The 530,664-nt window shown below is 38.1% G+C and overlaps 71 protein-coding genes, 2 non-coding genes and 1 pseudogene across 110 annotated transcripts; 35 read left to right on the top strand and 39 right to left on the bottom strand.

Moving 5' to 3' along the window:
* Nucleotides 1–3,765: 3,765 nt before the first annotated feature.
* Nucleotides 3,766–8,742, bottom strand: LOC113748953 (prolyl endopeptidase-like). The gene is made up of 12 exons (XM_027292561.1): nucleotides 8,566–8,742; nucleotides 8,231–8,450; nucleotides 7,786–7,986; nucleotides 7,626–7,696; nucleotides 7,162–7,324; nucleotides 6,404–6,997; nucleotides 5,444–5,824; nucleotides 5,249–5,324; nucleotides 5,096–5,159; nucleotides 4,507–4,642; nucleotides 4,270–4,383; nucleotides 3,766–4,183 (listed from the first exon to the last, which is right to left on the bottom strand). Exons 1-12 carry the CDS (start codon nucleotides 8,673–8,675, stop codon nucleotides 4,118–4,120), a joined length of 2,196 nt encoding a protein of 731 aa, XP_027148362.1. The 5' UTR covers nucleotides 8,676–8,742; the 3' UTR covers nucleotides 3,766–4,117.
* Nucleotides 8,743–14,686: 5,944 nt separating this feature from the next.
* On the top strand, nucleotides 14,687–19,301 carry LOC113750177 (rop guanine nucleotide exchange factor 1-like). Of its 2 annotated transcripts, XM_027294135.1 has the most exons (7): nucleotides 14,687–15,128; nucleotides 16,046–16,162; nucleotides 16,298–16,836; nucleotides 17,480–17,525; nucleotides 17,616–17,830; nucleotides 18,450–18,778; nucleotides 18,985–19,301. In XM_027294135.1, the coding sequence occupies exons 1-7, from the start codon at nucleotides 14,810–14,812 to the stop codon at nucleotides 19,025–19,027; spliced, it is 1,608 nt and encodes a 535-aa protein (XP_027149936.1). In that variant the 5' UTR covers nucleotides 14,687–14,809; the 3' UTR covers nucleotides 19,028–19,301. The 2 variants fall into 2 exon arrangements, with proteins under 2 accessions (XP_027149936.1, XP_027149935.1); XM_027294134.1 differs by having other exon boundaries at nucleotides 17,480–17,830.
* Nucleotides 19,302–36,592: 17,291 nt separating this feature from the next.
* LOC113750182 (tRNA pseudouridine synthase A-like) lies at nucleotides 36,593–39,841 on the top strand. Its single transcript, XM_027294141.1, has 3 exons — nucleotides 36,593–37,969; nucleotides 38,060–38,365; nucleotides 39,431–39,841. The coding sequence occupies exons 1-3, from the start codon at nucleotides 36,720–36,722 to the stop codon at nucleotides 39,438–39,440; spliced, it is 1,566 nt and encodes a 521-aa protein (XP_027149942.1). The 5' UTR covers nucleotides 36,593–36,719; the 3' UTR covers nucleotides 39,441–39,841.
* A 1,660-nt stretch (nucleotides 39,842–41,501) lies between these two features.
* Nucleotides 41,502–42,951, top strand: LOC113748622 (F-box protein SKIP23-like). Its single transcript, XM_027292110.1, has one exon. It carries the CDS (start codon nucleotides 41,667–41,669, stop codon nucleotides 42,879–42,881), a length of 1,215 nt encoding a protein of 404 aa, XP_027147911.1. The 5' UTR covers nucleotides 41,502–41,666; the 3' UTR covers nucleotides 42,882–42,951.
* A 246-nt stretch (nucleotides 42,952–43,197) lies between these two features.
* Nucleotides 43,198–49,216, bottom strand: LOC113748621 (L-ascorbate oxidase homolog). Its single transcript, XM_027292109.1, has 8 exons — nucleotides 48,916–49,216; nucleotides 48,564–48,673; nucleotides 46,301–46,571; nucleotides 45,162–45,264; nucleotides 44,572–44,917; nucleotides 44,116–44,481; nucleotides 43,884–43,962; nucleotides 43,198–43,786 (listed from the first exon to the last, which is right to left on the bottom strand). Exons 1-8 carry the CDS (start codon nucleotides 49,063–49,065, stop codon nucleotides 43,574–43,576), a joined length of 1,638 nt encoding a protein of 545 aa, XP_027147910.1. The 5' UTR covers nucleotides 49,066–49,216; the 3' UTR covers nucleotides 43,198–43,573.
* Nucleotides 49,217–53,103: 3,887 nt separating this feature from the next.
* Nucleotides 53,104–55,172, bottom strand: LOC113749571. Of its 2 annotated transcripts, none has more exons than XM_027293355.1 (2): nucleotides 54,629–55,172; nucleotides 53,104–53,126 (listed from the first exon to the last, which is right to left on the bottom strand). In XM_027293355.1, exon 1 carries the CDS (start codon nucleotides 54,961–54,963, stop codon nucleotides 54,643–54,645), a length of 321 nt encoding a protein of 106 aa, XP_027149156.1. In that variant the 5' UTR covers nucleotides 54,964–55,172; the 3' UTR covers nucleotides 53,104–53,126; nucleotides 54,629–54,642. The 2 variants fall into 2 exon arrangements, with proteins under 2 accessions (XP_027149156.1, XP_027149155.1); XM_027293354.1 differs by lacking the exon at nucleotides 53,104–53,126 and adding an exon at nucleotides 53,843–54,152.
* Nucleotides 55,173–55,442: 270 nt separating this feature from the next.
* On the bottom strand, nucleotides 55,443–65,531 carry LOC113750047 (cytoplasmic tRNA 2-thiolation protein 1). Its single transcript, XM_027293963.1, has 10 exons — nucleotides 65,395–65,531; nucleotides 65,164–65,278; nucleotides 64,392–64,534; nucleotides 58,444–58,563; nucleotides 57,481–57,593; nucleotides 57,262–57,354; nucleotides 57,112–57,152; nucleotides 56,635–56,701; nucleotides 56,445–56,556; nucleotides 55,443–56,068 (listed from the first exon to the last, which is right to left on the bottom strand). Exons 1-10 carry the CDS (start codon nucleotides 65,494–65,496, stop codon nucleotides 55,904–55,906), a joined length of 1,071 nt encoding a protein of 356 aa, XP_027149764.1. The 5' UTR covers nucleotides 65,497–65,531; the 3' UTR covers nucleotides 55,443–55,903.
* A 1,015-nt stretch (nucleotides 65,532–66,546) lies between these two features.
* On the bottom strand, nucleotides 66,547–77,283 carry LOC113749753 (ubiquitin-like domain-containing protein CIP73). 3 transcript variants are annotated; one of them, XM_027293584.1, is made up of 18 exons: nucleotides 77,063–77,283; nucleotides 75,895–76,043; nucleotides 75,467–75,584; nucleotides 74,509–74,616; nucleotides 74,299–74,420; nucleotides 74,128–74,193; nucleotides 72,136–72,297; nucleotides 71,978–72,047; nucleotides 71,742–71,896; nucleotides 70,728–70,892; nucleotides 70,581–70,652; nucleotides 70,044–70,167; nucleotides 69,637–69,948; nucleotides 69,341–69,492; nucleotides 69,032–69,256; nucleotides 67,737–68,351; nucleotides 66,984–67,148; nucleotides 66,547–66,901 (listed from the first exon to the last, which is right to left on the bottom strand). In XM_027293584.1, the coding sequence occupies exons 2-18, from the start codon at nucleotides 76,021–76,023 to the stop codon at nucleotides 66,839–66,841; spliced, it is 2,823 nt and encodes a 940-aa protein (XP_027149385.1). In that variant the 5' UTR covers nucleotides 76,024–76,043; nucleotides 77,063–77,283; the 3' UTR covers nucleotides 66,547–66,838. The 3 variants fall into 3 exon arrangements, with proteins under 3 accessions (XP_027149385.1, XP_027149388.1, XP_027149387.1); XM_027293587.1 differs by having other exon boundaries at nucleotides 66,984–67,139; XM_027293586.1 differs by having other exon boundaries at nucleotides 69,341–69,489; nucleotides 77,063–77,282.
* Nucleotides 77,284–87,280: 9,997 nt separating this feature from the next.
* LOC113749107 (phosphoprotein ECPP44-like) lies at nucleotides 87,281–88,533 on the bottom strand. Its single transcript, XM_027292768.1, has 2 exons — nucleotides 88,124–88,533; nucleotides 87,281–87,994 (listed from the first exon to the last, which is right to left on the bottom strand). The coding sequence occupies exons 1-2, from the start codon at nucleotides 88,355–88,357 to the stop codon at nucleotides 87,539–87,541; spliced, it is 690 nt and encodes a 229-aa protein (XP_027148569.1). The 5' UTR covers nucleotides 88,358–88,533; the 3' UTR covers nucleotides 87,281–87,538.
* Nucleotides 88,534–91,938: 3,405 nt separating this feature from the next.
* On the top strand, nucleotides 91,939–94,626 carry LOC113748580. Its single transcript, XM_027292050.1, has 2 exons — nucleotides 91,939–92,353; nucleotides 94,265–94,626. The coding sequence occupies exons 1-2, from the start codon at nucleotides 92,241–92,243 to the stop codon at nucleotides 94,470–94,472; spliced, it is 321 nt and encodes a 106-aa protein (XP_027147851.1). The 5' UTR covers nucleotides 91,939–92,240; the 3' UTR covers nucleotides 94,473–94,626.
* A 95-nt stretch (nucleotides 94,627–94,721) lies between these two features.
* LOC113748579 (lysine histidine transporter-like 8) lies at nucleotides 94,722–97,439 on the bottom strand. The gene is made up of 5 exons (XM_027292049.1): nucleotides 96,965–97,439; nucleotides 96,655–96,788; nucleotides 95,978–96,417; nucleotides 95,652–95,783; nucleotides 94,722–95,510 (listed from the first exon to the last, which is right to left on the bottom strand). Exons 1-5 carry the CDS (start codon nucleotides 97,378–97,380, stop codon nucleotides 95,022–95,024), a joined length of 1,611 nt encoding a protein of 536 aa, XP_027147850.1. The 5' UTR covers nucleotides 97,381–97,439; the 3' UTR covers nucleotides 94,722–95,021.
* Nucleotides 97,440–108,080: 10,641 nt separating this feature from the next.
* On the bottom strand, nucleotides 108,081–112,413 carry LOC113749165 (annotated as a pseudogene).
* Nucleotides 112,414–113,353: 940 nt separating this feature from the next.
* On the bottom strand, nucleotides 113,354–117,574 carry LOC113748638 (4-coumarate--CoA ligase-like 5). The gene is made up of 5 exons (XM_027292139.1): nucleotides 116,135–117,574; nucleotides 114,340–114,485; nucleotides 114,080–114,147; nucleotides 113,905–114,007; nucleotides 113,354–113,808 (listed from the first exon to the last, which is right to left on the bottom strand). The coding sequence occupies exons 1-5, from the start codon at nucleotides 117,393–117,395 to the stop codon at nucleotides 113,695–113,697; spliced, it is 1,692 nt and encodes a 563-aa protein (XP_027147940.1). The 5' UTR covers nucleotides 117,396–117,574; the 3' UTR covers nucleotides 113,354–113,694.
* A 2,059-nt stretch (nucleotides 117,575–119,633) lies between these two features.
* Nucleotides 119,634–123,184, top strand: LOC113749033 (NADH dehydrogenase [ubiquinone] 1 beta subcomplex subunit 2). Its single transcript, XM_027292664.1, has 4 exons — nucleotides 119,634–119,840; nucleotides 122,383–122,428; nucleotides 122,523–122,590; nucleotides 122,821–123,184. Exons 1-3 carry the CDS (start codon nucleotides 119,734–119,736, stop codon nucleotides 122,583–122,585), a joined length of 216 nt encoding a protein of 71 aa, XP_027148465.1. The 5' UTR covers nucleotides 119,634–119,733; the 3' UTR covers nucleotides 122,586–122,590; nucleotides 122,821–123,184.
* Nucleotides 123,185–124,088: 904 nt separating this feature from the next.
* On the bottom strand, nucleotides 124,089–124,778 carry LOC113749164. Its single transcript, XM_027292836.1, has one exon. The coding sequence runs from the start codon at nucleotides 124,776–124,778 to the stop codon at nucleotides 124,089–124,091; it is 690 nt and encodes a 229-aa protein (XP_027148637.1).
* Nucleotides 124,779–129,323: 4,545 nt separating this feature from the next.
* On the top strand, nucleotides 129,324–131,322 carry LOC113749291 (probable cytokinin riboside 5'-monophosphate phosphoribohydrolase LOGL10). Its single transcript, XM_027292979.1, has 7 exons — nucleotides 129,324–129,527; nucleotides 129,696–129,793; nucleotides 129,947–129,977; nucleotides 130,109–130,208; nucleotides 130,371–130,441; nucleotides 130,636–130,779; nucleotides 130,918–131,322. Exons 1-7 carry the CDS (start codon nucleotides 129,402–129,404, stop codon nucleotides 131,014–131,016), a joined length of 669 nt encoding a protein of 222 aa, XP_027148780.1. The 5' UTR covers nucleotides 129,324–129,401; the 3' UTR covers nucleotides 131,017–131,322.
* Nucleotides 131,323–134,205: 2,883 nt separating this feature from the next.
* LOC113748826 (ATP-dependent zinc metalloprotease FTSH, chloroplastic) lies at nucleotides 134,206–137,699 on the top strand. Its single transcript, XM_027292398.1, has 5 exons — nucleotides 134,206–135,706; nucleotides 136,234–136,480; nucleotides 136,574–136,757; nucleotides 137,129–137,300; nucleotides 137,389–137,699. Exons 1-5 carry the CDS (start codon nucleotides 134,411–134,413, stop codon nucleotides 137,608–137,610), a joined length of 2,121 nt encoding a protein of 706 aa, XP_027148199.1. The 5' UTR covers nucleotides 134,206–134,410; the 3' UTR covers nucleotides 137,611–137,699.
* LOC113748828 (serine/threonine-protein kinase BSK1-like) lies at nucleotides 137,549–143,795 on the bottom strand. Of its 2 annotated transcripts, none has more exons than XM_027292399.1 (9): nucleotides 142,701–143,795; nucleotides 142,378–142,513; nucleotides 141,321–141,454; nucleotides 141,037–141,142; nucleotides 140,363–140,448; nucleotides 139,421–139,609; nucleotides 138,796–138,960; nucleotides 138,601–138,714; nucleotides 137,549–138,099 (listed from the first exon to the last, which is right to left on the bottom strand). In XM_027292399.1, the coding sequence occupies exons 1-9, from the start codon at nucleotides 143,019–143,021 to the stop codon at nucleotides 137,848–137,850; spliced, it is 1,503 nt and encodes a 500-aa protein (XP_027148200.1). In that variant the 5' UTR covers nucleotides 143,022–143,795; the 3' UTR covers nucleotides 137,549–137,847. The 2 variants fall into 2 exon arrangements, with proteins under 2 accessions (XP_027148200.1, XP_027148201.1); XM_027292400.1 differs by having other exon boundaries at nucleotides 142,378–142,510.
* Nucleotides 143,796–148,275: 4,480 nt separating this feature from the next.
* LOC113749163 lies at nucleotides 148,276–149,625 on the bottom strand. The gene is made up of 2 exons (XM_027292835.1): nucleotides 148,861–149,625; nucleotides 148,276–148,347 (listed from the first exon to the last, which is right to left on the bottom strand). Exons 1-2 carry the CDS (start codon nucleotides 149,623–149,625, stop codon nucleotides 148,276–148,278), a joined length of 837 nt encoding a protein of 278 aa, XP_027148636.1.
* A 3,468-nt stretch (nucleotides 149,626–153,093) lies between these two features.
* LOC113748869 lies at nucleotides 153,094–153,638 on the top strand. The gene is given in 2 exon segments (XM_027292450.1): nucleotides 153,094–153,325; nucleotides 153,328–153,638. Coding segments are annotated over 2 exon segments (285 nt in total). The 5' UTR covers nucleotides 153,094–153,105; the 3' UTR covers nucleotides 153,393–153,638.
* A 191-nt stretch (nucleotides 153,639–153,829) lies between these two features.
* Nucleotides 153,830–158,611, top strand: LOC113748868 (alcohol dehydrogenase-like 7). 3 transcript variants are annotated; one of them, XM_027292449.1, is made up of 11 exons: nucleotides 153,830–154,132; nucleotides 154,223–154,321; nucleotides 154,571–154,707; nucleotides 154,870–154,916; nucleotides 155,951–156,276; nucleotides 156,659–156,741; nucleotides 156,848–156,923; nucleotides 157,096–157,160; nucleotides 157,507–157,602; nucleotides 157,987–158,151; nucleotides 158,307–158,611. In XM_027292449.1, the coding sequence occupies exons 2-11, from the start codon at nucleotides 154,264–154,266 to the stop codon at nucleotides 158,421–158,423; spliced, it is 1,170 nt and encodes a 389-aa protein (XP_027148250.1). In that variant the 5' UTR covers nucleotides 153,830–154,132; nucleotides 154,223–154,263; the 3' UTR covers nucleotides 158,424–158,611. The 3 variants fall into 3 exon arrangements, with proteins under 3 accessions (XP_027148250.1, XP_027148249.1, XP_027148248.1); XM_027292448.1 differs by having other exon boundaries at nucleotides 153,830–154,135; XM_027292447.1 differs by having other exon boundaries at nucleotides 153,830–154,139.
* An 84-nt stretch (nucleotides 158,612–158,695) lies between these two features.
* Nucleotides 158,696–162,102, bottom strand: LOC113748866. Its single transcript, XM_027292446.1, has 2 exons — nucleotides 161,279–162,102; nucleotides 158,696–159,654 (listed from the first exon to the last, which is right to left on the bottom strand). Exons 1-2 carry the CDS (start codon nucleotides 161,816–161,818, stop codon nucleotides 158,881–158,883), a joined length of 1,314 nt encoding a protein of 437 aa, XP_027148247.1. The 5' UTR covers nucleotides 161,819–162,102; the 3' UTR covers nucleotides 158,696–158,880.
* Nucleotides 162,103–165,107: 3,005 nt separating this feature from the next.
* LOC113750855 lies at nucleotides 165,108–171,248 on the bottom strand. Its single transcript, XM_027294792.1, has 11 exons — nucleotides 170,667–171,248; nucleotides 169,795–169,886; nucleotides 169,432–169,625; nucleotides 168,061–168,100; nucleotides 167,864–167,945; nucleotides 167,647–167,724; nucleotides 167,419–167,544; nucleotides 166,550–166,671; nucleotides 165,922–165,961; nucleotides 165,641–165,715; nucleotides 165,108–165,414 (listed from the first exon to the last, which is right to left on the bottom strand). The coding sequence occupies exons 1-11, from the start codon at nucleotides 171,005–171,007 to the stop codon at nucleotides 165,249–165,251; spliced, it is 1,356 nt and encodes a 451-aa protein (XP_027150593.1). The 5' UTR covers nucleotides 171,008–171,248; the 3' UTR covers nucleotides 165,108–165,248.
* A 3,361-nt stretch (nucleotides 171,249–174,609) lies between these two features.
* LOC113750202 (WD repeat-containing protein DWA2) lies at nucleotides 174,610–180,814 on the bottom strand. Of its 2 annotated transcripts, none has more exons than XM_027294176.1 (14): nucleotides 180,599–180,814; nucleotides 180,358–180,441; nucleotides 180,140–180,272; nucleotides 179,869–179,980; nucleotides 179,128–179,227; nucleotides 177,902–178,029; nucleotides 177,686–177,755; nucleotides 176,658–176,746; nucleotides 176,363–176,408; nucleotides 176,180–176,253; nucleotides 176,018–176,088; nucleotides 175,890–175,948; nucleotides 175,259–175,325; nucleotides 174,610–175,138 (listed from the first exon to the last, which is right to left on the bottom strand). In XM_027294176.1, exons 1-13 carry the CDS (start codon nucleotides 180,641–180,643, stop codon nucleotides 175,284–175,286), a joined length of 1,053 nt encoding a protein of 350 aa, XP_027149977.1. In that variant the 5' UTR covers nucleotides 180,644–180,814; the 3' UTR covers nucleotides 174,610–175,138; nucleotides 175,259–175,283. The 2 variants fall into 2 exon arrangements, with proteins under 2 accessions (XP_027149977.1, XP_027149978.1); XM_027294177.1 differs by having other exon boundaries at nucleotides 174,610–175,117.
* Nucleotides 180,815–181,898: 1,084 nt separating this feature from the next.
* On the bottom strand, nucleotides 181,899–187,268 carry LOC113750093 (O-fucosyltransferase 16). The gene is made up of 10 exons (XM_027294029.1): nucleotides 186,943–187,268; nucleotides 186,747–186,812; nucleotides 186,539–186,629; nucleotides 186,274–186,350; nucleotides 185,604–185,692; nucleotides 185,250–185,433; nucleotides 184,454–184,635; nucleotides 183,936–184,038; nucleotides 183,282–183,613; nucleotides 181,899–183,184 (listed from the first exon to the last, which is right to left on the bottom strand). The coding sequence occupies exons 1-10, from the start codon at nucleotides 187,117–187,119 to the stop codon at nucleotides 182,737–182,739; spliced, it is 1,749 nt and encodes a 582-aa protein (XP_027149830.1). The 5' UTR covers nucleotides 187,120–187,268; the 3' UTR covers nucleotides 181,899–182,736.
* Nucleotides 187,269–192,086: 4,818 nt separating this feature from the next.
* LOC113749809 lies at nucleotides 192,087–196,901 on the top strand. Of its 4 annotated transcripts, none has more exons than XM_027293668.1 (8): nucleotides 192,087–192,170; nucleotides 192,378–192,602; nucleotides 192,733–192,822; nucleotides 193,300–193,380; nucleotides 193,511–193,642; nucleotides 195,311–195,529; nucleotides 195,882–195,974; nucleotides 196,412–196,901. In XM_027293668.1, the coding sequence occupies exons 1-8, from the start codon at nucleotides 192,132–192,134 to the stop codon at nucleotides 196,571–196,573; spliced, it is 1,041 nt and encodes a 346-aa protein (XP_027149469.1). In that variant the 5' UTR covers nucleotides 192,087–192,131; the 3' UTR covers nucleotides 196,574–196,901. The 4 variants fall into 4 exon arrangements, with proteins under 4 accessions (XP_027149469.1, XP_027149470.1, XP_027149473.1 ...); XM_027293669.1 differs by lacking the exon at nucleotides 192,087–192,170 and having other exon boundaries at nucleotides 192,179–192,602; nucleotides 196,412–196,445; nucleotides 196,527–196,901; XM_027293672.1 differs by lacking the exons at nucleotides 192,087–192,170; nucleotides 195,882–195,974 and having other exon boundaries at nucleotides 192,179–192,602; nucleotides 196,412–196,445; nucleotides 196,527–196,901.
* Nucleotides 196,902–197,124: 223 nt separating this feature from the next.
* On the bottom strand, nucleotides 197,125–204,331 carry LOC113749937 (pre-rRNA-processing protein TSR1 homolog). The gene is made up of 21 exons (XM_027293820.1): nucleotides 204,171–204,331; nucleotides 204,009–204,085; nucleotides 203,808–203,885; nucleotides 203,586–203,717; nucleotides 203,070–203,120; nucleotides 202,844–202,987; nucleotides 202,630–202,752; nucleotides 202,380–202,457; nucleotides 202,042–202,134; nucleotides 201,851–201,970; nucleotides 201,369–201,452; nucleotides 200,939–201,037; nucleotides 200,640–200,834; nucleotides 200,180–200,255; nucleotides 199,291–199,394; nucleotides 198,946–199,205; nucleotides 198,756–198,842; nucleotides 198,421–198,651; nucleotides 198,203–198,281; nucleotides 198,071–198,134; nucleotides 197,125–197,618 (listed from the first exon to the last, which is right to left on the bottom strand). Exons 1-21 carry the CDS (start codon nucleotides 204,259–204,261, stop codon nucleotides 197,500–197,502), a joined length of 2,385 nt encoding a protein of 794 aa, XP_027149621.1. The 5' UTR covers nucleotides 204,262–204,331; the 3' UTR covers nucleotides 197,125–197,499.
* Nucleotides 204,332–205,583: 1,252 nt separating this feature from the next.
* On the top strand, nucleotides 205,584–210,480 carry LOC113750251 (pentatricopeptide repeat-containing protein At5g42310, chloroplastic). 2 transcript variants are annotated; one of them, XM_027294248.1, is made up of 5 exons: nucleotides 205,584–207,409; nucleotides 208,085–208,237; nucleotides 208,433–208,504; nucleotides 209,551–209,761; nucleotides 210,014–210,480. In XM_027294248.1, the coding sequence occupies exons 1-4, from the start codon at nucleotides 205,649–205,651 to the stop codon at nucleotides 209,659–209,661; spliced, it is 2,097 nt and encodes a 698-aa protein (XP_027150049.1). In that variant the 5' UTR covers nucleotides 205,584–205,648; the 3' UTR covers nucleotides 209,662–209,761; nucleotides 210,014–210,480. The 2 variants fall into 2 exon arrangements, with proteins under 2 accessions (XP_027150049.1, XP_027150050.1); XM_027294249.1 differs by having other exon boundaries at nucleotides 209,986–210,480.
* Nucleotides 210,481–210,709: 229 nt separating this feature from the next.
* Nucleotides 210,710–215,526, bottom strand: LOC113749798 (carboxypeptidase A6). Of its 2 annotated transcripts, none has more exons than XM_027293650.1 (11): nucleotides 215,103–215,526; nucleotides 214,664–214,721; nucleotides 214,454–214,564; nucleotides 213,921–214,058; nucleotides 213,479–213,548; nucleotides 213,341–213,396; nucleotides 212,937–213,062; nucleotides 212,088–212,227; nucleotides 211,562–211,634; nucleotides 211,398–211,472; nucleotides 210,710–211,235 (listed from the first exon to the last, which is right to left on the bottom strand). In XM_027293650.1, the coding sequence occupies exons 1-11, from the start codon at nucleotides 215,285–215,287 to the stop codon at nucleotides 210,924–210,926; spliced, it is 1,344 nt and encodes a 447-aa protein (XP_027149451.1). In that variant the 5' UTR covers nucleotides 215,288–215,526; the 3' UTR covers nucleotides 210,710–210,923. The 2 variants fall into 2 exon arrangements, with proteins under 2 accessions (XP_027149451.1, XP_027149452.1); XM_027293651.1 differs by having other exon boundaries at nucleotides 213,494–213,548.
* Nucleotides 215,527–225,614: 10,088 nt separating this feature from the next.
* Nucleotides 225,615–228,227, bottom strand: LOC113749162 (probable flavin-containing monooxygenase 1). The gene is made up of 5 exons (XM_027292834.1): nucleotides 227,736–228,227; nucleotides 227,092–227,323; nucleotides 226,743–226,909; nucleotides 226,160–226,509; nucleotides 225,615–226,056 (listed from the first exon to the last, which is right to left on the bottom strand). Exons 1-5 carry the CDS (start codon nucleotides 228,225–228,227, stop codon nucleotides 225,690–225,692), a joined length of 1,608 nt encoding a protein of 535 aa, XP_027148635.1. The 3' UTR covers nucleotides 225,615–225,689.
* Nucleotides 228,228–229,632: 1,405 nt separating this feature from the next.
* LOC113749676 lies at nucleotides 229,633–230,975 on the top strand. The gene is made up of 2 exons (XM_027293499.1): nucleotides 229,633–229,907; nucleotides 230,032–230,975. The coding sequence occupies exons 1-2, from the start codon at nucleotides 229,799–229,801 to the stop codon at nucleotides 230,577–230,579; spliced, it is 657 nt and encodes a 218-aa protein (XP_027149300.1). The 5' UTR covers nucleotides 229,633–229,798; the 3' UTR covers nucleotides 230,580–230,975.
* Nucleotides 230,976–231,279: 304 nt separating this feature from the next.
* LOC113749043 (1,4-alpha-glucan-branching enzyme 1, chloroplastic/amyloplastic-like) lies at nucleotides 231,280–238,720 on the bottom strand. 2 transcript variants are annotated; one of them, XR_003464488.1, is made up of 15 exons: nucleotides 238,540–238,720; nucleotides 237,932–238,042; nucleotides 237,230–237,440; nucleotides 236,892–236,961; nucleotides 236,484–236,753; nucleotides 235,238–236,144; nucleotides 234,952–235,068; nucleotides 234,554–234,616; nucleotides 234,027–234,134; nucleotides 233,567–233,668; nucleotides 232,956–233,023; nucleotides 232,735–232,816; nucleotides 232,418–232,534; nucleotides 231,510–231,919; nucleotides 231,280–231,387 (listed from the first exon to the last, which is right to left on the bottom strand). XR_003464488.1 is itself a non-coding variant. In XM_027292683.1 (14 exons), the coding sequence occupies exons 1-14, from the start codon at nucleotides 238,621–238,623 to the stop codon at nucleotides 231,677–231,679; spliced, it is 2,553 nt and encodes an 850-aa protein (XP_027148484.1). In that variant the 5' UTR covers nucleotides 238,624–238,720; the 3' UTR covers nucleotides 231,450–231,676. The 2 variants fall into 2 exon arrangements, 1 of the variants encoding a protein (XP_027148484.1); XM_027292683.1 differs by lacking the exon at nucleotides 231,280–231,387 and having other exon boundaries at nucleotides 231,450–231,919.
* An 859-nt stretch (nucleotides 238,721–239,579) lies between these two features.
* On the bottom strand, nucleotides 239,580–245,857 carry LOC113749044 (BTB/POZ domain-containing protein At2g30600). Its single transcript, XM_027292684.1, has 13 exons — nucleotides 245,770–245,857; nucleotides 244,340–245,201; nucleotides 243,547–243,873; nucleotides 242,884–243,114; nucleotides 242,391–242,552; nucleotides 241,689–241,901; nucleotides 241,555–241,602; nucleotides 241,415–241,464; nucleotides 240,799–240,931; nucleotides 240,637–240,711; nucleotides 240,463–240,543; nucleotides 240,030–240,098; nucleotides 239,580–239,876 (listed from the first exon to the last, which is right to left on the bottom strand). Exons 2-13 carry the CDS (start codon nucleotides 245,138–245,140, stop codon nucleotides 239,658–239,660), a joined length of 2,409 nt encoding a protein of 802 aa, XP_027148485.1. The 5' UTR covers nucleotides 245,141–245,201; nucleotides 245,770–245,857; the 3' UTR covers nucleotides 239,580–239,657.
* Nucleotides 245,858–246,590: 733 nt separating this feature from the next.
* On the top strand, nucleotides 246,591–246,663 carry TRNAE-CUC. The gene has a single exon. It is a non-coding gene; the product is annotated as a tRNA-Glu (tRNA).
* A 303-nt stretch (nucleotides 246,664–246,966) lies between these two features.
* Nucleotides 246,967–247,039, top strand: TRNAE-CUC. Its single transcript has one exon. It is a non-coding gene; the product is annotated as a tRNA-Glu (tRNA).
* A 454-nt stretch (nucleotides 247,040–247,493) lies between these two features.
* LOC113749376 (G2/mitotic-specific cyclin-2-like) lies at nucleotides 247,494–251,244 on the bottom strand. Its single transcript, XM_027293082.1, has 12 exons — nucleotides 251,018–251,244; nucleotides 250,708–250,789; nucleotides 250,416–250,551; nucleotides 250,240–250,296; nucleotides 250,018–250,066; nucleotides 249,746–249,898; nucleotides 249,545–249,673; nucleotides 248,684–248,773; nucleotides 248,362–248,583; nucleotides 248,166–248,264; nucleotides 247,904–248,082; nucleotides 247,494–247,809 (listed from the first exon to the last, which is right to left on the bottom strand). Exons 2-12 carry the CDS (start codon nucleotides 250,769–250,771, stop codon nucleotides 247,641–247,643), a joined length of 1,347 nt encoding a protein of 448 aa, XP_027148883.1. The 5' UTR covers nucleotides 250,772–250,789; nucleotides 251,018–251,244; the 3' UTR covers nucleotides 247,494–247,640.
* Nucleotides 251,245–253,394: 2,150 nt separating this feature from the next.
* On the top strand, nucleotides 253,395–256,148 carry LOC113749825 (U-box domain-containing protein 15). The gene is made up of 4 exons (XM_027293691.1): nucleotides 253,395–253,801; nucleotides 253,912–254,028; nucleotides 254,318–254,746; nucleotides 254,939–256,148. The coding sequence occupies exons 1-4, from the start codon at nucleotides 253,451–253,453 to the stop codon at nucleotides 255,992–255,994; spliced, it is 1,953 nt and encodes a 650-aa protein (XP_027149492.1). The 5' UTR covers nucleotides 253,395–253,450; the 3' UTR covers nucleotides 255,995–256,148.
* A 4,094-nt stretch (nucleotides 256,149–260,242) lies between these two features.
* LOC113749771 lies at nucleotides 260,243–263,986 on the top strand. 3 transcript variants are annotated; one of them, XM_027293613.1, is made up of 4 exons: nucleotides 260,243–260,394; nucleotides 261,213–261,988; nucleotides 262,107–262,169; nucleotides 263,452–263,986. In XM_027293613.1, exons 2-4 carry the CDS (start codon nucleotides 261,244–261,246, stop codon nucleotides 263,580–263,582), a joined length of 939 nt encoding a protein of 312 aa, XP_027149414.1. In that variant the 5' UTR covers nucleotides 260,243–260,394; nucleotides 261,213–261,243; the 3' UTR covers nucleotides 263,583–263,986. The 3 variants fall into 3 exon arrangements, with proteins under 3 accessions (XP_027149414.1, XP_027149413.1, XP_027149415.1); XM_027293612.1 differs by having other exon boundaries at nucleotides 262,086–262,169; XM_027293614.1 differs by lacking the exon at nucleotides 262,107–262,169.
* Nucleotides 263,987–267,736: 3,750 nt separating this feature from the next.
* LOC113749381 (catalase isozyme 3-like) lies at nucleotides 267,737–272,608 on the top strand. Its single transcript, XM_027293091.1, has 8 exons — nucleotides 267,737–267,874; nucleotides 268,214–268,310; nucleotides 268,741–269,018; nucleotides 269,670–270,446; nucleotides 271,080–271,169; nucleotides 271,992–272,059; nucleotides 272,149–272,242; nucleotides 272,357–272,608. The coding sequence occupies exons 1-8, from the start codon at nucleotides 267,860–267,862 to the stop codon at nucleotides 272,414–272,416; spliced, it is 1,479 nt and encodes a 492-aa protein (XP_027148892.1). The 5' UTR covers nucleotides 267,737–267,859; the 3' UTR covers nucleotides 272,417–272,608.
* A 1,119-nt stretch (nucleotides 272,609–273,727) lies between these two features.
* Nucleotides 273,728–279,203, top strand: LOC113749382 (catalase). Its single transcript, XM_027293092.1, has 8 exons — nucleotides 273,728–273,762; nucleotides 274,125–274,221; nucleotides 275,479–275,756; nucleotides 276,407–277,183; nucleotides 277,818–277,907; nucleotides 278,731–278,798; nucleotides 278,888–278,981; nucleotides 279,096–279,203. Exons 1-8 carry the CDS (start codon nucleotides 273,748–273,750, stop codon nucleotides 279,153–279,155), a joined length of 1,479 nt encoding a protein of 492 aa, XP_027148893.1. The 5' UTR covers nucleotides 273,728–273,747; the 3' UTR covers nucleotides 279,156–279,203.
* A 3,047-nt stretch (nucleotides 279,204–282,250) lies between these two features.
* On the top strand, nucleotides 282,251–287,567 carry LOC113750193 (protein NLP5-like). Of its 8 annotated transcripts, XM_027294165.1 has the most exons (6): nucleotides 282,251–282,400; nucleotides 282,957–284,143; nucleotides 284,866–284,913; nucleotides 285,008–285,254; nucleotides 285,333–285,950; nucleotides 286,457–287,567. In XM_027294165.1, exons 2-6 carry the CDS (start codon nucleotides 283,250–283,252, stop codon nucleotides 287,347–287,349), a joined length of 2,700 nt encoding a protein of 899 aa, XP_027149966.1. In that variant the 5' UTR covers nucleotides 282,251–282,400; nucleotides 282,957–283,249; the 3' UTR covers nucleotides 287,350–287,567. The 8 variants fall into 8 exon arrangements, with proteins under 8 accessions (XP_027149966.1, XP_027149964.1, XP_027149962.1 ...); XM_027294163.1 differs by having other exon boundaries at nucleotides 283,119–284,143; nucleotides 285,008–285,950; XM_027294161.1 differs by having other exon boundaries at nucleotides 283,033–284,143; nucleotides 285,008–285,950.
* A 799-nt stretch (nucleotides 287,568–288,366) lies between these two features.
* On the bottom strand, nucleotides 288,367–307,757 carry LOC113748995 (NPC intracellular cholesterol transporter 1-like). The gene is made up of 39 exons (XM_027292613.1): nucleotides 307,358–307,757; nucleotides 306,709–306,797; nucleotides 306,155–306,254; nucleotides 305,761–305,868; nucleotides 304,691–304,807; nucleotides 304,120–304,270; nucleotides 303,629–303,876; nucleotides 303,330–303,518; nucleotides 302,737–302,813; nucleotides 302,519–302,636; nucleotides 301,957–302,040; nucleotides 301,667–301,762; nucleotides 301,404–301,505; nucleotides 300,414–300,482; nucleotides 299,838–299,933; nucleotides 299,655–299,762; nucleotides 298,836–298,949; nucleotides 298,598–298,681; nucleotides 297,815–297,943; nucleotides 297,197–297,395; nucleotides 296,906–297,049; nucleotides 296,754–296,797; nucleotides 296,407–296,490; nucleotides 296,224–296,292; nucleotides 296,075–296,151; nucleotides 295,477–295,546; nucleotides 294,594–294,743; nucleotides 293,473–293,514; nucleotides 293,125–293,269; nucleotides 292,908–292,972; nucleotides 292,757–292,822; nucleotides 292,028–292,121; nucleotides 291,435–291,471; nucleotides 291,257–291,314; nucleotides 291,061–291,171; nucleotides 290,247–290,314; nucleotides 289,239–289,305; nucleotides 289,086–289,154; nucleotides 288,367–288,796 (listed from the first exon to the last, which is right to left on the bottom strand). Exons 1-39 carry the CDS (start codon nucleotides 307,418–307,420, stop codon nucleotides 288,710–288,712), a joined length of 3,888 nt encoding a protein of 1,295 aa, XP_027148414.1. The 5' UTR covers nucleotides 307,421–307,757; the 3' UTR covers nucleotides 288,367–288,709.
* A 14,238-nt stretch (nucleotides 307,758–321,995) lies between these two features.
* LOC113748635 (probable serine/threonine-protein kinase PIX13) lies at nucleotides 321,996–327,030 on the bottom strand. Of its 3 annotated transcripts, XM_027292136.1 has the most exons (7): nucleotides 326,663–327,030; nucleotides 326,339–326,509; nucleotides 326,061–326,242; nucleotides 324,711–324,846; nucleotides 324,382–324,518; nucleotides 323,982–324,105; nucleotides 321,996–322,932 (listed from the first exon to the last, which is right to left on the bottom strand). In XM_027292136.1, the coding sequence occupies exons 1-7, from the start codon at nucleotides 326,727–326,729 to the stop codon at nucleotides 322,457–322,459; spliced, it is 1,293 nt and encodes a 430-aa protein (XP_027147937.1). In that variant the 5' UTR covers nucleotides 326,730–327,030; the 3' UTR covers nucleotides 321,996–322,456. The 3 variants fall into 3 exon arrangements, with proteins under 3 accessions (XP_027147937.1, XP_027147935.1, XP_027147936.1); XM_027292134.1 differs by having other exon boundaries at nucleotides 326,061–326,509; XM_027292135.1 differs by having other exon boundaries at nucleotides 326,061–326,506.
* A 2,987-nt stretch (nucleotides 327,031–330,017) lies between these two features.
* On the bottom strand, nucleotides 330,018–335,359 carry LOC113749062 (probable serine/threonine-protein kinase PBL21). 2 transcript variants are annotated; one of them, XM_027292707.1, is made up of 5 exons: nucleotides 334,472–335,359; nucleotides 334,008–334,192; nucleotides 333,509–333,698; nucleotides 331,281–331,672; nucleotides 330,018–330,820 (listed from the first exon to the last, which is right to left on the bottom strand). In XM_027292707.1, exons 1-5 carry the CDS (start codon nucleotides 334,557–334,559, stop codon nucleotides 330,521–330,523), a joined length of 1,155 nt encoding a protein of 384 aa, XP_027148508.1. In that variant the 5' UTR covers nucleotides 334,560–335,359; the 3' UTR covers nucleotides 330,018–330,520. The 2 variants fall into 2 exon arrangements, with proteins under 2 accessions (XP_027148508.1, XP_027148509.1); XM_027292708.1 differs by having other exon boundaries at nucleotides 334,475–335,359.
* Nucleotides 335,360–344,539: 9,180 nt separating this feature from the next.
* LOC113750225 (glycosyltransferase family 92 protein At1g27200) lies at nucleotides 344,540–346,525 on the bottom strand. The gene is made up of 4 exons (XM_027294209.1): nucleotides 346,038–346,525; nucleotides 345,519–345,962; nucleotides 344,871–345,440; nucleotides 344,540–344,747 (listed from the first exon to the last, which is right to left on the bottom strand). Exons 1-3 carry the CDS (start codon nucleotides 346,484–346,486, stop codon nucleotides 344,885–344,887), a joined length of 1,449 nt encoding a protein of 482 aa, XP_027150010.1. The 5' UTR covers nucleotides 346,487–346,525; the 3' UTR covers nucleotides 344,540–344,747; nucleotides 344,871–344,884.
* Nucleotides 346,526–348,571: 2,046 nt separating this feature from the next.
* LOC113749461 lies at nucleotides 348,572–354,098 on the bottom strand. Its single transcript, XM_027293210.1, has 9 exons — nucleotides 353,533–354,098; nucleotides 352,585–352,621; nucleotides 352,375–352,453; nucleotides 352,223–352,268; nucleotides 352,042–352,140; nucleotides 350,618–350,686; nucleotides 350,197–350,542; nucleotides 349,932–350,089; nucleotides 348,572–349,716 (listed from the first exon to the last, which is right to left on the bottom strand). The coding sequence occupies exons 1-9, from the start codon at nucleotides 354,055–354,057 to the stop codon at nucleotides 348,859–348,861; spliced, it is 2,217 nt and encodes a 738-aa protein (XP_027149011.1). The 5' UTR covers nucleotides 354,058–354,098; the 3' UTR covers nucleotides 348,572–348,858.
* Nucleotides 354,099–356,564: 2,466 nt separating this feature from the next.
* Nucleotides 356,565–358,357, top strand: LOC113749082 (HMG1/2-like protein). Of its 2 annotated transcripts, XM_027292733.1 has the most exons (7): nucleotides 356,565–356,891; nucleotides 357,129–357,221; nucleotides 357,357–357,414; nucleotides 357,520–357,564; nucleotides 357,704–357,784; nucleotides 357,886–357,963; nucleotides 358,055–358,357. In XM_027292733.1, the coding sequence occupies exons 1-7, from the start codon at nucleotides 356,845–356,847 to the stop codon at nucleotides 358,073–358,075; spliced, it is 423 nt and encodes a 140-aa protein (XP_027148534.1). In that variant the 5' UTR covers nucleotides 356,565–356,844; the 3' UTR covers nucleotides 358,076–358,357. The 2 variants fall into 2 exon arrangements, with proteins under 2 accessions (XP_027148534.1, XP_027148535.1); XM_027292734.1 differs by lacking the exons at nucleotides 356,565–356,891; nucleotides 357,129–357,221 and having other exon boundaries at nucleotides 357,346–357,414.
* Nucleotides 358,358–360,572: 2,215 nt separating this feature from the next.
* Nucleotides 360,573–372,782, bottom strand: LOC113748747 (Fanconi anemia group J protein homolog). The gene is made up of 28 exons (XM_027292293.1): nucleotides 372,260–372,782; nucleotides 372,034–372,106; nucleotides 371,751–371,826; nucleotides 371,266–371,330; nucleotides 371,146–371,190; nucleotides 370,957–371,057; nucleotides 370,738–370,879; nucleotides 370,356–370,417; nucleotides 370,212–370,285; nucleotides 370,063–370,133; nucleotides 369,691–369,778; nucleotides 369,480–369,552; nucleotides 369,312–369,407; nucleotides 368,727–368,835; nucleotides 368,218–368,311; nucleotides 368,048–368,131; nucleotides 367,798–367,954; nucleotides 367,398–367,591; nucleotides 366,350–366,394; nucleotides 366,162–366,190; nucleotides 365,956–366,077; nucleotides 365,158–365,205; nucleotides 363,952–364,076; nucleotides 363,562–363,881; nucleotides 362,186–363,128; nucleotides 362,055–362,111; nucleotides 361,144–361,263; nucleotides 360,573–361,068 (listed from the first exon to the last, which is right to left on the bottom strand). Exons 1-28 carry the CDS (start codon nucleotides 372,663–372,665, stop codon nucleotides 361,024–361,026), a joined length of 3,864 nt encoding a protein of 1,287 aa, XP_027148094.1. The 5' UTR covers nucleotides 372,666–372,782; the 3' UTR covers nucleotides 360,573–361,023.
* A 5,072-nt stretch (nucleotides 372,783–377,854) lies between these two features.
* LOC113749028 (epidermal growth factor receptor substrate 15-like 1) lies at nucleotides 377,855–385,826 on the top strand. The gene is made up of 13 exons (XM_027292659.1): nucleotides 377,855–378,297; nucleotides 379,164–380,253; nucleotides 380,464–380,682; nucleotides 380,768–380,991; nucleotides 381,744–381,818; nucleotides 381,951–382,022; nucleotides 382,118–382,216; nucleotides 382,620–382,691; nucleotides 382,777–382,891; nucleotides 383,755–383,823; nucleotides 383,925–384,222; nucleotides 384,334–384,409; nucleotides 384,952–385,826. The coding sequence occupies exons 1-13, from the start codon at nucleotides 378,151–378,153 to the stop codon at nucleotides 385,381–385,383; spliced, it is 2,988 nt and encodes a 995-aa protein (XP_027148460.1). The 5' UTR covers nucleotides 377,855–378,150; the 3' UTR covers nucleotides 385,384–385,826.
* A 1,396-nt stretch (nucleotides 385,827–387,222) lies between these two features.
* On the top strand, nucleotides 387,223–392,255 carry LOC113749087 (U-box domain-containing protein 44-like). The gene is made up of 4 exons (XM_027292741.1): nucleotides 387,223–387,605; nucleotides 388,661–389,232; nucleotides 389,327–389,636; nucleotides 390,358–392,255. The coding sequence occupies exons 2-4, from the start codon at nucleotides 388,678–388,680 to the stop codon at nucleotides 391,932–391,934; spliced, it is 2,442 nt and encodes an 813-aa protein (XP_027148542.1). The 5' UTR covers nucleotides 387,223–387,605; nucleotides 388,661–388,677; the 3' UTR covers nucleotides 391,935–392,255.
* A 1,077-nt stretch (nucleotides 392,256–393,332) lies between these two features.
* On the bottom strand, nucleotides 393,333–396,294 carry LOC113749872 (F-box/kelch-repeat protein At5g42350-like). 2 transcript variants are annotated; one of them, XM_027293745.1, is made up of 3 exons: nucleotides 395,917–396,294; nucleotides 395,710–395,827; nucleotides 393,333–395,289 (listed from the first exon to the last, which is right to left on the bottom strand). In XM_027293745.1, exon 3 carries the CDS (start codon nucleotides 395,188–395,190, stop codon nucleotides 393,466–393,468), a length of 1,725 nt encoding a protein of 574 aa, XP_027149546.1. In that variant the 5' UTR covers nucleotides 395,191–395,289; nucleotides 395,710–395,827; nucleotides 395,917–396,294; the 3' UTR covers nucleotides 393,333–393,465. The 2 variants fall into 2 exon arrangements, with proteins under 2 accessions (XP_027149546.1, XP_027149547.1); XM_027293746.1 differs by lacking the exon at nucleotides 395,710–395,827.
* Nucleotides 396,295–398,192: 1,898 nt separating this feature from the next.
* LOC113748809 (probable protein phosphatase 2C 27) lies at nucleotides 398,193–404,358 on the bottom strand. The gene is made up of 5 exons (XM_027292371.1): nucleotides 404,066–404,358; nucleotides 402,916–403,683; nucleotides 401,791–401,985; nucleotides 401,040–401,245; nucleotides 398,193–399,141 (listed from the first exon to the last, which is right to left on the bottom strand). Exons 2-5 carry the CDS (start codon nucleotides 403,150–403,152, stop codon nucleotides 398,589–398,591), a joined length of 1,191 nt encoding a protein of 396 aa, XP_027148172.1. The 5' UTR covers nucleotides 403,153–403,683; nucleotides 404,066–404,358; the 3' UTR covers nucleotides 398,193–398,588.
* Nucleotides 404,359–407,530: 3,172 nt separating this feature from the next.
* On the top strand, nucleotides 407,531–412,628 carry LOC113748981 (glutamate receptor 3.3). 3 transcript variants are annotated; one of them, XM_027292595.1, is made up of 8 exons: nucleotides 407,633–407,767; nucleotides 407,916–407,961; nucleotides 408,079–408,426; nucleotides 408,792–410,134; nucleotides 410,244–410,521; nucleotides 410,821–410,852; nucleotides 410,947–411,353; nucleotides 411,904–412,628. In XM_027292595.1, the coding sequence occupies exons 3-8, from the start codon at nucleotides 408,150–408,152 to the stop codon at nucleotides 412,330–412,332; spliced, it is 2,766 nt and encodes a 921-aa protein (XP_027148396.1). In that variant the 5' UTR covers nucleotides 407,633–407,767; nucleotides 407,916–407,961; nucleotides 408,079–408,149; the 3' UTR covers nucleotides 412,333–412,628. The 3 variants fall into 3 exon arrangements, with proteins under 3 accessions (XP_027148394.1, XP_027148396.1, XP_027148395.1); XM_027292593.1 differs by adding an exon at nucleotides 407,531–407,612 and having other exon boundaries at nucleotides 407,720–408,426; XM_027292594.1 differs by having other exon boundaries at nucleotides 407,633–407,814; nucleotides 407,916–408,426.
* A 391-nt stretch (nucleotides 412,629–413,019) lies between these two features.
* On the bottom strand, nucleotides 413,020–414,953 carry LOC113749188 (glucan endo-1,3-beta-D-glucosidase-like). The gene is made up of 2 exons (XM_027292862.1): nucleotides 413,492–414,953; nucleotides 413,020–413,233 (listed from the first exon to the last, which is right to left on the bottom strand). Exons 1-2 carry the CDS (start codon nucleotides 414,861–414,863, stop codon nucleotides 413,202–413,204), a joined length of 1,404 nt encoding a protein of 467 aa, XP_027148663.1. The 5' UTR covers nucleotides 414,864–414,953; the 3' UTR covers nucleotides 413,020–413,201.
* A 668-nt stretch (nucleotides 414,954–415,621) lies between these two features.
* LOC113748761 (serine/threonine-protein kinase/endoribonuclease IRE1b-like) lies at nucleotides 415,622–420,540 on the bottom strand. The gene is made up of 6 exons (XM_027292307.1): nucleotides 419,997–420,540; nucleotides 419,203–419,437; nucleotides 417,394–418,886; nucleotides 416,629–416,801; nucleotides 416,251–416,497; nucleotides 415,622–416,068 (listed from the first exon to the last, which is right to left on the bottom strand). Exons 1-6 carry the CDS (start codon nucleotides 420,164–420,166, stop codon nucleotides 415,660–415,662), a joined length of 2,727 nt encoding a protein of 908 aa, XP_027148108.1. The 5' UTR covers nucleotides 420,167–420,540; the 3' UTR covers nucleotides 415,622–415,659.
* Nucleotides 420,541–420,845: 305 nt separating this feature from the next.
* LOC113749868 (glyceraldehyde-3-phosphate dehydrogenase B, chloroplastic) lies at nucleotides 420,846–424,696 on the bottom strand. Its single transcript, XM_027293740.1, has 9 exons — nucleotides 424,547–424,696; nucleotides 424,300–424,419; nucleotides 423,357–423,518; nucleotides 423,075–423,242; nucleotides 422,324–422,484; nucleotides 422,103–422,164; nucleotides 421,905–421,954; nucleotides 421,386–421,792; nucleotides 420,846–421,178 (listed from the first exon to the last, which is right to left on the bottom strand). The coding sequence occupies exons 1-9, from the start codon at nucleotides 424,655–424,657 to the stop codon at nucleotides 421,043–421,045; spliced, it is 1,377 nt and encodes a 458-aa protein (XP_027149541.1). The 5' UTR covers nucleotides 424,658–424,696; the 3' UTR covers nucleotides 420,846–421,042.
* Nucleotides 424,697–425,672: 976 nt separating this feature from the next.
* On the bottom strand, nucleotides 425,673–429,338 carry LOC113749149. Its single transcript, XM_027292818.1, has 5 exons — nucleotides 429,085–429,338; nucleotides 427,535–427,661; nucleotides 427,003–427,096; nucleotides 426,720–426,806; nucleotides 425,673–426,181 (listed from the first exon to the last, which is right to left on the bottom strand). The coding sequence occupies exons 1-5, from the start codon at nucleotides 429,152–429,154 to the stop codon at nucleotides 426,047–426,049; spliced, it is 513 nt and encodes a 170-aa protein (XP_027148619.1). The 5' UTR covers nucleotides 429,155–429,338; the 3' UTR covers nucleotides 425,673–426,046.
* A 1,566-nt stretch (nucleotides 429,339–430,904) lies between these two features.
* On the top strand, nucleotides 430,905–435,419 carry LOC113749161 (MLO protein homolog 1-like). The gene is made up of 14 exons (XM_027292833.1): nucleotides 430,905–431,036; nucleotides 431,202–431,259; nucleotides 431,411–431,670; nucleotides 431,804–431,920; nucleotides 432,083–432,143; nucleotides 432,321–432,406; nucleotides 433,019–433,093; nucleotides 433,193–433,281; nucleotides 433,391–433,440; nucleotides 433,560–433,600; nucleotides 433,715–433,888; nucleotides 434,098–434,133; nucleotides 434,757–434,885; nucleotides 435,042–435,419. The coding sequence occupies exons 1-14, from the start codon at nucleotides 430,905–430,907 to the stop codon at nucleotides 435,417–435,419; spliced, it is 1,686 nt and encodes a 561-aa protein (XP_027148634.1).
* Nucleotides 435,420–439,408: 3,989 nt separating this feature from the next.
* On the top strand, nucleotides 439,409–445,294 carry LOC113749871 (protein S-acyltransferase 21). Of its 3 annotated transcripts, none has more exons than XM_027293744.1 (11): nucleotides 439,409–439,693; nucleotides 439,803–439,890; nucleotides 441,141–441,254; nucleotides 441,363–441,483; nucleotides 441,817–442,004; nucleotides 442,258–442,326; nucleotides 442,682–442,753; nucleotides 442,875–443,003; nucleotides 443,358–443,438; nucleotides 443,517–443,723; nucleotides 444,293–445,294. In XM_027293744.1, exons 2-11 carry the CDS (start codon nucleotides 439,846–439,848, stop codon nucleotides 445,220–445,222), a joined length of 1,956 nt encoding a protein of 651 aa, XP_027149545.1. In that variant the 5' UTR covers nucleotides 439,409–439,693; nucleotides 439,803–439,845; the 3' UTR covers nucleotides 445,223–445,294. The 3 variants fall into 3 exon arrangements, with proteins under 3 accessions (XP_027149545.1, XP_027149544.1, XP_027149543.1); XM_027293743.1 differs by having other exon boundaries at nucleotides 439,409–439,716; XM_027293742.1 differs by having other exon boundaries at nucleotides 439,409–439,890.
* Nucleotides 445,295–446,610: 1,316 nt separating this feature from the next.
* Nucleotides 446,611–452,800, top strand: LOC113749160 (MLO-like protein 9). The gene is made up of 15 exons (XM_027292832.1): nucleotides 446,611–446,733; nucleotides 447,481–447,538; nucleotides 447,653–447,858; nucleotides 449,102–449,218; nucleotides 449,452–449,509; nucleotides 449,666–449,754; nucleotides 450,919–450,993; nucleotides 451,075–451,163; nucleotides 451,283–451,332; nucleotides 451,467–451,507; nucleotides 451,650–451,823; nucleotides 451,944–451,979; nucleotides 452,081–452,148; nucleotides 452,296–452,356; nucleotides 452,468–452,800. The coding sequence occupies exons 1-15, from the start codon at nucleotides 446,611–446,613 to the stop codon at nucleotides 452,798–452,800; spliced, it is 1,578 nt and encodes a 525-aa protein (XP_027148633.1).
* Nucleotides 452,801–453,690: 890 nt separating this feature from the next.
* Nucleotides 453,691–457,599, top strand: LOC113749329 (peptidyl-prolyl cis-trans isomerase FKBP18, chloroplastic). The gene is made up of 7 exons (XM_027293023.1): nucleotides 453,691–454,123; nucleotides 455,625–455,695; nucleotides 455,771–455,857; nucleotides 455,990–456,139; nucleotides 456,289–456,348; nucleotides 457,092–457,156; nucleotides 457,232–457,599. The coding sequence occupies exons 1-6, from the start codon at nucleotides 453,871–453,873 to the stop codon at nucleotides 457,152–457,154; spliced, it is 684 nt and encodes a 227-aa protein (XP_027148824.1). The 5' UTR covers nucleotides 453,691–453,870; the 3' UTR covers nucleotides 457,155–457,156; nucleotides 457,232–457,599.
* A 1,922-nt stretch (nucleotides 457,600–459,521) lies between these two features.
* On the top strand, nucleotides 459,522–464,399 carry LOC113748936 (dolichyl-diphosphooligosaccharide--protein glycosyltransferase subunit 1A). The gene is given in 11 exon segments (XM_027292539.1): nucleotides 459,522–459,925; nucleotides 460,416–460,460; nucleotides 460,605–461,239; nucleotides 461,334–461,481; nucleotides 461,568–461,744; nucleotides 462,307–462,375; nucleotides 462,475–462,564; nucleotides 463,312–463,470; nucleotides 463,545–463,713; nucleotides 463,716–463,768; nucleotides 463,957–464,399. Coding segments are annotated over 11 exon segments (1,848 nt in total). The 5' UTR covers nucleotides 459,522–459,814; the 3' UTR covers nucleotides 464,149–464,399.
* Nucleotides 464,400–465,452: 1,053 nt separating this feature from the next.
* Nucleotides 465,453–468,090, top strand: LOC113748654 (outer envelope pore protein 21, chloroplastic-like). The gene is made up of 5 exons (XM_027292164.1): nucleotides 465,453–465,722; nucleotides 465,835–465,909; nucleotides 466,095–466,247; nucleotides 466,545–466,643; nucleotides 467,810–468,090. Exons 1-5 carry the CDS (start codon nucleotides 465,630–465,632, stop codon nucleotides 467,891–467,893), a joined length of 504 nt encoding a protein of 167 aa, XP_027147965.1. The 5' UTR covers nucleotides 465,453–465,629; the 3' UTR covers nucleotides 467,894–468,090.
* Nucleotides 468,091–469,622: 1,532 nt separating this feature from the next.
* LOC113749616 (protein PLASTID MOVEMENT IMPAIRED 1) lies at nucleotides 469,623–472,527 on the bottom strand. The gene has a single exon (XM_027293417.1). The coding sequence runs from the start codon at nucleotides 472,367–472,369 to the stop codon at nucleotides 469,730–469,732; it is 2,640 nt and encodes an 879-aa protein (XP_027149218.1). The 5' UTR covers nucleotides 472,370–472,527; the 3' UTR covers nucleotides 469,623–469,729.
* A 1,574-nt stretch (nucleotides 472,528–474,101) lies between these two features.
* On the top strand, nucleotides 474,102–478,216 carry LOC113749030 (protein MULTIPLE CHLOROPLAST DIVISION SITE 1). Of its 2 annotated transcripts, none has more exons than XM_027292661.1 (6): nucleotides 474,102–474,707; nucleotides 474,815–474,902; nucleotides 475,049–475,366; nucleotides 476,081–476,247; nucleotides 476,624–477,011; nucleotides 477,626–478,216. In XM_027292661.1, the coding sequence occupies exons 2-6, from the start codon at nucleotides 474,849–474,851 to the stop codon at nucleotides 477,806–477,808; spliced, it is 1,110 nt and encodes a 369-aa protein (XP_027148462.1). In that variant the 5' UTR covers nucleotides 474,102–474,707; nucleotides 474,815–474,848; the 3' UTR covers nucleotides 477,809–478,216. The 2 variants fall into 2 exon arrangements, with proteins under 2 accessions (XP_027148462.1, XP_027148463.1); XM_027292662.1 differs by having other exon boundaries at nucleotides 474,102–474,718.
* Nucleotides 478,217–478,383: 167 nt separating this feature from the next.
* LOC113749029 (monosaccharide-sensing protein 2-like) lies at nucleotides 478,384–484,431 on the bottom strand. Its single transcript, XM_027292660.1, has 6 exons — nucleotides 483,499–484,431; nucleotides 483,185–483,362; nucleotides 482,349–482,909; nucleotides 481,037–481,986; nucleotides 480,060–480,247; nucleotides 478,384–479,273 (listed from the first exon to the last, which is right to left on the bottom strand). The coding sequence occupies exons 2-6, from the start codon at nucleotides 483,261–483,263 to the stop codon at nucleotides 478,838–478,840; spliced, it is 2,214 nt and encodes a 737-aa protein (XP_027148461.1). The 5' UTR covers nucleotides 483,264–483,362; nucleotides 483,499–484,431; the 3' UTR covers nucleotides 478,384–478,837.
* A 4,743-nt stretch (nucleotides 484,432–489,174) lies between these two features.
* LOC113750056 (heavy metal-associated isoprenylated plant protein 28-like) lies at nucleotides 489,175–490,133 on the top strand. The gene is made up of 3 exons (XM_027293973.1): nucleotides 489,175–489,324; nucleotides 489,479–489,551; nucleotides 489,651–490,133. Exons 1-3 carry the CDS (start codon nucleotides 489,319–489,321, stop codon nucleotides 489,857–489,859), a joined length of 288 nt encoding a protein of 95 aa, XP_027149774.1. The 5' UTR covers nucleotides 489,175–489,318; the 3' UTR covers nucleotides 489,860–490,133.
* Nucleotides 490,134–490,504: 371 nt separating this feature from the next.
* Nucleotides 490,505–494,016, top strand: LOC113749983 (short-chain dehydrogenase/reductase family 42E member 1). Its single transcript, XM_027293878.1, has 5 exons — nucleotides 490,505–490,934; nucleotides 491,305–491,647; nucleotides 492,057–492,334; nucleotides 492,534–492,730; nucleotides 493,341–494,016. The coding sequence occupies exons 1-5, from the start codon at nucleotides 490,745–490,747 to the stop codon at nucleotides 493,773–493,775; spliced, it is 1,443 nt and encodes a 480-aa protein (XP_027149679.1). The 5' UTR covers nucleotides 490,505–490,744; the 3' UTR covers nucleotides 493,776–494,016.
* A 337-nt stretch (nucleotides 494,017–494,353) lies between these two features.
* LOC113749384 (AT-hook motif nuclear-localized protein 10) lies at nucleotides 494,354–500,240 on the bottom strand. The gene is made up of 6 exons (XM_027293094.1): nucleotides 500,038–500,240; nucleotides 498,618–499,225; nucleotides 497,350–497,402; nucleotides 496,368–496,499; nucleotides 495,655–495,816; nucleotides 494,354–494,922 (listed from the first exon to the last, which is right to left on the bottom strand). Exons 2-6 carry the CDS (start codon nucleotides 499,177–499,179, stop codon nucleotides 494,695–494,697), a joined length of 1,137 nt encoding a protein of 378 aa, XP_027148895.1. The 5' UTR covers nucleotides 499,180–499,225; nucleotides 500,038–500,240; the 3' UTR covers nucleotides 494,354–494,694.
* Nucleotides 500,241–502,414: 2,174 nt separating this feature from the next.
* LOC113748910 (psbP domain-containing protein 3, chloroplastic) lies at nucleotides 502,415–506,281 on the top strand. 4 transcript variants are annotated; one of them, XM_027292503.1, is made up of 11 exons: nucleotides 502,415–502,812; nucleotides 502,945–503,023; nucleotides 503,237–503,400; nucleotides 503,550–503,621; nucleotides 504,171–504,251; nucleotides 504,350–504,432; nucleotides 504,625–504,700; nucleotides 504,971–505,089; nucleotides 505,219–505,263; nucleotides 505,591–505,795; nucleotides 505,928–506,281. In XM_027292503.1, the coding sequence occupies exons 1-10, from the start codon at nucleotides 502,659–502,661 to the stop codon at nucleotides 505,627–505,629; spliced, it is 912 nt and encodes a 303-aa protein (XP_027148304.1). In that variant the 5' UTR covers nucleotides 502,415–502,658; the 3' UTR covers nucleotides 505,630–505,795; nucleotides 505,928–506,281. The 4 variants fall into 4 exon arrangements, with proteins under 4 accessions (XP_027148304.1, XP_027148303.1, XP_027148305.1 ...); XM_027292502.1 differs by having other exon boundaries at nucleotides 505,883–506,281; XM_027292505.1 differs by having other exon boundaries at nucleotides 502,416–502,812; nucleotides 505,574–505,795; nucleotides 505,883–506,281.
* Nucleotides 506,282–506,989: 708 nt separating this feature from the next.
* On the bottom strand, nucleotides 506,990–511,072 carry LOC113749729 (SWI/SNF complex subunit SWI3B). Its single transcript, XM_027293556.1, has 6 exons — nucleotides 510,688–511,072; nucleotides 509,936–510,447; nucleotides 509,274–509,651; nucleotides 508,749–508,887; nucleotides 507,703–507,827; nucleotides 506,990–507,564 (listed from the first exon to the last, which is right to left on the bottom strand). Exons 1-6 carry the CDS (start codon nucleotides 510,932–510,934, stop codon nucleotides 507,382–507,384), a joined length of 1,584 nt encoding a protein of 527 aa, XP_027149357.1. The 5' UTR covers nucleotides 510,935–511,072; the 3' UTR covers nucleotides 506,990–507,381.
* Nucleotides 511,073–511,740: 668 nt separating this feature from the next.
* LOC113749717 (RNA-binding protein 24) lies at nucleotides 511,741–518,032 on the bottom strand. Of its 2 annotated transcripts, none has more exons than XM_027293544.1 (8): nucleotides 516,605–518,032; nucleotides 516,082–516,205; nucleotides 515,100–515,259; nucleotides 513,991–514,027; nucleotides 513,611–513,848; nucleotides 513,076–513,186; nucleotides 512,891–512,989; nucleotides 511,741–512,333 (listed from the first exon to the last, which is right to left on the bottom strand). In XM_027293544.1, exons 1-6 carry the CDS (start codon nucleotides 516,851–516,853, stop codon nucleotides 513,089–513,091), a joined length of 906 nt encoding a protein of 301 aa, XP_027149345.1. In that variant the 5' UTR covers nucleotides 516,854–518,032; the 3' UTR covers nucleotides 511,741–512,333; nucleotides 512,891–512,989; nucleotides 513,076–513,088. The 2 variants fall into 2 exon arrangements, with proteins under 2 accessions (XP_027149345.1, XP_027149346.1); XM_027293545.1 differs by having other exon boundaries at nucleotides 515,100–515,229; nucleotides 516,605–518,027.
* A 4,509-nt stretch (nucleotides 518,033–522,541) lies between these two features.
* On the top strand, nucleotides 522,542–526,647 carry LOC113749445 (3-hydroxy-3-methylglutaryl-coenzyme A reductase 1). Its single transcript, XM_027293193.1, has 4 exons — nucleotides 522,542–523,831; nucleotides 524,597–524,778; nucleotides 525,293–525,639; nucleotides 526,004–526,647. The coding sequence occupies exons 1-4, from the start codon at nucleotides 522,786–522,788 to the stop codon at nucleotides 526,244–526,246; spliced, it is 1,818 nt and encodes a 605-aa protein (XP_027148994.1). The 5' UTR covers nucleotides 522,542–522,785; the 3' UTR covers nucleotides 526,247–526,647.
* A 1,920-nt stretch (nucleotides 526,648–528,567) lies between these two features.
* LOC113750201 lies at nucleotides 528,568–529,572 on the top strand. The gene is made up of 3 exons (XM_027294175.1): nucleotides 528,568–528,955; nucleotides 529,101–529,175; nucleotides 529,296–529,572. The coding sequence occupies exons 1-3, from the start codon at nucleotides 528,785–528,787 to the stop codon at nucleotides 529,347–529,349; spliced, it is 300 nt and encodes a 99-aa protein (XP_027149976.1). The 5' UTR covers nucleotides 528,568–528,784; the 3' UTR covers nucleotides 529,350–529,572.
* Nucleotides 529,573–530,664: the final 1,092 nt, after the last annotated feature.

The following is a 530,664-nucleotide window of genomic DNA, read 5'->3' as shown; positions in this document are numbered from 1 at the left end:
TCGCCAGTTGATTCTTTTAGGTTGGCAAGGCGTCCCTCGTATTTGGTCCCCATCCGGCCAGGCCGCTTACTCCTGTTGTTGCTGGTTAATCTCGGCTAATTCCCACTCAAGGAGTTGGATCGGAGTCTTGAGTTTGAGCACTAGGAGAGAGCCTAACCTCAGATGCCAATAACTTAACTGAATTAGCCTCGATGCAGGATAGATAGATTTAGTTCTATTTAATAATAACTCTCCAACTTCCATTTGTGGTTATTCTTAAATAATGCTACATTTGATTTGGGTTCGCTCTAAGATTGGTTTAATTGACTTAAAAATCACTATAATATCTTCTTGAATTCTCATCCTGAAATTCTTAAATAATGCTACATTTGATTTAGGTTCACTTACAAATTCTCCCCACTGTAATTAAGAATGGGTAGCAATTCACCCCTTATGTTCACGAAATTTAACAAGTTGTCCCTTGATGACTGATAGTTCAAGATAGTATCAGTTAACATTTCTTTTAAATATTTTGAATATCCCCAATATTTTCCTTTTTTAGTCCTTCACTTTTGCGATGGTGTTTTTTGGCCCTTTACATATCCAAAATGCATCATCTCTATTCTCGTTTCCAACTGCATTTTTACTTTCAATTCTAATTTTCAACTAAATTGAACTAAAACGTAAAAAAAAAAAACTATTTTTAAAGTACCTAAATTCTTTCTCCAAATTCTAGAGTATTATTGTAAAAAAGTTTCCAAGGTCAATTGACATTTTTTTTAAGATCAATGTTAGGTTACTATTTAAAATTTTATTTAAGGTGCTTTCAGGGTCTAACCAAAATGTTTCCTTCATAATAACATATTATTAGTTAGATTCTAGAGTTTTGTAATGCCTCTAAAGAAAGTGCATATTTTTCACTATTTTTGCCATATCATTTTATATCCTATATAAATAAACGGAATAGGGGAAGGAGTCAAATTTATCCTGACGGGAGCAATAGTAACAACATAGTTTATAATGATACAAGAGTAGATATAGTAAGTAAAATTATACGAAAAGAAAAAGAGATATGAAATAGCCATAATAGATACGAATGGATGATAAGTGGTTGATATATATATATATATATATATATATATATATATATATGGAATAATTTTAGAAACCTTCCTTGAGGCTTTTCATAATATCACTTGGCTCCCCTGATATTTTTAAATTCTCACTTATCTCTCTTGGATTGTAACATTTTAACCCCTTTGGAGAAAATACAAAAAAGATAAAAATTTTATTTCAATACTATCCTTATGTTATTTTACTTGTGAAGTTTACAATAATAATAAAATAAGGTTAAATTTTTACAAGGTGTAAATTTTGTTAACTTGAACTATTTATTTTTGTTTGTATTGGAACAAAAGTAAAAGTTACACCTTGAAAAATTCACACATATGAAGAGATTATTTTAGTTTTTTGTAAAACTTAAACTACATCATTTATTAAAATATATTTCCTAAAAAATTTCCGACTACCTTATAATTATCCACCAAAATTTTCAAGATGTCAATTATTTACTAAAATCTTTCTAAGTGGTTGACTTTGATTAGATTTAATTTAACCACGTTCTTTGTTGTACTACCATGATCTCAATATAGAAAAATATGGATCATTATTAGATATCAATTTATTTTTTTTAATCTACATGTTTTGGTTTAAAATTTTATTTTATTTTTTGGTTAAACAGTTATTAAGAGAAAGGGTAATATTGTTAATTTGTGACTTTTGATAGGAATATTTAGTATTGTTAAACTGATAAAGGAGAAAAATGAAAGTTTAAAAATTTTAAGGAAGCTAAGTGATATTATGAGAAACGCAGGAAGGTTTCTAAAATTATCCCTATAGATATATAACGTACCAATCGATGGTAGAGACTAGATTATTCACCTGGAACATTGAAAGATTTGTCAGAAGATTTTGTCTTTGTCAGGAAGAAAAAGGGCGCAAGAGAATTTATCTGTACCCGTATCAAAAAGACCTTAGGAAGGCATCTTTATCTTTTTGACCTTGGAATAAGACTTGTTCTATTCGAATCATGATGGTTGATGGTAGTGATTCTCCTTCATTCCATGCTAGAATTGGAAGAGGATCACGAATAATGCTATAAGCAAGTACTTGTTTTAATGCCAAATCTATGGTTGTCGGCATGTGTGTGTACGGGTCCTCGATATATTGCCACTAGAAATCATGTTATCATTCTTATGGAAAAACATGTAGCACTTTGTTTGATAAATTTTTCATCTAAAATATCAAAAACCAATGTGCCAAAATATTGTGATCATATGTGTAAAATGACCCAAAAAATTATAAAAAGGTTATTTGAAACTAAATTGCAGTATGAAATTGCCTTTGCTTAAGTGTTACGTGATTTAGATAAAAATTACAACATATCAAAAATAGAAAATAATTTACAAAACTCTAAAAACTCACTCATAATATGTTATTATGAAGAAAACATTTCAGTTGGACTTTGAAAACTCCTCAAATAAAATTTTAAACACTAAATCTAATAAAAAACTACAGAATTCAAATGTAAGGTACCATTTGTGCAATTTTTCCAAACATATAATAGTTGGGACACGTTTGTCCAACGCATTTGTAAATCAATCAACGTGGACTCAGAAACCGCAAATACTTGTGCACAATTTGCCACGTCAGACACTACCAGTCTCATACAATACAAAACACAAGGCCCTCGAAATGCTTTCAATCGGGGCAGGTTCAGAATTCAACGGACTGTTGTACGCCTCCGAGCTTTTGATTTCAGGACTGTATTCCATTCCCCTGCAAATCTTGCTGCTTTCAACAGTCACATTACTACCACGGTTATCAACCCCTAGGCTCCTTCTTTCCCTTCCAATCATCACTGTTCCCTATCCCTCCTCGACACCTACCTACCTGGTAATGCTGCCTCTTCCATCAAATTGTTCTGCTCCATAAAAAGCCATCCCCTTCTGCTCCTCCTATGTCGTCCCAGTTACAAATCTCAAACAAATCTAGGTTCCTCTTCACTCTATTCCTAAATAGTTGGCCTCTCTCCTTTCTACCAAAACACCTTGTCCAAAGCTTGCGCTTTTTTTTTTTTTTTTTTGCCCCTTTGTGTCTGGTTGTTCTTTCTCTAAATGAAGTCCAAGAGAGTAGGATTTAATTCTTATAGTTATGCTCCGCTAAAATTGACTTGTCTTTGTCCGCTAAAAATACATAAGAGGAGTCGGGGAAGTCAAGGGTGTTGTTATGGTCTGTCGTTTATGTGGGAAAAAAGAAGGGATAATTTCAAAATCCTCCCTAGGTTTCTAACAATTTCACTAGCCTCCCCTGAAGTGTGAGGAACGAAACAACTCATTTTGTAAAATATGAAGAACTATGGATTGAATTATATAAATTTGATTTGACAATTTTAAAAATGACGGACGAAAAAAATCATTTTATAAAATATGAGAAACGTTTTGAACGACTTTTACATATCTAAATTATATTTGTCTTATGCAGTATTCCCTCTCCTTAACAAATGTTTTGATATGATTTATCACCCATTACTTGGAAAATAAAATCGCTGGGAGAGGGACGAAGAGAAGGTCTGCATTTTACGTCTCTCGAGTTATGTCTCGGAAAGGAAGGAACGGATGCTGATGATACGGTATCGATTGGAGTCGACAGAAGACAGGAGAAGGATTTTGCAAGTAGTTGAGTTGGGCTTACCCCATTTTTGCCGATCTCAGTGTTGGTCAGGAAGATAATTTGTAAATTTCAGGATTATAGGGGGCGATCATAATTAAGCTAAACATTTGGCAATATTGTCGATGCCTTACAGAGTTTGTACATCGAAGTTGAGTGTGATCAAAGTAGACGCGCATCAGCCTACCCGTATCTGTTCCTACCATATTGGACCGTATAGTGGGCTACTTCCAGCTAAGAATGATGAGAGGGCAAACATGCCAGGTGTAGAGGGACGGAGAACACAGGCCCCAGAAAGTATCTACTGATCCAAAAAGTTGGCGCACAAAAATCCGTTCAGTGTGGGGATAGCGTCCATCTCCAGCCTCGTCAGAAAATCACATTCCAATCTTTTTCGCAGAGCCACCCACTAATCTACCCAGGTTGCACCCAAAACCTTTGCCATGAAGGCATATCTATCTGCAGCTTCATCAATCTGTCACAAAGATTGAAAAGCTCAATGCCTGAATGAAAAATAATCCCCCACGCCATGCCCGGGAAGTTTAATGATAAATGGTTTACCATTTTCTGTGTCGGACGACCAGCTCCGTGTCCAGCTTTCCGTTCGATACGACTGATGATTGGGTTGGTCTGAGGACTGCTCTCCAAACCAGTGCAGAGTTCATATTGCAGGGTCTACAAAGTCGTGGAGAAACAACTTTTAGCATAATGACAGCCGCAATTTTGTAAAGTAACCCCTGATGCTAATAATCAACGAGTAGAGGGACTGAACCGTAATCGAAGCAATTTAGAACTCACCGCCAAAAACTTCAGTGAGTGCAACGGCACAACTCGATCATCATGATCAGCTGTTAATAGCATTGTGGCGGGGTACTGAGAAACCTGATCAGGAGATTGTTCCCATGGTCTTCTAACATTGTGCAGTGGTGAGTACCTTGAGAAGAGAAGCAGACACACAGAAAGACATGACACATTAATACATAATCCTCCAAGAGTAATGTTTCAATGAACACAGTGAAGCCTGTAAAAGCCCATAACAAAACCAATTAAACAGAAACTGTAACTAGGATGAAAAATGCCCTTTACCAAATTCTGCATAAAGATGTTAGAAGCACCCTAATTTATTTTAAGTAACCAATTATTGACGTCCGACTAGATGGTAATTCATTTATCTTCCCTTTCTATGAAGAGTGCATGGATTAATTGGAACCAGTTTGCCAATCATGGCAGCATTACCTCCAAAGTTTTCTTAATTGGACTTGTGCTTGTAACAAATTCAAAAATGGGGTGTTTCCGAGTATAGTGGTTTCATATCTTTCTGAAAATTTACTGACCACTAAGTCAAAACCACAGCAAGAAAATAGAAAGCCAAGCACAACAAACTCACTTGAAAAGCCAATGAAACTCTTTCTCCTTCTCAGAACAACCATAATCAGAGGTCCATGCATGGCCTGGCCAAAGGGGGTAAAATACAGACCATTAATATGTCAGAACACTTCAAAGGACAAGAAGTCCTTTGACAAAAAAGATGAGTTCTCACCAATAGTGAACTTGTGAAATCTAAGCATGTCCATAACGCCAACATGGGCAAGAGCGCAGCCAAAAAGATCAGGTCTCTGTCACCAGGTAAATTTCCATAGCATATCAAGTAACTAATCAACAGTGTAAACATCAAAAAATCTCTCTTCCTAATAGAAACTGGAAAAAAGTATTCATTCTGACGAGGGTGGAGTACCTGATTGATGGAAGCCCCAACAAGCAGCCCACCATTGCTCCCACCTTCAATGCACAACTTTCTAGGTTGCGTATAACCAGTAGATATAAGATATTTAGCACAAGAAGCAAAGTCATCGAAACAATTCTGCTTTTTTGCGAGGGATCCAGCTTTATGCCATTCTTCTCCATACTCTCCGCCACCACGAATATTTGCAATACAGAATATGGCATCCAAATGTCTTGCAATCACTATACGAGAAACACTAAATGATGGTGTAATACTAATATCAAAACCACCATAAGCGTACAGTAAACAAGGGTTTGATCCATCCAAGGAAATGTCCTCCTTTGACACCACAAACATTGGGATCAGAGTACCATCATTGCTAGGCACAAAAACCTGCAGAGGTAGAAGATATCAATGAATAAATCATAAAGGTAATTTAACCACATGCATTATGTTATGTGGCTCCATTCTCTATCTCTCTCTCTCATGAAAAGGATGCCCAAGCAAGGCTAAATAGGAAAATATCTTGCCCTACTTTTCATATGCTAATTTACAATTTCGTTTCAAATTCAAGTAGGGGAATGGATTTTTCTTGCAACATCAGAGAAAATGACAAATGACCTATAGATTACCAAAGACCAAACCTAGATACCAAATGCCTCCAACAGCACAATACTAGTGTTTGCTTGATCCATATCTCCCCACAGGTCTTAACAACTTTTTAGTTTTACTACTCCGTGAATCTTACAATTTACTATTTCTCTCAATGTTAGCTAATCCTTGGCTCTATTCTATAAAGGCTTCTACATGAACATAGCTACTACCACCGCAGTATTGGTTTTTGCTTCTCTTTTCTATTTTTCTTCCTAAGCATACATCTCTTCAAATATGCCCACCAATAAGTAAGTTTTCTAGATGATTGATCGATGGGACTTCATGCAGCCAAGCACATAATACGTAAAAGAGATTTACCTGATTAACTACAAATTGGGACCGATCAAAACCAGGAACTATGATTTCTCGGAATATGCTGATTTCTGGGGCCCCACCTCCTAGATTACATTTGTAAATAATGCCAGGGACAAGGAAGCTTGTAAAATGAATAAAGACGATGTTATCCTTGCGCCGAGCAGAAATCTGACACACTGTCCCTATGTCAACTGGTAAATGATGCAGGAGAGAACCTGTTTTCAAGTCCCTTATCTGTAAAACATTCTTTACGTCGCTCAAATAACTAACGACAATTTGATCTCCATTGACAGCAACAACTGATTCGAGCACATCTTTTTCAGATTCTTGAAGGACTTCAGTCCAAGAAGTTGGTACTTTCAGATCTACTCGGACAAGTTTGTACCTTGGAGCATCCTTATTAGTCCGGAACGTGAAAACAGAACCATCATTTGCAACATCTAGGTAAGAAGCATCAAAACTGTCAACAAGCTTCACAAAGGGAAGCAGATTGTTTGTTTCTTTATAATTTTCAAGCCCGTCTGGAAGTGCAGATAAGTCACAATAATAAACTTTGTTCACAGGATCACAGGTCTCGAAAGTATATAGGAGCACATACTGTAACCAAAGGAAAAAAAACAAAAATAAGAAACCGTCAGTTTCTATCCTGCCACAACTATTTTAGACATGAGATATACAGCATAGTAACTCTACAACTACAGTTAGAACGCAAATTGTAAATGTAATTATCAGGCTCCCTAACTCTGCAGTAAATTCATCACCTGGCCGTCTTCCGTAACAGACGCTGAACGCGTATGCTTTGGATTGTCAGGATCTTTCCAACATAAGATATCTTCAGACTGGTCAGTAGCCAAGAAATGATAATACAACTCGTGATTTAGGTTGGCATTGGTCTCTGTCCCAGCATCCAGATTATCTCCCTCCCTAGGAAGCACAATATAACCAAATGAGAATCATGGAGATCACGACAAAAGAAGAATCTGATTGATTCATAAAAGCTATTGAAAACATTCTGGCCTGTGTAATTAGAAGTAAAGACAGAAGCTGAAAGTTCACTTTATTTTACGACTCTTTATCCATATATATTCTTTCCAACATGTTTGATATTGCTCAAAAGGAATGGTACTGATAAAGACAAAACCAATTGCAGTTCCCATGAAGCGCACAGCGAGTGATGATCACTACGTGATAGTAATTAGGAATTCTTATTGTGCCTAACACTTACTTTGGAGCAGGGTATCGGCTATAGAAAAATCCTTTGCTATCATGGGTCCAACTGATATTCGAAAACTTAACCTGCAGAACACATAACGTAAATAAGTTTAGTCGAACTAATTCAGGAAGCTTAAGCTGATCTAGCTCCAGCAACAAATTAGGAGTCTTACCCAGGAAACAGTATCGGGTAGCACATGCTTGTCTTGAATCCGCAAGACTTGAATGGTGACCCAATCACTCCCACTGGAACTGATCCCATAAGCCAAGTACTCAGCATCCTCGCTGACAGCGTAAGCCCTCAATGCCACAGTTCCATCCTCGCTCAATGTGTTAGGATCAAGCAGCACCTCCGGCTTTCCATCCAAACCATCCTGAATAACACAACATTTGCCGCTAAACGTCAAGACTGAACCAATTTTGACTTAATCCTTGCCCCTCATTTATTGTTGTCAAACTAGTCTTATCCGGAGATAGTAATTGACGGTAGCAGTACTCAAGAAATTGATGTTGGAGTAAAGGGAATAGCGGAAGTGTAAATAAAAGACAAAACTTGGGTGAATTGGGAAGGGGTAAAAAGCGTAAAAGGAAAAAGTAAACACGGCAGGGATGAGAAACCTGAACGTAGAGAACACTTTGGGGTTGAAGACCCGTGTTGTGAAAGTAAAAGTACTTGTTAGCAGCCCTAAAAGGAGCATCATAGCGGGGGAAATCGAAGAGTGCTGTAATCTTTTCACGAAGCTTTTCTCTGGTCTCGCAAGTCTTGAGCACAGAATCCGTTAGTTTGACCTGCTTCTCCACAAATTCCTTCGTCTCCTCAGAGTCTGGGTCCTCAAGCCTATACTCAAAAAAAAAAAAAAAAAAAAAGCCCGTCACAGGAAAAACTGGAGTTCAAAAATTCAAACAACTTTTTTTTTTTTTTGTTGGGTTGTGGTGGTTTTGATTTGTTTTACCATCGGTAAGGGTCGGAGACAGCAACGCCGTGGTAGTTGTCGACGACAGAATCGTCCCGACGGGCAGCGGGGTATTGCAATTGCTCGTCAAGAACAGACAAAGAACCCATTTTTTTAGTGCAACAAGAAACGGTAGCATGGCGTGGAGTTTTATAGTAGGAGCAGTAGGAGTAGAAATGAAAAGAAAAAAGGAGCGGGCGGCGGGGGGCAATGCGTGATGTTTGGTGAGGTCGGAAGAGAATGGGATGCGCGTGGCGTGCGCATGATAACATCGTGTGCTTAGACTCTAACGCGGGAAGGTATGGAGCCCAGATTCTGGAGAATTACCTTAACTTGGTACCCTTGCTAGGTTACGCGCGGCAAGGATGTTGCCATTTCTGTAGATTATGTCGTCATTCTCATTCCCTTGCCTTTCCCAACGGGGGACCCTATTCCCACTCCTAAATTGTATCGCTCCCGGTGTTACCTGCAGATTCTTCTAAAGGTACCGCAGCACAATCACATCGATCTAGTGATTTCCACACATTTAGCTTTAAGAAAAATTAATTAATCACATAATTTATTCAAATATATAATATATTCAAATGACTCAAATTACAATATGGATATCATGTGTTTATTTGATTCATATAAAATTTTCCTTTTACACCATTCTGTCGCCTCTTGATTCCTCAGCCGAACATAAGCACTGGTACTTCTACTACGACTAATTGGCACATTCTTGAGAATCTTCCATTTTTTCCTTGTTCTTTGGGCACGAGTTCAATTAAACAAGATGGTATTGAACCGGATGAGGGGCATGTCACAGGCCAAGATTTGGCTAAAAAAAAATGTACCTACGAACGGTTGCACCGCAATTGTTCCTACCCGTGGTCCAATACCATGCGAGGGACCTACAATCTGAAGCTATCACAGGGGGAAAAAAAAAAGAGCCTGGTACGGTTCTTAATTTTGGAAAGTTGTTATAAGTAATTTTTTTGTGGTAGTATTTTTTTGTTTATTTTTATTTCCACATTCGAGTCTAATTTAGAGCCCGAGCCAAACAGCAGCATGAAGTTTTTAGCAAAGTTTCTTGCCATTTTCTCTTTTTGTTTTTGAAGTTTTACTTTTTAAAAATTTCATCGTTAAGTAGTTTTTTTTTTAAAAAAAAAACTTCTAGATGTCTACTTATAAGTGAGTTTAGTTTAGGACTATTGTAACATTTCTTATCAATCTTTTGACATGTGTATCAAGGGTTCCAAGATTTTTCTGAATCTTGACTCGAAAGTTTGTTCGAGTCAAGCTTTCTTTTGGATATGCTTCCGTGTTAATGAAGCTTTACCCAACACCTTTATGCCTTCATATTTTTTTTAAAAAAAAAATTAGAAGAAACCTCTATTCTTTTTTTTTTTTTTTAACAACCTATTCTCATACTTTACATCCTTTTCTATTGTAGGGAAAAAGGAAAAACAAGTTTTGGAAAAATGAGAAGTTAACCCAATTACAAGGTCATCACAATAGGCAAATGATCCCACCAAGGGAGGGTTCACAAATATTTTCATAAAACCATCCGTAAATTTTTTTTCTTCTCCAAAATGATAGAACTTCATGAGCTAATATATAGTATGAAATAAAAAAGTGATTGAAAAATGTAATAATTTTTCTGCACAGAACTACAATCAAACAACAAGACATATTCTGGTACGGTACGTAGCATTGGCGCTATTTTGCATTAGCAGTTGTTTTTAGAAAGCATATTTTATAAATTTAAGGGCTCCAAATCCAAAAGCCTGAATGCCGAAATAATAATAAATCAACAATTCATTACATAGGTCATTTTCTAGCTCCAATATAGAATATGAAGGTTGAAAATTCAAGAGCCATGCGGCAAGTGATAACTAATTGCCGTAGTGCTTCTCCTTCACAACACAATAAAATATTTCATGGTTTTCAATCTAAAAATTTAGAGGTCAAAACAAGTTTGGCAATCCATTTTTATCTTTTGAGAGAGTTGGTATAAATTCTTAATTATTTTTCCCGCTTTTCTAATAAAAATAATGACCCAACCAACAAAAAGACTCCCCACCTGCAAATCGATCCTCGTCCACATTTTCTGACACCAATAATCCCACATCACGTACTGACATTGACCCTCTTGCTCTAGTCTTTATGGGATCGCAATCAGGTTAACCACCTTGACACGCAAATCTTTAGTATTATTAATTAGATTTGTTTGGATTGTTTCATATTTCCTCAATTTTATTTGGTTACATCATCTTTACAATTTTCAATACACCTTTTTATCTTCCCAATATCTTTTTATCTCACATACATCACATCACAAAAAGTGTTACAGTAAAAATATCCCAAATAATATTACGTTTTTTTTTTTTTAATCTTATCTTTTGCCAGTCGAGGGTGAGAAATAAAAAAATTCCCATGTTATAACAATTAGCCGTAGTTATCACGTATCAGGCACAAGGCTTGTCTAATGTGTATTATCCTTTCATATAATTAACGTGTAATGACGAAATTTATCGAATGCGCACTTTTGGATAGTGATCGCGAATTTTCTTAACAACAAAAAAACACGCAATAATTAATATGTGTCTGAGACATGATCAGAGGCGGAAGAAGGATCTCATTGGACCAACTAAGGAAAGCCTCCATCAGTCGTCTCTATGGATATCAAATGAGAGACGGTCCGTTGGAAACCTCAAAAAAAGGAGAATATCTAGACAATGAATAAGTTGAGTACATTTCTGCACTCTCTTAAATCCTCAACCCTTGAAAAAAAAAAAAAAAACCTCAACCCTTATGGCTAGTTTGGATGGAAGGATTTGAACAGAAAAGATAAGAAAGGAAGGAAAAGTTGACTTATCATGTGTTTGGGAGATATTCATGAGACAGAAAAAAAGAAAGGGAACAGATTTAGAAGGATAAAACTTGTGTTACAATTTAAAAAACTTTTCCGACTAGATAAACGAGAGAAACCTCTTGAAAGTCTACTAATACTTTTTAAATACGCATCTTGTCCTTAAAAAACTATGACGTGAAATTGTATTGACTTATATGTCCAAAATCATTTTATTTCTTTTCAAAACTCTCAAATAACAACGTTAGAATTACTTCTCTTCTATTCTCTCATAATTTAAGTTTTCTTATCCTTTCCTTTCTGTAGCTATTAAGAAGAAGGAGAACAAGAAGAGGAAATCATCCCTCGCATTTAGACGTAGTCGTTCTTTATGGGCCATGACCAATGGATCCACAGCGCTGCAAAATATAAAAGCCCCACCCACCAATCGTCATCTTGGATTCCTGAGGAACTTTAATGGCCCTGAGGCCGAGCTGCTGAGCCCGGCCCCATACTTTGATGATAGTAATAAAATATAAACTACTTGTGCAGTGTCTTGTTAAAAGAATGATAGATCCCGGAAACGAAGTGTAAAATGACAAGAATTGTAGCATAATTATAGCAGTTTTTATTTTCTACATTTTGCAGCAGGCTTTATGAGAAGAGATGGTAGCGTCGAAGAAGATCAAGTGCTCATAATAATAATGATAATAATAAAACGAAAAGCAAAAGATCTTTCCCCAAAACATGTTGGATTTGCTAAATTAGATGAACTAGGAAAAGGATTTGAATTCATGCGCAATGGATTTGATTACGCACCACTTGAGCAGTGGAATAGTAGTGTGGCAACATAATTCAGAATCAGATCCCATTAGCAGACACATTCGGACAATTGTCTGCGGCAGTAGGAGTCTGCAAAATTCGCAAAGAAAAAGAAAATGCATCAAGCTGGCCTTTCTAATAACCATTCGCACTCTTCTTTTTATTAATCACCTTTTATTACCATTTTAATCATATAATTTTTATTTATTATATTATATAATATAATAAATGATGGGAGTGCAAATAACATTTCTCGGGAAGGAATTATCATATGTTACCACATAATCATACACGTAATCTAGGGCCTGTTTGGAACCTGAGTTTTTTGGGAGTTTGTCTAAAACTTTACTGTAGTGCACTGTAGAAGTTTTTGAAAAAATTTTGTAGAAATTTTTTTGTCAGGTGAAATTTTTTTTCCATTTCTTTTTTCTTTCTTTCCTTTTTCTTTCTTCTTCTTCTTCTTCCCTTCCCCTTCCCTGTTACCTCCGCTACCCCTCTCCTCCCTTTCCCCTTCTCCTCCTCTCCCCCGCCACCCCCTCCTCCCGCCTTCTCCCTCAGCCCCACCACCTCCCTCCCCCCGCCTTCTCGCTCAGCCCCGCCACCTCTGCAAAAGCTCCCCCTCCCTCTCCCTCTGCCCTTCACCTCTCTGCTCGCAAACCCCCTCCCCCACCCCTGCGCTATGGTGGAGGGAGCTGAGAGGAACGACGGCTAGGTAGGAGTTGCGAAGAGGAGAGAGAACGCGCGAGGGCTTTGGGTCGCGGCCAAGGAGGAACGGCGGCGCACGGTGTAGCCATGGGGCGTGGCGCGAGCGAGAGGCAGCGGTTGGGCTGGAGTCGCGCGAGGTGATGGTGGCTTCGTCGGCGTTGCGAGGGAGAGAGAAGGCTTGTGGTGTCGCTGGAGTCGCGCGGCCGTGGGCAGCAGTGTCCGGGCGCGGAGACCGAGAAACACGCGAGAGAAGAGAGACGTGCGGCGAGGTGGCGGCGTGCGTTGCTGATGAGGGGAGGAAATGGCGGTGGACAAAGGGGGAAGATAGCGGGGAAAGGCAGAGGGAAATAGGGGAGGGGGGAGAGAGAAAAAAGAAAAAAGAAAAAAGAGATTTTGGAAACCAACATATCGGTCAAAAGGGCAGGGGAGTGAGAGAAAAAAAAAAGAGGAAGGCCGGCAAAAGTTGGCCGGAATAGTTACCGGCTCTGGAAGCGGTGGTAGAGGGGGTGGCCGGTTGGGTGGGGGAGGAAAAAGAAGAAGAAAAGTCGAAGGGAAAGTTTTTTGTGTATTATTTTGAAGTGTGTAGGTAAAAAACTTTGATAAGTTTTTTGGGGTTCTTGTAGCAAAAGTTGTTAAAAAACTAGTAGCTAAAAAATTAGGCCAAAAACTTCACTTCCAAACAAGCCCCTAATTCAATTTTAGTCTCAACTACTGGTGGTGCCAAAATCTACTACTGTCACGGAGAAAAGAGCCAAAATTTAATTGAAGATCCTTAACAAAAGTCAGATCATTCTATGTTTTTGAGATTTTTTTTTTGGTTTTGGTTGGGGAGCTGGGGGCCTTTACCCACGTAGCATCCCATATTCTTTACGAGTGTTTATGGGCTTTTCCATTATTTTCTACAGTTTGCTGTGTTTCTTGACTAAATAAAGTTCGAAAACATAAAGCATGCATTGGCCTTTGAGACTTCTAAGTTGTTTTTTAATCGCAGTAGTTACACGCACTCTTGATTCTCAACCAAATTACACGATGAGTTTATATATTTTACAGTTAGCATTAAATCTTTTTGTACTAACATTGCAACGAAATTCTTAACTCTTTGTTTTGGTCATTAATATTTCAACTACAATATTCATGCCCCGTTTTTATTTTCTTCAAACAAAATGTTAGGCTATGGGTAGAAGTTTTTGAAGAAAAATAAATAATTGTAATGCTTCTTTAAAATGTGATTTGTATAAATAAAAAAGTGTCAAACACCAATGGGAATTGCAATTTTACTATGTACCCGCAAGAACAGCAATATTATTGCTATAATTTACTAATTTTTGTCTGAATTATACCAGACCAGACCAGACAATGTTTCAATAGAGGTATTATTTAAAATAATTATTATAACACTTTTTATTATAATACGATGTATCTAAGAATAAAAAAACACATGAAAAAAAGTGTTCATCATATATATATAAGCAATATTGGAAAAGAAGATTATGTTTGGATTGTATTTTTTGAACTTTTTATTTAAAAAATTTACTGTAACAATTTTTTGAAAAATTGCAATACAGACATACTCCTGTCTCTTTTTCAGATGGGGCTAAGAAAAAGATAGAGAGAGTGTGTGTGTGGGACCGGGGAGTAAGGTAGCGCCAGCAGCTTTTGAAAAACAAAAAGGAAAAAAAAAAGAAAAAGAAAAAACTTCGTTATAAAAGGCTTCTTCAGTGTCTAGTTGCTTTGGTACTTCACCATCCTGATCCTCCCCAGTATTCATCATAGGAGCAATTTTCAAATGAAACTGAGCCGCCGGTGACGTAGCAGTACTAGTAAAAGTGGTCATTCATTTCTCAGCAGCTCCAAAAAGGAGTACTAGTACTACTACTGTTGCCAATGGCAGCTAACTACTCGTGTATCCTATCTTCGTCGTCTGAGGAGGAGGAGGAGGACGGTGACATTTATCGTCACAGCAGCTTCCATCCTTTCGACAGTTACAGTATCAGTGCTGATGTCAGCGAATCCGAGAGCTGTTCTAGCGCCAGCACATTCTCCTCTCGGCCCCCTCCTCCTCCTCAGGCAGCTGCTTCTCATGCACTAAATTCTCTCTCTTCCTCTTCTGATTCTCCGGCCAGGCCTAAGGTTATGTTTCCGGTCGTCGGTCACAGACATGTTGTGATTCCGGAGGAGAAGCAGGACGAGCCTGAATTATCCGGTGAATCGTTCTTTTCTAATCTTAAACAAATTAGGTTGTTTACAATACTACTAAATAAATTACCGTCATGATCTCTAAATTCTCTTTGCTTTCATTTTGATATCTTTATGTATCCTTTTTTTTTTGGCCAAAAAATCTCTATCATGTTTAGTTCTGTTTTGATGAGAAATTCAGGACAAACACTCTCCTGTGAAATTTGATTGGTCTGTTGCCTAGCTTAGCTAGTAGAATTATTTTTAATCACTGTTTGGTAGGTCACGCTTCAACATATTGCATTTAGCTTCCTACCTAACTGTTCAACTACTGCTACTGCTACTTCTTTTAGCGGTGAATTTTATCTTTCCTTCTCCATCATTAAGAAAATAAAAGGACATAACGACGGGACAATTAGTACGTGTTATTTAACTAATTTGTTGTGCTAATTAAGGGAACACATAAAATTGAAGCTTGGAAAGCAGTTTCGCGGATAGCGAGCTGCCCACGATAATTGACAAAGCTTAGCTCATAGCAGAATTTAAGTGGCAATGAAACATATCACACCCCCTCGAGCCTTGATGGATAATCATGTTTGAAATAAACCAACATGTGCAAATCGGATGTATAGGATGCTTACTTTCCCTTTTTCTTCTTCCGTAATTCATCCTATGGATTTTTATTTTTATTTTTATTTTTTTGGGATGAGTGGGGAAGGTTAGGGTGGACAGGATCGGGGCTTGAGATAATTGGTTTCATTTTTAACGTGGTTCCACCTTAATTAATTAAACCAGGAATGAGCATATGAGCAAAAGCTTGTGACTAGCAACTTCCTTTGTGTAGTGTGAAGCTAAATTAAGCGCAGTGGACTAGAAGGCATAATTTTGGTTAATTTCTCCTGTTCTTTTCTGGAACTTATATTCTTACTTCTTGTGGTACTCCAGAAGTTGAATTGATCAAAGAGCGTTTTGCCAAGCTGTTGTTAGGAGAAGATATGTCAGGTGGAGGTAATGGAGTATGTACTGCTCTTGCCATATCCAAGGCCATCACAAATCTTGCTGGTTCGTTCACCTTTCAAGTTGTCATATTCCTCTCCGCTTTTTTACCTTCCCCACCCCTTTGGTAAATAACATCGAGGGTGATTTACATTATTTCTCAATAAAAGCCATTTGTTGGTTATCAACATGAATTGGCAGCCACTGTGTTTGGAGAGCTATGGAAATTAGAGCCGATGGTGCCTAAAAAGAAGTCAATGTGGCTGTGTGAAATGGAATGGCTTCTATGTGTCAGTGATTCCATTGTCGAGCTTGTTCCATCAGTGCAAGAACTTCCATGTGGTAGGACAGTTGAAGTCATGGTGCCTCAACCGCGGTCTGACTTGTCTCTGAATCTTCCAGCACTTAAGAATTTAGACGCAATGCTAATTAGCATCTTGGACGGATTTCATGACAGTGAATTTTATTATGTCGATAGAGGGATAATTTTTGCTGATGGAGAATTTATTGAAGCAAGACCGTGCCCTCCATCTCAGGAAAGGCCTTCAATTACACTTGAAGAGAAATGGTGGTTACCATTCCCAAAAGTCCCACAAAATGGTTTGTGTGAGGAGACAAGGAAACAATTGCAACAGTGCAGGGAATGCACAAATCAGATATACAGAGCGGCTGTGGCTATTAACAACAGGGTATTGTCAGAAATGGAAGTCCCGCAAGTTTATTTGGATAGCTTGCCCAAGGTAAGAGTTCACTTTTAAATTGTAGTGTTGGGTCCATCCATTCTTGTGACCACCTTTTACTGACCATATGGAGCAGAGAGAGACAGCCATAGTTGTTTATCTTAAATAATCCTCTATAACTTTTACAATATGTACTTCGATGCAACGAATTGCTATTTGGATTTATGCAGTTCCATTATCAGATAGCTTTTTGTTTCAGCGCTAATGAACCATCTGATGTCATTTTAAGAATGACTCGACTACTTACTCTGATCTTACTCCTTTTGCATTTGGCTGTGCTACTTATGTAATGATAACGTTGTTGGTTTAGTGTATCTCAAGTGTCAAGTTTGACCTCTGCCAATGTATAGGATCGACTCATGTATATCTCTATCTTTTAGTTTTGTAGTTGCTAAATGTGGAGTGAGTAATTGGTTGCAGGACATCATAGATGAAATACCAGTTGTCAAGCTGTAGTTTTCAGTTTGTTCATATTGTTTGCATCTACGATGGTGGAAATCTTCAACAAGTTATACCCACTAACTGACACGGATTATGTATTTATTTTCCTTTTGATATTCTTTTGAAGACTTTGCTAGGATTCTTGTTGGTTGCACTGATGATAGCTTGATTACTAATGCAGTTTGTGTTGTTCTTGTTGCAGAGTGGGAAGGCTTGCTTAGGTGAAATTCTTTACCGGTATATAACTGGTAATCAGTTTTCCCCCGAATGTCTTATTGACTACCTAGACCTATCATCAGAACATAACACCCTAGAAATTGCTAATAACATTGAAGCAGCTTTACATATATGGAGGCAGAAGTACTCCAAAAAAAAATTCTCTCACACAAAAACTGGGAAGTCACAATGGAGTGGACCACTTAAGGTCTTTGTTGACATCGAGAAGGCCAAAATGTCAGCACAGCGAGCTGATTCCCTCTTAAAGATCTTGAAGCTGCACTTCCCTACCCTCCCACAAACAGCACTAGAAAGGCATAAGATACAGTATAACAAGGTAACCAGAATAGCTCGTTTTGTTGGAAAATGTATGTCAATTGGTTCTTCATTTTGCTCTAAATTTTCTGAATATACCTCTATTTCTCAGATCCATTAACACTGCCAAAATTAGGATATAAACTTTATGTAGCGCTTCACTTTTTTATCCAGACATTATTAGATTTGGACATAGATAATTGCAGTTTTGCGCCTAGTCTGCACAGCTAACAGATAAAAGCTTGAGTATCAAATGATTAGAAAATGTCCAAAACCGTTATTTTCCTGATTGTTCAAGGGCACATCAATTTAATGTGGTGTTTTGATTTGCTTGGTTGAAGTGCTACCATTCGATTACTCATGCTGAAGCTGTCTTCGATATGTTAACTTACCTTTTATGACCCTACCATGATAGCATTCTTGTGGCTTTTGCAAAAAGTAATAGCATTACAAGTTGCTTCTTGTATGGTATGGAGCCTGTCTGTATGCGTTGAACTAGTCTGGAATGAGTTGAAAATTTCTGTTGTCTGCACATGCCATTAGATGGACTGTTTCCTTGGTTTAAACCTCTGATTCATTCACCTTTCAAGTGACTCCCTAGACTCTCCACGGAAATAAGAAGCTAATTTGTTTTTCTATAGGATGTTGGACAATCAATTCTTGAGAGCTACTCCAGGGTGATAGAGGGCTTAGCCTTTAACTTAATGGCTAGGATTGAGGATCTTCTATACGTTGATGAAGCTACAAGACTACGTGCGGCAGCGGAATCATTATCCTTTGTCGACCATAGGGGATTGACTGGAGATTTTACCATGCAGAAGCAGTTTCCTTCTGGTCCGGTTTCAACTCAACTTAATTCTTGCGCCTCTCTGCTAAGGAAACCAGCATTTTGTTCTGGAGTCCCCTTGGTTCGAAAGCTAAAGAGGATACAAAAGTCTCAAAAGAATACGCCGGATGAAAAGATAGAAAGGTTAACTTTTCAGTGACTCAGAATTTTTTTTTTTAATAATTTTACCAGACCAGACTGTTGTATTATCCAATGGCACACGACAAGACATCTCTTAGCATATGCTTCCCTTGTTAAGGCTGATCATTGAGACAGATACTCGAGTCAGGAAAGAAGCTTTGCTTTGTCAACTTTCTCAATGATCCATTTATAAATTTCTGTTCCGTTAGGGCATTATTGGAAGTATATGGATTCAAACCTCCATTGGCGTAACAGAGAGTCTCCAAGTCCTGTGGCTTATGCTGCCGGAAAGCAATTATCATTGTCACCACGGCTGTCGGAGGGACCTGCCCTGCTGATTATTGGACTGCTACTTTTATGTTACCAGATGCTATATTAATTTATGTTCTGCACGCTGGATGTTGAAATGTTTCACCCATTAAGCGTTTAAGCACTTTGGCTTGATTCTTGCCATGGATACTCCATGCATTTGAACTAGACTAATTGTTTCACTTTCATAAAGCTCTTTGACTCTCTTAATAATGTACTTTTTTTTTTCCCTATGTAAAACAAAAACTACCGCCTAGACTGTACCTTGAACAAGGGAGAAAAAAAAAAATATATATATATAATTTTACCATATATACATGGTTTACTATCCAAGCAATTCTTTTACTGATTCAGACCAACGAAAACCAACAAAAGAAAGAACTGCTGCAAACTTTTCATCGGCCAAAACTTTAAGAAATGAACAATAGATAGGAAAAGAAATTATAAGGCCTTGTTTGGATTGCGGTTTTCCGTCGAAAAATTACATCGTTTTTCGTGATTACATTTTCCAATTACCTTTTTTCCTCACATACATCAAATCGCTACAGTAGTTTTTCCATGAAAAATCATGAAAAATGCAATCCAAACAGTCCGTAAACTTTCTGACTTCTCAACTTCAAGAAAGTCAGTGGTTCACATTCGCAAAATGATATTTTTTTTATTTTATGCTTTTTAACCTTAATTACCATTATAGAAACAGGGAAAATTTTATCCTGTCAATCTTTTGCATCTCGAACATCATCAATTTAGGTAAAATCCCAAAAAACACAGAAGCGCTTGAACGGCACTTCATCCATCCCCCACAAACTCCCTTCAAAAAACAAAAAGCAAAAAGAAAAAAGAAAAAGAAAAATGTGAAGTAAATAGAAAAGAATAGTAGTATTAGCGCTGAACAAATTAGTAATCAACTGAGGTAAATAATCCCTCACTTCGAAGAGCAAAGAGAGAAAATTAAATAGTAGAAAATTCCGGCAATGCAATAAAATAAATTCTCTGCATAATGAACACTAGGAAGCCCACCAAGCCAAAATCAACAATGAGGCAACAGTATTAACCCTGGCCATTTCTTCAGCTTTAGCCGATACATTATCTTCTTCGAACATTCCAAGGCAGCGATGTATTCTTCAAGTTCATTCACTTCAAAGATCATCAAACGGCCCTTCCCACCAAAACTGTTGACTACCCTTACTTTACTTTATAGTATTACACATTAATTTGTATCTCTTTGATGATCTTCGATTGCTTTTTTGTCATCATGTTCCTCATCTTTGATCTTCACTACCACCACCAACTTCCTGCAGCCGATTACCGCCGTTAGAACTTGACAACGAGGTTGAAGCATGATATGGATCAATGATGGAATTGACAGGGGAGCAGCAGACGGAGGCAAAGATATTTCATGCAGGAGATTCAACAATGACTGGCAACATCAACTCCGCACAGAGCACTCACTTTCGCAGCCTTCCTGAATAAACCTGCGCGACGTGGTATAACCTTTTCTCTTCACTGTGGTTTCCAAGGCGGAACAACTTTTAAGAGGATAGACAAATTGAGAAGAATTCGGTTTAAGACTTGAAGGGAAACAACGCACGCTTCAAGCCAGACATGGATTTGCAAGCTCACCCACTACTGTTCTCGGTCTTTTCTGTGGGCAGACAAAAGAATGGTGTTTTAGGTTTTCCATCGTTAAAAATTTGTAGCATGCTTTTAATGAGTTTCCGTTGTTGATGAAGTTATCATTTGGATAACACAAATATGTCAAATAATATTTCGCTTGCATCATAAACATATTTTTTTAACTCACAATTTTATATGCTCAATTACCTTTTTATCTCACATACATCACATCATAAAAAAAATGCTACAGTAATTATTTCAAATAATACTCTATCCAAACAAACCCAATTTCTGGATTTGTCAAGGCAAAAATGACAACTTTCTGCACCAAATAATAATCCACCAAGACTTCTTTCTTTAAGCGACGTCTAATATTTTCAAAGCATCCTAAATAAAAGAGCCCGTTGAATAGTAGCCTTTAGTATTCATTCAATACCACAAAAATCAGAATTTGTCAGAAAATATAAAACATTATTAATTCTGTGCTACAATTGCCTGTTTAATGTGAAGAAATTTTGAGTGCATGACAAATGTTATAAATGTCTTGAGTTTGCTCTTTTTTCTAACATAATATACGTAAAAATTTTCAAAGCCACCAACTGTTAACTTAATCCTATTTTTTGCTCTATGAATAATTGGTGAATTACAAACCTTGAAAAAAAAAAAAAAAGGCATTGAACCAAGGACTAACCCCGATGGTTTGCAAATAGCCATGCACTTTTAACTGCAACAAAGAACCTTGAACACTGCTAATGGAAGTGGTGAAATTTGAAAGACGCTACATGCAAAAGACTCTACTAATTATGAAGCATCACGTCCAAGGAAAAGGTTTAGTTTCACGTCTTTGCATGAGAGCATCCAAATTCCGGGAACCATCAGCACTCATCAGGTTTGATAAAGGGGGCAAAACATCATTTATGGCTGTTGGCTAGGGAAATTAAGTACTAGTACCACACTAACACCTAACAGCTCATGTTTTGATAAGAAAACAAAACATCGGATAGGATATCATTTCCCCCACTGGCCTCACTAAATGCAACCAGCAATTTCTGGGAAGAATAGAATTACGAATTATGATACCCTAACGTGCATTGTCTCCCCCATATTTCCTCTCAACCTTCTTCTAACAGCCAAAGAATGCATTCTACTGCTACAGACTTGTTATTCTAGGTAGGTCGCCAAGCAAATTCTACCTCGTGCTTCTTCTTCAAAGCTGCAAATACCGAGACAATTGTTAAAGAAAATGAGCACCTTGATTGTTTGGATACCCTTTTTTTTTTTCTTGGCTTTCTTGTAAAAAATTACAAACACATTTTTTAACAAATTTTTTTTTTTTATATTCCCAACAACATTTTCATCTCACATACATTTTCATTCCCAAAATTAGACTATAGAGTTATTCCAAATAATGTATCTTCGAGTCATTCATTGTTTTTCTTCTGTTCATTCCATCGGAAGTTAAAAATAAATGGGTAAAAATAAGTAAATAAAAATATGAATGTGAACATACAAGAATTCAACTTACAGTTTCAATAACTCGTTCTCATGAATCGACAGTTTGGTCCAATTTATTCATTTCACAAGGATCATAACTTACCATTGAGAGCCCAAGTTAGAGCTGTAACTGCTATTTTTCTTATTACATAAACAAAGGCAGACCCGAGGGCATGTTACTTCCACTTCGAATTATTTCAAAGCAATTTCATTCGTGCTATTCATCAAAGATTAAAAAAAAAAAAAAAAAATCATGCCACACAAATAAGAAATGATGGTCAACCATTAATAGATAGATAGCTAAACAGCAGAAAGTAGAAATAAAACGAATATGTGGGAATCTATTGTGCTCCTAGCTAATTCATAATCAAGAACCCTTAAACCGCCCATCCTTGTGTCCAACAAAATTTAGTGGCATATTCAGGAGCAGGCTTACTTTACAGGATTTAGTGGGTAAAATATGTCAGACTTCAATCATGAGCAAGCAAGAACTACGTTGGAGAGCGTAAAGCAAAGGTTTCAAAAAAGATGGGGTTCCGCTGCCGCTACTGTTAGACCCCCTAATCACCCACAATACTTCCCTCTCCTTAAGCGTGGCTTTTTAGTACTTTACACGAATATACAACAAAACGAAGAGTAGCTTCTTCGCATCAATCTCAATTCCGGTTTCCACCGATGCCTCCTGCCTACCCCAAAAACCATTAATTATATGCTATAAATTCCCGTCTACACGGTTAAGTGCAGATGAATGAGAAAACAAACGGTGCCAAAAATGCGTCAATCTATAAAGAAACAAAGTGAAGCCATGAAGCATGATACTACGAGTTTTCTTAAGTTCAATATACAATAGTCTGTACTCAGCCACAAAACAAAAGGGGATAGAGTGGTAATATTCCTCCTGCCTGCCCCAAAACCATTATATGGTTGTAACAATAGCTAGTTTTAGAAGGTAGTAGAAGATTTGGGGTTTCACATTTGCAAAAGAAATGATATCATGAAACAAAACCATGAAAATTTCCTTGCCCGTATGAATCTTGGGTTGGTTGCTAAAAGATGGACACCGTTGACTAGCTAGCAAATCTCTACACGAAGATGCTTTTCATCTCCTCCAGATAAGAATTTGCCTTAGCACCTAAATAAAATGCATCACAGAACTAAACAACGACGGATGGATGGTATCATCATTTAAAGGGATCCTACGTTACAACTAGTCCAAGATGAGACCAAGGATTGAGTTGAACCACAGAAAATTCATATCTTTGCACACAACATATGAGCTGAGTCTACCTGGTGATTCAGCGTTTCAGAGAAAAGCAAGGGAGAAAACAAACATGAACCGCCGCTCTGGAGAAACCCACGTCTGAAATCTGTAAACGAGTATCACGAGGGTTCCGCAAAGAGAAACCAACAGAGCTCAGTTGGCAGTATGCCCACCTCCCCCAAAAACAGAATACAAGTGTATTGAGTTTATTTTGTAGAATGCATATTTCATTGGTCTGAATTAATATGGAGGTGGACAGAATGCCAATAAACTCTGTGGGAAACCCTTTGTTAAACCACCATGAATATTTCCGTAAGCATCCATCGACCACTGTACTGTAATAATCTCTCCCACTGCCAAGGCTTTGAAACAAAGTCAGAATACTTGCAGGGGAGGCAAAGAAGCATCTCAAGAAGGAATATGAATGTAGGAGAGATTGAAAAAAGAGCAGAGGCAGTTGGGAACCATTTAAGATGGGTGATGAGGCCTGTTAGATGCTACTAGTAAATAAATATGAGAGAGACAAGAAAGAGAGGGTTGAGAGAGGCTGTAAAATAATTAATGGGGGTGGTGAGTCTGGTGACTGGTGACGAGATCGACTTGAGAGTTTCAGATTTCATACAACAGATTGGATGGTTCATACGACAATACATGATAAATCATGCTTGAACGCTTCTTCATTCTTTCTTTGAGGCATATTATCTAGAAGAAGCAAAGGATCAAAAGAATGATCATAGATGTTCTTTTTCCCCTATCCCTTTCCTCGTTTCTGATGAAAAAAACCCTCGAACCCCCACAACCATCAGTCTTTTCTTGCCTTCCTCAAACAACCTCCCTCCTGCTCCTCGTTTCTGATGCACTAAACGACTGAAATCTCTCCCTCTCTCTCTCTCTCTCTCTCTAGTTGTTCGAACGTGAACAATGAAAAAGCTTAAACGAGGAGATGCAAAGGGCTTGGGATTTGGCTAGTTATAATTGGGGAAACTTCTTGTTCCTGGTTAGCGAAATGACGAAACCAGGAGGATAATTACTTTCCCAGAAGCTGATTCGAGTACCACCCCTGGTTGGTTTTATGGACGTAGAGTTGTGGCTCCCTCCAACATTTTATGCTCTTTTTTTTTTTTTCTTTTCCTCTTCTTCTTGTAAATAATCCTGGCCAATGGATAGGAGAACAATTGAGTTTAAAATAGTGAACTAATTCATGTGACAGCTCCAAGATAAACGACAAAAAAAAAAAAAGGAGAAAGAAAGGCTCCAATATTTTCATGTGAGTATTTCAAATTAATGGATAAAATAAAAAAAAAATTAATCACATTAATTACAATAACATGGGTGTTAATTTGAACTATTGGAAATGAAACATCAAAAAGAAATTACTCAAAAAAAATTTTAAAAAGAGGCTCCACCATTCTCCAAACACAAATGGGCACAAAGGTGATGCACACAAAATTTGTTTGGATTGCAATATATTTCTTTAAAAAAAATTTTATACTTTTTATGAATATTTTTTAATTATCATTTAATTTTATATACATCAATATATTTTATGGATCAATATATATATTTTTCATATTTATTTTTATAAAAGCTCTAAAAAGCTCTTAAATTTTTATTTTTATTTTTTGTCAATACAGTGGGGTATCCGGGATGCACCCGACTAATCCCCACTGCACCCCGAGACCCCGCCCCCCAAGAGCCTCGAAGCGGTAGTGAGCAAGATTCGACCACACGACTAAAAAGCTCTTAATTTGGTGGAATATTATTGTGACTTCATCTGCCGGAACTGGAAATCTGTAATTAAAAATCATCATAAGCTATGAGACTGCTTTGCCGTCCAAGCAGTTGCCTCTGCAAATCACAATTGACCGTGGATTAGTGTAATTATAACTTCTGAATTATGCTCCCAGCTGCTGATGAGGGCTATCTAAATCAGCAGTAACATCAATTGGACTTTCTCAGATTCTTTTTCTCTCACTAAACACAAGAATCAATCGAACAGTACAGAAAGAATAATAATTAATCATATTTTGTTCATCAATATTACAAATTGCATATGTTGTTTTCACTTTGCCCACCTCATCGTCCCATTAGATTAATCTACCCCCCAAAAAAAATTTTTTTTTTTGTTTTCTGTTCTCTCTCTCTTTTTTATTTGACCGTGCAATGATCAACCTAGTAAATCTCATATTCTTGCACAAGGGCCTGTTTGGAACCTGAGTTTTTTGAGAGTTTGTCTAAAACTTTACTGTAGTGCACTGTAGAAGTTTTTGAAAAAATTTTGTAGAAGTTTTTGTAAGTAGAAAAATTTTGTAGAGGTTTTTGTAAGGTGAAATTTTTTTTCCATTTCTTTTTTTTCTTTCCTTTTCTCTTTCTCTTTCTTTTTCTTTCTTTCCTTTTTCTTTTCTTTCTTCTTCTTCTTCTTCCTTCCCCCTTCCCCTTCCCTGTTACCTCCGCCACCCTTTCCTCCCTTTCCCCTTCCCCTCCTCTCCCCCGCCACCCCCTCTGCTCCGCCACCCCCTCCCCCCTTCCCTCTCTGCCCCGCCTTTCCCCTCTGCCCCGCCACCTACCTCCCCCCGCCTTCTCCCTCAACCCCGCCACCCCTGCAAAAGCTCCCTCTCCCTCTCCCTCTGCCCGCCACCCTTCTGCCCGCAACCCCCCTCCCCCACCCCTGCGCTGTGGTGGAGGGAGCTAAGAGGAACGGCAGCGAGGTGGGAGTTGCGAAGAGGAGAGAGAACGCGCGAGGGCTTTGGGTCGCCGCCAAGGAGGAACGGCGGCGCACGATGGAGCCAGGGGGCGTGGCGCGAGCGAGAGGCAGCGGTTGGGCTGGAGTCGTGCGAGGTGGTGGTGGCTTCGTCGGCGTTGCGAGGGAGAGAGAAAGGCTGTGGTGTCGCTGGAGTCGCGCGGCCGTGGGCAGCGGTGTCCGGCCACGGAGACCGAGAAACGCGCGAGAGGAGAGAGACGTGCGGCGAGGTAGCGGCGTGCGCTGGTGATGAGGGGAGGAGATGACGGCGGACAAAGGGGGAAGGTGGCGGGGAAAGGCAGAGGGAAAGAGGGGAGGCAAAGAGGGGAGGCAAAGAGGGGAGGGAAAGAGGGGAGGGGGGAGGGAGAAAGAAAAAAAAGGAAAAAGAGATTTTGGAACAAAAGGAAGGGGAGGGAGAGAAAAAAAAAGAGGAAGGCCGGCAAAGTTGGCCGGAATAGTTATCGGCTCCGGAAGTGGTGGTGGAGGTGGTGGGCGGTTGGGTGAGAGAGCAAAAAGAAGAAGAAAAGTTGAAGGGAAAGTTTTTTGTGTATTATTTTGAAGTGTGTAGGTAAAAAACTTTAATAAGTTTTTTGGGGTTCCTGTAGCAAAAGTTGTTAAAAAACTAGTAGCTAAAAAACTAGGCCAAAAACTTCACTTCCAAACAAGCCCATAATAGCATGCCTCAGTGACAGCAATAATTTTCGAAGGATCGTATCACCCCACTTTTAGAAAAGCATGAAAAGACATATATAACCTCCATAAGAGAAATGAAGATTATATATGATTTGGATAAAAATGCCCACAAGCATGTTATTTATTTATTTTAGATAAATTAGTAGTGATTTAATTGAGAGCAATATGTAAGGGTTGTTAAAATTGATTGTATTATTACACTTGAATAATTTTAAAACTTTGCTTTTGTTGAAAATTCTAAAAGATGGATTTTTCTAATTGAAAAATAAGGAGGTAAAGTAAAAAAAAAAAATTAATCTAATTGGGGTATTTTATGATTAACCACATAAAAAATGACCAAAACATGAAAGGAGAACTACTCTTTCTTGTTAGATAGAAAATTCTATACTATCTAAGGAAGTAGTAGTAGTAGCTATTTACTGCTTTTTTTTATTATTAAATGTTGGAAATTGGTCTTCAAAATGGTAGGACCTAGTCATCGGCCACCAAAGTTGGCATCCTAGGTACCTTAGAATAGAACTTGAGTTATTATTTTTTTTTTTTCTAGTCAACAGAATGACTTTTGCAATTTAGTAAAGTTACTCCACAGGAAACCACAAAAGCCGGTAACTATTGTGGTTCCTGAGGACCTTAATAAACTACCCAAATCCCCCTCCCAATTTCGATGTGGGACAAACATAAGCACTCAGAGCTCACACGCACTAAAGAGAAACGCACACCCCAAGCGGAAGTTTGTCTTTTTTTTCTAGTCAACAGAATGACTTTTGCAATTTAGTAAAGTTACTCCACAGGAAACCACAAAAGCCGGTAACTATTGTGGTTCCTGAGGACCTTAATAAACTACCCAAATCCCCCTCCCAATTTCGATGTGGGACAAACATAAGCACTCGGAGCTCACACGCACTAAAGAGAAAGAATAGAACTTGAGTTATGCTATCTTCTTTTATTACCTTTTTATTACCAAAAAAAAAAAAAAAGAATAGAACTTGAGAGATGGGAAGAAAAGCAAGTGCCCATAAAGTTTTGACCTACGATACAGTTGCATAGAGTGGATATAAATGGACTAAACCAAAAGGCAAATGGTAAATGTAGGTCAAAGTCCTCTTCAATTAATAAGAGAAAATTATGTGGTGCCGTGCAGCTATCTATCTATCACTACTATTCACTAGCCTAACCTAACAGCGTTCTCTCATTTCATATCATACCCTTTTCCAAGGACGAGAGTGAGAGTAGAAACTGTGTGATGAGTGAAGGGTAGAGATGAAATCTTCCCTTTTGTCGAGTGATGCACTCATCACGCCCACACCTCCCCCGCACCCATCCTCCTCTCAAGTCTCTTCGACTGCTTTTGCATATTTTCCTTCCTTCCACTTCCCATCCCATCCCATCGTCCTCCAGTTGCTATCAGCCTATCCTTGTTCAGTAATAAAAAAGTTCAGTAGCTTCTCCCGAAGACTCGAACTTGCAGTGCCAAACTTCCACAAGTGTTCGAAAAAGTTTTCATTCCTTTCCATGTGTGGGCTAAGGTCTTAGTCTGCGCCCCGGTATTATTATTTTGTTGTTCCATCGTCCCATTTATTGCAATAGAACTGTCCGCCAGCCATGCCCAATAAATTCTGCTGCTACTTGAATTTCAAACATTAAATTTATTTCCTCAAAAAAAATTTTCAAACATATATTAAACAGAAAAGAAATCAGTGCTATGAGCAAGTAACTTTTAGGGATAATTTCACAAACCTCCCCTGAGATTTCTGATAATTTCACTAGCCTCCTCTGAAGTTTGTAAAATTGCACAAATCTCCCCTTGAGGTTGATGTTTTGATAACAAAATTAGTCCAATAAAAAAAAAGTGACATTAAAAGGTATTTTAAGGAGAGGGGTGAAATTTTGATTTCATAAATATCCCTTGTGCATGTATATAAGTTGTATTGATAAAAGTTATAAACAATTAATATACACATTTTACTACTTAAAAAGTTCATATTAAAATATGCAATTTTACCACTCAAAATTTGCCTTTTTTTTCTCGCCTTTCCTCCATTAGGTATATCAGCTGATGTTATTTTGTAAATACAAGTTATCGTTCATTATTAAATAAATTTTCAATAGTTATTTTCGTTAATTTAGTTGCTAATAATTAATTAGTACTCTAATTACTTGATTATTAGATATTGGTAAAGAAGAATGAAGGGAAAAAAAGTCCAATTTTGAAAATTATTTCTGTTCAAAATCACAAGAGTTATAGTAAAAATCATGTCAAAAGAGATGACTAATATGTTTTGTTGAATCTTGTGTCAAAATTAGTATGGTTTTGTTACTTATTTTTGTTATTTAATTTATTAAATGTGAACTTTTTGAATGATGAAATGTATGTATTAATTGTTTCTAGTTTCATTTCTATGTACTTTTTTTATGTTATTTTTTCTAATTGGACTAATTTTGTTATCAAAACCTTAACCTCATGGGAAATTTGTGTAATTTTATAAATTTTAGGGTAGGCTAGTGAATTATTAGAAACCTCAGGGGAGGTTTCTAAAATTATCCCTAACTTTTTATGGACCTTCGGTTGACAGACTTGTCTTTTTTAAACCCTTCAACTTCGTCTCACCGGTCTCCTTGAGGATTGGGACGTGGTGCAGACCCCAGTTGGCACTACTGACTCATTGTCAGAGCTTGCTATGATTGGATCATTGGGACACTCGTAATAAAAACTTCTCCTAATCATCATGCTAAAGTTATGTGAATTCGTTTTCATGCTACAAAATTCCCTGTTGGTCCACCATATAAACTAACTTCGAACCTTTGAAAGAATGACGCATAGGTTCATGGCGGGCATGCATGTTTGCTTCTTTGAAAATAAAAAAGGGCAAAAAAAAAAAAGAAAAAGAAGAGTTAAATGGAGGATGCATCTTGCTATTGCTAGCCCATGGCCATTGGTGCAAGCGGTTTCACTGTGTAAAATGTCCCGTGTTTGATTACTCCGAATGAAAAAATAAAGGAAAAAGAAAACTTATTTATGGAATTTTTTTGATTATGTAAGAAAAAAAGTAGTGCAACTTTTAGTGATGGTGATAGTTGTATTTTATCCCAATCGGATCCGCTCATATGCAATGACGATCCGCTCGCGTGTCATTTACAAAACCGAATGGACAAACGGGTTCATTTTTGCGGAGACTTGGATCTGCTCGCGAATCTTGGCAACGTTCATATATATCTGAATTTTATTTTGACGCAGTTTCATGTGTAAATTTAATTACTTTGAATCATAAAAGTCTAAGAAAAAAAATATGGAGGTGTGTATGCGTCTTGTGGAAATGTTGAGTTTTTCTTTATATTAACATGTTTCTTAACAAATTAACTAGAACATTTATCATTAATGATCCTTAATTATGAGAAAATCGGAACATTTGTTATCTTTTTTTTCTAAACCTTGTTATATTTTAGAGGTAATTTGTCATAACTATATAACAAATATTTGGTGTAATGGACGCAAATAACACCTTAAGAATATATAGAGTATCAAACATGCTTCAAAATCATTTTATTTTCATCCATACTTTTTGTGTGCCTTTGTATCAATTGTTGCACCAACAATTGGTACGTACGTGCAATAGTGGAATTAGCGGCAAGCGTAGCAAAAGGGATTCGTCGAACTGCATTTAGGTCCCGGAAGGGAAATGTCTGCTTTACTATGAACATGCATGCAGTTTCAAAAATCACACATGACAGCTTTCTCATATTAATTGTTCTTTATTCTCTTACTAAAACTTTTCATGTGCTTTTGTCACTTTTAAAGTGAAAGTGCAAAGAAAGCATATTACTGTGTACCACTGAACAATTCAGTGGTGTCGTCATCCTATTCTTGTGGAAGGCCATGCTGTGATTATCATTTCTCACAGTTATCAAAAATTAAAAAAGAGTAGAAAGGCACCCAAATTGTTCGGCTATTAATTAATTAACCAAGAGTGGGAATTTTCGTCATGCACTCTTCAAAGTTCAAATTCAATGGTTAGTGCCACCACGTTATTAATCCATAAGCTTTGATCCATTCGACTTACAAAAGGTAGATAAATTTAACTTCAAGGAGGAGTAAAATATATTCATTTGAAATAATTTTTAAGGTATCCAAACACAAAAGGGTTTTTTGTGTTTTGACAAAAAAAAAAAAAAAAAAAAACAGAGAGGGTTTTGTGTTGCAGAGTGAAAGAAAGTTGGTCTGAGAAAGCGGTATAATGGCAGGACCTAGAAGACTTTGTAGCTAGGCATCGTGCACTTCTCGATGCATATGCATGGGGTTAAAACTTAAAAGCCAACATCGTCATGATTAATGATCGTGAGCTGCTACTGTGTTTCATATGTATGGTCTCTCAAAGGCTTCGAGGCTATGGCTTTTTAAGTGCCCTTTTTGACGTTGTACAGATCAACCATTCCTTGCCCCTGTCATGATAAAGATGGTAGTGATATCTTCTTTGGTAGCTGCCGGAAAGATGTATGCAGAGTGCAGTCGCTCCTAATAATGCAGTTGGTATCTTGTTGTTTCAGATGTATGCAGTCCAGCGGCCCGGTACGCGTACATTTTTCCAGCGTCCGGGTAAAGAATTTGGATACGCATTTTCTACTACCATCCTAGCTACTGCCCCCAGTAGCACTCGAGGTCACTTCTGCCAGTATAAAATCGCCGCCCAAATGCTAGCGGCTAGATGAAGATCATCTACCTTAATTTATTTATCCTACTGGGTAGTTCACGACAGGATTATGAAAAGAGTCCGTGGCATTTCCTGAAAAAAAAAAAAGAAAGATGCATGATGTCGCTCACAGCTGGGAGTTAAAAAGTACTCCCCATTAAATTGTATTATTATTTCTAAGTGGCATGCATAATTAAGATGCGTCTTACCGCTACTGATTGATTGCTGTTACTTAACCTTTTAATCTAGTATTTGTCTACTGAAGATTTGGTACCTTTTTGTCGCTGTTTACTGTCTGTTACGCTACTGCAATATATAATTTGTTGCCTAATGACACTACTAATCCAATTCGATTTACTATGGGGAGGAGAGGGCAGCAAGGGCACGAGTCAGACACAAAAGTGCACCTTTTAAATTACTAGGGACTAAATTAGTCCCTAATTAAAAAGAGTGGAGCAGAGAGGAGACCCATGAAAAAGAAAACAGCCCTCTTTACTTTTCTTTTAAATTTTTGGTCCAGTGATTGACGATGGATCTTTCGCTTGGAACAATGCGTCTTGTCACGGGAGAGAGAGAGAGATTAGAGCGAGAGCAAGAGGATGATGATGATAACAACAGTAGTGTGGTTTTGTTGTTTTTGGGGAAGGGGTTTGAAGGGAATAGAGGCCGAGAAAACAGAAGGGTGAAAAAAATAGAGAGAGATGGTGGGTGGGTGGGTGGGTTGGTGGGGAAGCAGATGACAATTGAATTTCAAGACATAAATCATGAGGTCGATGACGATAGTTGTGATGGGATGTTGTCCCGCGTCTTCTTTTCCCCATTAGTTGGCATATAAATAAATGTAAAGGAAAATTGTTTAAAATGTTCTTTATATTTTATAAAATAATTTTTTATTTATTACTTTTAAAAGTGTAAATTTATGTTTATTAATCAAATATAATTTCTATTTAAGTTTTTGACTAGTTTTTTATAGAAATTTATCAAGTGTCTTGTATGCGATCAATTTTTAGTCGTAAAATTGTCAAATCAAATTTTACATAATCCGATTTATAGTCCCTCATATTTCACAAAATGAATTGTTTCATCCCTCACATTTTATAAAATGAATTTTTTTATCATTCATTGACCTTGTATTGCGAATAGTTTTTTCTTTAAACCCATGTACATATCTATTTGATTTCATTTAAATAGCACGAATAGCATATATATATTCAAGTAAAATCAAATAGATATATATTACATACTATTCATATTGTTTAAGTGAAATAAATACATATATATATATATACATGAGTTAAAAAAATATTGGTCCACATGATCAATAAGGAATGAAAAAATTCATTTTTGTAAAATATGAGGGAAGAAAAAAATTATTTTGTGAAACGCAGGGAATGAAAATATTCATTTTCTGAAATGTGATAAATTATATATCGGATTATGTAAAATTTGATTTGATAATTTTGCCCTTAAAAAATAATCATGTACAAGGTACGTGGTGGATTCCAACAAAAAACTAGTCGAAAAACTAGGTAGACACTGAATTTGACCAATGTGAATTTGTAAGGGACGTAAAATAACACTTTTAAAAGTGAGGGATGAAAAAAGTTATTTTACAAAATATGAGAAACGTTTTAAACAATTTCTCCTAAATGAAAATCTTAGAGGAGGCTGTTCCGATGAGTGTGTTTGGACCACAGGTTAATTGGGATAATTTTTTTAAAAAAAATACTACTATAACATTTTTTGAAGGTAATGTATGTGAAATAAAAGATTATTTGAAAATGTATTAATGATACTGATAAATAAATTTTGGCAAATAATCTTTAAAAAGTTTTTGAAGAAAAATCACTGTAGTAATTTTTTTTTAAAAATGTAATGAATGTGAGGTTAAAAAGATGATTGAATAATAGATAAAAACATATTCATAGAAAATTAAAAAAAGAAGAAAATTTCCCAAAAGATAGAACTTCGTAATTCTCAGTGGTACACCTTAGTTCACAGTTCACATTGGAGAGGTTTGGATAGAGTATTATTTGAAATATTATTTGGAATAAATATTGTAGCATTTTTTGTGATGTGATGTATGTGAGATAAAAAGATAATTGATAATATAAAAAGGTGGGTTGGAAAATGTGTTTATGATGCAAGCGAAATATTATTTGACATGTTTGTGCTATCCAAACACTCCAATTAATATTGTTCTGTTTTGCTTGTGCAGTTCAAGAGAGCCTAAAAAAATTGCAGTTCAAGGAAGAAAAGCTAGAGATGTTTGTGACCACTTGGTTAAACAATCACCTGTCCAAAGGCCACCACCAAAGCATTAAACCTTAGTAAGGTGGGAGGTCAAGAATTTAAACCTTACCTCCCACCAATTGTCACATTAAGTGGCTCTGTTTAAATGGGTGCGAAGTACACTCGTCTGTTCCGATGATAATTCAGTCTTTTCCAATTTACTTTTGGACCTCTTTAGGTTCTCCCCCTCCCCTTAATATAGGATATAATAAGTTATACAACAGCTATTATCTCCAGAAAAATAAAAAACTAAGTTGGGGCACAGGAAACCACAATCCGCATTATCCATCTGCTTTGTAGGCTCACACATCCGCATTTCCACCTGAGACTGACCACAAGGGTAGGAAAACAAGGATGATAATAGATGTGTCGAATATGTGACGGGCATCATGGATTTCCACTTTTGGGCTTCGTAAATGAAGATGCCTCGGCCCAGCGTAGCAAGCTCCAAACGTATCTGACAATTGGATCATTCGGACATTCTTTAAAGCCCAAAGTAAGCTGCCCAGACCATGAAACATCCACAGACCTCCTCCTGTACATTTTTCATGGGCAGGCCCAAGATAATTGCATCATGAGCACACAACTAATATTTCGGCCGTGTGCTGCAAAGGATTTCTGCCGATGGTCTCAGCTGTGTAGTTTCATTTTCATTTCTATATGTTATTTTGAAAACCAGTAAGGAGGAAGGACAAGGTTAAAATTGCAACTTTCCGTGGCATGTCTCATGGGCTGACCATCTAATATGTTTTTCATTTTTGAGAGCTCTCCAAAGAACAAACAAGATAATTTTCTTCTCAGTGGAAGCTGGGCAATCATTGGGTGCAGTTCAGTTTAGGGACTCAAATTTGGTTTTGACTTGAAATCTGCATGCGTACGTGATTTCATTAACATGCATGACTTTCCATGCGAGGTGCGAAAGCACAAATCACTTTCTGCTTCCAAATCTACATGCAATGCATACGATTGCATAATCTTCTGTGTTGCCTTGGAACTAATCCTCGCGTATATGTCCGGGGGATCAAGAGCCTCAACACCTGCAAATGCAATGCGAGAATCCAAATTGAAACTAGCACTCTACTTTAGGACCTTTCCCATTTTTGCCTGATGAATTTGTTTCTCTAAAACTGCAACTCTTCTTGCTAGACGACCTCTCTCCTTGTAGCTTGGACTCGTTTCTGAGAAATAATACGTTTTTTGAAGATTTCCAATACTACGTTTTACAATTGCTTTTTATTTTTTATCCCTTTATCTTTACAGTCACATTTATTTCATTAGACTGCTACAAATTACTAGTTACTACTACAACAAAAATCTTTTACAGTAGTAGAAAATATCGGCCATGTTTGGAATGGCATTTTTTCCCAGAAAAGTTCTACGTTTTCTATAAATATATTTCTAATTATCTTTTTATTTCACGTACATGAAATAGTTACAGTACAATTTTTTTTAATAAAAACTTCAGAAAAAATAGCAATTCAAATGAGACCTACTAAATATATAATCATCCAAACGCAGATGCATACACTAACAAACGCCGAATAACAGTCATAGTGCTGTTAAATAAAACGAGCAATTCGAAAACTCGATTAAGTTCGACTTGATAAAGCTCGAACTTGACTCGTCAATTTTAGCAAACGAGTTGAGTTCGAGTTAGAAATTTAGACAATTAATTAACGAGTCAAAAAAGTTCGAATAATTTGTTATTTGAGTAGCTCGCTTGGACTCGACAAGAAAGAGTATACATGTCATTTTACAAGTCAAAAGAATAGAAATTAAAAATTATAGATTTTTATTGTAATCAAATCTGAAACTCGTCCGAACTCAGACTCGCTTGTGATAAACGAGTCGAGTTCAAGCTCAAGTCACATGTCCCATTGATGAGTTCGAGTACAATTTAAGGCGAGTTCGATTAATCGAGCAAGCTCGAGCTCAGCACGAGTTGAACTTGGCAGTCAAACACTCGGCTCGGTTAATATTACAGCCCTCTTTTAGGGATGGCAACGGGGCGGGGGCACTCCCCCCACCCCGCCTCTCTCCCATCCCCCGCCCCCGCCTCCCACTCCCCCCACCCCGCTCCACTTCCCTTGCGGGGGCACCCGCGGGGTTAATAAAATTTTTCCCGCTGGATTAATAAAATTTTATTATAGTTAAATTTTAATAAATAATCAAGTATTAAAATATCAACATATCATCAAATTATTATTCATTTTAATTTTACAATTGAAACTCATAAAAACAATCAAACAAAAGTTATTTGAATACAATCCAACATGATGAAATAAATACAACTAAAATAGTTAAGTTTTCACTTTTGGTACAAATACAATCACTAATTCATTATTGTGTTTGTGCTTTTTTTTTGAGAAAAAAGTGTTATTCTATTAAGTGTAATTAGAAATTTAGTATAAATGTATTAGTAAATTTAGTATAACTAATTAATAAATTCTATTAGTAGACATGTCTAATTATTCGTATAATTGATAATATCAATTATATTACATACACTAATATACATTATATAATACATCTAACTAATAATATCATTATCATAAGTTTATAACTAATTAAATTACATATTATATATAATTATATATATATAAATTTTTTTTTTGCGGAAAGGGAAAAAATTCCCCCCGCCCCGCCCCCAACCCCGGCCCCAAGAGCCCCGGCGGGCACCCGCCCCCGTTGCCATCCCTACCCTCTTTAGTTGGAGGTACTTGAGTCGCTCAATTCAACTCCCCTGCCTGCCTCCCTGGCAGTAGTCGTAGTAGGGTTTTAGAGTAAGCAACCCCAAGCCTCATCCTTTTCACCTTCCATGGCCATCTACGATACTACTATTGGCTTCTAACCATGGACGACGAAACCCATCCTCCAGCCCTATCCTCCCCCTCACTCCCCACTGCAGAACAGCAAGAAGAACCAAACCCCAAAAAACTGAAAATGTCCACCACTACCTCCGCAACATCCGACGATGAAGATATTGACACCGCTCCTTCCTCAGTTCAAGAGGGTCCTACGCCCCAGAAAAAACCCAGATATAAGCGCCGCAAAATCGCCGTCTTTTTCGCCTATTGCGGCGTTGGTTATCAGGGGATGCAAAAAAATCCCGGGGCTAAAACCATCGAAGGTGACCTCGAAGAGGCACTGTTTCACGCCGGCGCTGTACCCGAGCAAGACCGGGGCTGTCCGAAGCGGTTCGACTGGGCCAGGTCCGCCCGAACTGATAAGGGAGTCAGCGCAGTGGGGCAAGTTGTTTCGGGCCGGTTTTACGTTGACCCTCCTGGCTTGGTCCAGCGTTTGAATTCGATTCTGCCCCCCCAGATACGGATCTTTGGTTATAAACGTGTGACGGCATCGTTTAATGCCAAAAAGTTTTGTGATAGGCGGCGCTATGTGTATTTGATTCCTGTTTTTGCTCTTGATCCTAGCTGTCATCGTGATAGGGAGAGTGTTTTAGCTAGTTTGGGTTCTGAAAATGAGCTTGTTAAGTGCTTGGAGTGTTCTGAAAGAGGTCGCAAGGTAGAGGGAATAATGGGAAAGCGCAATTTTGATTCTAAGATTGGGTTGGATGTAGATAAACTTGAGTCAGGCATTTCCTCGAATAATCAGGACGCTGGAACGACAGAGGAAAAAATCAAAGATTTTTCATTAGGTGCTAATGTTAGTAACCATGGTGGCCATTTAAGTGATGACACTCCAAAGGAATTAGAGAATGGAGGTTTTGACATTGAGAAAACTGAGGAAGACGAAGTTTTAGTTCAGTATGTGAATCAGGAGGAGGTGAAAGCTATTAAAAAGAGCGACTTTTGCTATGGTGAGGAGGAGAGGGAGAGGTTTAATAGGGTTCTTCAATATTACCAGGGAACGCATAATTTTCATAATTTTACAACTAGGACGAAAGCTGAGGACCCAGCTGCCCGGAGATACATTATCTCTTTTGATGCAAAAGCCACCGTCAATGTTGAAGGCATTGAATTTGTGAAGTGCGAGGTCATAGGACAGAGCTTCATGCTTCATCAGATTCGGAAAATGATCGGTCTTGCAGTTGCCATTATGAGGAATATAGCTCCTGAATCACTGATTGAAACAGCTTTTCGACAGTAAGTAGTTTAATAGTGCCTTTGCAGTCTGTATTTATGTTTAATGTCACGTGCAATGCTTCATGCGGGGAGTATATTTCCTAAATTCAGGGATGTTGACATCAATGTGCCTATGGCTCCTGAGGTTGGACTCTACCTGGATGAGTGCTTCTTCTCATCTTACAATCAGAAGTGGAAGGACAGTCATGAAGAGTTATCCATGCAAACCTATGCAGAGGAGGCAGAGGACTTTAAAATGCAGTACATCTACTCCCATATTGCCTCCACAGAACACAAGGAAGGAGTTGTAGCCCTCTGGTTGCATTCCCTGAATTATCGTAATTACCCTGATCTACGCTTCATTAACAACAACGTTAACAATGATGTGGAAAGTCTTGGGATTGAGGCCAAGGATGGGTGAGTTACCTCATAGCCCTGTGTATCATGTATGTATGCGTACTATGTTTTCGTGTCTCCTTCTCTTGAGCAGTACTTAATATGTGAACTTTCCAATTTATATTGTTGTTTAAGTGCTCGATCTTCCTGTATAAATTCCCCATGTTACTAACATTATGCATGGGTGGATCCGGTGCATTAGATGCATAGTGAATAGCCTAAATTTCAAGCTGTGTACATGAAAGCAGAGTTGCAAGAATTAGCTTATGCATTGTCTGATATTCGAATTTTAGTCAAGGTTTGAACCTTTTCCTAACTAGCTTGGAATTTTCAGCCACTTTAGTTGTTGTGAGCTAAGTATGGACTCAAAGTAGGGCTTCGTTGCCTAATGTGAAGGATTATTTTGTCATTTTTGGGTATTGTTCTGTAAACGGTCTTCAGCATTTAGATAGCTTATTCTGCCAACACTTTTGCTCTGTGAAGTGGAAGGCCATTGCAATATTTAGTTATCTTTTCTCATCTTTCCATTAGTCGAATTGCATTAGCCAATAGGGATATTGTGATTACAAAATTTGTGCAGTGTGATTTTATTTTTAATTGATGGGACGGGGGAGAAATCACAGAGTAGTAGTGCAAAAAAATTTTTTTTTTTTTAATCTTAACTGTTGGTTCAGATATTAGCAGGGTAATTACTCGTGGAATTCACAAAAAACTGAAGTAATTTTGATAGTGAAAGATTTCCATGTCTGCACTATATCAGTTTATAGAAAGATTGGGGTGAATCTTGCTGTGGAGGTGTTAGCCCTATAGACAATCCATGGAGGAGCATGCAGGAAATGTTCTACCTGCGTTTTAGTATTGAACAGAGGACTTGACGTTGTGGCTTGTAGGAATTAACCTCCTTTATTAAGCGCATGAGGCTATAATTCAAGAGGTTCATTTCACCGTGTCATTTTTTTTTTTTCATATTTGTTTTGTAGAGAGTGGGGAAAGAGGGGGGGGGGGGGGAATTCTAATCATCTGAAGAACATATTAGAATGGTGCATGAATGATCTAAAAACGTTCTGATAATTTGATGTGTTTCAGTGACAAGTGAACGCGTTGAGCGGATGAGCATGGTTGAGGAAAACATGGATTGGTTGCTCTCATCAGGAGGATCGTGCAGGCTTGGCTCAAGTTCATCCTACTTTATTGGAAGGTTTCATATGGAAGCAAGGGGTCTTTGATTTTCAGCTCTAACTACGGTGGAAGCGAATCAAGCCCAATGTTCGCGTGGGTTGGAATCATTATTGGGTGGTGCCTTGGCGGTCAGAAGTTGGTGAAACATTCAAACCTAATGTTCCATTTTAAAGTATTTGTTAATTATATATATGTGCAATAGATTATTTCAAACTTTTGTGGTGCTATTGTATTTTGACTGTGGAAAGAAATAGAAAACAAGTCTGCAATATATTGATTTCGCATGCAATGTATCGATTGCTGATGCAGCATTGAGTTTCTTGCCCATGGTTGCCTTGTGGGACATTGTTTCGAAATTGATGGTATTTTCTGACCATATTGGAAATTTGGATGTTTGCAATGTTAAACTAAACAACTTCCAAGTGTTTATTTATCTCTCCTCCTGGGAGTAACACCGGTTAGTCGAGATTAAATAGTTAGTTGGGATTAGGACTCGAGCTTTGGCTCAAGTCAAAGCTTGATCAATATAGACCTCGAGTCGGTCAAATCAAACTCAATTTCGAGTTCGAGTTTAAAAATATTAAACTCGTTAGTTCGCAAATTCGAGTATATATATATATATTTTTTTAATAGTAAAATTATATATATTTTTAATATTTTATTATTTATTAAAAATATTATATTATTTATTTTTTAAAAGCAAAATAATAATTTTTTATTTATTCAATCTCGAGCTCGACTTGAATTTGAGTCGAACTCAATCAAGCTTTAAATTGGTAACTTGTCTATCTCGAATTTGAGTTCGAACTTGATAAAATTAAATCAAGACTTGATTTGATTGGGTCAAAATTTGATTCGACTCGACTCGATTGTACAGTCGAGATGCCAAATTCGTCTTAAAAAAAACATTGGGATAATTTTAGAAACTTTCCTTGAGATTTCTAATAATTTCAATAGTATCTTCTAAAGTTTATAAAATTATACAAATCTCCCCTGAGATTAAGGTTTGATAACAAAATTAGTCCAATTAGAATATTAAAAAAATACTTTAAAAAGAGAGATGAAACTTTTAGTTTATAAATACCTCTCATGCATGTATTGAAGTTATATTAGCAAAAGAATAAAAATAATTAAAAGTTAGAAATAATTAATACACACATTTCACCACTCAAAAAGTTCACATTTAATAAATTAGACAATACAAATAAGTAACAAAAACTATATTAATGATCACAATATTCAACAAAACAGAATAGTCATCTTTTTTAACATGCCATTTGCTTTGATTCTTGTAACAAAAAAACTATTCGAATTTTGCCTTTCTTTTCTCTTCTTTTTTCATTAGGTATATCAATTGATGTTATTTTGTTAATATAAGTCATTGTTCTTCATTAAAGAAATTTTCAACAGTTATTTTTATTAATGAGTCATTAATAGTTAATTAGTACTCTAATTACTTAATCGTTAGATATTAGTAAAAGAGAATAAAAGGAAAATAAAGGCAAAATTTGAAAACTTTTTTTGTTCAAAATCACAAGAATTATAGCAAACATCATATCTAAAGAGATGACTAATTTGTTTATTAAATCTTATGATTATTAGTGTTGTTTTGTTGTTTAATTTATTAAATATAAACTTTTTAAGTAGTGAAATGTGTATATTTATTATTTTTAATTATTTTATTTTTTTACTAATACAACTTATATACATGAATAAGGGGTATTTATGAAATAAAAGTTTCATCCCTCTTCTTAAAGTAGTTTTTTAATGTTACCTTTTCTAATTGGACTAATTTGGTTATCAAAAACTTAACCTTAGGGGAGCTTTGTGCAATTTTACAAACTTTAGGAGGCTAGAGAAATTATTAAAATTCTCAGGGGCGGTTTCTGAAATTATCCCAAAAACATAAGATGGGGATTAAAGTTCCATTTTTGGTAGAGTGATAGTGTGCCAGTATGCTGTATGCCCCCCTGGGGACTCTTTCATTCGTTTCTGAACTTCTCGGGAGGAAGTTGAACGGTGATAGTGCTCCCCAGCATTTCTGAACTTCTATTAACCACAGTCGACTCTCTGAAATCATCCTCAAATATCCTTTCGTCTTGAGAAAAGAAGAAAAGAGAGAATAAAAAAAAAGAAGCCAAACATGTCTTCCGTCGACTGGTCTTCTCTCCCGCCGGAATTAATCCAGAAAATCTCAATCGATCTCAAAATTTACGCTGATTACATCCGATTTCGGGCAGTCTGCACTACCTGGCGAACCTCCACTCCCACAACCCCAACCCACCTCCCCTGTCAACTCCCCTGGCTAATGCTTCCCCAGAGCCGCTCCTCCAGCCACCGCAGGGCCTTCTTCAATCTCGCCGACAACAAATGCCACGTCCTCGACCTCCCCGAAGCCTCCCATCGTCGCCGCCACTCCGGTTCCTCTCACGGCTGGCTTGTGATGCTTGACGAATACCCTCCTATTTTCCTCGTCAATCCGCTTACCCGAGCCAAAATCGACCTCCCGCCTCTCTCTACATTCCCCTATGTGGTAGGATTTGACGTCTTCAACGTCGGCCGCGAATACGTCCTCCAGTCATCGGACGACGACATCCATGTAAATTATGTGAGCCGGTTTTACACCTGTGGTTTAAAGGAGATGCGGGATTCTTTTGTTAAAAAAATTGTTCTTTCCAACAGCCCGTCTGGCGGGTCTAAATTTTTAGCTCTGGCAATTATCAATAAAACAGGCGACCTTGCTTACTGGAAAGATGGCCTAAGTTCATGGGGTTTGATTGAGGGGGCTCGTTCTTTTTGCGAGGATGTTATTTATTTCAATGGGTTGTTTTATGCTGCGGATAAAAATGGCAGCATTGCGGTTTGCGATGTCGGTGGGGATTCTCCCAGGGTGGAGTTCATCCGAACCCCAGGACTAAGCGATGGCGATATGCAGTATTTGGTGATTGCAAATGGTGAGTTGTTATTGGTTACGCGCTACTTAGAGCTTGCATCTGAATTAGGGCAGCTTCAGATTGGTATTGGGACCTATGAAACTCGTGAATTTCGCGTGTTTAAATTGGACTTGAGCGGGAGCAAGTGGGAGAGGGTGATGAGTTTGGGGGACACAATGTTGTTTCTAGGGGAGAATTCTTCACTGGCTCTGGTGGCTTCTGATTTTCCGGAATGCAGAGGGAATCGGATTTACTTTACTGATGACTTCAGTGAGTTGGATTATAGTGGTTTCCCTGGGAATCATGATCTGGGAATTTTTAACTTGGAGGATGGAACTATAGAACAATTGCCCTGTTATCCTCGCACTTCGCACTCTCACCTCCAGTGGCCTCCCCCAATCTGGATCACTCCCAATCCCTGCTAGTACCTCTTGACCGGTACATTATTTTATACATGTTTTTGATCTAATGCATCTAGTACCTATTTTCGTGTCATAAATTCGTTTTCCATGACTGAAGCAGCCTGACCTTTAACGTGTGTGGTCCTATGATGAAGAGTGGTGAAAACTTTGTAAAGAAGATGTTGGATTATCCTCAACCTGGCTTGGGATTAATGTGTATGAGATTCAAATAATTAGTAACAGCAACCAAAAATTTGGTTACAAGTATGAATACAAAAGCTATCCCAAGAGTTGATGGTTTCAAACTTAGAGAACAATTACCAGAGCAGCAACAATGGAGTTTGAAAGAAAAAACAGGAGTAAATTTATTATCAATAATCAAAACATAACGGTATATATGGAAGATAAATATATGGAAGGTAAAGGGTTAAAGGAAATACACAATTCTGGGCAGAAATTTAAAGAATGAGACCTCGAGGCAAGGTCTTTTCGAAGTAGCTAAGATGCGTGATCCTAATAAGTGATGCTAATTTGGCACCCAAGAACACGAAAGAACGAGATTAGCAAAATGCTAAATCTTACTTTGTCCTCCTACAAGCTAAGCCAGCAAAATTATGCTCTTAATTTACTAGAGCTAATCGTAACCAAACTTCTCCGCGGCTGCTGGCTACTTCGTGGAACTTTCTTGGAGTAATTCGCTAGTTTAGTATTATAGATTATAATGGCCGGGTATGGTGGCCAGATGCTCTTCCACAAAGAAGTGCATTCTTTGGAATGGGAAATTCATCCCTGAGAGAAGTTGATGATGTATAGACCCTCAAGTAGAATTGTTGTCCAAGGTACTGTCGCGCCCAAAACTCTGTCCTCAGGTGCCACATTCCAACGTTGTCAAGTGCAACATAAATTGCGGTCCATGACTTGGGATATACCTGCAACCCAACACACCAACGAACACATCAATTGACTTTTACATGGAGAGTGCATTATCCCAAGACATACAATCAACAAGTATTTCAATCTTTCTACCTGAGTTGTGCTGCGGAAAACTGCATCTCTAAGATTGTATCCATTTCTACTAGCTGGTGTCCACTGTCCTCCATCCATTCTGCAGTTCAAGGCCACGTTAAGGGGGGAGGAAAGAAAGCTGTAGTAATCTTAATTTCTAAATGTCTAGACCACAAACTGCACAAGCTCAACTCAAGTTACAGGTCCATTGATACTCAAATTCCACTAAGAGCATTTCTCTTTTTAAGCTTACCCGACTACAAAGAAAGCATAACCATCGAGGTGCCAACTTTGTATGATGTCCTCGTTGTTCTCAAATACAATCTCAATGAAGGCTCTGTAGTCAGCCTGCAGAACAGATGTGTCTAGGTAAATTCCTCCGCCTGTAGGAGCACTAGGTATGCTGTTAACACGGTAAACTCCAGGAATGTTGAAGAAATCAGCCAATTTTAGCGGAGTGTCAGCCGGCACAAAAGAGACGCTATTGACAGCATATCTCTGCTTGCCATTGACCCGTCCAGCAGAGCTGGCCAGCCTGATGGTTCTGGTTGTGTTTATCATGCCATAGTGGTATGAACCCTGTGGATTAGGCCTTGGTCCACTTGCTGTGAGATTAGTCCTACAATAGATGAGAGAGATTTAACTGATTAAAAACACATGTTAATGAAACTTTCCAAAAGTTTGAAGGGGTATCAAGTAGTAGCATTACCTAATAGAACGGGCCTGATTTAGTGACCAGTCGACTTGGATGGTGGGTCCACCAGGAATTGGACCTGAGGCGCGGCGGTTTGAGTTGGCGTAGCGAAGAAAACCAGTGGTAGTGATGATGGGACTAGTGAACCGGGTATTTACCACGATGAAGTAGTCCTGGGGAGGCTGGTCTGCTGTAACTAGAACAGACATGGACTGGCCAACATGAACATCAATTGATGAATAGGTATTTTGCAAGGTATGAGTACCCTCCACTTCTACCAGCTTCAAGTTGTGTCCCTGAATGCGGAAGTTGAGGGAATGTTGCAATCCAACGTTTGATATTCTGAGTCTGTAAGTTTTTCCTGTTCCAGTCCATCAGATCACAAGAGTGAGGATTGACAAGAAGTCTTAAACACCAGCACCGACCAAAAATAATTAAATTACAAATCATCATCCATCTCGTTTGCTGCCTTTGGGGAACATTTTTACTTTGTTATTGCCTACACCTTCTAATCTAAATAGGAAATGTTAAGATTGGGACAAAGGAGGCAGGAAGGCGCAAAATAATAAAATGTTCAAACGCGGCGTGGTGCAAGTATTTAGTACCTTGTTCAAAAGTGAGGGAGGTGCCATTAGGACCGCGTCCGTTAATAAGTATCCCATCGGGGAAAGGCAGCTTATGGCCCCCGTCAAGAATTCTCTTCAGGACCTACATCGACAAAAAGGAAAAGTGTTTCTAACTCAGAAAATTGAAGGAAATTCTCCAAACCATTTTTCATTTTTATTTTTTTTAAACATGTGCGGATAGTGAATACAAATTAGAAGTCATATTCAATATAATTAATGTATTGCAACTCTCTCTAGTAGACAACCTTTGTCGACTAGTAATGTGGTGGTGGGCCTAGAACGTGGCAAAAACTGGAAAGGCTGCGGCCCCAGTAATAAAGCAATAAGCTGGTTAGTTCAGTCCAGAGCAAAAGCATTTCGTCTTCACAAATCAGCCACTAGAAATTTATACTTGTGTTTTCAGGAAAAATTTAAAAAAAAAAAAAAAATGCCACGATTCATGTCCAGCGAATTTGAGCACGACATATTGAATATGTGGTATCATGGCTCAACTACTATCTGGAAAAAGCATCAACCAACTACTCTTTTAACTTTTTCTTTCCACACACCCCCCACCACCCCAAAAAAAAAAAAAAAAGAGAAAAAAAAAAGGAGTCATCTGAAAGGAATCCATCAAGTACTCAATCACGAGCCCTTCGCCACTTGGGCCGCGGAAGTCCAAAAGTCATGAAAGTTGCCCATTCAAATCTTCCAGTGAGGGGTCCCAACCAATTTTAGGTGGGTAAAGGAGTGGGAATGGCCCCGGACCAAAAGTGCAAATAAAAGCAGAAAATTTAACCAACCATGTGAACCAGGCTTCGATCAATTTCAAACAATTAAATGCTGCCCCGCAATGGTTAAGGTGTACACTGTACTAATACTACACACACCGGACAAAGTGGACGGGACCATCTCTTCAAGTGCAAACACAGAACACTTTCCACATGCAACCCAAAGACATAGGTATGTTTTTCTATTTTGCTGTTTTCCAACAACCAAATTATGGGTCTGTACTAGTCTTCCCGAAATTGTAAAAAGCGAGATTCCATCTGGCATTATCCAGCATGCATAGATGAAACATCATGATTGTTAATTTCCATTTTTTATTTTTATTCTTTTGCAATAAAAAGAATTCTTACCGTGTGGTTCTTGCTGTACCAATCTCCAATAAGAACAGTGAAATCACCAGCTGGTTCGGCGAAAGGAACAGGGATTACAGATCTGCTGAGAATTCTGAAGCCTCCAAATCCGCCAGCAGCCTTGTGGAATGCGAGGGAAGGGAAGTAATAGAAGCTTCCGATTTGATCTTTCACTTGAAGGATGTATGTGTAGTTTTTGCCCGGAGGAATTGGGCACGTTGTCCCGTAAACTCCATCCACATAGGAGTTTCTCCTATTTTGGATTCCGCTCCTGATGCCAAGTAGATACTAATGTTAACCAAGTACACTACACAGCGTTGTAAGAAAATTTTGAATAAGGCTCACGAAAGATCAGGAAGAACTACTTCGATTAACTAATCTGGCTGGTAATAATACTAGATCAGTGAGAATGTGGTTCATTTTTGTTTTTCGGAAGCCAGTTCCCATTTTCTAGGGGCCATCATATTTCAGTAGCAAGAACTAACTGTATTAAAATCGCTAAACCAGCTTATCCAAAATGATTTAGTAGTAGTCCAATATAAACTCGAAAAATAATAATGCTCCGACGCGAATTTCTGCTGTAAAAGGCCAAATTGGCTGTTTAATTGCTGTCTCACTTCTTTTGTGGCTGCTGCATCTTTCTGGCTTTTGTCCATGTTTCAGTGGCTCTGATCATGAGCAAAAAATACAATAAGCGAATCTAAGCTGGCTTGGCTTTCGATTTGACAAAAGGACCTGAAATGAATAGTCCAGTACATTATGCATATTCAGCTTTATGGACCGAGTGTGTTGTTGTAACTTGTAACTGCACCGGCACATCCTCCAAGATGGCCCCGATTTTACTTGCCGTACACTAGGGGCTCAAGAGTTACGACTATAGTTAAAAACTACTCCTTTATTCCCGCATCAATTTTTCCTCAGCCAAAAAAAAAAAAAAAGATATAGGTCCAGGATTTTCATCAATCTCTCTGCATTTTCTTTTTCTACGTTTCTCTTTATCCTAGAAAAAAAATGTTGAGAGCCAAAGATCTCATCTTTCGTTCTTCTTGTTTTTTCTCCCCATTTTTGGGTTGATGTTTTACGAGTTGATCAATAGAAGTGGGGGCTGCTTAGAATGTAAACGTACACCAGGTCGAAGACTAAGGTTATGTTTGAATTGTATTTTTTTTAAAATTTTTGATAGAAAAATTATTGTAGAAATTTGAAAAATTGCATTCCAAACAAGGCCTAAAATCATCCTATGTGCTATTGAAGCACCCAACAGATTTACTCCAGAGAGCACATCCGACATTAGAAACCATGTGCGTTGTTTCAATCTTCTAGTTTTCCTCCCATTACATGAATGAATCTACTGATTACAATAACTGTCTTTGATCGAAGAAAAATATTTTTACCAATAGATCAATCATACTAGCTTATATGATCAGAAAAAAAGGGCAGCCTCTGACCCCACTGCTGCCCAATTACCAAAAAAAAAAAAAAGAAGAAGCAATTTTGCACAAAACACTACTGGTACTAAACATGTGCAGCTCACTTTTTGAAGTTTAGCCTAAAGAAAGTGCCATGGAATGAATGGATCTATCACCATCTCGTGACTACAAGATAATGTATGTATGATACCATTTCCTGACTTAGAAACAAAAGCCTTCGGTGAAGTTTTACCGCTTCGCATTTACCACATGGAATATGGTAGTGATGGAGTAATAAGCAATGAATTTGTCATTAAATTTTGACATCACTTGATGCTGTAATTAATCCTACAAGCAACTGGTATAATCTATATACTGGTATATTAGTATATTCTGGAAGGTCGTGAATCCCAAAAAAAGGGGAGAAAAAAAAAAGAACTACGACCAGCTTAAGCAAGGATTACGTCTACGTGGGAGCTATCCTACATTCTATCACGGAGAATGGATGGGTTGGTTGCGTACTAACTATTTAGTAACAAATTACCTGTCAGCGAGGCGAACATGCAAAACTCAAAACGCATGCTGATAAAATCTGCTCAAAAACCTCTGGTTACAGCCTAGCTAGATGAAAACGATAAGGAACTGGGGATGAACGTTCCAAATTTCCATCCCAGCATTTATTAGGAGCAGCAAAGTTACAGTGTAATCAATAAGGAGGAATGCATAAAATTTTGTGCATTTGAGGGTTGAGGCCGGTAGCGATTGGGACGGTGGAAAATCTGATGGAGGGAGGAGGAGGAACGGAGTAGTAAAAATCAACAATAACAATAATGATAGTAGATGATTGTTCTTACCAGGAAAGGAGAAAAGGTTCGGTTAAGCTGTTGAACACGTTGATAACGAGATTATTATTGGTGACAGAGTGAATGTCAGGACCAGGGAATTGTCCGTTGATCAAGATGCCCTGCAAATTAAAGTTTGCAAACCAAATTAAACAGATCAATAACTTCTTTTTTTTAATCAAAAAAAACCATCAATATATTCTTCCTCCAAGTTAGTTGCTAAATGTAGTAAGAACAGATCAACCAGAAGGGCAATGACTGACCATGGACTGATAATACGATATGTACTCATTTTAGATGGTAAAGCAGTTGACCACCACATCAGATCATATTGATGGTGCCGTAAGTAATAAATTAAGCAAACCTGCTGGGGAACGCCGAGTGGATAGATGGTGCCGTAAGTAACATTCCAGTTAAAGAATAGGTAGGGATCCTCGGCTTTAGCAATGGCGGCAAAAAGCACTGCACAAGTAGCAGTAAACAACACGGCCGCTGATTTTAGCGGCATTTTCATCACTGTCCTGACTACTCTGCAACTTCCACGGTTTTCCTTTCCGATGAGCTTTGAGATTTTATTTTTTTTTTTTGAAAAAAAACCGAGAATGGAGTGGAAGGAACTTTAAACTGGAAGAGAGAGAGAGAGCAGTGGAGGGAGGGAACTGAAAAGAAAGGATAGGAGGGAAGTGAATGATAGAGGGATGGCGCGTTATTTAAAGCGCGCTACAGATTTGTTCTAACAGAGGAAAGTTTTTTTTTTCAAAAAAAAAAAAGAAAATAGAAAAAACAGAGGAAAGTGACGTACACAAACGCAAACACACATTCACACGGTAATTTTTCGGTGCGCGGGTGAAAAATGTTTACAAACACCAGTCTACCACAGGATTGGATTAAAGGTTTGAAAAATACACTACTGATATCATGTAATAATAAGGAAGAGAAAAAGGAGAGAAGAATGTAGGAAGAGAAAACAATTGGGGTGTCGGTGGCGGGGTCCACGCGTACAAAATTGACGGGCCACTGGCCTTTCCACATGCTCTTAATTTGTTTCCTTCTACTTGGTCCGATGGACTATGGAGGCTGGGGGTGGGGGTGGTGGTGGTGGTGGTGGACTCAAGAGGAAGGAGCCAGGAGTGAGCGAGTAAAACTTAAAATGGACACGGAGGGCGGTTTTGGGCACCAGCCACGGAGAATGCATGTGCTGAGTTGCAGGTGGGAGGTCCCACACCTTCCTCTTTAAAACCCAGCACGTACTTCTCACTTCCCAACTTCTCCCCTGGTATATGTAATGATATGGCGAGCGCATCGGTGCTGTTGTGAAATCGTTATTAAAAAGCGGAGGGTTGAATTAGAGACCTCATGCCTCCGGGTGCAGAGCGGCTGGCCGAGGGATATCCTCTTTAGGACCTTTGGTCTCGTGGTCGATTCTCACTATGTTAACAATCTCTGATTTTTTGGTGAGGTGGGGCCAGGGGCCAGGGTCCAGTGGAGGACTAGTCGGTTGCCAATGCAGTCGGATACTTCACTGAAGGAAAAAAAAAAAAAATTTAGAGACCTCATCACTGTTACCTAACCTAACCAAGAACGGAAAGATAAAATTACTCTTAAAATTTTTTATACTTAGTGGCGGGGTCAGGGTGGTTTAAAAAGTAGTACTTAGTACTTTATGATTTTAATAATAGGCACCTCTGTCTCAACAAATATGGCGGACATGAAGATGTTGGAATTTTAATAGTACTAATAAGGAGATCCAGAAGGGGCAGTAGAATCGATTTGTTAAAATTCCGTTCACGTGCAGGTAAAAAAAAGGATTTTTTGGTGAGCCTGGCGGCATGGTACTGGACTGGAGGGAGAATAATTTTGTGTCTTGTTAGTTTAATCATTTCGGTCCACAACCCTAATGAGTTAAGAAGGTTAAAACATGTTCACTATTATCGGTCCGGGGATGTAAAATCGTAATGGATCTTCTGTCCCACATCCTGTGCCACTCTCTGTCTCACTTTTTATTATATTGATATTTTTTCTATATAAACATCATGTTTTAATTCTTTTTTGTTTCTTTAAAATCCAATAACTATTAATAGCAAAAAAGAACTAAAATGTGATGTTTATCTAGGAGAAATAGCAATATAATAAAAAGTGAGACAAAAAATGGCACGGAATATGGGACAGAAAATCCGTTGCGCTATAAATATGTAAAAGTTATATTCGGTACCAGCAAATCAAATCATGTGACATGTCGGTCTGCTCTGATATGTGCCACCACTTCCCTTAAATTTTACTACTACTACTGTGGCCATAGTCTGCATCTGCATTGACTGCATGCATGCAACAAGTTCTGATATTTGATCTTCCTAATCTGCCAATTACGTATATTAGTATAAGCATTCAGAAGTTAAGGATATATGTTGCATTATTCTGGTATAATCCCATAATAATACCATGTGCCTTCATTGACCGGGCTCGGAGTTAAAAAAAAAAAAAAAAAAACCTCTGAAAAAGAAAAGAAAAAGAGAGAGAGAGAGAGTGTTGAGTGTCAAAAATTAAGTAGTAGTAGTAGTGCTGCGGCCCGCTTCCACTACTTAGAAAAAGAGGAATATAGTATACACACACAATTTCTATATATTTTCTAGTAGTGTATCACAAATCAAATGATTCTAGTCTACATTTTGACGTGGGAATACGGGTAGAAAAACAAAACAAAGACAGCTGTGGCCTGTGAACAAAATTCAAACGTGAAGGCTAAGGCAACAGCCACAGGGAGACCGGAGCGGCCCCTCCGCTCGCTGGGGCTGGGGCTGGCTGATTGGTTTTTTCATTTTTGAGGCAGCACGTGCCATGATTGCATCTCAATTCATGATTATTGATTAGCCGAAACCCCCATTAGACTTATGATATGAAGCCATTAACGCGGCAAATTGGGTCAAATTTGAACTGCAATATTCTAATTCCAACCGGATGTCGGTAGACTCCAACCACCAGCACGGGTCTAACACTGCTGGAAACATCTGGATCAAAGCCATTCTAGGACCCAGTTGGCGCGATTAGTGGCTTGACGGACACCTCACCTGACCCATTGGTATGATCAATGATGATAATTAAAAGCATCATCAATATGAGGGAATTCAATGGGTAGGAAGTAGGATCATTTCCAGAAAGGGATGGACAACATTTCATGCTAGTACCATATTGTATTAGTACAAGAGTTAAAAGGAAAAAGACCTAGGTTCTGCTTGGATAACATAAAAAAGTGCTGAATCTGAACTTTTTCAGACATTCATATGTTTTGAGTGTTTGATAAATGAAAATCTATTTACTGAATTTGTGTGTATTTTTTTCAGCACAAGAATCCTAACTGAATGCTTAATTCTGATAAGAATCAATAGAATTATTTCAACTATCTTATAGTATCTATCAAATCTACTCTTGTTTGTTAATCATGTTTAAAATTCTTATCTAATTAAACAACCTCATATTTTCTATCTAATGATTTTCTATTTCTCTTTTCTCCCTTTTAAATGATTTTCACATCTTCTCCATACTTCTCATATAATATATTTCATCTTTTAAATTAATTTGATTTAAAAATAAATATTATCATTTTCATACCTAACAATTTTAAGCTAATTAAATCATAGGTTTTATTTCTTTTTTTTTTGGATGAAAAGATATAAGGACAAAATTATCAAATTTAACTTATTAAGCATTCAGTTATAAATGTTTATCAAACAGTATAAATAGGTTTAACATTAAAATTCATATATTTCTTTTCAGTACTTAAAATTCAGCAAATTAATTGTTTCAATATTCAGAATTCAAAATTCAGATTCAGTTTTATCAAACGAAACCCTAACCAGCAAACCTAACGTATTAACGAAGATACCCAGTGGTATTGCATTCCATTTCCACCCAATAGGTAGGGAAGTGAGAACCAAAAAAAAAAAGCATGGAATTTGCTGGCACGACAAGACGAAAAGTCTTTTAGCTGAATTTAGCTAGACGTTATGTTCAAGCATCAATGACCTCGGGCTCTACTCAATTAAACTTCCAAATTTGTTCGATTAACAGCGCTACATTTTTGCTGTGATCTGCCCGATGACGATTTAGGACGATCGGAATTTGCTGCATCAACAATGATGCCAAAAGTACACGAACAGAAGATCGCCGATCCCGAAATCTAATAATCTGATCCACAATCAAGTTATCCCCGTGTCAATCTTTTTTCCTTTTTTTGGCAGAAGCATCGAGCTTTAAATAGCCCATTACTCTTAACAGGAGTAGCAATTTATGACCAGTATGCAACCGAATCACACACACTACTTTGCATCTGGACCTTTTCCTATCCACTTCTTCACAATCTGACACTGCCGTAAATAATACAGGCTGTCATACGAGAAAATTGGTCCCATAAGGATTCAACTTTCAAGAGAGGGCCACCCAAAAAAAAAAAAAAAAAAGGACCAAGGAGAAGAAGAAAGGACAGCTCCAAGTTGGACACCCCAAAAGAAAATGAAAAGCAAAACGTCTACCGACAATTTTGAACCTCCTTTCTTTCTCACTATTCAACCTTGACTGCACCTGCATATGATCCAAGTTCAAATGGAGTTAAGACTTCTTCGGGTAGGATAATGGGTGAATTTCAAATCTAGGTATCTCACAGTAGGTCCACGTGTTTCCTCCCTCTATTGAAAATTTACAAATCTGAAATAATTTCTGAGTTAACAAAGTAATGTTTATCGTGTCACGAAAGAAAAAGTTGAAACCACAGAACTTCCAACTTCAGTCAAATTGAACTATTCTGCAAGGAGCCCTTAGAATCTGGTTTTGAACAGCTATAATTCGTCTTCAAATACGAAGATTTTGAACAAACTCACATACATCGGGGAAGGATCAAGAGTCGCGAACTATCTGACAATTTGCAGGCACTTGGCCAGCCAAATTGCAGAATGCAGTAGTCATTCTCAACCCTCCTTGACCAAGCTGTAGGGGCAACTTTAAACCCAATTAAATGGAAGAGCAAAACTGTATATGATCGGCGAGCAATGTAACGCAAAAGGAAAGAGAAACACCAGAGATGCATCATAATTGAATTTGAGCAAAGAACCAAGCACCACAACGAAAGATTTTTATCTGATGCCACTCTCCAACTTTAGATGATCTAACACAGTGTCACTTAAACAGAGCAAAATAAGTTGTTCGTTTTCACCATAATTCATATTTCAGAGTAATTATAATTAGCCATTATCTGTGAACAACTGCTAGGCAAGACATAACTTGCTAGTTTGAACACCCGGTTTGAATGTAGAAATGCTGGCATAGTATTAATAGTCGCATACAGACCCCTATTCAGTTACCAAGTAAGAGGACGCTTGCCCAACATTCCTGGGGAGCTGAAAACTAGTCCACAAATAGAATCTAGGATAGACATGACTTGCAAGTTAGAACACTCAGCTTTAAGTATGAAAAAGCTGTCATAGCATCAATAGTTACATGAACTCTCAGTAACTCAAATGCAACATTTAGATTTACCCGTCCCTCAATTTGCTCAATGCTCTGGCATGTGGCAGAAGGGGATATGATTTGAATACAGAATTGCATCTATAGCTGTAAAGAATACACAATTGTATCAAAGGCCTATGTAGGACGGTAAACAATCGCTTATTTTGTTCAGTTCTTGCTTCTTCAGTGATATTGCATATACCACAATTAGAAGAAGAGAATAATAGCTTTTTCAGCAAGCTTCTTCCTAAATCCTATCATCCCATTACACGTTTATCCCATAATTCCATCTGCATAATGTCAAGCAAAACCTAATGCAGAATATATCTGATAATTAACCAATGACTGCCAGTTTTCACACGAACAGTTATGCAATAACTAGAAATGCATTTCAGGAACGTCCAGAAACCCACTCCACATCAGATTAAGTATCAATAGTCAACAGCACAAAACGTCACTTAAACCCTAAACCCAGATATGTGTTATGAAGAAGCAAATTCCGATAAGAAAAAAAAAAAAATCCCAAGAAGCAAAAAAAAAGTCAAGAGCGACTCTATTTTAGTATGAAAAAGCATATTTACTGGTGTATGTGGCTTCAGTCTTCACCGAAGAGGAGGCGGAGCCTCGTAGTAAAAAGGCCAGAGGGGTCACGAGCAGCTTCAGCAAGGAGGCTTTGCTTGATGTGGTTCTTTCGATTAATAAGGCCCTCTTGCTCTTGTTTGAGAGCGGCAGCGTCTTCCTGGAGCTCGTGGAGGCGGTACTTTTGACCCAGCGATCTAACGCTCAATAGTAAGATTCCGGTCATCATGAACAACTGTATAAAGCTATGTTTTCTTTTCATGGCATTTGCTACGAGCCCGAGTGACTTCTTCGGGTATTGAGCGCCGGAGCTTGAAGGTGGCGCAGAGGGAGCCATGGCTGGCCGAAACTGATTGAGAGGCCCGCTGTTCTACCGTATCACTTTTCAGCTACAACAGCAGCGTACTACTAGTATTTTTCCGGATTTCCTCTGGAGGAAACACCCCTTTAAATTAATTGAATTGAGAGGCCCCGATGTTGTCTTCTCGTATTGCAAACGCATAAAACCCTAATTAAGCCAACAGCAGCCCCGTTAAACGAGCCTAATTGAATCTGACTCGGATTGAGTTTGACGATCGCTTTTCGTACTTCACTCTGGTTGCTTTATTTTTTCCATACATCACTGTTAAATTTCTTAAATGCCAGCAAAAATTGAATCTTTTCTGAACATAATCTAACATTGAATCTTTTTAATCAGCTTAGGAACTAACTAAGAAATGATTTTTAATCCAGCCTAATAAGGCTCAAGGATTAGATTCCTCTTCCAATAAAAAGTGTTACCGTTAGCTAAACGCGATCGTTTGAAATCCAGCCAAGTAAAGTTCAAGGATTAAGATTTCTCTTCCAATAGGAAGTGTCAGCTGAACAAAAGAATATCGTTTGCTCTTCAACTACAAAAGAGTATCAAATCCAAATACTATTAGGTCTAAATACATGCTATATATGCAAAATTTGGTATTCAAATTCAAATTGCGATGATGTGACGTGCATATAAACCTGTTAAGTAACGTCGTTCATATATAATAAGAAATGCTACAAAATTCCCGTGTCCCAATACAGATTATGGTCGTTTATGGAACCAGGCTCCTGTTAAAATGACAGCGTTGCTAATGGCTTTTCGAAGAGATCAAGCCTCCTTAGACATCACCCTGCAAGTTACCAGCATAAAACTCGAGCAAGCCAGTGAAAATCAACTTGCTGATCAGATGAAGGGTGAAAACTCAAGGGCCGTGATGTTGGTTGAGCCTCAAAAAAGACGTATGCCAAATGCCACCACATCAGAAGTCCAAAGTTCCACATTGTTTGCTCTGAATACTATCTATTCCCTTCGCTTCTTTTGCATTCTTGCTCTGCTCATTATTAGCACCACGACTTCTCCCAATACCAAGCTTTGGTAAACCACGATTCAGTCCCTCTAGCAAGACACAAGCTTTACACCATTTCTGCAGATATTCGGAGCTATAGGGTCACATTCCAAGTGTTGTTCCCATCAAGCAAATAATACCATACTTAACAGCAGAAAATCAGATGATGGAACAGAGAACTGCTCCAAAAGGTAAATGTAATTAAGTCAGAAGTAAAAGAGACACAGCAGCTGCAATACATAAACAGTTTTTCATTTAAGAGGAGAGCATTTTCAAAAACATAGAATTCAGTTTGCTTCTTTTTTTTGGGGGGGGGGGGGGGGGGGTTGTGTTGGGGTGGGGTTTGGGGAGGAAAGCAAAAAAAAGGACAAGGCCAAATAGATACGACCTCCTACACTTAAAAATACCAAGTAAATACAAATTTTAGCACACATACCACTGGTTTACACATTACCTGGCTGGAAATGTAACCACAGCGTTCACAATTACCCTGCTCTGGCATTTTTGTTGAAGTGGAGATCCTAAAATCTTCACCTGATTTAATGATATCCAATATTGCTCTTGGTCTGCAAATCAACAGTTTTTTTTTTCATTTATTGTTATTATTCTTTCGTTTTGCTTAAAGAAAATCAACAGAGCAGTACCTGATCCTCTCTAGATCCTTGATAAATTCTCGAGCAAATCCACGGTAAGCATTTGGAGAGTAAATGCCTATAGTTCAAAAGGAGATAACAAAAAACTAAGATTTGCAAAGTATCTAAAACATGAGACAGGAATCAACCAATTTAACTGAAAATCATTATTGGGGCAGGAAACAGTGCATGAATCTCAAAAACTTGGAACATATCCGTCTTCCAGACTAAGAGGTCATTAGACGTGCAGATAAAATCAGTATGTTCCACAGCCCACTCAAAGATAGGAAAAGCTCTCATTTTCCAAAAGACTAGCCCGGCAAAGAGTCTGATCACAGTAACTTGCTCTGGGCAGTCCCTTAATCAAATAAAGAAAGACAGAGCTAATCTCTCACACACACAGAGAGATGGGCTGGGGGTAGAGCAAAATATTCTGAAAATAGAGATACTATCAATATAGAAAGGTTACATAACATAAAACACACTCACATTCAGTAGAGAAGTAGTCCAACCTTTTGAAATATGCATACGTGAGCTTTAGGTTAAGGTTTTGCAGCAGTAAAGAATAAAAATCATAAAGTAATGCATTTTCAAAGAATTAAAAGGAATCTGCACACAACAATAGAACACCAAGGATATATAACAATCTCTTTCTCATATGTGTATTTGAAAGGCTTGCATCTCGGTATGGGTCCATCTTCACCAGTTGTGATAGATGTGCATCTACTCAGTCTGCAGCATGAAGCACAGAACTGTGTTAATCAATCAAGAAAGAGAGGAAGAAGAAAATTTTTGTGGAGGGAGAGAAGGATACGTTAATGAATGGTTTGGCAGGTTTTAGGGATAAGGAAACAGTACCTGGCAATATCACCTCGCAGTATATTTAAGAGGACTGTTTCAGCAATATCATCTGCATTATGTCCTGTCACTAGTTTATCTACTTTCAACAATGTGGCACCTCGATCTAGGGCCTTGAAGACAAAGGCGAAAGCAAATTACAATCATCAGTTTATACAAGCTTAGTTCTTCGCAACAATGAAAATCAGCCAAACTTGCACAGAAGGAAATGAATTATGCATAATACTTGAGAGAAAAGTTAACTCCTCACCATGCGATTAAAGAGATTGAACATTTGTAACAGTTCACCAAGTCTAAGTGAAACATACAATTAGCATAGCTACGTAATTGATGTTTCCTAAAAACACATTCTTCAAAATATCCTGGCTAATCATGTTGAATTGCGAATTGCCACATATAGAACATTTATGTAACTTAACACATGTAGCATACATGCTGGTATCAATGAAACCTGAAGTTTATAGCAACTAATAGATAAGGAGTGTGATGAGTGTGACAAACAAATAATAGATAAGGAGTGTCCAGTTAACCAACTATTTGCTTAGTTGCTGCAAGAAACAATTGATGCAGAGCAACTGATTTATCTACCAAACTGAGAATAACACTTCCATGATTACAATATATATATATATATAAATAATTTAAAGATGCTGCAGCAGCAAGACAAAATAAATAGCAGGCTACAGTTTCTTCCACCAAATTGGGCATGCATCTTGCTCCAAGATAGGCCTATAGTTTATTATGTTGTAGCAGAACAGCCGACACTACCACATATACTAGAAAACTCCACAGTCCTCCTTTACAAATTAACACTCAACTTTATGCATGAAAATAAGTTACAACGGTTTTGGGTCCCCATGTTACATCAGACAGCACCAAAAAGAAATTATATTAGCTTTTATCAGAAGGTTCAAGTGACCGCATCTTTCCAGCTTATTTATTAAATAAGCTTATCTCTATTACCTGGCGCCGGAAAACACCACAAAATGTGCAGTTATTCTTCAAACCTATCAGCTTTACTATCTCATCCATTGTCCAGCCATACAAATCCTTGTAGGAAACAACTTTAAGAGGAAGTCCGTACTGTACAAAGAAGGGAACAGCATATCAGATAAGAGAAACAGACAAGAAATCTAAATCTCCACAGCATCACAAAAGATATTAGTCCAATGCTTTCATAGACATAGACAACATCTATGTTGCTCGGAATCTCCACAGCATCACAAAAGATAGTAGTCCAATGCTTTCATAGTCATAGACAACGTCTATGTTGCTCAGACTCTGGTGCGGATGTAGGATAATTAGATCATTTAACACTAAAAACTTGGATACAGGGACATGTCTAGAACTCAGACACAGGGTCGTGGACATGGCACTATGATTGGATGGATAATTAGATCAAGGAAATTGGCCTTGCGTATGAAATGCTATTTTATACAATTAATTCTTTTAAAGGATGAAATGGGGTATGGTGAAGTATTAAAGTCACCTAAAAGTGACAGGCGTCTGGTGACCAACTAGCAAAACAAAAAATATGCACATTAGTTATCCAATCAATGCAGTGGTAACCTCTAACAAGTCACCAGTATGTCACTTTAAGAAATTTCTATTTTTCCTGTCATTCTCTCCGTCAACTGTGTTGAGTCCAACTGTGACTCTGAGTTCGAAGACTTCTTCGTTTTCCACAATCTAAAACCATCCTTATCCTCTCCATCTTCACCTCAATCCTCTTCCATTCTCAGCAATCCTCTTGAAGATCAAAGTATCGGCCTCCACAAAGATATAAGCATGGATGAATAGCAATTTTTTATGAAGCCATGCCTGAAACAGTCAACGCACCCAAAGCTTTCTGACTGCATCCGATACGGATCCTGCACCCACACCCATGCCGTGCCAACACAGGTGTGCCGGCCTGAACAGCAAGTCCAACCATGCCAATATAACTTTACCTCATTTCTCTAATGGAATATTTATTTGGCAAGTTTATATACTGGAAAGAACTAGGGGTGAGCAATTACGGTAATTACCGAATTACCGACCGAAATCGATTTCAATTTGGTAATTCGAATTCGGTAATTCGGTAATTAGGTCGGTAAATCGGTGGTATCGAATTAGTAAGAATCGAATTAGGGTCGAATTTGGTTTTGGGGTTTTTGAATTCGGATTTACCGAATTCGAATTTAATTCGGTAAAACGGTAAAATATTACCGTTTTCAAATTCGAAATTCCGAATAATATTATACCTCAAGCTTTTGTCGGATGTTCCAATTTCAGACTTTCAGTACCCTAAATTAGCATTCGTTCTAATTTCACTATTTCTGCTCTCCTCTTCCTCTCGTTCCTTTGCGCCGTCGCCCACTGAAGTCTAAGCCAAGCTGTTTGCCTGTTTCTGAGTTTCTTCTCTCCTCAACTGAAGATACTTTCTCAGTTTGACAGATTCTCCTTTCCTCTCCCCAACTACAGAAGCCTCCTCCAGCCGGTTCTCTCCAGTCTCCATACTCACTCCTCCAGCCTCCTCCAGTCTCCAGTCTCCAGTCTCCTTAGCATTCGTTCCAAGATTTAGGGTTTGTCTCCTCTTCCTCTCTCTCTTTCTCACACATTTCTTTTGGGGCTCGGCCTGTTTTGTCCATTTTGCTATTTTTTCCTCTATTAAAATGGAAACTAACAAATGAATTCTGCGTGTAAATTTACCTTTGTATCAAATTATTCTTCCTGGCTGTTCCTTTTGTTCTATTGAACTGATTTTTTATGGCTTTTTCCTGGCTGTTTTATCTTTTGTTCTATCAAATTATTCTGATTGTATGCAGTCTATCTATGGATTCGACAGTAAGGCCCCAAATAGGTCTCTGCCAATTTTGATGCTCTTTATAGTCCCACTGTAAAATTAGATTTTTCCCCTCTTTCAATGGTGATTCTTCTCTCATAATCAGATGTAATGTAATATGCTTCGGAAAAAAAAACTTGTCTGGAAGTTGCAATTTCACAAAGTAGTTCTGAGCTATGGTCGTTGTGCAGTTCTGGTTGAGTATGTTGATTAATGTCTAAAACTTTGTTCTGGTTTTAGCTTACTGAACTCATCTGATGCATGAAACCAATGATGGTTCAGAATCATGTAGTATTACATATTTATCTAATAGATTTGAGATGAACACATAAATTTTGATGGATTAGTATACTTTTAGAGATTATTCCTACTTTTCCACTTTGAATATGTGAATAATAGATTTCAGGATCGTATTATTCTTTAGAAGCTATGAGCAAATTTTCTCAAAATATCTTGGATTGGATATGAAATTAGACCTACTGAGGTCAGTGAGAAAAAAGTATTATATACATTTTCTGACTTGTGAAATCTTTGTGCTGTGTCCTTGTTCTGGTCAAAGGTTTCAAGTGCTGGCACACTGAAGCTATGTCTACTACTGATGGTGAGAGTAATCCAAGTTGCAATGAGCTGGAACAAGAAGGATCATCTGGAACTCTTCCTCCTAGTCCTACTACACAAAGCTGCGAAGAATCTGGTTTTGCCAAGAAAAGAGGAGAGTACAAGAAGAGGTCCAAAGCTTGGGATCATTTTCATGTAAAGCATGTGAATGGAGTTCGTCATGCAATTTGCAAGTACTGTGACAAGGACATAGCTGCGGATCCCAAAAGTCATGGTACGACTCCCCTTAATACTCATGTAGCTAAATGTCCTCTAAATCCTAAAAATAAGCACACTGGCCAGGCTACTTTGTGTTTGGGTGAAACTGAAACCTTAGCGGGAGAGGTTAAAGGGGCACTCATAAGTTGGAAATTTGATGCGGAAGCCATTAGAAAAAGCTTAGCTTATATGGTAATTGTTGATGAGTTGCCATTTAAACATGTAGAGGGTAGAGGCTTTCAATATATGATGCGGACTGCTTGTCCATCATTTAAAATTCCTTCGAGATGGACTATTTCTAGAGATTGCTATCAGCTGTATTTAGATGAAAAAACTAAGTTGAAACAACTCTTGAAGAATAACAGTGGCAGAATTTGTTTAACCACAGATTCTTGGACATCCATTCAAAGGATAAACTATATGTGCCTCACTGCCCATTTCATAGATAATGATTGGAAACTGAACAAAAAGATCCTAAATTTCTGTCCTATTGCTAGTCACAAGGGAACTGAAGTTGGTAAGGCCATAGAAAAGTGTCTACTAGAATGGGGAGTTGATGATATCCTAACTGTCACAGTTGACAATGCAAGTTCCAATGATGTAGCTGTCCAGTATTTACGAGGAAAGCTTCAAAATTGGGGAAAAGCTGTGTTAGGGGGGAAATGGACTCATGTGAGGTGTGTAGCTCACATAGTGAATCTAATTGTTAATGATGGCATCAAAAAACTTGGGGAATCAGTTGATTGTATCAGGGCAGCAGTTAGATATGTTAGACAGTCACCTTCTAGATTGAAAAAATTCAAGGAGTGTGTTGAAATTGAAAAAAATTGAATGCAAAAGATTGCTCTGTTTAGATGTACCTACTAGGTGGAATTCTACATATCTAATGCTAGACACAGCTCAAAGGTTTGAGCGAGCTTTTGAGAGGTTTGAGGAGCAGGATCCTTATATGCTTCAAGAGTTAGAAAATCTGCCAACAAAATCTGATTGGACAAACGCTAGATTCTTGGTGATTTTTTTGGAAAACTTTTATCAGCTAACTGTGAAGGTTTCTGGTTCCAAATATGTGACTTCAAATAATTTTTTCACTGATATTAGTCACATTCATGGCATTTTAATTGAAATGACAGCAAGTGATAATGATGAATTGAGTTCAATGGCAAGATCAATGAAGGAGAAATATGATAAGTATTGGGGAAAGATTGAAAAGATGAATATGCTGATTTTTATTTCCTCCATTCTTGATCCTCGAACTAAACTTGAATACCTTGAATTTGTGGTTTGTCAAATGTATGGTGAGTCCGATGGTACAACAATAGCTGGCCTTGCAAAAGATGCAATGTTTGAGCTGTTTAATGAATACAAGATGCTCAACACACCTGCCTCTCATGCTTCTTCACTTTCAAGTGATTCTCCAACGAGTAAAATTACATTTCATGGACATGGGAATGCCTCTAAAACAATCACTGATAGGTACAAGTTGGAGTTTAAGAAGAGAAAAATGGAACTTGGGGGTAGGGATGCAAAATCTGAATTAGAGAAGTATTTGAATGAGGATTGTGAGGAAGATGATGAGAGATTTGATATCTTGTTATGGTGGAAGGCCAATAGCCTTAGATTCCCAATCCTTTCCAAAGTTGCTCGTGATGTGTTAGCAGTCCCAATTTCTACCGTGGCCTCCGAATCTGCTTTTAGTACCGGAGGTCGTGTTCTTGATACATTTAGGAGTTCTTTGACTCCTAGAATTGTGCAAGGTTTAATATGTACTCAAGATTGGCTTCGGTCCTCCAAGACAGAATTAAATGTAGAAGAAAATCTGGAAGAGCTTGAAGCCTTCGAATCTGGTAAGCTATCAAAATTTTTATTGCAGAATTTGAAGTATTTCTTTCTTTCTAATAATTGCCTTTATGATACTTCATGAATTTTATTTGTTCTTGCAGAGTTGCTGAAGACTGGAGCTGAACCAACTATAATTGACCTTTGAGAGGTCACAAATGCTGAAGTTTGCATTTTGAGGGTTGAACCAACTCTTGTTGCAAGTTGCAGTTTCAGCGTAATTGGCTTTCTGTATTGCAACTCTTCTTGTGGCTTTCTGGACTCTGGATTGTGGATTGCAGTTTCTGGATTTTGGATTGTGGATTGGAGTTTCTGTATTGCAACTCTTCTTGTGGCTGAAGTTGCAGTTTCTGGATTGCAGTTTCTGGATTGTGGATTGCAGTTTGTGGCTTTGTGGCTTTCTAGATTGTGGAATGTGGATTGTGATTTTTGGACAAGTTAATTTAGACTTTTATTTTTGTTTCATTATGATTTCTAGATTGATTTATGATTGTGGATCAGTGGAATTTCTGATTTGTAGCACCAGGGCAACAGTGTGATTTCTGGACTTGTGATTTCTGATTTGTGATGTCTGGATTTGTTTGTCATTTGTGATTTGTTTGTGGATCAGTGTAATTTGTTTGTGGATTTGTTTATGATTTCTGAATTTTAATGATCAATGTGAATTGTGTGTTGTTTTGATTTCGAATTTCTGGAGTGATTTGTGATCAGTTACATTCGAACAATTTGTAAGTTGTGGCTCAGTTCAATAGCATTGCTATTTGCTGATGAAAAATGGGCCGAAGAAGCAGTTTTCTGGAATTCGGTAATTCGGTATTTTTTTGGTTTACCGAATTGAATTCGGGTTGAATTCGAATTCGGTAGTCTCTAATTCGAATGCGAATTAGGTCGAATATTTCCATAGCCATTTACCGAAAATTACCGATTTCAAGCTACCGAATTACCGAATTCGAATTCGATGCTCACCCCTAGAAAGAACTCTAAAAAGGCACTTAGATTTACTTCGGTTGATGAAAAGCTGATGTGCTTATACTCACCAAGTAAATTTTGTTAATTGCATTATTAATCTGTTGAGTGAATCATGACATGATTCCATTAATTTCTATAAGACTTAATTAAGCTAGCAAGTTTCAAGAAGGCCCTTATAGCATGTAGGTATCAAAACCTGAATACTACTTTGCATGGATCTAGAAGACTGGTAAAATAACCAGTTAACTATTAGCTGTAATCAAAATTTGCTAGCATGAACAAGGAAGAACAATGGTCATTTTCACAAGATAAGTTTGCCTCCTAGTGCATAACCATGAAACCAAGTCTAAATAATTTAAACTAATAATTAAAAAAAAAAGCATTAACAAATCAACTGGGTGAAACTCATATATCACAAACAGCGTAAAAAATTCACAGCCAAGAAGAGCATAGAAAAGCACCAAACCTGAATTTCATTTCTTTTAACAGTTTCAAGAGAGTCATCACGGTACCCAGTGATGCCTTCATCAACCGACAAAAGGAATAAATCCAGGCCATAGTTGTGCCTGCGATTCAATTCTGATAATACATAAGCAAGCACCGTGGAATCTGCATAAACAAATGGGGAATGAAAAGAAAGAAACCAAATTCTAGCCAATGTAGCAGAGCAAAGGCTAGACACAATTACTTTTATATTAAAAAAAGGTTCAATAACATCTTGCAGACAAATATACATAAACTGGATTATGCAAGGAAAAAATTAAATACACCCTTTAATTTTGATAACTGCGTGTTCTCAATGTAGGATGATGCAAAACAAACAAATGTGCGAAACATTCTTCAATTAAACATTTTTTCAGGTAAGCGATTTCATCCCTTTTTCACAATTAAAATTCTGTAGCAATAGTATATTGTACAAAAATTACGAGAAAGCTTTAGAATCAACGTGCTATGCGCATGTCATACTGTATTGAACACCTCGACTTTGAAAACATCACAGATAAGAAGGGCATCAAAAAATTGTGAGACTAACGACAATTCACCTAATTGCCATGAGTGATAACAGTTCCAGCACCTAATGAACACTTAAAATAATTTATTCAAGCATCCATTGCAAAAGCAATATCCTCATGTTAATTACAAAGAAATAAAAACAAAAGTAGACAGCTTAACAACATTGGCAAGGATGTCCAACCAGTTCACGAAAAAGTAGAAAAATAGAAGCAGCTAAAATTGACCTTTTCCACCAGAAGCTCCAATGGCTACGCGTTCACCAGGCTTGAAAAGCTGGTTATCCACTATTACGCCGTGAATTTCTTCTTCGAACACCGCATAGAAACATTCCCTGCATATCTTCACTCGAGCCAGAAAAAGGGAAAAAAGAAGGAAGGAGGAGGAGAAGAAGAAGAAAAATCAGAATCCAAAGACTAAAGATTGATCAAAGAGTGTGCGTGTGTGAAGTCTCGTACTTGTTCAAGGGTTTTGGGGCGTTTGAGGGCGGCGCGTCTCTGGTTACAGATGGTACAGAAGCGGCCTTTTGGGGGTTTAGCCGCCACCTCTTCGGCTTCCATTTTCTGATTATCCAGAAGATTCAATCAATCGGAGCTTCGTGGCAACCTGAGATGACGTCGTTTTTTCTAAGGTGTTCAAACTTTGATCAAAGCAATCCCCGTCCATCGGATTGAAGATCGGCTGCAACGACGTCGTTTCCTTAAGTTCTTTGATACTCTTGATCCAAATTTTTTTTTTTTTTTTTATTTATTAAAAGTAATAAGGAGAACCCGAAGAAACTAAACCCCACATCAATTGGCAAAATTTTCAGAAAATTCTAAATTAAATTTAAAAACTGAATACTATTGATACTCGACAGTGTTAAATTTAAATTATATTTCACAAAAATTTTCAAGGTGTTAATTACTTATCAAAATCCTCCTTCAAAGTAGTTGACCTACACTTGCATCATTTGCTTTCTCATCAATACCTCAATACAAACAACTATGGATTAATATATTAAATAGCGACTTGATTATTTTTTATCTACACTTTTCGTTTCAAAATTCTCTTTTTTGTTCTGGCTTTTTGATTAAATAATTATTTAGAGTGCAAGGGTAACATTATCAATTTATGACCTTTCATGAAGACATTTGATCTTGTCCAGCTATTTGTCAAGGATGAAAAACCTCGGGAGGCTTCCAAAATTATCCCATCATGTAAAGAAAGAAGCAACAATTACTTAAATTGTGTTATCAATTAGGGAACGGGTTTATACAACGGATGGCAAAGAAGGGATCCAAGCAACTGCCAATCTCATCTTAGAGGTTCAGTCGCAAATTGAATCTAAATTCAGCACCAAAATGCCATTCCGGACGGGTAAATGCAAATTCCAGTAACTACTCTTTTTTTTTTTCTTTTCAACAATACTTGAAAATCAACTCTCTGAAAGGGGGGACCCACTAAACTCCACTATCCAGGCAATGGCTAAATTCCAGTAACTACTCGAATGATATCTTTAGTTGCATCTGGTGTTATAATCCAAAACGCCATTCTAGCAACACACCACCAAAAATAACTGTGTCCTGGAAAAGACTTGACTACTAAAAAGCTCAGCACCACACAAAACGTAACATGAAAACTAGATGTATCAAACTCTCGCAGCAACTTATACAGAAATTAGTAAAAACCACTTAGTCCCAAAACAATGGGAACTCAAAACTTAACAGATAAAAGACCCCACTTCTAAATTTGTACAAACGGTCTGTGCTCCGGTTACAGGAAACTAAGCAACTGTCAAAGGGAGAATAATTTTGAGCAATACTGCCAAATATCGCGATAATACCTCAGAGCCTGGACAAAAAATGGATTACAGAGAGTATTGACAAAGACAAAACGAACCATGCTTGTGTGACCCTAGCCCTAGGGGCTACTTCTATCATCAAGTCGTCGCGAAATATCCTGCCGCAGCATCTCCATGAATTCCTGCAAGACCAAAATTAATGGTGAGCATGAATATCAGTTTTTTTTTAAACCACAAATTTGTAACATGGCTGCAGAAGCATACATTAGCAAGCCCCTCATCGCTGCATAATTCATTTACAACATTCCCCTGGACATTGTCACCTTCGCACAACTGTAAAGCATTTTCAACCATTGAGCGAAAAATTTCTCCTGGAGGACTTTGTTGTTCAATCCCTCGAGCCACTTGTTGGACGCCAACCTGATCCGGCTAAAAATGTATTTCAACACGATACAAATAAATATTAAAAAAATAAACGAATTGACCATAAAAAAATCCATGAAGATCAGTCAACAATTACAATGTCAATAGTGGAAAATTTCTTCTGCAGGTTAAAACAATTTTCAGAATCACAATATTGAGGATAAAGAACCAAAAGAACAGTGAAATATAATAACAAAAAAATGAAAACCACCACAGATGGTTTAGAAGATTCATGAAGCGAGATACAGACAGAAAGTGCATTGAAAAGGCAATGCACCATACAGTAGACAAATGCACAAGATACTGAAGAATAAAATAATAATAATAATAATTTGGGGTCCGTTTCTAATTCTCCAGTATATTTAGAAGCTTAAAAACTTGTCCATGTCCTCTACTTAAAAACTTGTCAAATGAGCCTACACTAACACCAAAGTCACCGGCTCTTGCGAGGTCTGGAAAAAGGATGCAAGGGTACAAAAATCAAATTGAACTTGAATGACTCATGAATTCTTACAAACAACTTCACTACCTCTACTTGGAAAGTTCCATGAACACGAGTATCTTCAAACCCACAGATATGAAATGAACACATACCTGAGAGTTTTCAACAGTTGACACAACATCCATCGTTGATCTACTGCCCATGAGATCAGGCCCCATAGCAAGTGTTGGTTGGGGCCCAGTAGAAACACCACCAAGAGCTTGAGAAACAATTGGCATCATTTGTTGCATCATTCTTGATAAATCAAAGCCACCACCTTGACATCCACCCAAGCTGGAGAACATGTTTCCAAGGTCATGGTTGTCAATCTGTTGAGCAATTTGATTGACTGTATTCCGCATGGCTGGGTTCTGAGTTAGTTGCTCCATAATGTTCCTCAAAGCATTTGGCGAACCTATACCAGTTTGCTGGGAAACACCTGCCAACAAACCATTCAAGGCAGGGCTTTGGAGAACCTGAGACATAGAACTGCCGATGTCAAACTGGCCATCAGCATTTTCTTCTGTAGGAGGTAGAGTATCCACAACTACCCCAGCAGGTTGTGACAACTGCCCTGAAGCCTGAGTATTTCCATTGCTTCTAGCTGCAAGTGATGCAAGAGATTGCAAAACCTGTTGCCCCGCAATTCTAGGTTGTTCAGTCTGATTAGAAGTGACCAAAGAGCTACTACCACTGTTGCCTTGAGACCTTGATTGCCTACTTCGCCTCTGATTAAAATCAGGGTTGTAAGACATTATGCAGCACACATTCAAAATCAAATAGAAGTCGACAATATAAGATATCATATGCTGACAAAAATTTCATAGTTCAGTAAATACCCCTTGGTCAATCTATGCAAGTCTTATCCTATAGCATCTAGGAAACCTGGCAAGCTTTAGTGTAACCTTATCTTCTATCCTTTCTGATTATGTCCATGCTTTCTTTTGCGTGGAAAACTCCAGTTATCCTTTCCCTTATATTAACAGGCACATCAGTTACTTGAATGCAATTTATATCATTTTTGAAGTGTGCTACCTTCTGCTATACTGATCATTTCACACTGATTTCTATATTTCTCTAGTCAGTAGTCCACACATTTATCTTAACAAAATCCACCCTGTATAATAAAAATGGTTGAAAATATAATATGTGCAGAGCATAGTCAACTAAATTCTGCAGTTCCCATATCAAGAAGCTGACTGGATGATCTTAAAGGTGAACTAGAGAGGTATCAATATCCAGCTAAAAAAAAACTAAAATAACCACTTTATAACTTGGGTACCATCTGAAAAATAAGGGTCCACATTTGGAACCAAAGTGGAAGAGCTTCAGACAAGTGCTTTCATTCCAATGGCAAAAAGAGCAGTACAAATTTTATTCCACATCTAACATATCAACAGTAACCTACCTTAGGTTGCAAACTTCCAAGGCCCAACCCAAGAGGAGTAGTGGATGAACCACCAGGTGTATCCATGGCTTGACTGGAACTTGAAGCCCCTTCTGCAGTTACTACCACCGGGGTGCTTGATGGTTCATTAGAGCCCCCAAGTGAACTGCTGGAAGGTTCATATTTTGGGTTCACAGCAACACCACTATCCTTACTATTGCTAGGCTGGTGGCCAGAAGGCTGTGTCTGCAAGTCAAAAGTTGGTTAAGTCAATTATACCACGTAAAAAAAAATGATCAACTAAATCTTAACCAATTTTGCAAAACAGACCTCCTGATTTGTCGTGTTAGAAACACCAGGGAATGGTTGGCTAGTCTCCCCAAATCCATGGCCAGACGAGATATTATTCTGTTCATTGCTCCTACCTTCATCTCCAGCAGCAGCAGCACCAACAGCTCTCTCTTGAACAGTTGAACTCTCTACTTTTAAAGACGACAAATAAAGAAAAAAAGAAGCAGTGGAGCACACAATATGAGGAGAAATCCAATACACGTGATTTAACAAGAATATAAGTGAAGCAAACACATGCTATATCAGAACCCTGTCATCATATGAAACAAACACACCTGCTAAGGCCTGGTGTCCACCCCGAATATTGCCAACAAAATTTCTGATTTGTGAATTCACTTCCGATACAACTGTTGACAGTGGAAAAAGATCTGGAGGCAGTGAAACACCAACACTGGGTTCTAGGGTACCAGAGACAGCAACAACTGCAGGTCGTAATGGAACAGCTGTTGTGTTGACATTTGTGACACCTTGAACTCGCGATTGAGCAGATTCACCAGAAGCAGTGCCATTGGCACGTTCGCCCGGAGTTCCTTCCCCATTGTTCGTCCTGGCTCCAACCCCAGAAACAAAAGGAGCTAGCGGTGTCCCTGGTCACAAGTAGAAATTGAGCAAGTCTATTTAATGCATAATGTAATCGACAAGTAAAAAAATAATGAAGAAACTTTACCAACATTTTCCATACCAGTGTGTATATGAATATTTACATGTCTTGAAATGTTCCCAATTCCAACAGGTCCGAAAGCCCCAGGATTTGATGGAGCTGAAGCAGAACTACCAAACAGGGAGCTGGTCTGAAGAGGAAATGGCTGCGAGGGAAAAAAAAAAAAGAATCACAGCTTAAAATCAATAATGCAACCAATAAAGATCTCTGAATTTGCTTAACTTTAACTGGGCACCCCTTGGAAGTTAAGAAGCCTATCTGGGAGCTAGACCAATTCATTTTTATGGTCTTTATTTGGGTATATTTCAGCAAGAACTCAGTTTTACGCCTTTCGGTCTTCTAGGAGTGATTGAAAAGTTTCGTTGCATTTTTTTTCTTTTTCACCCAATTCCTTTCTGCATTAGAAATCCTCAAAATGCTAAATGTGCTATTATATACTTCTGCATTGGAAAACACAGAAAAGAAGTCGAGAAATGGTGTATAAACACCCCAGATAGGGTTCAACAAGAAATTATGAAATAACCAACATTAAATATGTCCATAAAGTTTCTAACATACCTGAACCATGATAGGGTTAGGACCTGAAGGAGATACGTAAACTGCAGGTCCAGCATTGACAGAAGATTCAGCCTGCGACGAACTAAAAAATGTAAATATCACAAATCTAAGAGCGTGGAATTACCAAAAGAAAACAAAAAGCCACACCGGAGATTGTCCCATTCGCAGAGTCAACATTGTTCTCCCAATCTCTAGAAGAAGAGCACCTATGTGCTGCATTGCAAGGCCTACTTGTGCTGACTCAGTCTGAATTTGTCCCCTTATTGTTGGATCATTAGAACCTGCTTCCTGCTCCAAGCGCCCTGCAACATGCTACATAGTTGCAGCAGGTTATAAACAACGGAAATATCAGAAATTAGAGTGACATGCAGCAAGAATGTGAACTTTATTGGCGAACAAAACAAGTGAAAAATATTATGGTGCTCTGTGAAATGATACAGATGTTTCGTGGGCAAGAATGCACCAAGGTCCTGTATGCAGACAGATACCTAGACAACTCAAATGATACAGGTTTACAAAACACATGATTTTCCCCCACGGGAATCATGTTTAAGTGCTCTACACTCTTTTGTCTCTAGCGCAACTGACAGAGTTACATGAATTCTGATTGCCATTCATACCTAATTTTCACATATTGACAAATTGGAACAATTATGACATTTCATCATAGTTTCCAAAATGTTGAGACAAAAGAAACAGATGCAAGAGAAGTTCCTAATATCAATGACACTAGGCATCGGACATCATCAAACAGGAGTCTTGGAGGTGTTTTGTTCAAAAAGCAATAATACAAATAGATGAACAAACATTCGCATCAATAATAGCATGGACCACTCCATCATCCCATCCCCCTTAAACATAATGTAGTAGCTGAAACAATAATAACAATAATGTAGTAGCTGAAACAATAATAACAATAATGTAGTAGCTGAAACAATAATAACAATAATGTAGTAGCTGAAACAATAATAACAACTGCAGCTGATTAATTACTGAGTTGACAAAGTTGCTGAGTCAAGTAAGCACATGCAATTCAAAGATACAAAAAAGAGTGCGATAAATAAGCATCGTATTAAGAATTTCAAGAATTTCAATGACAACAATAATCCTAAAGCCGCCTTATTATCCAGAACAATAAAATGAAATTGCACTAGATCATACAGATAATGCCGCTACAGCATGACCACCAAGAAGATGCTGGGCATGCCGCAAGACACTGCTCAACGCCTCTGGTGTTGGAACACCACGAGTGGTTGAAGGCAGTTGAGTTGTGCGTGGATCACCGGTGATATTAGGTGATTGGCTAGGCTGATATCCTGTTAAAAAAAATTCCGAATAAGTTAAGAAGACATATGAGCAGAATCAGATCCAGATGGCAAGAATGCTAAATTTATTACCCTGCTGTGACATCCCCTGCTCCAGGCGATTTACAAACTCATAAATTGTGTTCAGAGAATCAGGAATCGGCTAGCATAAAGAAGAAAAAAATAAGTTAAAATCTGAGCGAAAGCAACTCCGGAAAAAAAGTTAGGGTAACATATTTAATGCAAAATACCATATTGAGTGAAGGAAGAGCAACAGCAGCACCAAGGGGAATTTGCACAGCATGAGGCATAGGTTGACTATTAAATGATTGCCCAGGCTGTGACTGGTTTCCCCCCTGATTTTGGTGGCCAGCATCATTTCTTACTCCTCCTGTTGCACTCCTCTGGGGGACCTGATGGCAAAGAATTGAGTGTACACAAACAAATCCACAACTATATGAATCAGTTTTGTATCATGATCACCAATCCAAATGTAACATCAGGAGGGCAAACGTTTCACAACCCATTAACGCCTGATTAGAGTGACATATGGCATCCAACTCTTTATGGTAAATAATAATAAAATTCTTGTAATCAGATGAAGGTAACAACTAGATTGGTGGATGCCAACCAAAAAATAAAATACCTTCCCAGTTCCCCTTCAACAAAAGGGAAAGCATATAATGCATGAAGGACATGCGTCATCAGAAAAGGAAAAAGACTTTGAAGATTCTCAATCAAGATTCAGCTCAGCAACTGTCAGAGCTATGGTCTGAGATCCTACATAACTTGATAGGGGGTGAATTTGCTATTAACTGAGATTTGTCCTAATTATGATGATAATTGTCGCTAAATTGAGGCAATATCACCAATCAACTTTTCCTAAAATAACAAGTCTTACCTTTAAATTTCTTGCCCCAGTATGTTACAGTAGCCTCCCGAAGTTGAAGTACTCAAGGGGAATTTGTAAGAAATCAAAAAGATATAATGTTGACACCAAACTAGATAAAGCTCACTAACTTTATGCAATACCTCTAAGGCAATTAGTGTTATTCTATAGAAAAAAGAGCACAGGCCATTAGAAGTTACATTAAAACATTAAAAAGGTGAACATAATTTATCTTTTAGATTATCATTCTCCATTTAAATGTCTTACTATAGCAATATTTTTTTCTGGTTTTTCATCCATTCAATAAGCTCCTCTGTATCTAGGATATAGCGAAATATAGGCCATTTTGTAGTACTATCACTAATATAGTTTTTGCTCAAGTCCCTTACAAAGTGATATCAGGTAACCATAGTTAAGTAATATCAGTTTCAGTTATGAGTCTTAATTCTTCAAAAACTGAAAACAGAAAATAGTAGAAAAGGTAGATGTTGAAACTAATAACTATTACTATCTTATCAGAGCAGTACAGTTCAACTTAGGAGGAATCTGTCCACGATTTTGAGATCATTCTAGAGATTGTATAACATATACAGATAGGATTTCATAACAAGAATTCCCATAAGGATTTCCACGATTATTCTTCTTTCTTAAGATTGTTAGCGAAACTGAAGTCAACATAAGAAGCCCCAATACTCAGTAACCAAGAACAGGCTTAAACTCATATAAACATAATAACCATGTTTAACAAACAAGAAATGCACCAGTATCAGTCATGGTTAATCAGCATATAACAAAAATCAGTGCAAAGAAGAATAAAAAGGAGAACAGCAAGATAGTACAAATAAAGACCATGTCCATAATAGTCCAAAGTGCAATAAGAACTGTGCAAATTGAGCTTCCAAGCAATATTAAACTAACATTTATCACAAACGTACAATTTAGGCAGGGAGAATCAGAATAAAGGAGTTTCACATGGACAATATGCAAGAAATAGCACTAACATATGTAAGATGCTTATTGCTAAAATGACGAGAATCAAGACATGATCTTTTGTTAGTCTTCAGTTCTACAACACAACAGCATGATCACTGAAAACAGAGGCAGAACTAAGGTCATGATACTTCCACCTCCATAAACTTGGAAGAGCTACTACAGGCAATTTATTCTCTGCATATCTAAGGGCTTCTTCCCTCGTAAATATCTTAGGTAAGGTAATACTAGGGAATACAAAGCAATTCTGTAAATCTAATAACTAAACCATTGTAAATGCTGAAAATCGGAATGCCCATCCACAGAGACAATTTTGGATAGCAAAGAGGAGAGAATCAAGAAATCCATCAAAGACTGAACTCACCTGCACGCTAGGTTGTGTACCAGGCTGACCTCCAATTCCAATGGAGTTTAAGACAGCCCCAATGACCTAAGAAAACAAAGCAACAAGAATTAGAAGCATATATCCCTATAAATGCAAATAACCAACCTAAAACATAATAAAATCCATTCATAGAAGTTGACAGCCTCGCACCCGACTCAGATCTGACCCGACATTTTCACCTTGTTCACCAACATTGAATGTCCCCAAAACAACACTATGTGAAATTTGTCCCATACGATTGCGTGAGCCACCAGGACCACCAGGTTCTTGTCCTGAAACATTTTAAGCTTGCAGACATAAGAAACAGTAATGTTATAGGATAACCATTGAAACTCAGAGATGAAAAGCATGAAAATTTACCAACTCTTCCAGTGTTTGTTCTTGTATTTCCATTATCCGAACTAGACGAAGGTTGCTGCTGAGTAGCCTGTCTCTCAACTAAATGTAGCGTATGTCCATTTTCAACATCTATAGCAGAATCAAGGTTTAACACAACCACATTTGCCAAGATGCAGCTCCAATGTGCAGACACATCTTAGCTTCTAGATTCAGTCAAGTGGTGTTACTATGCTTATGACCACTTGCAAATCACTAATATCTAGATACTTCAGAAAATTAAATCATAGCTGCAAGGAACAATACAAATTGAAAATTTAACCCTGTTGTAGCAGCAGCAACTTTCAGGCAAGGTTAATAAACCCCAGTGACAACTAGTTGACAGGATAAAAAGCTTAATGAGAAGAAGACTAGCTAAAATCACATCCCTGAGACAAATAAGACTCCCAAAGCAGTCCCTGCCAAAATATGTCATACTAACCAAGCATTAACAATTATCCAAGATTGAAAAAAATACTAGTCAATGGATCAAACTTAATTTTACACTAATTTCTTCAAGGTGAGTTGAATAAGATTCGAAGAAATATAAACAAAAGCAGCATCCTTTATAGAGGTTGAATGATAATGCAATGAATTGCACGGTCATCAAGAAGTACAATTAATAAAACTTCCATTTTATAGCTTCAAGAATATATCTCTGCATATGAGTATATGGGAAATGTCAATTCAAAATGTGAATGCTTTAAATGTTTGTAGTATCAAATTGAAGCACAAAAACAACTTAGCATAGCACTATAAAGAATTTGAGAATTCCTTCTAACCAAAAGCACATGAAGATATGCAGAAAGGTGACCCCAAATGGCTAGATTCTTGTTGCCCATCAACTTGATGTCATGTTTTATAACAAGAAAGAGCATAATTTCTTCTTTTTTTCCCCTCTATTTTCGGGCATATGCATCACAGCTTTCCATAGAAAGGATACAATATTCAGAAAGAAGATGATCATCCTTCAAGACCTTGCCCCTAAAAATAAGTCGTTGCTGCTCAACAGGAACACCAATTTGACTAGCTATTTTCTCCTTCAATGCTGAAACTGGCATCTGGAACAATACAAGCCTCAAACATCTTACCCAGTAACAAAGTACTTTTTAAGCTAAAATTAATCAAAAATATATCAGAAACATGACAGATAAAACTTTGAAGTGACTACCTCAAAGAATCCATTTACTAGGTTATGCACCAATCATGATTTTGCAAACTGAATTAAGTCATTCAAAAAAATAAAAAATAAAAAAAACTGTACTACAATGCAAATCGAACTGAACTACAATGCTTAAGGCCAATTTTCTAACCAAATATATAAAGAACTAATCTTGATAATGACATGTATAGAGCACAAACACAACATACATCCTTGTCTGCGTGAAAGCTGTAAATCTGGGAGTCAAGAGTCTTGATGTTCAGCTCCACAGTTGATTCAGGACTTCCACCGGAAACATTACTCGTGCTTGACCCTTCAATGGGTTGATGATCCGCCATGTGATTTTCAGAAGAAACAACTTTACACAACAATATCAGATGCACACAATCAGAAACAAGAAACAGTACACAAAACGAACTTGAACTAAACAGGAGGGGTTTTTAATTAGAACAAAAAGAAAAGAAAAGAAAATAAATGCATCTATCTAAATGGATTAAGACATTTGCATGAGAACATACCATAAATGTAAGATAAAAAAAAGAATATGTTAATCTCTTAGAAATGAGTGCCACCTTTATCGAAACATAGATGATGCCATGCCACACAAACGTTTTCTGCTAAATAAAACTTGGAGTAACATCATGCTGCAGTCATTTATGATGAATTACCGAATTGTTTCAAGATTTTTCTCAAGCACCCACAGTGACGACATGATCATTTTCTTGGCATATGTCATAAACTTCTGGTGGGACTTAGCAGTCCAACAAGCCACAATAATCGGAAAGAGGAGTCCCTCCTAATAAGTATGGAATTGCAAGCTAAAAAACCCTTACTTCTTTCATCTTCTATCATCTTATAAATGTGCAATGCACTCGACAAACACAAACAACAATCTACATTTCCTACAGCCAACATAGATAAGAAACCTCCTTTAAGAATAAGCACCAAACTCCAAGCTACAATACCCACAGATTACAGCATCTTTTACCATCTTCTAAATGTGCAAAATCCATACTTCCATTGATTAGACCATCAAATCGTCAAGCCCAAACAAGAAAACGTCCACATTTATCTAAACGTTAGAAATCACAAAGGAAAAAGAGTTCCTTTTTTGTTAGCCACACTAGTGTCAAGGGATAAAACTGTTCCAACCGTAATTTGCGTCTTTAAGAAACACCATAATCTGCATCTTTGAGCTCATCTTTCACGTTTTAATCTTTCCAATTATTCAAGAAGCAACGGAATTTACTTAGGGTTCCCAAAAAGAAAAAACAAATCCAAATGTACAATACTTGGAAAAGGGTTACGTTAATATTCCAAATAGGGAAAAGAGAAAGAAAGAATTTAAAACGACAAAAGCAGTAAGGTTGATCAAACCTTAAAGATGCGAGAAAGCAATGATCGGAGAGTGAAGCAGAGCAAGGCCGTGATAATTTGGCACGATCGTCGGATAGCCGAGAAAGGTTGTACGCTGACGACTTGGGCGAGAAGAAAATAAAAGACTATCTGAATCCAGAAAGAAACCTGAATTAAATTTTATTTCTAGTTATATATTTTTGGACCGCCTTGCTGGGTTCTCTCCTGAGATGGATGCAGTAAACGTTTTCCACTTTCCAGAAGGATCTAGATTCCACCAGATTGGGGATTAGTGGAGTACTACAGTAGTTTTTACCTTTTGTTCTGAAAATGGGTCAAGTCTGGCTGAACCCACATTTATTTTTGCTTTGGCTGAAAATGGTGGTAATTTTCTTTCCTGTTGTCTTCTGTAATCTGTTGATTAATATAATTAATAAAAAAATAAAATTTTAATTTTAATTTTAATTCTTGAACATATGATATACATTTATATTGACAGCGATTAGTGTGTATATTATTAGCTTTTAATTTTTTTTCCCAAAACTATTCAAAATCCTTATCCCGAGAGACGAAAAATTGCACATCTACTTAAATTTTAATACCATTATAGTTATTATTTTTTTTAACAAAATTGGATAGTATTAGTTATTGATTTATTTATTTGTCGGGCATAAGAGAAGTGACATCGTACTATATATATGTACTAGCATGATTCTGGCCGTGCATTGCACGGCCTACCCACTGATATGATCAAACAACTTAATCACACCTGGGCAATCAGGACCATATATGTATATATATGATATGACCAACTGAAAAATGAAGAGGTAAATAATGAATATGCAAATCACAACCATAGATTACATAAACTCAAACATTCATGTCTTAGCAAAACACACACTTCAGTTCAACCCACAGTTACATATTAGGGGGTTTAAATAGGCTTCATTGCCTATTGAGTTACAACATTGATGGTTAAACCATTCATAGATATATTAGGATCCATTACTTTCTAAGTCAAAAGAATAATGGATCATAATATAATTCAAAAGGCATTGTCTAAGCAATCAAGATAGTCATCAAGGCAATGAACAAAAGATATAACAAAAGTGCAGAAATCAGGCATATCAGTCTTCCTTTGCTTTAGGTTTCTTGGCTGGACTGTCTTTGATATTTGCAGGTGGACCATAGGGTTTTGCAGGTTCTTTGGCAAACTCTTCAGGAGCCTTTGTTGGTTGTTTAGGATCTGTGTCTGCTGGTAAATCTTCTGGAAATTCAAGGCTTCTTTTTGCTCCACTGGTTGCAGATGTCTGGCTGTCTTTGTAAGAACTGGCTCCAGCAATTTCTTCAAGTAGCAACTTTGTGCTTGGTGTGAACAATTGGTCCTTTGATGATGTTTCTGCATGCCTTGCTGATGAACTGCCAAGTGCAGAAGAAACTTGAGTGTTTTCTGGAAGTTCCAGAGGAAGGGGACGGTCTGATAGTTCAGCTGCAGTATAAGCCTTGATGACAGTATTCTTTTTCTGCAGTTGACCTTGGAAAGGAGTCTCATAGGATTTCAGAAAACAGACCACTGTGTACTTTTTCAAGGCATCATTAAGTTCAGTATCTATTTGAAAGCCCTGCACCAGAAAATTTTTTTAGTTAGGTTCAGCGAATTCCTTTCTATGTATATCTGTATTTATGCCTGAATATAAGACAGAAAATTCATACTTACATCTTCTTGTGCTTGTTTAAGCTGCAATGGAGTGAACTCAATCAATTTTTCAGCATCTTCTCCAGATATAATGCAATGTATTGAGCTCGAAGCATCAGTTATAATAATTGGAATGCGAGCCCTTTAATTGAGTGGAGGAATTAAGATTAATATATGGTAACAAATGCGAATAATATTTAATTTAGAAGCATAAGTTAATGATCTAGCCTGAGTTCAACTTCACTTTGCTGTTTGCATGAAGGACAGTGGATGATCCAGTCAATGTCAGCATTCACAATTTTGTGACAATTCGCACAAGCTGTAGTCCAATATTTGCTGAATCCATATGCAAGTTTGACAGTTCCTTGCACCCAAGCTGCCTTTTGCTGAGGCAGGCAACCATGAATGGTATTTGAATGTGAATTAGACAGAAAATAGTTATATTTAACCAAAATTGTAGAATAACAATATGGTACTTACAACTGGAAATGATGCCTGAAAATTGCTGATTGCTTTGATATCTTCTTCATTTGGAGGAGGAAGTAAACAGTTTGCATCATTGTATGTTTTAGCATCAAGCAAATTCCTGATTTCTTCCTTATTCAAGCTGAACCTGAATGATTATGTTTAGAGCACAAATACAAAATTTATCAGTAAAATAAGTTGATAATTTATGGAAAAAACTAAAAAGAAAATTATACTTACCATTGCCTCAAAGATAGGTCATCTGGAAGTGGAGGACTAATCAGAATTCCAGATGAATACCTTGTAGTGAATGACAAAGCTGTAAAAATGATGAAATGGTTTAGTAATTATAACATCAAGTACTTAAAAGACACACAATAAAGAAATCATAATGCATAATGAAAAATTTACTATTGAATGTGGTAACTTTAACACGGAGAGCTATGATTAGAGGGGCAGTGCTAATCATGTCTGCTATTTTGCTCCCTTCATCATGTTCAAATTCATTCCAGAGAGTCATAAGCATCAGTTTCTTCCTGTCAGGTATAACAAATAAATTATAACTACTGCCATTAATCTAAAATGAGTTAATAAAATGGTAGTATTCAGGTTTGATTACTCTTCATTCACTATTATAATGTCTCTAGAAATAGAAGCCGGATCTGGCTGTTTTATTGGGAATGCGTGAATGACAAAGCCTCTAATATCTGAAACAAAAGTGTTGATATGAATGTAAGAAATCAATAAAATGTCAAATGACTGTCAAGTAAATTAAAAAATAATGTAACAAAAATTACTGCAAAGGTTATCTGAATCAGCATATTTGTGCAGATCAGAGAAGTTTGTCAGCTCAAATATGCAAGGCAGCATAGGTGGCACAGGTTCAGCATAATTTTCAATCAAAGTCTTGTAGAATTACATTCCTATCGATGTGATTTTGTGAAGCACATGTTTCAACAGAGTGCTTTTCACGGATGTCATTCTCACAGTTGATTACAATAGGAGAATATGGTTGAGAAACAGAAGAATCAAGAGTAAACTTCATATGCTCAGTCAGCATATTTAAGTTTCTCCTTTTGTTTCTTTCCAACATTGCTAAATCAAGGGAATCATCAAACATCTCATCTATCAATCTAAAACCTGAACTAAATTTTCTTTTTTTCTTCATTTTGAAACACAGAAGATCAAAATCTAATTTTACTATAAATAAAGCAAGATACTAAACCAAAGGTACACAAAATGATAGAATCAAAGCATCCTAGAATAGCTAAAACTAACTAATATATATAAAATGACATCCTTAATAACCCGAAGTACAATGATACTAAATGATGTAATTATTGAATAGATAAACAGCTAACAGCATCATGCAACATTTGAAATTAAAAACAGAGGCAAAAGTAAACCATCATAGCATAACATCAAACACATCGCATTTCTTATAATAATTAAAAGAAAGCAATAAACAGAGGCAACAACAATGGGAAAAAATTGCAGTTCAAATCAGAAGGTGAGAAAACAGAAACATACCTATATTTTCTTTGCTCGCCTGAATGTTTGCAAAAGTCCGGCAGCATTTGAAATTAATATAAAAACAGAGGAAAAAGTAAACGTAAGCTAATCGAAAAATTAGCATCATAATTATTCTTTTATGCATAAAATAAAAGACATGGCAGTCTTTAATTAACGGAAGGCAATAAATGAACAGAAGGTAAGAACATTCATCAAACTAAAAAATTGCAGGTTGAAATAAAAAGACACAGAATAGAAAATACCTAGATTTTCTTCGGTCGTCTGCTGAAGACCGGCAAAACTGAGGAACAAAAGTATATATAGGACTGGGAATAGTAAATTTTGAAAGCTGCATCATAGCATACGTCGGTAGAACAGGCATCCCTAAAATGAGCTGATTTTGGGGAAAAAGAGATATCAGTGAACTGTTTTTTGGGGCAAAAGAAGAATTGACGTCAATTGGGCGACTTTTTTAGAGACAATCGAAAGGAAGTACAGTTAATTGCTCGAGGAATTGACAGAAAATCGAAGATTTTGCAGGGCCGTAGATTTTGGGGAAAAGGAATTTTACTGACCTAATTTTTGGGGCAGGCCAAAAATTCACGTGCGTGTGGAGGATTTTCTGGGTCGAAATCAAATTGAAGGACAATTAGTTGTTGAAGGATTCGGTAAGAAACTGAAAATTTTGCAGGCCGATATAGTATAGCGGCCTATTCGATCGAGAGAAAGAAAAAGGCTATTCGACAGAAAAGAAGGGGAAGGGAATTCTGGGTAAATGAAGAAAGAAGGAAGTTCAATAAGTAATAGGGTAAACAACAAAAAAGCCCCCTGTGGTTAGGCAATCATTCATAAAAACCCCTTGTGGTTTCATATCATACCAGTCGATACCCCGTGGTTTGAATTAACCTGAAAAGTGGACGGAAATCGTCAAATATTCGGCGTGTGTCTTAAACGAACTGCAAAGGCGCGTGCATATGCGAAAAACAGATTTCCACCACAAACTTTCACCTGATATGCCTATTTTAGCCTTCACTCTTTAATAATAAGAGACCAGCTTCCGTTTCTTCTGAGTCTTCATTCAATCTGTTTCCAGATTATTCAGTAACTACTGTAGACACCAAATTTTTAGTGTATTTTTATTTACTGTTATTTTTATTTTTCATGCTAGTTTTTATTTACTTTTAGTCTTTTATTTTTGTTTTAAGTCATTTTAGCATAGAATTTATTTTTAAAAAAAAAAGGGGGAAACCCGCAAGCGGGTTTCAGGCTATTTAACAAATTACTTAAAAAAAAAAAAATTTTTTTACATGCAAGCTGCGTTGAGTTGCATATGCCCATCGGAGGGCCCTAGGATGCCCAGCAAACCTCCCCTCTCATCCTCACCCTTCAGGTGAGGGTTTGAGAGTATGTGTTTGATATAAATAGAACAGAAAAGCAGCTTTTAGTCATTTTACATAAGGGGGAAACCCGCAAGCGGGTTTCAGGCAGGCTATTTAACAAATTACTTTAAAAAAAAAAATTTTACATGCAAGTTGCATTCTTCAAAAGGGTATTTTCGTCTATTCACTCAGCTCCGTCTGTTTTGCCGATTTCCGTCCACTTTTCAGGTTAATTCAAACCACGGGGTATCGACTGGTATGATATGAAACCACAGGGGGCTTTTATGTATGATTGCTTAACCACAGGGGGCTTTTTTGTTGTTTACCCTAAGTAATAAGACAATTAAGGTGCTGTTGACTAACTTCAACATCAGTCATCAGTCATATACTAACGGCTAAGCACATTACTTCTAACGGGCATAACTCCATTAATTTATATTAATTATATAATGAATCATATAATCTAATTCAAAACAGCCCATGTGATAAAAGGGCCCACAAATAGTTTACAATTATTTGCACTTGATCAGAAAATTATAAAAGAAATATTTTCAAAAATACAAAAATAACCCTAAATAGTTAGCAACTATTTAATGAGTTAGTTTTCATAAAAGCATTCAATTGACCTTTCACATCAATTAAAAACCAAACAAAAGGAACAAATGCAAATAACTAAACCATTGTTACCAATTAGCCCCTAAATAGTAAGGAACTATTAAGACATTGAATTTGAAGACCATGCCTGAAATAGACATTTCTCACTTTTTGGTAGAAAAAACCAGGAAAAAAACTCCTTTCTCTAACAATATAGTGACACTTGGCATTCAATTGAGAACTCCAATTGTTCTCTTATCTAGTTGGTAGATAAAGTTTTTATCTTCTTTTTCTGTAATTCAGCTTCGATATATCGATGTCAGCATTATGGAGAAGAACCGTCAAGAAAAGACATTAATATTATTAGTTTGTAACAATTTTGTGATTCTTGTTTCTTAGTATGAAGAAGGCTTCGACATTGCATGCTTCTCAAGTCTCATATTAGTAGAAATATGTGTGAGTAAAGAATGGTTGGACACTGCAATCATGCTTCTCATATTAGACTTTCAACAACATGTCTACGAACAGCTCTTACTTTGTTGCTGATTTTGTCCCATGGTACAGAATTAGCCACTAATCAAGGACACATAATTAGCTACTGATCAGGACGGATGATGAACAGAAAGCATCCGATGGGGCGATGATAACTGATAATTGACAATATAAGGCATTGTTTGTAATCTTTCACAAGCAAAATCCCAACCACCCCGGACGTTTACCCGCCTGCCTACTCACTTCCTGTGTTGCTTATAAATTGCAGGGATTAGCTAATACTCACTGTCATGTTCATGTGCGCCGCTCAGTATACTGCAGCTGTACAGTTGAGTCAGCACGCCCAGAACACACAATGGAGGATGTTACAATGGATGGCTGACAAGATGAATTCAGCAAAACGGCGGGCAAACCCATAAGATATGCGGAGGTATATCTCAAACAGGTCTGTTTGGATTGTGAATTATTAGAGATATTTTTACTGTAGCACTTTTTGTGATGTGATGTATGTGAGATAAAAAGGTAATTGGGAAGGTAAAAAGGTGTATTGGAAATTGTAATGATGATGTAAGCAAATAAATTTGGAGAAATAAAGCCCAATCCAAACAAACAATATGTTTGCACTGTGCATTACTAAGTTCTAAATAGCAAAGTATAATGGTACTGCTTATTACTACTAAAACATATGTGATCAATTGACGGTCATGTCAGGGAAGATTCAGGACATTCATGTCAGGGAAGCCGCTGGTGATAGAGGAAGTGATGATAGTGGCACCGTCTATATCTCGGGAAGTTTGCATTAAAGTCATATGCGACTCCCTTAATTTGTTTCAGCGACATTACCTTCTGGAGACTAGAAGGTATAGTGCTCTACTCTTGTCTTGTCCACGTCTTTCTGGCTAGCTCCCCCTATTCTTACTGTTTGGTTTCTTGCTGAGGAAGTTAACATAATTAAAGAAGGGAGTTTGATTTCCCATTTACGTTTCTTGTTTTGCAGGTTTCTCCGGCATGTTTTCCAAGAATGTTGGGTCATGACGCTGTTTGGGCAAGTTACAGAGTTTGACAGTAATATTCACAATGGCTGTTTTTTGTTGTTTAACTAACTAGGGTCCGTTTGGAATTGAATTTATTGGGTGTTTATCTAAAATTTTACTGTAACTTACTGTATAAGTTTAAAAATATTTTTGAAGTGTGTAAATTTTTGAATATTTTGAAGTGTATAGTTTAAATTTTTTGAGGTTACTGTAGTTAAAATTTTTAAAAAATTTGTAACAGATAAACTTGCCAAAAAACTTGGGTTCCAAACCGGGTAGGAAATTGAGTACCGGAATCTGACGAAAAATTTCAGAATTAATATTAACTAGTGTTCTTAGTAAAGAATGGTTGGACACTACAATCATGCTTCTCATATTAGATGCCCTCACGGGTAGTGCGGCAGGGGTTAGTAGGCCCGTCTTTACGGTGAGGTCCCGTGTTCGATTCCGATGTGATAAAATTGCTGACATCCTTAGGCGGGATCGACCTGTTACGCATGAACACTAGTTATTATTATTATTATTATTTTCACTTAGGGGGTGTCCAGCCCTTTTTTTGGCCAGTGAGTTTGGCTTCCTCACTCAGAGAGGTGATTTTTCTTTACAATTACGGGCGGGCGCATGAATCACTGTCTATTTCCACCTTTTTCTGTTGCTTTGATGCTTTGCACTTGAAGGTAGTGGGAAGTGTTGCGGAGGTCGACGTTCATGAGGTATACCCAGGAGGCAACAGTTTTTCCAATACTCTTGCCTGACCGTAAAGAGTGCGCGTCCTGTCAAATCCAAGATGTTCAAAAATCCCATTATTGATGCCGGAGACGGGACAAGCAGATTCACTGATCTCAGACTCTGTACCATTTCATGTAGCACAGTTGAAGGACCAAACTGACTGACAAAGCACAATTTGGAGGGTCGAATTGAAGAAAGTAATAAATTTCAGATGTATGAGCTTAAAAAAAAGAGTAAGGATAGGCTAGAGTGGCAATTTGTCCCAAGTCCCAATGGGCTACCCATGCCCAAAGGAACTTTGGGCGGGATGGGTATTATAATTTGGTATTGGGTTTAAGTTGGGACACATCCCAACTATACCCATTAATGAATGGGAAAGGATGGGAAATACTTGGGTACCCATTGGGCTCAAATGGCAAGGGCTCCGTTTGGATTAGCTGTTTTTGGTAGGTGTTTTTGAAATATTTTATTGTAGCAGTGTATATGAAAAATTTTTACTATAAAATTTTTTTGAAATATTTGATATATTAATATGGATGGGATGTTTCTTGAGTTATTGTATATTACTGTAATATTGTATTTGAAAAACTTATTTTTTGAAAAAAAAGTCAATCCAAACGGAATCTTAGATTCAAAAATTATCTTTAACAATTTTTATAGTCATACCAGCGAATATAATCTAGTAGTCTTCCTAGTCATTATCCACAAGAATTTCCAGCATTTCAGTTAGTTTAGACCTGTCATCCTTGGACAATGATAAGGATAAATATTCAACATCCTAAGGACCTTGGCCATCTTGATATATGTTGGAATATGGCTGTATATCTATCTTTTCCTTTATTTGTTAATCCAATTTTTGGTGGGAATCTTGAGTATAAAGCACTTGCATGTTTATTTAATAAAACTAAAAGAAATTTAATAAATCAAAAATATTAAAATTATATAAAAATAAAAAATGAATTAAAGGAAAAAAAATATGTAGAAAATGGATTTGGGTATTGGGCGGGATCAATCTAAACCCATCCCAAAATGATCCCGCCCAAGTTAGTCCCAAAACACATATGGGTAAGGTTGGGCCCAAACCCATATGACTCGGTTCCATCTCAAACCCAAGCAAATCTCGCCCATCCCGCCCATTTTGCCACCTCTAGGACAGGCGATAAATTATTACAACAATTTAGTGATTTACATGTAGTCCTCCAGGAGTGAGCTTTTTCAGAGTCGACAAACTTCAACGATAACCTCCAACGGGGTCCAATAGCAAACCAACACTTGTTGAATATTTGTTGCGCCTTCTCCTCCGGGTGATTAAACATGTGCGCACCCAGAACTCCATGTTTACATGCTTCCTCCAAAGCGAATCTAATCAAATTGAACAAGCTCATGAATGTAAAGGTATCAAATCGAGCATTTTAATGTTTAAATTTATTTAATTATTTTAGTATATTTAAATTTTTAGTTAAATTCAATTTGTTTAATTGTCGAATCCATTTCAAATAAATTTTTAGTTGAATTTCAAAATTATCGAATGTAAAACGTTGTTTAAATTTAATTTGACTAATGGTCGAACGACATTCAAACCAACTCTTATCAAAAAGCCAACCTTGATTCAACTATCAAAAAGCCAATCTTGATTCAAATATCAAGTACCTGATTCATATTTCAGCCATAATAAAGTGTGCATCAAACTTTAATGCTTTTTTTTAATTTAAATCAATTGGAAAAGTTAAAAAGCCTAATCATATCACGGATTAATTTTTTGCACTCTTCCTTGACCAAATGGAGAAATGAAAAGTGTAAGATCCATCAATTCGCAATAAGATGCAGCGTCGTGGAGACAGGAGAGAGGTCTGGCGTTGAGATGGAATGCGTACCTTATCTGTCTGCTGCCCTCTCAGGTCAGTGTCATCGGGCGTTTCCTAATACGATGCCGCGTGCCATTGCCTAATGCAAAACATATCTTCACGTCTTATATCTCAATTACGAGTTCGAACGGATGCTGTTATCAATTGAACTTTAGGCCCCCCTCCATTCATGTAAAGTCTTTCATTCATTCATTCAATGAATAATGCACCAAACCCGTTAATGTAGCCCACATTCGGCCCCCACCACAAGATCAAAGCCACCCGCTCGCTACAAGCTTCAAGAAGACTCCTCCTTTTTCTTTTCTTTTTTCTTCAAGTTGTGGGCAGACAGGAGAAAGTAACAAAAAGTACTTTGGTGGCGATCAAATCCAACTTCTATTTATTGTACGTTTTCTGTTAATAAAATTTCGAGTTTTGGTGGTTAATTGCTGCAATTGAAACTCGTCCAAGATGGACCATAGACAACCGGTGGGTATGGAAATTGATCAAATCCAAGGGATACATTAATCCGCCGGGCAGAAACAATCGACGATACTGACGTGAATCTTAACATCAAACACAAACTTCACTTTTGTACATAAGCACACAAAGTACTTGAATACATGTACGCGGCTGAACCCCCAAAAAGCAGAAAATAAAATAAAAAGATCATTGCCACTCCAAAATGTATTAATCCAAATGCAAAATTATGACACACTGGAAAGCTGCTATTAATTTGCTTTGCTCTTTTATTAATGGCATCCAGCCTCCTTTCCTTTTTCCTTTTCCTTTTCCTTTTCTCCTTCAGTCTTGGGATGATAGCCAGGAAGCTTCTCCTTGATCTTATCCAAGAATCCCTTCTTATCCTTGGCCTCACCTTCAGTGGCGGTGCACTCTGCCGAAGGAGGCGGTGGTGCTGCTGCTGCTGGTGCGGCGACTTCCTCAGTCTTCTTCTGACCACCACCTGGTAGTTTCTCCTTGATCTTATCTAAGAAGCCCTTTTTCTCCTCTGGTTCATGAGCAGCATCTGCATGGGCCGGTTCGTCATATTTCGCAACTGGGATAGACGTGTCTTCCTCACATTTTTCAACCTTTTCTTCGTCCTTTTTATCACCCGATATCTTCTCCTTGATCTTGTCCTTCAAACCCTTCTTTTCCTTCTTTTTCTTCTTCTTCTCACCACCCTCTTCTACTTCTTCCTCACTTGACTGCAAAACAATCAGAAAGCCTCTGTATTAGCTAGCCTTTGAAAAATGAAACCTCCACACACCAAACACCTTTAAAAAAAACAAGAAGCGTATGGGATGATAAAAATGGAAAGGAGAACGAAAACTTACGCTGCTGGAGCTGCTACCAGATCGGTGGAGCTTCTCGAGAAGACCACCATGCTTCTTTTCCTCCTTGTCTGGTTCAGAAACACGCACTTTCTCATCAAACTCCGCAGAGATGGCCTGTCCTTGATCACACTTCTTCTCTTCCTCTTTCTTGCCCAAGTTGAAGAGTCCGCGATCCGTGACCTCAACAGCTGATCCCTCCTCAACCTTGATGTTACTCTGATCATACTCGGCCATTTTGCTGATCGATGTACTTAAAGCAGAATGTAACAGGAAACAGCAAAAAATCAAGGGGTAACTATTGAAAAGGTTGGTTACTCAATGAATGAAAACTGATCAAATAGAACTATGGCCGATGGAATTAAGAAAACGGTGGTATATATAACTTGAGCTGCAATTGGCCACAGGAAAGTGGCCATTTTTATAGCGATGGCCAAGGCTAACACGTACATGACGCGACTAAGGTAGCTTTAATTAATTTATTGAAACATTAAATAATTATTAAATAAATAATAATTAAAAAAAAGGAAGCCCAAAGGCCGCTCCAAAGCCCAATCAACTACACCAAGTCAAGTGTAACCGACAATCGACGTGGGCTTACATATGATGATCTTTTCTAAAGCAATGCGAATAAAGATGTTGCCAGGTTTCACCCATAGACGCGGGAGTTCACAATATCCATTCACTCGCTCCGTGAGGTTGACACGTGGTATAAGTTTTACCCTGTATTTCAATTCAACGCTCAAATTTAATGAATCTGTCTCAACATGAGCTCAAAAATAGACATCTATATTAAGGTGTGTCTGGATTTCAATTTTTTAAAGAAAATTTGTTATGTTTTTCATGTTTATATTTTTTAATCACCATTTTATTTTATATATATCAAATTATTATAGTAATTTTTCAAAAATAGACATTTATATTAAGGTGTGTTTGGATTCCAATTTTTTAAAGAAAATTTGTTACGTTTTTCATGTTCATATTTTTTAATCACCATTTTATCTCATATATATCAAATCATTATAGTAATTTTTTTTTACGAAAAAATCCAAAAAATGCAATCCAAATAAGACCTAAGTAAGTGATATTAAATTTTTTAGATAAAATTTGTTTCAAAAAATAAATGATAAATTATTTATCAAGCATTTAACATAATATATAATTATACATATATATATATATGAAATTTAACATTTATCAACTTAGTGATTTAATATATTCAGATTTTAAAATTTCAAATTTCATATTTCATATTTTGTCCTTCACACTTCAATTTTATCATACGAAACCTTAGACCCTAAGATGGTTCCGTGTTCGTTACGCGACAATTGATTGATTGACGAAAATGCCAAGAAGAAAGTAGGAACTAGAAAGGTCCAGGAAAGACACGCTGTAATAAGGTGGCGGAGACGGCGAATGGAGAGGTAACACGTAGGATGGGAACGTGAGAGGCTGTACTATGTGGGACCGCGAATTGTCGGCCTAGATTGGATAACTTTGGGGAACGTCAGGGTTGGGAGCTGTGAGAACCGAAAGTGAAGACGTGGCACGAATTTATTGGACCGTGATTGTTTCGAGATGCACAATTCGGGTGACAGGGATGAGCCTCTCTCTCTCTTTATTCTGATCTCTATCCGGTGGGCTCCAATTCCCGGCCCACGGATTGCCGTTTCTTTCACAGGCTGGGTGGCCCACTTCTTAGACAGGTGGTCGGTTTGACGTTGGTGATGCTTCATAGTTCTTCTTTGGAGATTGGATAATAACAAGTAACGAGTTGTAGGGGCTACGCACTCTGATCGAACCGGGAAAGAGACCATTCAAACCGAATTAATAATGTTGGCTAATCTGATTTGATTGTGTCACAAGTTTGCAATGGGTATGGACAATTGTAGCACAGCCCACTTGCCCTGCTTACGCTTAGCTCGTTCCTCACTTCCCACTCATATTTTTTATGCACAATATGAATTTGAGAATTCTAAACGTTAAGCACAGTATTAATTGTGGATTTAGTTAGAGTTTCAGGCAATTTGAGTCGACTCGGGCCCTAACCTAATCAAGTCAAGTCTTACTTATGTCTTGTTTGGATTGTATTTTTTTGAATTTTTTGTTAAAAAAAATTACTGTAACAATTTAATATATTTGAGGTAAAAATGTGATTGGAAAATATATTCATAAAAAACATAGTAATTTTTTTTTGAAAGAATTGCTATCCAAACAAGACCTTAATTTACCAAATTCAAATTCACTCAAGCTCGAACTCAAGTAAAAATAAGCAATAGCAATTTCTAAAGTAAGAAACAAAATGGTATTTGAGTATTCAAGTTATGAAGCGGGCAGGATAGTGCAGAAAAAGCTTAGTAGGAAGGGATGGAATGTAAAATGGTTGGTGAAACAGGCAAGGATAACAGCAGACCAACAGAATTACAACATCAACACAAGGGAGTTGGAAACCGCCAAATGAGGGTGTGATCAAGATAAATATGGATGCAGCCATAGTCGCTCAAATGGTAAGAACATGAAAAGGGATCATAGCCAGGAATTGGACTGGTAAAATAATAAGAGCAAAAGGGACAATAGAACGCATGAGGGGAGAAGCAAGAAGCTCTAGCGGCGAGAAGTGCATTATTGATGGCCCAGTACTCAGGGTGGACTAAAATATAAGTCCAATTAGACTGCAAAGAACAGACTATAGCAAGCGATGTACAGGACAGGAACATTGCAACAATCTCGGAAGATATTGAGGACTTTAAGGCAAGATGTTGAACAACGTAACTTCTCCGTTGTACCTAGGTCAGGAAATGTAACTAGTCATGTGCTAGCATAATATGCTTTCAGACCAGTTAGTGATATAGAATGGGAAAATGATTTCACAGTGTAGCTCATAGACACAGCAAAAAAAGAAATGAGGGTAGTTGTCTCTCTTTGTTATTAGCTCTTTTTGTAAAATGTCATCGTTTGTAGAAAAAAAGTAAAAATAAACAATAGATATGATAAATTTGAAAGGGATAAAATAATTTCATTCTAACAAATATCGAAGTAATGCATAAATATGGAATATTATAGGCTTGACAAGTTTTCATATCTTTGGACTCGAATTAACTCAAAAGCTCACGATTGAGCGACTCGATAATTGACCAAGCCGGCTTATTTTCATCTTAGATTTAGTAGAAAGATGAGTGATACTTTTAAAGTTTTTTCATAAGTCTCCGTGTTGGTTTTGGGTTGGTCTAATTATCTCGTCTCAGGCACGTAATAGAACAAAAGTCCTTCCTCAGACTTTAGACTCCAGACTTTCTCCTTTTAATTCGCGCGGGGTAGGATACATATATATTTTATTTTCCACAGGTCAGAAATCTGTTCTTCCTTAGCATGGCTCGTCGTCAGCTTCAATGGATAAAGCCCAAAGGCCAAGTTTTGAGTTTCTTTATTGGGCCAAAGGTTATATTAATTTTGAGTCTACGACTTTAAGTTGGAAGCCAAAAATGTTACTGGGCTGTTCATAAGTCCGGCCTAAAAAATGGAATTAATCGCAGAAAACGGGCTCAAACTTTCGCTTCATTACATTCAGTATCGAAATAAAAGAAAATAACTTCCAAATTCCAAGTTCCAACCAATTCTTTCCAATTTTGCTTTCTTGTTTAATCGTACAGTAGTATTATTGCTCGTCGTCAGCTTCCAGACTTTTTTTTTTTTTTTTTTTTTGCGTGGTAATTGGATATGTTACAAAATTACGGGTACTATTACAAGACAGGAATATCCAATGGTTTAATAAATTAATCCCAAAAAAAAAATAAAAGCATAGGAATGTCTCCCAAAATGAAAAATTGAATACTAGTATATTTGGCCTTTTTTTCTCATTCGTCCAGCCGTCCGTCCATCGGCTTCTGGTTCTGGGACGGATTGAAAAACAAACAAATTTTGAAAAATCTTTTTTTTTTTTTGCCGGACATTTACACACTAACACACAATACAACAGTCTATATACACGGTTCCTATATTTGTAATTTTATTTGAAGTGGAAGAAGAAACTGGAAAGGGCGAATTACAAGTGGGAGAGGATTAAATTATAATTGCCGGCGGCGGGCGGGACGGGGCGGAGCGGAGCCGAGGCGGCTTAGCGATGATAACGCGATCGAATCTAGCGGAGCAGCTGAGAGAATACCAGATTCGGTCCAAGCACGATTGGGCTTCCGTCTCTTTCTTCTCCTCCACCTCTAATCTCTCTTCTTCCCGGTAGGCATCTCCACAATTCCTTTTTTTTTTTTCTTCTTTGAAATAGCTCATTCAAATTCAATTTTAGTGTTTGTGTCTCGTGATCAGATCACTAAGATCATCGTGGAAGATTCCTTTTGTTAAAATTGTTTAAGATTTCTGGATATATAAAATGTTTAGCATCTGGCAAAAATTGTTGAAAGTTAATTGGAGAGAAGTGTTTAATTGGGGCATTTGGTTCTTCCGAGGGATTAATCTTGTCAGTCAATTGCCATCTCGGTGATCCAATTGAATTTAGGTTTAAAGTTCTCCAATTTATCGATTTTTAATATTTTTGAGATGCGTTGGTAATTGACAAAATTTGGTTGGTTTCTGCACTGAGTTGAAGGTTTAAATTAGATTATCTTAATAGCTTTTAGTGAACCTGAGCTTTTTTGTTCTGCTGATATGGAATTTTGGGTTCTTTTCTCAACCCTGAAAGAAAGTCTCAGGTTGATATGAATGTACAACTCTGATCCATGGAATACTTTCCAGCTGAATGCACATAAATGGAACCACTTTCTGCAGATGTAACTAAATGGTCTTCCCTAGGATCATGATTTACTTGGAAGTGTGTATCCGTCGAACACCTCTGGATAGTTGAGGCATGTATGGATATTTAGTTTAGGGTGTCTTTGTGTAGCGATTGCAGGTAGACCGTCTCATTTTGGCTATGATGATGTTGTCAGCTAGAATTTTTCTTGAAATGTTTCCTTTGAATATTGGCCACATCTCTTTTGTCTGGAAAAGGTTGTTATTCTTTCATTAACTCTTATTGGATGCGATCTCTGGTTATAATTCTACAAATAAAGCCAGCAAAATCTGGGTACTAAATATGATCCTGTGCTATTTTTGGTAATTTGGATGCGAGATTGAATGCAATGGTGTCACATTAATTAATAGACCTGGTATATAATTCTTTCTGTCGTATATGTTCAGCTTTATTGTTAATCTAGAATGCAGTTATCCTCTCCTTGTTATTAACTTTTTCTCTGCTTATTAAACATAAGGAATTCCACAACCTGTCCAAAAAAAGGTCTTTTTTAAATGTATTTTTATATTTAGTAATGTGTATTTATCTCTTCATAATAGCAATTCAGGCTGTGAATTAGTTCCAATATCTTTGTAGCATGTTTTTTGGAGCAATTATCCTATGTTACAGTCTCCAAGTGTTTGCTTGTAAGTGGATGTTGACGGTAGTGTCAATGACATGTATAACCATTGGGAAGTGAGTTCTAGGAAGAGGCAGTGAGCAAAGCCATGCTTTTCATAACTGGATTATGTTGTTTATGTGTTTGCATTCATCAAATTGTGTGGTTCATTTGTTTGTATTTGCATGTCCATGTGTTTTTAAAGCACAGTGTGTGCTGTTTCTCGTATAGATTCTGATTGCACCCTAATTGGAGATAAAAAGAAAAGGCTTTAAGCTCATATTAGGATACTATTACGGGGATGATGCCACCCTAAATGAGTGAATGTATGCTTTGTATGTGAGGTAGGTGTATGGGAATTTTGGATGTACCTTTCCTTTAAACCCCCCCCCCCCCCGGGGCACCCGGGGGGCATTTAATTATGCCTTTTACGGTGAAAAAGTTAGAAGCAGCCATTTTTGAGTGAAATTGAAGATTTAGAAGCAGCCGAAATTTGATCTTCTTGGGTTCTATAAAGGATTTTTCTCTTATGTATACAGCGATATGCACACCATTTTTGTCAACTTGATCAATTATAATTCTGGCTTATGCTTTTAATGTTCTTCATTTCCCTCTCGTGTGCAACACCTCCTGCCTCTGTCCTTATGAGTTTGCAAAAAACTTTCTATTTCTAAATGTGCAGCAACTGTTGCTTAAGGATAACCCTGTACTCAGCTGATCTCATTTCTCTGATATTTTGCAGGGTGGATGTTGTAGTCTTTGTAATTTGGGAGCTTGTGATCTTAGCATTTCTGGTTTTCTCAGCTGTTTCGTTATACTTCAGACAACTGAGGCTTGCTTTTATTTTATTATGTGTTACGTTACTATTGCTTCTGTGCATGAAGATTACCAAACAAGTAAGACAGGCTAGGAGAAAGAAGCGAAGGATGCTTCTTCCGCTGTCAATGTAACAGTTCTTACAAGTGGTCAACATTGACTCTGTAAATTGTGAGAATCTTTAACCTTTGTATTTCTCATTCTTTTACCATCAGTTATTTTGGTCCATGTAACTGAATTTGAGGTAGCTGATTAAGAGTATAAATTCCTGTTGTTATTTAACCATGAGACGGCTGGGTTTGGAGGTTGATTTGTTTTGGTTGAAGTTCTGTCCCTAAATTAATTTTGTGCCATCAAGCACGGATTTTGGTTCTATTAGCACCCTTGTCCCATGAACACTGACGTTGCACATTTTGGCGGTTGTACTGCTTTGTCATGTAGGAAGCTGTTTGATACCATTTACTTGTTAAACATTGGCATTTGATGTCCATGGAATACACCAACCAGTATCCTTGGAATAGAATCCTGATTTGCAATATTGGATGCATGACCTCTATCTGAGAATGAGGATTGGATTCTATACATTGCGGAGAAATTGGTGTTTAAATGATTTCTACATGAGGTTTGAGGTCTTCAAATTGTTAGTTGAGTGATACATAGACCGTCTGTGCGATGCTTGAAGATCATTGGGGCTTAAAGAAATGGACCTCAATTCCCTGCGTCACTATTGTCCATATTGCACCGAAGACCAGTAGAATGCTCAAAACAATTCCCAAGCTTCCAAGTGACCAATTAAGGTACCACATTGCGCTATGCTTTACAGGTTTGTTGGTCATAATCCACATTATACAGGGATATGCAAAAGTTACTGGGAGTGTAATGCCTCCAATCAGCCCTGCCAAACTCGGCAAGAAGGGAAGAGCCACTGCTATAAAGAATGCCAGGCACCCAAAAAACATTCGTAATGCTGCCCTCAACCACCACGGACATGGCCTGTTATTGTTGCTGGTGTACCTGAATTCAAGGTTGTCGAAGACTGGCATTGCATATATTTGGAATGATGTTAAGCTGTTGAGGACGATAAACAGGCTTGTCGCCCCTAGAATCACCTTTGACGTGTCATTCCTGTGGTATTTGTCCAAAGCGCTCATTATCCCACCGTTGGAAGGTATCTGGCGGCAGAGCACACCAGAATCAGTACTTATCTCGTTCAAAAATTGCAGTTTTAGATGACAAATATATGCAGGAGGACATAATTAAGGATGATTAGTACTGCTAGAGTAGCAAGTCCAAAGAGGGGCATTGGAGTGTACCAGGTCTCCGTAAGCCCAGTAGCCGCCAATTGCCAAAGGAAACAAACACAAGGCAATGATGAGGTACGAGAACTTCACTCCTTTCCACATTGGCAGGCGTGAGGGTTGCTTGAGACTGGATGGCATCGTACCCTGTATTGAAAACGCAACATAGTAGTAGGAACAGATCAGTGCCCAACACAACACACACCTTTCTACTTGCTACCATATCGGAATTCAAAAGGATACAGTCCAACTCTTAGTACCATTTATGTTTTCTTATATATATATATAGAGGCATGTTCCATTCTCAATGACAGTTATTCGAGTTGCAAATAGAGCAAAACCTGTATCTCAAGGACTAGATTGTGGCCCCTGAAGGCAAATGCAACGATCCCAAGGGCGTTCAGGATGCTGCAAATTCTACCAATTTCAGATTTAAACACTATTGGTTCATAAGAGACTTTCCCAGGCCGATCCTTGACAACCGACACCACCCATATAATCGTACAGTAAGAAACTGCTGTGACTGCACCGATTAAAGAAACTCCGGCTATGGAGTTTAGATTAGGAAGTTGAGCCAGAATTACGGCAGAGAACGTGAACACCAGATACCATTCGGTCATGCTCAGCGGGGTGATGTGGTCGGTGGCTCCGCTACTACTTTCGCAAACAGTTTGATAAAACATCTTCATGGTTCCGCCTCCAATCATTATTAGTGCAACACAAGTCCCTCCTGATAGATACATAGTCGGAAATAGAGCCAAAAGCTTCCCTACCTTGTTACCTGCAGCACCCCGGCCCAAAAATCAATCATCTTTTAGTTACCGATTCATCGATCTTTCACTGCGTACTTTGAAAAGTAAGGTAATTAAAAAAAAAAAAAAAAAAAAGGTAAGGTGGTTCTAGTGATACTGGTCTTTTCAACTTTAATTTTTGTGGCAGGATTAACAGAATTAAGCTTTTGGTCTTTTCTAATAGTGCTAGTTGTGACTCATGAAGGAGGATGTAGTCTGATGCTGACCGAAAACAGCCATGGAGAGCCATAGGTAACGGCTGTATCGCATCCCCGCTACAGACTCGTGTAATTGGATTAATAACCATAATGTGTATAACTGCCACATAAAAGCCAGCGATAGACAAATGATTCCCCAGGTCCTGCAATTAGTAGTGCATGCATAATTAGGAACTTAATCAGATCGAGATTGAAAAAGTAGTGGTAAGAATACACATACTAGTACCATATATACTGGGGAATTAACTTAAAAGAAGTGGAATTTTTTCAAGTGTTAGTCACCATCCAACCAAATTATGTTAACGTTTAATTAACTCACCAACCAAGGGCTGTAAAAGCAAGAGGGAGTACAAGAGCTTGTACTCCAATCCCTGAGCTAAGCGTGTGAAAAGCTGCATAATAGGCGTTTCCATTCCTGGACTCCGTGATGGGAAGCCATGCTTCTTGAGGATCAAGCTTAGTGAAATGACCTATTTCTTCCAGGCAACCTTGCATGCTTTCAATGGCTTTCTTCATGGGGCTTGCTAAAGGGGTCATAATGCGTGCGGCAAAAGGGCTTTTAGGGGTCCTAGGCGGGGTTCCGTTAATTCCATGGTTTGGAGTTTCAGTCGTGGAAAGTGAATGGATTGCTCCAAATGTTGGGGATACTGAGGTTGCCGGAAGTACTCCAGGAATAGGTTCTTGAATATCGGGGCTGGGGCTTGAGATCACTTCTACCAGCTCTGCTCGACTCATGATTGGCCCAGGAGTCTCTCTCTCTTTTCACTTTCTCCTCACGTAATTAGTATCGTTGGTCTTTGATGTAGAGCCTGTGTCGTAGGATTTGTTGGAGCAATGGTAGGATATATATAGAACCATTTAAAGGGAGTTTTGATCGATGTATTGGTCGATGTGGATGCTACCATGCTGCGGGAATAAAGTTGGTATCTTTTGCTTCTTTGACCAACCGCACAATGGCTTGGCTGCCGGTTAAAAGACTTGAAAAAGGCCAGCAATACGAGCAATCACTGCTCAACGAGTCATAAAGCATGTCTGCTTGTATCAGAGGAGCGTATGTGGTCTATCATGCAGATAAGCAGATAAATATCATCAGAAGCTTAATTAATCAGCAGGGCTTGGTGGAAATTTCCCACAAGTTGCACTCTCTTGGCTACACTGTTCTTGGGAACCAGAATATCCTTTTATCCAATCAATATGGTGCCTCTTTGCTAGGAAGTTTCATTGATCGCTATTCAAATTGAAGTGAAACTCAGTTGTTTATTAAGGGCACTTTCTTTCCACATTGTACGTACCAATAAACACTAAGTAGACTGAAGAATACAAGATAGTTGAACCAACTTTTTTCTTATATTTCGTTATTTAACTCACTATACCTTATGCAGCACGAATGGCCAAGAGCACTTCGGCAGCATTATGGTGGTGGAATACAGGGGTTGATGGCTGTTGTTTAAGTTCCTCGGCCCCAGATGATCCGTAAAGAATATTGATTAGTGGGTTAAGGATGATATACATACATATATATATATATATATATATATATGGTTCCTGTAAGTTTTGGATTACCTAATGCATAAGGAACCCCTTTGCGGTTAAGTGAAAAGTGAATTAATCAATTAAGAGATCAGTTTCAACACTTTGAACCTGAAAATGGATGACCTCAGGGTCCTAACGTCTGCGGTACTGATGCCATAGCCTGACGCAAGAATTATGCAGGTCCAGTCCAGAAAAGTGATGAAGGATACGTGGGCTGAGGTGTTAGCGACCATACATGGGTGAACTTACCTAAGAAATGAGAATTGAGACGATCTCCATCCCTGCTGCCCAGGACAGAGTAGTTGCTAGGACCGCACCGGGTCAGAGGACCAAGGGGCATGATACCCTTTAAATAAAGTTTAAAGGATTCGAATCTGGTGAATGGAGAAAATAACACCCCCAAAAAGGATTCGACAATACTCAGACTCGAATTATTCAAAACCAATGCAGTCTCCGAACACTAGCAGTTAACACCCAAAAAAAAAGGTTGCAAGGGCCACCAACTTTCTCATAGTGCGCTATTCGTTCCACCTTTTTCTTCCTTGACAACTAACTTGGTTCTTGCTTTCGGGACTCAAACTTTCTAGTTTGCCTGCTATCGACTCAAATTGGTTCATCTTTATATGGACTGACATTAGAGGCCAGGGAAGAGAACCATTTTTATTTTGCTTTCTAATGTTTCTTGACTGTCTACAACAATCCTTGTTTCATTTCTTAGAAGCTTTCTACTTTTCTCTATACCTGCTTTTAATGTTAAACAAGTTTCAATTTTTCGACTCAACATTTTTTTTTTTTGGGCATTAGACTCTACTCTTAACTGGATCAGGATTGGCCTGGTTGGTGTAATTCTGATGTAATCGTAATTTTTTATACAAGTATAATAGTATGAGTTGATAACCTTACGTTACAGCAGTTTATGAGAATTACATAACCAGACAGGGCAACAATTCCACTTGAGAGTTGAGAGACCCCAGATCCCTCTTTAACTCCGGTAAATGATTCTATGGAATCTATGTTGAGGATGGTCATTTCGGCTCGGATAACCCGAGCCTCGTACTCTGATTCCTCCCGAGATCCCACCTCGGCACCTTGCTCATCGAGGACGTCAAAGCCTGTGTACCACTTCGGCCTAAGTCTTCAGGTCATTAGCCGAGGTGACACCTGATTGATGGACGCCTACGAAAGATGGGAACTGACACTTGATACGCCTGACATCTGATGGACAGCTACTCTGACACACGCCGCCTGAAACTGGCGACTGTCCCATCGAACCTTTTCGTAAAGAGCAGTCCAATCAACCAGATGCACTGACCGTCTCAGATCTTTAGGGACCCGTGATGCCAGTCCCTCTTCCCAAAGAACCCCCTATAAATACCCCCGAGTATCTACTAAGAGGGGGATGATGACCAATTATCTGGTAAAGACATACTGATACTCTCTTCAACCCACATATTCTCTCATTCCCGAACTGACTTAAGTTTCGGAGTTCTACCGGGGGATTCAGCCCCTCTTGTAACTTAAGCAGGTGACCTCGTCCCAGTGGACCACCCAGAGTACTCAGAAGATTTACTCCAGCGGTACAGAATTCACCTCTTCAATTGGCGCCGTCTGTGGGAAGCGTGAAAATACCAAAATATGAAGCCTACGCGTTCGAAGAGCAGAAAAGCTCTCACCATTGGTGCTGAACAAAGCAATGCAGCCCAACCAGAGGATATTTCAGAAGGGCAAGAGCCCCCAAGGACTCAGCCCGCAAACGAAGAGGCCGTAGCACGTATGGCCGAGTTTGTAACCGAAAACCCCAACATCTTTGAGGAGTTGGGGAGGTACCTAAAAAGGCAGGGCAAACAGAAAGCTGAGTCCTCCAAAAGGAAGTCAGATGGATCCCCTGAAGATTCATCTGACGAGGAATCTGATGGGAGACGCCTCAGCCGAAGTGCTTCGAAGCGGGCATTTTCTAAGGCCACTTCTAAGGTAGCTTCCATGACCAAGGCATTTTCCCGAGAACTCCTAGGGCGACGACTTGAGGAGGAACCTCGACCCCTGGGAACACCCGGGGTGAATTATATGAGGGCCCCGCCCTTCACTGACGACATTAACGAGGAAAGGCTTCCTCCAAACTTCAAGCTTCCCGCGATACCATCTTATGACGGCCGAGGTGATCCCGAGGATCACATCCACGCCTTCATCTCGGCTTTCCGTTTATACTGCATCCCTGTCCCAGTCATATGCCGAGCTTTTCCAGTGTTCCTCCAGGGCACTGCTCGAAAATGGTTCTGGGGATTAGAACCTAGGAGCATCTCCACCCTGGGGGAACTGGTGGAAAGATTTCTCCACCGATTCATCTCTTCCCGGCCTACGACCAGGACCTCGGCTTACCTGCTGAACATGCAGCAGAACCCGGGAGAATCACTTCGGTCGTACGTCCAGAGGTTCAATGAAGAAAGCGTTCAAATACCTGATCCTAATGAGCAGGTCACCATTGATGCTTTCACCCATGGACTCGTGTCCGGGGTATTCAACACTGGGATCCACAAGAAGTATCCCCGCACACTCCATGAACTATGGTCGAAGGTCGAAAAGGGCATACAAGCCGAGGACCTCAACCGCATGAAGAAAGAAGTCCAAGCTGCTCGCCCGAGAGCCGACCCCCGAAAAGGGAATGAGCTTGGCCGAAGTGAAACGGGGACTGGAAGCGGCTTCCAGAGTCCCGGCCGAGATCGTCGTAGTGTGTTCGATAGGATTTCCAAGGGGAAGTCGCCTATCCCTGATTCCGAACTGACCCCCCTGAACACCTCCCGATCTCGCGTGCTGTCTGTAATGGAACAAAACAACCTCGGGAAGGCTCCTCCCAAAATGTTCAGCAGCAGAGACAAGAGGAACTCGAACCTCTACTGTCTGTATCACCGGGATATCGGGCACGAAACTGAGGACTGCAACGATCTCAAGAAGGAGATCGAGAACCTCATTAGACAGGAGCACCTGAAGCAGTTCATCCGCCGAGGTGGAGGTCAGCAACGAAACGAACCCCGACGGGATAACCGGGGTGATCAACGCCGAGACGAAAGGCGGCCCTCCGGAGCAGTTGCAGGCCTCCAGAGGATCCTAGGGAGACAAAAAGGCCTCCCCGAGACGGATCCTCAGGACAAGGATTAGGGTACGGACCCAACATAGCCGGGGTCATCAATACCATTGCCGGAGGTCCGACGGGAGGAGACAGCCAAAACTCCCGAAAGAGGACCTACAGGCAAGCTAACCCGGATCAGGCCGAGTCCAGCTCCCGCCTGTCCGAAGTGATTACTTACGGGCCTAGCGACCCCGTCCCAGCTGCTTCGAGCAGTCACGAAGCTTTGGTGATTGAGGTGCTCACCAATAACTATATCGTGAAGAAGGTCTACATTGACCCAGGGAGTTCAGTGGACGTCATGTACCTTCGCACGTTTGATAATCTCAAACTGGATAGGGAAAGCATGACCCCGGTAAGGACTCCTCTTATAGGCTTCGGGGGACATGTTGTGCATCCCGAAGGAATGGTGACCCTGACGGTAACCGTGGGGTGCCACCCCCGATGCCGGACCATTCCGGTCAACTTCGCCGTGGTAAGGGCCGACTCCCCGTACAACCTTCTCTTAGGTCGGCCCACGCTTAATGCTCTGCGGGCGGTATATTCCACTTATCACCTGAGTTTTAAGTTCCCTACTCCCGCGGGGGTTGCCGAGGTCAGCAGTGACGTTTGTGCAGCCCGGGAGTACTACCTCGCCACTCTACAAGCAACCTCCCCATCCACCTCCAATGCGAGGTCTGAAAAGAGGTCAGACATTCTCTCGATTGATTGCATTGATCCTCAACAAACGGTGAAACTCCAGAGACTGGAAGCCGGAGATGAGGTGGAGGAGATTGCCCTGAACCCCATAAATCCGGACCAAACGATCCGTGTGGGCACCTGTTTGCCCAACTTAGTTAAGAAAGGAATGGTGAACCTCCTCCGAGAATACCGGGACGTCTTTGCTTGGGCCGCAGAAGAGGTCCAAGGAGTCCCGCATCACCTCATGATACACGAGCTCAATGTTGACCCACAGGCACGCCCTGTCAAACAAAAAAGGAGGCACCTCGGCCCAGAGCGAAGCCGGGCTGTTGGAGAAGAGGTGGACAAGCTCTTGCCTGCAAAAATAATCCGAGAAGTCCAATACCCGACCTGGTTATCCAACCCGATCATGGTCAAGAAAGACACCGGGGCTTAGAGGATGTGCGTCGACTTCACCGACCTCAATAAAGCTTGTCCCAAGGACTGCTACCCACTGCCCAAAGTCGACACCTTGGTGGATTCAGCAATGGGTTATGAGGTCCTCTGCTTTCTTGACGCCTTTAAGAGGTACCACTAGATAGGCATGAGTCTAGAGGATCAGGAGAAGACTGCCTTCTACACTGACCGAGGCACTTATTGCTACACCACCATGCCTTTTGGACTAAAGAATGCCGGGGCCACGTACCAACGCTTGGTCAACCAAGCCTTCAAATCTCAGATCGGGCGAAATGTCGAAGCCTACGTGGACGACATTCTCCTCAAAAGCCAGACGACCTCTTCCTTCCTCTCTGACCTGAGAGAAGTCTTTGAGGTCCTAAGGAAGACGCGGATGATGCTGAACCTCAAGAAGTGCGTCTTCGGTGTCACGTCGGAAAAATTCCTGGGTTACCTCGTCTCGAGACGGGGTATCGAAGCAAACCCAGACAAGGTAAAAACCATTCAAGAGATGTCTCCACCTCGGTGCATCCGTGATGTACAGAGACTGACAGGGCGGTTGGCCGCCCTGAATCAATTCTTATCGCAATCTGCTTCCAAGGCACTGCCCTTTTTCAAGGTTCTAAAAAAGGCGGACAGTTTCTCCTGGACCAAGGAATGTCAACAGGCCTTCGAACAATTGAAAGAATACCTTCACCACCTCCCAACACTCACCTCACCTCGTCTAGGGGACAAATTATTCTTGTACTTATCTGCTGCAGCCGAAGCTGTGTGTGCCGTGTTGATAAGGGAGGAAGGTGTACAGATGCCCATCTATTATGTCAGCCGAGTCCTCCGAGGTCCGGAGACCAGATACACCCGGGCGGAGAAGCTCGTGCTGGCCTTAATCCATGCAGCTCGTAGGCTTAATCCCTACTTTTTAGCCCACCACGTTTGCCTAAGAACTGACCAACCACTTCGGCAAATCTTATCACAGCCAGAGGCCTCTGGACGCCTCACCAAGTGGGCTATTGAGCTGGGGGAGTATGACTTGTCTTACGAGCCTCGTACAGCAATCAAGGCTCAGGCCCTCGCAGACTTTCTAGCCGAGCTCACTTTTGATGAGGTGAAGGACAGTACCTCGGCTAACAATTCTCCTACTGCCGAGCCTCAGCGGTGGATTCTACATGTGGATGGCTCGTCTAATAGTGAGGGTAGTGGAGCATATTTGCTCCTCGAAGACCCCCAAGGAGAAACATGTTCATACGCTTTGAGATTTGACTTCGCCGCTTCCAACAACGAGGCTGAGTACGAAGCTGTCATTGTCGGCCTGCAACTAGCTCGTAAGCTAGGGGCCGCGCACATCTTGGCCTATAGTGACTCCCAACTCGTTGTGTGCCAAATACTAGGCGAATACGAGGCTAGGGAAGAGGTGATGCATCGCTACCTCTCCAAAGTCCTCCAACTGGTGGCACACTTCGAGTCTTTTGAAATCCAAAGAATACCGCGGTCACATAATAGGAGGGCAGATGCCCTCTCTCGGCTCGCTTCTACCTCCTTCTCTGACCTGAACAAGACAGTTCTTGTGGAAGTCTTGGCCGAGCCAGGATATGTGGGGGAAGTTATATGTCCAATTTATCCAGGGGACACCTGGATGGGACCGCTATTCCGATTTCTCAGCCGGGGTGAACTTCCTGAAGACCGAGTCGGGTCCCGGAAACTGCAACGAAAAGCAGCTCGGTACGCTTTTCGGGACGATCTCCTGTACAAGAGGTCATACCTCGGCCCATGGCTGCGATGTATCACTCCGGAAGAAGGGGAGAAGATCCTGCAAGACATTCATGAAGGACTTTGTGGTGCTCACGTCGGCTACAGGATGCTCGTTAAAAAAGCTTTGCTGCTCGGATATTTCTGGCCCACCCTGAGGGTGGATGCCCAGGTCATGGTCCTTAGCTGTCCTTCTTGTCAGCATCATGCCCCAGAGCATCACCAGCCAACCAATCTTATGATCCCCATCACTTCGCCATGGCCATTCGAACAGTGGGGGACTGATATAATCGGACCATTCCCCAGGGCCCCAGGCAATTTTGCATACGCGGTGGTGGCGGTAGACTACCTCACCAAATGGGTTGAGGCTGAGCCTTTGAGAAGCATCACCGGATCAGCAGTTCAAAAATTCTTCTGGAAGAGCGTCGTTTGTCGCTTCGGCCTACCCCGGGTGGTCATCTCGGATAATGGAAGGCAGTTCGCTGACAACCCTTTCAAGATATGGTGTCAAAACCTGGGAATCAAACAATATTTTACCTCGGTAGGACACCCTCAGGCCAATGGACAGGCCGAAAACTTTAACCGCACTCTCCTCCACGGCCTTAAAACCAGATTATACCGAGGTGGATCGTCATGGGTAGAAGAACTCCCCAGCGTCTTGTGGTCCTACAGGACCACTCCGAGGTCGGCAACCCAAGAGACCCCGTTCTCTTTGACGTATGGGTCAGAAGCTGTGGTCCCAACCGAATTCATAACGCCGAGCCCACGGATGGCCGCGTATGCTGTCGAAGTCAACGAGGAGGAGCGGCGGGTTGACCTCGACCTCGCCGAGGAGAAACGTGATATGGCCGCGGCCAAAGTTGCTATCTATAAAAATATCCTAACTGGTTACTACAATACTCGGGTCAAACACCTACGGTTCAGCCCGGGAGATCTCGTGCTCCGGAAGAACTCGGTCAGCCGAGCTGAACCTCAGGGCAAACTGAATCCTAAGTGGGAGGGACCCTATCGCGTTGTCGAGTCCAGCCAAAATGGATACTGTAAATTAGCGTACCGAGATGGGTCTCGGGTGCCTCGAACTTGGCATGCCGAAAATCTTAAACTGTATTGCCCTTGAGGGGTACGTGTTTTTTAATTTTAAGTCTTGAGTTATTTTTCACTTCTTCTTGTTTCGTTATAAGTGAAAAATAAGGGGACAAAGCAGCAGTAAAGAAAATAAAACCGAACTGAAGTAAGAAGATTGCAAAAACATGGAAGTCCATTGAATTGAAGTAGAAGACCGAGGTCACGCCTACAAGTACAAAAAAGGGGTGCTTCTAAGCATTCCCTGTGAGGTCATCTATGACCTCGGCCTACAAAAACAAAAAAGGGATGCCTCTAAGCATTCCCTGCCCCGGAGCCTTGCTCCCCTATGGTTTCTCCACCTGCCTCGGCATCCTGTTGCCCTTCAGCCCCGCTGCCGGATTGACTCCCTTCACTGCCCTCACCATCTAGTTCAAACTCCTGGAGCCACTTGTTGAATTCAGCTCGAACCTCGGCTAGGTCTCTCCTGGCCTGGATGCCCTCGGCCATACGGTCGCACAGCTCCTTGACATCTTCATTGTAGTGAGAAGCGCTTTGAAGGGACTCCAGCTGCTCAGAAGAAATGAAAGGCATTGCATCATTGACAGCCGAAGTGTAGCCAAGCATAAAGGATGGGCGTGTGAGTTCGCCGAGGTCGCGAGTGAAGGACTCCGACTTCCGGAAGGCCTCCACAGCAGTGACCTCGGCTTTGTCCATGGCCTCTTTGTTCGACTGCTCTTCCTGGGCCCTTCTCCCTTTCTCTTCATCAAGGGCAGTGATCAGGGAGTTGTTGGCGACTTCGGCCTTCTTCCTTCCCTTCTCGGCCTTGTCTCGCTCCAGCTCAGTGGCCCTCAGCTTCTTTTCCAGATCGGTGATCCTTTTCTGAAGCTCGGCGGGTGGCTTGTAAGTCTGCATGAAATGCCCATAACGCTGGAGCATCTCGGCAAAGAAAGCCGAGGTAGAGGCCCAGGAGACCGAGGCGCTCTGCATCAGCTCGGCAGGAGTGAGTTTCCTCGCATAGGTATTATCCCTAGGCAGCACGGAGTGCACCAGAAGCTCGTGCGCGACCAAGGGATTTTTACAGCGGTCGTTGACATTGATGTCCCACTCCGGCACCAGTGCGCCCCGGGGTGCCTCTTGTCATCCCCGGCCTCCTTCGAGGGTACGTGATGGAGGTTGAACAGTGATGACCCCGTGACAGGTTTCTCCGGGATCACGGTCACGCCTTGACCTCGAGGTGGATTGGCTATCGTCACACCTCGGATAGGAATCCCTACCGGGATGGCAGAGGCCTTGGACTTCCCAGGCGTGGCCGAGGTGTGTGAGCCTTAACCTACAATCATCACGGCAGGCTCGCGGCTGCTCATTGCCGCGGTGGACTTCTGCGTCGCCGTGGTGGTCTTCTTACTTGGCCTGGTAGAGGGCTCAACCGCATCCTTACGCTTCTTGGGTGCCCTCTTTGCTACCTCGACATCTCCCGAGGTTATCAGGTCGGAAATCTTTGTCACTGCAGCAAGTGAGAGAGAGTTAGTTAGAACTCAACATGAATACATAAAGAAGGGAAATGGAAAAGTACAAGGTCTTTTCAGCCTAGTCGAAAGGAGGACGGGGTGATTCGAGCTGATCAAGGCTCGGCTGAGGCCGCCTTTCACGAGTACCACTTCGGGAAAATCCCAGCAGTTAATTCTGAGGCCCGACCCCGTTAACTTTTGGAGGTTGCGCTCTTCCAATTTGCCTGGAGACGTCTCTTTAATCGGGGTGGGAGGCCTCCACCAGAACCCCCTGGGGAAGTCCTCGGCCGGGACAAAAAAGAAATTTCTTTTCCACTCCTTTATTGAGCTCGGAGCGTCCACTACTAGTTTGGGAACTTTGTTCCCGAAGTAGAACCAGCCCTTTTCATTCCCGCTGTTTTTGAGCGAGTAGCAACGGCGGAAGAGGTTGACAGTGGGCTCTATCTCTTGATGTCGGCAAAGCAGCTGGAAGCCGACGAGGACGCGAATGGCATTTGGGGTGAGCTGAGTGATTCTCACTCCCCAGTACCTCAGGCAGTCTCGGAGGAATCTTGTCGTGGGCACCCTGAGCCCGGCCTCCAGTTGTTCTACGTAGATTGCCACTCTCCCTTTCGGAGGCAACGCGGCGGACTGGTGTGGCTCAGGTATATAAATGTTGTAGTCCTTCCTCCAGGGATACCTGCGGACCACCTCGGCGACAGAGTCTCGCCCCATGATACTGCGGAAGGCAGGCATCTGTCCGTAGTTGAGCGTCGACACGTTTGGAGGAGTGGATGGTTCTTGTACGCCTGCGTCCTTAGGGACCTCATTACCGAGGTCATCATTATACAGGATCTCGGGTTCGACCTCGATTTCCTCTTGCTGCTCCGCCTCGGCATCCTGTTGCCCTTGAACTGCCCCGGCTTGGTGAGACGCCTCGGCACCCCCATCCCCGACGTCAGCAGTTCTCTCCTCGGTGGGGTCAGGCCTCTCTGCCTCGGTAAAGTCAGGCCTCACCGTTTCCTTGTGTGTGCGGGCCGTTCTGGCCATTACTACGAAGAAGAATGAAGTGGACTTACTTTGAAGAAGCTGTTTGGAAAATTGCCGAAGTGAAGAAGCGCAGGAACAGAGCTCTGAGGTGATTTACAATTTTTGCTGAAAAATGAAACGGTAAAAAGGGCCCCTATTTATAGGCAATTGGGGGAAACCGAAGAGACGGCACCTTTGGGATTCCCTAGAGCGCCCACTCTCTCTCCTCATTAATGAAGATGCTGTTCATCTGACGGCTGATTTTACGGATCCGACGTCAAAACTGACAGCCATCGTTTCACCTTTCTATTAGTCCCATCCATATAGATGACGTGCCCTTACTGTTGCGTGTTTACACGCTCGTCAGTCTCGGGAAGGAACAACCTCGGGAAACCACGACCTCGCCCTTCTCGAAGCTTGGGGGGCTTAGTGAGGATAGTCATTTCGGCTCGGATAACCCGAGCCTCGTACTCTGATTCCTCCCGAGGTCCCACCTCGGCACCTTGCTCATCGAGGACGTCAAAGCCTGTGTACCACTTCGGCCTAAGTCTTCAGGTCATTATCCGAGGTGACACCTGATTGATGGACGCCTACGAAAGATGGGAACTGACACTTGATACGCCTGACATCTGATGGACAGCCACTCTGACACACGCCGCCTGAAACTGGCGACTGTCCCATCGAACCTTTTCGTAAAGAGCCGTCCAATCCACCAGATGCACTGACCGTCTCAGATCTTTAGGGACCCGTGATGCCAGTCCCTCTTCCCAAAGAACCCCCTATAAATACCCCCGAGTATCTACTAAGAGGGGGATGATGACCAATTATCTGGTAAAGACATACTGATACTCTCTTCAACCCACATATTCTCTCATTCCCGAACTGACTTAAGCTTCGGAGTTCTACCGGGGGATTCAGCCCCTCTTGTAACTTAAGCAGGTGACCTCGTCCCAGTGAACCACCCAGAGTACTCAGAAGATTTACTCCAGCGGTACAGAATTCACTTCTTCAATTGGCGCCGTCTGTGGGAAGCGTGAAAATACCAAAATATGAAGCCTACGCGTTCGAAGAGGCATGTCCCAGTGAAATTCTTTTCAACTTCTGCATCTACTCTTCAAATTTGAAATTGTTGGTTACTTTTTAATATCATTTCACTTCAAATTGTTAGTTAACGTGCATGTGCATGTTATCTTATTGCCATGTGTTATTTACGATTCTACTCCAATTAAGACTTCTATAAGACCATACTAAGAGATAACACATATAATATCTTTTCATGCCTTTTTAATTTAAATAAGTAAGGGAGAATGTTATTTGCACTCACATAATCATTTTGATCATATAGTTTTCATTCATTAGACAATATGATAAAAAAAAAATGTGAGAGTACAAATAATAAAAAATGGAGTGCATATAACATTTTCCTAAGTAAGAAGTGTCTTTCATGTCTTTTTAATTTAAATAAATAAGAAGTGACTCCACTTATATAAGAATTTAGTTTGAAGTTTATTAACGGGAAAGTAAGTAAAGAGAAAATATTGCCAAATTTAGTAAAAGTAAATAACAATATTTTATCTTTTAACATAATAATCCTAAGTAAAAGGGCAAAATTAAATAGAAAACAAAAAGGAAATAATATTCATTAGTTGTGGTTTTAAACAATCAAGAATTGTACCATTCTTGAAATCTAAATTATGAAATCACTAAATAAAAAAACAAAGTACTACTGGTCTTTTAACGTGGAAATTTTTATTTGAAATAGTAATTTTTGATAAAAAAAATAATGATAATAATAGCGCCAATTCTACCAAAAATTTAAAAATAAAAGTAACATTATAGTTTAAGAAAAAGATATAGAACATTTGACCCTAAAATACTACTTAATTTGTATATATATATGACCCAAATTTGACCATGATTAGATTTGGATAAGAGTACAAAACCCAAAGACTAAGGATAACGTTGGATATCATTAATTATTTTATGTATTCTTATTGCTGTCTTCATATGTAAATATGTAATTGCTATGTTATATATGTACATATATATATTGATTTTAGTACTTGAGGGTATTATAAATTAGTTTTTCATTTCCATTTTTAGATGTTAATAATTGCAACCATTGTAATCAATTTTCAGTTTTATATTTTCATTATGGTGGGTAAAGTTAAATATATTAGCAAGGATATGAATCTAGAGATTGGGGAGGGGGGAGAAAAGAATGGCGAGAAGTTGAAGAGTGGCAGGAAAAGCTGAAGAAGAAATGTGGGTTATAGACGGAGAAAAGGGAAAGAAAAATGGGGATAATTGTAGGGATATAACAAGTTATAAAAAAATAATAATAGAGAGAGTGACACTATGATATGAGGTATGAAAGTTGTAGGAGGTAGCTGATGGCTAACTAGCGGATAAGAGACGAGGGAAAGGATGTTAATTTTTAATAATTTTGATAACTTTAAAAACACATATTATAGAGATTTTTTTTTAAAAAATCTACATTAAAGTTTATGAAAAATACTAATCTAAAAGCAATCAACAATTTTAGCGTCACAAGATAAGAGAAAGAATTTTTTTTTGAAAAATTAAAGAAAATAAATTGGTCATAATTTATTTTCTTATATTACAAGTTTTGATATATGGGTATAACATAATTTTTTTGTCCGATATTGATAAATTGGTTTTTTTTATTAGAAAATTATGTTCACCTTACCACCCAACCTAACCCTTTGCTTAAATGCGTTAACAATTCCTCTATCACGTATTATAAATTAAAATTTTTTCAACATGTAAAGCATACGCTTCTTTAAAATTTTTAGTCTTTATATATATATATATATATATAATTCTATACCACAATATATAAATATAAGTCTGTGCATAACACGGTTAAAATGCTGGTAGAGTAAAATGGAAGGATTTGGAGGGATATGCATAATAGAGATAACAGTGATTAAAATTTTTTTTTTTGCCCTCCCAATTTTGGCAGAAAAGGAAGGAAACTTGCAACAAACTCGTTATTCTTATTTAAAAAGCTCTTGAACCTTTTTTAAAAAAAAAAAAATTTGTGAAAGGATTGCTATTGCATTTATAGCAAGACATGAGAGCATGAAAAAAAGACATTAAAAAGCGTAAATAAATCCTTACACATTTGCTGTATACTGTACTTGATGAAGGAAATGCATATTAACCACCGGCACCCACCGTATAAATAATAGTAAATGTGCATCGTAGCATTTCATTTCATTGCCAATTTTTTTGGTTTCGTACTTCGTAGTACAGGAAGGCTTTTGGTTTGTGGCCATGTGGGCGGGGAGTGGGTGATATGGAATTTTGCATGTACGTACCTTTCATGATTGAGGGCCCTCTGAGCCAAAGCTCACCGGTTCTGTTCGCCGGGAGGGCCTCTCCAGTTTGGGTGTCCACTGTCCACAATCTTGGCTTCCGTGCTAGGCGTAATCAGCCCTGCTGTTCCGTACCGCCGGCTCTCCTCCACCGTCTCCATTGCTGCCCCTGCTCCAGTGGACTCGGTCAACACATACCCTTGCAGAATGGTGACCGCCGGATACTTTTCCCTAAATAAATCCATCACCCCCTTGCTCAGCGGGGCCCCACCACACTGTACAGTACATACCTTAAACTCTCCAAATTAAATTTTTTCCTGGCTGCATCCGCATTGTTCGCCAAAGCCATCAAAATTGGTGGCACCAGGGGTAAGTATGTAACTTTGAATTTCTCAATTGCCGACAGCATTTCGTGCATGTCGAACTTCGTCAGAACCACCACCGTACACCCTTTTGCTAGAAGAGTCAGAACAAATGCTGCCAAACCGTAGGTGTGAAACACTGGGATGGTGGCGATGTAAACTTGGCCTTCTTCGTGCGTTCTGAAACGACCCGCCATGCCAATAAGTGCGATGAGGTTTCCGTGGGATGAAACCACGCCTTTGCTCGCACCCGTGGTACCCGAGGAGTAGAGAAGAGTTGCCGTGTCGTCCTGTGTCACGCGCACCCTGCTCACAACTCTCCTTCCACTCGCTCCTCCTTTCATCTTCATCATGTTCTCCAGCGTACCGGCCACCACGATTAGGCGACTGTCTGGGATTGAGATTGAGTCGGCATTGCTCATGAGGACAACGTTGATAGGCGGTTTTTCCCCGGGAAGCAAGAGTTTAGGGAGGAGCTGGGGGATGGTGAAGACGATGGTGGCCTTGGAATCCAAGATTTGCTTGGCTATTTCTGAGGCTGTGTTGAGTGGGTTGGCGGGGGTGATGATGGCGCCGAGGGACATGACGGAGAGGCAGACAATTGGGAAGAAGATGGAGTTGGGGGAGAGCAGGAGGACCACGTCACCTTTGCGGATTCCCATCTCAGAGAGACACGTGGAAACCGACTCAACACCCTTCCAGACGTCTGCGAAGCTGAGGTGGCAACCGGTGGAGACGTCAATGAATGCAACCTTGTTGTCGTTGTGATGCTGGGTGAGCAGGTGCGAGGAAATGAAGGTGGTGATGTCGAGGGAGTGGTTAGATGGTAATGCCAAGGGTTTGCGTTTGACTTTGAGGAAGCTGCGCCATACGGATACCGACCACGTACAGAGGACTGGTGGTTCGCCGTGAGCTTCAAAGCTGCTTGGCTGTCTTCGAGGTTTTTGGGATTGAAACACGAGAATCATTCATGTTCAAGTTTTCATTCAATTCTTAGTGGGAAGATTTTAAGAGCTATGAAAATGGAAATATGGAAGATTTATAATAGTATAAATAAGGGTTGAAAATGGGTTTATAATTTGAGTAAATCTCATAAACTGTAAACGCTGTCATCGTTAGATTCATGACATGTCTATAAAAGTTAAATTTGAAATTCAAAATTTTACATATTTATCATTCATCCAATGCTGATAGTGCACTGTAAATGTAGTAAAAATTTTTCATAAGAACCTTATGGAAAAGTCAAATGAATTTCACGAGGATATTTTAGGTTATTTATTCAACATTTTGACTACTGAATACTTATTGTTACTAAAACAGTAAATTTCGACTGCTTGAGGGAGTTATGTATAATTTTGAAATTCCAAAGGTATTAACTGAAATTATAAAAAATCTCAAACGAGATTTCTAAATTATCCCAAAAGAAAATTGCAAAGCCCTTCCAAGTATTGATGGTCATGCTAATTGTAGTTTTCTCTTTTCTACGATCGCAAAGTCGTAGGGGGTGATTCTGAATTATATTCAGAAAAAAACACTAATATGAACAAACTTGGGAAAAAATATTTTTATTGTACTATCAAGTTTCATGGTCATGAAACACGCGACCAGTGTGAAACATGCGATCCATTTATTCACACAAAAAAGAAAAAAAAAAAAAAAAAAGGAGTACTGTGATCTTTTTATTTTATTTTTTCCTGTCTTGTTTCAATAGAGGGTTGTCGGGCCCGTGAAAGGGGGCGGTTCGGCATCCTTTTTTACTGGCGGGTCCAAGGCAAGACTACATTCTACACAAATCAACTAATTTTTATTTTTCTTATGCATCAGTTAATACCAAAAAAAAAAAAAAAAAAAGACTAGATCGGTATAACAATTTTGCAATTTCACTAACAATGGACCGCCATATTAATTGATTATTGCTTCTTTGATCAAGAGTGCTCTGAAGAAGTCTTTCATTAGCAAATATGGCACTTGGAAGCAGCAGCAATGCAAATGCTCCAAAGTTTTACTTCATCGATTAAATCCAGTAACAACTTTATATGCAGCAGGTCGCACTGTTGTGTTTCTCAGCCAACGTAATCCAGAATTATTACATCTGAGCTTCAGCATACGCATGAGGTTTTTAAATGGACATTTGATTGATTGTTTGGACTTTGAGGATATGATCTTCAGCTTTAATTCCCAATTATTCCTCTGTATTGAGTGTTTTGAGAATCCAGGAAACAAATTCATTCAAGATAAACCCCATTGCTTTAAAGTTTGGAGGTAGCAAGTTGGATCAGGTCCTTCCTAAGAATCTTGCCAGAGGGATTCTTGGGAATGGAAGCTATAAACGCCACTCGCCGGATTCTCTTGTATGGCGCCACCTACATACGAGGAAACAACCAGGATAAACGACATTAAGTCAATCAGCATAATCAATTCCTAGCGCGATACTGCATGACAAGTGAGCATCGAGTTACCTGCTTCGCAATAAAATCCATTACTGCAACCCCAGAAATCGTGCTTCCAGCTTTTCGCACCACATATGCCATGGGGAATTGTCCAACCTCCTCATCAGGAAACCTGATCAGGCAATCAAACGCGAAAGTTTCAGGTGTGATGGAGCTAGCTAGAGTGGTGCAATGAAATACTTACGGAATTACAGCAGCATCAGCTACTTCTGGGTGACAGAGTAACAAGGCCTCCAGTTCTGCTGGAGCTACCTACAAAATTTCAAGCACTCATTTATTTAAGAATTGCATCCATCTAGCTAGAACATCATTATGTATTCAATGGGGAGGGGGAAGAAAAAGAACCAAAAGCCAAAAAAAAAAAAAATTTATTTGTTTCCTTTCAGGGAGAAGACATCGAGCTAGAGTTGATTACATGATAACTTGAACAAATGCCGCAATTACCTGATAACCTTTGTACTTGATCAGCTCCTTCAGCCTATCAACAATGAAAAGAAACCCATCCTCGTCTATGTAGCAGAGATCTCCAGTTCTTAACCATCCATCTGAATATAGAGTTGATGCCGTTGCTTCTTCGTTGTTGAAATAACCTGCGTACGTTAGGTTTATCCTAACAAATCGTAAGTACTAGGAATTAAATCCTGCGCTGCAAATGCAACATTTATGATCTGAATAAGCGGAGCTGGACTTCATGATCATCATCAGGTTGAAGAAGTTCGAACATATCCTTTAAAAGGACGTTAATTGACATCACTGTTTGTAATGCGATTGAACAAGAAAATTTTGTGGATCTTTCTTCTTGTATTGCCAGCGAATATATCGCACCAATTATGGCCAAGATTATACAGAGTTCACAAAAATTCTTTATGTTGGGGTCCTGACCATGAAATGAACAACGGAATCAATCCATTCTGTCATTGTTTTAATTTACTGCAGGCCATATTGTAATCGGAAAACAACTAGTCTAACAAAAAAGGCTAAGGTGACGATCAATCCGGAAAAATAAAGAGTACGAACTCTGAAGGAAAAGAAAACCTTGGCTAACAACCTCACATATTTAGAAAGGGATAATTTCAGAAATCTCCCCTAAGGTCTCATGAAATATCACTTAGCTCCCTTGAAATTTTGAAAATATCCCTTTAGATAGTTATTACATGACTCTAAATTATTTGCTTGCATCACAAATACAATTTCCAACATACATTTTTATCTCATATATATCACATCATAAAAAGTGTTACAGTGATTATTCCAAATAATATTTCAAATAATCTCTTATCCAAACATATTGTCAGCCCTTCTAACCAAAACTAATATAAAATTCATGTTTGAGGAGAGAGACTATTTTGGTGTCCTTTGAACCCTTAGGCTATAAAAAAAATAAACATTTTACAAACCAAGCAAAAAAAATACTAAATTGGATCATCTTAAAAATAAGAGGATGAAAGTTGATAAGAATTTATGTTACAGCTAATAATCACTCCTATAGCAGAGAGAGACAGTAACGCAAATACTATTCTTTAAATCATTTATACAAATAAAACCCTCTATAATGTTGAAGGCAATTAGCATATAAAACTCATGCATTTGAGCAATAGATGAAATTCAACTTCAATATTATACAGAGAATTTACTCAAAATAGACTAACTTTTTTATGTGTGTGAAACATAAAAATTTTATTATAAAAACAAAATTTCAGAATTTGAAAACAACAGAGTCTAGAGCTTCAAGTACTTCATTTCTCTCGCGCTCTACATGAATAGGAATAAATAAATCAATAGATAAATATAGTTGTGAAATACAAAAAAAAAAAGAAAAAAAGAACCTATAGTTATTCTTCTCCAAATAAGTTGAATATTTCATTGATTAAATCCTATATTTCATCGACATTTTCAATTATATATATATATTGTTAAAGAAAAGCAACAAATTTAGAGAAAGAAAAATAAGTTTAGAAAATTTAAATATAAGAGTATTATTGATAATTCTTCATCTTTGATATTGGCATATGGTCACACTAGACTATTATTTCAAGGGTGCTAAGTGAGATTTTGAAAACCTAAGAGGAGCCAGGTGATATTTCGTGGAGCCTCGGGGAGGTATCTAAAATCATCCCATTTAGAAATGGCCGAAAAACAGATGAGGTTAGAAGCCACCCAACCCTATTCCTATCCAATTTATTCAGGCATTGGGCAGGATATTATATCAATTTATGGTAAAGCAGTAGGATGAGCTAACCTTTCATAATGGTGGGCCCTCTTAGCCAAAGCTCACCGGTTCGGTTCACCGGCAGTGCCCTTCCGCTATCTGGGTCCACAATCCTCCCCTCAACGCTGGGCGAGAGCAGCCCCGCAGTCCCGTACCTCCGGCTCTCCTCCATGGTGTCCGTGGACGCTCCACCTCCGGTCGACTCTGTCAAAGCATAGCCTTGCATGATGGTCACCTTTGGAAACTTGTCCACGAACCCCTCGATCATCTCCTTGCTCAGGGGCGCGCCCCCACACAGCACCGTCCTCAAACTACTCAAGTCATATGTCTTCTTAATTTCATCAGCTTTGTTAACGATTCCAACCAAAATTGGCGGCACCAGCGGCAAATAAGTAGCTCTGTATTTTTGCACGGCCCATAGCATCTCCTCCAAATCGAACTTCGACAAGACCACCACCGTTGAGCCCATGGCTAAATGACCCATGGTAAATGCAGCTAAACCGTAGATGTGAAACATGGGAACGGTTGCGATGTAAATTTCTTCCTGGGCATTCGTTCCGAAACGGCGAACTAGAGTTTCGATCAAAGCTATGAAATTCTTGTGCGATGAAGCCACGCCTTTACTAACTCCAGTGGTGCCGGACGAGTATAGGAGCGTTGCAGTGTCGTCTAGGGTCACCCGGTCTTTGACTCGGGCTTGACTTGCTTCTCTTTTCATCATCTCCTCCAAGCTTCCAATAACAGTACAGCTACTAGTACTGAGGCTGTTCTCGCATGGGGTTTCTCTTTCTCCCACGAGGACAACTTTGAGGTGGTTGTCGTTAGAAGCGTCCGCGAGTTTGGGCAAGAGTTGGGGGACTGTGAATGCGAGAGCAGGCTTGGTGTCGGAGATATGTTTGGCGATTTCGCGGGCGGTGTTGAGGGGGTTGGTGGTAGTGATGACGGCTCCCAGAGAAATGACAGAGAGGCTGACGACGGGGAAGAAAATGGAGTTGGGGGAGAGGAGGAGGACTACGTGGCCTTTGCGGATGCCCATTTCCGAAAGACACGTGGAGACGGATTCCACTGCTTTCCAGAAGTCGGGGAAGGTGAGTTGGCCGCCGGTGGTTGCGTCGATGAAGGCAACCTTGCCGTGATGGGGACGCGAAGAAATGAACGTGGTCAAGTCCAGAGCATGGTTAGCAGGAAACGGGATGGGTTTGCGCTTGCTGTAGAAGGTGGAGTTAGCTTTGCAGAAGCCACTTCTTGGGTCGACCATCAGCCCAGGATCTGCCGATCGCACCACCACCATTGCTCTTTTTTTTTTTTTTTTTGGAGGGGGTTGATTTCTTTCTCTGTTCCCTCTCTCCCAAGTCCGCCTGAGGTGGTTGCAAATCGCTAGGAGCAAGTGGTGATACTAATCATAGAGAGAGCTTGTAAGTGGAAAGTGGGAATTGAGTCCATGATTAGGCTTCTCTTTGATTTGTTTAAAGTAGTCGCGTCAAAAAAAAAAAAATTTACTCAGCGGCTGCTTCAGAATTGATTTAGCAGTTTACGCAAAAAGGTTATCGGGGTTGTTTATTTTTTTTTTTTTTTGGTGGAAACGATAGATGTCCTATAACCTAATCTAGTATAGTCTAAGGGGAAGGGGAGGGGGTTCGATGTGAGTACAGACTCCATCGATGAAGGTCAATTAAGACCGCCACAAATTGTGATAAATTTATGGAAGGCAGGGATTGAACCCCTGACCTCCAGCATCACCTTTAATGGTGATGACCACTGGATCAAATGACCAGTGGCTTTATCGGGGTTGTTTAGATAGACGATTATTTTAACAATAACTTTTTGTTTTTTTCTTTTCCTTTTTTGATTGTTTAGATAGATCATTATTATTCTAAAAAGTTTGTTCAAATAATAATAATCCTGGGTCCAAAGACTTTGTACACTCAGTTTGTTAACGTTTAAGGGACAAAGGATCCGGTTGAGGTTTTATTCGCGGCGTCGGATCAAGTCATAATGGGTCTGATATGTCTTGGTCAAGTTTAAACGTACTTATTTTACTGATAAAATATAATATGGTGGGTGCTGGAGGAGCCAACGAATGAAGGAAAAAAAAAATACTATAAATAATTATTCCATCTAAATTGAAGATTATTCAGAAAACTTTTTCAGAATAAACATAAGGGGTTGGTTTGAGCAGTCTGTGCGTATGAACGGATGCGCAAAATTTTCAAAGCCAGACGCCGGTGGTGGTGCTTTGGAGGGAGACAGAAGATATGTAAAATGTACGCCAGCAATTTTTTTTTTTTTTTTTTTTGGCTGATGGAGTGGGTGTCCGGTCAATTCTTACGGGCCCGACTAATCCCATTTCCGTCCGGGAGGAGAGGCCCCATTCCCCCTGAACACAATAATCACGGGACTCGAACCCTTGCGGGCACTGAACACCTGCTCCTAAAGAAACTTGCTGAGACCAATCGAGCTGCCCATGAAGGAAGGGCATACACCAGCCAAAATGGTGATGCTGTTTCTGCAACGCATGCATAAAGACATGATTTGTTATTCACCGGCCCTTCCTGTGGATTTAAGACAAAGGGGTGTAAATTTAAGCCCTCCGTATTAGTTGACGCATACATTTTGTGTTGACTATGCGAATTTTGAGCAAAGTTTGATGGATAAAGTATTATTTTTCATTCTTTCCTACCTAGAAAAAAAAAAAAAAAAGAAGCCTATTTTGGGGTAACTACTTTACTGCTAGAGACTTTTTTACCGTTTCTTCTCCTTAGTATTTTTCTTTTCTGTTCTATCCTTTTTTTAATAGCTAACGTGTCAAATAATATCCTTCCAATATTTACTATCATCTTATCTATAAAACTTATCACTTCTACGTAATTATCACTACACCCTTCCCATGTTAATCCTCCACTATTGTAAGTAATTAATCTTTTTCCTTTTCCAAAGGATTCATTTGTAAGTCATTCATATTCATTATTTTATATATTTTCCCTTTTGATTTGACTATTGTACATGTGTATGGACCTGTTTGGCAAACAAGTTTTTTGCCAAGTTTATTTGCTACAAGTTTTTCAACAACTTTAACTCCACTAACCTTAAAAAGTTTCTCAAAATTTTTAAACTATACATTTCAAATTATCAAAAAATTTATATACTTCAAAAACATTTTCTACATCTTCTACGATAAGTTACAGTAAAGTTTTAAATAAACACCCAAAAAACTCATTTGTCAAATAGCGCATATATTTCTTAACTATTCTTCATTTGTTTTTTTAGTCTATCACAATTTTTTTTGTCTGTTCAACGGACTGCACAGTGCCTGGAGCGTGCCTCTTTTACTAGCGTATAAATTTTCCCCGCGGCCTGCTTCCGGAACTCTGATCCAAAATACGTCCAGTCTTCTCAAAGCCCTAAAGGGTATTGTCAAAAGCCTAATCCAATTCTATCGGCCCAATCGTAAATTTTCAGGTGAGGGGAGGCCCAACAGTACGGGGAAGCCTCCTAAGCTTCTGAGATCAGATTCCGGGTAGTTCGATGGGTTTCATTTCGTTTTCGTTCCCACTTTCATTCCTGAAAGAGTGAATCACTCCATCATCTCGTCTCTGGGACTTCAATCGCACAATCGAAACGTCGTCGGAATGGCCGGAGGAGGACATGGACACGGCACTACTTTCAAAGGCATCACTGTGCACCATCCCAAGCGGTGGCACGCGGTCACCGGAAAGGGCATGTGCGCCCTTATGTGGTAAAATTTCCTATCTCAGCACCATTCTTTTGGTAAACATAAGCCGATGAAATCACTTTTCTTCTTTTAGCTGCTGTAATCGTAACTAGATGAGTGTGGATTTTTTTTTTTTTTGTTTTCCTTTTGAGTCACTTTAATTAGGCTAATTGTTACTTCTGGATGTGACTGTTTTGTTGGTTGGGTAATTAAAGTTTAAGCCTTTTCGTCTTCATTGCATTCTTTTGAGGATCTGGAACCTCTCTTTCCTTTGTAATTTCTTAATTATGTAGTGTTTAGAGCCGTACAAATTAAGCTATAGTCTCAAAAAATGAATACCTCAGTAGATGCCCCAGGGGCCGCACGTAATTAGAAGAAATAAGAAAATTTTCACAAGCCATTGTTGATACGTGGATGCACTAAAGGAGGCATCCTTTACACCCCCACCCCCACCCCCCTCCCTTTTTCTTTTGCTTGCGAGCAAGAACTGGTATCAAGATGATGCTACTGTTGACTTCAGATTAAAGACTAAAATGTTTTTTTTCTTCGTTGTCTTAATTCTCAATTTTGAGGGATTGATCGATTCCTTTTTAAGATTTCTTTCTTGTACATTCTTGTCAAGTTTGGCTTTTGTCCTTGCGGTAGTCTTAGTTTGATTTTGACATTTTTGCAAAATAGTATACGTGTTTGGTGGGAGGAATAACAAATGGGTGACACTTGGCATGCTAAATAAAAATCGCATGCTTGAATTGCTTTCTGTTTTCTTGTGATGCTGGCTTCTTGTGGATTTACAATATCAGGGCTGGTTATATATGATGAAACAAAATAATTCCTTGCTATTTTTAGTAGTGGTAGGTGGTCAAGTCCGATTGCTAGGTCATTGATGGGATGCATCTAGAGGAGATATACATATTACAACAATAGAAGATGCAAAGGCTTTGGTCTTGTGATTTAAGAGTTGTTACATTCAGTTCCTCTCTTTCTTTAAATTATGTGTTATACTATCCATGGTGTCCATTGTGTTTTCATGTTTTCTGTAACAAAAATCGGTTTTTGAGAAATTCCCAATTTTTGTTACTCACAAGTATGTTGTTGCTCTAGTTATATTGCATCTGTTACCTCTGACGTTGTAGTTACATTGTTGATGGTTTCTTCTTTTTAGTTTTCATTTCTGAACCAAGTTAAAGATATTATGTATCCTGCTTTTTTGGTTCCATAGTTTGATATTTTAGGTGCAAAGTTATAGTGTTTGTGACTGAATAACAATGGTTGGCGTAAAAGCTTAACTTCTACCTTATAACTATTTTTGTTGTATAATACTGGCTTGCAACTTGCGACGAAAGTGTAACGTCTACCTTTATTTTTGTTGTACAATACTGGCTTGCAACTTGACTTCAGTCATATGGGTTCCCTTGGTGCTAAGTCATCATTTCTTGGTAAAGTAGATTCCCTGAAGTAATATGATATTTGATAGTTTCATCTCACTGTATTTGAAGAATATATCCAAGGTTCAGGTGAACAAATGTTTCTGTGGTTAAATATTCTTGTACATAAATTCAACTCTGTCTCAGATACACGTTGAGATAACTGGTGATAATAGGAGAACTTCATTTTTATCTCATTTAGTTGATGAAAGGTTGTATTTGGGGTTCAGATAGGTCAGATATGTAGAAAAATTAGGACTTGGGTCATGTTACAACATGCAGACTAGCAGATAAGTACAGCCTCACAGGGATGCTGGAAGTAGTTACTCTATCTTGTCTATATGACAACAAAATTTTGTTTACATAACCTTGAAATATGAATTTGCTCAGAATCATCATCCTTCTCACTTTGGATCTTAGCCTCATCAGACTATCATTGTCATGTTCACATACACACACACACACATATATATATTTTTTAATTATGAAATTTGATCCGATTGTGTGTGTGCCACAATTTTAAGCACTGGTCATGAAGAGAAGTTAACCCTTTAGAATTGTAAATGCATAAATTAGTGCTGTTTCTCAAGCATATGGAACATATTTGAGTTTCATATCTGAACTTGTAGCAGATTGTTTTGGTGCACTGTAGTATAAAATCTACTTGTCCAATTTCTCAAGAGCCCAAACAATTTTCGCTAAAAAATTGCTTTTTCTTAAAAAATCTGAAAAATGCTAATAAGTGTATATCATTTTCAGAAGCACAAGTTTTTGTCATGCTGCTATCCTGTTTTTGTTTTCACAAATGCTATGTTGACTCATAAAATACTTGTTTGCTCTCTCTGCCTCTCTTCTTCTCTTTATCCCCTGCCCCCCCCCTCTCTCTCTCTCTCTCTCTCTCTCTCTCTCTCTGTGTCTATAAATATATATATATATTACTGCATAAGAAGGCTTACAGTGCCAAATAAAACATTCTTTAGCTTCTGAGGCATAGTAATTATAATAATTCTTTCATAAGGTAGCAGTTGATATAATTGTAAGAATTTAAACTATATAGTATCACAATCAAGTTAACACTTCAATTGCCCATGTTACTGCAATTTTGAAGCTGACTTGGATTTCTTGTTGGTTGCATATATCAGGTTTTGGATTCTATACAGGGCCAAACAGGATGGTCCTGTAGTGTTGGTAAGCTTTTAAATGCTCTTTTCCATCTAAATCTTCCATGATAACTGTGCCTATTAATTACACTCCCTGTTGATTTACTTGGTACGCATTAAAGGGCTGGAGGCATCCTTGGGAAAGTCATGGCGATCACTCACATGATCATGGGCATGAACATTAGCTAAGGTAACCCATTTTGCAGTACGCTTGGTATGTTTTATCACACAAAATGGAGAGGCATTTGAATTATATTTCAGTGTCTTGCATCAGTTAAAATCTGGACTTTGTCTCGTTCTGGAGAAGTTGAAGATATTATGTGCAATCTTTCGGTGTATGCAGTGTTGATAAAGTTGCTGAAAGTTTGGTGCTCTCTCTGTATATCCTTACGACGTTTTAGCGGTGTGTATCTTTTGCAGGTGTCTTTTTGACAAGCGGAGAAGCAGAAGTGAGAACTTTCTGATGTGCTCGTGCTGTGAAGGTCTTTTGGGGGGATTTCTCATGCAGTTGCCTATCGGGTTAAATGTTTGAAAGGAAAAACATTCTGAACTTGATGATGTAATGCACTGGTTTCCATATCCTGTTTCCTAAGATAGTTTTCCTTTGAGAAATAATGCAGCTTTGGAATATTCTGCAATGGAATTATGTGTCCTCGTAATTGAACTATTTTCAGTTGAAGCATCTGACTTTGATCCGTGACTCTGGGTCTAGAGCAGTTGAAGCTCATTAAACGTTGTACTAAATACAAATTTGTAAGCATCTGACTTTGTTCCCTTTTTTTTTTTTCTTGGCTGCAACGATAACATTCTTATAATCTAGCCCATCCTATTCTAAATGCAGATCTGATTTAGTCCAAAAAGGATTCTCTGTCATCTCTTTTGAATTTTTTCACTGCAGGTAGGGTTCGAACTCTCGACTTCTTTTTTTCTTTGTGATAGAGCAAAAGTAAGGATAGTTGGTACTACCATCAAAGACGCTCTGTTGTCCGAATCGACTTATCAAAGTGATTAGAGATTAGATTTGATTGAGCTTGGCAAAAGTCTTGTTCGGTGAAATTACAAAAATGAATAACAATCATAAAAGGACAATAATAATGCAAGTCTACTCAAAAGTCAAAACAAGGAACTACTTGGGCGGCAATCTGAGAAAAGAATTACTGCTAAAGCGCAATCTAATTGGTCTTAAGAGCTTGCTCCTTATTCTTCAATCATTGGACAATTCAAGCTAGACAAAATTCGATGTCTAAAATCTTGAAGTTTGCGGCTAATAAGAAATCATCAACCAGAGGTTTTTAGTTGTGGAGAAACCCAATCGTCTGCAAACGAAATGTTCATAAGCCAATTTGATAAATTTAGCAGCAAAATGCTCCAGCTTACACGGAAGATATTGACCTTGCTATATACGGAGGCCAATTGTAATAGACTTCCAAACGTACCTCTTGTCCGGCATGGAGATTAATGCGAATGAAAGCAAGACAAATTCATGACGCCGAAGTTATCATCAAAGAAGTGCTACAATATATGGGTATAATATTTAATTATAAAGAATAAAGTAATCAATGTTGAAAGCTTCTTCCGGCTGAAGAGTAGGTTGCCGGAAGTGGCCAGCCGCGAGTCGCAACTTGCAACTGGGCAAGCTGTATGCTAGTGGGCGGTGAGTATGTTAAGAAGCGATACTCTAGTCTGAATCAAACGCTTGAAAATGCAGTCCAACTCTTCTTCAAGATCATCAATGGCCATCTCCACGCCTGCATTCTTTTACTAGCTTCTTGCAGCATGCTCGTGTCACAATTTTCCCACCACGAACTTAGGCTGTCCACACGACTTAGCCTGGCCTCGAAAAACCCTCTATTCGATTTACTGTGCCGCTTCGCATTAGGCATGGACATGAGTGACATTAGGGACTCCACGATGGCCATGGTGGCCATTCTCACTTGTCTCAGCACATTGACCACAGCCACAAGGTTTTGGTTTAAGGATGACGAGACATCTGATGATGATGATGATGACGATGAGTGGATGCATTTGTTCTTCATCTCCTTCAACGAGTGCAGCCGCCTTAGCATGGCTTTCTTCAATTTCTTTCTTTCGAGACTGTAGCCGGAGAATTTGTTTGCTGCTCCAGCTGCACTGCTGTCGGCGATGCTTACTCGTCTTCGGAAAGCCGATTGAAGGTCATGCAGATGGTCTTTGGCGAACAAGAGAACATCCCTGGTGTTGCCGCAAGTTTCCAACATTCTCAGGGACGCTTCTGAAATCTCGTGAACCCATTTCTCTTGTTTATGCCCAGCAATTGACCTTTTGGTGATTGGCGAGTGAAGCGAGTCATTAGCCGAATCGTGCAAGTCTCTAAGAGCAAGAAAATTCAGGCGTGTCATTTCGCAAGCAGATGGAATTAATTAACCAATTAGACCCCTACTGTGGTCTGAAGATTGTACTAATTAAGTACTCATCAATCCTTCCTAGAATTAGCAACTTATACAGCTTAGCTCAGGCGATCTAGTTTTCTGAAAAGAAACAGCTGGTGGTCAATTGACGTGATTAGATCTCCTGCAGCCAGGAAAAGGACAGAGGAAGTATCCTTCCTTCGTGGAGGAGTCCGTACCGACCTAATTTGTCGTACGCATACTAGGAACAGCTAAAGGATCAAATGTTGTCTGGAGGAAACTTCCAACGCTGTTGAATGGCAGTACTTATTAGATTAATGACACATTAGTTGTTGGTGAATTTGGGTCATAAGCGGCTCTGCCAGCCTGTGTCAAGCAACCGTTGCCATGCAGACCAGACGACCTGGTGTCTGCAAATCTAATGTGCCTATTAGCTATTATATCACATCACGACTTCGTTTTCTATCACATACGAGTCGACATAAAATCTTGGATTAAGATGCTTAGAGTCAGCGGCTGAGGCTCCAAGAAATTCTTGGAGTATAATTTTTTGACCGGTTTTTTGTTTTCATGAGTTTCTTATTGCCAAGTAATGCACACCTAATAAGTAAATATAACTGTGAGAACAAGGCTTCTATCATGGGCAACGTCTGTGCAGGAGTACTAGGCTTTTGAGAAGTTAAATTGGCCTAATCGAGATGGGAGCTGGCTGATTGAGCCCATTCTCATGAAAACAATACAACACTAGTAGTTTGCTGGTACTGGGCCGGACACTTATCTCAGACGAAGCCGATGCCAACTTCCTTTGTCAAGCTTACGTGCGAGTGTGGGTTGTGTTCTCTTATAAAATAAATAGGGGTGTTAATTGCGGTTTTTGAATTGGATTTTGGCTCAAATACATAATTGTATGACCTGAGTTTAATATGATCTAATCTCGACTTATATTTAATTTGGGTCTAAAAACTTTTCCCAGTCGAACTAAAGCTTAGATTTAGCAGACTCTTTTTGGGGCCCTAATTATGAAAGTGCGATCCAGCAAAAGAGTTGGCTAAAATTACTTTGGTGCAATTTTCATTTTCCATGTGTTCATATGCATCATTCGGCCGCCAAAGAATTGTGCACTTAAAACAGGAGCATTCGATTCAAAAACAAAAAGACGTTGAATCATCTTCTATCATCTTACGCCCAGAAGGAGACCCCGTCACATTTTCAAGGTCCCCAGCTTCGGCAGAAGCCCCGTGCCAACTTCCATCTTGCTCCTCAATCGACCCATCCTCATCCCACCCCACTTCAAGAAGACTCTTTCCTCCCTCCAACGACCAGCCATAATAATAATACTAAAACCTGGGAAAATTGTCAACATCTGCACTGCACGTGTAACATTTTCCATTTAACTATGTCTCATGAATTGTCGCTATAGTAACCGAAAGCTGCTTCACTATAAACTCTCTCTCTTCTGTGTATGCTATGTATGATGATGAACCGTCGCTTAAGTACGTCGGCTCATTTTGCAAAACAGTTGGATAAGCGATTAGCTCTCTCTCTCTCTCTCTCTCTTCATTCATGGAATCTATGATAATGATAGAAGATATATGACATGCATCACACATACATCAAATATGAGAAATAAACAAAGCATTTGGATAATGATTTAGGTTTTTTTTTTCCAGAGACGACAATTATTGTATAATCTATACATTCTAAATTAAAGGGGAGGGGGCCTAAAGAAGTTGTGTTTCGGGCTTTCAGGTACATAGATCTTACTAGATTAAGGGAGTGGTTTAGCATAATTCTTGAATTTTTTTTGTTACAGGTAAGATTTGAACCCCCCACCTACAACCCAATGAAGGACTTAAAACCCTCCCTGGTGGCCATTGAACCAAGCTCAATGGTTGATGATGATTTAGGTTTACAGCACTGTTTTTGTTTTAAGATTACAAGAGACCTTTTCAAAATTTAGTGAGTAGACTACTTTTGAACAAATTTGAATACAAAGTAGTGTGTGTCAGACATCTCAACTTGTTCTCATAGAAAATTTTTTATAATGTTAACGTATAACTATAATTCGAACATTTAAATAAGCATCTCTAGCATAAGGTAATGTTACAACACCATGTAACAATTGTATTAAAAGCCAAATCCCCTTCTCCTTCTTCCTTTCTTTCTTAAATGCTTGGTTTTCATTCCTCACTTCTCTTGTCCGGAATTTTTTTTTAAATTAAAAAAAAATTAAGTGAGAACGAAACCCTCCCCCCCCCAAAAAAAAAGGAGTAGGGTCCCACCTTGCCGACTAAAATTCTTATCTTTATTAAGGTCCTAAATGAATGAAGTTCATATGTACTTTAATGCTAAGAGCATCCACAATGCTATTACACCTTGTGGAGTGTAATCCACATGTCACGTCAGCATTCACTTTCTCCTCTTTTATTACACTTTCACTCACAATGGATTACACTCCATAAGGTGTAATAGCATGGGTCCACAATTAATCAAATATTTATTTTAATAATGCATAACTCATATCCCATAAATAAATAAAGTAATTTTTAAAACTAATTTTGTTATTTTTAAAAAATAAAGTACTAACTTTCGTTAAATTTTGTACATTTTGAATTTTTTTATTTTCTAAAAATGATATTATTAATTTTTAAGTTTGAATAATATATCTTTTTCTATGTTTCAAAAATAATATATTGTTATTTTTTTAAAAATAATTATGTAGGAAATTAAACAAATATTTGATACTTCAAATGCGAAGATATCATAATAATCCATACTTAATTAATAATTCGGAATGTAATTAGTTGAACTCCATAACATAATATTACATAAGTTAAATCAAATAAAATACAAATAATAACAAAATGAATACTAGTTTTTATTGTCATTGCCTTCGAATCGTTCCCAAATATGCTAAAATGTGTTGTGTGCTGGTAAATTAACTGTTGAAGCAAAAATTGAATGTAATCGTTGGTGGCTAAAATTACTTTACATTTTAATCATAGATCCCACCTTCTAATGGATTACACGCATCATGGATATGATTCGTCCATGATGCGTGTAATCTCCATGACACGGCTCGTCATGGAGTGGTGTAATGGCCCTCCATTACACCCGCGCTGCTGTTGCTCTAAGACGTTCTTTCTTCTGCTGTTGATATTGAACTGAGAGTCATTTTCTGATACAGCTACTTAGTTACTATATTGTATACGGAAGGAACCGGCTACGAGTCACAAGTATATTTTGACCCATTGCTATTGGATTGGTTTAGGAGATGTGAAAGTTGATATCTATACGTAGTCATAGACGTGACCCTTTGTCAACGAATTTCAGTGAAACACTCGAGTCAAAAGCAATAGCAAGCAAAAGCAGGTCAGTAAGTTCAGGCGAGGAATACAAACAACCGCCACGGGTTAGAAAATGCCTTTGATATGATACCATAGATAGATTGATTGCATAAATTTTTATAAATAGCCCATCAATACAACCGTAAATTAATAGTGAAATTCGAACATATAATATTTTGTGAGAAAGCAACCTATCCTTCCTCAAATTGATGGTCACAATAAATCACAAGCCAACGATGTGCGCTTGCAAAGGGATCGAATTAATCTTGATGCGTGTTTGGGAATATTTTGTTATTTATACTCGTACCATTTGTTATATTATATAGTCTTATATATGAAAACTATATAATAATAAAAATAATAGTAGAAATGCAAATAATAAAAAGGACCGTGCAAATAACATTTTCCTATTTATATTGCAGTAACGAACTGTCTATTCTAACTAATGTCGTGGGAATATTGAATAGCAACTATCTATGACATGTCTATGGCTAAAATTTGAACACATTGGCTCGTCTAGGAGTGGAGCTTTAGCCGTGTATGAGAATCCACGGCAACAAAATATAAACATGGATTTTGTGCTTTCAGCATTAATCAAGACAGTATATAGAAGTTGAAATTTTAGCATACATGTAGATTGCAAAATTTTACTACAATGATTAATTAGTGTTAAAAGTGATTACCACTACAATATCATATTTAGAAGGTGAAATTGATGTCTTAAATTTTAATGGGTCCCAACTCCCAAATTCCAATTTAGCTGGAAGGGAAGAAAGACGATGGAGTAATAAAAAAGAAAAAGAAAAAGTAGAAAGTGGAAATTATCCGGCAAAGGGATCCACGTGGCAATAGCAATTCCAGCATTGAGCATTCATCCAATCATGATTCGTTCATTCTGCTTCCGGCGGGTCCCATTTGTGGATGTTGTTCCGTGTTCCTTTTCGGTACCGCCTGGTGAGTGGTGACGTATTCCTGGGTGGGGAGCCACCCCAACGGACCCTCCTCCCCCAACGCCCAAAAAAAAAAAAGAGAGAGAGAGACTAAAATTAATATACTATATACCCCTTTCTTGACCATATATACGTACACACAGGAGAGACATAAAGTCACAAAAAAAACGCATAAATACAGGACCATACAATGCATCCTTTAGTCTTTAAATCCATACCCCCCCAAAAAAAAAAAAAAAAGCCACAAGGCATATACATGTATATATATATATACACACACACACAGAGAAAAGCCTAAAAGGAGTATTACTAGCTAGATGAGATTTATGGAGGATGAGGAAGCAGCCAAGTCAAGGTTCAGGAGGGTTTGTGTGTTTTGCGGAAGCAGTTCTGGCAAGAGGAATTGCTACAGAGATGCTGCTCTTGAATTAGGCCAGGAACTGGTATACTACTGCCCCACTTCCATAAAGATTCCTCTGATATTTTATGTCTACTTACAGGATATACTCCACCCGCCACTGCTACATGGGAATGAATGAACGAGAATCGTAAACAAAGATTTGACATCAAATTTTTTGTGGGTTTTCTTTCTTTTCTGCTTTATTGTGTAGGTTGCAAGAAGGCTGGACTTAGTTTACGGTGGAGGCAGCGTCGGCTTAATGGGATTAGTATCTCAGGAGGTCCATCGTGGTGGGAGACATGTCTTGGGGTATTTACCTTAGATAGACTCGAAACCTCAAAACAAATTTTCTCATCATGTACAGATAGATAGATGTCTAGATTCATTCTCTCCTTGCTGGGTTGGCCGTTTGCTGACTTGATTCTCATTGTTTCTCTACTTGTTGTTTTGTTCGTCCTCAAGAGTTATCCCAAAGACCCTGATGTGCAAAGAGGTGAGTCAATTTCTTGGACCAATAAACAATTATTACGGTACTCCAATTTGGCATCTGATTTCAATTAGTTCATCATGCATCATGCTTTTGATCCATTGCTTATTAACCATCTGAATCTGTTTATGCATCAGATAACCGGTGAAACGGTGGGGGAGGTACGACCTGTAGCAAACATGCACCAAAGAAAAGCAGAAATGGCCCGCCAATCTGACTGTTTCATTGCCCTACCAGGTACGTACTACTCAGGAATACTGAAATACTGCTAGCTAAGCTAAGACTCTTACTACTGTCTTTTCTCTTCTTTTTTTTTTCTTTTAATCAAGTCTTGTGACTCAGTGCTCATGAGAACCCTTTTAACAATTCACATACATATATATATATGATGATGATTAGGTGGATATGGAACACTGGAGGAGCTATTGGAAGTCATCACATGGGCCCAGCTAGGGATTCATGACAAGCCTGTAAGTACATACTATATAACACTGTATTTTTGGCTTGGCCAAATCTGGACTCCCACCTTCTATCATTTTCTTTCCCTTCTTCAACTCCATCATGGCCTATATTATATGCTCAGTTACCACTCAGTATTGCTAAACTATTTCGATTAGCATCGTGGAGCTGGTTTATAACCCGACATATGTTCATATGATAATAGGTGGGACTGCTAAATGTGGAGGGCTACTACAACAACCTACTAACCTTCATAGACAAGGCTGTTGAAGATGGTTTCATCAAACCTTCGCAGCGCCACATTATTGTCTCTGCCCCAAACGCTAAGGAGCTTGTTCAAAAACTCGAGGTACCAAAAGCCTTGCTTTTCCAACTTGTGGCCTTGTAATAGCGGAGTAGCGTAGCATATATAAATAATTGCTCAATTCATGGTTTTTTTTTTTGATGGTATTTTGGGTCCAATTATTTTGATGCTGTGCTGGGTTAGGAGTACGTGCCCGTACATGATGAAGTGGTGGCCAAGGCACGGTGGGAGGTTGAACAGGTGGAGCTCAACGCATCTTTGCAGTCTGAATTGGCTCGTTAGCTAGCTGTGGCTACAAAAGACAAAAATTACTTGTCTGGCATTTTTTAGCTTCGATCTCTTTCTTTCATGGGTTTCTTTTTTTGTGTTTTTTTTTTTGCCCCCTGAAAATATCTGTAACTAAGCTACTAGGGCTCAATCTACGTTTGCTCCTCCTGAAAATTGTATTTATTGCTTAGGGGCTACAACAAGGAAGAATTGGTACAAAGAAGAGGAGAAACCTAGGTTGTGATTTAGGTTGTTTGCTGTTTCTTTGCGGAAAGAAAGAGGAAAAAAAAGAAAAGAAAAGAAATCTCATCTTCTTTCCTATACTGTTGTGTGCTAGAAAACCAAGTCAAATGGACCTGCAGGAATCACAAAATACAGCAGCTGGTCTTTCATTTTCCCAAAAAATTCCGTCTCTGCGTGTCTTGTGCCCGTGGCTTCAGGCTAAATGGTTTATACCTTCCGGTTGATTCGGACAAGGAAAATATTCCAATCAAATGTGGAGTTAAACTATTTATTAAGCAGTCGTGTCAGTCGAGCCGAAATACGGTAAAATAAGAACCCTCAGTTACGGTAAAGCATTTCTTTCCCTGACAAATATTCGGAGGAAGTCTAGTAGTAGCCAGGACTAAATACTGAAAATAATTAATCCGATGAGTAGTACTATGAGGTTGACGGCTTGACCAGAGGTTGACCAGCATTATCCCCAGGAACCGCCCAAAAAGCAACCAAGAAGAGGTCGAAGAAATAAATAGAGAAGGGTAGGTAAACCGGTAACTAAAAGCCTAAATAGTACTCTAGTAAAAGGGATGGTGCTCTAAATTATAAAATCAGGTTGTGGGTTGGGTGCAAGGATTACAGGATAAGTTGGTGATAATTTGACAAAGGGTTTTGGAATTCAAGGAGTCACGATGAGAGCGAGCGACTAGTGACTGATGCGAGGCCCAAATCAGTGAACAACCCAAATTCAAACCCATAAAAAGAGATGCTACAAGAAATAAAAAAGAAATGTCCGAAATCTTGTGGCATGGCCAGGGTCCGAAAAGCCTATCAATCATTGACTCGTTGTAATGCGTTTGCCAGAGTTTCCCTTCCCGTCGGATGAGTCGAATGACCCTCTAGACTAGAAAATCCACACTGGTTTTTAGCAGAAAAATGAATTGGCTTGAAAGTCGAAACTTCCCTTTCTGTTCCTTTCTTGATTCCATTCAGTTGCATGTAAAAGTCTGATTAAAAGAAAGTTGCTCAATGTTGTGTTTGGATTGCATTTTTCTGGATTTTTTTTTATAGAAAAATTATTGTAATGATTTGATATCTGTGAGGTAAAAAAGCGATAGGAAAATGTGTTTACAAAAAACGTAATAATTTTTCGGCAGAAATTGACTGACCAAACTTTTTTTTTGCCCTTTTAAGGGCGCAACTCCCAATTCGTGAAGTCATCTTTTTTTGTACCGACAGAGTACCCAATACCCACCATCAGGCATTATCGAAAGCCACGCTGAAATCAGTAATCTGCACTTTGGGCCTGCATTTACAAGAAGAAACGATAATGCAGCGGTTCCATTGTGGTAAGGAGATTAGCTTCAATTTTGAACATTTTAGACAAATTGTTATCCATTTATAAACACAGTTCTTTTTTAAAAAAAATCATTTTCTAAACCTCCAATTTTTTTACCCTTAAAAAACCTCATCATATTTTACCCACAAAACCACTCGTAAATATCCTTAACCATTGTAACTACCCAATTAACTTGAACCTTGTGAAAGAACTAATAATAAGCCAAAATATTTTGATGATAAGTTTATAGTTCATGTCACGAAAAAAAAATTTATGTTGTTTTTATACTAGTTTCTGTAGATAACAAACTTTGTCCCAATTCGATTTGTCCACGTTTCAGGCTGTGCATAATATTTGAATTTAAACACAATATAGAAATTAAGAAATTATAATTAAATATATTTTTATTTATTTCAGCTTTTTTTAAAAAAATTAATGGGTAATAACTTTCCTTGTGAAATGATTGTAAATGAAAATCCGTACAAAATATAACAACCATATGTATTTATAAGATGATATACTAAATCTAATTCTTGTCCACCTTAAACACCAATTGGAAAACTAAAGTGTTTACTGTTTAGGCAGCAAATTGAAAGATAAATAGTCCTTGATTACTTGAAGTCTTGAATTATCTTATTTGGCATAATTTGTACGCCTTCTATTCCCCAGCACTCGAGCTCAATGTCTCCGCCTCAACATCAAGATCAAATCCCTCCGGTGTGATAGTGAAAAAAATACACTAATTCAATGGCCATTTTTAATCTATATAATATTAGTGAGGTCAAAGTGGTCAACATGGATATTCTTTACATATCCCGTTTTAACAATTATGTTATTAAATTCGAACTGGATAACGACTCGATTAAATTATTGGGTCAGGGATTAACTGGTTAAATTGGTTAAACCGTTCTAAAAAATTCGCTGATATTAGCATAATGTCATAATTATTTTTATATTTTATAAGTTTTAGAAATATTGAAATTAAGTTATTGGCTATATTTGACTAATAATAGAAAATGTTCCAAAAATATTAGATTTACAATCAAATATACACCTAATAATTATACATAAAAATGTAAGTTCATGGCTAAAATATGTTCATTCACCAAAAACCACTTGAAAAACTAAATTAAAACAAATTAATGCAAGTTGGAATAACTAATGCTAAATTGATAAGATCACAAGGATGAAAATATCTTGATTTGGAGATCATTCAAGAAAGCGAGTGATTTTAATACTTACACTATATGGGTGGCTTTTTTAATTCTTATTAATAAACGAATGTGTTATAATTTAGAGAACTCAAATTATGTTTGGGAGAAAAGAAAAAGGAAAAGATTGAGAATCGGGTCACCGATTTAATCGATTTTGACTGATTTTTTATCAAAAAAATTGGTTCATAACCGGATTGGCCGGTTCGGCCTGGCCTAACAACACTACCGGTTTATACTTCATTTTGCTGTTCGTGGGGCAAGAAGAAACGAAAAAATCAAAAATCAAAAATCAAAGCTCCCATTTCTGGTTAGCATTGAAAACACGTAGAAGCAATCCAAGCTACTCCCAAACATATGGCTTATGTTGAACCAAAAACCCAACTTTGATCGTCCAGACTTGTTTCACAAATTTTCTTAATACCCTTTCTCAAACTCTCATGGACGGATTTATATATTCACTCCCTCCCCTGAAAAGTCCCCGATATAGTAGTTGAGATTCAATCACTTTTATCTTTCGCAGCTCCAACGTGAAACTCCCCAAGCTCACAAAAAGAAAGACTCGAACTTTACACTGAAAACTGCCAGCATAAAGGAGTAGTAAGCCTCAACTGCGTCTGATTCAACCAATTGAACTTCCCCTATGGCTTCTTCCACAGCCTCCAACTTCTTGGGTACTCAAATCTTCCTCTCACCTCCGACCCCAAAAACAACTAAATCTTTGCCCAGAAAATTTCTAGTTCCCCAATCAATCCTTGGAGGGAAAAAATCCAATAGTATTTCACAATCCTTGAAGGATATTCCATCAAAAGCCACACTAGCTGCTCTACTATTTTCCTCAATCAACCCACGAGCTTTAGCCGTGGATAACACTGCCCCGCCAACTCCGCCTCCGGTAATTCAAGCCGAAGCCCCACAACCCAGTCCTTCAAACCCATCTCCCTTTTCCCAAAATCTGATCTTGAATGCCCCAAAGCCCCAAGCTCAGCCCTCCACTGACCTCCCAGAGGGGTCCCAGTGGCGGTACAGTGAATTCTTGAATGCTGTCAAGAAGGGTAAAGTGGAGAGGGTAAGGTTCAGCAAAGACGGTAGTGCCCTTCAGCTCACCGCCGTGGATGGCCGCAGAGCTACCGTAATTGTGCCTAATGACCCCGACTTGATTGACATTTTGGCAATGAACGGAGTTGACATTTCAGTTTCTGAGGGTGATTCTGGCAATGGTCTGTTTAATTTTATTGGGAATTTGATTTTCCCATTTCTCGCTTTTGCTGGCTTGTTCTTCCTTTTCCGGCGGGCTCAGGGAGGACCCGGTGGGCCTGGTGGTCTCGGCGGGCCTATGGATTTCGGCAGGTCCAAGTCAAAGTTTCAGGAGGTTCCTGAGACGGGTGTGACCTTTGCTGATGTTGCTGGAGCTGATCAGGCAAAACTGGAGTTGCAAGAAGTAGTTGATTTCTTGAAAAATCCTGATAAGTACACTGCTCTAGGTGCTAAGATTCCCAAAGGGTGTCTTTTGGTTGGACCACCTGGTACAGGGAAGACCCTTTTGGCTAGAGCTGTTGCTGGCGAGGCTGGCGTGCCGTTCTTTTCCTGTGCTGCTTCTGAATTCGTGGAGTTGTTTGTGGGTGTTGGAGCTTCCAGAGTGAGGGATTTGTTTGAGAAAGCCAAGTCTAAGGCTCCTTGCATTGTGTTTATTGATGAGATTGATGCTGTTGGAAGGCAGAGAGGAGCAGGGCTTGGTGGGGGAAATGATGAGAGAGAACAGACCATTAATCAGCTGTTGACTGAAATGGATGGGTTTTCAGGGAACTCGGGTGTTATAGTTTTAGCAGCAACTAACAGGCCGGATGTTCTTGACTCTGCATTATTGAGGCCTGGAAGGTTTGATCGCCAGGTTACAGTGGACAGACCTGATGTCGCTGGCAGAGTCAAGATTCTTCAGGTCAGCTCCCTTTCTAGTAATCTACACGTTTTCATTCTGTTATTTTAGCAGCAATGTCATTGAAGTCATTATAATAGTAGCATGGACATAGACCGTGTGTGGTTGAGCATAGGCTTTAATTCGGAAGCAAGAGATGGTTGGAATCTAAAAGTGACAGATGCAAATGCACTCTATTTTGAAACACGCATCTTTAAGAAACATAGTCTGGGTTCTTTTTACAAGTAGATTGTGTTACAACGTAATATTTTGCTGTACCATAATGGAATCTGCCCAAGTTTGTCAAATACATTATTTGTAAATGCATTATCAGGGAGAAATATCTTCTGAATTTGATCCGCCTACTTGGTGTTCTGGATACTTGTGCAACTTTAGTGATTATGTGACAGAGAGAGTGTTGTTACTGTTCATGTCCTAAGTTGATTCTCAAACTCTTTCAATAAAAATCTAATGGGTTCCTGTAATGTCCGCCAACGACTAATTGTTTCATAGCATTCCTAATTGTACCATTAACATGTCTTGTGTTGCAGGTGCATTCCAGAGGAAAGGCTCTTGCCAAGGATGTGGACTTCGAAAAGATTGCCAGAAGAACACCAGGATTCACTGGTGCTGATTTGCAGAATTTGATGAATGAAGCAGCCATTCTTGCTGCCAGGCGTGACCTCAAGGAAATCAGCAAGGATGAGATTTCTGATGCTTTGGAGAGAATAATTGCTGGCCCAGAGAAGAAAAATGCTGTTGTCTCAGATGAGAAGAAGAAGCTGGTTGCTTATCATGGTATAGACGCATACTTTGCTGTCTATTGCTGATCTTTCAATTGTGAATTAGTTATCACATTGATGTAATGCATATGGTCTATCTGCTTTACAGAGGCTGGCCATGCTTTAGTTGGTGCACTAATGCCAGAGTATGACCCTGTTGCCAAAATTTCAATCATTCCTCGTGGCCAAGCTGGTGGTCTTACATTTTTTGCTCCAAGTGAAGAGAGGCTAGAGTCAGGACTATACAGCAGAAGCTACCTGGAGAATCAGATGGCAGTTGCCCTTGGTGGAAGGTTAGCGTGCTATGCTGCCCGCTTCCTTAAACTGATTTATCTGAAAGGAAACTTGTTTGTGAATTATAAGTAAAAGGATCCAATGCATCTGCATTGCTCGTATATTCCTCATTTGGAAAATGAGGATAGCTTATGACATATGCATACAAGAAAGCCACAAATAACATCATATCTAATCCTTTGCTTGTGTTGATATTCTTGTGGATAAGGAACCTTGCTTCTTCTTTTCTAGGAATTTACCACATGCATTTCTCTAAATAAAAATAGAAAAGGGGTTTTCGCACCTAATTGCTATTTAGTGTTTTTTTCATGTCCATGACTCAGCCCAGCCTGAGGGCGTTATTGATTTCATTCTCGCCTCCATCATGCAGGGTCGCTGAAGAGGTTATCTTTGGAACCGAAAATGTCACAACGGGTGCGTCAAATGACTTCATGCAAGTTTCACGGGTGGCAAGACAGATGGTTGAAAGATTTGGTTTCAGCAAAAAGATTGGACAAGTTGCAATAGGTGGACCTGGTGGCAATCCCTTCCTTGGTCAGCAGGTGCTTGTTTCCTTCAAAATTAGATATGTCCGACTGTTTTTGTAATAAAAGAATTTTGATTGGCAACCTCGTTTTGTTTAAATTGCAGATGTCTTCCCAGAAAGACTACTCTATGGCTACTGCCGATGTGGTGGATTCAGAAGTTAGAGAGCTCGTAGAGAAGGCATATTCCAGGGCCAAAGAAATAATGACCACACACATTGACATTCTGCACAAGCTCGCTCAACTGCTCATAGAAAAAGAAACAGTTGATGGAGAAGAGTTCCTGAGCCTATTCATTGATGGCAAGGCTGAACTATACGTTGCATAATTTAACTCTGAAGGCCCAAGCTCTGTTGTATTACAACTATACACATTGAGAAATTATCAATTACTCTGACTAAAATTTTTTTGAGCATATACCGCAATTTTAAGTGTCTCTCCCCCTCTATTGTACATCTTTATATGGCAAACACCTCAAACCAAATGATACATTGCAACTGTCAATCGTTACAACAACACAATTGAATGAATCATGGCTATAAAAGAATATTACACGAAAGCACAATTATCCTCTCCCACCCCGTTGCTTCTTTTCCTCCAGCATAGCAGCCTCATTCAACATATCAGCCGCATCCTTGTGCATGTCGAGCTTGGCAAGGGCAACTGCCTGCATGTAGAATGCTGTAGACCAATCTGGGTAGACACATTGCGCTTGCATTGCATCTCGAAGAGCTGCGTCAGGTTGATCGCACATAAGATAGCAAAGGCTCCGTCGTGCATAGACGGTCGGGGAGACCATGGTGCCGACATCTACGAACTGCATATAAAACCAGAAAAAACAGATGTGACCACTGTACCAATAAGGAACTACTTGCTAATTTCTCTGGCCCGTATATTTCCTTTAATGAGAGAAAAGTACTTGATACTCAGGAAAACAGTGTGGTGTATGGCCGAGTTATCATGGTTTGATTGTAGTTAGCCATAATGAATCCTCAATCTTATATAATTATCAAGCAGAGCATCTGGAAAAAGAAAACCCAGGTGCTCTTCCATTCTAATATTGCAAGACCATCCAGGGGAAGGGGAAAAAATGTAAATTATTTCGCAATTTTTAACAAGAACCTACTAATTCGTAAGCATACTTTCAGACAGAGAAATAATATGATCCCAAAGTGAAAGATTATGGCATCTCTGTCAGAAACAGTCAACAATTTTTAACTCCTAGGCAATCAACGATGCAGAGCCAGCATACAATGGCCAAAGCCAAACACTGAACTCTTTTGCCACCAGAACAAAAGCAAAAATAGTATAATATTACCTGAGAATAACAATCTATCGCAGACCTAAAATCTTTGTCGCGGAATGCCAAGTCCCCACGTTTCCTTGCCTCCAACATATCTCTCATTTGCTGAGTCCATTCTTGGAAAGATAACTGCAGATTTGACACTGATTCCCTTAGAATATATATGTCTTAGGCAAGATACTATTGCATCTTATAGCGCAGGTAAATTACCTCATTGGTACCCTCATCGTCTTTATAGTGTGTTGCTACCAAAATTTGATGGATAGCTGTGAGATCCATACGCGAACAGGCATCGCCCATTGGTGAAAGAGGGTGCTGTGGAGTTGCTGGTGTTTCATCATGCTTGGGAATTCCAAGCATCACATGTGATGGCACCTGTGCAAAATTTATAATTTATAAGTGCAAAGTGGAATAACAACCAGTAAAGTAGCATAACTACATCTAGGATACTGTGTTCTTAGTAGAATATTGAAGTGCTGGAATTTTGGAGACTCTTGGAAAGAGCTCCTAATGAGAAGTACATGATTATACACATATAGCTTGGAGTAAATCAAATAACCATACTCCAGCTCCCAAAATATCCAAACTTTAATGCTTAAGAGGCACATTACATAAGCAGTGGATATACCATAAACACATTTGGAAACTTAAATTCTTCAGTTCAAACTAAGAACACAAAAGGAAACATAAGATAACAAGGCCCAATTACTCATTCAATATGACCTTTTAAAGTCAGATTATAAATAACAACAGAAATAGCTCATCAAGGAATCAAATATCATTAACTTACATAGTACATAAGCAAACTTTAAAAACTTTAAAAAGTTCAACTTACATCAGATTTATTTTGCAAGGGAGCAAGTGTTGAGACAAGATCTTTGGTGTTTGGCCGATCCCTTGGTTCATATTGCAAGCATTGAGAAGCAAGATAAAAAACCACAGTTGCCTCTTCAGTTGAGAAGTTTCCCTCCAAATGTGAATCCATCAAGAGAAGTATGTTTTTGCCTCGTATCATATCTAGTGCCTGATCAATCATGGCATCCATAAACCGTAAAACAATTTCTCTAGGAAAAGCATAACCAAAAGACTCAAGGCACTCAGCCAATTACAGGTCGATATTTTCACCAAGCACAACATTAACTTTGAGGTGGTGATTCTTGTTCACCTCAAACATCAGATGCATTAAAACCATCAAAACTTTACGTGAAACATGATTTATTTTCTTTTGGGACGAAGACGGAGACAATTCACAAACGCTTTTTTCATGATGTTGAACTTTGATATAAATGAGTCTGTTCTGGTCATTCCTTAGCTAGCTATCTAACACTATGAGGCAGTCTAGAAAAATACTAACAAAGTGGATGTATACATATCCTATTCAAAGAATGAAAGCACAAAGCAGAACTGGAAGCAGAAGGCTAAAAGAAGTTTCACACAACCATGAAAAATGAGTTAGCCACGTAATCAGTCACTTCACAAGTCTAATTTTATCATTTCTTGACACACTGTGCACGTTCTTTGAGCAGATATGCACTTATTAAGGATGCATCTAAAATCTACTCAGCACGTCCAACTGCCCAAGTAGCAAGTGAATGCCTTCATTCCAGTATGAATATGATACATATGTGTGTGTGCACACATACGTACATATATGATACATTTATGCTACAGTATGAATGTATGTAGAGAAAGGAATTTTGGAATAAAATTCCGCGAAACTCAGAAGGAACACCAGGAAGATGAGACAGTATTTTGTTATAAGCTACAAACAACTTACATGACTAGGAGGGATATGCTTCCCGCTTAGAAGATCTAGAAGGACAGTTCCAAAGCTGAAAACAACACTTTCTTGAGTGACCCTTCCTACATAAAACATAAGTTTGTGAATAGTCAACAATATCTCCAAAATCAAGTCAATACTGACCTCAAAATATGAAAACAACAAAGAAACCAGACATGCATTCAGATCTACAAAGACACTTGCTCAGCTAAAGAATATGTCATAATGCGCACTAACTGCTAATTCTCTAAAAGACAAACAGCATGTCATTGCTACTGAATCTTTGTCAATAAACACCAAAACTTGTACAGTAATTTCTTTGCTGGAAAATGGTAATATGACACTTATACAATCCCTGTTTCCGGCATTTAACAACCAGCCCCCACCCAATTTACATAGACCCAAAAAATTGGTGCTGATTCTTGAGCAAATGAGGGGCAAATTCCAACTTAGTTTTAATTTCATTGGCCATCAAGAAGCCATATCAAGAAGCTCAGAGAGATAATTAATTAACTACTCCTTTAATCAATTTACTTTCCAAACTAAAAAAGTAAGAGTCTACTTAGAATACAAAGCATTTTTTTAGCATGTCATTTCACTAAAAGGGTGCGGCATTAGCTATTTCTCATTTCCAATTATAAGACAAATAACAGAAAGGATAAAGTACTCACCATTTCTCAAATACTCAGGAGGCGTGTATGCTAGATTTGTGCTATAACTTTTACCATCCCGGCTGTTTTTCATTAATCCAAAACAAGAAAGCCGTGGATCACCATTCTGCCAAAGACAACCGCCACATTAATGCATTTCTCGAATTAAAATCTAGAGCATCTGCAGGAGTACTGCTAAGGGCCAATATGGCAAAAGTTTGCAATTGAATAATGATGGTCACATGTAACAATAAAACATATTTCTACATGAGCAGGGAATAAAGTCAAAAGATTCATAACGACACCTCATCAAAGAGAACCCTATATGCGTTCAAATCATGGTACAGTGGACGACCTTCTGTACTGCAATAATCCAGAGCCTCGGCAATATACAAAGCTACTCTTAAACGCATGGCCCACTCAAGAGTCTGGTTCTCCCCTGAGAAGGAAGTTAAAAAGTAACCATAGGAAATGATGCAATAAGAAACATTATATTACTCCTTATCAGCTCCAACAAGCTAGAAGAAACCATCAGATATCAACACGTGTTTTGCAGTTACATTGATATAGTTCCTAAAGGAAAGAACACAATACAAAGTATCTTACTAGCTGGAACTTAGAAATCAAAACAAAGAAGTGCTAAGCCACAGCCAGGAGGAACAGAAGAGCATGAAAAGGGGGGAAAGGGTGGATTTAGTACTCAAATAGTTGTGCTCGGAAATATCAAAGGACTTTTTGACATTCACTTGTCCCTCACAACGAATACATGAATAAATTAATGCTGACTTAATTTGCAACAATTCCTTTGATACATCCACATTTGATCTTAAAGTGGTAACATAATCTCCAAAATATGCCTTCATCCATTTGAAATGAAAATCATGTTCCAGAAATATGCTTATATTGCAAACAATTTAGAAACAAAAACAAGTCATCCAGAGCTCTTCTCTTTCATGTGGCTTCTCTCATTAAAAATCCTGTCTTTTGGATAATAATAGACCTCATACTTCTACCATATTCAATAAACCCCTGTCATTCATTTCAATAAACCCCTTTGATTAGAAAACTCTTAAAACAGAACTTATGCACGACACAAAAAGAACTCGTGCACCGACAAGAGGCAGCACCACTTTGAACCTATCCTCAGAAACCCCAGATAATAAAGCACCGAAACCAAAAACATTAATTCAAAACTAATGAAAAACACATTGTTTTTGAAATAGATACAACCCAATGAACCAAGGGATATTCGTATGATAGAAACAGGATTTGGTAAGACTAACAACAGCTGAACTAATAAGGTTAACTTCTCCAAAAGTTGCAACAGGAGATAAGCATATGCATAAAAATCGAAACACATACAGTGAAAAAGATGCTTGGCAAGGGTATCATTAGGCATAAATTCAGCTACAAGTAGCCTCTCATCTCCGTCGCTGCAGTAGCCTATCAAATTCGCCAGCCTCTTATGCCTCAATTTCCCAACACCTTTAGCCTCCTCCTATTAAAAAAAAAAAAAAAACCAAAATAGACATCAAAATTTGTTCCTTTTTTAAAAAAAATTCTCCATCGGTTCCTTTTTTGAATCCCAAATAAAACCACTAAGAATCCCAAAACAATTGCACAAAAAGGAAAAGATTAAATCTTTAATTACTTAACAAGGAAGGAGGGAGGGAAAGAGAGAGTACTGCAAACTGTTTAGGGTCGGGCCAGGCCATTTTAGTAAATTTCTTAACAGCGATCCAGCGGCGATTCTGTAAGCGGCCTCTGTAGACCACATTGGGAGCCTTCTCGCCGCTCTCGGAGACAATGAAATCGGAGCTGAAGTTATTGGTGGCAGCTTTAAGCTCAGCTAGGGAGAACTCCGAGAAGCCTTGTGCGCCACCTCCTTCGGTTCCATTTGAAGAACGAGGATGGTGGGGTTGGCCGCCGCCAGCTCCACCGTAGTGGTGTTGATCCTTGTCTCGACGACGAGAGCCCATCGGGAGAAACGATTGGCAACAGCCCATAACTCAGTTGAGTTGAGTTGAGTTGACTCGACTAACTATAAAAAAACAAAAAGGACAAAAAAAAAAAAAAAAAAAAAACTCCCAAAACAAAAATAGGGGATTCCTCTTTTTCAATCCGCTTTTAACCCAGGAAGCAGTAATATGTCAGTAACTGCTAAGCTTTATACTAGGTAGAAAAAAAGAGTAAGCAGTGGCATCACATATAAAAAATGAGGATGCTTTATTTTGTTTCGGAATTTATTAAAGAAATGAATATATGCACATCAGTTTATAAAAAAAATACTACAAATACAGCTAATAGTAGTAGTACTATAAGAGTAGAAGGGAGTTGTATTAAAACAGTCAAACCATCATCGTGTTTTAAGGTACTAAAAGTTTGCGTTTTGTAGGACTGCTACTAGTAAGTACTATAATTTTTAAGTGTGTGTTTGTGTGAATAGATGAACAGAACAACAAAGTGACAAGGCAGTGCGTGCGTGCGACAGAGGGCTCTAGAGGTGGCAAGGGTTTGAAGATTTAGATAAAGGGCTGGGGTTATCAGTTATGGTGGGGTGATTTCCAGATACCAAGCCACGATGATGATGATGATGATGATGAGGAGGTTGATGATGATGATGATGAAACTTTAGTGTGTAGCGTGTACACGAGGAGCTATCGCTGTCCCGGTTTGCCGTTTTTTCCTTTTCTCTCTTGTACCTCTTACCTTTTGTTAGGCTTTCTGCCACTTTCTGCAGCAGACAAAGTCTCTCCGTCTTTTTCGCCATTCTCTCCTCTGTCCATTCATACTAGTACTACTTCATAGTTCATACTAAACGTGTCCTGTTTTCTTGGCTTGTCCTTGTAAATTGAAAGCGGGAAATTATAGTGGGTATTTTTGTCATTACAAAATGATGTTTAAGGGCTACTTTTACATCATTGCATTTGTAAAGGCAAAAACTTGTGTGGGCTCGGTCTACAGCCGCTTTTGTAGACCGATTCGTACACAATTTGCCACATAATAAATATTCAATTGACTTAATTGTGGTTAACCTTTCTCACCAATCTCTCTATTCTTGGTTTTTCCCCCCCCCCCTTCATTTCTCATATATGTAGAAATCAAAATCCGAGTCTCAACGCAATTTTCCAGTGCAAACATTTCTTCAACAAATTCCACCTCGCTTTGTATCATCTCCAAAAAGAAGAAGAAAAAAATTCTAAACCCCTAATCTTTGATACTTTCTTTTTCTTTTGATTTATTTGTTTTAATAATATTGGGTGTACAAGTGGGTTTTTCTCAAAACTTATATGGCTTAAAAACAATTCGAAATCCTAATCGTAGGTGCTACGATAAAGAAAGAAGACACCGGGGGAACACAAAGTCGGTGGCTGTAGGTTTGGTGGTTTTAATGGAACTAAGGGACAAGTTTCTCCGGTATGTCAGGAAAAAATGCAGATTTTGGGGTTGGAAAGGAAAATGAGTTTTTGAACCCCTAATGGCTATTCATATTCCTTGCAGATGCTGCTTTCTCCAAGAATATATTTTTGTGTAGATGACGTGGCAAATCTCATAACTCTAGGTCTACGGGTGGGTGGTGGACCGGGTCCACTCAAGTTCTTACCGCTTAGAGCTAGGCCTTTTTTATCCGGCCAACCAATTTACCATAATACCCCCGTTCCCATGTTCTACTATTTATGTTTTTATTTGGTGGTTCAATTGAATTAAAATGGCTAAAGGAAAGTGACGAGCCGTAGAAGAATAGCCCGCACGGCGCCGCGAAAAGTTGGAATAAGGATGGTGAAATCTGGGCTGGGCGGGACAGGGCATAGAGGAGGCACGAGCATATAAATAAATTTTTTTAAAAAAATCAAGATAATTTGGCGCTCAATGCTCACATCATTAATGATAAAATGACTCCATCATCCTCACAACTTAGGATATCTTACACACATTCGCGGACAGAAACAATTAAAACATTTACTAATTAAATTGACCATAGCTTGGTATTTAAAAAAAAAAAATGAACTAGGTGCACTTTTTTCCTAGTAATGTACTTGACAAATAAAAAGAATGATATGTGATGTACCTGATAGATAAATAATAGGATTTAAATATGAAAAATAATGGAGTTGTTTATAAACTTGTTCTTGAACTGTTTATAAACTAAATTAACCATAATTTGATTATGTAAAAAAAGTAATAATGGCATTTTAAAAAAAGGCTGCAATATTAGGCTAGTTTTTTTTTTTTGAAATGATGTATTTGACGATTAAAAGGAATTGGACATGAGGAGACTTTGGCTCCATTGTTTCTTCTTATTATTGTAGTGATAACAAAAAACCTAAGGTAATAACAAAATTTGTTTTGTTAAATCTCGAAAGTTACTACTGCATTTTGGTTGCCGAGGATGATTTTTTTAATTAATCACGTGAAATAACTGTCCCATAAGTGAAATAATAAATTAGATCGATGATATTTTTCGTTTCAAAATTCAACCATCATCTGACCACTAATATTATTTTTATTTATTAGTTTTTTTTGAATTAGAATAAATTGTTACAAAATTATAGGTGCGAGGGAGGTTAATAATATTTTAAAAATCTTGAGAAAGTGACAGTGAAAGCGTTAGAATCTAGGAGAGGTTTCTAAAATTATCGCATTTAAAAAAAAAAAAAAAAAAAAAAAAAGAGAAGAGTGAAGAGATAGATGAGCCACGTGAGATCCAGCTCGTCTTTTTGGGTGCTGTGTAGTGCGGCTGATGCTCTCCCTTCCCCCCTCTCCACTTCCCCGTGTACAGTTGTTGGGATCTGCTACGCGACACAGCGGATGAGGGAGGGCTGACTTGTCCATTGTCAGTTGTCAACCAACCCCCAATTTGAGGCAAAATTCCGCGACTACCAAAAATGCTCGGTCCCCGCTGACATGGTCCCACCTACGTACCCCATTTAAAAATGGATTAATCACAAAAACTTTTCTAAGGTTTAACCAGTTTTACGTTGCGTAACAAAAATGTCAAAAAGATATTAATACCTAAGGATTAATTACAATAAATCTCATTAAAGTATAGTTATTTTGCACTTTATCCTCTAATATTATTTTTCTATTAATTTGTCTATTTGTTTCTAAAACCATTAGTCAATCCTAATATTTTATACCATTCAAGACAAATATAGTGTTTAAAAATGAATATTCTTAACATAATACAAAAATTATTGTATATTTATGGATATAGATCTTGTTAAATTTTATCCCCATAATTACAAAATTTTTTAAATAAAGAAAAATCACTCACTCCTCTCACGTGATAATGGAAAAAATATTGGTGCAAAATTAAACTATGAAAGTATTATTTAAGTTCTATAGATGGGTTTGTTTGGATTGGAGATCATTTGAAAATTTTTTTTAGAATTGGATATTTATGAAATAAAAAACGTGTTTAGATGCAATAAAAATCGTTAGTCAACCCTGATATTGGTGTGCGTGAGAAGAGAAGCAACCTGTACTTTCTAGTGGGCAGGATGAGGGCTGTCTTGATGACAGACTTCACAATTTTGGTCCTCCAGGGAAGAAATCAAAAGATAGGACACTCTTCGACTTATATATAGACCAATCAAATATTTATTCCCAGCTGTAATCCAACTTTATAACTGAGCCAACAGTTTTTAGGGAGATACTACTATAAACATCATATTATGATAAAAACCATGATGAGAAAACTGAACATGGTCTTCTTTTTTTTCTTTTTTTTTGCTGATGAAGTGGGTGTTCGGGTCAATTCTTACGGGTCCGACTAATCCCACTCTAGCCCGGGAGGAGAGGCCCCATCCCCCCGAACACGATAATCACGGGACTCGAACCCTTGCGGGCACTGGACACCAGCTCCTAAGGAGGCTTGCTGAGACCAACCGAGTTGCTCATGAGAGGCGAAAACTGAACATGGTCAGCCTTGACAAATCTGATAAACAAATGCAAGTTGTATTAGCGGGGCAGATTTAAGGCAATGCCAATTCATCTTTGGTCCCTTGAAAAGAATGTGTTATGATGAAAGGACCTTTTTATGAATTATGAAGGAAATGATTACATAAAATCATTATCATTATTGAAATTTCTAGCAGAAACACCAGGAGGGTTCAATCAGCCTGTAATACATATTTATTTAAAGAGTACGTTCTCATAATGAGCATCAATCGAGTGTACAATTATGGAGAACCACAGCCAATCATGTGCACGTACGTCGCTTTGTTGCCTCGATATGCTAATCCAAACGCTCATGCACAATTTAATTAGTAAACTTTTGTTTTTTTTTTTTTTTGTTTACAATTATTTTGGTTGTCGCCTTGCCTCTCTTCTGAGTTCTGACGGATCCAGTTCCATACGTCAGGCTGCATGTCTCAATGCGTGCATGGTGATGCTGGATTGTCGATTATTGTTGACACCGTTAAACATTTGGCTAAGATCCTTTTTACAGCCTCTTCTTGTTTTCTTCTTCTGAATATAATTTGGCAATACTACTATTACTGGATGAAAATTAGCCTTGCATCTACAACGCTAAGGTACTGGCACTAACCGAACCAGATTTCTTATACCAATTGATCCAGACTGTATGTTTATTAGATGTTAACAGCATGAGGGATGAAACGATGGAATACTAACAGGATCAAAATGTAGAAAATCAAGAAGAGGTTTTCATTGAAAATGATGTGTCAATTGTCATGCCCACTATTTTATACATAAGCCTACAGGTTCTGCCATAAATCAAGAATTTATGTATTTTGACAATTATTGATAAATAAAAAGGACCATTTCATTGTTCTTAAAACAAAACCCAAAAAAAAAAAAAAAAAGAAGAAGAATTGCATTAGTGGCATGCATGGAATACACCGTAATGATTACAAACAAAAATGGTTCATATGATGCAAACTGCAGGTGATTGGTTACTCCCAATTAACAGATTTTCGCCATTCCGAGGTCGATAGTTGGCCATATGCTAGTACTTGTTATGGATTTGCATCATCTTTTCAGGTGAAAATGTATCAATCTTTATCTGCTAGTTCTCCAAAAATATGAAATCTGAAAAATTTTATTTTTGACATGCATCCATGACACAATAAGGTAAAGTGTACTATACATGATGTCCCGTAGCCGCTTTCAATAGCAAACACTTGGATAGACGTGGTCCATTGTAGGTCATGTGATTCAAATTTTATTACACCATCTCGTTAACTCAAAAATTAAAGGTGTGATAAAATTTGGATAATAAGATGTTTAAGATTAGATCTATCCAAGTTTTTGTGCTTTCAATTTGTCAAGTTTGCCAATAATAGGAGAGGAGGTGGAGGTAGAACCAACCTGTACCAGTAGTGTAAAGGAGGTCACAGATGGTTTCTCAGCCAGGACGAAGAAAAACTGAAAAGATTTCATTTTGACAAGTCATTTTTTGATTAGTTTACCGTATTCATCACTATTGTACACGTAGATGTGCCACGGCATGGACACGATTTGGTCAGAACTTCCTAATCTTTCTAGGTGGAGTTAACATAAGACAATTTTTTGACAGAAACAGAAAGGGAGAAAAAAAGATATAAACAGAACAAGTTAATTAGTACTATGTACTATTGCACCTTAATTTCTAATGCAAGAATGGCTGCTTCTTGAAATATATTCAAGCGTTCGACTTAACTAATATTAGTGTGTGACAACGTTGAGGAGTGAAACCCTGGTGCTGATTAAACTCCTAAACGCTCTCTCCCCACCGCTCCCAATCCCACTGATACAATCCTCCAATTCATGCATTATCTTTAACGTCAATTTCAACTCCTCTTCACCCTTTCTTTGCAATCCCCATTAGTTCTGAAAACTAACTTGTTGAAATTCTTGAATGCCGCCTTTAACGATAGCTATTTTTTTGCTACTCTTCACCAAGCTGATCAAGCCTAAACATGATGGTTTCCGAAATGCCAAGGAAACCGAGAGCCCATTGAAAAGTGCAACCGAAATGGAAGCCGTAACCTGGATGGCGTCCCTGAGAACTCGAGCAATCTCAGCATCTTCCTCAGCAGCTGCTGCCGCTGGTGGGGATAATATGACTAATTGTCGACCGGCAATGGACTGGACGGAGGACTCGAGCTGGCCGAAATCTTTAGCAACTTTTTTCAAAATTTTTAAGTATAAAGCTGTCTTAGAATCATCTCTTTTTCTTACAGCCACCTGTGCCGCCAAATGCTCTTGTTTTAACGTTAAAAGCAATGTTTGGAAAATCCCATAAACATCGACCAAGCTCAGAAAGTCGTCTAGAAACTTTTCTATCAAATCATGGTTGGGGCACAAAGATTCGCGAGCCTGAGGGAGCTGAAGGAGATCATCCAGGGATTCTTGGACATTCGTGAGCTGGCTCAAGCCCTCACAGAGCCAGGCTGAGGTGCGGTGGTTATCGGGTTTAGAAGAAGATGCCCATGATTTGAGCTCATTGATCTCATCTCTGAGCTGAGAAACCAAGGTGTGCGATCGACAGGGAAGGCTGGTAGATCTAACGTGGTAGGCCTTTTTGGGCAATTTTGGGGAAGAAGAAGAAGAAGAAGAGCCCGGTTGGTTTGGAAATGAAAGGGATCTTCTGAAGTTGGCCACCATTTTAGAGGGCATTTTGGTTTGCTGAGTTTCTGTTCTGCGAGTGAACGAGAGATAGAGGTGTGGGGTGGGGAGGTTTATAAAGGGAAGACAATTACGCGGTTAGGGAAATAAATTAGAGACGCACGAGGGGGCAGGGCGCTTGGGGGGGGAGTCGTGGTATTTTGTGTTTTGGCAGTGGACAGCAGGGGACTGGATCCGCGAATAAATCCAGCTGGTTGGGACATCTTGGCAGCAGCTAACTTAATGGGACTTGTCACGCTGCTGCATCTGCATGTGGATGATGATCTGTTTATGCTTAGTACAGGAAGGAAAGGGCGCCGCTTAATTCATTACTTTTTGTGTTCCCTCACCTTAAGTAAGTTCTGGCGGAACGGCAAATGAAAAGGGAATACGCCACGTGCATTAGCATCATTACCATTTTATCTAGGGATAATTTCAGAAACCTCTCCTGAGGTTTTTGACAGTCTCACTCTCCTCCCCTGTGGTTTCAAAAATATCACAAACCTCCCCTGAGGTTTAGGATTGTACAACAAAATCAGCCCATGATGTCAAAAGTGAACGTAAAAAAGTGTTTTCAGGAAAGAGAGGGAATTTTGTTTTCATAAATGACCCTGAGGTAAGTGTACAAGTTATATTAGTGAAATAATAAAAACTAATAAAAACCAAAAATAAATTAGAAAAAGGAATAATTTCAGATACAATATGTTATTCGTCAATAATATTATATCAAAAGCTTTTACTATATGATTATTTGTTCCAATTGCATATCAAATCAACCATTAGTGCTTACGAGAGTGCATTAAATATTTAGTAGAGATGTAGTTTATTTCAATAAGTAGCATGTATATAAATACTTAGTGAATGTACAATCTGGTTGAAATAATGTACACCGTGTTATCGACCAAGTACGATGCATAGAAATTATTGAACATGCAGTTATTTGTTCACATGCATATTGCAATTAGTCATCGCAGCAATATGCATAGTGCAATGGTATGTATACATTTGGAATGGTTATTAGTGTTTTGACCCACTTGTGTATCTCCTTACAAGCTGCAGTGGGTATGTAATTTTATCTATATGACTAATATTAATTTGCTTATAAACATCTTACACAGGGTGATCTACGAGGTACAATCAATTTACAAATATATACATTATATTAGATGTTAGTTACTTGACTGTGTATATCTATAAAAGGTAGTGTAATGGTACGCATAAATTTGAAATGGCTAGGTATTTAAAAAGTGTAGATCATGTTATGTGTTAGTTATTCGACTATGTATACATGTAAAAGGGAGATTAGATAGAGCGTAGAAAAAAATAATTACGTGAGTTGGAATGTATTTGTCCTGATAATCACGAAATATTAGCTGACTTGTGAGGGTATTTAAGTTTTTTTGGCCATGATGAGGTAAGAAATGAGACATAAATTCTGACAGGGGAGGTTTGTGATATTTTTGAAACCACAAGGGAGGAGAGTGAGACTGTCAGAAACCTCAGGGGAGGTATCTGAAATTATCCCTTTTATCTATGGCAAAGATTTGGATTAAAGGTTCACATAATTAATTTAAGGTTTCGTTTGATAAAATTGAATCTGAATACTGAAATAATTAATTTGCTGAATTTTAAGTATTGAAAAGAAATATATGAATGTCTGAATTTTAAATATTTATAACTGAATGCTTAATAAGTTTAATTTGACAATTTAGCTCTTATATATTTTCATTCAAAAAAGAAATAGAACCTATGATTTAATTAACTTAAAATTATTAGGTATGAAAATGACAATATTTATTTTTAAATCAAATTAATATAAAAGATGAAATATATTATATGAGAAGTATGGAAAAGATGTGAAAGTCATAAAAAAGGAAGAAAATTGAAACTAAAAATCGTTAGATAGAGAATATCAGATTGTTTAATTAGATAAGAATTTTGAACATAATTAATAAATAAGGGTAGATTTGATAGATAAGATAAAGAAGTTGAAGTAATTTTATTGATTCTTATCAGAATTAAGCATTCAGTTAGGATTTTTGTGCTGAAAAAAATACACACAAGTTCAGCACTGTTTAACAAATTCAGCAGATGAATTTTCATTTATCAAACACTCAAAACATCTGAATGTCTGAAAAGATTCAATTTCAGCACCTTTGTATGTTATTAAACAGACCCTAAAGTCTGCCACCCAGATTTGGCTTCTTAATTTTCAGTTCAACGTTGGAGTTATCGAAACTTTTGGTTTGAACTCTGGACTGTGGATTGGTTTGGTCGAATTCATCAGGTAATTACGACTTACCACACTACAAGGTATTGCTTGTTGGAGGCAGGCTGGTTCTTTCTAAGTTGTAGCTAGCAGTCACTAATTAACAGAAAATAAAAACAGAAAAATTTAACAGAAAAGACCAGAATATACTAACACAATACTTAGCTTCTGTCAAAAAATATTCTGGCAGTTGGCGATCGATGGATTGGTTAAAAGGAAGAAGAAGAAGAAAGGAGCAAGGGCCCAATCGAGTTGGGTGTTAACTTGATAGATCATGATATGTAAAGCGCAGCCAGCGTGTCACTAAGTCATCACACAAGCACCATTATTAATTATTTAATAAGTACCCCAATTTCCAAGCACCCCAAATTTATTTATAGTAGTATTTTATTTAGCTTGGAAAGCTAATCAATGCAACCATTCTCAATTTTAGCTGTCCAATAATTATCTTCGTAATCATCTAATCTAACCTTCATATTTACCTTAGAAAGTTAATCAATGCAAGCATTTTAGCTGCCCACTAATTATCTTCTTCTTTTTTTTTTTGGGTGGTTGTTACACGGTTTCTTCCTTTTCTCTTGAAGCTATCCTTCTAAGCCATACGTGGTATACCCGTAGGGTTGCAAACGAGCCGAATCGAGTCGAGTTTTGATCTAATCGAGTCAAATCTCGACATAATTTTATTGAACTCGAACTCGAACTCGAACTCGAACTCGACGAGCTGACAATTTCAAGCTCAAGTTCGAGCTCGAAAAAAAATAAAAAATAATTATTTTATTTTTTAAAAAATAAATAAAATAATATTTTTTTCTTAATAAATAATAAAATATTAAGGATATATATGTAATTTTACTATTAAAATTAAAAAAATATAAAAAAATATATACTTAAAATAAAAAAATATAAAAAAATATATACTTAAAATAAAAAAAATATGGCTTAATATTTTAAGCTCGAGTTCTAGTTGATTTCGATTCGAGCCAGCTCGAACTCGATCAATATCGAACTCGAGTCGAGCTGCTCGCGAGCGATTCGATTCATTTGCGGCCCTAAGTATACCATACCCCAGACTCTTCCACGTTTCGTGCAGGACGATATGTGTCAAGTCCACACTAAAGTAGTAAGCAGTACAAAAATCAATCTGTGGACTCCCATTTTTAGTAGGCAGGAAGGAAATCAGTGTCACCCGAGCAGAAAATTTGAGGCTGCAAATGGAGAAAAAAGAAGAGAAACCAAGAAAGAATGAGGAGGAGGAGGAGGAGGAGGCGGGCCAGAGGCATCAACCTCCATATATTTCTGGCATGGAACCCGTTCAGAGGGAAGCATATGGTGGTGGGTTGTACGGAAAAGAAGAGGGCCAGCCCAATAGACCCACTGGAAATCCACCCGCTAGCTCTACCCAAAGTGCAGATGGTCCAGATGAAGCCACTACAAAAAGCCCCCACCTTCCTCTGGTGATCGTGACACTGATATCACCGGTCAAGCCTACCTTCAGTAAAATAAGTTTTAGACAAGATGAAGACTGAAGACGTACTGTAATTGTGACGATGTTAAATGTATTGAATAAATTTTCAAGGGGTTGGTTGTCGCTTTGATTGAATTTACTCTACTTTTAGGAGTTATATGCGAGTTACAATTTCCTGGATTTGAATAATACAATAGGAGATATATGCGAGTTACTTTTAGCCAGGAGTGATCCTTGAATTTTCAAAGTTTGGCATCAATGATAAAAACCATTAGTCCTGCCTGCTGCCTATCATGGATTGTAATAATGATTTCACCTCCATCAGATTTGCAAAAGTTTCAAAAGCAGCCAATAATTACTCTCTATTTTGAGGGTTTTCACTCTATCTATCGGCACCACCCAGCCGCAAAAAAAAAAAAAAAGAGATGAAAGAAACAAATCAGAAGGGTAAGAGTTGGTAGCTGAGTACTGCTGACACCTTAACTAACCAGCCAAATGTCCGTTGCTTGTTATTGTTGTAGCGTTGCGTTTTGGTCATAGTCGCGACAAATGGCAGATTGGTTGGAAGATTTTGTCGTAGATTTGACATTATTATTAATTTCTGCCTACTGATTCGGACGGATAATGACCAAAACACTATCCATCCAGTGGATGGTGAGGTGAAAACTGCCGAGATGAGAAGGCATTGAATCAAAAGAATATTCCTTCCAATTCGCACGCCCCCCGTTACCGGACGATTCGGCCGCCTCCCTTGTCTTGCGTATTGTTCACAGGTTGTAGGTATCATCTCCCACTAGTATGTGTCTGCATAATATAATAGTATAGTATAGTGCAATCAAATGAACAATCGAGCATCTCTACAGTTGAGTCATCACACCCACAATACACAGTCGAGGATATTGCAATGAACGCCGAAAAAGTTGAATTCAGCAGAACTGCTGGGAAGCCCATAAGATGCAGAGGTATATCTCTCAACTCAAGCTGATACTACCGCTGGAAGTACTTTTTATTTTCAATAGATGAGATGGGTGCATAAACTGATTGAGTGATGCTTACTGCATTGCCAAGTCAACGCTTTTTGTTTTTTGTGTTTTTCCAACCTAATAAACAAAAATGTTGTGCTACATCTGAGTTCTTACTAGTAATGCGTATGTGAATTGACGGTAATATATATCTATATACATGTGGTGGTGGTGGTGGCGGTGGTGCAGCTGCAGTGGCAAGGGAAGCAGGGGAGCCACTGGTGATAGAGGAAGTGATAGTGGCCCCTCCTAAATCCCGGGAAGTTCGCATTAAAATCATCTGCACCTCTCTTTGCTTCAGCGATATTACCTTCTGGAGATTGAAGGTATCCTCCTCTGCTCCTCTTCTCTGCATCTTTCTGGCTAGCTCTCCCACCAACCACCCCTCCCCCACCCCATTTCTTTTGTGTCTGGTTTCCTGCTTTGGAAATTAAAATGAAAATAAAAAAAGGGAGTTTGATTTCCGACTTCTGTTTCCTGTCTTGAAGGTCCCCCCTGCGTGCTTTCCGAGGATATTGGGTCACGAAGCTGTTGGGTAAGTTTGCGAGTTTAACGGAACATTCAGGACTGCCTATTTTTGGTTATTGAACTAAAATGAGAATCAGGAATCCAAAGAAAATTTCCAAAAAAAGAAAAGAAAAGTGGTGCTCATGCCTAGTAGGCCAAGCTAGTGTATTTTGGCTTGGAATTTATTGAACACGTTCGTTCTGGAATGCAGCTCTTTTTCTTTCGAGAATTTCACGGAAATTATTCCTTTTTACGTGTTTTTGGACGTGTCCATTGCAAAGACGTGATATTTTGCTGGCACATGCTCAAGGAATGGTTGGAATATGATCTTGTTCTGGTCCTTTTACACCCTCTCCCTCTGCTGTGTGGATTTGGGATCTTAAGATTAACTGCCGGCCTTATTCTGTCTGCAAAGTAAATCATTTCCGATGCCATTCAGCAGAAGAAAAACAAAAAGAGAGCAGGTCGCTGCACTACATGAGTGCAAGAAAAGATGATGCATTTTTTTTTTCCTTTTTGGCGGATGGATTATTTATTAAAATCAAAATTGAGGTTCCTGGGTTATCTCAACACTGTCATTTAGAATTTCAGAAGGATTCCTCCAGGCATCACTAGCTCATGGTGCTTCTTCGTATCCTGAATTATGTTTAATAACAAGTTTGGCACTATTTCTCCCATTAGTGGCATGACACGCCGCTCTTCTTTAATTTTTTTTAAAATATTTATAAGTAAAAACTGAAGTGATGGAAGTCCTAATGCATCTTTATAAGCAGAAGCTCGCCTTTGATGGTCTTTAAGTGATACCATCTCAGTCTTCTAACACTGCTATTCTTATTTTGGCTTCCTCGCTCAGAGGTGGTTTTAATAGTGTTTCTGTACTACCACTTGCTGTAAAGAAATAGTAGTATTTCTGCTTATCTTTTCTCATGCTGTCGCTAGTAACCGTTTTGCCATAAGTTGTTGTGCATGGTGAGACGCATCCTTCTGCTGTCGGTATTTAACTTCAATAGCCACATGAATCACTGATTCCTTTTCCTATTGCTTTGATGCTTTGCACTCAAGGGTTGTGGAAAGTGTTGCGGAGGATGTTCATGAGCTGGCCCCGGGAGATACAGTTCTTCCTATATTCTTGCCTGACTGTGCAGAGTGCACGGACTGTCAATCCAACAAGAGCAACCTTTGTTCAAAATTCCCATTTCATGTTGCTTCAATGATGCCTAGAGACGGTACAAGCAGATTCACTGATCTCAAAGGAGAGACTTTGTTCCATTTTATTTATACATCAAGCTTCAGTGAGTACACTGTGGTGGATGTTGCAAGTGTAACAAAAATTGATCCTGCAATTCCGCCAAACAGAGCATGCCTTCTAAGCTGTGGAGTGTCAACTGGTAACAGTGATTCTTGCAATTTTGTGTGTGTGTGTGTGTGTGGGGGGGGGGGGTGTTAAATTTTCTAGCAAGGGAGAGGTGGAATTTAAGAAGCTAAGAGAGGAAAGGAGGGATTTCAACCTAGGATCTCTAATTCTAGGGGTCTGAACCTTGACCAGTTGGGCCAAGGCCTCCTTGGCTGATTCTTGCAATTCTCTAGCTTGTGCTTTATTTATCACAATCATTAACTGGAATTCAGTTATCTGTGGTGAACAAGACTTTGTCAATACAGCTTTTTGGATTTCTACTCTTATGGTCCTTTGCTGTTTTATCATGGCTCAGATTCGTAAATTTTCTATTTGAAACAATTGAATTCACTAATTGACATAACTTGAACGATCAGGAGTTGGTGCTGCCTTGAGAACAGCGAATGTGGAATCGGGATCAACAGTTGCTATCTTTGGCTTGGGAGCTATTGGATTGGCGGTACGATCTCATGATCATGAAAATAAGAGCACTCTTCCTTGTCCTTGTCACATGAATATCAGTCGGCTTTTTTCAAGAGCATAATGATCAGATTGGCTGTTATTAGGTTGCAGAAGGTGCACGGATCGCTGGTGCTAAAAGAATCATTGGTGTGGATATCAACCCTGACAAACATGAAATAGGCAAGTATAATTGTTTCAGTTTCCGCCTTTTCTTTATTGGTGTAATTTCATTAGTTATAAACGTTGCATGATTAGTTGATATACCATCCATCAAGGCAATGTTCAAATATTTGGTCTTCCTCAAGGTTCAAATTTCACCGCATTTAACTGAGTTATGTCTCATTCGTCACAGGGAAAAAGTTTGGACTCACTGACTTTGTGGACTCTAGAAGCTGTGGGAATAAGTCCATAAGCCAGGTTGTATGCTTAATCTATGGACTGGTTGATGAATTTGATTCAGTGCAATCCATTCTTGAGACTTATTTAGTTTGTGGCTGATTTGCTTACAGTCTCCTACGCTCGTACTGTCATAAAATATGGAAACCATGCTCATTAAGGCTGCAGTTGACAAATAATGAAAGCGAGTATTACATGTCAATGCAATGGCTTGAATCCATTTTTTTTATCAACTTAGGATCCTGTCCAACCAACTATTGTGTAGTCAACGTGCATGTGGAGCTTGTTTCTGTGGTTGGAAGCCAATGTATGGTGTTTGCTTCGAGTTTCTTATCTTTGTTACCTCTTTCTTATTGACATGGAGCAGGTGATCACGGATATGACTGATGGAGGAGCAGACTATTGCTTCGAATGTGTTGGCTTGGCATCACTGGTGCATGAAGCATATGCCTGCTGCCGAAAGGTTCATACGTTTCATCCCCCCCTCTTCTTCTTGGGGAAGAGAAAATGAAATAAAAAAAAAAGAATTCATGCAGAAAAAGTGATTCATGGCATGTAGGACATCTGCTAAGTTTGCTATCAAATCCTTGAAGATTTCTCATTTAAGTGATGAGATTACTTACAGTTAGGCTATTAAACCTAAGAATCTGGCACCGGCTTAAGCATGTAGCCCCTGAATCACCTATCTCTATCATTTTCATTACGTGCCTGTTTTCCAATTCACTTGTGCCTTAATATGCAGATTAACAATTAGTGCCTGATTTAAGACTCTGAAAGTTCTTAACGTTGTCTTGCCGTATCTGGTAAACAAAATGGTCTTATCTTATCTTTTTGAACTTAATCTCAGGGGTGGGGAAAGACTGTTGTAGTAGGAGTGGACAAGCCTGGGTCGCAGCTGACTTTCAGCTCCTTTGAGGTTCTTCACATGGGAAAAACCCTCGTGGGATCGTTGTATGGAGGCCTTAAACCCAAGACAGATGTTCCCATGCTCATTAAAAAGTACTTGGACAAGGTATAGCTTTCCTGGTTTGGATGCATGGGCTAGCCATGATCATGATGCAAAGATTTGCATGTCCTGTGGAATTTAGTTTTGAATGAATTGAGTCTTTGGTATTATCACCTAAAAAGACACTTACTCTGTCTTCCTGGCATCCATGACGCATTCAGGAGCTGGAATTGGACAAGTTCGTGACGCATGAGGTGAATTTTGAAGAGATTAACAGAGCTTTCGAGTTACTGCTTCAAGGGAAGAGCCTCCGCTGTGTGATATGGATGGACAAATGATTGCAGTCTCCCTAAACATGTATGATCTGACCTAACACTTGGGACGTCTTTGAAGAAAACCCTTGTCAATTTCAGTCTCTCCATGTTGTGCTGTGAACATTTGAAGTGTTTGTAAATTTCACTCCGGTTGATTGACACCAAGGACAAGCTTTGATGATAAAAGACCTTGAAAAGGAATGGTTAAAACATATCGTATTTGCAGATAGCTATGATGCTCATCTCTTAAAGAGAATACTGTATTTTTCCAAAAAAACATATGCTTAGTCTCCGGAGAAACGAAAGAATGAAGAATGGTCAAATTCGATATGTCCCAGCTATAATTCCTTGTTCTGCATGAACAACCGCAGACGGGAATGTCGTTGATATGTACAACCAACACTCGTATGTATTTCTTTTCATCTTTACAAACAGGAAACAGCATCACTAAAGTTTTAATTCCTACGTTATTCTCCGACCGCTAGACCAGCCCAGAAGCAAGGCGGCAAATGTCAGCCGCCGGCGGTGCTTCCCAGAGTGCCGTCCGTTTCCTCATCTCCTCGAAGTCGTCCACGCACTGTTTTAGCTTCAGCGCCTCAACTCTCTTCCTCTCCGCGGCTAATCTTCTGCCAGCTACTGCGTCGAACAATTTCTCCCAGCCTTCCTCCCAATCACCGTGGGCGTCGCAAAGCTCGAGACTTTTGTTGGCCCACTCCGTCCAGCTCCACCCTCTGTACAGCCCATTCATGACTGGGCCAACGCAGGACCCCGTACAGGCCGGAGTACAGGGTCTACACTTCGCCCCGCTCAAGGGGCCTGGGCTTGACAACGCAGCCACCGGGACACCGAAACGGCCCGGTGGAAACTCGTATCTGCGGTCCGTCACCACGCAGAAGGGAATCCGGTGCGTGACGTAAGGGACTTCCTTGACGGCCAGCTGTGCCTTGAAGGCGGACTCGGAATTGAGCTGCTGATGGCCGGCGGCGTCGAGCAGGGGAATGAGGGAGAGGCGGGAAAGAGCCACCAGAGAGGTGTTGTAGTCACCGACGCCCAGGCGGTCGTTTAAGCCGCTGTAGGAAGAGCCCGGTGGAACGAGGTACTTGCCCGGGATGAAGTTGTCGCGGGGCAGGGGACGGGACCAGTAGCCGTCCACTCTGGTTCGGACGATCCAATCGTAGGTGAAGTTGTTCTTGCGTTGATAGTCATTAATCATGGTGAGACAGCCCTCTACGAGATTGAAATATTGCAGCAATCCCTGCAATCAGTCGGTCGAGGATGATGAGAAATACTTCTTGCTACTACTACAGCTAACCAAGATGACGTCCAATTTGTGGGGACCATACAAAAAAAAAAGATTTCTTAGGGAATGTCTGTCGGATTGTTTTTTTTTGTTTTTTTTTTTCAAAAAGGGCAATAGTACGTAACGTAAGTCCACAACGAGTCTCCTCTTTCGACTAAATTATAAAGTTAAATGCGTAGCATAGACGATTTTTTACATTAAAGAATTGTGAGCGGCATTAGCAATCGAGCAGAGAAACGCAACATATAATAATAGATGTATAAGAATGTGAGCGCAGCTGTTTCATCGTCATACTATTCATTTTAAAATGTGCTGAAATATTTGTTATTTTATTAAAGTCAAGCTTAATTTGATCTTTTTTTTTAAAAATATTAACTCCACCTTTATTTATATTTTATATTAAATTCCAATTTAAAATTAAAATTTTTAAGAGTATTTTTCAAAAAAAAAAAAAAAATTCACTAACATCACTGTCAATCAATTCGGGAATATAAAAATTGGAAACGCATTTCTAGCAAGCAGTTAATGGAGATGATACGCATTTGACTAGGTCAAAAACAAAGTCGCCCAGTCCTGCATGGACTCTAAATGGTGCCAAAAGTCGCGAGCGCATTGGCTACCCTGAAACCAGTTAGTTTACTTTGGCCAAAAAGTCTTCTTCTGGCCAACGTCTCAGGGTCCCCTTCATTCCAACTTTACCAATTACGTGCTAGGAATGCAATTTAAAAATCTTCGCCGATACCTACCACTACTACGTAGCTAGCTGCTACACGCTTCTTCTCAATTCTTAACAGGACTGACTAGCTCTTTTAAAAAAAAAAAAAAAATACTTTAAACCAAAATACTTCTTCTTGTCATAACCAAAATTTTTAACCTTCAAAAAAAAAAAAACCCACGACTGTCGTTGAGGTGGTACGGATACAACAAACATCATATGATTTCGTTGCTTTATGTCGATTGGTTGGTAATTTTCCCAACAAACAAACCACACGTGGCCAAAAAAATTACTACTAGTCTTTAGTTACCAGCCAAAAAATATAATATTGTGCAGCTACGAATACGATACAATACCAGCAAGCAAGTAGTAGTAGTAGACACAAACAAACACATAAAAGCGACGATTGACCAGCTTTAGAAATCGTTCGAATGGTCGGTTTTTTTCTTCTTCTTCTTCTTCTTTCTTTTTTAAAAGCTAATAAAGATACTAGCAGTAGCAAGTATAACTCCGTATTTATTATGGTTAGGGATTGGCTAAAGCAAAATTAGGGGCGAATTAGAAAAAGCTATCCGGCCCCCCCCCCCATGCTTTAATGGGATTTTCATTTTGTCAACAACAACAACTACTGTGATTGATATTTTTGTAAGCTTAATAGTTACTATCCCGTGAATCATCCATCCTGTATCTATCTCTGGTGTCACAAGCTCTGCTGCCAAAATGGCCAAATTCATACCTCTTAATAACCAAAGCAGTAATAATTATAAAAAATAATAATAATCAAAGCAGCAGCAAGCAGTAGTGTAAATGTGTAATTAGAAAGAAACCATATATATGGCCATCGTTATTAGTAGTATTACTTACCTGGATGCCGTTGGGCGAGTTGGCAGCCGTGAGAACTCGGGACTGGGACTGAGTCTCCGGAATGGGCTCGGGCTGAAATATCTTAACGGCGGCGATCCTGGGCGCAGCCTTTAACAAGGATAGCTTGTACGCATTGGGGTCCAGGGGGCTATGAAGGAAAAGATCGGATTTGTTGTAAACGCCCAGAATGTTCTGAACGATGGATGGTCCAGTTAGCTCGAACCTCCGGGCCCCACCCACCAAGCACACCGCAATTCTCGACCTATCCAGCTCCTCCTCCTCCCTCCGCCTCCTCGCTCTCAACCCCACTTCCTCCGGCGCCCTTGCATGGGGTACATAATTCGAATGGAAAATGGATTTAAAGGGGGATAAAGAGCTCAAAAGCGTTCCGACGGCGGTGCTGGTGGTGGTGGTGAAGGAGGAGGAGAGGGATACATAGACCAGAAGAGAGAGAGGAGGGAGAAGCAATAAAAGAAGCCTCCAGTCGAGATCCAACGCCTTTCTCGTTAACTGCATCAGTATTTTGGTCGGGTTTTTCATCTCTCGGGCTTCCCAATTGCTCTTCCCATCCAGAAATTAAAAAATATATGAAAAACAACTCCCTGCTTTTAAAAATTTCTCTTACAGATCCAGAGGAGATTAACTCCTCTGTACCATATATATATATATACCATATAATATGAAGGGTGAAAGAGAGACCAGGAGTTAAGGGAATGTGTGAGATGCCTTTTGAAATTCTACAGTACCTTTGGTTTGTCTGTCTTTTTGGGTTTCAAGGAAGCAATTGCCATTTACTACTGCTACTACTACAAATCAATAATCATAGATTGTAGTAGGTAAAGCCGGACAATTGCTTTTGCCTTGGCTGGTTTGGTTTTGGAGAAGCTGATACTGAAGATTTGTTCGTTGAGGAAAGAGAAAATAAAAAAGTTGTAGCGTCCCTCTAATGACTGAATACTTTTGCCAATAATAGGAGCAGCAGCAGAGCAGAGGATTTCGATGGAAGGAGGATTTTGATGGATGAGTTGGAGGAATTACTAAAAGATAACATGCAACGAATGACGCTTTGCCGTTAAGCAAATTATATATATTATATAGATCCTATGAGTAACATTCGATTTTTTCTTTGAAGGAAAGTAACATTTGATTTGATGCACAGGGCGGGGCCGGGGGGTGCTTATTAATTGGTTTTGGCTTTTGATACGTTTGCAGAACCACAACTTATAACTCTATGAGTAAATAAGGTATATTAGGGAATAAATGCACTAAATATCTTATTCTTTCACGACTCAAAAAAAAAAAATAGAAATGCAAACTAATATACAATGTACTTATTATTTAATCAAATTATTAAAAATAATAAAAGAAAAGTAATTTAGGAGAACTTTGCAATCCTGTGATTATATGGATACCATTTTAGCCTACATTGAATTCCAATGGAAAGAGAGCATAAAAATTATTAGAAAAAATTTTAAGAATATAATGACTATTTATGCCATTTAAGTGGTCTTATATGAATAATAATTATGGAATATAAATTTATTGAAAAATGAAAATTGTCAAAACTTGATAAAATAGGAAAACATAAATACCAATGTAAACGGATATAAAGTAGGGAATTAATGGATTTAAATTTATTATAAATAAGGAAGTATTAGAATGATAGAAAAAATGAAAATTTGTCCAAATTTTAGTAATACTAATAAATGATCAATACAATAATAGGAATGGATAATGTGATTGTAGAGAATTAATAAAGGAAAGCCATTAACCAAAAATAGAATAAGGCATAAATTATACAAATGTGTATAAAAGTATGTAAATAATCGATTATTTGACATCTACTATAAATAAGAAAGCAATAAAGGATTGGAGGAGAATGATGGATTGGATAGTAAGGGAGAGGGAGTGTAAGTGAGAGGTTTCATATTCGAGACCTCCCACCTATACTTAAAAAAAAAAAATACAGGATTGAAATTAATTTGTATATAAAAAAAAAAAGCGAATGAAATCCACCAAGAAGGCAAACAGATAGAACTTCCGCCTGTTAAAAAATCATAATAGCTATTTTTTTGGGAGAAGCAAACTTAGTAATCTAGCAAAGGAGAAAACTATCTATATAAGCATTAATATATCATATCTTGTCCAAATTTTAGTAATGGTAATAAATAATCAAGCCATGAATAGGAATATAAAATGTGATTGAAGAGGATTAAAAGAAAAGATATGAGTTGATTGATAAAAAATTAAAGAAAATACAATCAATATAAACTTATATAAGGTAGGTCATTAATAGATTTGGTAAAATTGACTACATATAAGAAAGTGCGAAAACGTGATCGTAAAAGGAAAAATAAAGAAGGTACAAATAATACAAACTTATACTATAAGATAGGTCATTAATACAAACTTATTTAAGGTCGGAAAAGAAGCGAAAAAATGCATCCAACAGGTGTAGTATCGGGTATTATAAAAAGAAAAAAAAATCATTCAGCAAAAGGACATAAATAATGGGATAAAATCCGAAAATCAGCCCTTATTATTTTTAAAATTTTCTGCTTATTTATGTGCACTTGCTGTATGAAAATTTCTCCTTTTTATAACCAGCAATGCCACACTTACATGATCTTTTTTTTTTTTTTTTTGCTTCTTTCTTCTTTTATAGTTCACATACGCAACCAATTTTTGGACTATAACGTATTTTGCTATTGTTTAGCAATTATTAACGACTAAAACTTTATCTTCTTTGGTAGTAAAGTAGCAGTAAAGATAGTAGTATTAGGACCGGACTAATTTCAATTTTATACAGGAAAAGTAGCAACAACAAATATATAGATGAGCCGTTAGCGGCAGAAATTATAACGGCGATTTCGTTCCTATGAGAAAGTCTTGCCGTCAAAGCGTAAGTACGACTAATTATAACGGTGGGAGTGTTTGGATAGCACAAATATCTCAAATAGGATTTGTTTGGAATAGAGTGTATTATTTGAAATAATGACTGTAGCACTTTTTGTGATGTGATGTATGTGAGATAAAAAGGTGGTTGAGAATATAAAAAAGTGGGTTGAAAAATGTGTTTATGATGCAAGCGAAATATTAATTTTGTTTGGATATTTCGCATGCATCATAAACACATTTTTCAACCCACATTTTTATCTCACATACATCACATCACAAAAAGTGTTACAGCCATTATTCCAACTAATATTTCAAATAATACTCTATCCAACAAATTGAGGAGAAAGTTTTTTGGTGGGGGAAGGGAGGAGTCTATGTAGGAGTATTTCATATTTAAAGCAGGCGATTTGACAGTCAACCCTAATGCAGACGGCATTTTTCATTTATGCCAATGCCATTCTGTGAACATCATCAGCATGCTCTTGGAGGCTAGAAAATTAATAAATAGTTTTGAACGTTTGTTGGGCAGCCAGATTTTATTTGACACTTGATATTATTACGGCACAGGCAGAACAGGTCAAAACATAAACGTGTAAGCGTCAAATTTGCGGTTCTGCAATATACTATTCCAAGTCGAGAATAATAGACCAAAAAGCTGGTTAACGGTCGGTCTGGCATTGCAAGAATCACAAAGATCCCATATGATAATGAGAGCTCATATTTTAGATCCCCGCACGACTTCCATTCATTCTAATTTCTAAAGCGGGGAATGGTAACGCAATTCTCTAAATCCTCGGGCTCTACCTGTGCTGTGACGCGCATGTGCAGTTGTAGACGTCCGTTTCCACATCGATTTACGGTACTTGCAACTTCCAGACCAAAAAAACTTCATGTCGTCGTTTAGTGTTAACCATTGAATGTTTAACCCAAATTAATGCAAAAAATCAATGGAATGAATAAAATGAATGCTGGAGTGGGTTCTAATGGTCTCTTACAGGAGGGTCTTCACCAATTCCAATTACAATTTCATTAAATATTAAATAAATTAACCGAGAAATAATACAGCTTCTTGTCATTGTGATGATTGGGCAGCAGGAGGTTCATCATCTGCAGGTAATGGTGGTGATGGACCAAAATCAAGATTTGGATAAACCCCTGGAGGTCTCTCTATGGGTTGGATGGACAGCAACTGAGTTGAATTTCCCACCACATCCGCCCATCCATAATGAGGTTCAGCCCTTATATCACAAGTTTACCACACTTTGTCAGTATCAATTCAAGAGAAATCCATAATGAGGTTCAGCCCTTATATCACAAGTCTCACACTTTGTCAGTATGAATACAAGAAAAAAAAAAAAAGAACTAAGAGTTAAGGATGTCTTTAATGGTGGCCACAAAAGCCTGCGCGCATAATTTTGGAAAGACATCCAACCCTCGTAATTAATTGGTGAAATAATAACTTACTCGTAATATGTTTCTTCATCCACAACTATATCCCAGCTTTCACCTGTCGTGCTCTTACCGTATTTGTGAACTTTTCTGCAAAATGTGTGGAATCGAGTGAAGTTCCACCATGACATGAAAAAAGTGAGAATTTTAAGTGTCTCTCCAGCAGGAACTTTTAGCAAAAGTAGGTTATTCTTCCCTTTTTAATGCTCCTTTATTGGTAACAGAAGTCAGATAAATACATTGGACAGATATGTACGCTGACCAAAGTATGAAAATAAACCTCAGTCAGTTCTTACCCATTTCCGAAGTGCTCTTCTCCCCATGTCCTTGACCACCCTATAATTACACAAGAAAATGGTCATTGGTCCTTTAATCAATATCAATCTAGAAGATCATAACCCAAGCTGAAAAAATAGTAATGGTTGAAGTGAACGCATTCCTAAATTTTTTAAAAAAAACTACCACTATTTTATTCCCAGTGCAAAATTTTATATTTATTATTTAAAATTCAATTCTCGTTCTTATCATGTTTCAATAGGTTACTTTTCTCTGTCATTCAGGAAAGTTTTCTTGCAACATCAACCATATACGATCAGGCATTTTTCTTAGCTCTTAATTACTGAATTCAACTGAAAATCCTCGCACCATACAGAGCAATACCAAAATCTAAGTTTAAATATAACCATGTATCAGTTTCTTGACAACGGGCATGCTGGCTTGTAAAAACCACAACTACCAGAGAACTATATAAAAGAGATCCCTGCAAGTTGCCTTGAGCTTATGTTAAACAGTAGAGGACTCAAGTTCTAAGTGCGTTAAGACAATATCCTTGAGGAGCATCTACTTCAGCAATTAAGTTCTTACTGGCACATACAACATTCAGATATATTAATCACTACTAAAAAAAAGGAATATGTAACATACTTTCACCACCAGGTGACACATGCCAAGTCTCTCCTTGACGCGAACCAATGCCAGCAAAAAATTTCTCTTCCCACTTGTCTCCCCATTTTGTTCCCAGTTCAGTCTCAGCCCATTTGTCTGTCCTGAGGAAACAGAAATATAGAACTTGAGAACATTAGACAGAGGAAAAAAGCCAGGTAGCTTGTTTTTGAGTGATGAAACATGACCGATTAGATAAGGGGTTTAATTGAAGCGAAGAACCCACTGCAAGTCCATCTAGAGGTCAAACTTTCAGTAATAGTTTTGGTCATTTAGGAGGAGGGCATATGTAGAGCTGAACTCTTGATCTCTAAGCACTATATGGTGGACATCCAACCACAAGCCAAACAACCTTGTCTTCCAAATTCTATATTCAGCATCTTATGGTAATACTATCACTTCTTGAAACCAAATTCTGAATCAACTTCATCTAACAAAGATGCATCTGGATATTGAGCATTTGAAATATTTGTATCTGACTCCAAAAGTACCAACACATGATCAGAAAGAAGAATGATGCCCAGCTCCATAATGTACCAAGAGACGATCAGAAGAAAGAGCGCTTAAACTATATGCTCAAGTCATGCACCAGAATTTAAGAAACGTTTTTCTTCACTGTTCATTTCGTGTTGTCAATTACTGGCAACTTAGCAAGGGCAACACCATTTGCTTCTAGTGAACCATTTAATATAAGTAGAGATAGGATGAATAAGTGCAACCGGATGATAACCTTTCGGCCTGTCATGCTAACATACAAATTTTCTTTGACGTACCAAGTCCAAATTCACCAAAACTCGTATACCCAGAAGAAAGCCATCCTGTATGTCTAGAATAAAGAGCAAAGTACATACCATTTTAATACAGATCCCCTTCCATCATAATGCTCTCCCCACTTCTCCCACCAAGACTGTTCATTCAATCTCCCATATTTATGTGCCCCTTTCTCCGTCCAGCCTTTGGCGTCATATTTTTCCCACCTGTATAAAGGGTGTAGATTCTGGTAGATTGTTCTCTTTGTTGCTTGTCCAATGTTTGATGCATTATAATTAACTAATTTCCTGATTTAAATACTTTCTTACCAGTTTTCATACCACCCAGCATTCTCTGTACCTGATTTTGCTTGCTTTTGTGCACTCCTCTCTATCCTAGCGAGATTACTGCAATTTGAGAAAGCAGGAAGGGAGAGTGTCATGGGATAAATTAATTTTTCCAGTAATAGTTGGAAAAAATGACCAGAGCAGTATCTTCTCTATTTGGGAACTATAAGCACAAGGGAGAAGAGCAAAAACCCAAAACCTCCATTCATCTTGGTGGAGAACTTCTCGCCATGTTTCCCACCATGAATCCCCTTCAGCATTTCTTCCAGATTTCTCGACTCCTATGAAAGCACTAGAAATAAGCACTAGAATAGTTGAAAAACAGTAAAGAGGAGAATCTGAAAGAACAAGTTGTCTTGGTTCTCTTGGTTCAATAAAATGAAAGCATGGCAATACCTAGTTCTTTGTATCCTGTCCAGTCACTTTTCTCCCACCACTGTCAAGGAGATCAACAAATCCAATTAAATGCATCCACCTGGGATGATACTTAATGATGTTATAAAACCAAATTCAGCATAGGATGACCGTGCATGCACTATCATGGATGAAAGAAACAGATTTAAGAAGGGAGGAGACTATTTGTGGTATTTTCTTTTTCTTTTGATAAGTCTGAAATCCAGAATCCAAGGTACGATTAACCAAAAGTTTTAGTTTTCCTCAGAAAGCCACAGCTGAAGCGAACAATTCACTTTCATGGTTCATCAGAATTTTCTAGTTGAAGATCCTGCATATTGTCTCACAGCAGCTCGTATCAAAAGTGGTTACTGTAAACCACTGGGCATAGAAGATCCACAAGCCTCCAACCAGGCAAGATTCATTCACTAAATACAAGGAAAAATGTTAAAGCTATTATTCACTCATACGACAATCAGAAGAAAGTTTTACAAATTCCCAGTGAGACAACGGTCTGTTCAAGTAAATTCAGTAAACTCTAAAAGGTCCCAAGCCTCTTGGTAAGGGGGCATTATAGACGTACCCAACAGCAACAATTATATAACAGCTAAAAGGATAGGATATCAATAGACAATTAAAACTAACTCCCCTTTATCCTTTGGTATCAGCATTCCTGAAACTTTAAGTTGCACTACCCTTAGGGATCGCATAGGGAAACCACCATGTTTTGATTACCTGCTCTCCAATCCTCTTTCTTGTTCCCCTTCTAGTGAAAACTTTTCTGGGCTCTCTGTCTCTCAAGGAGGGTTATGGGTAGACATGGGTCTGTTTCCTATAATTTCATATACCTATAGGAAAACTTTCAGCATCTCCTGAATGAGCGCTAAAAATCAACCCCTGATTAGGAAAAGGATATAATCCCTGACTATGATTTCCATCATACCTTTTCATATCCTCCCAAGTGGCTCTCCTATACATCATCCTCTACCCTTAACACCCCTATCAAAATACAGATTTGTGCTCCCTTCCGTTCCTTTATTAGTTCAGTATCCTGTTCTCCAACAATTTAACCACATACACAGCATGCAACTCGATATTAACTCCACCGTTATCTGCGAGTATCTTATTATTTTTTTCTCTCCCTGTCTGCCTATCTGCTGTTCGAGTGAGTGTTTGCCTGGGTGAGCATGCTAGTTTGCATGTTTGGAAGGGCCTAGACTCAGAAGACATGTCTATACAAGCAGGGCCAATAAGATGACACAAACACCACAGGAAAGCTAATCCTCGAGGATATGAACAAAATGTTGCCACGTATCAATGACTAGCATAAATAAGCACACATTAGGAATTCACGTGATAAATTACTTAAACTACCGTTTCCTTCCACTCTGAAGTGCCATCATGGCTTTGACCACCCATTCTCGTCCATCTACATCTGAATCCATTTTCTCCAAGATCCTCTCCACTTTCTCGATACCAAGTACTTCCATCTTCATTTGTACCAGATTCATTAACATTATCATTTAACAGACTGATGCCCCAATCTTTCTCACTTGCAATACCCGTATCTGCAAGCAGAGAAAGCATAACAATTCATAAACTATCAGGTGAAATAAGCAATCCCACCATGTACTCAAATCAGGTTGCACAAGACCAAAACGCTAATAAATTCACTATGATTAAATTACGATATGAAGGCGTGTATAGAAGAAACTGCAGTAGGGATACTGCAATAACCTCGTTTTGGTGGAGAATCACGTGACTGAGGACCAGAATTCCTTGGGGTGCAGCGCGGGAAGAATTTTTCTTGTTTGGACACGAATCGAGACCTGCAACACCAAAGATGCTTGTGAAAATTTGAATGACTCAGACACGCAATATGTTCAAATAACAATCTTATTCAGTGTCTTCTGATACAAACTGGCTAACATTGCGAGATAAAGTGAGCTGACAACAAATAGGTGGTTAAGAGAACCAACATATCATCAGGCCACCAGCCCTTCTCTTCCTTGGGAACTTGTAAATGTTCAAAAAAAAAAGAAACAAATCCCTAATATAAACTAACTTGGACACATAAAGGATCATTGTCCTCAGTATGTTAAGTACTCAATGGACGAGATCATCATTCCATCTATTCCTAATGATTTAAAAGTCATAGCAATGCCAGAACTAGGATAAAAGATCCTCTTTGACATGATGCAGAGAAGCATGTCAAGTACAGTTCCTTTATCTTAAAAGACACTCCCCATCTTCATCTCCCAGTCTCTAATTTTTCCTCCCCAACTTCCAACATACACAACCGACCAGTTGGCTCACGAGCTGTTCCTATGATTTCGCTCTAGACTCGTCCAAACAAACAGCTCCTAGTCCTTCCTAAATATATATTGCAACAGCAATTGTTCCGGATCATTCTTCTTTTATGAAATTGATAGTGAAAGTAACCAGAACAAAGAAAACCGAAAAAAAAAGAGAGAGAAAGGAACCGCTTTAAGGTTGGAAGTAAGGAAGGGATTAAACACAATGAGATTTTTAAAAATTTTGAAAATTCTGATCAGTTGAAAAAGAAATAATTGTTTAAAAAAAAAAGAAAGAAAGGGAAGGGAACTTACTGAGGAGAAGGGAAGGGCAATGCAGGGGAAGCCTGAATTCGAGGTCGATAATTGGGAGTGATTATAGAATCAAACCTCCAGTCTTCGGAGCACTTGTCGACACTCTTCCTGGACCCACCGGTACTCCCCCGAATTGGCACCACAGAATCGGAAGAGCAGCACTGAACCACCACTCGCCGCCTGCTGCATTCACCAAGAATGAACCTTCTCTTCTTCCTGGGCAAGTCCAGAAATCCATTCCCGTCCCGGTGACGATGCAGCGAAGCAAGAATAGCGGCATCACCGCCACTCCTCAGACGAACAAGACCGAAGGGCGCAAAACCTCTAGATGATGCGACCATTGCTTCTTACTCTCCAATAGAAATAGTAATAGCAGTAGTAGCATTCGAGGAAAATTCAGAATTGGGGAACCCTAAGATTGCAGCTGAACTGCGAGGAGGAGGAGGAGGATGAAGAGCAGGAGCAGCAGGAAAACTACAGTTGGTCGAATGTTAGTGGGAATTTAAATGGCATTTGGAAAAAGTTGGAGAAATCATCGATTTTTATGGGGGAGTGAGGTTTTATTATTGTTGTTCATTCACTTCATTGGAATAATAATAATAATAATATTTTTTTATTATTTTTAAAATAAGAAGAACGACCCCCCCCCCCTGTAATTTTATCGATAAATGAGACTGTTGAGTTTGACCCGAGTCTTCAATAAGTCCGTGGAGTCTGGGATGGGAAATGAGGATCTGCTGCTGCTGCTGCTGCTGCCTACTGCCCGGTGGCTGTTTTGTGGGACGGGATGGGGTGGCGTGGGAGGGGGCTGCTGTGCTGGTTGCGGAATCCAACAACTCCCCGGGGGCCGGGCCGGGAGTGGATATATAATTTACCACTTTTTATTTACCAATTATTTTAGCGCAATTGACGTGGAATCGACGGGGGGACGGATCAACAAACCACCTTGTGGGTATGCTTATCTTATTTTGCCTCTCTGGATCCGCCATGTGTCCCACGGATGCATCGCTGCTTCCCCTGACGGGCTTTTGTTTTTTCTTGGTGCCTCTGCTCTGCTGCCAACTCACCCATCTTGTAGGCCCATAACCCATCATCAGATTCTTGATTTTACTGCTCCCTCCGTTCTCATCTCAGGTGTCATAATTTTCATTTTTAAATGTCTCGAAACATTTGTCATATTAGAAAAATTAAGGGCGTGTTTCGATAGAGTGTTATTTAAAATATTATTTGATATAATTACTGTAACACTTTTTGTGATATGATGTATGTGAAATAAAAAGATGGTTAAAAATATAAAAAAATGAGTTAAAAAATGTGTTTATAATGTAAGTAAAATATTATTTAAAATAATATGATATCCAAAATAATCCCTAAAGTATTTTTTAGTCTCTCTTTCTAATATAACCTTTCTTTCTAATTATATACATATTATCATTCAAATTTAAAATTTGAATTTGTGGAGATAAAATTAAAAAGAGAAGCACAGATATTACAATCAAATCATTATTTTTAAAAATTAAAATTTTTAAATGACTAAATAATTGGGACGAAAGAGTACTACTGACCTACTATTGGGACTGCTGCAACTGCGCGGTCTATTTTTTAGCGCATTACCTTACCAACTCTCTATTGAAATCCATCATCATCATCATTTTGTGCTATGCAATTTTAGTGCATACTCCCCACAGACGCAAGCTCCCTGATTCTTGCCACTTTAGAATCACAGAATTGGTTCGAAAAAAAAAAGGCTTTTCAATTCAAAACTGAATCTGATTATGGTTAAGGTTCCGTTTGATAAAACTGAATCTGAATTCTGGTTATGTGTTTATGGTTAAGGTTCCGTTTGATAAAACTGAATCTGAATTCTGAAATCTGAATACTGAAACAATTAATTTACTAAATTTTAAACACTGAAAAGAAATATATAAATCTCTGAATTTTAATACTAAATCTATTGATATTGTTTGATAAATATTTATAACTGAATGTTTAATAAATTCAATTTGATAATTTTGCCCTTTTATCTTTTCATTCAAAAAGAAATAGAACTTACAATTTAATTAGCTCAAAATTGCTAGGTATGAAAATGATAATACTTATTTTTAAATCAAATTAATATAAAAGATGAAATATATTATATGAGAAATATTACGAAGAAGTGAAAGTCATTAAAAAGGGAGAAAAGAAAAACAGAAAACCGTTAGATAGAAAATATCAGATTGTTTAACTAGATAAGAATTTTGAATATAAGATAGAAAATATCATGTTATTTAATTAGATAAGAATTTTAAATATAATTAACAAACAAGGGTAGATTTGGTAGATAAGATAAGATAGTTGAAGAAATTATATTGATTCTTATCAGAATTAAGCATTCAGTCAGGATTCTTTGTGTTAAAAAAAATACACACAAGTTCAGCAGATGAATTTTCATTTATTAAACATTCAAAATATTTGAATGTCTGAAAAGGTTCAGTTTCAATACTTTTTTATATTATCAAACAGACCCTAAGACGTTTATGTCATGCAATTGAACACCCACGTAGTAGTGTTGCTTAGCTACAAAAAGTTGACATATTTGGCTTTACACACCTCTAACTAGTAACTACCAAATCATCTCGCTCGAAACCAGAAATTTCTTTTCGCTCGTTTTTCTTTTTACGTTTATTAACTATCCCCCAGCCCCTCTCCCCAAAAAAACAAAAAAAAGAACACCCTTTCTGTGGGTGTGGGTTCCTCGAACATTGAAGCGGAAACTCGTACAATCATAGGAAGCTTGGTTTTTGCTACTCTATCAGCCCAGAGAACATAAACTTTTCTCTTTTTTTTTTTATCGCCCTCTTTTGTTTGGGGTCAAGCGTAAACTGTAACGTTGGGGAGTGTTTATGCCAAGGTGAGGAGCCATGGATTTGTTCATAGTTGGGAATGCGGTCCTTTAATGAATTGAACCATTTGGTAGACTACCGACCAGCAACAATAATGTCAATGATGGTCATTTTCCAAGAGATCGTCATTCGTCATCCCTCCTCGATTTTACCTTATCCAAAACAATGGTACCAGCCCCCACTCCAAGTCCGCCAGTATTCCAACGTGTCAAGGGACAGGTATCACAATGACAGGGCAGCTGATGGCGGAACTCAAAGAATTAGTGGATGAGATGCAAATGGGTTGACAAGGCAAACCCCACCATCCGACGCGGCGTTCGTGGCGAAATGAAACATAAGGACACACTCACACACGGATCTCCCGGACTAAAACAACAAGCTACTGTGATATAAACCAACCGAATTCAAACATATGCCCTTCGGCTTCAACGAGGAAACCTAATCCACTTTTTTGACGAGTCATTCTACTCTTTTGGATAGGTTTGAAGTCCACTTCCCACATACATAGTCAGCAACAATGCTACACCACGACTGACGCTCACTCTTCTCAAATTGCCCTCACGACAATATATTATGACTCTCAAAGAAGAATCGTTTGCAACAGGCCGTGCATACGTTTCAGCGATTAATTGTTGACTACAGAAAATTCAATATGGGCACACCACACAGAAGCAGCATCCAGAAAGCCCTTGAAAACATGTTTGATTGAGGTTACCGATCAATAGAGACATTCCCCTGAGTGCTTGCTTGTATTTGTATACACACCCACGAAGCAGAAGACACCACAACCACAGAGTGCTTCAACAAAGCTTTCAGAAGTAGCTCCCTCTTTCCAACTCCAAACAAACTCAGAAATTCTTTCCATATTCATATAAAACATTTGACAAAACACATATGACCCTTGTACACCTTGTAAATGAAGGAGGAGCACCGTCAATTAGGGTGAGCAGGCAGCGAAACACTGCTCAACCTCTTTCAACACCCAACATCCACAAACAGATGTAACAAAACCAACCAAAATTTCATGCCATGCCAAGTATCAGTTCCACAACCACTACTATCACAAGCAAAATATTATTACAGGTCTACGTGGCAAAAATTTTTCTTTCTTTTTCCTTTCTGTCTGTGGGTGAGTGGTTCTGTGAAATGAATTATAAGAGTAGTATTTAATTTCTCTCACTGATAGCGGAAAAGATGGCCCATCATCCAAGCAGTTCCCGCCTAATAATAGATCGGTATCTGGCCAGAACGTTAAGACGACGACATACAACATTTCTTCTAGCCATTAGAACTTCTCTCGAATTGAATAAAAAAGACCCACAGGCTAGTCCCAGTAGAAACTTAAAAAAAAAGTTATCCAGCTACACTTTTACAGGCGATCCAACAGGTGTAACTGCAACTACAGACAATCAAATATAGGGGGTGGTAAGACAAGCATATTGCATAGGTCGATATACCATACCAGAATCAAATCAATGCAGAGTTCCAAGACACTCAGGTTGTCATGGCCGAAATGAGCCGCATCAGATTAAACATCAAAATTACACTTCCATAGAAGGATGTTTTCTGGAGTTGAAGCAAGAAGACCTGTAAGAACACAAAAATTGGCAGGAAGAAAAAGAAAAAAAATAGAAAGGGGGGAGGGGGGGAGGGGGGGGAAGAGCAGCGAGAACTTCTCAAAAAGAAGTAATGTCTAGGGTCCACAACCTTCCCAAACAGCATCTGGATTCATTCATTTTCTTGGGAGATGAGACTTCACAGATTCTACAACCACCTGTTCAATTAAAAAATCTATCATTAAATAGCAATCCTGAACAAGATAATAATATGGAGAAATTTTCAATTATCACTCTAACAGCTGAAATTTTAAATTTTCAACTCATTTTTTTTTTGTTTTAAAATAAAGAATATGCCATTACTATAAGTTTTATCCTAAACTGAAACATAAGGATGCGTCATACTGCTACAGAAGATGAATACAGAATAGCAAGGACCACAATAGCAGGTTTAAGCAGGAAAGCACTCCTCAGATCCCCAAATCTTTACCAATTCACAAGATGCCCAAGATAGAGGACACACATAGAGTGCCACATAGTTCCATTATGCGGGATCAAAACTTTAGAAAGGAAAACAATTCTTGAACCAGTGGAAACAGTACTTCCAATTGATCAGTGGAAAAGATAACCTCAAAGGGCTCCATACTGGTTATATCCCATCAATAAGAAGAAAGTAGAAGTGACAATTCAGATGAGCAGAATAATCAGGTGCTTGATAAAGAAAAACATAGCCATGAAAATAATCTATATGTCCTTTTTCCATAATGTTCTAGTACTCTTACCCTCCCATCATAAGATAATGACGCAAATATCCACGGCTGTCGAGAGCTCCAAGCGAGGCCTGAGATTTACTTGATGAGCTAATTTCAGTTCAATTAAGTTCCATAAAGTCAGAGATTGCAACAGTTACCATAGACGCTGTCTTCATAGTCAGTGTATGAATTAAGCAATGGATCCACCTGCCTAGTTGGTGACTCCAAGCTGGCAAAACAACAAAGACAGGTGAAACCAGTATAAAACAAAAATAATATGCCAAATAATAAAATTCAGAGGAACGAAATAAGAAAATCACCTTTCAGACGTTAAATGATCTCCGTTAGGAGGAGAAGCAAGCCACAAATTCACAGCTGAATCAGTTCCAGCACTCTACAAAAGTTAGCATATGTCAAAACACACTTTATAACACACACTCTCAAATACAGAGTGAGGGAGGGAGGGAGGGAGGGAGGGGAAGAGAGAGAGAGAGAGAGAGAACCAGAATCAAGCCTTCAATCTCAGGATTACACTTAACAGTCCATGTCCTGTTGAAAACAGCATTATCTTAACTAGAGGAAAATTTTTGACAAAGATGACCCCAAGCCACAATTGATAACATGCAATCAGCCAACAAGTTATAATAAATCTAGAATGCGAAAGACAATAAAATTAAGAGCTTCAGCAACAAGACACAAAAATGATACTTTTATTAAAGATATAAATGATTAAAGATGCTGCAGATCTACAAATGCAAGACAAAAGCATAATCTTGCTTCAGTTTTCACAAGGAATACCAGTGTGCATGTCCAGGGAGCTCCAGGAATGGAAAATTCAACATCCGTGTGTCCCATATGTGTATACCAGACTCATCATCAGCAGTTACCTGTTAGAATCAATCAGACCCTATAAGCTCATCTTTGAACAACAAGCAAATCAACACAGGATTGCAAAAGGAGATTTTTTGAAAATTTTGTGAAGCAAAGAGAGTTAATATTCTATTCAGATTTCCAAGACATCCTATAAATATGATTAGCGTAAAAGTATGGTGAATGACAGAAATGTTAATCCGTTATATACACCACAAAATCAACTTCATACAGCTCATTAATTAATTTAAGTGTGCTTCAGAAATGATCTCAGCTTTTAGGATAATTAGCATATCAATACTTTCACCAATATAGTGCCACATTGATCTGCTCCTAAATGGTTGCAATGGAAGATATTCTTCAGATAAACCTAATAAAAATCCTACTTCCTCATTCTGCACCTTTCTTACAGATATTCGTGTCCAACCTTGTGGTGTGGGCCCTCAAAGTGGCAGGAAAAATTTTAAAGAGTTGCTTTATCTGATTATGCGGTCCATGCCTCATTGCACTCAAGAAACAATGTTGCTTTCAATAAGATATCTAAGGTATGTCTAGAACAGCCTAAAGAAATAAGGTGAAACTCTTTTTTTCTTTAAATGTAATCTGCAAATCCACCTCTAAAGGATTTCCTTTATGATAAAACACCATAAAAAACATTCCCATCATTGTAGAGTCCGCAGCCTTATCTGTGCAAGCAAAAAGATCTTTTGATGTAAGTAATCTGAATATTGCACATCGTCGAATATTAACAGATAGGATACAGTTTAATTATTGGGGAGTATAACTAAGCTGATGATAGAATATAACTTGCAAATGCTACATTTATTTTTCACTCACACAAAAGGGAATATAACTTGCAAATGCTACATTTATTTTTCACTCGCACAAAAGCTCTTCCAACACAAGCAAGTAAAAACTCTCTAACTGTAACAACCATTCTGTAGATCAACACTTACAAGTGTATATTTCTTCTTCATGTCATAGTCAAGATTACGGACATGTGCATGCTCAATTGAATTTGTCTTCCTGCAAATACAACAATCATGAATCAGACATACAGTAGAGCCTTGAACTTTACAGGATTAATTTGTCACAATGCAAAACCCACATCGATTAAGAACATATAAACCAATGGAGAATTAAATACATTTTATCAAACCAACAGAACATACGTCATGCTTCGCAGATCCCAAAACTGGATAGATGAATCACAGGTTATGGCCACAGCATTAACATCATGTGGATCCCATGCTCCGCCAGATAGATAGTGAAGCATCCCAGCGGATTCTTTAGTTTGAACCTAGATTTTGCAGCAAGACCAGAATATGAATTAGTCCAACAAATCAGAAGCAACAATGCCACAGTTTCATATTTATGGGCCATACAGAAGCAATATTAAGAACGCACAAGGAGAGACATAAGAGAAAAATGAGCATCCTACATAGTGACACCTAACATAAAGCAATATATGAACATCAATGGTAATAATCAATGGAGAACCACACTACGACTGATATATTACATGATAATAAACTATCTTAAAGATGTATACAATGGTAATAATCAATGGGGAAATCTAATTCCAGAGGCTTTAATCGCTGAGAATCCCAGTTGTACAAATCCTTGTCCCTATAACCAAAATGGTTAACTCAAAATGGAGAACCACACTGCTACTGATATATTACATGATAATAAACTATCTTAAAGATGTATACACAGGGAACAGTATACACGGGAAACAGAATTGCTAAATTTTCAGAAGGCATAGTAATGACATGAATGCGTCGTGTTTGTCTCAATGTGATGAAGCAAACAATTCGATACAATGCATACCTACAAGTACACCAAACAAGAAGGAATAAAGGCCAGGAAAAACTCTTAAATATCCATTATGAAGCAAATAAATGTAAACAAAACTCTTGATCTGCAGTAGACAGAGCACATTCTCAGAAGCCTATTTAAGTAACTTATGATATACTAAAATAGTCTTCTATTGACCTCCTACGGCTAATCTTCAAAAATATATAAGTCAAGAAACAACTAAGAAACCATCTATAGGTTCTACAGCTCAGTTAAAGGCACTCAAGTAATTAAGATATTAAGGTCAATGTATGTAGAATAACTACTCAGTCAATCATGACGTGCTAATCATAAATGTATCAATTATATGTAGAAATGTTCTCTATCTAGTCCTTCCCGCATTTGATACAAATTTACATCCAATAGCTGACAAAGTTAATGATCTAGTTGTATGTAAAAAGAAAAAACTTTCTGGAAAAAGAATTCAGCTGATAGCATACAGTAAACAAAGGACAAGGCCATAGCTTTATGTACTGAAGTATCATGACGTGCACGTGATGTGCATTATACAACCCATGTAGTATTCTGTTCACCGTACCTGTGCAGTCTTCTTTGAAGTGTCTAGGCTCCACAGTAAAAGATTCTGCTCGTCGATACTAATCAACTTGTCATGCCTTCCAGTTGGCCACCAAAGCACACTGCCAAGTGTAGCCAATTAATATCATGAGTTGCAAACCCAGGCAGTGGACCTATGTTTCTTCTTGATTAGATGAACTCTTGGTCCATTTTAGGGAAGGCATGTTCTTGTAGCTAATGAGAATGTCAATATGAAGACGGAATCACCATAAGAAAGGGGGGGAAAAAGAAACTAATACACCTAGAAATTTGGGAATACAATTGTGAAAATTAAAAAATTTTCCTTCTCTACTCCCTCAGTATGCCTCCTCTTCCTCCCACTCGTATACCGGCATATATAAAATGCAGCTAGCAGGTTTCAGCACAGGTTATGAAATGAAAGAAACAATGATCAAGGACGAAAAATAAAGGCTCTGAGTAGCTGGTAAAACCCAAAATTTAATTAAAAAATAAATTACACCTATAGCAATCAATCAGTTTCATAGTTCATGAAAATGAATAGAATATTGTGAAAAGAATAAAGTCCTGCAACCCAGAACTAATAATCAATTCAAAACCATTTTTTTATTAATTTGAGGAAAAAGAAAGAAATAAAATCCAAAATAAATCTTTTTTATTTTTTTTATTTTTTACTCACAAAATAAATCTAAAATGTCAGCTTATTTATTCAGTGAAGAATTTGCAATGAAATGATATATACAACCTTCTAATCTTGGAATCATGTCCATCAAGAGAGGCGATTCGCTCCAATTGAGGGGAATTCAGTTGGCCATACAGCTCAGGGATTTGCCAAACTGCCGCCCCATACGATTCACCTTCACAACCCCAAAGGGGGGAAAAAGACTGTTAAAAGAAGTAATTATTCACCGGCATGTTAGGAGGAAAAAATAGCCAACAATTTTCGTTTAAAATAATAATAATAATAACAGCAACAATAAAAGATGGAGAGAGCAGAAAATGTTAGTAGTAGTTACCAGAAGAAAAGACGGTAGAGAAAATGCGCTGATCAAAAGGGCAAGAAGCGAGGTCCCAGATCTCATTTGGGTGTGAAAACAAACCCTCGCAAATCAATTCATTACCATCCGAAGAAAGCCTAATGAGATGCACCTACGAGAGCATCACAATTTGAAACTGCGTCTCCAGTAAGAAAATACATTTGGAATGAAAAGCAATTAGGAGTAGTTTCTCCAACCTCATTTTCTTCTTTGAGACTGAGAGTGGCAGCGAGGAAGGAGGTGTGGTCGGTGTCTGCTTTGACGTCGGAAATGCATCTCGCCTGCGAATTTTGCCAATTTATGTTTACCAAACACAAGAGAACACAACAAATTAATACTCACTAGTAGAATAAGATAGAAGACAAGGAAGATGGAGGAAGAGGAAGAAAAAGAAGAAGAAGGAAGAATGGGGTATTAAAAAGGGGAGGGGATGACCACCTGGTATTTGAGACCATAGCCGATTCCCGTCGATCCTCCCTGCATTGCTTTTCCCGATCGATCCACCTATAGATAACAGCTCTTTGGCTTTTTAGATCCGATCTGCCTTTCCCTCTTTCACTTTCACTTTCAGGGGCCTCCTCCTAGTCCCAGTCCTTCCTGCCTCCAACTCGAACCGCGGCAAATAATTTCAATGCGTCAGCTGTTAAGGAAAGCACCCTTCACTGGCCTCCTTTTTTATTTTTTCAACTGGAATAATGTAGCAGCAGTATATAGTATATTCCCTATATTGTACTGTACTATTATTGATTTACTGTTATCCGGTCACAGAGGGCTAAAACTAAAAAAGGGAGAAAAAGGTACCAGCTGCTAAATCCAACCGCTGCTGATGTGGTGGATGCGTCCAACTGATCGCATCAACTCTCAATACCAACAAATTTACTATGATATAAAACTAATCTATCAATTAATTCAATCAAAGTCAAAATATGAAAATTTACTGTCCGAGAGCTCAAACACATACAAGACTTTCGTTTCTTATTACCATACCGGATGAATCAATGCTCCGACAAGGTATCTCGAGCAATTGTAATACGTACGAGAAAATCTCATCTTGTGAATTTTTAAAGATTTTTTTGTCCAAAAAAAAAAAAATTAATTGTGGGATGCCCACTCCTGCAATATCATCCGCTCCGCTTGCAAGTCTCCCGTCAAATTTGGCGTCACATCTGTAGCGTTTTTCTGAGGGGATGGATCATGGATGAAGACACGCAAGGACGACAATTCGATTTAGTAGCAAGTTTTCCTTTTTAAGGCAACTTATTTTGTCTTGTTACAAAAAATAAAATAAAATAAAATTGCTTGACCATGTTGCATTGAGGAGAAACCATTGCAATGCAATATGATGGAATTGAAATTAAAACTTGCCCAACATTCATCATTTAGGCGAGATGAGTAAGAGATCTCTAAGAAATTCATAAACAGATTAGCCAGCCTACCTCTATCTCCCGGCGCCTGCTTCGTTTGATAATGGGTTTAGGTCAACTCACAGCCCACCCAAGCCCTTTCGTGAAAAACGACCATTATGCATGAATAAATATGAAGAAATAGCTTTCCCTCAGAAATTAAGTAAACCAAAAACACAAAAGTATGTTTGGGAACGAAGGAAATGATTCACCAAGGTCCCGCGACTTGATGGATGGATCATGGATACTAGATATGTTGATTTACCGAAGAATATGGCAGCAGAGTTGAGAAGGGTAAATCCCTGAATTCAATCACTAGAGTTTCACTCCTCAAGTTGGTTGCGTAGCACTTCTATGTCGCAATTCCCCATAACCACAAGAAGAGAATGATAATTAATATATGATCCCTCAAAATTTAATCTACACTTGCCTACTTTTGATGCACATTACTAGTGAATCAGTACAAATTAAGGCTTCCAGATCCAAGGATCCATCCAGAAGGGAAAAATGAACCCCCCAAAAATAAAAAAAATAAAAAAAGGCAAATTCAATTCTCTTGGTACGTCTAATTATGCCTCCGGGCCCCTTGCTGTGCTAATTGCAGAGAGAGCCTGACGACATTCATAAACATCTTTGCAATGAAATTTTCATCGTCGTTTGCTTCCTAATATACTTTGCAGCATGCTCATCTCCACATATAAGATTCAACCACTCGCCTACTTGTCAGTAGCAAGTTACCCAGCCATTTTCATTCCTTGACCGCATGATTTGCGTCAACTGGACTTATCTAGTTCCAATCTGTCCTAAAATATGCTTACCTGCATTCACGCAGACCTAACTCTGCCTTTGTTCATACAATTAGTTAAAAGCCCCAAGTTTCTTGTGAAAGCAATGCCACCCATTCCAAGCCCGGAGTACGATTTTCATCTCCCACGGAGCCCTTACAGGTTGAAACTCGATTAACCATAATGATGCAATCAGCTTTACTGGTGAAATCTTGCTCCATCTCACTCCATCAAAAGGGCCATAATATACATCAAATCATCTGCATAGTTCACGCGGATGGGCTTAGAGCTGCACCTTTGTCGAAGCCATTGTAGAAAGACTGAAAAGAGTGTCAGACAATAGATTAGCCAAAGAAAAGAACTTCTCCAGGAAGGTCAAAGATTTCATTCAATCGGAAAGCAACTCATCCAGCTCAGGGTTGTCCAAGAGAGACGCCTCATAATCTGAAGCCGTCCCATTTAGCAAAATATTTGTAGGAAGGTCATCTGGATCCTCATCACCATCGCCATCAGAAACTTCCGGTTCATCATCCATATTTTCATCATCAGCTGCAGAATCAACATCTTCCTTTCTTACACCATTTTCCTTGCCAAATTTTCTTGAAAGCGAATCCACCTTTGCTTTTGCATCTGAATCTTCACATATACAGGAAGCGGGGTTTTCATGAAATTCACCCCTTCCTGGTCTCACCTCTTTGGGCTCCCCAATGAAACCTCGCTGAAACTTGCGAACTTTTGATTCAAATTCTTCCCAAGTCATGTTGTCTCGGTCCAAGAACAGCCTATACAATTTCTTGGCATTTGGGCGAATGGTAGGTTTATGTCCAAAATACCTCCTACAATAACAATAAAATAACATAAAATAAAGATTACCAACATTTAGATGCTATCAAGACTCTAGAGTTTTTCCATAAAACAGTAGAGGCTAGATACCTTCGTCCCGCTAAAATTTTTGCCATGTTACCATTATTATTGGTAACAAATACATCACTTTCATCACAAACAATGAAATCTAATGCAGCCATGCGAGAAGAAAATGCAGAAAATGATTCCAACTCTTCCTTGCTAGCGAGACTGTCTTTTGAATGGAAATTTGGGAAGAGTGCCTTCAGTGGAGCCAATGTCTCTTCACCCCCATATACTTCACCTGATGCCACGTAGATGTGAACATCACTACCATATCCAAGTGCTTTCAGCATCAAGCCTACTTCTTCAGGAGTAAGGGGACACCTTCCTTGCCTCCTTACTTTATCTGGGTTGCTAGTCTGGAAATAACCAATAAAGATCTGAATTAACTAAAACATGATACAAGAATGGCCTTTTGGTCCTAACATTGCATCTTGCCATCTTTTTAACATGCAACTCATCTTATCAAGCTATCTAATGGAAAAGAAGATTCACGTGAATCAGGTCAAACGACAATATGAAATTCATCGCCCATAGCTGATTGTCAGGTATTATGCCTTGAATTATTCGTGCATTGAAATTTAACAAGTAACCAGATATGATGCCTAACCCAAGAGGTAAACAGTTTTGTGGCTCCAAAAGGATCTGTAAATAAAGAAAGAATGATATTCGAAGCCTTACATGTAAGGTCTTCCACCTCTTCCGTATTTTACCAAGCTCCGTCCTCTCCTTCTCTCCCCCACCATAATAACATCCCGAGAATGCAAGCATATCGGGTTCAAACCTGTAATGATACATATTTTTGAGGATGATAACGGTTAGACCTCGTCATCCAAATCAGAATATCATCATGCTTTGCTTAAAGAATTAGAAAAGAAGTTTCTATCCATTCTCTCCAAATTTGTTGAAAAACAATATAGAACAAGATAACGACAACCCCTGAACAAATTATAACATATGAAGGGATCAAGTTCTCCTAAGGTACAAGCAACTCCGGCCAATTCAAGTGGATACTGGAGCACAAAATCCACATGCATTCCAGTTTTTCCAGTAGCATGGATACATGCTCACCAAAATGGACTCCATCAGAAAGATCAAAACAATTTCTAGGGACCAAGAATAGAACATATAATTAGTTAAAAGTCAAATACGTGACTCATACATCAGCATATAATCAAAATTTGGAACATCTAGACTACCTTAGATGAAGGGCGATAAAGTGCTTGCTCCTCATCCGCATTCTTTGAACCAATTTCTCACCCATGGTAATTATGGGGTTGGTGAACCTCAGAGCATGATAATTGACTCTACATCTAAGCTTTTGAAAATCTGTTTCCAGCCGATTTGAAAGTCTATAGTCAAACTTGTTTAGCTGAATAGCCTGTTACAAGGATTCAAATTCATTTAACATGTTTCCTAGAAAAAGAGAAGAAAAAAAAGGAATATAACAGCCAACAAAGACCAACTTAAGAAAGCCTAAATCAAGGAACTCAAAATGCAACGAAGAGACATTTTCATTGCTGCAGTGGTCAACCTTGATATCAAGAGCTCTACACATACATCACATGTATATTGGACTTGTAAACAACTTATTACTCCAAGAGAAGTGGTTTCAGGGAGGGGAGAATGAACTTGCATGGAGGTTTTCTCATATAAAGAAGATCAAGTTGACTGAGCAAGTAGTAGTTAACTTAAAAAAAATCCCACAATAATGTTGCTAGAACTGAAAGCCTAAACTCAGAAATATCCTATTGAGCCATCTGGTAGCTTGCATAAAATGGGATATACTTATTCTTGACTGGAGCAAATTAAAGGGAAATGGAGAACAAATCTCAAACAAACGCAACATGCTACAACTTGACGACCTCATTGGGTTTATGTTCACAAAATGCTTAAGCATCAAGACACACTCCAACAACAGTAATTAAGGAATCATATTCCAGGACAGTATATATACACAAAATAGAAGTTAGAATCTCCAGTTTAAAGGCTCACCTGCTTTTTTGAAAGAACAGGTAAGACACGAGTAATATAACATCTTTCATTGCACTTTCTTGGGACTCGCATGCTGTGTGGAATCCATTGGTGTCCTCTCCTTAATGGAAGCTCTTTAATAATTCTAACATCTTTTGCTAGATATGATATAAACCAATCAACATTAAATATCTCTGAAAAGTTACTGCAATAGGACAAAGAAGCAAAGGAATTTATCAAATTTCATTTCATTCTGTTCAAATTTTAAAGAGCTGATCAGATCTACAGCATTTATATCCAGACCAGAAACCAGTCAAAGATGTAGAAAGAAATACCAGATGCGAAACTCTAGCAGGAAAGCATTTGTGAACTAACCTCGAATCCTTCCAAAAGGATTTCTTATCTAGCTTTGGAACAACAAGGGTGGCATTCAAAATACGAGCAGCAACAACAGCATCAGTTATCTGACAAAGACAAGCAAGAAGAATCAGCATTTCAATGCAAATATATATGCCTTGAGATTAAATCAGCATTTCAACATGGTTGCAGCAGGACTATGGACTAATGACTAATACAGAAAATCTTTACAGTATCCATGATTCTTGATCACAAAATATGATGGAGGTCATATCCAAATTAATTTGAATGGCGGCATAGGTGAAAGCTCCCTGAAGTTGATCTTCTATTTTGGTAGTCAGTTTTCCATCACCTGCTGACCAGCTACTTCTATCGTTTCTCTCAGAAAATGAAGTACAATAGATCAAATAGGCCGCAGAAAAAGCAATTGTCAGGAAGAGAACAACAACATTAACGGCTTTCTTAACTCTTTCACTACTGCTTACCAAAACTTTATAGACATACATCCAACAAAAAGGAATAACAGCAATAAATACATGCTTAATTGGGTTCAAACATTAAATGGGAATTCAAAATTAAAATGCAGTCAGCACATGTCAAGAGCCCATTTGCCTAAAGCCCTGCTAATACTTCCCACACATAGCTACTGCAAATTAGAACATAAACTCCGAATATCAGAAAACATTACCCCAGTTCTCTGTTGATTAAGACCCCCACTGGTTGCAACCAACAAATAGCGGTTGGGACGCGTGATAGCTTCTGCTTCTGCAGTAGTAATAATCAAAATCCGTAGTCAATAAAATCCAAAAAAAAGGTCTCAGATATCCAGCGAAATATATATTTTTTATCGTCCCAGATCAACCAACTGAAGGGAAACGTGTATTCCCAGTTACTAGGCTTACAAAATGAATGAATGTAAAAATGGTATTGAATCCGAGTAGAAGCATACGAACTTGGAAATTTGCTGCTGGCATCACTACAACCATGATAGAATTTGGCATTTGTCGAAGTCCAAAGATCACGATGATAGGCTCCTCGACCGGGCTACATCTCCAATAGCCAACAAAGCATCGCATTCGTCATAATATTATTCGGATCCACAAAATTTTTAAAAAGAAGCTGGAAAACCAAAGCAAAAGAGATCAAAAGAAGAACCCTAACCGGCACACGAAATTTCGGAACTCCCTTCCCTTCGTCCTTAGTTCTATCCTTATTCCTAGTCTCCGTCTAGAACAAACAAACAAATTGACTATTATCAAATCCTGCATTACATAAAACTCTCACAGATACCTATGGCATGCGGCTCAGAGCAATAGAAATGAGGGGGCAGAGAGAGAGTGATAGTTGAAGAGATTACCGAAGAATGGTGGCGGGGCAGGCGGAGGGGACCATTTCCATCAGTCGGGGAAGGGGCGAGTAGCGAGATCAAAACGAATAAGACAAGAAGAGCAGCGGAGATGACGGAAATGGCGGGGATTAAGAGCCGGCCACGATTTTTGTACTGGTACTGAAGCCGCCGTCGCTGGAAGGCCATGGGGGGCGGTTGCGGAGCTGAGCCGCCCACCCTCCGACGTTCTTAACACAGTGACCTAGGCGTTTTATTTCTTCTTTCTGCGTAAAACGAGTAGTAGTAAGCAGGCTAGTAGGAGCAGTAGAACGGGGCGGGGGAAGGGGTTTAGCGGGGGAGGGGGAACCGGGAACGCGGGGTTGCAATATCAATACAGGAAGAGGAGGTGGGATCCGGTAGTTTTTTTGCACAGGAACATCTGGGATAACGACAAACATTAATATTGTTGTGGATTCCATCGCCATCCCCTGTGCGTCCGTGTCTTATATGTACCCAAGTTTTTGTTTTTGTTTTGGTTTTTTTTTCAACCCCCTCTTTCCTTGCTGGTTTTTTTACTGTGGGTGGGAAGGATGGTCAATGATGACGATGATATGGATGAGTAAAACTGTAAAACCAATACAGCTGGCTTTTGGATAATCTAGTCTAGTAGACCTTAATTCGGCAAAGTGGTTTTTATCTGTGAATGGGAAGGGTTGTCGATGATGATGATATGCACGAGTCAGTAAAACCGTGAATACCACTACAGCTAGCTTTTGGATAAGTCTAGAACTTTAATTTGGTAAAGTGGAAATGAATTAGATGATGATATGGATGAGTAAAACCGTAAAACCCACTGCAGCTGGCTTTTGGATAATCTAGAACTTTGGCAAGGTGGGAAAGAATTAAGGCTCCGTTTGGAGATGTCTGCCGAAAGAGGTGAATTTGTCAGGGTACGTTTGGTTGGATCAATATAATATTGCAGTTTGTGGTTTCAGCACCTTTTATTTCCCGCTAATCGTCGCATATCTACATCTTTTTACTAATCCACGGAAACTATTTGCCATCAAACCAAATAGATACAACATGCACTTGTTGGATCTAAGAGAAAGTACAGTTGAATTAGGTACAATATGCAGTTGTTGGATTTAAAGTTTATTTAGCAAGATGCATATACAATCAATGTTTAGAAAAAAAATATACGAAGTATTCTTCATGAGCTCAATAGCCTCATGAATTTGCAATACTCGAGTAACTACTCAAAATCAATTCACTTGTAAATTCAAATAAATAAAATAAACTAATTTAAATTAGGTCAAATCGAGTTTGACTAAAACCTAAATTCGAGGTACTCGTAAATTGTTTAGTGAATTTAGCTCATAACAAGCATAAAAAACATTCCCATATAATTGTCTTCTAATTAAAGGTAGTTTATTGACTAAGCCAAAATAAAATATTACTATTTTGAACATTTCATAAGTGATAATAAGTTATTGATGCATAAGGATGAGTTGTTGGGTTGAGTTAGGTAGTAGAGGAAGATGGATTGCAAGTGGGTCTTGCTTACAAAAAAAAAAAATGTACCAAATTAATTTCGCCTTTCAATTTCTTTCTTGTAAATTGTGATTCTCAAATCAACAAAAATTATTTGTTTGGATTGTCCATTATTTGAATTTTTTTTCATATTATAAACGCATTTTAAATTATCTTTTTAATATTTTTCAACGAGTGTTTTTCTCACGTGCATCGCATCACAAAATGTAATACAATGAAAATAGTTTTAATTATAAGTGACCAATGATAAAATTGATAGGGGACAAGATCCAATGCTTTCATTTCTATTGGATGATTCTTATAGTAGTATACTACTGTCAAAAAATCGGTATAGATGCCTATTCTTACCGCTCATGCCTATTACCAAACGCCCATTTGGTTTTGGCATTTTTCGACGTAAAGTTTTCTCCATTTACAAGCCAACGGACCCTAGATGTGAGAAGAAAAGAAAACAAAAGAAAAAGAAGATCCCTGTTTTGTTTCTTAAGGATAGAGTCGTACGGATAGACGTCACACCCCCTCCTCCTCTCCTGAAACCGAATCTTACCATTTCCCTTGTGCCAGCTACTCACGTGTCGTGCACATGATTCCACATCCCGCGGCACGCGGGCCGGGGCCGGCTAAATTAACAACAGCCCCAGGCTCCGACTCCGAGTCGAAACAAATGCAGGATGCATGTTGTTTAGCAAAATTGGAAACACACGTAGCGGCATTTATGATTTATTTATTGAGATGCACATTAAAACGGATTCAGGTATTAATTTTTTCCCGACGAGAGTAATATTAATTTAAGAAAGTATTTAAATACAGAGATATAATAAATATGAGTGTATACATCCATAACTCTAGGATGACATAATGGTATTACAGAATTTCCTTAATAGTGTTATACAATACAACATCAATGATAAATTCAATGATAAATCTAGAAGGTTATTGGGTCTTAAATTTCATGCTAAAGTTATATTTGCGTTGGCTTATTGCTGGTAATGGCATGGCTCCCCGTTGAATTTGCCATAAGTGTTCATTGGACACTTCTTAAGAAATAGTTTTGGTGTTAATTCTTTGAAAAACTAATATTAATTATGAAAAATATATAAATGCGGGGAAAGATAATAATAGTGAGTGTGTGCATTTACATGATAGATAACATGTGATTTAACTTCTTCTTTTTTTTTTTTGCTGCAACCATAGCATTTTTTATAACAAAATCTATCTCATTCTACATGGAAGGAGAGATCAAAGAGACTGTATAAGGGGTTAAGGAGCCTAAAGAGGTTGTAGAAAGGATTAGCAGATATACATGCTCGACTAAACCAACGGGGTGCTTTGACACCTTTTTTTTTTTAATATTCTTTCACTGTTAATAGGATTTGAATTCCCAAAAAGAGGGACTCAATCCCTTTTTGGCTTCCACCGACTCAAAGTTGGTGATTATTTAAATGTGTTAACGAGTGTGATTATTAGATATCTACTAGAAAAATCTTTTAACTAGGCATAAATAGAATAAGGAGGAGGAGAAAAACTTGACTAGTACGGTAGTACCCAAATAAGCAGAGGTTGTGGATGGGGTGGGGTGGTTGACAGGTGCATTGAAGTGGTAGCACGACACTGGCTCCGGTAATTTTATATTATAATTTTCAACTTTTCTTGAAATGCTTGTAAGCCACGTTTTATATGATGAGCATATAAAAGATGGTACATGAAGTGAGACGAAGAAATGGCGGATTAGAGAGATGGTTAAGCTAAGTAAATTTCACTAAATAGTAAACACATGTAAAACTGGACCCTAGTAATTGATTAGGAAAGAAAACCTCTGGTTCGGCAAGTGATCCACTACGTTTCATCGGTGTAGTATAACATAGATGATCCTCTGTGTCTTATTAAGAAAACATTAGAGAGAGAGAGAGACAGGGGGGGTAGTGACATGATGCGCATCCAGTAAAAAGGTTGGCGAAACCCCAACCAGACAAAAGAAAAAGAAACCCAAAAGAACATTCACAAAAGGAGAAGAAAATAGACAAGCTGGATATGTGTGTAGTTAGCATGATTGGTTCCTCATATCTTGCTTTAAAAGTGTCGGGACAGTAAGAACTAAGCAAGGCATCCAACCATCATTCCAAAGCCAATAAGCCATTCGCTCTTTTTTAAGGAACACGTACACTCCGGTACAGCATGGTTGTTATTTTACAGGTTTGTTATCATAATCTGAAGTTTTGGTTGTTTTCTTTTCTTAGAAAACACCATACTGATGTCAATTGCGACCTCTCATATTTAATACAAGGAACTCCTATCGTATGCAGCATGTATATACTAGACTGTTCAAGTACAACAATCTCACGTCCACGATTCTGTTTCAAAAGTGTCGTAGAATTTCCAAGATCCAAAAGTTTATGACATTAAGAAACAGATTAAGTAAGGATTGATCATGGTAACATCGCAGTACAAAGTAGTCCAATTATACCATTGAGCGAAATCTTGAGCCAATTATATATTAGAGCCTTCCTGAGATAGGGAAACAAAAAAAATATATATATATTGCTTCAGTTTTTCTTTTAATCGCAAATAGTAGTGTTGTTAGACCCGGATCGGACCGGTAAATTTGATCGGTCCCAAGACCTCCGAAGTTGGAGTCACCTATCGGTTGAAATGAATCCGGGACCGGGTTTCTGAACTGATTTGTAGTGCAAAACTATTTTGATAAAATATTAGTCAAAATCATAAAAATCAACTAAATTATTGACCCGGTTCAACTGGTTAACCCAATTTTCAAACTTTTTGTTCTTGTTTTTTCTAAACATAATTTGAGTTACTTAAATTGTAATACTTTCATTTATGAATAGGAATTAGAAAACATCACCCACTTAGTGTAAATACAAAAATCACTCGCTTTTCTCAATGATCTCTAAATCAAGATGTTTTCATCCCTATCATCTTATCAATTTAGTATAAGTGATTCCAACTTGCATTAATTTAGTTTTTCATATAGTTTTGGAGAATGGACATATTTTAGTTATCTATTGGCATTTTTATATATAATTCTTAGGTGTATATTTGATTGCAAAAGTCTAATATTTTTGAAACATTTTTGTATAATTGACTGAATATAACTAAGAATTTAATTTCAATATTTCTAAAACTAATAAAAACATAAAATAATTATAACATCAATAGATTTTTGAGAGGGATCCGACCAATTGACCCCTAACCCAGTAGTTTAGACGAATCAATATCTGGTACGAGTTTAACAACATTGACAAATAGAACCAAGAATTTTTATCATGATTGGACCAACTACATTTTTGACCAATGAATTAGCAGCAAATTATACAAATAAGGACCCTACATCTATAATTTTATTCGGAACAATTTTATTGGTCGAAAAATTTCCCAGAATAGAACTGAGATTTCATTTAATTGAGCTGAAGAATCTTTACAATTGAGTGCTCGTGAATAGTGTTTAAGTTGTAGAAGCTTGGTTACACTGGGACTCCAACCAACCAAAAAAAAAAAAAAAAGAAGAATAAGAAGAAGAAGCCACGGGCACACGGCTGGGAGGGTGTATGAAAGCCTAAATCATTAAGGATACTACGTCGTAGCATCCTTGGGGCACAGCCATAGAATCAGAAGCCCAACCCAACAAAATTAACTGGACTGGGAAGAAGAAAATGAGTCTTCCTCAGACACAGATCAGAAGCGTGGAAGTGGTAAATATATTAGTGCCTATATCAGTGTTATCGTTAATGGAGTGAGGGAGAAGACGAGTGATAAAAGAGGGGTTTTGGAGAGGGACTGAAGCATCAAATAATTCCAAAAAACTTCTTACAATTTGCTCAATATTTTTTGTCCGTTAATTATCTATCAACAATTCTAAAATGTCGTCCTTGACTTTGAGACCATCGTTGTTATTACAGTCATCTTCTTCAGCTTCAGCTTCGTCGTCAAATTGTTCGTTGGCTTTGGTATCCTGGCGTAACAATTGGCAGAATTCTTCCTCGATTAATTGCCCGAGGAAATCATCAGCTTACAAAGGTAGATTAATCTTGAGAGCTCAATCTTTTGATAGCAGTAGTGAGGACAGTAACAACAAGAACAACAACTCCAATGCTGCTGGTTCTCAACCTTCCAACGGCACTCTGGTATCAACCCTGTTCCAGTTTTTCTTATTACTGAAATATGAAGTTTGGTTTTTATTTCTGTTTCATTTTTATTTTTATTTTTATTTTTATGTTTTATGCTTTTGATTTGGGCTTTGGTTTGGAGCGTTAGCATAAAAGCAGGAGGGAAATTCTATTGGAATATGTGCAAAATGTGCAGCCTGAATTCATGGAATTGTTTGTTAAGAGGGCACCCCAGCAGGTATTGATTATATTACCGCGGTATTCTTTTCGGCATTCGTCTTTCTTGTTACAGCTTCATTTGGGTTTTATGCGTTTAGCTACTGCCACCAACGGTGCTCTGATTGAATTTGTCCGGTAAATTTTGAATTGGAAGCTGCACCAGGTTGCATTAGACTGGCCTTTCTTCATACAACTTTATTTGCATTTTTGTATGCTGCCGCCAATGATGTTATTCTTTGGTTGTTAAATTTTGAACCGGAGATGACACGAGGCAGCCTTTTGATTGGTTTATCTTGTTGCAACTTTACTTGCATTAACACGCACTGCTGCAATTTATTCGTTGTATTTTGAATTGGAGAAGACTCTGGGCATCATTTTATTGAATTGTCTAACTCTGATTTTAGAGTAGAGATCTTTTGCTGCCTTAAACAGCCTTGAAATGACGTGGCAGAGTGCTTTATTTGTATTCCATTTAATTTGCTCTCTGGTTGTTTAGGTGGTTGATGCTATGCGACATACCGTGACGAATATGATAGGGACACTGCCGCCGCAATTTTTTGCAGTAACTGTGACCACTGTACGTTTCATGAATTATGACGTTGGACTTTTGGACCTCCACATGGTTTAAATGTTAAATAAATTTATCCGTTGTTTAAGTTGGATATGTACGAAGTATTCTGATTTTGGGATCCATTGACCCTTTGTAGGTTGCTGAGAATCTTGCACAGCTCATGTATAGTGTTCTGATGACTGGATATATGTTCAGGAATGCACAATACCGGATAGAATTGCAACAAAGCTTGGAGCAAGTTGCTCTCCCTGAACCACCAAAAAGCAAGGTTATTCCTTTTTTATTTACTTTGGAAATCTTGTTGTTTCTTGTTTTGCACAACTTTATTCGTTTTGGGATGACAGCTAACGTCAATTATGGAGTAAACTGAACTCGCTGGCTTTTTGGCATTTTCGGAAATTAGGTTGTGCTTTCATCCAACCTTGGTGACTTCTAGTATGGAAGGCAAGTCTTTATTGAAAAGAAATCTTATATAAGGGCAAGTCTTTAGTGAAAAGAAATCTTGTCACGTGGTAGAACATATCAGTGTTGTCGCTAATACTAGTGGAGTAGCGTGCATATAATGTGCTACCTCAGCATTATAAGGGAGACCTGTAAATCAGATAAGGGATTATTAGTGTTGCTGTTTTCAAGTTCCAATAGTTGTCATAACATGTTAACTGTAATGTGTTGATTCGATCTGACTCTTTGGGCATCAAAACGGAAAAAATTTGGGATTTAGTCATGTTTACTTATTTGTTGTTAGTACATTTATATTCTATCTTGCAATTGCATTATAGAAATAAGGAAAAAGGCTTCCGCTGTTAAAGTTATCTTATTTGTTGTTAGTATATTTGTATTCTATCTTGTAATTGCATTACAGAAATAAACAAAAATTAAAAAGGCTTCCGCTGTTAAAGCTATGTTATGATATGTAAATGTATGTCCCTGTTCATGTCTATATCTAGATGCATCAAATTATCACAAGGATATGTCTTTGGGATGGCAATGATATCATGTGAACCTTATTCTAGGGATTGCTCACAAAGATTTGGGGACTTATTTTATTTTATTTTTTTGTTATTTCTTAGGTTATAAAGAGGCAAAAAGATGCCATGTGATCATGCTTGGTATATGCACTTGGAAACGAAATCTTTAACTTTTAAAGAAACACACTGCACGTGCTCCGTATAACATTAGACTGGCAGCCTGAGCTGGGAGAATTGGTATAGACTTTAGACACCAATTTGGAAGGTTGAATGCTATATGTTGCATCTTATTTATGCAAAGTAATGAGAACTTGGTTTCCTTTTCCTTGGAAGGCTCGGTCTGTTTGGGGTCCCAGTGAGAGTTGCATTTTTTCTCATTGAAGTAGCCTAGAAGGGAAATTTGATTGGATGCAGTGAAACAGAAAAGCTAACAGCTCATCCATTTTGTGTAAAAGTTCATGGAAACATGAATAATTTAGTCATGACCTAGCTCATGCCTGTCATAAATTCCCAGTTGTAGAAAACAAGACGTGGACTAGAAGTGATGGATAAGATCAAGTATGTGTCCTGAAAAGTAATTGCCACTGCTTAACTTTTAGTGGTCAATTTGTTTATTCTTTCTTGTTTTCCTTTTTGTTAGACAAGGGAGTGCTTGGCATCTCATTTTTGCATGGATACATAATTTTGTGCTACTTGAGCAAATATGGTTTGCAACCCTACAAGGTGATGTAAAAGTCATTTCACTTTAACATTCACACACCTTGAGAAATGCTTATAGGAGTTTTACAAGCACATACCATGTATGAATGATAGACATGTTTCTGTACATTTTCAACATTTTTTCCACTTAGCATTAATTGATTTGTCTTATTGGTATGTTGGATTTTTATATGTTACTCTCTGTTAATTTCACTGAAACTTTTCATGCATCTGATGATGTCTTTGGGCAATTATTTTTGAATGTATAGGATGGACCAGAATTTGCACCTGGCACACAGAAAAAAGTGACTGGAGAAGTTATCAGATGGAACAATGTTTCTGGTCCTGAAAAACTAGATGCAGTGAAATACATTGAGTTGCTGGAAGCAGAAATAGAGGAACTCAACCGTCAGATTGAAAGAAAATCTAGTGATGGCCAGAATGACTTATTGGACTATCTGAAAACCCTTGAGCCCCAAAATCTAAAGGTTAGAATAATACCAACCGACAGCTTGAACATTTTGGGGAAGTTTTGTCCTTACCTTTTTTGCTCGTTAGGATAATACCCGCATTCCAAATGCATATAATGGTTGCTTATGTTTAGTAAATATCAGAAAATTTAAGGCAATAGCATCTGTTGAGCGCGGCATACCTTTGTTGCTTTGCAATTATGACCCATCAGATTGATGTAAAGCCGCTACTCTGTTCCACATGCTTTGGGTCAATTCATGTGTTTGGAGAGAGATATCTATTAGTTAACTATTGGTTTGCATGAAAAAGTTCAATGGAAAGAGCAGTTTTCTATTTGTGTTTAGGTTTCTCATTTAAAAAGTTGGCCAGGAATTAACTAGCACTGCTGGGGAGGATGTGATTCTGGCCATGAATACATTCATAAAACGCCTGTTAGCTGTTTCAGACCCTAGTCAAATGAAGGTATTCCTCCTTGTTTATTTAAATCCTGAGCCTTCTTTAGATTCTAGTCGTTGAGGAATTGTTAAAGAGTACTGCACTGGAAATTGCTACAAACCTTTCAAATTATGCTTTCAGCTTCTGGTTGAGATGTGAAAGTATAGAAATTTGATTTACCTCAAAGAGAAGATTAGTCTTGACACAATCCTTGTAGGTGATATGATGCTTCTATTCTCAACATAATTTTTTTATTTTTGAGGAATAGTCTCAACGTAATTAGAGTTGGAAACTATATTTTTATTACTATTGATGCAAACCAGTATCCCTTCTTTATGAATTATTCTAATTAACTAGTGCTATTTAGCTAGAACTCCTCTTGTTTTACCTTTTTGGTAGAAGCAATACTGCTTCTTGGCTGATGGGGCTCCTATCAACAATTTTTATTTGTCTGTGTTTCGCAGACTAGTGTGACAGAGACAAGTGCTCCAGAGCTTGGTAAATTGCTCTACTGGCTCATGGTTGTTGGTTATAGTATCAGAAATATTGAAGTTCGCTTTGACATGGAACGTGTACTAGGTACTCCACCAAAGCTTGCAGAGCTACCGCCAGGTGAGAATATATAGGCTTCCGGTGCTGGAGTGCGTATATGCCGGCAGGTGCTGTTTTTGCAAGGCTGACTGTCCGATCACCATAAGCTATAACTGCCAATGCTGTTTTGGGTTTCTATTAAATTGCTTTGTATAAAGGGAGAAGGGAGTTAGGGTAGGGTTACAGAGCCTGAAAGAAAGAAAGGGATCGATAAACTCTAGTTAGTCACGGTAAGGCAGCTAATGTACCGAACAACTTACGGGAGGAGGATCTCGCCATTTTGTTTTCTCCGGCCTGTAATCAGAACGCAACCAAATTGTGGTAATTGAAATCTATAACATTAGCGGTATAACCCGTTTTTTATATTGCAAGTTGTAACAAATAAATGCTGCTCTCTCTTGGTTATTGCAATTTCAAACACTAATTGTTTAATTAATTTCTCCATCCGGTATTGATGGCAGAGATAGACAAGCCTCGGAAGAGGATTTCTGGACGATGTTAAGCCATTCTTGAAATGAATATGAATCTAACGGTGGAAGATTCAAAATACGAAACAACTTTAATGTCAAAAGGAAGGAATCAGACATGGGCACGATAAATGACTTTCGAACGCTTGAATAAATGCCGGAAGAATTGCAAACTTCAGAATCTTTCGCCATTACACAATATCTATTAATTTCTACAATGAAGAAGAACTCGCTTGCACTAAATTACCAAAATGGAATGACCAACGCTGCCAATTATCAAATGCAGTCAAAACTTCTCCAAACCGAATGTAGAGGAGGATCCTAATCGGCTTGAATCACTGAGCCACACGTAGGTAGCTAGCCCGTGGATACAACTCGTCAAATAGCAATTCTGAACCAGAGCTTCATTCCCATTTGGTAAACGAGCCTCTATCCTCCTCCGTTGCGCACCAGAAACATGATATATCTCGCTGCCACGGATTCATTTATGTCATTCAAGCACCAAGAAGAGGAAACCAGTGTTGTGGCCACTTGGGATATGCGCGTTTATACAAGCTCATGCACACAGTGTCATGCTGCTGAAGGACCCCGTTAAAAACACATTTCATTGCACCTGCAAATACAGGGAGAGACTCACCAGTACGTTCGCTACAGAAATTCTTTTATTCCAAATTAACAGCTGATGCTTTAATTGCTACCGACCTATAGCCATATAAAATAATCTGGGTATGCACATAAATGCATGTGCGAACTGGCAATACATGTAACAGACCATTCAGAAAATAACACGTACAAACATATAAAACACAATCAGAACCATTACCCTCCAGAGTCACAGTATTTCTGTTCACACGCATGATACAAATGCAGAACATGCATATTATGCTCAGGTGAGACATGCATCCATGTACATAGAACGCCTCAACACAACATATAACATGGTAAGTTACTGTACAAAGATAGATATCTACTGTCTCCATACAAGCAACAAGACATTGCAGGTAACCATGAAGTCAGCAACAACAAACATTATATCTTTGAAAATCATTTTTGTACATTTCTTACCATGGGTACCAACCGGCTCCTTAATGCGACCACGGCGCCCACATTTTGTCCAAACTTCAACAGGCTGCAAGTAATACATTTATAAGCAACATAAATGCCAAAAAATTCACAATAAGCTATAGAATTCCATACCTTGAACCATCTGACATCCTCTGGATTATGGAACATATAGCGTACAGTAGCCTTTAGTTTTGACACTCTTTGAGGATATCTGTATCACAATTAATTCAACATGTTAATCCCGATTTGCAGTACTTCAGCATAAGAATGTCAAAAGAGCACACACTTCTGTTGAGCTCTCTACTTATGAGTAAACTGGTTAGATAGTGTGTGAAGGAAACCTATCTTACCCAGTTAAAATTATTTTCTTCAGAAGAATCCTATCTGGGTCAATACTTCTCAGTGAACCAACAGCGGCAACAACAGGTGAAGCAGCTTCTCCGTCATTCTTGAGGGCAATCACTGGAAGAGGTGGGAAAGAAATTGGAGCATAAATAGAAGCTATTGAAAACCGCCCAGCATGAAGAAATCTTTCCATTTTGTGCTTGTCAGAATTGATATTGTCAGACGAGTATAATGGCCTGCAACCAAACATGAACATTAAAGAAGAGCAAAAGGTTAATAAAGTTTCTCAATGCCCATTCTCTCCCTTCCAGATTCAATAGGGCCAAGAAAGAGAACCTACTTAGCAACAAATTGGCGAAAGCCAACATGAAACGTGAGTTCTTCTTTAGCTTTAAGAGGAGCAGTATATGTGTCGTGCTTCTTTATGCTGCAGAAACATATCAAATAGTAAGATTAGTCAACTGAGAGTCGGTCAGATTTCCACGAGAATTGAAACCAATAAAAATCATAAAACTTTGAATGAGGAAAACCTGAAATGGAGGACAGAAATTTTAGACTCGTGTTGCAATAGACCACATGAGATTACAGGCATTGTCTTTGTTAAGTTGGATAATTTGGATGCAACAACGTTAGGCACCTCCTTGATATGGAGCCTTGTATACGAGCCTGCTGGTATAATCTCATCATCATTTCCCTGTTCCATTTCTTGAGCTTTTGCAAGTACATGTTTCTGAGTTCTTGAGAAATTATCAAATGCAAAAATTCTAGCAAATTCCGCAGGAAGAGATTCCTGTAAGCCATATACAAGAGTCAGTACCAAGTACAACGTCAAATATTAGCTCATTCCTAATTAATTCATGGATGAGAGAACGAACTTTTGGGTCCCACGAAGAGGTTCTGAAAGATTTCACGCCTCTATACTTGGCAAAGCGTTTCCGAGCAGGAGTGTCAAATGGGGTTTCCACTTCATCAGGAAATTCTGAAGGAAATAAAAAAAATTACAAAACAACTCAAGACCATGTTACCACAAAAATCAAAACACTAACAGAAACCGAGAACATGAAAAAAAGATTTTAGCTACTGTTTTTACAAAGAGCTAGTAGTATTATGTGCTTCTAGCACAAAGTGAAATGAAACATACTCCTTTATACAGATAGCAGAAAAAATTAATGCCATAACGATTTGATGCCGTAACCATTTGGATTGCTATTTTTAGCAGTTTTTGTAGAAAAATGTACTGTAACGATTTGATGTATGTGAGATAAAAAGTTGATTGGGAAATGTGTTCGTGGAAAATCACAATCCAAACAAGGCAAATTCTTTCCATCATTAAAGACTGCATCATTCTTTTGGCAAAAGGCTTTGGAAGTCAAATCACATCAAGAGAAAGAAGTACTTCTATGTTTTTATACAAGCTAGGCAACACCAAAACTGATGTTATAAAAATTCCCAAAACACATTCTGCATCAGCATAAATCTGCAAGTAATTAGCTTTTTGCACAATCTTGATTTCACAGCCTTTTGTTGAGAAATTTTTCCAAATATTATACTCATTCTTTGTACTCATATTGTTACTTCTTTAGCTAACTACCCACCTAAATAATAAGCTCCCCAGGAAAAGCTCAAAAGACTCTAAACAATAAGTCATTGTGCCTTCGCGCATTAAATATGGCTCTGACCTTTCTTGACATGGTTTGAGACACACACAGATTTCCTAGTACTACCGAGAAAAGTATTTGTCAATCGAAAACTTCAAAACCACACCTTCATCTTCAGCATGTGCTGCTTTAATTTTTCGAATCTCATCCTCAATTTGCTCTTTAGTGAGGTTCTCACCGTCCTGCAAACCAAAATAAACCAATGTAGCACAGGAAAACCTTTAGGATAACACTGTGCTGGCTGAAAACTTTGAAAAGCAAGGAAGAAAGCTAATCGCTTAGATAAGAAAAGGCATCTTGAATGGAGTCGGCGCTAGCTGTCTTGCAGCAATAGTCATATAGATCAAAACAAAAATTTTAAACTAGTTCTCAGATACTTACCAAAAACCAATTATCAAGCTTACAATGTCCGTCACAAGAATGTGGTTTTAACACTGTTTCCTTTTCATTTAGCAGCCATCAATCTTAACTTTAGGTGTTATGATCACGAGATTACCATCAAACAGTCACCAGAAAGGTGAGAGAATTTGAGTAACAATTATATTGGATTCATAACAAATGCTCACCATCATTATGGAATCTGTTTCAGTCTGTTCATCATACTCCCCTGGAAGAGAAGACTCATCATCATCAGGCTCAAAGCCATTTTCATTCTCTTGGTCTAAAAAGTCACTCCCTCTTTCTTCCAGGACCATAGCGTCATCTTCATTGTCATCACTATCTGTATAGTCAATATCTGAATTGTCAACAATCCAAGCAGCCTGCACATTGTAATTTAGATGCATATCAGAAGTCATCTCGTTATCCAATGGCAGAAGAAGGTAGGAAAGAGGGGAGTAATTTGAGAATATACAAAAGTATTGACCTGGTATTCAGATGTACCCGGAGGAAGAATCCTCTTTTTTGGCTTTTTATCCTTGTGATTTCTGTCGGCTTCAGCCATTTCTGCTTCTGTTGGCCAAGTCTAGTCCATAGCATGTCATAAGTTATCTCCAATAAAAAAATGTTAAAACAATACATGCTGAAAGTTAATTTAAAGTAAAATCTCAATTACATAATTACGGTATACAACAACCTAGGATCATGAAACTTTTGCCAAAATTCATCAACAACAAACTATTGCAGCGCTAGGTAAAGAGTTTCCATCTTTCTACCCTTTCCAGGATAAAAAGCAAGAATAAAATGTGACAAGATTACTGATCTATACCAAGTACCAACAACTAACATGCAACTCAAGTTATTTCTCTTTTTAGCTATGTTCTACTCGCAACCTTTTCAAAAATAAAACAAACTACCTGCTCTCCTGCCAAGGGATCAGGGATATTTTCAACAAGTAAAGGCTCTTGCTCCATTGAATCAGGCATTAGGCACCTGATTACCTGAAATGTCAGAAACATGTATTGGATATCACAAACCAGGGTCCAGACAAATAATGTTGCTTATTTTACTAAACAATAAATTGAAGAAGTTGCAAGAAACAGATAGGCAAAGAATTGGGTATATTGGGTTTATTTGTGTTTTGATTCATTTTCTGAAGGGAAGGAAAGGAAAGAATTTGCAGTGCACTGAAGGGATAGACTGAGTCCGAGTTTCCATCTGAAAATGAACCCATCAGAACGAAAGGAAGCGACTTCAATGACATTTTAAGATTGAACCCAAAACACCGTTCATTACATGATTAACAAGGAATCCCTTTCCTTTCGTTGCCCGTATAAACATCATAAGAATTTTCCTGATCATTTTTAGATTGTTTTACTGGGGCAATCAACCACAATACCTGGGTATGATTATCATCTGAATGCATTGAGTCACCTCCTTTCTTGACACTCAGAGGGCATGGATCCTTAAGAAGTTCAATTTTCGACAATTGAAAATCCCCTGCACCTGAAACATGAACCTAATCCAGAAAGGCTCAGGCATTGAACACCAAGAATAGTACGAGATGGAAAACAAAGGCTGACAAGTTACCAGCTGGTTTATTGACAAAGAGCGAGCACGCAGATAACCAGTAAGAAGAAGGGTACAATTCCCAGGAGTACAATTATCTTCTACCAAGTCAACCTGTACACCACCAAAATAAAACTAATAGATCGAACCAGTCCTATCTTTTCCATACACACAATCAGAAAGACATTTCAAAATCTAGATAGAACTATTGAATAGAAAATAAGATTTATTAGGATGAATCTATTATGTTTCTCCAATTTTCCATGTACAATGCATCCATATGGTCCCCAAGCACAACAGGAAAGTACTCAAGGCATAATGCTAACAAAGTGAAGAGAAGATATGTCTGCTAAAAATACCTTTTGAGCCACAATATAAGGCCGCTGGTTTCGCCAATGAGGAACTGTGAGCCTTTGTTCCTTGAAAAGCCACATAAACTGTAACCAATGAATGAGAATATTAACTCTTATAGGGATAAAAAAAACAACTAAGCTGCCATGAAACTCAAATAAAGACAACGTGACAGAAGTATTTTTGTTTATAATCAGTGACTAATATGTCAAGTTTCGTATAAAATAATGGAAAAATGGCAACGAGTATCGACATTACCTTGTGTAATTCATCCTTTGTATCTGCGGGATAAAACTTACAATCTTCAGGAAATTCAGATACAAGGCTAGATGTACAAGCCTTCCTCAAATCATGTTTCCTTTTCAATGCTGTTGGTAGATCCTAGAAATTTGCAAAAAGTTTTAACTCATAATCATTAACCAAATAAGCAACAAGCAGTAAAAAATGGAAGAAACAGGACAGAAAAACTTACACGAATCAAAACAACAGTGCTTGGTAGACCGACAGCTCTAAACACCGAAAGGCATTGAGACCCAAATGAATCTATGTAAAGGTTAGAACTGTCATCTTCACTTAGAAAGCTGGCAGATGCCACAAAAGCAATTAAATCAGCAACCTAAAACAGAAAAGCATCTAAGCATCAGCATTGCAACAACAGTCTCTACAATCCAGGTTCAGCAACTAAATTGAAGAAGTACCTTGGCCATTTCCATGCATGCTGACAAATCACCATAAGGGGCTTTCAAGATCTAGAGAAAGCGATATTAGTTAGTCTTTTGCAAACTTCATCCTGAAAAACAATTTAAATTTCCCAACCAAAATGGCATAGGATATGATTTTTGATGTGTCCAGCGGACTAAATTGTATGCTTCTTGGCGACAAGAAAAGAGCTAATACTAGAATCTTAAGCAGTACATTTCTATAGAAACTGATTCTCATGATATCTATGAAAATCCTTCATGAGTATGCACCTACCACCCAGCAAATTCTGAGGTGAATTACTTTGAAAAGATAGCCATAAGCTAGCCATTCAGGGGCATTCAAGTTGATTTACATCAAACCCGACCAGGAAATATTACATGTGGTCTCTAATAACTTAGAAGAGCTTGAAAAACGTTGTGAAAATTTTTATTAACTACAAAGATAACATTCTCTTAACAGACAAATTACAGGATGCTAGTAATCATAGCTAATAAAACTGGAATCGAGCTCACAGTAGCTCTGAGCTTGTATTCAGAGGAAGCAACTGCAGGAGACCCAATGGCATTTCTCTGCGGCGATAATAATCCCAGGAGATCTTCTTCAAGTGAATTCAGGTCCACAGAAGACGATAAACCAAATAAAACCTATACATAATTAAACAAGACACTTAATATTAATGATCAAATTAGAGGTTAGGATGGAAGCATAGATGATTAGCGGCAAATAGCACTCACGACAATGCGGGGTGGGCTTCCTGATCCAGAAGAGAACCTTTTCTCCTTCAGTAGCTCCGCCCGCTTCTGGTCTCTCAGCTACAAAATCACAAATTTTCAATTGCCCCATTCAAACAGATAGCTTTATAGACCCAAAAGGCCATCTAATCTAACAATAAAAAAGAACAACAAAAAGAGCAAAAGAGAGAAAAGAAAAGCTACCATCTTGCTACGTTGAAGTCGAGCTGCTCGAGCTCCTTTGCCAACATTAGCATGGGATTTTGCGATTTTATGCTTATCTGAGAGAGAGAGAGAGAGAGAGAGAATTTAGGAGATGTAAAATGGTAAATAAAGGGGAAGAAAGTGAAATCGAATTAGTTTAACCTTGTAGAGGAACTTTATGGGCATTGCGAGACGACTTGGAAGCAAATCGAGTCTTGTGTTGTTTGTTTACTTGAACTCGAGAGCCCGCCATTAGAGCTCCTCCTCCTCCTCCTGGCAACACCCACCACCAACCAAAGAATCGACCTTTACAGCCCGATAAACCTCTGTCTGCTGTGCGTAGGGTTTTAACGTAAACAGCAGACAGAAACACCTAGCTCCGAAATTTCAGAAACATAAGGAATAATTTCAGAAACGTCCTTGAGGTTTTTCCTAATCACACCCAGCTCTGAAATCACACTTAGCATCCTTAGAATAACAATTTTTGTAACATATCAACCCCATTAGGTAAAAAAAGTATTAAAAATGTATTTAGAAGAGAGTCCATAATGTTCTTCTAGTTTGCTCTTTTGCAAGTTGATTTTTGAAAACTAAAAAATGAAAATGAAAATAAATTAATTCATTTTATGCCCTTTTCATATTTCTTATGCAGGAAAGGGCAAGAAAAAAGAAAAAAACATTTATGTTCGATTATGTAAAAATAAAATAACAAAAATGTCATAAAATTTGGGTACATTTTGGGCTTTTTTTTTTTACATATGCAACCAAAAATAGATTTTGAGGTACTTAGACAATTTAAATATAGAAAATCTATCCATTTTTAACTACGATTTTTATCTTGTTATCTAATTTAATCAGTAAAATGTGAGGAAAAAATAAGTTAAAATCATTCATTTTGTGAAGAAAAAGGTTGGCATGCAGTTGAAATCATGAAAAAAAAATGCATGCTAAATATACCTATAATGGTGTTCAATTATTACAAACAAAATTTTTGAAAAATTGGCTAACAAACAGTATTTAAAAATTTTTATTTCCTTTCTATCTGAAACTTTGGTATAGATCTTACCAAATCAATAAAAATTATACAATAGCAGTTATTGTATTTACACCCCTTCAATTCTATGAAAATATTGCAGTCCTATTTGTTTTTATTTTCATCTTTTAAATTTTAAAAATCAACTTGCAAAAGGGCAAAATTGGAAGAATACTATAGTCCCTCTACTAAATATATTTTTTAATATTATTTTTATATAAAAGAGCTGACATGTTACAAATGTTGTCATTTTAAGGGTGTTAAGTGCAATTTTAGAAACTTTAGGGGTATTAGGTGTGATTAGAAAAAACCTCAAGGGAGGTTTTTGAAATTATCTCTAAATATAAACATAATCGGCACTCTCTCGTCTCTTTCCTGTTTAGGCACGGTGGGGGGATACTACCGTCATATAATTCTGCATATGAGGATTTTTTGGGTAAAGTGATTATTTTTTTGACAACCAAAAAAAAAAACAAAACAAAACAAAAAGAGAGAGAGATGAAATGGAAGTATGAAACTATCTTCCTCCGCCTGTCTGACCACCTCAGGCTCAGGCTCAGGCTCAAATCAGCCTTCAGGTGAGCAAGAAAGGCCAGTAGGAAGGAAGATGAACATAGGCGTAGCTTTGCAGCCACCCCCGCTCCAATTTCGCTTCCCTCCCATTCATATCACTCCGCCGCCAATCCTCCGCCACCACCATCAATTCTTCCCCACTGCTATCTCTCTCATTAGTTGTGTCACCGCCACGTCTCTCTCCTCCCACCAGCTCAGCCTAGACAACCGACAAGAGGAGGACGACGACCAAGACGACGTCGCTTCCTTGAACAACCGCCGCTACGACTTCTCCCCACTCCTCGAATTCCTCTCTACTTACACTCCCGACCACTCTAACAGCTCCGCTGACTCCCCTACCCAGCTTCACCCCGCTGAGCTCCGTCTCGCCGAGTCCTACCGAGCCGTGCCCGCCCCGCTTTGGCATTCCCTCTTAAAATCACTCTCCTCCACTCCTTCCTCTATCCCCACCGCATATGCTCTCGTCACCTGGCTCCAAAAACACAATCTTTGCTTCTCCTACGAGCTTCTCTACTCCATTCTCATCCACGCCCTCGGACGCTCCGACAAGCTTTACGAAGCCTTCTTGCTCTCCCAGCGCCAGAGGTTGACTCCCTTGACTTATAATGCCCTCATTGGCGCCTGTGCTCGGAATGACGACCTCGAAAAAGCCCTTAATTTGATGGCCAGAATGCGTCGCGACGGCTACCAATCTGATTTTGTCAATTATAGTTTGATTATTCAGTCACTTTTGCGCAACAATTCCATTGATTCCACCGTCTTAGAAAAATTGTATGACGAAATAGAGGCTGATAGGATCGAGCTTGATGGGCAGTTGTTGAATGATGTAACTGTGGGGTTCTCCAAAGCTGGTGACGTTAGTAGGGCCTTGTATTTCCTATCCGTAATCCAAGGAAACGGGTTGAGTCCCAAGACTGCAACTTTGGTTGCTGTCATTTCGCAGTTGGGGAATTCGGGGAGGACCGAGGAGGCCGAGGCTGTTTTTGAGGAGTTGAAAGAAGGTGGACTGAAGCCCAGGACGAGGGCTTATAATGCCCTCCTCAAAGGATATGTTAAGACCGGTGCCTTGAGGGATGCCGAGGATGTTGTGTCAGAGATGGAGAGGAGCGGGGTGGCCCCGGATGAGCACACGTATGGTCTGCTTATTGATGCTTACGGAAATGCCGGTAGGTGGGAGAGCGCGAGAATTGTATTGAAAGAAATGGAAGCTAATAACGTTCAACCTAATTCGCATGTTTTTAGTAGGATTTTAGCTAGTTATCGTGATAGGGGAGAGTGGCAGAGATCGTTTCAGGTGCTCAAGGAAATGAAGAATAACGGGGTGACTCCTGACAGGCAATTCTACAATGTCATGATTGATACTTTCGGCAAGTATAATTGCTTACATCATGCAATGGATACATTTGAGAGGATGAAATTGGAGGGAATTGAGCCAGATACTGTGACATGGAATACGCTTATTGACTGTCATTGTAAGCACGGGCATCATAATAAATCCGAGGAGTTGTTTGAGGCAATGCAAAAAAGCGGTTGTTTGCCTTGCACCACAACATACAATATAATGATTAATTCGTTTGGGGAGCAGGAGAGGTGGGAGGATGTGAAGGACTTGCTCGGTAAGATGCAGAGTCAGGGGTTACTGCCTACTGTTGTTACATATACAACACTTGTTGATATATATGGACGGTCAGGGAGATTCACCGACGCAATAGAGTGCTTGGAGGTGATGAAATCTGTAGGATTGAAACCATCCTCAACCATGTACAATGCCTTGATCAATGCTTATGCACAGAGGGTATGTCTTTAATGAGAACCTAATCTATATACACTTCACTAAGTAATGCATGGTGATCAGCCTATCCTCATTGCTTGATTAATGTGGTCTTACATTGTTTAACTTACCGTGTTGCCTCCTTAGGCTTTCGTAGAGATGTTCTTAGCATACATTTCTACAGGCACCTACACACAATTGCATAGATGTTTCAGTACAAGGAATGGCTGGAAGCAGCTTTTAAGATTTACCATGACTGAATACAATTTGTCCTTCATTGTCTGCCATATATTTTGCTTTACTTTTAGACTTTCTCGTGGCTTGATTTCGTTTATGTGGACATGTATGTTACCACCATTTCTTGTTGTGCCCATAATTCTGTATCCCTCTCACTGCATAAATGCAAGCCTTTTCTCAAACAATGTTATCATTTTTTTTCACTTATTTTGGGATGCAATAGGCCCACATTTTTGTGAAGGGCTTAACTCATGCACTAGTTATCAATTTAGTGACTATTCTATCAGTAGACTGGTGGAACAGTTGTGAGACACGATTTAACCAAACAAGCTATGCACCTGTTACTGCATCTTGCTCTTGCTTCCACCATAATTTATACTGGGAGCCAGATCTACAGATCATTGCTGTAACTAAAGCTTTGAAAAATGTTTGCTGATTGTACGGTTCTTCACATTTTCACAGGGATTATCGGAGCAAGCAGTAAATGCATTTCGGGTAATGAGAGGAGAAGGTCTAAAGCCTAGTTTATTGGCTTTAAATTCACTTATCAATGCATTTAGTGAGGATAGGAGGGATTCTGAAGCCTTTGCTGTTTTACAGTACATGAAGGATAATGTGAGTTGATGCCTGAAAAAGTTCTATGTTGGATCACTCTCTCTCTCTCTATATATATATATATATATGTGTGTGTGTGTGTGTGTGTGTGTGTGCGCGTGCGCGTGCGCGTGTGTGTATGTATGTGTGTGTGTATGCATGTATATTGTTTTGAATTAATCATCTCTTCCTTTCTGTAATATTCTATATCTACAGGACCTTAAGCCAGATGTGGTTACTTACACTACACTCATGAAGGCTCTAATTCGTGTAGAGAAATTCGAAAAGGTTAGGCATTAATCTTCTCCAAGTATTCTATTCTTTTTCATTTCGATTAGAGCATTTTTGCATAGGCAAAGATCTCTTTCATGTGGTAGATCTGAATAGACTGTTTCTCAAGAATGAATGAGATTACTAAAAATCTTTTTTTTTTTAATCCAATCCTTCTCTTGCACTGCTGCAATTTGTTGGTTAATTTTTCCACAGTATTTTTTGTGCTATTCTTTAGTATTACTTGCTTATTCACAATAGCTACCTCAAGGATATGGTAGAAAGAGTTTAAGACTTTAGCGAATGCTGATCTTACATTCATGTATCGGTTTCCGATCACGAGGGTAAAATACAACATACTATTTGGGATTATACAGTTGATGAGTATTAGAAAGTCACTTATCATCTTGCTATAGATAACCTAACAAAATGCATAGATCTCTGCTAGTCTTCTAGGTGTTGTGCACTTCTAACTCTCAAAGACTGAGGCAGGTAGTGCAGTTAAATTTGTTTCTGCTTTATCTTAGTTTGATCTTAACTATTGGTGTCAGGAAGGTTTTCCTTCTTTTTTACTCTGGACTACTCAATTATCTCTCCATTTTTTTTAGTGATAAAGAGACGGATATTTTGTGGATGAATGCTTTCAATAAATTTACAGGATTTTGGCTCCTACCATTCAACATATGATATCTAGTCTGGAACTGATGCTCCCTTCTCAATTGGCTTAAAAATTTTTGGTGTACAACAGTTTACACGAAAGTATAAAATACAGTTTTGCCAACTGCTTATACTTTTCTTTAGGGATCATGGGAAGAGAGAGAGAGAGAGGTGTTTTAATTGTCCTAAGGAACTGTAGAATATTTTGCATCAGTTCAGGACTATGTCACCTGTAAATTGCTTTTGGGAAGCTTCAGATCTCAGGTATCATTCATGCACATAAAGATTCACCAAAATCCCAAATGCGTTGCAGGGGAACTGGTGTGATAATATGTCATTGTTTTGGTTCGTTTATAAATTTAACTTTCATTTCCATACTAATTTCTGTCAAGTTGTTCACATTTTAGGTTCCAGCTGTTTATGAAGAAATGCTATCATCTGGATGCCTCCCAGATAGGAAAGCTAGAGCAATGTTACGATCTGCTCTGCGATATATGAAGTCTACATTGAAAGAGTAGTTGGTTTCACAATACCTTTGGCCAAACCAAAATACTGATCCATGTGATTGTGTTGATAAATCATCTGTTTGAGTCTACATGCTGCGACCCTTTCATGGAGGTAAGCTCCGGTTCTGTGCCTTTGTAATTTTAATCATCATAAGCATCTTCCAATTTCCAAAGCTTTTGCCCATTATGAATTTCAAAATTTGCAGAAGGGGGTCAAGTTGTGATTATCTTTCTGAATTTCCAGTAAAAAACTTAATATGTAATACTCTCATTTCTATTTGCCTCCCAAGAGTTTATGCCAATGAGATTCACTCATCCTCCTGCACCCTGCACCAGGTCTCCTCTTAATTTGCTCTTTGTGCAGGTTGATATGTGATAGGCTATTCCAGCTTAGTGCAGATATAAGATTGTGTCTGAAGTCTTTGATGTTGAAGTTTGATGATGCAAAATCAGAGAGGATGAAGGTGAAATCAGATGTAGCAGTTAGATGCTTCAAGACTCCAAAAGGATTAAGATGCATCAGAGGCCCTGAAATATCTATCTTCTACCGTTCGACCACTTGAAATTGAATGTCTTACACTTCTTTGTTATGCATCCAGATTGAAGGTTCCATTTTCCTTTCTATACAGAAGAGAACAATGATATATTTTTTATCCTTAAAATGATTCTAAAAATTCTAGGAAGAGGTCCTCAAGATGATTGTGTTGTTCTGAGGACCAGTGTTAATTGTAGATTGTAAATAAACTGGGAAACATTCTGTCTTTGATTGTGATCATGGAAGTGTAATATTCTACTGATAATTTTGAGGCATTAGTTTCTCAATTTGCGAGTCAAAATGGTTTATCCTGTGCAATTTCATTGTGAATCCCATTTAACTCTGAAAAACGTACAAGAGGATGAGACAAAATTTTCTAATTTGGCATGTTTGAGCAAGCAATCAGAAGGCTTTTAGCAAGTTTCATGCTGTATTGCGAGTAACTTCAGAGAATCTTGCAGCGATGCATAACATTTGAGACATGCACTGGTTATCTTCTTGAAGGAAAATTGGAGATCGTTCAAATGCATAAAATGAGACTTACTGTTCCAAATTATCCTTAAGGGGTTGTAGATTCACTTGCAGTGGAAAAAAAAAAGGGAAATGAGGTACAAGGGACACAAAATACAAAAAGAATTGCTACAGGGAATAAATTACAGGTGCGCCAAAATTGCTCTCTCGCCGTCTCTCGCTTGACCCTCCAATTTCATTGAGCAACAGGAGGGCCAAGAGTACATCATTACAAGGACATTGCTGAAACAATAGGTCTTGTGCTCTTCGAGATTCTAGAACAAAACATAAACATCAAAAGGACTGATGATAACAGAAATAATCGGAAATATGTTCTGATCTCCTGCATTCCGAGTTCAAGCACTTCCATCTTCTTGCCGTATCTATTTCTCCTCTCGAACAGATAACCATTCAAGTAGTCATCTATGGATATCCACTTCTCAGAACTTGATGCCACATCCCCTGAATGAAGTCCATCCACTTGCAACTCACCCAATTTGAACAGTGTTAAAAATGCAGCAGACCAATCATTGAGAACCTTCTGAAATTCAAAAGATCAATACTGATAAGTTCCCAGAACTAACCATGAACAGACGCTACTTATAATTAGCTCAATAAATCTCCTTCCAAAGAGAAATTTGAAACTTGAATTAACCAATCTAATACACTTGTATCTATGTACATAACTTGAAAACCAACATACATTAAAGGTGGTGATGTCGATGGGATTGAACATTCTAAAGCAGTCCTTTGAGGAGGCTGTACCATCTCCGTATATCTGCTAGTCCAAGGTGCACGCATTAAGAACAGAACATCGAAATCGAGAAAATACTCAACTTAAACAACATATAGAAGAGAATCACACACCTCAAAGGTGAATGCCATGGGGACCTTTGTGACATCATACATGTAATCAGTAGCTGTCCCGTGAGCTAGATATCTAAACACACCCAAAAAAAAAGCAGTCAAAATAATCTGTTATGCAAAACAATAAGAACATTGTAAAAGCAACACGTTTCCTGTCTAATTTAAAATGCAAGCACTGCTTATTATTCCATCCTAAAAGAGCTTGATTTGAAAATAACAACACTGCAAATTAACTGCACGGGTAGGTTCTAAGTTCACCAGGGCTGCTTATTCACTGGATAACATGCTTCATGGCCTTTTGCAGTCAGGAAAAAAGAAAAAAAAAATTTACACCAGAATCAACCAGCAATGTAGTCAGGCAGAAAGCAGCCGCATTGCAGTGGTAAACAGAATAAGAATGTCAATAGGGGTCACTTTAGGTCTTTGAATAAACCCATATAAATACCACTTAAGCTGAGGTAACATAATGCATGGCCACTTTCAGAACAAACCAGATATTGCAGGATATCAGTGTAAGTATACAAACCCGACAGAGCCTCCACCAGATCCAATTAAACAACGATCTTTCAAGTGAAGATGGTTCAACTTTTCAAGCATTGATCTCATTCTCAGGGAAGGAGATCCATCTGGAGTCGTATTTTTGTGATCATATGGCATAAATAAGGCCTAACGAAAACAATAAACGACAACTGATGAAAACTGACACAAAAAACCAAATATTACAGCAATATGGTATTACTATTTACTGCGCATAATAACGAGGCAGATGCAGGTTACCAATTCAATGTGAATTAGGTCCAGGAAATATAAAGCCGTAAAACTCCATGTACTCATCTAGTCTGAAAACAAACATGTAAGACTGTTGTATTTGCTGCCTTAATTCATCTGAGAACTCATCCCAAGATTATAGTATAAAAACCTGATCAATAAATGTCTGATATGTCAAAGAAAGAAGCTTGGCACCAAAAAACTTCATTTTACTGGGAATGCATATCCAGTCACATTCAGAAGCTGCTTTGATTGAATAACAGGACATGTTCATCAACTATATCAATTGAAAAACAAAGATCGCTTCCATGAAGATTTGAAGAAAACAAAAAGGTAAAAGAAAGATGAAACACACAAAAACTAAAAAAAAGGAATACTGTCGGGGCTTCAAGATGCAATGCATTTTGAAAGAACAGGTTTTACAGTTAAGTCCAGAAGGAAACAGCTTAATTGCTGCAAAGATAGTCCACAACCACAGGCTGGGTGACAAATGCCTTAAAATAGATTGTGCTGAAAACTTAAACTTATGTGCTAACTTTACAAAATGCAAATCTTGGAGCAAACTTGCAGTGGCAGAAGCTAGAGATATTTAAGAATCAAAGCTTACTTCCATTCCTGAATGAACATTAACCCACACATGGGGCTCAAAAGATATCGAAAGCTTCCGCATGAATTGAGTCTCAGGCTCACTAAAAGGAGCAGTCCCTGGATTTTCTTCATAGGGATCATAATCCTGAAAGAGAATAAAGCAGGCAGAAGAACTTGTTAGCATGTGGAATGGACCCATATACTAATTTGTAAAATAACATATACCACCCCCAGGGAGGGGGGTGTGATCAATCCAAAAGATAGTATTGATGTATCAGCCACCACTCAGCATATAGGTAAACAAGAATCAAGACAGCAGGAGAGATAAAAATATTGGACATCATATCCTGGATAGAAAATTTTAGAAGGATCAAAGACCAGAATACAGGAAAAAAAATATCCTGAAAAGTTCATTAAACACACCTTTTCTTTTTTGCCCCAATCCACACTCCAATTTCGATTAAGATCAACCCCTCTCCCTGCCAGAAAAGACAAACTTTTTAGTATTTTTTACTTGTAGTCCTGTACAAACTCCATAGCCACTATGATAAAATGAAAGACCATTTCTCCTCTCACAAAAGTCTCCCGCTTCAACAAGTTTGCGGCCATTCAAATTTTCCATTGGTACAACCTGACAGAGCAACATGCACTTTGATTTAGAATAAGTGTAAGTTCTAGAAGGCAACGTCTTTCTTAGTATAGAAAAGACACAATATATGCAGCATGAATTCAATTCTCAGGATACAAGTAGAATATGGCATGTTCACATAATAAAAGAGATAGTATTAGTTTCTAATTCAAGATCAAACTAAAAAAGAACTTCTTGTGATTAATAACATCAGCAGAGCTGCTTAATAACGAGCTGTAATCAGTTTGAAGTTGGAAGAGAATTTTGTTCAGCTTCTACTGATGAAAATTAGTATAACATACTGAACACAAGAATGTGTAGATGCCAAAATAAACAAGAATTTACACAACAGAAGCCCAAGAAAACAAATATTACCTTTATAACAAGATTATCAAGGGTGTCATTTACTGACCCTCGATCTGTATAAGGTAAAAATTCTTCTTCACTTAATATAGAAAGAATCCGAAACGCAAGCTCAGAGGTAATGAGTTCCCTTCCATGCTGACCAAAACTCTGGAATACAAGTAATTATCTGTCAAAAACAGCAGCAATGGCAAATCTGAGATTTTCTAAACGCTAAATGTCAAATATGATACATTTAGGTGCAGGAAGCACACTTCTATCTACTCACAAGTCAGCATAGAAACAAAAAAATGTATAGTTTTTGCAACTTTTCCTCTTCTTCTGTTTTTTTTTTTTTTTGCTTTAGGTGTTCCCTCTCTTTGTTTCCTCTAAGCAAGGATGCTTTGTCTGTCATTGTTATAATACTCCTTTCTTATGATGACAGAATTTAGAGAAAGAAAAAATAAAAAGGTAATGAGCTTGTAGATCTACATTGGGAAAATGTTACCTAATTCTGCAAATTAAAACGAAACCAATTAAAAAATATATGTGGAGAAAAATCTTACAAGGAGTACTCTGAACTTGGACTTGCCATCACAATCTTTCCTTTTCCTACAATAAGTAACCACAGTCATCTCTGCATTGTACCCCTTGTTCTTACTGGGAATTGTCTCAATCTAATCAAGTTATGACAAAATAATCAGGAAACATTATTCCCAATTATAACAACGACAACAACAAAAGTGGAAAAAAACCAAAGAAACCAATAAACGCACTGATAGTTTGTCTGGGTGGCGGTGCACCAAGGCTTCAATTTCTTCCAACAAAGCTCCACTGCATAATTCGACACAAGAAAAGAACACGAAAAGAAAGATTCAGCTTTGCTTATAAGACGCTTGGATTTTTAAACAGTAAAGCTAGACCTAATCAAACTGTTGTTAGTTCAGAAAAGGCCCCGTTTACATTCAAATTTTTGTGTTTCCCATTCAACTTGAATGAAGCAGCCTGAGGAGGCAACAATAAATCAATACCAAAAATCCATCTTTGATGAAGCACATGCGAAATTGGCGGATCTCACCAGTCCAAATTTAATTCTGCTACAACTATCATGACTTTCCAAATTAGAATGTTTTACTAATGTCAGAATATCACCCACTTCTTCCAATACAAAAGGGTACAATAAGAAATAAAATGAAATTTAAGTAAGAATTTTACCTGGTATGGTAAAGATCGTGATTGATGGGTGTGACTGGAGAACTGGTGGCATTAGTTTTCCCATCGACCAAATAAAAACTAGCAAAGAATAACAAAACTAATAAAAATGGCCACAGTGAACAATATAATGGAGAGGAGGAATTGAAATCAAGAAAGTGGTTTTGACGACGGCGACGACGGCCCATCTAAATCTGGTTTTTCATTTCCTGAATTTGTGATATCTTATGTAATTTTTCTGCAAAGACTTTGATTAAATTTGGAGGAATCGGAGGAGGGAAAGGGCATGGTTTGATGGTATGAAGGCTGCCGGCCGGCTTTCTGGCATGGGGGTGAGAGGACGAATGTGAGAAGGGACGAGGAGGGGGAGGGAGGACTTAGTTGTGTCAGGGAATGGGCATGGGTTGGGGATGTGCTGGTGGTGGTGGCGGAGGGTCTGTCCCTGCATTGATTTGATTTGATTTGATTGGATTCAACCACGTTCAACGGTCACGATGTCATAGTTAGGCCCCACTGATTCCTCTTCTCGTCTGCTTTTTTTTTTTTTTTTTTTTTACAGATACAATAGAATTTAGGGATAATTTCACAAACCTCCCCTGAGGTTTCTGACACTTTCACTGAGACCCCTCTAGGTTTTAAAAATTTCACCTAGCTCCCTTGCTTTTCAAATTTGATAACAATTCAGTCCAATTAGGATTAAAATATTACTATCATGATAGAGATGACATTTATATCCCATGAATACCCTCTTCCTCCCTATATTAGTACAAGATTGCTTGTTAATAAAAACCTACTAGTTTTCCTTTCGTAATAATATTAGTATAACATTTTTTGAATTTCACTTATAAACATTTGTGTATTTAATATAAATTAAATGATTCAAAGTAAAATACTCATAAATAACTAGTACTTTATTCATATAATGGAAGAAACTCGTAAAGAACTGGTATGTTATAGATAATTTTTTTTCTACTTTCAAATACTTCATTTATATTAAATACAAAACATACTAGTTTTCCTTTCGTAAAAATATTTGTGTAACGGCTTTTGAATTTTATTTACAAATATTTATGTATTTAACATAAATTAAATAATTTAGAATAAAATACCCATAAAAATCTGGTACTTAATTCGTATAATAGACAAAGGCCATAAAGAGTTGGTACTTTATGGGATATTTCTTTTTGCTTATAAATAGCTATTACTTTGTTCGTGTAATAGAGGAAACCCATAAAGAGCTGATATGTTATGGGCAATTTCTTTTTTTTTTTTAACTTTTACGTATTTAATTTATGTTAAATACAAAACCTACTAGTTTTCCTTTCGTAAAAATATTAGTATATCACTTTTTAAATTTTACTTACAAACATTTATGTATTCAACATAAATTATATGATTCAGAGTAAAATGCCTATAAATAACTAGTATTTTATTCATATAATAGAAGAAAACCCGTAAAGAGCTGGTAAAAAGTGGGTAATTTCTTTTTTTACTTTCACGCATTTAATTTATGTTAAATACAAAACCTACTAGTTTCTTTTTCGTAATAATATTAGTGTAACACTTTTTGAATTTCACTTATAAACATTAATGTATTTAATGATTCAAAGTAAAATACTCATAAATAGCTAGTACTTTATTCATATAATGGAAGAAACTTGTAAAGAACTGGTATGTTATGGACATTTTTTTTTACTTTCAAATACTTCATTTATATTAAATACAAAACATGCTAGTTTTCCTTTCGTAAAAATATTTGTGTAACGGCTTTTGAGTTTTATTTGCAATATTTATGTATTTAACATAAATTAAATGATTCAGAATAAAATACCCATAATCATCTCTACCTTTTTATTAACAAGCAATCTTGTACTAATATAGGGAGGAAGAGGGTATTCATGGAATATAAATGTCATCTCTATCATGATAGTAATATTTTAATCCTAATTGGACTGAATTGTTACCAAATTTGAAAAGTAAGGGAGCTAGGTGAAATTTTTAAAACCTGGAAGGGTCTCAGTGCAAGTGTCAGAAACCTCAGGGGAGGTTTGTGAAATTATCCCTAGAATTTATTTTAAATCTACTCCTACTCTATAATAGAATAGAGAACGATCTGAAGAGGTTCAAGGAGAATTCAGAAGGTATTGAACTACTATCAGCCCAAACGCATGCACAGGAAAGGGGGACTTGAAAAGCCCCAAGAAAAATTCGGAGGGAACTGAACCATCATTGGCCCAAACAGATTTTTGTGCGTAAGGAATGAGGGGATCTGAAAAAATCCAAGGAAAATCCAAAAGATACTAAATTACCACCGACCTAAACTGATTTTTTTTTCCGAATAAGATAGAATTTATTCTAAACTTGCTCCTACTCTATATAAGGGGGAGAGAAGGACTTGAAGAAATCCAAAGAGAACCTGGGAGGGATTGAATCACCACTGGTCCAAATGAGTGCGTAGGGGAAGGGGGACCTGAAGAGATCTAAGAAAAATTTGGAGGGACTTAAACCATCAGCAGTTTAAATAGGTGCCTTCGCACACGCTGATAAAATCTACAGGAAAACTTGGATTTAAAATGCAGGCTAAAGGATTTGATCTCTTGACCTACACCTAAGTAGAATTTTTAAAGTTCTTTTAGTGGTCAACTACTCTAGAAGTAGTTAGTTCTCTTCTTGTCCGTTTGTTCAACTGTTTTTTACTTCTCTGCTTGCATAGCTTGATCTTGTCCTCTTTCTTAATTTTCGGGAATTTTATCCACATGCTTGTTTGTATGCATAGCTTTTAAGAAATCCAACTAGAACATATTTGTGTTTGGTTCAGTTCAGTGGTATATAATATACGGTTTCATTTGAAATTGTGGTACTCTTGGTAAGGAAATATTTTCGACGCTAAAAGTACTTTTAAAACATTTAATAAAAATCATTCTATAAAATTAGAAGCGAAATTTTTGGTGTTAAAAGTCTTTTTAACAAAAGATCCAATTTGATGCTTTTAGAATGACATTATGCTTTAAAAGGAATATTAAATTTAATCATTTAATCATATATTATGAATCAAATACAGAAATAAATACATTTAAAAATTTTTAAAATTACATATTATCAAATATAATAAGCAGTTATTGAATCATGTATCCAAATAATATATTTAAAAACACTTAAACAGTTAATAAATGCTTTTATTAACAGATCTACTAGGTGAAATACTTTCTAATAAACTACCGCAACTCCAAATAAGTTTTTAGACGTGTTTAATAATCAAATTGAGAATAAACCTATTCACGAACTATCTTACTATATATAAAGCGAGATATCAGGTTGAAGATAAACCTATTAACGAACTATCTTATTGTATATAAAGCAAGAGGAGAAGGTTTTAGTTTAAACAAATTGTGTCATTTAATGTATTGTCTAATTTACCCTTATTTTTTTGAAAAGAATTATATCATTTTGACTACTGACCTCACTGCCATCACTCCATATCTGTTGAATTAACTGTTACTTTTCCAACAAAAAAGTACCATTTTTTTTGGAATACTACAATAGTTTAACTATTTTAATTATAAAAAAAATAAATATAAGCATAAACAAATCACTAATTTATGGTTCAATGTGATTAATTATAAAATGTAATTCATACCCAATATATATCTTCAATCTTTTTTAGGGGCTCTCTTAGTATGTTGAGACAATGTAATTAAAACATAAATCGCATCGCAAAAAAAAAATCTTAAATGAGAAATATAATGCTCAAAACCAAACGCTAATTGCAGGGGAAAAATATATGATAACTTGTTGGAGCAAATTATTCGGGTAGTCATTAAACTTTTTTAATAGTCAAGATTTGGCCATTTAATTATTAATAGTATGTTTTTATCTATTAAACTATCAAAAGCGTAATTTTGGATTATGCCGTTTGATTCCACCATTAACTTTGTTAAATCTAAGAATGTGCACAATTTAAGAGACGGACTATTAATGGTTGAATTTGGTAGAGTTAACGGTAAAATCAAATAAAATGACCCAAAATTTATATTTTTAATAGTTTAGTGGATAAAAACACACCATTAATAATTGAATTGCCAAAACTCGACTATTCGAAAAATTTAATGGCTATCGGGATAATTTGCTTTAATTTGTTAGCTTACTTCAAGTACTCTTGCATGTAATATAGCATATTTTCAAGCAGATACAAAAATTTAGACCTCATTAATAATAATTTAGCAATTAATTATAATAATTTAATAAATGATTTAGTTAGATCATTTTGTGTGTGAATATAAAATATAGAATGTTCAACAATTATTGTAATATACATGTAATAATCATAAAAAGCATGTGGTGAAGAGACACAAATTCTATTAATTGAATAATCTAGAAATTATACTCGTAATTTAATCATGTAAATAAACAATCTTGCAAACGCCAAATTGCGAGAAGATAATAAATATACATGTGACCATCCTATTGATGCATCAATTAAAACAATATGTCACCATAAATTTGTTCTATAAATGTAGGGATCAATCCCCACCTTAACTAGTGATGATTTAACACATAAAAATTCATTAGAGTTCATTGCCTTTTAATTTTTTATGAGTAGTCATGTGAGTTTCAATTATTCAATTCATCATTATAAAATAAAGATATCCAAAAAGGTCAAGCTAGACCATTAAATCACGGGGATTGGTAGACTTTTGTTATATTAGATGATGAATGTTAATTGCATTTGTTTTTGTATAATATAAATCAAAAGATGGAGGAGGGATGGATTGGGTAATTTAAAAGGACGAAGTGTAAATGAGATATCTCAGATTTGAATCCTCCTACATAGACTAAAAACAAAAATAGAAGAAACTAAAGAAATGTTATGAAACAATTTAAAGTGTGGATGTCCCTTTGTATTCTCAAGAAAATTAATTCATGATTTATGGCTATATTATGTATAGAAGTTACAATCCATAAATCTACTCATGTAGTGGAAAAATCGTTTCATAAGTTTCTTCATATTCTTGCAATAGTGGGTGTTTAATAGGATTGATGTTCTTTTAATTTTGTAGTACATATATATAGAGGTACATTGACATATTTTAGTAGGACTTTTGGTATTGGTTGGAATATAAAAATATCATTTTCCCTTTCTCTAATGTCTCTATTCATACTATAGTAGTTTATTAGTTTTACAACACGTTATCAGCACGAGTCTCTACTTTTGAGTAAAAGGTGAAAACGGAGGCTTTACCTTGAACGAAAGTGAAACAGGAGATTTTGCCAAAATTCTGCCTGCATTTCTTCAAGTAGCTTCTGAGGTAAATTTTTGACCCACAAACTTATTTTAATTTCTTATGGTTAATATTTGAATTATCGCAAAATACAAGTACCTACTGTTGAGCAACCACTAAACACAAATATATATTGTTTGACATCTTTGAGGTAATATTTCTCCTTTTAATTCTACTTATTTATTTTTATAATTATTTGTTATAAATACTTATATTATGATGCATTGAGTTTTAAAGATGCTATTATAGAAAATCAATTATGTTTGAGGATTCACTTGTCCTTTGAAATACTTAAAGAAAAAGATTCGATCACCTGAAGATGGTCGTTCTTTAACGAAAATATTTAGCCACTAGAAGATGGTCATTATTTCAAAAGCCTGGTATGATAAATTTACCGGTGGCTACAAGAACATAATTATGCAATTTTCACAATTACTTCTCAGTTGAAATTGTATCGAGAAAATTTTACTCATGAGATATATTGAAAATGATATTCTCCACAATTGATTTCTCGAATATGCTCATGTAGTAGCAATATTAAGAGAAATTTTGAGAAGTATTTTGTACTTATTGCATGCTAATTCTAGTCCATTTCCAAAAGTGAATCCGACTGAATTTCAATTTATTAGTTATGGTTGTTGCCATGACTATGATTTTGATAAGTATATATTTTACTATGACAAGAGAAAAAGTTACCACTTAAAGTGAGATAATAATGATAAGGACAAGAAAATAAGAATTCTGAAGATAAATGTCCTGAAGTACATTTGACGAATCAAAATTATAATATCATCTTCACATGGCCAATTTCTTTAAACACCCTGAAGGTGTATGATGATTGATTTAATTAACTTTTCTTCCTGAAGAAGAAATGGATGTTAAACATTTGGGATCAAAGGATTATGATGATGATATTTGTTCCATAAGAATTATGGTGACAATGATATGTGTCTCGCTAATAAATGCTACTATATACACTATTTTTCAACAAAAGAGACAAACACAATCAGTGGTAGTGTTTAAGTGATTGAAAACTCCAGAAGAACCACTGTTATATTTCTCCCCGTAGGAGAAAAGTTTATAATAAATAAAACACTACTTTTTATCATATATCAAAAAATTTATTGAATTTGAATATCCATCGAAATGGATATCAAATTGAGACACTAAATGAGACAATAATAGAGATCATGTTTAGAAATCAAGGGAGATAAAGGTTAATTATATCATAATAATCATTCGAGAGAGAAATGGTTATCGATATAGTTGTCTTCATTCTCATTTTGATTTATAATCATCAATTGCAGTAAATCAGAAGTTTACTGATCCCAATGGATATATGATTTGGTAAAAGTAAAAATATGTAAGAGTCGACAAGTATTTATACATATCCTCTTTATATTTTATATGACTCCGAAAGAAATTTAAAATTTATGTTGGGTATGAATCACCTTTCATGATTAAATATCGTAAAATATTGATGGGTGATCTATTGAATGATTTATTTATTCTGATGAATTACGATTCCCGACATTAGGGGGGAAAAGATCAACCAAAAGGAAATTATTTAAAAAAATTGGATTTTCTCGATCCTCATACAAAATAACGTGAACTGGAAGTTCAAGAGATTATTCATTTGCAGAAAGTTGCAAACCAATTATCAGTTATATTTATCGACTCTAAAAGAGTCATTAAATTAACTATTCCTGCAGAAAATACTCTGGTTAAAATTGATATCCTTGAAGGACATACACAAGTGCTACAAATAAATTTAAGGCCAATCTACCTAAATAAGGTATAAATTGATTTCAAATATCTCCGGAGATTAAATGTCATGACAAAATTCAATCTCTTGAAGAGGTCCCTCCTGAAGAGCCAACTCCTGAAGAGAACGAAATCATAGAAAATTTAATTGGAGTCTGATGAAATGTAACACTTGATATTATAAAAATTGATGAGAATCATAAATCTAAATCGGTTGATGAATGTCGGTATAGAAATGATTGGCCAAAATAAAAAAATACGATTCAATCTGAATTGGAATAACTGGTTAAAAGAAAAGTGTTTGGACTACAGGTGTAAAGTCAATAGAATATAAATGGGTATTTGTGAGAAAAAGAAATGAGAAAAATGAGATTGTAAGGTATAAAACAAGACTTGTAACCCAAGAATTTTCACAAATGTCTGAATTTGATTATGATGAAACGTATTCACCTGTAGTGGATGCTATCACATTTAGATATCTTGTGAGTTTTGTAATACATGAAAAATTAGATATGCGTCTAATGGACGTCGTTACTGCATATTTATATGGGAATCTTAAAAATTATATTTATATAAGAATCCCCGAAGGATTCAACATGCCTGAAGCATGCAAATCAAATCTTAAAGATATTTATTCTATTAAATTACAAAGGTCTTTGTATGGATTCAAACAATCTGGATATATGTGGTATAACCGCTTCAATGAATGTTTAGTTAAAGAAGATTATACAAATGATCCAATATGTCGATGTGTTTTTATCAAGAAAAATGGATCAAATTTTGTGATCATTGCTATATATATATTGATGATCTAAATCTGATTGGAACTCCTGAAAATATTCAAAATAATATTGAATATTTGAAGAAGGAATTTGATATCAAAGATTTTGAAAAAATAAAATTCCTTGGTTTACAAATTAAACATTTGAAAAGTGAAATTTTTATCCACCAAACTGCATATACTCAGAAGGTATTAAAGCGATTTCATATGGATAAAACATATACATTAAATACTCCAATGGTCGTCAGATCATTAGATCCTAATAAGGATCCTTTTAGACGACAAGAGGAAGATGAAAAGACACTTGGTCCTGAAAGTACCATATCTCAATGCAATTGAAAAATATTGAAATCTGACGATTAAAAAATCTCAAATGATGTTTGCATCAGGGGAAAAAATTAATACATAGGAATAGTGTACTCTTTTTCCTTCACTAGGATTTTTGTCCCGATGGATTTTTCTCTAGTAAGATTTTAACGAGGCATATTCTTTGCATAATGGATATCCAAGGGGGAGTGTTATGAAACAATTTAAAGTGTGGATGTCCCTTTGTATTCCCAAGAGAATTAATTCATGATTTATGACTATATTATGTATAGAAGTTACAATCCATAAATCTACTCATGTAGTGGAGAAACCGTTTCATAAGTTTCTTCATATTCTTGTAATAGTGGATGTTTAATAGGATTGATATTCCTTTAATCTTATAGTACCTATATATAGAGGTACATTGACATCCTTTAGTAGGACTTTTAGTATTTATTGGAATATAAGAATATCATTTTCCTTTTCTCTAATTCTTTCTCTAATATCTCTATTCATTCTATAGTAGTTGATTAGTTTTACAACAAGAAAGTCTTTTTTTTTAGGAAAAAAGTATCCATTTTGACGGATATTTTTAATTTTCTATACACTGACAGTATATACACTTTCATGATTAGATACATGATACATAATTCGAATTTGAATTTGAAACTCAAATTTTGCATATGTATTGTATATTCAACTGTAATAGTGTATACACCGTTAGTGTATATAAGATTTACTCATTTTTAAAACTCAGCAATTTTTTTCAAAACTTAATAGAGAGCAATATATTATTTATCACAAATTTAATTCCTTTAGAAAGAAATACAATGGCTCTTCTGAAATGTTCAATTAAATTAGTACTACCACTTATTGTATTAACAGTTATTTCTTCCACTGTCAAATAGAAAAATACACTTTATTTTTAAATATAGTGTGTGTAGTTACACTATCAATGAGACAAATATCACATTATCATTCTTTAATCCCAAATATTTGTCATCTATTTCTTTTTCATAAAAAAAAATTTCTTTTTCAAAAATATTAAGATGCACAAGTACACTTTTGTAATATAAATAATAAAGAAATAAATGGAACTCAAAAGGAAATGTTACTTCAAAATTTTCCCAAATGTATGGTACTTGTGCTCAATAATTGCTCAATAGTATATATTTGCACTTGATTGCTCAAAAGCACATTCTTATACCTCATCTTGGTCTAAAAATAGAGACTCGTACTAATAAAAGTATCGTAAAGCTAATACTAAAGTAGAGTACTAATACTAATACTAATAACAAAAGTGCCGAAGAGAGTAGAGCACGGAGATGTAGATAGCAAATTTTTTCAAAATAATTTTTCGCTTGCATCATAAACACATTTTTCAATCTACCTTTCTATATTTCCTACCATTTTTTTTATCTCACATACATCACATTAGAAAATGTATTATAGTAATTATTTCAAATAATTATTTGAAATAATACTCTATCCAAACAAAAACATTCTACTCCCTCCGTCCCACTTTGACAGTCCTGATTTTTTTTCACACAGTTGAACAAAAAGTAATTAACTTTGTTAGAACAATCAATTTAGGTCGCTATTTTCCTAAAATACCCTCACATTAATTATAGTATAACTTTATGGGAACTTGAATTGATGGTAAAAAAAGAATAAACTCTCATTAAATGAGGTAGGTTTATAGTAACAATAACTTACATTGAATAAGGGTATTTTAGAAAAATTAAAATACAACTACATTTTTCAATTGGAAGGTGGACTATAATTTGGGACAGACGAAAAAGGAAAACATGACTATCAAAGAGTATTATTCTCTCAAGTGCTCTCAAAGGTTACAAGAGAGGTTGGATGACCTCTATTTATAGGGAACAAAACATAAGGGAACTAAATGGTCAACCTCTAATTACAAGAAAAGTTACAAGATCCATAGGGGAACTGAATAGTCAGTCGTTTCATATTTCAGGAAAACTCAATGGACATCCACCTCTTTTTTAAGTTGTTTCATAACAGGGAGTGCTTGTATTTATTGTTAATGCTAATTTTACTTTTATATAACAAGGAGCTCTAAATTTATTACTTTAAATGACTAGTAGGTTAAATTTAAGTGGTCTTTGGAATTAGATCAGTTACTTCTAGGAGTATGCAGAAGAAATGTAATATGAGAAGCGTATACTATAAAGAACATTAGAAGTACATGTCATGTAAGCATTTGAGAGTTGTTTGAATTCGAGAGATTGGATAGGCAAGAGAGAGCCTGTAACTTCGGTGGATAAATAATCTGCTGATTGATAGATTTGATTAAAGTCCCTAGTTGAATTAACGTTCATCAAACAAGTATTATATGCCTTCTGGGCTCGTATTTGGAAACTAGCGCGCTTTTGAGAAAGCAATTTATTGAAAGAAGTAGAGCAATTCTATGAAGGGTTTCAAATTCCTTTCCAGTCATTCTTCTCTGCCCAAGCTACTTAGATCAGCGTAGTCGGATGGACCATAAGGTGCAAAAAGCTCAGACAGAATGGATTTCTTTCGTCTAGGATTGCAATTCATGTCCCTGCATATTTCATCATTGCAGTATATCTGTAGCATTACACTAACGCAACCTCTTTTAAAGTTTGGATCGGTATACCGGCGCATGCATTTTTCCCATCTCATCACGTTGTGTTCCATCTCTCTTATTGTTGGGAGCCGAAAATTTCCTTCAAGAAAATGTGCTAGCCATTTGGCCCTTATCTCAGTGGTGTATATTGTCGCATGACTCTCCGAGTATCCTACTATTGCCAACTGTGGTATCTTTGGATGGATGCATTCCCTGTCATGTAGTCACAAAGAGGGGAAAATGCGAAATTTTGCATTGGTTTCGGTTTGCTTGTGTAGCATTGCTAAAGGAAACTTAGCAAGGTTGGTTTGAATACCTGTAGAAAGGAGCTGATGATCCAAGCAAGTATTTCTGAAAGTCGATTGACTTAAAAACACTGGCAAATTTCTGGTCGCTTTTATATCCCGTTGCAAAGATGACTATATCCGTTTCCAGGGGCACATCTTCATCATCTACAACTACTCCAGTTTGGCAGAAGCTGAAAGTTTGTGCCTTTTTCAGGATTAGGCAACCTTCTCTAACTATTTCATAGAAGTCAGCTGGCAAGACTGTCAACATACAGGAACGAATCTGCCCGAGGAAGCCGTGTTCCGGAATGATATCATATTTTGCCAGGGGGTATAGCCACTTGAGATAATTCTCGATGACCTTTGAATATATCCATAGCTGAAATCACACTCTCAAAGGTTGGTTAGTGGCTTATTAGTCTTACTGAAGTCATAACTTTGATTTTACTCTAATCGTATTGAGATTTTCTTGGCTTCTTACTTTGTCTTTTAGGTGTTGTCATTGTGAAACTAGAAAGACGAATGGATCGAGAAGCCACGATTGTACAAAACTGGAGGAGGATTTTCTCATTACTAAAATGTAATTACTCAAGGCAAAGAAGAAGGTGTTACCAGGGGTGAGAGCAGAGCAGCTAAGAGCCACAGGAAGAAAGCTTCATCAGGCTTATGGACAGTAAGCTCTGAGACTCTATTCAGGTTCCGGAAAATGAATTCAACCAAATTTTCAGGGACTGACCAGTGTGCAGTCCTGAATAGCAATGTGCACGGATGCTTTGCCCCTGCAAAGATGAATTATTGTCGGTCCTGAGTTTATCTAATTTGTGTGGTAGAAAGCCTTCCACCAAATTTTCAAACATCTTAGGAGGTACCATAATAAACCAGTCTTCTCACCAGCGTATTTTGCAGTAGATGGGGAGAAAAGAAAAATGAACAGAAAATTGAAAAGAATGCTTAGACCTACCATTCACTTTTGCAATTTCGGCTCCAATATCGATTGCAGATTTCTGGAATCCAACTATTGTGACGCGCTTGTTCTTGATGAATTCAGCTGCATTGTCCATTGCAGCATAGTCCATAGAGTGCATGACTTCACCGTCAAATACCTCTGGCCCTTTGTTCATTGCAAATGGTGGGATGTTGGCTAGGCCACTGAACTTCCCAAGGCACAAGATTACAAAATCAAATTGGTATACCTGGCAACAAATCAAGATGAAGATACCCTTTTTCTGCTTCACTTTAATTTAGAATATATTCGTTTTATATGTAACTTCTTTTTTATATTTCAGTTACCACACATTTCATGCTACAACTGTTACTTTAGCCAAGATATCTGCTCTTTCCCATATGAATAAAAAGAAAAGAACTTCAAAAACACGTAGCAGGGGAGGAAAACCAAAAATAATTACAAGATGATCCTGCTACTAATAATAATAATACAGATATACACAGAATAAAACCGTATACGTGCATGCATGTAGTCTCTTTGGATAAAGGAGATTTCGAGAGTACAAATTGAAGCTCCATGATTCATAAGAAAATACCTAAATAAAGATTGAGTGCCTAATCTTTTCAAAAAAAAAAATAAAAAATGGGAAGATTGAGTACCTGAGTGGTATCTGCTGAGGTTTGCAAATCCTGTACGCTGACATGCCATTTTCCTTTAGGTGAGAAGGCCTCACCAGTGCCAGCCCAGAGTTCCCATGAAGACATGTCCTCTTCAGATGATGTACATAAATAATCAACGCTGACGACTTTACAATTGAACTTGATATGTGGAAGGATGTTGAAGTGAAGAGCGTACGAGTAGATGTACTCCCTAACTTGGTTGTGATCAGGGAAGGCCTCTTTTACTGAATCTGACCATGCAAAATCTGAAAAGCGGTAGTGGTTTTTGGGAGTCTGCAGCTTAGTAGAGTCGCAAGTCCTGGACCATACTCCCCCGATGGAACTCCGAGCTTCAAAGACTGTCGGAGAGAAGCCCTTTTGTAGTGCGTATTTGCAGGCAAGCAAGCCGCTAACTCCGGCACCTATAATCGCTATTGTTCTGTTCTCCTGGTTTGGTGCACGGGATTTTGGCATGTGAATGTCCATGGCCATGAGCGTGGCCAAGTGCTAGTAGACTCGGGGTCACAAGATTTCCATATTTATATGATTATGCCCAGCCCATGAGGACACCGAATGCCCCTTTGTTTTATTTAAACCATAAACTTTAAAGAAGTTGAAAGACGTGAATTGAACAATGCTACTACTGAGCTTTACTTACGTAATTGGATGATTTTGGTTCTTCTTGGAACGTGGTGGGCTACCAAGAATTGGACGAGGGACAAAATTTTAGACTTCGGAATATACCTGCGTAAGAAGCCAACTGAATCATGCGTAATCAAGGAGGACCCAAACCAAAACGAAGAAGAGTCATGCGTGATCATCTGACGGATGATGCAGGACTCCCGCCGAAATAGTATACGGGTGGAGAACCTTTTAAATTGAGGAGATTTATTGTTTGTTAACTTGTATGACGACCAGCTGTGTAACCGTTTGGTAAGTGGTGTATTAATTCCAGTTCAAGTTGAGAAATTCGAGGCCTCAAAACAGCACCAAATTCAGGGTCAAGATTTGAGAACATCAGCAATATACCATCTGCTTCTTCTTTACACAAATCTACAAAAAAAGACGTGTCTCAAACGGAATTTTATATCTAGTGCAATTTGGTTGAGCAGCAAGCATGGATGACTTTTATAATTGTAACTTGGAATAGTTTTATGTTCTGAGTAGTATCATCGTAAAGATGGGAGCTTATATTTGTTGATTTATGGGAATAAGTGGAATCCCTAACATTTCACCTGATTTAATATTACACCGTAACCCTCCACCAGATTGAATCCATCAACACGTTTTGATTTAGTTGGTAAGGACTTGATTCTTGTGTTAGGAGTGAATCTCGTTATTAATTAAAATGCCCTCCATAGTTGATTTGTAAGAATAATTTAAGTCAGTTCATTCGCTAATTATATATGTCCTAACCTTAGAGTGAGGTGACTCTCCTCTCCTTTCCTCTCTACAAAATTTAATACGACCTCTATAAAGTACTTTCAATTGATTTGCTTATAACTATAGCTGATAAAAATAAAATTATATTTGATTTGTTATCTTTTTTACATTCGACCCTACAAGTATAATGTCAAATTGAGTTGGTCGAGACGAGTATGTCCTCACACATAGTGTGATATGAAAAATTACCAAAAAAGTGTGCGAGGATATAAAATCGTTAGAATTAGTGACGAGATTAAAAGGTGAAGGGTTGGAAATGTAAAGGATGCAACGAGAAGAGGACCAAAAACGTAAACTTGTTTATTATCCGTCCAAATCGCTTAATTTAAGTTGAATATGACCGTTGGAAATTGGAAGCGCTCCCCGTCTCTTTCACTAGAATTCGAAAACTAATCACGTCTCCCTCCCCTCCTAAAACAATCTCCTTAAATCATTTCAGACAGATTAGCACCACCGTCTCATCCCCCATCAACTATCCATCCTGAACCCTCTGCTTTTATTCCAATCAAATTATATTAATCCCTCGTCATCCCTCCTACTTTGCTGATCCCTCGAGGTTCATACTATTCTAAGTAGTACTTAACAGAAGCGTTAGATCATCATTTTTCACCTCCAACAAGATGATGCCATCATCTCGCAAGCCTCCACTGGCCAGATCCCCAATCCACCTTCGCCTCCGACCTCGCCGTCCTCTTCAGTCCAATACAAACACCATCCAAACCCCACCAGGTGCTTCTATGCTTCTTTCTTGGAACTGGAAACTCTCGATTCTTTTTCATTTTTAAGATGGGAATTTTTATATTATGCATTTCTTATTGTTCTCGATCTTTGTGAAATTTCTTTGCAAAATTAGGTTCTTTAACGAAATCCCAGTTGCCTAAAGGTGCTTGTGAGATTGAAGAACTGGAATTGGGTGTTCGCCCAGAGTACCGTACCATTTCTTGTGAATTGAGGGCTTTGGCAGAAATGGTGCATCAGGAGTTTTCCAGCGCAGACTGGGCTGATGCTGGTTTGGTTGGTACTAGCATGAGTGTTAATAGGAGTACTTTGTTTGAAAGGGGAAGGTTCTATGAGGAGTACTCCGCGAGAAGGAACGAGAGGTTGAAGAGGAAGAAGGTGGGGGAAACAGGGGATGGGAAGAAGGCCGGGCATGGTTATGATCTTGGTGTCAGGGTTGAGTCCGCTAAAAGAAGAGGGGAGGCCAAGAGGTTTGAAAGCTTGAGGAAAACGGTTCCTTCTTCTCCAACCGTGGACAGGAGTCAGGCTTCAAGCTCCAGGTATTTGCTGAGGAGCACTACCAGTAAGGAGAACAAGAAGCCACCTTTGGCTTTTGCAAATGTTGAAAGATCTGTTGGGGTGGGACAGCAGAAAATTGGAGTCAGACGGGGTAGGAAAATTTGAGGTTTAAATTCAGATTGTGGAGAAATTGGAGTTTTTTTTTTTTTTTTTGGTTTCTGAATTTGTTTTGCTAGCTTTCCAATGGTAGATTTAGTTTCTAAAGTGAAAATTTGAGGATTGAAAATTGGAAGATTTATATATATATATATAGTACTATTAGTAACTAATATATGAATGTTATGATGCTTTGCTGACTTTCGAAATTAGAGGCTATGTAACTCATAGCTCAAATGTAATTATCTGATGTTGGTGCCTAAATGGAATTTTGAGCCTTCACTTGCTACATTCTGCGAATCACAATTACGCATGAATGGCCTGGCTGGCCTAACCGTAATTGCAGCTTTCAGCTACCACCTTGGTGTGTTGTAAATCTTGCTCAGATTTATTGGACAACAAATGTTTTCTGCTTCTCTACAGTTGGCGATTGAGTTCACCATTCCATGTACTGATTATCGTACTAATGGTAGAGAGCATCCATTTTTCTGACCACTGTTTCATACTCATTCAAGGGTAATCCCCTTTTTCTGCTTGATTAAACTATTAATTAACATAGAGCCAAATTTTCTATAATGTTCTTTACCAAGAAATAGATTAGAAGACCACAGTTGCCAAGATCGCTCAGTATTCAAGAGCTTGGTTGAAGAAGTTTGGCTACAACAGTAGTCTAGGTATAAAAAACGACACGCTCAACACAAGGAGCCTCTTATCAGAAACTTGTTATGGAGAAGCTTGGATTAAAAAGATCTAGATATTGCCTGCCCGATAACAATTTAAGAACAGTACCATCCCAGACAAAGCATTCTTCAATTTACTACAAATATAAAAGCCAAATTTTAGTCAGAATTTAACAAACTGCAAGGAAATCCCCTGAGATCTTCACTAAAAAGTTTAGCTTGTATATTGATGTAATCTGGAAAATAGACACACACACACCTTAATATCCCCAGAGAAATTTACACGTTGTTGGGATCCGAAGTTTATTATGTTCGTCACCATGTCTAGATGTATGTACAATTCTACATATGCTGAGTCTGATTGACAGATGTAATCTGGTTACGAACCAGGCCATCAATCATCAGCAAGCTCATCTTTGATTGCTTTTAGTTCGGACCTTCCGCCTCACTGGAAACAACTCCTCTGTTTTCAGAAGAGGCAAATTCTCGCTCTTCATTCTCCAACCTACCAGTCGTACTGCTCTCACTGAAACTGCCTGACTTGTCAGCAGAAGCGAGTTTTTCGATATTCTCCTCATCCTCCACCAGAGTTGCTGTACCGGCCTCACTGAAGGTGGTTGACTTATTGTGATTGTTCTCTTCTAATGTTTCTTCAACCATATAATAAACCTAAAGAGGATACAAAGCAATCAGGGTAGGTTTGGGTCAATCTCGAGTATAACACAAGCAGCCCAAGTTACTACTACAACATCACCCTCAAAATCAACTGTTTATGAAGTTTTGATCATATATTAACAAGGACAACATAGCATCACAACTGGAGTGCACTTCACCAAGTCTCGTAGATCAGGTTAACTATACATAGATATTGGAATCATTGGATTAAACTGTGAGGGGGTCTGAGTATCACAATTAGGACATATTTTCCCTTACATGCCAATGCAGATAAATTCATAGAAGCAAAGACAATTCAAAACAAACATCCTGCTGAAGAAGAAGCAGTGAATGAAAAAATAAATGTGCTCTGTGCTTATTCCTACTGTTATCACTAATTTAGAAAATTTGGAGAAAAAGTGGAGAAAAATGTGCTTTATTTGGAGACCAAGTGGAGAAAAATGTGTTTTAGGAGTATATACTGTTAGCAAGAATAACGTTGTAGAGTCTTACCAAGGCTGTCCGAGGTGGGGAGAGTACTTTGAAGGAGTTTGGGCGATTATTGAAATTTGTTTCAGGGACTCCAGGTACGCCTTCAGGGGTTGTAAAGTGGTCCACATCATGCCCCACCTATCAGAAGAGATCATATGACAAGGGAAACAAGCACAAGTCCTTATCAGGTGGAGCAAATTTGCTAATGGTTGAGATCATGTTAATGAAACTGAACAGCAATTTACACTTTTTTGGGATTTTTAGAGGTCTACTGACCCCTGATTGGTTAAAAGACATGTTTTTGTAAACAGAACAAATAGTTCCACAGAATTTCTTACCCTTCCGTGCCCACCAAATTCCCAAGCATCACTATCCAGAGCAACTCTGTATTTTCCAGGCAAGTCACACCCGACTTTGTACCTGGATAACCACAGCACGAACTTGAGCAGTTTCAAAATATGTATAAAAATTAGCTTTGGTTCAACTCACTCAGATTTCATTAATTCTACAGCCACACCACAAGAGAAGCAATGAATAGGATAGTGAAAGGCATCCCTACCCATCGTACATATTCTCTGGATGGAAGTTAAAGACAAATACCAGATCTCCACGTTCGAATACAATGACCTGGACCAGACAATCATCTAAATGAACAGTTGATACAATGAAAGAGAGATAAAAATCTACCCCACCTGTAGGTCAATGCAAAAAAACTTAAAAAATAAAAAATTAAACAAACAAACAAACAAAAATTACAGCAATCTGATAAGTATAAAGAGCTTGGTGGCAAAACGGCATTTGTGTCCATGGACAACACATGATCGCATTTTAACATCGTATAGTACAATCCTATGGTTTTTCAACTTCATTCCTTTTTTTTTTTTTTTTTTAAATCCCTCCCACCTTACCCACCCAACCCAACCCTTACCTCCCCCTCCCCCTTTTTTTTTTTTTTTTTTTAAATCCCTCCCACCTTACCCACCCAACCCAACCCTTACCTCCCCCTCCCCCTTTTTTTGTAAGTAGGAGGTCTTGAATCCAGGACCTCCTACTTACAATCCCTCCCCGCTTACCACCCAACCCAACCCTCCCCCATCTTCATTCACGATGATGATAACGATATAACTGCAACAACATTCCTCATCTCATTTAAACACCTCTCTCCTCTACCTTGTCTTCTTCATTTATGCTGCTCACTATTTGTTTGGATGAAGCAAGGAAAGAGAACTCCTCATCAAGCAAATTCATAGCTTTGTCAAAAGCATTCATGAACTGCATACAAAGAACAGATGGGACAAGTTAAATTTAGAAGTCAGTTACTTTAAGATCCAATTTATGGAATTGCTAACGTAAACAGGAGATGAGATAAAGTTGCTGAAAGACGCTTCTTACCACACAGAAGAATGACATTGAAGAACATTATGGTTATGAAAGATGTAGTTACAACATATTTGTGGTGAATTTCTTGACAATGGAATCATGAAATTATATACAAAAGCAGTATGGAATTACATATTACTAGCAGATAGGAACAGAAGTTGCATGTATATTGCCAGAGATTAACACAAGAATGTGCCTAAACAATAGGATGATAGCAGATTAATACTGACAAAGAACAGGATCTCTGGACCTTGTATCTCAAGTGATCTGTATCCACAAGGTCCCACTGGCGTCTGCATTTCTCATAACTCCAACCATTGCCTTCTCTTGGAAAGTCAATCCATTCGGGATGGCCAAACTACAACAGGTGGTAGAGCATCACTTAATAGTAGTCTTATACTACTGCAACAGAAGCACATGAGAGATCCATTATTCCCCTCCATGCAGCTTTGTATGGAAACTCTCCATTGTCCAGATTAACGAAAAATTAAAACAAGGGAGGTAAGAGCAGATATCTAGCAGTCTTGTCCTTGAACCAAATTCTACATTATGGTTTTGTTTCCTCGTCAGCTGTAAGAGCATTTTATATACGTCTACCATAATTTATATTACTTGTTAGAAATTCAGCTACCGTCTTTTAAGTACCAAAATTCTTTTCATGCTTTCTTGACAAAATTCATGTTCAATGTAGTTCATACAGAGTACAATTTTCAAATACCTCAATCTGATTTTTACTGTAGTAATGATGCTTGCAAACTAGAGGGTCGGGTTGCTTACCTCGTTTCCCATGAAATTAAGGTAGCCTTCTCCTCCTAGTGCCATAGTTATAAAATGAATCATCTGCGTGCAACTTTTTCAACAATCACAGTCGCATAGAATTGGATGAGACTAAAGACATTGACCAAGACTGACACTTTCTGATTCCCATCTCCCCAAAAACCCACCCACCCCCCCCCCCCCCCCAAACAAAAAAAAAAAAAGAAAAAAGGGAAAGAAAAAAGAAAGAAAGGAAAAAGAGAGAGATGAAATAAATCACAATTCACAGAAAGAAAAACAAGTGGCTAAAATAAAAGAGAGTCTAGTGCAGAAGTGTTAGGTTTTTCTTTTTCTTTGTTTTCCTTTTCCTTTCAGATAAAAGAATCGACACACTGTGCCATCAAAGAGTCCAAACAAACCTTGTGAAGGGCAATTCCTCGCTCAACTTCTGGAGGAGCTTCAGTCAAACAGGACATGTTGGAATACATTTCCTTGTCCATAAGGAAAAAGGCAACTGTCTTGTCACCAACAATTGCCTACTCAAAATAACAACAGAAAAGAAGCATAAGACACAACTCGTATGCTACCAAATTAAAATCAGAATGGAGGAACTAAAAACAAAAATCAGGACCGGAAAAAAGACTTGGTTCTCCTGGAGAATGGAATAACTGATGTTTGAGGGCAAAAAGCACAAAACTTTTCAACCTGGTCATGGCTCTCTGCATATGCTATGCACTTTTCAGTGTATCTCCTGTTAGTTAAACTGCAAGTTATTTCCTTCATTGACCAATCTTCGTCTTTTTTGTTCTTTAAGTAATCAATCCATTTGTCAGGGATTGCCATTGCTAAGCGGTAGTCAAAACCAATTCCTCCGTCAGAGACAGGCCGACAAAGTCCCGGCATTCCAGAAACATCTTCAGCTACTACAGTAGCATCAGGCAGAATTTTGTGAATCAAATGGTTTGCCAACATCATATATACGACAGCATCAACATCTGTGGCCTCACTGAAGTACTCATTATAGTTCCCTGTGAATGTCGTGTTAATCCCGTGATGGTGATATAACATTGATGTTACTCCATCAAATCGAAATCCATCAAAATTGAACTCCTCTATCCACCACCTAAGATTTGACAGAAGGAAACGAAGAACTTCCCAGTTGGCATAGTTAAATAGTCTGCTATCCCACAACTTATGATACCCACGCTCTCCAGTATGGAAGTATGAATCTTGTGAGCTTTGCCCAACATCAAACCCATTAAGACCATCAGTGATATTGTTACTTGTATGACTATGAACAACATCCATTAATACCCGCAAACCTAAGCTGTGTGCTTTATCTATCAGATACTTTAGGTCCTCCGGTGTTCCAGATCTACTACTAGCAGCAAAGAAATTGGTAACATGATAGCCAAATGATGCATAGTATGAATGCTCCATTACGGCCATTAGCTGTACTGTATTATAGCCATTTGCCTGAATTCGAGGCAAAACATCATCTGCAAATTCTTGATATGAATTTATACGCGGCTCCGAGCTGCTCATTCCAACATGTGCTTCATATATTCGTGTAGATTTGGGATTTGGAGGACGAGGGTATTTAAATTGATACCTGCATAATTTTAACAACTAAGCACTGAACAAGTTTCATGTCAGCAGAAAAGCAAATATCTTGATTCTTTTCTGAAGGCATTAAAACCTTTCCAAGTTGCATACTTTTACTGTCTGAAAACATAGCAATGGTAATTGGCACCACGTAAAAGGCTAGAGGGAAACATATCTAGAATAGATGTACATCTCTAGAACATATCTAGAATATATGCCTTGCAACAACATATCTAGAATGGATGTACACATCTATATATGATGGTATGGAAAAGATTAATGATCAGTAATGTTTAACATAATAATTTTCAGATTCACACCATAATAACAAGATAATAAGTGTTACCTTTCTGACGGTGGCGGATCCCAGTAAACACCATCATAAGGTGCAGCAAATTTTCCCGGGTCTACAGTAGCATACTTTATCCAGGCTGGAATTCGATCAATCCAATCTCCATTGCCATGCTTGAATCTGAACTTGACTCTCGATTTGTGTGGAATGGCTGGGTTCCCATTGCAATCAGGAATCTTGATACTCCATACACCAAATTGATTCTTTTCCATCCTGTGGTTCGAACCATCCCATCCATTGAAATCACCAATTACTTCTGCTTCCCTTCATAATCGATGATAAGTTGAACACTTAGATTAATTACAAATGGTAAAAATCAGAATCAACCTGCATTGCCCCCAAACCTTTATATGCAAGGGAGGAAGCAAAAGCAAGTAGTTCTATAAACCTGAAGGTACTTACTGTGCAGCAGGGGCCCATTCTTGGTAAAGTATATAACCTTTCTCTCTATTAAATCCAAATTTTAGATACCCTGTTTAAAAAACACAAACCACATTAACAATCATGTTGAAGCCTAAGAGATCAGCCAAAATAAAGTTAGTTCAAGAAAGAAACTAAGTTTGTAGAACGAAGAAATCTGACCCTAATAAAAATTTTTGTACTGATAGTGTAACAAACATGCTTAACTACATAATAATTTGCTGGCAAACCATGAAAAGATGTTAATATTCACGTCACACATACTCTCATTGAAAACAATGACAAAGTGAGCTATTTGTTAGATTCAATTTCATCAATACCTTGCGCAAATTCCTCGAGGCTCCCTTCATAAGTTTCAATGAGCTTTTTCTGCTCAACATATCTCATTATTCTGTATCTAAAGTGATCCTTATATGACTCCAATGCTGAATCCATGCCAAAGAGGCCAATATTCTCAGTTTCTACATCAGCTGTTGACATGGTTGAGTTGTCATTTGTCAAAATATCTGAGATAGCTGAAGTAGGTTGCACCTATGGAGAAAATACACCAGAAGGTACAATTGTTAGTGGATGTCTATTTTGAAAGCCAAAGTATGACCGTCATAAATACTGTATATGGCTTTTTCCTCAATTAATTTACAATAGGTCTTGATTATTTTGTGCGTAACCCAAAATCTAGTTATCTCCTGTACCCATCATACTGTTATATAATCCAATATTTGCAAAAACAAACTGTCCTCCTCACCCAAAAAAATAAAATAAAAACTAAGAGGCTCGTCCTTTATATCGCTTGAGTTTATGTAAGAAATGCAAAAGGCATGATTCTAGCTGCGGAAAAGATAGTATTCAGTTCTTTCCATTTGATACGGACTATCTCAAATTTGTTGAATGATGAACTTGGTAATGCGGTCTAGGCAAGACAAGAAATTCTAAAGTTAGCTGCGTTCAACCTATTTGTTTGAAGAATCCCTCTAGTCATTCCCGAGGAAGCAAATCAAGAAGAAGACCACAAACAAACATACCCTTTCGTGTTTAACACGGCTCTTTGGTGAAGGGAACCCTGCAGCTCGGAAAGATCCAATAATGAGCCTAGTTTGGCATTTTGAGATGCCACACCTGCTACTTGTTGACACCTGCTTAAATGTAAAAAAGCAACAGAAGGAACGATAAGTTATACAGATAGTTGAAAGCGTACTTAAATTCATTACTATCATTTCATGTAACTTTTTCGATATCCTCTACAGCCAAATGTTTCTGGCTTTTCGCAGCATAACCTCATCAAGACTGGTTTCTGAAGCACAAGAAGTCTAACTAGGATCATCCGCTACTACACGCTCCTGCTGACCAAGACGAGCTATCAATCTATCATCGATCATCATCTTCTTCTCGGGATGGTAGTGCTGACAGCAGCACTTTGCTCATAAGGCCTGCCAACCTCCATAACACTGAAGTCCTAGACCACCAAAACCTTCCACCTCCCTTCGCCGCCCCTCCCCAACTCCCCGAAATCAATTCCAGTAACATCACGAAAACATGTGGGAAGAACGATAAAGCACTTAACAACAGGTCAAACATAAAACCAGATTGCATTTTTATCCTTAGTAATTGTCTAAACTGGGAAATGAAATACCTTTGATGCGTCTTTACTGAGTGAAGAGGGCATTAAGGCCCCTAAAGCAGTTTGCGACAGCAAATTCCAACAAGCAGTTGGCATTTTCTTCTTCTTCTTCTTCTTCCTCCAAAACTTCACCCCTCCGACAGCAACTCTCACTCAAACCATCCACTGAAAGACAAGAGCGAGGCAATGGAAGAATGAATATTAAAATAAAATGTGGTCAGGTGATTATAAAACGAGTCACACATGATAACAGTCCGACACCGCACCGGGCCGCAGTACTGAGGGGGACCCACCCACCCAGGAAATGGTACAACAAACGATTTCTCTGCCGTTCTTTCCTTCGCGATTTTGATTGAAGCAAAGTATATGCTTCCCCACACACACGTCACTGTGCCACGTGAAAACACAACCTCCGTCCACCCAAAAGAAAACAATAAATTTAAAAAAAAAAAAAAAACCCAGCAGGATTTCGAGAAAATTTTGATTAGACACCTCTTTCTAAGTCCTGATTAGCTGCCATTTCCGCGTCCTATCCCTTCCCTCATTAAGGAAAGTTAAATCATCAATAATGCATGTTACAGCTCTACCGTCACTGCCAGATTTGGTAAATAATTTGGCAGCAAAAATGGTACAAGTCAATCAACCACGCTGCGAATACTCAAATCTCGTCCATCGAAAATTTATTGATTTTCGGTTTATCTCAGAACTTAAGAAGTAGTTGCAAATTTTTTTCCTTCTTTGCGACTTCCTTTATCAATTCTGAAAGCAAGCAAACCGTTTCCCAGATCAGTTTTTTTTTCTTTTTTTTTTTTAATAATAATAATTTATTTGCGGTGTTCAGCAACTTTTTCTAGTGTAACAAAACCCGACTGCTAGGCAAAAGAAAGAGTTAAAATGTTTGCCCGTATCTCCAACTTCTCACTCTCAGACAATTACGGGGAGAAGTCAGTACTCGGTAGTGAAAATCAAGTTGCATCAGTGTTCTTCAGGGGCATGTAGAAACCGTCCTCGATCATCCAGACCGACCCCATGTTTAATTTTCAACCTGGAACTTTGAAACTGTACATTCTTGCTTGCATTGTAGTAATGGATAATAAAACACCAGTTTTATTAGTTGGTACAGAACCGCGTTAATGAAAGTAGCCATAGAGTTCCAAGAAGCAGATGCAACAGTTCCACGGGTTAGTATCATCTGTTGTTGGAGCAGTCATGATAACTCTGAAGAATCTGAAGGGCAGCAGAGCGTTGGGGTCATTGATAGGCCACGATGCAAACTGACCAGGCTTGCAAAGCGTTTCATCATTTTCGTGGATTCTCAAGTTCGTCCAGTTCCTCCCATCCGAAGAGCCCTGAAATGTAATCCAACACTTCTTCTAGTTACCTCACTCTCAATCAACCATCAAATGGCTAAGTTGTGCATGCATGCAACTGAATTATTGTATGAGTGCACACGGAGTCATGGAAATACTTAAATTTGTTGTTCATTAGCAGATATGCTCTACCTGAAAATTCCAACATCGCATGAAAGCTTTTGATCCATCCTGCCTTAACGTGTAATAGTTGCACATCAGCTGCATTAGCCATAAATAAAACTTGCATCAGGAATTTCTCGCTTCCCTTATCCCACCCTAGATTTCTCCCGCTAAAAGTTTAGGACGTCAATAGGCCATGTTTCAGCAACTACAAAATGCTGTATCAGAAGAAAAGAAAGTGCAAGACTTGCAGCCAGGAAGGGGATTTTTGGGTGGGTGACGAAGAGAAGGCGGGTTTTTGACACGTTCGGGGTAATCCATAAATAATACTTTGTTCCTCAGCCTTGAGTAGAAATGTTTGTCTAACTCATCAAGTATCTAGTTGCTCAAAACAGCACCACTTTTTTTTTTTTTTTTGTAAACTACAGTTAAAAAATGACGAGTTCAGGTGAAGTAGTCAAACCTGGTGACCAGGACCTATGTCAACCATCCACCATGAAGTATTCCTTCCATCGCCCATCCTTGATCCTGCAAAAGACGTACCCTGGGGTCCAAGAAGCTTATCTCATTTTATATTCAGCCAAAAAACTCGTAGGGCTGAAGGTAAAAAATAAGTTTAGCTCATTTAAAATCATACCTGATAAGTCCTAGATGCCAAAACCTTCGGGTCAGTGAATCTTGATGTGGGACTGCTAGCAGTGACAGTCACTTTCTAAAAGATTCCACTTTTAGATGTAAGTAATTAATAAAGGACCAAACAAAATTTTAAAAAATGGATTATTAGCAGTTGAAAGCTTACCTTAGAAAGAACAGGATTTACCCACTGGTGTTTGCCATATGATGTGCCTGCAAAATAAAGAACCCCATTGCTATCCCCATCACATATGTACTGCAGTTCCTTAAAGCTTGTCTGCCTGTGTTGAAACCTGACTCTACAAGGAAATGGAGCTCATCACAGGTCAAGTATATGAAGCATTACAATGTCTCCGACATAATATAAATGTTCTAGATTACAAAAGCAGCAGGCACGACAAGATACACGCACACAAAATAAAACAAATGAAAACAAAATAAGGAGCATGCATGAAACAGTGCAAGTAAAAATAATGATAATAATAATAAAGAACAGACCAATACAAAAAAATTAAGCAGTCTTTAAGTCCCCAGGATTTGAAGCCAAAATTGTATAAACAATATGAAATGATGATGAAGGCAAATAATCAAACAATTCACAGGATAGACCACTAATCATGCTAGACACGTTCATATGAGTGCAGAGAATCAAGGTGCAGTCAAATGCTGTTTTTCTTCCCATTGGTGGGGAATCTGGAGACAAACATAAAAACTTGACATGAAGAAAAAAGGGAATTTATTTGTCTAGCTACAAGCCTTCACCAACGTCAGATTATACTTACTTTGGTTCTTTCATATGTCCAAGTTCCAGGAAAGCAATGGCCTCTTTAACCTGTCAAATTGTTCATTAAACAACGCTATTAGCATGTTAAAAATAACAATTGGCTTTTAATCATGTTTCTTTCTCTCAAATTTGGCTCACCAAGTAATCAAAAGCAGGAATGTGCCTGCTAAGGTTGCTCCTTTCTAGCTGCAAGATGATTACAGGACAAGACATGTCAACTCTTTCTGCTTCAATGAACAGGCAGATAAGCATACAAAATCTACATCACTCACCTTCTCAAGTAGTGAGCATGGAAGCAGAGGGAAGCGCACACGAGGTAATAGGACATTTAGAGACTCGAACCTCTCCCCAAAAAGAGATTCAGGAGCTGAAATTAGCAGCATTTCATCAATTTTCTCCCATCCAAACAACTCTTGTGCTCGTAAGCACCATAGCAAGACAGCATTCAGAACCCTTTCTTCAGAGGTTATGGTCAAATCTGGATGCTGCAAAATGCACATTTCACCACATGAATGCCCATTGTCAAACTATAGTGTATTTAGTACCTCAGTATACTGAACAAGACTAACGACATTTGGTCAGGTCAACCAAGAAAATGCACAGAAACCTCTCTCTCTCTCTCTCTCTCTCTCTAAAAATATCATTTAAAACGACTGTTACATTTTCCGTCATTTTTTCAATTTCACAGATTTACCTTTTTTATATATATTCTGCCCAGGGGGGGTGAAATTGGGAAAACCAACTAAAGCAAGTGCCCAGAAATCCTCTGACTTCCATTTTTTAATTCTTAATATGGCGTGCACAAATTAATCCAAACAATGTTATTATTTCGCTCTTCCAAAAAGCATTAAAACTTAAAGGTGGACCACCAATTCCAAATCTTTACGAGAGATGATGCTCTGGTGAAATGAGCAAAATGTTAATCCTAATTCTTGTTTAGCTATTTTCGAAGAATTAGCAAAGCAAGAATCCACCTGTAAGATGTTGCCAAAAGTTTCTTCATCTAACATGACAAAGTCAATGCTGGCAGTAGTACAATAATCAAAATGCATCGAGAACTTCCTCTTGCATGTTTCTTCAATGAGTTTACATGAAGGAACTGATGGAATCACTTGAAGAACTGGACAGACTGAATCCTGCAGCAAATTTGAAAAGTTAGACAAAAATACTTAGCCATAACTGTCTGCCTCCTTGTCCATAAAACTTGGCTAAAGAAAAACTGGCTGTATGACCTTCTTCAAATAGAAATCCGTCCCTGCATATAATATGTAGATGAGAGGTATCAATATTTATAACTCAACATCATCAAAGGACTCGCTTGAGTTCACAAGTCCAAACCGAACAACTCCTCCATTCCTTAAAAACTAGTCCCCTGGGTAGAACTTTAGGAATATGATAAAGAAAGTACACAAAATTCAGCATTTAAGTGATAAGCTTCATACATTAATGAAAGATTCATCCAATTACCTCTGAGAGGCACTCCAGAAATGTTTTGCAGCATTCCTGATGAAGAAGGGTAACCCCAAACTGATCTGCCAATAGAAGAAGCTGAAGCAAAAGTGTACCAATGTCCAAGGTGTCTCCTTTAGCAAAATCCCCATTATACATGAACTCGAGCATGACCCGAAATGCATCAAAAGAAACATCTTTCAAGCAAACCACTGGTGCAACAGACTCACTCATTCCATTGGTGAACATCTGCAAAAGAGTGAATGTTTTTGCTTGTTTAGTAGCAATCCTATAGAAAGTGCAATTCTATAAGAGTACTTCGTTGCTACAGTAAGACTGTGCCCAGAAATCAAATGATAAAAGGCATGATTGAGAGCCACAAATTCTCACTAAGCAATGCTCCAAACACAAAGGAAGTTAATGGCATCTGTAGCCTCTGATATTTACAAAGTTAATTTTTCAGGCATCAAACAGACTTCTGGAAACCAAAATCAAGCTGATTACCTTATGGATCTAACAGTTCCTAGTCTAAAAATTTCAGTATCTTACTTTAGGGATGTTCAACCACATTATATATGGTAGAATCATTGGCGGAAACCGCCCCTACCCTCATAGGAAAAAAAAAGGAAAACAGAGTTGAAATCCTGGTGCTGGTTAGAAAGGATCAGAAAACTGGCATACCTTTGTAAATGGAGTGCTCCATAAACCAAGGATAATCCTATGAGCCCGCGCAACAAGGCCATGGCCATCAATGCAAATGTCGATATCACAGTATTGACCACCCATGCGAAATTGCTTAAGCCTCTCTGCATTGATGGGTAGGCCAGACGGGAAGCCTGCACTGCATTTCCGAGTGTTAGGATGTGAAAGTTCCACATCCTTACTTGAGTCAAACAACTTCTTGTTGAATTTAAACCGTTCAATAATTTCTTCACATTGCTTTGTCAAAGATATCACTTCAAATTGTAAGCTCAATGCGCTCAGGGAACTGAGATGCGACTCAGAAATCTATAGAATTCGAATGAAACAAAATTGTCAGATACTGAACTCTAAGATAACAATTATATCAAAATTAAGAGCTGCAATATGTAAAATGCAAAGAACGTAACAAAAGACACCCATTATATTCTACTGCCATTGACTACACAATACATGCAGTAGAACCACTGTAAGGAAGGAATCAATACTACAAGCATCAATCTGCTAAATGATGCAAACATTTGACACTTGAAGAGTAATTTCTTTCACAAGTAAACATCAGGTGAAACATGACGATGCAGATTAAAACAAAAGCCAAACGAACAATTGATCTATCTGGGCCAGATAATTTTGTAATGTATTTTCATTGCCCTACAATCTCAAGATGATAAATCAATGCAATAATGTGCAAAACCATCCAAGTAAATGTATGCTAAGAAATAGAAACACAGAATGATAACAAACGGTCAAAAGATTTAAAAGGAACAAGATTGACCTGAGCACGGCCCGTGTAAATATATTGCAGAAGTGCATGTAGAATTTCATAGTCTATATCAGGGAGGTGGACAACGTCACTGCCAGAAGATTCAAATTCAAAATTTCCCGATGCTGCCAGTATTATCCTGTGAGCTGGGACAGCTCTTTCCTCCTTCCCAACAATGAAAAACACATCTGAAAGTTCCCAACTCTCAAGAAAGTTTTCTAAACCCCACTTCTCATAGTCTGCAATTTCATTTTCCAACTCTTCTTCGCTGTTATCACACTTGTCGCGCTCGTCAGATTCTACATGTCTCCACAAGGTCATATGGTTTTGTGTGAGAGGGAGGACGTTGACATTTCTATACCCAACATGCTTATCCCAACTGCTAAGTCCAACATACTGCACGGCACAGTTGGGTTTCGAGTCAAGCCACTGAAAACAAATATTCTGAAAAGGATACCTTCCCTTGCCAATGCTAATTAATCCATCATAAACACTGATCCAGTAGCTTTGAAATGCAGAAGAACAGCAAAGACCAATCCCAGCCACATCCACCACTGTTTCGCCATCAACCTCAATTTTTAATCTCTTATTCTTATGGCTACCAATGATGACAGTATAGTGCGGGTTATTGTCCCTCTTGTAATGGTACTGCTGACTACCTACATGCTCTCTGAACACGATGGTTACATCATTGTGGGCAAAAGCATCAAAAGCTACACAGCCCCTTCCTGCTTCTCTGAACTTCAAGTCATCGCACCAAGCACACTCAAAGGGTGCGACAGTAAGGAACTTTTTCTGCTTCTTCTCGATCATCTCTCTTAGCAGGAAAGAAGCCTTCTTCACTCACTTGATACAGGTACTCAAAAAATGTGTCCTATATTACAAGAAATACACTTGAGAACTTGAACGAACAACAAGATCTTTAACTTTGAATGAAGCATCATATCTACACACACATACAATCTAGTCAAAACAGTCAAATTGAATTTTCCCGAGAATAGGACAATAATAGAGTGGAAAATAGAAAGGCAGTAATATTAACCACAATGCTAAAAATATCAGATTGAATATATCCACGCAATGCAAACTGGCACTACTAGAGATCTTAAAGACAGTTGGAAATGTCACAATCTAAAATAGACCCCAGAAATTGCTAGAAACCACATACAACAAATACAAATGTCCAAATCCCCTCAAACAAGTGCAAATACCAAGGTTACAACTAACAACTTGCCCCCCATATCAAAGGTAACAACTAACCACTTGCCATGAGGCATCCATCCATGAAAAACTACCCAAAAATATCAGATTGTCAGACAAAGATCAAAAACAGGGAAGGGAAAAAAAAGAAGCCCCACCGCCAACCCCTCAACTAAAAATTAAAAAAATAAGAAAAAAAGGATTTCATAATAAAAGAAAATTTCCGGCGGATTAGTTCTCACCAGTATTAGAGCTTCACTACGGCTCCAGCATCATCAATTCAGAAGAGAAAGTTCGGATGATTGGATCTTTTTAGCTCTACCAAGTGACAACCTTAAAATAGTTGCGGGATTCATGCGTGCAGACGTAGAAATGGTATGGGGATGTGCAGTGACCCTTTTTAGCTAAAAGCCCACAGGACAGAAATCGAGATCAAGAGGGAGGCTGACACAACAACAAAGACAATCCAAATGTGACTAGAGCAAACAACCTTGTACTAGACCTCCAGTACTGGTTATTTTTGGAAATTTGACGGTCGTTAACAATTCTTGAAACAGTTATATCTTTTTTCTTTTTTGGTTTTTAAGGGAGGGGGATAAGAATCTGACGAGTTAAATGATTTTTTGCAGTTCCCAGCACGAGAATCCCTTCCCAATCGAGAAAGGCAGATATTTTGCGGCTTTTGTACATCCACCACGTCGGATTGAAGTGTCGGATTTTTGTCTCCATTGTCATCGCTACCCTCGCAGCTGATTTTTAGCCAATCGTCTCGCCCCTCCCACTCCTGCACCATGTTTTGTTGACCTCGAGGATTGCATCGTATTGTACTGTTGTTAAATTAATCGAGAAATGTAGCAATTTTGAAGAACTTTTTTCAAGTAGTTATTCTGTTGTAACCATATCAGCAATTTTGTAGTGTGGTTCGATCCTGTCGTCAGTTTTGTGTAAGGTCAAATCAACAAAAGGGCAAAAAAGGAAAAAGATAGTTGTAGTAATAGCAATTAGGTGCGAGTATCAATACACGGTCAGCACGAAAAGAAAAAAAACAATACCAACGTGCAGATCCGTTGTAGTCTAGGTGGTTAGGATACTCGGCTCTCACCCGAGAGACCCGGGTTCAAGTCCCGGCAACGGAAGATCATTTTTTCAAAGGACAGAATAGAGTTTTGCTACCCGCAGCAGCACAAGAATCATGCCTTTTCTAGTTTTGTCTGTAATGGACGAGGAAGCCTATTCGACAACCAAACATTCTTGCAAACAAGCTCTTGACAAGAATTTTCTGTGTTGGCTCAAAAATGGCTACAGTAAATCGGATAAAGCCAATCCTACCCGTTTCCCGTGGAATAGTACTTTATTTCCCTGTGCTTGCTGGGCGTTGTGGACGGATAGAAATAGATTCTTTCTTGATCCTGCTAACAGAGACCTAAAGACTTGGATCTCCTTTTGTAGTCTAGGTGGTTAGGATACTCGGCTCTCACCCGAGAGACCCGGGTTCAAGTCCCGGCAACGGAAGATCATTTTTTCAAAGGACAGAATAGAGTTTTGCTACCCGCAGCAGCACAAGAATCATGCCTTTTCTAGTTTTGTCTGTAATGGACGAGGAAGCCTATTCGACAACCAAACATTCTTGCAAACAAGCTCTTGACAAGAATTTTCTGTGTTGGCTCAAAAATGGCTACAGTAAATCGGATAAAGCCAATCCTACCCGTTTCCCGTGGAATAGTACTTTATTTCCCTGTGCTTGCTGGGCTTTGTGGACGGATAGAAATAGATTCTTTCTTGATCCTGCTAACAGAGACCTAAAGACTTGGATCTCCTTTTGTGGAAGTTCAGCTTCTGAATTTTTATTTTTAGGTCCAACAAAACTGAGGTTGATTACTGAGGTTGATTTTGTTATACACTTCCCCCCGCCTGCCTTTTGTCACTAGCTTGTGTATCGATCTTAGAGGAGTCAGCTATCCTTAGATTGTAAGCAAACTCATCCCATGCAAGATAATATTATTTGATGAGAACAGACGGTTGGTTTAAAAGTCAAGAAAGCAAATCTGGAAAATAGAACTCAGCTAAATTTGTACATCAGATCAACGAAAATGCACAGCAACTTGTGTGTTGCTCAACGGGCCAAATCAATCTTGCTGTGAAAAGTTGCGTCCAACAGAAAAAGGGCAGGTTGTGATTTGGCAGCATATCCATATTTTGATGTGCTGTACTTTCGGTGAACACCGGTAAGCTTGCCAGTGCCTGCCTTCTGATGGAAAGTAACCATGAGTTTTGAGCATTCCCTAGAATAACCAAAAAGACACGTACAATTAATATACTATTTTCTTTTATGAAAAAATTCATTAATGTGTGAAAAGAGCACAAGGAACCACTTACAAAAGCTGATCTTCAGTGTAGTTTGTGTGCCTCTCGCATGTCTTAGTCCACTTCTTGAACCCATTGACAGAGCATTGTGCAGTAAAGATTGCTGCTGCTGCTAAGAGAGACGGGGGGAACCTAAGCATTTCATACTCGACGAGGCACAGCTCAACGATAAAGAAGGACAGAAGCTCCAACTAGTCACCAGAAGATTATTGCCAGTTATTAGGCAGATCAAGATAGCGCAAAAAATTCACATACACTAAATACGAAACAATACCTTTTTATTAGAGTCAGCAGCTTTAAGAAAGCGCCTCATGAAGACATAAGCAGTAGGCACTGAAAGATTAAACTGCAAGGTATTGATCATTAAGCTCTCCTGCAGCGAGCCACAGTTCAATTTTAGTTATATGACAAAGGAAACCTTCATATATCAAAGATCAACTCATAGACAATAGATGCCATAACAAACCTACCATCTCAAGCACGTCATTTCTGGAGTAAGCCCTGTCAGAAATCAATATGAGGTCTTCAACGACAGGAACAGAAACTTCTTCATACTTGCAAGCCAGAAGCATTGCTGTCACTCCAACAAGTTGAAGTTTCTTGCGCACCACAGAGACTGTTGTTAAGAACCTATCTATTAGATTGACAGTTAAATACAAGGTCTCATCCATCAGTTCAAACTTGTAATGCACCTGTACATTCAGAAGTACAGTGTTAGCCGCAACCTTTTTCTTACTTCTGACAGTTCAGAATTTGTAAGAATGCCAAAATAATGTGAAATTGTTTCTTTACCTCTATCAGCCAGTCAATAAGAATGCCCCTCATCCTCTCATTGATGTCAAATTGCTGTGCCATGTAGTTCGATGGGACACAGCTAGATATCTGCATGCGAATAATGAAATAAAACTGAAATAAAGATAAGAGTCTGTCAACAAATGGGGGATCAAATATCTGCAAATCTTTTTTTTTTTTTTGGGGCAAAAGCCGCAAGACATTACTGTCACTTCTTTCAAATATTACCTTGTATCACAATTAAGAACTGGTTGTTACTTTTTTTTTCCTCTTAAGAAGGAATTAGAAGAAATCTGTAAAGACAGCAGTGCTCAATTCGAGTAGCAGTTAGCAAAGATGCTTCAGTTAAATCAAGTGAATTAATTCAAATTGAATAAACTAGGCTTCTCTCTTTCACTGGCCTAAAGAAGGGTTATGAACTAAAAGAATGGACTAAGCACATAGGAAAACTTACTAATTAACATAATTCACTATATGGAAACAAGACGCTGGAGTGGAAACAAGACTATATATAGGGCAGGACTATATGCACAATCATTTAAAACAAGCAAACAAAAGTCATGAACTCAATCAATGAACTAAGCACATTGGAAAAGTTACTGATTTGAAAGAAATAGATAATAACCAATCTGAAGTGCTACGCACATAGATAAACTTACTGAGTTGACATAGTTCACTATAAGGAAACATGACTTTAGAGTGGAAACAAGAGAACATCATTTAAGACAAGGCAAAGAAGGGTTACAAGCTCAATGAATGGACTAAGCTCATGTGGAGAACAAAGTAGAGCAATTTGAAACAAATAGACAATAACCAAACTTAAGTCCTAAAGAATGCTGGAGAATGGATTTGTTATGTGACCTCGGTTCTTTTGTAGTAGGCATACAAGTCATCGATATATTCCACAACTGCTAGTGGGTTATTCTTATCAACACTGTCTATGTCCACCACTTGTTCCACAGCTATATCCTCCATCTCAAACTCAGCATCCTACAATCAAGTAAAAGATGAAGGAAGCCATCCAATAAAACCAAAAGAAAATAAAAAAAGTGAATTAAATACCATCCGATCTATTTCCTCGAGCATAGCTTCTGTGTGTTGCACGGACATTGGCACTGGATAGTCACCATTTGACTTGTAGTCCTCCACATCAATAATGACGCAATCTTCAGATGCACTTGCTTTAGGGACTGAATTGACTACTGGCTTTGTTTCCTATGGAAATAAAATCACACTATTCAGACTTACAACAATAACACACATAAATCATTTGACAACGATAGAAATTCGTCTTCCTTTGCCATCTTTCATTTGTTTCCAAAAGTGATGTATACCTGAATCAGAGGCTGATCCTGTTTCGAAGCCATTTGAGCCGCAAACTTCCTGATCATATAGCAAGAACCAAGACAAAAGGAAAACAAATAGACAAAGTGACACAAAATAGTTCATTCTGCAACCAAATGTGCAGCTTCTTAATCTTAGATAACCAATAAATGAAGAATGATAAAGCCACTTAAATCTCAGAACCGACATCAAGGATAGCAGAATCCACCAACCTAGTGATTGGTCGATGGACTGGAATAGGAGGGATATTAGCAGCGGTTGCATTATGCCTGTATAAAATGACCAGGGTTTTAAATAAAACAAAGGAAAAGGACGAGTAATTCATTTGAATGAATAGAAAGATCAAATTTTTAAGAACCCTCAAAGATTAGGGTTTAAGAGATCATACTCTGCCAAGACACCTCTTTTGTGGACAACACGGGGATAAGGTGGAGGCCCTATAACGTTCCTATTGATGGTGCTCAATGCCCTCCTATTCTGCCCAATTGATTCCGTCAACTTTCCTCCTCTAGCCCCCATATCCCCTTTTGATACACAATCAAATGATATCAGAAGTTAGGGTTTTGTAATCTATGGATGCCAGACCATCATAACTTGAGTGGATGATCAAAATAAATAAAAGAAAATAATCAAGAGAGACCAAACTATGAGAAGATAAGCTGCATTCAAAATTCAAGTACCTCGAGTGTTAGAGGGCCTAATCAAACCCGGGTAGTTCTCATCTGATCCTGCCGTCTTGGCCATCTTCAAGAACAGCTACACCTAATAACAGGATTTAAAAAAACAAAAGAACTTTTCAAAAACCCATTCAAGAATTTGAGTAGTTACTTAAAAATAATTTATCGCAGAAATAAGCAGTCCAAACAAACGTAATATAAGGATTCGAAAAAAGAAAAAAGGAAAAAGAAAAGAAGAAAACCCAATTCATAAAACATAAAGAGAGATGAAACTAAAATCCAGGGTTATGACGAGAATCCCAGATAAAGATACCTGCAGTAATTCCGATGAAAGGAAGTATCTTATTGTTTCAGTTAAAGCGGCCGTCAAATGAAGAGAGAGACCAGAGAAAGCTCCACCAAAATGATCAGTGGAGGGGATTCATCTTGAAGAAGTGTTTCTCTCTTTTTCATTAACCTTGTCTATATCTCAGTCTTCTGGGTTGGTTGTATTGAGGGTTTTATTGCTTAATTGCAGTAGGAAGAAAATGGATAAAAGCGGGATGAAAGGGTAAAAACGGCGGAAATATGTCCGGACATAGCCCTCTTTTCATATTTTGAAAACAACGGCTAGTAAATTGTGGCCGTTGGATGAAAAGTTGCGATGGTCTATTCTTTGCTTATTAACGGTTCTTTCGGCCGTCGAACCCCTCGTCCCTCTCCCAAAAAATAAAAAAAAAAAATCCCCTCCGCCGCCCAGGTCAAATGTGTGTTTCAAAAACTTTTACCCAGATAGATGATGATGATTCTGATGATGCCCTTACATTAATTTAAAGGAGTATTTAAGACAGCCGGGTCTACTACTGAGATGCTTTCTCAATTTTTTTTCCAAAAAAAAAAAAAGCTCCCTCCGTCTCACTTTGACAGTCCTGTTTTCTTTTTTTGTCTGTCCCAAATTATAGTTCACTTTCCGAATGTAATTGTATTTTAATTTTTCTAAAATACCCTTATTAAATGTAAGTTGTTGTTACTATAAATCTACCCCCATTGAACGAGAGTTAATTCTTTTTTTACCATCAATTCAAGTTTCCATAAAGTTATATTTAATTAATGTGAGGGTATTTTAGGAAAATAGTTACCTAAATTAATTGTTCCAATAAAGTTAACTACTTTTTCTTAAATTGTGTGGAAAAAAAATCAGGACTATCAAAGTGAGACGGGGGAGTATACTGAATTTGCTAATGAATTAGATAACTGATTTTCTATATATGGTAATAATGGTATGGTCTGGTCTGGCCATTTACACAACTGATTTCCAATTCCATCCATGCACTATATAGCCCATTACTCTGTAAAATTGCTATGCCTATTCTTGTGGGAACTATAAATTGTTATTTTAACTTTTCTTTGTTGTGCTTTTTATTAGTTCTGATTTGAATGGTACTAACTAACAAACATTTGTGCTTGTATCACAACTGTTAATCAGCCTAGAGAATAAATGAAGATGACCAAATTCCAATAGGGTTAGGGCATCATTCCCTCGGCTATTCTTTTTACTACTTTTAAATTGTAAGCCGGAAAGAAGCTACAATTATGTTTTTATTTTCAAATTCAAACTTGGCTTGTTGAGGTACAATTGGTGCTCTCTATTTTTAAAAACACATTTGATTTGTTTTGGATTCGATGTTGTTTAGAAATCACATAACGGGAAAAAAAAAAGTGATTAAAAACGTGTTTGTTTGTGTTCCATCCTGCTTTTCTTCAAAAATTCCCACATTAATAATCATGAGAATAAACTTTCCTTATTACAACCTAATTATGAGATTTTTTTTTTTTTTTTGGGAAAAGCTGTACAAAAGAAGGCTCCTTACATTTGCTAGTTGTCTTTTTCTTAGTCCCTCAAAATGTAAAATGATGCATTTTGATCCTCACACATTAAAAAAAATAATCAATTTGATCCCAAATTTTTATTCTAAAGGCATGCATTGAGGCAAGTTTCTCTTCAACATTATGACGAACATATCTATACGGCTTTTCCTGCAAGCAAACTTGCTCTTTTTTCCATTTCTACACCCTAATTGATCAACATATGGTATATGCATCTTTTTAGGTAAAAAATAATCATAATAATTGGATCAAGAATTTGGAACCAAAGTGCTTGGATCCAAAATACATCGCTTTGAATGTAAGGGATTAAAAAAGTTTATGTTTGTGAAGGACCTTTCGTGAAAATTGTCCCTCAAGTTCCCCCCCCCCCCCCCCTTTTTGGCTTATGATTACAAGCTGTTCTTATTCTTACTAAACTAACTTGCAAGCCTCTTTTATATGATTTGCCTTCAAAGAAAAAATTATTTTTTTATACATTAACATTGCACGTGCTATCATAATTAATTCTAAATTTAAATTTTACATATATATCATACGTCCAAAACATTCTTTTATTACCATTTTCAGGATTTTGGACCACAAGAAATTGTTCTCCATGATGACTAACGTGAAGCTAAATGCACGGACAATTTCCTAGTAGCAGTCATAAATGAAAGAGAAATAGAGCCCCAATACCTAATAAAAAAAAAATTTGTATAATATTCCATACTTACTGGTGGGTTTCCTATTGGTCTCTCTCTCTCTCATTATCCAGGAGAATTTTGTTTCAAGACAAAGTAAAGGAATTCCATGTCGATTTTTTTTTCCTTTTTAAGTTTTCGCATACTGAATATAACCACCATGTGAAAAAAATCAGGGAAAGTTTGAAGAACATTTAGGGATGGCGACAGCTGGCGGGCGCCACGTCGTAGAAGGGGAGATTGGAGAGGAAGACAAGAAGCCATTGAGCCCGGTGGTCAAGAAAACTCAGGATCAAATGGATGTGGTTGAAGAACTCATAGGCATGATTGAAAATGTAAAGTCCATAGGAGAATTCAGGAAGACCCAAAGGAAAGAGTGTCAAAGCCTTGTTAGAAGATTGAAGCTCTTGTTACCTTTCTTAGAAGAATTTAGAGACCTTGACAAGCCGATTCCAGAAGCAGCCCTTGAATGCTTAAACAAATTGAAGAAAGCCTTCATTTCTGCCAAGAAATTGTTGACCACCTGTCATTGCGGAAGCAAAATTTACCTGGTTGGTAATTCCCTTGATATGCTTTTGTCCTTAATTTCCCGCATTTCTGATTTTGTTCGTGCCTTTTTGAGCATGCTAATTTCCTGTTACTAAATATTACCGTGGTTTAGGCATTAGAAACGGAAGCCATTATGGTCAGGTTTCATTCTGTATATGCAAAAATAAGTCGGGCTTTGGATGGCATGCCGTACGAGGAGCTTGGAATTTCGGATGAAGAGAAAGAACAGGTCTGTCATCGTAAATCTTACTATAACATCTGCATTTTCTTTCTAGAAGGACATTATGGGCTTATAGCATTTGCATTTGGGGTTGTCACTTGCACGCGTACATCCCTAGCTGCTGCAGGATTTTCAGTGCCTAATGTTTTGTCTCAGTTTATGGATAATGATGTTGGATGCTATTTGACTAATTCTTAACAGCTATTGATTGGCCTTTTTTTCTTTTTTTTTCCTTTTTTCGATGATGAAAGAGGCGTAATTCTTTTCATTTGTTGCCTTGGACGCTAATTTTATACAGGTTGAGTTGATGCGGGCACAAATTAGGAGATCCAGATCGCGGGCTGATACTCAGGATATGGAATTCACGATGGATTTGATGGTGGCATTGTCCACAGAGAATGATAGGAATGCAGACATTGCTAGTGTTGAAAGGTTGGCAAACAAGCTAGCTTTACGTACGGTTGAGGAGCTGAAGGCTGAAACGTTGGCTGTTAGAAGGCTTGTCAAAGACAGAAGAGGTCATAATGCAGAAGGCACTCAACAAATCACACTTCTTCTAAAAAAATTCCAAAAGTTTGCCGCTGTTCCAGAAACTGGTGCACTTGACGATCCGCTTATGCCAAAAACTCGTAAAAAATGTGCTTCTGCTGTAGAAATTCCCCATGAGTTCCTCTGTCCCATTACCTTGGAGATTATGATAGATCCGGTAATCGTAGCAACTGGACAGGTAATAACATATTTCTCCGGGTTCTTTAACCCAACCTCAACCACCATGCACCCTTTTCCATATTTGCTTATATTTTCTCATTAAGAAACTTTACTTCCCTTGCATTCTACCACTTGGTACAAAACTGATGTGTAGATCAAGGCCATGTAGCTCTGACACTAATTCTTTGTTTATAATCAACGTCCATTGTAGACCTACGAAAGAGAGAGCATACAGCAATGGTTGGATTCAGGTCATCGAACCTGTCCAAAATCAGGGCAAGAGTTAACTCACTTATCACTAGCACCAAATTTTGCCCTCCGAAACTTAATTCGGCAGTGGGGTACCAAGAACAATTTCCAACTTTTCACAAAGGAAGCATCTGCAAACCCCAAGAATCCCGTTACGGAAGATGATGGAGAGATATTATCCTTGGTTCAAAATCTATCTTCAAGTCAGCTAGATGTGCAGAGGAGTGCGGTGGAGAAGATTCGTATTCTCTCCAAAGAGAGTCCTGCAAACAGGATTTTGATTGCCAGTAGTGGAGGAATCCAACCACTTGTGCAACTACTGTCCTATCCAGACTCCAAAATCCGGGAGCATGCTGTAACAGCAACATTGAACTTGTCAATTGAAGAGTCAAACAAGAAGCTCATATCCAGAGAAAACCCTATTCCAGCTATAATTGAAATTTTGCGGAGTGGAACTGTTGGTGCCAAAGAAAATTCGGCCGCAGCATTGTTCAGCTTATCAATGCTCGATGAGAATAAAGCAACAGTAGGAGATTTAAACGGCATCCCACCATTGGTACTGCTGTTGAAAAATGGGACAATAAGGGGCAAAAAGGATGCTGTGACTGCACTCTTCAATCTCTGTCTCAATCATAGTAACAAGTCCAGGGCTATTGAAGCTGGCATTGTGACTCCATTACTCAGCCTACTGGAGGACAGGAACTTGGACATGATTGACGAAATCCTCTCCCTTCTGCTGCTACTTGCATCAAATCCGGAGGGAAGGCAAGAAATTGGACAGCTCTCATTTATTGAGACTCTTGTTAACTTCATCAGAGACGGCACTCCCAAAAACAAGGAATGTGCAACTGCAGTTCTTCTGCAGTTGGGTTCAAATAACTCCAATCTCATTCTGGCTGCACTTCAGTATGGTGTGTATGAACATCTAGTTGAAGTCACCAAGAGTGGAACTGACAGAGGTCGAAGGAAAGCAAATTCAGTTTTACAGCTTATGAGTAAGGCTGAACAAATTCCCTAGGTCCGTAGTCAATGCAAATGACAGGTTGATAACTAACCATTCTTTGCAGCATCGTGTTGTATAATTGAACTTTTTTTTTGGGATGCCATCCTGTTAACCAATCCCGAGTTAACTAAGTAGCAGCAATTGGCTTTTAGATTACACTTTGTCATAAGATTATTAATCACACGTACCAGCTGATGACAAAGGAAAAACAAATTAAAAAAGGTTGGAATTGACTGAGAATTTCCCCGATGACGATTAATTTGGCGAAGGCCCGGTAGGTTGCCTCCATCAATTCACCTGCAGCCTGCAAGGGGTGACTGAATAAGTTGATCCACATCTTCGCATTGTAGCCAGGATAGATATACAGGTAAACCACTCTGTTATTGTCAGGACGGGCTCCGTACCGTCTTCAGATTATTAAGCAGGTAGAGTAGAATTCACTTGACAATCCTACAAAATGGAGACTTCAGACTGGAGAGATATTCACATGCACTTCAAGTTCACTAGGCATTTTCAGAACAAATTTCGACAAAAATAAGTATCAAAACTTGAAAATAATTCAATCCCCTAGGAACCATATGGAGATTAAGGAAAGGGAAAACACCACTTCAAACTGCTTCTCGTCTTACTAGCTACTGCTTCTCGTCTTACTAATTACTGGCAAATGAGGGCCTTGTTTGGCAGACAAGTTTTTTGCCAAGTTTGTCTGCTACAAGTTTTTTTAAAACTTTACATACAATAATCTCAAAAAACTTCTCAAAATTTTTAAACTATACACTTCAAAATATTTTAAAAAAACACACACACACTTCAAAAAAAATTGTTAAAACTTCTACAGTAAGTTACAGTAAAGTTTTAGACAAACACCCAAAAAACTCACTTGTCAAACCGATTTTTTGGATGTTTGTCTAAAACTTTACTGTAGTTTACTATAAAAGTTGTAGGAAAATTTTTAAGATGAAATTTTTTTTCTTTTTTTTTCTCTCTTTCCTTTTCTCTTTTTTTTCCTTTCTTTCTTTTTTCTTTTTTTCCTCTCTTCTTCTTCTCTCTGCCCCCCCCCCCCCCCCGCCGCCTGGAAGGAAGTTGCAGCAGTAGAAACAAATTTATTTTTTTTTTGGCATTTTTCCATCTCCCTCTCCCCTCTCCTCCCTTCTCCCCTTCCCCCTTCCCTGCCACCACTCCCTCCCTCTCGCCGAAAGTTGCAACCGCAAAAACAATTTTTTTTTTTTTTTTTTTGCATTTTCTCTCTCCCCCTCTTCCCGCTCTCCTCCTCTTCCCTCTCCCCACTGGAAGTTACAGCAACAAAAAAAAAAAAATTTTCTTTTTCCTCTCCCTCTCCTCCTAGCGCAATCTAGTTGCATGACCAGATCGGGCAGAGAGGGAGAGGAAGAGTAGGGGGGACAGGGTAGGAGAGGAGGAGGAGAGAAAGGAAAAAGAGGTGACCGGAGGTGGAAGATGTTGTCCGTGCTTGCTAGTCTTGGTCGACGGTGGAGGTGGTGATAGGTTGAGGTGGAGGAAGAAAGGAGGAAGGAAAATTTTTTTTTATGTATTTTTTGGGTATTTTGAAGTGTGTAATTTAAAATTTTTAAATTTTTTTTTGAGATTATTGTAGTTAAATTTATTTTAAAAAATTGGTAGGAGACAAACTTAGCAAAAACTCACATTGTCAAACCGAATTTGTTAGCATGATTTTTGGACATATGGATCAAATTAAGAACCAACAGCCTAGGCTTGTTTGGATTGTATTTTTCTAGATTTTTGGTAGAAAAATTACTGTAGTGATTTCATATATGTAAGGTAAAAATGTGATTGAAAAATGTGTTCACGGAAAACGTAACAATTCAAACAATTCAAAGAAAATTTGCAATCCAAACAATTCTTTGTAAGGTGGGAGATCAAATGGTTTGACCTTTGCCGCCCTTGACCTCCTATCACTTGCTACTAGCATGTGATTTCTTCAAATCCAAACGAGTCTGTAGTTTACTCGTTTAGTCGAATGGTAGTTTAATTCTCGTTGATGCCCTTGATTCAATTGGGCAGTCCTTCAAATAGTTTAAAGTAGGAATAGAAGTAATGTAGAAATTATTAATTGATAAAAAAAAAAAAGAATGGATCCTATTAAGGATTAAGGATGCTATATTGTATTGTAGCGTACCACTGGAGGAAAGAGTTTAATACGACAATTTTGTGATTTATCAACTTAAAATAAATAAAGGAAGTACTTCTTTTCTTTTCTTTTCTTTTTTTTTTTGAAGGGGGAAAAACATCTTATTAGTGACTGACTTCCTTTGTGTATATGTTATCGATAAATTCAAAGCCATCCGGGCCGCCTCACTTCATTTCTATACCAGCTAAATTCAAAATTTATGACATTGGTAAAACTAATATGGGATTTTGAGACAATTGATGATTGAATAATGACTACGCTTAGTAAATATGGATAATTAGATAAATCTTTATAAAACAGGGATTTGAAGATTTAGACATCTAATAATTCTTTGTTGATTATCTTCTTTGGAGAAAGTGAGAGACAACTCATGACATTTGTTTCGTATAATAAATGGGGTTGGCTAACACACGCCCAATAAGACCTTATTAGGAGTGTCCTCAATTGCTACATTTTTGTAAAAATGAAGTTGATTCGTAAAGATATGTAAATGCATAAGGTGTAATAAATGTGAATATGAATTGACATGAGTGTGATTGAATAAAAGATTATTTGAAATTTTTGTTATAATATTTGCCGCAACATTTTTTTTGTAATGCGATATATAATTTATAAATGATAAAAAGGTTAGCATTTTTTGCAATGTAATATCTTTTTTTTTAACTCTCCCTCTCATCCTCGTAACTTTTCCACCATAAATTGTTATATCCAAAATTTGAACCTTGAATTTGATAAAATAAGGCAGTGTAATTTATATAAGATCAAAAGGTAAAACGCCAAAGTTAGGTGTGATTTACATGTTCTAAACAACTACCCTGATTAAAGAAAGTAAAGCAATGATGCGTTTGATAAAACTGGAGTTTGAAAGTTGAAATTTGAAATTTGGATTCATTAAATTATTGAATTGTTAAGTATTAAATCTAAGAGTAAAAAACAAAAAATCCCCATGTGGTAAACTTAATATACAAAAAAAGCCCATCGTGGTTTCAAAATATACAACATGACACCCCGTACTTTGAACTAAATTGTAAATGTGACGGAATTCGTTAAACTTAACGGAAATGGACGAAATGACAAAAATGCCCTGATATAATTAAGCAAAAGACAGTTCTAAAAAATCATTTGTTTTATTCTCTAGATAGAGAGAATTGAGGATTAAGGGGTAGAACATGTATATTTGTTAAAAACTATATATAAATTTTTTTTTTAGATTCCAATAAGTCATTTTCGTTAAGTTTAACGGATTCCATCACTTTTACAATTTAGTTCAAAGTACGGGATGTCGTGTTGTATATTTTGAAACTACAGGGGGACTTTTCTGTGTATTAGGTTTACCACGGAGGGCTTTTTTGTATTTTACCCTAAATATAATACATTTGAGTATATATCACATTTAGTGATAAGTTAATAGCTTATCACTTATTTTTTGGAGTAAGTTTTGGCTAAAAAATTTAGTGTCATTTAATTAATTCAGATGTTTAATTTTTTTATTATTAAACACGTCTAAACATGTTAAGATCCGAATCCATTAAATTTAAATGTTGAATTAGGTTATCAAACAGGGTATAAACATTATAGTAGTATATCTCTCTAACGAATTTTTTATTCTATCTCTTTTTTATTATTTAATTTTTTTTCTAAGATATGTACACACATAGTGTGTGCAGCACCTATTAATATTTATACTAGGAGAGGGAGGGATTATTGTAAACATTTTTGTATTACTTAATGTTTTTCTAAACTACCCTTGATAACTTTCTTTTTCCAATTTCCCATATGTCCTTCTTTCAACCAATATGTATTTCTTATCATTTTGTTTTTTCAACACATTCAACTAACCTTAATTTTATTAGCAACTATCAATTATGATTGATTATGAATTACGACTAAATAATTATTATTCATATATTTTGCTTTAGTGAACTTTCTAAATATTTACTATTAGACCATAAAACTAATTATCTTGAAAATGATTTCAAATATACTAAAAAAATTTTTGGCACAAATTTCTTTTATTAATGGTTGTGCCTCCAACACTAGTTACTATATAATGCTAATATGCTAATACTTGATTTAAGAAGTGGAGTAGCAGCAGTTATAATAAAGACCTGGAATTGGGTGCTCTTTGGAGGCAAAGCTCTCTCTTTTGAAACCTCCTCTTTCATCTCAGTGGCGCCGTCTCTGTCCTCACTTTCTTCCATCTCTTTTCGGATCTATCCTTAGAGCCCCTCCCCCAATTGATAAAGCCGTAAGCCCCCGCTCTCTTTCTCTTTACCTTTTTTGACACTTCTCTTACTGATGTAAAGCTGTACAAGTGTGTGTGTTTGTACAGTCTTGCGTGTCTCTCTTACTCATTACCTGTAAATTTTGTTTGAAATGCTCTTTGATTATGAATTTATGTTGTTAAATGTTGAAAAGTGTTTTCTTGGTTAGAATTCAGGAGTGTAATTGCTGGCCCATCTGGGCTTTGACTGAAATTTTTGGATTTTTAGATTCTTCTTTTCACACACTGCATTTATGGACTTGAGAGGGTTTTACGCAGTTAATTTGCTTTAATTTTTTTTTCCTAGTGTCAAATGTTAGTTTCATTGCGTGGTTCCTTAGTCTGCTGCATCTTTCTTGTATTGTCAGTCAAATTGGGTTTAATTATTTTGTTTGTGATTAAATTAATCCTTTGTGTGATTTCAAAGTAAATTTGTCGTAATACCATGGAAATTAGGCTTTGTTCAGTGTGATACCGCTAGAATTGATATCGACTCGAATGGGGTCTAGACTGACTGATGGTTTTTCCCTACTATAACTTCAGTAAGGAGATTGCAAAGTCTCTTTATATCGGAAGTCAATAGGATAGAAATGCAGTTAGTTATTTGACTCTTTTTCATCAGTCAGTTGCTGTTTGGCAAAAAGAATGATTTACTTGTTTAAAATTGTTATGCTCTAGATGTCCTAATTCTATGGTCTTTTATGTTATACAATCCTTATTTGTGCTGGAGCAGACTTAGAGATACTAATGAGGTTAAATTAGAAAAGCTTAGTATATCATTTAACCTTTCATTTTCTGCTCAGGCCTCTTGTGAAAGTCAAACTGTATGTGTTGATGATTCTACAAATGATTAATACTGAGACTAGTAGCAATGGAGTGGTTAACGGTGGAGTTGCAATTCCTGCTCTTAAGCAGGATGGTGGTGGTCTTGGCTTTTCTTCTCACAATAAACAGCCACCTTGTGAAACAAAAAAGACAGCACTGAGGGATGTGCAAAATCAAGCCAGTGGCTTGTCACAGAACCATCGAGAGAATTCAAGCTTTCTTGCTTCAGGAGCCAATACAGATGCAGTTAGAGTTTGTGGAAATAAGAGGCTTACACCAGAGCGCCCTTCGGGTTCTGCTTTCTATCCTGCCTTAACCAATTCTTGTGCAAATGAGCATATCATGAATGCACGTCGAAGATTTGAGTTAGAACTAGGCAGGGGAAGAGTTCAAAGCAACACAACTAAGGTTGCTGATTCTCCGCAGTCCAGGCAAGTGCACCAATTGCAGCAAGAAACTCCTCAAAAACAAACTCATTTGAGGGCAAGCAACAATTATTCTGTTCCTGCAGTTCCACAGAATAATATTCCACCCACGAATAGTTCGTTTGGGGGATTGTCAGCTCCAAATTTTCTGGGGAAGTATGCCACTGGTATGCAATCTACACAGTCTGATTCTCTTAGGGTCACATTGGAATGTCCTAATTCTGTTGACTATAAGGGTAGTCGTGATCAGCAAACAACAGAACGGTATGTCCGCCTGCAAAATTTTTTGAAAGAATGTGATGAGTCAAACTGTCGGGATTACATCCAGGGTAAGTCCATGGGTTTCAGGAATCCTATTTCCTCATGCATATTTTTCCTATTCTTTAAATAGTCAACTCCAATGGCTGCTTGATTTGATTCTATCAGTGCTCCGATATCTATCCCCAGCTGAGCTTAGTAGACATGCCTTTGAGTTGGAGGCAAGAGCAATTCAATTAGCAATGGAGGAAGGTATAGATGTTCTTTTTCACCAGTAATAAATGATTACTAACTTCCGAATGTTGGTTCTTCTAGGATAAAAAATTTAGAACGATTTCAACAAGACACAGATAGCTCTGGTACATATATATCAGATAAAGCGCATCCCTTGAATGCCTTTTGTGTGTGTGTGTGCGTGCGTGCTTGCTCGCATGTGAGTTGGGGGCAGAGAGAGAGATAGAGAGAATTTGATGACGATTGGAGAGTTACAGCTTCTGCCGTCTATTAGGGTAAAGGATATTAGTGCATTTGTATTCTAAAATACTGACTTGTCTATATATCTTTTGTAACTGTGGTATGGGCTTTAGGTAATTTTTTTTCAAAGGATATAGATAGTATAGTTATGCAATACAAGTACCCTGGCCAAGTAAAATTTCTTGCAGATTTTCCTTCTTAACAACCAAGAATTTTGCAACAGCGTTGTTTTGACAGTGCTAAGCCCAGCATGTTTCATTGAATCTTATTTTAATTCTTCAGATTATGGACTTGTTTAAACTAAGCTATCTGAAGATGTTGCTACTAGGAAGCTAATTTACTTGTGTAATTGTATCTTCTGCGAATCTTTTGTTAGTTGCTCTGCAACAGTTTCTCTTGCTCTCAGTTTTTAGTTGCTTCTTCTAGAAGTAGCGTGAAGAATAGGGGTAGAATATTTTCTTTTGAGTTTGTGCAATGCTAGCACTTGTAATCATTCCAGCGGGGTGGAGGTTGATTATTTTGAGGTCTCTTTTATACTCTCTCACTTATTCAGCTGTAAGATACTAGTAAATCTATTGATTGACAACTGCAGGGCTTTAATTTATTTGATTTAATATTCCACTGTCTTGACTCTTGACCTTACATATGAGAGGGCAGATGTTTTTCCTAGCATTCTTAATGGGGTCCTTGATATCCCTGAATAGGTTTGCTCTTATCAATGTTGTTGGTCGTGACTTTACATATGAGAGGGCAGATGTTTTTCCTAGCGTGCTTAATGGGATCCTTGATACCCCTGAATAGTTTTGCTCTTATCAATGTTGTTGGTGTTAAAAATATAGTAGGCTTTATTTCGTACATCGGATGACAATGTCGTGGATGATCTTTCTTGGATCATATACCATTCAACTATCTGCTTAGGCTCAAAGAGAAATTCTGCTGGCAATCTGGCATACTGTAGATTTAGAAACTTTTTAAGCAAGAGTAATTTTTTTCTCTCTCTCTAGACTTTGTGGGTGTTGCTTCTCCATTTGATTTTCCTTGTGTCTCATTGCATTTGCAGGAAAAGAAATGCATCGGATGAAGGCCCTGAACGTCCTGGGTAAATCAACCCTCACTGATAGTTCTTTGCAAGCTACGTCTACCCTCACCAGTAATTCATTGCAAAATACTCAGCTATATCCCAGAAAATGAAACTTGCAGCGCTTATATACAATTTTTCGCAAGGTAACGAGGGTCTTCAGGCCTTTTTTTTTTAGGGGTACTTCATCAAGGATCAAGGATCTAGCAGTGGCTCCGTAGTCCTGGATACTTCAAACATGCATATTACTCCAAGACCTCCGGGTTCAGCCTATTCAACTGACTATGAGAAGTCCATCCAGAGAAAATGTCTGGATTGGTTGGTGGCATAGTGCATTTCAGCAACGCCTAATTATGTTGGGAAATAAGTTTGATTTAGCAATTAGCTGATTTACCTTCTCAGATCAATTATGCTTCTTCCCTTTTCTTCTATTCCTTTGTGTTGTTTGCCTGACTAATTTATCATGTTTGAAACGCATGGTCACCAAAATATTAGAAGCTAATGGTGTTCGACTGTTTGCCTAGGTCTTCAAGTCCAGCTTTTTCTTCAATTTCTCTTGTTTGGTGGTAACTATAACGTCTATGTGTCCTCCTTTCCGGCGGTTGTCATGTTAAAAGTTTTAGGAGCTATATAATTATGCTATTGCTAGTTTTAGGAGCTGTATGATTATGTGATTTTTTCAAATCTAAACGTGTGTGTGTGTGGTGGTGCATCCGTCTCGTTTGGTCCAACAGCTGAGTTTGTTTGGATTATAGAATTATTACACGTAATATATTGTTTGTATCATAAATACATTTTTTAATCCATCTTTTTATATTTTCAATTATTTTTTTATCTCATATATATCATATCATAAAAAATGCTATAATAATTATTTTAAATAATACTCTATTTAAACACATTCACTGGTGATTCAATCTCTGTTGGTTCTTTCTAATCTAGTTAAGCCCTTCCTTAAATAAATTAAATTAGCATGGGAGGAAAAGTAGGAGTAATGTAGAAAGAAATCATCGATTGATAAAAATAATAATGAGTGTGTTTGGATTATAAATTATTTAAGATAATTTTGTGAAAAAATATTATAGTACTTTTTTAATATGATGTATGTGAGATAAAAAGGTTATTGGAAAATATGTTAATGATGCAAGCAAATCAGTGTGTGTAAATAAAGTGAAATAACACATAATTCAAACACGTGTTTGGATTAGGAAGATTTGAAATAAAAAAATTTACTTCACAAATTCCAATCACCTTTTTATCTTTCCAATCACTTTTTTATCTCACATACATCACATTATAAAAAGTGTTACAGTAATTATTTCAAATAAATTATTCAAATAAATTCCTATTCAAACTATCAATAATAATAATGAGTGTGTTAATAATGAATGTGTTGGATAGAGTGTATTATTTGAAATAATTATTATAGTATTTTTTATAATGTGATATATGTGAAATAAAAAATAATAAAAAATATATTTATAATGTCAGTAAAATATTATTTAAAATAATTTATAATTTAAACGCATTCCATAATAACGCAGCCGCCGGCCCCATGCAAATCTTTATTATGCTTTAGTCATCAACGGCATATTCCGGAAGACCACTGCGTTCACACTGGATCGAATTGAATCCGCACTACGTCCCAAAAACAGTTCTCCAGATCGTAGCCGTTTAGCAGGGGAGCAGACAATTCAAGGTACTTGGTATGACGTGTCGTGATCGCGAAGGTTCAGGGAGTCGTTGTAATGCATCTCTGGCTAAGCTCCGGACTGATATGACAACTTAACCTACGACATTATTCTGCCACCATTGCGTTTCAATCACCTCTCACGGGACAATTTCAGAGCCGGGCCACGCTCTTTTGTTGGGAGCACATAATTCAAGGCGTGTCTTGACCGCAATAGCAACGGTCCGGGCCATCGTTGCAGGGATTGGTTGTAATGGATCTCTGGATAAGGAACCACGATATTATGATGGATCTGTGGATAAGCTACATGTCTTTTCAATCAGCAGACAAATTCATACCAAGTTGAACTGTGTAATGGATTTCGCGTAGAGGGCAAAAACTTGGGTAGACTCGGTCTACGGACCCATCCATAGACCGAGAGGTAGAAAATAAGCCACGTCATTGAAGTGGAGTGAAAATTTTCAGTTCAGAGTTCTCTCTCATTTGTAGCAGGTCGCGCCTTTCCCTTGTCCTTTTCCATCACCGGTAGGTATCTACTACTATGCTCCCATGAAAAGATCCAGGCAGATGATGCCATAATATTCGCAAGAGAAAAGAAGGTTCTGACCAGCAAAAGCAAAGGTTTGTTTGGATATCTCAATTATCTCAAATAATATTTCGCTTGCATTATAGACACATTTTTCAATTCACCTTTTTATATTATCAATCACCTTTTTATCTCACATACATCACATCACAAAAAATATTACAGTAATTATTCCAAATAATATTTCAAATAATACACTATCCAAACAAACCCGATTCGTTTGATGCGCTATCTCCGTGACTATTTTGATTGTTTTGCTGCCCTTCCCCCATCACATCCATGGATCCTGAGCAACGGCCAACAATTTGTTTATTTTGAGCTTACCATCAAGCCTCCTTGGCACTAATCCATTCTCACCCACAAGTCCATAGCCCACCATATGATGATGCTTATTTATGATTACGTGATTATGAATTTAACTAGTGGGTTCATAAAAAAAAATCCGGAGACATTTTCTCTTTTTTTTTTTGTAAATTTTTGGAGTTGAAACACAAAAGGGTTGTGGAATTCTTAGGGTAACGTGATTAATTATCGCTCCACTTGATCTTGGTTTTGATGAGATAAAAGGGGAGGAGGAGATTCGGATGGTGGTGGAAGAAATGGTAAGAGGCTGGGGAGAGGATAAGATGGCTTCAAGGAACAAGAACCTAATGCAATTGATGACATACTTTGGATCACTCGGTTTACTGGTGGGTCCGTAGATCAGGTTTACCCAAAGACCCCTTTTATAAATTGAATGAAATAATGCAGCCGAGATGTCGTGATAATATAATGCAGCCGAGATATCGTGGTATTTTGATTATGTATCAAAAGAAACGATAAAAAGGTTGAATGATGAGTTTATTTAGCCAGTTTTTGAGATCACATTCTACTCAGTTAAATTTATAATAGGACATAAAGTTAATATTTTAAATATAAAACGACGGAAAATTTTATTTGATTGAATATGAAGAATATTTTGAACGATTTTTTCAAAATTATATTAGAGAAAGTGTCTTAAAACTGTGTATTCGCGTAACAGTTTTTATTACCAATGTTGATGAGCGTATTTTGGACAAATTCATCGATAAGTACCCTATCTAATTCGAGACATCAAGCAAATATGCAAATGCATGCAAAGAGCTTTCTTTGAGATTGTCAAGGCATTTAATTAAGTTTTAGCAAGTTAGATGAGGACAAGTGGGTTATGTGAGGAACTTATTATCAATATCAAGTAGGTTTTCAATGAGATTTATGTATCATATTATGAATAAAAGCAAAATCATTTAATAATAAATATGTAATTTCCTTCCCCAATTATCAGATTGCCTTTAAAGACATTGAACTACTTTTGGTTTTCAATTTAAAATCATAGTGGAATATTAGATATAATACATTGCCACGATCATAAAATACTTATGTTCGTTTGTGAATTTGTAGAAAAAGGAACAGAACTTAAGTAGTATATCAAATGAAAGATAAGACTATTAATATTACCTTTTGTCTCTCTCATATCGCAAGAATAATTCGGGAAACACATTGATATAGATTCTTGTAAATTTCTTGTTTCAAAATAGAATTGATATAGATACGAAATTGAACTACCTAAAATAAACAGGGCTTGAGATATACTTTAGGGGAAGTGCATATATGAAAGACAAGATAATAATTATCATATATATATATATATATATATATATATATATATATGATAGATTAGATGAAATTTAAATATATGAATGAGTGCTCGAGGGAACCCTATAAAAATATCCAAATAAAAACTAGGAATTTGGACAATAGGGTCATGATGGGGAAAGTTTAAATTGGCGATTGTATCTTGACCCGAGAAATTCACTTACGAATGAAATTTTTTTTTTTTTTCACTTTGTAGAAGCAATAAAAAAGAAAAAAAAGGATTGGCTCTTGGAATGGGCAGTGGGGTACCGGGTAGTGGATATGACAGAAATGCGAGCCTCGGGACTTTTGTAAATAAATAGGCGGGTCTTTTGGTTTTGTTGAAAGACCGTGATTGCCACACGATCATCTTCACCCATCTATCCCCCTTCCCGCCTTTCTTTTTCCCCAGCCAAAAATCTATCTCCACCCACTGCCCCCCGCCTTCTCTGGCTATAGCAATGGATCCATACAAGGTAATATTTCTGCACCTTCTGCTCATGTAATTTGGACGAGCTGATAGTGAAGTCGTTCATTTTTGAAGTCGAAGTCGAGGTCTATTTTTGCTGCTTTCCATGGCCATCACGGATTTCTGAGCAGCTCATTTTTTTTTCTTTCGCCAGTAATCGATTCTGAGAAAAAAATTCGTAATTCTTAGCTTCCATTTTTACTTTTTTATGCTTAGCTCTCACTCGATTAGATAAAATGAAAATATCAATTTTTTTTTCCTGTGAAAAGTCCAAAGTTCATATCTTTTATAGTAACGCTGAGGTTTAACGTGTTTTAGTTAATTCTAATGTATGTGATTTGTGTAGCATCGGCCATCGAGTGCTTTCAATTCTCCCTTCTGGACAACCAGTTCAGGTGCCCCTGTCTGGGACAATAACTCCTCTCTCACCGTTGGAACCAGAGGTGCTTTTACTGTTTTCTTTCCTTTCTTTTCTATGATCTAAGATTCTTATTGTTTATGCAACTTTATCCCCCGTTTGTTAGAAATGTCATTATTTGGTTTATTTTGGGATTGAATCATGTGTTATGACTTGCTGTTATTTCTTACTCATTAGATGCAGCAGCTTGAAAAATACAAAATTCACAAAACTCATTTTGGTTTTACCTATATCTATTTGTTTCCTCTATATTCTAAATGCCATGAGATCTTTATCAGAAAGTTCCGGTTTTTTAATAAAATAAATACGTTAAGAAGTCCTGAATGTAGACATACAATTAGTTTTTACTTTTAATATTCTGATATTGAAACTTTATTGTGACGACCACCTGGTTTATTTTAATATGACATTTTGTGATTACAAGTATTTAGCTTTTCGTCTTCTTCATGTGCCAGGTCCGGTTCTTCTCGAGGATTATCATTTGGTGGAGAAACTTGCAAATTTCGACCGTGAACGGATTCCGGAGCGTGTCGTTCATGCCAGGGGAGCCAGTGCCAAGGGCTTCTTTGAGGTCACTCATGACATTTCTAATCTCACTTGTGCTGATTTTCTTCGTGCTCCAGGAGTTCAGACACCTGTCATTGTCCGTTTCTCAACTGTTGTTCATGAGCGTGGAAGTCCTGAAACCCTCAGGGACATCCGAGGTTTTGCTGTGAAATTTTACACTAGGGAGGTAAGTTCTGTTGTTTTCCTTCAGAAAATAGTTCTGCTAATCCGTCAGTCAACTAGATGGATTCATATGCTGCGCACATATTAAGAATTAAATCAGCAGAAAGCCACTGACATGTGTTGTTTAGTTAACATGTCAAGCCTCTTTGTCTCATATCTGGAAAGTAATGGATACGAGTTGTTCTTAGAGACAATCACAGAATTTTGAAGAGCTGAATTTGCATGATGTACAGCTGCTCAATTGGACGTGTCATTCTAGCAATTTATAATTTTTGCCAATTAGCCAACCATTGTGAAGCCTTCCTTTGGTATTCCATGGCATTGAAGTTCTCAAATTCAACACATATGGATGTGAATAAAACACGACTAATAGTTGTCCTAACTTTGTTGCCCTCCACCACACACATAGCACACTTTGGCGTTGTAAAAATTGGGAGCTTCCCCTTCTGAAAGCGTATGTTGATTTAGTAGCAAGATGCAGCTTATCCATTCAATTAACTTGTAAGCACCACAACTAGGGACATAAGCTTTCCGGGCACAATAGATGATCTCAGGGGACTTGGATTATGTGGTTGGTGTTTTATGTAGTTCTTGGTCTGCATTTTCTTGGACACTCTTGATAAGCTGCTGATGGTTGCTTTGTGCATCTGGATAGGGTAATTTCGATTTGGTGGGAAACAATACCCCCGTCTTTTTTGTTCGTGATGCAATGAAATTCCCAGATTCGATCCATGCTCTGAAACCAAATCCAAAGACCCACATCCAGGAGTATTGGAGAATCCTTGATTTCTTCTCCTATCATCCTGAGAGCTTGCTTACGTTTGCTTTCTTCTTAGATGATGTCGGCATTCCACAAGATTACAGGCATATGGAAGGCTTTGGCGTCCATGCTTACACTCTGATCGACAAGGCTGGAAAAGCTCATTATGTGAAGTTCCACTGGAAGCCAACCTGTGGAGTGAAGAACCTGTTGGAGGAAGAAGCTATTAAGGTTGGAGGATCAAATCATAGCCATGCTACCCAGGATCTCTATGACTCAATTGCTGCTGGAAACTATCCGGAGTGGAGACTTTTTATCCAGATTATGGATCCTGATCATGAAGATCGGTTTGATTTTGATCCGCTTGATGTAAGCAAGATCTGGCCTGAAGATATTTTGCCTTTGCAACCTGTGGGCCGGTTGGTATTGAACAAGAATATTGACAACTACTTTGCTGAGACCGAGCAGCTTGCATTTAACCCTGCCTTTGTTGTACCTGGGATATATTATACAGAGGACAAGCTGCTCCAGACTCGTATATTCGCATATGGTGATACCCAGCGACACCGTCTTGGCCCAAACTATATGCAGCTTCCAGTAAATGCTCCCAAGTGTGCTCATCACAACAATCACTATGATGGTTTCATGAACTTCATGCACCGGGATGAAGAGGTACTGATCCCTCTTTTGGTAATAATGAACCGCAAATTATGCCTCGTTCTCTAATTTGGTCTTCATTTTGAGGACATCCTGCTTGTTCTTTATACCAGTTAGTTTCCTGGTTAAACTCAGCATTTAAGGTTACATTTTATGTGATTTAGTAAATATAATTATCTATGACTGGTTGCTGGTATAAAGTAACTTTTCATTAGATACCATTTTTGTGACATGAGGTGGTTGTGAATATAAACTTGGTGGTTGATATGAAAACTTGTAGATGTTCAAGATTGGAGATAAGAAGTCACCGACAGATAGATCGATGTTCTTCATTTTTATGTACTGTGAAAATGGAAATTCTATGTGTGAAATAAATAGGTTATGAAGAATTAGTGGGTAAATAAGAGTTGAGTGGAAAGCTATCTTATAACATATTGGTCATGACTCAAGGCATAGAGGACAGTTTGAAAAATGAAAAAATGCCAGAAGTAGTACCCATTCTGTTTTTCCAACTTTGTTGTGTAGTTGCTTTACAATAAAATCACTTCAGTTTTTTTTTTTTTGGCTTAGGGACTTTGTGAATGGGAGTTAAAATGGGCTTATCTTATGCTTAGTTGTACTAAACTTTTTTGTTCAATGTTTTTTCAGGTCGATTATTTCCCTTCAAGGTTCGATCCTGTTCGTCATGCTGCGAGGCATCCCATCCCCTCTACTGTCCTGAGAGGAAAGCGTGACAGGGTGAGTTTCTATGAGTAGATTTGCTTACTTTCAGGCTCTTGCTGTTGTTTGAATCTAGATAAAGGAACTATGGAAAAAAAATTGATACCTTTATGCAGTTAATCAAATCTGGGAAAATCGGTTCTCTTAATAACTTCATCTTGGGATTTGAAGAATATATGATACATAATCTTTGCTTCTCCCCTCCCTCCCCCTCCTCTCTCCTAAAATAGGAGAGAGTGCATGTAGATGAGTAGGAGGAAGAAAGTGATAAATAGGTCTTGAATTTTGTGGTTTGTTCTCAATCGCTTCTAGTTTTCAGAATTGGCAGAATTGGTACCAAAAGCAGCTGTTTTGCCGCTTCTGATTTTCATCTATTTTGCTCCAAAAAAGCCAAAAGCAGGTTTTAAAAGGCAATTGACAACAGAGAGAAACTAAATTCTTAAGAATCAAAAGCTAAAATCAGGTATTTGGAATTATTTGAGAATAGGCCCTTAGTTGCTCTGCTGCAAACTGTCCTCCTTTGAAGCGATATACTGAACATTAACGAGTAGAACTTACTCCCTTTCTTGAACATGACATTATCTGTTTTCCTGTGAGCAAACTATGGATGCCAGCCATTGAGCTATTGCTTTTTCTGCTAATGGTACTTGCTATAGTTTCTTTTCTTGCATGGGATCTTTGGAGGTCTACATGCCTTCTCCTCAAGTGCCTTTGTTCTTAGCTGATGGATTGGAATTTCTCTTTGAATTTTGGAATTGTCTTTGGTCCTGCTGGACCTTTGGATTGGTGAAATATGATAATGATGTGACCCTAAAATTTGTGGTTTTTTTTTTTTGGCAGTGTGTTATTCCGAAGGAGAACAACTTCAAGCAACCGGGAGAGAGATACCGATCCTGGGCACCTGACAGGTATTTCTTGGTGCTTACTGCTTAATGGCTCTTTGACTGATGGTATGCGTTTCATTTTTCTGGAGTTCTGATTGATCCGTGTTCCTCAGGCAAGAGAGATTTATCTGCCGATGGGTTGATATTTTATCTGATGCACGAGTCACCCATGAGATCCGCAGTATCTGGATTTCATACTGGTCTCAGGTCTAATTTTCATGTCTACATACCTCCCTGTTTTTTTCTAACTTGCATCTGTAGTAGTCTAACCTTGGGAAAAAAATGTAGGTTTTGCTGATTCAGTACTTGATTGTCTTGCAGGCTGACAAATCTCTTGGTCAGAAAATAGCTACTCGTCTCAATGTAAGGCCAACAATGTGAAGGCCATAAATGTTCCTGGTGGCTTACGGGCTAGGGAGTGTTTGTTCTCGGAGAAGTTGATGGTGTCCTTCAGTATGCTTCAGTCAGTGTGTTGTATTATGTACCGAACAGGCTTCCATGCCTGGTTTAAACTGAAATTATGTCCCGGTGTTAAATAAATAACAGTTCTCTGTGCGAGGATTTACTTGATCATGCATCTTCCTCCAACCCGCCCCCCCTCACCTCTCCAAAAAACCGCCAACCCAAAAAAACAATTTTCCTTCTCCATTGAATTGTGGAGGATAACTTCTGTGAATAGATTTGACATTGCCCACTCGTGTCCTTTGGGCGACTGCCAATATACCTGGAAGGTGCTCTTGTGGCATTTTTCAGGGTGTATATATTTTGGGGATCAAGTATGTGTGAAGGTAATTTATGGTTGGCACACCCGCAGCTTTTCCCCAATTGCGACCTTCATGTATGCAACTCTCAACCCCACATCCAGCCGTTCTGCCAATGAGGTTGGGAGGGCGCCGCTCTGAATGGTTGGTGTTTGGGTAGGGATGCCCTCGACAGTTTTGGTGCTGCCATGTAAGGCGGAACCGTCTTCTCCCTCTCTTTTTCTTGGCTTAGTGGAGGGAGGAAATGACGCTAGTGTGCAGTGACGCAGCTTTTGATTAATTCGCGGGGCTGCCGTGGTTGTTTTATGTATCCACATATATATATACTTTCGGGTGGGAAAGGGCAGACTTGGTTGTGATCCATGTCATGCAATAACGCATCAAAGTGAAAAAGTATTCGTTTGAACTGGGAAGGCTAGCTTGTGAGCGGGCATTGTCTGCAGTGGATGACCCTACCGTCTTAAACTCGTAATGGACCCTAGCGTATCAATATATATAGACACACGCGACGGATTAGATGGTAGATTGGATGAAATTTAAATATACGAAGGATAGCTTGAAGGAATCTGATAAAATAATCCAAACAAAAACTAGGAATTTGGACAATAGGATCAGGATGGGGAAAGTTTAAATTGGCGATTATATCCTGACCCGAAAAATTCACTTACGAATGATTTTTTTTTTTCTCACTTTGTTGAAGCAATTAGGAAAAAAAAAAAAAAAGGATTGGCTCTTGAATTGGGCACTGGGTACTAGGTAGTGGATAAGCTAGAAATGCGAGCCTCGGGACGGGACCCACTCCTAATTTTATAAATAAATAGGTGGGTCTTTTGTTTTTGTTGAAAGACGGTGATTGCCATCCGCCTTCCCGACTTGCTTTATCCCCAGCCAAAAATCTATCGCCACCCACCGCCCCCGTCCCCTTCCCCCCCCCCCTCGCTGGCTGTAGCAATGGATCCATGCAAGGTAATATATCTGCACCTTCCGTTCATGCAATTTGGACGAGCTGATGTTGAATTCGTTCATTTTTGAAGTCGAAGTCGAGGTCTAATTTTGCCGCTTTCCATGGCCATCACGGATTTCTGAGCAACTCATTTTTTTTTCTTTCGCCAGCAATCAATTCTGAGAAAAAATTTCGTAATTCTTAGCTTCCATTTTAACTTTTTTATGCTTAGCTCTCACTCGATTAGATAAAATGAAAATCTCAATTTTTTTTTTCGGTGAAAATTCCAAACTTCCTATCTTTTATAGTAACGCTGAGGTTTAGCGTGTTTTAGTTATTTCTAATGATTGGAGAGTTTGTATTTGGTCCTTTGTGATTTGTGTAGTATCGGCCATCGAGTGCTTTCAATTCTCCCTTCTGGACAACCAATTCTGGTGCCCCCGTCTGGAACAATAACTCCTCTCTCACCGTTGGAACCAGAGGTGCTTTTACTGTATTCTTTCCTTTCTTTTCTACGATCTAAAGATTCTTATTGTTTATGCAATTTTATCCCCCGTTTCGCATTGAATCTCTTATTGTTAGAAATGTCATTATTTGGTTTATTTTGGGATTGAATCATGTGTTATGACTTGCTGTTATTTCTTACTCATTAGATGCAGTAGCTTGAAGAATACAAAATTCACAAAACTCATTTTGGTTTTACCTATATCTATTTGTTTCCTCTATATCCTAAATGCCATGAGGTCTTTATCAGAAAGTTCCTGTTATTTAATGAAATACATACGTTAAGAAGTCCTGAATGTAGACATACAATTAGTTTTTAATTTTAATATTCTGATATTGAAACCTTATTGTGACAACCACCTGGTTTATTTTAGGGATAATTTCAGAAACCTCCCCCGAGGTTTTTGACAATTTCACTGAGCTCCCCTATGGTTTGGAAAATTACACTTACCTCCCTTGATTTGATAGTTTTAGTAACAAAACCTTAAAATAATATTGACTTGGTCAGTTTTTTAAATGAATACCCAAAAATGCCCTTGTTTAATGATTTTTAATTTATTTCCCTATATAATTATAAGATTATTTAGTATAATTATAAGGAAAAGGTGCCAAAATTTTCATGTCCATATTTACTATAAACAACTATAATAATAATTTTATTACTATGATATGATACTTTTGATGGTATTTTATTGTAGATTTAGATTTATAAGATAGAAAAGAAAATGTTGAAATAATTCATTTATAATTTATGAATTTTTGGAGTAGTGCAATTATCATAATTTAATAGTGCTTTTAGGCCATTTCTTTTTGATTTATTGTTAATTTTAATACCAAAAAATAGAAAACAAAGATCAACAAAAACATTGGATAGCATATAAAATTAACTCGTCAAAAAATATCACTAGTTCGACATTTGGTTATAATAGAAACTAGAGGCAATAGTGGTAGTTCTATAGTTTTATTAGCGAAAACTTAAAAAAAGGAATAAGAAGGAAAAGAATGAAAAAATAATTTTAAGCATTAAGCATACCAAATAAGGGGATTTCATTAAAATATTTAAGAGTAAAATTGTCATTTTAAATGATAAGGAAGGTATATGTAATTTTTTAAACCTCAAGGGAGTTCAGTAAAATTGTCAGAAACCTCAGGGAGGTTTCTGAAATTATCCATTTATTTTAATATGGCATTTTGTGATTACAAGTATTTAGCTTTTCGTCTTCTTCATATGCCAGGTCCGGTTCTTCTCGAGGATTATCATTTGGTGGAGAAACTTGCAAATTTCGACCGTGAACGGATTCCGGAGCGTGTAGTTCATGCAAGGGGAGCCAGTGCCAAGGGCTTCTTTGAGGTCACTCATGACATTTCTAATCTCACTTGTGCTGATTTTCTTCGTGCTCCAGGAGTTCAGACACCTGTCATTGTCCGTTTCTCAACTGTTATTCATGAGCGTGGAAGTCCTGAAACCCTCAGGGACCCCCGAGGTTTTGCTGTGAAATTTTACACTAGGGAGGTAAGTTCTGTTGTTTTCCTTCAGAAAATAGTTCTGCTAATCCGTCAGTCAACTAGGTGGATTCATATGCTGCGCACATATTAAGAATTAAATCAGCAGAAAGCCACTGACATGTGTTGTTTAGTTAACATGTCAAGCCTCTTTGTCGCATATCTGGAAAGTAATGGAAACGAGCTGTGCTTAGAGACAATCACAGGATTTTGAAGAGCTGAATTTGCATGATGTACAGCTCCTGAATTGAACGTGTCATTCTAGCAATTTATACTTTTTGCCACTTAGCCAACCATTGTGAAGCCTTCCTTTGGTATTCCATGGCATTGAAGTTCTCAAATTCAACACATATGGATGTGAATAAAACACAAATAATAGTTGTCCTAACTTTGTTGCCCTCCACCCCACACTTAGCACACTTTGGCATTCTGAAAATTGGGAGCTTCCCCTTCTGAAAGCGTATGTTGATTTAGTAGCAAGATGCAGCTTATCCATTCAATTAACTTGTAAGCACCACAACTAGGAACATAAGCTTTCCGGGCACAATAGATGATCTTAGGGGACTTGGATTATGTGGTTGGTGTTTTATTTAGTTCTTGGTCTGCATTTCTTGGTAACTCTTGATAAGCTGCTGATGGTTGCTTTGTGCATCTGGATAGGGTAATTTCGATTTGGTGGGAAACAATTTCCCTGTCTTTTTTGTTCGTGATGGAATGAAATTCCCAGATATGGTCCATGCTCTGAAACCGAATCCAAAGTCCCACATCCAGGAGAATTGGAGAATCCTTGATTTTTTCTCCCATCATCCTGAGAGCTTGCATATGTTTACTTTCCTCTTTGATGATGTCGGCATTCCACAAGATTACAGGCATATGGAAGGCTTTGGCGTCAATACTTACACTCTGATCGACAAGGCTGGAAAAGCTAGTTATGTGAAGTTCCACTGGAAGCCAACCTGTGGAGTGAAGAGCCTGTTGGAGGAAGAAGCTATTAAGGTTGGAGGATCAAATCATAGCCATGCTACCCAGGATCTCTATGACTCAATTGCTGCTGGAAACTATCCGGAGTGGAAACTTTTTATCCAGATTATGGATCCTGATCATGAAGATCGGTTTGATTTTGATCCGCTTGATGTAAGCAAGACCTGGCCTGAAGATATTTTGCCTTTGCAACCTGTGGGCCGGTTGGTATTGAACAAGAATATTGACAACTTCTTTGCTGAGAACGAGCAGCTTGCATTTTGCCCTGCTATTATTGTACCTGGAATATATTATTCAGATGACAAGCTGCTCCAGACTCGCATATTCTCATATGCTGATACCCAGCGACACCGTCTTGGCCCGAACTATCTGCAGCTTCCAGCAAATGCTCCCAAGTGTGCTCATCACAACAATCACCATGATGGTTTCATGAACTTCATGCACCGGGATGAAGAGGTACTGATCCCTCTTTTGGTAATAATGAACCACAAATTATGCGTCGTTCTCTAATTTGGTCTTCATTTTGAGGACATCCTGCTTGTTCTTTATACCAGTTAGCTTCCTGGTTCAACTCAGCATTTAAGGTTACATTTTATGTGATTTAGTAAATATAATTATCTATGACCGGTTGCTGGTATAAAGTAACTTTTCATTAGATACCATTTTTGTGACATGAGGTGGTTGTGAATATAAACTTGGTGGTTGATATGAAAACTTGTAGATGTTCAAGATTGGAGATAAGAAGTCACCGACAGATAGATCGATGTTCTTCATTTTTATGTACTGTGAAAATGGAAATTCTATGTGTGAAATAAATAGGTTATGAAGAATTAGTGGGTAAATAAGAGTTGAGTGGAAAGCTATCTTATAACATATTGGTCATGACTCAAGGCATAGAGGACAGTTTGAAAAATGAAAAAATGCCAGAAGTAGTACCCATTCCTTTTTTCAAACTTTGTTGTGTGGTTGCTTTACAATAAAATCACTTCAGGTTTTTTTTTTTTTGGCTTAGGGACTTTGTGAATGGGAGTTAAAATGTGCTAATCTTATGCTTAGTTGTACTAAACTTTTTTGTTCAATATTTTTTCAGGTCAATTATTTCCCTTCAAGGTACGATCCTGTTCGTCATGCTGAGAGGCATCCCATCCCCCCTCCTGTCCTGAGTGGAAAGCGTGACAAGGTGAGTTTCTATGAGTAGGAAAAAATTGAACTTTTTTGAATCTAGATGAAGGAACTATGGAAAAAAATTGATAACTTTACGCAGTTAATCAAATCTGCGGAAATCGGTTGCCTTAATAACTTCATCTTGGGATTTGACGAATAGACGATACATAATCTTTGCTTCTCCCCTCCCTTCCCCTCCTCTCTCCTAAAATAGGAGAGTGGGCATGTAGATGAGTAGGAGGAAGAAAGTGATAAAAAGGTCTTGAATTTTATGGTTTGTTCTCAATCGCTTCTAGTTTTCAGAAGCAGAATTGGTACCAAAAGCAGCTGTTTTGCCGCTTCTGATTTTCATCTATTTTGCCCCAAAAAAGCCAAAAGCAGGTTTTAAAAGGCAATTGACAACAGAGAGAACTAACTTCTTAAGAATCAAAAGCTAAAATCAGGTATTTGGAATTATTTGAGAACAGGCCCTTAGTTGCTCTGCTGCAAACTGTCCTCCTTTGAAGCGATATACTGAACATTAACGAGTAGAAGTTACTCCCTTTCTTGAACGTGACATTATCTGTTTTCCTGTGAGCAAACTATGGATGCCAGCCATTGAGCTATTGCTTTTTCTGCTAATGTTGCTTGCTATAGTTTCTTTTCTTGCATGGGATCTTTGGAGGTCTCCATGCCTTCTCCTCAAGTGCCTTGTTCTTAGCTGATGGATTGGAATTTCTCATTGAATTTTGGAATTGTCTTTGGTCCTGCTGGACCTTTGGATTGGTGAACTATGATATGATGTGACCCTAAAATATGTGGCTTATTTATTTTTTTTTAAATTTTTTTGTTTATTGCAGTGTGTGATTCAGAAGGAGAACAACTTCAAGCAACCAGGAGAGAGATACAGATCCTGGGCACCTGACAGGTATTTCTTGGTGCTTACTGCTTAATGGCTCTTTGACTGATGGTATGTGTTTCATGTTTCTGGAGTTCTGATTGATCTGTGTTCCTCAGGCAAGAGAGATTTATCTGCCGATGGGTTGATGCTTTATCTGATGCACGAGTCACCCATGAGATCCGCAGTATTTGGATTTCATACTGGTCTCAGGTCTGATTTTCATGTCTACATACCTCCCTGTTTTTATCTAACTTGCATCTGTAGTAGTCTAACCTTGGGAAAAAAATGTAGGTTTTGCTGATTCAGTACTTGATTGTCTTGCAGGCTGACAAATCTCTTGGTCAGAAAATAGCTACTCGTCTCAATGTAAGACCAACAATGTGAAGGCCATAAATGTTCCTGGTGGTTTACCAGCTAGGGAGTGTGTTGATAGGGAATGTTTGTTCTCGGAGAGGTTGATGGTGTCCTTCAGTGTGCTTCAGTCAGTGTGTTGTATTATGTACCGAACAGGCTTCCATGTCTGGTTTAAACTGAAATTATGTACCGGTGTTAAATAAATAACAGTTCTCTGTGCGAGGATTTACTTGATCATGCATCTTCCTCCAGCCCCCCCACCACCACCCCGCCCCCCCAGCCCCCAAACCAAAAGAACAATTGTCCTCCTCCATTGAATTGTGGAGGATAACTTATGTGAATAGATTTGACATTGCCCGCTCGTGTCCTTTGGGCGACTGCCAATATACCTGGAAGATGCTCTTGTGGCATTTTTCAAGGAGTATATATTTTGGGGATCAAGTAGTTGTGAAGGTAATTTATGGTTGGCATACCCGCAGCTTGTCCCCAATTGCGACCTTCATGTATGCAACTCTCAACCCCACATCCAGCCGTTCTGCCAATGAGGTTGGGAGGGCGCTCTGAATGGTTGGTATTTGGGTAGGGATGCCCTCGACAGTTTTGGTGCTGCCATGTAAGGCGGAACCGTCTTCTCCCTCTCTTTTTCTTGGCTTAGTGGGGGGAGGAAATGACGCTAGTGTGCAGTGACGCAGCTTTTGATTAATTCCCGGAGCTGCTGTGGAACTGTAGTTGTTTTATGTATATATATATATACACACACACACTTTCGGGTTGTGATCCATGCAAGTGGAGACCGCAATGAAAAAGCATCAAAGTCAAAAGTGATCCATGCAGGGGGGGAGAGCGCAATAACGCATCAAAGTGAAAAAGTATTCGTTAGAAGTGGGAAGGCTAGCCTGTGAGCGGGCATTGCCTGCAGGAGATGACCCTAGCGTCTTAAACTCGTATTTTACAAAGCTCCGATGCATGCCTGTCACTTGTGGTTGTCCCATTACATATATTATTATACTACTAGTAGTTTTTTCAAAGTGACTTTCCAGTTGGTATATATATAAATATATATATGTATCTTACGTATGTCTAATGCCGACTACCATTGCGAAATTCGCCCTCGTTGGCGGCGGCGACAATGATCCTATGCCTCGTATTGACCAAAAGTAATTCTGGCATAATTTTATTAGATATAAATAAACAAGGGCCAAGTTCTAAGTCCATTCATGGAGCTGAGTTTGGAACATAAGTTAGATGTTCAAGAATATAAGGAAAAGAGTCGATCGAGTACGCTGCTAAACTCTGTGGCCACCAAGGAAATAGAGCAAGAAAGCCGGAGGCCTACCCAGTTTCAATGGCTGGCTATTCAGCGAAAACGATTAGTAACGTATGTTGGAAATAGTTATAGTTAGGGATGAATCTCACATTGAAAGGATGTGAAAAATGGAAGAGGTTTATAGTCAAGTACACACCTATTCAATTCAATTTGGGTTGTAGGAAATACGTTTCATGAAAAAATACGTTTCCAAAAGACATGACATTTCTTTTGGGATATCTGAACGTTCTAAATAATAGTGTCCAAATAACAGAGGCCTCACATTTACTTCTTTTTTACTATTCTTCTATTTCGTTCAAAACAGTATTCTCTAAACCGTTTTTGGGAGAATTTCTGCATACTACTGTGTAAAAATTCTGGTAGAGGGAATTGCAGCAAAGCAAACCCGGTAATAAAATAGTGGGATCAAATTTCCTTAAGAAAAGTGAATTTTCATGTCGAAACCATTTTTGTTGTTGTAGTTAATATTACTTCTATTTTCCTAACAATGCAAAGACAAGAAACTCCACTCTGGACGACACTTTTTTTTCGTGGTCGTCCTCCGCCTCTCTCTCTTCTTCTTCTTTTTTTTTTTTTTTTTAAAAAAAATAATAAATTTTCTATGTAGAGTGTAGAGTGTGGAAACATGAAGAGAGTTAGTGGGTCCTCTTTAAGTCGGGTCCTTGACGATTGAGCTGTCATCCCTGCAATTTTTTTAAAAAATTTTTTCTTTCTTTCCTTTATAAAGATGATGAAGAAGAAAATCTGGTCAAAACTGTCGTTTGAGATTATTTATCGTAAATCTCTCAGATATGGCTGATATAATGCTCCCTCCCACACTACAGTCGTAGGTAGTACTATGCTTTCCCGTGTCGTGTGCAAGTGGAACACCTACACCGCTTGCTCGTACAATCAGTCATTACATGAATATTCTTTTTTGATACAATAACCACAGTTTATACAATTTCAATTTGATTTTTGTAACCTCTCCGTCCTTTTTCCTTGATTGACCCCACAAAACCCGGTGACTTTGGTGTAGTATGTGATTTCCACAGCATGTACATACATGCTGCTAGGCTGGTTGGTTTTGGTTTGACAAATTTAAGACGCCAGAAATAGTAGTAGTGTTTCAGTACTAGGTACCACGCCGGAATAAGCAGGAGGGAAGGACGAGGAGAATCCTAAATGGGGGGCCCGGTGTCTGCTTTCAATCATTTTTACCCAGTACTATATATATATACTACTTTGAATGAACCCCGTACCACCTCAATTCAGTGCTTTCCCGGTCCGTTTCAAATTTTGTGTATTTCGGGATTTTGACCTCCCAAAAATAGTTAGTGTGAATTGATGATGATGTTAATGTATCTATTTGGAAATTCTAAATTAGAAATTATTATAAAAATATATAGATAGAGATGAGATTAAAAAGTAGTTTTAGTAGGATGACAAGCATCTCAAAATAATAGGCTCACCGAATCAGGTAGCCTCCTTTTTTTTTTTTTTTTGTCTTTGGTCAAATTGCAAACCCCCTTTGTTTGACCTTTTTGGGTGTTTACCCTACCCAAGCTGGAGTTTGTGCAGTATGCGTCAGTTCCCGCATCCTGCAACGGCGGTTGACTTTACCCCGCGGGAAGTTTTGGTGGGGCTTTCATTTATTATGCTGTGGTGGTGAGTGGGTCTGTCTGGGGGAGAATCTTTCCTCGATACCGAAATTTAACATGATCAGGTCCTCGATACGCAGAGAGAACTCCCATTTCAACTGCATACAATAGAATAGATAGATAAACAGAATCTGATGTTGGATGGGGAGAGCGGAAGAGATTAAAATGAATTGTGGAGGGAATCTGGGGGTGCAGTTAGAATTATTAGCTCCCTATTTACTTACTTACTTAGACCGAGGCCGCCCGTGTTGCTGATGTTGTAGTTTGCTGCACCTGGGAGGACAGCCACACACAAGAACAAGAAGAAGGTTTTCTCTTTCGTGCATCTCAAATCCTTTTGCATAATAGTAGTAGATAAGGAAGAGAAAGACCCACCAGCCAGGGGCTGGGCTCCAACACCCGACTTGGAATATCCAAGAATCTCTCTTTTTTTTTCCCTTTCTTTCCCCCTAGTCAGTCAGTAGTGACTTGCTCTGCCTCTTTTGGTGCTTTTTTGTCTTATTTTGGTTTTATTTTATTTTCTCTACTTGTGGTCTGCGATATCTATGGGTCAATAAACTTTTGTACTGTCACTCATGGGATGGGGATGGGATGGGATTTTACTTTTACTTCTTTCTTCTCAGTACATCTCCTTTCCTCGCTCTCTGCGTCTCTCACTCACATGATGCCAACGTAAGAATCTCGAACTGCTGAAAAAAAAAAAAATTTCTGATTTCTCTAACTTTGTTGGAAGATCTCTTTATAGCAATAGAACCGCGTGTTTCTTCCCTTGTTTTCTAGTACTATCTACATCTGTTTTTCAGAGATTCGGCTACATTTTAATTCTCGTCTTCTTCTCTGACTCATTCTTCATATGCATGGCAGCGGGAATTAATCCAACTTGATATATACACCAATTTCTTATTTCAAATCTTCCTAAACAAATTGAAATCAACCACAGGAGCAGACTTCCCTTTCAGATTCTTCTTTAAAGATTCAAATTGGATCTGCACCGCTACTTGTTCAACAGCATTTTGCTTCTGACAGGTTGCTTTTGGGGTTCTGCAAACGCATAGCTTCTAAATCAGGCAGTCTTTGGGCTACTGTGCCCTTGCTTAGTTCCTGAAATTGGATCCTGGGGGATGCAAATATTGAATTTTTGAAGAAAGATTGTAGCTATGAATGAATATGGAAATGTATCCACTCAGAATACCATCTCGGGAGCTGAAGGGTCTGATTCCCTTGTAGATTTGGATTGCATGGATGAGTTGTTATTAGAAGGATGTTGGTTGGAGACCACTGAGGGACCTGAACTCTTGAGCGATAGCCCCTCTGACTTCAATGCTCTCTTTGATGCTTCGTTTACTTGGCCAATTTTGGAAGCCATTAATGGCGAATCCAACCCGTTAAAGAGCACTGAAGAAGAGAGGCAAAGGTTATCTTTTTCTGAGAATCTGTCAGCTAGTCCATCCCAAGGGAGAAATTCTGCTAAATCAGAGTCTCAAGACGGCAATGCTGTATGTTCTCCGAGTCTATCTGGGAACTTTTCAGCTGAAAGTTCTGCGCTGAGTAGGAGGTTGTGGATTGGACCTAGGGCTTCAACTTCTGTGATGGACAGACTGATTAAGGCACTTGGTTATATGAAGGATTGGGCTGGAGATAAGAATGCTCTTATTCAAATTTGGGTACCTGTAAACAAGGGTGGCAGACGCGTGCTGACTACCAATGATCAACCTTTCTCACTAGACCTTAATTGCCCGAGGCTTGCCTCTTACAGGAACGTATCGGTGAACTATCAATTCTCCACTGAGGAGGACTTAAAGGAGAGTGTTGGATTGCCTGGCCGTGTTTTTATGGGTAGAGTTCCTGAATGGACTCCTGATGTTCAGTTCTTTAGGACGGATGAATACCCGCGCGTTGGTCATGCGCAGCAGTATGATGTTCGTGGGACGCTCGCAGTTCCAATCTTTGAACAAGGTAGTCGCAATTGCTTGGGAGTGATTGAAGTTGTCTTGACCACCCAAAAGATCAACTATCGTCCAGAGCTTGAAAGTGTCTGCAGAGCTCTTCAGGTCTGATTTTTTGCTTACATTTACAACTGTACTTTGAACACTTACTTTCACGTTGTTCTGAAGCCTTAGTTCTTATGCTGATAAGAGTTTAAACTAAATTTGAACTTTGATGTAAGCTTAGACATGCACCACCTGGATTAAGAATGTAGACATTTGATCTTGCTATTGGTCATGCATCACTCAACGGACTGAAGCCTAGTGCTGGAATACATCACTAAAGCTATTTTTTTGTCTATTTAAGATAAATTTCTATTTCCCCTTGTTAAACTTCCTTCTTAACATGGTTTATGATCCACCTGTTTAGATTTGCTCATTCTTTTTTATCAAGGGAAACAAGGAATAGTTTTTCCTCTCACTTTCTCCAATTTTTCTAATTAGTTGCTTTATATAAGGATTTCCAAAATTTAACTGCTGCAGGAATGCAGCTTGTTTGTTGCAGCAATTGTACATAATTTCTTAAGCATCCAAATGAGACTTTAGGAAGTGACTTTTGTGTGTTCAAGTCATATTTGTTCACTTCTAGATTGTCATCTACTTTTTTGACTTGATAAAATAGTGAAAATAATGGAGAAACATTCATTAGCTATGTGTTGAGGTTCTCTTTGAAGCTTTAATCTTGGAATATAATAAAATACCCTTGCCAGTTTTTATGAAAGTGAAGTAAATTAAGCACTGAGGCAGCTTTCTTAATTTCTGATCTACCACTAACTTCTTGTTCAAAGGCTGTCAATCTCAGGAGCTCTGATGTTTCAGGCGCCCAGAATAGCAAGGTAATTGGCAGAGTACATAGAATTGCTTATATTCCTTTGATCTGAGGATTTCTGGTACTTTTCAGTTGTTATATGAACCGTTATACTTTAGCAGGCATGTGATTTTTCCTACCAATCTGCATTGCCGGAGATCCAAGAGATTCTAAGAGCAGCATGTGGGACGTATAGTTTGCCCTTAGCTCAGACTTGGGTTCCTTGCATCAAACAAGGCAAGGGGGGGTGCAGGCACTCTGATGAAAACCTTGTTCGCTGTGTTTCCACGGTGGATTCTGCTTGTTACATTGCTGATTCCCATGTTCAAGGTTTTAGTGATGCATGCTCAGAGCACCACTTATTAAAAGGTCAGGGCATTGTTGGTAGAGCATTCACAACTAACCAACCATGCTTTTCACCTGATATAACAACTTTTACTAAGACAGATTACCCCCTTTCTCACCATGCAAGGATATTTGGCCTCTGTGCTGCTGTAGCAATACGTTTGAGAAGCATCTACAGTGGTTCAACCGACTTTGTTCTGGAGTTCTTTCTACCCGTGGATTGTAAAGACACTGAAGAGCATCAGAAAATGCTTAGTTCATTGTCCCTTATCATTCAGAAATTTTGCCGGGGATTACGAGTTATTACTGACAAAGAGTTGCTGGAAGAAAATTCTGTGCCTTCAGGTGGAGTATCAATCCCGTCATATATCAAGTTTGGTGAAGAAATGTCAAAAACAGAACACAGACATTCAGCGATGGCTTCTCAAAGGTCATTTTGGACTTCCCGGCGTGCAGAGGTTGAGGAAACTGCTGTTGTTGCATCAAAAATTCAGAATGCAAAACCCGCAGAAATGCTATCTGGAAAATTCTCAGCGGCTAGGCAATCCCTGCCTGATATTAGTATGTGTGGTGACAGCCTTACTAGAGGACAATGTAGCTTGCTGGATGTCTCTAAAACAGCTGAAAAAAGGGGTGCCAAGGCTGAGAAAACTATTACTTTACAGATGCTTCGGCAGTATTTTGCCGGTAGTCTAAAAGATGCTGCAAGGAATATTGGTGGTAAGCATTGTTGTTCAGGGGTCTTACGTGAGAAACACCTTATTTGTTGTAGTGTCGGGTAGATATTTCATTTCATATATTTATAATTGTATGTTATGTGTGGATTTATTGTCCATTTTATGGTCTACGAGATAATATTTTGCATGGATATATTGTCCTGGAATGACGATCTTGCTTATGTTGCACTGTATAATTACACATTTACACACAAAAATTATGGTCTACAGCCCCTCAGGTTTAGCTTAGGAGTGAATCACAAGTATTCCCCTTCCCTTCGAGCTGAGATTGCTAGTAGTTTGGCATCTAACTGGGAATGTATCTGTATCACTAAAGATGGCGATACTTTTAGTTAACTGTTGTAGCTTTAACAACTTTTATAGCCTCCCAAGCAACTCGCCAAGATGTTTTAGAAACTTCACATAATGTGGGATAAGGAAGCTGCGATGTTTCACTTGGTTCTCCTAATATTCTTATTATTCATCCTTCAGTTTTTCTTGCCTTTTCAGTTTGTCCCACCACTTTGAAGAGGATATGCAGACAACATGGGATTAAGCGTTGGCCTTCTCGGAAGATCAAGAAGGTTGGTCATTCCTTGCAGAAAATTCAACGTGTGATTGATTCAGTGCAAGGTGCATCAGGTTCTTTACAAATCGAGTCCTTCTACACAAACTTTCCAGAGCTTGCATCTCCAAACTTAACGACAGCAGCTCCCTTTTCATGCTTCAACTCAAGTGATCATCCAATCTCCTTAAACACGCAGCCTGAGGCAAGCACGTTGAGTCCTCGTGCTTCTGCATCCAAGTCACCTTCATCTTCCTGCAGTCATAGTTCCAGTTCTAGTCAGTGTTGTTCAACCGGAACGCAACCACATCCACACACCCTTAAAATTTCTGGGCAGGAAGACTTAGTTAAAAACAACTCAACCGGTTTTATGCTGAAGAGGGTTAGAAGTGATGCACAGCTGGATTTGCCAAGTGACGGACCAAAGTTCCTGCCAAGATCCCATAGTCATGTATCATTTACAGAGCATCCTGACCCAGAAAATCTTCCTCCTGCGCCAAAAGAAACCAGTTGGATGTCTCGCGAAGGAACTACACTGAGAATAAAGGTCACGTATGGGGAAGAGAAAATTAGGTTTCGTATGCTGAATAACTGGGGATACAGGGATCTCTTAAGGGAAGTTTCTGGGAGATTTGGTGTAGATGACACCACTGGATTTCAGCTCAAGTACATGGATGATGACTCTGAATGGATACTATTGACATGCGATGCTGATCTTGAGGAGTGTTTAGATATTTGTCGATCATCTCAGAGCCAGACAGTAAAGCTGTCTTTTCTTTGTGCTTCTCACCCGCTGCATGGAAGTCCTTCAGGCAGTAGAAGCTGTGATATAAGTTGAAAAGTATTTAGCAGGAATCAATGTACAAATAGCCTCCTGTTTAGAGGTGCATATTTCCATCCGCTGGTGGAATTAAGGATTTGAGTCCAAATCTTGACCATCATCTTTAGTCCCTTTATGTTTGATAGATTAATTACGCACGAACGAACTTGGTAGCGGTTTTTGACCTGCCAAAATAATATACAGTTTCGTTGAAGCTATCAACGCTTCCTGGAATACGTGATTCTGCATTTCCTCCCAATTACTGCTGATTAATTCTGCTTTACAGCAATTAATTCTGCAGGGCAAGTCTAAGTTGTTTTTGTTCAGTTGGAAAAACAGACGAAGGGGTTCTCTGGCTGCACCGCAAAGCCCAATCAACACAAAAAAATAACATTCAAAAGAGATTTGTGTTCTGAGTCGTTATTTGTCCAGGAGTGCGGTATTATGCATAAAAGCCAGCCGAACTAACAGACTCACGGCTTCCATACATACAAATCAGACACGGCCACAAGCTGCTTGTGATTTTACGGTGAACCGTCGTTGAAAGTATAATAGCTGTTAGGTATATAATCTTGTCCCGGGTTGCATCAAAGATGACAAAGTCATCTCTGCCACCGGCTTAGCAGCGAGAGAGATCTTCATTCAGTGCCCATCATATTGACTTGCGCCTTGGACCCTCTTATTTAGAAGCTTATTTCATAGTTCTTGCTCCACACTACTAAATATGAGTTATCTGCTTTTTCTTCCAGTGTTTACTTTCCTCATACCGCAACGACGCCCGTGGAAATTCAACTAGACGTGATGAGAAACACTAGCGTACGTCCATCTTATGCTATCAATTTCATGATGCTGGTTTATATTAATTGCTCTACATCCAAGAAGAAGAGAATAGAACACGTGCACTTCATTTTTGAAGTTACAAAATGCTTCCTAAGCTCAGTCCTGCTATACTCGTTTAAAGCTTCCAAACTAAACAGTTGCATATAGAGCAACCAAGACAGAAGGAAGTCGGCATGGAGATCTCAAAAGAGGGAGTGGTATTAACTCAACTCGAACATTTTAGCTTGGAAAGACAACTTCGATGAGTGGCCATGCCCACTGGATACAAAATTTTTCTAGAAATATCAATCCATTCTCTTGCTGAGTAAGTTTCTTGTGCAGTACATGTTTGTTCTGGTAAGCTCCTTCGCATATTTATATCTTTTCTCATCCTCCTTTTGTCAGAAGAACGCTGTATTTCTAGCCTCTAAATCTACCTTTTGTGTTGCAATGTTTTACAGCTGATTAAGTACAACTATGGCAATTAAACAAAACTTCTCTCCCCCCAAGAGAGACCACCAAAAACAATGGTTAAAGAGAGGGGGGGCAGCAGATTATGTTAGATTTGTGATGAAGTAGATGGCCGATCCTCTTGCTTCTCTATTAGCACACATCTTGATGGTGGACCAAACAAGCTCAAGAGTACCTGCAAGACAGACGACAGTTTGTGACAGTAGTTACCATGCCAAAGTGCAGCTCCAGTAAAAGATGCAACTTCTTGTACCACGAGATCCATCAGATCACATATTTTAAGGGGCCACCATATTCTATGCCTTATGTGGTAGTAAAAGACCAAATTACTTTTGTTATTCTAGTCAATGAACAGTATAAAGTATAATTCTACCCCGAGGAAACAAAATCACTGGATCAGGCATGCAGGCCAATCCCAAATTCTCATAAAAACCAATATATACAGGAGAGAGCAAGGATCTTACAGGTAAAAATACTAGTCCATGCAAAAAACCTAGAAGTACCAAGGCCAGATACATTTTGAAGTAGTAAACCTGAAAAGTTCAGGACAATGTTAAAAATAGTAAAGATAGAATGGTCCATTATACGCACAAATGTTATTGTGCAAATTTACTAACCACAAAAACTTCCGTCCTTGAGAAGCAAAGGACCAGCACACCGACAAGTTTTGTAAGAGTGATTCCACTGAAAACAAAGAACAACAAAAGTCGCATTTTATCAATTGGGCCAGACTGGGAACAAGATGATACCGGTGAGGCTCTAATTGGAGAGGAAAGAGTGCATCAATCTATAATAGTCTCGCACCAAGTCAGTTATTCAAGCATTATAAAATAATAAAGTACACAATTGATTGTTTTATAGCCTAAGTTCAAGAATATCAGTTCTCCGAGTCAAAAGTATCATGTACAGCACAATAACCCCATAAGAAATTTGTAGAAATTTTGCTTTAGAATATATTACCACACAAGTTAAAACAATTGTTTACTTCTAGTAACAACCTTTAGAGTCCAAGCTAAATATTGTTGGAAAGTAGAACAGCCACTTTGAACAACTGAGCCAAATTATGTAAGAGCATTAAAAACTAGTACAGTAAGTCAAATAATTTCTCAACCTATATAGCCAGAGGAGCCTCATAATAAGCTGAAATAACCTAAGGACAAATCCACCTTATCTTGCCAACACAAAATGAAACACAATGATACACAGAACTGGTTGATTTGAGTATGACCAAATATTATCCTGCCTTCCAACTGCCAAAAATATTTTACAGATGACAAGGGAAAGAAGCAACCATTGATTACATGACCGATGAAGTTGGACTTTCACCAGTCAATAGTAAAAGATGCTTCCAAAGAAGATAATTGGCAGTTTTACATCCTGACCAAGTGATATTGTGAATATCATATGCCTCTACCTCAATTCCAATGCAATCACCCTGCTTTTGCCCAATAACAGAACAAGAATCTTTTTCTGATTATTTGTGCACAAAAAAGACGATAATATGAAATTTACAATGTATATAATAATATTCTTGCGACAACAGATCATAAATTACTTACTAGGTCTAACATGCAGCATAAAAGGAAAAGCAAATCTCAAAAATCAGAAAGCAGGCAAAAATAAACCTGAAAACAGAAGCTCCCATTGTTGTCAAAGCATCCTTCATCCGTTGGTTTCTGTCTCCACTACTTACCTGCAAATAAATCCAACAAAAAAGGTAACCAAGGTTGGTCATTGCATTAATTAAATGAATGCAAACAGAAATGACAATATAAGAGACAAAGGCCTCGTGCAAATGAGCAAGGGCAAACTAAATCATTGAACAGCTAAACCCAATTTTAGACAAATTAAAAATTCTATACCCTATTACTTTAGTCATGTATTAAGTAGTTTCAGAACAAGTAAAATATCCAATACTTGCAACTTTTATTAACTTCAAAGGTTCAAGACTGCCTAGGTAACTACTGTATTTAATGGCAGGCATATCTATATGCTGACAAAAATTTGTGGGAGAGTATAGCAATAGGTAAAATGAAAAAGCAAACAAGATAATCTTCCTTTGGGTATCTTTAAATTTTAGTTAAACACTCTATCACATACTTGCATTGTGATGGCCAAAAATGACTTGCGTTTGTTTCTCCTCGTTTTACCAATCATGCCTGACTTCAATAACTCACTTTTTTTAATTTTCTTTTTTTTTTTAGCAGGGGATGGGCGGGGTTTAAGAAGCCGGGAAGAGAAGGGAGAGTTGAACCCAGAACCTCTAATTCCAGGGGTCTCAACCTTAGCCACTAGACCAAGGCCTCCTCAGCAAATAAAACAAAAACAAGAATGAATCCCATCCCTTAAGGACAAAGAAAGAAAAGTATAAAAAGGATAAGAAGTTAATAATGGAAAGTAAGTTAGTGCAGAGTAGAAAAGTGGAATCGGAAAACTGACCAAGAAAGCATGTGTTATATGCACACAGAACTCAACAGCAATACCAACTGACATCACAAGGTTGACAACAGAGACTGCATTCAGTTGGATATTCAAGATTGCCATTACACCCTGCAGAATATTGGTGTATAGAACTGAAGTTAAATGGCTTCAAGAAAAAAGTTCCACAATTTGTGTGTTCAAGATACAAATGTACCATAAGGTCCACCACGATCATTGCCAGCACAAGTAAAATGATTGCTGAAGTCCACAAACTATACATGGAATAAACAAGAGATAAAATGATAAAACTTCTTGGTATGAACACATTCAATAGTATCAAGGAGGGTGAAGACTGAAGAGTAATACAAAAAGAAAGGGCTAAAGCCGCTTACCTACAAGTGATTACCAGGCAGACAATGAAAACTGCACCTGTTAGAAAAATCACATCTGACGATTAAAGCCTCAACAAATTGGGAGGGGAGGGAAGAACAAAAGCCATATACATCACCAAAAGTTCTATTTTAAAAAATTTACTAAGAAAGTTTCATATTATTGATCCCAAGTCGTGTTCATTGCTTAGGCATCACAATTCAAAATGATGATTGATCCAACTTGTCCCCTTAACCGAAGGCCCATCTCATCACATGCATTTTTCACGGGGACAATATATGTGCACCCTTTTGGGCAGTATTGCAATTAACGTTTCATATCAGGAAATAAACAGCGAACTCTTTCAATGAAGAGAAAGTATAATGAGAAAATAAATGTATTAACTGAGAGGGGCCATGTCGGGTTAAAAAGGCATTAGAGTCATAGCAGAAAAATACAGCAAATAGCAAAGATTGAGAACTTGAAAGATATTAGATTTTCATTTTCAATTTTTTCCCCATTCTTGACTATCAGACGCACTCAATCAAACTTAAAGTCAAGTCAATGCAGGCATATATACTTCACTTTAACAGAAGAAAATAGTTACATCACATACCAATCGCTATCACGAGGTTGATTATTGCTGTCCTCCAAATATTAAGATATTGTTCAAAGAACATGTAAAATACAGCATAAGGGAAGATCTCAATCTGCAAGAGCAAAATGTGCACAATGTTGATAACGCATTAGAAGTCCAGAAAGTTGCAGCCTCCCAGAACATTCTGCGAGCATGTTTGGGCATAAGGGTGTGCATGTGCATATTCCCTTTTGGTGAAGAAAATGAAAAGGACCTGCTTTATGTATGTACCACACTAGATTTTATATTCTTTGAGAAGCAAAGACACCATATATTGTTGTTGCTGCAATATCCACTATATAGAAGGTCTAGTTAATTTTCATATTGCTAATGGATGCGAAGAGTAAATAAGCAAAGGACAAACAGAATAAGCTTCTTGGTATGTCAAATTATACCTAGTATTTTGCATGCCATCTGACTAAGTCTGGGTTAAATGCACTGTACCTACTGAAAAAAAAAAAAAAGCACCATACCTATCTGTGCACAGAAGATAATAGTACAATTTCTAGAACAGAATAGTGAAGATAACGAGAGGTAATCAATTAAAATCTGAGCTTAGAAGATAGTATGTCATCTGCTTTAGAATGCTGCAAAAGCAAAACCCCTAATGCCAAACAGAAAAGGAAATTTAAAGTTTAATGCTTCAATTCAGCTGAACCGATGTCATCAGAATTCGCAGTTAAGGGTATGTTTCTTCAGGGAAGATACCTTTAAGGAATCGGAAACCCTTGAGCTAAAATCACGTGCAGCTCTCATTGAATTGACATAGTCAGTCTGAAAGGACAAGTATTATCAGTGGTGGGAAACTTATAACAGACCAAATAACCAGAAGGCAAACATAATTGTAAATATGGCATACTTGTTTGTTTAGGGGAGTGTGATATGTACGAAATGCAGATGCTTGAATGACTCCGTCCTCATATCCTGATGACAAACTGGCTCACTCAAAACCATGCTTCTAAAAGCAACAATTTATGACATCACTAAGATAGAATTCTACACAGGCAGAGATCTTATAATTACTGCTGGACAAAAGATTCATGTTTTTCCAGTTAAATAGGATTACAATTATCAACCTTTAAGCTCTATGCTGCTTGTGTAAGCCCCATGCCCTCCCTTTGCACAATCAGCAGAAGGTAGTGCATTAAGGAACCATGGGAGTTTCTCCCTGAATTGTGTTGTGGATGGACGAGAATTCTGTAAATCTGAGTGGCGAAAACACTGAAAAACTTCAAATATTAGTCAACAGAACTTGCAAACCTCAGCGAACAGCAGTTAGCTATAAAATGATTTACCGGAGTATCATACATGCTTAGCTAAAAAATGTGGAGTAGTATAAAGAGAAATACATTCCAAATCTACTAATTCATACAATTGTCCAATTAAATCTAGATCCATGCAGCTGTATTAGGAAAGTATCTTACCGTTGTACAATCCTTGCATACTCCATTCGAGGTACAAGGAGGCTGCAAGGAAACATCTATATTCATTCACCAAGTAATTGGAAAACGCACCAGACATAACTAATGAACGATTATTAAAAAATGCAGTGAAAGGTATCAAATGAATGAACATATATTGCATCACAGGTTTTTTGCCACATGTTGTAACCTTCCTCCAAATGAACCCCAAAACTGAAATAAATATGAAATTTCTATCCACCGCTGGTGAATTTTCAATGGTTATTGCAAATGGGGCTGTGTGGAAGACAAACTGAATGCACCATTTTATTTGCAGAAAAGAAAAGGAGAAAAAAGGAAAAACCTTAGTACAAATTTTACGCGTCTTCATTTGTGCATAGAGATTTATAATATCTAGCTGCACAGAATTAATTTGAAAATCTTTCATATCTGTTGGAATGGGGGTTTGGGGCATGTGCCCCCCCATGAGGTATTCAATGCTTTCAGCTGGATTCTTCACGAAGTGCTAGTGCCAAAGACCATAAATCTGCCATTTTGAGAAGCTCACTATAATTTACGCAAAACTTACCAGAGCAACTCAATTACCTACAAGCCCGAGAGACCAAGCTAATCAATTTGAGTAAATAAAGTTGGGGGATAACATTAACTCCACTATGGTCAAGAGACGCCCTTTCAATAATAATAGAAAGGCTCTTTCAATTTCCTATATAAACATCAATTAGTTTCAGGCAGAGGCTAATTCTATACAATGTTGTATAATGATTTACTTTGACACCAGCTTGCCGCCACACCTAAATTAGCAGTAGGGTCTAAGGTGGGATTAGCTCCAACCCATCACTTCATAAACCAGTTCTCCACTTGCAAAATCTGAAACTCAAATTAAAAAGGGAACAAGGAAAACCGGAAAAAAAAAAGGAACAAGATGCACCACCATCCTCTCATCTTTAGAAAAGAAATGTGTTCAGAATATTAGTTGGGGGATTTTCGAGGCATCATAATGTGAAAGTCGGACTATAAATTCAGAAAGGAAGAATATCATTTACAGGTAAATGATGCATTGGATGAAATGGAAAGAAACCCATTTCCAGAACTAGATAATGTACACTAGCACAAAATAGGTAGACCTGGTCATCTGGAGGGCAATAACTTTCATTCGTGAATTTCCTGCAGCAGCCAAAAGCTTCTGGAGATAACCATACAAGAAAGTCATCAAGCCAGGAAGCAGCAGGTTTTGCAATGTAACTTGTCTCTGGTACTAAAGATGCTCTGGCAATCTGCAGAAGATGGCAATTTGAAGACTTTTGAATGTTAAATCACATAACAGGGGAAAAAATATAGGGTTCAAGCCGGAGAAAGATTTGTTTCAGGTCATCATGGCACATTAGAACTAAGAAAAATAGTGAAGCAAATTAGGGGTGGAAAGGGGTAATGATATTCAAACACCCTTTGAACATTTTTTTAGGTCAAATAATCAGCATGTCTAGTAGAACATGCATATAGGAGTGTACAAAAAGCTAAACGTGATGTAAAAATATCACTAATGTGGAAAATATTGTGCAATTAGTTTTATACAAAAGTTGGTAGTTGAAGGTAGTACATATGGAGTACAAGGAAATGAAAAAGAAACTCTGCAAATTTACAGAGTTTTGCTGGCAATGTAGAGTCTCAGGTCACTTTTCAGCTTAATAGTGCAAGTTGCCTACGAGCTAAAATCAACTTTTGTTTTCCACAGTCAACTCTTGATCAAGAAAAGTGGATGAAAGGATTCAATTGAATCAATAAAATTCAAAGTCTCAGTTCAAATCAAATATTGGTTGGCAAAAAAGAAAATGATTTGATTAATACAGGAAGATGGTGGCTGCCCAAAAGTTTCTAATATATCTTTTACAACCTCAAATCACAAGGTAATGCAGGCTGAAATGGAAACATATGTCTCATACCTAACCTTTGAAGCTCAAAACCAAATCTATTTGAAATTATAGAAACCAAGCTAAGGCAGAAATATACCTCATTTAAAAGTGATTCTGAATCACATTGACTGATGGAGCACAACTGATTAGTTTGTCTTGATTCTGAACTGAGGATTTACAAAACATCAACATGTTACGATATTTGATAGTTGAGTCAGGACCAAGTTATGGATTATGAATGGCACTTGATACTTTCAACATGAATATACTGCAGTATTCAATAAGTAATAGCCAATCGCTGGCTTGTTCATACAATTTAGAACTTAATAGCGTATTGTATTCTTTTAATGTGTTTGTTACTATAAAGGCATTCCTATTCTTTTTGGGGAGATGGCATGGGATCATCAACATAAAATGCCCTGAAAATTCCAAGGTATTCTAAAAGGAAACCTACCTGCAACTAGAATTAACATTCATACTGATATGGTTTCCAAATGCTTTGCCATTTAGGACTCGTTAAACCTTAAGTTACCATGTTAGACTAAACTCGTTCAATTGCCTATAAGCTAAATCTGACCTCCTTCTCCGCATTCCCTCTTGATCACAAAAAGAAGAGAAAAGGGTTCAATTGAAAACAATCAAATTCATAGTCTCAGTTCAAATCAGATATAGGTTGATGCACAAAATTAGATTACCTGTAATTATAGTTTTTGACAACAAAATATAATGGTGGTCCAATTCTTAGATACTCTGAGACATTGTTAAAATAACCCTGCAATAAGAGATGCATGTCAAACAGTGTCACGAGTGAACCATGTTCATCAAGACAAGAACATCATCACACCTGAAGATAAGAGTCTCGAGGAAGGACGATTTGTTGTTCCAAACCAGGCTCTATCCTTGTACACAGGGCCTTTTGAGGATGAAATGGAAAAGTAAAATCATCACTCTATGGTAAGGAAAAGTTCGTAGACGTTAAACTTGAGAAACCAAATAAATTGCAGAAACTAAAGGAAGCACAACTTACAATGCTTGCCAACATAAAAGCAAAAAAGGCAGCAATTACAACCACTTTTACTCCCCAGAGGTTGAGGATGGGAGCATGAATGTCCTTGAAAAGAGAAGACGTAAATAAAGTATATGTTACATGAGGGATCAGGGACAAATAGTTAGCCATTGTAAAATACACCAGAAAGTAGCTTACAAGAGATCATAAAACAAGAAGCTAATACAACATGTATCTTCCCAATTGCTTCAAGCAGGCAAGAGTAGAATTTGATTATTGAAAGGACACAGTTTTCCATTAAGTCGAGGATATTATTTAATCATACTGGTGAAGGATTAAAATCCCTAGTTTGGGGGAACATGCCCTACCTTCATATATCGTGCCAGTAATCCTGGTTTTCTCTCACGTACACCTGAAAACTAACCGAACGTCATCATCCAACTTCAAAAACAAAATAGAAATAATATTTAGCCAAACTGGAAAAAAAATTTCAAAGCTAAGCAGAAATCCTCATGCATACCACTGTCAGGCTCAGCATTTGAATTGGAGATTTTAATACAAGGGAAACAATCAATTCTGTAATCCTCAGCTCTCAGAAAATCAAAGACAATCAAGGCAACAAATGCAGTAACTTGTAGAAGGAAGTCCAAAAGAACAGCCAATGCTGCAAGAAAAGTGTATGGATGAGTTGAAAAAAATAGCCTACAAAAATAATAACTAATAGATGATAGTGTTGATCACTGCAAATGTATCCTTTCCTCAATGGAGCTGTCAGGGAAAAAAAATATTTAGAGCAAGAAAGAAATCTAACCCGCAAACATTGAAAAAACACGACAAGCTGGCATGGGAATAAAACTTCCAACTGCAAAAGCCAAGACTTCAGATATACTAGCTAGTGTAATAGATGGTCCAACTTCTACAAGTGCATTGCTAATGCGTCCTTCCAATGGCAATTCCAGTGGTTGCCTTTTCACTGCATGCACAAGTATGCACATGTTGTCAACCCCAACCTGATAGAAGTGGGATCCCATTGGTGAGTCTCAAAGCTACAGAAATTTACTACAATAGAATGAGGTAAAGATGAAGTATTAAAACTATGTTTAGGCCTACATATCCAGTCTATCAAAGTCAATCCATTTTCAAGAATTACCACATGAAATCAGTTAATATGTGCCGTTTGTAAAACAATCGCATTGGAGTAATAGATGTTAATTTACGGTCTGCAGAGAAAATGCCTTTGCTCTACTTCAAAAGCATGTACAAAGTATACTTTTGCAAGATTGAAACAGCAGGTTCAACATAAAGGCCTCAATTGATGCATACTTATTTGAAAGCTTTCTCGTTTAGTAACTTTTGCAAGTACAAAACCACAACTCTCCATGATATGAGATTAATAAGAACAGTGAGGAGAAACATGAATCTGACTTACTGCTAGAACAAGGAAGGGAATGACTTCCATGATAATGAGTGTTGACTTTACTCCAACAGCACTGAAAAAGCCAACAGATCCAAGAACCGATAGGAAAACGAGGATAACTCCTGAAAGACCAAGCAACACCTAAAAGAACAACCAACCACCCAACCAATAGAGATGAATCAATTGTAAAAATCACAATGACTTTCCACCATCTCCATATCCAAGCAAGCTCTTTGGTGAGGAAAAGAGTTGTAAATAAGAAAACGTGAAGTGACCAAGAAACAAGGAAGATGTAGTGAGAAATGCCTTTGCACCAAAATCCAATTGGGGGGAAAAAGTACGTTGATGGAGTATATTCAGTACTGTCTGAATGACCAAGGTATGCATCTATGAAATACAGTCCACCTAGTCTAAATTATGCAAAAGAATGCTCAACAAGATCTTGCTTTTACTTGCAGAAAGGAGATTAGAAGAAAGTTCACACTTCTCCGAAGGGAGGTAAACATACTGACTAAATTTCTAAAAGACTTCAATTATTCCATAAGCCTGACTGAAAACACACTTGTCGTGACAGAAAGCTTTAAATATTTCCAATTTACTATAATCCCTGCAAGCTTATAGAGCACAAATGTGATACCAACAGTTTTCAAGGAAACTATGAAATGTCACAATCAGGCATCAGAAAAAACACTAGGAAAGAAAGACTAGTCTGAACGCAGTTTAAAAAATGGAAGGTAAAGTAGCAAACTTAGCCAAACAAAGAAAAACAATTGAACTCTATCTGTACTTCTATACCTTGGATGAAATATAGTACGAAGTGAATCGAGGTGTATCCCCTAGTGTTAATGATATGTAGGCAAACATCACAAGATAGCTTATCTGAAAAAAAAAAATGATAATTCAAACCATAAGCAGAGAGGGAAGAGATGAAAAAATGAAAAATCCATCTCATTTTATGAAAGTACATGCAAACGTTATCTCAAACAATTTACTAGTGAAGCAAGAAGGGACTAGGGTCAATTGACCAGGTTACCAAGATAGTTATGACATCTGCAGTGCTTTCTCTTTTCAGTTCTTCCTCAATAGAGCTCTCTGATGAAAAGGCAAGGGTCAAATTCTTGGATTGCACCATAGGCAAGAGTTCTTCCTGCACAATTGTAAGCAGTTCGAAGTTCAGGTTCACCTCACAGTCTCATACCACTATACATATATGCAGTGTGTGTGTGTGTGAGAGAGAGAGAGAGAGAGAGAGCAAGCAAACTAAATGAGTTAAAAATAAGTACTTGAAATAGTTCTGGATTACCAAACAACTATGACTACTATCTATGGGTGATCTATTTTCAAATGATGCCTAACAAGTCAAATCCTTGCAAATTCTCAGCCTATTCAGCAATTTCTCAGTTATTGGGTATCCAACTCTCCATCTTATATCTTCTTAAAGTCTGAATCAAGATTATCCAGACCATTTGGGTTGCAAGAATATTTCCAATTTCTGGAGCTAAACATTTCACTAATTCCTTAATCATGATATCTATCAACTACTGTTCACGTGATGCACCTCTTGCTCTTCCTTTTTCCTTAGCCACAAATCAACATATTCGTGATAAATATCCTTAGATTGACATCACTTTTTCACCTATTGAAGCAGATGGTTAAGCTTTTAATATGCTAAACTCCAAATTCAAAGATTTCAACATTGTTCAGTTGATAAATTTGTCAACCACCAAATCCAAAAATAGTTACTTAAGTAAGAAAATAAAGTGAAAAGCACAGAAGTTAAAGTATCCCCAATGTTTCAACAAAATTAGTGCTTTCAGCAAATTTACAAAGCAACAAAGATAAGAGATGAAACCTTCGCTAATTGAACAAAGGCTTTTTCCCAGGCCACAGCCTTCTTTGTCTCATTGCCCTCTTTGTCAACCACGTTGTTTACAGGATACGTCACAACGAAAGCAGAAGCCTGTGTCAGAAACAAGCTATGCTGTTGCTATGTGCTTGACCATTTTTGCAAATTTGATCAGAGGAGAAAAACTACCTCAGAATAATTGTTTCCAGAGAAACCGCCAAGCGCAGTACTTGGATCAAGTGGAGCTTTAAATGCACTCATACATGCGTCAGCTGAGGTATATTGCTAAACGAAATAACCCAAAGTGGGTGTTAGTTGTAGTTATTTGCCAAATAACGAAAAGTACATCAATTTTTTTTTTTGGGTTTGGGGGGGGGGAAGGAATTTTGCTCCTGCAGGAATGTTGTATATTTCAGCTTTCTGTTCAAAATAGTGGAATCCGGGTACTCTGAAATAAGTACAGGATAAAAATTTCTTGGTAGGATCAAACTCATTTTTCATCCTTGAAACCCCAGATAAAAATGTCAGCTCCAAGGACTTAATAGTTAACCCATTTAAGCTATCTTCAAATGGTCTACCATCAAGAAACAATGTTTCATGTACACAAAACCTGTCAAAATTCTGTGTAATGGAACATTTGATACAATTAAATACCAAGTAAGTTTTTTAAATGACCATCCCCGTCCCCCAGAAGAAAAAGGAAGACAACTTATGAAAGGTTTTTTGTGGTTATTACATTATTAAGGTGGATAAGCAAGAATGTACCTGAAAACAGTACTCAACATGTCCAATGCCCCCAAAGTTATCATAATTTTCAGGCTTCATCTTGAAATACTACAAAACAAGAGCCGTGTAAGTTGGAAGACCTGGGAACATAGTAGCTTTAACGACATACGGAAACTGAATATAACAACATAGATTTGATATCATGCCAAACATCAGCAGAAAAACAAATGAAACTGCTGAGTTAAAATCATGATATTCATATGTGGTCTTCAGATTAGACAAGAAACTAAAAGTCACCTAGTGCAAAGTACAAAACTAAATTTTTAACAATTGCAATAGATGACATTTTGCCCAAACAAAGGTGACTGTTCGTGAAAATCTACAAAATAAATTCATTCAGTTTGCTTATATGTCCTAACTACAAAATTCAAAATTATATGCAACGATGTGAATCATATCACCCTTACACATCCAGTATTTAATTGAGTGCCATCACTCCACCAAAAAAGAAAAAAGTATTTGATTATGGAAGTCCAGCATTTCACAAACTCTTTCTTGAAGCTTTTCCCTATTCAGAACAAAAACGGATATCCACCAGTAGGAGCAACCATTTTTACCCAAAATTAAAATGAGAAAACCACTATTTGTTCTTCACTTCATCATCTAAAATATTTAAACCCAAGCTAAGCGTGTTACCTAAAGCAGTCAAACTTATCTATGCAGTTTACATGATAGAATTCACACAAATAATGCTTTAAGACAGATCTTAGATCAATTGTGATATGTTTCTAGTAATATGCTGATCTTCCATAAGGTATTGCTTCATTTTCCACCACATATCATTTATATCTTAAGATGATGATTGCTTTTCTGTTAAGACAATTATGCTATCATTCTGTAGATAAAAACCATAATTCCCCCTGATCACATCTTATAGACAATTGAAAAACATAGTCGTTTATGCCCCTTGTTAACACCCATACAAAGGTCCACCGGCAAAGACTGTTACTGTTTGTGAGATTATGGTACCTGGAGAACGCTTTGTGTTGCACAATCTTGGCCAAGTGGCTTCATGCAAATGTCCGTCAAAGAAACCATGGAACCAGAATAATTAGCTTGAATTGCATCTACCTATCAAATGAAGCAAATTTAGTTTCTTGGGGCATATAAACCTGACCAAGTTGCATCATGGTCAAAGTATTAAAAGCCCAAGCTTCAAAAAATGCTCTAGAGGTATTACTTAAATTAACTGAAGATATAATGTACAAACGGCAACAACTACAATCATCTACCTTCTTTTGGATATCAAAAAGCAACTTTATATTGTCTTCTGTAACTATACTTGGTCGCTTTCCATGTGCTGTGTCAGGAATGGTTGCAATTATGAGCTGCAAAATGAACAAGGCATTTATTGTTTTGAGTCGGGCTATAATTTTGAGGAAATGTGGACTTGTTACAGAAAGTTTTAAGTAACTTTCACATCCAGAATTCATTAAAAAAGGAGAAATAACTACAAAAAGTACTAAGTTGACAAAACTACAGATTGATAATTAAAAAAAAAAAAGAGCAAACGATATAGAACCTGCTCAATTCTATAAAAGGGGGCTAGGTGGTTGTCAAAGAACTCTTTCTCCTGAGCAGCTCTACTCCCGGGTCCTACCCACAGCTGAAAGAGCAGGTCATTAAATTTCCACAAGATGCACCTTTTATTTTAAAAGAAAAAAAAAACACTTTATTGACATTGAACAATGATTTGCTTTGAAGCAGTGGAAGAAAGTTCACTTGTTGTGTAAGCATTGGTAAACCAAATACTCCAATATTCAATAACTCCTAATCCGTTAAATCAAATATTAAGCCATTTCTGACAATCTCGCACACAGTTATATGTAATGCTCCACACAACTAGTGAACCCAACACCAGAAACATTGGAAAATCTTCATTTCGTCCCAAGACAAAAGTCAGAACAAAATGTTTACAGGAGCCCAACGGGCACCAAAACCACAGAAATCTTTTTTCATCCCAAAAAGTGTCTCCAATAAAATTTGCTACAACCACAAGGATCTTAGAAACTGAGAATTCAGAAGAATTTTGACCAAAAAGTGAGAAAGGAACCCAGTAAGCATAAAAAGCTTTAGCACTGTACCTTCTCTGGCCTTGTCTCTACTTGAAAACGAATCAAGCCTAAGCAAAGTACAAAAACAATAGCTAACGAAGAACACAAGACAAGAATTGGATTTCTAGCAACCCATGTTCCATATTTCCTGAAATACAAAATTGCAACCAACCACATTAATGCGTCAATCTCTGGAACACCATACTAGCAAAGTCTTGATCAAAACTAATACTATGACTAGAAATCACCTGTAAAATTTTGCTAAGTATCCTTGCACAATTGACAGTTGCACACCGTTCGTAATTTGAGGGACATCCTCAAGCATCTGGAGAACCAAAGGTGTATGTGGTCAATCATACTTGTTAGAGTAATATTTTAGAAAGCCAAAGGGTGCAAAGCCAATGGAGGAGATAAAATCACCTAGCATAAATCTAGAAAAGTATTAGGAAATAGGAACATGAAATCATGAAGAAATAAACATCAAAGTATCTAAAATGGCCATAAATTATCCACTGTAGGGAGTGAAGTTGCAGCAAACATGTTCTCCACCATGAATTTTTTCTTTCTAAAATATTCATGTGGATAAATGCAATTGGAAACAAATAGCAAACAAAGATTTTCTGAAAGTTCTTGTTATAAAGTGAAACTGCAGAGAAATTATTGGGATTTGAAAACTGTTCAGATCTATCTAGCAACAATTATCATCAATTAACATGGCATATACAATTTTTTTCATCATCAATTTCGTGCTTAAAATCTAAATATCAGAATGTTAAGAAGGTATAGTATCCTTGAACAAAATAAGTGAACAAAGTATATATAGCTCAAAGTAGGTAAACACCTGCATGGGAATATTCTCATCTTTCTGATTGTTGACATGACGAACAACACCAATATTGGTAACACTAACCAATGGTTTAGTTCTGGACACAGGAGCTCTTTCTTTTTTCCTGTGCCAAAACCCCCATCCAAGAAACACTGAAATGAGTACTATGTACAGTATTGCTACAGCAACTTCAATGCACTTTGCCTGCATTGCACATGATCTCTCAGCATCAACTTTCCACAGCAAGAAACATAACAGTTCTCAATCTGACTATTCTATGAGAATTTGCACAAACAGTCACATAAATATATCACCTTGATGGACCCAATTCTCACTGAACAGGAACGTTTTGCATGAGAAGCAGGAGAAGCAGAGGCAGAGCAGACAGGAGATGCAGGACAATCACCGCAAGAACAGCCTAGTGAAGTGTCACTGCATGAATATGTGGAGACATTCATGGGTTTCATTCCAGATGAATCAGGAGCAGCAGAGCGAAAGTTGATTGCATATGGTGATCCTGGAACCCCAAGTGGTGCTCGCCGGCCAATAAATGCATACCAATCTGCTAAGAATCAGTAATCAGTAAATATTCAAAAAGTAACGAATAAAATAAGAACGCTATCCAACTCTAAAGCTACCAGCAACCGAGAATTGTCTTCAAAATTTGAACCGCCAGAAAAGATCTGATAGAAAACTGTAGATTCCAGAGAAAGTGCTCAACTATGAAAAGAAACATAAACACACAGATGCATCCATGCATGCATCTGATCTAAATGTCCTCTAAAGCAAAGAAAAGGAGGTTCACCTCTAAAATTTTTAGCACCAGCACCAATGAACTCTATGGCTCGACTATTCATGGTACCAAACTTTACATCCTTGCAGGATTCAAACATTCCCTCCCCAAAACTGTCAGTAATAAAGAAGTCAATCCCACCGACTGTCGAATTTTTTCCTATCTGAAACACAATGAAAAAGATGAGATTTGCATAATTCTCACGAGAGGTGCTAAGGCAAAGTTAGCAGCTTGAACTGATAAAAACAATCAGTATTTGCCAACCAAAAGATGGAGTTATTAGTTTTACAAATGAGTTTGTGCCATAATACTAAAACCTACCAATAAGTCGCATCTGGCAGCCAATTCACCCAATGGGAAATTAAAGCGAGGATAAACATTGGATATATTGACTTGTAGATTCATTTATTTTTATTAAGAAGCTCATCAAGTCTTAGCTGCTCAAACGGTGGCATACTGGTGGATGTTGAGGATCCACAAATATATCTTGCCAAACTAATAGCCTCAAGATTATGCAAAGAATAAATAAACTACGTCAGAAACAAGTTAATAAGGCAACTTTTGGAGAAATATCCAGACTAACCTTGTCCACAGAAGTCACATTGATAAACTGACTTTGACTTGGAGAGCACGAAAGTTCACAGAATAAATTCAAAAAATTTCTCAAGCATGCTGGGCAGCCTACAAGAAAAGGGATTGCCTGCAACAAAGTTGTTGATTAGAAACAATTCATCCATTTTCTTTCTTCAGAAAGATAGACTAATGAAGAAAGCAATGACTTTGAGTTGGTATTAGATATAACTTGAGTCAAAAACTGTTACAATAGTTGGCAAAAGCCATAAAATACCAAATTATCCCATGACCCAAAGGCAATGCATGGTGAAAATACAAGGGGAGGAAAAAGTCTACACTATGTACCGAACAGTAGCACTGAGGTATGTGGAGACAGAAGAAAAGTTCTGAAAAGACCAAAAGCTGAGGAAGGGGACAAATACCACAGCAGACGGTATTGTTTGGAAGCACTAACTTAGAGCTGTTGCAGATCACAAATCCAAAACTAATTCTCTCTTTTAGTCCTTTTCTTATTAAAAAGAAATTTAGCTATTTTCTGATGGGCTTTAGGAAGAAGCTGCTTTGATCAAATGCAAGCACTCTAGAATTAGCCCATGCTTCATCAAATTTGGAGAGAAGGAATTTACTCGGTCCAAGTTTGATTGGAGTTCAAATACTACGACCATCTCAGATATACTAATGGTGAATATCACTTCATTTTCAGCAAAAATGCAACAATAACGCTTCCAACTAACATGGCATTTCCAATACTGACAGCAGCTATGGCCAAAGAAATTTTAAGACGTTCAAATTTAAAAAGCATGCTGCTGAATCTCCACAGAGCGAAGGGCGTCTAAGCTAAGCTGTCAAGCACAAAATCACATTGCCCCAGAATCTGATCTGCATTTAACAATCTTAGTGAATTTGCTTGCCCTAGAAATAAGGATCAAACTAGGAGCAGAAGATAACCACTCCTGCTCATTCCCTAACAACTTAGGCAATCAGAGTAATGTATCAGTCTAAATGAAATTACCTAACTCTCCTGCAACATGATCTGCCAAAAATGTAAAACCTAGCAAAAACAGGTAAGAATCATCTTACTTGCTGGACTTGCGTTCTTAAAGTCCCAAATTGAGCCTCCGTACAACAGACGTTTCCAGTAATGGTTGGACACAAACTCTGAATCTTTGATGAAAGTAGATCATCTGGCTGTAAAGAATAAAGAGGAACACATTTGTCAACTTCAAAAGACACATACAACTTCAGAAACATTGCACAAGAACTGAGTACTTAAGCAGAAACAAGAACAATGCAGTCGCAGAGCTGATAAAATAGAAAAATCAGACGACAATGCAGATGGAAAACGGTGATAAGAGGATTTATGACAAATAGAACAGCGAACGAAAGTTTAAGGCATGAGAGTCAAAACTATAACAAAGTGCAGTTTCATAATAGCGGGTAACTGAATTATCCATCATATTGCTAAGGTATGTACCTTGACAGACGGGGAACCAAAAGGACAGTTAAGTACTTTGCCATCACTACGTGCTCCACAGATGTCATACATAGCACAGTATCCTTCAGAATGTGTTTGCCTAGTCACCACAAAAATACTGGTAAATTATTTTAGGTCCAGATAAAGGTTGCAGTAGAAGTGCTGCATTCGTATAGCCTTCTTAGCCACGAAGTAAGACAAGACAAGACAAGCGAATTCTGTTACACTTTATTTCAGCTCCAGTGAAAAAGAATTTCAAGTAGATTCCAGCAAATAGTGCCATTGACACCCATGAATGCATAGCCTTCTCAATGGTGGAGATAATATCTATAAATTGTGCTTTATAGGGCCTAGAGCTTGCATGGACGAAGTTCAAGAATAAAGAACAACCTTCAATAAAGAGCCTCTTCTTGACGTATACACTAAAGACTTATTACACAATTACACTCGATTTCGCGTTTTAGACAGAAATGAAAATGACCATATTTTTAATCTAGTACAGAGCACCATCAGGTTTACTACTAGTAATTAAGGCAAAGCCATAAATAACTTACCCCAATGTGCCATTGGGAGTCAAAGGAAAGGTTTGGTCAGACCTCTGTGCATCCGCAATAAATAGTAGCAGTACCATAAACCACAGTACCTGGAAAAAAAGTAACTCTTTTACAAATATTACGGCACAACTACCAACAACCAACAAAATGGATACCAACTCCAAAGATACAGAGACCACCAAGGCTACGTTTTCTACTAAAATTCTACGCTAGTAGTCAAATTTCTATTACGACAAAAATTTGCCAACCCCATCACCCCCTCGCCCTCACAAAAAAAAAAAAAAACAAAGGAGCCAGGGGAAACAATTGCTTAATAGACTCCTATTATTACAACATCAAGCACCGAACCTTAGTTTGTATTCTTCGCCCAAAAAATAATAATAATAAAACCTTACTTTGTATTCAGAGAAGAGAAAATAAAAAGATTGCAACTTGCGATAAGTGGGTAAAAAGCTGGAAAGGAGAGAAGAAGAATAAGTAGTAGGAGGACAAGGCAGGCCACCCCGAAGGATGGATACAACGAATGCAAGCAAAAGCAAAGGAATTATAGCCTTTGCAATGTGGCGAGTTGATTGGGGAGTTGATAGAACATTGATGAAGAAGAAAGCAGAGAGAAATGCAAGAAAGAAGAGGAAGAAGAAATCGTAACCATAAGCATTAGAGGAGGAGGAGGAACAGGAGCCCTGCTAAAACCCAGGGGCAGGAGCCTCATTCTTTCTCTTTTTTCTGTTTTGTATCCTTGGGTTGAAGAATGAATATCGAAGACTTGTCCGGAGGGGAATCCCAGGCAGCGGACCTCCTGTGTCCAAAGCAAAAGTGGGAAGCGGTGAATGCCCAGAAGAATTTCAGGCCTGGCAGGGCATTTGTTGACCTGAGCTGGAAATATGAGCAAGGAGTCCTACTTATTTTATGATGACTAGAGAAGAGAATATAAAATAAGAAATTCGGTTTGTGGGGGAGTATCCAGGGGATTGTGGCAAAAAAGCCAAGCGGTAGCAGAAGATCTCGGGATAGAATAATACTACTAATATAGAGTAGAAGAAGGATGTCTACTCTGTTATACTACTATACATATATCTGTGGAGAAACATAGGACTCTAGGAGTAGAGACGCGGTCATTCAATTCGATTCATAAAGAGGCTGGAATGCGGAGAGAGAGAGAGAGAGTGTGTGTGTGTCTCTCTCTCTCTCTCTGTCTCTGTCTCAGTGTGTGTGTGTGTGTGTGTGTGGGGTGAGGAATGGGCGGTTGGGAGCTGAAAACAGTTAGTACTATTTATTATTTATAATAAAGAAAATGAAAACTGAGATTTGAGCGTTTCGCCTGTATAAAAATATATATATATATTATACGGAAGGAAGGAGAGCATCCGGGCTTGAGATTTTATCCAATTTGCTCCGTCCAGTTGAGAAATTTTTTATACTAGGATAGGAGTAATATTTTTTAGTGTAAAATACACTCTATATATATATATTGATCAAATCGTTTGTCAACTCGTATCGCTGATCATACTAAATCGTACAAGAAATTGGACCAAGAAAAGAGTTGGGAGTAGAAATGGAAATGAAATTACGGATTGGATTATGGGGAAAGCGCTGTCATCTTAAAGTCTGCATCCATTATGTTGATGGCGACGTTGATGGTGATGATGTATGTATGTATGTACTTGCGTATGTAGATTGTTTGACTAGAATTTTTTCCGATCAAACTCTTCATTTCATTCTTTTCAAGACTTTCTTCAGTTGTTGTGGATGGATGTGTCTCAGTAACTTACCGCTACAGTAACTTGTGCCGTGATCGACCTTCTTCTTTCGGCTCTTTTTTATTTTGTCGGGAACCTTCAATCATGGCCTTTTTTAGTTTTTACCCCACTCCATCCACTGCCCGCTGCCTCCCTCATTATTGCTTCTCATACATGATACATACCCCCTCCTTTGTCTTTTCCTCCTCTCTTTCACGCCGCGGCGCTGGCCTGGCCTGGCCTGGCCTGGCGCGGCCGTAGTAAATTACTCCAGTACTAATTTAACTGCCACTTGATGAGGCCCTTTTTTCTTTTTCTTCTTTATTTATTTAGAATTACAAAAGTCAAATCAATTTTGTCGTACGGTGGGAAGGACGTTTTAGGTAATTCAGGTATACAAGGTGGGGTCGGGGGAAGAGGGAAGTGAGGGATTTCAGGGGGTTAACGAAGGGAAATTGGATGCGGATTACGGAGATGGTGGTTTTGTGAAGCTGGGGGGAGGATTCCCGGTGCCAGCTTAGACGCCTTCCAGTTCTTCTTGTTCCAGTTAAATCTGTCCCCTTTAATAGCAGTGGTTTGGTTACATTGCTGGGATGAGAATGGCAGGAAATTTTCCTTTTTTTCTTTTTTTTTTTTTTTTTGGGTTTGGCATGTATGCATTGGGTTTGGAAGAAATAAACCGCTCACATCTAGGAGAGTTTTGCTGACACCGATGCTTCTGTTCCGACTGACAGTGCAGTAGTACTGGAGCCGTATAAAACGAGAAGGCGGCAGGGACGGATCTACCTTTGCTGGTTAGTGGACTGGGGGCAGAGAGTTTTGGAGCCTCGCACAGCCAACCGATGATCAAAGAAAATCTTCTCAATTTTAGGTGTAGAATTTGATATACCAAGTGCTCCCACTGACTAAATTAAATATATACTACATTTTATTAGGTATTCAATCGTAGAATAATTTTAGCTTCACCTTAGTAATCAGTAGAATTCAATACGATTACCAATCCATGAGTAATTTGATGATAATGATAATTTATACTCCAACCACAAATTCAATACTTTGGGAAGTACTACTGTTTACTTTTGAGTCTTTTAATAAGTACAAACAAAAAATGTTCTTCAATAAATTGCAGATCATTAAAGGATTCTTCACATCCACCTGTTTTATTTATTAAGGGTCTGTCTAACGTTTTATCATTAATGCTCATGCCCCGTTATATTTCGGATGTTATATTTTTAGAAATATAAAATTAATTAGAAAAAAATGTAAAACATGGTAAGTAAAATTAAAATAAAGAAAGTATATAAAAGCAATGGAGGGTAATAATTGTTAGTATGTACATGAAATATTCATGGTAGATTAGACAAATTTTAAGTATATTATCCAATGTCCAATGGGCATCCATTAAAAAAACTCGTTTATTAATTAAATTTATTGCTAATTGCTACTCCATTCGTCACAACTTGACAAGCTTGTTTTCATTTTTTCATCCATTTCAAATTGTAATCCACTTAGGAATGACAGTAGGTCGGGTACCTCTTAAAAATCTCTATTACCAAATCCTAACCTACGTATCTAAATCTTTTATCAAATTCTATCAGGTAATCCTACGATTTTAACTTCTATTACGTAACCCTCTCGCTCTCAAGTTTGGATTATTCATCGATTACCCTCTACCTGCTAATTTGAATTCCACGAATAGTGCATTCAAGTTCTTACCACCATGATTGTTTCAATTGAAATTATCAAAAAGTTTCAGCGGCCTAATACTCCATTTCATAATCAAAAAGTTTCAACCACCTAACACTCCATTTCATTTTCAATTATCCGCCAACAGTGGATTCATGTTCTTCCCACCAAAATTGTCTTCAATTTTTACATCGAATTCTATAAATATAGCAACTAATTAAGCTTAAGCAAAGGCAATGAAAAATGGATAATTCATCCAAAGTTAGTGCCATCGATTTGAATATTTTGCTAGAAAACATCTTCTCAACTTTGCAAAAAAAAAAAAATTCGTTGATTTAAATTATCTTCCAGAAAATGATGACATCGTTTGTTTCCCTACTGATATAAATAAGCTTAAAAGAATAATAAAGCTAGCTTTTCATACATCAATATATTTTGGAAAATTAAAATGTATTAAATGGGCAGATTATATTCAAAATAATCTATATTAAATAAGGTAGTTTATATTAATAACAACCTACATTGAATAAGGGTATTTTAGAAAAATTAAAAGACAACTACATTTTTTAATTGAAAAGTGGACTACAATTTAGGGCAAACGGAGGGAGTAATTAACTAATATGAAACTAAAATTAATACACACAACATGTTAAATCAACACATTACATTAAATTCTGAACTTTGATAGAACCATAGAATCTACATGAGAGGAATTCAGCATATTATGTCGGGTATCAGGTTTGGACCTTTTAGGGTTCTTTTACCAAATCTCATCAGATTACCCATCGATTACCCCTCATCAATACTAAACCATAACGAATTAACCATCAGTCGTTTAATTGAATTAACTATTGGGGTCGAATATCCATGGGTATTAGATTTTACCCTATCCATTATCATCCCTAAACCCACTTTTCAATTGAAGAATATAGTTAACTTTGAACTTTTCTAAATTGTTCTTATTCAATATAGAATGTTATTAAATATAACCTAACTTATTTAAAGTAGGTTGTCGTTAAATGGTGCAACTTTCCATCAATATTTTTGTTGTATTAATGTAAAATTATGTAGTCATGCTCCATTTAATGCAAGTGTATTTTAGAAAGATAGTAAGTTAGATTTATTATTCCAATAAAATGAACTGTTTTTTTCTTAAACTATGTGAAAAAGAAAAATCAAGATTATCAAAATGTTATTATTAATCTACACCATTTATTTGTGCCCCCACTAAAATATTTTCCTTAGAACCTTCTACCAAGTTAGTGATCAGACCTCTCTCCAATAGAACTCTTTAACCATCATATTTGATTTGCATTTGGGTGTTAAACTTTTCTTTTATACGAGACTAAAGAAGGTGGGAAAAAAACATGACTCAACACAACGGTGGCTTCACGAAATTATTATTCATCAACGCGTGACTCATTACAAACATATTATTATTTTTCTCTTTCTATGAAAAGACATGACCACAAGCCAATACTTGACACCAAAGACGCGCAATATTAGCTCATATGATTGAATTTTCAATGGCTAGTAGCTTCGCGAAATTACGTTCATTAACACATGAGTCGTTACAAACATTGCAATTCTTCTTTTTCTATGACCACCAAACTCACGCATTATTGAGTCACATTACTTAAATTCAATGGCTAAATTATATACTACTGTACATGTTTAATGCTCCTACCATTAACCTTAAAATCATAAACAGTTGATTAATATAATTAAAATAATTATTTTTAATTACACTTTCCTCATACCCTCCTTCAATATTAGATAACTCATACTTGCTAACTCATTCTTGTTAATTATTGCTCTTTACTTTTTCAATGCAACCCTTAACCTAATCAAAGTTATAAATTTGACTAAAATAAATAATAAAATTAAAATTACTGTTAATAATATACATTAAATTTGGACATATTAATAAACTATCAAAATAACCACCCTTCGAGAAATGAAAAAGAAAAATCACACCTATCGTCCTTCACATATTGCATATGTTTTACAATCAAAATGGTTGATTTTAGTCTCCAACACCAACAGATAAAAAAAGTGTTCATTTTTTGTCCGTTATCATCTTTTAGGTCAATTTTTGGTCGGAATATGTCACGGATTCATCAGATGGTCAATATTTGAAGGCCAAATTTGACAACTCACATCATATTGACCCTATTTCTCATTTAATCCACCACTTTTTCCAATTATTCTCCATATAAACTCTAATTTTTGAAATCAAATCCATATCACCAACCTATTTCCATCTTCCACCATTTTCCTCTTTCTATTCCTTCTTCGCTCCCTTTCTATCTCTCTTCCTTCTTCTCTGTCACTGCACCGCCTCTCTCCTTATTCCATCATCTATTTTTTCATTCTTTCCCTCCATCCTCCTTCCCGGTATTCCTTCCTTTTTTTTTTCCCTTTCTATTATTATTTTTTCTCTCTCTCTCTCCCTCCCTACACAAAATCACATTTATGATTTTACTATTTAGTTAGTCTTTCAGTATAATTTCACTCTTGCTTTTTAATTGAAGCAAAATTTAACAAGCACCTATGACAAATAGTAGTGTTTTATTTTAGCACTAATATGCGTATAACTATTTTGTGCGTCCTTATGAGTTGATATTAAGGATGATTCTATTTGTACAAGTATGTCAAGAGTCAATATCAACTATCTCCATTGAAGTTGGAAGTACCTAAACTCAGATGCAGCCAAGTTGTGACCTGTTTCAAACACACAGTACTTTGTCTACTCCTCGTACCATTTATGGACAGATAGATAGTCATGCGTGATGGGAAAGAAGACTTCTTTAAAGGGTATAGTTAACCAAATGGGAACGTCCTCACCTTGATTAGTGCTCCCAAGCCGCTCACTCACTCACTCACAAAGTTCACCAACTCGAGTGGCATTTGATTCCGTCATGCCCACTGATCGATCATAAGTGGCTTCTCATCAACCGCTTCAACAACCAACCTTCATTTTGTAGCCGTTCACAATCATGCTATCGCTATCCGTCTGAAACATAGGCTAGCCTGGTTTTAATAACTTTAAATAAATAATAAATCGGCTCACCATCTCAACAAAAGAAAAAGAAAATGATCATCATATCTCGCTGCTTACTGTATGCATCAGCATGATGATTAATTACTGTATGCATCAGCATGATTAATGACATCTGTGGCTCCCGTTTATCTTGTAAATCTTCTAGAAGAGAAGAGAAAGAGGAGCTGCCCACTTTGAACTTTTATTCACCCGTCTCCTATTTGCCTGATTGGATGGTATTCTCAATCATCACTACTGTTCGCTTGTTCTAGCATGATTTTGAAATAAAAGAAGAATAAAGTTGGTTTTGTCACTTCAACTAAATCTTGTTGCCATCGCCGATAACTCGAAACGAATGCGAAAAGAAGAGATCTCATAAGCCACGTTCGCAAGGGAAAAAAAGAGCGATTAAAGTGAGTTAGGAAATTATCTCCTCTTCTCCTGCTAATCAAAAGACGGTGTTATGTCTAATCAAATCGATAAGTGTAATTCTTATATTTTTTACGTAAATTCGTACGATTTGAATTTTTGTCAATTCATACAATTAAATTAATTAATAATTGCACAAAAAAATGTTCGAGTTTCTCAAGCAGAAGGGCACAAAATCATGGTACGTTCTTTTTTGGCGCTGCCAAGAGTTCTTCAATGCAGGTCTCATGTTCACACCATCTTTTTGTTTTTTTTCAACATAACACTCGACGAGAAAAAGGAAAAACAGATTTTGACCAAAAAAAAAAAAAAGGGGGAAAAAGAGAGAGAGACAGTAATGAAAACACGACGACTTGTACATAGCAAGGCCAAACTAAACATTCTTAATACTATTTGCTACTAACCGAGTCGAGCATACACAATCACAAAGTGCAGTGCAGCGTGTGAGCGTTTAATGTTTATTTTGTTTTTAAGCAGTGAGTAAATTAATGTCGGTAGGATGGATTGAAAAGGAGAGAGGGGAGAGGAAGGGGGCAAAAGGCAAGATGACAGTTGGGAAGATTGTGGACTAGTAACTGGGGAAGTGGTTGGTGGGATTAATGATGGATTGTATGTACTAATCCAAGCGGTGGGACCTATATATATATATAATTATATATATCAACACTACACTAGAGTATGTCTTTTGGAGAATAGCAATAGATTCATCACGCGGTCCCATCCATCCACATTATCATTATAGTTCACCTCTCTGTCTCTCTCACACACCCTTAATTAATTAAAAAAAATTACTCCTTTTGCAAGCAATATTTCATTGATCTAATTTTAAGCTATTGACGCCATAAGTTAGGGCCATGAATAGAAGAAGAAGAAGAAGAGTAGTAGTAAGCAGGTTGGCAAAGCGTAGTAAGTAGTAGAGAACTGGAAAGGCGAAGAAGAAGATGCTCCATTCTTACAGACTTGAGTTGGAGATGATACCAACTGATAGATAGTTCATGGTAGTGGTAGTGGAAAAAAAAAAAAGACTCTTTAGTATCATCATCGTTAGTTCATAAGTAGGAGTAAGCACTTTTGGTACTCACATCATCATCTGACCTTATCATAACTTGGTGCCACGCCTCTATACCGTGCACAAGTAAGATCGATGAAACGAGAAACGTATACCCACCCCACCCAATATATAATAAGATCGATATAATGAGACAACTTGGATTGGTCCGATGATGATTTCGAAGTAGTCTAATTAAGTCTCGATATCGCGTGTTTGAATAACTTCTTTATTGTTTGTGTATTCTTGGGGACGGAATGTACAGGTCTAAAAAAATTAAATCGATAAAAATTGAGATACTCCCTGCGTTAAAAAAAAAAAAAAAAAGAAAAAACTATATGGCATCTTAGGACGACTTATCTGTCCTGGAAACGAAGTTAGAAAGAATTAGACACCCAGTCACAGTCTGCTGCTATCTATAATATATGCTGGAGTAATACTAGTTACAACTTATTAGTAAGCAACATTTGCTTTTTTCTCACTATGCAAAGTCAAAAGTGCAAAGCCAGATGGATTTTGTACGTTTTGCCCCACCCACCCTCTCCCCCTCCATCTCCCTCTCCCTCTCCCGGGGGTTCGGGTTCACACGAAAATGGCATTTTTTTTCAAAAAAATCATAATTAAATGAGCATCGACATCTCCGTATGTACACAGTCATATAGTAGCATTACAATAATATAGTCCTCCCCAAAAAGGCATCGACCACTTGGATTTCTATTTTGTGCCTACAAAAGTGAATCCAATTTACTTACTAGTACTACACTCGACATTATCTCCAGAATAAGGCAGTAGGAACCAAGCAGAAGAGTGACTCTTGGGAATCCTGAGGAGCAGGCGGCTTCGCCCATCCCTATGTTGTTTTAAGAGTCCAATGTTACCAGCAGTATTATGTCTGTCCCCGCTGCTGGGGTTCCCACCACCCCAAATAAGAAGGAATCGGATCCTGTGCTGCTGCCACCTCCACCCCTTTCATTCCTTGCTTTCTCTGCTTCTATGTCTCGATGCACTGCGCCACCATTTTAATACACGGAATTTTCAGTGTCACTTTTTCAGTGATAATTCAGTACCACCTCTATATTTATGTCAAGTGTCCTATTTATTTAATTTATCATGTGTTATTTATTTAAATTTCTTTTATCATCACGTGATAAGTAAGATTGACATTGAATTTGGCACCGAGCAGTGGCAGGATCCCAACTGCCATTTTAAGGCCAAGCTATAACATTGACGTATGAATTAATCTTCCGCATTGATACCAGTATATACTATACTACAAATGTATACAAAATTTATATTGTATGAATTAATTAATTTTGAGGTTCAGCCAATTTTGTCTCTAGTAATTCATGATGCTTGCACATGAAGCAGAAAAAAATTAGCGCAAAGCGGCTAGGACGATTCTAGTAGTGATTGTCAGGTCTGGCATATATTGAATCAAAACCCAGAAAAGAAGGGAAAAATACACGAAAAAAGAGCAAAATTTTTAGAGCAAAATTGGCACTTTTTTCTTTCTTTCTAGTTCTAGATTTTAAATTAAAAACTTGTTACTTACTAAGATCCCTCTCACTTACCATCCAATCCAACCATTTCCTGAATTGGCATACGTTGAGTCACTGCAGTGGTGAATTTGGTACATCCACCGGAGACCGACCGATAAATATATTTGTTCAGCTGGACTGTGTTCTACTAAAATTTGCTACGGAGTAATACTTTCTTCGTCTTTTGCTCCCCCTATCACGGGCGGCCCGGCCCAGCCGAGCCCGTGCATAATAAAGCCAAGAAATGGTCATAACGAGCTTCAAACTGGATACCAACAAGCAACCAAAAGAAAGCCAAAAAAATAAAGGGTAAATAGAATAGCAAAAAACATAGTAGTGAGAGTAATGATATTAATGACCCGAATTAGATCTAGTTCAGGATCACATTTGACTCATAGTCATCAAGGACCTACACAATTACTAGTTGGGATCACATTGCGAATGTATTTTTGTGCAGCACGACTGTCGTTATGGATAAGTGATAACCAACAATATATATATATATATATATATATATAGAAAGGTACATCATACATACATGAAGCATTCATACAAATATATTGCTACTAATCATCAAGTCCTACTTGCGTGCGTCCAGATTGAGATTGCTGATGGCACCTAACTAAAAAATGATTAACCACAAGTCTCTCCCCAAATCCAATTGTTAAAAACAAAACCAAAGTGGTCGTCCTAATTAGCAAAAATCATGTTTGTTGACCAGGGGTAAATTCAAAATCAGTAGCTAGCAGTAAGGAGAGTTTAATTAGGAGAGGAATCTGGAATGGAAATGTGTTGGGAGGGGACTTTGTGACATCTATGCAACGCATATGACGGTAATGATGAGTTGATGATTAACCAACCAACCCCTTAATTGAATGATCAAAACGGAACGCGGACCAAGCACAAGCTGCGGTTTGATCTTTGATGGGCCCCTTTCCCTTCCAGCGTGCTCCCTACTAGGCTACTACTCCTACCTTAAGTAGCAGGAGTGAGTAATATCTACCTATCTAGCCTCCTTTTTAATTTTAGGGATAATTGCAGAAACTTCCCTTAAGAGAGGATGAATTTACTTATATACCCTTAGAGTTTAAGGTTGTCGGTAAACAAATTTTGGGCAAAAAGATTTAGGGCAATAAACAATTTCAAGGTAACTAATTAAACAAGATTAACTATTGTTTCTTGCCCGATAAGACACTAAAGCGCATTTACAAAATGACGCCAATTGATGCACCAATATGATATTATTTTGTTATTGACAACATTTAAGATGACAATTCAAGTTGTATATTATCTGCATAGAAGAGAAGTAAAAGCAAGAAAACTGTAGGGGAATGAAACCTCCGGACAAAACTTCATAAGATAATAAGTTTTGGTGGTTTTGGTTTAGCTCATTTTATCTTAAACATTTATGAAACGGAAGGAGAAAGAATGCAGAAATTAAGGCAAAATCTAAGGATTTTTTTTTTGGTTAAAAATTTGCGACAATCAAAAGATAACAGGTAAGCAATCCTTTGTCATTTTTACTTAATACAAAAAGTTTCTTTAGTAAATGAGATTTTTTGGATTTGGTTGTGCACTTTATATGTTTTAGAACATCATATTTCTAAATGTATGTTCGTTGTTTCTTCTAGTTGTTGTTACTGTACTTGTTCTCTTTGCTTTTATATCCTATTCAATTTCACTAGCTAGTTCTAACTTTTAATCTTTTTCATTCTTTTACTAATACAATCTCACAAGAGAAAAAATGGTACAAATGGAACAAAATTATTATCTCACTTCTCAAAAGATTTTTTAAATAGTAAATCTTTCCTACATTGACGGTGTATACACTATCATCGTTCGATTCATGACATGTGTGCAAAAATTGAATTTTAAATTCAAATTTTACATAGTTGTCAATTGATGATGGTCATTCCGGCTCGGCTTGATCAGGCCGAGCCTCCATTTGCCGTCTCTGTGATAACCGTTACCTCAGCTCCGTCGAACCGAGGCGAGGCCCTCACTACTTAGGGCTGTTTACCTGTCCTAATCACCTCGGATTGACCCCGCCTACGGATGACTGGGGTGATCACTACAACTATAATCTCGAAGTGGTGCTGTGCCTGACATGAAAATTGAGATCCTGTCCAGTGGTCTGGAACTTGTGGAGTGGACAGGACCTTTGACACACTCTGCCCCTTATCCAGAATTGTCTAGTTAGACTGATACGCTGTCTCAATCAGATTTGTAGGGATTCGGACCCACTGTCATTCCTCCCATATTGTCCCCTATAAATATCAACATGTCCCACTAAGAAGGGGGGCTGGTAAGAGAAAATCTATTGTTTTCTAGTAATATTACTCTACCTCCTATTATCTAAACTAACAAGATCGTCGGAGAAATACCGGAGGACTTAGCCCTGCCTCTGATAAACTAAGCAGGTGATATCCACGCAGCTGCATCTCCCCTGATAGGGTATTCCAATTATCCAGTGTAGCTCTTCAAGCCAGAAATCACCTCTTCATCAATCATTCAATGCTGATAATGTATACACTGTCAGTGTAGGAAAGATTAATCCTTTTTTTAATGGTATTTTTTTCTAATATGGGTTGAATTTGCTATCAAAATCTGAAGTTTAGGGGAGGTTACTGCTTTTTTAAAATCTTAGAGGAGGTAAGTGTAATTATTAGAAACCTCAAGAGAGGTTTATGAAATTATCCCTTAATTTTAATAAGGACTCCTTTTAATTTTAGGAGTGGGACCACGTTAGCCCGGAGCCACCCCACCGGCGATGCTGAAATGAGAACAATTTGACCTTTTTAACAATTTCCCATCTTTCAATATCCTACTATTACTACCACCCCAATTTTAATACTCCTACTAAGTACGCATTTCTTTCAAATTAGTAGTGGTGACTCGTCTTACCTTTATAAAAAAAAATAAAAATAAAAACAAAAAAGAGTAGCGAGTCGTGACTCCTCCATTTTTCAGGATCCTCTTCTCTAAATGTGAAATGGGACGTGTGTGTCTACATTTTACATTTTGGACAAGGATCGATGATGTCCATTGATTTGGACTGCACATGTTCATCATTGGAAAACAACAACATTTTAAAGTATTATTGTACACTTAGTTTGAACTTTTAATAATATTTTTACCAAATTCACCTCTCTTCATCAATAGTAAAATCCCCACCGTTCCCACCTGTGATGCATTGAATACTAATAACTTGTACTAGTACTCCACATTGACACTCCTATAAGTCTGAATTTAATGTAGAAGGAGGGGGGGAATACCACAAGTTGCGCTTCACCTCTAAATTGAAAGCAAGTTTCTGTTGATCGACTTTATGGACATGAATGCAAATGAGTCGAGTCGAATCGAGTCGAGTCGAGTTAAGTTTTGACTTAATCGAATCGATTCTCGACATAGGTTCATGAAATTCGAACTTGAACTCGAGTTCGACGAGTTCAAAATATAAAGTTCGAACTCGACTCGAATTTTAAAAAATAAAAAAAATATTTTTTTAAAAAATAAATATATAATAATTTTTCTTAACAAAAAATAAAATATTAGGAATATATATATATAATTTTACTATTAAAATATATATATATATATATATATATATAAACAAGTTCGAATTAATTCGCGAATTAACGAGTTTAGTATTTTTGAATTGGAGTTCGAATTTGCGTTTGACTTAATTAGATTGAATTCGATGTTAACAAAATTCGAGTCCGGGCTCGAGCTCGTCATTCATTTGCAACCTTAATTATGGAGCTGGACCGCTGCTTTGCAGGAATCGTATAAAAGCTAACGGCAGCGATAGTATATTACTTAAGCACGGCTTTGATCTTGTTTTGATAGTACTGATGATCTACGCTAACAAACCTTTTTTTTTTTCCAACTACCTTAAGGAGATATACAAAAGAAAAACGAAACATGCCATATTATTATTAGTATGTGCAAGAAGAACAAGTTGTTAGAAGCTTTTGGTCAGAGAGGAGAGAAAAGTTGCTTAAGTAAAATTAATTAAGCAGATCAATGATGCAAATCCAGATTTGAATTTTCTCCTAATCTAATCCAGTAGTAATTAATTGTGATTCCTTGAAGATGGCAGGCCAGCTAGGCCGCCTGTGAGGGCAATCATGGATGATGGACCTAACATGGGGATTTGAACCATCATGATGCTCTTAATCTAATTATTTACAAGTGGCAGATTTGCATGCAATTCTTAATGATTCTTAAGCAAAAAAAAGTTAATGGTAAAATAATCGGGGAATCGAAGCAAGACAATGAAACATTATATATATATATAAATTCAATTATTTTTGTCATGCATGTCAAAATTAATTTGGTACCTGAAATTACTGAAAAATGGAACAGAAGAAGAAGATAAGAAAAAGATAGGGCATTTGGTTTCAAAACTGAAAAGCCAGCATGCATGCATGGCAGTAGTGATTATTAGTATTAGAATTACCAAATATCTATTCTCTTTTTGTTTTGCGAGGTACGTAGATCAGCGGCGCGCATGCTAATTAATCAGTAGACCCTCCTCCTTCCACAGTAACGGTTCTTTATGACAAATTCAAAGCCCCAGCCCCATCAGGTTTTATGCCGTATTAAATTGTTAATGAATAATGAATGGGCCTCACAATCACGTAAGCAACATATTCTATTAGTAGTATTTTTTTTTTAGATATAACCAATAGGTATCCGCATCTGTTTTACGACTTACGACTAATCCTATTCGAATCGGATCATACCTATTTGCAGGAGAGAGCTCTCCCAACGTTGTTTGTTTCATTTCTATAAGCTTCGAACCTGAAACGTCATGATTAAGGGAGGCAAGATACTTCAACTTGCGCCAACATTCGTTGGTTTCAATTAATAGTATGACCTTCATTCATCACTTCACTGGTATCGATGGCTTCACTGATGAGGAGAGTGTACTAGTACTAAAGCAGTGCAGCCTGCCCGAAACTATTCCCATAAATAAAACACCAATCATCACTAGGCCTGTCAACGGGTCGGGTCTAGACCCGGATCCGGACCGGATCCGTGAAATTATTGCGGGTATGGGTAGGGATTTAATTCCGTTTCCCGGATCCGGATCCGGATCCGTTTTGTCAAACAAAAAAACGGGTCGGATACGGAATATAGTATTCCGGCCCGTATTAGACCCGGATCCAGATATAAATGAATTAATAATTTAAAATATATATGTTTATCAATATAATTTGATTAGGGTGATGTATTTTAATAAAGTTAATTTGATTTCTTTTCTTATTTGGTTTTTTCTTTGCATTAGTTAGAAATTAGTTTACAAATATATTTTTTTCTCATTTTTATTAGAAATTATAAATTTTGGTAAATTTGTTCGGGTAGACCCGGATCCGGATCCGGAACATAGAATAAAAGACCCGTCGGGTAAACGGGTCGGATCCGGATCCGGCATAGTAATTCGGGTCCGGGTCCGGAATAATGAATTCCGGCCCGGACCCGGCCCGTTGACAGCCCTAATCATCACCATGCACCAAAGCGCAAGTCTTACGAAAAATTCGAAATTTCGCATGCCTCCCCCCCAAACACCTTCCGCCGAACAAATACTCCTACCACTCTATATGATAGCCTGCCACTGCCCATTATCTGTCTGGAAACGAAGAAAGCGAAAATCGTCCGAAAGTTGAAATATAGTTTTAGTATTTTTTATGATGTAATATATGTAACATGAAAAAGTGATAAAAAAATATAGATATATGAATTAAAAAATATATTTATAATGTAAGTGAAATATTTTTTTTTAAGAAACACACTCGCAAGCTTTACAAATTACTAGTATACATCATCCATGAACCCAAATTTTAGACCTGTTGTTAACGTTTTTATTTCCGGCCGGGGAGGGCAGGACTCGTCAGCAACTTCTTGTTGTTTGAACGTACAACTTAAAAACAATCAATTTATATTAGGAGTATGTTTAATTTGCTAGCTAATCTCAATCGTTTCATACGTACATGACCTAAATCCCCGACGAGGGATCGGGGACGCAATTAAATATACACATCTAGAATCTGGACCAACCACCCAATTTAATTTTCAGGTATTTTTTGGGTCTCAAAAAGTTTGCGCCTCAGCATCAAACAGCAATGTCCATTGTTCAATTCCCCAGTGGGGTTGTCACAGTCACAGCAGCGAGCTTAGTTCATAATTTTGTCTGCCGGCGTGAGCCCCATGGGCCATCATCATCATCGCTGAAGACTGCGAAAAATCTCTCCTCTTCTCATCAGTAAGAATGCTTGTCTTTGTGCTGGGCTCCGGCACCAATTACGCTGCTGCAGCTGGAGTGCTTTGTGTGAAGAGGCGAGCGGTGGTGGGTGCGATTTGCAGGCCGCCGCAGCCGCTGCTCTGCCTGGTGTTGTTGGGCTGCTGCTTTGGCATCTTTGGGCTTCATCTTGACGGTGCTAATCTGTTGTAAAGTCTCGAGGACTTGTTCCATGGACGGCCTTTTCTTAGGATCTGGTTCCAGACATTTTAGAATGAGCTGCGCGATCTGGAATGCGCCCCTTGACGGGTAGCGTCCCTCGAGTTGAGGGTCCATTACTTTCCTCAACTTTCTCTTTTCGGGCAAAAGCGGCTTGGACCAATCTACAAGGTTATGCTCCCCGCTGGGCCGGTTGAGATCAAGCACTCGTAGGCCCGAGATGATCTCTAGTAGAACCACCCCAAATCCATACACGTCGCTTTTCACGTACAAATGACCTGATTGAAATCAAAATGTTGGCCCGATGACTGATTAGTTTAAATAATTAAAGTGGTTTTTTTTTTTTTGTTCTTCTTCTGTTTGGGCCTCCAATTCACATTCAAGCAGAGAAACAGCAGTTGCCGTATCATAACGGGGGTGGGACGGTGTTGGAATTAAGAGAGAGTTTAGGATTCCAAGTATACTACGTACAATTAATTGTTGGTGTTATTGTCAAGGGGTGGACCCGACCGTCCTCCTACGTCCCCAGCAAGCAATAATGATGTTCATTGCAGACAAGAAAGAGAGAGAGAGAGAGAAGACTTTTGTTGGGGGAAAAGGTCAAAGAATATTTAAAAATAATAAAAAAAAAGTTATTACTAGAAGTTAGAAGAGGTCAATTTAGGCCTTGGGTTACTCCTGCAGCTGCTGTTGTTGATTAGTGGATGCCATTCATTACCTAGGAGGAGGTAAGTGCTAAGTAGTAGTAGTTCATTAAGTAGCCTTATCTTCTTCCTATCTAAAGGAAATATCACCCATCGATTGACCAATGAGAACAAAGAAGACCAATTAGTGTTCTAGACTTGAAGTAACAGTTGCACGAGAAGGTCATATTAAACGTGTGCCCTAATCCAGACCCTATCCATTTTGTAGGCATATGCAGGAATGAATGAATATACAATACACCAGCTGTTATTCTGAAGATTACTCCTACCCACGTTATGATTAGGTCATAATCATAGCTTAGGTGTCCTTTGCTAGAAATGAAAACCTTTGAATATGTCTCTGCGTAAAGAGAAAAATTTTAGAGTTAGAGCCTTAGCCCTTACTTGGAAGGAGGAGGTCAAACGGGTCACTCTCATGGACAACAGAGAAGCCGTACATAACTCGGATTCAACCCCAAATTGTCATTTTGTCAGGAAGTTTGTGCCAACCCACGTGATTTCCTGTCTCCTACTTAGATCTTATTGGACGATTTCAACCCCCCAAAAACCAAAAAAACCACCATCACAAAAAAAAAAAGAAAAAAAAATTTATAATCTCTCTAGTCTCTACTACTACTACTTACCAGTGGCCATGTACTCAGGAGCTGCGTAGCCGTAGGTACCCACCACCCGAGTGGTAACATGGGAATAGCCGTTCACAGGGCCTAATTTGGCCAGTCCAAAATCAGACAGCTTTGCGTTGAAGTCCTGTACACATACGCCATTCCAAAACCCAAAACCTTATTAATTCATTCATTCATTCATTCGTTACCTAACTAATAATTACGTAACAAAGAAAAAGAATTTTTTTTTTAGAAAAAAGAAAAAGGTTTTCTCTTTTTTTAATTTCTTGACTGTAAATTAAGCCACACCAGCCAGCCAGCTAGATAGCTAGCTGCCTGCAATTAATTGTTCCTATTTGCTGAAGAAGAAGATGTTAAAAATTACTCCGTAGCTAATTAATTAATTAAGGTGGATAATTACCGAATCCAGCAAGATATTAGAGGCCTTGAAATCCCGGTAGATGACTTGCTTTTCAGTTGTGTGCAAGAAAGCAAGTCCTCTGGCTGCTCCTATGGCTATTTTCAGACGTGTTTCCCACGCAAGTGTTTCTGCACCTTCTGCACATTCAAAACTAAACAATATTAATTACTCTTTAAGATTTGCCACCAGCAGCAGCAGCAAGTTTTGACGCTTAATCATTCATTAATTAACTCGCGCGCGCGCGCGTGTATATATATATATATATATAGAGAGAGAGAGAGAGAGGACAGTAAAGGAAAAAAAAAAAAAAAGTTTTCAAGGCCACTTACTCCTGAAAAGGTGGCTTTCTAAGCTTCCCCTTTGCATGTACTCGTAGACAAGCAGGAATTCCCTGTCCTCCCAGCAGTAACCCAATAATTTTACCAGGTTCGGGTGACAAAATTTCCCCAGGAACTTTACCTCTGCCTGCACCACATCCCAGTAAACTTAACACTTATGTAGCAGGTGAAAATGTTTAGTATTAGCTCAAAATTAAGTAGTGAGCTAACACAACTCTAATGGAACAAATTGGAAATTTGAAACAGCCAGCAGCTAAGGAGGAAGAAAAAGTCGATACTCGATAGTAGTGTGTTGCGTTTGCGTTAACAAAAATTCGTACGTAAAAAAAAAAAAAAAAAAAAAGGTTGGGTCTAAAACTGAAAGATTAGAAATGTCTGTGTGGGCGATTTGGTGATGGTCCACACGTTCCCACTTGCCACATCAACTCAACCTTTTACGGCTGTCCTTTTTCACACACAGAAGAGCCAGAAAAATAAAAATATTGGCCAACGTTTTCTAATTAAGTCGCTATCTAACAACGTTTATTTAGAAACAACAAACTAATTTGAAAAAAAAAAAAATTACTATTTTTAAAAGATTGAATTCCTGAAACATAATAAACTAATTGGGACGAACGAGTAAAACAATTGTCAAAGAGTTAATTAAAAAAATCATCTAGAAGCTGTGCCGAAAGTCAACCCGATCGCGATGAGTTTAAAGTCAACTAAGGCGCTTGGTCGGAGTGGAGGTCTCCCATTTCACACTGGGCTAGTGGGCTGTAGTGTTTTGTTTTATTTTGTCAAGGTTCGGCAATAGGTAGGAGAAAGTCTTGATTACTACTACTATTATGAAAGTAGACATTTTCTTTCTTACCCTCCAATCCAAAATTAAAATACAAGTTTGACTGAGATGCTTCTTCCGCCATCGAAGATCGAACACCTTCACCAGTACTATGATGATTATTCTTCCTGAGCGCCTTTTGAGAAAAATACAAGGGGAGGGGAAGAAAGAAACCAAGAATTCATGGTCCTCTAGTTCTCTATATATATATACATATACAAACACACACATATATATATATATATATATATATATATGGGGTGATCAATGAAACATCATATCATGTAATGGGCAATATATGCTCATTGATTGCACCCTCTGTAATTTAACTGGATGATGGCGGAACTATAAAATCAAATTATCCATGGAGGAGAGGACTGCACACCTTGACCTAGCTAGATAACAATTATTATTATTATATTAATTAAATGCAGTCGGTCTGTAAATTAAAGCATGAGTGAGTAGATACGACGACGACGACGACGACGAGTGAATGAAGATTAAAATGATGAAGGTAGTACCTGCCACTCGCTGAGGCCTTGTTCGCTGTCTGGATTAGACTTCTTCACCGCAACTGGAATTCCAACCCCGACCTTGGACGGCGCGTAGGTTTTCTCATCCACCCAGCCCCTGAAAACCCTCCCAAAACCTCCTTCTCCCAGCACCGTATCCGGCCTGAAATTCCTGGTGGCGCTCCGCAGTTCTGAATATGTGAACATTTTCAAGTTTGGGGCCGCCATAATATGGCCACTTGCAGGACCAGTACTACTACTACTACTACTACTACTACTACATGTACCAGCAGTAGTAGAAGGCGCCTCGGCAGCTGCCACATCCTGATCATGATCATGATCATGACGATCATCAGGGGGGAAGTTATTATTATGTTCAACGTCGAGGCTAACAAAATTTACAGTGCTGATGCTGCCCCTCGTCTTGCCTCCCTTGTGTTGATGATCACGAGTCTCTGCTGTGAAAAATTAGAGGAAAAAAAAAGCAAATTAAAAACGAAGAATTTTGACGAGACATTGGTGATCATCATCATGATCATGGTCTATAGTAAGTAGTAACTAAGCTTTAAATGAAATCCCAAAAAAAAAAAAAAAACAGAAAAGAAAAAAACCTGCAGGACTGGCAGGTTTGGGGGCGCTGGGAAGGCTCTCCACAGGCTTAGGCCAGCAGTTTCCCATGTAAACCAGGAATTTACCTGCGACCTTCGATTCTTATCTGCAGTTTGTGAGTTGGCGCTGAGGATAAAGGCTTATAACTGAGAATTAAATTTGGATTAGTGGGTTCTTTTTTTTAAAAAAAAAAATGGGAGGTTTGTGGGAGGAGAAGGGAAGGGGAGGTGCTTGAGTCAGTTATGTAAGAGGCTGCAGCAGTCTCGGCCGGGTTCCAGGAAGGAGAGATGAACAAGGCAGGAAACTGACGATCAAGAGATGCTCCTACTACTTTCTCTCTGCTTGTAGCAATATATATCCGTAGAACCAAAAAGTACGGGAGAAACTAAAACAATTGGGCTAAAGAATTTGATCTACTGAATGATTATTATTTTTTAATATTGTTGGTTGGGGGCTTTGATAATGTACAATGACTGGCCATTCGTCGTCGTCTTCTTGGCTTCTGGCTTTCTGCTGAGTGGACTTTTTCTCATGCCTAGTTTGGGAATTTTGGAAAGAAAGGGGAAATTTTTATTCTTTCTTTTTGTTTTGGGGTCAAAGAAGGGGAAATCAGTTGGTAATTTCTCATTTGCTGGTGCAAGAGAAAACCGAGAGGTCCGAGACGACGGAATTAGTGATTAGTATTGTCAATCTCTGACTAGAAAATTGTGTTTTTTGTTTTTGGGGGGAAGAAAAAGAAAATGAAAGAAAAACTTTCTAGGGGTAAAGCCAGTACGTATTGACTGACGTATTATTTGAAAAAACTCATTTTCACTTGAAGGAGCTGATAATATGTGAACCACCACGTATTTATTTATTTGATCAATATTCAAATAATAATACATATGTTAAATTTTAATTGTATACAAATAAGAAATTCTTTAACTACTATTCCAAGTAAATAAAAACGGTTAAAAACTACATATTTGCTTGTCACAGAAAGTAAAAACCGTCTAAAAGAGAACAAAGCCAAATATCCTGTCAAAAGGGCAAAAGAAAAACAACTTTCAACATGTTGAAACAGTGCAAGGAAACAATTAGAAAATGCTCACTCTTTTTAGTGTTTTATTTATTACTATATATATATATATATATATATTGGTTTTTAAAATTCCCGAGGAGGACTTCCTCCGCCACTTTCTGATGGTCCACGTACGTATAGTTGTTGCGGAAAATAGGAGCAAAAATGTGCAGACGAGAAACAGCTGTTTGATGAAAGAAAGTCAATCATCAACTTCTTCTTCATCTGAAATGTTTGCGAATGTCGGGTCAAAGTGCAACATGTAGTTTTACTTTGTCAGCTTGAGAATTTATTAATCGGTGCATGGAATCATCCCATTTACTTTTCGTTTCTTTTTGCCTCTATATATTCATCATTAACTTCACCCAGCGATAGCGGCATCAAAGAGTGCCACCAAATTGCATTTACTGTTGATGGACTGCATGACTTCAAGTTCAAGCTCAGGGGACCATTTGAAAGTTGAAAGTTGATGAAACAGGCAGCCAGCCAGCCACCACAGCAAAACAGCCATTCCGGCCACCATACCTTAATACTACTAGTTAACTTCATAAGCAAAAGGCTTCTTAATAAACAAGCAAAGGCTTCCTAATGGTGTAGAAGGAACCTTATTAACTGGGCTGTGTAGGTAGGTGTAGGGCCTCTTGAAAACACTACTACTAGTACTTAAAAAAGAAGAAGAAGAAGCAAATGTTATTCATCTGTCAACCGATCAATATAATATAGGACTGATTCTTCCCTTCATCGTTTAAAACACTACTTTCATTTTATTTTTAATGGCCGCGCCGGCATATGATATGAGCCCTTAGCTTTTTGTTCCGCACGTGTTGAACATGCCTGCGTTACATTTTGTTTGTTAGTCTGTTTCTGAATTGAGTAGAGGCAGCTGCAGCAGTACAAGAACAAGAGTAATATGTAATGAACAGCCCCTTGAGCTTTGAGGTGCACACTGCACAGAAGATCATGAATTTCTTACCACAGACTTCTGAGTTTGGACAAAACCGCGTCAACCGATCGAGATACGAAATCGCAAAGGTTTTGAGGTTACATTAAATGGCAACTTTTTTATGGGGAGGCAAGAGTTGAATCCTTGACCTCTCACTCCACGCTAAAGGTGGTGGCCAACTCCACTAAAGGGAGTTGGTTCTTTGCTTGCTACTCAGCTAGTAAAATTTCTCACAGTACGGCCGTACGAGTGAGTGTATTATTCACGTTCTTGCAGCTTTGCTTTGCCGCAAATAGTACAACAAATTTTTTACTAAGGTGAAGGGGGGGGGCATAGATGTCACTCGAGACTTTGTCAACGACACAAATCTTTACTTTCTGATGCTGATTGATCCTTGTATTCATATCTTACACGAAATACACGGTTTGTCGTCGTCATCATTATCGACTTGGTCGACAGTAGGAGATTATTTAAAATAATTACTATAATACTTTTTGTGATGTGATGTATATGTAAAAAAAAAAAATGATTGAAAAGATAAAAAGGTATATTAAAAATTATATTTATAATACAAACAAACAAATAATTTAACGATAGACATTTGGATGACAAGGTTCAGGAGCGTCCTAATCACCCAAAGACAACCTCCTTAAACTGGGCTGTGCTGAAGAGGGTTTTGCTATACAGCAGTCAATTGCAAAGTATAAATCCCTTGTAAAATATTAGAGGCTCCGCTACGCTCACAACTACATAACGTGGCGGCTGGGGTAAAGTCAAGGAGACAGAGATAGAGAAGCTCCGGAAATCCTGTCTAGAATACACATAATTCCCCAACTTTTAGCTTCTTCTGAAAGTAGCTACATGTGAACTATGGTTTGTTTGGATAGAGGATTATTTGCTAAAATTTATTTGCTTACGTCGCCATTATAATTTTCAATACACTTTTTTTATCTTTCCAATTACCTTTTTATCTCACATACATCACATCACAAAAAATGTTACAATAAAAATATCTCAAATAATTTACAATCCAAACAGAGCCCATGGTCTAGACATACACTAATTTTTTGGACGCGAAATGATTCACAAAGCATTCTGTGCCACTCTAGTTCCCAATCCATCGCCTGGTAATACCATATTTTTTTTTTGTACGATAACATGATAAAAGAAACATCAATTTCAACCCATGCTCTATGAAAATTTCTCACAGCCAGTTTCTAATAAAATGTCAAGTAGTTAAATACAACTAGAAAATCAGGATACTTCCATGTATGCAGAATCAAATGTTAGGCAGATGGATCTACATATGGTAATCTGCAAGGCATCTAAGCAAAAAGTAGCATACCAGATAACATAGAAAGTAACACAGGAATTGCATGACACAAAATTCTACGTAATGTTTGAAGTTCTCAACACATTCTAGGTTAGAAGAGATGACAAGTTCTGGTATCACCACTGTACAGACTAGTGAACGTTTTCTGATGGAAAAGAAGAAGATGATCAACGCTACTCCTTTCAGCCCACCAGCAGGGCTTCTGCGTCCGAGTTTCAAAATGTAATATTTACACGGACTTTGCTAAAACAAATGCAATTTAACTCAGCCAGTTTTGGTTGGAAAATCAAGCTATTAAATGATGTTAGAATCCCTTTACATCCTTCTTACACTTTACAGGATACCAATCATGTATAAATATCCGCAAGCAGTCATGCACCTTACTCTTTTGTCAAAACCAGAAATAAGGATTCTTTCCCTCAACTTCTTATTGTTATAAGTCCTCCAAAGCCACCTTCTGGTTAAGCCCCAAAAAAGAAGTGCATCAGCACCACAAACCTCAAGCATCTTAAAACGACTAAGAATTAAAAGGCAGCAGAATAGTTAACCAAATCTTTCTTTTTCTCTTCCAGATTAACATCAAGGCCTGCCGGGTGCTGATTGCAAGATGTGCCTTTATGAGAATCTGATTTATCTACTTGAGAGGCTAGGTATTCAAGTGCGACAACAATATCATCAATGATGGGTCGGAAACTTGGTTGCTCCTGAAGGCACATTGCAGCAATTGCAACTGCGTGATGCAAACAGCGGAGAGGAATGTGCCCATCCAACTGGGGGTCAATCATCAGAACAAACTTTCTCCGGTCCTTGAGAAAAGGTCGAGACTGCAATGAAGAAGTCAACCATCCATGTTAAAGATGCAAACCAATGATACTGAGGTTTCACGATCTTCCAGTCTAGAAATCAATCATATTTGTGAAGAAGAATAGCCAAAGTAGCAGTCAGAATTATCTCAGGAATAAGAGAACTTGAATGAGGTACTAACTCCACATGAGTATAAAAACAACAGAAATAATAATATGTTTTTCCTATTTTATTTAGGAAATTATTTACACATGATGGAAATAAAGGACAGATGCCGAATATTCTAAACCCCAAGTTTAAACACAAAATCACCCAATCTTTTAAGATCATCTTTGTAGTAATCCACATAAAACCAAAACACTGTTGGAAAAATGTCCTCTGCCACTTAGCCAACTTAAGAATAAAAAAGTCGTCCTCATGCACTTTCTTCAAGAGATCACAAGGTTTAACATGTAAAAAAAGCTAAAGATGACAGCTCACCCACACAACCAGGTTTTGCTCCCCAGGCTTCCTAGTGCAGTCAATAGCTTTGCGGCCAGTAATAAGCTCCAGCAGAACCACACCAAAGCTATAGATGTCGGACTTCAAAGTCAATTTCCCACTCATGGCATATTCAGGTGCACAATAACCATAGGTTCCCATTACTCGTGTCGAAACATGGGTTTTGTCACCAACAGGTCCAAGTTTAGCAAGTCCAAAGTCTGAGAGCTTCGGATTGAAGTCATTGTCCAGCAATATATTTGAAGACTTCAAATCACGGTAAATAACAGGTGGATTTGCTGAGCAATGGAGATATTTAAGACCACGCGCTGCACCAACAGCAATCTTTAATCTTGTGCTCCAACTGAGTGGCTCCTTACCAGGGTCTAAGTCTGAAAACAAAAGGTGACAACAAAACGTGCAAACAAGCAAATGAACTCAAAGACATATCAAACAGCAGCAATAGGTCAATTAGGGGAAAAAAGAGATTCAAAGCACTCTTCAATAGCTCAATATCAATAGTACCTTTGAAGAAAGCTAAAATCGGACAAGATGGAGGGCTTTCTTGGGACCCCACCTCCCCTCAAATAAAAGGCAAAAAGAAGAAAAAAGAAAACCGAAAACAAAAGGTAATGGAAATATGTTGGAACTCCTAATGCATCTCTGGATGCAACAAAGTCAATTTAATAAACCCTGCCCAAAAACAATCTTAGGCTTCCAGTTAACAGTGAAGGAACAAACTTTTTTTAACTACAGAACAGGAAACAATTGCATGTAGGGTCATTAATACTGTTAAGCAGATATCCAAAGCAAATTCTTTCTATGGGGTGAATCACAGGCATCTACCCTTCGAGGTGAATTTTCACCTTTCAGCCCTATTCTCTGCACTCATCCTCAGCATTCAAGGAACAAACTAAGTTCAGTAATTGTACCAACCAGGGGGTATGTAGCTCCACGGATAGACCAAGTCTTGGCTGGCGCCTCTCCTGAAGTAGATCTAACATTAAAAAACATGCATTTTCTTTTTGGATTTGCCTGTTTCTTTCCTAAGTTTCTTAATTTCTCTGACAGGGATTCTTATTTCAGAATAAGTTCACTTACAGTTCAGAGGAAAGGGGGAAAAACCTGTTTTAGCTAATCAAGGGGTCAAAGATATCCATCCAATGTGACTGGTAGTTTCATTGTAACATTGCAACAAAAACCATTTAATGTTGTTATGATTTTCTCAATGATGACAAATAGAATGACAAAAAGGCCATATGCACTTCCTTGCAGCAATTTGAAGATTACTATTAACACGTGCAAGTTGGTTTCCACTTTTGGAAGATTTATGCACTCATTTAGTTTGGGAGATAACCAAATATTACCTCTTAGAAGCCAATAAGCAATGAATGGAATATGCTATGATGTAAAGTCTGAAAGGCACCCCTTTATCAATGACAATGGTCATGATCACTCACTATTGTGTATAGAAAACTTAATGATAGATGTGTATATCAAAACGCAAATTCAAACACCTTAAAGCTACTTCAAGTGCCACATGGCTGTATTTAAGCCACTAAATGAATGATCAGCTTAAACTTGAAAAAAATCGCACATTTTTTGTAATAGTGCTTCAGAAGGAAAATTCCAAATTATTTAGGTGAAAGTGATGGAAAGAAATTAAGTATTATAGAGGCACAAGCATCATGGAAGTTTTGCATAAAAAAATACACATATACGAGCTGATAATATAAGAAGAATAAGCTTCAAAAGAAGCTAGAAGTTGAAATTGGGTAATACAACATTCATCCACATGCTCATTGTAGCAGAAATAAAGATAATATGCATACTAAATTTGCAAGCCTTCTTATGCCTAGCAAACCTACAATCTACGCAATAAAACCAGCAATTTTGAAAAATCTAGACCATCTAATACCTTTAAGCCACTCTCTAGTTTCAACTTATCCATGTCTCACCACCTCTCCCTTAAATTTGAGTTTTCTTGGGTTCTAGGACTAGAAGGCATCCTAAAAAGGAAAAGAATACAAAGATACCAATCTGAAACATGAATTTCTACCGACATTCAACCAGAAATAACCTTTGTGTTTTCTTGTTTAACTTCTTTTATTAGTAATTCAGGACAAGTGTCTGAAGATGAGAAGAAAGTCACAGGGAAAAAAAAAATAAGTAGATGAGTTTCCAAATGAAAAACTAACAAAAGTTCAAACTTTGCTGCAAGAAATTACCAAAAAGATGATATTCCAAGCTACCCATTGGCATGTACTCATAAACCAAGAGTCTCTGGTCTCCATCTGTGCAATATCCGATCAAATTGACAAGGTTCGGATGATGCAATAGACTTAACATAAGAACCTCTACAATGAATTCCTGATTACCCTGGAGGCCTTCAAGATTAAGTTGTTTGATAGCAACAATCTGCACATATATCTCATAGATTAACACTACTGCACCATCAACACTATAAAAGGAAAAAAAAAATTTTGAAGGTTGTAGTCCAAAATCATCTCATCAATATGGAGATAATTTTCCGCATTGTCCGTCTCTGTCACAATGATCTTAACTGCCCCTTCTTTACTCCATTTTTTCTCTTTCAATTGTGAAATGGGATGAGGGATTAGATGGGTTTATATCAAGATTTAACATCCCACTCAATGATTTTTAGGAATATGTTAATCTAATAGTCAAAAAAGCATCTATTATATACGCTGGGAGATGAGAACATGCCATGCCAGACTCCAGACGGCCCTTGTAAACGCATCCAAAACCTCCTTCCCCAATCAAATTAGCTTCTCTGAAATTTTGGGTAGCCATTGCAAGCTCCTTAAAAGTGAAGCTACGTGCCACATTGGTCTTCTGAGCCATACTTTCTCTGAGTTTACTTCCCACGGAACCACCTCGTCTCCCATTCGCTACACATAAAAAAAAATGCAAATCAACAACCTGAATAAAAATTCAATAACCTCATATTTCCAGAGTAGCGCAATTTGTTTTGAAACAGCTACATCACATTCACGAATTGACGCATTATACACCCATCCCCACCCCAGCCCACCCAAAGGGAAAAAAGAAAGAAAAACACCCAAAACAGAAATGGAAAAAGGGGGAAAATATTCTCTAAGAAAATAAAAATTTGGGGGGGGGGGGGGGAATATTTAATAAAATAGGGAAGAAAGGAAGAGAAGAACAACGACCTGAATCAGCAGATCGAGGGGCCATATCTTCATCATAGTCCCTAACATCCTTACGGCGAGGGCTCATGCAAGGAAAGCAGCTCATCTATATTGATTTTTTTTTTTAACTGCGATACTCGAATTTCAAAGTCCAACCCACGAATAGCAGAACTTACGGACACCAGAAGAAGCTCCGTTCAAAATTCCCCTCAATTTACCAAAATTAACTGCTACATTATCATGACAACGAACATCACACCATCAACACAGGCGAAATAACAACAAATTTTCCGTGCAAGGAGAGAGAATGTTCTTCTCTCCCCTTTCCCCCCAAAAAAAAAGGGAAAGGAAAAAAGAATCAGAGAAACCCTAGCCGGCTAGAAACCAAAAATTCACACAGATCTACACCAACCAAATGTATGGTCCAAAAAGGGGGGGAAAAACAAAGAAAAAGGAAAAAGAAGAAATCAATAATTAAGAAACACAAAAGCAGAGAGAGATGGTGCAAACAAAAGAATAGGGTAATTGTAATGTAATTAGATAGTTGCTATAAAAGTGGTGAGAATTGCCTGAAACTTAGGGGGTAATTAGGACCGAGCGTTAAGTGAGATTGGAGGAAGAAAATGTAAAGATGGGTTGGTGTGAGATTTGATGACAGCAATGTTTACTAAATTGAGCAGAACAAACTTTAAAATTCTTCTAACGCCGCCTTTTCCTGTTCGAGCGCCACCTTTAACGGTGATCTCACGACCCTCCTCTATTTCTATCGTCGGATGACGACGATGAAATCATCGTCATCATCATCATTCCTATCCCCCTCTCTCACACCGTCACACGCACTTCCTTCCTTCCTTCCTTCTGGTGCGTGAGTTTGTGTGGGGCTAATAAATTCTAATGGACCGGTGGTAGTGGTAGTGGCGGTGGCAAAATTGGGAAGGAGGGATGCATCACTGGCATTTGGTATTTGGCGGTGGAAAATTTTGCATTAAAGCATGAACTTTTGCTCTTGCAGGTCGCTCTCACTCATTCATTCATTTCTTTCTTTCTTTTACTGGCATGGTACTACTTACTTACTCCGTAGTCCTCACTCCTCTCTACCATTCTCTCTCCGTTGGCATTTAAACCTTTGGATGGGGCCACCCGAATTTACTAATTTGTCCCTGTGTGTTCTTTCTTTGGATGACAGCCGCGTGACGTGTTGGAAGGGGGGAAAAAACACACACACACACAAACAGTCACAGAGTCACACGCACATAAGGGGCAGCCGTAGAAGAAACCTCAATTGAAACATATATATATATATATATATATATATATATATATTTAGAGGTGGATCAACTCCTTTTTTTTTTTTTTTTTTTATCTGCAACGATAGACCCTACATTTATTCTATTCTAGTCTATACTATAGGGGAGGGAACCTAAAGAAATTCAGAGAAAAATCGAAGAGAACTGAATCACCTACCGATCCAAACGAATGCGTAGCGCACTCATCCGGTAGCCACTTGAAATGGCCTACAACATTAATGGCAAATGATGGGAGACAGAGTTTGAATCCCTAACCTCTAATCCCACCAAGCCTTGCGGCTTTGGCGGTGGTCGCTGAGGTAAGCTCAGTGGTTGGATCAACTCTACTCTAGTGATGTTGTGCTAGTGTAAGTGATGCAAATCCAGATCATCTGAAAGGTATCTCTCATAAGGAGGTAATTAATTAGTGATGCTTTTTTTTCAACTCCAACATCAACATGGGCCATTTGCTCTTCTCACATATTGAATTTGGCAAATATCCAAACATTATTTGGTAATTTATTTAGTATTTATTTTTGTTACCAGACAGGAATATGGAACCAATTTCCCTCGATGGATACAACCGCACCCAAAGATGAGGTGCTAGAAAATTTTTGAGATTGTGAGGCTTTTTGCAAAGCTTTAGGGTGAGGCGAACCATAAAATTTTTTCAATGCGGATGCAACATTTTCGTCAATTAGGAAGTAGGAATAGGATCCCCATAGTTGATACTCCTACTTGATAGCAGTAGACTAGTGTTATTGTTACAGTGGTGAGTGGAGGAGAATGATGGACGAGGGAGGGGAAGGTGGACAACAACAATTGAACCTGTTCTGGTCTTGCAAATTAGTGAAATTACCACTCACCACATAGGATTTTGATGGTCTCACGTATTACTACTTACTACTCGTTAGTTACTCCAGCTATTATTTATTTCTTCAAAGCTGCGGGACTCTCGTCCCGTCAAGCAATCCAACATAGGATTGACCTTACCTATGAATCAATAAATCTGTGCAGCAGATTTGTCTGTCGACTTCATTTAAAGTTCCAGACTGCATCAGAGATAAGACTACTGTAATCAATCTCAAGTGGACCCACATCCATCCATCCAACCATTCATAAATAAACTCGTAGCTAAGCTTGGCGTGGGGCAATTTTCTTTATTAGTAGTACTATACACTAACTAGTAGTAGTCCATTATATTATAAGAAAATTCTGTCGAGGGACGGAATCTTCTTAATTCATAGCCACTGAAAAAAAAAAATAAAAGTTGAAATCAAAATATTTTTCTTTTTCTGTATTGTCTTCTATCTGATAACGTACCAATTGTGTTGTCTATTAGTAGATTTATACGGGTTCAATTGGGCGCATGGTGTGATCATCCGTTAAGCTCTTTGTGATTCTCTTTGCTAGACTCGTTTGAGGGAATTATCAATTTGGCCTTGGAGTATGCTTCTCTTTACGCTTTCCATGTATTTTTAACTTAAATGCTCCTACTTTAGAACATTTAATTAATTTGGAGTTATAAAAAATTAACCATGTGGGATTCAGATAGAGATGCACATTTACCAGGTCTCATTCAATGAATTGAAAATAAGAGGACGAATTATGGATTCACGAATTCTACCACAATGTATCCTGATGATAAACCGTTTAATACGCTAAACTACAGTTTGGAATATCAACTTTCTTTTAAAAGTTCAATCCACTTTGATCGATGTTTTCTATAAAACTCAATCTATGCCGGTGATGCTTGAATCAAAGTTGTATTTTCTTTATTAGTCGATATAATTATCTGAGTCGACTATTTTATTTTTCATGTGAAACCCTTGCATTCCATCAATATAGCTAATATGCTGATAACAAAATAGCTAGATATAATAAGTGTTGTAAAATCTTGTGAATTTGATACTTACCTCTAAAATAATGCTACCTATTCATAATTTACAAGGAAAAGAATAATTACATTGCAAGACATTGGAAAAATTGTATGTTGTCAACAAAAGGTTTTTAGAAAATACTTTAACATGGCGAATTGTAATACCTGCAACCAGAAATGCATATTAATGGCAATTAATGTCAAAAGGAGAGTAGAAATTCCACAAGTATAAATTTTTGTGGGATGATAAGTAAAGACAAATGAATTTTTTTTGTTGTACAGTTTAATATATAATTTCTTATTAGTTTGAATGCCTTTCTAATTCTATATATTCGTTTGTCACTCTTCTTCTTTGAAACACTAGAAAAAGAAATTATATTGGGTGTTAAGTACTCATATACGGAGTAGCATATTACCAAGGCTATTTATGACCTTTTAGGAAAGATCTAAAAGTTTGCTGGTTTGGATGGCGTCAGCACCAAGTTACTGACACCAGCCGCACTGCAAAGGTGCGGATGATTGCCACGTATTCGACTTCTGCAACCGAGATGGTCAGGATCTGGATAAGGTTCATTCTCACGCCAATTTGCCAAACTCAGGGTCCTCTAACTCTTGCGCAAAATTCCAGGGGCCCAATTTTAGATGATACAATCTCCATCTTGATCTTAAATTGTTGAAATTTGACGGATGTGATCAAATCACGACCTCTTTTAGACCAAAAATCACGACCTCTTCTGTGCAGCCAGGAGCACATCTGATCTCAGATTAATGGTAACTAAATCAATTAACAGGTGCAAAAAGTCCTCTTTTTTTTTTCTTTCAAGACGGCAACATCATATTAATCACAGAAACTAATACAAGGTTGGAGCCTTTGCAAAAAGTCTTTGTTGAGAACCGATTATTTGTGACGCTCGATCCTACTACAAGAAGAGTACAGGTTAATTGCAGAAGCTTTTATATGAATTTGGAAAGAGTACAGGTTACCTTTCATACGAATTTGGAGAACTTCAATCCTATAAAAAAAAAATGTAGACATTCTTGCTGGACTTTGACCCCACTGCGGAAGTGACATAAGGGAAGCTGACGCTTCGCTGAATTAGGTTTTGGTCATCAAAATTACTGACTCCAGTGGCTAGGTGTGGGGGGCTGGCGCTATGGGTGGGGACTGGAAGAGGAGGAGGATCTGGACGTGAGGATCTTGCAGCAATGTTCCTTGCCCAAAACAACACTGGTTTAATTCTTCTATGTATCACCGGGGCCATACACACTGGGAGATAAACTAGCCAATGATGCTTGTTTAGTACAGCGAATCCTAAAGCAAGGTTGCTACACAAATCAAGGAAACCGAAATCTTCTGGCAAGACACAAGCGAACATGAAACTGATGATTGATGCCGCAGAGAAAAGGGCGACAATCATCATCGTCTTGGACTGAAATAAGTTGGCCGCAAACGCTGCGACTAAAGCAAATGAACTCTCGAAAAACACTAGTGCCCATTTGTTCTATTAGATTCAACAAGTAACGGAGCACAAAATTCAACGCTACTCTAGCGGAAGCGGAGCGCTTCTTTTCCCAGGTTTTGATCCTATTAATTATCCACAAGCAGGCTAACAGAATAAAATAGCCCAGGATCAAGAATGTGCAAGTCTCCTGGTCGTTCACTTCGTCAATGCTAATGATTGTTGGAGAAAACTGCGAACGGCCTGGAATTGCTCTTTCGCGTGACAAAAAAGGCCCAGAGTCGCCATTGCCCGCGCCATGGAGATTAGACCCTCTCTCACTCCTGGGTTTCTTGCACAGAACCTGAGAGGAGGTAGCAAGAATGCCTCAATTTTTTCAAGAATATGATCCATGAGAATCAGCTGTAGAGTGAACTGAATATGCAGTGAAGAATGAGTGTGAAGAACAAGCTACGGGCTAAAAATGATGACAACGAAACATATAAGGTTCAAAGATGATGAAGCAATGTAGAAGGAAGAAGATGAAGAAGAAAGAAAAATAAGATAAGATGATGAAGGCGACATGTGTAAGAATTGAGCAGGATATGAACAGGGGAGGGAATGACTCAGTTCAATTTCCCTTCTTTTATACTGGTGCTGTGGAGCCAATTGTTAGTTAGACAAGCTGGAGACGGTTATTATTTTCTGTTGGCAAGAGCTAAATAGACGGTTATTTTGGTTGATGTATGTTTGGGCGGCAAAGGGTTCTTCCCATTTCTGGTTGGCGAGCCCTGGTTCATTCTGATCAGGTTTGAGAATGGTAATCATATCACAATCAGAAATCTATTAATTTACCCTAATTTGCTCCGATACTGGTTTGAATGTTCTGGGCTTGCCAGCTATGTATTTGAAATAAAATTGATTTTGAATAGCAATGATCGAATGAGAGTTCAAGTTAAACGTCTGTTACATAATTATTGACATCTTGAATAGAATTCCTATACGTCTTAGCAACATACAGAACAATTAGGTTATCCAGTGGACCTTATATCCATTCTTTATATTTTACAGGAATTCTTTTTCGTCTCCTTGGCTGAGAGGTACAGCACTCCTAAAATTGTTGAGTGCTTGTAGAATATTATTTTTTAAAAATTTTAATATAGATTAAAAATAATCTTTGTAATATGTGTTTTTAAGATTTTTAAAAATATTAAAAACTATCACCCTTTCCATTCTCTCTTACCTGCTAATTAGCTATCCGCTGCCTTCTATGACTTTTAGATCTCTTACCACAATACCATCATTTCTGTTATATTCCTATAATCTCATTCTTTTTTTTAGACAAGTAGTACTTTTGTTTTCTATTTAGTGATTTTCATAATTTAGGATTCACAAATGATACCATTATTGATAATTTAAATCCATGACCAATGAATATTATTTTCTTTTATTTTTTTATATAATTTGCTCTTAGTAATTATAATTACTAAGTTGAAGAGTAAAATATGGTTATTTGCTTTTAGTAGGGTTGGTGGTTTTCTTCTGTATTTACCCTTACATTAATATATTTCAAATCAAATTTCTACATAAGTTGGCCACTTCTTAATTTTAAATTCAAAAGACATGAAATGATATATAACAATTAAAAATTTTAAAATTCTATATAAAAAAAAGAATGAGAAATTATAAGTATTCTGATTTAACCATGCAAAAAACCCTCGTTGCAATATGTATAGATATAAATTTTTATAGTATTATGTGTTTTACCCTATTTCCCAAGTGAGGCAAATTGCATTCCCTATTCCTTGTTTTCTTTGTAAGGTTGTTATCTTAATCACTTATTTAAATGAGAGTCCAAGAAATGGAATACGAACCCAAATGACAGTCTCACATTTGACTCATTCCTTATTTGTATCTCCACAATTCAGTTCTTGGTCCTCCTTGTCTCTAGAAGTAAGCTGTAAGAGATGGTAAATTGTGATTTTTGATAAAATTATACTGTTATCTCTTATTATTGGGTTGGACGAGTTTTAATCGGAGTATAATTGTTAATTGGAGTAGGAAGGTGTGTGAAAGGAGAAGTATTAATTGGAGTGGAATTCTTATTTGATGGAAACATGGTAGTGTGTTTCAAACGTGGACATGATGTATTTTATGAAATAAATTAAATGTAAAATGTTAGAAAAATAGAATTGAGAGTGGGAAGGTGTGTGAAGGTTTGTTACTAAAACCCTTTCTCAAATTTATATAGATATAGATACTATAAAAAATTTTAAAAAGTATTCTAAATTGTACTCTAAAAAGCCATCTATTTTTTTTTAATGGTTAAAAAAAATTTCAAAATATATTCTAAAAATTTTACTACCCTTAAATATTCAAAAATATATTCTAAAAATATCCCAAAATATACTCTAAAAACTTTGTTACGGAAATTTTTTTTAAAAACACCCCAAAAATTTCTAGCAATGGCCAAAAAATCATCTTCAAAGAAATCAGCCATCCTGAAGATGAAGATGATAAGGACACAGAAAATGACGTGGAAAGACTGAGAATGAGATCAAAATACGCAAAAAAAAAAAAAAAAACCCAGAAGAATAGAGAAGATGGTGATGATGATGAACAAAGGTTTGTTGAGTGAAGATAAAAATTGACTATGATATATGAAACCCAAAGCCAGAAACAAGGAGGCCACTGACTAATTTTCTCAAATTCTCTCTGATGGTTCTTTCATAATCCCGAATAGCTCATATATACATACAACTAAACTATCCAACTCCTAATCCAACTTGACTACTGCTACTCAATAACCAAATCACAAAGGGATTCTAATTAGACATAATTTCCTAAATAATAAAACTTGTAAGATTAGGAAGTAGACTTGAGTTACATATTTTCCAGAAGTTAACTTGCATGTGGGCTAAAATTGGTGGAGTGATGATACACTATCCGATTTCCGAATGGTACAATTTATGTGGCGCTATAACATGGCATTCACATTACACAAACCACCCATTACGGCAAATTTCTCAAAATAATTAAAGGGTCTTTCAAATAGGATCCCCACGCATTCCACGTGGGCCGACTGGTGAATTTTTTTTTTTTTAAATCAACATGGCTAGTGACAAAAGAATTCAAAATGTCAATTTTTTTTTTTAAAGTAATATGTGCGGCACTGCGATCAGATTACTTGTTTTATAAAATGTCAATTAAAGAAAAGTATTAACGTAGCCGCATTTATGATGTGCAGCTACACTTTGAAATTTTTTTTTAAATGTGGTTTACGTCATATATGTTGCATATATGACATAGTTTGCTTTACACTTTGATTTTTTAATTGAAAAAATAAATTTGTTAATGTAGTTGGATTTTTTTTTTTGTTTTATACAAATTTCCAAAATTTAGAACCTCATGATTGATTGTGTAAATTTATTCTTTGGATTAAATTAACATTTTTCAATATGTACAAATTAAAAATTTTGAGTAATTTAAATTTTGGACGTGTAATTGGATTAAAAGTGCTATTTAATTTTATTAGGATTTATAGATTAATAAATAAATAAACATAAATATAAATCGTGTATGAATTGAAAAATAAACTAATTTGGTAATAGTAAAAATGGATAAATTTACTGTAGTTTTTAAGGACTATACTACATCTATACCAACTTTAAACTTATTTTTTATATATGAGACGTTAAATATATTAAAATTTTATCGCCTTATTACTTCAATATATATAAAGCTATAGTTATTATAATACATGCCGTTCTTATTCTGTATGTAATTCAAAAGTATGTCATTATCCTTATTTAAATTTTAAAATTTTTCTTTACATGTTTTACACAGCTAATTAAAAGTGTGAATATTTTCAAAATATTTTTGAAATGTAGGAAATAAGGGAGTTTTTTGGATGATACGTACGAACATACATTTATACAAATATATAATATGTTATTAGCTAGTGAACGGATGTTTTTGATGCAATTATCATAAGACCACAAAAGATAGTAATGATTTTACACATACATAAAAAATATAACAAGTACTATAAATTACAGTTGAAGTGCTTTGAGTATGGGACATGGGCTTTGAGTATCAGTCTGCCAAATCAAGGCACTGTTATGTTTTTCAAGTTCTGCAACCACTAGTTGGAAAATCTTGACATCTAGTCTTCTAGTAAATAATACGTAAAAGAGAGCTAGCCCGGACCATAAGACTTTGTAGCTTGTTCTGTATATCATGGTTCATGATTCTGCTCTTGTACTGCTGCCTTTTTTACTTTTATGTATCGAACAGAGCAAGGAATGGAGAGAAAACAGATCAATTAGAGATGGAGCAGCGCGTGAGGTAACTTTTAGAGCAATTAAAGGAAAAGATCAAGTTTTTAGGCAAATTGTGCTGATCACTCGAACAATATGCGCAATCTGCAATAAAGCGAAACCAGGCAAAACAAGGAAAGAACGAACTTGATTTGTGTACAACTCAAATCAAGCTCCACATCTCTGAACTGCGCTTTGAGATGAGATGCAAAATTGGGATTCATGTCAAGCCTGATCATGAATTGGTGATGCCCCCTCTCTCGCCTTTTCTTTGCCTTCTGACTCTGTCCTTCCTCTGTTTTTTCACATTCATACTGCTTGAACATCGTGAATAAGTCTCAGCCACTGGAATCCATCTAATAGTACTTTTCTTTCGTTTTCCAATTTCACAGATCCCAATCCCTTCCCCACGAAAACATTATTATTATTGAAAATTGTCAAATGCAGTAAGATAAGAAAAGGTGATGAGCATCAAAACAAGGAAACAACCAACATATTCTGTCTCTCTCTCTCTCTCTCTCTCTGCCCTTAATGGGTCCGTTCGTTCTACACTTCTACTACGTGATGTGACCAGTTCTTTCTAGTAGAAAAACAGAACAACAAAGTGGTAAAGCCACAAGGCCTCGCTAACAAAACAAAATATTCATTCTTCTTTCATTCTTCTTGCATCTGTACCTAACAAAGATTAAGTGAATACCTAAAATTGTGGTCTCCCCCTCCCGGAGCCCAGGTATCATACACGTCCCCAAAATATAGAGCCTTGAATACTAGAAGAAAAGCACCTATACCTAACAAAATTAAGTGAATATCTAAAATTGTGGTCATTTTATTTCTATCTTTTCATACATAACCATAACCGAAAAAGAATGGAAAAGATTCTTCAAGCTTCTCAGGACCCAGAAGTGCGTGTTAAATAACTCCAAGGCCCAAAAACTGCAGAGGAAATTAAATGAAGTAATCTAGATACCAAGTATGGAGGGGTGTCCATAACTAACTTCCTTCCAATCTAGATCTAGAGTAGCTAGGTGGGGAAGTCTTCTTGTCTCACGTAATAGTATCCTACAGAACTACTACTGTACTGAACTATATATGTAGCTAATAAAGTATACAAGACACAGAGCTCCTGAAGAAAATGAAAAAAAAAAATAAATTTATAAACTACTCCATAAAGCTACTAGTCGTCGTCTTGTAGCAGCCAGAAGCAACCTTACACTGGTATTATATTCCTTTCCTCCTAAATGTCCAAGTGCTCCGTCCCTTCACTCTCTCCATTAATCATCCTCTCTCATTCGTATGAGATTCTCATGTATGCTCAGCCGCCACCTCACCTTCCCTTCCTTTGTGAACAAGAAAACGAGGGTGCTGTACGTACTAACGGAAGAAAAGAATTATTCTTCTACCAAAATACTAGGAAATCAATATGCATGAAGCACCTCTCGGGGGCCAAAAAAAAAAATTTTTTTTTTTAATTACTAGTAATAATTGGGTTCTCACCCGCCAGCTGCCGGTCACCTTTGCCAAGCCATCTTGTAGTTGTTGTGAACCTCGGAGGAGGAGGAGGAGGATGCAACTTCGAGTGCGAACCATTTCCGGGTGAGGTCTTTCAAGCCGTTATCAAGCACCTCACAAAACTTTCCAGGCCAACCCTGAGGTTCAACGGCTGAAAACCCTAGCCCCGGGGTTCTATCATTGGAACCAGGGTTCACCTGTTGCGTCCAGTCCACCACGTAAGCCGAAACCCGTCTTCTAAACTTGGTCTTGAACTCCGGCCACGCCTGGAATTTATAGTGATTCACCAACGCTTCCCGAATGCTCAACTTCCTAGGCCAGTACCCGGGCTTCAAACTAAAATGGTGTATCACGTTCAACAAAGAATTGTCCACTGCATCTAATAACACTATAGACTTGTGCCTGTTTTCGAGCTGCTTTCTGCAATTGTACCCTTGCATCACTCCCTCTGCAGGATGTTCCGTCCGGTTCGACGGCCCGAATTCGTGACACCCGATGTGAACTTGCCCTAATGACAATGATGCTAATTCTTCGGCGTTGGACGTTAATATTGATCTTTTATTATTATTATTGTTGTTGTTGTTATGATTATGATCATGATCATCCGTTGCGGCCCCGACCGGCGGTGGTAACGTGAGTAGGGAATGCAACATGGAGCTTGATGGGCTTGACGAATTGAACCAGGAAGGAGAATAAATGAACTCGTCCACATCAATGTAAGCCGTCCAGGTACAAGAATCCTTAGCATAAACGGCGCTGTGGGAAAAACCGGCCTCCTGCGCCTTGGGCCAATACCAAAAGTAGGTGTTTACATCGTAACCTTGTCTCACCAGCTCTTCCACCACGTCTTTCAAGTTGTCGTCGCTGCCGTTATCGTAGAGCAGGAACCTTTGCACCCCAATTTTGGAATGATAGACGACCCATTCTTTCAAGAACTTGGCCACGTTGTAGACCATGGTGCAGGCGCACAGTAGCGCCCTCCCGCTGCTCTTCGCAGCTAGCTTGCGCGGGGGGTTATAGTAGGCGACGCTGGGGAGAACCCGCTTATCCAGGACGGTTTCCAGGGTAACTTTGATTCTCTCCGGATCCTCCCCGGCAGGAGGAGGACTCCTACTGCTGGAAGAAGAAGAAGAAGAAGAAAATAGAGGAAACGATGCGTTTAGTTCGGAGGGTCGTTGACAACGGAACACTTCCTGCATGGAATTCGTAACGGCAGTTCTCACCCCGTTTGCCACGTCATCGCCCCGATAGAACACGCACTTAAATTCCGACGGCTCACGGTTTATTCCTTGCCTGTGATTCAGCCCCTTCGCGAACACCACCACATCGTCCTCCGTCGTCAGGGAATCATACGCCACGTAGGTCCACCGGAGCATTTCCGGGGCCGGAGAACTCCTCTGCGGCGGTGGTGCGCGGTTCTTCGTCAGCACCGGCCTCGGGAACGGCAATCTCCGACGACTCCTTTCTGGGAGGACGCACTTGAACGTCGCCCTGTCAGGGAAATGCAGGACGCCGGCCGGAGTGGCCGGCGAGATATCGCTGTTGGGAAACGAGCACAGGTATTGGCCGTCGTCGTGTCGGTATCCGCGAGGATGGGTCATGAGAGTTGGGGTGTGCTCGGGGGAGACGATGACGAGAACCTCCCAGTCGGGGAGGAGAAGGGAAACGGTGGAGAGGAGGAGGAGGAGAGGGGATGGTTGAGGAGGGATTTTGGGGTGGTGGGCGGCGGAGAGATTATCGTGGATGGCGTGATTGATGATGGCAGTGGAGGTAATTGTAGCGGTGGTGATTGGTGGGACAGGGGGCGAATTGGTTGGTGGAGGACGGCGGGGATGATCATCATTTTGATCATCATCAACATCAAAGTTGAGGGCGGTAGCGGTGGTAATGTTGGGGAGGGAAACAACAGCTGGGTCGCGATGAAGGTAATGGTGAGAGAGGAAAGCACAGAAGAAGATGGAGAAAACTACGTAAAGGAAGGTTGCGCGTAGATTTCGGGCCATGCCCACCGCCACCGGCCAGGCCCCTCTTGAATCTTGAGATGATGGCACAGCAGCAGCAGGAGGAGGAGGTGGTCCGGTATCCAAAATCGCAAAGAGGAGAGAATCAGAATAGTACAGGGGAAGGAAGGGACGCCATAACAAACTTTTACTTCATTATTTATGTTGTCTTTTCGTTCTTCCGAAGAAGGAAGAGTCTTCTTTTTCCTTTGGAAGGAGAAGAACGGGAAATTCGTTAATTGGGATTAGTAGATCATTTGGGGTTTCTTTATTAATTTAATAATTCAAGAATCAAGAAAAAGGGAGGAGAATGAATGTGGGTTGAGTCCGATAAGGTGAAGGATTTTTAATTGTTGGATTAGCTGATTGCCTGTTGCCTTGTTAAGAAAGGAACATACATTCAACCAGTAACCTTCAGAAAATCAGCAGCATTAGTAGTTGCTTAGGGAAAGCATAATATAATATTGATTTCACTCCGATTTTAGCCCTCATTCACTTGATCACAATCTTTTTAAATGTTAAAATGACCAGACAGCCCATAATTTAATTGTCAACTATTAAGTCTGTTTTGGAATTCAATATTTGAAGACCATTTTTTACAACGTTTTTTAGGGGAAAAAAAAGAGAGATGGAAATGGAACGGATCATAAGGCTAACATGACGTCTCTTGTTCCAAATATATATATATAGTTTTTGTTATTTTTTTTTTTTATCAAAATATCCAACAGGACTGACATAACCTATTTCAACTACTTCAAGTCTCGACGAAATTATAGTTTGAGTGTACTACTTTCCCTATATTAGATTAGATTAGATAAGCTTAACAACGTTCTAAATATCTATTATTATTATTACGTATCGTATCACATCATAATCCATCCTGTCTCCGTAATCTTAGATTAACATATCGTATCATTATTCATTATGTCTCTAAATATATACTTATAGATAAAGTGCGAGACCTAGTAGTGTAATTAACCCAAAATCAAAGTAATTTTCGTCACCATATTTTTTTTCTTTTAATATGTTGCACGCGCATCGGAGTGTCTTAACCACTAGCACTCTTTTTCAAAAAAAAAAAAAAAAACCATTAGTACTTATTTAACTAGAGTGCCAAATTTTGTCCCTCAATAAAATTGGAACTGTGAGTGTCAATTTTTAATGACCAAAATTTCAGGATATCCTCCGTATTGAGTTGCAAGGAATTGATATTTGATATTTCACCCCTTTATTTTCATCCATCCTAAGCCAATTAGTGATATGGATGGTGTGTGTATGGATATGATTTCCTTTTCTTTTTTTACTTTCACACACATACATACTAGTATAGTACCCTAACCTTTGTTGGGATAGATTTTTAGTACTTTTTTTTCCCGAGTGGTGTGGGGTTTTTTTTTTTTCTTTGATTTTTGATTTCCACAAGACAAGTCAAAGGCTCTCTCACTCGAGCACACGCCTGTACTTTGCCTAACATTATATTAATTTGAGGCAAGTTTTTAAGTTAGGGACAAATGGCCAATACAAAGGTTGGCCAGTTTATTCCATGCCGTGTTCAGAGGATTGTGAGCTGTTGTTGACATGGGGTGCATCGTGAAACCAGTTGAACAACACAAATAACTTCCGCCCGCACATTCATTTCAGGTCAATTTTCTTCCAAAAGGACTTGACAGTGGCATTCAGAAGCTGTTAAGACGTGACAGTTTGAGTGGAAGTCAAATGAGCTTTTGTTAATCGTGCTTTCATGAATAAGCTACAAATGTTCTTCAGTTCACTAAGTCACATTTTCAAATCTTACAATAGAATTCATCTACCTTTGGCCTAGAATGCTGAATTACATTAATCTGTACAAATTTTTCCTTCTATATTTCACCTTAATGACCTGAAGCCCTATCCGGCTGTCAATAAGCCCAGCACTGCATTCAGCCAAATCAAAATGGTGATGCAACCTTCAAAAAAATTATTTTAACTTATTGTCAAAGCTGTAAGGCCAGGTCTGGCTGCTGCGGTGAACCAATCTGTAAACTAGAACTGGGCGAGGCTGACGCCTGCACTCGGACGTTAAGGTCAGGGGGAACTGCTAAGGGTTGTCTGTGTTGCGCCTGCAAACATCTGGCAGTCATTCCCACTTCAGATGGTACATGTGAATCAGAGGCCTGGCCTAATAGGTTCCCACGCTGAGATGTACCCCGGTTTTCTGACAATTTGATTTCTTCTGAATTCCCTTGGTATACTGGACGAAGGGACGAAACATCCCCTGTGGATAACACGCCAAGCATTTGATCAGATATTGAGCATCCTTCCAACCCAGACTGTCCAGCTTGTATGGTTTGTCTTGCTAATCCCACTTGAGAGGATGGGTCACACCCAAACATGCTACTGAAACCATTTCGGTTGGGGTGAAACAGTGATTTATGCTGAGCCTGGAAGATGGCTCCCGCTGTTGCCCAAGGAGAGCCACCTCCCGCTGTTGCCCAAGGAGAGCCACCAGCCTGTTCGGCTAGCTCATTCTGACAATTCAATCTCCTAACAGCTTCAGCCATTTCTGGAGATGGCCTGTGTGCTACAGCAGTACTTAAACGAGAAGAAGACGGTGTTACTGGTCTGCTTGGATCACGGTCATGTACCAATCCATTTGCTTGTTTCAGCTTCTCAGCTGACAACAGCTGCTGTGGTGCGTCATTTTCTTCCACCCACCCAGGACCAAAGGCCAGTCCATCAGGCAGAGCAGTCTTCAATTTTCTAGAGGCAACATTCCATGCTACAGGCCCAAGATTTGCAGCATATCTTGCCAGGCTTCGTGCATAAGCTTGTGGCTCCAAGTGAAGACCTACCTGCATCAGCACCACGGAAAGGCAGTTTAGATTCACTCTAGCTTTCAGCCAAAAGTAAGGTTGGGGAAAGATAACTGCACTGACTCCAACAAATCATTGAATTATAAAAGCATGAGGGAAGTGACCAAAAATGATCAAATGGGTGATTCTAAATCCTCCACAAAGACACAAAAGTAAACTCTTAATATTATATACAAGTTCTCCGAAGAACAAACCGGCAGTAACCGCTTCATATCTCCAAAAGAATTCCACAAATAAGATTCATTGCTACTGGAAGTTGAAGGGTGGAATTGCTTGTAGGTATCACGCCTGTTCTCATCCACTGCAGAGAAATGTTTCTTTCCGTACTTCATGTCTGCCCTTAGAATAGATGCTACAAACCACATGGAAAAAAAAGAAAAAAAATGTTGAAAATTCAACAAGAAGAATAAGATGATGACATCTAAGGATTCAGTGTGTGAGCAAGTCCAGATCCAATACCTGGAAATTCACTATTCCAATCAACCAACCAGTCAGAATAATTTTCACCATTGCGTGAGCGAAAGGAAGTGCCAAATGCATCATTAGAACGAAACCTATAAAACGCAGGTCCCTTTCTTAGATTGTAACCATTAGATCCAATTGCTTTATCTTCCGCACTAGCAAGAGTTGCACCTGAGGAGAGCTCATGACCAACACGATCAACAGGTGAACTCTCAAGAGGCTTTTTCAAATTTTTGCTTGGGGGTCGTCCCCTTCGAATGACTTTGGGCTGTGGTTCACCATTATCACCTTCATTCCTCAGATTCTCAAAGTCCCGTTTCGCCAGCTCTCGTATGGACCGAGCCTAATACAGGCCAACATTTAATATAAAGCAGAAAAAGATAACACACACAAGAATTACTGAAAGACTGGTTCCCACCTGCCGAAAGTAAATTGTATCAGGTGCATTGTACTGCATTGCATTTGAACATAACAACAACACATCAGCCTGCATCAACAAGAAGACAACATTAAAAGAGTCAAATAAATCCACCCAAAAATCCAATTGAACCCCATACATCATAAAACATCTTGCAAAATTTTCAGACTTCTTCTCATAATAGAGGATTTAAAATGGTTCAAGTCATCCACCAATCTTATACATAATTCTCCGGAAAAAAGGGAAATAGATGAGCAATCCCATCACCATAGATTAGAAACGGATAGACACAGTAAACACCACATCATAGCTATAGTGAGATACACCTATGTTGCCAGGATGTCAGGAACACCTATAGAATGATAGAGGAGAAGTGATGTCGTATATAGTGCAGATGATGATAGTAGCTAAATTATTTATTCTTATCTTCACCACATTTAAAGGAAGGGCCCCAACAATAAAAAAAATTGATGTAGGCCAAGTGGCCACCTTCAAAAGCCAGTGCAGTCAAATCCTATGCATGAGAATTGCTAGCCAGGCCCCAAAAAGAAAGAAACAAAGAAAGAAAAATAACAAAAAGGAACCATTTCAAGTAACAAAGACATATCCTTGCATCGCATAAGAATCCTGCCAGGATTCTTTCATGCTGTTTTTAAACTTATGGAGACTGATCATAACCAAGATAAGTTATTTAAATGCCAGAAGCTCCAAATTAAACAACTTAAGAAATTGTTTCATACAATGAGTAGCTATGAATTACATTAGCAGGTCCAAATCAACAAGCATACTATTATTAGCATTAGCAGGAGAGCATAACCCTGGCTAAATGAAGGGAAATCTCCCAGGGCAAACAGGGCCCTACTAGGGGAGGACATCAATTAAATCACCAGATGTTTCTTAACGTTCCACAACTTACAAACCACATAATGATCCCAAATCAGACAAAATACCTCCTTCCATCATAAGATCCCTTCAATACAAAAAGTGAGTCATTGCCTACCGGAAAAGGAAATTGCTCAGACATCAAAGACAAAAGTCAAACACAAAAATTCTCACTTCCCAAACAATGGTTAAACAATCTCTGAAAGCATATCCAGGAACCAACCAGCACTGATGTTTTGAAGCTATATTTGAAACTGAGAGCCGAAAAGTTTCGAGGTACAGAAAATCTTACCAAAAGCCAGGTTCCACAATGAAGTTTATAGTGATCCCCCAAGTACACATAACAAAAAGAAATGCAATAAAATGCAGAGCCGAAAAAATGACATTGGAAAATTTCGCAGTGGTTTAATTTGCACTAAAAAGTTGGAACATCTATTTTCTTGTGGGTAAATAATTTTGCATTTTCAGTCAAAATCATCTTAATGTTATAGTTGCACGAATTGGATGTTCAACGCCCAAGCACATGGACAAATAAAACCAACCTCCAGTTCTTCCAAATTCGAATAAGATCCAGCATCAAGTTTCTTCCGTAGAGTCCAAAAATCCATTGGATGTTCAATGATTTCATGATAATCAGGAAGCTACAACGATACCATTTTAACATCAGTACAGTGAGTGAAAAGAAGGACCAAATTTTATACCAAATCATTATAGCAAAAGCACCTCATTTGGATCCGCAGGCTCTGAGAATGCTCCGTAAGTGTCCTTCCTACAATCCAGGAGACTATGGATAAGCTTACTGTCGCAAGCAAAAACTCAACAGTAGTAGGAGAAACCGAAATAAGCTACTAAGAGAAAGGAAAAATACTACACACTTTTGAAGTCTGTCAAGGACGAACACCAACATCTTTTTATCTGGCAAAGGTGTGGTGGGCCCAATGTCCAGAGATGACCCTGTCCACAAATCAAATGACCAGAATTATTTTTTTTCCTTCTAAAACAAAAACCAAACGAGAACACGTGTTGGGAAATTCCCAACATTATCCCCCAAAGAGATGCATGGCTTTGACTGGAACGAAACGAACCATGAACAGTGTCCGTCGCTTTCAAAGCCTTTTCCCCCTGCAAAATTAGCCCAACCAGCTGTTAGCTCCAATCAAGTAAAGCTTACAAGGGTTCATTAACCATCAAAGCAACAATAATAAGGGCAATGAAGCAGCAGCTAGAAAAGCAACAGCAGAGTACAACTGCTAAAAATGGGATGTTCCTTTTACTGCTATAAATATAAATGTCAATAATCAGAAAAGACAAATCCCAACTTTTCAAAAAATATTACGCTGCGCGTGAATATCAGTAGGTGGGTGGTCTATATATGTTAAAGCCAGTTACATACAAGAGGATATAGAATAAAATATTAACAGTTATGAGCAGGAATTTTTACAAGCTCAGCTAAGGGAGAAAAAGAGGAGGGGGCCTGGGTGGGTGCGTTTGGAGGGGGGGGGGGGGAACCCAGAAAACTGGACGCAAAATTTTCGTAATAATAGAAAGTAGAAAATAAATTAAGTATTAATTTAAGCAACCAGATAAATAAATATGGGCTTCTACTACCCATTTGTAAAGCTTGACTGAGTCAAAACCCCACTTCAGAGTTCAGATCTTTAAAGTCATTTATCTACCAAAAAACAATTTTTTTAAAAAGGGAAAGAAAAAAGGTTGAATTACGCGCGAAATCCCAAAAGATATTAATCACGTCTAGACCCAGAAAACTCAAAATCTTCGAACAAAGAAAACCGAAACAAGCACGCCGCTCTTTTTCTAATTTTCCAAAAATAGACGAACATTTGACTCCGAATTTGATTTTTCAAAAAAAGCTTCCAAATAAAAGTAATCCCAACCATCATCCTCTCCCCAGAAACACAAGGAAGAAAAAAGAAAAATGCATACGCATCCATAAATGCAAGTATAAGTAGAAGAAGGCGAGGACGGGGGGAAGAAGGCGAGGCCCAAAAACAAAAATTCCCAAAATTGAGGACCTGATCGAAAACGACGTCGTTAGATCTACGATCAACGGCATTGATCATACGTTTCCTGGGAGAGGCTTGGTGATCGTCTGGGTCGTCAGCACCGGAATCAGCAGCGGAGGCAGAATTATGAAAATGCTGTTGGGTGGATTGGGGGAGACGCACAACAAGCTTGACTTTCTTCTGCTGCCTTTCGTCGTCATCGTCGTCGTCGTCGTTGTTAAAGAACTCGGAGGAGGGGGAATTGTAATTGGTGGGGTTCCGGCGAGTGGATCGACGGGTATGGGTGGAATTGTGATTGGGAGGAGGAGGGGCAGGGGGAGGGGTTAGGGTTTTTTGTTGTTGTTGTTGCTGCTGCTGTTGACGCTTTTGGAGATCTAAAAGAGAGGGTCGGCCTTTCTTCTTCTTGCGCTTCATCTCTACTACTAATTGGGCCGGCGGTTCCGGTTCCGGTCCCGGTTCCGGTGGTGGCGTGGCTGTTTTTGCTGCTTTTGCTATTGTTGCTCTTCTCGTTGTTGTTACCGCAGCCTTACCCATACTCTAACTATTTCTCACCCTTTCCCTTTTCTTTTTCTTTTTTTTTTTTAATATCCATTTTGCTGTCTCACTGGGACTCTTATTGGTGTTGTATTTCTTCTTTTTTCTTTTCTTTTTTTTTTTTTTTTGAAACTGCCCCATATCATATACAGTATTTTCTATTTCTCGCAGTACGTGTTTTGTAATCAAAATTGCTGGAATAGTCCCTCACCTTTTCAAGAATTTTATTTCTATCCCCCCATATCTTCAATTATGGTAATTTGGTCCTCTACTTAGGCCTTGTTTGGATTACCAATTTATCTCCAAAAAAATTTATGTTTTTTGTAAACTCATTTCTCAACTACTTTTTTACCGCGCATACATCAAATTGCTATTGTACATTTAAAAAAAAAAATCTTAGAAAATAGCAATCCAAATGAAAATTAATATGATATATTTTTCTACAAAAAAAAAAAACAATCAAAACGGACTCTAATTTGCAAGTGAACTCATGCAAATTAGAGAAAAAATTGTATATTAGTTCAAGTTGAGTTGGCTTTTCCAACGGAGTTGAATATTAAAGAGCCTATTTGGATTGTTTTCTTTGAAAGGCTTTTGGAGAAAATTATTGTTGTATTTTTCTTCTTTTGTGAGATATAAATGCATGTAGAGTAAAAAAGTGATTAAAAATTACGAAAAAGAATATTCGCATTAAAACTTGAAATTTTTTCTACAAAAAATGCAATCCAAACAAACCAATAAACTAAAAGGTGAAATATACATTTTGCAAAGGGATGCTTACAATGAGAGCACATTTTGTACTGGTGAGGTACCATCACAGTTTTATATTTTGCATATGAGAGACTAGAAATGATTTATTTACTTAAAAATGTGAGAACGATTTTGCAATGCTTCCATCTATGATTTGTGGGGGAAAAACTGGGGATTTCATTTCATTATGTCGTTTTTTTTTTGTGTAGCTTCTTTCTCGTTAGGAGTATATTCTTTTCTTATGGGGTTTATTTTGCTTTCTCAACTCTCACACGGTTGCAAGGTCAAAGAATCAAAAGAGGTATTAGCCTATCCTTGCGTTGGCGTTGTTTTGCGAGCAACTTTATGTTTGGTAGTTAGTGGATGGCGATCTGCTCGTCTACGCGCTTTTATAGCTCGTGCTTTTTGAGTCTATGACGAATCCGGTCAAATTCAAAGACTACGGCCCGCAGTTCCTTCGACATGGGATTTAAATTCTGCTCTTTCTTTTTTGCTCTTTTATTTTTTTGGTTGGTTAGCAAAGGACAATTAAGATTTGTTCAAAGCCATATGCTTAATACATTGATGCCCCCAGGCACCTCAGTGGTCACGCTTTCCTAAAGCGTTGTCCGGTCTTGGGCAACCAAGGTTCGAGTCTGCCTGGAGTTACCGTGTCCGGAGTGGAGTGGGGTCTCCTCTCCCGGACCGCAGGGGATTAGTCGGGCCCCGTAAGGATTGATCCGGACACCCCTGTATCAACAAAAATATATATATATATATATATGTGCTTAATACATTGACGATCCACGGGGAAATTGGCTGCCATTAAACTTTGGTTGAATTTAAGTGCGAAAAAAGTGATATCCTTGTAGTTTAGTGTAATTTTAGGGCTTCCTGTGGTTAGTTCAAATTTAATCTCACAACCTTGTTAGAAAAATCGTTTGAGCCGATTTTGTTTTATTCTCACATAATGTAGTTCGCTTTATTTAAAATATAATTTATTTTTAATAATTTGTAAATATAAAGTAAAATTTTATCGACTTCACACGTGATAGTAAAAATGATGTACAAGATGTGATTTGAAAATTTTTTTTTTTTTGTTGCTAAATTATGACTGTTAACTTTTTGGGACGGTTAACCCAACTCCAGAGTTTTGGGTCCGGCGACCTGATCACCAGGAAACACACAATGTGATGTAATGTAAATAGTAGTAGTAGTGTATGTCTCAAAATATTTAGGTTCTACCGGAAGAACACTATGCTGTCAGTAAGTTGTCTCGTTTATGATTTGATGAAGAAGGGATTTGTCTAAGACCCACTAATGGTAATGGTGCCGAAAACGAAAACGGCATGCGCTGACCCTCACCAATAATTCCCTCTCCGTACTTTCAGATGGTCAGATGAGGCCGTCACTTCCACAGTTCCACTGCTGCATGTGATAATTTGCAGTAGTAGATGTTTATTTTTGAGATACTGGCTGGGCTTTAATACTAGTTCGAGTATTTAAAGTCCACAAGTCTTTTTTCGAACGTCACAGGTCCCATAGATGGAACTTGTGGACTCGAAAATGGACCATTTTCATTTTGGGCTCGAAAAAGCTTAAAATGGGCCGAATGTTAATGTAAAAAGATGAGTGGCACTGGTCTGGTGGTAGGATATAGGAGAAGCCGATAGAAATAGGGGAAGGAAGATGTGGATCGAGGACCGGGGGGGTGCGAAATTTTGGACGTCCCGCCTAAAAGCTAAAACCCCAAAAGCCGGGAAACTTATTCATTCATATACTCCATTTGGTTACCATTTGTGAGATTGGGGTACCAGCAAAGCAAGTGGCCCTCTTTTCCCTCCCCCTCCCAATTGGCTCTGTATTTTACCAGCAAACCACAAACCCTAGCTTCACCATTTACCCTAATTCCTAATCTCTCATCGCTACTGCTGCACGTAAAAGCTTCCGGTTTCTACTATTAGTTTTCATCCATTTTTCCGTTTATTTCACTCGATTTTCGAGTTTTTCCCTCAATTTATTTTCCTTTTTCACTTTCTCTTGTTTTCCGCGATCACCATGAAAGGTGGTAAATCCAAAGCTGATTCCCGAAATCCAGACAGCAAGTAAGTGCCATATATATATGTATATTTCTTTCCTTTTCTGTCCTTTTCTTCTACTTTAATCAAATAATTAGTTCCTTTTTCGTCTTTTTTCTTTTCCAATTGGTGTTAAGCCTCGTTTCTTTTGTTCGTTTTGATATAGAGGGTTGTTTTCTCATTCGTATGGGATTATCTGCTTAATCTATATATTGCTGTATTCACCATTTTTTTTCTGGTCGATTTATGTGGTGTGGGTGAAAGGCTTTCTGTGAAAAAGAGGAAGCAGAAGAGGGAAAAGAAGGCAAAGGATCCTAACAAACCTAAGAGGCCTCCTAGCGCCTTCTTCGTTTTTATGTAAGTTACCCGACAGCTTCCCCCTCCCTCTCACAAAAAACAAAAAAAAGACAACTCATTTAAACTTTTACTATTTTTTTTGGTTTAATTATATTTTAATGAGCTTATCGCTGGTACCTGTAACATGGGTTGCAGGGAAGAGTTCAGAAAGCAATTCAAAGAAGAAAATCCAAACAACAAATTAGTTGCTGTTGTGAGTATTTTAGATGATGTATTTCTCTGTGTTCTGTGTATTTATTTATTCATTTTTAGTAAATCTAATGCCTTATGAGGTTTGGGATCTTTTGGAGTAATATAGGTTGGTAAAGCTGCTGGAGATAAATGGAAGTCCTTCACCGATGAGGTAATTTACTTGATAGTAAGATTACATGCTTTTTTTTGGGGCCAAAGATTAAAGTTATGATGTATAGTACTTTGTTCATACTCATGGATTTGATCGTGATACAGTTGCTTTTCAATGTGATCTTATTTCGAAAATTCAGGAAAAAGCTCCCTATGTTGCCAAGGCAGAGAAGCGAAAGCAGGATTATGAACGACAAATGCAGGCGTACAACAGGAGATTGGTGAGCAACTGTTCCTGTTAATTGATGGTATTGATGATTTTGGTTTTAATTTTTAACTGACTTCATGACATTTTGAATGGTGCTCATTGATTGAAAACCAGGAGGGTGGTCACGGGGAAGAGGGGTCTGATAAGTCAAAGTCTGAGGTTAATGATGACGATGAGGAAGGCAGTGGAGAGGTTTGTTCTACTTATCAGTCTGCCTAAGATTTGATCGGTATGCTCTTCTGAATGCGGTGACTGTTACTAATATATATTCTGTCAACTGTAGGAGGAAGAAGATGATGAATGATCTTTGGCACGGTGGATGGCATTTGCATCAGGATCCCTTGGTATTTAAATGCTGATGTAAATTTTTTTTTTTACCTTTCTTAGGACATTTTGGATGATTCTCTATTGTTGGTGGATATCTTGCACCCCTACCTTTCTTCCCATTTAGCGATAGACAAGTGGAGTAGTTTATAGATCTGGACATTCAACACTGTATCTGCTTCAACATTTGAGGAGTAATTAGTCCTTTACGCTTGTAGTTTGAATGAAAGGGCTTAAATATTTTGGATGTTTGCCATTTTGCGTTCTGTTCTGTTTTAGTTGACATGTTGTCAATAGCATTTCTGAATTTCGCCTTTAGTGTAGATCTGGACGATTCATACTTAATTTTCTGGGTTTGTTAGCAACAACTAATAGTACTTGAATTTTAAGGGGTTCCTTATTTGAAAATTTAGTAATTAGGAATATAAGAAGTTATTGCAGTTAAAATTGAAGCTCATTGCTGGCACAATTGTTAGCAGGACAGGTTTTTTCTTTTTTTCGTTTTGTCCTCCAGCCCGGATTTGCTCTTCGCAGCTGCAGAGTCTGTCATTTAAGCTGCTTTTCGCCAGGGCACACTGCTGGTGATTAGTTAAACCAGCATTCAATATAATGCTGTTTTCTTGTGGTATTTGCTGATGCAATAGTTCATGGAATCTCACGTTCATTGTGATTTATTAGTTGAAATGCTGGATCGTATGTAGTGATGTCCGCGTCAAATGTTAGAAAGCACATTCTTGTTTTCTATGATGTCTCAATTTTATGGTGGAGCCTAAACTCTTTTATTTTATATGTCATGCTTTCACTCTGATTGTCAAACAGCAACACTTTTTATCTGCAAATACTTGTTTTGAACAGAAGCCAGTCTAATTAGTGCGGTAAAATGAATCAATCTCAATCATGAATTATTCTTGGCAAAAATTTCAAGGCCTCTATAATGATAAAGTTCATTGTAAGAAATACAGTAGTGTTTCTTACTAAAAATTAATTGGACTTCAGAATAGGCCGGAAACAAAAAAGTGTTTTAGAATTTGTGAACCTCTACTAGATGTGGTTCAGCATTTTAACATGACATAGTTTTGACATGTGGGCTGAAGCAAGTCGATGTTTTTGTCGAAGTCCATCTATGCCTAGTAATCTCTGCAACTCCATGGCAAACAGCAAGCCTCCCCCAACTAGGGGAAAGCTCAGTGTTTGGTTGTGTGCCGACAACCTCGGCTTACATGGACGATGATAACCAAGCACAGATCACGGGTTCACAAAATATAATAGGATTCTAGGACGGTCAGAAGCAGTAGTTAAGCATGACAACGAGGGTCAAGGCTGCAAAAGGGCAAGAAGTGATTAGCTGCAAAATAGCAGCCTCTGAGTACGCTACTGCAGCCCTTCGTGTAGCCCATGTCTTGAGTGCAAAATTTAAGTTCAAACCTCAACCACAGCAAAAGCTTGTATTGAAGAAAAGGTCCGAAACTTGGATTGGCTGCCGTCTGGATCTTGAAAACTAGGATAAGAGTGATACATTATAGTGGGTTTTTTTTTTCCTAATTGATTTGGATACGCTTTTTATTTGATAGGATTGATTTGGATATGCTCCATTTGAATTAGTTATTTTTTAAGGTGTTTTTGAAATATTTTACTGTAGCATTGTATATGAAATTTTTTTATTATAAATATGTTTTTTGTGATATTTTTGGAATATGTTTTGGAGTACTTTTTAAAATTAAAAAAATTGTTAAGATATTTTTTAAAAATTAATACTACCACCTATAACCACCATCGTCACCACTCCCTTCCTCCTCCCGCCACCACCCCCTCCGTCTTCCCCTTCCCTCTTCCTCCTCTCCTCTTTCCCTTCTCACACCCCTCAGCCCTCCCCTCCCCCCTCGATCTGGTTGAGACCAAATCAAGGCCTCTAGTCACGACCAAAGGCCGCAATTTGGTCACAGCTAGATCACAACCAGAAAGTTGCCTACTTCTAGTCGTGATCTAGCTACGACCAAATCGAGGGAGGTGAGAAAGGAGGAAGAGGAAAAGAGAGTGAAGAGGAAGAGAAAGGGGTAATGGATGGTGAGCATAAATAGAAAATGGTATAAAATTTATTTTTTTAGTTTTTTTGTGTGTATTTATAAATTGTTTCGGACATATTATATGAATGAGATATTTTTTAAATTATTTTTATTTGTATATTACTATTGTATTATATTTAAAAAACTAATTTTTAAAAAATATATCTTACAGTAATTTGACAGAAGCTGCAATATAGAAATAACAACCCTTTTATTGGTAGCTTGTCCAATGAACTTCTGCAAATCCCAGGATAACCCCAAAAAGTAATTCTTATCATGAATCAGTCACCTTGTAAAAAGAAAATTTCGTAAAATTTCATCCGCTTTATTAACGTAGTCTTGTTCAATTGGATTGCTCCCACCCGAAAAGCAAAACGATAAACAATCAGAAAACACCCATGCCTGATTTCAATGTTGCCCAAAAATAAACACTTACCTGCATTTTCAGCAAGACCAGTCAGTAATAGCGGTTGTCAACTAGTAAAGGAAAAGTGGTTTCCGATCCTAACTAGGACTTTTTAAGTCTGTTTTACGCATTCATTTGCCAAATGGAATGGAATCCACCAATATCTAAGCTATCTGCAACAGTCGTACAACACACAAGACCATGTTGTTCTAGCATGACCCTGTTGTGAGTACCCATCAGCCATAAATTTTTTACAAACACGACACATCAGGGTTATTTACTATCAGCAAAACTAAGCAGCAGGTCAACTTTTCTTCAGAGAAACATTACTTGCCACCTACTTAATTTCAAACGCCTATCCAAGAACAGCCCCAACTTCCAATATATTTTTCCAAAACTAGTCCAGACAAGAATCCTCCACTGCACATATTGACCAGAACATCACATCTTGCATCTACATTAGCTTTCTGGAGTGGACAGCAGACCCCTCTTTGGCAGTTGCATCTGTAACGTTAGAGTTGTCAAAAATGATATCTTGGCCAAACAACATCATAGGATATAGACAAATGAAGTTCTCACCTTTGATTTTGTAGTCCTCCAGCCTCCCGAATTCTTTTGTTCTGGGATGTAAGCGTATTTCTCAATGGAATTCAACCCAGCTCTCTTACTGGTGCATGAGCCATTAGATGAAGATAATTCCTAGTACAAAATAGGTGCAGCATGTAAATAGGAGGAGATCACAGGTAATCAAGAGCTGCTATCTGACCTCTAATTTCATTTTGCCAAAAAGAGAAGCTAGTAAAGCGAACACGTGTATCATCAGGATATCTAAGACACGAAATTCTATACAAATAATTTCAGAAAATTGATTGATATTGTAATCAATACCAGCAGAAGTGTAACACCATTACCACATAAAGAGGTCCAGCATTATATGCAATCTGCAATCTTAAGTAGTACTAAAATTCCACTTTTGCAATACCTTCATTTGCAGAGAAGAACATAGAAGGATCTACAACTCAACTCCAACGCAAGGAGCTATACTAAATAAAAATAAAGGTCCTGAATACTCATAAATTTTCAGATTATACACCAAAAGATAAAGCATTTTAATCAACTCCATTTACTTGTGTAGCAAAATCAAGCATTGGATTTTTTTCACCTTAGTTACTTCTAAAAATTTCTAGATGATTATCCTCCTTAAAAAAAAAAAAGGCTGCTCCACATTATCCTACAATCTTAACCTCAATTTCTTTTTCACTATTCTTGCACCCAAAAAAAATCTGAAAATTTGTGTATAATTTAGATCTGATTTTCAATAACTACCAGTTCTTTCCCATATTCCTGGCTGTTCTGCGTAAGCATTTGCATATGTTCACAATAAAATTATAAATACACGTACATCCACATGCACCATGAAATGTTACCCAAAGAGAAATGCTATTTTTAGAAAGAAGAGAAAATGTATAATTCCTGGGTGAGAACCTTACCTTCGTTATTGATGCGGTAGGACTTTTAATCTCTAGAAGGTCAGAAAACAACAATACCTGTACAACAGAAAATAGTTAGAAAAAATGTTTTTCCACCAGCACAAAGTATAAGATGACAAAATCTTTATCACCTTATTTTGTAAACACACATTGGATGCATCCGTGGCCATGACTTGTACGCCAAGACAAGTGGTGCTATCCAAACAGAATGGGCAGAAAATTGTACTAAATACACAACCATCTGCTTTGCACCAAATACCCTCTACTGGTCCTGCTGGAGCAGCTTCATTGTTTCTCTCAAAGAACTGCTGATCAACTGATGACTTATCAGTTACCAGAACTGGTATACTTGAGGAACATACATCTGAACTCTCCAACTTCTCCCTCAGAAGAGATCTCAAGTAAATTTTGGAACAGGATGTTAGAGTGGACGCAACACACAGATTATTTTCAGGAAGTCCCAAAGGATTTTTGCACACTGAACAAAAGATTTGCAGTCTCTTGACCACTGTGGGATCAGGAGCACATGATGTTCCAGTATCATTAAATGATGATGGCTGAAAAAATCTGCCATTTTCCTTGTTCAAATTGAGCATCTGAGAATCAATTCCATTTCTTTTTTCTGGATCTACTTTTGTTATTGAGCTCACCATGAAACTGACAGAATCAGGAGTTCTAGAAACGGGAGAGCCAAATTCTACTTTCTGTATACGGTCAGATGATGAACACATGGATTTTCTCCTTTTAAGGGAAAATGAATTGGCACTCAAATTGTAAGGTGACTCCATCTCTGGTACTCGTACATTCAGTCTGTCATTATTAGTTCTTTCAGGAGTTGCCAGCAAACAAGTGGATTTAAAAGCCAGACTTGAATTCACTAAAGATACAGGACTGCGGGAAAAATTATCTGGAATCTCACTGGACAGTGGGACAGCTGTCAAACTGGAGTCTTCATTTATCGAAATGACTTCAGAAGTTGCTATAGCGTCAATGCCAATTACACCAGGAGTTTCCCTAACAATTGTTATATCAGGATCAACAGGTGATAGCATTGTTGATGCACTCATGGACAACCTGCAAAAGCCTTAATTCCATTAGTACAGGTGTTGTATTTATAGTGAAGATTCCAATTAAGCATATAGAGAGAGAAATTTATCCATTTTTAAAAACTAGATATAGCCCATCCATGAAGAAGTGAGAAATTACAAATTTCCTGACATATGAACAATGATTTTCAAATCTTTAGGTTTATTCTTATAATGTATTGACGGAAAATCAACTTTTCATCCTGATTAAATCCAGTTATTAGTGCCAATAAAAAAGGCATGACCATCATTCTAGATGCTGTTCGCAATGCAACATAAGCAGACAAAACATCTAGCAGTATTGGACAGCACAATTCGTGTTATCTTTTCAAGAGTAAAAAACCAAAAAAACAATCAAAACCAGTTGTCATCTAGTTGCAAAGAGTATAAAATGTGTCATGTTAATGTGTTGCATATTTCACCTGCAGTGTTTCTGAGTGTCACACTCCAGGTCAATGTACTCTCTGCAGCCAGCAATATCTCTCCCATCCGTTGATAGCAATCCTTCCACATCAGGAATCTTTTGGCTAAATTTGTGATTTATGCCATAGCTTACAGATGGGTACAAGGAAGAAGAATTTTCAGATGCCAAGGAATGACCAGATATTTTCTGCTCAGATCTCTTGAATGGCCTTTCACTCTGAGACTTTTTCGTAGAAATCACCTTGTTCTTAACCATGAGAGTATCTTCAACCCGAAGGTCAGAACTTTGTGGAGACTTAACTACCTTCCCAACACGATCCTGCATGATATCAGATTCAGTAATCACATAATCAAACTTATGTTACCCTCACTCTCAAAGTATATTTCACCTTGGCATCTCTGAAAAATGATTTTAACTCCTCCATGGATCTTTCAAAGTTATCATACTGTCTAATGGATTTCCTAAACCACTTTGAAATGTGTGCTCTGTTCCTTTCTTCACACAGGCGCTCATCTGCAAGCAAAAAGGTCATGTTCATCCTGGAGATAACCAAACAACTATATCTAACACAACTTTATGGAAATCATAAGACAGGATGAAAAGATTTAGCTCCAATACAACTTTCAAGTACTAAACTGAAGGCAAATAAAAGCTCTCTATTCAATGGTATCGCAGAGAAACGAGAAACTAACTTCAATTCATTATCAAGTTGTACCTTCCTCTGGTCTCTCTGGCAATACATTAATTACTAATCGGATATTAACTGAATCTTTTCCTGCTTGAGAAATGTATCCCCACACCAGACTATATTCAATACACAATGTTGATGTCACATTTGTTGTGTGCAGTTGTGCCTGATATACAAATTGAGGAGATCTTTTTTTTTCTAATGTAGATCCCTCGACCATGAAAACAACAGACGCTCTTTTTCCATGGAAAAGAAAAAGGGAAAAATGTCTCAACCCCCCAAAGAATTAAGCAGTCACTTTACTATTTAAATTTACTAGTTAACATAAAACACACTTCTGTAATGCAAAAGCAAGCTAACTTTCCTTTTTCAGAAAGTGACAATCTTGTTACGAGGCAACAAGAGGGTGCAACCCAAAAGAATCGAGTAGTTATTTTCTTATACAATGACGAGCCTATCGAAACACACATACTTATTATCTTTTCCTGCTTGAGAAATGTATCCCCATACCAGACACTATATTCAATACACAATGTTGAAGTCACATTTGTTGTGTGTGTGGTTGTGCCAGATATACAAATTGAACAGATTTTTTTTTCCTAATGTAGATTTCTCGACCTTGAAAACAACAGACACCTTATTCCATGGACAAGAAAAAGGGAAAAATGTCTCAACCCCCCAAAAAATTAATCAATCACTTTACTATTTTAATTTACTAGTTAACATAAAACACACTTCTGTAATGCAAAAGCAAGCTAACTTTCCTTTTTCAGAAAGTGATAATCTTGTTACAAGGCAACAAGAGGGTGCAATCCAAAAGAATCAAGTAGTTATTTTGTTATACAATTATAAGCCCTATTGAAACACACGTACTTTATACATGTAAGAAAAGAGAAATACAAGTACCTAATAAGATGATAGCTCCATAGTCATATCTGTGTCTTATGCAACGTCCTACACAATGAAATAGATATTTTAGGTTAACCGAAGTGCCCAAAAAAGTACAAGTAACAAATTCAACTTAAAGCTTAAACATATACTTCCTCCGTCCCAAAAATGTTCCTTGCACTTCGGGACTCATGCTTTTTTCAACAATGCAACAATTTCAAATGAATTTGGTATTAGTTCCAGAAATACCCTACTTCAGCTTCTATACATTAACATGTGTTGTATGCAAGAAAAATGATAGTGTTGAAAAGATATGTGGCACCCACGCTTTAGGAATGTTCCCACATTGTTTTTCAGAGTGTGTGCATTTAATGTGAGGCTCACAAGCCAGCAAAGGCAGTCTTTGTACTTGATTAGTGCATTCTTGTGCCCAGCAAAAGATTAAAAGAGTGAGTTATATTTAGGGGCATGAGACGGAAATGGGAAAAAGTTTTCTTTGCCAATTTTGGTAAGTGACAATAATTTTGGGACAGACCAAAAAGGAAAGTATGACACTTTTAATGGGACAGAGAGGGTAATTGCCTATGAAAAGACTTAAACATAATAAAGGCATATTGAAAAATACACTAATAAGCCATGAAGGTAAACATTTGTATTCTCCAATAGTAAACGGTGCTGCAAATCAACCACATGGCTGAAAACAGTGATTAAATGTCTAGTGCATGTTAAGCAAATTTGTCTTTCTAAAAATTTCAGATTATGCCCACAAGAAATATTATGCATCATAGTATTGCACAATAGTAGTAATGAAAGTACCTGTAGCCTGGTTGAGGGCTCGGAAAGCTTGATTACAGTACCACTCATTCCCACTCAGGAGGTTTTTGGACAACCTATACATATCGTTGAATTTCTTCTTTTGGGCAACTTGAATGTCATGGCTGATATTCAATCACCAAGATATTTGTGATTCAGAAAAAATGCATATAACTTCACTAATTGATTTGAAAAAAGATGATCCTTACATGTTTGGGAAGGGAATGCCAACAATTACCTGAGCTAGTTAAGAAATAACTCGTGAACAAGAAAACAAATGCAAGATCAGACTATAGCATTTAGGAACCCTTTTTCAGTGAAACAAAGTATGTAAGTCTTTCACAGTTGTGATTATTAGACTGCAACAGCTAAGAGATATGGAGAAAGGAAAGGATACAACCACTCGAGCATAGTCATCAGAGAAGTCAATGCCTTCAGATATCTGCGCAATTCATTTTATAATTAAGAACCAAAATATAAAGTGTATGGTGAAACCCATTTCATTAGCAAAATCAACTAGGAGGTCCATTATATGATTTTGATGGAACATTGTCAATAAAATCCAATGACATAGACCATGCAAGACAAGTCCTAGAAGGTTACATACCTGCAGAGATCTTCAGTTCAATCAGGATAAAGTCTATTAACATGAATATTCAATTTCTCTATCCATGGATAATTAAAAAGGCTCAAACTTTATCCGTTGCGGAAAAATCATCCTACTTATTCTCGTATTAACTACCTACACAATTCTCCAACTATTTAACCATTCCAACATTAAGACAAACTGAAAATAATCATCAAAAGGAATGTAATAGAATTCCCTGCATTATTAGATAAATGTCCCTTCACCCTTATAAACAAGATTGAGTAACAGCACAAAAAGAACATGCTATCATCTAACATACAAAAGAAAACAGAAACTCAATGTTGGATGGTGAAATCAATTAGATTCTATGTTTCATTCTACTAAATCAAAAGAACGTTGGCAATATCGACATAGAAGGGGCACCTTGTAACATTCCAAGACACGGGAGAAAACTTAACTTACCAATGAAAACCATCTTATGCTAGAGTTTAGATTAATTAGTATCCAAATTTGGAGAAATATAGCCATTCAGGGTAGTATTCAAATTTGAAGGAGTATAGCCATTCATGGAAAATGTGAACCATTAATGTTTTGGACATCCTATTTTCCTAGAAGTGGTAATGTAAAAATGGGTCCTAACAAGTATTTGCTACAATTTAGCATATCAAAATTATTACCCTAAAGATAGAGAGTAACAAAACTGTCCAAGTTTCAGCTCCAGATTCATGGAAAAGAGGGGAAGTATTACCTACATTTTAGATATATTTAAACTTTATCATCTTTATACTTTTTTTTTGGGGATAAGTAGTATGTATGAGTTGAAGATAAAATTAGAGACAATGTCAGCACAACAAACCTTTCCCCGACAAACAGCAAGAAAAGCAGCTCCTCCATTAGCAGTCTGTGATGATTCTGTTCTCTCGCCATTAGTAACATCCAACTTCTTACATCTTCTCTTTCTTCCAGTCAAAGGTTTACTTTTCTGATGAATGGAATTATAATAGCCCTCCAAAACTGGTTCAAGGCCATCCTGACTTCCCCCTCTTGGCTCTGAAAGGAATACCAAAGTTACAAGGGAAAAAGCATGGTAGCATACATATTAATATTCCCTTTGTTTCCCAAATAGGAGTCTAAGTCAATTTAATTTTGCACCAAACAGTAAAAGGGGAACGATAAAAAGGAATGTCTCCAAGGTGACTGTATAATTGTCCATATATTGATGGAAAAATCAAGAACTACAACACAGTATATCTTACCAACAAAGAGAGATTTCTGTGCATTTAATTTAGACCATTGACCAGTTTCTTGCCAGCGACTGCATAATTTTTCCATCAGCTTATAGCTAGGGAAGAATACAAGACAACCACCCGGAGCAATCTTGCATATTTCTTCTAAGGACATGCCAACCGCATCCTTCACAGAAATTATAGTAGCATCTCATTCAAATATTCAAGACAGAAGATGATTCCCAAATAGGCACACAGAAGCTTCAATGTCAGATTTTACCTGGAAAGCATATGTGTCTGCTGTCCTGTAGCTTGCATTTAGTGGATAATCTTGTGGACCCCTAGAAATTACACCTGCCCATATCTGCAGCACAGAAATGACAAGGCAACTATTTATCTGAAGGAACAACTTTAAACAAGAAGCCAAAAGACATTGCACAAAGTACTTACTTGTGTCTCAGTCTCTATGACATGTGGAGCTTCCAAGCAAGTTGCAAATTGAATACCAAGTTCAGATGAAAAGGAGTTCATAGGTGATAGAGTCCTGTAAAAAGTATCATTAATAAGGAAAAACAAAGAAAAGGACTTAAACCAACAGTGGAAACATATGACAAATTCAAGCTCATATGTTTATTGACACATTAAACCAACAGTGGAAAGATTTAAAAAATTACAAAATTATCCTTCTTTCTGAGTAGTAAAAAAGAAATTACCTTAATTAGTCCTGTATACTGAGACCATATTTAGAGAAAATTGTCAAGATGTTACAAGAACAAAGAATGATTATGTACAGTCACAATGTTAGAATGCCTAGAAGGTTGTGAAAATTGTGCGACATTAACAAGCAGTTGACTTTTAGGACAACTAGGAAAGATCAAAGACCTTTAACTGGGTAAATTAGAACTAGACTAGAAGTAATGCCTCAAGAAGCAGTTGAATTTACCGCCAATTGTGCTTACCCTGATGTTAAAATCACTGACAGAGACACATCAGCAATGCCTTTGAAGACTACAGATGGATTCAAGCACCACAAATTCAAAGAATGTGTCCAACCACCAGCAGAATTGACTGTGTCCATTACAAATGGTAAGTGCCATCAGAAATAGCCATTCCAAAGAAGCTTTGTTGTAATAGACATAAAAAGCCACATGCATCAAAACATGCGTTTCTCATTAAAATCTCAGGAGATTGACTTCCGTATAAAGTCTCAGTAGACTTACTACGTGTTACATTTATACTTAAATCTCTACTATGTCCAGAAGTCCAGAGGCTTTGTTAAGAATTCCACACTAAACCACCCAACTCCAAGAAATTCGATGATGTCCCTTTTGCAATATTATGACAGTTTTACACAAGCAAATGGCCTAAATCATCACCTTACAAAACCAATGTTACTAGTTTGACCACTCTACTCTTCAAGCACTTCCTCAAATTTAGACATCAGTTGCATTGTTGCTATTCTAATAGTTGAGTAGCCAAGACAATATAATGAAGACGGCAACAGGCCATGACAATAAAATAAAAGAATGATATTAACCACTAACCACCATCTCTTTTGACATATCTTTGTAATGCAAGGAGATAATCATTTACGTGAAGCCCATTTCCAGAAAAGAAGAAAGTAAATGAAGAGAACAATCCTGTAACGAAGACAACAGAAGATTAGAAATATGATCAGATCAGTCAAATAAAGATTGTTGAATAGCATATACCTTCCAACACTGTTGCTGATATGCCACTTAAACAAGCTAATTCAGGCTCAGCATCAGAAGCAGCTTTAATTGCCTGCAGGAACATAAAACTGAGGATGTACCATACACAGATATGATCAAAATGAAAGGGATAGGAATTTTAAAACAACTGCAAAGAGACTCAAAAGGTAGAGACTACAACATAAAATCATCAGATTTTTACAAAGATTACCTTGGTTGCACATTCCTTTAGTATCGGGAAGCACTTTTGTGTTACATTAGCATCCTCCAGCTCCATTAAAGCCTTATCACCAGTCCAACTAAAGTAATAGATTAAAATAAATATACAAGAACTTCTTGGGGGAAAGAAAACAGAGCAGATTTCATATAATAAATACTTCATTATTTTCGTTCACTCGGTTAACAATGTGCAGTTCAAGCTTCAATATGTCTAAGCTCATCAATATTTTGACCAAATCCCCTACTTAACCAGTTTCAGTGGAATTATGATAAAAGAGTATCACTACTAAGCTAAAAAGAAGCAGAGGCTTAATATTATACATAATTGCAACAAAAGTCAAAACATACTAATTACATAACCTACCAAGAAAAATAATGCTGAAATTCACGCTTCTCTAAAGTACTTTTCCTCCGATCAATCCAATTCAAGATGTCCTATGAAAATGAAAAATTATGAACAGCTGTTAACAGAATTTGGGCCTCAAATTGAAAAGTACAGGATAAATACATTACCTGAATCATTTCCAGCAAAGGCTGATATGTCATAGGATCAGTGAGCCTGAGTTGTTGCAGTTCCGTCTGTAACTCTTCCAAAGTATGTAAAACAATAAGTGAGGATCAAAGCTTAAGAAACAAAAGGCATTAGCTTGCACTTACGGAGCAAAACATCTTCTTCAACATCAATGCTGCCAGCATCACGAGCAATGTCCTCTATATTACTGGAATACGTAACAACAATCAGATGCATAAAATGGTCAACAATGAAAATAATTAACATACAAAGCACTTCACGTTGCACTATTTGTTAAAGCTTTAAAAAAAAACCATCCATTCTGATGCTCAACTGAAAAGGTACACACTTATATTTGCCATCCCCCATAAGACTCTAAAACTAGGTAACTGGGCCTCAATAATGAACTTGTTCAAGAAGAATTTTCTCAACCCCACAGCCATGGCAGTGAACTTTCAAATAACCACCTCGTTGTATAAAACAATTATTGTCGACCAGATAAATGATTAATTCCACTAGAACACTTACTGAGCTTCATCGAGAATGATAATGGCCCCCTCAATGTCGACTTCCATTGCTTTCCTAATAATTGGACAAATGATATAGTTGTAAGGGCAAAATACTAATTCTGCATCTTCTGCAATTGACCGTGCTGCAAAATATGAACAACCTGGACATTGTAAAATAGTTAGTAAACTGCATTAGCTGCAACTTTTATATACTAAAAATTATTGGACAAGGAATAACCTTTCACAATTTCTCCAACTTTAACAAGGTCTTCAATATCATGGACCTCATGGCAACCTCCTTTCTGGAGAGACGGATGACCTTTGACCTTATGCACATTCCTGTGGAGGAAGAAAGCCGGCAAACCTCCAAATTATAGAAATGCATTGTTGGCATGGAGAAATAGTGGTGCAATAAGAAATAACCTACTTGAATTCTGAGCAGCCAATTTCTGTATCCTTCAACAGCAACTTACTGGAATTTTTCAGATTTACATTAGCAAAATAAATAAAAAGGACAGAACTGCTCTTTTCAAGGTTAGTGAATCACCACTGCTCGTCAATATTAGCAGTTCCACGTAGATTCATGTTTGTGCAGTAATGTCTCCTTGATGCCTGGCAAATGGACAAAGGCAATCAGTGGCCAAGAACTAAGCCAACATTTATACAAAATAGCATGTGGACCAAAGCAGACCTGTTAGGAAGTGCTATTGACAACGCCAATAGTCTGAAATTTTCTTACTACATTTCAATACACAAATAAACAACTGAAAATCTGTGACCAAAAATCTGTATTCCAATCACCTCTCCTCCCACTTTAAAACAAAAAACCACGATGAAACTGGTACTGCAGTTCACGAACCACCAATTTTAATAATTTAAGATGAATCTTCAAAATCTACTAGGGCATACACGCACGCCAATAACATGTAGTACCATCTTTTACACAAGATTAAAAAAAATTAAGAATTGCAGTCCAAGGCATTTCAGGCAACTTCAAAAAATATACTTTTCTTTGAGAACAGGGACACCCACCAAAACTGCCATGGGGACACGGTAAGTAGTTTTCCTGTACTCCTGGATCACTTGACGTATTTGTGAATGCGTCCGCCTGGAAGGTTAAAGACAACTCGAACAGTAATCCTTTCAAAGCATCTTAGCTAAAAACACCTTTTCCAAAACCACAGGCAACTATATAGTGAAAAACTCAAGAGTTTAAGTCCAAGAAGCAGCTGTACAGGCAGAAGAAGTAAAACTGGTATATGTTGGGGTTCCTTTAACAACAGAGCCCGAAAAAGATTAGCGAGTTGAAGCTTACGAAGCGTAAAATATGGTGGGCACCGATTGTTTCTTCTTATTCTTGCCATTTACAGCTGCTGAGCCTCCAGTTTCTGCATTCCCCGAAAGTTGTGATAACGATCAAAAATAAATAGCAACAAGATCACCCTTCTAAGGTAGAAGCTCAAAAGTGCACTTTTTTCCCAAATGGAGCAATGAAAAACTCAAAGGGTAATTGTTAACACAAGAAGATTGCAGCAACGCACCAGATAAAGGCTGGGTTTCGGGGACAAATCCGCCACCGAAGTTAATAGGATCGTTGATGGCTTCCGGGTTGGGCTTGGAATCAGAGCAGGAAAGATTGGCGGCTTGAAGATTTCTGGACTTGAAATTCTGCTGCCAAGCGAGAGAGGAGCAAAGAAGGGAGAGCGATTTTCCGGTACCGGTGGGTGACTCGAGAAGAGCGTGACAGCGACCGTCCCGTCGAGCGCGATCGAGCGTGGAAATGACGCGATTCATGAAGGCCAGTTGGGTACCGTATGGCTGGTAAGGGAATTCCACTTGAATCCCCCCAATGTGGATCACATTTTTGGTGCTTTTACAGGAATTAGGGTTAGGGTTTATTGGCTGGGATGTGAGTGGGGTTGGAGGTGAACACTTGGTCTCCTTCATAGTTTTTTCCTTTGTTTTTTAGCTGTGAATTTTACTCCACAATCCACTCCTCATCAAGCACTAAAAGTGTATTGTGGATTCATGCCAAGTCCGAGTGAAGGAATGAGAATTGATTGGTTTGATTTAGGGCTTTGGAGTACGACAATGGCTTCTTCTCCTTTTCGCTGGTCTTTGCTATTGAGTCTGTAGCTCATTAGAGGAGGAGTATTTTCTTTCTTTGGCGGGAAACTATTTTAATTGGCTAATTTAGGCGGGTAACTGACTAATTGGAGCACTCTGAGCGCTGCATGGAGCTTGGAAATCTTTGAAATCGAGTTCAAGTTCGAGATCGAGAGAAAAATTACAAATTAATATAAGATATAGTAGGTATTATTGTATTTTTGATAAAAAAAAATATTATTGAACTGCTATCATTGTAATAAAAAGTTTATACTTATTTTACCACTTAATAAAAAAGCAAGAACAAATCAAAATACAAATATATATTTTTTTACTGTATTGATAACAGACCAACAAATAGCATTGGAAATGAGGCAAATATAAGCTTTTCCTATAATTTCATTGAGTTTGTTTGGATAAGAGTTTATTTGGATGATTTATTTGAGATATTTACTGTAGTACTTTTTGTGATGTGATGTATATGAGATAAAAAGATGGTTAGGAAGATAAAAAAAGTGATTGGGATTTTTAAAAGTACTGTTTGCCCTCAAATTTTTTTCCTTTAGAATATTATGTTAGCCTTAAACTGGGAGGTGATTTTGTAATATCTTATACTATATATAAAGCAAGTTAGAGGGATTGATGTGAACAAAGCATATCACTTAATATACTACAAAATATACCCTTATTTCCCTAGACAATTATATCATTTGAGCTACCTACTTTCCCCATATTTTGACAATTGTTGAAATTGTGTGCCATTTTTCCAAAACAAACTATCATTTTCCTATCATACCAAAACAAATTTTTGGCACAGTTGAACCCTTTTGAAAACACTACTTTCTAACAAAAAATATTCTAACCATTTTAATTTTTTTTATTTGTTGCACACACATTGGATGTGTCCTCAAGCACTAGTTATAGTAATTTTATTTGAAAGATTTGATTATTCAGGTTTGACCAATCTAACGAAAAAAATAATGATCTTACTTTGATTACAAGCGCAATAATTTAAATTGTAGGTTTCCAAATGAATTTTGGTATTTTATCCAACATAAAAGAATAGATAGTTTATTGGGGGAAAAACGGAGAGAGAGAAAGTAAGAGAATAATTAAATTTTGAAGTAGTTTTGAAGCGTGAAATATTAAAAAAAGTGATTTTCAATATTTTGAGTATCAGCAATGTGTTTATTAATCTTTCAAGGAGATATTGTGCACTTTAAGAAAAAGTTTGGAAGATTTGTTTCGACTATCGTTCCATATACCTCCATGATTGGAGAGACCTTTATTTTTAAAAATTATTCAGTCCTATCTTTCTCTTATCTTTCCCTTTTTTTTCCACTTAAGACTCCAAAACAAAAGAAGTACAAGTCCTCCCCATCTTTTTATTTTTTCTTTGCCAGTCACTCCATCCAATCTAAATTTATATATGTACATTTGACATTTTAACACTTCTCATTGGTTGTATTTTGTCTTTAAAAAAATAAAATTCTGTTGCTACCAATTCATCACTTCAATTATCTTCTCATCATTTTTCCCCCTTTTTGTGCATTACTCGCTCTTCTCTACTTTCTTTGCCTTGTCTTTTTTTGCTTTACCTTTTCTCAACTCCTGAATTAATAGCTAGTCTCAAAATTATGGAATTGGGAAGAATAGAAGAAAGATGGGAAACAATGCCAGTTTTTCCAAACTTTGGAATTTTAAATAGGAAATAGAGGGGAAAAGACAAGGAACAATTTTAGAGATTTTGGTGGATGAATCAAGAATGTTAAAGCTATAGCTTTAAGGAAGAAAAACTCTCAAGATTGGAGTTGGGAAAAAAACTCGATGCCACGCTATTTAGAATTTCCAAGAATCATATAAAGCTATAAAAGATAATTTCATTGACATAAGATTTTTATTAAGGAAATTTGTCTAAAATATCCATCATATTATGCCAAATGAAATTTTTCATCATTCACTTTTAAAATGACAATTTTATGTCTCTTATAAAATCAAGTTAGTAATTTTTTGTTCCAACTTCGATTTTTAACTACATTTTACCCTAAATCCATTACATGATCTATACATGGTCATTTTCATAAAAAAAAAAGGTTAGATTTCATTTATTATTTTTGTTTTTGAAAAAAAGCAAGATTCAATTCAAACCATATTCTCTTTTTTTCCCACTAAAAAGGTGAAATTTGACTCAATCTATATTCATTTTTATCACTAAAAACGTGGAACCTGAACTTTTTGTACATAAAAAAATAATTATATGTGAATTACTTGGTGACTTTAGGCTAAAAAATGGCCAGAAACTCGTGTTGATATCAAGTTTTGCTATTTTAAATTTGTAAGAAACATAAAATTATTATTTTAAAACTAAATGATAATAAAATTCATTTGAAGAAATGTGATAGATATTTTGAATGATTTTTCCTTTTCATTAATCACAAATAGAATATTCATATGTGAAGGATTAACACGAGTTTTTGGGTTCTTGCTTTTGAGCAAGTTATCTTCGATATACTCGCAACCTAAGCTTCATAATTATTGAAATCGTTCAAAATGTTTTTCATATTTTGTAAAATGATTTTTTTTATCTCTTACTTTTAAAAGTATACTTTTACGTATCTTACAAATTCACATTGGTCAAATTTGGTTTCGATATAGGTTTTCAACTAGTTTTTTGTCGGAATTCACCATGTACCATGCACATGATAATTTTTTAAGGACAAAATTGTCGAATCAAAATTTACATAATTTGATCCATAGTTCCTCACACTTTACAAAATGAATTTTTTTTGTTTATCACATTTTACAAAATGAATTTTTTCATTCCTCATTAATCATGTGTACAAATAACTTTTTTTAACTCATATATATATATATATTTGATTTCACTTGAATAATACGAATAACATGTAATATATCTCTATTTGATTTTTGTTTGAACGTATTGTTCATGTGAAATTAAAATAGATATATACAGGGGTTTTTAAAAAAATTGTTAGTTTTCACTCATATTCATGGTAAATTCAAATAAATAAATATATTTATATATATATGTATGTGGGTTTAAAACAAAATTATTAGATTTAAACCCATATATATATATCTCTCTATTGAATAGCATATATATGACTACAATTAATTTGTTTTGGTGAATTAAATATAGATATATTACATGCTATTCATACTGTTTAGATAAAATCAAATAAATATATACATGAATTTTTAAAAAAATATTCGTACATATGATCAATGAGGGATGAAAAAATTCATTTTATAAAATGTGAAAGATGAAAAAATTATTTTGTAAAATGTAAGGGATGAAATAATTCATTTTGTAAAATATAAGAGACTATAGATAAATTATGTAAATTTTGATTTGACAATTTTGTCATTAAAAAATGATCACATGTAAGACACGCGATGAATTTCAGCAAAAAATCAGTCGGAAACCTAGGTAAGGACCAAATTTGACCAATGTGAATTTGTAAGGGACATAAAATTATATTTTTAAAAGTGAGAGATGAAAAAAGTCATTTTATGAAATGTGAGAAACGTTTTGAACGATTTTCCCTATATATATATTTTTATCAAAACTCGTCAATTAGTTTTTAAAAAAGTACCAATGGGAAAAACTTATAGCTCACAATGTTCCATGCATACGACTGGACTGAAAGTTCATGTTTTTCTATATACGAATTAAGTTGTTTTTACAGTAATTCTTTTTTTTTTTGGTTGCCTATAGCAGTAATTAAGTATGTTTATTACATAATTAACAAAAAAAATGGAAGAGATGAACCTATCAAGAGGCCTCTAAATGATTATTGGTCTTCAGTATCCAAATATTTTTTATTAAATGAAAATTACCAAATGGCAAGATTTATGGATAAAAAAAAAATGTAATACGAAAATTTATTGCGCTAAGCCTAAACATTTACCTAAAGAAAGCCCTAAATAGAAAAAAATGTAAAAGGTTTATTTATGTGCTTGAGCATTACAAAAAATCACAAGACCACATAATGCATGGGTAATAAACTAACTAATCATGAATCAATAGTATAATTTTACTATGAATCAATAGTATAATTTTACTATTCACAAGAAATTTGAAATAATGTTTTAACTGTGAATAAATAGTATAATTTTGGTAAAAACGAAACCAATTTTTGTTTCTATTATTGTATGACAAGAAGACAAATGTATTTATAAGTTTGCATCTAGGGTAACTACTCTATTAAAAGCACTAGTTTTGTTAAGATTTTTTAGATTGATACATGCAAGGGATTTAGGGATGCATGTCATATAAAAAATCATCAGCCATTATTAGTATTGAAAAAAGTGGAATTGATGCAAACTAAATTTATCAGTTAGTACTAATTCACCCATGACTAATGTACTTTATTGTGGCTAACAACACATTATCGGTGATATAATTTGAACATGACAAAAAAGTATGAATTAAAATTATCTGAATATGCTATTAGATCCACAAATGTTATATAACAGAGTAGTGGAAATCGAAGTTATCGTTTCTTCCAAAGCTCTATGTGAAGTTAAATCATAATATATATATATATATGCATCATTGCATTATTAATTCAATGGGAGCGGGTAGCGAGGGTTTTAACAATTCAATTAAAACTTCTTAGTAAGTAGATCAGGTATTCTCAATTGGTAATATTTATTTACAAAAAAAAAAAAAAGATCCAATTCTACACGTTAACTTGAAGAAAACCTGTGTAGAAAAATTTTCATTTGAATTGCTATTTTTAGAAGTTTTATAGAAAGATTTGTGTAACAATTTGATGTGATCTATTGGAAAAGTATTTGTGTTTTTTCTTTTTTTACCTTGATGATACAGTCAAATTTTGTTGAGACTACACAATTGATGGTATACAGGCTGTGCTCAGGTATTTCACCATAAGAACGAAAAAAGAAATTTGAAGAAATTAACGCAGTAAAATCAACAAACATTTTAACTTTCTATTTGTTTACCCCTCGCCAACGCCCCCGTTCCTATTTAAAATCTCCCAATTTCCTCGATTGATTCTGCTACTTTAAAGTTTAAACTTGTCCTATAGATTTGACCCAACATTTTAACTTTCTAGGCTCTGTTCGATCGAATAGTCTACCGCAACTCCCCGCTATACCCCCAAATTGTTCTGGGTTTTATTATATTCCCACGAATCCATTGAAAAACCCAAAAAAAAAGGGGAAAAATGTTTACACGGCTCTTCTACTTTGTTGGTTAAGGTTTGGTGATTCACTGAAAGTTTCTTTTTCGGATTCTAATTGATAAAGCAAATCAATTGAGCTTTTGGTTATTTAAGAGATGGCGGGTCAGAATCAAGGCGTAAGTATGGACCAATTCGAAGCGTATTTTAGGAGAGCCGATTTGGATCAAGATGGAAAGATCAGTGGAGCTGAAGCTGTCGGCTTTTTTCAAGGATCCAATTTGCCTAAACAAGTTCTCGCCCAGGTTTTTGAATTGTTTCATTTCCTCCTATACTTCGTATTTTTCAAAATTTCTTTTTTGGATACATTCAGTTGATTTTTGGAGATAAAGTATTTTTTTTTTTTTTTTGTGTAGATAGAAGTTGAACTTGCAGTTTATTTACTTCTCCGTACTTAAATTATTGCATTGGTTAATGAATGATTTATTGAAACTGGCGTCTGCGTATTTAGTCATTTTTAGTTGGTATTGTGGATGAAGTTCTGAAGTATCGTATCTGTTTCCCCAAGTGTGAACGGATTGGAATATTTTCACTGATGGAAGAATTGTAGATAGTTTCAACATGCAATCCAGAAAGTGAAACGGTTGAATTTTACACTCAGTTTCGACATCATTTACGAATCCCAGTTTCAATACTTATTTGTTTCTCGAGTCCATGCATTAGGTAGCGACCATCTAGAAGCGGGCTTCACAGTTAAAATTGGAGCCATCTATTGTTTCAGTTTAGAAAAGCAGTAGTCGTGTATTTCTTCCAAGACATGTTGTTTTTTGATGTGTTTCTCTCACCAGGAGGTGTACCTGGAGTCTTTTTTATTTCGTCTAGGTTTTGTGGAAGGCTTCTGGAAAGATTATGGTGTGCCCTTTATCCTCATATGGCACTGTTTTTTGGTCTTCTCTAGATAATAACCATATTGATAGTTGCCTGCAGGGGGTTATATTAGTTGTTTTCTCTTATCACAGAGAATATTTTGCTTGATTTATCAACATCCTGTTTGTTCCATTGCGTAGTAGTTCTTTGATGTATATGAAATTACTTACCAGACAGAAATGCTATCTTGTCCTTTATATGTTGGGACCCTTTTGCTGAATGTATTGAGATAATGTGGCTGCAGATATGGATGCATGCTGACCAGAGCCATAATGGTTACCTCAGCCGCCCAGAGTTTTATAACGCCCTTAAACTTGTAACCGTTGCACAGAGCAAGCGAGAACTAACACCAGATATCGTGAAAGCAGCATTATATGGTCCTGCTTCTGCTAAAATACCTGCTCCACAGATTAACCTTGCAGCTACACCTACACCTCAGTTAAATTCAGTAGGTGCTGCATCTGCACCACATATTGGGGGAGTTCCCCCTGCTGCTTCTCAAAGTAGCGGTTTCAGAGGGCAGTTACCTCCAAATGAAAGTATGAATCCACAGTATCTCCAGTCTCAAGGTATGCAGTCTACAAGGCCTCCCCTCCTTACGCCTACAGCTACTGCTTCACATCCACCGCAGGGTGTCTCTCCTTTGACTTTTCCCAGTGGAGGTAGCTCGCTGGGTCCTACTCTGCCAAACTCATCAGATGGCTGGCTTGCTGGTGGAACTGTTGGAGCTTCTAGTGGACCAGCAGCACACATGCCTAACAGAGCAGCTAGTCCCTCCATGCTTGCAGCGTCACCAAAAGTTCAACATCCAATTTCAACATCTTCATCATCAGCAGTTAGTGATCCTAAAGCTCTACATGGTCCTGGCAATGGGTTTACAACAGATTCTATGTTTGGAGGTGATACATTCTCTGCCTCCCGTGGTCTTCCCAAGCAACCTTCCCTGCCACCAGCATATTCTGCAAGCAGCACTTCTGTATCCTCAGGCATTGTTCCGATAACTAGTGCTCCTGAATCTTCAGCTAAGCCTGATCCTTTTGCAGCATTGCAAAGCACTTATACGGTGTCCTCTACAGGGGGTCTGCCTCAGCAGGCGCAGCCTGTTGCACGTAACCAACAAAATTCACCTCAAGTTTCCCAGTCATTCTCGTCATCTGGAATGGCTGTCGGTGGTGGAAATTCTAGTTCAGAGCAATCACAACCTTGGCCAAAAATGACGCGTCCTGGTATTCAGAAGTATGCAAAAGTGTTTATGGAAGTGGATACAGACAGAGATGGTAAAATTAGTGGTGAACAGGCACGCAATCTGTTCTTAAGTTGGAGACTCCCGAGAGGTGTGCATTTACTTTTGCTTAGTGTCTTGCTTCATTCTGTCTGTTATGCCTTGTCTTAGTTTCAAAGTTCTATCATGATCTTTTTAGATTATAGACTATTAAAGTTTCAAATAGCCATATTCTCTTCTGCTTCTCTCAAGTCGGGATGTGATGTCAAAGTTGCATGCTAGTTTGTCAAAATCAGTGATACCATTGTACACCTTTTGCCAGAGGTCTTAAAGCAGGTCTGGGACTTATCAGATCAAGATAACGATAGCATGCTTTCTTTGAGGGAATTCTGCATAGCTCTCTATCTGATGGAACGGTATAGGGAAGGTCGCACTTTGCCGCCGCAACTTCCTTCTATTATTATGCTCGATGAGATTCTACTCTCCCTAGCAGGGCCCCCAGCTGCATCTCATGGAAATGCTGGCTGGGGCCAAAATCATGGTATAAATTTGGATGGCAGTGCTAATAGAATTTTGTTTGCCCTTCTTTCTCATTAGAGTAATTATCACTTTGTGAGTATGTTTAGGTTTGAGACCACAACATAGTTCATCTGGTGCTCTGCCAATTATGCAAGCTGGTGTAAGGCCTGGTATGCAAGCAGTATCTCGGGCTGATGGAAGGTCAGTGCAATTCAGTCAACAGAATGCTAGAGGACCTTTGGTCGGGAATTCCCATGTGAATGAGCTGAGTAACGGGCAGCAGAATTCTTTGGAGATGAAGGGTCAAATTGCAGCAGAAACTGAAAATAAGGTAGGGTCTCTTCCACCACCCTTTCTGATGGAAATGTTGGATATGGTTTACCTTGCTAACCTACATTGCTTTTGGCAAATGATGGTTATAATTTTTGGAGCTATAAAAATTTCATTCCAGATTAAGCCAACAAGGAGAAAATTTAAGTGTCACCAGTTGAATTGCATGAAATGATTGCATTAACTTGAGCAGTGATATTCTTTGAAGTATTAAGTTTTTCTTTTCTGATCTTTTGACTTTTATTATTTACCTTATTCGTGGTACTGTAGTCAGCCCAACCTGCTGTGGTTCTTCTTATCTGATATTTATGTTTTATGTGTGAGAGAAAGGATAAGGACAATCAATGACAAGACTGCCTAAAACATGCGTGCTGATGTAACTTGATAATACAAATCTTGAAATACTTATTCTATATATTAACATTTGGAATTTATATCCTCTTCCCAAAATATAAGCATAATCCAGCTATTCCAGTTTTGCTACAGGCCTGCTGCTTTAGTTATTTGACTACCTTTTCAAGGGGTGATCGGTTAACCACAGTTTTGCTTCTCTCTCAAGGAAAATATATTAACTTTGCTGATGATTTGGTCATTTAAAGTGTTGAATTGAATGGATAAGTGTCTGTTATTCACGATATCATTCACTGTGTGGTGCTGTGCAAGGTTCACGATATCTTTTATCTCTGCTGAATTTTGTTTAAAAGCTGGCATAACTTATAGAGGATGCTGAACTATCTTTTGTTCAATTGAAAGGTTGAAAATAAGGAGAAGTTACTTCTAGATTCAAAAGAGAAGCTTGAGTTTTACCGGACGAAAATGCAGGATCTAGTAAGTAACTGAGTTTCTTTCTTTTCCTAGGAGCTTTAAAGAATCTATTGACTGATTTTTTTTAAAAAAAATTGTGCATTATTTTCTTTGTTGTTGTGTGCCCCATGTTGTTTACCTGTTTATCCCAATTAGGTTCTTTACAAAAGTAGATGTGATAATCGACTCAATGAAATCACAGAAAGGGCACTGGCAGATAAGCGTGAGGTATCTTTTCCAATCAAAGAATTTTCTCTCCAAAGGTCTACTGATGGTTTCTGTGTTCTGCTATCTTAAAGAATTTTTGTCTTGCTCAATTTCAGGCTGAGTTACTTGGCAAGAAATATGAAGAAAAATACAAGCAAGTTGCAGAAATTGCTTCCAAATTAACAATTGAAGAGGCTTCATTTCGTGATATCCAGGTTGAGGATACAACTGGTCTTGTTTTGGTTCTATTTCTAGTTTTATTGCCCTATGAGCTTGGTTTCAACTCCCACACATTCGGCTTGTTATACCAAAATCTCCTAGTGTGGGGAATTTCCCAGAAGGTTTATCATGTCACTCATTTACTTGCTTCCTCCTGGGCCTCATTTATTCTATGCCATTGTAGTTGCTACTGATACACATCGATTCTGCATCTCAATTTTTTTTCATCCAATAATTGACTTTTTGTTATTATTTCCCTTACTTGCATGTGGCTATTTATTTAATTTTCTGAGTGTTTCTTGAAGAGATTAAGGCATAACTCCATTTAAAGTCACTTAACGTTTGGTTCTCTTTGAAATTTCATCAAGTGATCGAAAATTTCAATTAATGTATCTTCAGGAGAGGAAGACAGAATTACATCAAGCAATTATCAAGATGGAACAAGGTGGCAGTGCAGATGGTATTCTTCAGGTGATTTTTACAGCAAATTTCTAGTAAGAAAGATTTAGATGCAACATAATTTTTATGCAACTTAGTGCATTTTCTGCTTCTATAGGTTAGGGCCGATCGCATACAATCAGATCTTGAGGAGCTATTGAAGGCTATAACAGAACGTTGCAAGAAACATGGTCTAAAAGTGAAGTCAACCACCTTAGTTGAACTTCCTCCTGGTATTTCCATCCTCTACTTGTGATGTCTCTTTTTTCTGTTAGTTGCTATTTGCATATCTTTTAATTGGGAAGTACTCAAATTGAATGGGCTTCATTTCTATCAGTTCCAGCAACTATGAAGTGAACATTTGTGCAACATCAAATATTGGACATAAAGACAGAAAAGATAACAACTGATAAAGGCCTTTTATCATTCGTATTGGAGTCATGGGAAAAATGGTGCTAGCAAACCCAAAGTACAACGAGCTTTTAAGTCATTATTTGATGATCAAGAAACCTTGCTTCTCATCAAAGGAAGATATTAAAGCAATTTGTGTTAGTGGTTTTCTATATCTGTAGATTAAAGTGGTAAAAAGTCTCACAATTTTGACTTTCAAGCATCAATTGGAAGCTGCTTCATGCCTCTTTCAATTGGATTGACTGGTCCCACCAAAGCTCTAAAATTAAAGCCCATCTGCTTGGCAGGATAACTTTTGAGAGTACACTGGGAGCAATAATTCCATCTACTTTATTGTGGTTCGGGATGGAAACTTTTAAGCAGTCACATATGCTCGTCCCCTGTCCCAGAATTTTTTTATGGTGCTATTTTGAGATTCAGATTCCTGCCTTATGGCACCTTAAGAAGTCTGTTGATGAAATTGTAGATCAAAAGGGTTTGGGAGTAGTTATTTTTTGTTTACTTTACTTTTCATTTGGGCTCAAAGATATTCTTATTGCGTTTTCTTCACAAATTGGCTTAATTTTGGGAAAAAATTAGATTTTTTTTTCTCTCAGGTCTTTCTGAGTTGATCATTTCGTTCTTCTTATAGGCCTTTTTGTCCTTAGTGACTTTTTAACTTGCTGCCTTTTGTGCTTAAATTTAGGGTGGCAACCTGGCATTCCAGAGATAGCAGCTGTGTGGGATGAAGAATGGGATAAGTTTGAAGATGAAGGTTGGTATCTTTATATCTTGTTAAGGGATTTTTCATGTTTCTTTTCCACTGAGTGCTCATAATATCTTGTAGATATTCACTCATCTTTTCTTTATTGGCAGGCTTTTCATTTGATGTTGCTGTTTCTGCAAACACCAAGCCAACATCTCCTCAGCATGAAAATTCTTCTCCAACAGATAGCTTTTCCCCTGATTCAATGTCAAACGCTGATAAGTCAGAAAGAACATTTACTAAAGGCGTTAGTGCTTTTGAGACTGATTCGTTGTATACTCATAGTGAAGACGAATCAAAAAGCCCACGTAGTAGTCCAGCAAGACAAACTGCATCTGAAAGTCCATCGCATGATTATTCTGATAACCATTTTGGGAAGATCTTTGAGGCTGATACCGAATCTCATAGGTATAGGTTTGCCATGAAGATTCCATGTTTTGTAATTTCTGGCTTCCTATTTTTCTTTATGGTCTTCTGATCTCTCTCTCTCTCTCTCTCTCTCTCCATTTGGGTGGACAGAGGCTATGACGAATCTGCATGGGGCACCTTTGACAATAATGATGATGTAGATTCCGTGTGGGGCTTCAGTGCTAAGGTGTGTAGAAAATTAGAAATGCCTTTTCTTTTTCCTTCCTAATCAAGTTCAATATACTGGAGAAGTAGCCAGTTGTATCATCCATAAACATTTATATTCTCATTTATGGTGTGTGAAAATTCATTTTGTCCCATGCTTAGATAAGTCCTCCTCAACATGGTTGAGAGGAACTTGGATCAAAGTGTCTTTGAAGAGAAAATTTTAGCGGTGTTCAGGGTAAATGGTCCAACTAAAATGGACACTGTATACTTGGTATTTAGGTCAATTTGGGGGCTTCTGGACTCAATAAGCAGTACATGTTGTGGTTCAGGCATTTTTTAACATTAGTTATCAATCCAGTTCAGCCATTTTTAAACTTAGAGATACAATTTGTCGGCTCAAGAATGCCTTGATGCAAACTTTTATACTATGTACAACCATTTCTATGACGTTTTATCCATTTATGTTACTTGATGAATTGGGCGACAGCATCGTATTGAATGCCTTGACATTGATGTCACTTCTGCACTGATATCTGCCTCTGTAACTGAATCTTATTGCAGGACTCAAATCATGAGAAGCCTTCTGAGAAGTATTTTTTTGGTTCTAGTGATTTTGGTGGAAGCCCTTCAAGGACCGAATCACCCCAGGCAGATAGTTCATTCCAGAAGAGTAGCCCATTTGGCTTCGAGGATTCAGTTCCAGGGACTCCACTTTCGAGGGCTGGAAATTCACCACAAGGAATCAATGCTGGGGCAGGGGATCCCTTCTTTGACAGTTTCTCAAGGTACGATTCCTTCAGTATGCAAGATCGCGGTTCTCCACGAAGGGAAACCCTCACTAGGTTTGACTCGATAAACAGCACTAGAAGTTATGACCATGGTCGAGGATTCTCATTTGATGACTCTGATCCCTTTGGTTCAAATGGTCCATTCAAGGTCTCATTGGATAGTCAAACTCCTAAGAAAGGATCTGAAAGCTGGAGTTCTTTCTAAGACGTAAAGACAACTTTTTATGCTATTTGGGCCGGAAGAATGGTTGCTGTTCTTGTCTTACGCAGAGTTGTCTTTATTGAGTTGCCCACAGGCAGTAGATGAGAGCACAGTACTCCTTGGAAAGTTTTTGGTTATCTTTGTTTACTAGGGGGGTACTGGTGTCTTGTTTTTTTCTGATGATGTCTGTATTTTCTCTTGTTTGATGTTTTGCTAGGGGGTATTTTCTCTTTGTTTGATGTTGTCTGTATTTACTTGTTTACATTTTTCGTGTATTCCTCAGTAATTGTGTTTTTTCAATTTTGCCATCTTGCCATAGAGTTTCGTGTAAAGGGAGACCAAATGTATTTGGCATAGGAATGCTACTTTGATTGTTGCAGTGTGCATAATGTATAAGGTGCGACTGAACAATTTGTGATCAATTATTTTAACCGTACATTGTTGTGCTTCCGATGCTCAAACATGAAATTGGACACCAATGGAGTCACTAGACAGGAAATGGGTTATATAACGCACTTAGGAGATTCTAAACGATTACTCAATGTAATATAGGTGACAAAAATAGACAATTAGCTTGACTTGGTTTAATTATGTTCGGTTGGCCCTCAAAATTTATAGGTAGCTTGTGGAATCATCACATATATTAACAGAAAGGAAAAAGAAACATCGTCAAGTGTGCCATTTTATCTCCCAAGTAATAAAATTATTGCCAAATAAATAGGTTTACACAAATATCAGTACTTGCCATATATAAAAGGCAGAGAGTGGTGGGGGGTTTGGCATTGGACTTTTTTTTTTTTTTTTTTTTTTTTTAATTTTTGAACTCCTAATTTGCATTTACCAAAAGAGGATATAATGACCTGTACAAGTAGGGATTAGATGATAGAATTGCAAGATAACCTACAAAATAGAATTGGAATAAATTTTAAAAAAAAGGTCCTTGCCACCCCTACTTCCAAGCCTACTTTGGCCTGCCTTGCCTCTCGCGGCCCTCACTTTTTCCATCAAACTACCACTTCTCACCCTCCTCCTCGCCCTTTCAACTGCTCTCCCTCTCACCAAAGATTTGATAGGAGGAAAAAATGAGATTAGAGTAAATGAAAACAAGAAAAGAGTGTCGAGCAAAGGGAAATGATCGAGAAAAAAGGATCATGTGGGGAATGGAAAAGGGTAGGGGTGATGGAGAGGCGAAAGTACCGAGTTAGGGAGGCGGCAAAGATTGGATGATGGAGTAGGAAAATGAAAATTAGGCATAGATTAGGGACTTTTGTGTAATTTAAATAAAGTAATTAATTCTTTGATATTAGTATATTGGCCCCAAGATAACTTTTTTCTTTTCAAATTGCCTCTCGAACTCAAAGATTTTCAATATATTTTTACCATTAAAAAGTTACCGGTATATGTCACGAGTAACTTTTTATTATCTTGCATTGACTGAATGGCCATGTTTTGAAAAGTTTGTTTTAAAGGATTGAACGATTTTTTTAACCAAAAAGGAAAAAAAATAGAAATTAACAGAATCATGCCAAATTAAATAGTTTAGTAACTATTTTCTTGTGGTTCACTCATTCAAGTCGAAACTTTAAAAGGAATCATCATTAAGTAAATATTGGAAAAGTTGGGTAATATTGGCGGTAATTTTGCAGAAAGCGACATTTTTCAAACAGTAATAATTATAGGGACAACGAAAGCTATGCCTTGTTGTAGTACAGCTGCTGCCTACGGTGACCCAGCGATGACTAAAACGAGCTGCCTTGCCTTGGCACCAAGTCAACCTTCCCTTTAAATCTTTCATAAATCCTACACCGAAAATATAATAAAAGGCAGAAGAAAAACTCGATGGTGTGGGATAATATATATAGAGATAACAATAATTGATCATCACTACCAAAAAAAAAAAAAAAAGAAAAGAAATTTGGGTGATTTGTAGTTTAGTTGTTGGTGGTTTCCTTGATCAACAGCTGCCAACTTTTTTTTTGTCTCCAATTTGTGTTTGTGTTCCCATCTTACCCCTCCCCTGTTTCTTCTGCCCAGTTTCCGTCCTCGATGGACTTAGACAAACCCTAATCCCAACTGAAATAACCGTTCATGGAAGAATCCGAATTGCTGGCTTTCTACTTTGTACTTTACTCGATCTGAAAAAAATCACATTTTTTTTTATGCCGGGTTGATTTTGGAAATTCCCAAGCAACCACTCCCTCAACTGCTTCAACAATTTTGACACTGTAAGTATTTGGATGTTTATCTGGGTAGTATTTTCTTTTTCTTTTTTTTGGCATGTATATCAGTGGTATGATAATTGGGACTCATGGACTAGTACTTATGGTTTTCACTGCATTTTAGGAGATGTCTCAAGTGGATAATTATGTTGCTTTTTTATTTGATTGATGGGCTGCAATTCGTTAGTTTTTACTACTATTCTTAGTGTTAGGGGGCAAAAAAAAAAAAAAAAGAACAGAAAAGGAAAAACTCGGGCCGCATTTTTAGTGGATGCAAAACTTTAGATTTATTTAGGTACATTTCTAAAAATGGCGGTTACGTTAGCAGATGGCCATGGTTTTATTCTCATAGCATATTGAACTAAACATTCTATTGAATTAAATGTTTGGCAAACGTTCGTGGGTGATGTGGTGAACTGAACTTTTTTATTTTTGTGTTTTACAAATGACTAAGAGATGATGTGTCTATGGCGTGGGAGGGATGCATAAATGTAAGTGGCGAAGGAAATTGCTATTAGCAATTGAGTACTTCAGTTGGTGATTTGTTACTAAGGTCAATGAGTTGCCTTGTTTTCGGGCGACTACTAAATGGAACTAAGTTGGATAAGATGTGATATTCCTATTGGAAGCTCTCTGCGATACTCACTCATGTTAAGTTTTTGAATGACCGGAGGTTAATGAAATCTGTTCTTTTTCGTCTTCTTGTCCTGCTTTTTCTTTCAATTGAACTTGATTGATGGAAAGTCATAGATAGGATGATGGCTAGCTTGGATTGAGCAGGGAAAAAAGCTACTTGGATTATGTTTTTCAGCGAGTCATATGGGTTGTAGTACAAGTAACGTCGTGCTGCGTTTATGACACTAGTTAATGTGACTGCCTCACATTCTTGGCAGCCTCCTTCAGACACGTGTTTATGGTTCATTCTCCTTTTAAGTTCTGTTCTACATTGTCTGCATCGGAACATTTTCTGTAGAGGACTATGTTAATTTTAATGAGATTTTTTGTGACTGTAATTTATTCTTTTTTCGTGAAAAAGGGATTTAAGTTTGATTCCTTGGCAGGTTCTTGTGATTTTTTGATGGCCGGAAGCTGGGATGGAGGTAATGACCTGGCAAGCCAGTCAGATGATAGCTACCATTTTGACAGACTACATATAGAGCCCATCTATGATGCATTCCTATGCCCTTTGACAAAACAGGTAATGCGGGATCCTGTAACACTGGAGAATGGGCAAACTTTTGAGAGAGAAGCCATTGAAAAATGGTTCAAACAATGTAAAGAGTCTGGAAGAAGGCTAGTTTGCCCATTAACTCAAAGAGAGTTACGGAGCACAGAACTGAATCCAAGTATAGCCTTGCGGAACACAATTGAAGAATGGAATGCTAGGAATGAAGCTGTTCAACTTGATATGGCTCGGAGATCATTGACTTCGGGCAGCTCAGAGCAAGATATTTTGCAGGCTTTGAAGTTTATCCAATATATATGTCAAAAAAGCCGATCAAATAAGCATGTAATCCGTAATGAAGAGATGATACCTATGATTATTGATATGTTAAAGAGTAGCTTTCGAAGAACTCGGTTGAAAGCTTTGGAAACTCTTCGAATTGTGGTTGAAGAAGATTCTGACAATAAGGTTCTTAGAGGTTTTGTTACCAATTTTGGATATTTTTTTGACTTGCACAAGAAGCTATTTATCTAGTTTATTTACATTTTCCCTAATTTTTCAGGAAATAATGGCTCAAGGGGACACTGTACGCACAGTTGTGAAGTTATTGTCTAATGAACAATCAAAAGAAAGAGAAGAAGCGGTTCTTCTGCTATATGAGCTCTCCAAATCTGAAGCTTTATGTGAAAAGATTGGTTCAGTTAATGGAGCAATTCTCATTTTAGTAGGAATGGCAAGCAGCACGTCGGAGAACATTGTGGCTGTTGAGATGGCGGATAAAACTCTGGAGAATCTGGGAAAATCTGAGAATAATGTCAGACAAATGGCTGAAAATGGTAGATTGCAGCCTTTACTGAGACTACTGCTTGAAGGTAAGCATCTTCAAGGAATCATCACTCATTTATCTGATATTGCTTGAAAATATTTGGGCTGTTTACCTTCTTTTGAGAGGTACAATTATAGGGGCTGTGGCACCATTTTCTTTAGGCTGATGTTTCTTTTACTGTTAAGAATGAACCTCAACAAAGGGATGAAGTTGTTCTATGTTATGGATTGGGCATCAGTTTGACATATGAAAATCGCTACTTGGAGAGTAGGGTTTGCATGTAATTACCATGAGCCTGGTGAACTAAGTTTGCAGTTGCAGTTTTCTAGGCAGGACATTTGCTACACACTTTGAAGGAGGAAGGTCCTTTAGTTGAACTCTGATAGCATCCAACAACTGCTGCTTGGTTGTTACATTTTTATTTCGAATAAAGCTAAACCTGCTATCCTATGCTGTTGATATAACAAATAGACTGCCCTGCTTGAAGAACCATCCATCATTCATTTATGTTGTAACTTTTTCCCTTGTGATGCTGTCAGCACGTTCTATATGTTTTAGCTGTGTTCAGCTATGTGCTCATGCAAATGTAAGAATCAAACACGAAAAAAAAAAAAAAAGAGAAGGAAACTTCTTGGGCTAAAGGGTGGGAAATTAGTGGATTGTTTTGCTGCTTGTAAACCTTTGTGTGTTTTGACCAGTATCCCCCAGTAGTGTTTATTGCCTATGAGTCAAGTTGCATATTTTTTATTTTGTTTTGTTTGTTGTAGGATCTTCAGAAACCAAACTATCTATGGCTGAATTTCTTGGTGACTTGGTTCTTAACAATGATGTGAAAGTCTTGGTGGCTAGAACAGTTGGGTCATCACTGATCAACATCTTGAAGAGTGGTAATATCCAATCAAGAGAGGCTGCCTTGAAAGCTCTAAATCAAATGTCATCACACGATGCAAGTGCCAGAATCTTAATAGAGGCTGGTATACTTCCCCCCCTGGTCAAGGATCTCTTCACTGTTGGTGCCCACCAACTGCCCATGCGACTGAAGGAAGTATCTGCAACAATCCTTGCTAATGTTGTGAGTTCAGGATATGACTTTGACTCTGTTCCCGTTGGACCTGAACAACAAACTCTGGTTTCAGAGGACATCATTCATAATCTCCTCCATCTTATAAGCAACACTGGCCCTGCCATAGAGTGTAAGCTTCTTCAGGTGCTTGTTGGGCTGACTAACTCTCCGATTACTATTTCTAGTGTTGTTTCTGCAATTAAAAGCTCTGGTGCCACAATAAGTTTGGTACAGTTTATTGAAGCTCCACAAAAAGATTTAAGACTGGCTTCCATAAAACTTCTCCAGAACCTTTCTCCATATATGGGTCCAGAACTAGCTAGTTGCTTACGTGGAACATCTGGCCAGCTTGGTAGCCTAATCAAAATCATATCAGAAAATATTGGTATAACTGAGGAACAAGCTGCTGCTGTTGGGCTTTTAGCTGATCTTCCTGAAAGGGATATGGGTCTTACACGGCAGATGCTAGATGAAGGTGCATTCCAGCTGGTTAACTCAAGAATTCTTAGGATCCGGCAGAGGGAGACTAGAGGTAGTCGCTTTATGACTCCTTACCTAGAAGGTCTGGTTAAGGTTTTGTCAAGGGTCACGTTTGCCTTGGCTGATGAGCTGGATGCCATTGCCCTTTGTCGGAACCACAATCTTGCAGCTGTCTTCATAGAACTTTTACAGACCAATGGGCTTGACAATGTTCAGATGGTTTCTGCATTGGCTTTGGAAAACTTATCTCAAGAATCAAAAAACTTGACCAAATTGCCCGAATTGCCAAGTCCTGGGTTTTGTGTCTCGATTTTCCCCTGTTTAGGCAAGCCGACTATCATAACTGGATTGTGTACAGTACACAGGGGAACATGTTCGCTCAAAGAAACCTTTTGTCTCCTGGAAGGACAAGCTGTGGGGAAGCTAGTTGCCCTCCTAGACCACACCAATGAAAAGGTGGTTGAGGCTTCTCTTGCAGCATTGTGCACCTTGTTGGATGATGGGGTTGACATTGAACAAGGGGTTCATGTATTGTGCGAGGCAGAAGGGATCAGGCCTATACTTGATGTGTTACTGGAGAAACGGACAGAGAACCTGAGGAGGAGGGCTGTTTGGGCAGTTGAGCGAATTTTGCGCTCTGATGATATAGCCTATGAAATTTCTGGTGACCCTAATGTAAGTACTGCACTTGTGGATGCTTTCCAGCATGGTGATTATCGGACACGCCAGATTGCCGAGCGAGCCCTGAAGCACGTGGATAAGATTCCGAACTTCTCTGGTGTCTTTCCAAATGTAGGATAAAGACACATGTAGGTTGGCTAATGATTGTCAGGGATTTGGCATGCATGTCGTCGTAGAGTTTTTCTTTAAGCATCATAGAATGCAGGTACATAATATCTTTTTCTCTTTCTTATATGTAGAGGGTGTTCAATTTTTCCCTTTTTTTCTTCTTCTTGTGATTATCAGACACCCTATTGATGTCATTTTGCAGATTTTAGTCTTCAAATGGACAATATATTTGTACTTATATAGAAGTTGGAATGTAAGATTATTTTTTGTATGATTGTCGTTCAATAAAGAATTATTGTTGAGGGGAAGACCTCCGTTCCTTTTTTGTGTTAATCTGCTGATCTCAGGGACCTCTTGTGGACAAATGGCTTTCTTTTGGATCCTGCATCATTTAGTTCATGCTAAGGTTGGTTTTGCACGTATTTTGGCAGCAGCTCCAACTTTAGATTGTTGACTTAAAATTTTCTTTTAAAGTTTTTGTGAGACTATGACTGCCTCTCGGGTTTAGGAAAAAGCTGCTAGGGCTCTGAAGGAAATGATCATTTAAGATATCTAGACGGATTAGATTATGCCAGAATAGATTATTTACTGAATTAGATCTTGCTTGCAATTTAAGAACAGGATATGTACATGCCTCTGAAACAAGTGTTCTTCAATGTTCAGGGGGGTTACCCCATATCTGATACCATACATAGCAGTTAAAGATTTGCAAAATCGGACTGAGGCCTATGATCTGCCTTGACCGGAAGGACACACCTCATCTCGCGTAGGTCTAGGATGCTGCCAATTGAAACAGGGCTAGATATCAAAATCTTGTGTTGGGGACTTGCTGAGCCGTTGCAATATCTTTTGCTTATTAGAACATTAAATTGATACGTTATGCTTCTCATTTCAATAAGAAAAGTTGTTTTTGCACCTTATTCACCCGTTTTCTTGGCCATCCATTGTCTTCCCGGATGGCTACAACTTGTAAATGTACGGACTCTTGTTCTGAGTCGGGGAGTTACAGATTGTGTGTGTGTGTGTGTGTGTTTTTTTTTGGGGTATGTATCATCAAGCTTTATTGACTACGATATCTACAATAGTAGCACAAGTTCTCATTAAGAGATCAATGTTCAGCATCTTCCACCATTAGCCGTTGCAACATCTAATCCAGACAATACCAATTCTTGTGAGTCGTCTCTGTTTTTGACCACAAAGAAAGAGGGAAAACAAAAAAAAAAAGAGGAGAAATTGATCAGCTGAAAGAGAGCTGGAATAATCCCGACAGACGCGACCCTCTGAGCACAATCTAAAACCATCTCATTGCTGAGGACTTTGCGCTAATAGCAGAAAAATCTGCAGCAATAAATCGGTGATGAAACGTCTCCATTGTTGTCACAAAATTAAACGAGGAGAAGACAGCCATAGTTCAATGGAAGAATCATATGAGTGATAAACTAATAACAATGTACTCGTGACAATACAAACTGATTGATACAAAAGAATGGCCGCGTCGCTTTTGATATTGAGAATCGATGCCAAAAAAAGAAAAGAAAAGAAATTACAGATGAAGCACTGCCATCGACTTGGTCATGCAAGAAGCTGCGTCCAGTTCGTGAGCTACGTGATTTCTTGAAATATGACTCCAGCTTGTCCTTGTGTCCGACATGTCGAACATGGTCACGAAGTCCAACACTTGTCCGAATATTTTGAACATTTCAAGCCCGAATATCAAACTTTTATCAGCAACAAATGCAGCATTCCAATCCATTGGTGCATCCGGATGTACTGAAACCTCTCTCCAGCTGAAATACATGAGATCAAGCTCCCACAGCTTCCTAACTGCTTTGTTTCTCCTCCCTATTTGACCTTCCCCTTCACACCATGAGACAGAGAGCATGAATAAACGACCACCACATGATATGAGTTTTGGATAGTACTCGTGAACACGGGGAGGAGATGGCGTGGTTTGGATTCTCACCCAATAGCCCCTTTCTACGTCATATCCGACAAGCTTGTCAGTTTCTGAATAGACATAAAATATTCCGCTGCAAACGACACCAGAACAGGCAACCCCAAAATCTACAGGCAGCCTTGGGATTTCTGTCCATTTATTTGAAACAAAATCATAAAGCTCCCCTGAATCTAAAGGCTCATCCCAAGATCCAAGACCTCCCACAGCAATGACTACATACCTTTTGTGATCTTTACATGTATTTTCACCTTTTTGTCCTGATAATTTATGCTGCTTTGAATGGGTTGTCAAAACATCATTTCCATCCACAGAGTGCCTAAATTGACGTCGAACTGAAAGTCTGTGAGGATCCTCATAGACATCAGACACACCACCAACCCTTGACCGGTAAAATCTTCTTTCATATCTATTTTGCTGAGTTCTGATCAAACAGTCTGGACCGACTTCAAAAACTCCTAGAATGGGTGATGATCTAGCATATTTCATAGATGCAGCTTTGCGCCAAGACTTCGTCAAGGGGCTAAACACCAGAACTCCTTTATGCGTCTTAAATGAGCTTCTATCCACTTTTCCAAAGTTTGTCAGGCTAGAACAACCTCCAACGACAAACACATCATCCTGGACGCTGGTAACAGAAAACAAGAACCTTCCCTTGAGAATTGCTGCATCTATCTTATGCCACTGGTTCAGCGATACATCCAGGGCATGTATCACCCCAGAACAGTAACCGTCTTTAACAACTCCAAATAGAAACAACCATGGACTCTGATACAACCCTTCTCGTCTCATATGCATGAAACGAATCGTTGATGTCAAGCTCCTCCACTTCTTGCACACAAGACGAGCATTCATGAGACTCGTAAGGGGAAGTCTCAGCAAGCACATTTCCAGAATGTCATCCGGAAGAAACACATTCATGCTGTCATGTGGAGCTGCTTTAAGCTGTAAAATTCTCCTATTATTCCTCCTCCAGAATTTCTCCTTCATCCCATAGGCGAAGCAATCAACAGCTGTTTCCTCCTTTCCACAAATTGCTGCATATACTTTAGTTTCCTCACTGGTTGACCGCCTTCTACCTCCGTAATCCACAAACTCTTCTCCAGTTTCAGCACCTACCTTGCATCCTCCACCTCTGCCATACAGGGTAAGACAGCTCAAGGATACAGCCCTGGTGTCATCGTCCTCTTCCCCTTCTCCTCTATGGTTCTTCCTTTTCAATTTCTGGCTGACGCTTCTAACCAGGCGTTTTGACACGCTCAAGGATTCAACGTCTTGACAAAGAGATTCTTCTCCAGATAATTTTTCAGACATGGTCTTATTTTCTCATATCAGAACAACAAAGTCATCGAAGCGCTCAATTTTTAGCATAATGCCGTAATTGCTCTTCTCAAACCCGGTCTAGTAACTCACCTACAGAACACAAGATGAACAAATCAGAATACTCCGAGAAAGTATGTCCCCCCGCCCTTTTCTTCATCTAAAACGTAATAGCCATCTAGGACACACACACACTCCATCGCACCCCAATCTAAAAAGATGTATCAGATGTCTGAAAGAACAATGTTTTCAACTGAATTGAGATTTTTTCAGTTCCATTGTACCCAAAAAATTATAAAAAAAAAAAAAAAAGAAAAGTTCCAAGACCCAAAAAAGTAAAGGAAAAAGAAGAAGTGCAAGACTGCAACTTTAGGTGATATAATAATTCTCTTAGGCCATAAAAAATTCAAGTAAAATAAAACAAAACAAAAAAAGGTCATCAGCATGCGAAGAAAGTAATTCCATCGAAATTGTATTTTGGGAAAGGGAATTGACATTAAAAACACACGACACCTGAAAACCAGCTGAGGAGACCGAGATTTGAGATCCACAGAGCCCAAAAGCTATAACACAGAGAAAGTCATTCCCAAAGATCCCAAAGTCGAAGGGGAAAAATGAATGTTATTACAACCTAAGCAATATTCACAAGCACGTATTAGACATGTAAAGGGAAAAAAAAAGGGTATATAGAAGCAACAGAAAGAGGAAAACGGAAGACACCTTATTATCAAAAAGCTCAGGAGCCAAGAAATCAACCAAGATTGAGATCCCATTTGAATCTGCATAAAAATGCCATGTTCGAGCTCCTTAACAAAGCCAAGAACTCGTAAGAGATCAGGCGAGGGCAGTAGTTATTTATGAGGAAGAAATGGGATTCCCAGGGAACACAAAAGAAAGAAAGGAAAGAGAAAAAAAAAATACTCGAGTAAACAAGTAGGAGCAGCAAAAATACTCGAGAGTCTTTAGGAGAAGTATTTGATTAATGGGAAGACAAAATATTATTGTTTATTTGTTTGGGTGGGGAATGGAAAGAGGGAAAGTGGAAAGCGAGGAGCTGAGGTGGGGAGCAAAAGAATGAATGGGTGAGTGACTGAATTTAGTAAAAGCGGTTCATTACTTAGAAGTAGCAGCAGCATTCTATTTCTCTATCTTTGCCTTTTTGTTTTTTGGATTCTTTCATTTCATTTTTTTGCGTTTCCTTTTTGCCATTAATGAGATGGGCTCCGCTCCATCGCCCACCATCATCATCCCCATCACCCTGTTATATTATATCCACTATGGGATATGGGAATCGCACCTCAACTTTTGTCAAGCAGTGCCAACAGTAATAGTAGTGTTATGTTAATGGCCCAGGTTAATTCTGCAAAAGCCATCATATCATATTCTGCTACTATGGTTCTAAGAGCTATAGGAATTGGACCTTTGAGACTGTGTTATTAAAGTTATAACGAGTTTCTACAATGAAAATGAAACCAGTTTGATCTTCTTCCAAAGTTAATACGTTATGCACTTGTCTTGAATGCTGCTAAAGTTATAAAATGTGTTATTAGAGGGTCAGTGTAGGTATTTTACCATTTACCAGACCTCCATGGGATGGGATGGTAATAATGAAAGTAAAATGAACTTTGAGAGCTAATCAATGGGAAAGGCAAGTTGTGTAATAAATAAGGAATGGTGAGGTTTAAAATCTAACGCTTTCATTTTCATTGAATGGTTTATACATACATACGTATGGGTATTCTTAATTTTTTTTTTTTTTGTATATCCATTTGTACCCATGTACAAAAAATATAAATATATATACGTATGTATGAGAAAGGGAAGATTTAACTTACGCAGAGTTAGGGTGTGGTGTCAGTACTATGCTCTGTCGAATGTAGATTTGATAATGGTGGAAGAGATTTATTACTAATAATTTTATGATGAGCAGACATGCAGGGATCCACGTGTAGGTTGCATGATAAGGCGGAAGGCGCGGCAGTGAAGGAGGTAGGTTTGGTTGGTTGGTTGGTTTACTTTGGGTTGGAGAATCAGAATTCAGACGGACGGGAGGAGTTTTTGAGTGAATTAACATACTATATGATGGATGGAGAAGGACCCATCAGCATTCAGCCACTCGCTGTGGTTGTTCTCCTTATGGTCAAAGGGGAGGTTTTTCTGATTGGATTACACTACATTACAATTTACATGACATGCCACCCCAGAAGAACTAGCGTTAAATCTTTGTGAGTCGCAAGGAAATTGGCTTTGCTGTGTTACTGCTCAGGAGTGGCTTCAAGAATCATATCAATTAATAAAATGTTTGCCGCGATAATAGTTGTAACTAATCCAGCTTAACGTGCCCCTTGGAGTTGGCTCGGATGGTTTCGAGGTAGCTCAGTTGAGTCCTGAGGTAGTGTGTTTGAGCCACCTCTCTTACCGCCTGTGCATCTTTGAGGAGCGGAGTGCACAGGCGCAGGGAGATTAGTCTAGCAAAAATCGAGATACTCTCTGTGTTTTGACCCAAAAAACAAAAAAAAATCCAGCTTAACGTACTAGTGGTTAGTATTTGGGCAGTGAAATTCACATTCACTTTGGGTCATCAGACTAACGGTAGCATGCGCAGTCTGCTTACTTCGTGTCGATTAAGCCTACTTACCTTGCTTGCTCTCTCGTTCGTCTCAGAATTCAGACCAAAAGATAAAAAGGAGCAAAGAGTTCCTTCCTACCAATACCACCCCCCACTCACTTTACTTGCAGTTTCACCTTTCCCTTGGGAATGAATTAAGATGACAGGGCAGGACAGGAGAGGTAAACAAAAGAACAAGACTGCAATCTTGGCCTCTCTTTTACTCTTCTTACTTTTGGAACAGGCCGAGAGGACTGACTGAGGAAGTCATGGCTGGCTGGCTGAATAGTCTCAACAACTCCAATTGGAGAGACACTACTACTAATTAGATTTAGATCTGCAACACACTTTTCATTTACTCCTATGTATCACTCGAGATGCTTCAACACGCAGATGAAAATTGATCATTTACTCCTAAAGTGAATAACTGATCCAGACTTCATTGCCAACAGTGACTAATCTTCTTACTTATGTACATCAGGGGAAGTTTTGGGTGCCACCGGAATTCAAATGACAAATCATCCTAATGGTACAACACATACATCTGCAGTACAAAGGATCCAAAATTACATCAAGGCAAATGAAACAGCAGCAGCAGCAGCTAGGGATGTAAAATATCCCCATCCATCAAGATGCCCTCCTTTACCTCACCCAACTCTTTTCACCAGTCCGGCGATGGATGTAAAATATCCCACGATTAAGATGTCCTCCTTTACCTCACCCAACTCTTTTCACCAGTCCAATGTTCCCTTCGGTTATCCTTGTACATTACAATTCTTACAAATTACAATTCCAATACACCTTTAAGAAGATTCAGTCCTTCTGCTGATATGCTCCTTCGGACCCGAGTTGGGGCCAGTTCTATTCTAGGCGGAGGATCTGGTGAAAAGCAAACCACAATGACCGTCAGATTATCACAGGTATTCCTCTTCAGTGCTTCTCTAACCAATTCTCTTGAACATCTTTCAGGATCATTGTGAATCATTAGTTCCTTCCTTACTATTGTAACGGCACACTGACTGCTCATGACATCCCAAAGACCATCGCATCCCATAATGAGGAACTCATCATCCTCACTTAAAAGAATCTCCTGCAACTCTGGCTCTGCACTTAGAGGGCAAGATGAACCTTTAGGAACCTTCATGTGCCAGTCTCCAATTGCACGTGCCACAGATAATTGGCCATTTAGGTACCCATCATACACGGCACCTCCAAGTTTCTCTATTCGAATTCTTTCAGTTGTGCAGTTCGGTTTGTGGTCTTTTGACAGCTCAATAGCTCTACCTCGTTTCCCCAGCACAGCACGACAATCACCTGCATTTGCGACTACCATTGTTCTGAAAGGAAAACCCGTCAGGAATAATCCAAAAGCTAGATAAACAAGGAATTAAAATTATCTATATAACATTAAGTATTTTCAGAGGGATTCAACTCTGGAGAAACTTAAGCACAACAGTTACTACTGATTGTGAACCGACCTCTAATAAATTACCACTCAATATAACTATGCAATCTAAACTGTCTCTCACACACAAGGCTATAATGCTAAAAAGTGATTCTTTTTGGGGATCTAACAGCTGTGTGAGAAAATAATTGACAGTGAAGGTGGAAACAGCAGGACCCCCAAAAAAATTTTAAAAAGAGTGTAAATTTCTTCCAATCCAAAATCATCAAGTATTATATTATCAGTGAGCCAAATCCTTGATAAGGCTAGGGTAATGCCTCATCCTACCTTTGAGTATATCAGGCACAAAAGCTCCCGCAGGAGCATTGGACTGTAATACTGCGAAAGATTGTGGCTGCTTAAGCCAATGCCACTTAACAAAAAGCTTAAAAAAGATTATCGAGGAAAAATAACAAAAGAAGAGGGGGAAAAAATTACGCCTTTGTTTATCAACGAAAACCCCCTATTTTCTCACACTCACAAAAAATAAAAATAAAAATAAACGCTAAAACTCTCATTTTCTCCGGCATATAAAATGCAAATAAGTATACGAAAAAGGAAAACTAGGAAAAAAATTCCTAAAGAAATAGGAACGCATGAATGAACAGCTATGCTTTCTTTAATGTTGCAAAGCCATAAAAACTGCCTAACATGATGAGTGACATATAAAGGAACTATACTAAATTTTTCATTATTAACTCATAACAGATGTGGGAACTCATAACAAGTAGAAGAAACAATTCAGCAAATTCAACGTCAAACTGAAGACATGGAACTCTAGCCTATCTTCCAGATTATTCAAACCACAAGCTTAGGCAAACCATGCAAATAAAAGTCTCTACTCAGTAATTCAAAGGAAAATGGCATTCCCGGAAAAGCGAGAAGCCTTTAACCCCAAGAGCTTGTACTGACTAGTTTCTATACTTCAAAATTGTTGGCTGGAAGTCAATGCACCACATGGTAATATGAACCACTACAGACCTAACGAACTGCACACAAGGGTCTGAAAGTGGTTGAAGTCTAGCAAGGCAAAGAGGTTTGGGCTGGTTAGCTTATGTACTCCAAAGAAAAAGACAAGACTTTCAGCAACAATAAGTCATAGTGTATTAAGTTGAATCCGGTTTGGGCATCCTATAACCTCCCATCAGTAACAGTTCCAGTTTTAGAGGTGCTGAGGGTGATCTAATCTAAGCACATTTCACTCAAGCAGCTCCATTTGTATCTTGAGTAGATAAGTACAATTAATTTATTTTGAATTGGTCCATTTTGCAAGCCATGAACAACAAACCATTCCCAAAAATGATTACAATGACCAACTTCTTTATAGATGTACTGAGCAAACTGTCCAACTGTATTTCAACATTCTACATACGGCCTAAAATCAACCAACCAACAAGACGACTTGTTATAGGTATACCTACCTTTAACTAGCAGGGATTGCCACACATTTACCCCAATATTATACAGTCATGCACATGCTGCATAAGAAGCCCTCTCCTATGTTTCTCTCTACCTCTTTTATCTACATATTAATGGTGCCTTCAGAATAGCAAAGGGCAAGATAGTCTGAAACAACTACTCAACGTGAAAAATTTTCTGCATATCAGTCTAAGTTCCTGAATTCTCCTTGTGTCCAATCCTGCTATATTTAGTTCATTTAAGTCAAAGCGTAATTTTCTCATTCTTGATGAATGAATGCACTTCAACCGCAGGTGGCAGAAACTCTAAACTGTTCAGTAAACTAATTTAAAGTGGGCAAAGGAAAGACTTGAACTAAAGGTGCTAACCTACCTTCCAGATATCAATGCAGTCAGGGCTGTGGTGCCAGAGGAGATGTCCAGAGTACTATCATCAGCAAAGGCATAATCAGCTTTTAGAAAAGCGTTCTTAATTGCCTTCTCCAAGAACAATGGAAAAGAAGAATCATCGACTATGAACTTGAGAATATTCTTTCTAATAAATATTGCAGCATCTGTACCACCATGACCATCAAAAACCTGCGGCACAACCTCAAAAATTAACACAAGGAAAGGAATAAGTTTGCAAGAACATAAAATTACAAACAATCTGTTATTAACTATATTAGTAGTTTAAAAAAAGAAGGGGGAGAAGAGGACTCTGTGGAAGCTGGATAAAAAACCAAGAAAGAAGAAAATTCCTCTAAAAACTTTGGGAACTAATACACAAGCTGATCTTTCAAAATGTCAAAAGATGTTCCTAAGATATGCCAGAATTACTTTCTTAAACATTGCAAACACGGCCATTCTTCTCAGTGTTTACTCATTTCTTTGTGAGCATCCTAGCTTGTATCCCCTCCCAGAGGATGCAACATCCAATTTCTTTTTGTCTAATCTCCAAAAGCTGATAATCAGAATGTCATTAACAGACTTTCAAAAATAACAAGAAACACAGACGAGTGTCAAATCATGTCAGCTGGTGGTGAATCAAGAACTACTGACTTTCAATCAACACCATTTAACAACTACCGCATTAAAAAATAACTGTAGTCAAGCAACGGATTATTTTTGAATTGGTTACACACCCCATAGAAAGCTCCAGGAGAAGGGAAACCTGCAGTTTCACCTAAATGTTCAAATAGATTATCTATACATATATGTTCGTCCTCCATATATTGCTTGGGCCCTTTTTCAGCACAGCACCCTGACCGAAAAATTGGTAGGAAGCTTGATTTTCCATCAGATGGTGACTTCTGTCCACACACTGTCAGATCAAAATCCTGACATGGTAAAAATGAATAGTCAAGCATAGCACTTCAGATACTAAATATTCATGGATATAGCGAAGGCAAGGGTAGGAGAAACCAAGCCATTACTTGGAATTTGACTCTGTTACTTTCTCAGATGCATTTTCAATAAGAAAGGAATGAAGTCAGATGCAGTAAATTTAAGGTGTATGTGCTTTGAATTACCAAAGTTTCACTCTTTCCTATGCTAGCAACTACTACAATGAGTGATCTCATGATGTTTAAAGTCTGATTTTTTCCCCCTTCTTATAACCAACGCTTGCACACTTTGTTCATGAAAGGATAGATAATACTCAACTAGAAAGAAAAGAAAAATTATGGAGAACATTCATGAGTTATTTTGCATTACAAGCTTTCACTTCTAGAACTCCCTCTACCAGAGAAGATTACACTGAACAAGATAGAATTAGCTCAAAACATGTTGACTTCTAAGTTAAGATGACATTTACTATATCAAACTACTACTCTATCAGAGAATATAGCATTTATTTCATCACATTATCATAACTTCTCGGTAAGAGGAGATCAATGACAAATGATTTCATGACAACAATCTCATGAACAAGCCTTGAGATTGAATCTAATAGCCACATCGCTCAGTTTCTTGTGTGCTGTCAAAATTTGTCCACAAAATATATTACCTCTCCCTATGACATTGGACCTTTTGCGCATGTCGCGATAACGACATAAATAAGAAGCACAACTTCAGGACTGCATTTTAAAACAATGGTGTGCACGTAACGTGAGTGTCAAAGAAATCTATTCAACTCAGATACAATCACTTCAACAAAAATTATGAATAGCAGTAGGAGCCTGAATCCCTGAAACTAGCATTGTAAGAAAGTAAACGACCCCAGCAACAACAGTACAGAGTGAAACTTAGATAAGAGGAAGTTTACTTACAACATCACTTGGCTGTAGCAACGTAGCAGAGCTTACAGAATGTCGCGGAGGTTTACCATTTGGTGTCTGTTTCAAGTCATCAGAACCCTCCAACAGTTCATTTGGTGTCTCTTTCAAGTCATCAGAACTCTCCAATAGTTCATCCTCTACTTGAGGCACACTCTCTTTAATATAGCCACTGTCTAATACAGTGAATGGCGGCGGACAATCAGTACCAGCTGCCATATTCCAGATCATCAACTAAGTTCCTTCCTCAGAAGATACCGATATCTCGGAATATCCTTCTCCACAGAAAATCAGCACTCTAAACTACAACTCCTTAGATTCAGAATGGCGGAGAAGCAAATCAACCAAATCTTTTGTTATTTATGAAAATAACACCAACTTCGATCAGTTATAGCGGCTGCGCCATACAAAAAGCCTTAATCTTCGGAAGACTGAGGTTGATTGTCTGAAAAAATGCGGAAGATATAATCAAAATGAAACACCTACATCAATTCGGCAGCAACCCAGCATTCGTCAACTCCTCAACCATATCCCAGCAAACTCAATCAAGAACCTTACTCTAATCCTTTTGGCTGACTCCCAAATAGGAAATTAGCAATAAATGCCCAAACTGATCCAAACATAAGATCAAAATAAGATCTCATAACCTTCTCCTCCCCTTCCCCAGGACTGAAATCGAAAGCAACTTCTTTTTTTCTCAGCAGAAAAATGATGAAAAATGAATGCAACCGAATGATATTTTTAGCAACCGCAGAAAGCCACCTAAGAAACCAACAGTTAACTAAATTCCCACCAAAAAAATTGCAATAAAATCAAACAATTCACCGTCTTGACCCCTCCAAATCTGGACAGGATAAATAAATCAAGATTCCAAAAGGAATACAGGGAACAGTAATTCCGAAAGATGATAAAAAAAAAAATTGGGAAAGTTTTTGTTCGCCGTTTTTTTAATTTTAATTTTTGGGCTCAAATTCAGGCATTGATCAAAACTAAAGGAGAAAAAAGGAAACAAAACCCATAAATCAGAGACCCCAAAAAAGGCATTTCGATTGAGAGAGAGAGAGTATATAAATTATAAAGAAGAAGAAGAAGAAGAATGGCTAAAAGTTTTTCAATGCGGTGGGTAACCGGAAATGGAAGGTACCTAAGCGTAGACGATGACGCATGATTTACTGACACGTGGTGGAGACTGAGTGGTGGCCAATATAGTTGACCGGATGACCTGGTTTTTCACTCCCCCCTCTTTTTTTTTTTTTTTTTTGGGGCAAAGAGCTGTGGCGTTGCGGGGGTGTTGGTGTTGATGGGAGAGATGGGGGAGTGGTGCCTTTGGAATGAAACTATGACAGGGCTGGGCGGCGGATCGCGGCCATTGGCGTTGTAGTGTATGGTCCTATTGGCCGAATTAACGGTGGGAGTAAAAAGCCAGAATGGGGGTGCTTTTTTTTGTTTTGGGATTTTTTTTTGGGGGGGGGGGTGGGGGTGGCGGTGGCGGTAATTGGACTACGATTTGTGTAGGTCGTTGACGGCCGTTAAGAGACATGTACATGGGATTCTCGAAGAACACATTACAGGTGGCTGTTTCTTATTGGAAAGAGTTGGGTTTCGGCTAAGATGAAAGGGTAATGCTTCCTTGGCTGCTTCGCTCCTTCCTTAGCACCTTTTCATCCCTTTCAAATTCCCATCGGTAGCAACTAGCAAGGAAGATGCTGCTCCAGTCAGTCCACTTGCTGCTTTTTGGAAAAAATGACCTCCTTTTTTTTTGTGGTATTAGTACTATATATAGGCAATACTCCTTTCTTCTTTTTTTTTTTTTTTTGGGGGTTTGCAACTTTTCTTCACAGCCTTATAAAGTAGCCCTATTATTAGTATCATCTTAAAGTAAAATGGATAGGGAAGTTATCTAGTAAAGAATAATTTACTGAAATACTACTATTTATGCTTTCAAAATAAAGCTAATATCGGCTTTGTTTGGATTCTTTAATTTTTTATAAACAAAATTTTTATATACAATGTTATAATAATACATAAACAAAAATAATTTCAAAAACACTACATCCATGCAATATATCAAAAACAACTCCAACTATACAAAATATGTATATATATATATATATACCATCACCTATCACTCTCCACCGCTACTGCCACCACCCCCACACCCATGACCCTCCCTCCTCTCCACTAATCGCAACCTTTTTGGTTTGTGGTCGCACCCAAAAGCCATGACTCATGGCTTCTACTTGCAACCTTTATGGTGTCGACCAATAAGGTCGTGGCTAGAGTGGTGGTTAAAGTCGCAGCCATCACCCACGAGTGGGAGAGGAGTTTGGGGTTAGGGGAAGGGAGGGGAGAGAGAAGGGAGTGGGGGAGGAGGTGGGTGGTGTAAAATTTTTTTCATCTTCTTCTATCTCTTCCAAAACCAACAAAAGTAGTCTGATTTAAAATCTTTTGAGATAAAAAAAAAAAAGCATACCCTAGGTGAAAAAAATAAAAGTTGAAGATACAAATGTGGTAACTAAATATTTGTGGTAAACTAAAATTGTCCGCCGAAATTAATTGTATCCCTGGTTGTGCTGGGCCTTACTTCCATTTGTATCCATTGTCTCACATCCTATCATTCAGGACGGGCCGTTATCAGAATTGCAGGCCAGAACTTATACAATGGGCCGACATGATGTTCTTGGGCCCTCCTTCTTAAATCAAAACACAACTTGTTACACAAAGCGACCAGAAGAACTCTACCCATTACAGATCCAAAATCTTAACTTTGGTTCCTGCGTCTACTACAAAAGATACCCAAAAAATATATTTTTTTTTCCTACTAGCATCTTTTAAGGAACTACTAGTGAGTGTGTTTGGATAGTAAATTATTTGAGATAATTTTGTAAAAAAATTACTGTAGCACTTTTTTGATATGATATATGTGAGATAAAAAGATAATTGAAAAATGTGTTGATCATGCAAGCAAATCAGTATTTATGGTGTTCTTTTTTTTTTACCCGGGGGATCAAATGGTACTTACTGAGTTTGTTTTCAGAAAGAAACTGGACACATGATGATACAGAGGAAGTTTGCAGATTACTCTTTAGCAGTCGTTTCTTCTCTGAGTCTTATAGCAGCAGACTAGGGGGGGCTGTAAACGGCGTAGTTTGGGGGCTGTAAACGGCAGATTCTGTACGCCAACAGCCCAAGTACCACCAAGATATTTAAGTCTTGACCTCTCGCCTTGCCACTTAATTGTGGTTTCCTCCGACGGGAAAATCCCATCGGCTTCCCCTTCCCTTATACATACTAGATTAGAGTATGTTATACAAATGTTATTATTGTAAAAAAAAAAAAAGCGAATTCTGTAACGTATGCTCGTTTTATTAGTAAGAGAGCTGAAACTTTTCTTGCATCTTGTGTCCAGTAGAATTTGTATGATTAAGAAAAACTCAACAATTACCACTAACTTCTCATTATTCCTCACAATCTTTACTGGTAACCAAATGTAACTAAAAATAATTTTTAATTTTTCTTTTTCACTTTTCCACACTTCAATTTTCCACGCCATATGGTCCCAAATAGAATACTCTAAGTTTGGTTCAATCCTTTTTTCTGTCAAGAAGTCAATTGACTCTTACTGACTCAACAAACCTAAACCCCAGAGCATACTCCAAAAGCCGGCAACTCTTGGAGCAGCCCCAGGAGACTTATCTACCCAGCAAACCCCAACCCCTTCCCCGGCGACTCTTGGTTCAATCCTTTGAATGTACCAGAAAAACATAAACGTCATGTGAGTGAATGGAAAGTCTCGAATCCAGACTGAATAAAATAATTAATTGACTCTGTACAATGGTCGGCAGAAATAACTCCCTTTATTCTTTTCCCTTGTCGAATCCCAACCCAAAAAAAAAAAAAAAAAAAGGAGAAATAGAAAAGAGTGGTTGCATTGCAGCACGTGACGTGAGCTTTGCCCATAGTTCCGTGTACCTCTCAAGTCAGATTCATTCAACAAAATAAATAGTGTAGTGTTCCACCAACTAATTATGCAAACCACCTACTGGCTACTGCCACTGCGGGCGGCGCCATTACAAAAAAATGTTCCATCAGAAATTCCCACAGTTTGATTCCCTCCAACTCAGCTTCAATTTCTTCTTATCAAAACCCACAGTTCCTTGCATGCCTTTCACAAATATCTTCATCATTATTGTTACAGACAAAAAAAAAAAAAAAAAGAACCAGAAGAACCAAAACCATCCACCTTTTGCTTCCCTTTCTCGTAATTTTCTTTAATAAAAATATAAAGACACACCAATAACAAATAATAATGACTTTGAAGCAGCTCTCCTCATTTTTTAGTTTGATCAATAATTTCTTTCATTTTACATTTGATTACTAATAATAATTCGACTAATTAGGGGATTATGAGAGCTCTCACTAATATTAAATGAAGTTTTTTTTTTTTTCCAAAAAACGTAATAATACCTATTACCTACTGTCAAAGGGGAGTGGGTTTTGAAGCTGCCTCCTCCCAAAGTCAGTCCCTAAGAAACCCGCCTGACCTGACCCACATTGTGCAGTGCAGCAGCGTGGAAATAGTGCAGTATGTATTGGGTTCCCCTTAGCCCTAGAGAGTGCCTTATCGTCTTCCCTTCCCTTCATTCAGATACGACTACAACTGGTAGCGTGCAGTGTAATTGTAGCAGCAGGTATTATTCTTCTAGTTTTTTACTCCACCTGCTTAGAGCCCACTATGGCCATTTCTCATTCCTTAATTACTTGCGCATATGTAAATTTTGGCTGGTCATCCCAGCAGATCATGCGATTCCTCCATACCAACAGTGCACATTACAAGTGGAAAAGCGTACTTATTCCTGATACTTTGACAGACTCTCATTTCTTGATTCAAAGGTCATGACTTAAAGCATGGCACCTGATTCTAGTTTCTCTTATCTATGCAACTAATTTTTCCCTTTTCCCTTTGCTTTTCTGTTGCTTCCTGCCTCATGCAGGTCACCGGAGTTTCTTCTTTTCTCTTAGCTGTGTGCTTTCCTTGAGGTCCTTCTTCTCTGTTGTACACCACTTGTATATCTGTATAGGTTCCTATAATTTTTGACAAACATACCGTTGCTGTGTTAAATTGCTTATATATTGTTTCGGGCAATAATCTTGCAGCCGCCTATGAATCAATTTTGCAAAGAATCTTTTCTGGGCCTGCCAACTTAGCCGTGCATCGTTCATCCAAAATGAATGCGATTCGGCATTTTCCACTAGTGTTATGGTTTCTCTCATCTGGAGTTTTCTCCTCACACGGGTTAGCCGGGAATGTTTCTTCAACAAGACCAGCTGTAGTGAATGTTGGAGCTATTTTCTCATTTGACTCCACCATTGGCAGAGTTGCTAAGATTGCAATTCAGGAGGCTGTTAAAGACGTCAACTCCAACTCCACTCTCCTCCCAGGGACCAAACTTGTTGTCAAAATGCAAACTTCCAATTGCAGTGGATTTGTTGGCATGGTTGGAGGTAAATTTTTTTTTTCCCAAAAAAAAAAAAAATCATCTTTCTCAAGTGTTTCTTGTCGGATATTCGTTATTTGTATTTGCTTAGGAAACTTTGGGCAAAAAGAACAGAGCTTTTTGTTGGTATTTTAACCCTTTTCAATTTTTTTTAAAAAAATGTTTGGAAAAAAAAAAAATCCCTTTTCAATTCTTGTGCTATTGATGAATTTCTGGAAGGCTAAGCTTAACTTCGTCTAATTGCGGCTTTTTCATCAAGTTGATATGAACATATAGTCCCAGTTTCTTAATTTCCTGGAAAAATGGTAGAAATTCCTTTTGTTGGTCAATTCTTCTGTGCGGTAAATTTGAAGACTGTTGGTTTCATTACAGCTTTGCAGCTCATGGAGACGGAAACTGTTGCTGTTATTGGGCCACAATCTTCTGTAGTGGCACACACCATATCGCATGTTGCAAATGAACTTCAAGTACCTCTCTTGTCGTTTGCTGCTACAGACCCCACTCTTTCTTCGCTTCAGTTTCCTTATTTTGTTAGGACTACGCGGAGTGATTCTTACCAGATGACTGCAATAGCTGAAATGGTAGACTATTACGGTTGGAAAGATGTAATTGTGGTTTTCCTAGATGATGATTATGGAAGGAATGGTGTGTCTGCATTAGATGATGCAATCGCAGCTAGGCGCGGTAGAATCTCATACAAAGCAGGGATTCCACCAGCACCTGGTGTTAATAGGACTGACATAATAGACATTTTGATAAAGGTTGCGGTTATGGAGTCTCGGGTTATAGTTCTACATGCTTATCCTGATGTTGGGTTCATGGTATTTTCTGTGGCACAGTATCTTGGAATGATGGGTGATGGCTATGTTTGGATAGCTACAGATTGGCTTTCTTCTGTGTTGGATTCCTCTTCCCCACTTCCTCTGGAGAATATGGACTCCATGCAAGGAGTTCTTGTTTTACGTCAGCATACCCCTGATTCTGATAGGAAAAGATCATTTTTGTCAAGGTGGAATAAACTCAACGGTGGTTCATTAGGTCTGCATTCCTATGGTCTTTATGCTTATGATACCGTTTGGTTGGTTGCTCGTGCCATAAATTCATTCTTTGAGGAGGGCGGAAGAATCTCATTTTCCAGTGATCCTAATCTACGGTTTGTTCAGGGGAGTACTCTGCACCTTGAAGAGCTGAAAATTTTTGATGGAGGGCCTCTTTTGTTGAAAAAGATTTTGGAGAGTAATTTTGTTGGTTTGACGGGGCCTGTCAAGTTTAATTCTGATAGATCTCTTGTTTTTCCAGCATATGACATTATAAATGTCATTGGAACTGGTTTTAGAGTGATTGGTCATTGGTCTAACTATTCTGGATTATCCACTGTGCCTCCTGAGACTCTTTATTCAAGGCCACCAAATCGTTCAAGTGCAAATCAACAGTTATTTGGTGTAGTTTGGCCAGGAGAGACGGTAATAAAGCCTCGTGGATGGGTTTTCCCAAACAATGGAAAGCAATTAAAGATTGCAGTACCCAGACGGGTAGGTTATCGAGAATTTGTGTCACAAGTGCCAGGGACTAGCACTTTTAAAGGATTCTGCATAGATGTCTTTACAGCTGCTGTTAACTTGTTGCCATATGCTATTCCATATCAGTTCATCGCCTTTGGAGATGGCCATGAAAACCCTAGCTATAGTGAGCTTGTGGAGCTGATAAGTGCAGGGGTATGTGCAAAGTTGAAGAAAATGATAATTGTGGTATCAATTAGACAAGGGTACTAGCGAAGTTCGAGAAGTTAATTTGTTATAGCTGAACTTTGTTTTGCTTTTACAGGTGTTTGATGGTGCTGTTGGTGACATTACAATTGTCACCAATAGGACAAAGACTGTAGATTTCACCCAGCCTTATGTTTCATCGGGACTTGTTGTAGTGGCCCCATTTAGGAAGTTAAATACTGGTGCATGGGCTTTCCTCAGACCCTTTTCAGGATTGATGTGGGGAGTTACTGCTGCTTTCTTTCTTTTGGTTGGCATAGTTGTTTGGATATTGGAACACCGAACTAATGATGAGTTCCGTGGACCACCAAAGCAGCAACTAATAACCATCCTATGGTGAGTTTCAGAATTGAAAATTTTGAAGGCCAGACGTCAGTATGTTAAAAATCCTAGTTGACATCTAAGGAAATGACATTAAGAACTTAAAACTCTTAGTTGGTCAAACGACACATGATTGTAATGGATTGAGTAGGTTAATGGAATCCAATCGTCTTTGTTGGGGAAATGTAGTTTGAATTGGTTTAAATGGTTGATGCAGTTATAAGTGGATTGTGCAGTGTTCATGTTGATGTTTCTTGAAACAACCTGATTGTGGGCATGACTTGTTTGATAGCTATTCTTCGTTCTTTTTGCAGGTTCAGCCTGTCAACCTTATTTTTCGCCCACAGTAAGAAAAATTTTACATTTTCAGCTATCTTAATGTTTATGGGCAAGATGTCCTGTTGGCACCTTTTTAACTTCTTATTCTTTCTTTGTTTCAGGAGAGAGTACCGCGAGCGCACTTGGACGTGTGGTGCTGATAATATGGCTATTTGTGGTTCTCATAATTAACTCAAGTTATACTGCGAGTTTAACCTCTATTCTTACAGTACAGCAGCTCTATTCTCCTATTAAAGGAGTTGAAAGCTTGAAAGAAAGTGATGAACCTATTGGCTACCAAGTGGGTTCTTTTGCTGAAAATTATCTGATTGAGGAAATCGGTATACCTAAATCCAGGCTTGTCTCACTCGGGACACCAGAAGAGTATGCAACAAAACTTCTAAGTGGTCCAAAAAAAGGTGGTGTTGCTGCCGTGGTGGATGAACTTCCTTATGTAGAACTTTTCTTATCAAGCCAATGCAAATTCAGAATTGTAGGCCAGGAGTTCACCAAAAGCGGCTGGGGCTTTGTGAGTTTTGTTTTTCCATGTGTGATATATTCTGATAGATTTGCTTTCGCTTTATATGATGGTTAAACTCGTATTACTTTGCAATACTTGCACCATGTCTATGTTGGGCCTGCAAATGATGCATGCATGATCTGGTTGTACGAGGATTTTTACGTACTTAAACTTCTTCAATTGATCCGCTTCAAGATAGTGATCTAGTTTAACTTTTTAGGAGCAATTGAAATGTTTTGAGGAGCATTTTGATGTGGATGGTCTTGCTTGTAGCTACTGTTGATTCCAGAAAGTTCTTGTAGTTGCCAACTTGATAACTTTTGAATGATAATGAAGTACGTTAAATACAAAATCTGGATTTCAGGAACAACTTTTGTGCTAAATGCATTTGCTGCAAGTCAAATGTACTAAAAGCGAAACGTTTTTGTTTCAACTGTATGCGTGTTGCAAGATTAGTTATGCAATTGACTCTGAAGGTGTGGTGAATAATCGAAGACAGCTTCTCTCTGTTCGATTCCATCCCTAATAGTAATAAATAATTGCTTGTTTAACTAACTAGGCATTTCCACGGGATTCTGCTTTGGCTGTTGACCTATCAACTGCTATATTAGCTCTATCTGAGAATGGAGACCTCCAGCGGATACACGACAAATGGTTGACAAAAAGCACATGCAGTTCGGATAATGCAGAGATTGATTCAGACCGCCTACACCTAAAAAGCTTTTCGGGTCTCTTTCTGCTATGCGGGATAACTTGCTTCATCGCTCTGTTAATATATTTCTGGCAGATTATGCACAAATTTCGGGAAGCTGCCCCTGCAGGTAGCATTGCAAATGAAGGCCCAGGAAGCTCGCGACTTCAGACGTTATTTTCTTTAATGGATGCGAAGGTAGATCCATCCAGGAGAGACAGCAAGAGGAGGAAAATAGAGATATCATCATTATCAGATGGAATAGACTTTGGAAAGGATCCTGATGGAAGGCAATAATCTCAAGCAACCAAAATTATCTGTTTGGTTAGAAGCGTATTTGATTCTTGTCTACAGTCTACGCATGCACAATCCCGCGCTCACGTAAACTTTGGATAGATTATTGGTTATTACTACTAATACAATACTACTACTTTCCAGTTGCAAGTCAGCAGTAATGTTACTTTTGATAAGTGTACAAAATCAGCATTCTTAGCTGACTGACGGTTCCTGAATGCATTTTTACATGTTTAAAGAATGGAAACATCGCTAATATATAAAATTTTAAGTAGCACTGCTGTATCTTATGTTCTTTCTAGCCTGAACCTTTGATGCCACGAGATTTGTAACTTGAAGTAGATTAAACATGCGAGAGTATTTGTTCATCAGTTCTTTTTGAGCTGAGTTTTTGACAGGTAGATGTTAAGAAAGAACGAACTCGCTCACTCTATCCAAGTGCATTTGCATATACAGAAATTTAATACACCGTTGCCTTTTTCAATTTTAATTGCGCGGATTATAAGGCACTGGGCTGCTTGCATTTGCTCGGCGAAAATAGTCAATGCTGCTGGGGCTGGCTGTGGAAATTTTTCCACGAAAAAAGCCTATGATTATGGAGACGCGCAACTTTTGTCTGCAGCAACGCGCAGCTCCGTGCAGATGATCGTCTTTGTCTCGATCCTTTAAAGAAAGCCACAAAATCTAAAGTAATCAACCAAAAATTTCCACAACTTTTCACATAACCCATTTGATAATAATATGTTTGCGAAAAATACAAATGGATTTTGTAACCGCGGACCACGCATCTACTCAAGAGTGTAAATTATCACTAGGAGACCAGACGAGGAGAGCTGTAAACCATCATCCTTTTCTTCTCGAAAGTAGCTCTTTCACTGTTGGGAATAGCTGCACTTGCCATAGCCTGATCACCGCAACAGATGGCAAACAAGCTAAGTTAATTAACTTCGAAGGTTACATGAAATTCAATGCAACAAAACCAGGGAAGATATGAGGATCTTCTTAAATCTACATATATATACCTAGATATTAAAACAAGCTTATTATCATCAAGTTAAAAGAGCAAGCAGAACAACGGATGTAGTAGGCCTTGATTGATGGTAGAATTGCTTGTTATAGTAGGTGATCAACTTAGTAAATCTTATCTCATGAAAGAACTTACTTGGATCGCTGAAGGTGACAAGTCCAGTACCCTTGAAATCGCAATTCCAATAGTTTCTTCCATGCATCTGGTAGTATGCATTCATAGCATAGGATGCATGGGCATGGACCTTATCAGGCTCGAAACAATCTCCCTTCTCATAGATCTCTCTGCAGTCCACCCCTCCTGGGCCACAGCAAAAATCTAAGACGGCCTGAACCACCTTCTCATCCGCATGTGGTTTGGCCACACACCAAACCGATGGTCCTCTTGCCATGCCTGAAACTCTCTCCCCAAACCCCATTTTGTTACCATTACTGCTGCAAAATTTACAGCTCAAGTCTACATCATAAACTTTTGATCCATCCGAATTGAATATCCCAAAGTTTCTCTCACTGACGCCCCCTTGTTTCTTGTTCTCGTTGAACAAAGCGAAAACAAAGATCTCTATACTATCCCTGGGCTTCATTGGAGTTCCTTTATTTGACTGAGCGCGTTCGATCAGCCTAGTGATGTAAGTTTTGGCGTTATCAGGAGCAGCTGCAGTCTCTCCTGCATCACCCTTGGATGGCCATCCTGATTCAGACACAGTAATTTCGACCGAACGATTGCCAAAGCCTAATGCGGCGACGGCAGATCGAACGGCATCAATCTGTGCATCCAGCATGTTGGTGTACTTGTACCCCTTGGGGTCACGTACCCCAGTGGAATTGCCTAGCAATGCATATTCCAGGTTGACCATAGCGGGATTATCCCTGTATGCAAAATATGGATATGCATTCACCATAAATGGTGAACCGGTATCAGCTAAGAATCCCACTATGGCCGTCATTGTGGGGAGGAGGGTGGTGGCGAAGGTGGAAGCCGAGGGAGGAAATGAAGATGCAAGAACCGCCATGCTATGAGGTGTCGTGACCTTAATTTTGCGGTCCAAACCTCGCGAGAGCAAAACTTGGTGCAAGTTTTGCATGGCTTTGACTAAAGCATTGTGATCTAACTTATCATCATCGGTGGTTAAATACTCATTTCCCACGGCAATGGCAATGACGGATGTGGCCGGAATGAAAGGCACGATACGAGTGGAAAACCACTCATCGGCGGCAGAAGCACTGGAACTTACGTTTGACACGAGGTAGTTTTCCACTGCAACAATGAGATCAATGCCGGTGTTGGAGAAGGCTTCAAGAATATCAGGGTTGGTGTCATAAATCTTGACCTTATCAATGAGGGTGGACTGAAGCAGCTGAGCTACTCTTTTTGGCGATGGCAGATTATTTCCTAGAGTGCCGTAGTTAATACCGACACCGGAGACGCTAGAGAAGGGGTTCAGTAGGAGGAGAAAGATCAGGGCTGGGAGTGCAATACCATTCTTGATCAAGTATGAAAGAGCCATTTATGGTGCGCCTGATGAGAAGAGACTGTTGAGCTGTAAACTCAATTCAGGTTCTGAGACTGGAGTGGTGATCCCTTGTATAAAAGCAATTTCTGCAGGAAATACATAATTTGTACGTATCATCAGTCTCTGATTTCTGATTTAATAGCAGCTACGAAAATTCAAACCGAGAAAAAGATTCCTGTTTTGGCACTGATGGGAACAGGACACTGGAAAGGAACTTTTGCCATGCTAGTAGTGGGGCACAATGTGCCCAATGTGGTGGCATAATGACTGGCTTTTTTGACTAAGATGCGTGATGGGTATGAAAAATTGTAAATCTATGATGACTAGTACTTTAAAAAAAAAAAAAAAAAATTAGACAGGGCCATGCATCTTCCTCTTCTGTTTTTAGGAGGTAGTGCAGAAAAATGAATTGCAGTGATTTCACGTATATCAAATAAAAAAATGATTAAAAAATATTAAATATAAAAAAAAATTTTAATAAAAAATTACAGACTAAACAAGGCAATTAAGTAACTGTTGAGCTTCTTGTATTCGTATTGAGTTGTTTAAACCATACAAAATTGAGTTCCCTTTTTTACCGAACGTTACTCGTTTACAACCCAAACTTCGCAACAAGAATGTGTCTGGATATGTGATTTTTTCTTTTAAAAAAAAGGGTTTTTTTTTGCTTTCATCACAGACATATTTTTCAACAACCAAAACATTACAAAAAGTTTTACGCAAGGAAACACTTTTCAAAACGTATTCCACTTTTCAAAACGATTTCATATACAATTGACTCTTGAGCAGTTTACAACGAAGACAAGTGAAACACCTTAAAAACCTCTATTACAAGTTTCGGGAATCGTGTAGAAAAGTAATTATCAAATCCTTCAGGGACTTGCCCAAGAATTCCCTGGATATCCTTTGGAAGTTCTCTATAGTGGTTTAACTTGTTTCGTATCACACGCAACAAGTCCCGAACACTATCAAATTTGTAACGCCTGTAACGTCCAATATCATTGATAAAAGCAGTATCCATCTTTTCATCCCATTTACCACCTAAAGCCACATTTCCAATACTTTCCAATGCTTTCAGCAGTTCAGATTCCTTCTCCCTATCCTCCAATTCCACCCTATCGCTGGCATCTCGAAGAAATGAAAGTCGCATCTCTGAATCCCAAAACAAAGGATGACATGCTACTTGAGTTGCTTTTGGCCTAAAAACAAGAGAGAAACTTTGAGAAATGGGCCTTCCTCTTGTTTGAATAGAGAAGCTTATACAGAGAGCTTATACTTTATGCAGCAAAAATCTATCAATATCCAACCGTATGCATGCTGGTCTCTGTGTGCAACTATACGTCTCAAACAAAAGACATCGAAAAATAAAATGATGGCATACCTCAACTCAGGGTTGCAATGCAAGAGAGAAGCGATCAAATCTGTTGCTTCAGGAAGGTTTTCTATCAAGAACAAGTCTTTTTGGTTATTAACTATATTCACATCACGTTCAAGGATTTCACCAAATGGGTGTTTGCCACCGGTAATACAAAAGAAGAGAAGACAGCCTAGACTGAACAAATCTACAGCTCGCGTCTGACGTTCATGAAGAAGTTGCTCAGGTGCTTGCCACCCTGAACTCCCATAACCTACACAAATAGTTTATGCATTGTTTATAAGAAATAGAACTCCACAAGACACTTTGAGACCGACCCAAATTTTACAAACAAACTTCAGGAACCAAAAAACTTAATGATAGAGCTTAAAGGATTTCCCTAACCAGTTGCATGCTTTGTTAAAGAAGACATATCCCCAGAAAGGCGCTTGCTGATGCCCATATCTGAAAGTTTGGCACATAAAACTCTTTCCTTTGTTACAAGAACATTTTGAGGCTTTAAATCCCGATGAATAATACCAAGTTCATGCAAATGAGCAAGCCCCCGAACAACATCCCTGGCGTTATAGAATAGAATAATGAAAAGGTGAATCTTACATTTTGCATATGTTAAGGATTTTAATAACTACTCATTGCAATCATATCAGTTGATAACGGTAAGAACTATAAGAAAGTTAACTAAGACATTGGTTGAGAAAAATCACCAATGCTAGCTGCAGTTGTATGCATACGATCCTACCCAAACTATAACTATGCTGAAAAAGAGAATGAAGAACAAAAATGTTAGAATTCGTCCTTAAAGTGTATTCATGAATATTACTGTTAAACCAAAATTTCATCTGAAAAGTTCATCACGTCTTTTTCTTTTTCTCTTTTAGGTGGGGAGGAGAAAAAAAGGGAGGGGGGGGGGGGGTTGGTGTGTGAAGCCAGGAAGCGATGTTCAAAAATGCCGGCGCTAACAAGATTCTAACTATCGAATGGTGGTATAACACTCCAAAATCTGCAATCATGATGTTTTGATAATACCACGTAACAGGCTTGCATATAAATTTGAAAAATTCAGAAACCCTGAAGTGATAGGGTAATCCCAATATGGAAGCTCCAAAGATGCAAATCTATCCATTGTTTACTACAGGTTTATGAACTTACCTCATTAATTTTAACAAATGATGCGAAGGATACCCATTCGACTTCGATAACTGGAGAGCATGGTTATCTCCTAGCAACCCTAGTCGAACAAATTCATTGCCAGCACAGTTAAAATCTCCATCCTGGTAAGTTTCTTGATTTTGTGAGCTAGAGCAGGACAATAATATCAGGTCATATAAGCTACAGGCACAACGTTCCAGAGCAAGATAGACAAAATCTTGATCATACTCCACACCAAACCATCTCACAATATTTGGATGGTGATCCGAGGCAATGAGATTTTGGATCTCTTTAAATGCCACGTTGTGATGGGTCTGTACAAGGCGCTTAACAGCAACTGGACGACCATCATAAATTCCCTCAAGCACGATGGTACCGTTGCTTCCCTTTGCAATTTCTGTGGTTGAGACAAACAATCTGCCAATGTTGCGTCCGTCCATGAAACCATCTGAATTATTAGGCAACCCAAGTAGTAAGAATTTTTTTGCTCTTTCATAATCTGGGAGCACATTGATGTCTTTGACCATTTGATCATAAGAAACATTCTTTTTCTTTCTCTCAGCAGTTTTGCTATTTGTTCTTGGTTTTCGAAGTTTCTTCTTTCTGGTTGTTAAAGCTTGGATATTGGGCATCTCAACTCCCTTGTTTAACTTACCTTGTTCTTTAACTACCAAGTGACTAACAAAGAAAGTAACAATTAGGAGCATAAGACCACCAAAAAGGGCAACAAACCAGAAATGAGATCCTATTAAATTAGCAAAACCTCCAATCTCATGAATTTGACCAATATCTCCTTCAGGCAAAGCCACGACTCCAAAATCTTCACTCTCAGGAGTGGGTAGAGCAAGCCCTATATCACCTCCATTACTTTGATGCAAACCTAATATCTTTTCGACCAGCTGTAACATAGGATCAAGGTCAGGTGCAGGTAGCAAGAGCACTTTGTCCCCAGCAAAAGCATCTGGCAAACTATTAGTCTTGAAAAGAGACTTGAACGAACTGCGATCACGTATGCGGTAGACAACAGGCTTTGGAGGACAATGAAGCTGCAACTTGGCATCAAGATTCTTTCTAAGGCTAACTTGATCTTCTGTATAAAAGACACTACCCAGAAAACTTTCAATTGCATTGCATTGATAGGAAGCTTCAATATCAGCAAACGTTAGATACCATAAAATCTTTCCTGTCTTCATATTAGTAAACTTTAGAACATAATCCTTCCTAGTAACATAAAGTGGCTCTTCAATTCCATCCAAATTCGTGGCACTATGAGGAACCCATCCTCCAAAATCTGTCCTTGCGACAAGGGTACTTTCATCACTGTGCTCATGCTCAACTGCTCTAACAGTGTCTGAACACAGGGTATGAATTACTTTTCCAGTTTTGACATCAACAATGAAAATTGTTGATTTCTTCGAGCCTAACATAATTCCACCACTAGCTGATATGAAAGGAGTGCTCTTTAGGAATTCTTCCACACTCACTGGGAGTTTCTGAGAATAACAACCAATGTACGAACGTTAGGAAAAGAGCCAAGATTTGTTCAAAAGGCGACAATAGTATCTAAATTAGCACACCAGAAGTCTAGCCCCTCGGCAACTAAATCCTCATAATTGAATGAATAATACAGAACCAGAACACATGCAATCCTGAGTTTTTACGAACACTCGAACAATAGACTTTTGATTTATACAAAAATTAGCAGAAGGAATCAAATCCAATAATGTAAAGAAAGACTGCACCATTAAGAAGAGCTAATCATGTGATAAGAACACCTATTTGTGAAAATTACACGGAAGGCTCGCTTACCACATTCTTCAAGCCATTTCCATTGACATACAGCTGCCAATCTTCTCCAATGTCTATGAAAAAATCATCGGCCCATGTGGTGGCATTGTTCCGTTGACCTTCATTATGGTGGACAGCCTGATAAGACGAATAAATCGCGGAGCCTGATGCAAACGACCATAGCACTTTTCCTGAGTTGATCTCCACTAAGTATATGGTGCCATCCGGGGCGGCCACCACTGCTGTATCATGTTTACTGAATTTGAGACCAAGAAGATAATAGCACTTAATAGAATAATATTCAGCAGGTTGCACGGTACAGAAAGAGTGCATAGGTTCTTGAACATAGCACGAACAACTTAAAGGAAAAATATATCTTAAAACTCTGTGAGATTTAACGTTGAACACGAGAACAAGCTTTTTTTTTTTCGCTCGACAAGAACCAGTAATGAGTTCTATTTCCCAAAAAATAAAAAAAATATATATATCAAAGTATATTCCACTAGTGAATTACTATTTCTAAGGTTTTTTGTGTGTGTTTTTAGAATCAGATCACGTGTTTTATTATCAAGGTTTTCAGAGGGTATCGGCATAAATGTCCTGTTACAAACAAGGAATGATGGTAAGTTTGGGCATTTCAGTTTCATCAAAATGTATTGATTTATTTATTTTTTTTCTTCTTCAAAATAACGAAGCACTTAATCAGCAGGAATCCACAAGACTACTGGAATGCCAAAACTGTGATCAAAGAATTAAGTCCTCATTCTTAAAGAAGAAATTCAGGTGAAATCGGTAGGGAAAAAGGAAAAACTTACGACGTCAGCGGCAATGGAAGGTGGGAAGCAGGAATATCCGAATCATCATCCAGGTCGGAGCTCCGTGAGCTTGATGGAGGTCCGGATGCAACGACAACAACTAAAGATGATACTACTACTAGTACCAGCAGTATTACTAAACATACAAGAGGAACTGAAATACCCCTCATTTCTCAAGATTCTCGGGAGCCAAATTAGGAAGCCATATAATGGCTGGCTCATTCGATTGAAGATATACGAAATAATTTGATTGGATTGGTCGGAGAATAATAATCGGATGGGAGAAAATCCAAAAATTCTAGGGTTTTAAAGTCGTGTGCAGCAAAAGAAGACAACTTTTTTTTTTAAAAAAGGAATTTGAGGCGTTAATCATGTGGGAATCTGGCAAAGAGAGTGACACTCAAAAGACGACCTGATCTTTCTAAATCCTAAGCTATCTTAAGAGAAGACATTTGAATGGTTTGGTAGGCATAAAGGCGACCAAAAAAGGGTTCTAAATCCCTTTTGGGAATTTGCTTAATAGCCTTCAAATGAGACGTCAATTACTAATATATTTTGCTTAACTCTTCAGTCAGTTTGTTCAGCTTTCTTCAGGCTTAGACTGACCATCATATGTAGGATTTTTGTCTTAAGAAGTACAGTTTAGATTTGTGGTAATGTAAAGTCTGTACCACCCCCAAATCTCTTTATACTCTTCTTTTATTCTTTTATGTATAGAATAAGATAGATTAGGCTCTACAGATATTATCGTTACAAAAAAAAAAAAAAAGATCTCTTAAATACTACTACACTACAGATATTTTAGTGAAAATAGTACTAGTGACATGTGAAACTAGAGACATATCTCGGTTACGGAAAAAAAAAAATTGCAGTTATTTACTTTTTTATTGTTTACAAATCTATTATTCCCCTTTCTCAGTCATCACAGGTTAAAAAAGAAAAGTACTGGATCATACATACTAGAAATGAAAAGCCTGCCTCGGCTTCTATCATCAATTTGGTAAGCCAAAAGGAGAAAAGAAAGAAGAGAAAAGAATGTGGGGAATTTAGGCTTCATAAACTTTGCACTCCTCATCAGCAGCGTTTGTCTTGCAGTAGTCTTCCAATGGGTCTCCACTCCCGTCAATAACCAAGCCTGGCCACTTGCTTGCTACCAGATGAGCCAAATCCACAACGCGTTGGCTGCAAAGTGTCAAGTATGAAATATTCTCTCTTCAGACAAAAAAAAGTACACTAGCATTTGGACAAACAGGGGAGATGCTGAGCAATAGTTTCTTCAGAAAAATTGCTAATTGTGCTTGTTTCCATGCATGCAAACTGACATCTTTTTTTTTGTTAAGGATATCAATCAACATTTTTTTTTTAAAAAAAAAGAGGAAATCTTTGTACCTGTATCCCCACTCATTGTCGTACCAGGCAACCACCTTCACCATGTCATCTCCCATTACCATCGTCAAGGAGGAGTCAATGGTAGAAGAAACATCGGTACATTTGAAGTCGACAGATACAAGAGGAGCATCACACACGTCCAATATGCCTTTCAACGGCCCATCAGCAACCTTTCTGAATGCAGCATTCACGTCTTCAGCCGTCAGTCCTCTCTTCTCGACGTTTACAACAAGGTCAACCACAGACACGTTAGGTGTCGGAACCCGGAGCGCAATGCCATTGAGTTTACCCTTCAGCTGCGGCAGCACCAATGACACTGCCTTAGCTGCACCCGTGCTTGTTGGGACAATGTTTAATGCTGCAGCTCTGGCTCGCCTCAGGTCCCGGTGTGATGCATCTAAAAGCCTCTGCAATAGAAGCACGCAAACTCTAGTTATATAGGAGAAAGTAATGCAAGCAAGTACGCTTGTCATGTTGTCCAGAAGGCAAATTATGTGTCTTTTTTTAGCATACGAGTACCTGATCACCAGTATAGGAGTGGGTGGTTGTCATTGTTCCCTTCACAATGCCTGCAATTGTTCATTAGTGTCAGTCAGTGATAAGAGGTTGAACTTTTGTTTTCTTTTGTCTCAGTCAGTGATCAGAAAATAAGGACAACTTCTAAAGGGAAGCAAATGTGCAGTAGTATAATTTATTTGAAGGACGTCAGATGCTTACCAAATTCTTCATCCAAGACCTTCACGAAAGGAGCCAAACAGTTTGTGGTACAAGAAGCATTGCTGCAATTTGACAAATGGTAAAGTTCCTTCTTTTTTTTTTTTATCAACGTATGGATTGGCAATTGATACATGAAAGATACGAGACCATGATTTTAATACTTTTCCGACATGTTGTGGAGATGGTTAATCGACGAATGTAAAGAGTTCTGTGTAATCTACCTTACGATATTAGAGACCTCGTGGTAGTAATCCTGCTCATTCACTCCCACAACGTAGGTTGGGATGTCAGCACCTTTTGCTGGAGCAGTGATAATGACTTTCTTTGCACCAGCTTGGATATGCTTCCCAGCTCCTGGGCCATCCACAAATACGCCTGTTCCCTGATTTCAACAAGCTTAAATTAGTAGAACGCTTTCGTATACTTGTGCCAGGCAACCTTTAACGCGATTTCCATTACTAGAAAACCAACTCCACAACCATTAGGAAAATCTTTTTAACCATTAGGAAAACAGTTGATTCTTCAGCCTTGAGTACTCCATTATAGCTCATTAACGATCAAAGGCATTTCTTAAATTTCTAGATTCAGCATACTCCATATGCCTTAGGTGCCTGGGTTCCTATAAGCAAGAAGCGAAACAAGAAAACCAATAGGGTAATGTTACTTTAATCAGCATCAATCTATATGTCAATGTATTACGGTCATAACCTACCCCAATTAACATATTCCTTTTCTTCTCGGAAGGAGAGCTAAGCCTAAAGTAGGATTTGAACTTACTCCCAAACTTTAAAACTTCAGTAAGCACCGTTCAATCTGTTGTACTCCTTCCAACTCTAACTGCCTCACAATTCTCATGGCAGAAAACTTTTATTGCTATTGGTAGCCCAATATCACAGACCTTAACTTGATGAGAGATCTAGCAGAAATTAAGAAGAAATTAAAGCTTAGGAAATGGCATAGTGCAGTGCATACCTCAATAACGATATCAATGCCAAGGTCAGCCCAAGGAAGCTTGAGAGGATCCCTACTGGAGACGACCTGAATGGGCTTTCCATCAACACTAATGGTCTCAGTGTCCACAACTTTAACATCTGCCTTGAAGGTTCCAAGCATCGAATCATACTTTAGCAAGTGAGATGCCTGTATATTCGGAATACAAGTTAGTGTTTAATGTGTACTTAGTACAGTATCAATCTGCGACCACGACAAATGGCCCTGTGAATCTCTCTAGGAATGTTTAGCACCAAGACTTACATTCTTAACACCTGCACTGTCATTGACAACAATGACATCAAGTGGTGAGTTCTTTCGCCCATGCCAGCACCGAAGGAAGTTTCTGCCAATGCGTCCAAAACCGTTTATTGCTACCTTCAATTTGGCAACAGTTTCTCCCTTAACTGGGGTTGATCCTGCATTCTTTTATGCATAAAATCCCAAATTAATGACAGAGACAATGTTAAGAGTTCATGGTTGAAAAGGTATGCAGTGATAGTATCAAATGATCCTCTGCCACCATCATAAGTATTCTCCAAAACCTGTAGTTTGATTTTGAGTGTATATGGGTGAATCTTTCAAGTACGTGCATTATCAATTCTTGAAGAAAGTAAAATGGTAATCCTAAAAGAAAACGTTAGATTCACCAGACATTCATTTCATGTATATCTACGTGTCTTGCTGATTGTCCATTTAAAAAATGAAGTCTGGCATGTGCTGAGTCTAAAAAATCAGTAAGTACTATTACGCGAATCTTGTTTTTCAGTCATATTCCAATGACCTTGTCGATGATATAATAATCAGTGATCTCCTACAAGGTTTACAAGTAATTAGAACCTAAAATTTTTCAAATTTCTGAATAAGAGATTATGATCAGATTCTCCAAGGAGTAAAAGAAGAAGAAGAGGCAGTTCCCTTAACTTGCTAGATAGTTCCTCAAAGTGAAAATAGCTTATAATTGGTTTGTTTATCATGATTGCCAAGCAAACTGGGGCCAATTTTTTGCATTATCAAGAGCAAGCAAAAGTCAATCTGCTTGTCTCATTGATGGAAAGGGTACCAACTATTACATTGAAATTTGACTGATCAAGTTCCTCTGCTAAAGAGTTGAGAGTGCGAGGAAAATGTCAGGATTAACTAACTGATGATGCAGCCAAACATGAATCAATAATCAATTCTCTACTGGAGTAATTTCAATACATACTTGTCTCTTTGGGGTAAGTTGGACGGCCACTGCATCAAAGAAAGAAGTTTCCCTTGAATTGGTAGCAAAGGTCACACATCCGCTGGATCTAAGACCAGAGTATTCATCTACTTCAAGTCTCTGCAAAGCCACATAAGTTGATTCATTACGTATCCTGGAAAAGGAAAATGGACACTAGGACAAAATAAATTGAGAAAAAAGACTGACACAAGAAAAAGATATGAAGAAGTGGAGATCAGGAGTTGACCTTGGAGAAGGAGTATTGAGCAGGGAAGGAGTTGTGGTGGGAGGTTTTGGAAACGAGCCTTGTGTTAGCAGGGATTCTTGAAGAAGCAAGAGCTGCATGAGTACTAGCCATGGCTGCTGCAACTAAGTAACTAAAACTACAACTCCTCCCTTCCCATATTTATAGTTACATACAGCTCAAATGTGTGGGGTACGTTCCCGTTGCCAAAATCTAAACTAGAAATTATGGTTGCAATTGAATTAAGGGATTGAGTGGCGAGGATGGTGCACAAAGATTTGACACAAGATAAGATCGTGTGGATTGTATTGGTCTGAACCATCAAAATTCAGTGCTAAAGATGGTTCACCCATCCCTCTTATTCCTTGATTGCCCCTGCATCTTTTGTGAATTGACGCCTTCATGTCTTGTTATCTGCAACCACAAATTTTTATTTCAGAGTAGGCCTACTCCTGTCTCCTGCTGCATGAGGATGAGGTAAAATTGACTAATAAGTGGTTTGCATGCAAAGCGAAAAGGCCCCACCTTCGTTAGTCCCAGCTAAATGTCCTGCTCCTTTTTTCTTTCTTTCTTTCTTCTTCTTCTTCTTTAATTTTTTTTTTCGAAAGATTTCATTGACTTGCTCCTTCGAGAATTCTTAGTCCTAGAGAGGATGCTTAGCTCATAGAAACCTATTAAAAGCTATACGAAGTTCAAATAGAAAAGTTGGGTTCTACTTAATTCTGAAAATCTCAGTCCAGGTCTTTGTAATTCGAATAAAACTCTTCCTTTCACTGCGATAGTCGAATAAAATCTCAGAGCAACTTACAAGTTCCTCAGTATACCAGACCAAGTCTGATATGAAAAAAGAGACACTACATCGCAAATTTTAAACGTCGCTGGACGATGTTAGCCAGAGTCGGGACAAAACAAACAACAGCGGGAGCTCAGTTCCACACAAGTTGCGGGAGGATGCATTTGCCCACAGGAGTCTCAGTCGACAGATTTTTAATTGTCATGTTGCGGGCAATGATTAGCATTTGTATTTGCTTTAGTACTTCCTCACGAGAATTCAATTTGATTGCTTAGCCCAAAGGAGAAAAGATGCAAAAAGCCAAAGTAATTTGCAGAGCAAGGAACTCTGTGATAACCACAAGCAACACAAGAATTCCGGAGCTAAGATATAGCACCTGCTCAACCAAACAGGGTCGGTTACATAATTTATCACTACACAGAATAAATCCGGGTAGAATATGCATTCTTGTGATACCGACGCAAGCAAAAGCTTAGAGAATCCATCATTCTTCAGTGATCACAATTCACAACCATTGTTATCCAGCTGTCTTCCATGAACATCAAAAAAATCCAAGTATTGTTCCAAAATCCAGCTCTCAAAAGAAGAGCAAATTTACCAAAATTGCAGTAAGCAACTTTCTCATACGACGGCCCTGAGACTCTACATACGAGTTATTGTGTTTTCACATACAGCGAAAATTCATGAGAAAACAGAACGACAATAGAATCTTATATAAGTGCCTCAACTTCGTCCGAGTTAACATCTGCTCCATTTGGGGTATTTTCTGATCGCAGCTGATTTGAAACATCATCTATAGCAGAGTTCAGCTGTGCAATCTTCTCTGATAGTTTCTTCCGCTGTTTCTGGAGACAGATCATAGCACAACTCAGTCATAAAAAGGTACCATGAGCACCTATTTCAATAACTATGCAGAAATATTTCAAGCTCGATTACAAGTTAAGGTGCCGATTCAGCTTTCCCCACTTAGCAACATGCAGAAATAAAGTCATATCAAGTCCTTTTAACCATGGCAGATCTTGTCAATCTTGATAGTCCAAAAGCCATGCATGAATATTAGAGATGCTTTGAAGATGAACTAATTCATTTTATGGGAAAAGGAAAAAAAAATGAAAAGAAAATTACATACTAGAATGTGATTAAATCAAGGTAAGCCACTGATGTAGGATCAACTGAAGTAGGCACAATAACAGTGCAAGGCAAAAAATGCTAAAATTTGGTCATCCTATAGCTATCTACAGACATACCTACCCCTATCCCTCGTACTCCAGGCGTCCCCTATCTCGACAGGGCACTCGCAAAGAGAAAGAAAAAGTAAAGATCCTTTTTTGTCTCCATGGAGGAAAGATCATCGTGGATAATAACTGTAAAGAAACTGCTTACCTCCAAAGCTTTGTCTTCATCATATATGAATTTTGGCAATTTTCTCATCAGGTCCTTTTTGTCAGTTCCAGCTAGTGCACTGCTGATCTGCAGACAGCAAACAGTTTTGTTTATACTATCAGTTTCCTACTCTCTCATTAAGCACTAACAGTCTTCAAGTACATCAAATCTTTGCATAAGGCTGACTGATCTATGGCCAGCTTTCCAGATTAATAATTTGAAAGAGAAAAAGTATAGAAGCAGAGTTTCATAAATGTCAATTAGGATTGCTAAAGTTTACCACCTGAGGTGCATATACACAACCAAGTGTCCCAATAACTAATCCTCCCAAAATAAAGCCTCCAAGGAAGAGATTCCCAGTGCTTGACCTTCCATCACTGCCATTAGATAAGAAACAAGTCCAATATAATTCCGTATAGTTTGGAGTACTGTCTACATGATAAAAAGCAGGGAAAATATGAGAACAATGTTCATTTTTTTTTTTTCGTCCTATGCTTTCTATTTAAACTTACTCAAAGTTGCACAAGCTTGGTACTTTCTCACACCCATTTTGTACAAAAAACAAATGCAAGAATCTGATGACTGTAAGACAAGATATGAGCCTTAAATATTATGTCATTTTGGTAAGAGCCATAGAGACACCAATAGAAAAGATTCACTTTTTCTCGAATAAGCTTCAGTACAACTTGCATGCAAATGTCAAGCTGGAAGTATCAATAACTGTCAGTGATGAAAGGCCTACATGCAACAAATATTCTATCAAAGTAATCTGATGTACCTGAGAATAAGTCATACAAGTTTGATGGATACTATACCTATAGGTTGCACGAACAGTTAGCACTCCTTTAGATATGGATGATTTCCTTGAATGCCTCAGGCCAAAGGACAAGTTGGTGGGAACAGTGCTTCCCATACATTGCTCTAATGTCTTCAGAGAAGAACCTAAAAAATTTAGAAAGCATTCAGAAAATTGCAATCGCACCCTCAAAACAAGAAGTAAACTAGAAAGAAAAGAATAGGGAGTGAGCAAAATACTAGCTAATTGTTATGCACTTTTATATTTATCATTAAATTTTGTAAGCCTCAGAAATCACGACTAATCCAGTGTCTAAAATATGCTTCAACTTTATCTGAAGGTTTCTCTCTGTTTATAAAACCTTTTTGGGTACATATTGATCCCAAGGCTCAACAAAACAGGAAATATAACATCCACTGATGTCAGGTCTCCAATATTCTTGTGGGTTTATGCTAGATAAATGTTTCAACACACAAAAACACAAATAGCTTGCTTTATCTTTGTTCATATGCATGTAGGATCCATCTGATTTGCATGGTCAATATGTCTTGAGTAGCGCAAAATGTGTTCTTGTTCAAAATGATCAGAGGATACCATGATAAGCCTCAAGTCACTCCATCTAACATCTCAGAAGTGGGGTGCCTTAGCTCACATCTTGGTGCAACTTACACTGGTACTGCAACCCAGTGGATAGCTACACTAATCCCAAGGAGTAAAACCAAGGGGATTCAAGCCACAAGTTAGTACACAAAACTGACCTACAGAGTTAGGCAAGCCGATCGTGATTAATGCATGGATACAAGCCCCAATGAATTAAATCACACAGTCAACAACGCCAAATAATAGGTCAAGCGCACTTGAATTGTCAAACAAGCCTTTCGCTTTGCATACCCTAAGTGTCCTTAAAGGGATCTAGGCTTTGATATGCTAAACTGATACTGATTGAAGTCCATACGGATCGAAGGATTGAACTGCTCTCAGCATTCAAGATGCTAATCATCTCCAATATGATCTTCACAGACCTTTTGAGAAACCCATTTTGAAGGACATAGTTCTGAGAGAACACTTGATTACTAACAAAACAGAGCAGGTAAGATAGCAATGCACAAGATTTTCCTGCTTTGAATCGAGGAAACAAATTTGTGAGCATAAAACTTGAACTGTTGTTGAGCATAATAAGTACCTACATTTGTGAATAGTCAGTATGTGTTTTTTCTGTTCTGACTGCTTTAATTTTCCCTCCAATTTCTACTCCTCATTTTTTTTCACCCGAGTTGAGAATCACAATCTCTTGACTGAAGCCGCATCAATCATAGAGTCACTTGCATTGACATAACAAAGATAGAATACCTCAAATCATGTCCATAACGGCGGTTCAAAGACAAGTTTGTTGGGACCTACCAAACTCATGAGAGGAAAAAAAAATGCTCGCTTTTTATTATTATTATTTTTTCATTTCTTTAGATTTCTGTTCACAACAAAGCTCCATAAACCTTGACCCAGAGAAAGTACATTTTAGATCATCGAGCTTACATCCTTATCAACGGAAATGAGAATTGGGAGAAATACCTGATGATGAGGGTGAGGAATGGACTGATGGGTTCTTAGATAATACCAAGGAACTTGAAAGAGTTGCCATGGCGGCTGCAGATAGCTTACAACAGAGTGTGTGTGCGCGCACTTGTGAAACCGAAGGGGCGGCGATGCCGGAGACTGGAGAGCGGAGAAAGAGGATCACTTTACGTTTTTTTGGCTTCGATGAGATCGATGACGGCAAACATAGCTAACAACGAACGGACTAATTAAAAGGACACAGTTCATCCTCCAACCAACCCATCCCACCCCCCATAAGCAAAACACAAAAACAAAAAGCAAAAAAAAAAAAAAAAAAAAAACTGAAAAACAAATGTACCGTGTCTTTGGTACCCAAGTGGAAATGCGGAACATCGATGCTTTTTTAAAATTTACAAAATTTTTAAAGGACCCCAATGTCTTTGTCCCTAATGTTTTGACAAAAAAATTTGGCACCTTATGTGATTTTAGTCCCTATGGTTTTAGTAAAAACAATTATGGTCCCCAATGTTTTCAATCCGAAGTAGATTTAAGACAATTGACAGATTTTCTCGATTATTGACCAAATCATTCACATGCAATCACATGTTCGTTAAATTAATTTTTTTTTTTTTAGAAAAAGCAGCAACACAATAGCTAACTTTGAATAATAAGAATAACGATCGCACATAAGTAACTAATTAACCAAGAAAAAAATGAATTTGTTAAATATAAGTTAAAATTGAGTGGTAGAGACTAGAGGGTTTTTTGCTTAGGGGCGTGGAGAATGACAGTGAAAATAAGTTTCGGATCGATGAAAATTTGATGCTCTGACATGTTTTAATTTTGCAATTTAATAAATTTCTTTTCTTAGCTAGTTTAATTCGTTAGCATGTGACTTATAAGTCCTTCATCTTGTTGTTTAAAATTAGCCACTATTTTGCTTTTTTATTTTAAAATTCAATTTAATGAACACATGATTACACGTGGCTAAATTTTGTCAATAATCGATAAAAGTTGTTCAAATGACCCAAATATATTTTCAATTGGGGTACATTTAGGACCAGATTTACTTTTGTCAAAACTTTAAAAACTACAACTATATATGTACTAAACATTGAGGACCAAATCTGGTCTTACCAAAACTTTAAAAATCAAAACAGCGCATGTACTAAACATTATAGATTAAAACTATATTTTATCCTTAAAAAGATATACTTAACTTTTGACCCTCGAGTGGCCTATCCCTTTTTTACTCCTAATAATAAGTAGCTACAAAGGTTAGATAATTTGTTCCTGCTGATATTAGTATCAGGGAATGTGTTCTGGTATGAAATTAAATTTTACTTAGACTAGACTACTGTCTTTTGTTTCTTGCCATTTTTCTACATATTTGTGTGATATAATTGATGTGTCGGAAATATACATCTCGTCTCACGACATCGGTCTATCCGACCATTAATTCTAAAATTTGGCACATATGATATATATATATATATATATATGTGTATAAAAATGATTGTTGTTGCCCTGCCGGCTGCATTGCGCAATGGGAGTATATTTGTGCGGGATGATCCCATCTCGCTGGTAATTTATGCATGGATCGACATTGCTGCTTCGTACGTTATTCATGCGAACAACCCAATCAAATTCTACGACGGGAAACAATTCTGCATATGACCAAGTACTGGTAGTCCCAAGTTTAATAGATGAAGTGACAACTCTTGGTCTTGGTCTCCTTCGATTTACAGATAAAAAGTAGTAGTACCTGTCTGTTAATTGGTTTTCTAGCCCGTATAGGTATAGCAGCGGAAAGTAGAAAATTAGCAGTAGTCGTCATGGCTGCCGGCGGCGGTGGGGCTGGAGAAAGATCGTTAGAGGAGACTCCTACGTGGGCTGTTGCTATTGTGTGCGCTGTGTTCGTGATCATTTCTTTCCTCATGGAACTTGGGATTCATTCCCTTGGAAAGGTGAGTCCGCTGTGTTTCTGATACTGGCAGGCAGGCTGGGTCTACTCAGTCTGCTGATCTAGTTCTTTCAAGAACCAACCTACCTAATTCAGACTCATGTGTAGCAAGCTGGATTTTCTTGATCTTTTCTTTTCGTATTAATTAATTCTTGTGGATGGCACCCAGTGGTTTCAGAAACGCCAAAACAAAGCCATGATCGAAGCTCTGGAAAAAATTAAATCAGGTTGAACATGAACATGTATCATTTGTGATCTTTAAATTATACATCATATTGACTGGCTAGCACTCCAGCCCAATATTATTGTTACTTATAGGAGTTGGCAGAGTTGTAGGATTTTACCTTAGTATGCTGATGAATGTGAATTGGCTGGCAGAGCTGATGATACTGGGGTTCATTTCCCTGCTGCTTACCGTGAGCGCCACCTATATTGCAAAGATATGTGTTCCAGCCAAACTCGGAGATAAGTGGCTGCCCTGCCCTGAAGATTCGTACGAGAAGGGGGAGGAAAAAGGAAGCAGAAATATTGAAGATGACAGCCGTAGGAAACTACTGCTACTTTCCTACGCGGGAGAAATGGTATGGCGTCGAGCTCTGGCTGCTGATGGGGATGACAAAGATTACTGCGCTGCTAAAGTGAGCATATCCACTCTGATGTTGATTGTTCAACGAGTTTTAATCTTAATTTGCTGCATACATTACATAATGATTAAATACTCTCATTCATTAGTGCTAGTGTGATCTGATTGCAAAATTGCTGCTGCTGCAGGAGAAGGTATCGTTGATATCATACAAGGGAGTGCATCAGCTGCACATCTTCATATTCGTTCTTGCAGTTCTTCATGTCCTTTACAGTGTCATCCTCATGGCCCTCGGTCACGCCAAAGTAACTCAGCTGTCTCCTCAACTTCACTACTGTCTTCTTCTGTCATTCATTACTTATTTACTGGATTAATTGCCCGGATTAGCTTAACTGAAAAAATAAAATTATTAATGGGCTGAGAAAAATTATCTAAGCACTTCTTTCTTAAATTGCTGGAAAAAACAGATGAAAAAATGGAAGGCGTGGGAATTGGAAACCGCTTCCTTGGAATATCAGTTCTCGAGTGGTAATCCTCCTGCCCTATCGCTTTTCTAATTCCCTCCTGTTTTTCTGTCCCTTTTGAGTTCTTTAATCGGGCGGGCATCTTCTCAAAGTGTTGTTAAAGCCCAATAAGTTTGAGCTTTTTGGGGCACAAACCCATGTCGAGTTACGTTCCAAATAGGCTGGTCATTTGAAACTGCAGATCCGGCTAGATTCAGGCTGGCCCATCAAACAACTTTTGTGAGGCGTCACGGTGGAATGGCCAGAGCACCGGGAGTGAGATGGATCGTAAGAGATTTTTTTGTCTTTTCTTTATTATATAGGGAAATAAATATTTTTGTAGTTTCCCCACCGCTCCACTTTATGCGCTAAGCTAATTATTACCTGCCAACGCCACGGAATCTGAGTCTGAGTCTCTGTGGGGTGGACGCGGGGCTGGAGCGGTTGTTCTGACAACCGCTCCGGAAGGTGTAACACCATTTGTACATGGTATAACATCATCTGTACAAGGTGTAACAATAGAACAACAGCGAGTAAAATAGAACAACATTTTTGTGGGTTGTACACGGCGTGAAAATCGAGTTACAAAACGTGATCTGAGTCGCACAAATTTTTGAGGCCTCATCCAGACCGTGAACTGCCGTCCAGGCCCCTCGTCCCTGTGGGGTGGGGGAAACGGTCAGGCATCACTTGGGGGGTGGTTTGAACTTTGAAGTTGAAGAGTTCATCATCTTTTATCCCCTACTAGAACTAGAAGTAAAATATAACCGGCTCCAATAATCTGAGAATCTTTTTTGCTGAAGGAAGGCAAAGCAAAAGTGGACTAACAAATTAAGATAGACAGAAACTTCTCCTTTAGTTGATGATTTTTTTTGTTTTGAATAAATAAAATAAAAACAGGTGGCATTCTTGAGGCAATTTTTTGGTTCGATATCCAAGGTGGATTATCTGACGATCCGCAACGGATTCATCAACGTAAGTGTGATGAATCCCCCCGCTAAGCTGATCGACCAGATTTCGCACTTTTAACATGACATGATGAACTCATTTTGACAATAATGGTCCAAATTTCAGGCGCATTTTGCTCCAAATGCCAAATTTGATTTCCACAGGTACATCAAAAGATCCATGGAAGATGACTATAAGAGGGTCTTGGGAATAAGGTTTGTTTCATTTCTTCATTGTTTAAAAAAAAAAAAAAAAAACCAAAACAAAATAAGAATTTAGACTAAACTAAACTATACATAAAATGCTTTTGACTTCAATGTGCAGTATCCCATTGTGGTCCTTTGTACTCTTCTTTCTGCTTTTAAACTTTTCCCGTAAGTCTCTCACACATATAGATATATATATATATATATATATATATATGATTTTAAAAGCATTAATTTTTGCGGATATTAATTAATATTGTTCCTCTGATATTGCATATGTATTTCAGGTTGGCATACAATATCCTGGATATCCTTGATCCCGCTTCTCGTAAATAACTAGTTTTGTTTTGTTGTTTAAACAGCAGCAGGAATGCCTAGCCTTCTTCCTCGCTCGCTCATCATATTACATATATATGTTCATGTATGGAATTAATTAATGCAGATCCTCGTTTTGGTGGGGACGAAACTTGAACTGGTTATAATGGAGATGGCACAGCAAATCCAGGACAAGACTACAGTTGTTAGAGGAGCTCCTGTGGTGGAGCCAACCAATGACTTTTTCTGGTTCAGTCGCCCCCACTGGATCCTCTTCTTAATACACTTTACCTTGTTCGAGGTGAATTCCCCGCCCAAAGGAAAGGATGAGTTTAGAAAATACGTCTGATAAATACGTATGCACGTGATACTGAATGAATAAAGATAGATCATCTGTGATAGAACATCATACTTATTTGATACTTATTTGATGATCAATAAATAATTCACGACTTGCCTTGTTTTGATTCAAGTAACAACTCTGATATAGTATCTTTCTTGGCTTTGCAGAATGCATACCAAATGGCATACTTCTTGTGGTCATGGGTAAGTATAATTAGAATGAATTAATTAATTATTTGAGAATAAAATATATCCTTCCATTTGAACTTTTTAATTTTTTTCGTGAATTTGAATTGAATAATGTGAGGTGCATCACATTATTGAATTTGGATATATTTTTTACATTTTCTCTAATTAAGAGGTTAATAAAGAATTAATGCAAATGATTCACACAGTTCAATTATCTTAAATTAGCTATTTAGTTGTCAATTGAAATTGAACTAATACAAATAGTTGGATTCTTTTATTATTATTATTATTTTTGCTTAATATTGATAAAGAAAAATCACGTAATTATGATTTGTCTTGTGATATTCATATCAAGATTCTCCAAATGAATATGGATTCTTTATATATATATATTTCCCTTTTGTTCTAAGAGCATTTTTTTTTTTTTACAATCTTAAAATTTTGGATAATGCAATTGATCAACACTAACTATTTCGAGTAAGAAATTGCTTTGTTTGGATAGGCACAACAAAAACTAAGACCAGTAAATGTTTATACTCTACAATGTGGTTAATTATGTGAGATATACAAATCATCAATTGTTCTTCTTACACTGGAAGCTGACTTTTCTCATTATATGTACGTATCTTGGGATGCAGTACGAGTTCGGGATCGGTTCATGCATGCATGAGAATTTGGTGATGATATTGCTTCGAGTATTCCTCGGCCTTGCCCTTCAAGCCCTCTGCAGCTACATTACATTCCCTCTGTATGCCCTGGTAACGCAGGTACACACACACACACACACACCTCCAGAATACTGCTGCTCCTCTTCTCTTTTGATTCAAATTAGTCAAATAGCAAGGTCGCCAATATTATTAAGGAGCCAACTTAACTAAATAATTACAAGCCGGCCGCCTATCTCGTTTTGTAAACATTTGCAGATGGGATCTCACATGAAGAAAGCAATTTTTGAGGAGCAAACTGCCAAGGCTCTGAAGAAATGGCATCAGGCGGCTAAGAACAGGAAGAAGCTGCGCAAAGCAGGGGCAGCAACAGATACTTCTACTAGTAATGCCAATTTCACCACCCCAGATCAAGGTTCTTCACCTCTCCATCTGCTTCACAACTTCAAATGCCGCTCTAATGCTCCAGAAACAGAAAGTTATCCTCCTTCTCCAACGTCTTATCAAACTGATAATGAGCTTTCAGATCTTGAAGCTTCCGCCCGCGGACCTACACATGACGCCGCATTAGGTAGTGCCACAGATCATAGAAATGTAGACCCCCATCCTCAAGATTTTTCATTTGTTAAGCTCTAGTTATTTATTATAATGCGCCACAAATCCGCACCAACACTACCAGTCTAGTGCATATTCAAGATTGAATTTTTCCCCCTCTTAGATATACACAAGTAGATTTAGCCAGGAATAGTCTACGCTGAACGCCAACCTCATCACGTCACTCCCCCCTTTAAACTAGAGTCAATTCAAGCATTCACCAAAAAAAAAAAAAAATTCAAGCATTAATATTTAATAGCAATGATGCTAAGAGGAAAAAGCACTGAATAAGCTCTGTTGTTGATAAGGGATTCTAATATATAAATATGTACATATACACATAGACACACACATGCATATATGTATATGTTTTAATGTTTTTTTTTTCTTTTCAGTGTAAGTGAAAGGTCATAAACCAGTCCGAAATCTCTCATTTACATTCGATTCAAACTCAGTTTGATCGAGTTCGAGTTCGAGCTTTAGTAACTCAATAAAGGAATCAAATCGAATTCGAGCCTCTCTTCGTGTTGCTCGAGTGCTCGTTGAATAGTTCGATTAATTTTATTATTTATATAATATATTTAATATTGATTATAGAATAACCAATAAGGGTTGAAGTTTTATATAATTTACACAAAATTTTGTATTTTGAGTACTCAAACTCAAAAAGATTTGAGAACAGTAGCAAGCCTTATCGAATCGAGTTCGATCTTAAATATAATATTACTCGATCTCGACTTGACTCGTTATCACTCCGACACCCAACTTAGAAAAGTTCCCCACAAATTTGACTTGTTTTAAGTTGCAACAGTATAGATTTGAGCTATTAATGGGCATTGTAATCTCAATTTTCGAAATTACAATATTTAAAGAATTAGTTTACCCAACTTATCTGACATCATATATAACATATCATACTCATATCGGATTGACAATTCAGATGCCACGTCCTTCAAGTATACACGTTTGCTTCCACGACAACTATACAAATTTAATTTGTCCTTCGCATTCAAGAATTGCACCAAGCAGTTGATGAACTTGTCTCTCTTTTGAGGAAATCTGTTACTAACATGCATCTTGATCCAACCCTATGGATGGGGGTCTACGATAGTTATATCAGCAAATATACATCATGCCCTGTCCGAAGAAAAGGAAAGAAGGATCTATGATAGTTATATCATTTATTTTGATACATCGTGCATGTGAGGAGACAGACGATGGGGTTCAAGAAATATAAGTTAATTACCGGATTCCAACCCATGTTTTGGTTAGACAATGCCATCTTTTAGTATAAACAACACGATGGATCCATTTCCAAATTCCAGTTGATTGATAAGGAGAAAGGGATTTGCTTCTAATCAAAGCATTTGGCAGCACACAAGACAGAATTGGACAAACATTCAAGTACATCATGTTCGACCTAAAGGAACTAACATCAAATATTTAATGTCTAGGAGCAGCTCACTCAAGCTAAGGTATCCACAAGTCAAAGCTTTGTGGAATTTTAGTTAGTAAGACGATTACCTAATTCATTTAAGTGTCCACATGGTTACAACTCATTATTTTTGTTGGATTTGTGCATTGATTAGTACGCGAACAAATTTGTTTTGGCACCGACGAAAGAAGAAAGAAAATCCAATAAATCTACGTTCTGGCATGGGTCATACTTCACCTGCTTAATCATTAAAATGAGGACCTTGTTTGTGAGTCATAAAAAAAAAAAAGAAAAAAGAAAAGTGGGGCGGGGGTAAAAAATGCCTCTCAGTGAGAGCTCCTAGCTTTAATCAGAAAGCTCTCAAAGAGTCGTCGGAATATGGAGCCTCTAATCATTCCATCATTGCTATCATCGTTGTTCACAATTCAAAGCAAACTTCACGACGTCAGAAGATAGATTAATGGTCCAAAGTGTGCCAAGATATTGTTTTGGACTATTCACGTCTCAAAAGATTAGAAAGGGTAATAAATAAATAGTATGAGTTTGATCATCCATGATTATTTCTTCTCAGGTTTTAGTGACCAGCCTCCATTTTTCCTATCAGTCTCACTTGTCAAATGCTCTCACGATGGGTTTCGTTATGATTCACCAAAAAATGCAGAAGGGATTGATCTGTTATGAAGTCAAATCATTTCTTCCCGATTACAGCATGATGTAGACCATCCAACAAAAGGTTTATTCATTGCCAGGAAAGAACTCAATATTTGTCATGATAACAAACTAGAGTGGGGCGTCTATGGTTGAGCTCTTGTGCAGGGGGACTCTTGCATCAGCCATGCGTATGCTTTGTCCCAGAAAGTTTATATTGATCTTGCTTCTCCGTGGCGTACTGGCATATAAGCTTCCTTGCGTTTTAGAAAATCTATAAGCCACAGTAGTCAGTAGTGCGAAGGTCCAATCTCAGGTCCTTAATTTTACCTAGTCATTCAGTCGAACTCGCTCTTCCCCACATTGCGTCAATCGGGCCATCTGAACTCGGCTCGGTTCATTTAGTTGGTAAGATATTTGGATTCCAAATCATAACAACTGGCATATTATGTTCCAGAGGAAAGATAGTTTTAAGCATCCAAAGAGTAGGATGGGAGAAAAGAAATGATCAAATAAAGTATGACATTTTTCTCATACTGGTGACAATGGATACTGATTATAAAATTAGTTTATTGTGTCCCTTGGGATTTATCAAGCAAAAAGACTTTTGGAACATTAATTCAATTTTGATTAAAGTTTTACATTACAACATTTTCAATGAGCTGTTTAGCTTCGTCCGATAACGCATTGTATCAAGCATAAAGAGTCATCAATTCATTAGAGTACTTTTCACAGCCGTTAACGAATGATAGTCAAGTGTTGTTGAGAATGAGCTTTAAAACTAAGGGCTCCGAATTGAGAGCTCATTTATGCCACTTGGTGACTGGTTTAAAACTCAACTTACCAAACACTATTTAAATAAGAATTAATCTTCTATACACTCTATCATTAATTGTTGGATGCATAATAAATAATTTAAATTAAAATTTGATATTTAAATTTTGTATATGTATAATGCATTTAATTATGATAGTGTATATAATATCAATGTATATACGTATTGAATTTTTTCTAATAGGTGCTTAATAAATGCTGGTAAACACATTTAAATTACACTTGACTTATCACGTACATGCACACACCAAATCTAGCTTTGTTTCCAATTAAATTATTTCCTCTATCTCATTGAAAATATCATGCTTTTTATTTTAAAATGTCCAAAAATATTTGTTATTTTACCAAAATCAAAGTTAATTTTGATCTCTCTCTTTACTTTTAATGTTATCTCCATATTTATCTGTATTTTATATTAAATTCAAATTTGAAAATTGAATTTTAGATGGCAACTTTAGAAACAAATCCACTAACATCACCATTAAACCACTATTTATAAAAAGTTAGAATCCCAAAATAGGGCTGCAAATGCGCCAATTTGAGTTGAGTTTTAGCTTAATTGAGTCAAATCAACTCAATTTTATCAAGTGCTCAACAAGTTTTTAATATAAAACTTGAGTTCGACCTCAAATTTGAACATAATCGAACTTAAGTTCAAGCCTACTGAAAGGTTACAAAATAAAAAATAATTATTCTATTTTTTTTAAAAATGAATAAAATAATCATTTTTCATTAATACTAAAATATTATAATCACACACACTCACATTTGAGTTAACTCGCGAGTTAATGAGTTGAGTTTCCCTATATTCCGTTTGAATTCGATAACCTGATTTGGTCGATTCGAACTCGACTCGTGCTTGATATTGATCGGACCTGATTTAAATTTTGACCAAATTAACTCGTGAGCGGCTTGATTCATTTGCAAATCGACAATATTCATACAATTCGGACAATATCTATACAATTTTATTCTATAAAGATTGAATTTTTTTAATTGCAAGATGTGAGATTTGAACCCTAACCTTGAGCCTAAGGGGCTCTTGCCAACTTGCCCAAAATATGTTGGTTCTAAAATGCCATTTCGGGGGCTCAATCGAACCGTTAGCCGGCAGTGGGCGCATCCCCCACTCCAATACTGGGTATTCTGTGCCACTTACTACCATTTGTACAACGGAAACCGAACCCTTTTCGTATCGTTTGTAACCTCTTCAGTAGCCTTCTCTGTCACTTCAATGGCCTATTGATCCATGCTACTTTGCTGATCTCCCCGAACCCTAGAACTGCAAATCAAGAAAATGCGTCACATTTACATAAGTTTTTAGCATCTGGGTTAGGACTTAAATCTCAGAAAGCCCGTCAGACTCTCTGGTTCAGTTGATGATGAAAGAAGAGATGGAGTGAGAGATGCAAAGCGTTTTAAGTACTTTTGAAACAAAATCTGATTCGGAGATTTAAGTTTGTCACAAGTTTTTTTTAATTATTTTTAAATTTTTTTTAATGTTGAAGGGTGAATGCTGGTGATTGACATCCTTTGACTTGGGTCCTGATCATGGCTAGGCGTCATGGCTGGCAACTTCCTGCTCACACGTTTCAGGTAGGCTCTCTAACAACTCTTCTGGCTTTTGATTGAAGTGAGAAATTTGGAAAAAAAATATGTAGTCTTGGGGTAAGCTGTGGGAAATAGAGGGAGCTTTTGACTCATTTCTCTCTATTTTAAACCTGTTTGACTCTTTGAGATCGTGCAATGTAGGCTTTTTTGTCACAACATTATCGTTCTGCTTCTTCCTACTGTTTTTGTTTCAGTTTATTGCTCAACAAATGTGAAATCATGATGCCATTGCTTTGTTTATTCTTTTCTGTAAAATCTTCGGTGGTTTTTTTTTTTTTTGGGGTGGGGAGGGAAGCTTGTATTCACGAATTCTCTCCTTCTTCTACAAAATTGTGTAGCACAATATTCCTGTGTTCTCTCTTTTACACTTTTATCAATTTTCCTTAACAACTTCACTAATTTTATCTTGCTTTTTTCGAAGAGTTTTAGGGGTGAAATGCAATTTAGTGTCTTTTTTTTTTTAACAATTTATCCCAGGCAAGATTTAATATTAAGCTGTCATAAGTTAACATTACTTCCATGAATACTTCTCTGAGTAGAATCCTGATATTTTCTGGACTTGGTTAGAGCATAGGAACAAAACCTGCTAGATAACTAGTATAAGGACAGTCTTGAAAACGATGAAGTCAGGAAACTTTAATAATAAAAAATCTCATCTAGATGGATTAGAAAGCGAGTTTATAGAGCTGCACATATTCAATTTTAGATCATCATTTCCTAGTCCTTAGCCCTCTCGTGCTTTACTGGGGTTGTGGTCGTGAAGAATTGTGTACTTCTGTAAGGTTTTAGCATTGGCTCATCTTAGTCTTAGGTAATTGGCTCTTAATATTCCTTCATACCTTTTGTCCCAGTAATATGTCCTTGTTTATCTTTTTTCTTGAGCTTATTCAGAAAATTAAATAGCTTTTTGTCCATTACATATCCTGCCACTGTTACCTTAAAGACATAATATGAACCTAAGGCTACTCTTTGGTGCGTGGTTCTGCATACATTCTTTGAAGTTTCACAAGCACCACTTTCTCTCATTTCAGATTTTGTAAAGAATAGTTCTGCACTTCAATTTTGACAGTGAGTTTAGTAATAGCTTTCAATCCTCTTATAGTCCTTATAACTATATGAGTTCATAATTTTAATTTTGTTGTTAAGCTGCTACATGGTTCCATATTATTGCTTCCCCAAAGCACCATAATTAGGCTCAAATCGAGCATTCTCACCAGCAATATTCCTCTTTTTAGGTGGTGGCAATAACTGTTTTCTTCCTGCTATCTGTTGCTTTCTATGCCTTTTTTGCTCCCTTTCTTGGGAAGGACATCTATGAATACATAGCCATTGGTATTTATTCCTTTCTGGTGAGTGCAACAGGGGCCTCTTCTTCTTCTATCTTTGAGATAATGAGATCTCTCTCTCTCTCTCTCTCTCCAGTTGTTGCTTTCTTATTTTTGTTATTATCCTTTCAGGCTCTCTGTGTGTTTATACTTTATGTTAGATGCACAGCCATTGATCCTGCTGATCCTGGCATTCTCATCGAACCTGACAAGACATTGACTCATAGGTCACAGAACAACTCAGAGTTCCCCGGTAAGTTTTTTTATTGCCATTTAATCATCCGATCATTAAACCAAAAAACAAGTATGGTGTCTGATTTAGTGGTCAGTCGGACGCATGAAAAATGCTGGGATATGAGCTGATAGAATTTCATCCAGCAGTCTCCTATTGAGTCATAAGATGTGTAAATTATCAGAAATCTCTCACTTAATCAGCATTAAGTGTAGGAAAAGTCGAGTTTTAAATGCATTGTCAGCAGTTGTGTTAAGTCTACCTTTCATGTCCTCGTATCCTCCAAGAAGCATGGGTGGTAACTGTAGCTTTTGATAGTTTACTGGTGTCTGATGATGTAATTATCATATATAGAGGAGCCAAGCAAGGTAGGATTGAACAATGAAGGAAAATCCGAACAACATAGCTCAGGTTGCTGTTCGACAGTTGGAGGGCTCTTTTGTGGTTTTCTCGTGAAGGCCGATTGCCGGAAAGATGAAGACCATTTACAGGAGCAAAATGGAGAGGAAGAGGCTTTGTTCTGCACATTGTGCAATGCTGAGGTATAAAAGTGCATATCATGTGCAAGGCTCTTAAAGATCATTGTAGATGTATTTACATACATATGAAAATTGGGAACATAGAAAGCAGTTAGAGGAATTTTATCTCAGCTGCTACTTTTTAAGAGAATTACATCATAATCGAGGAATTTCTACAGTTTTTACTCTTTGCATCCTCATCTTATCTTTTGCCTTCTAAAGTGGGAACTCATATGTACTGGAACCAGATCATTCAGGAGAGTTTTTCTTTTTGCAGGTTCAAAAATTCAGTAAACATTGCCGGAGTTGTGACAAATGTGTTGATGGATTTGATCATCATTGCCGGGTTGGTTTAAAGTTGGAGTTTATCATATTATTAGAATACATATTCTCATTTTGTTGACTGACATATTGAGGAATTACAATTTCCCATCTATTGCTGAGAAGAGGCTGATTGTAAAAGATGATGTGTTTGGAGCGATCCAAGGATCAGTCATTAAAGAAATATATGACCTGTCGGGTTGATATCTGATATTTTACCGCTTCAAACCCAGGATTCTTCCTCATTACCTACTAACTTTAATTGTTTTTTTCGTTGTGCACCTTTTTTGTGTATGCAGAATTCTCTGCTACACTTAAATGCATTTTCTTTCTGTCTGTATGATAAATTTAACTTTGATTCAATGCTGTGATTTATGCAGTGGTTAAATAATTGTGTGGGAAGGAAAAATTATATCACTTTTGTGTGCCTAATGGCAGCAAGCCTTGTCTGGGTAAGCTCTTATATTGTTTCTTTGCTTTTCAAGTTTTCTGTTATTTTCCTCACAGCTCTGGCTTGTTATGACTATCTCTTGTTCCTAACCCTTCCTTCTTGAGAGAGTTTTTTGGGGTCAGCTTGCTTTTGAGTGTGCGGTGGGCATTATGGTCCTTGTTCGTTGCTTTGCTGATAGAAAGGCTACAGAACATCAGATAACAGATAGACTTGGAGATGGATTCTCTCGACCCCCATTTGCCACTGTGGTGGTATATCTCTTTGTACTTCAAATACAGTACCTATATTAATTGTCAAATGTTAAGCTGATTGTTGTGTATGTGTTGGATTTGCATGATCTACCTTGCTACTGTATTTGCAAACAGTTCAATGCTAATGAAAGAGGGAGACTTTCCATTAAATACTTCATGTACTAATTTCTTCAGCAGTACCAAACTGTCGGGAATAGTGTGTGCATTATTCTTGTGAACTAAGTTTGTGATTGTCTAGTTTGCATCTAGGATTCAGCAAATAGGTTTTGCCGTGTTATAAGCCACCTCCATACAATTTTATGAGAGATTTTGGTTCTCTAAGTGCCTTTTCTTTTTGCTTTTCTTGTTTTACAGGCACTCTGCACAGCTGTTTCTTTTCTTGCAACTGTGCCTCTGGGTGAACTGTTCTTTTTCCACATAATTTTGATTAGAAAGGTTAGTCTCTCTCCCTCTTACTCTCTCTCTCTTTCTCTCTGATAACATTATTTAGTGAAACCATAACCTTTTCTACAGGGTATTACAACATACGAGTATGTTGTTGCTATGAGGACCCAGAGTGAACCTCCTGGACCCTCTATCGACGGAGAAGAACAGCAGAGCCTGCCATCATCGCCAACAAGTTCTGCTGTGACTGCAATTAGTGGTAGAAGTTCTCTTGGAAAGGGCTTGCAGTATAAAGGTGCTTGGTGCACTCCTCCTAGAATCTTTATGGACCATCAGGTGCTGATGCTTCTCTTATTCTACATTCTTAACAGACATTTATGTGCATGACTGTGATGACTGTGGGATGCAGCGAAGCATATGCTTTAATAAGTTTATTATCCTTAACGATTTGGTAAAGCTATTTGGTCAAGTGATTGCTACCATTGTGAATGTCTTACACCATATGCAGTGAAGCATATTCTTTAATAAGTTTATTATCCTTAAAGATTTGGCAAAGCTATTTGGTCAAGTGATTGCTACCATTGTGAATGTCGTACACCACATTGCTACGTCCTTTTCTTTTTCCCAAACTAATGGCATCTTGAATTCTTCTGGACTTGATGAAGTTGGCATTCAGTGGTGGTCATCAAATCGACTTGTGGATTCGATGAAATCCTCATTTTTGGCGTTAGTGTTCATGGTCTTACCTATTACTAGATCAGAGTTGCAACTTCCTTTCCAATCTACTAGAAAAAGAAAACATTATCTGCTAAATGCATTTCATTTGTCTTCTTTCGGAATGTCAAAGTCTAGCAAGGCTATGAAAGTGCATTGAGATGCTTCCATTCCTGGTGTCTCATATACAGGATGAGATTATCCCTCATCTAGAGCCAGGACGCTTACCATCCACAGTTGATCCAGATGCATTACAAGCTGATAAGGGGAAAAAGGTAGCGCAGCGTCCAGTCCGAATTAGTGCATGGAAACTTGCAAAACTAGATTCTAACGAGGCAATTAAAGCTGGTGCCAAGGCTAGAGCTTCTTCATCTGTTCTTCGTCCAGTGAGTTCTAGACATCATCAGCATGATGGTGATCATTTGTCGAGTACAAATATGAGCGGTAAAAGCAGTCCAACCAGTACGAACCAGGGATTTTATGAAAGGAATGCTCGGGCAGGAACATCAAGGTTATCTTCCACGAAGAGCTCATATCCACCAAGTCTTGCAAGCAGAGAAGATATTGAAACATGTGGTCACAGCATTAGTAATTTAAGCAGTCCTCTTGCGGCAAATCTCACTGCTTCCCCACAGGGGCTGGAATCTTCGAACAGAGGCCACTTCAACCCAATATATCAGTCCTCTGCAGAACAATCACCTTGGTCGGTGAAAGCCGGTGATGGGAATGGGAATGAGGCTGGTGTAGGAGATGATCTGAACCAGAACCTTGCGAGGAAAAACAATCCTGGAGTTACGGAAAACCCCAAGTCGTCAGTGTATTGGGATCAGGAAGCTGGGCGGTTTGTGTCTGCAGCGACAAGAAACACTGGTTCTTGTTCCTCCCAGGTTTCTGGAGCTGAGCTCACGTACACGGGCCAATCCATTTTCTTTGGTGGCCCATTGGTGAGCGAGCAGCTAGGTAGAGGAGGGACGAGAAGCGGCGGCGGATTGGCAGCTGGACCGCAACAAAGCTCGGGATCAAGTTTGTATCAGCAGGGTAGAACACAGCGGGGAGGTCAGCTTCCTGTGTTCGTTCCGAGCGATTCGCAGCAAAACCAATTTTCTTCTAGGTTTCAATGAGGTTTAGGAAACAAGATACTGATTTATTTCGATTCGTAAAATATATATAGAAATAGATCTCCAGTTCAGTTATCATTGTTGTTTTTTTCTTCCATTACATGTTGTTAAGAAGGAACACACGTCAAAATCAGAGAGATAAAAAGATTGATGGCGGAGTCCGCGATTGACGAAATGTAATTGGTAGTACAACTACAAGGAGTCGATCTACATTGATGGTGGTGGTGCGGTGGCTGAGTGGTCAACTTTTTGGGGTTAATTTTATTGGATTGGACTAATCAATTTTTCTAGTCCGGGAAACCTTGAGCGTGAGACAGAGAGAGTTTGGTAAGATCCTGAAAATCGCACAAAAATAGGCAAAGGGAGGGAATTGTGGTTGAATGGTTGTGATCTATCTTCTTCCTTTCTTCTTTTCTTTATTATTGTTGCAAGTATATATGAATATAATCCCTACTAACACTCTGCGTTAGTAAGATTTCACTTAGGACCCCTCCGATCATCATCATCATCATCAGGAAGGAGGGAGAGAGAGAGAGAAAGACAGAGCAATACTTCTTTTTTTACGTGGGGAAAAGAAAAAAAAAGACGAAAAATCCTGTCTAAGGAACCCATACTTCTTTTTTAGGACGAACTTTAAAAAAAAAAAAAAAAAAGAGTCCCGACATAACTTGTACTACTTCACAGCTATAGTATTAGTAGCAACATACTCCCTCCGTCCCACTTTAATAGTTCTATTTTCCTTTTTCGTCTATTCTAAATTATAGTCCACTTTTCAATTGAAAAATGTAGTTGCCTTTTAATTTCTCTAAAATATCCTTATTCAATGTAAGTTATTATTACTATAACCTACCTTATTTAATATAGATGGTTAGTATTGAATATAATCTACCCCATTTAATGCATTTAAATTTTCCAAAACATATTGATATATGAAAAGCCAATTTTATTTAATGAAGGGTATTTTAGAAAAATAGCAATTTAAATTTATTTTTCTTAAACCGTGTGAAAAAAAATTAAAACTATCAATGGGACAGCGGGAGTATATAAAATATTCTCCTTCGTTTCCGTCCGTACAATCCGGTTCAGTACCGTTACCATTCCACAAACGCCACCGGACCGGCATCTCCTGTTCTGGAGCCATTTCCAATTTTGTCAATACCATTATTCTAAAAATCCCCGACAAAAAGAAAAAAAAAAAAACAGAGAAAGAAAGGAAATCAATGGTTCCTTTCATCAAAGAATTTCCATAACTCTCTTGAATTAGTTTGCATGTGTTGTGGGTTTACCATTACTCTACCAACAAATGAGCTTTGATCTGTCTTCCATAAAAACATCGTACTAGTACCATATCATTATCATATATACTCAAGGTGTGGCCCCCTTAACAGAAAATGGCGGGAGATCGTGCAGGAAGGACTCTGGAGAAGACACCCACCTGGGCAGTTGCATTGGTCTCTGCTGTCATCGTTGTTGTCTCCATATTGTTGGAGAAAGCGCTTCATGGAATCGGGAAGGTGCTTCTACGATTTCTTCTTGTTAAATATATATATATGTATCTTTTTTTTTTTTTTTTACGTCTTCTTCGTGTTCTTTTCGGCTTTCCGTTCCTCGTTTAAACCGAGCGTTATGATCTTTCGCACAAAAAATGTTGTTCCCTTGGCAGAAATACATCGGAACGAGGACTATGGGGTTCTTATTTTGTAGATGGATTTAATAAACAATCCTCGTGCTTTTCATGCATAATTTTTTTTTGGTGGTGCGGATCTCTTAGGTGCAATTTAGTTAATGTACGAAGGGTCGTTAATTAGAGGTTCGGGTACATGAACAATTGCAGGCCCTTTCCAGTTTTAATCACTTTTATAGCGATTAGAGGAGCGTGATCCATTTTAGTTTCCAATCTTTGGATGCATCCATGACTGAGTAACAAATAATGTCTTTCGTCTTAATTGATACTACTATTTCTTTGTACCAAAAACAGAGTCCTCCGCAAACTTTGGAAGGACTGGATTGTGCTACATTAATGCTCTCTTAGTCCTGTCATGATTAGATAGCCATTGGAAAAGCATTTGTTTGAATATTGAGCTGTCATACGGGAAATGGTTGGTTGAGAAATATACACAGCCATCGAGTCCTTTCTATATTTGAAACCAGAAAACACTTCATCTTCTTCCTGGTTTCTACTGTGCTACTTTAACGTATATTTCATGTCAACTTAGATGCATGGCAATGCTTTTGAACCTCCTACTTTCTGATCTTTTCAGACTTTCCAAAGGAAGCGCAAGGAAGCTCTGAATGAAGCTCTAGAGAAAATTAAAGCCGGTAAGGGCTTTTTAACAGTACTTTTGGGGTAACAAGAGGAAGGTTTCTCAACTTACTTTTCCAATGGTCTATTCGTATCTCATCTCTCTCTTTCTGTTTTTTTTATCCTTTCAGAGCTTATGGTTCTGGGATTTATTTCCTTAATTCTGACTTTTGGTCAGAACTACATATCCAAAATCTGTATTCCTCTAAAGGTTGCAGAAACTATGTTACCATGTTCCCATAAAGATCCAGAGGTTGAGGGAGAACATCATAGAAGGCTCCTATGGAATGACCATAGGTTTTTGGCAGCAGACTCTCCAGCAACCGCATGCAAAAGTGTAAGAATCCTCTGTCTACTGATGATCAAATTTAGAACAATACAGTACACGGTTTGCTGCAGATAATAATAATAACTGACAATGTAGGGTGCTTAAATTACTTTATCAGCAGAAAATCTGAAACTCTGAATTGGAGGGCTCAGGGTAAATTTTGGTGCAATCGGGGAAAAAAGTATTAATGTTGATGCACTTTGACAAGGAGTCCACCTTCATATGTTTGACATATTAAGATCACCCAATATATCTCTACGATGGACTGTAATTTGAATAATATCATTCCTTTTATTCACGTGCTACACAGAAATTCAACTTGGTGTGGATCCAACTTCCTGCTTTCCAAATTTGAGGAAGTAACAACGGGATTGGATCATGGAATTATAGTTACTTGAGAATGTTTACATATATTCAGGTAGAATCATCCTAGGGGTAAGATGGGAATCTTGTTTCGCCGCATAGTGTTACGGTTTGCAGTTTTTAAGTTAACTGCTACTCCACTGTCTCTCTGTCTCTTAAGGCATTACAGATGTGTTTCTGAAAAGGATTATCTGAACAGAAATGCAATGTCACATAGGATTAGAATTCCTAATAGTATATGGCTTGGCAAAGACTTTTAGAGCTAATCTCTTAGAAAGCTTCACTGAGACCACAATATTTCAAGGATGCTATCCTCAAGTTGGGGAACACTGCTTAGCATGGCTTCCATTAAGATGCATGCCATTTGAAAGACAGAGACACAAGGAAAGAAGAATCTATTAAAAGGATCCATTTGAAGACGACGTAGGAGTTGTATGATACATTTCCAGTACCAAAAAACCGAAGTGTCACAGTGGTACTGGATTCTATTATCAAAATTGCACAGTGCACATTGCCCAGATTGAATTGTCATGAGTTCGGTACCATCCAGATGTTTTCAGTTAACTTGCTATAGTAGGAAGCTCATGGAAGAGCAAAATACACAACTCACGGTTTTTCTGGTGAGAATATACTTAGTTGAGCATAACATATGTATTTGAGAGTCCCCTTTTACTTAGCTGAGCATAACATCTGTATTTACCAAAGAAGCATCTTCTATCAGTCTCCAGGTACAAGTGTAAGTAATGGTAAGATTTTCATCTGCATTTAAATTACCAATTCTCAGACTTACACATCCGTAGATGTTGAACATTTCATAAGAGCATCCATTGTGTACCGACTATGGATTTTCTCTCTTTGGCGCTAAAACAGAAGAGATTTTTCATGACAGGAATATGTACCTGTTATATCTGTCAATGGGTTGCACCAGCTACATATCTTCATATTTTTCTTGGCCGTATTCCATGTAATTTTTGGTGCCATGACGATGACCCTTGGAAGATTGCAGGTGGGATTTCTTTAAAGTCTTTTTGTCATGTGGTATGGTCTTCTTAACATTGGCACAAACAGTAGCACACGAGTAGGAGAAGAATTAGGAGATGTCCTGAGATTAATTTGACCTGCTTTGGTCAGCAGAAGTTCTCCCTTATCATACGCTTGAGTTTCCAATGTAGACCATCTTTTATTGCCCTGTGTCTTCATTGAATTTGATCTCTACTAAGTGGTTCGTATTATGCATAGACTCGTGGATGGAAGGAATGGGAACGGGAGGCAGTTCGTGAAACTGAAGCATCCAACGGTAGTGTCTGATGGTTACATTTTTATTTTTCGACGTCTTTTTTTCCCCCAAGTTACAGTGCGTCAATTGTCCCTGGATAATCTGAGACCCTAAGGATGGTAAGGTTAGTACTTTTGTTCTAAAACTGTCTGCTTCTTTTGTGTCCCTGTCTTGCAGATAATTCAAGATTCAGGCTTACACACGAGACATCATTTGTTAGAGACAATACTGGTTCCATGGCCAGAAACCCCATACTATTTTACCCTGTAAGAACAATTAATGTCATTTTATGGGTCGCTTCACTGTTTCCATTTTTCCAGGGTAGAAATAAATGACCCTAAAATGATGTTGCACTGTTTAGATAAAATTTCATGCTCATCGTAGTAGCGTTCTTCTTGATTGATCCTTTGAGTTCCATAACTCCAGTGATCCTTATTCTTTTGCCTTGTATTCTATGAACTTTAAGCGGAGGTTACTTTGAGCATCCGATCACATGCGAACTACAACTACTAGAAAATGGTAAAATCATTATTAGCAGAAAGAAAGACCATTGATTTTCCTAATAAATTGGTTTCTGGAAATGGCCAAACTTTTTATACCCTTAAAAATGGTGTAACTTCGCCTGCAAAATGCCTATTCGCAGTCAATAAATTCTCTTCATATTCCGTTTATGCCCTTATAGAAGAAAGAAGCACATTCACAAACTAAAAGAAATGGGATAATACATTGCCTACTCTATGTGGTTTAAACTTATGTCTGTATGTCTGACAAAGAATGGATGCAAGTGTGACTTGTCCTGGAACTGTTATTTACATAGAAGTTGTTCTAAAAGTTGGTATGATAACCCAAGGATTACTTAGATGAGGTCCTGATTCCATGCTTCTGCTGCTGCTACTCTCTCCAGATCTCTCTCTCTCTCTCTCATAATCCAACAAATGTATTATACTATACTAGTACGAAATGACAATAATATCATCTTGCTTTACTGACATCAGACAGTCTTTAAATTTCTTCTTTTTGGCTGAGAATTAGATTTCTGTGAATCAGAATAGAGTTCAAGTAGAAAACTCAATTTTACTCCATGCAAAATTGTCCACCGTTATATGTCTCCATTTTGGAAACACCATGTAGGAACAGCTTGTATCCTTTCTATTTGTCAACGGAAAGTATCGAGGCAGTTGTGTTGTTCAGTATGAAGGTCTGTTTATCTGAGTATGATCTTGTGTAGTCCAAGGGGAGGGGGAGCCGACGGGATTTTCCCGTCGGAGGACGCCACGATTAAGTGGCAAGGTGGGAGGCATGTCTTGGTGGTACCAGCAGCCCAAGAGGCTGTTGGCAGACTTGACGTAGTATATTTGATGCAGTTTCTGATTTACCATCTTCAAATGTCCTTACTTTGACCTGACTGTTAACAAGCTCAAGCCTTTCAGGTATGCTTTTACCGGCAATTTTTTAGGTCCGTTCGTAAAGCTGACTACATGACCATGCGCCATGGATTCATTTCGGTAAGGTTTCTTAAAATCCAGAATTTCTGAATTCTTGGATTTTCAGAAATATGCATAATAATACTCTTTATGCTGCTTTAGGTCCATTTGGCTCCAGGAAGTAAGTTTGACTTTCAAAAATACATCAGAAGGTCGTTAGAAGATGACTTCAAGATCGTTGTGGGAATCAGGTACCGCTTTTTTTATGTATTGTTAGAGCTACAGTATAAGGTTGAAATAAACATGTTGCTTTTGATATGAGCCACAAATAAGCCCCATCTGATTTTTTTTTTTTTAATTTTCCTTCTAGTCCAACATTATGGGCTTCAGCAGTGATCTATCTGCTACTCAATGTAGGCGGTGGGTTTTCCTTCCTTCCCCATTGTATACTCTTTGTCGATCCTATATATATATATTTGAGATGAGGTCTTAAAACTATGTGTGTGGATGCATCGTAAGGTGAAGGCCAACTCCATGTATATTACTTGTTTCAGGATCACAGATTATGATGTGGCTGTCTCTAATGCCCCTAGTGGTAAGAGTTTTATGCTTTGTTCTGGTGCTTTGTTCCGGTGCTTTGTTCCGGTGCTTACAAACAAAAAAAAAAAAAAAAAAAAAAGGTAAAGGAATACAGAAAAGGAACAGAGGTGGGAATAACTAACATAATTTGGTTAAAGACCATACTAGCAGTTGGCACGAAGCTGCAGGCAATTATAACACAGATGGCGGTTGAAATCCAAGAAAGACATGCTGTAGTCCAGGGCATACCCCTTGTTCAAGTCTCAGACAGACACTTTTGGTTCAGCAGACCTCATCTCATCCTACATCTTATCCATTTTACCCTCTTCCAGGTACAAAACATAATAATGTAATGATAAATTGGCCCTTTCTTTTTAACATAAGTTGGCTTTTTTCTGTCGGTACGTAGCATCTAATTATGGTTCGGTTGGGTTCTGTCTTTTATGTTGCAGAATGCCTTCGAGATAACATTCCTCATTTGGACGACGGTAATGAAAGTGGCTTCTACGTACTTTTTACGTTTACTGCAGTTGGAGGAATCAGGGGGTAGATAACAATAATGGTAGTTTTTTTTGTGTGTGTGTTGCAGTATGAATTTGGCATCCATTCGTGCTTTTACGAGGGCCTCGAACTTTCCATTCTGAGAGTTGTCATGGGGTAAGTAATACTATACTACTACTTAGCAGCAACAATGGACTGGAGTCTCTCTCTGATGTTTGCGTGGTTGACAAATTTTTTTTTTTTTATCATTAATAATAATAAGTTTCATGACTCAAATTCATAAGTAATATCATGTTGGAGCAGGGTAGCCGTCCAAGTATTGTGCAGCTACATCACACTTCCCCTCTACGCTCTCGTTACACAGGTCAGCTACGCTCTTGTAGTCTTCTTCTGATCCACTTTCGAACGATCAGGTGTGTTAAGTGAGTGAATGAGAGGTGCTTAATTTTTTTTTTTTTCTGATTCTTCTTCTCAGATGGGTTCGCATATTAAGAAATCCATATTCGACGAACAAACTAAAAAGGCGCTCACGAAATGGACTTTGAACGCCAAAAAGAAAAACAACGTCAAGCCCGGCACGCCTCAAAAGCAGAGATTGGGAGGGAGCCCCGTCGAATCACCCGAGAATTCCCCAAAACTTGCTGCAGGTCCATCGTCGACGTCGGGCTTGGAGATGAGTGGTTTGGAGTTGCGGAAGCCCCACGGGCAGCATAGCAGCGCGGCTAACATCACTGCCAGTGTGGACATTCCCGACCCTCCTCATACTCCTCCTCCCAACGATGTCGGTGATCTGCTCAGCGCCCCCTGATGTGATCACACACTCCAACCCCATTTTGATAGCCATACTTCCTAACCTCACTCTTTCTCTTCTTGTATATTACTCCATATTTGTGTATCACTGTTTATTTTGAGAGTGGATGAGGGGGCCTAGCCTAGCCTAGCCTAAAAAAAGGTCAAAAAGCCCTTCTTATTAGTTCTTACTTGCCGCTGCTGATGCTTTTTTTTTTTTTCTTTTCTTCTTTTGTTTGGGTGGAAGAGAGAACAAATGCACCTGTTCATAGCATAATACCAACCCCAGCTGGCCAGCTCAGCTCGTTAGAGTTTTCTTCTTTCTTTTTCAGCGTCTTCTTAACATTTTTACATTTCAGGATGGATGATTTTGTACTGCTGTGCTGTATAAATGAACCCCCAAAATCCATACCACCGGTGTTGATTGATTCTTCGCCTTGCCTCATTTTGAGGAGGCGAAATAACGCTCCTGAGTCAAAACTGCATTCCTAAAGAATTCCATCATCATTTTTCCTAAAGAACGGGGTAACAAAAAGGCAAAAAATAGAGAAAAAGAATATTCAACGTGCCATTCAAACACATACCATCATTATAGAACAGATTTATCCTTTTTATACCGTTAAGATTAAATATATGACGCATGAGTATGATTTGAATTTCAAAGTTAAATTCAAATCAACTATCATGCTTGGTATATACACTGTCTTTGTATAAAAGATTAATTAAATTAATTTTTTCTGCAATGTCAATGTATATATTGATGGGATTGAATAAATATGAATGGACATGTCCCTATTTTGTATAAAACTTTTGGTTGCTACTTGCCACTTCTAAAACCTCAGGGGCTGTCTATGAAAATTACCCAAAAATGAAATCCGTGAACCCTTTATAGCCTGCAAGCGAATATTTACCGAAGACGAAGCGGATGATGGTTGAGTGCTTGTTGTCGCCACAAATTCAGTGCAAACGGGGTTGCGGATAATACAGATGGATAAACACATTTTATGCTAACAGAACAGAAATCGCGAAAGAGGGAAAAGGACCCAAGAAAAACTTGGACCTTGGTGGTGGTAAATTTGGAGTTGTTCCATGGCTTCATTCCACGGCTTGGAGAAATGCTTTATTACTAGTAGAATTAGCAGTGCTTGGCATGGTTCGGTTGAAGCCACCGGCCAAACAAAGCAACTTGTTGTGCTGCCAGTGCCCATGATCATCTCCAGAAGGTCCGCAATTTTGATATCTCTGCTGCCTCCTCTCAACCTTATTCTGCCCATCCATCCATTGCTAGCCAGAGAGAGGCGCACCAAAAAGACCATTCCTCTCGAAGATTACCTCACCAGCTGTCAGTCTTTCCTGGTTCATCTTTCTGTTGCTTTATTTCACTTATTCTTGCTAATTTCCATATACACAACAGAGTGACTTTGATTTCGTAGTATTTCACTGTGTTTGTTTTGTTTTATGGTATTTCCCAAGAGAGTGACTTTGTTTTGTAGCATTTCATTGCTAATTTTGGTTTGTTGTTTTGCTAATTTTGTAGTCGTTCACTTTTTGGTTCATCTCTCTGTTTGTTTTGTTGGAATCTTTCTATGTAATCTTCGAATCATGTAGCCAATAAAGACCAGTAAGCAGCAATCTTAAGGCCCAAGTGGTAATCGTTCTTTACGTTGTTTTGAGCTGCGAAAAGCCTCAAAAGTTGTGTTCTTGACTCATTTCTTTAATGCTCGCACCTTATCTCTTCGAATTTTCATTTTCATTTTTTCCTACCGTTCCGCAAGATGCACTTCTCTTTGTTTCCATAGCCTAAAACTTCCTAGCCCCATCGTCATTTAAAATTTGCTCATCTGATTATTTCTCTTCAGAATTTTCCTCCTAAAACCACAAATTTTTCAGATCAAGTTGATTAAATTGGATTTGCCAGAACTCAATGATTTGCCAGTTTTGCTTTTGGTGTACCATATTTGGGTGTTATTGAGATATACTTCGATGATTGATTGTAGAGTACCAGTCAGACTGCAATTTCATTCTGTGAGGCTTGACGAAATTTTAGGAGCTCCACATGAGTGTGAGGCTTGGGGTGGGGAAAGAAATCTTCTTTTTAGCCCTAAGCTTCCAGTTTTTCTGCTTTACGATTCACTATGGCAGGCAATTTGAACCATACTTTCCCACATGGCTGTGGCTCTGATGAACGAATCTTATTCCTTCTCTAGACCAATTTCTGCCTAGTGATGGTTGGAAAACTGTTTAAGGTTCTCTTATGGGTGGGCACTGAGGACAGATATCACAATACTCTGTTGATTTTGAGAACAATGTGAAGTAGTAAAATTGAGGGTGGTTCTGTTTATTTTGCATTCTGTTAGTGCCCGAGGATTGACTAATTACTGACTGCCTAATGTCATGTTCCGGCTACATCTCTGGATATTAGGATAAAAGAAATGAATGAAATTTCTTCCCCAAATATCACTTACAGTGTCACCACACAAGAAATTTTACTTAGAGCTGTGCCTCCCTACCCATTGCTGTTTTCCTTGCTTTCAGTTTTGATTTCAACTAGTGGTATCTAAAGGTTTCTTGCTTTTGCTTTGAGATGGATAAGGCTGATAATCTCAGCTCAAACTGTCTAGGTGCCTTGAAAAAGTACTTTGCACTGAAGCTGTGAGAGCTATTTATTCAATAATGTCCGAGTCAAATGAAACAAGGCGGTGAAGTATCCATTCACTATTAATTGCAATAAAGTCTGTCGTATTATAATTTAGCTTTCAAACAAATTTGGTAGTTTTCATATGATCAGGCATGAGCACTCCATCTTTGTTTTTGTTTGGTCTGTATAACTTCTTTTGACACAGATGACGGACTAAAATACTATGATATCGTTGAAGGAAGGGGTCCTGTTGCTGAAAAAGGATCAATAGTGCAGGTGTGTTGGATGCTGACTTTCATCTGCTTCTGGCCAATGAAATCAACTTTGACCTTCTGTAATCTACCCTTATAGGTTCATTTTGACTGCCTGTACCGCGGTATTACAGCAGTGTCGAGTCGAGAATCTAAGCTTTTGGCTGGAAATCGCATCATTGCTCAGGTTTTCTCTATCTTTTGTCTGTCGACAGTAGCATTATAATTCCATAATGGTCAGTTAATGCAGGAGCATATTGTGAAACTCAGGGGTGAATGGAATAACTACTGACTGAAACTTGTTTTGTTTTTCAAATAGCCTTACGAGTTCCAGGTTGGGGCTCTCCCAGGAAAAGAACGGAAGCGTGAGTTTGTAGACAATCCGAATGGTTTATTTTCTGCACAGGCTGCACCAAAGCCTCCGAAGGCCATGTACACAATAACTGAAGGAATGAAAGTTGGGGGAAAGGTGATGATGCACTCTATTTTTAGTGACAGTTTGACACCAAAAGCAATTGTAGTTTCACTTCTTGTTAGATGCCTCTGTTTCTTGTGTTCGATGTTCAGTCTTCTTACTAATGTCCTGTTTGCTTTTGATTTTTCATTCTTGCTGTGAAGAGGACTGTGGTTGTTCCTCCAGAAGCTGGATATGGCCCAAAGGGAATGAATGAGATACCGGTAATTTATCCCATGTCTGGTTTTTCTTTTTATTTTTACCAAACAATATGTTTGCCCCAAGAACAGTCTTATTACTTGTAGTATTCCCAGTCTGAGCTATAAGTAAACCTAAACTTCATGCCAAGTAGATGCTAGAGTTAGTTTTTGTCCAAAAGCGAAGAAGAAAAAAGTTCTGGACTGGTGGCCTTTCCCTGAATTTTTGACTTGAGAGAGGAGGAGCCACTGTGTTTCGACAATTTAGGTTCCATGTTCTATTGTCTCCAACTATTGATTTTTGCAAGTGGAGATATAAGATGAAAGAAAGTGGTAGATTTTGACCTTCAGTAACCAAAATCTAGCCAATGAGCGGTTGTTAGTTGTTACTGGTTACATAAATGGCAATTGGCCTACCCTGCGAAAACGAGGTTAACTGTTCTTTTGGTTTCAACATGGAAAACTTCCCAATGCATAAAAACATCGGGGGGCTATTAAGATCCTAGCTCCTATATATTCAGGAAAAGAAAAGAAACTTTGTCAATTTAAGAAAGTGGGGGGAGTAATATGAAGCTATCTCATCTAGTACTCTCTCTATTAGGTTTTCTTCCCCCCCCCCCACCACCATGGCCACAAAAAAAAACCCACAAAAAAAAAAAAGTTGCTATTTATCTTTTAATTTAGGAGGTCTTGATATGTTATAACATGGGTGTAAATGTGATTCTGATCTTTGTGCTGATATTGCTGAGTTTGTGGATATAACTTTACAGCCAGGGGCAACGTTTGATCTGAATATTGAGCTCCTAGAAGTAAAACCACCGGAAGGACAATGACGGTGATTATGAGAGAGGGGTTACGTCCCTTTGATTTCCTACTCCATCTACTAAGTTGCCTTTTGTTTTGCTCTCAGCTGAAAATATGATGCTAGATGCAGAGTTGGTTACATTTGAATAGAGGACCAGCAGCTGCCGGGCTTATGAGATGGAAGTCTGGTGATCGAGTTATATTAGTCTGTTTCTCCTTAGGAGTACTTTGTATTCAGGTTAATGGAGAAGAAATTTCTTTTGTTCTAAATATATATCTGCATATGTCTTTTTCCCCTGGTAACGAGTTTAACACTTGGAGCTTCTCATCTGGGAACTGCGGTTTAACTGCTTATGATTAGTAATTGTAATATTCCTACTAGGTGGTGCAAAATCGCATCCGTTCCTGCTGTGGTGCGGTGCGATGGATTCTGTAATTAGGTTTAGCACTCTAATATTTCCAGTTTTACCACCATTGGATTTGTGCCTTAGAAATGCCACCGTTATACAATCTTCTTTTCTAAGTTCTCATCCATTTTCATGGTTTTGGTTCCAATTTTGAAACCAACAGGAATCATTAATTAGAGCAGCAATTTGGACTTTAAAAAGTTTACGATTTCTCATCTAATCTGAAGGTCTTCTGTAGTCACATCTGAAGTTTAAAAAACACAATACTGGATTAATCATGCCATCTTCCAACATGTCTGAATCAAGTTATTTCAGCGACCTTACTACTGATGCGCATATTGCTATATGATTATGACATTCTTTGCAATGTGCACAAAATCTGTGATGAGTTTGAAGGCGTATGCAAGTCTTGAGTAGGTAGGATAATCTTTTACAACATGTTTCATTGAATTTGGTGTAAAATGAAGTGAAATCATTTATAACGTTTCTTATATTTTGTTAAATAAATTTTTTCGTCCCTTATTTTTAAAATAATAACTTTATGTCTTTTATACAATTAAGTCGGTAAAATTTGATCTCAACTTAAATTTTTGATCATTTTTCACTTTGAATCCATCATGTGAATTACACATGAATCCATCATGTAAAAAAAATTATTTTTGTGAAATGTGAGGAATGTTTTGAACGATTTTTCCTAAAATAGAAAGCATACGACAAGTATTTCCCAGTCAGTATTTAAATATATTCATCGATTAAAGGTTTAAATGATTTTTTAAAATAGGGATAGGAATATTTTAAAATTTTTTTAGTCCAATCATATTTTTTATGCTATAAATTAATTAGAGCAGCCGTATGGATTTTTTAATTGTTTGAGTTGGAAAATTAGGAAGCCAAAAAAGACTAATGTCCAAGCGATTCCATAACAAAAGAAAGAAATTATTGACAAAAGGAAAATATTTTTAATAAGGTAAGGAAAAACTAGTAGTTTTTGTTTATTTTGATAGAAATTACGCTGTGACCTACATGCTATCATTTTTTATATATAAAAGGGTCATATCACATCTTTTTAGTAACAAAAACGAATATAGATTGGATTAGATGTCACTCTTTTAAGGAAAAAATTGAATGTTGTTTGAGTCAAATTCTCTTTTTTAAAGGCAAAGTTGACTGTAAATCAACTCATTTGCTTAATTATGAGTGAGATTTAACATTTTTTGTCTTAAAAAAAGATCATGTGTGAGTTATGTGATGGATTTAGGGTAAGAAATTTAACCAAAAATTTAGATTGAAACCAATTTTGGATTGCTTCATATTTCCCCAATTTTATTTGCTTACATCATCTTTACAATTTCCAATACACCTTTTTATCTTCCCAATATCTTTTTATCTCACATACATCACATCACAAAAAGTGCTACAGTAAAAATATCCCAAATAATCCCAAATAACTTACAATCCAAACAGAATACAAATTTTGTCGACTTGATTTTATAAGAAATATAAAATTACCATTTTAAAAGTGAAGAACCAAAAAATTCATTTAACAAAATAAGAGGGATTCTTGAATGATTTATTTCCTGATAAATAGCTCTCTCTTTTTGCATAATTTCTCCCACATTTTGGCCCCATTTGGCAAGTGAATTTTTTGGATGTTTATCTAAAATTTTACTGTAACTTACTGTAGAAGTTTTTAAAAAAATTTTTGAAGTGTTTTTTTTTTGAATATTTTGAAGTGTATAGTTTAAGAATTTTGAAAAGTTTTTTGAGATTACTGTAGTTCAAGTTTTTAAAAAAACTTGTAGCAGATCAACTTGGCAAAAAACTTGTTTGCCAAACAAGACCAATTCTTTGACTTGGATGGAAGAATTTTTAAAATACAAATACAAATACAAATACAAATCTACAGTACCACACTCTGACAACACATGTAGTGCATTTCGGTAAATGCCATCTGAATTTGGTTGGGTCGCAAAATTCCAGTTAAAAGTGGGTTAAACCAGTTTCAAGAGAGAGTAACCGGTTTCACTCAAATAGCAGCTTCATCACTGAGAGAGATACTGCTGGTGGCCGAGGACGGAGCAAAGACGTTAAACGCCGTCGTCCACACCTCTTCCATTCTTCTTCCCCCCGCCCCCCTCTCCTTCAGAATCGATTGATTACTTCATCCATCAACCATCATCGAAGTTTTTTTTTTTTTAAACCTTGCTGCGTTTTGTCAAAATCATCTCCAGAGGTGCAAAATTTATAAAATAAAAAAGAATAGAAGAAAAAGACGCAGAAAGATGAGGAAAATTGGTGGGTGTGATCTATCATTGGTCTTATTAGCAATCAGCTTTTCCGTACTATTCGCACCTGTGCTGTCCGATCTTGTCATCTCCAAGGTCGATCGACGTGTATGTACCTCTTCTAACTTCTTCTTCTCTCTCCCTCCCTCCTTCCTGCGATATATATATATATGTATATCTATGTTTGTGCGTGCGTGCGTGTTTAGTCTTTTTATTTTTCTTCTGGGGTGTGGAAATTATATGGAGGGTTTATTAAGGGCTGGCTTACTATCGGACTTAATGTTCTCGTTTCCGAGTGCGGATTCGTGTAAAGTAACCTTTGATGGCACAATTGCTCAAGTCAGAGCTAGTATGGTGGAGATCGTTTAATTTACTGCTGGTACTAAGTAATTGGAGAAGATATAATCTTGAACAAAGTTTAAAGTGTATTTCTGCATCGCGGAGTTTCTCGAACGATTCATTGTTGGATTAAAACTGCAGACTTACTCATCTTTAACCGGCTCCGTAGCTGCACTGATATTTGAGTTTTGTAGTTATACTCAACCATAATTTTTGCCGAGCTCTTAAAGTTAAACTTCCCCGTGCCTTTCCTTTGCAGGTTGATTTGACATCACAGCACGTCCGCTTATTTACTACCCTCAAGGTGCACTATTCGCTTCTACTACTTAACGGCCACCATGACTTGATTTATGTGTTTTTTTTATTGGATTTCTTTCATCTTAAGCTTACATTTTGAGAGTTCTTGTCTGCCAAATCTTTTTTATTTTTATTTTTTATTTTTGTTCAGCTGGAAAACAATGGAACTGATAGTGTGTCAGAGGTTTTGCTGCCCTTCCCCGATCACCAGTCCAAAAATTTGGCCTTCTTGACGGCAACTACTACTGAAGAGAAAGGGAAATCAAAAACTTCTTCCCAGGCCCTTCCTATTAAGGTTGTTAACCCGGAAGGAATGCCCATCTCATTGGCTTGGTATTCTGCGTCTCTACCCAAGGAATTGGGTAAAGGGGGGCAGTTGACACTCGAGATTAGGGCAGTTTTCACGCATGCACTGCGACCATTCCCTGAGAAGATCACTCAAGCTGATGCCCAGCTTGTGGTGTTCCAGGATAGTGCTTATTATCTCTCTCCTTATGCGGTCAAGGCACAGTCCTTTACTGTTAAGTTGCCTGAGCCAAGGGTTGAATCATATACAAAGCTTGAGAATGCAAAGCTTTCTGGTTCAGAAATCAAATATGGACCTTATGAGAATATTCCACCTTTCTCGTACACCCCGATAGTGGTTCATTTTGCTAGCAATGGACCTTTTGCTGTTGCTAAAGACTTGGTGCGTGAGATAGAGATTTCCCACTGGGGTAATGTGCAAATCACAGAGCACTACAATCTAATCCATGCTGGTGCAGAGAGCATTGGCGAGTTTTCAAGGTTTTTTATTTTCCCATATTCTATTTTCAGTTTTGGCATGTTCTGTTCCATCCAATGTTGAAGCTTTACGTTTTGTCATGTTTTGACATTACAGGCTAGACTATCAGGCTCGACCTTATCTAAGAGGTGCATCAGCATTCAGGCATCTTATTGCCAGATTACCCCCGAGGGCTCACTCTGTTTATTATAGGGATGAGATCGGCAATATCTCAACATCTAACTTATGGGGTGATTCGACTAAGGTAGTCATATAGGCCTATTTGAAAGCTAAGTTTCTTTTGGGTGCATTGGATGATTTCACTAAATCTTCTTTCCCCTCTAATTGCAGACCCTGCTGGAAATCGAACCCAGGTATCCATTGTTTGGTGGCTGGAAAACTTCTTTTACCATTGGCTATGGCCTTCCCCTTCATGACTTCTTGTTTCAGTCAGAGGGACAACGTTTTCTAAATATCTCTTTTGGCTCTCCAATGAATGAGTTGTTGATTGACAATCTCATTGTGAAGGTATTGCTGTTGTAACACTTCTGTTCTGGATTTAGCTTCTATATTTTTCTTAGTTGCTTTTTTGTCATGAGGATCAACTGCCAAAGCAGGAGCTTCTGCCTCCCATTTCTGCTGAGTATCTGTTTCTAGTATTTTGTTTGCAACACGGGTCTATAAAAAAAATGCTACAGATTATGACAAGCTGTGGCTTGCCTAAGAGTTGCTCCTACGTCCAAAGTAGGTGTAGCATTTCTCTACTTGATTGAGAAGCCACAGTGAAATTTGTCTTGAGAATCTGGGCCGACTTGATTTTCATTTCTGCTCAGAACTTCAGATTGAGCCCAAGTCAATCAACTCCTAAGCCCTTTTCCAGAAATGTATATGATTAAAGCGCCTAGAAATTACATGCTTTATCTGGATAGGTTCTGTAGTTTGTATCCAAGTTTATTGGCATATTGTGATATTTTTATGTTTCAAGAATTGTATTTATGGTTGGGTTTTCTGAAGTATTTGCATTTATATACGGCATTAAGGTTTCATTTGCAAAATTGGTAATTTCTGGCGGCCGCTTTCTCTGGTGTAGGTTATCTTACCAGAGGGTTCAAAAGACATAACTGTTTCTGTGCCATTTCCTATCAAAGAGTGGCAAGAGGTATTGTTGGTTTGCAGGTCTATTATACATATATGCTTTTGATGGTTTTTATTAGTTGTGCGTCGATCTGCTGCTCATTGTCATTATGGCTCTTTCCAGATGAAGTTTTCCCATTTGGATATGGTTGGTAGACCAGTAGTTGTTTTGGAAAAGACAAATGTCGTCCCAGAGCACAACCAATATTTTCAGGTAATTCTTCATCAATTTATTGCTGGAACACTCTTGAACTCAATTCTGAAAGCCAAAGTGACAAGATTAAGCTGCTTTAGATTACTCCAAAAAGTGAGATGTACAAATGACATATAAGCCACCTTAGTAAATCATGTTGTTTGCTAAGTACAAGTGCAGCAGGGTTCCAGGAATGCTGAACGTGGAATGTATATATACATATATGTACACACGAAGAAATACGTAGAAATTGGTTTATCTGTTGGCTGGGTTTCACATACACAATACTTTCTTGGTAAAAATGGTGCTTGAACCACGCCATTTATCTGGAGTTCTCAAATCGGTCCAAGTTAGCAACTTAAGTTTGTTTTGGCTTGCCAAGGGAAGTTAATTTGAGCTACAAAGAAAGGGTTCTAACTTCTAGACCATACAGGGCTTTGTGACTGTAATTTTATTTTAGAAAAGGGAGAAAAGGTTGGCTAATGCTGTTTGATTCAATGGGAAAGGTTAGAAAAAGAATGGCAGGTTAAAAATATATTCACTTTGTTATTGTTAATCTTGACGTTAGGGTGCCTTTCTATTTGCTGTAGTTGCTGTGTTTAACTTTAGCGTATTTTAGAAAGGAAAATAGCATCATGTGCAGGTAGACCTTTTATTAGCTTGTAATGTCTACAAAATTGCCAGGTGTTCCTGGAAGCATTATGTCATTTAACCAATTTGAGTTTGTCAAATTTTAATCATTAAATATTAGTTTTTCCTCTTTTACAGGTCAAATACAGATTCAACAATCTTTCTTTGTTTCGGGAGCCATTGATGTTAATCTCTGGGTTTTTCTTCCTTTTTGTTGCTTGCATAATCTACACGCATGCTGACTTCACAATATCGAAGTCTTCAGCTTCCTATGTAGCAAAATTGCAATGGGATGAGGTAGGCTGATTAGATTGGTGACTGCAACATATTAACACAAGGGAGACTTTTAACTCTGCTCTCCATGATTTTAGGTACAAACTGCTATTCAGCAGTTCCAGGGTGTTATGAGCAGATGTTTGGCAATCCATGATAAGCTGGAAGCATCACTCCGTGATCTTTCTAGGACTGGTGATGCTCAAGCTTGCAAAGCTGCACGAAAAGCGGCTGACAGTTCACTGAAGGAGCTTTCCAAGGAGTTGAAGCTTTGCTAGCATTCTTGCAGTCTTCTCCACAGGCTGCTCAGATTCTGCCCAAGGTTATTATCACCTATGTGCTTTTGCGACTTTTTAACTTTTGCATGGATCACACCTTAGTTTCTCTGAATCAAGTACTTTTTCAAGACCTTATTGATCGCATAGTATAGGAGGACCTGGTACGTTTTAGTTGTTTAGTGTCCATGCTGTTCCAGTGGTATATATTTAAGCTTGCTTGCTGTTTCTGTAGGTGGATGAACTGGTTGTCAAAGAGAAAGAACTCCAGGAAAAGCTCATGTTAAAACACTCCATAGTAGTTGATGCTTTTGAGAAAAGGTCTGGCGGACGGGATACCGAGAGCCGTGTGGCTTCAATCCAGCAGAAAATTACAGCATTGAGACTGGAAGTTGATGATCTTCTTGAGGTGATTGATGAGATATAGTCCTTTGGAGAACAGACATAAGCCTGAAGTGGTTTCCTCAACTTGAAGATCTTTGCCTCCGCTTACAATGGGTTGGATCAAAAAAAGTTTTGCATTAACTAGGGACATTATGTATTTGACGGGCTAACATTCAGTTTACTGGTGTCATTTTTCCATAGTGGATATTGTCTTCAGTAAGGTGATACATGACTTTATAATTGAAGCTATGGCTGCCATGATATGATGTCTTAATTAGTATTAGTATTGTTCTTTTTTTGGGGTGTTTGGCTTTGGAGTTGGGCATTATTTCTGGTTGTGAAAACTTCTGAAGGACTTTGGCAGAGATCCCACGGTTTAGTGAGAGGTGATAATGTCCTATTAGCAAATGCTTATTGGTGCTGCCATTTTGATAATGGAAAAGCCATGTCCGCAATCTACTTGACAGGATGTTGCCAAGATTTGCTGAGGTGCAGATATGTCTTTTTGGTATGGGATTCCTCCCGCGTTCAGGAATTTTCTCCCTTGATTCACCCTGTCCCAGTAACACGCTTCACATCACAGCTACTTTAACCCTCTGAGGCAGTCGATGATACTTTAAAAAGGTGCAGAGCAGTAATCTCATTGCCGAAGGCAATGGTGGTGGGGCGTATGGAGTTGAGAAGGGATTGGAGTATGGTGGGGTGTTTGGAGGTGAAAAAAAGGGTTTGATTTTGGTGTGATCGATCAATTCCCAGCTCGAGTTGGAGTCCATAAATAATGGACCATAAGGCTCGTCAGGCTAAAGATATATGTTGTTTTTAAATATATATATATATATATATATATATTAGAATGAAATGTCCATTTCATCCACTCTTAAAAATAATAATTTTTTAAAATTTTTATGAGCTCAATTAAGTTTGAACTTGAACTTAAATTGAGAAAGATTTAAGTTCCCGAGTTTAAATTGTATGTTCTCTCTTTTATGCTTTTTAAATGTCATCCCTATTTTGTAATATATATATATATATATATATATATATATATATATAATGCCTTTTGCTTTTTAAGTGTCACTCGTTTCTTATTAAAAAATATAAAATAAAAATTGAACTGGAGAGTTGAGATTGACTATTATCTTTAATACAGTGGTGAGCAGGTTAATCTGTGAGTGAGAGTTGGGCCTCGTTTGGTGGTTGAAGGAAGCCCATTGTGATCCAGGGGTTAAAGTGCCCATTGTGATCCAAAAAAGAAAAAGCCAAAAAAAAAAAAAAAGGGAGGGGTTAAAAAAAAAAAAAAAAGGGAAAATGTAAATAATAAAGGCCCGCTTGCTGGCAGCGTTCCCTATCTGTAATTGTTGAGTGTGGAGAAAGAGGGAAGAAGACGAGTGTCGGGTGTGGAGGAGGAGTATTTGATTACAAGTAGAAGTCCTAACACATAACATATAAAGCGGGTAGGCCGGAGTGCCGCCTGCTGGCCGTAGCAGTTGAGGAGGAGGGGATTGGAGGGTGGGGTAATCAGCAATGGAGACCTCAATTAGGTATGGGGGAGATTCGAAAGCTCTGAGAATCCATGCCAAGGAGAAGTTGCCCATCGACTCCAATACTCACTTGCAGGTGCCTGCCCTCTCCCTCCCTCCCTCCCTCACTCTCTCTCCCTTATTATGATTATTGTGATTATTATTATTATTGGTTGTTGTGAAATTCATGTTTATTATGGTGGGTTTAGCTTCACGGAGAACTGGACACTCGACTCGGAGCCCCAACTTGCTTGACTGCTCTGATTAGACACTTTTATCCCAGTGTAAATCTCTCAACCAATTTCCTTGCTCTTTTCTCTTTTCTAGGATTATTATTATTATCCTTAATCCTACTAGTAATCCCTTCCCTATTTATTAATTAGATTTTTTTTATTGGACTAAAATTATAAATTTGTGTCTATTTGAATTGTGACAAATGAATTTACTGCTTGTGGGGTGGTGCTAGTAGCTTTCAGCAGATCTTGGAGTTGGATTGAAATATAATAGGCAGGATAAGCTTCATTATACCGTCCGCGCTAAGAAGGCATTTCCAGTCACTACTAATGGCTTTTTTAACTTCCATGTTAAGGGCCACTGTGATGTTGACCAGGAATTTAGACAGGTTCCTGCTCCTCCTCCTTTTTGCTCCCTTCCTCTTTCTTTTTTATGATTACAATTGTGTTTATTCAGTTGGAAAATGGTACCTTTTTTCCTCTCCTTTTTCAAAAAAAAAAATTTTTTTGGTCATTATTGTTTTTGGCTTTTTGTTTTTTTGGATAGTATGTTCAAATAGTTGGCTTTCATACAGCTGATGGAAATTATTTCATTTCTGCTTCACGGTGTCATTTGATGATGCTTAGAGTTTTGAGGATTCTTTTTCTTTCCCTCTCTTTCTTGCACATTCTATTACTTTTAACAGAAAAGGTCAAGAGGAGCAGCCGAGTTTTCTTGGATAATTTTCAACTTGAAAACAGACCAGGATGTCAAGCTAAAAGTTGGTTATGAAGTCTTTGATAAGGTATTCATCTTTTCTTAACTGCTTCCTACAAAATCAATGTGTTAAAACACTTTCTCCTCCCAGATTCAAGGAAGAAACCTGAGCAACTCTAAACTATGTTAGCTGTCAACTCCATCAGCTCTGCTTCCTTCTCTTTGTGGTGATAGCAGGAATAGTCACCAATTCATTTTTTTTCTTAACAAAATTGAATCAACGCCTAATTTTATAAATTTTGAAAGTCAATGGCTGCCTGGAAGTGGTAGTCTTGGTATTCAGGATCAATCTGCCACAGAGCGAATAAAATAGAGTAAGCAAAAGAAACATTCTTGGGTTTGGCAGGACGATGATACATCAAAATAAATAAATTAATTAATAAACATTAAGACAAAGACTACTGGAGGTTGACCATGTTTGTCAAAATGGACTGAGTAAAACCATATTGCAGAATGTGGTTAATTCAAACCTTTCCTGGAGAGAGTTTGTATGGGGTTGGAACAATAGATCCTTTTGATGAAGAAGCATTACAAGATCTAGTGGTCTTACCTTAGGTAGGAAATATGAAACAAAATAACATAGTGTGACATGACAAAAGAACTAGCTTTGGATTGTGGAGATCACAGTTCCAAGTACAGCAAAACCAAGATCTGACATTAGATGCATTTAGAAAATGCTTATGGTTTATGGCGTGATGTTGTGTGGTTTATGCATATCTTCTTTTTAAGAAGCATATAAGTTGAGAGACATGGATTTTTTTTTTTGGTCTTCCTAAGGAGGGATCTTGGTTGCTCTTTTCCTACGTGCCTAACTTGTCCTTCATGTCTTTAGACCTTTTCTTTTTGAATCTTTTTTCATTTTGTTTTGTTTACTTGGAAAAGCAAGAGATGATGCTTGAGCAAAGCCTAGAGAACCACTTATTACCCTTTTTATTAACTCTGAAAATCAATATAGAATGCCTTGCTGAGGCCCAATTATCTATTGCAAGTTTATACAAGAAGAACAAGGAAAGGTGGGACTTTTGGAAAAATTGCTATCACTCATCTGCTTTGTTTTGCTTTTATTCTCTCTTCATTGTAGTTTTGTATGTTGTAAACTTGTCACTTACTTAGTTTTGTATGTGTATGTTGTCTTTAATGGACTTGTTTTTGTTTTTTGTTTTTTTTCCCTTCTTTCTTCCACTGTTGTTTTAGGTTCCATATATGCAGATTAGAGAAAACAACTGGACAATCAATGCTGATATGAATGGAAGGTGGAATCTAAGATATGATTTGTGAGAGTAGGTTGGCATTCACGAAAGAAAAGGAATTTTCCATTTTTTGTTGGATTATGATTAGTAAAAACTGAGATATCATTTCGCATTGATGCGTGGCACCAGAAATGCTTTGATGTCACGATTTCGTGAAATACGTTAATTTTATGTCATCTATGCCCGATATTACCATTCCGTGGAAAATACGTTCACTTTATGTCATCTATGCCCCCAATATTACCATTTCGAGGAAAATGTGTTCATGTTGCGGAATTGTCCTCGCTAAAGTGAAGAGGACCGCTGTTTTGTAGCTCAGCGGTAATATCTCTCCGGATGCCTCTTTCCCTTTTGACCCATGGCCATGGTGGTCCGTCTTTTTGTTTTGATATTTTATTGTTTGGTTAAGTTTGAGGCCCGGAGAGGTAGCGTCTGGTGACCGGAATCTATTGTTGCAGAAAAGCAGTGCGGCAGCCCGTATGGGGCTTGTGAACACGGAACAGAGCGGAGAATCCAATTTATTTGTTATGATTGAACTTAGTTGGTAGGGATATTAGTCGAGAATGTGTTACCACTTCTATCCCTTGTAATGTTTGGAGTTTTTCATTGAACCAGAACAAGATCCGAAAGAAGGCCATAGTCTCGTGGGCGAGATGCATGTTTACGAATATAAGGGGCGGATGTTGGATGAGGAACCTCTGGAAGATTCATCTCGATGAATTGAGTGACTTGGCCCAGTGGGCGGTTAATTTACTATAAGCCTCATGGGTGGTAGTATTATTAAGGCCAAAATTGAAGTCGATTGGAGTGCTTTATTAATGCCTTTCACGGTGCCCTCACAAAAAAAAGAAAAAGAAAATACGGTGCCCTCAAATCAAATAATCAATCTTTCCGGCCTTTACTCTTCTTCTGGATGGAATGTCAGTTTATACTTTTCAGCTCTATATATAAACACCTGCGGCGGTATTCTTGATTAGGGGTGGAGCTGATTCAAGCTACTTGACTCGAGCTCGATATGTACTCGATCAGAAGCTCGAGCTCGAACTCACTTCATCGAGCTCGAGATCTTCGAACTCGCTTCATCGAGCTCGAGCTAGATCTCGAGCTGCTCGTTAGAGCTATCAAGTCGAGCTCGAGCTCAGAAATTTGATACTCGATTACCGGTGATAATTAAAAAAAAAATTATATATAAAATTACTAATATAGGTAAATAAATTCTGAGAAATTACCGGTGAGTACTCTTATCGAGTCGAGCTCGAGCTTTTTAAGGACTCGATCGAGCTCAAGCTCGAACTGTGATTCTCCGACTCGATCGAGCTCGAGTATAATTATATTATAGCCGAGTCGAGCTCGAGTATAGAGGTACTCGAGCTCGACTCGGCTCGAATACACCCCTATTCTTGATACACAATCACGTGCGGACGGTAGCATTTGGTCGGTGATGCTAAATTCATGCCTCTATTTTCAGATTCATGCTGCTCTTCATGTAGTGTAGTATTAAATCATTTTTTAATTTATAAACTTCCTCTGACTACAATTTTAGGCCTTTAGGGATGGATGGAGGCCATGCCGTGGCTGCTAACAGAGACGAGAGACGACAGTGGAAGACATTTTTCGATGCCGCCTTGTCCTTGCATTTGATTTACCCCTTTTCTTTGGCTACTAAATTGGGTACGACAAACACGAGGACCGACTAACTAAACTAGAGTTTGGTGTATTTATATGAACAAAAAAAGAGGGGGGGGGACAGATAGATAGATAGATACATACTGTATTGTATAATGTATAGTACTACGACTCATTCATAGTTCATACGTCCATAGTAAGTAAGAAAGAATCATGATGACTTCTCTCTCTCTCTCTCTCACTTGGTGAACTTGACATCTGGATTCCTGATTGCCTTGAGCCACATGTCAGCCATTACTCGCGAGGAAATGCTCCAGAGAATGTCCTGTCCCTTGGCCTTGGACGCCTGACGCTTCCCCTTTTTCCCAGCTGCCTTTCCCAACCCGTACGCCACTAGCCACTGCATGGCCGTCAGCCTCTGCTTCTCAGAGTCCCATTCAGTCCTTCTCCCTCCGCTCCTGCCTTTTAAACCCCCAACCTGCAAGCTTCCAACTTTGAACATCTTTTCCTCATCATCGTAGTTGCCTGCGGGTTTTACTTTTGCGTCATTGAAAGCACTCGAATGGATTAGTGCTATCATTGGACCTCCAACCGCTTCATATAGCCTGAGGGGATCCCGCAGCTGGACGACCACAGCGATTGTTATGCTCCCTGACTCACCATTTTCATTTCCGACCGCCTTTCTTCTTATCCAGTCCTCAATCGGAATTGCAGAAGCCAGCGGATGGCTGCCCCCCTCAGCGGTTAGCTTTGCACTCAGTGGGGAAACCTCAAACGGGGCTTCTTCTTCACCTATATCTGCCTGAACCTTCAGAGCTTCGACTGCCATGACCTCCAGCTTCTGCATTGAGAATGCCAGAATCTCATCCACCACGACCGGATCTTCGCTCAAATTCCATATTCCTGTTGAAATCCTGTCCTGCCTTCCCGTGCTCAATGCAGTTGCCATGGATTTAACGGATGCCAATGTGCGAGCTGCACTTGAGCTGGCTCCTTCTTTCTTTCTCCCCTGGATAATTGCGGAGGCAATGCCTTCAAAAGCAATCTGTTCTGCTGTTTTACCCTTGAGTTCATCCATAGGCATCAGAGACAAAATTCCGGAGCCAAGTTCGTCAAAGCCAACAGCAGCCATTCTCTGGACCAACTCAAATCCGGTCGTCGCTTTAGATGGAACAATCACTGGCCTTGACATCTGCATTGCCAGTTTTGGTGCGTCCTTTCTCGCAACTGCAGTGTCCAGAGGATTCATGGCTGCCAGGTAGCCCCCGTTCCTTGTCTGAACTATGCAACCCAATCCCTTTCCCAGATCTGGTATATAGACCTTCGACTCAGCGCCTTCCGAGTCTTCATCCCCTTCCGACTTCGATTGGGGGATTTCATCATGATCGCCAAGCTTTTTTATCTCATTGCCTTCTGAATCCTCCAGCATTTGAAGAAACTCCCTCGTCACGGTTTCCTCTTCTGCATCTAACTTCTGTGACTCGGTGTCGTCGTCCGTTTTCTCTGCCTTTTCCTCTTTCATCATCGATTCAAGAGCTTTTATCCGCTGAGCAATCGAATCAAGCTCAGACAGTCTTGTGAGATGGAATTGTTCGTGGACGATTTCTTTTACAACCTCCCTCGAGACTGACCTCTTCTCAGAGTTCTCTTCGGATAGTGCTTCTTCTTCGTTCCCGTTATTGTCTTCTTGGAACTCAACTCCTTTGTCCACAACTTCAAAATCCAGGAGATCATCCTCTATCTTGGCATCCGGAACTCCAGACTTGCGGGAAGGTGGAGAAGCCTGGGGTGCGGGAGCTGGGTCGTCAAGATTCAGGTCATCGATATCCTGAAGATCTGCTCTTGCTCCAGTCTGTGAAGGGCTCCAAGCTTCAGCTCTGCTGGACAACTTGGGACTAGGGACGCTGAAGGACGACTTGGACTGTTTGCGGGCAATCGAAGATGAGGAGTTCTTGTTTTTTCCTGATTTTTGTCCCTCAGCTTGAGTATAGATCCCAATACCACCATCTTTCTCCATAATCTGAAAACCCAATTTCAGAACAAGTTCTCCACCCTTGGCCTTTCCTGAAAGATTAAAACTCGTGTCCCATTGCTTAACCCGCGTACCTTGGAAGCTCTTCTCGATGGAGTCCTGAATGAGGTGACTCAAGTCCACAGAACTTCTCCCAAAATCAAGCTCTCCGGCGTCAACTGCAAAGACGTATATGACGAAAGGACGAGGCTCGAATTTCACGTGGGTTCCACTTCCAGGGGTGAAATAAACATGACACCGGATGAACAAGGTCTCTTCGAAATCAGCGGCGCCCTGCTGAACTCTCGACGGCATGGTCTGCACCGCTCCGTCCTTGGTTTCTTTCTTCCTAACAGAAACAGACAGGCGAAGGCCGTTCATGGAGGCCGGAAGGCCTTGAACTGCGACAACTTCGACAGAGAACAAACAGCTCAGCTTCTGCATGCCGATATGGGAGAGGGCTCGAATCGGCTTCCAACTCCAGAGGCCTTTCTTGTCAGAAGTATCAGCTGCCTTTTCTTGGTCCTCCAACCTGCTGAAACGGTCCTTGTTAGGGATGCTCCTGCCTTTGTGCTGGTCTTCCTCGGCGGAATCATTAAGCTTGGGGCGAGAGCGCCAGGGAGACAGGGACATGCGCCTGGATCGAGGCTTTGGATTGAGTTGTTGTTTGTTGTCGTCATTATTTGAGCTGTTGTCAGCAGCAGCAGAGGAGATTGGAGGAACGGAGGTTCTGGGAAGAGCAAGAGAGGCGGTCCTCCGGGTTGTGGAAGTAGAAGTGTGGGAATGGTACAGGGAGTGGCTGAGTGCTTCGAGTTCATCCAGTAGTTGGGTATTGTAATTCCTTTTGCCTGTATATTCTGCTGCCATGATTCAATTTGAAGCCGTGTTAAGTAAGAGAGCCCAGTTTCAGGAAGAAGATCAAGATCAATATAGCAGGACTAGCAGCAGCATTAATAATTAATATGCTAGTGCGATTAGTCAGTTTCAGTTCATTCGTGTAGCCAGCAGTAGCAAGCAATACAAAAAGGCCGAATGTGGGAGTATTTGATTTGGTTAAGCATTGATTTGAGTGGAGTTGACGAAGAGGCCTTTTGCGGCCAAGAAACGTCCATGCAGGATTATCGTTTGAGGACCCATTACGGGGTTTTTTCTGAACCACGAATGCTTACGGTCTTCATTTTGTGATGGATAAGGCAATTGCGTTGTTGCTCCCACACCCAATAGGCTATAATAATCATTACTATATACCAACCACTACCTCCCCCGCCAGGCAAACCCCTCCCAAAAGGATTTTGTAAATTGTACTACTACTACTGAGATGAGACATAATGGAGCAGTGCCAGTGGCTGGCTTCTCAACCAATGACTCACGTCTGATTATACCCTCTTCCCTCTCCCATCCATCACATCATGTTGCTCCGTGGCCATCAAAAAAGATTAACCCCTTTTCAATTGTAGATCGAGAATTCTAACTCTATTTTATAGTTTCTTGTATAATTTCTTTAGACTCCTTTCTTTATATAAAATAGAATAAATTAGATTATTAAATTTTTTTTTTTACATCATTCCAAAACAAGAAATTCTTTTTGCAATACATTCATTCACTACTAGCAATGTTATTAAACTCGAATCGGATAGCAATTCGACTAAACTATTAGATCAGGAATTAACTGATTGGATCGACCAGACTATTTTCAAAAAATTCGTTGGCGTCAGTATGATGTCATAATTATTTTATATTTTTATAAGTTTTAAAAATATTAAAATTAAGTTATTGGTTATATTCGACCAATCATATAAAATGTTACAAAAATATTAGACTTGCAATCAAATATACACCTAATAATTATATATAAAAGTGTAAGTTCATGGATAAAATATGTCCATTCATCAAAACTACTTCAAAAACTAAATTAAAACAAAATAATATAAGTTGGAATTACTGATGCTAAATTGATACGATCGTAGGGATGAAAATATTTTAATTTAGAGATCATTCAGAAAAACGAATGATTTTGGTACTTACACTAAGTAGGTGGCGTTTTATATTCCAATTAATAAATGAATGTGTTACAATTTGGATAAACTCAAATTGTGTTTAGGGAAAAGAAGAAAGAAAAGTTCGATAATCGGATCACCTAGTCGAATCGATTCACTGATTTAACCGATTTTTTACAATTTTAATTAATTTTTAACCAAAACAGTTTTATACTACAAATCAATTCGAAAAGAATATCGGTTCATGGTAGGATCGATCAAACTAGCCAATTCGGTTTGGATATCACAACACTGACTATTAGTACTATCTTCAAAAAGATATTAGGAAGGGATGAGACAAGGCATTTTTACATTTTGTTGAATTGGTTAGTAGGCGATTTTGGGATTCAATCAATCAGACGATTAGAGTGAGGTGAAAACTTTATTATTATTTTGTTTCATATTTTGTTTACCGCCATGTAGCTTCGATTTTGCCACCGTCATCAAGAAAGAAAAAGGGGAAAAAAGATTGTGGGTTTCGGGAAATATGGGGGTGGGCTGGGGATGTTTGTAACACAAGGGACGAAATGCAGATCGAGAGGAGGAGGCCAAAACCTTGATCATTTCATCTTCTTCTATAACAAATACTACTACTTATATAGTGAATAAAAGTACTAAGTAATATGCTAAAAGACAGAAGCGGAGTAGCCCAGATGAGATGAGAGTTAGAGATTGGATGTTACTGGGCTGGTTGGCCCTGCAGAAGAAGCACAGCGTCCTTCCTAATCCATCATCTGTTATCGTGAAGATTCAATCAACACCGTTAAAATCAATCTATCACCATTCCTCCTTCCGTTCAGGTGGTTGACGACGTGGTAGTGACTCCAACAGAGGAAAAAACACACTGCTCTCGTTTTCCCCACGCTTTTGGCAGTTGGATTGGAGGCTTTTTATCTCCTGGTCCGTCGTCCGGCCGGCGATAAATTTACAAAAGTTCCGTTCCCTCTCAGTCTCAACGCAAACTGCTGGGTGGAAATGAAAAGTGCTGTGAAAGTGAAGGAAGAATATTAATACTCCAGTAATAAAATGTTTTAGAAGAAGAAGAATAATAGTAAAAGCAACATCCTTAAACGAAACGACGACGACGACGTCGACGACTTGTTCGCCCTGCTATCTACTTAGCTCCCACCTTCTCCCCACCTGCTTAGCTTTAACTAGTGGTGGTAGTCGTAAGGACTGAGTAATAGTGCCTAATATTATCATCCCAAAATCCACCTCTCTCCTCCCCCAATTTAAGTAATGTCTCGATTTTGATTTGTTTGTTTTCAAATTTTAGGGCGAATGAGATTTGCTCTTTTGTCAGCATAATAATGGCTTCAATGTCCACGATACAACTCCGACTTCATACCCTACCCTCATTCCAGGTAAAACTACCATCATCATATAATCATAATGTTAATTTTGAACTTGTATATTAGTATTTTTGCTTTCACTTTCTGTTATTCGATTTGCTGATTTCGATGCGTTTCATTATTATTTATTTGTTGTTCTTCAAAAAAAAAAAAAAAAGCGGCGGGATTTCCCTTGTCTTTTGGAATTCAGAACCGAATTGGGCATGATTAGTAGTAGCAGCAGTAGTATTACCGCTACTGGTTGTTGTGCAAGATGGAATGATTCTTCAACTAAAACTTTGAAGCGGAAGTTTGCGGTGAGAGCCTTAAGCGATCCTCCTCCTCCGGTAAAGGGCGATCAACACAACAACCGCCTTCAACATCAGCTCTTCACTCTCATTTCTCACAAATCACCAATTCAACCCGCACTCAACTCTCCCAATCCTACTCTTAACTTACGCCATGCCGTCGCTTCTCTCCCCACTTTTATCCTCCCGGTAATTTCTTTCATTACTAGTTGCTATGTCTGTTTGCTAGGATTTCTTATCTCATGTCATGTCTGCTTTTCGTGAAATGTCTTTTTTTTCTTTTTTAAAGCTCCAATGCTGCAAATTCATCCTGCTTTGTCTGTTGCTAACATTTTAACAGGACTGTGTTTCTTATACTAACTTCAATTCTTCAACTACTAGCTAACCCAAAAAATTTGTCTTGCACTGCTTCAGAGTTGTGCCAAAATTTATTTTTTTTTTAAAAGGTTGATGATAGATGCATGATCAAATTGCAAGCTTTTAATGGTACTGTAAAAATTGAGAATCTATGGTAGATTATTTTTTTTTTCTGGGTTGCTCGTTGCTTCTGTCAAAGGAGTGAATTGTCAGTCTGAATCTAATTTCAGTCTTTTCAGATGAGTCGATGGTTTCATTCAATACTATAGGGACGGGGTTATTGTCTTTGCAGCTACTGGGACTCTCACTGTATTGCTAAAGTTTTACATTAGCCCTCTTTTAATTATATATTCAGCATATCATAACTGTTATACTCAGAAATGTTTTACGTTGTTGCTGCTTTTATGATAGCCTGTATTTTTCTATCTGCCTTGCATCAAATGATTTCTTCATTTATCCAAGAAGAGTTTTCAAGTGAGAAACAATATGTGCCTCAGTGTTTAAGTTCTGCTAGTCTTTGAGTTTTGGCTTCTGTTTATGTTGCAGAAGAAGAAACACTTCACTCCCAGTTTTGCAACTGGGTTGTGCGCTGCAGCAGCCTTTGTACTTTTTGTGTTAAGGAGCTATACAGCAAGTAAGTCAAGATACAGCCGTCCTGGCTCTGTAGCTGATCTTGTCCGGCGTGGTCAGCTGAGATCTGATAGAAGAGGCATGTATGGTTTCTAAACCTGATACTGTGAACTGTGTGTGGGGGGGCTTATATGCTGAAAGATTATCTGAATCTGTCAGCTTTCTCTGCTTTTTAGAAGCATATTTCAACTATTGGACTTAGGGGCAACGCCCAACACCCTTCCCACTTCAGTCCTTGAATAGTTCATAGTCTGTGCTTCTTTTATCTGATAGAAGAAGAGGCATGTACGCTTCGGAAACAATTCCTGTTTTTAAAGTTCAAATGCTTCTAACATTGTTGGCGGATTGTTAAGTTCTACAAAAGAAAACTCAAAAACGTAAGACATAAACATTGCCTGGTGGTTTCTTAAACTGAACTGTGTGCTTATAATGCGAATTTTGTCCAATTTTTCTGTGTAGCTCAACGCCCCTCAAGTATGAAGATCCATTCAATAATCCAATGGTGAAGATTGGTAAAAGCAACTCAACAATTGAGATGTGTGGAAAAGTATTCCGTTTAGCACCGGTGACCCTTACAAAGGACCAACAAACTATCCATCAGAAGAGGAGGTCACGTGCGTATCAATGGAAGAGACCAAAGGTTTTCCTTAAAGAAGGTGACTCCATACCCCCGGATGTGGACCCTGATACAGTCAGGTGGATTCCTGCAAATCATCCTTTTGCAACCACTGCAAGTGAAATTAATGAAGATTTGGCACAACACAATGTGTATCAAAAGCATGGTGTACCATTCCGTATACAGGCAGAGCATGAAGCTCTTCAGAGGAAGCTTGAAGCACTGCAAAACGTAAGCCTGCCTAATAAAGCTTTCTCCTCAATATAATTGGACAAAAGAGAAAACAATTCCATATACATTGACTTCATGGCTAGTTTAGCTGATTTAAGATACTCAATCAAGCAAAGTGGCCTTTGGTAGGGGTCTTTTGTATCCGTATACCTGATACAAAGCTTTATGAGCCTTGATCTTTATGGTAATTACCTAATACAGCCCTCAAGCTAGAATGTCAATTTTGTTGATGCTATTAGCTTGCTATGTTGTAGTCTATCTTGTACTTCTTGATGAACTACAGTGGTATCCTGAGGTCCTAAACTAGGTCATTTCCTGTCGGTGGGGGGCAAAGACCATAATGGTATCAACTATCAACCAAGCACTTGCATATTGCTTTGCTGTTTATGCCACATAGGTATATGTCCTACGATTGAGAATGGTGAGCATTTCTACTTTCTGTGTATGTTTGCATCTGTATATCGGTGGATGGATGCTAGTTGCGTCTAAGGATGATGGTTCTTGCTGTTCACCGCAGGTGTTGTTTTTCGGGTCTATGCATATGTAACTTATGCTGTATTTCATGACCCGGCAACTTTAATAACAAGCTTTTGGTGTCACGTTCTTGTGTGTAGGAGCAAAAACTCGGTAAACTAGTGATCGATCCTAGAGCTGCGCAAGATTTGGAGAGGCCATTTAAATCTCATTTGAAGCCTGAAGAACCGGTAGAACGGAGTTCCTCTAAGCACACAAATCCAGATTCTGCCCAAAATCCATTTTTGGACGGACCAGCTTCTGATGAGGAGGAGAAACCTTGAATTATGATCACGTTTTGGCAGTATTAAGTCTGGCTTCGAAAGTTTTAAGCTCGCCGACAATCAAATCAGTAGCGTCTTTCAGGTTTTACAAGTTTCAAGAGTTGTTAGGCCAGCCCGGCCACTAGAAGCGACGTGGAGGAGATCGAACTGTAAATGAATTTCCAGTTTACACTTGTAGATGGGTTCTGCGTAACATATTTGGTATTTCTGTACGTAGCTGCAGTTTAGGACATGCCTTTTCGTATTTGGTTTTGTGTGCTAAATCTGTCGCCATTTCCTTGACTTTGCATTAGATGCTTTATTGTATATTTGAAAAAGATTCACAATATTTTTCCTCACTTTTTTGTTTCATGCTAAAGTTTAGCATTGTCGAGTAATATTGGGAGCCAGGAGAAACTATTCTTAGTATTTTATACTGAGGGCACCAAGTAGCTCTCCTGTTAGGTTGTCGGAGAAAATAATGGAAGGGATACTCCCCTTGGCCTTGGGTTGTGATTATTTACATAATTTCTTGTATATTATTTTATAAATACATATTTCAAGTACATGATAAAACTCACTGTCAAAATGAATGATAGCCCCAACAATGAAATTTTTTTTTATTCAGCTTCTTAAATACTACTGTTCCTCCCTGCTAGAAAAAAAAAAAAAATGTAGAGCAATTTAAAAGAAAAAATGTACAGCCCAACTGACATGTGAAATATCATACTAGAAACTTAAAAGAACAAACAACAGAGGAAAGCGAAATATAAGAATGACTCTTGCCTTGCGCATTCCTCCTCTCCATTCTTTTTTTCTTTTCCTTCTTATGAAGCACGCTGCAACTTCCATCGTGAGTGCTTCAGCATGTACCATCTGCAGCTTGCTAGTACCAAAATATCACACAGTACACAAACAGGACTGGAGAAAATTTTTCTACTATTCTTGATAATAAAATTAACACATATGATAATTGGCGATGGAATCCTCAGTAATAAGAAAAAAGAAAAAGAAAAATCAAATCTCATCTCAATCAAGTAGAGCTACTTTTTAAGTGGCAGCAGGCTTTTTCGCACCAACAGCAAAGAACTCAGTAATGACTTCAAGGGGCATGCCCTTGGTCTCTGGAACCCTCAAGAAAACAAATACCCAGGAGATCACACAGACAACAGCATAGATGCCAAACACACCGGCCAAACCAATGGAACTAAGCAACACAGGTAGCGTATAGGTGACAATGACATCACATATCCAGTAAACCAAGGAACAAATGGCGATGCAGAGTCCACGGACGCGTGTAGGAAATATTTCAGCACAAAGAATATTGGGAACCGGTCCATATCCCATGACAAAACAGCAGAAGTATAGCACGACGCAAAGGGTAGACATCACAGCATGTGCTATGGTGCCGAGATCCACCACATTGGCAACAACCAGAATAACCAGTGACACCGTAAGAACCGGTATGGTCGAGAGCAGCAGTGCCCTGAAACAAGTGATTTGACAATTTACTTTGTGTTAAACCTAAGCAAGAGGGAGCTGCACACAACAACCTGGACAGTCCTGTGTCAGATAACAAACTTGACATCTAGACTACCATAACTCCAACATCGAAATAAATATCAGTTAGGACAAGTAATTCTTCAACAGAAATGCGAGTAGCAACATGCATTAAATGCCAGCTGCATCATCATCAATTGCAACACTAATTACTACATGTTACAGCACAAGTATCTTCAATTGGGCCCCTTCACTTTCACTGCCTTAACGGTGCGGAGGATTGGTTTCTTCAAGGATTTTCAGTTGGTTATTGAGAGAGATGCAATTTCAGTTACTTTTAGATGACACAGAATGATGATTAAGATGCCCTGCCAAGTCATCTAAGTCCGTGGTTCATAATCTATCTACAAAGAATAGTACCTCTCCTAATGCACTTGTTTCAGAGGTGCATATTTTGCCAAAGATTCAACTGCAGCTCATAAACAAGAGCAGCTCAAAGAGTGTGGGATAAAAACACACGTCATGGTGCAGTTCATATTCAAATTTTTTGTCCTGCATGACTCAAAACAGTTCTAAATGGTTTCTGGAAAATGATGGAAACGCTATCTTACTTCCATGCTTGAAGTAGGAGATGCTTTTTAGATGTGCTGACGAATAAGTCGGTTCTAGTGTTAAATGCAACACAAACAAACTAGCGAAGCAAAATTGAGAATAATACGCATAATCAAAAGATAAACCTTGTATAAGAGGGGGAAAATGATAAACAAGTTACCTTCTACCAGACAGATCCATGAACCACATTGCAACACCAATCGATGGAAGCATCAAAAAGTTTGTTAACGCACTTATAATGAAAGAAGCAGAGTCTGATCCAATTCCAAGATTGGAAAGAAGAACCTCAACTCCTGCCTGTTCTAGGATTTGTGGAGTATAGTACATTACCCCATTTATTCCAGCAAACTGCACAAACAATGACTCACAATAAGACCGAGACTGAAAAAAGTCAAGACATCGGACAAGATGCACTCCTGGTTAGTAAGTTTCACAGATCAGATACAAATCAGTGAAGCACCAAAAGGTGAAGGAGGCTTGCCATTCATGATATGCAATACGCACTAAATGTTAGTGAAACAATTATCTGTTGAAGGAACTCCAGGGAGTGCATAAAAAAGAAGTTGATGCCAAAACTACCATGATTTTCAATAGTTGCAGCATTAGAGTTGATGCTAAAACAGAACGGAGGAAAATACAAGACACGTATTGGGTGCTAAATTTTGTTAAAGTGACTTTGTCACGACTCCAGAAGCCCAATTATCGCATACCAATTTTCAGTTGTTACCCAAGCCAAGCAGATTGCCAATCCTGAGGGCTAAGTACAAAGCTAGATCTCTTGCTGCTTTTATGGCAACAAACAATCAACACACCTCTTCCAAGAGAATTCAAAGTCCAGCAGAAACCCATACCAAACAAGATTAAAAAAAATACAACAGAATCTCCTTGGAGACCAAAAAAGAACAAAATTTTTTAAAATTCTAAATACAGGAAAAAAAAATCTCTGGTGACATGATGATACTTCAGACAGGCGATAACTAGTATATAGCTCACAAATTGAGAACTGTCAAATCCATTTTACAACGATGAGATAAAAACAATAACAGATTGACTTGGATATAGGCTTTTGTCAATTTCGCATTTTGGAAAACAAGCACAAAAGTTGAAGAGAACAACTTAGGCCAACATATTGCTTACCTGCTGCAAAATTTGAATTCCCATACCAACAAGTAACGCACGTTTAACTCCTGGTTCAAGAACTGCAGCCCAACCTGGACCTTTTGTAGCAGTTTCTGATGGATGAAGCATTGCTGGTCCAACTGGATGCTGATTTATAAGCTCCATGGAATAAAGAGCAGGTTGGCTTACCAGAGCCGCGGCCTGGACAAACTCAGCATCTTCAGGAACATCACCACCAGGGAATGAAACAACAGACCCACGCAAGGACCCTGGGCCTGCCTCTTCATGCATAAAGATCCTTTTGAAGCCACCTTCTTTTCTTCCATCTCCACCCTCTCTCTCCGACCATTTCCACGCTAATTGCCAACCACCACCAATGCCCATGCTACCAACAGGTTCTCCAGCATTGTCTTTCATGAGGCTACTATGACGTCTCATACTCAGGATGCTTCCATGAGAAGGAGGAGCAACCATGTCCTTCTCTAGGCTCGTGGTTTGGCGTGAGATTAATGGACTCTGCAAATTACCATCAGAGTCTGCACTAGCAGCATCTGATGCATAACCTTCCCCATCCCTCTGAAGGCTCTCCTCATCCCATTCTTCATTTTTGGCCTGTGGCTCTGTTGTACTGATCATACTTCCAAAGTTTGGAAACAGCATGCTACGCATACTACCCATCTCAGGGACCTTCTCATGGACACTGCCAAAAAGGGTCACAAGAGGATCCATAAAAGGAATGCTTTGGTTAACCATGCTTCCTTGGCGGGAAACAAGGCCAAGAGTACTCTGACCGGTGACTGGTTTGGCAACCCAAGACATGCCTGCTTCAGATCCATACAATTTGATCTGTTCTTTTCCAGCAGCTGGAACCTGATCATCAGTAACTTCATCAGCTGGACCAATCATGTACTCTTCTAAAGATGTTTCACCATCAACTGCCAAACCTTCAACAAGCAAAGCCATCTCCCCTGCAAACAAAAGAAGCATTAATACAAGTATTACATGCAAAAGTTTCTCGTTTTGTTTTCTGAATATATGTATGAGATTGGAATAAGAGCAAAAGTTCTGTGCTCTATCTGCAACCCATCAAGTACATCACACCCCACCCCCTGGGGGAGGGGGTGGGGTTATAAAGAGAGGGAGAAAGGTCAAACTTGTAATGAACAACAAATCATCGACTTAGTTGCACAAGCTAGTTCATGTAGGAACATGGTAAACTCCATTCATCTACAGCAAGGCTGAATTTTGAAATCAGATTAGCATAAATACCTATGCATAAACTTATGTTGTAGAATGGGGAAAACAAAAATAAAATAAAATAAAGATGCACCTGAAACATCTTCCTTGCCACGAAGTCTCTGCAAAACTCGTTTGGCCTCAAGCATCCTTCCTTTGCTCACAAGCCATCGAGGAGATTCAGGTAAATAGAATACTGTTAATGCAAAATAAATTAGTGAAGGAATAGAAAGGACTCCTAGCATTAACCGCCAGTTTGGTGAGGTCATCAGGGACATCCCAAATATCATACAGTAGGCCAAAAACATTCCAGCAGAACCAGCGAATTGCGGTAAAGTATTAAGTGATCCCCTTATCTCTGATGGAGCAGTCTCAGATATGTAGAGTGGTGTTAAAGTGACTGCCAACCCAATTCCAAATCCATCAAGTAGCCTTGCCAGAAGTAGGACATAAACATTTGGCGACCATAGCATGACCAAGCCACTGAAAAAGTAAAAGGAAGATGAGAGAATGAGCATCGGGCGTCGTCCAATCCAATCTGATATGGAGCCGGAGCAAGTTGTGATGAGGGTAGCACCAATGAGTGACATGGCCACAACTAGCCCTTCCACAGTAGCCTCCAAATCAAGCTCTTTTTTCATGTAAACAACAGCACCTACCAATATGCATGAAAAAGTAGCAAAATCAAAATAAAAACTATAAAAACTTAACTGGTTCATACACATGAACAGCATGATATAAAACCTCAATAGAGCTACCTAGATAATATCCACCACGTTTGAAGACAGAAAAGACAGTAGAAACACACTAATAAATTCATTTTGGAAAATAAGAACGGCACCTGGAACTTATCTTCCAACAGACACTGATTGATAATATTTCAGAATTTAAAAGTTTATAATTTTAAACTAGAGCACAAGAACAAGTTACCTGCGATAGTAGCATTGTCCCAACCCTGCAAAAAGTTGCCAACTGTGGCAGACAGAGCAACAAAAACAGCCCCTTTCATTTTATGTTTCTTCTTTTTTTTTTCTTTAATGCGCAATGTTTTGAAATGCTCCCAAACTTCAGGGCTTAATCGCAACAGAAAGTTTGAGATTAATGCCTCCTACAGCGGGACAAAAATATTATTACGAGCTGGAAAAGACTAGGGACGGGTAGTAGAAAGAGCATAAACTGAACAAAGATAAAAGTGAAAACGATCCACAGCTATGAATCCTCAAGCGAGCAAACATATTGCTTACCCTTTTTGTGAGGGCAAGAAAGGGCAGAAATTAACGGCAAAGAATGCGGAAAAAAAATTCTGAGAATTCAAGGACCAATCTTTCTGTGTCTACTTATACAAGAGAGAGATGGAAAAGAATAGAACAATCTAAAGGTGACACAGGCAGCTCCTGAAGCAGTCAACTTGGCATACATTCACAGAGGCACAAATGCCCACAATCGTTCGTTCGGTGCGCCGGGGAATAGCACAGTTGGGTGGTGTTTTGTCGGGTTATTCCAGGGGCTTACTGACGAATTAACTGCAATATGAAAAGGGTTCTTATGGAAGAGGGAAAATGGCAACGTCTAAACCAGGATGAAGAGACCCCAACCCAGCATCTTGTCATTTGTCAAGCACTCCATAGTTCACTCAGTCCGCTGCATCTTAATCGTAAAAGGCAGGTCTTTCGGAACGATATTGGTGGAGAAATGTCTATGACTAAGCATGAAAGCAGAGCTGCAGAAACAGTAAGCCAAGAGTCTTTTTGACAGAGGGCCAAGTGAAAAGAGAACCTTGATTTTCCAAGATTGGTGGAGAAAGGAACATATAATGAAAGTAGGTGACAAGAATGAGTAGAAAACAGTAGTGTAGTTACACAGGAGAACGAAGTAGGAGGGGAGGGGTGGAACAAGCGAAGGAAGAAGAAGAAGAAGAAGAAGCCAGAAGAAGGTGAGATAGTCGAGAAGAAGACAACAAGAGATGCTGACTCGTAACTTAGCCTTTCTTTTTTTCCCACTAAAGCCAGCGGTCCAACCAAAAAGTCCTTTCCCCACCTTTAAAGTACCAGAAAATTTACACCGGTCAGTATTCCATTCATCATCAATCATGTCGTTTCATCCGCGTCTTTAGATCCTACCTTGGCCGCCTAGCCAATATTTTCCCTGCGACGACAACTCCTTTCTGTGTGTTTTGAAAGGGTACTAAAAGACCCACGAGAAGTTGGGCAAGACGACGGTAGAGTGAAACCTTCAATGATAGCATAAACACGCCATCCTTTTCCTACTTAGTGGCAAGATAGCGACCCTTGCCACAAATTAAAGTGCCACAGCATTTTTCCCCTGTTTAGTTTGTAAAACAGCACTTAGAATTCTAACTGAGAAAATACAATTGGATCACTTCAAAAGGAAAAAAAAAAAAGAATTTTGCTGGCCGGATTTTTCTTTCAATCTTTATCGTTTCCCAAAATTCTTTCTTATACTAATAATAATAAGCTACTGATCGGTTCTAATTAAGTAGTGCTGATTAGCAAGTACATTTTGCTGAAAAATTGATCACTATATTATATATTATATATTGCTGCGAAGGCACTAGTTGCAAGGGCGATTCCTTGATTGAATTTATTTCTAGGTACGACTTATTAGGTTAATAGTGGGAAAATGAATGAAATGTTTGAAGAAATAAAACCGTTTTGCCTGACATAAGGAACAAATCCACATGCAGATGAGATGATCGTCAACAGTCGGTCGGTCTCTTGGAAAAGTTGAGTTGAGACTTGAGACTTGAGACTTGAGAGAGTGGCGTTATAATTATATATATATAGATATAGGTATATGATTGCCGGGCGGGATGGTGGAGTGATTTTTTTATTTGAGCCCTATACCTATTAGTATTACTTACAGTTACAGTAGTAAATATAATGGTTATGAATGAATAAGACAGTTGCCCAGCGACCAAAAAAAAAAAAAAAAAAAAGAATAAGACAGTTGCAGCTACAATGAGTTGCGTGTCGAGATAACCAACCAACCAACCTGGTGGATGATTTGATGCATCATCGTGGAATTGCTACGGTCCCTACCCGAATTGCTAATCGTGAGGTGACGAAATTTAATTAGTGGTAATAAAAGTAGTGTTACGTACTACTCGTTCTCCTCCTCCTTCTTCTGCTGCATTAGTACTGTTCAATTCACTGTAGTAACCGTGACACGTGTACAAATGGGATGAATCTACATTTTTAAGGAATTAACTAGTTGACTTAAAATGGCAATTGACTTTTGCATGTTCAAGTGTTGACTTAAAATGGCAATTTGAAGAAGAAAAAAGACGTAGTGTAGTGGTCATAATATATATTTTGTTGGCTGGCCTGGCTATATCCTATATGGAGAGGAGATAGAGATGACAAATTGCGGGAGCTTAGCAAGTTAAAGGCTGAAAGAATGAATGTATTGGAATTCGGTTAACGCGGATCATCAAGCGTACCATTTCTGGACGTACGGAAGTTGTTCCTACAAGAAGAGCTCTCTACCGAGTGAGTGGGTGATTGAGTGAGTAGGAGATGATTTTTATGATAAAGATGGGATATCGTGTGGTGTTGATGAGATAGAAAATGTCGTCCAACCCTCAACTGCAACAGCAGCAGATCCAACGTCAAGATGATGATGATCAGGATGAGGGAGCTGCAGGCCAACAGCGACCAGCAATATTACTGCTGTTCCTCCGAGTCCCACCTGCAGCAGCATCAGAATCAGCCTGAAGGATTAACGCTGGGTTGCCAATGGAGAGTTGTCCCCACCTGAGATACACCGATTTCGAACGCTGCAAGCTCAAAGCCTTCGGCTATGGCGCCTATGGGACGACACGTCAGATTCAGGATCAGGAGGACCCTCTCCAGCCCAAGCCCATGCATGCTTCGTCAACCACCAGTACTACTGCCTACTCCTATCCTGCACCATCTCCAACCAACAACCACCCGCAACCGGCCTCCTTCCTTGACCGAAAGTTGATGATAAAGTGATATTTACTTCTTCTTTACTCACCTCAACAACACACATCCACTGATATTCTTCGGCCTATATATGTCAATTATTACCAAGCAAGTGCGCACTGCCATGTTCATTTATCATTTCCATTAATCCCCCTCCCAGTTCCATTATTTATCTCCCTCGTCAATGAGTTGAGAGCCAAATCCACAGTTGTATGTATGGGATATGTTTGGTTTTGTAGACGTGAAAGGCATGCCCTTGAATTGTGTTACTTCACTAATTTTTTTTTTTTTTTCTTTGTACCTAATCATCCAGAGCTAGGGTAGCGTAAGGAGCTAATTAAGCTAGGGTAGATCGGGAGTTTAATGAATGAGAATTACTTGCACAGATCGATCCGACGACCAGGCAAGGTTACACGAACAGAGTAATAGACTCCTCCTTCTTCTTTTTTTTTTTTGGTAACCCGGAACCGGCTTCTCGATCAGGAGGCCCTGAAATTCCTTTTCTGGCAACTCCCATCAACATAACATCCGATACATTTCTTTTCCTCATATATATATATACAGCCCCAAGCTATATATCTTCTATGCTCTACAGACTTTGGTAATTAATCACTAGTACTACATTAATATTATTAATGCTGCTGCATACATAGCAGCTACACATGAGACTTGCTCAATTTAAAAACTTCAAAGCAATAGTTTTAATTAAAAACCAAATGAGTAATTAGTGAATGATGAATCTAGCTACATATCATATTATTGATTCTTCATCAGCATCAGTGGTTGTGAATTGTGAAGTGAGTCAGAGATAACACGCAATTAAAAGGGCAAAAAAGTGAGTAATGGTTATGTTAACCTATCATCTACCAAAAAAATAAATCAAAAACTCTCTATAAAGAAACAAATGGCATCGATAATTAAAGGAATATTTATGGATAGTAAATCAATTTCAATTGACGTACGAGTTCAGATTCATGCATGCTGCCTATGATAACATCCGGTCCCAAGCAACTTGTAAGCAGTACGTACTGCAATGATATAATTCTAAGATGATGATGCTATATAGCTAATGATATAGCTAAATTTCAGAAAGAGAAAAAAAAAGAGAAAGGATGAAAACATCAAAGAAAGAAACTGCTAAAAGTATCTCTCCGATGGATGTACGTAATTTCCATCATTAGCAACATAAATTAATTAATTTAGTCTTATAATATCAAAAGAAAATACAGTAGTAGTGTTTCAAAGATGAATTTGGTTGTTTGAAGAAAATGAGAGAATTAATTAAGACGTACATATAGCTAGTAATTGAGAACTTAATCGACACTACTATTAGCTAGAGACGTAATTAATGGAGGCAAAACCTACACCTAAATTAATTATTTGTGTCACTATGTAGTAGTCTGGTTGTCACTTTGAGGAATTTGATAATTCAGAGTTACCTTTGACTTGAGATTACCAACAGAAGAGTAGAATTTACTTGTGAGTAGGATTTGGTCATTCATTGTACGAACAAAGTCACAATTTCGCGAAGCAACTAAAAGTAAATAACACAAAAAAAAAAATTGTAATTAATGGCAGGCAGGCTAACAAGTTAATGGTAAACTCAAATTGGGTTACTAGAAAATCCAAGGTACTGGAAATTTCCTCAAATGAATTAGTAGCAACTACTCATCATTAAGTTCATTGGTTACCTGAATGATTAGTAACCGGATCGGGCATGACGGGGTTGCAAGAGTTGATGAGAGTTTTGACTTATTTGCGAGTGTGTTTAAAATCATTTGACCAAAACGCACAAGCATAAATATTACTGCTAATTATAAGGGCTACACAGAACTCTAGAAAGATGTTGTCTGTCTCAACCCGGAAAAAAAAAAAAAAGAACTCTAGAAAGATGTGCTGCGTGCTGCTTTAATTTGGCTTCGGAAAGTGAACGGAGACGATGCAGCAGCAGCAGCAGCGGGATAATGAATATTCCTCAACATTCCTTTTGCTTCCTTTGATATACATATATATATATATATATATGTGAGGAATCCCATTGCATCTGCATCTTCCAATATATTAGTATAGTAACAACTTTACCCACTTTTACAGTCGGGTTGGGGGTGGTTTTCTGGGGGGAGTAGGAGGGAGGGAGGGGGCTCCATCCAATGGCTTTTCGTGGCAGCTTAATTGCTGAAAATATTAGTGCACAAATGACCATGCATATATAGTCGACATTAATGGTCCCCTCCCAACTCTTTTTGAGTGTTTCTTTACATTAATTCCCATCCGAGTACGCAAGAATATTAGAAGCAAATTGAGCAACAATAAGACCCTTTGTTTTTTGGGTTAAGGGGGCGGGGGAGGAGGCAAAAGAAGAAAGAAAAGAAAAAAGAAGAAGAAGAGATTCCAAACGTGCTCCTTGGTTTATTGCTCACCTAGATATGCCCGCAAATATGCTAATGTTATATTCCTCTAGCACTATCACTTTCCATGCCTTTTCCAATTTTTTTTTTTCTTCTTCTTATATACTATGTATAATGACTAGCAATAACAATGAATGGGCATGCGCTGTCAGAATGAAACAAAGTACAGTAACTAGTTTATCTGTCGGATTAAATACATACGTGAGTTCAGTGCATGGGATTTAGAGTTGTGAGAAAGGATTTAGCGTTGAAGTCTTGGATTACTTGTAGTAGTAGACTAGTAGTAGTGCTAAATGCTAATATCCTGTCTGTCTGTCTGGGGCCAAAGGAGATCCATCTCTGGAGAAGGAAAGGCTGGTTGGTTGGACCCGTCAACGCTAATGATTTGAGATTGGATCTTGAGACTTGAGACTTACTTGAAAGAGAGAGAGGGACAGATTGCTTTATTCAGCCCCACAACTGACGACACCTATATTCTTGAGCCCCCAATCTCTGCTATATATATATACACACACACAATACAATGATACAATCCTGAATCCTCCGCCAGAAGTTTTTATACATGCTATATTCTTGATTCAGCATTATTAGTTCCTTCTCCGTGGGTTGATCTGGAGCATCATTCCAAATCAAAGGCTTTCTCTGCACTTGGTTTCGTTCTTGTTTTCCGGTTCATATATTCTTAAATCTCATGGAGGTAATTAATAAAACACTATACATATATATATGTACATATTCTTCCCCCGTTGATCATTCTTCAGTTAACATACACCCGTTGATCTCATGGAAGTTTTTTTTCCTTTTATTACTTAGTAATTAGTATTAACTTTTGTTGGGTTTGTGGATGGCAGACCGTAGAAATGAAGGTGGAGATGGCTGGGATACATGAGAAAAGACTTCGGAAATGTCTGTCAAAGTTGAAGGGTACGTAAATTATTCATTTGAGATCATAGTACATGATGATAGTAGTCAGTAGTATTACTGTATTGAAAATGCATGTATATGATTCATTTATTGGGACAGGGATAGAGAAAGTGGAAGTGGATGGAAAGAGTGAGAAGGTAACGGTGACCGGATACCCCCATCGCAACAAGATCCTGAAAGCAGTGAGGAGAGGTGGCCTCAGAGCTGATTTCTGGTCTCCTCAAAATGAGCTCCTGCTCCTCAATGCATATGCCTCCTCCGCCGCAGCGGCCCCCTTCCCCTTCAACAATTTCACCTCCTTCTTCTAGACTCCTCGCTCCATATCTAATATATCTATACATACATGCTTTTCTTTCGGTTTCCTTAAAGAAATAGCTAGCTAGGGAGAAAATTAATTATGATTCGTCGTTTAATTTAGTAGTAGTAGTAGTAGTAGTTTTTTATCATCGCCGGAGTGACTTTTGAGGTATGCAGCTGGCAATTCCGGTGGCTGCATCAATGCAGGGCTTTGGCACATACTTTTTCCTTCCTTTCATTCCACGAAAATATGAGGAAAAAAAAAATACCAACTTTATTTATTTATTTATTTTTGTTGATGTTGCTTTTGGGCTTCTACGGTCAATGAATCTCTTATTAATTGTGGTGATGTTGCAACGTACCATAAAATATGATGATTACTTGACCTGCCTGTTGTGATGTCATCCATTCAAGAAAGTTAACACTGTAAAAAAAAAATAAAAATAAAAAAAAACCCCATAAAGAAAAAATAAAAAGGGGAAAACTCTAAATCTCTAAATTATTGCAATTTTTTACCGTCGATGAAATCTCTAAATCGGTCTACCATTGAGGAAAACTGAAAACCCAAACAAAAAAAACGCCAAATAATGAAGACGACAGGAAAAAAGAGGGGTACTCCAGCGGAACTCCAGAGGGCTTTTTAAATTACTACTACTAAAGAGTCTAGAGAGAGAGAGAGAGAGGGACGGGACAGAAGAAGTTGTCAGTCAACGCCCCCACCAGCGCCGCATTCTTCTCTCTTCCACAACCTAAACTATAAGTAGCTTCAGGCATCATCCATTTGAGAGTTCTGGTCGGCCGGCGGCCGGGTAAAATTTCTCAGATTTCACACTCAAACCCCAAAAGAAAGGACACGCAAAAAGAAAAAAAGAAAGAATTGGAGGAGGAGGAAAAAGATGCATTTGAGCGAGAACGAAGGGATAGAGAAAAAGAGGTTTGTGGTTACGGGTGGGGCGGGATTCGTGGGTTCCGCCCTCTGCCTTGAGCTGGTCAGGAGAGGGGCGCTCTCAGTCAAGGCCTTTGATCTTAATATCCACTCTTCCTTCTCCGACCGCCTCCGCCAACAGGGAGTCCACTTGATCCAAGGTCACCCCTCATGTCCTTCCTATGATTATAACATTTCTCTTCACTCCTCGAGACTCCAAAATAAAATTTTTTCTTTTTAAGAGGAAAAAAAAAATTCTCCCTGAGTTTTGCCTTCCTATTGTATAAAGTACTTGTTTCTTTCCGTGGAGTAGTTAATTTAGTCCTTTGTGACAAGTATGAATTCTTCCCGGATGAAATTAGAGAATGCTGTATCTTGGGATCATAATTGTTAGTATCCATCCTAGCATATTTTTTTATTAAATTGAATTGGAAAGCTTTCCATTGATTGGTTAGCCTCAGAGTTTAAAATTGCTGGGTTATCCGAGATATATATATATATATATATATAAAATAAATGTATATGCATCAGGGGATGTTACTTGCAAAGAAGATGTGGAAAAGGCGTTGCGCGGGGTGGACTGTGTATTCCACCTGGCCTCTTATGGCATGTCCGGGAAGGAAATGCTCCAGTACGGTCGGGTGGACGAGGTGAACATCAATGGGACTTGCCATGTCTTGGATGCTTGCCTCCACCACGGGATCGCCAGGCTTGTATATGTCAGCACCTACAATGTTGTGTTTGGTGGACAAGAAATTGTGAATGGCAATGAAACTCTACCTTACTTCCCCATGGATCACCACGTTGATCCTTATGGTCGTAGTAAAGCTATTGCCGAGCAACTGGTTTTGAAGACTAATGGCCGCCCCCTCAGGTATCTAAATAAATACTACTACTACTATGCAATACCATCATACATGCACATACCTGCCTTCTATTTTTAATATCAAAATCAACATGTTTTTCCATCTCCCAACTGCCTGCAGTAGCATATCATCATGTTTCAATGCATGTCTCAATTAATCGCATCAGCTCATCCTATTGTGAATTTATTGCTTGATGAAAACTCTACTTTGAGTTTTGAGCATTATCAGTTCATAAGTCTACACAAATATATACTTCTGCCCAACAATTTATGATCGTCGTGTCTCTGATATTGGTCTATTGTATTTAGTGCAGTTTAGGTATCTCAAAAACCGCAACTTTTTTTAAAGCTTGCAACATTCTCACCTTATGGAATCTTCATTTATGTAGTGAGTAGTATCACATTTTTACGTCCACAGGAACACAAACAAAAATGGAAAATGCCTGTACGCGTGTGCTGTGCGTCCTGCTGCAATTTATGGGCCTGGCGAAGAAAGGCACCTGCCGAGGATTGTAAATTTTGCCAAGTTAGGTCTGCTGCCGTTTAGAGTTGGAAATCCAAGTGTGAAAACTGACTGGGTTTATGTGGACAACCTTGTACTAGCCCTACTGTTAGCCAGCATGGGACTTTTGGATGACATCCCTGGAAAAGAAGGATCTCCCATTGCTGCTGGCCAGCCTTACTTCATATCTGACGGTATTTTTCATTTTTAGCTCGGAGTTGATTTTGTTAGCTCAAATTGTATTACTATCATGGGGCTCTTGGATCAGGTTGATATCTGACGCTAATCTCTGTTATTCATGTGAACTTCATTTGAAAGACTACAATTCTGAACTTGCTTGAGTAATAATACCTAACTTGTCATCTAGCTTCATGATTGCTCTTTTATGCGCAGGTTCTCCAGTCAATAGTTTCGAGTTCCTCCATCCACTGCTCAATAGTTTAGATTATGAACTCCCAAAGGCGTCATTAGCTGTTCGCCATGCTCTGCTTTTGGGGAATTTCTTTTGGGCTTTCTACAGTTTTATGTACCCGTGGTTGAATCGATCATGGCTTCCTCAACCACTGATGCTTCCCGCTGAAGTGTACAAGGTGCACCTATGAGATGCCAATTAATTTTTATCTCTTTAATTCTCTCTATACTTAAAATATGTTTTCTAGCTATACCATAAATAAATAACTGGAACCCAACCACGTAATTGTCAATCTTGTTACTCTTTGTTTTCTCATTGCAATCACTGTAATCCGTAATAGTCTCTCCTTGACATTTTACTAATTTTAGTGAGATCAAAATGAATCATTTCATATGAGTAGGAGAAGTCTGTTTCTGAGACTTCAAGAGAACTCTACTCTTTTAACATTTTCTTCTTATCCTGTCTGCCGGTTGATTAAGTTACCCCTTCACTACAGCCAGTATACGGTGCTAGAGTGAGGTGAATGCCTCATACCATGAGGGGATACAAGCGATTAGGTTCATTCTGGGGCATTAATTTGTTTATGTTTTTGACTTCCTATGACACACAACAGAATTTACTAGTTTGAGAAATGCCTTTTATGTGCATATTAGTAAGTTGAAAATAGATTTTCTTCGGTTGTTTTGTTTTTGGAAATTAAAAAACAGTTCCTCTACATTAATTCTTCCAGTTAGATGTGAGTCAAGGTACTTGATGGCAACATCTCTTGAAATTCTACGCATTGGCAGGTTGGTGTAACCCATTACTTCTCCTTTGTGAAAGCAAAAGAGGAGCTTGGGTACATCCCTATGGTGAGTCCTCGCGAGGGTATGGCAGCAACCATCTCGTATTGGCAAGACAAGAAGAGGAGAAATTTGGATGGGCCTACAATATATGCATGGCTGTTCTGTGTGATTGGAATGCTTTCACTATTTGCCGCTGCTTACCTTCCAGATTTTGGACCTACTCCCCTAGTTAGATCTTTTAGTCTTCTGTTCCTGCGTTCTGTGACAGCATTGAGGTTGCTTTTCCTTATATCGGCTGCATTACATGTTGGTGAAGCTATATATGCTTGGAATCTTGCGAAAAAGGTGGATCCTGCAAACTCCAAGGGATGGTTTTGGCAAACTTTTGCTTTGGGGTTTTTTTCTTTGCGTTTCTTGTTGAAGAGAGCCAAAAGATAGGCATAGATTGAGGTGAAAGAGCTGCTGTTCCAAAGCTCGTACCAAAGCCGCTAACAGATACGACTCATTTATGCCAAATTCTTATGCTATGGAAATGGTGGTTTTCCGTGTTTTTGGGTAGTTTAGCTCTCTTAAATGCTACATGAGCTTGGATTTTATTCTTCATTTCCAACATTTTATTGAATTTAAGCTAATTCTGTAAAATGCTAGTACAATCGAGTCCTTGAGGTGTTGCTGGTGAGTAGAGATAAGCTGCAGATTTGTTAGTGATGCAGCTGATCAGGTGGATTATCACGGACAAGACTACATAATTTACTTTCCTCGTACCAGAATCCAACCAGGCGGATACATGGTCGTCTGCAAAGGGGAAATGAAAGCACATGGATCTTGCAGCAGTCTGTGGTTCATTTTATCAAATCTACACGGTGGTGATCCGAAAAAATCAGTCCAGAATGTTTTTGTACGTTTCAATTACCTACAAACAAGCACTGCAGGCTCGAGTCTAGTTCTATGACCAAATTACCGCTTCTTCATCCTCCTCAAGGGTTCAAGGGCTATAACTGAAAAAATCACCGAGGAGAGCGGCAGAAAAATTACTCCGCATCAAGAAAGAACAGAAAATGCAGAACCTAAAACTGCCTGCCCACTATCATTGGCACAAAAAAAAAAAAAAAAATCTACAACAGTAGTAAACTAAACCACAACATCAGTAGTATCTTTAAAACCCTAAATTTAAGCTAATAATTAATAAAGCACGAAATAAAACGCAGGCTGACTACCCCACCAATACAATGACACTACGGTTCCATACTCTGCACAACTAGAATTACAACCTAGGTTTTGAATTACTACAATCTCCCCAGGAGCAGGATGTGCTACTCGCCAACTAGCCTCTTCTGTTCATTCACTCGTATTATATTTATTTCCACGGCATGCTAGACATGGCTTGTGCACTAACATTATTGCAGGCCCCAGTGCTGTGATTTAATGGGCTGCCAGAAGATTCACTGAGACTGAGAGTCCCACGAGATGGAGGGCTGCTGGCCCCACTGGGATTAACCTTCAATGGAGCATGCGAAGGCTCCACCACATGGTTAACTGTTTTTGACTCCTTGCGACCATCAGCCACAAAACTGCCAACAATGACCTGCAAGGAAGAAATTATCACTCCCATAGTCCAATCATAAACAGATTTTAGTTGGGGCAAAAAAATGCGATGTGTTACTCTGCTTATTATTAATGTATGCCCAGTCCAAAAGATAAAACTACATCGAAAGAAAGTGCATCTCCATCATCTTAAACCCCAAGAGTAATCAGTGTATAACAAGTTAAACATTCATCATGCGCTCTTGACATGTACATACAAAGCCAAAAAGGGTAATTTGCCTGTTTGAAAGACTTACCCTCACCAAATTACTGCAAGTCCCAAACATGGTAATAGCAATTTACCCATGAGAAGCAAAATAAATAAATTACAAAACCACAGCAGCAAATAATATATCATTAGCCAGTTACTCCGTTCAATTTTTCATCATTAATGTGCGAATGGCACAAGTTTGAGGATGATTGAGACCACATGAAGTTTCAACGTCAATGACTTCCTCTCTCTCTTAAATTAAATAGGTTCAAGCTTGCGATAATTGACTTGCTACGGGAGTGCTTACGTACATTCCATAATGTGACTACACAAAGTTTAAATCACAACAATAATTTAAGGAAACTAGATAAGAAGTAAAGGTGCTAAATAATAAATAGTATTATGTGTAAACCAACAACAGAAAGCACAAAAAAAAGAAACCACTGCAAGTCATACTGAAAGAGGATACAACAGAGACCACTGCAAGTCATAATCAAAGAGCGTATCAAGTGCAAAACAAACCTGAACAGGGGATGCAGCAGTCAGAAGACCTGCCACACAACCACCAAGAACCCGTCCATCTGGTCCAGCCAATGAGATGCTTAGCCCACCAGTTCTGCTCCGCTGGCCACCAACTTCAGATAGCAAAAATGAACCAGAAAGAGACAGAATATCAAACCGACCCTACATGGAAAGCGTTAACAAAAAATAAGAAATTAGAATGTAACTTGAGTTTGAATAGATAGATATTTCCACCAACGAAGTGCAAGTTCAACAAAGTAAAGGATAAAATGCTAACATTTAAACATATACTAAGCATGGACATAATTCAGATTATAACATTTCAAGATGAAGGATATCTGCAAACAACATAAACACCAAGATAACTCTTAATTCCCAAACACAAGCAGCAAGAAGTTCAGACGACAATAGCACGCTAAGAATGAATCTTTCTAAATTTAACATGTTAGATTTCTTAACGCATCTTGTGGTCCAGGAGAGTGTCATAGGTCTTCTCTGTGATCATGGCAGGGGATATGTATGTTAGTGTAAGATATACATCAAAAGTCCATCAATCCAATAGTAACTCATAATCAGTGCAAATATGTGTGAGAGAGAAAGGACGAGAGAGACTCTTTAAATTGACCAGCATTAACATCCTAAGAATCAAATATTATCCACCAGTCATACCATCACAATTAGCACTATGAATAAAACAGGTAAGCACTGAAAACCTCGTAAGTTGCAGTTCCGCCGGATGTTGCAGTTTGACGAAGAGTCACATTTGATATGGCCCCATTTGCAGACAAAATACAGACGGCTCTAGGGCCATGCTGAGAAAAGGACATTATTTTGGCAGACACGTCCTGCAAAAGGCAAATAATAAGGTTGATAAACCCATTAGGCTTTTTGTTTCAACTAAACACTCTCCACAGGATAAATGTTTGAAAATGGTAAAGAAAGGGAGGCCCTTTTAGAATCTTTGATGTCCAAGTATCAAGCTTCTTCCATCAAGGCATGATTTAATGAGCCGTAGGCCAAGTACAACTATCATGTCCATATAAACATAATTAAAATAAAGACATTCCCCTATAAAACCCAACATGTCAACTACTGCATCATTCATTGCTCAAAAAATATGATTGCAGAAGGCAAAAGCAGAAAATTGAAGAACTTTTAGAAAAAGGATACTAAATTGGTACACTGCTGAGCATAAGCTAAATCTAATCACTCCAGAACTCCCATATGGAAGAGATTCTCCCAAGCAAGAACCTTCCTCAAGCAAAAAATGCCAGAAATGAAATTACAGCAAATGGCTCTTGTAGGGTTGACATTTATGACAGTAGAAGTACCTTGCTTTCAGTTAACCAAACAAGACTGACAATTATTTAGTTTTCAATTATTCACCGCACAGATTTTCTGCATGCAACAGTCCCTTAAAACAAAGATCACATCTATTGAGCCAACGGAAGACAAAAGCATCCACAGCTACATGAAAGAAAATGTAGAATACCATGGACTTGTAGAAAAACAGCGCAACTGTTGCAAGCCACTAATTGATTTTGGTTGCACATGAACTCTGTGTGTGTGTGTGTGTGTGTGGATTTTGTGCTCACTCACATCAGTTCCTTAACAATATACAGTTACATAAGCAAATTTTGGCTTTTCCACCGCTATTGCTTTTCTAGTTAGCAAGAAGAGAGTTAAAGAGCTAACCTCCCCAGCTTTGACAGTTATGACATGCGGTGTAAATCCTATTCCAACTGATCCTGTAGGCAAAATCTTTTGTCAGTAACCAATTTCCAGGGGATGAACCAAAACAACAACAGAAATAAGTATAAGAACACATACAAGGAAATAATAGAGGCTAGTGCAACACAGAAGTTGAAACCATTTCAGAAAATTGGCAAAATAACTACATGTTTTCATGTTGCAATACCCAAACTATACAAGCCAGTGAAGCCACACAACTCTGACAACAGAAAAGATCAATTTTAGAGAGAGAAGATATGAAGGGAAAAAAGAACACAGTATCAGGCTCGCAATGACGTCAAAAACCAACAGAATAAGTAGACTTTTTCACTTTTTAATAAGCCCAAAGTACATTAGCCATAAAATTTCCGACGATTGAAGCCACGATTTCAGGGAAACAAAAGAATGGCATTCAGTAATCTATCTACACACATAAAGTGAGACTCAAAATTTAAAGGATAGGTTTTAGTATATACAAATTCCCAGAAGCAACAATTTTCTCCACAGGCATCTAAACCAAGTAAAGACCATAAAGCTTTGAGGAACTTCTTCTACGGTCCAAGTCTTCTACACGCAAGAATGAGCAACAGGACAGAAAAGAGCAGAAATAATAATATTAAAAAGCAGAAATTTTCCACTCAATATTGGAGGAGAAAGGCTAAAAACAACCTGTTCAGGATATGTTTCCTGTGTTTTACTAACAGCCAGAAAAACATAAACATAGAGACTCAGCATACATCATCATGGAAACATCAAATAGAGGGATCTCAAAATGCATTAGAAAAAAGCTTAGATTAATAAACGTGAGGAGGAAATTTATACGACCAAGAGAAGTGCACACGTAATGGGATTCTAAAAGGTAAAAGAGGAAATGCTCCAGCAGAAAGGAGGGCATAATGGTAATTTTAGAATAATGCTAAGATTCTGGGAGCCAGATCAAAGCCGATCCAAACTTCCAGGGATGACCAATATTCCGTCCCTCACTTACAGTCTCTGCAGTCGGCCACGTACTAGCATTAAAATAAACCACAGCAATTAGGCTTTTCACAGAATAGAAGGTGGCGAAGGAAATAAAAGGGACAAACTTGGAGCAGAAAAACATTCCATGTTTACCAGCCCCCAAACCACGTGGACAAACAAATTAAATATACATATGGTGGCCATGGCCATGACAAAAATCAAAATAAGTATCTAAGATGGAGGCAGAAATATTAAAAAACTGATATTCATACCCAAAGCTTCAACTGGTTGCTTTTTGCCAGAACCAGGTGGCCTGCCTCTAGCCTTCTTGGTGGAAGGTGACGGTGATGACGGCATTCCAGAAGGTGGAGGAACAGCAAGAGAGGGAGGCTGGTGCAGTGATGGAGAGAAATGTACGCCAGGTGGAGGCGGAGCAGCAGCAGTTGGAGGAGGAGAGGGCACGAGAGCCATGGCTATGGAACCATCTGGGCCGTACTTTCTGGGCCTTCCTCTCTTGCGCTTGACGGTGTCGGCACCAGAATTGAGGTTGACATTGTTAGAAAGCAGCAGACCAGAGGAGGCAGGGGCGGAGGAGTCGGCGGTGGCGGGCTGGTATGGCGGGGAAGAGGCTGAGAGAGGAGGTTTGTAGAGATTAGGTGGGTCGTTGGGGTAGGCGAAAGACAGGTTGTGGAGGAGGGACTGGGGCTGGGGGGGAGCGGGAGGAGGTGGCGTAGATTTCTGGATGGACGGGAGGGAGAATGAGGTGTTGTCCCTGGTGGTGGTAGCAGTGATCACTTCCCCTCCTCCTCCACCTCCAGCCTCAGACGCTGACATTTTTGCTCTAAAAATTCGCACAAATGTTTTCCCAGTAAAAGGTCACCTGAAAAGAGAGAGGAACAACGGGGAAAAAATGTCAACTTTTTTACTGCTGCATTAACATTTTGATCTTCAGTTCAGGAGGAAGAACATTAGGCTTCCTCACCACACACACACACACAACCAAAAAAAAAAAAAAAACCCTAAACTTACTTCGAAGCTCACCCCCCCCCCCCCCAAAAAAAAAAAAAAAACAAAAAACAAAACTATGCAAGTTATGCTGCTGCTAGTTATAACAAAAATAAATACAAAAATATAAATTTGAAAGCTTTATAAATTTGAAAGCTTATACTAGTAAGTAGAATTTTGGGAAGGAAAGGAATTGGGAATTTCAAGGTTTAGCAGAAGTGAAAAAACTAGCAAACAAAAAAACATAATACATATAAAACAAAAGTGGAACGTAGAGGAAGAAGCGTAAAATGGTCGGTGTGGGAGTGGAAAGCAAAATGGCTTTTAAGAAACAGAAAAAAAGAGATGTGCAGGGGAGGAATGTCCGAAGTTTTGAACAGATCAAATAAAACGAAAATGGGGCAGGAAACCAGAAACCCCAGAGCTGGAAGAAAATCCAGCCAAAACGACCAGGATGATGATATTTTCATTTTTGCAGAATTGTAGTAGCTGATTTTTGGGTCTTTTACTCAGGGGCCTTTCTCTTCTCTTCTTTTTCTTTTTCTTTTTCTTCTTTCTCTCTTTTTTTTTTTAAATGGAAAAACTCACAACAAAATTGAAAAGAAAATAGTAAAAAAAAAAATAACAACAACAGAAAAAATTCAGAGAAAATTAAAAAACAAAAAAAAAAGGAGGAAAATTGCTTACCAACAAAGATACGGGAAAAAGGTAAGCGGAAATGGCGGAGGATAGAATCCAGGGATGAGAATGGGGAAGAAAGAGAATTTGGTTGGTAAATAATACAGTAGCAGTCCAGTATGAAAGAGAGGGAGTGAGAAGGAGAAGGGGGTTTTGGGATTTGGTGTGGGGAGGGTGAAATTAAAAATTAGGGGTGCGGTGTAATTTTTTTTTTTTTTAACTTATATATATATTTGTGATTTTTTCTGTTTCTGGGAGGAGGGATTAGAGGCCCGGACCGGATATCTATCTATCTCCGGGGGTAAGTAAACTTTTGTCCCAAATCACCACCTCTCACTGAATCTTCCACTACTTCTTCCCATTTTAGCAAGGATTCGTTTCTTCAGTTTGAGTAGCGGGCGGCCTAAAATATTTTATTGTTGCATTTTGGGGAGAGAGAGATTCGGCATTCAATTGCTTGCTTACTTAAAAAGAAAAAAGAAAAAAAAAATGTACTACTCGCTCACTCTCGCGCTTAAATTGCTGTGCTATTACTATTATTATTACGACCAATTAATACTTGTCTTTTGATTTGGATCATTTTGGATGCATTATTGCAGTCACCTCCGCCTCTTTCCTTTTTTTTTTTTTTTTTTTTCTTTGATTTAGAGGTCGGGATCGAACGCTATCTATAATGAAAAAAAGTATCAGAAGTCAGATCTGCGTCGCTGTTGTGAGTAATATATTAATAGTACTAATATTCATTGCATTACGTTATCCATCCACCGTACACGTACTGTGTGTGAAAGTTTCTCTCTAAAATTTGCTTCACTGTTGTTTTGTTGCTCAGTGACCATCAAAAAAAGGATTAAATCCCTCTTTGATTTAGAAGTCGGGAGTTCGAACGCTATCTATAATGAAAAAAAGTATCAGAAGAAAATCCCTTTAATCTAATCAGATATACTGCGTCGTTGCTGAAAATTAAAAAAAAAATCATTCTTTTCATCAAAATGAAATTGTAAATGCGCGTGTGTTTGGATTGTAAGTTATTTGAGATATTTTTACTGTAGCACTTTTTGTGACGTGATGTATGTGAGATAAAAAGGTAATTGGGAAGATAAAAAGGTGTATTGGAAATTGTAATGGTGATGTAAGCAAATATATTTGGGCAAATAACTTACAATCCAAACACACTAAATTTAGCACTAATAAATTAAATACTGCTCCTATTTAGGCAATAGCACATTGTATACACAGCGCCGAAACCAACGAATTGAGAGATTGATTAATCATATGGATAGAGGCAGCAAGGAATGATAGGTTACAGGGAATTCAAATGCGTATATTCTCAAATATACATCAGGTAATACACTACTACTACTACTGGTAGTAGCATATAAGTAGTATATTATATATCTCTGTAGAGTGTAGTAAGTAGTTTTAAATTAAATTAGTAGGGAGAGTAGTTTAAGAGCGCTGCGCTTCTACATAAGTTCTACCCGACTGACCCTTGTCTAATGCGGGTGCGTCGCACTTTCCATTTGCTGAAAGATTAGCAGTGTGCCTACCAATCAATCAATAAATGGTCCTTTCTACTAATACTTTGCGTGTCTACCATTATTTAGTTTCTTTCAACTGAAGAAATTTCCTTTGAGATGATGTCCGTCGTATAAAAAAAAAAAAAAAAAAAAAAAGCAAAGTCGTTAATGATTTGGAAAACTTTTTTCTCCCTAAGTTTTTTTCTTTTAAATTCTTTATACTCACATACATCACATCACATCACACAAATTTCCTCTATAATAGCTCGTAATTCGAAAAAAAAAATTTCCAAATAACCTCCCTCTAATATCAATACAAATGCATCTCCCCAATTTAGAGACGCGGAAATTGAGCTGATTGTTGGAGACACGACACGAGACTCGAACGATTGTCAAGAAAACCGTTTGGGTCGATTTTGTATAAAATGCATAAGATGTAACTATGTATGCATACGATGTAACTCACTTTTAATAACGTGTAACTATAGAACAAAATTTTAGTGGCCTCCTCCTCCGATTATCAGGGTTACCGTGCATGAAACAACCGTTCCTGAAAGTTTACGGTCAATATTTGGCCAAAATATATATATATATATATATGTATATATAAGGTTCAGATTTCATCTTGTACATCGTTTTTCAAATCATGCGTGGGATCTATAAAAATTTATTCTATAATTACACGTTGTTGAAAGTGAGTTATATCGTATGCATATAAAATTACATTTTATATATTTTGCACAAAATGGGCCGAATTATTTTCCTGATGTCCGTACGAGAGTACAGGACTCCACTCCCCCAAAAGACAAAATTAAAAGATACTCCTTAATAAAAAGAAAAAAAAAAAAAAGGAGAAAAGAAAGCTGTTTCCTCTACTGCCACTAACCACCTTAGAGCTTAGATTAGATAGAAGATAAGAGAGCAGTACGAGTACATGACTGGTCACTCCGACCAGACACCAACCCACCACACCACTCCGGTAGTAGCAGTAGTATACCAGTACTGATACTGCTAGAAACGTAGACAGGGATGAAATGAAATGCGCGGTGGGGATTAACCGATAACCAAATCAAACCAACCAACCAACCAAACAAACAATCAAATTGGGCAACAATGGCATCCGTGGCTGAAGGCCTCCGCAGCTGCTGCTGTAGCATCTTCTTCTTGCGCCTGCAGTCTCAGTACCGCCGCCGCCTCAGCCTGACTCAGCTCTCCCACTTGTGCACCACCACTAAACCATCTTCATCTTCTCCCTTCAAACTCAATGGTCTCTTTTTTCTTCCTTTTGCTCGTCACCACGTACTCGTAGTAGCGGTAGTGGTAGTAGCGAGTCACTGAGTCTTGTCTAATGAGGTCTCTCTACTTCTAGTAGAATTTATTTATCTTCAATTCTCTGCAGGAGGCCTCCGCAAAAGAAACACCTACCTCGCCACCTTAAATCTCTCCTGCTCCAACGTTGATGTTGATACCGATGACGGGTATTCTTTCCGCCCCATTATTCGCTTCTCTCTCTCCTTAACCATGTGGTTTTCCTAGTTCTGGATTTCAGTCCTCAATCCCACCCCATTCACTAAAAGGATAATTGTCTTTGTCACTTAAAACCAGAATTTTTTTTTCTATAATTCAATCTCAAACCATTTGCTGATTGATTAGCTTTTTAATTTCCCTTTTTTTTCCCTTTCCATGAACAGTGGCTGGAGTCAGCAGCAAAACCAATCTGCTGCTGCCCGGCCGACCAAAAGGAGAGTGCTGTTGCTTCAGGGTGTCGTTGCCGCTGGCTCATGTTCCCTCCCTCTTGCATTAATTACCACTCCCATTGCTAATGCTAATTCTGTTGCTTTTTCAAGAGACACCGGTAACATTACACTTAGAGATAAACAACACCCTTCATCCCACTTTTCCTCCTCTCCCCGGCTTCCATCTTTCTTTTCACTGTATTTACTGTTTTCCTACCGCTGCAACATTTGTTTCACACCTTCACCTCTCGTCTGGAATGCCTTTTAGATGCCCCCGCACAAGATTACTTTCGTGTATATTCAGATGATGTTAATAAGTTCCAGATTCTGATACCTCGAGGTACATTCACTACCTCCCTCCCTCTTCTATCTTTTTTATTCCGCCTCACATTGGACAGAATTTGGTGCGACACAATTTGCTGTTGTATTAACTCTTACATATGCGATCCTTAGTGTTCCATTTCTTGAAAAAGTTTTACCCTTTATCGCTTCCATAACCATAATCTTGGGTTAAATGGGAGTGAATTCTGAAATCCCTGCGCATTATCAAATTTATCAATACCAAGTATTCTCTTTTTCCAAAATCGTCAACTTCAATTATGCCAGATTTTTCTTAATTTGCTAGTAGTATTAAGTACTGGTGCTTTATCTACGTTTCTAAATTTCAAGCAAATGCATTAATTTTTCAAGGTCGGGAGCAGCATGCTTTCGCTGTCCAAGTTTGCATCTTGGCTCAAGGCTTTCCACTTTGCTTCTTAGTTAGCTTCTTTATAACCAGCTTCTGCTTTAAATTTTTATAATCAGCTTCTGCTTTTAGTTAGCTTCTTTTATAATCAGCTCCTATCCCCATAACATGATTCTTTATTCGTGAGGTATGATTAATCTCCAGATTGGCAAGTGGGCAGTGGGGAGGGTGATGGGATAAGGTCGCTCACTGCCTTCTACCCTCAAGAGCCTTCTAATTCAAATGGTAAATTTTTGTTGGTTGCAATCTACATTCTGCTCCATCCATCCATATCTTCGGTATGACTTCTTGAATTTTACAAAACGCCCACTTTATTCCCTCAGTCAGCGTAGTGATCACGGGCCTTGGTGCTGATTTCACCAGATTGGAATCCTTCGGCAAAGTTGATGCTTTTGCAGAAACTCTGGTGGGAAATTTATCCATCTTGAGTTTTCTCTGCTCTTCCTCTCGTCCAAATACTGCCTTCCCCTATGCTTTTGCCAGCCTCCCCAGGATCTTATTTTCCTGGTGTTTGTTCCTTTGCTTCCACCAATCCCTACATCAGATATGGTTGTGATATTGACATGCTTAACCCGTACACTTTAACTGATCTAAGCAGGTTAGTGGGTTGGATAGAAGCTGGCAAAGGCCACCGGGTGTTGCAGCAAAACTTATAGATTCCAAAGCTGCTAATGGTAACACAACTTTCTCCTGTGTATGATGTCGTGACAGCGTGGAAGAAATATTCAGTCATTGGATGGAGACCTCTTGTCTGTTGTTGATTAAACAGTCCATGCATGGTCATAACTCACATATTGTAATTTAATGACTCGGTAACCGGAGTTGTTGCTCTTGTCCTTTTTCTCGCAGTCTACATTTGCTTGTTTTATGAGGGGTTTATTCCAAGTACAAAGGTGTTTTAGAATTTCTGGTTTTTTCTGTTAATGATTAATTTCTTTTTATAGGATTATACTACATCGAGTACACACTCCAAAATCCTGGTGAAAGTCGTAGACACTTATTTTCGGTGCTTGGAATAGCAAATAATGGTTGGTACAATAGATTGTATACTCTCACTGGGCAGGTATTGTAGTTCAATCACCTGCAACTCTTCTGTCTATATTGTATTTTCGAAGTCAGTTTTGTAATTTTTGACTGTACTTGGTAACTCATGATTCCTAATATCCGGACTGATGATTACCACACACTACAGTTTGTTGAAGAGGAGGCAGAGAAATATGGTTCCACAATCGAGAAGGTCAAGTTACTAGCCTTTTGATTGTTTCAGTTTTCTGAACCCAAAGTCTTTGTGCTCTAAACTCAGTTCATAGCCATGTAATCTTGTTATGCTTAGATATCTATATCTAGTGTCCTGCCAGCTTAATTTTGGTACGCAAGTATCAGTTATTAAAAGTTAGTAAATGATATTAAATCTCAGGTTGCTATTTTTGTTAGTGGTTAAACATTCAAACTACATGCATGAACCTGGACAAGCAATAGAGACATAAGCCGATGTAAGCATCAAATGATTGATTTTCCTTATGATGATATGCTCTGATTCTTTGCAGGCTGTTGCTTCTTTCAGATTAATCTAGTTGCTGCAAATGAGGTTCATTATAATTAGGCTGGAATTCCGATTTTTAAAGTCTTTGGTGGAAGAACACGTTGCATGGAAACTTTAAATCCAGCATTGCATTTCAATGTAAGGAGGTGAAGTTCTATTTTCTGGGGACTTGTCGGCCATTTTGAATTAGATGGACCTTTGTTTAGTCCAAGTGCTAAATAAATAGGTGAGTAGATTCTTACTGATGCTCAAAATGAGCTGTTTTCTCCTATTTTGAAATACCAATTTTATATCAAATGTCTTGTGCATGTAGATTTTGTTGTTTACTTCAAATTGGACTGGCTTACTTGATCTGCAGAACTCGAAAAGCAACTCAGATACTCGTGTTATACAAACTCAGCACACAGTTTTTTAGGCTTTAAACTGAATAGATCCCGGAAAATTTCAAGATATGTTGTGGAAGTGTTGTGACTACTATGCTATACTACTAGTGTGCAATTTCCTTGTAAGAAATAAGCATGACATGAACTTTCCTGGGACGTTTTTTGCTCTGTTAACCAAGTACCTGTGCGTTTATGTGCTTTGCTTGTATCCATAAAGCAGGAACTTTCGAAACTCTCGAGCTTTCGAAATGAGTTTTTGAGTTTGAAACCAAGCATATGGTTTGGTTCTATTTGTGTTCCTGTTCAGGAGGATGCCCTTACCACATTAATGGCGGTGTAACATCCATTCTGTTGCGTAGCAGCACGAACTCTTGTATATTTATGCGAGCATTAGAAGTTTTTACTCCTAAACGAGTGTTGCTTTCCTCGTGTTGCACCCCTCCTTTTCAACTTATCGTTTCGACCAAAAAAAAAAAGTGTTGTTTTCCTATATAGGCTGACGGCACTTTTATGAGAGAGCATCGGCGGCCTCGTTTGGATTGCAGTTTTCCGTCGGAAAATTACGTTGTTTTCCGTGATCACATTTCCCTATTACCTTTTTCCCTCACATACATCAAATTGCTACAGTAATTTTTTCATAAAAAATCATAGAAAATGCAAGATGAGAATGAGATGGTATTATTATTGTTATTGCAGGCATTTTTCAGGTTCGACATTCATGGACCAATCTAACTTAGACATCATTGGCCTCTCGCAATCAACTTCTTTAAACAGAAATGTAAAAGTAACCTATTTTTTCTTTATCCATGGCCTTTTCAGGGACCATATTTTGCCAGATCAGTGTTTGCAGTTCGGATAGCACGACGCAACCTTAACGCTATAGACACACGCTTTTCAAAATAAAAGTACTGAGTTTTTACACCCATAACACATTAACTATACAGGTTAATTTTGTTGATAAGAACAAATCACCTTTTCACAAAACATTGGCTATCGACACGAGAGCTGTATTAGTGTGTTAATAGACAACTTATAATAAAAATCCAAATAAACGACCTAAGATTTCGAAGGCATGCCTTGAACCGTAATTGTGAATCCATTTACACTTTTTCTTATAAATAATAAACAAAAGAGAGCCTTTTGTCACATGTTAAAACTCGTCTAGAAATTTGTACATTGCAACCATTCCTGTCCCTCTTCCACGGATCAAATCCCCAAATTAGTAAAGGGAGAGAGACCCCGCCAACTCAAGGACTAACAAGGAGAGCACAGAAAAAGTCTCGGAACTAACTAGGCAAGTACAACTCTCGGCAACAATACAAAGTTGCTGCTTTCGGGCAGACAGAACTAACCGCTCCATGGATAACAAAAAACGTATGTTGCTCACGGAAGCACATTTGGTGGAAAAGGGCTTAATCTTGTGCGCATATCATTCTGCTTTGATACTTTCCACCATGCTTTCTCCTGATTTATGTGCTGCGGCCTTATAAAATAGCAAAGTTAACTGGTCAACATAGAGCAGATCCTTGAGCTGCTGCAATTGTTGGCTCTCCCTCTCCACTTGTAAGTCTAATTCCTCAAAGTGAACAATCTTGTCTTGAAGTTCCTTCGTCTGCAAAGCATGTGACAACAAATCCACCTTATGCGTGTCAGCAAAAGCAAATTTCTGTCCTCATAAAAGTCAGTTAATGAACCCTACTTGCAGAAATTTCCATGATCTTAAATAATAATAATGCCCAACAAACATAACCTGAACGGCTATCTCAGAAAGGGCTCTCTCCACATCCTCTTCTTCCTTTTCAAGCTCAGATTGTGCTTCAGCAAGAGCACCATCCATTCTATATGCAGTGTCACCATGAGATGCAACGTCAAAATCTGTCGAGAAAAGAAAATTTATCATCTTTGGAAAAAACTGATTAGCACTGAGGTACATGGCGACATAATTGCCAGTTCCTGAATTATATAACTAGCACAAGAAGGTTATGACAGTATGTGCATAGCACACCAAATGGAGGAAAAGCAAAACATAAATGATATTAGTCATCAAAACCCAGAAATATAAATACGTGGGACCAATTTTATCTGTTAGGTCAGCATTAATCAAATCCAGACCTATAACAAATAAGTTTTATGGAGACTGTTAGATTGCTAACTGTATTCTTGCCAGCACAAACAAAGAATCAGTAGTATATCTGCAAATTAGATGCTCCAGTTATATCAAGTGGCCCTATTTGTTTCTACTCAGGACAATGGATTAGAAGTATGTGAGAACTCATCTTACATTCCTTCTTCATTTGTTTGTGCCATATTATGTCATGTGCCATATCATATCTCGTAGAAGAGCAGGCAAATTTGCCAAGAGCATACAGATTCAAGCAGTGGGCAATACTAGCATTCAGCCTTATCCTTTACTAGCAATTTTTCTTACAGTTTTTGCACAAAGCAGCTAGTGCTACAATTGTCCTGCATACAAGCTCCTTGAAGCAACACTGGCTGCAGGGATCTCAATCTAAATGCTTATGAACAATTCTAGAATCACACTCCATGATGTGCAACCTCACTCGACAGATTCTCTCACACCAACAAAGTTCAACTACCACCGAATAGCTAGGTGCCAGGAACTTTTACATGCCACAATATAGAGGCCTAACAGAGACAATCATCTAGGAGGAGGCATTTTAAACTATTTACAACAAGTTGTGTAAAACACATTTCACCTTTCTCCCTAGAATTGACTGGAGAGTTGGAACAACAAAAGAACCATAAACTCACTCTTTCCCAAAAAGTCGAACATACCTTGCTGTTTTGCATCAGCAGGAACAGATTTCAGATTAGCTTTGATTTTTACACCAGCAAAATCAGACAAGGCTGTCACAGCAGCGTGTGCTGCAACTTCTGCTACCTCTACCCCAGCCAGAGCAGAAAGAAAAGCAGCCTGAGGAAATTAGCAGAAACAACTGAAGATACATGAGCAGAATTTAAGTAATAAGATAAGTGCAGTGAGAAGTCAAGGACCATGAAGCCACTTCTGATGAAATTGACCAAAACCAAAAGCAAGCCTTCCACTTTTAACAACTACTAGGTTTGTAATAAAAAAGAAGCATGTTTTTTAGTTTACTTAAGGTCATTCTCGTAATGTTCCCAATACAGTAGTTACACTTGACAAATGCAGCCTTTGTCAATCTTCTAAACCAGCACGACTTGACATAGCTAGGCAGCAAATCTATGGATAAAGGCTCGTCTTCAGCGAACTCACCAGAAAAATTTCATGGGGTTCAATAACCTTGCACTTTTTAAAGAATGGAAGACTGTAGCTTTTACCTGAGCCAGAATTGGGTTGCTTGCGTCTGCAAGCGGTGAAAGTCGCATCCGTTTGTTTTGGAAGGATGAACCTCTTGAGGTAAGTTGATTATCCACCATCTCGGAAGATTCTGGAGCCCCAACAAACTGTTCACCAAAGGGGAGCTTAAGAAAGCGAGCCACACAGTCTTTGTCACTTCTACCACCACCAACATGCTCAGCTACCTTCTTCCAGTCATCACCGTAATGCATGATAGCTTCCAGTAGGTGGAGAGTTTCTTTGTCTGTCCAATCGGTCTTTACGACATCACTAATCTCGACCCTTCTGAAATCTGTAGAACTGATTCCAACCCTAAAATTGTTGCTGACGTAGCACCTTGCACAAAGAGTCAAATTGTGCTGCATTCAAAAATGAAAGAAAGACAAGTCAGAGAAAAATGGTGCTCTATAGCATGAGTAGGTGCAGAACTGCTGTAGGTAATTACTAGACATAGCAATGTTGTTCTGATTATTGGATCAAACTCTTTGCAAGAAATCAACCACCGGCAAGCAATAAAAAGAATCTAGCATTGTGAAAGGACGAGTTGAGAGAAGCAAGCAAGAAGAATGCAGGAATGTGCAGTCCAGGGTATTAAGAAAGATAAAAGCTAGTCCCAAGTGGTAGTGCAGCAGAATGGAACAACCTTATCTGAAGTAAAGCAAGAAATGGTGCAGGGAGATTTGCAGGCACTGCACAATCTCTTCTTCGGGCCGCCAGCTGCAGCAGCAGTAGTAGAATTATCAGCAGAGGCAGAGGGGGGAGCATCAGGAGGAGGAGGAGGAGGAGCAGCAGCAGCAGATTTGGTGGCGGAGGAGGAGGAGTCCTTGTTGTCATTGTGGGAGAGTTGTTGGGGGGCAGCGGCAGCCTTATTAGAAGAGGAGGAAGAAGAAGAGGGAGAGTAATTAATCAAACCCCAGGCCTCCAAGAAATCAAAAACCCGGCGAATGGAGCCGACGTCTCCAACGATGGTCTTGCGGACTTCGGTAAAGGTGATTTTTTTGGTGGGGGTGGAGGAGGGGTTGTCCCTGAATCTCTGAATGATGGCATTCCTGTAGTATTTGTAAGTCTTGGGGTTCTTGGAGGCTGATCTTCCGTCGAAGAATTCCGGCAGGAATCGAAGCTCGCACTGATGGATGTTGTCCCAACTAAACCATCCTACACAGATGGAATACGCATTTTTTTTTTTTAAAAAAAAAAAAAAAAATGTTTTTCGTTAAAAACAAAACAAAACAAAACGAGATAAACAATCCAATCACCTCCCAGTCCAACCCGCCAGAGTCCAGTCCCAAACAAAACAAAATCCAAGGGGGAAGGAAAAAGTTATTACACGAACCAAGGGTTGAGAAAAAAGAAAGGTAAAGAGAAAAAAAGAGCAGGAAGATTAGTTAAACTTACGGGAATAGCTGGGGATGGAGATGAAGTCGGAGTCGGCAGTGTTGGGGGAGGAGCCGAATGGTTGCAGAGTGGTGGTGGTAGTAGGAGTGGGGGGTTCAGCAGGCTTAATAGGGGGTTTGGGAGGTGACTTGTTGTTGGCGGTGCTGCTGCTGTTGTTGTTGTTGTTGCTGATGTTAGGACCGAGCGTTGCGGGGGTGGTGGTGATGGTGGTATCGTTATTATGGTGGTGGTTGTTGTCGGTGCCCATGTCCAGCTGTGTTGTTTTGTAGAAGATAATAACCCTTTACTCTTAGTAGCTAGGTGTTTCCGGTGAGTGGGGGAGGAGGCGTCCACTTGTCGACAGCAAGACGATCAGGAGAAACGGCCCCGGACTGTACCCGACCAAACCTCCGCCTCCAACCCCTGCGTCTGAGGTTGTAGTAATTCCCTCTCGGCTTGTTGGACTGGACCCCTTGGAGCCGGATTGAATTCCGCCAAATGGGCTATTTGGCCCAATCCAATCACATGTCCACACCGTCCGCCCATCCGTCAAATTATTATTATAATAATAATAATCGACTCAAGAGCACACGGTCGCGCGCGCACTCACACACACACTGACACACACAAACAAAGAGTGAAAGGAATTAGAATTTGCGCCATTTCAGCGCATTGTGTTTCAAACTGGGCAAAGTGAAAGATTTAGCCCATCGATCGATCGATCGGGTCACGCGAGAATTGACATTTTAGTAACATTCATCATCATGGTCGGATCCATCTTAATGGACGAATTTAATTTGACTTTGAACGAGTCTCATTCGTAATTTCTATAACTGAGGATATAGACCCAAGATGGCCTTCTTTTTTGCTGCCATCCATTTTAGAGAGAGAGAGAGAGACAGACAGAGAAGAAAAAGAAAAAGAAAAAGAAAAAGAAAAATACAAAGAAAATGAACACATACCAAGTTAAAACCAATAATCACTCCTACATGATGACCGACCAACAATAGCGTGAGACTCTAGGCGCGCTTTTAGTTCATACCAACCGCTCTCGCTCGGCTTCCACATACATAGTGTCTACATGCAATATGCATTGCAGGCTTGGAAGTCTGGCATCTAAAAATAAATCCAAATTACAGAGAATTTAATGTCCAGCACGACTCGGAACTATATATATATAGTTATTATGCACAAGAAAGACTCGGGACACCGACTCTTTTTTTGCATCCAATGCACGATGCACCCGCACCCCACCCCCACCCCCACCCCCATATTGTATGGGACTTTGGAGACACCACAGACTTTTATCTACAGACCCAAAATGCTGGGACTCTTTTTTCTGACTAGCAAAGAATCATATGTTGATTCTACCACAATGCTACTACACTGCTTCTTCTTTTTTTTTTTTTTTTACATGGGTTTATTATTCCCTACTACTCGGGCGCGCTGGAAACCAATTCCAGCAGCATATCCCTTGATTTTGGTTGGTGATGCCTCTCTGCCAGTCATCCCTTCCACTGACAGGATGCAACAGTTTACATACATGACGCTGATGCTGATATGCTGATGCTGAAAGAGCTGCTATGTGCATCTTCCAGGTCCTCTCTCCACCATTGGTGAGCGACTCCCAACATTTAACTTCTCTGGTGAGCATGATTACATATGACCTGCATCATTAAAATAAAACAAAAAAAAAACCATGCATTTGAGGAAGGAACATTCACAAACCATTACATCTTCAACTTAGTTCTCAAATCCTACCAACCCCAGGCTACTCTCTCGCTCTAGGCATTCAGGCCATTTCTACCTGGGATGTCACCCATATAAATTCAACGGCTAGGTAAATGATGCAAAGATTTAATTTTAGCTGCCCAGGACAAAGGGAAACCCTCCCCTCCTGGACAAGACATCATCATCAACACCAATCCAGAAAAAGAAAATTGCAACTCAAAATCAACTGCTGATTCTTGGTGTGCTTTTGTCTTCCTGTGAGAGAGTGGATTCGGTGTGTACCCAAAGGCAAAAGCCAGCACCACCGCTCTTCACACAATTCTAGAGTACTATATGAAAACATGATGCCTCGGAAACTCTGACAACTTCAAAATATCAACCTTTCTCGTTTTACTCCATGTCAATTTACACCACAACATAATGCTCGTGACTTCTTCCACCTCATTTCTATATTAATAATAATTATCAAGAGAACCGAGTCTTAACAACATACCTCTAGAATGCAAAATGATTAATTTGCAAGGCTAGATACGAAGCCCGCCACTCAAGTAGCAGTACTGCTGCTCTTAGTCCTGCTGCAATCTAAGGGTAACTGAAAAAAATATATACATCATTAAAAAAAAAAAAAAGGGAAAATAAAATTCGTGTTATGCCCGAACAAAAATTTGTGCCACCTACCTTTATAAACCCCTCACCCTGCATTTTGGTCAGATCCGCTACCTTGCATGAACTGAGGAGTATGAGCAGGAAGTAGAAACTGAGGCTGTGGTGGAACAGGTGATGCAATACCTAAAATGAAAAAACATTGCCTCATTACATCTGCCTACTTGATATTTCAAAGTCAGAATATTGAAACAAACCACATACTTACTAACTCACAAAGGGGGAAAACAACCACCACCATCCAAAAAAAAAAAAAAAAAGAGGAAAAAGAGAATCTCTTCCTAAGACTAATGCAAGGGAAAGGAGAATCTAGAGACTGGAACGAATTAAAATGCACTGCATTCTAGATATCATAGAATTATCTATGCATGAAACACAAAGCAAGATCTGTAAAGATAAGATAGATTAGAAACATGAGAAGGAAATTTACAAAGTTGGCCCACACCGGAAGGGGGGGGGGTGGGGAAGAAGGGAATGGGGAGAGTGGAGGCCTACTTGAGAGAAGAATGAGAAAAACAGATAAAAGTTCTTTACAAAGGAGTCATGATACCTGTTGGATAGGGGGCCTGAATTGTTGGTATAGATGATGTAGTCATAGCATTGACGCTAGGCCCCCCAAACTGCACAAGCTGATGATTGGGCACTGTATACCCCTGCAATGCTGCATAACTATGACTCCCAGGAACTGTCTGACCCATCTGGCTGTAAGGATACATAGTTGTATTAACAGTCCCAGGCAGACCATATACGTGAACGTACTGCTGCCCCCCATAAGGATTGTAAACACCCTATGAAGGCAAAATGAAAAATGTTAGCACCAAAAGCAACGGTTTGATAAATCTTGTATAATCAAATACAAAAGGGTGCTTTGTATCTTTCTATCATTGAAATACAGAATACTCTTATTAGACATTTTACCATGCTACTCACCTGAGGATAGACATAATCTGGACTGTATGTTGCATACCTGAAATTGATTAAAAAAAAAAAAAAGTAGGAAATTTGCATTACCTGAAGTACATTCAATTAACTATAAAGCAGCATGGATTTTTAGCTCAGATTACATTGAATTATTAACAGGAAGAAACCTAGAAAAGGTAAAACAAAAAAAAAATTCACACTGCATTTAGCCCTTATATTAAATTATCCAATAAAGTCACTTCTAATTGGAGCATGAAACTCAATGTTGCTTCTATATGCAAATTATTTGATACAGTCACACTGCATTTAGCCCTTTTCTTCTATATGCAAACGGTACATAGATCAGGAGGGAGAATGACAACGATGATGATCCAATCAACCAGATTGGCCCCTATCAAGGTCTGCTGCTACACATACAAGTATGAATAACAAGTTGCATAACTTTAAACAGACAGAGCTGAGAACAGAACATTAATAGACTTCAGTAAATTCATCACATGTATATGAGATAAAAAGGTGATTGGAAAATGTATTCATGGAAAACGTAACAAATGTAAGGATTTTCGGTTAGAAAACTACAATCCAAACATAGCCTTAATGCAGCATTGTCCAGTTATCAGACGGGACCTAGCTAAGCAGCAACCAGAAAAACCAGCAGCATACCATGCAGGTGCATGATATGCTGCAAGAGATAGTCAAACACCAAGAAAGGTCATGCATGTAGTAACCAATGTACAAAATTAAAGCCACCTGTCAAGCAAACAAGATAATTCACATCAAACAAGAAAAAAATCAGAAAAATCACTGATTCAAACATAAAATGTCCTAGCTTTCTTTCTCCTCTACTGCTTTTTTCTTTTTTCCTTGGGTAGGGGTGTTTGATTTCCTTATTTATTTATCTCTTCTGGAAGCAGAATTTGACAAGAAAAATTGTAGTTTCACCAAAGATGCTGTTCAAGTCCAAGATATAACACTTGTACTGGAAAACAAGGAGCATTCACACCTATTATTCGTCCACTCATGCTGACCATGTAACTCCTGAAAATCAGGATGTTAATCCACAAGCCAATGATCTAGCTACAGAATAGCACAAGAAGTGCCAAGTCAAAGTAATTTACCCAAATGGAGAATACATCAAGCCTTGTTGATAGCCATAAGAAACTGGTTGCTGATACCCAAAACTTCCAACATAGGCGCCTCTATTAGCTGGAAGACCTCCAAGGTAAGGTGTTGGTGATCTAAGCCGTCCTGTGACCAGTAGAAGCATAAAATAACACACTACAAGTTGGAGAATGAAGGAATTAGCAAGACAAACAGTTGTACCTCATGGCGCTAAATGATTTGTCATTATTTTTCAAGAATAAATTGATCGTAACTGTCTGAAATTAGATAGACAGTTGTCAATCCACATGTTGAAATGGGAATCAATGGATGCAGGAGTTGAATTTTCCCCAATCATTCTACAAACTGCAACTGTTTTTATTTGATATGCATGACTGCATATAAAATTGTTCTTGTTTGTGGATTGAACATTGGGTACTCCTACAGATATTTCTATCTGCTTTCTTCAATCTTAGCACTCTTTTCAAGTACCGCAAACGTGACTATTGTCAGCGCAGCCATAATTATTTGCCTCTTTATTCACGTAGAAAATTCCAGAAAAGAACTAGCTTCCAAGCAAAGACTAACTGAATAATACAGCCCAGCTGGTTCTAATTCTCCCCACCCCCCAAAAAAAGGATCACAACTATTTATTCTTTTAAATTTAAAAGGCTACAACAATTGGCAACATCGATATGTTTACAATGTTGCAGCATATGTTTACAATGTATCCGAAACAGGAGAGGCAAAAAATTTAGTAAATATAAGTTATAATTCTGAAATGACTTTTGCACAGTTTTGCTGGTCAAATTAGTTATATCCAATTAGATGTTTCCACAACTAAGAAACAGGTAGTATGGAAAACAACGTTCCAGCATAGGGAAAAAAACCTTAAAATATTAATGGAGAGACTTAGACATTCAGAAATGGAGAAATAACAGAAAAATATACATCTAGGCTTGTAAACAACACGTAGCTTTTAAGATGATATAGAATTACCAAAGGGCAAAGCAGGCCGAGGTCGCCCCAATGAAGCCAAATTACAATTAGCACGCCTACCATCAATAATTGGTGTTGGATCGGCACATGCCCTCCTAGCTGATTCAGGGTCCCGGAAAGTCACCTAAACACTCCATATAAATACCATTTGGGAAATAATGTCAATTGAATAATTATTCATTCCAAAGTCCCAAAGCAAAGATAGAAACTGAATTATGAATCTATAACCAGGATAAAGAAAATAGACAGACATTGGAAGGTAAAAATCAAGCAGCAGTTATTCTGCCAGTAACATTTCATTAGCTCAAAAGAATAGATTCCTCCCAAAAAAAAAATCATTCCTTTGTAATGAATCAGGAAAACATTCGTAAATTCTTTCCTGCGGGAGGCGGGGGGAGGTAATGTTTGGATCCGCCAACAAATGCAAACAAAGTTTACAAAAAGAAGGGCATTTTTCTTGAATATGTTTTGACGAAAATAGGACGAAAGAGAAAGAGTGGAAGAAAAACAAAGAAGCACTCACGAAGCCGTAGCCTTTGGATCGGCCAGTATTCTTATCGGTGATAACAACAGCTTCAAGAATCTCACCAAACTGCTCAAAGTAGCGACGCATGGTATCGCTCTGAGTCTCCCAGGCCAGGCCTCCAACAAAGACCTTTGTGAAAGTGGTGTCCCCAAACGGAGAATTGAGAAATTGAAGCCCAGAACCCGAGCTGGAACCCGAGCCCGGACCCGGAACCGGGGGTGGGGGCTGCTGCTGCTGATACGCCATTGAATATGACAATCAAGAAAAGAAACCCAAAAGGGGGAATTTGTGTTTCCTTTTATTTTGAAGGGGTGAGAGAGAGAGAGGGTTTGATTGGATTCCACCAGGGAGAGAGCAAGAGAGAGAGAGAACAGGGAGGAGAAGATTCGGAGAACGAAGAGTATGAAAATATAATCTTAATTTAGGAAAAGCAGCGTTGGAAATGATTACGAGTGATACTACTACTACTACTACTTCTATGTACTAACCATGACTATTAGACTTAAAAAGTCTCGACCAGATAGGTCCTGAGATAAACATTTTTGACATCAATCAAAACAGGAAAAAGGGCAAAAAAAAAAAACCCCTACATAAACCCCTCCAAATTAAACCCAACAAAGCCGTTGAATATTCGATCAGTTGAAGAAACAGTAGTGTCTATAGAACGCAGAGAGAGCTGTGCGTGGGGAAAAGGGGAAAAGAAAAGGGGGGTGCCAAATCAGGGGTGGGGGAAAAAAGAAAAAAGAAAAACTAAAACTGAGGTGGAAAAAGGCCGGAGGAGGAGGAGGAGGAGGAGTAGGTCAAAAGAAGGGGAAGTGGGGTTTGTGCGGAGGGGGGATCAGCTGTACAAGAGAACAGAATAGGAAGAGTTGGCGAAAAAGGTGAAATTTTATTAGGTATTTATTACTACTACTTATTACAATAACTATAGTACCGGTAGTAGTAGTAATAGGAGTTAACAGTGGTGTAACAGTTGTAGTAGCAGGAAGCGAGAAGTAGCGGTTGCGGAGTTGATTAAAGTAGAGGGATGGAAAAGGGGGGGATTTGTTTTTGATTTTTGATTTGGTCGAGGAATAGGAATATTGAGGATGATGATTGCGATCATAGTCATGGACAGAGAGAAGAAGCAGAAGAAGAAGGCAACGGCATGGGCAGGGGCGGGGAGGAGGAGGAGGAGGAGGATTATTTGCTGGAGGAGCAGGAGGAGGAGGAGGACGAGGGGGGGGTGGGGGCTCATGATCCTTTCTTTTTCCTTTTTTTTCTTTTCACAGACAGGATTACAACAACTATAAGTAGTAGTACTACTTTAGTAACACAGTTTTTTAGAGGAAGATACTCTAATAGCTAGCAGTTTTATTCTAACTCCTTCCCAACTACTGCTACTACTGTATTTAAGATTGAAGGAGGAGGAGAAAAAAAAAAAAAAAAGGCTTTAGCACTAGCAATCTGCAACAACACAACCACAGCTGCTCTCGGTCCTGGGGCTGGGGCTGTTTTGAGGGGGGGTTCGGTGGGCTCGCATGCTCTCTCTCTCTCTCTCTCACACTCACACAAACTCACATCTGCGTCTCCAATCTCATCCACTGTCTTTCCAATCTCAGTTAGAGATTCTACAAGCTGCAGCACAGCTTGGAAGGGGCTTGATGTGGTCCCTTCCCCTGCATAATTGTTCTCCATTTTCCTTTTCTGGATCAATTTTTGTGATTAATGGTTTTCCAAGAATCAAATCGGTGTCGTAATGACTTATTCCTTTAAACGTCGTGATTTAGGAAATGTATACGCATTTCAAACATGAATAAATCCTTTTATTTTTTTTACAAAAAATTTTATATCACATACGTATTTATTGTAAAAAATACGATAACATGTAAGTAACAAAAAAAATCAAAATGATTTGGATTATAATGTATTTTCTACACGGTTAGCTTTTTTATGAATGTAATTTATACAAAATTTGAATTTGAAATTCAACTTTTACAATGTACCATGGATCAAATATAGTGATAGCATATACACTGTCCGACATAAATAATATATACATTGTTTCTGTAAGTGTATATAAGATTTATTCAAATGATTTTTTAAAATGTTTTTATTTGGCAATCGCCTTTCCTAAGGTTTGGAAAATTTCAGTGGCATCCCCTACTTTTCAATTTTTGGTAATAAAGCAAACAGAGTATTTAAAAAAAAAAAATACCAATAAACAAGTAATTTGACGAGTGAGATGATTATCTGCATTTTCACTTTTATTAGTCACACCTTACCATCGTTTTAATCGTATAGTGGCTACATAAAATTACTAACTATAATTTTATTCCACAAGTGCCCTTTCGATCTTGCAACAAATTATTAGGTCACGTAAGTTGTTCGAGTTTAATAAGTAATTCAGTTGGAATTCTTAGGTTGTGTTTGGATTGCATTTTCCGTCATTTTTCATGGAAAAAATACTATAGCGATTTGATATATGTGAGGGAAAAAGGTGATAGGGAAATGTGATCACGGAAAACGACAATATTTTCCGACGGAAACAAGTAATACAAACAAGGCCTTAGTAAGTTCATTAATCTGCTATGACGTTAGTCCCAATTCGTAATTTTTTATTTAAAAAAATTGGGTTTTATTTGGTCTATTGTGAGATAAAAATACAATGTAATATAATTGTATTTGAATCTTTTGATTTTCCATTTCTTTCTTTATTATGTCTTTTTCTTCCCTTACTAGCTTCATGTTTTTTTCCCCACTTTCATCTTCAGCAAAAGAAACATTAAAATTATTTAGAATGCCATAGACCCTTTAAAGGAAAAAGGAAAAAACTATTGCTCACATATTCACTGGACTACCAATTTTGTTTCACGACTTTATAATTGTCATTAAGTTCCAAATCTTAAAATTCTTTCTAAATCTTAGAAATTTTTTTTTTTTATAACTAAAGAAATCCCGAAAACTTCAGTTGAGTTTTGGGATAGAAAGGTTCCAACTCCAGTTCCATCTGAATTATCAAGTTTGAACAACTGATGCATGCGGCCTAATAATTTGTTGCACACAAAAATTTAAGTTTGAAATTCAACAGTTGTGCACTTGTACTTTGAAATTCAATAAAATTCGCGTTTAATTAGTTTCTTTCTTTCAATTACCGCAGAGAACTTCTTTTTTCCCTTCCCCCCCCCCCCCCCCTCAAAAGTTTGTAATAACCCTGAAGTGTTAGGACAGAACAATAATTTCACTCCGATGATGTAAGCGAGGTTTTGAAATTATTCCTAATTGCACAAATCTGATTCCTCGGCACTCTCAAAAGTTTTATCAATGATTATTTTGATGCTTGTCTTTATGGTCCGACCGACCAACAATTCTCGTCTTTGATTTCATACTTCTCGGGTCAATTAGGATTTGATTGTGGCAACAGCAGCTTCAGGGAAAGGAGCTGCAGCCTGCAAGAAGTTCTGCACACAGCTTTCAACCAAATCACTTGGCACTTAAAAGCAGTAAGTACATACAATTGCTCAATAGCCAAATGATTTTTATTGTTGAAATCGTTGCAGGTACTAGAACTCGATCCAACCGATTATGCCAAACTGTTTTTTTTTTTTTTTTTCCTCCACTCATTTTGTTTATTTTCGGGTGTAAACCCCTAGTGCCAGCACTGGGCCTGACTAAGAAGCAGGAAGAAGAGGATACAGGAATTTGAATCCAGCAGGAACTTTTAATATTTGTTGTTTTTGCCGCTAGACCAATACTTCATGGGTATAGCTTGATTTCTCTATACACAACACAATACTTAAACAACAACAGGTATCAAGTTTCTTATCACTTCATCCAACAACCACTAGTAGTGAAATGAGGTTTAGATATTATTGTAAATGGCTAGGGAGAATTGGTACCTAATGGAAAGTGTACCTTTTATAGGTTGACAAGTTGAGTGACCATCTTTATTTAACAGAAAGTGCTGCAACCAAAACTGGAAATTTCAATCACTTTAGGAAGTCCCTTTGGAATACATTCTTCTTCCTTTTTTTTTTTTTTTGGGAAGTTTGCACCAAAAAAAATTCTATACCACCACCATTTTTTCAGAATATAATGCATATGGGATAAAATAAAAGTGACTAAGAAATGTGTTGATGGAATATTATTCAAAAATTTTTGTAAAAAGGAAGCAATCCAAACAAGACATAATGACAATTTCGCGCTTGTTTTATATTAAATTTTTTTTAAAAAAAATAAGAGAGGCAATGCCTAGTGACCTTTTTGCACTGACTCTTAACTAATCTAAACACCTGTGCTACGTACAGTAGATCATGTTTTTGGAAGAAATTTATAATCGAAATGAGGAGTTGGCAGCAGAAATGCGAAAAAGCGAACTCACTCGCTGTCGCTGCAATTAATAAATTAAGGGAATTTCGCCAATTTGGTCCCTAAACATTTTCACTTAAACCAATTTCGTCCTTCATGAAATATTTTAACTAATTTAGTCCTTGAACTAGTTTTTTACTTCCAATGTAGGACTTTTTACTAAATTTTACTCAATTTGCGTGGACCAACAGGGGTATAATTGTCACACTGGCTTAATCTGCTGCAATTATTCGCCGAGGAGGAAGAGTCCCTGAACACTTTCCCTTTCACAAATAATATACTATCTTTTTATTCTCATATAAGAAACTTCATTAAGTGGCTTGATTTGACAACTATAGACCCTTTTGATTTCAATACTTAAAACTATCATATGCCGTCTCAATTCAATCAATCCTTATTATTACAAATTTTTTTATTGAGTTAAACAACCTTTTGGGAATCCATCTTTTGAAGCAAGTATTGCAGATTTACTTGCTTCAGATGTCAATGGCATACAGAGCTTGAATACATATCTGGCAGCAAATCCATCATATCTTGATGTGTTGATTTTCATTTCAAAGATGAACCAAAACATATTCAATCCGTGTAATAGCTTCAAGCAGATAATGACAAATGGAAGTAGTTAACATCGAAATTTCTACATAGCGATTCTGTCATAATAATTCCTTCCTTTCACAAGACAAACCTCAGCCAAGGCTGCTTATGGCTTCTGGCACCAGGAAATGTGGTTACCTTGTTTTTCTCCTCCCTCTCTGCGTGCTGTTTATGGGGACTTCTGCATACCCCACTCAGATTAGTCGTATATATCCTTTTGCCTGCTCTAACAGCATCAAGACGTGCAAATTTACCAGCACAATGGCTTTAAAAAAGAGCAGATTGCTTCTTATTGCTCGGTGAATACATCACAAATCCGGCCGATCACTGACAACAACAGAAATGACTACCTTGTAACTGTACCTTGTTCTTGCAAAAATGTTAATGGCACTGTCGGGTACTTCTATGATACTGACTACACTTTGCAAAGAAACGATACCTTTGCAAATGTCTCTAATCAGATTTATAGTGGGCAGGCTTGGAAAGTTGGCGGAGAAGAAGATTACACTGCAGGACTGAATGCCACCATGCATCTCTTGTGTGGATGCGTAGAAAGTGACTCTCAGATTGTGGTAACTTATACAGTCCAACCTCTTGATACCTTATCAAGTATTGCAGATTTACTTGCTTCAGATGTCAATGGCATACAGAGCTTGTATATTATTTGTGAAAGGGAAAGTGTTTAGGGACTCTTCCTCGGCGAATAATTGCAGCAGATTAAGCCAGTGTGACAATTATACCCCTGTTGGTCCACACGAATTGAGTAAAATGTAGTAAAAAGTCCTACATTGGAAGTAAAAAACTAGTTCAAGGACTAAATTGGTTAAAATATTTCATGAAGGACCAAATTGGTTTAAGTGAAAATGTTTAGGGACCAAATTGGCGAAATTCCATAAATTAACGCATTTATTTATTTTTCTCCCTCCCTCCTTAGTCCTTCCTTCCAAAAGGCTCCCCGTACTCTCTATAAGTACCCTCCAATGTTCCCGAAAACTTCGCCCCTCCGCCCGAAGGCCAAAACTCATTTGCCCAGTCTCAAAAAATCCCCAGCAAAAAAAAAAAAAACCGTTTAATTTCACTTTATTACCTTTCTTCCCAAAAAATTTAAATCTTTCCTTTCAGCCTCCCTCCCACAAAGCCACAACTTTACCGTCCCTCTTCTCTTTTGTTCGTCTTTTCGGTTCAATAGACTCAGTATTCCATCTCTCTCTCTCCGCCGGAATATTCCCATCCACCAATGGATGTCCGCCGCAGACCGCCAAAGCCTTCTGGTCCTCCAACCAACTCACTTGACCACCACCACCAGCAGAACAAGGGTTCCTCCTCCGCATCCGCCAGAGTCCTGGATCGGTCCCCTTCACCAACCCCCAAGGCCTCCGATGCCCTCCCCCTCCCTCTCTACCTAACCAACGGCATTTTCTTTACCCTCTTCTTCTCCGTCGCCTACTACCTCCTCCACCGCTGGCGTGACAAGATCCGCAACTCCACCCCTCTCCACGTCCTTACCCTCTCCGACCTCGCCGCCATTCTCTCTCTCATCGCCTCCTTCATTTATTTGTTAGGTTTTTTCGGTATTGATTTTGTTCAATCCTTCATTGCCCGCCCATCTAACGACCACTGGGACGTCGACGTTGAGGACGAAAGATTCATCCTCGACGAAGATCGTCGCCCCCGCCGCCTTCCCTCCGTCGTCTCCGCCACCCCCATTTCCCCTTCCCCCGCGCCTAAGTTAATGGAGGGTCCTCCACCCACCACCACCACCCCCCTCGGCATCAGCCACCCCCCTTGCCCCAAAGAAGAAGAAGCAGACGAGGAGCTCGTCAACTCTGTGGTTTCCGGCGATTTCCCTTCCTACTCCTTGGAGTCAACTTTAGGAGATTGTCTCCGAGCGGCCTCCATTCGCCGAGAGGCGGTGCAGAGGATTACTGGGAGGTCGCTTTCCGGTATGCCGTTGGACGGGTTTGATTATGACTCTATTCTGGGGCAGTGTTGCGAGATGCCTGTTGGATACGTGCAGATTCCGGTGGGCATTGCTGGGCCCCTGTTGCTCAACGGCTGCGAGTACTCGGTGCCAATGGCCACTACGGAGGGCTGTTTGGTAGCCAGTACCAACAGAGGTTGCAAGGCCATCTATGCATCCGGAGGAGCCACCGGTATCCTGTTGAGAGATGGGATGACCAGAGCCCCTGTTGTCAGGTTCCCCACTGCCAAAAGGGCCACTGACTTGAAGTTCTTCTTGGAGGACCCTCTTAATTTCGATACATTGGCGCTCGTTTTTAACAAGTAAGCTTCTCTTTCCCTTTTTACTTTTAATCAAGTAATATTTACCCCTCTTTTTAAAATTCAGCTTCGTTTTCTTTTCCTGTTACCCTCTCCGCTGTATTGTTTTTCTTGGGGGCTCTAGATTTCATTTCAAATTCGTATTCTGTCAAAGTTTAGGTTGGATTGAAGCCTAAGAACTGTAGCAGAGGTAGATCTGCTATGTCGGCATCCTGGCCTTCATTTTCTTGTCTTTTCCTGTTCCAAATTAACCATGCTGACCTTGATGGGAATTAGGCGTGTGAGATCACAGTAAGTACTGTTGGAGGACTTTTCAGGGATTTTTTTTTGGCCTTTGTTACTTTTCATTCCATTCCCTTTTTTTGGGATGGTTTAGCGAGGCTGAGTTCTGCTTTGTGCGTCATGATTCCAAGGACATTGCTGTTCAGCACACCATCAAAAGCATAATATTTGACGGCACATCCATCTTTCGGTTGCTTGCAGCCTTTTGAAGTATTTCACTTTTATATGAACATGACATGTACCAGAAGATAAAGTAGGCTGTTTGTGATTTGCAAGCTTTAAGCTTGGTGTATCTGGAATTAATTAATTTGGGTCAAGTATTTAGTTGCGCTCCTGATGGCTATTACTTCTTCTCTCTTTCTCGTCATCTGGAGGACCAGATGCTTTGATCCTTTTGATCAAATTTTTATTCTGTACATATTAAGCTTCTCTTAGTTTGCTTGCCTTTTGTGTTAATTGTTCAATTTTTATTTGGCGGGGTCACAGGTCAAGCAGATTTGCTAGGCTTCAGGGTATTCAATGCTCTATTGCAGGAAAAAATCTATATATCAGATTTAGCTGCAGCACTGGAGATGCTATGGGAATGAACATGGTGTCTAAATGTGTTCAGAATGTTCTGGACTTCCTTCGTAGTGATTTTAGCGATATGGATGTTATTGGTATCTCAGGCAAGTGCTCAGTACGTATAGTCACTTTTTTCAGATTAGGAAGTAGTGCTTTGATTGCATTATCACTTGTAAAGCTCTTGTTGACTTATAATCTGCTGGAGTTGCAAATCCGTGCTTTTTCTTTTACTCTATCTAGTCTCAAATTATTTATATTTATTTGCATAGTCCATCTTGTTTCTGTAAGATCCTTCATTTACCCATATGTCGCTTTGTGCCTGACGTGTTGGCTCTGGTACTTTCGATTGTTCTGACTCGTTGAACTTTGGTTTGTCTTACTTTCTTTTCTATGAAATCAGCATTGTCGAAATTTGACTTGTTGTTCTATTCTGTGCTTGCTGATAAGAGAAAATAGCTGACCATGTACACCAGTTCTGGGCGGGGAGTGGGGCAAAGGCTGGTGCATGCAGATGAGGGCAAAAGTTACATTCATGTTTTTAGGCGACTATGATCTCTTTGTTTCCTGACTTGATGAGGTTGAAAGCTCTCCTTACAGCAGCTTGTCTCACATATGCAGGGAATTTTTGTTCTGATAAAAAACCTGCTGCTGTAAATTGGATTGAAGGACGCGGAAAGTCGGTTGTTTGTGAGGCAACCATTAGTGAAGAGGTAGTCAACAAGGTACTGAAAACCACCGTACCAGCACTTGTAGAGCTTAACATGCTCAAGAACCTTACTGGTTCTGCTGTAGCTGGTGCTCTTGGTGGCTTCAATGCGCATGCTGCCAATATCGTCTCTGCAGTTTTTATAGCTACTGGCCAGGATCCAGCACAAAACATTGAAAGTTCTCACTGCATCACTATGATGGAGGCTGTCAACAATGGGAAGGATCTTCACATCTCCGTCACAATGCCTTCCATTGAGGTATCATGAACAACAGTATTTGGTCGCTTTCTTCCTAAGTTTTGATAGTAATAATAATGATGCCCACTCAGTTATTGGCTAATGTAGGTAGCTGATACCTCTCAATATTCTGGCATATAGTATCAAATCCTTATTTTTGTTGGTCGGGCAGCTCAATGCAGTGTAGCTGCGTAGACTAAAAGAAAGAAAGAAAAAAAAAAACAGGCGTATGTTATTGGCAAAGAATGTGTAGCTGCTTTGTTGTTTGTTCTCGCTGGTGAATGAACCAAATAACTTACTAAATTGAGCAATAATTTTAATCCATTTTCTTTCTGGATCTCTGGTCATGTTGTGAAAGCTTCGTCATTTTTTGTTTTCTTCCCAGGTTGGTACTGTAGGTGGTGGAACTCAACTTGCTTCTCAGTCGGCATGCCTCAACTTGCTTGGGGTGAAGGGGGCAAGTAAAGAGTCGCCAGGATCAAATGCCAGGTTGCTAGCCACGATTGTTGCCGGTGCAGTACTTGCCGGGGAGCTATCACTGATGTCAGCCATTGCAGCTGGGCAGCTGGTCAAAAGTCACATGAAATACAACAGATCAAGCAGGGATGTCACCAAAATTGCCTCGTAGACATGAAAAAACGGAGCAAGTTTGTGAGAAGTAGAAGACAGGAGGGAAAAATGGAGCCCAGATGAGGGGGGGAGACAATGAGATGGTGCTTAGTAGTGGCCCGTGTGTGTGTGTGTGTGTGTGTTATTTTTTTCCTTTTTTTTTTTTTTTTTTTTTTTTTATGGTTGGGGCGGGGGGAGCGGGATGGTTGGTGTGGGGGAGAAGAGCTCGTCGCAGCTGTAAAGTATAGGGAAGCATGTGCGTGTGGAAGATGCGATGCCCATATGCCTGCACGTAGACCCTCTCACCCTTTTGTCTCTGTCAGGAGAGGGCCAGAAAGAAGAGAAACATTCCCCCTTCCCCTCCCCACCCTCTTCCTCCCGAACAAAATATATAAAAAAAAAAAAAAAAAAAAAAAAAAAGAGATCACATTCATCAATTCACCGGGGACGGTTGAAACACCTCCATCCATCCAAGTAATAGCTAGTAGTTGCATGCCGCTAGTGCTCTCTCGTCTCTGTCTCTGTCTCTGTCTCTGTAATTAATTATTGGGTTAATCACATTTTATTCCCTTAAAGAATACCCCATTTCTCAGTTTATCCCATAACCTTTAATTTTGCTCACTTAACCCCCTTTAGGACAAAATTGCCCTTGCATTATTTTGACTTTTCATTTGCCTTGTTTTCCTTTCTTTTATTTCTTTTTCTCTTTCTTCTTTATTTAATTCTTCATCTTTCCCACAAAAATCTTCACCTTAATGATTGAAATTAGAAAAGAGGAATTGCAGAGATCTATCTTCTCCTCAAATGATTAAAAAATATTCAAATCACTTTCCTAAAATACAATTTTTTTAGCATTTCAATTCTTTTAATTTTGGGTTTTCCTCTTTCCTTTTTAGTTTCTCATTTTATTCCCAAGAAAATACCTTAAGATGAAATTGTGACTTGATTAATAATCATCAATTGAAATTTGTGACACGTGGCATCATACAAAAAATCAAAATTAGTTTTTGATGCCTTTTAAACCTTCACCCAGAAATATGCAATTACAAACTCAAAACAAAAATTTTCGTTGAAATAGAATTTCTATTGGGAAGGATGAAAGAGAGAAGAAAGAGAAAAAGAAATAAAAGAAAGGAAAATAATTTCATCGTATGATATTTTCTTGAGAATAAAATGAGAAACTAAAAAGGAAAGAGGAATACCCAAAATTAAAAGAATTGAAAGGCTAAAAAAATTGTATTTTAGGAATGTAATTTGAATATTTTTTTTATCATTTAAGGAGAAGATAGATCTCTGCAATTCCTCTTTTTTAATTTCAATCATTAAGATGAAGATTTTTGTGGGAAAGAGGGAGAATAAAATAAAAAAGAAAGAGAAAAAGAAATAAAAGAAAGGAAAACAAGTTAAATGAAAAGTCAAAATAATGCAAGGGCAATTTTGTCCTAAAGGGGGTTAAGTGAGCAAAATTAAAGGTTAGGGGGTAAACTGAGAAATGAGATATTCTTTAAGGGGATAAAATGTGATTAACCCTTAATTATTGTCTTGGAAATGGTTTGAAAGTTTTTTTTTTTTTTTTTGGGTGTGTAGTCTTAAAAAGAGACTTTTTACTTTGATCACAAGATTTTTGCACAGCTAAAGAGGGCAAAGACGTCTTCCTTCCTAGGAACGCTACTACGCTAACATGGGCAATACCAGTACTTACTAGTAAGAGAATGAATGCAGCACAGCTATTGCTCTCGGGGCCGAGTCGGGTTTGGGTCGCACGTGTGAAGTAAGAAGATCAGCAAACATTTTGGGGGGTTGGTGTAATTGTTGCTCCTTAACAGTTAGTTTGGGGTAATGTTGGTGGAGGCAGCATTTTAGTTAGTTGGAATAGGAATAGATACGGTGGTGATCATAACAAGAAGATGATTTAATTTGAAGAGAGTAATATATTGAAAGTTTGAATTGCAATTATAGGCAGAGGAAGATGAGGTGGTGTTTTGTTGGATGGTTTTTTTTATTAGGGTGGGTGGGAGCAGGACTACGTGCGCTTCACGATTTTGAAGAGGGACCGACCATTTACATATCTCATCGGCGTTAGTAATTGGTCTGTATAATGGATGACAAAACAAAAGTCACCACCTGCTGACTGCTCTGCCGTGGGTCACGCATGTAATTTATGATCCCCCGGCCGGCCATCGGAGAGGCCCAATTTGCAGACAGATACATGTATATATATATAGTAGTAGTAATTTACAGAGAGGTCTTTTTTTGGCAGAAAAAGAAGCTCAAAATCATGCTCTCTCTCTCTCTCTCTCTCCTATTATTATTAAGAGTAAATAATAATAATAGGAGAGAGAGACAGAGAGAGAGAGAGTACTAATAACTACTGAAAATATTTTACTCCTCTAAATATTAATGTAGGAGTAAATAACTACCACTACTTACTACGTCGTACTAACTACGGATACTACTAACTACTCCTACAGAGCGGTAAGACCTACAAATATCGAAACTCGACCTTCCTACTACTACTACTGGTGGAATCCTATGAAACTCTGAAGTTCGATCGAAAATGGGAAGCAGCAGAGGAGGAGGAGGGTGGGGAAGAAGGGTGAGGTCATTGGTGGGAAACTCCATGGGAGGTCTAAGCGGACGCGTCAACTTGGCCTCCTGGGCGGTGGCTGGAACCCTAGCTTACTTCCTCTGGATTAAGCCCTCCCAACAACTCAAGAAAGACCAAGAGGTTCCCCTCTCTTTTCACTTTTCCCTTTCCCTAAATTTCTTTATTTTTCTTGCAATTTTTCAAAATTAAATTGTGGAGTTTTCTGTCATTCTTTGTGGATTTTGATTTTTTTTAATTTATATTTTGTATATATACACACTAAAAGGAAAGGGCAGCGCTGGCTGCAGCTTCGGATCCTTACCGTTACGTCGAGAAACGAAAACCCATCCCTGATCCTCAGGTACCTCCCCCTCCTGCCTCAACTTTGTTTTTTTTTTTTTTTTCATTTGCGGGTCCTTTCGAAATGTAGTATTTGATCCACCTCATTGATGGAATAGTCGCGTCCTATCTATTTTCGCAGGATACTGGATTGGTATACGGTAACAAGAATAGAAGCAATAAATCTCCAGAATAATTTGCAACAGCCCGCCCCCTCTCCCCCTCACCGTAAGTTAGTTATTTTTCTTAGGTTTCGACCGGTGCCTCATTTTCGGTTATATATTTGCTGCTGCTACTTTTTACAAACTTTCATATGTACTACTAGTATGTCCATGCCTCCCAAACTTATTTGCTGCCCGATACCTTGTTTATTTCACTGAATATGCAATAATATCACCAATTCTGACACTGTCATGCTTGATACTCTGTTTTGCTAGTCATCTTCTCACTGTTTCTCAACCAGCATCTATCCTCTATCAACTATCTAACTGAATGTTTTTGTGGGGATCATCTGTTCAACATTGGTGTTCTCCACTCTGAAATCAGGAAATGCAATAAATAGAATATGCAGGAAATGTCTTTTATCTCCCTCTCTTCCTCTGTTGCTCTCCCTCGTACACGTACAAGATGCATGCACACATGCACTCGCACCCGCGCCAGACACTTTTCCTATGTTTTTCAGGTGTATACTAACTTACCATGAGGAGAAGATAAATGAATTGTAAACAGTCAATGGTAATCTTACTGTTTTATATGGTTCATGAGCCAAAACGGTTGGGGACGGTCGAATGTTCTCCAAGCATCTGATTGAACATAGTAGGGGGAATAGGACGGTGAATAAATGAAGCGAAATTATCAATGTTATGCTTCAGGCTTTGTTGCGTCAAAATGGTGGCTGAGCGAATCTATATTGGTGAAAGCGATGGACAGAGTACTTGGGATGCAGCCAATTCGAGTAATTTCTGTAGATACGATAACTCGGGATAGGGAAATTGATTATGTTCAAGACATGATGTTTTTGAAGATGATGGTCACAGCATTCCCATTGTTAACTACTTCGATTTAGTGGATTGGGAGAAAATTTTAATATGTTGGCGATGTCATGCTGCCTTTTTCCTGCTTTACTAGGAGGTGGAGATTAGATATGTAAGTCATCATAGATGTAATATCAAATATGGTGGATTTTGACTTGGCACCCCCCGGTTCTGCAACTTAGTTCTCAGTAGTAATTGCAAAAAAGTAAATTTGCGCCACACGCTTCCCTGGTCCATCTTGTTATACCTTGTGCAGCGTGGCCTTATGCTCATTCAAAGAACTGTTAAATGTCTTAACGAGATAATTAGTCAAGCCTCCATTTGGTATCTTTAATGAGTATGACACATGTGGTCATTATGCATTGGTGTTGCGAGTCTGATGTGGTTGGGTAAATCAAGGTATTGGATGCCAGTAATTGGATCTCATTATATAAACACGAGTTCAAATTTCAAAATTAATGGTCTTCAAGTTACGCA

The sequence above is a fragment of the Coffea eugenioides genome, chromosome 10 (genome assembly GCF_003713205.1).
Source record: "Coffea eugenioides isolate CCC68of chromosome 10, Ceug_1.0, whole genome shotgun sequence".
Classification (NCBI taxonomy): domain Eukaryota; kingdom Viridiplantae; phylum Streptophyta; class Magnoliopsida; order Gentianales; family Rubiaceae; genus Coffea; species Coffea eugenioides.
The sequence above is the reverse complement of the archived record's forward strand: the minus strand, read 5'-3'. Positions and strand labels throughout refer to the sequence as shown.

What these genes read in the sequence shown, in the direction of transcription:
- LOC113749029 (XM_027292660.1), bottom strand. Translation starts at nt 483,263, where the DNA reads ATGAAAGGGGCTGTTTTTGTTGCTCTGTCTGCCACAGTTGGCAACTTT. An exon ending in TGGCAAGGAAGATGTTTCAG is followed by an intron (nt 481,987 to 482,348) that starts GTGCATCTTTAT and finishes TTTTGTTTGCAG; the next exon opens with GGGAGATGGCTTTGCTTGTT. An exon ending in GAATTCAAATTTTGCAGCAG is followed by an intron (nt 480,248 to 481,036) that starts GTAAGCAATATG and finishes TTGTTTGTGCAG; the next exon opens with TTTGCTGGAATAAATGGGGT.
- LOC113749149 (XM_027292818.1), bottom strand. Translation starts at nt 429,154, where the DNA reads ATGGCAACTCTTTCAAGTTCCTTGGTATTATCTAAGAACCCATCAGTC. An exon ending in TTCCTCACCCTCATCATCAG is followed by an intron (nt 427,662 to 429,084) that starts GTATTTCTCCCA and finishes TAAATTTTTTAG; the next exon opens with GTTCTTCTCTGAAGACATTA. An exon ending in ACTGTTCGTGCAACCTATAG is followed by an intron (nt 427,097 to 427,534) that starts GTATAGTATCCA and finishes ATCTAATGGCAG; the next exon opens with TGATGGAAGGTCAAGCACTG.
- LOC113750202 (XM_027294176.1), bottom strand. Translation starts at nt 180,643, where the DNA reads ATGCAGGGAGGATCGACGGGAATCGGCTATGGTCTCAAATACCAG. An exon ending in CATGATTCCAAGATTAGAAG is followed by an intron (nt 179,228 to 179,868) that starts GTTGTATATATC and finishes TACACTTGGCAG; the next exon opens with TGTGCTTTGGTGGCCAACTG. An exon ending in TGAAGAAGAAATATACACTT is followed by an intron (nt 176,747 to 177,685) that starts GTAAGTGTTGAT and finishes TGATTCTAACAG; the next exon opens with GTAACTGCTGATGATGAGTC.
- LOC113749717 (XM_027293544.1), bottom strand. Translation starts at nt 516,853, where the DNA reads ATGGCGTATCAGCAGCAGCAGCCCCCACCCCCGGTTCCGGGTCCGGGC. An exon ending in GATCCAAAGGCTACGGCTTC is followed by an intron (nt 516,206 to 516,604) that starts GTGAGTGCTTCT and finishes TGGAGTGTTTAG; the next exon opens with GTGACTTTCCGGGACCCTGA. An exon ending in TTGATGTATTCTCCATTTGG is followed by an intron (nt 514,028 to 515,099) that starts GTAAATTACTTT and finishes AATCAATTTCAG; the next exon opens with GTATGCAACATACAGTCCAG.
- LOC113748761 (XM_027292307.1), bottom strand. Translation starts at nt 420,166, where the DNA reads ATGAGGGGTATTTCAGTTCCTCTTGTATGTTTAGTAATACTGCTGGTA. An exon ending in CTTCCATTGCCGCTGACGTC is followed by an intron (nt 419,438 to 419,996) that starts GTAAGTTTTTCC and finishes TCTCAAATTCAG; the next exon opens with TAAACATGATACAGCAGTGG. An exon ending in CATTTGTTAAAATTAATGAG is followed by an intron (nt 416,802 to 417,393) that starts GTAAGTTCATAA and finishes CTATAACGCCAG; the next exon opens with GGATGTTGTTCGGGGGCTTG.
- LOC113749163 (XM_027292835.1), bottom strand. Translation starts at nt 149,625, where the DNA reads ATGGTGGCCAACTTCAGAAGATCCCTTTCATTTCCAAACCAACCGGGC. An exon ending in GCATTCAAGAATTTCAACAA is followed by an intron (nt 148,348 to 148,860) that starts GTTAGTTTTCAG and finishes CTACTGGTACAG; the next exon opens with GTTGGTTCTACCTCCACCTC.
- LOC113749445 (XM_027293193.1), top strand. Translation starts at nt 522,786, where the DNA reads ATGGATGTCCGCCGCAGACCGCCAAAGCCTTCTGGTCCTCCAACCAAC. An exon ending in TTGGCGCTCGTTTTTAACAA is followed by an intron (nt 523,832 to 524,596) that starts GTAAGCTTCTCT and finishes GCGGGGTCACAG; the next exon opens with GTCAAGCAGATTTGCTAGGC. An exon ending in GGATGTTATTGGTATCTCAG is followed by an intron (nt 524,779 to 525,292) that starts GCAAGTGCTCAG and finishes TCACATATGCAG; the next exon opens with GGAATTTTTGTTCTGATAAA.
- LOC113749616 (XM_027293417.1), bottom strand. Translation starts at nt 472,369, where the DNA reads ATGGCAGCAGAATATACAGGCAAAAGGAATTACAATACCCAACTACTG.
- LOC113748866 (XM_027292446.1), bottom strand. Translation starts at nt 161,818, where the DNA reads ATGAAAAACCCGACCAAAATACTGATGCAGTTAACGAGAAAGGCGTTG. An exon ending in ACTCGCCCAACGGCATCCAG is followed by an intron (nt 159,655 to 161,278) that starts GTAAGTAATACT and finishes GACTGATTGCAG; the next exon opens with GGATTGCTGCAATATTTCAA.
- LOC113749571 (XM_027293355.1), bottom strand. Translation starts at nt 54,963, where the DNA reads ATGGCTCCCTCTGCGCCACCTTCAAGCTCCGGCGCTCAATACCCGAAG.
- LOC113749044 (XM_027292684.1), bottom strand. Translation starts at nt 245,140, where the DNA reads ATGATCGAGAAGAAGCAGAAAAAGTTCCTTACTGTCGCACCCTTTGAG. An exon ending in TTTACACGGGCCGTGCTCAG is followed by an intron (nt 243,874 to 244,339) that starts GTCAATCTTGTT and finishes CGAATTCTATAG; the next exon opens with ATTTCTGAGTCGCATCTCAG. An exon ending in ACATAGGTCCTGGTCACCAG is followed by an intron (nt 240,099 to 240,462) that starts GTTTGACTACTT and finishes TGGCTAATGCAG; the next exon opens with CTGATGTGCAACTATTACAC.
- LOC113749382 (XM_027293092.1), top strand. An exon ending in TGAAATTTTACACTAGGGAG is followed by an intron (nt 275,757 to 276,406) that starts GTAAGTTCTGTT and finishes GCATCTGGATAG; the next exon opens with GGTAATTTCGATTTGGTGGG. An exon ending in AGATCCTGGGCACCTGACAG is followed by an intron (nt 278,799 to 278,887) that starts GTATTTCTTGGT and finishes TGTGTTCCTCAG; the next exon opens with GCAAGAGAGATTTATCTGCC.
- LOC113749164 (XM_027292836.1), bottom strand. Translation starts at nt 124,778, where the DNA reads ATGACACGCCTGAATTTTCTTGCTCTTAGAGACTTGCACGATTCGGCT.
- LOC113749162 (XM_027292834.1), bottom strand. Translation starts at nt 228,227, where the DNA reads ATGGCCATGGACATTCACATGCCAAAATCCCGTGCACCAAACCAGGAG. An exon ending in CCTCAGCAGATACCACTCAG is followed by an intron (nt 227,324 to 227,735) that starts GTACTCAATCTT and finishes ATTTGTTGCCAG; the next exon opens with GTATACCAATTTGATTTTGT. An exon ending in CGAAATTGCAAAAGTGAATG is followed by an intron (nt 226,910 to 227,091) that starts GTAGGTCTAAGC and finishes TCATCTTTGCAG; the next exon opens with GGGCAAAGCATCCGTGCACA.
- LOC113748635 (XM_027292134.1), bottom strand. Translation starts at nt 326,729, where the DNA reads ATGGGAAACTGCTGGCCTAAGCCTGTGGAGAGCCTTCCCAGCGCCCCC. An exon ending in CTAATATCTTGCTGGATTCG is followed by an intron (nt 324,106 to 324,381) that starts GTAATTATCCAC and finishes GTATGTGTACAG; the next exon opens with GACTTCAACGCAAAGCTGTC. An exon ending in TCCTGAGTACATGGCCACTG is followed by an intron (nt 322,933 to 323,981) that starts GTAAGTAGTAGT and finishes GATTTCAATCAG; the next exon opens with GTCATTTGTACGTGAAAAGC.
- LOC113749983 (XM_027293878.1), top strand. Translation starts at nt 490,745, where the DNA reads ATGCATTTGAGCGAGAACGAAGGGATAGAGAAAAAGAGGTTTGTGGTT. An exon ending in GCCTTACTTCATATCTGACG is followed by an intron (nt 492,335 to 492,533) that starts GTATTTTTCATT and finishes TTTTATGCGCAG; the next exon opens with GTTCTCCAGTCAATAGTTTC. An exon ending in TTCCCGCTGAAGTGTACAAG is followed by an intron (nt 492,731 to 493,340) that starts GTGCACCTATGA and finishes ACGCATTGGCAG; the next exon opens with GTTGGTGTAACCCATTACTT.
- LOC113749033 (XM_027292664.1), top strand. Translation starts at nt 119,734, where the DNA reads ATGGCCGGAGGAGGACATGGACACGGCACTACTTTCAAAGGCATCACT. An exon ending in GGCATGTGCGCCCTTATGTG is followed by an intron (nt 119,841 to 122,382) that starts GTAAAATTTCCT and finishes TGCATATATCAG; the next exon opens with GTTTTGGATTCTATACAGGG. An exon ending in AGGATGGTCCTGTAGTGTTG is followed by an intron (nt 122,429 to 122,522) that starts GTAAGCTTTTAA and finishes TACGCATTAAAG; the next exon opens with GGCTGGAGGCATCCTTGGGA.
- LOC113749043 (XM_027292683.1), bottom strand. Translation starts at nt 238,623, where the DNA reads ATGCCAACTGCTTGTTGGAATTTGCTGTCGCAAACTGCTTTAGGGGCC. An exon ending in GAATGGGCCCCTGCTGCACA is followed by an intron (nt 236,754 to 236,891) that starts GTAAGTACCTTC and finishes TCGATTATGAAG; the next exon opens with GGAAGCAGAAGTAATTGGTG. An exon ending in GATCCGCCACCGTCAGAAAG is followed by an intron (nt 236,145 to 236,483) that starts GTAACACTTATT and finishes AAAATTATGCAG; the next exon opens with GTATCAATTTAAATACCCTC.
- LOC113750093 (XM_027294029.1), bottom strand. Translation starts at nt 187,119, where the DNA reads ATGGCCTTCCAGCGACGGCGGCTTCAGTACCAGTACAAAAATCGTGGC. An exon ending in TTCCGAAATTTCGTGTGCCG is followed by an intron (nt 186,630 to 186,746) that starts GTTAGGGTTCTT and finishes TTGGAGATGTAG; the next exon opens with CCCGGTCGAGGAGCCTATCA. An exon ending in TCCTTTTGGAAGGATTCGAG is followed by an intron (nt 185,434 to 185,603) that starts GTTAGTTCACAA and finishes GTCCTATTGCAG; the next exon opens with TAACTTTTCAGAGATATTTA.
- LOC113749107 (XM_027292768.1), bottom strand. Translation starts at nt 88,357, where the DNA reads ATGGCCGAGTATGATCAGAGTAACATCAAGGTTGAGGAGGGATCAGCT. An exon ending in CTGGTAGCAGCTCCAGCAGC is followed by an intron (nt 87,995 to 88,123) that starts GTAAGTTTTCGT and finishes ATTGTTTTGCAG; the next exon opens with TCAAGTGAGGAAGAAGTAGA.
- LOC113749161 (XM_027292833.1), top strand. Translation starts at nt 430,905, where the DNA reads ATGGCTGCCGGCGGCGGTGGGGCTGGAGAAAGATCGTTAGAGGAGACT. An exon ending in AAGATTACTGCGCTGCTAAA is followed by an intron (nt 431,671 to 431,803) that starts GTGAGCATATCC and finishes CTGCTGCTGCAG; the next exon opens with GAGAAGGTATCGTTGATATC. An exon ending in TGGCCCTCGGTCACGCCAAA is followed by an intron (nt 431,921 to 432,082) that starts GTAACTCAGCTG and finishes TGGAAAAAACAG; the next exon opens with ATGAAAAAATGGAAGGCGTG.
- LOC113748868 (XM_027292449.1), top strand. Translation starts at nt 154,264, where the DNA reads ATGAACGCCGAAAAAGTTGAATTCAGCAGAACTGCTGGGAAGCCCATA. An exon ending in TTACCTTCTGGAGATTGAAG is followed by an intron (nt 154,708 to 154,869) that starts GTATCCTCCTCT and finishes CCTGTCTTGAAG; the next exon opens with GTCCCCCCTGCGTGCTTTCC. An exon ending in CCCTGACAAACATGAAATAG is followed by an intron (nt 156,924 to 157,095) that starts GCAAGTATAATT and finishes CATTCGTCACAG; the next exon opens with GGAAAAAGTTTGGACTCACT.
- LOC113750056 (XM_027293973.1), top strand. An exon ending in ATGTCTGTCAAAGTTGAAGG is followed by an intron (nt 489,552 to 489,650) that starts GTACGTAAATTA and finishes TTATTGGGACAG; the next exon opens with GGATAGAGAAAGTGGAAGTG.
- LOC113749729 (XM_027293556.1), bottom strand. Translation starts at nt 510,934, where the DNA reads ATGGGCACCGACAACAACCACCACCATAATAACGATACCACCATCACC. An exon ending in GCAACCCAATTCTGGCTCAG is followed by an intron (nt 508,888 to 509,273) that starts GTAAAAGCTACA and finishes TAATTTCCTCAG; the next exon opens with GCTGCTTTTCTTTCTGCTCT. An exon ending in TGCTGATGCAAAACAGCAAG is followed by an intron (nt 507,828 to 508,748) that starts GTATGTTCGACT and finishes TTTTCTCGACAG; the next exon opens with ATTTTGACGTTGCATCTCAT.
- LOC113749329 (XM_027293023.1), top strand. Translation starts at nt 453,871, where the DNA reads ATGGCTTCATTCCACGGCTTGGAGAAATGCTTTATTACTAGTAGAATT. An exon ending in AAAAAGGATCAATAGTGCAG is followed by an intron (nt 455,696 to 455,770) that starts GTGTGTTGGATG and finishes CTACCCTTATAG; the next exon opens with GTTCATTTTGACTGCCTGTA. An exon ending in AGGGAATGAATGAGATACCG is followed by an intron (nt 456,349 to 457,091) that starts GTAATTTATCCC and finishes ATAACTTTACAG; the next exon opens with CCAGGGGCAACGTTTGATCT.
- LOC113748638 (XM_027292139.1), bottom strand. Translation starts at nt 117,395, where the DNA reads ATGGTGGTGGTGCGATCGGCAGATCCTGGGCTGATGGTCGACCCAAGA. An exon ending in TCAAGTACAAAGGTTATCAG is followed by an intron (nt 114,148 to 114,339) that starts GTAATTGCGGCA and finishes GAAATTTTGTAG; the next exon opens with GTAGCTCCAGCAGAACTGGA. An exon ending in GCTGATGCTGCTGTAATTCC is followed by an intron (nt 114,008 to 114,079) that starts GTAAGTATTTCA and finishes TTGCCTGATCAG; the next exon opens with GTTTCCTGATGAGGAGGTTG.
- LOC113748826 (XM_027292398.1), top strand. Translation starts at nt 134,411, where the DNA reads ATGGCTTCTTCCACAGCCTCCAACTTCTTGGGTACTCAAATCTTCCTC. An exon ending in GCAGAGTCAAGATTCTTCAG is followed by an intron (nt 135,707 to 136,233) that starts GTCAGCTCCCTT and finishes CTTGTGTTGCAG; the next exon opens with GTGCATTCCAGAGGAAAGGC. An exon ending in ATCCCTTCCTTGGTCAGCAG is followed by an intron (nt 137,301 to 137,388) that starts GTGCTTGTTTCC and finishes TTTAAATTGCAG; the next exon opens with ATGTCTTCCCAGAAAGACTA.
- LOC113748622 (XM_027292110.1), top strand. Translation starts at nt 41,667, where the DNA reads ATGTCTTCCGTCGACTGGTCTTCTCTCCCGCCGGAATTAATCCAGAAA.
- LOC113749937 (XM_027293820.1), bottom strand. Translation starts at nt 204,261, where the DNA reads ATGGCGGGCTCTCGAGTTCAAGTAAACAAACAACACAAGACTCGATTT. An exon ending in AAACAGATTCCATAATGATG is followed by an intron (nt 200,256 to 200,639) that starts GTGAGCATTTGT and finishes TTTGGTTTGCAG; the next exon opens with GACGGTGAGAACCTCACTAA. An exon ending in AAGAAAATAATTTTAACTGG is followed by an intron (nt 198,282 to 198,420) that starts GTAAGATAGGTT and finishes ATTGTGATACAG; the next exon opens with ATATCCTCAAAGAGTGTCAA.
- LOC113749376 (XM_027293082.1), bottom strand. Translation starts at nt 250,771, where the DNA reads ATGGCCAAGACGGCAGGATCAGATGAGAACTACCCGGGTTTGATTAGG. An exon ending in GAAATGACGTGCTTGAGATG is followed by an intron (nt 248,265 to 248,361) that starts GTAGGTTTGTTA and finishes GGCTCGCTGCAG; the next exon opens with GAGAGCTTAATGATCAATAC. An exon ending in TACACTGAAGATCAGCTTTT is followed by an intron (nt 247,810 to 247,903) that starts GTAAGTGGTTCC and finishes TGGTTATTCTAG; the next exon opens with GGAATGCTCAAAACTCATGG.
- LOC113749753 (XM_027293584.1), bottom strand. Translation starts at nt 76,023, where the DNA reads ATGGCGGATCATCAACCCATTGAAGGGTCAAGCACGAGTAATGTTTCC. An exon ending in CTCTTCCTTCACTCAATATG is followed by an intron (nt 72,048 to 72,135) that starts GTATTTTGCATT and finishes TCTTTATGCTAG; the next exon opens with CCGATTCCTGATTCTCTGAA. An exon ending in ATGCTGTAGCGGCATTATCT is followed by an intron (nt 70,893 to 71,741) that starts GTATGATCTAGT and finishes GCAACTATGTAG; the next exon opens with CATGTTGCAGGGCGCTTGGA.
- LOC113748953 (XM_027292561.1), bottom strand. Translation starts at nt 8,675, where the DNA reads ATGGGTTCTTTGTCTGTTCTTGACGAGCAATTGCAATACCCCGCTGCC. An exon ending in GTCTCCGACCCTTACCGATG is followed by an intron (nt 8,451 to 8,565) that starts GTAAAACAAATC and finishes TTTTGAGTATAG; the next exon opens with GCTTGAGGACCCAGACTCTG. An exon ending in TACCCGATACTGTTTCCTGG is followed by an intron (nt 7,697 to 7,785) that starts GTAAGACTCCTA and finishes TGTGTTCTGCAG; the next exon opens with GTTAAGTTTTCGAATATCAG.
- LOC113750251 (XM_027294248.1), top strand. Translation starts at nt 205,649, where the DNA reads ATGAACATAGGCGTAGCTTTGCAGCCACCCCCGCTCCAATTTCGCTTC. An exon ending in TACAGTACATGAAGGATAAT is followed by an intron (nt 208,238 to 208,432) that starts GTGAGTTGATGC and finishes CTATATCTACAG; the next exon opens with GACCTTAAGCCAGATGTGGT. An exon ending in GTGTAGAGAAATTCGAAAAG is followed by an intron (nt 208,505 to 209,550) that starts GTTAGGCATTAA and finishes TTCACATTTTAG; the next exon opens with GTTCCAGCTGTTTATGAAGA.
- LOC113749030 (XM_027292661.1), top strand. Translation starts at nt 474,849, where the DNA reads ATGGCTTCAATGTCCACGATACAACTCCGACTTCATACCCTACCCTCA. An exon ending in ATACCCTACCCTCATTCCAG is followed by an intron (nt 474,903 to 475,048) that starts GTAAAACTACCA and finishes AAAAAAAAAAAG; the next exon opens with CGGCGGGATTTCCCTTGTCT. An exon ending in AGATCTGATAGAAGAGGCAT is followed by an intron (nt 476,248 to 476,623) that starts GTATGGTTTCTA and finishes TTTTCTGTGTAG; the next exon opens with CTCAACGCCCCTCAAGTATG.
- LOC113749188 (XM_027292862.1), bottom strand. Translation starts at nt 414,863, where the DNA reads ATGGCTCTTTCATACTTGATCAAGAATGGTATTGCACTCCCAGCCCTG. An exon ending in TGTCACCTTCAGCGATCCAA is followed by an intron (nt 413,234 to 413,491) that starts GTAAGTTCTTTC and finishes TGCGGTGATCAG; the next exon opens with GCTATGGCAAGTGCAGCTAT.
- LOC113748654 (XM_027292164.1), top strand. Translation starts at nt 465,630, where the DNA reads ATGGAGACCTCAATTAGGTATGGGGGAGATTCGAAAGCTCTGAGAATC. An exon ending in ACTCCAATACTCACTTGCAG is followed by an intron (nt 465,723 to 465,834) that starts GTGCCTGCCCTC and finishes TGGTGGGTTTAG; the next exon opens with CTTCACGGAGAACTGGACAC. An exon ending in TTAGACACTTTTATCCCAGT is followed by an intron (nt 465,910 to 466,094) that starts GTAAATCTCTCA and finishes TGGTGCTAGTAG; the next exon opens with CTTTCAGCAGATCTTGGAGT.
- LOC113748910 (XM_027292503.1), top strand. Translation starts at nt 502,659, where the DNA reads ATGGCATCCGTGGCTGAAGGCCTCCGCAGCTGCTGCTGTAGCATCTTC. An exon ending in TGCTTTTTCAAGAGACACCG is followed by an intron (nt 503,401 to 503,549) that starts GTAACATTACAC and finishes AATGCCTTTTAG; the next exon opens with ATGCCCCCGCACAAGATTAC. An exon ending in TGTATACTCTCACTGGGCAG is followed by an intron (nt 505,090 to 505,218) that starts GTATTGTAGTTC and finishes CACACACTACAG; the next exon opens with TTTGTTGAAGAGGAGGCAGA.
- LOC113749771 (XM_027293612.1), top strand. Translation starts at nt 261,244, where the DNA reads ATGATTCTACAAATGATTAATACTGAGACTAGTAGCAATGGAGTGGTT. An exon ending in CTGTCGGGATTACATCCAGG is followed by an intron (nt 261,989 to 262,085) that starts GTAAGTCCATGG and finishes TGATTCTATCAG; the next exon opens with TGCTCCGATATCTATCCCCA. An exon ending in TCAATTAGCAATGGAGGAAG is followed by an intron (nt 262,170 to 263,451) that starts GTATAGATGTTC and finishes TTGCATTTGCAG; the next exon opens with GAAAAGAAATGCATCGGATG.
- LOC113749798 (XM_027293650.1), bottom strand. Translation starts at nt 215,287, where the DNA reads ATGGGCCGTCGTCGCCGTCGTCAAAACCACTTTCTTGATTTCAATTCC. An exon ending in CCAAGTTCAGAGTACTCCTT is followed by an intron (nt 214,059 to 214,453) that starts GTAAGATTTTTC and finishes CTTGTATTCCAG; the next exon opens with AGTTTTGGTCAGCATGGAAG. An exon ending in TCTGGTGGAGGCTCTGTCGG is followed by an intron (nt 211,635 to 212,087) that starts GTTTGTATACTT and finishes GGGTGTGTTTAG; the next exon opens with ATATCTAGCTCACGGGACAG.
- LOC113749809 (XM_027293668.1), top strand. Translation starts at nt 192,132, where the DNA reads ATGAGTCTTCCTCAGACACAGATCAGAAGCGTGGAAGTG. An exon ending in AGATCAGAAGCGTGGAAGTG is followed by an intron (nt 192,171 to 192,377) that starts GTAAATATATTA and finishes TTGTTATTACAG; the next exon opens with TCATCTTCTTCAGCTTCAGC. An exon ending in TTGCAGTAACTGTGACCACT is followed by an intron (nt 193,381 to 193,510) that starts GTACGTTTCATG and finishes GACCCTTTGTAG; the next exon opens with GTTGCTGAGAATCTTGCACA.
- LOC113749676 (XM_027293499.1), top strand. Translation starts at nt 229,799, where the DNA reads ATGATGCCATCATCTCGCAAGCCTCCACTGGCCAGATCCCCAATCCAC. An exon ending in CACCATCCAAACCCCACCAG is followed by an intron (nt 229,908 to 230,031) that starts GTGCTTCTATGC and finishes TTGCAAAATTAG; the next exon opens with GTTCTTTAACGAAATCCCAG.
- LOC113749381 (XM_027293091.1), top strand. An exon ending in TCATGCACCGGGATGAAGAG is followed by an intron (nt 270,447 to 271,079) that starts GTACTGATCCCT and finishes ATGTTTTTTCAG; the next exon opens with GTCGATTATTTCCCTTCAAG. An exon ending in CGATCCTGGGCACCTGACAG is followed by an intron (nt 272,060 to 272,148) that starts GTATTTCTTGGT and finishes CGTGTTCCTCAG; the next exon opens with GCAAGAGAGATTTATCTGCC.
- LOC113748747 (XM_027292293.1), bottom strand. Translation starts at nt 372,665, where the DNA reads ATGAAGGAGACCAAGTGTTCACCTCCAACCCCACTCACATCCCAGCCA. An exon ending in AGTTGGAGAAATTGTGAAAG is followed by an intron (nt 370,880 to 370,956) that starts GTTATTCCTTGT and finishes TACAATGTCCAG; the next exon opens with GTTGTTCATATTTTGCAGCA. An exon ending in ATATGTCAAAAGAGATGGTG is followed by an intron (nt 368,836 to 369,311) that starts GTTAGTGGTTAA and finishes TAATGGACACAG; the next exon opens with TCAATTCTGCTGGTGGTTGG.
- LOC113748579 (XM_027292049.1), bottom strand. Translation starts at nt 97,380, where the DNA reads ATGAGTCGAGCAGAGCTGGTAGAAGTGATCTCAAGCCCCAGCCCCGAT. An exon ending in ATCTAGTCCTTGAGATACAG is followed by an intron (nt 95,784 to 95,977) that starts GTTTTGCTCTAT and finishes TTTTCAATACAG; the next exon opens with GGTACGATGCCATCCAGTCT. An exon ending in ACTGGGCTTACGGAGACCTG is followed by an intron (nt 95,511 to 95,651) that starts GTACACTCCAAT and finishes CTCTGCCGCCAG; the next exon opens with ATACCTTCCAACGGTGGGAT.
- LOC113750177 (XM_027294134.1), top strand. Translation starts at nt 14,810, where the DNA reads ATGGCAGCTAACTACTCGTGTATCCTATCTTCGTCGTCTGAGGAGGAG. An exon ending in GGACGAGCCTGAATTATCCG is followed by an intron (nt 15,129 to 16,045) that starts GTGAATCGTTCT and finishes GTGGTACTCCAG; the next exon opens with AAGTTGAATTGATCAAAGAG. An exon ending in ATAAGATACAGTATAACAAG is followed by an intron (nt 17,831 to 18,449) that starts GTAACCAGAATA and finishes GTTTTTCTATAG; the next exon opens with GATGTTGGACAATCAATTCT.
- LOC113749160 (XM_027292832.1), top strand. Translation starts at nt 446,611, where the DNA reads ATGGCGGGAGATCGTGCAGGAAGGACTCTGGAGAAGACACCCACCTGG. An exon ending in TGACCCTTGGAAGATTGCAG is followed by an intron (nt 449,219 to 449,451) that starts GTGGGATTTCTT and finishes TATTATGCATAG; the next exon opens with ACTCGTGGATGGAAGGAATG. An exon ending in CATTCCTCATTTGGACGACG is followed by an intron (nt 451,980 to 452,080) that starts GTAATGAAAGTG and finishes TGTGTGTTGCAG; the next exon opens with TATGAATTTGGCATCCATTC.
- LOC113748580 (XM_027292050.1), top strand. Translation starts at nt 92,241, where the DNA reads ATGATAACGCGATCGAATCTAGCGGAGCAGCTGAGAGAATACCAGATT. An exon ending in TCTAATCTCTCTTCTTCCCG is followed by an intron (nt 92,354 to 94,264) that starts GTAGGCATCTCC and finishes GATATTTTGCAG; the next exon opens with GGTGGATGTTGTAGTCTTTG.
- LOC113749082 (XM_027292733.1), top strand. Translation starts at nt 356,845, where the DNA reads ATGAAAGGTGGTAAATCCAAAGCTGATTCCCGAAATCCAGACAGCAA. An exon ending in TCCCGAAATCCAGACAGCAA is followed by an intron (nt 356,892 to 357,128) that starts GTAAGTGCCATA and finishes TGTGGGTGAAAG; the next exon opens with GCTTTCTGTGAAAAAGAGGA. An exon ending in AGCGCCTTCTTCGTTTTTAT is followed by an intron (nt 357,222 to 357,356) that starts GTAAGTTACCCG and finishes CATGGGTTGCAG; the next exon opens with GGAAGAGTTCAGAAAGCAAT.
- LOC113750201 (XM_027294175.1), top strand. Translation starts at nt 528,785, where the DNA reads ATGGGAAGCAGCAGAGGAGGAGGAGGGTGGGGAAGAAGGGTGAGGTCA. An exon ending in AACTCAAGAAAGACCAAGAG is followed by an intron (nt 528,956 to 529,100) that starts GTTCCCCTCTCT and finishes ACACACTAAAAG; the next exon opens with GAAAGGGCAGCGCTGGCTGC. An exon ending in AACCCATCCCTGATCCTCAG is followed by an intron (nt 529,176 to 529,295) that starts GTACCTCCCCCT and finishes CTATTTTCGCAG; the next exon opens with GATACTGGATTGGTATACGG.
- LOC113749871 (XM_027293744.1), top strand. Translation starts at nt 439,846, where the DNA reads ATGGCTAGGCGTCATGGCTGGCAACTTCCTGCTCACACGTTTCAG. An exon ending in TTCCTGCTCACACGTTTCAG is followed by an intron (nt 439,891 to 441,140) that starts GTAGGCTCTCTA and finishes TCCTCTTTTTAG; the next exon opens with GTGGTGGCAATAACTGTTTT. An exon ending in CCCCATTTGCCACTGTGGTG is followed by an intron (nt 443,004 to 443,357) that starts GTATATCTCTTT and finishes CTTGTTTTACAG; the next exon opens with GCACTCTGCACAGCTGTTTC.
- LOC113750193 (XM_027294163.1), top strand. Translation starts at nt 283,250, where the DNA reads ATGAATGAATATGGAAATGTATCCACTCAGAATACCATCTCGGGAGCT. An exon ending in CAGGCGCCCAGAATAGCAAG is followed by an intron (nt 284,914 to 285,007) that starts GTAATTGGCAGA and finishes ATACTTTAGCAG; the next exon opens with GCATGTGATTTTTCCTACCA. An exon ending in TGCTGCAAGGAATATTGGTG is followed by an intron (nt 285,951 to 286,456) that starts GTAAGCATTGTT and finishes TTGCCTTTTCAG; the next exon opens with TTTGTCCCACCACTTTGAAG.
- LOC113749868 (XM_027293740.1), bottom strand. Translation starts at nt 424,657, where the DNA reads ATGGCTAGTACTCATGCAGCTCTTGCTTCTTCAAGAATCCCTGCTAAC. An exon ending in GAGGTCTCTAATATCGTAAG is followed by an intron (nt 422,165 to 422,323) that starts GTAGATTACACA and finishes GTCAAATTGCAG; the next exon opens with CAATGCTTCTTGTACCACAA. An exon ending in ACTCCTATACTGGTGATCAG is followed by an intron (nt 421,793 to 421,904) that starts GTACTCGTATGC and finishes CTTCTATTGCAG; the next exon opens with AGGCTTTTAGATGCATCACA.
- LOC113750182 (XM_027294141.1), top strand. Translation starts at nt 36,720, where the DNA reads ATGGACGACGAAACCCATCCTCCAGCCCTATCCTCCCCCTCACTCCCC. An exon ending in ATTGAAACAGCTTTTCGACA is followed by an intron (nt 37,970 to 38,059) that starts GTAAGTAGTTTA and finishes TCCTAAATTCAG; the next exon opens with GGATGTTGACATCAATGTGC.
- LOC113749384 (XM_027293094.1), bottom strand. Translation starts at nt 499,179, where the DNA reads ATGTCAGCGTCTGAGGCTGGAGGTGGAGGAGGAGGGGAAGTGATCACT. An exon ending in TAACTGTCAAAGCTGGGGAG is followed by an intron (nt 496,500 to 497,349) that starts GTTAGCTCTTTA and finishes TGCCTTTTGCAG; the next exon opens with GACGTGTCTGCCAAAATAAT. An exon ending in CTGCTGCATCCCCTGTTCAG is followed by an intron (nt 494,923 to 495,654) that starts GTTTGTTTTGCA and finishes TCTTCCTTGCAG; the next exon opens with GTCATTGTTGGCAGTTTTGT.
- LOC113749825 (XM_027293691.1), top strand. Translation starts at nt 253,451, where the DNA reads ATGGCGACAGCTGGCGGGCGCCACGTCGTAGAAGGGGAGATTGGAGAG. An exon ending in CGGATGAAGAGAAAGAACAG is followed by an intron (nt 254,029 to 254,317) that starts GTCTGTCATCGT and finishes AATTTTATACAG; the next exon opens with GTTGAGTTGATGCGGGCACA. An exon ending in TAATCGTAGCAACTGGACAG is followed by an intron (nt 254,747 to 254,938) that starts GTAATAACATAT and finishes CGTCCATTGTAG; the next exon opens with ACCTACGAAAGAGAGAGCAT.
- LOC113749028 (XM_027292659.1), top strand. Translation starts at nt 378,151, where the DNA reads ATGGCGGGTCAGAATCAAGGCGTAAGTATGGACCAATTCGAAGCGTAT. An exon ending in CTAAACAAGTTCTCGCCCAG is followed by an intron (nt 378,298 to 379,163) that starts GTTTTTGAATTG and finishes ATGTGGCTGCAG; the next exon opens with ATATGGATGCATGCTGACCA. An exon ending in CAGCAGAAACTGAAAATAAG is followed by an intron (nt 380,992 to 381,743) that starts GTAGGGTCTCTT and finishes TTCAATTGAAAG; the next exon opens with GTTGAAAATAAGGAGAAGTT.
- LOC113748981 (XM_027292593.1), top strand. Translation starts at nt 408,150, where the DNA reads ATGAATGCGATTCGGCATTTTCCACTAGTGTTATGGTTTCTCTCATCT. An exon ending in ATTTGTTGGCATGGTTGGAG is followed by an intron (nt 408,427 to 408,791) that starts GTAAATTTTTTT and finishes GTTTCATTACAG; the next exon opens with CTTTGCAGCTCATGGAGACG. An exon ending in TGGAGCTGATAAGTGCAGGG is followed by an intron (nt 410,135 to 410,243) that starts GTATGTGCAAAG and finishes TTGCTTTTACAG; the next exon opens with GTGTTTGATGGTGCTGTTGG.
- LOC113750855 (XM_027294792.1), bottom strand. Translation starts at nt 171,007, where the DNA reads ATGGTCGCATCATCTAGAGGTTTTGCGCCCTTCGGTCTTGTTCGTCTG. An exon ending in AGGGGATCTGTATTAAAATG is followed by an intron (nt 166,672 to 167,418) that starts GTATGTACTTTG and finishes CTGTTTCCTCAG; the next exon opens with GACAGACAAATGGGCTGAGA. An exon ending in TGTGTCACCTGGTGGTGAAA is followed by an intron (nt 165,962 to 166,549) that starts GTATGTTACATA and finishes GTGTAATTATAG; the next exon opens with GGTGGTCAAGGACATGGGGA.
- LOC113750047 (XM_027293963.1), bottom strand. Translation starts at nt 65,496, where the DNA reads ATGGAAGCCGAAGAGGTGGCGGCTAAACCCCCAAAAGGCCGCTTCTGT. An exon ending in GCCCCAAAACCCTTGAACAA is followed by an intron (nt 65,279 to 65,394) that starts GTACGAGACTTC and finishes GCTCGAGTGAAG; the next exon opens with ATATGCAGGGAATGTTTCTA. An exon ending in TGGAGCTTCTGGTGGAAAAG is followed by an intron (nt 64,535 to 65,163) that starts GTCAATTTTAGC and finishes TTGTTTATGCAG; the next exon opens with ATTCCACGGTGCTTGCTTAT.
- LOC113750225 (XM_027294209.1), bottom strand. Translation starts at nt 346,486, where the DNA reads ATGACCCATCCTCGCGGATACCGACACGACGACGGCCAATACCTGTGC. An exon ending in CCCTCCGAACTAAACGCATC is followed by an intron (nt 345,963 to 346,037) that starts GTTTCCTCTATT and finishes GGATCCGGAGAG; the next exon opens with AATCAAAGTTACCCTGGAAA. An exon ending in ATGTTGCATTCCCTACTCAC is followed by an intron (nt 345,441 to 345,518) that starts GTTACCACCGCC and finishes TAATAATAAAAG; the next exon opens with ATCAATATTAACGTCCAACG.
- LOC113749087 (XM_027292741.1), top strand. Translation starts at nt 388,678, where the DNA reads ATGGCCGGAAGCTGGGATGGAGGTAATGACCTGGCAAGCCAGTCAGAT. An exon ending in AAGAAGATTCTGACAATAAG is followed by an intron (nt 389,233 to 389,326) that starts GTTCTTAGAGGT and finishes CTAATTTTTCAG; the next exon opens with GAAATAATGGCTCAAGGGGA. An exon ending in ACTGAGACTACTGCTTGAAG is followed by an intron (nt 389,637 to 390,357) that starts GTAAGCATCTTC and finishes TGTTTGTTGTAG; the next exon opens with GATCTTCAGAAACCAAACTA.
- LOC113748809 (XM_027292371.1), bottom strand. Translation starts at nt 403,152, where the DNA reads ATGATCTGGAATATGGCAGCTGGTACTGATTGTCCGCCGCCATTCACT. An exon ending in CTCCTGGAGCTTTCTATGGG is followed by an intron (nt 401,246 to 401,790) that starts GTGTGTAACCAA and finishes GTTGTGCCGCAG; the next exon opens with GTTTTTGATGGTCATGGTGG. An exon ending in ACTGCATTGATATCTGGAAG is followed by an intron (nt 399,142 to 401,039) that starts GTAGGTTAGCAC and finishes TTTTCCTTTCAG; the next exon opens with AACAATGGTAGTCGCAAATG.
- LOC113748621 (XM_027292109.1), bottom strand. Translation starts at nt 49,065, where the DNA reads ATGAAAATGCCGCTAAAATCAGCGGCCGTGTTGTTTACTGCTACTTGT. An exon ending in CACTCGGCGTTCCCCAGCAG is followed by an intron (nt 48,674 to 48,915) that starts GTTTGCTTAATT and finishes TTTAATTTGCAG; the next exon opens with GGCATCTTGATCAACGGACA. An exon ending in TATGCTTTCTTTGTAGTCGG is followed by an intron (nt 43,963 to 44,115) that starts GTAAGCTTAAAA and finishes CTTGAACTGCAG; the next exon opens with AATGGATGGAGGACAGTGGA.
- LOC113749291 (XM_027292979.1), top strand. Translation starts at nt 129,402, where the DNA reads ATGAGATTTATGGAGGATGAGGAAGCAGCCAAGTCAAGGTTCAGGAGG. An exon ending in GGTGGGAGACATGTCTTGGG is followed by an intron (nt 129,794 to 129,946) that starts GTATTTACCTTA and finishes TTCGTCCTCAAG; the next exon opens with AGTTATCCCAAAGACCCTGA. An exon ending in TAGGGATTCATGACAAGCCT is followed by an intron (nt 130,442 to 130,635) that starts GTAAGTACATAC and finishes ATATGATAATAG; the next exon opens with GTGGGACTGCTAAATGTGGA.
- LOC113749872 (XM_027293745.1), bottom strand. Translation starts at nt 395,190, where the DNA reads ATGTCTGAAAAATTATCTGGAGAAGAATCTCTTTGTCAAGACGTTGAA.
- LOC113748828 (XM_027292399.1), bottom strand. Translation starts at nt 143,021, where the DNA reads ATGGGCTGTTGCCAATCGTTTCTCCCGATGGGCTCTCGTCGTCGAGAC. An exon ending in AGCATATCCCTCCTAGTCAT is followed by an intron (nt 139,610 to 140,362) that starts GTAAGTTGTTTG and finishes ATGATTGATCAG; the next exon opens with GCACTAGATATGATACGAGG. An exon ending in CGATAGATTGTTATTCTCAG is followed by an intron (nt 138,100 to 138,600) that starts GTAATATTATAC and finishes TTTTATATGCAG; the next exon opens with TTCGTAGATGTCGGCACCAT.
- LOC113749062 (XM_027292707.1), bottom strand. Translation starts at nt 334,559, where the DNA reads ATGAGCTGCTTTCCTTGCATGAGCCCTCGCCGTAAGGATGTTAGGGAC. An exon ending in TCGATCTGCTGATTCAGGTC is followed by an intron (nt 334,193 to 334,471) that starts GTTGTTCTTCTC and finishes TTTTATGTGTAG; the next exon opens with CGAATGGGAGACGAGGTGGT. An exon ending in AGCAAAACCTGGTTGTGTGG is followed by an intron (nt 330,821 to 331,280) that starts GTGAGCTGTCAT and finishes TCTTCATTGCAG; the next exon opens with TCTCGACCTTTTCTCAAGGA.
- LOC113749461 (XM_027293210.1), bottom strand. Translation starts at nt 354,057, where the DNA reads ATGGGTAAGGCTGCGGTAACAACAACGAGAAGAGCAACAATAGCAAAA. An exon ending in ATACAATTTACTTTCGGCAG is followed by an intron (nt 350,543 to 350,617) that starts GTGGGAACCAGT and finishes GGCCTGTATTAG; the next exon opens with GCTCGGTCCATACGAGAGCT. An exon ending in TTGGAATAGTGAATTTCCAG is followed by an intron (nt 350,090 to 350,196) that starts GTATTGGATCTG and finishes TGTGGTTTGTAG; the next exon opens with CATCTATTCTAAGGGCAGAC.
- LOC113748995 (XM_027292613.1), bottom strand. Translation starts at nt 307,420, where the DNA reads ATGAGGCTCCTGCCCCTGGGTTTTAGCAGGGCTCCTGTTCCTCCTCCT. An exon ending in TAAGAACGCAAGTCCAGCAA is followed by an intron (nt 304,808 to 305,760) that starts GTAAGATGATTC and finishes ACTTTGTTGCAG; the next exon opens with GCAATCCCTTTTCTTGTAGG. An exon ending in CAACCTCGTGATAGCGATTG is followed by an intron (nt 291,472 to 292,027) that starts GTATGTGATGTA and finishes TTTTTCTAACAG; the next exon opens with GTGCAGTTTTCATTGTCTGC.